Here is a 576,716-nt window from a genome sequence, read left to right as displayed (position 1 = left end):
AACGAACTAAATGGAAAAAATAGTTGCACTTACAAGCTTCAGTGAGTTCAATCTTCCTCAAAACAAACTGCAGTTATAAGGAAAAGATAAATTTCCTTCTGTGTTTCAGTCTAGAGTGTTCAGGGGGCATGGGAGGGGGGTTATTGATTAGTGTAGCTTTTTCTGTGTAGAATTTTTAAACTTTGCATCTGAAATGCTATTTTTATGGGAGAAGGAGTGGGTATCTGCATCCTGATAGGAAAGACAAGTAAACATTGCAGGCTACTGAAATGGCTTTTATGTGGATAATACAATTTTTAAATCCATTGGCAAGTCAACCGATCATTACTTTGATGATCATGGGTACCCCTATTGTTCTGGATTTCTGTCTTTCTCATCTCTGATCTCCCTGACTCTAGTTCCTTCTACACTCAATTTGTCTTTCACAGTTCTACCAGAATGACATGTTTATAGTATAAATCTAACTATCCATCTCTTGTGTAAAAAATCCTCAGTGACGTTCCATATTTTTGGAGTAAGCAGTATCTAAGTAGCCCAATGCAAGCTGTCCTTAACATATATGTGTAAGCCTACATTTTTGTACTTCCTTACTCTATTTGCAGCCAAACTGAGCTACCACCTTTTCCTCTAGGATTTGGCCTGTTGCTATCTCAGGCTGAGCACCCTTCCCATTCCTCCCGCCCTCCTCCCTACAGCCCTATAATATAACCTTGGCAATCCTTAAAAGGTATCTTTAAAGACTGTCTCAAGTGTTACTTCTTTTACTGATCTTTCCCTTCTCCTAACTCCAGAACCCTTTTTAACTGTTAATGAATTTGCTATACACCAAATACTTCAGTCAACTAACTCATTTTCTTTAAAACAACCCTATGAGGTAGGTTGTTTTATTATCAGTTGCTTTTTAAAAAATTAAGTATAATTAACATATAACATTATATTAGTTTCATTGAAATAATGATTCAATATTTGTATATATTACAAAATGATCAGCACCATGAGTCCAGTTAACATTCATAACCATGCATAGTTACAAAATTTTTTTTCCTTGTGATGAGAACTTTTAAAATCTCCTCTGGTACCAACTTTCAAATATGCAACCCAGTATTATTAACCATAATCATCATGCTGTATATTACATCCCCACAACTAACTGGAAGGTTGTAACCAATGACCACCTTCACCCATTTTTCCTGACTTCCACCCAACCCACACCTCTGCTAACCACCAATCTGTTCTCTGTATCAATGAGTTCATTGTTTGTTTGTGGTCGTTTTTTTTTTGTTGTTGTTGTCTTATTTAGAATCCACATATAAATTACAAAGTGTTTTTCTGTGTGTCTGATTTATGGCATTCAGCATAACACCCTCAAGGTCCATCCATGTTGTTGCAAATGGCAAGATTTCCTTCTTTTTATGGCTGGATATTTCATTACATATACAAGGTCTGCCCAGAAAAAAATCCAGTCATTGTTTATATAACAAGAAAGATGTAACCTGGCAACCAAGGAGAGTAGACTGGTACGCACATGCATGGACAATGATGACTTCACTGTATTAGTTAGTGGGGGTGGTTGACGCCATTTAGTGAGCATGCGTATTGTGTGGCCATTGCACTGAACTATGAACCCGAATCAAATTTTGCGTTAAGCTTGAACATTCCTCCATGGAAACTATTCAGATGATTCAGAAGGCCACAGCTATGAGCAACTGGTGACTGGCAACTTCAGTACAACAACATGCCTGCTCATGCATCACATCTCATGGAAAGTTTTTGGTGAAATATCAAATCACCCCAGTGACTCAGCCCTGCTACAGCCTAGATTTGGTGCCCTGTGACTTCTGGCTTTTCCCAAAACTAAAATCACCTTTGAAAGGGAAGAGAATTGAGACCATCCATGAGATTCAGGAATATGCAAAAAGGCAGCTGATGGCAATTGGGAGAACTATGTGAGGTTCCAAGATGCCTATTTTGAAGGGGACTACAGCATCATTGTCCTATGTACAAAGTTTCCTGTATCTTGTACCTTCTTCAATAAATGTCTCTATTTTTCATATTACATGGCTGGATATGTTCTGGCCAGACCTTGTAAAAATATGATCACTTTCCACAATCCATCAAAATAAAATATTTCATATTTTCAAGATGGTACTTCAGAGCCTTTTTAAATTTTGTTTTCTCATCTTTACCTTTCATGACACTTAATAATACAGGACCAATTATGAATCTATAAAACATAAGTTCTCCAATAAAGAATGGAAACTTAAAAGATTCTCTCTATTCTCTTTGACCATCATATAATAACCTGATATTATTTTGAGCAGCATGGTTCCCCAGGCGTTTTATCATAAAACTGAAATGTGGCCCCTTCCCGGGTTTGTTTTCATGCTCACCATGTGAAGCTCTTTTCATATGTCTCATATGCAAGTCTCAGCAACCATAACAGCATAAGTACCTTATAATTCTTCACATGAAGGTTATGGTGGATGCTTACCCATCTCGTTACATCTTTTAAAAACAATTGCTACCCTGTTATTTAATCCTATTGCATTTAGTAAATATTTTCAAACTGATAAAATGACATGTAAAATAAAAACCAAAAATCCAGGCAATTTCTTTGACCTGCTCCTTTTTAACTTCCCATTGTTTCCTTAGGTTACTTTGTACTTGCTATTTACCGGACGTGGTTCCTTGCAAGCATGAAAGTTGATAGCTGCTATGTTCGCTTCGGAGCGAGCTATTTGTCTCTGATTACTCAAGTCTTGTTACATTAGAATTGCAGCATCTTTCCTCCAAAAGGAAGATTCATAGCACATAAATGTGCCAGAGACAAGCTTGTACCGCCTTTCTCCAGAGCACTGGACCAGACACTCTAAACTTGGAATGCGACACTGCCATCTGGGGGAGGAAATTTTAACAGCCATTGGCTGCTGAGCTGAGCTGAAGGGGTGAGATGCCACAAAACAATCTGAAGAAATTGGGAGCAAGGAGAATGTTTCTAAGATAGAGTGTAAAGTTCTGTGTTATACAATGGGTTGTTCCTCAAAAGCAAAATGTATACAATTCTAAAGCCATTCCTTTCCTTCGAAACAGGAATCGGTCAAGGCGATGGGTCACTTTCATTTTTTTTTTTATTACATTCCATTCCCTTTCAGTCATACTTGGACCCTGAAGGAGTTTCAGGGCTCACTTAGCATGTATTCCTCATTAGAGAGATGGTGAAATGGAGGGCCAAATATTTCCACAATGTTCCCTAACATATGTTATTAGTAGGAAGCCCAAGAGACACAAATAGCCTGTCTTCTAATTAAATGCCCTCATTACTTCAAGATCTTGTTCCCAATAATGTAAGAACACAGATCCTTCCCAGCCTTGTAAGTGGTCACTTAGCTGTCTCCCAAGAGTAAAACACATGTAAGAGTACATCAACAACAGTGTTAATTTTAAGGTTTTATTACATACATTCCTTTGCTGAAAAGCAAATAAATAAGGTGGAAGAGTGAGTGGAACTGACTGCTTTTTGCGCTTACTTTACAGACTAGTGTACGTATCCTTTATTAGTCTTTGATATATTTAACTCCCATAAAGTCCAAAGTTGCTGATGCATTTTAAATAGGAAATTTGAAAGAAAACAATTCTGGTACACGTATAGTTTTAAAAAAACTACAATTAAAAGAAAACTAATCCACACTATTTTAACCTCTGTTTAGTAAGAATGCTAATCACTGGGTTATATGGGAAGTAGAAATATATCATATATTACCAAGAAACGTAGCTTCATGTAAGTCAAGTATTTTTCATTTTTTTCATTAATTTTTAGCTCATTTGCTATATATAAACATGAGCAACATTACTCATTTATTAACTTATTCATCCATGTTTCCATTATTCCTATTCTAAAAGGACTGAGCAATTCACTGATATGAGATAAAACTGTCATCCTTACTTACATTAAAATTCAAAAGTCCTAAATCTTACCCCACTGAATGAGATTCTCGGTGGTCTTGCCCTCCTGTACCTTCCGGGAACAGCTGAGGCTCCCTGCTACTCCGTTTAAGTTTCCGACATCTGCCTAATCCTGTGCACCTTGCTCCCCAGCCAAGTGCATGGGAGTCTGCATGCCCCAAGGTGCAGGGCACTTTGAATTTGGAGTAACTGATGAAGGGGAGAATTTGTCACCCCCAAAATGTGCCTCTTCGGCGTAAGAATTATCATCAGCTGGTAGGAGAAGCTCTAAAAAAGCCAGTAAAAATTACCCTAGTATAAGAGATATTTAGCTATATTTATAAGGGAAATCTCCATTTATAGGAGAAATTCCCATTTATAAGAGTGCCTCCCTCTCAATACAGAGAAGAAGATGGCCAAACCTCTAGAAATTCTTATCAATAGAAAAGGGAAGGACTTAAACATGCTTAACAACTATAACCTTGTTTACTGTGTTCCTAGTAACCTCCCATAACTGGCCTCCCAACCACCAACATCTTTTGTCTTTCACTGGAGATGGTATTTAATGGTTACTTAGTTTCCCTGGGTATCTCCCACATATTCAGGAGGTATACATGTTATTAAACTTGTTTGTATTTCACCTCTTAGTCTGGCTTTTACTACAGGGGGTTCAGCCAAGAACCTAGAAGGGTAAAGGGAAAATTATTTTCCCTCCCCTACATTGACTGCAGACGTCATGTCTAGGGGTGGAAGTCAGCATAATTATCATAAAGAGACACTGAGTTCATAAGCCCTTAAACTACTGAGGTGGCAAGAAAAGTATGCTTAGGAGAAATTAATAGACTGCAGGTTAAAAGAGTATTAATAGAATACAATGGAATAGTCTATTTAAACCTTTTTTAAAACTACAACCCATAGTGAAAATAAATTTTATTGTCACTCACACATATGTATATGCATGAGGTAAGCTATCTGTTCACATGCTGTAACAGAGAGCCCTGTTATATAATGATGATTTAAGATAGAAGTTTATTTTTCTCATGCAAAATTCCAAGAAAGAAGCCCAGGCCTGCAATGTTGACCTAGGCTCCATCTGTCTTGGTGTCTTGCCTTCCTGATCGCACCGCTATTTTGTTTATGATGGGCGCTTCACTTCCTACCACCGTGCCCACACTCAATTAGCAGAGGAAGGAAAAGTCAAAGAGGAGGACATCCCTCTTCTCTTCCAGGGCATGCCATGGACGTTACACATATCACTTCAGTTCATATCCCACTGGTGTGGCTTAGTCATGTAGCCACATACAGATGCAAAAGAGACAGGAAAATGCAGGTGATAGCTGAGGGGCCAAGTGCCAAATTAATATTCTACTGCATGTAAAAAGGTGTGTTAGGGTAACACATGCTACTTTCCAAGAGAGAGAGAGAGAAGGAGAAAAAAAGAGAAGCTTTTCCAAATTGAAAATACATCAAACACAATATGTCTGTGACTTATGTTTGGCATTTGTTCAGAGACCCAGACTGATGGTGGCCCTGCCATCTCAACATATGGATTCCACTGCTGGGGTGAAGGAGGGGTTACTTCTCCTTTCTAGTCGCGGGAAAGTGAGGAAATGAGATAGAGATGGTATTCATGTTTCTTAAACAAATTGGCCAAAAAACGACTGACTCCATGTGTCCTGTGGACTTGGATTCATTGGCAAGTGGTTGTGCGGTCCCACCTCGGTATGACAAAAGCTAGGACATGTGGTCCCTGGGTGAGCATCCACTTCCCAAGATCAACTCTGCACTGTAAAGGGAGCACGAATGTAAGTAGAAAGTGAGTTTTCTCTGCAACAGGAAAGGAGAAGGGATGCTGAAGTCTACTTCAGTCATTGCCACTGTTGCCCACAGAGGTAAAATTTTCCTTTTCATTCATAGTTACAACATACTCCTGCAGACAGACAACCCCAAAGTCCCACCCAGGCCCTCCATCCTGTTAGAAGTCTGGCATCCCTGAGTGACGCGCATTCTATCCAAATTGACAACCTATACATCGATATTGAATTACATGTCCCCACTCCCCCAACCTAATATATAGTGATGAATAGGAACAGAAGACACACAATACAAAATGGAATTCTGAAAAGGGAAAAGTAAAAAATAATACCACAGAAACTGGACTCACTATCAGGGCAGCAGAGTAATTGCCTACATTAAGCTGTCTGGCAGCTCTTGGTTCTACTCTGAGGCAAACCTCCTTGGTCACTGTCCTGCCAATGTCTTACTCCGCTTCCAGGGAGGGGCTTGCATGCCCATGATCTCCATGGCTGCATATGAAGTAGATATTAGAGACACTGGGAGCTTCAGAATGCTGGCAAGCTGCTTCCTGCTGGTTGGACAGGTTTAGGGAGACAACGCTTGCCTTAAGGGGTGAACTAGAAAAGAATTTCACAAGCCTGGTCCACAATTTATTTAGTAACACAATGATGCAAAATCCTTTTTTGTTTTGTTTTGTTTTTCATGAAAGAAGGTTATGAACTCTTTATTTTTTTTATCAATTCTGGTCCCAAGGAAATAAAGACAAAGTTCTTATCTGTGTTGCTTTTTAGCCTGATAATTCTGGTCTTTTGTTTACTTGCTTCTTTGCCCTGTCAGTCACTCCTGCTCAATTAAATAGGGACTGCCTTAGGCCCACTAAAACAACGCCTCAGTTGGAAGGCAATGTCCTTAATCTAATGTTTCCCAATGGGCTGGCTGGTTTCCCACTGTCACCTAGTCTTAATGGTTTTGTGCAGGCTTATCACCTGCTAAGGCTGTTTTTTGAGTACAGATTCCTTTTATCGCTGCCTCAGCCTGGCTACAAATGCCTTTGTGTCCTGTCAGGACTGACTGATGAGGCCCTGTGTTATAAGACTCGGTCAATTAAGACTGTCAGCCAAAGAAACAGAGAGTCTTCCTCGCCAGAGCTTCCTTCTCTTCCTTTTTGGCTAGGTATAACTTGAGATCACCTCTCTGGTAGGAACTGGCAGGTGGTAAAAAACAATTAAATTTTAAAAAGTAATTAACAGCCAACAGGCAATAAGAGCATGCATTAAAGTTCTGGCTGGCACATAGTCTTACATACAAGATCTCTCCAAGTCAGATTTGGCAAGTGTTTGGCTACAGCATACTTATGGTCAAAAGCTTTTCAGTTTTACCTCTGTCTTCTCACTCGATGCCGTCCAACCACGAAGCCAATGTAGTATTTTTAGGTGTTCCTACAGCCCCATTCCCAGGTACCATGGTATGTATTAACTAGAAAATCAATACAACCATAATCAGAGAGAATCCAAAATAATAGAAGCTTAAACCACAGAGTTGTTTGTTTATCTCTTAATTAGAAGTCAGCTAGGGAGTCCAAGGCTGAGATGGAGGCTCCCTATTCATCAGGGATCCATGCTCATCAGATGTCCTTGCCTGGCCAATCTCTGTGCGATTTCTATCCAGTGGTTTGGCTGCTCCAAGTGTCACCAGTAAGTCTGCATTCCAGCTAAAGTGGGAAGAAGAGTCCCATTGCTTTCCCTCAACGGCACAGCCCAAAGTAGAATACCTCACACTGCTCAAGTTGTTAGGAACCCTCCTCTTCCAGGTACAGGAGAGGGAGACATTTTTATACTTGGAAATTTCTGTTACAAAGAGAAAATGTGCACCTGTTTTTAGAGCCTTTTCTGCTTCTGCAGTAACCTTTTCAGTGGCCTTGATTTAGCTTAAAATAAAACCATATGCCAAAGAGGCATATTTTAGGGTGGCATAGTCTGGTACCATTTGAAGTTATAGGGCCACCCAGCTAAAGGGTACCTAGGAAATGTAGATGAAATGTAGTTGTGTACCATTTAATGTAGTTATTTATCATTTAATAAGATGTGAATGGGTATCTGGGGAAAACTCCAGCAGTCTTTTCCATTCATTTGTATGTATAACTAAAAGAAAAAAGAAAAAAAACTAACAACATGAAAATTATCCTATTTGTAAAATTTTCTGAAATTTTCTACTAGAATCTATTCTAGTAAAAGTGCCAGCCGAACCCACAAAATTAGTTTCTCCATTCATTAATACATCAAAACCAGCAGCTTTTAACTCTACTGATCTAGAAGGTAAATTTAAGCTTTACATGCTTCAGTCAAATTCTGCATCCTTGATTATTAAAGGAAGCTTTCATTTAGTGAAAAGCCCAGGTGCAGGATGATTGCAGGAGCAAAAACAAACCTGCTTCTAGAAATAAGACAAAACAACAAGGACAAAAGAGAAGAAAGAAAAAAAAAATAAAACTCTACTATAAGCCTTTAACCAGAGACCTTCACAAATAGGCATAAAAAGCTTAGAGATGAAAATACCTGAAAGTGGTAACACATGACTGTGAAAGAGTTTCCCTGGGTCTTGTACTCTGCATTTTACTACTTTCGCTATTTGATATGCATAATAACCCCCCGTTACCACACCTCAGTTTCTTAGGATCCCTTTGAGCTCACAGTCACATCCCTTTGAGACTGCATTTATCCCCAGCACGTGACTGGGACAGGAAACAGCAGCTTGTCTTTTTCTTAGTGCAGGTCTGAGGGTGTACTCCATATGGCGTGGCTTCACAATAGGAGAAAACATAAATGTACATCTTTAAAGAACGAAGTGAAATAAGTCAGAGAAAGACAAACACCGTATGATTTCACTTATATGTGGAATCTAAAGAACAACATAAATGAACAAATAAAACTGAAACAGACTCACAGATGCAAAGAACAGACAGTTGCCACGGGGAGAAGGGCGGCGGGGGCGGGGGGGCTGGGTGAAAAAGATGAGGCGATTAAGAAGTACAAATTGATAGTTACAAAACAGTCATGCGGGTGTAAAGTACAGCACAGGGAATATAGTCAATAATATTGCAATAATCATGTATGGTGCCAGTTGGGCACTGGAAATACCAGCAGGGAACACTTTGTAAAGTATATGATTATCTCACCACTACATTATGCTGTCTATACACCTGAAACTAATACATAATAATATTGCATGTAAACTGTAACTTAAAAAAAGAACTAATTATTTTCCTTTTAATTTTTTTTTATATTTCAGTTTTGGAATGACATGAAATCTGGAGAAAGATAAACAGTGATTCTCAGTGGATAAAAATTTCAATGGTGAACAAGGTTTTTTGCAAGTATTCAAACAAAAATGAATCTTAGACAAAGTTTTATTTTTAAAATGTGGCTTGAGGCAATATGATGACACTTCAAAGAAAGTGGTTGTGCTGATCTTTGAGGCTTCTGGGGTTTTGAAAGTATTATTTAAATAAAAATGCTTGTAAATAACATATGCCATTAATACTTTTAGTGACAGAAATAACAAACTCCACATCCCTTAAGTACTTCCAAGGCAGATATAAAATAGCAAATACACTTCACAGTAATAAGGTGTCATTCTCCCTGTTGTCACATGCTAACAAAGAATCTCGGCTCCTTCTTCAGCAGGCCCCCACTGTAAGAGGACTGTATCTCACATATTTATCAGTGGTCTTTCTTCTTCAGTTCAGTCATACTCTGTAATCGGTTATTACTGGTCAGATGTCACCAGTATTTTCACATAAAATAGTATAATGTTCAAAAACAATTTTACCACTGGCCATTAGAGAAACTGCTTCATAAAACAGACACAGTTTTTTCTATTAACATATATACTAAGAAACAAAGGGTAATTCCAAACATAGGACATTTCAATGATTGCATTTCAGAATTATTTTTCTCTTATATGTTCACTTTCTCCTGTACCCCCTCCCAACCCCATACTTCCCTCTGGCCACTATAACGAGTCAAGCTGACCTAGCCGTCTTGTTTGGCACATACAGTCACCACAGTGATTCGCATTAGTTCCACCTACGCACACAAACTTTAACACCTAGTTCCATTCCCCTTTATCTTGTGGTTGAACCTTAATCTACGCTCAATCAATGTAAACGTTATGTGACTCTGGCTCAAACTTTTGTTTATGGTATCTGCTTTATCTGGAATTGGTATCCTCCTTTTAATAATCCCACTGATGCTCTGGCCAGATTGCTCAATTGGCTGGAGTGTCGTCCCATACACCAAAAGGTTGCAGGTGTGACCCCAGTCAGGCACATACCTAGGTTGTGGGTTCAATCCCCTGGTGGGTGTGTGCAGGAGGCAACAATCAATATTTCTCTCTCACATGGATGTTTCTGTGTCTCTCTCCCTTCCTCCTTCTCTAAAATCGATAAACATAATCCTCAGATGAGGATTCGAAAAAAAAATAATAATAACCACAATAATAAACCCCCCACTGCGACCTCCTCTCCTGCATGCTCCCTTAAAATCTCTTGCTTACCTAGGGTTTGTACTTAACACACACACTGTAATTGCTTGTGTTGATAACTGCCCTTTCTTCCAGACTATGAACACCTTAAGAATATTGCCTGCACCAAGTTCACCTTGTTTATGCCGGCATCTAGAACAGTGCCATGCATAATAACACCTTAATGAGGCTCCTTAAATTAAGAACTCATCAATGCAAGAATATGAAAGAGCTCATAATAGTCAGAACGCATAGTGCCATGGAGTGGGAGTGGAGGAAGGGGGAAGGTTGTGAGTATTACGGGGGAGAATGATTAACAAACTGTGTTACAGGAAAGTCACCATGATATTCACGTTCACATCTCACAATTCTGACTCATGGGCATTTTCCAGACTTAAAGTTAATTTGGATTAATTACAGCCATATTTATAAAATAGTGAAGTGATGAACTGGGTAAACATTTTCTTTCTCTCAATCTGCAAAGACTAAGATTTTGCCCAACCCAAATAACAGACATCTGTAAGTACAAGAATCTGACACTAAACCAAGTTTTGTGGCCTTTTAGGGGCTGGCAGCTGCTGTATAGCGCACACTGGATTTGTTCTGATGATTGGCATCTATCTTCCAAGCCACCAAAACCCCTTCCAGAGAAGTCCAGAATTGGTTATCATAAAGCAACGTGGAGAAATCGTCAGGGTAGTCCTTTGAGCCCTGACTAAAATGGGACAAAATATAACAGTTGATCATTGAAAGACATGAGGGCTTGGAGTACCAACCTCCCCACACTCAAGTAGTTGAAAATCTGCATATAACTTCTGTCTCCCCTAAAACCTAACTACTAATAGACTACTGCTTTCTGAAAGCCCTACTGATAACATAAACAATCCATTAACACATATTTTTGTACGTTATATTTATTATATACTGAATTCTTACAATAAAGAAACCTGGAGGAAATACATTATTAAGAAAATCATAAAGAAGAGAAAATACATTTATAATGTTTATTGAAAAAATTATTCATATGGGTGGACCTGCAAAGTTCGAACTTACGTTGTTCAAGAGTCACATGTATCTGGCTGAATACTGAGTTTACTAATAAAACACCATATACAATGGAGGAAAATAAATAAAAACGTTTGACAATGAAAATCTTGGAACAGACAATATTTTTATTTATTTATTTATTTACTTAATTTTTTGAGGAAATTCCATACTGTTTTCCACAGTGGCTGCACCAGTCTTCATTCCCACCAACAGTGTACTAGGGTTCCTTTTTCTCCACAGCCTTCCCAGCACTTGTTGTTTGTTGACTTATTAATAATGGTCATTCTGACAGGTGTCAGGTGGTATCTCATTGTGGTTTTAATTTGCACCTCCCTGATGGCTAGTGATGTTGAGCATCTTTTCATGTCTATGGGCCCTCTGTATGTCCTCCTTGGAGAACTGTCTATTCATGTCCTTTGCCCATTTTTTAAATTGGATTGTTTGTCTTCTTGGTGTTGAGCTGTAGAAGCTCTTTATATATTTTGGAGATCAAACTCTTGTCTGAGAACGTATTATTGGCAAATGTCTTCTCCCATTTAGTCAGTTCCCTTTTCATTCTTTTATTTTTTTTAAATTTGTTTATTTTTAGAGAGGGGGAAAGGAGAGAGAAAGAAAGAGAAACATCAATGTGTGGTTGCCTCTCACACGCTCTCCACTGGGGACCTGGCCTGCAACCCACGCATGTGCCCTAACTGGAAATCGAACCAGCAACCCTTCGGTTCTCAGGCCAGCACTCAATCCACTGCACACCAGCCAGTGCTAAAAAAATATTTTTAAAAAATGTAATTCCACAGCTTCGATTACAGCTCTCATTTATACATTATTTCCTCTTAAATTGCCTTTAATCCATAAAAACTAAGACTTGTAGCATTTGAACTGAAATGACATGGGCCATAGCAAAAGGCACTCAACCAGTTAGATATACATCATATATAAGTAAGAAAGAAGAGAGAGAGAGAGAGAGAGAGAGAGGAGGGGAGAGAAGGGGGAAGGGGAAGGGAAAAGGGATGGGAAAGGGAAAGGGGAGGGGAAAGAAAAAAGGAAAGGGAAGAATGGAAAGGCTATAGTTGGGTCTCACTTTCTCTGGAGAAAGTTTGAAGTCAATTAGAACTGTTTTCCTCTTGGGAAGATTTGCCTGAGGCCTTACAGACTGCTAAAAGGTGGCATTCCTCTCTTCTGTTCTTTCTAATATGCTTTTTTTTTTTTTTTTTTGGTAATATTAGAGACAGATCATTTGGAAAAAACAAACCACAATCACTTGAGAAAAAACATTAATCTTAAACATAATATTTCACAAAAGTGCCTGCAGGAATTGACTTGGGTATAAAGCCAATGCCAATTCTACAGGGTATAAGGAGACCAAAGGAATCTAGCCCTCCTCATAGCCAGTTGTTTTTTCCTACATCTTGCACTACCCCACAAGGTGACCTCAAATAGACAAAGAACAGGTACAATGTACTACTTTAGGATTCATCAGGCAGCAAGATAGAATTTAATTGCTAATTTATTCACTTGTTTGGAAAATATTTACTATTTTCCAAGTAGCTCTCAATGAAGTAGCCCCGGAGGCTACTATCAGTCAAGACAAGCTGCTTATAACCCAGTAGGGGGAGACAAACATATAAGGCACTATATGTATTCTACTCTCTTTTTCTAACTTTATTTTGTTGCCACTATCACAGATGTCCTCATTTTCCCCGCTTTGCCCACCTCCACCCAGCCCTTGCCTCCCATTCCCTCTGGCCATCACTACGCTGTCATCTGTATCTATGAGTCATGCATGCATGTTCTTTGGCTAATTCCTTCACCTGCTTTAATCCATTCCCCCTCCCAGCTTCACTTCCCTCCGTCCCAGGTATCCATGCCTCTGTTTCTAGTTTGTTCATCAGTTTATTATTATAAGATTTTACTTATATGTAAAATCTACTTTATATGGTAATCCACTTTAAAGGATCAGATATAGTGCAGGAACAAAAATTTCTACCAATTTGTCAAGGAAAAACTTCATGGAACACATAAAGAGTAGAAATGGCACAGACAAGAAAGATACAGGGTTAGGAAACAGGACATTTGATGAACTACAAATTTGTTGATATGGCTGAAAGATATAAGGGAAGGTTGATAAGGAGTGAAGTAGAAAGACAGTAAAGGTTGATCTGACAGAAGCCTCTTGAAATCAGACTAGATGTTTGAATCTCATCTTGAAGTCAATAAAGAGCTTGCAAATAGGAACAACAGGGAGACCCTTCAGGGAAGTATTTCAATAGTCCACATGAAACATAATAAAGGACTGAATGAATCAGTGACAGTAAGGATGGAAGGAAGAGGTAAAACCAAGAGATGTTCATGCATAAATACATATTAGCACTAGCTTGGTTTGTTGCAAACAGAAATCACTACATATATTACCGTCTGTATTTGCTGTTGTAGTTATCATTCACAGCAGATAACTTTTAGTAGTGTAATCGACTCAGAAAAAGCTCCCCACTGTTTAAGGAAGAGATAAGAATGCTTTTACTTCCAGCAATGTAACATGAGATTTAAGCATGAGAGGCTTGTGCCTGAGTCCTGCCCTTTGAGGAACCTGAAATGGTCCTTCTCTGGCCATGCCCACCTTTGAAGGTAAAAAATATGGATTCAAGGAAACCTACCCAGTCAGATCTCTAGAGCTCCTCTTTTAAATCATGCCCCTGGTGACAGGAGAACCCATAGTCCATGCCCATGTGACCACAGCCTGCTCCACATTTTCTTAAGTCTCTTCCTTGTGTTCTTCATCCTAAGAGCAGACTGAGCCACTGGTATTCACAACCCTAGGCTGGAGGGGCAAATAGGAAGAGCTGTTTATGGGGGCAGGGATGATGCTCAGATGCACGGATGTCATGCCTACATGCAAGTGGGGAAATCCCCTATATTAAAGGATGGATGCAAGGGTGGGCAGAGAAGAGAAGGAGGCTCCCAGCTGTAGCTCAGGGGCTATCTGTATACTACCACATTCTAGCACAGATATATGAAGAGTCCAAGATTTCTAAATTCAAATTTGACCTTTCACATCATTATGACGGCTTATTTGTCAAGACTGGAAGACAGAACATACAGAGTCCGGCAGAAATAAGGCCTTCTTGAGTGTGGTTGGTAGGGTAATAGTATGGTTGTAATAATTTATAGTTTTAATTTAAACATTTCACCTAAAGTGTCATATGATGCTTGAGTGTAATATTGTTATGTTAGACATACATGCTTATGATTTTGTAATAAAAAAGGGGCATTATTTGTGCTTGACCTTGTATTTTATTCAATGACTTAATTCACAATGTTTAAACATGTAGACATATGATATGTAGGCCTCTGTTTGCACACTTGTCCTGAGCCCCACAAAGATCAGGGATGGAACTTTATAGGAAACTAAATTTTCATGAAAATCCTTACCAAATAAAATTCCTACATTTCATAAAATTCTAAAAAATACTTACAAATACAGAGATGCTTTCACAAGAAGGTAAGGGATATTTCCAAAGTCACAGAAAAACAGAGATATAAAGTATAAAAGAAAGATGAAAAGACATGAGATTAAAGAGAAATGTCTTCCATTTCAAAGACGAAAATAAAAGGAAAAGGGGAACAGAAAATATATCAGAGATATAATGTTGAGAACTTTTAGAATTCATAAAGATCTGATTCTTCATGTCCAGGGAGCTCAACAAATTCAAAGCTGTATACATAACAACTAACTGAAACCTAAAATTATAACAAAAATTCAAAAAAGGGGGAAGAGGTTTAAAGCCATTATGCAGAAATTATATAATATGCACAAAGGAATAAAAATGGCACTGACACAAAACTTCCCATAGCAATAAAGGAAGGCAAAAGACAGTAAAATACTGTCTTCTGGAGCACACATACAACTTATCAGTCAAGAGACAGGGCAAATATGGACATTTCCAGGTAAAGGTGGATAGCTTATTGCAAATAGAAACTCACTAAAAGAACTTGTTTTGGAGAAGGAAGGAATCAAATCCAGAAATATTTTAGAATCCAACATTTCAATTTAGAACAAAGAAAACAATAAATATACATTTAAACAAACTGACATTAAAAATTGATTATCATCATATTAGTGTCTAATCTGAGGCACATTATGGTTGAATTGGGTCCCCGGACATTCATATATTGAAGTTCTAACTTCTAGTAGCTCAGAATGTGACCATAAGTTGAGATAGAGACTTACAGAAGCAATCTAATTAAAGTGGGATCATGAGGGTGGGCTCTAATCTAATATGACTGGAGTGTTGATAAAAAGGGGAAACCTAGACAAAGAGACAGCCATAGAGTGAAGGTGATCTAAGGACACATAGAGAAGATGGCCATCTGCAAAGCAAGGAATAGATCCTCCCTGCAGAGCCCTCGGAAGGACCCACCCCTGCCAATACCTTGATTCCGGACAACTGGACTCTAACACCGTGAGACAACAAATATCTATTATGAAGCCACCCTCATCATGGTTAAAAAAAAAAAAAGTTATAATTTTGTAATTAATGATGTTAAACTTCCTAAGGTCCAAGAATATTAGAAAGATATTAACATCAAATATTGTTAATCACGCATGTAAAACTTTCGATGAACAGATGATAGAAACAGGTAAACAAAATTAAATGATCAAAATCAATTAGTGGAAAAACAGAATTTAAAACTAAAACCTTGTCCTGACTGGTGTTGCTCAGTGGGTCATTCCATGGACCAAAATGTCGCCAGCTCCTTTCCTGGTCAGGGCACGTGCCTGGGTTGTGGGTAAGACACCCAGCAATCCCCCAGTTGAGGATGTGCAAGGGGCAACTAACTGATCAATGTTTCTGTCGCATGTCAATGTTTCTCTCTCTCTCTCCCTCCCTTCCCTTCTCTCTAAAAATAAGTAAATAAAAAAGAAAAAGTTTAAAAAATAAAAATTAAATATCAATTTAATTAAAAAAGACAATGAATGAGGAAATATTTAAGGAGGGGGAAATAGAAAATAAGGAAGAATATAAAGAAATAGTAGAAGTAATTGCAAATATTAATAAATCACTTATAATATTAAATGAACTAAATAAATCCAACAATTGAAAGGTGAAGATACATTAGATTCAAAAAAGCAAAATATAGCAATCATTTGCAAAAGATACATCTGAAATAGATGGGCATATTCACATATAACTAGGTGCCTACAAGAACATCTAATGAGCAATTTGAAAAAAGAGTTATGAGACAATTACAGGAGTGATTATAAGAGCAAAATACCCTTTAGGTAGGTCTTTAAAATGTCATCATATATTTTATGTAATTTCTTAAAAATATTTTAAATAATAGCATTTCCCATCCCACTAAAATGTGGCATATGTTATTTATAGTCACTAGACAGAAAATATTAGCTCCTTTTTTCTTTTTTGTTTTAATACCTCAAAAACATATTGAATATTTAAATTTAAATTTTGCCTTCCTAAATTAAAACACTGAGGTTCCAAAAAGACAAAAAGCTGCTTTCTAACTAGCCCATTTTCTGTACTAAGTATAAATGAATACTATACTGTTACGATAAGAAATAAATTTAAAGCAATTTTGATATTCATACAATCATTAACACTGTATTTGTCTAGAGATTATAAAATAAAATAAAATTTCAACTACAAGCATCTAAAATGCATATTTTCAATTTTTCTGATAAATCATATTCTATGTCAGCTGCAAAGTAATGTAATAATTACCTATAACTTTGACAAACAGAACAATTACTATTTACAGCTCAGTAAACTAGAAAAGAATAACTCCAAATATGTGAAAAGATTATTATTTTAAAGGCAAAAAATAACACTGTTCATTTGCTAGAAAAGCAATCATTATTAATTCATTTTGTTCAGGATCACTCTATACCTATTTCCCAAACATTAATAAAAAAACATGATGTACATAATGTAAATAGAGCTAAATACATTACCAAGTGCTAAAATAGATGAAAAAATTTAAGGGTTAGTTTACTGCCTCACATTTAAGTATATAGTTACAATATAAGGACATTTTGAACTGGATAATTCTTGGCTGTATGCGGGGAAGGAGGGAGGGAGGCCGCCCTGCGCACTGCAGGGTGTCTAACAGCATCCCTGGCCTTTAACCACCAGATGCCAACAGCACCTTCCTGGTTCCTGTCACCCGCCTCTCCCTCCAAAGTGGTGATACCACAAATGGTCAAGTGTCTCCTGCGGGGCAAAATCATCCCTGGCTGAAAAATCACTGATGTAATTAGAATATTTCTAGCTCACTTTTATTTTTTTTAGTGATACTTCTTCAATAGCCTCAAATTTCTTTAATTTTATTGTAATTAAAAGTATGCCTACCATATAGTCCACAAGCTTTAAAACAATGATTGACTCTTAATTATCTAGATAAAAAAAAAAAACCTGTAAAAGATGTGTTTTAAGACTTTATTTATTTACTTTTTAGAGAGAGGGGAAGGGAAGGAGAAAGAGGGAGAGAAGCATTAATGTGCAAGACATACATCGATTGGTTGCCTCTTGCATGTCCCCAGCTGGGGAACCTGACCTGCAACCCAGGCATGTGCCCTGACTAGGACCGCAAACCTGTGGCCTGTTGGTTCACAGCCCAGCACTCAATCCACTGAACCACACCAGCCAGAGCTTTTATAAGTCATTTTTAAAGTAGAGTGAAACATTTTTAGTTCTCTAAGAAAGCTGCGAAGGAAGCTGATTAGCATTCCTTTGGGCTGGTTCTCCGTATTAGTTTGGGATCTCAGGTGCAAATAGAATCTCAGTGTAAATTTAACTTAGAGACAAATTCAAGGAGTTCTTGTGTAACCCAGGGGCAAGAAGGCAGCTTGGCTATCTTCTATAAGCTTGCACATTATGAGGCCCAGAAATATTCTCTCCTCTTCTCTTTAAAGGACTACTTTATGTTTTTATTTTGAACTTTTTACTTTGAAGATTTTCATTTATATGTGAAATTGAAGGAGAGAATATAATGCCAATTAAACTATAACTTAGCTTCATCAATCAAAATGTTCTGTTACTCTTGTTTGATCTCTTCCCTCTTTTCACTCTACACTATTGGAGCTTATGAAAGTAAATTCTACACATTATAACATTTCAATAATAAATATTTCTGTATATACTGCTAAAAATATGTTCCTTTTTGTAATATAACCATAATACCATTGTCACTTAAATTAAAAATAAAGTTATCCCATCCATGTTCAACTGTCCTTGATTATTTCACAAATGTTGTCTAATTGACTTAGAGTCCAAAAAAGTTAAACACTTAGCATTTTGTTAATCTGTCACGTAAATCTGTTTCAATCTACAATTGCCTGTTATTTCTTTTGTCTTTTTCCCTAGTCCCTTTGGTCAAAGAAACTAGGCTATTTTTCCTATAAAATACTCTAAATTATAGATTTTACTAACCATATCACCTTAACATTTAATATTCCTCTCTCCCAAGTATATTCTTTAATTTGGTATTTAGATCTAGATGTTGACCAGACTCAAGTTGACATTTTGGTAAAAATATTTCATACCTTTTACTGTAGTTAGTTCTTATTGCATTATATATGAAAGCAAAAAATGTCAAGTAGTCTCTTTTTTGTGAGTTACTATCCCCATCTTTGCTTCATTCTTTATTAAATGTCTAATTGTTCAAAATTATGTATTTAGCATTATGCAGCTTTAGTGAGTGCAAATACACCATATTGACAACTGGTTTTCTTTAAAATCACAGTGGGCCCATTATCATTGATTCTCTATTTTTGAATGGATTCTAAATCATGTTTTGAGCAATAGCAGCATCATTGTGGTAAGAGGATAACATTCTAAATAATTTGAAGGTGCCAAAACTCGTTCAGATGTATAATTGCTAGTAAATTTGATTAAAACAAAAAATGTCATAGCCTTAACACACTATAAAGCTGGCAGCAAAACTAATGATAATGATCCCTAAGACGTGAGTAATGCTTTAGACCTGAGAAGCAGTTTCATGTCCATAATTTCATTCAGTTCTCAAGATGAGACGCGATGCTGGCAAGATGGCTTAAGCATCCAGGATGCGTGTGGAGTCGCACGCCTACCTGAGTGTCCATCTGTTGTCCTCCAGCAAAAGGGGGCTGACAGTTGTTAATGTGATTTTCTTTAATGAACGCAATGTTTCCACCTGAGACTGCTAACTCAATTTTAATAAACAACTTTAAAATATGAAAATCAAAGTGGCGAAATTGAACTGGGTCTTGCTGGACAATACTATAAAAATAGGATGCACAGGGTGAAAGTGACTACTGGAGTCATCCTGATATTACAGAAGAGGAAACTGAGACCAAAAGTGAGAAACCTAAAAATGAGGCAATCTTCTGCGGGTACTGTGTTTATGTTGATTAATTTACAATTAATCACTGAGATTTTTATTATCTGTACACAAAAATGTAGTATTGCCCAAATGCTACCCTAGACTGAGACATTAAAAATTCAAAATTAGATTTCTGTGAGAAAAAGTGGACAGAAGGCCTGTCGGGGAGATGTATGCACTAATTCCTAGCCAGACTGTTTCAAAGACAGAAAGAGGAAAAAATAAATCAAACATATGGATGCTCATGAACACAGGAAAGATTATTTAACTTCATTATGTAAATATAACTATGTCAATTCTGGTTTGATAAATATTTGAGGGTCTTGTACATTCACAGATCGAACCTGGTGCTGCAGAGATAGAGCCAAGGATCAGAAACCATCTTTGACTTCAACCACACAGATTAATGAGAAATGTCATAAACTATTTAAATGAAGTGATGAATGTTATGAGTGCTATTAAAATGTTATAGGTAAAAACTATAGAAAGCTAATACCACCCAGGGGTAGTAAGACTTCATGAAGGAGATAAAATTGTAAAAGTAAAAAATAGGATTCAGATCTTCTAGGCAGAGAAAACAGCATGAACTAAACACAGAGGTTTTTACAAAAAAAAAAAAAAAAGTTCAGGTCATCTAGAGCGAATAGTAAATATCATGGTTTGGGGAAGGATAAAGGCAAGAGATAAAAGCTCAGCAGGGTAAAACAGAGAGTGCGTGAGATTCCAAGCTAGAGAATGGGATTTTATTTTCTTGACAATGGAACACCATCAGAGAATTTTTTTAGCAGGGACACATATACTTACTACAACGATGTAGAAAGGTTCTTCTAGCAGCTATAACAAAGACTCATTGAAAAGGAAAAAGAGTAGAGATAGTTGGGGAGAGAATGAACCAGCCTCTTTCTTCAAACTAGGAAATGAAAGAAAGAGGAATATGAACAAGAGAGTTGAAGAAACAAACAGCAAGGCCATGAATGTAACAGCTGAACCCACCTGCTGCAATAATTTGATGTTTCATTAATCACGTTTTTGTGTTTAAACTTCTACTTGAATTTCTAAATAATGTAATTTTAAAACCACAGAAGTTATATCAATTGCATAATAGCACACGTGTATACTGTTTCTTTCTTCCATTGAAATGGTACCTAACAATGCCTGACTCAACATAATTACTTAATGGGTTTTTTAAAATGTCAAATGTAAAAAAGATTGTGGGCTGCAAATGCTGCATTAACTATAACTAATAATTAGTGGTATTTATTTACCCTGGTTTTAGGTTTTAGTGACTCTGCTGAGAAATAACTGAAGACCCCAACCATTAAAAAGCCTAGCTGCAGATTCATCTACAGAACTACTCAATGTTCATATATAAAATATGTGGTTAGAAATAATATATGAAAATGTATAGCTTTTGAGGACAGCATAAATTCTTAAAACTGGAGATTTCTTGCATAAAAAGGGAGAATTAATCTAAAAACAAAATTTTATATTTATATTTGATTAAAAAAATAGAAGGTACTATATGATGATGAATTTGCTACCATCTAGAGTACAAAGTACATTATACACCAATCAGAGATATGAATATTTGAAAGAAAATATTAGAGTAGTTTCTCTCTATGACACAGAGGCCAACATGGCTGACAAAAAAAAAAGCCCTCCATAAACCATGTAGTGTCAAGACTTCATGAGATTTTTGTTTTCATTGTATGTAATATTTCTGAACACAATTCAATTCAATATCTTGTTGGAAAATACTGGAACAAATCTGTGGGCTGTTACTTCTGGTGTCTTCATGTCACCTGCACCCCATAGACTCTCACTGGACACTACTGCCACCCCACCAAGCAGCTTAGGATAGCCCCCACGGGACTCCGTCTCCATTTGTGGTTACATTTAACTCTTTTTTGTTTTTCTTTATTCTGTGAATAATATGTTTTTCTATGTAAACTGACTTTTCCCTTTCACACTGAAATGTATTCAACCCTCTCCCAAATCAGGGTGAAGCACGTATCTATCCATGGTTGACAGGGGGCAGGGAAGGTTGGGATGATTATAGCAGTGATACAAAGAGACAAGTGCTAATATTTAGTTTTTGATCATCTTGTCCACAGCCCCTTGAACTAACTAGGGGGTGGCATACTCATTCATCTATTCAACCAAAAAAATATTTCCTGAATATCGATTTTATTCCAAATACTGTTCTAGGCCCTGGAGATACATTGCAAACAAACCTCTTGTCCTCATAGATATTATGTTCTAGTCATGTTTCCCGCAAAACAAACAGGTAATACTTTATGTAGTATACAGTCTATGGGGAAACAAAATAAAGCAGATTAAGGAGAATAGACAGTGTCAACATAGGCTGGGGAGAGGTGAACAGAAAGTGCCACATTTAAGAGGGCCTCAACCAAGACCTTGCTGATGACTTTTGAGCAAGTCCAGAAGAAACAGAGGGATTAAACCATGTGAATAACTGTGGGAGAGAATTAGAGTCAAAAGAAAGAGCAAGACAAAAGTCCTGAGAGGGGAGCGTGTGTAAGGAGATCGACCAGTGTATCTGGAAAGGAAAAAAAAAAAAAATGAGGGGAATAGTGTTATTTGTGTCAAGGTTTTAAAAGTTGGCTGAGTAATGACACAGAGAGTCTAATGTCACTGAAAGAAGAATTTATTGCCCATAGTTCCCTAGAGAAGACATCATGCCATACCACACAGAGACACTTGTGGAAGCACTAGGTTTGGTCAGGAGGCAGGATCACAAGCAAGGAGAAAGTACAGGCCACAGTCTTTATTGGGTTTCCCATCAGAAAGGCAAAGCAAGGTAAAACGTTTAGGACTGGCTAGTTTCATCCATTCTGGAGGACTCTGGAACATGGACCTGTCCATAGCTGTCTGGTATCTGGCCCCGGGTTGATTTAGGCAGGAAAAATATTGGTGTGGTCTGTGAGAGTTAGAAAAAGGAGGTGATTGGTAGTATGGACCCAAGATTAACTGGAGGGTTTGTGATAGGATTTTCCTGTGCCTCAGAAACAGGATCACAGGGGAGATGTAAACACGTTTGGCCATTAGTTTGGACCTGTGACTAATGAATGCAAAATAGAGAAATGCAGAATCTTGGAAGACACAGTTAGAATGCAGTGGTAGAACACAGGCCAGAAAAATAAAAGGAGGCAGGTGATTGATACACATATCTATAAGCCATTGTATTTTGGGATTTTACTGTAGGTGAAATAAGAAAGCTGTTGAAAAATCTTGAGCAGGGGAGTGACACAACCTGACTCACGTTTTAAAGGGATATCTGTGGCTGCTGTGCTGCGGCAGCAGAAACAGGTTGCAGGAAGAGAGAAGAATATAAGCAGTTTGACAAGTAACTTATTAAATTCAAGGTGTCTATTAGACATCCAGTACAGGTGTTGAAAGGCCAGTAAGTTATGTGAGTCTGGCTCTAATTACATATCTGGAAATCCTTGGTGTATTTCAGATGGTGTTTGAGGCCAGGAGACTAAATGAAGTCCCTCCAGAGAGTGGGCATAGAGAGAGAAGCACAATGACTGAACTCTGTGGCAGCGCAGCATTGTGAGACCAGGGTAGGGAGGAGAAACTGATAAAAGAGAATCAGCAGTTGTGAGGAGAGAGGAGAATCACCCATCGTGTTTTGGAGGCTACGTGAAAAGCCTGTTTTGGGTAGTCAAGTTTCAAATGCTTGTGATGGCTTTTATAAGGTGAAGTCTGAGTATTGACTGAATTTAGCAATTGGGAGGTCTTTGGTTGCATAAATAAGATGTATTTTAGTGGAGTAGTATGGATAAAAGACTAACTGGAGAGAGTCCAAGAGAAAATGGAAGGAGAGAAATTTAAAAGAGTATAAATGACTTCTGCGAAGAGTTTCTACACAGGTAAGCAGAGAATAGGAGGAGGCAGCTGGAGATAAATACTGTGTCAAGGCCGTTGTCCTGTTTTGAGCATGTTGATATCACAGTGTGTTTTCATGTCTATGACAATGAGTCACTAATAGACTGGATAGAGAGGGGAAAATTAATAGAGAAATGCGTGTAAGTAAGAGGGGATAAGATCAAGTGATCAAACAGGAACCAGTCTTAGATAGGAGCAGGAGCATTTTATCCATAGTAACATCAGGGGCTGCAGAGTATATGTCAGGTACAGATATGATATGGTGGATGTGGAGGAAGTCGTTTTCTGAAGGCTTTGTATTTTTCTCAGCATAAGAGCAAGCTGATATTGGAGAGGAGGGGACGGTATTAGATCATTTCCACTTCACGCCCCTGAAGCATGTACCACCCTCCCATGATTGACAAAAACTAATGTAGTTTTTGCAACCAATGGACCACATCTCTGGAGGAGGATGATACAGAATATGCAACAGGGAGGGGTAACCCCCCTGCTTCATGTAATTCAAATGTTGCCTCCTCCAGGAACCTGCACTGGGAATCTATTATTTAGAATGAGTTTTTTCAGGATACTCTCTGCCTGCAGATATGTTTCTACTGGATTTGTCCTTATTACTTGCTAGACATGTCCAGGCTTTTATGATTCCTAGAAATAAATTAAGTCTTGGTTACAACTGAGACAAATACTAATGTTGCACAAATATGCAATTATCAATTCTGGTAAGTGCTGTGAAAGGGAGAAGTAAAATTGGAGCTGAGATCTGAAGGAGAAGGGGGACAGAAAAAAAGGAAGAAAAGAATGAGCATGCACAAAAACACTGACATAGGCACTAGAGGACCTGAAAAGTGGTCTGTGGGGCAGGACACAGAAAATGGAGGAGAGAAGGTGATGAAGACAGGGACTGATAGGGTGACAGGCTAGAGTTAGGTCATGTAGAACCTTCTAGGTCTTTTTCTGAATTTTGATCTTTAACATAAGACCAATGGAAAGCCACTGAAGTTCTTTAAGGAAAGATGTAATGTGATCATATGTGCATTAAAAAGGAAGTTCATAACTAAATAGCCAGAGGTGAAAGATTGGTTTTCCCTGATATGCAGTGAGCTCCAAATGTAGGTTATGGTTATGGTCATTTAAAGGAGCCAGAGAGAACTAGACATTCATGAACAAAGTGCTATATTTATTTAAAGACAAAAATATGAACATATGAAAGGAAGCAGGGGAGGTAAGCCTGACTTAGTCTTATCATTTAATTCTTCTATCTTGCAATTCTATATCCCACAGATTCTAACCAGTGAGTTCCATTCCTGAATCTCCCCTTACTTTTCTTTCACCAAATCCAGTACTGGTTTATTTTACTTTCTTACTAAATCTTAACTTCTCTCTTCTCTTTAGTTTTTCCAAGGATTTCAAATGCCTGGAACTTAAGCCCTTTACTATATCACACCCTTTCCCTCCACTATTTTATTTCTTACTTCTGAATTGCTCATCTCCAGTAAGTCACTCACAGCCTGCTAACTCGAGTCCTCTCTCCATCTAGCGCCTCTGTAAGAGACCCTCAGTCTTGGGGCAGGTTTCAGGGATCAGTAAACATGCTGCCCCAAGACTAGGTTATCATGTGCTTGCAAGCAATCAGAATTAATTTCACTGATAATTTGACTGATGTGAGAATTATGAGAATAATGGTGTCTGATGATATTGATTTTCAGCTATATCTCATTGGTAAACATTAGATCGATCCAAAATTTCCTTATGTAGTTCAGAGCCCTAATTATAGCAAGTTTTCTTTAACATGAGCTTTCATCAAATTCTTAGGGTGTGCTATAAATGTTAATGATGAAACAAAGGGATTAAAATATATTTTAAATTGTAACTGAATAAATGGTTCTATATAGTCCTCTTAAGTATATATCATTACTCTAAAGCGTAACAGTTTTTGTGAGTTTTAACATGTTTTCAGATTAACTTATTCAGTAATGACAATAATAGAACCTAGACTTTTTTTTCACATAATGTGTGTAGTAGGCTCACACACATTATATCAGCATGATTTTCAAATTACAGACCTTTCATAGTGATAATGCATACTAATAGGGACAGTATAATAGAACTGTTCAAAAAATCCCTCTGAACCATTTTTGGTACTTGCATTTTAGCTCTGCCTGGAGATTAATTTGGTTGAAGGTTCTCCTGAGTTAACTTCATGAGTGATTTCTCCTGTGTAACCTTCAATTTCTCCAGTCATCAGCAGTTTTACGTAAAATTTCATTAAAGTTCAGTATAGGATATTAGCTCTGGGCTAGGAAGACTGCTTTAGAATTACAGAAAAGACAACAGTCTTGCTCTTTATGTCTTGCATAAGAAGTAAATTTCAAAGGTGTGGAAGAGGATGCTCTCAGTTTCTTAAACAATGGCCACTATGTCTTCTGCCCTTTTCTCTTTTTGCTGGTGGTTTCTGCTCCTCAGGATAGAATCAGAAAATATCAAACAGTCACCTAATATCTCTCAGGTGAAGCATGGGCAGGTGACTCAATCTTCTACAGTGAGACCCCAGGTTAAGTTTATTGATAGGTTTTAGAAAACATCTTTGTTCTTTATAAACATGTGATGCCTGGAGCTGTGGCAGCCTGCTAGTGACCAAAGGAAGCAAAGCTATAGATTAAAGCCAACACGCTGACATTGCAGAGCATAAAGAAGGAAAGAGCATGGGTCCATGATGGGGCAATAACGTCTCTGAACGAAACTTGGAGCCATCCTAACTAAGACTTTGTTATGTGGTCTATTACATTTTCCTCTTACGTCAGTCATCTTTATTGGGAAAAATAACCCGATTCAATTTCTAAGTAAACATGTTAATTAAACATTTACCTAGTAGTTACAGGAGGAAGTTAATGGAGAGTTTCTTACCTCCGGGTGTTTTTTAACAGACTCTATCTTGGTCATTTGGGTTGTTAATGGTAAACAAACCTGGATCTAACGGATTTATGAGGCACAGTGAGCTACAAATGCCATGTCAGCTACATAATTAACACAGTATCAATGAGGAGTTTTATGACCATCGCATCTCCCTTTGGTCAGCAGTGCCCTACGTGCATCTCTTAAGAGTCATATAATAAATCTGGGTCAGGTTAGATACTAATGCTACCAGAAAAGACTTGAAAAACTGCGTTCCTAGTCTCAGGCTTTACCATATTTTACCTCTATTTCCTTCGAATTATAAATAAAGTTTGATAATGAGTCAGAACTCTGGATTTTGTGAATGTGATTTGACAATTGAACCCTCAGTGGTATCTGTCACTCTTCATAACCTCCATTTTCTAATGAGAAATACAAAATGACAACTCAAGCAGGGCAATATTTTGGGAAGATGTCTAAATAACAACCCAATGTTTTCTTCTCTTTAACTCTGTATGGAGTTTTCCTAACAAAAAGTCGGCCTCTAAAAGTATTCATGGATAAAATCATTTAAAGTTGGTTTAAGATCTAGAGGAAGCCTATAGGCACATCATCCAGGAATCCTGGATTTTGAGGTGAGTTCAGTAAGTGCTTATCTCATTTGAGGAATGAGTGGGAGGAGCATGTTTAAGATAGAGGAGGAGTAAGTGTCTGAACATTTTAATATCTTACTGTAAAGACTAACATTTGCCTCTCAAATCCATTCTTTCCTTCTTACATAGCTATAGAATTTTTTGGTTGAGCACAAAGCTACTCAACATTTCCCAACTGTCCTTGCAGCAAGGCACAGCCTCGTGACTAAGTTCTGGACAATGAAATGTGAACAGGGCTACCATGTGAAATTTCCAAATCATGGCCATAAAGGAAAGAAACATGCTCTCCATTTTCCATTTTTACTCTCCTTTCCTCTAACTAGCAAAAAATGTATTGTAGCATGAGATGGAAGCTGCTCGTTAAAGATGAAAGGGCAAAAAAAACAGGAGACTGGATATTTGATATATATGAAATTACCAGGCTAGCCTGGATCAACTTCCTAGGCTTTCACATGAAAGAGAAAAAAAGTCCGTTTTGATCAAGCCACTATTATCTTTGCTCTCTACTGCTGAGCTGAAACAATAGTCAAACTATTATGTTCATTCACACCTCATAATGACTTGGTGTTCACTCACTCTTTATATATTTGGTCCCTTAAATTTATAAAGTTTTCATTTTTTTATTCCTTCTTTAAAAAACATAATTTGCTCAATTAAAGGTGTGATTACTATGCAAAAAAGAAAGTAGGTATTAGGGCACACCTAGCTGACATCTTGACTTACTTTGGTAAGTGAACAAAATATAACTTCATTGCTATATGGGCTTAAATATTACTTAACAAATGTATTCCCCATCACCATCCACAGATTTTCCTCATCTGTTACGTTAAGAAAATGTTAACATTTGCCTAAAGTTCTCACTATAAGCTCTTTATTGCACTATAAGCCTTCCCAAAATAATCAGGTAGTTTTAAATTTGTTCCTAGAAAATCATTTTGGTTGGAAAGATGTTAGTACAGAAGCTTATATTTATAAGTTCTTGATTAAAAAGTTTTGTGCATGTTAAAAAGCAGCACTCCAGGGCAAAAATACCTTAACTTTCACTTTTACAAGGATTTGGACAAGGTGATAATAAGATCATTTTATTTTCTTCCACCTAGTTTTTCTTTTTGGCTTTTTTTTTTTTTTCTGTTTAGAGGTGGTTTAATTTATTTTATGTGTTTATTTTCACTAACTCCTGAAAAATGCAAAAGCAGTGAGAATGAAATAGTGCCTGGAAAATAAGACTTCCGATTTAGAATGAAAATAGGAATAATAAAATTAAGCAATTTGCGAGAAAATAATATTGCATATGCATAAAGAAGTAATAGTGGGAAGTGTGATCTTTAAAGAAAAGGGTAAATCATGCAATGTATGGAGAGAGCTTTGGGCCTTTGCAAGACACAATCACCAAATGAGAAAAATGGGAAAACCAGATCTGTATGGCTGGATCCATATTTCACAAACTTTGCCAGATGTTAGACTCACTGAGAGGACATTAAAAATACTGATGTCTGCTAGCCTGTCCCCACAGTTCTAATTAAATTGCTCTGTGATGTATCCTGTGGCCTATCCAGATTTTAAAAAATCTCTCCAAGTGGTTCTAATGTGCAGCCAAAAGTGAGGGTCACAAAATTAAGGTGATAGCATCGATGCCAGATGCCAACTAGTATAATGTTAATGCAGGAGAAGGTTAGGAATTCATTCAAAACCTTAAATTTAAGATTGGAGAAGAGTCTGTTTTAAAAATATTGCAAGCCACAGAAGGTCAGAGCCTATTACCCCTCTGCAAAGAGGCAGCTCCTGAGTCTGTAAAATCATACTGGACAAAAGAACTGTCTGCAATGATGGAAATGTTCTCTATCTGTGTTGTCCAAAAGAATACACCACTGCAACTTAGGAACTAAATTCCTAATATCACTTAGTTCATAGTATATTTAAAATAATACTATCATTACATTTCAATTCCTTTATATTCAAATTTAAATAGCCATAAGTGGCAAATGGCTATCTTACCAGATAGCACAGCCTCAAAAAACATCAAGTTGGAGTATTACCTGATTCCACATATTTCCTTTTTTTTAAATTTAATCTTTACTATATTTTTCCCATTACCATTGAGTTCCCTTCCTCGCCCCTCCCCCAAGCAGTCCCCACCCTGTCGTCCACGTCCATGAGTCCTTTTTCCTTTCTGCTCAATCCCTCCACCCCTAAACCGCACCACTGCTGCCCTGAGCCGTCACCCTGCTGTCGGCCTATTTCAGATAAAGTTACTGGATAGAGCATGTACAGGGTGGGGCAAAAGTAGGTTCGCAGTTCTTCATACGGAAAATAATACAATAATTAATAAATAATAATACAAGAATAAACTGTTTCACATACAACTGTAAACCTACTTTTGCTCAACCCTGTGTTTAGGAGAAAAAAAAAAAAAAAAACAATGAATTTCATTAAAGCTCCAAAGAATATAGTTATGCTCTTGTCCTTACAAAAAGACCTATAAGATTAAATCAATTTCATAAATATTGAACTCTAAACAGATGTATAAATAAACTTTCAAAGCAAAAATCTGGTTGTAAATATGAACATGTGTATAGTTTTTAGCTTGAGGACTTTTATTAAAGCAATCGCTTAATCTATAAATATAAAAGTACAGCAGTAGTCTTCATGACTGCAATAATATAAAATCACATATATAGAGGTATAAAGTAATATAGTGGGCCAATAAGATAAGCATGCATTCTCTTTCTATCTGTATACTAATAACTAGAATTATATGCTTACTATAGACTAGACATGGTCCTTACAGCTTTAGATGTATAATCTCATTTTATTCTTATTACTGTCTAATGAAGTAGATACTGCTATCCACACTAAACACGAGAAAACAGACTTACAGCAGTTAATAATTTTTTCAAATTTATCTAACACATAATGTTAAAGTGCCACATTATTCCTTATTAGTAGTAGTAATTGATATACCTTCTTATAATAGGGATATTTAGTAATATTTCTATCAACAGAAAATAATTGATCATTGTCTGAGTAAGATATTGTCTGTATGTACTTTGAATGTATTTTCAATGTTAGTTTATTATATATATTTCTATAGCTGTAGCTCTCCAACAGTAGCTTGAACAAGGCCAAATTCTAGAAACCATTGTAAAAAAAAAAATCAATACTATTCATAAATTAGAACAATTGGTTGCTTTTAATCTCTTGTAGTTTTGCCAAGGTAGCAAGAACAAAAGTAGGTAATGACTATCACCCATGCCTTTTGTTTTGAAACTATTCATTGAGTAAAGATAATTTAGCCAAAATACATTTCAAAAAGACTTGCTAATTTGCATATTTCTTACAACTGCATTCAGAAAGTGGCAATGGCACTTAAAATCTAAATTCTGAGTTATTGCAAAGGCCTCCGCATTCACACGTCTAGCATTGATCCCGCCTGTCAGCTGAGATGTCAGAAGGATCTAATGGCTGGGTCACTGATACACAGTCCCACCACGCAGCCTGGGCTTCCCCTCACGGCATGGGTGGGTTCTAAGAGCAAATGTTCCAATAAGCAGGAACTGGAAGGTGCCTTTCCTTAGAGCCTGAGTACAGAAACTGGCACCATGTTGCTGATGTCATACTCTACAGGTCAAGCTGTTTAAATTTTGTTTGTTCCTTTGATTCATTCTTAAGATTCCACATATAAATGAAATCATATGGTATTTTTATTTCTCTGATTTATTTCGCTCAGCATAATACCTGCTAGGTTTCCTCCTTGATGTTGCAAATAGTTAGATTTCATTCTCTTTTTAGGGCTGACTAGTGTTCCATTGTACATATGCAACACAGCTTATTTGTCCACTCATCCATCTACTGATAGGCACTTGGGCTGCTTCCATAGCTTGGTGATCATAAATAATGCTACAATGAACATGGGGGTGCATATATTCCTTCAAATTAGTGCTTTGGGTTTCTTCAGACATAGATGCAGAAGTGGAATGGCTGGGTCAGGAGGCAGTTACATTAAATTTTTTTTTTTTTTGCTTTAATCTTTATTGGGTTTTTTTTTTCCATTACCACTTAGTCCCTTCATACTCCCTCCCCTCAACAATCACCACACGGTTAGCCATGTCCATGAATCCTTTTTCCTTTCTTCTCAATCCCTCCATTCCCTAACCTCCCGCCATGAATAGCTGTCATCTGCTCATCATCTATGAGTCTGTCCCCATTCTCCTTGTTAGTTCAGTTTGTTCATAAGATTCCACATATGAGTGAAATCATATGGTGTTTGTCTTTCTCTGACTGGCCTATTTCGCTTAGCATAGTGTTCTCTAGGTCCATCCATGCTGTTGGAAAGAGTAAAAGTTTACTATTTTTTTACCGCTGAGTAGATTCAATTGTGTAAATGTCCCACAGTTGTTTCCAGAAGCTCCATACTGTTTTGCATAGTGGCTGCACCCGTCTGCATTCCCACCAACAGTGCACAAGGGTTCCTCTTTTTCCACATCCTCACCAGCACTTGTTGTTTGTTGATTTATTGATGATAGCCACTTTTACAGGTGTCAGGTGACATCTAATTGTGCTTTTAATTGGCACTTCTCTGACAATTAGTGATTTTGAACATTTTTCATATGTCTATTGTCCCTCTGTATGTCCTCCTCGGAGAAAAGTCTATTCAGGTCCTCTTCCCTTTTTTAATTGAATTTTTTTTGGCTGCTGAGTTATATGAGTTCTTTATAAATCTTGGACATTAATTCCCTATCAGATGTATCATTGATGAGTACGTTCTTCAATTCAGTAGATTGTCTTTTTATTTTGTTGATGGTTTCCTTTGCTGTGCTAAAACTTTTTATTTTGATGTAGTCCCATATGCTTATTTTTTCTTTTGTTTCTCTTACCCAAGGAGATATGATCAGAAAAAATATCACTCCGAGACATGTCAGAAATTTTACTGCCTATGTTTTCTTCTAGGAGTTTTATGGTTTTGAGTCTTAGAGTTAAGTCTTTAATCCATTTTGAGTTTATTCTTATATATGATGTGAGACAGTGATCTATTTTCATTTTTTACAGATATGTAAGTTTCCCAACACCATTTATGGAATAAACTTTCTCTACCCCATTGAATGTTCTTGCCTCCTTTGGAAAATGTTAATTGACCATATAAGCTTGGGTTTATTTCTGGGCTCTCTAGTCTGTTCATTGACCTATATGTCTGTTTTTATGCCAGTACCATAATGTTTTGATTACTATAGCCTTGCAGTATAATTTAATATCAGAGCATGGTACCTCCAACTTTGTTCTTCTTTCTCAAGATCATTGTGGCTATTTGGGGTCTTATGTGGTTTCACATCAATTTTCAGAGTGTATGTTCTAGTTCTGTAAAATACACCATTGATATTTTGATAGTAATTATATAGAATTTGTTTATTGCTTTGGATAGTATGAACATTTTAATGACATTAATTTTTCCTATCCATGAGCATGTATATATGCTTCTATTTATTTGTGTCTTCTTCAATTTCTTGCTTCAGTACCTTATAATTTTCTGAATATAGGTCCTTTACCTCCTTGGTTAAATTTATTCCTCAGCTTTAACATTTTTTGATGCAATTGTAAATGAGACTGTTTTCTTAGTTTCCCTTTCTGATAGTTTATTATTGGTATATAAAAACACTACCAACTTCTGAATATTTATTTTGTAAACTTCTACTTTACTGAATTCATTTATCAAGTCTACTAGTTTTTGTGCATACTTCTGTACTATCTTAGAGTAAAAAAAAAAACTTCCAAATTATGACCTCGATTCAGAAGATATTAAAAATTCCATAAACTCAACTTTTGCATAATTAAAATACTATAAGCAAATTAAAATTACAAACAAGCAAAGCTTCAAATTATATATTCACTTAAAAAAAATAAGAAGTTCCTATACATTAAGAAGTAAAAGAACAATACCCAACAGAAGAACAGGCAAAGAATAAACTGAGCGTTTATGGGTGAAAAATAAATCTCTTAAAAATATGAAAACATAACCTCTCAAAATAAAAATGAAAAAACAGCAAACTAAAAACTATACTACATCATAATTTTAACCAAACAGACATGGCAAAAATCTAAAATGCATTTCAAACTCTGAGAGCCAGTTTTGAGAAAATAATTCCTCTAATATGCACTAGTGAGAGTAAAATGGTACAACCTTTGTGAAGGCAACTTGACAATGACTTAAAATGAAAATGCATTTACTGTTCCATGTACCTACCTCTCCTTCTGAGAATTTATTCTGCCAGTTTATATGCATATGTACAATATGATGTATCTACAGGGTTATCCAGTGTAACAGTTTTCTGCAATAGCGAAAGATTGAGGAAGACCAACAAAAAGCATCTATCAATAGGGGTTTATGACATAGTTGATCTACTTACTTTACTATAGTTGGATTTTTCTCTTGTTTTCACTCCTCCCCCCTCCCCGCCAATATTATATGTCCCAGTCTTACCCTAGAGGGGATGTGACATAAACTGGGTTGCGATTACCTGAAGCTCTGGGAGTGAGACCCAGATGGAAGCAACTTAAAAGGTTGCTGAGCAAATAGAACAGAGCTGACATGACATGCCTGCTCTGGAGAGCATCTGGCACAGCACAGCCTCCAAGTCAGAGGCAGGGGAGCTAACTTGATCCAGGTCCCAGGCAGTAATTAGTGTGGAAAGGGAAATATAAATCTAAGAAAGAGGACTAAGGTCATGGCATTGAGAGATGAAACAGATGGAAGGATCATTGGAACCACAGTAGGTCTTTGGAGATGGTGAGAAAGCAGAGAAAGAGAACTTTGCCTTAGATAATTTGGGAGTAATACTAGAGACTGGAGGAGATAAGAAATACCCCTAGCAAAAGGTGGTTAAAAAGCAAACAAGCAAATACAATCTTCCTTCCCATCTTTAACCTTATCAGGAGAGATTTACCACGATGCTGCCTGATATGATTGATGGCCAAACTTTGTTTCTCTCCAGGCACCTTTGTAGTTGATCTGAATGTTTTAGAAATATTCTGGCTGGTGTGGCTCAGTGCATTGAGAGCTGGCCTATGAACCAAAGGATCTCTGGTTCAGTTCCCACTCAGGGTATGTGCCTGGGTTGTGGACCAGGTTCCCAGGGGGATGTAGAGAGACAAGCACATATTTTGTTTTCTCCCTATCTTTCTCCCTCCCTTCCCCTCTCTAAAAATAAATAAATAAAATCTTTAAAAAAAAAAAAAGCCACTATAGGAACATTTCTGAACTTGATTCATTAATGGTAAGAAAGCTCTTAACAGATTTGATGATACCAGGATACCAGGATACCTCACTTGCAAGGAACCATAGTTCCAGATCTTGGATGACCATCAGATAAAAAAGAGACTAATGTGCAATAAATGCAATTTATTTTTTTTAATTATGAGGTTTTTTTCTGATTGATATTATTAAGTTGAATATCCATGAGATGGATTTTGGGGGACAAATGTGAAAGACAAATATAAGCATTAATTATACTTCTTGTATATGCCAGACAAAATGTCAGCACATAAATGTTAAAAGTTAGGCAATATTACCTTCCATTATGGAGATAAGGAACTGGAACTTGGAAAGGTTTCAAGACTTATCTAAGATAACTTAGAGTCAGAGATTAAATTTAAATGTGAACCGGTTTGCTTCCAAATTCCATGTTCCTTCTAAATCCACTGCACTGTCTCTATCCAAATGTCAAGAACTGAAATTTTACCCTACTTGGAAACTAACAAGTCAGTCTGCCATAGTTTCATGGATGCTGGGATAACACACAAAACTTCTGGGTCAGAGACAGAGGACAGTTTAAAACTCACAAAACCAGAAATATCCAGAATATCATCCATTTTCTTGTGTCAGTTCCTCAAGCCCATGATATGAAGAAGGGCAGGTGGCAGTTGCACCGGCAGTGGGCTGTGTTACAGGACAGAAGCCTTCAGTCTTTTTAGTAACCCAGTTTTTATAATGAGCAGTAAGCACAACTGCCTTTTTCTTGGAGGGAAACATTACTTTGATTATACTAAACAGTAAGAAGGCACTATCCCTATCTTTTAGACTATTGGTTATTAAATATCCTTGAAAAGATTATCCAGAACAAAGATACATCTGCTCACAAGATGTACAGAAATGAGGGAGAACTGTGGCGAAACTTCCCTCCGTACCAAATAAATGATTGTATTATATATTGCTTAACGAAGAATTGGTAAGTTTGCAATTCCGCATAAAGAATGTGTATATATAAATTCCCAATAAGTTCATTTGTACCTTGGTACAATCATCTTTATAATATTGTTAATTTAATAGGTGTAGAATTATTCCCAGATTTGACTTAAGTAATATTTCATTTATTACTAGGAAGTAACAATTTCCATGGAATTATATTTAATATTTGTATTCTCTTCTGTGAACATTGTATTAGTCTTTGCACACTTATCCCTAAGAAATTTCAAAATGTATTTTGTATATTTGTGTGAGCTTTTTATATAACATACATATTAACTGCTATGTTGAAGAAATAGTTTTCTGTTTTATGTTACTTTAATATATCTCATTAAAAGAATTTAGAAGGTTTTTTTTTTTAAATTGTGAAAGACTACCATTTTCTTTCATTATTTCTTCTACTGCCTAAAAAATATTAAAGCTATCTCACAGGGTTGATTAATAGTAAATTCTAATTTCAGCTATTTTTTCATAAAATTCATGTTTATGTAACTTGTTTCTATATCAATCTGAAATTTAAATTATCATGAAATTTAAATACCTAAAATAAACTTTTTACCAAAAAACATGTTTTTCAAAGTACTTCCATGTATATTATTTCAGTCAATCTCCAGAAAAATCTTATAAAAAATACATATATTTTAGAGAATTGGAAAGCAGGTCAGCTATCATTTTGCCTTATGATCTATTTCATAGTTGAACTCCTAAAATGATGGTCTAGCCAATAATGGTCTAGCTTGTTATTGAAAACTCCCCAAAGGAGGGACTGATTACTCTCTCAGATGACTCATTTTATCTCAGGACAGGACAGTTCTGTTACAAAACTCTCCTTTAAATGAAAGCTAAATCTGCACCCTCCTGTCCTCCCCAATTTAGTTTCCTTTTTATAGCCTGGGAGCCGTGTAGAGTAAGCCTTTACTCTCATTCCCACAGCAATGAAGAAAATTCTGGGTTTTTCTCTGCCTCCCACTAAATCTCCTCTCCTGTGGCATGAACATGCCAAGTGGTATCAATCATCTTTATGTCTCTTCACCACATGCTTTACTATGGCTTAAACATATGGAATCAGAATTTCACTCACAAGCTGACCAATTAAATTAGAGAGTCATCATGCTCACAGTGATGTGCAATATTGTACCTCTATTAATTGAAAAAAAAACTTCACTTAGATTTCAGTCTTGTCAACTGTTTTTGAGCCATATCTCAAAATCTCAATATCCTTTTTTGGGGGAGAGGAGAAGGTGACTTGTGGCAAAAGGTTGAAGCCCTAGACTTGATTTATTGGATTCAGCCCAAAAGACTGTCAAGGCATTTGACATCTTGATATAAAAGTACATTACATCTGTAAATTCATATCTGGTAACATCCAAATTGCATGAACATACACATATAAATTCCCTATCTGTAGATAGATACCATACTGGATAGAGTAGAACCCTATATGTTATTAAATCATATAAGACCTTGCAAAATGCACTGCTTATGAAGTCAGAATCAGATAGAATTTTTTTAAAAATACCTATTTAAATATATGGATAGAAGCTATCCATTGTAGGCAGATTTCAAAAAAATTCTATGCTTGAGTTTTATTGGATATTTAAAAATATGCTGATTCAAGTGTTCTGCTACACAAACAAGTGAATAGAGCATAATATGGTTCTAGGTTTGTCAGTAATGAGGGGAAGAGGTTCCCCCAAGACATGAAGCCTCAGAGCAAGCAAGTAAGGATAGAGACCTAAGACAAAATATGCTCTATGATCACATCTTTCACTAATAGAATTTAAGAAATTTTAGGTACTCATTTCTACATATACAAATCCTAAGATGTCAAAAGATTTTTAAAAATAAGTTGTTAGAAATGGCCAAAAATAACCCCCCCACTTTTACACTTATAAGACAAGATCAACTCACCCTTTAGACATTAGGCAAAGCATATCTTAATTACCCAGCAGCATTACTGGCTGCCCTCCACATAAATTTTAAGAATGAAAATACTAATATATTAATACTTATGCTAATATTTCTTATCTATATACAACTGCTAGTTGTTTCCTAACACCTTCCTCTTCTTTGTCCATAATAGTATAATTGAACATAAGGCTGCCCAGCTAGAGGCAATATTCCTCAACCCCACCCCCTTGCGAACAAGTGCAGTCATAGGACTAAAATCACAACAGGAAAGTGAGGTTAATGGCAACTCCCTCTTCACTTAATTAAAATGAAATTGATGCACACCATTTGGTGTTTTTTATCACCTTCCATGGGTGGGCGGTGACCCAGTTTCAGCCACACAGACAGCAGCATCCTACCTCTGAGGTGGAGGGACTTGGTGGAAAGTTCCCTAACACCTCCTGGTGCGGCTCTGCCTTACCAGCTGTGGCTGGCTGGACTATCCAGTTCAAAAAAAAATTTAATTACATTTGTATTTGAATAACTATATTTGGGGATCTCATTGGTAAAGCCACTTAGACTTTAACTTAAGGAATACGACTATAATCATCCTGTTATCAATGTAGTATTCTATACTGGGAAATTCTTAAAGGAAAGAATAATGATTTATTTACCTCGTCCAGGGCCTGGCTCATTGTAGCATTAAAAATATATGCATTGAATAGACAATCAAAAATTCTCTCTAAAGTTACCAATTTTTTTTTCAGTTTACCATCTCATTTTTTTCTTCAGTCTACCATCTCTCATTTCACACATGAAGAATCATTCTATATCAAGGTCACATAACAGATAACTGATATATTAGCAGTGGGAAGAAATAAAATATACAGGGTAAGAGGGGATGCTGGGAAATGAAATATGACTTAAAATCCAGGCTCTATGACTTACTCTGTTACTTCCAGCAAGTTACTTAATGTCTTTAGATATCATGTATAAGATGGTGTTTCCAAATACCATTCCAAAACATGGGGGCTCAAAAGAGTTTATTATTTTCTCTACTGTTTGTTGACTGGACGTAACTGGCAGTTCTCACTTGCAGGTCTTTCAAGAACTGCAGGCAGTCACCTGAGGATTTCACGAGGCTGAATGTCCAGGATAGCTTACACATATGGCTGGCAGTCGATGCTGGCTGTGGGCAGGGAGTTCAGTCAGGGTTATCAATAGCAGGCATTCTACGTGGCTTGGGTTCTCAAGCATGGACACTAGGTTTCAAGAGGGAAGTCTCAAGCATAGAATTTGCAGAATGTGCAGGTAGAAGAAATGAGATTTCCTATGAACTAACATTGGAAGTAGCCACATATCATTTCAGCTATATACTGACCAAGCTGGTCACTCAGAATAGTCCAGATTTAACAGGAGGGAAATTAGATTCCAAATCTTGATGTGAAGATCAGCATGCACATACAAATACGGAAAAACTTGGTGGCACAATTTACAGTAGCCAAGTGCTGGAAGCTACCTAAGTGCCAATCAATAAATGAACGGATCAAAAAACTATGGTACATTTACACAACAGAATACTACGCAGCAGAAATAAAGAAAGAGCTGCTACCCTTCGCGACAGCATGGATGGAACTGGAGAGCATTATGATAAGTGAAATAAGCTAGGGGGTGAAAAACAAATATCATATGATCTCACATAAGTGGAACCTAACCAACATAACAAACAAGCAAGGAAAATATAACCAGCGACACTGAAAGAAAAAACAAAATGACAGTAACAACAAGGAAGGAGTGAGGAGGGTAATGGAGTTAGAAGGGGAAGGGTCAAATCAAGGAACATGTGTAAAGGACCCATAGACAAAGCCAAAGTGGGGAAGGATTGAGGGTAGGAGGTTGGGGTGGGTGGGGCAGGGGAAAGTGGTGGCAGGAAAATGGAGACAAATGTATTTGAACAATAAAAAAGGAAGAGAAAATTATTGACCAGGGTATGCCCTCTGGTCATTATAATAATATTCCTCCCATGTGCAAAATACACGCATCTTCCTTCCAAGAGCCTTAAAGACTCATCCCATTAGGGGACTGTCTAAAAGCCAAGGATCTCAGCTAAATCAGCCTCAAGTGCAGTACCTGTGGGACAGTTTCCCTCCATATGCAGACTTGTAAACCACTAAGTTTCTTTCCTTATCTGTTCCCCATACACCTAAGATTCCGAAAGATTTTTTCAATTCTTGTTTAGCTTTCAGACACGTCAAGTTCAGATATTTTATTGACTAATTGTTCAACCTGAGAATGAGAAATGAAAAGATCTGGACTTTCTTTAGACCTCTTAATTTCATCTTCCTCACAAGCTAAACTTGGTTCTCCAAGTTCAGAAGATCCAGGTCTATCTTCTTCTCTGCCATTTTACTTTCAATGTCAAAATCATCACTTACATAATGCTCCTGTTCATTTTCCAGATCATCTTTGTTCATGAGCATTTTTTTTGAAATGGTGTTTTTAATTGTTTCAATGATAGTAGAGCTGAATCAATATTTTCCATTCATTCTATTTCAGTATTCACTTTTATTTTGAGGGTGTGACAGGTGCTAGGACTTCTCCCACATTTAAGCACATGGGCTCCCCTTCAGATATCACTCCTCCACAATCACCAGCCTTAAAACCAGGAGGATGATAATCTGGGGGTGCAACTTCATCATAGTAAAAATGTTTCATGGTCAAACAAACATCATTAGTTTTCTTCTGTTTGTCTGTCTCAAATTTCCCTCTGTCTTTCTTTTATATAGACAGTTGTCATTGGACTTTGGGCTCAGGTGGATAATCCAGGATGAGCTCAAGATCCTTAATCACATCAACAAAAATGTCCCATTTCCAAATAAGGTAACATGAATTGGTCTCAAGAATTTGACATTGGAGGTATCTTTATGGAGTGGGTGTTGGGGGAGGACCATTTAACCAACCACATCTTCATTAAATATTTCTCACAAACACGGTATCTAAAGAAGTGAAACAGTCTCTTTTCCTAGGGATGATTCTCTGTCCCGCAAATGAATTTGAGATTAGTGTTCCCTTAGTGTGAGTGTGTTGGGGAGAGGGGAGGAATAGCAAGGCATCCAGCTCTACTTTATAAAGATTGGCACTTTTCTCAAAACCATCTCAAGTAAACTCCTGGTTCTTTGAAAAACGTCCTAAGTATTTCTGGTCAAGATGGAGGCATAGGTAAACAGCTTCACCTCCTTGTGCAACCACAGAACAATTACAACTAAATCTCAAAAGAAATAACACCCAAAACTGTTGGAAAATCAAACTATATGGAAGGCTGACAACCAAGGATTTAAAGAAGCCACAATCATCCCGATGGGTAGGAGGGGCAGAGAGGTGGAGGAGGGGCAGAGAGGCAAGGAGACCCAGTGTGGCATGGAGGAGTGGTGGTGGTGGCAGAACGGACACAGGCAGTCCCACATTCACATGTGGTAGATAAAAATCAGGAGGGATACCTTAGGAGCAAGTGGTCCCAGCCCGGACCATCCAGCCTAGAGCTCCAGTGCCAGGAAGATAAATCCCCATAACTTCTGGCTATAAAACCAGTGGGTGTTGGGTCAGCAGAAGAAACTGCCAGATTTTCAGGAAACTTCACTTAAAGGGCCCGCATGGTCTTAAAATGTACACAAACCTGCCTACTCTGGGATTCAACACCAGGGCAACAGCTGGAAGGACACCAGTCACATAAGGGGAGTGGATGAAGTCTCTGAAAATGAGGCAAGTGCCAGACAAACCCCCAGAAGCCAGGCAGAGACAAAGTGCCCTCTCCGAGCCCATCCCCCCATAGAGAACCACAAAGCTGTGAAGCAGGGTGCCCCACCCTGGAGATTACCCACACCATTTATAGGTGCCTTTTACAAGGAGTCAAAGCAGCTCTATCTAATACACAGAAACAAACACAGGGAGCCTGCCAAACTGAGGAGACAAACAAATATGGCCCAAATGAAAGAACAAAGCAAAACCCTAGAAAAATAAATAAATGAACTGGAGATAACCAACCTACCAGATGCAGAGCTCAAAACACTGGTGATCAAATGCTCAAAGAATTCATTGAGTATGGCAACAACATTAAGGAAGAAATGAAGGTTGCACTAAGTGAAATAAAGGAAAATCTACAGGGACCCAACAGTGAAGGGAAGGAGACCAGGATTCTGATCAATGATTTGGAACATAAGGAAGAAATAAACATTGAGCCAGAACAGAAAGAAGAAACAAGAGTTCAAAAAAACATGGATAGTAAAAGAAGATTCTGGGACATCTGCAAACATGCCAACATATGAATTGTAAGGATGCCAGAAAGAGAAGAAAAAGAGCAAGAAACTGCAAATTTATTTGAAAAAATAGTGAAAGAAAACTTCCCCAATTTGGCCAAGGAAACAGACATACAAATCCAGGAAGCACAGAGAGTCCCAAACATGTTGGACCCAAAGAGGACCATGCCAAGACACATCATAATTAAAATGCCAAAGGTTAAAGATAGAAAGAGAATCTTAAAAGTAGCAAGAAAAAAAGCAGAGTTACATACAGAAGAGTTCCCATAAGACAGTCAGCTGATTTCTGGTAAGAAGCTTTGCAGGCAAGAAGGGACTGGCAAGAAGTATTCAAAGAGGTAAAAAGCAGGGACCTGCAACCAAGATTACTATATCCAGCAAAGCTATCATTTAGAATGAAAGGACAAAGTGCTTCCCAGACAAGGTAAAGTTAAAGGAGTTCATCATCACCAAGCCATTATTACATGAAATGTTAAAGCTTATTTAAGAAAAAAAAATCAAAACTATGAACATTAAAAAGGCAACAAATTCACATCAATTGAATCTTAAAAAAAAAAAAAAAACCTAAGCAAACAAGCAGAACAGGTACAGAATCATAGATATGGAAATCATTTGGAGGGTTATTAGCTGGAAGGAGGGGAAAGAATGGGGGAAAAGGGGCAGGGATTAAAAAGCATAATTGGTAGGTACAAAATAGACGGGGGGCGGGGAGGGGTGTTAAAAATAGTATAGGAAATGCAGAAGCCAAAGAACTTATATGTACAACCCATGGACATGAACTAAGGAGGGAATTGCTGGGTGGAAAGGGGATACTGGGCAGAGGGCAGCAAAGGAGGAAAAAGGAAAACTGTAGTCACATAATCAAAAAAATATACTTAAAATTGTTCTAAGGGTGTTTACTGAATTTTATGACACCTTACCAACAGAAACATATGAAAAAAGTTTTCCATCACCAAGTGCAATATTTGTAGGAAAAGCTGGAAGTGTAGAACAAGTCTTCACTCTCTTAATTCACTGGGATCAACTGACTATAATACCCATAAATGATTCCAGGCTTCAGCAACCTAAAAGAAAAATATCTAATCTATGCCCAGAACCTGGAGTAAATCATTCCCTGAACATCTTGCTTGACGTGATATTGAAATGGTATTGCTTATCTTTCTGCAATAGGCATACTATATCATCACCAGGGATGTTAGAAGCTTAGCCAGTTCTCCAACAATAGAAGTGAAAAACTAATTTTTGCTAACCAAATAAAGGGTTGTTTCTCTACTCTTATCTAACACAACATTCTTCATTTGTTTTCCCAAAGCATATAGCTTAGGACTACAGGAGTTATGAATACTAATTACAATTAAATCTACAAATCTAGTTTTTTTAAAAAATTTATAAATCTAACTTTATGTAAGTTATCATATTTCTAGGAAAACTGATAGTAGATAAGTGGGCATAAGAACTCCATGATGTTAACTCCTATAATCTGTATCATCTTCAGGAAGAAGGAACAAAAAAAAAAAATCAAACTACAAAAATAGTAACGAAATAAAAACACCTATTGAGCCTATTGAATGTCTTGCATCTTGTCTTTTTCATCACCATACATGTATACACCAAGACAAATAATTGGCAATAGGAAAAAATAATATGTGGTAGATTTTAGTTTCCATTTTATTTTTTTAAATCTGCAGATGCCTGTCCTCTTAATTCAGTATTAGTACCATCACAGAGTGGCTTCTCTATTTCACATTCTCTCCACAACCTTCATCGTGTGCCTCTTTAAAGGCAAAGCTAACTTACAAAAAGCAATTTGCTTCACTGGAGGGAATAATACAGTGCATATTGATGTGGAAAATTTCCATCTCTAAGGGGTTAACAATTGCAAAGAAAGCAATAACAAATTGAGTATCTCTCCCCCCTCCCTCCCTCCCTCCCTCCCTCCCTCCTTCTCTCCTTTCCTCTCTTCCTCTCTCTCTTTCCCTGTCTACCACCCTCCTCCATTCTCCTGTGATCTCTCCTGTTCACCCTTTGTGGTTCCCACTCCCCTGCGTCCGAATGAGATCCCAGCTGTCAGCGTTGTGCTGCAGTGTGAGGGGTGTCAAGGACATTCTCCTAAGCAATGAACAGGACCACTGATCATTGTTTTTTCTCACTGTTTGCAGACAATATCTGGGCAAGAGGGGTACCTTTCTCATGCAGAAAGAACTGACAGTACTGCAAGGTTTTAGCTTTTTGGAGCAACACATTAAGCTTATTAAGTTCACAATATTCAGCAGGTTAAAATAGTTCTTTGCTTTTGATCATTACTGCCTCAAAGAAAGAATATATATATAAACATACAGTATGTTCATATCTAAATATCCAGAAACCTAAATCCAGAATCTTTGTATAGCAAACATAAGGAAAAAAGATCTTTACCCCTACAGTTCTATATTGAATGACAAAACAAAAACACTCAGGCATAACCATTTTCGTCTGATAATGTCACACTTTGGAAACAAAAAGAACGAAAGTAAAGAACACTCAAATTACCATTTGCAAAATAGCCATGAATTTTTAGTATACACCATGAACCATGGAAGCAATACAAGTTCCACTTTAAAAGCTTTGGATAAGCTTTTAAAGTTACAGATCTGCAACACAAACACATTCAAACCTAAGAAGACATCCTGTTGCCATGACAATATGATACACTAGCTCCCTGTCATGACGGATCGTGGGCTTCGGAACATGATCGCACCATTGTACTTCAGGGTTCTCTGACAACAAAGTGCTGCCTTTAAACCATATTAATTTATTGCTCAGATGTTTGTTTTTAGTCTTAAAAAATAGAGGGTCACAAGCAAATAACAGCATAAGTGCAAAAGTATTACATATACTGTTTTCAAAACATGTTCTGATATAATCTTTGTAACATATATAAATTTACCCTCTAGGTTTTAAATTAAAGATACAAAGGAAGTCTATTGTTCAAAAAATGGAAGTATTGTTTATCAGAATCACTAGTTTTTAATGCTTCCATATAAAGAAACCATTTTCTAATCTGAAACCTCAGAAAAACTTACTGTGATATATTTATTATTATACAATGATAACTACATATATGTTTTATAAAACAAAACAGAGAAACAGAGGATAGCCCCTAACTTGTCACAAACAATATGAATCAAGGAGAATCTTCTGAAGCACAAGACACACAGGGAAAGAGGTTTCTTTATGACATAAGGTTGATGGTAGTTTATAACTGATCTCTCACCTTATTGCCATTTTCTGAGATTTTCCTTGTCTCCTCCTTTTCTTATTATTTTGAAGTTGATAAGAAACAAAAGACTAAACTGCATTATCATTAATTCATTCTGTTGGTAAACATTTACAAGTCATTTTTATTTTTTAGCAGAAAAAAGTCCAGGAAAGAACAAGTTCACTTAGTGAGGAAGGAAAATGTGGGGGGAGGGAGGGACTCACATTTAAGGAGATTAATAGAATCTCCTTAAAGGCTGCAGTCCTGGAATGTAAAGGATTTTGTAAAATCACAAAGGAATGTAGTTCTCAAAGAGCCTGTTGGCACCGGTAAAACTCTTGAGGGGAAGGTATGTCGGCGGTATTTTCTCAGACAATGAGTTATGAAAGAAGGGCCAATTCAAAGAAGGAGCATGTACAAAGGCACGGATTTTTGGAATTCATACTCTATTCTGGGTAATTCCAACAGGTCTGTCAACCTGGAAGGAGGTGTATATGATAAAACAGCAGGAAAAAGGTTTGCCATAGTATGAAGTTTGTACTTTGTATAACAGACTAGAGGAACCCATCAAATAACTAACCAGCCACAGGAAAACAAAGTCCAAGAGGTGCTTTAGAAAGATCTCTTTGAACAGAATTGTGGAGGATTCATTTGGGTTGAGGTGAGATTGAAGACATGAAAATTAAGAAGCTACTTTAACGGTGCAAGTGAGAGACTTGAACAAAGACAGTGTCTACAGAGAGATTTGGGAAATTTTTAAATGGTAAATTTAACAAATTTTTATAACTATTGAATGTAGAAGCTACAGAGGAGGAAATACTGCTGGCAAGAATGACTGTGTGAGTGCTGTTACAATTTTCCACAATGGGGAATATAATTCAGAAGGCAATCATGGCCAGATAAACTCATGAATTACAGAAAAATCCCAACAGTTAACTAGTATAAAAAGTGAAGAGAGAAGATTGAATATCAAATCATACGAACAGCTACATTGAAAAGCTATAGAGGCAGAAGATACAACAAAGGGAAAGAAAAGGGATGGCCAGAAAAGAAGGGATAGCCTTTTTTTTAAACAAAGGCATTTCAAAAAGAGGCGAGTCTGCCATATTGAAATGTATATAAATGATGTCTCTAGCGAGATGAAGATATTTGTTAATATAAAAAATGTATATATAATATTTAACACTTCATAGTACGTCCTTGAACTACATTGTGTAAGCATCACTCAATCTCCAACATAAATCTGTATGACTAGATTAAGTATTATTATTCCTTTTCCTATTTTATGGAAGAGAAAACTGACAGAGAGGCTAGCTAATGTCCCCAAGGTTACACAGCTGGTAACCCAGGACTGTTGAATCCAATTTCTCCAGATATTTCATTAAATAATCTAGCTATGCCTAAACTGCATGTAGAGGTTTATTTTCTTAAAATACATAGAAAACTATCTTATTAATTAAAAACATTCCACATCTTCTCAAGTATAGAAATGATTTAAATAATTAAATAATATTCGGAGATAGTTGTCCTCAATATAGCTATAAGCTATTTTTTGTGGGTCTGAAATATGACAGTTACAAAGAGAAAAAAGGAAGTCTAGAAGAACATGTCAAACATTTTCTGTAGAAGGAATCTTTACTCAAGTCAGAGAGAATCAATGTAATTTTCTCTCTCAAGCAAATATGCCAGTCTCAAGGTGAGAATTATGACCCATCACCAGGTTCAGATATATAAACAAGACACTCAATTTTAGATTCACTAAGTAATGTGGCACCCTATTAACTGAGCCAAATAAAGTACTTGGTAGAAAATATAAAATTATTCCAAATATTTCCTTAAAAACCATTAGAAAATAGGGCATATAACTATCATGTATAGATGCAGAAAGGTTAGTTGGTAAAATGCTTGGAAAATCTGTCCAGCTTCCCAAAATGATATAATACAATAATGAGCATCAGATTATTAGCTGAAACAAAAGCCACAGTTTCACAGACATTTTTCAGAACTGTAACAGATCCTGCAAAAGCCATAGAGAAGTCAGCAAATATCCTAAGAACCATCTCTTCATCTCAGTGTGATCATCGAGAATACTTCACCCTTATTAATCCTTTTCAATAATGAAAATTATTATTTTTGAAGCTTAATTAACATTTCTATGTCAGTTTACACATTTATTTATTTGTACTTTACCTAACAAACTTTATTTGTGATAGATGAGTAGACGCTGTTTTTACCACTTAAAGGTGAGAAACTGGTGGCTCAGGGGAATTAACATCTGCCCAGTTTTATCACAAGGAGAAGGAAGGAGGTCAAAGCCAAAATGTGAATTCATGTGTTTTGACTCTCAATCTATATATCAGGTTACTGCATCATTCTGTGCACCCTTTCATAAAATTCTTCATTAACACTCACATGATAAAGTCCATGAAATAACCTTTTACTAGATAGGAAGAAACCAAGCAAGTCATATTGAGCTGTCAGTTGTCTCACAGCAATTTTGTTTTATTATGAGGCTACTCATCCGGTACATAAACAGCTAATTCTTTTTTCTTCTCTAAACATAAATTATGCTCACAAATAGGCAAGGGTGTGTCCTAGGTTGTATAAAACCACTACTGTGTTACTACAGGACTTGGAGACTTAGCATTTTAATTACACACAGTGATTGCATAACTCAGTCCCATGGGGAGTTATTGTAATAAACCCTTCAAAAGAAGCCTCATCTCTTTATGCATAATGCAAGTATCAAATACAGTGACCTTTCTCATATTTGCACATTAGCAATTTTATTTTAGTAAGAGTAATGAATTTCTTTGCTGCTCAATTTGATCTTTGTTTTTATAAAATATTAATCATCCAATATTCAGAGTCCTTTATAAATCAGATTGTAAAGCCCCTCTGCTATAACCAAAATTATAAACAGAATTCTCAGATAATGAATATGGATTTCCTAAGCTTCTTAACTGTATTTCAAGTATGCCAGTTTAAAAAAACCAAACCAAACCATGCAAACAGAGAAGAAAGTCCACTACAGGTTTATCCCTGGGATATTCACAGTGAGTTAAGAAGTTTGAAAACTATTGCTGGTCTTCTTTGGAGAGTGAGAGGACTTTGTGCACAGCCTCAATATTAGGCTTCCAGACTGAGCTGGATTTGTAATATATTTGTGAGGTATGTATGTATTTCTGTCTGTAAGTCTCTCAGAATTGATGAAACCTGTGTTTGAACACCTGAGTTTCAATAGGTATACTTCCCCCCAAGAAAGGAGTACAGATTCAAATATCATAATTATTATATTATAATTATATAACTATGAGGGTTTTTTTTTATTTATTCTTTTTCCACACAAGTTTTTAAGCACCTACTATATGTCAGTCACTCTGCTAGAAGCTGGAAATACCACAGCCTGTTCTCAAGGAGTATGATCATCATCATTATAGCAAGCCATCCTGATTATCAACAATAGTTTTACATAAATATAATTTTGGGAAAAGTGATTCTATGTTGAAACATGATTTTCCTACAAATAAACTGTTTCCTTCTGAATTTCAGAATTTTGGAGCCAGAAGAGCTTTTCCACCTATTTTCATCCTACTCCTATTAAAAATTACATTGCTCAAGTAACATTTTGGTGGGAGAGGTCAAGCCCTAACACCTTATATGAGAAAACAATTGCGAGGCATCCTTCCAAATGCAGCACTATAGCCAATACTATGAGCCTGAGAGATAAGTGATAGAGAAACAAACAAAAACGTTGCTGAACTATTTGAAGAAATATGGAAAAAAGCACTGGGATTGAGACAGAGAGAAAAGAGAGCAAGTAAGAGGGTCATAAAGAATGTGTGTGGAGAAAAAAAGATATAAATGAAGTTATTAGAGAGTAAAGAGATAATCAAAAAATATTCTTGTCAGTGGCACCAATGTGTTTGTCGTATTACTGGTAACCAGTAATTTGTGAGATCAATGCCTTAACTCCGCTGGCAGTTCATTATTATGAAATCTTTGTACATCTATTATTCCAAATATAGTATTTCTAAATCATTTCATGAAAATTTTAATAATAATAATTAACTTTCTTTTTGGTTTTAGTTCTTTGTAGGTCCAGTCAACATGCTAAATGGTTTGGACACATTATCTATTCTTAATATGTAAAACTCCATGAGATATATACTCCCATTATACCAGTTTATAAAAGAAATTGCAAAAAAACAGGGCTTAATTCAACATATTCCTTTCCATTTGGCTCTCCTCTGCTTCCCCAAAACTTGACATAAATGCTGGAGTCTAAAAGTAAGATTCAGTTAACAGTGTGATTTTGAGTAAGGTATTTTACCTCTCTAAGTCTTAATTCTTCACCTGCAAAATGGATAAAATAAAACTGAACATATCATAATATCACTGTGAGAATTAAATAATACACATAAAATATTTTATTTATAAGTGGAGAAAATAAACACTATAAACAATAGTAAAAAACTAAACAATAATAAACTATTGTGTTGGCCGAAAAGTTTAATTTTTTCCATATGATGGCTCTAGTAGCACTTGTCTTTAACTTCATTCAAAACAATTTTGTTAGATTGTATTGTGACAGCTGTCATACCAGCATACACTTAAAAAAAAACATCAAAATTGGTGAATTTTTGTGCAGCCATTTTAATATTTAAGATGGAAGAAAATATGCAACATTTTTGGTAGATTGTGCTTTATTATTTCAAGAAAGGTAAAAACATAACTGAAACACAACAAAAGATTTGTAGTGTATGAAGAAGGTGTTGTGACTTATTAAACATGTCAAAAGTGGTTCGTGAAGTTTCTTGGTCCTATTGACATTTTGGCCAAATAATTCTTTGCTGTGGGGCTGTCTTACCCATTGGAAGATGTCTGACAGCACCCCTGGCCTCTGCCCACTAAGAGCCAATAGTGGGAGACAGCCAACATCTTGAAATATCCAAATCAATGAAATTATTGGTGAAAATGAAAAATGTGTCTTTTATTTTATGGAAAAATCTAAATGGACTTTTTTGCCAGCCCAATACAAGCATTATTAGCATTACCATCATCACCAATTTTAGATAGCTGATTAGATAGCAATTTAATCTTAAAGAGTTCCACTCCAGGTTAACTGATGAATGTTTTATAATACACCAGGGTGGACATTGGTTTATAAGTGAAATGTTCGGCCTTGGCTTGTGTGGCTCAGTGGATTGAGCGCTGCCCTGTGAATCAAAGGGTCACCAGTTTGCTTCCCAGTCAGGGCACAGGCCTGGGTGGTGGGCCAGGTCCCCAGTAGGGGGTGCATGAGAGGCAACCACACACTGATGTTTCTCTCCCTCTCTTTCTCCTTCCCTTCCCAAAAAATGAAATGTTTGAATTCCATATCAGATTTCTAAAAAATCCTCTTTAACACTGTCTAGATTAGCACTGGAATAAATAGCACTGAATTTAATATAATTAGATGGAAATGCATAAATACTGTCACTAGTTGGCATCAATGTAAATGCTTAGAGGCCTCTCTGCTTTGTTGAACTTGCTACTCATGCCCATGAGTTCTAAAAAGTGTTATGTGACATAATAGCATTATGACTCCTGCTAGTACACTTGGGGCAGTGTATGCTTAAATCTCCAATATCAGGGACAGAATAATATTTTTGAAATAGTACAGAATTTCTTCCTTGTTAATTTCCTCTTTTGCCCTCTGCTCGGCCCTTCCTCTTGCCTCACACACTGCCTTCCCGGGACCTTCTATTCATGTGTTCGAGCTGTTCAGGGCTCAGTGAGGGAGTGGAAAGCAAAGCAAAAAAGGAAGCACTTAGCTTTGATCTGTAAAAGCTTAGTAGTCATTTTAGGGAAAGAGAGAGGATTTTAAACATAAACAAATATTAAAGAAAGGTAGGCTGAAGAAAATAAGGATGTCCCAGAATTAGGAGTAACAAATATTAGTAGAAAATAGAGAACTGCAGGTCCAAACCTGACAAGGCCAGGTAGACAGGAATAAGCCATGTTTCAGCAGACTCCTGTGGACCCGAGGAGATGATGGACAACTAAGAGAATGCCTGCGCTCTCAGGAGACAGGTGAGACCATATGCCCTACCTCTTTAGGGATTGTCTTCATTCATTTGGGATGCTATAACAAAAAAGCGCCACAGACCGAGTGACCCAAAATGAAAATAAAATTCTTTCTTACATTTCTGGAGACTGGGAAGTCCAAGACCAAGGTGCAGGCAGATTCAGTGTCTCGGGAGGGTCAGCTTTGTGGTTCAGGAATGGCCGTCTTACTGTGTTCTCGTGACAGAAAACAAAACGGAGGCTGTAGCGTCTCTCTCCTTCTTTTCTTCTCTTTCTCCTTTTTTTCTCCTCTTTCTCTTCTAAATTTATGGACCCTAGCAACCCCGTGTGGTCCCGAGAAGTCCCCACCTTTGGCCAGCCTGTTCTTACACCGCCCAGACGTCTGACCGAACTCGGGCTCAATTGGATTCTGAGTGAGAAGCAAAGCACATGCGCAGTTTGCACCCACGCACCTGCCCTCGTTAATCAGGTCCTCCCGGCGGGTTAGGTAGGGCCGGCAATAGCCCACCAGGCCATATTCTTGGAGCCAGTGATTTCCAGATCTGCGCCACTGATAAGGAAGTTTAGAATGGTGGTTACTGTCAGACCTCTTATGGACCTGCTGTCCTTATGGGCCTTGGGCCTTTCTGGCAATCATGATTCCAGGTGTTTCCAAAGGAGTCTCTTTTCTAAGTGAAGTAATTCTAATTCTAATGAGAGCACTGCTCTCCTAATCTAATCCCATCACCTCCAAATACCATCACATGGGTATTGTTTCAACATAGGAATTTTGGGAAGATGCATCAAGTCTATAGCAGAGATAGCACATAAACTTTCAGAATTTAGCCCCTAGTGAAGGGGAGTAAGGTCAAACTTACTATGTTTCTGTCATGTGAGCACAGTGAAGGCTCAGTTTGGAAACAGAATTTTTATATAAAATGCAATGTCTTTTTTTTCCCCCCAAACCCTCATTCATGGACCCAGGTTTATATCCACTCTATCATCCTAGCTCCATATGATGCTATAATATGTATGTGTATTTAAACACATGTAGACAATATCAATATGGCTATAAATTATGCATTTAATTTCTAGTAAAATTTACATAGTAAATACTGCATAAAGTTTTTACCTAGGAAACTGTGAATGTCTCAAAGTTTGTTTTATTCATTTTCATATCAGCAGGGCCTTTCACTGGGTTGTGCTACCACATCATTAGTTAATCCTCAAACTTCTACTTGTATTCTCTCCAACATAATTCCTGACAAAAGCCGGTTGAACTCCTGAGGAAAAGATGAGAATTCCAGGGTTAGCTAAGTCTGCCAGCAGGAATCAGGTAAGGAACTCAAGGACCACCCCCAAGACACTGGTTTGCAGGAGAAAAATCCAAGATGGCACGTGAAACCTCTTCCCAAGAGACGTTTTGATGAACTTTTCCTTATTAGCATCCTAAAATCAGAATCAGGGGTAGAAATTCAACATTAAAATGAGATGTGATGTATGGCTAAGCATGTTCCAAGCATGTTTGAGAACAGCATGTGCTCCCTTGGAAATCTGCCTCTCCACCCTTCCTCAAAAATCCCCACTCCCGAAGCTGCCTAGCTGCCCCAAGATCCTTTAACACCTTTCTAATTCCCCAGAATTGTGGAGAAGTAATCATTCGCACATTGATCATCCTTCTTCATTTCAGGAAGAAAAGTTTCTGACTAGCTTTACTGAATACTGTTTTGTCCTACTGATGTGAGTGACATTAAGCAGAAGGACCACGATTTGGAGCCTCTGACTCTCAGGGCTGGTGGCAGGCCCAGCAATTTCCTCAACTTAGTAAGTACTTAAAATATCTGTAAGATTCTTAGTAGTCATTGAATTAAATAAAGCGACTTAATTGAATGACTTCCACATTTCTACATGTGTACGAAAGTAGCATGATGGGAAAATGTGCTTTGAGGAAGATTAATTTGAAAACCATGAGTAAAACCTCTTGGATAGTTCATTCAGCTGGGAGGCTACTGAAATGCCAAGGCCAAAGGGTGTATGACCTGAACTAAGCTGCTGGCACTGGGAATAAAAAGAAGGACACGAGTAAAATAACTAAGTGGGAACAGATAAAACTTGGCAATAGTTTCCTATTTTAGAACTAGAGCTTTCATGGGGTTGAGCCCAGAAAGGTTTCTGTCTTTTGGCCAAGTGCTTGAGAATACAAATTAAATATTAGCTGTCAGAGATAATTAAAGAACTGCTAGAAAGAGCTTTAGGAAGAATACCATTTTAGAAAGAATGGGATCCAAACAGCTCATCCATTTAAATTGGCTATCTAAATATTCTATCTAATTAAAACACAAAACACATCCATGAAGACTTTGCAAATACCCTATGTTTAATATGAGATGATTAATTGGGGTCTAAGTACTCAACTTTAAAATAACAATAACAATAAGAACAATTATTATCTATTTTCAATAAAAAAAGTCACATGAGTAAACTCATATGTGATAGAGCCTGCTTAATGGAATAGGTTAGTAAGTGCTGCAGTGCCTGAGGTCTTTATTATCTCTGAGCTGCGGTGAAACAGAATATATCTTAAAGGAGAAATGAAAAGATTCATGTCTCCATAGTCAGATCAAAGCGAAAAGCAAAAATTTATCATCATAGGGCATAAAAAATTTTACTGGCATAATTTTAAATTTAAAAATATGGAAATACATCTTTAGCATCAGAATTTTAACCATGAAAAATAAGAAAAGTGAGTCCAAAATACCTTAAATATATATAGAATCTTATAACATCACATTTTTCTTTAAATTTTATGCATTATTTTACAGAGTGTAATTTAGATAGAATTGGTAGAAAAGTGGTCTTTCTTTTGTTAGTTCCTTTTAAGCTACAGATTGATTTTGGTGCTCCTTGATATAAATTGTGAGGGAAACCAATCTCTATTACAGAGAACATCTTGTCTAGAAGGCATATTTGTCCAACACAGTTTAATGCAATCCCAATATTTACAATATGTAACAATGGGGTGGAAATTGTTTTTATTTTTTTATTAATTAAAACATCAACAAAAATTCTCCTTGTGCACACCAGTGTTAGTCACACAGGCAGAGTGAGGGAATCAAACTCACACTGAAAGGGGGTATGAAATGAAAGAAAATATTGCAATCACAAAAATGTAGTCTAATAATTATTAAAAATAAATGATAGCAATAAGCCGCAGTGCTATTTTTAGAAGCCTTCATGACTTGCCAGGGAACTGTCTCCGAGTTGAGGGAGACCTGGAAATGAACTGCCAGTGACAGAATGTGAATGAAAGAGGTGTGACTAAACAGTGGGGCAAAGGGAAAAAAAAAAATCCACGTTAAGAAGAAAGGAGAAAACCTCTTACTGGGTGCCTCTCCCCAGCTGCACCTACCTCATGTACCCAGAGGGCCCTTGGGTCATTCTGTTGCTTAAATTTTCCAAGAGACAAAAATCTTCTGTAAGCACAGTTAGGTGTTCGTTCTTAAACTTTATAAGCATTTCATTACTATATTATTGAATTATTTCTTGTCTAGGGAGGAACGGCTAATATAAAGTGCTGTGTTCCCTTTAACTAGAATTGAGTGCCCCTAAAAGACTTCTTCATTTTCTGAGACACAGCGTATCTATAAGTATTCCCTGAGGGGCTAGGGAACGATCTGAAATTTCTTCATCTGAATTATTTTGCATGAGAGCCCACACTGTCCAGTTTTGACAAGCATGTTGACTATGCTCATTGACTTTTCCAAAATACAAGATGGCCACTGGTCTACGGGGTGAAAAGCCCTGCCCAAAAGCCACCGCTTGAATGAGATGGTGAAGTTCCAAATCGACCAGAGTCTCCTTTGACTATGAGGCACTCAAAGAAATTCTGACGATAGTTGCAAAGGCCTTGAGAAAGCAGATTCTATGAAAAACATAAGGTAGAGAAACGAGTAGTGAAAAAGTAATTATAGATCCTAGAACCTTAGAGTCAGAGAGATCGAGAGAACAAAAAGTCACCCAAGCCATAGAGCACTAGAGCACCATGCCAAAATGCCTGATTCCGAGTAATTGGTGAGCTCCGCTAAACAACCTTCCAGCTTCCAAATGTCAGTCCAGTCTTCACAAGGCCTGCTTGGAAGGAAATTGCTAGCTCTCACAAATGCTAGCTGCCTTTTTCTCTTTAATATCCTCCTAAAAGCCTACATTATATATCCCTTTCTCTTTGCAACCTAAAAGGATCAAACACAAAAGAGACATGGGGTCTCAGTGAAAGAGGGAGGAAACTCAACAAATTATATAAATCTTGAGCTTCTATATTTCTTTCCCCAACTGCAACCTCCAAGCCAAGTCCAGATGCCAACCTGCTGGCAAGAGGGCTGACTCAGCCCCATGCTGCTCTGGAGGCTGACTGCCAGCACTTCTGAGGGTTTCTGTGTCCTTGGGTGTGGAGAATGACTTTTGGGTAAGTCATTTTGGGCTAGCTTCTCTATATTTCACTCACTTTTATTATCAGGGTAATAAACACATACTGTCAGTTAAACAATGAAGGACCCACTTGAAATATTAATAAAGGACAATTAAGTATTATTTTAATGTGTTCCAAATTTTTTATTCTGGGAGAAAAATGTAAATTGTCTGGGAGGCTCTTTTTATTTTTCCTGACTCAAAAAGTATCCCTAAGCATCCTTGGAGGAACAGGAATTAAACTTGCAGTGTCTTCAGTTACATGACTTCAAGAAGAGGCACATCACATGGGACAAGCAATGACAATGAGCAGCCTGTGATATCGATTATACACAGGCTGCTGGGTGAGGTTGAGTGGGCAGGATTACCACTTCAAGGGTAATTACTATACCCTCCCTGAACTCCAAACACACAAACACACGTGTGCATATGTGTGTGCAGAGCTATGATGAAATTTTATGCACTTTTTGTACCCAAGGAGGTATGCAATTTGCCAAAGCTCTAGCAGGGGTGTCCAACTTTTTGGCGTCTCTGAGCCACACTGGAAGAAGAAGAGCTATCTTGGCCACACATTAAATACACTGTGACACACAATCACAAGAAAGTCTCATAATTTTTTTTGTATTCAATTTTTTTTATTGAGGCATAATTGACATACAACATTCTATTAATTTTGGGTAACATAATGATTGAATTTGTATATATTGCAAAATAATCACAGCAAGTCTAATTAACATCCATCACCATACAGAGTTACAGATATTTTTCTTGTGATGAGAATTTTTAAGATGTATTCTCTTAGTAATATGAAAATACGCCGTGCAGTATTAACTGTAGTCTCCATGCTGTATATTACATCCACTTGACTTATTTATTTTATAATTGGAGGTTTGTACCTCCAATTATAAGTCAAATAAGTCAAATACCTAACATCTGGCTCTTTTTTTATTTTTTTCAGAAAATCCTTCATACTTACACACTAATTGCAATATATAAATTTGATAAAACAAGAAATACAATTTCTAATTTGTTTATTAAAATTAATAATATATTATGGGCAGCTTTTATTATCCATACCTATCAACCAGCATAATTATTTATAACAGTGAAATATTTCCTTGTGTGATTGTATCATAATATATTCAAGCATCGTTACACTGATGTTATTTCTACTTTTTGTTACTATAAAATTCTGAGAATATACATGTGCATGCATCTTTGTGTAAACATCTGGTATCCTTTATGATAAATCTTTAAAAGTAGAATTGTGATATCAAGTTTGTCTATTTTATATTTAAATGTACAATGAAAAACTCTCCAATAAGAAAACTGGATATAAACGTTCACAGAAAATGCTTAAGTATAGTTCGTTAGGCTCTAAATTTTATAAACTCAGAGACTATCTTTGTATTGCCCTATGCTCAATGTCAGAACTATGTCTATTTTTTCTTTTTTCTTTTTTAAAATTTGAATTGAATTTATTAGGGTGACATTGGTTCGTACAATTATAGGTTTCAGTTGCATGATTCTATACTACACCATCTGTACATTGTATTGCATGTTCACTAACCCAAGTCAAGTCTCCTTCCATCGCCATTTATCCTCTCTTGACGCTCTTCTACCTCCCCCACCAAACTTTCCATCTGGTAAATCACCATACTGTTGTCTGTGTCTATGAGGGGTTTTTTCTTTTGCTTAATCCCTTCACCCTTTTCATCCAGCCCCCAACACCCTCCCTTCTAGCAGCTTTCAATCTGTTCTCTGTATCCATGAGTCTGTTTCTATTTTGTTTGTTAGCATGGAGTCAGCACACAATAAATACTAGTTGAGTAAATTAATAATGATTAAACTGGATTTAAAGAATTTTATTTGCAATTAATTAGTTTTATATTTGAAACTCTCTGTAATCTTTGTTAGCTCCTTCTCTTCAATATAACCATTGAGAAAATTTTGGCTAGTAAATGAGGACAAATTCTCTCTCCTCGCCATCGATATGAATTATGGATCCATTGTGCTCTGCCATTTATCACTTTTATGACCTTAGACTAATTGCTTAATATCTCTGAACCTCCAATTTTCCATCTGTGGGATAAGTATAATAAAACCCCACTTGGCCTGCTGTCAGGATTGTTGTGAGATTTAAACAACATAATGTGAGGTAAAAAGTGATTTGTGCAAAATAAAATGGTCTACAGATAAAAGAGATTAACAATTAAAGACAGATGTAATGTTCCGGAATGCATTACACTCAACTCATGTTAACCTGAAAAGATTTCTACAAACATCCTAAAGCTCCAGGCTCAGAGGCTACCGTTTTCAAAGTGCCCACCTGCAGATGATACAGCATAATGGCGATTTCTTATAAAATTGGGAAATGGCATTGCCTTTTATCTGTCATACTTAGCTGAACAATGCTTCTTATTGATCTGCTGCATCAAAGTCACTTTCTCTTCCCAAGGATGACATTTGCTAATCTTTTCACAAACACAGAAATCTAAAAGCAGCACCATAAAAAAAAGAAAAAGAAAAGAAAAACCCCACAGCTTAAGTATTGATTAAAAACAAGCTTGGTTCATTAAAAACACTGCTGGGATTGGATCTGAAGCACTTAGAGGTAATCTTTTCTTTACCTCAGCATTAAAAATTATAGTGATTTATATATCTTGCCAGCTCTGAGAAGGAGTTAGCTGTTATATAAATAAACTAAAAAAAAGATTCTAAGTTAGAGTCTAAATTTCCCTTCATTCCATTTGGTACCTATATATGGGGAAGGCAATTTTCTTCTTAAAATAAAAATAATGATGTTCCATCAATATCAGTGTAGGACTTTTTCTATTATAGGGATATGTCATGTAATGTACCTTCTACTTTGTCTCATCCCGAAATTGCTTGGTCCTCCTCCAAAAGGGACAAGGTCAGGGATGTGCTAAAGGTGAGAACAAGTAGTCAGTAGCTGCTCTCTTTAGGGATCCTTACAGAGAGGGAAAAACCTGTGCTCCTGTCAAAAGAAATATGTGTCCTGATCTCAGCCTGCTGCATCACGTTCCTCCTTCCAGCCAGGTGTCACCTTGGCCTGAGGGAAGAGCAGAGTCAAGGATACCCTCCTTGAGGGCATCCAGCTAATACACTAGTGTAAACAAAGGGAAATAAAAGACACTGTAAGTTGAACAGGATTCATACACTTGCTTAAAACTCATTGAGACTAAACTCTGTCATTTATGTATTTAGTTTAGTTTTTAAAATCATTTTAATACTGACTATTCTGTACATCATTGGTCTTAATCCTCAGTATTAACACACATCCATCATTGTGTTTGCCATATCTATGTATCAACTGTATTATTGTCTTAACTGCTTATTCAAAGTTAACAGATTTTTATAGAAACTTTATTTTAAAGGAAGTTTTAAATCTATCATACTTTAAAATTATAAATATAAAATAATTATAAATAAAAATGCAACAAAACAAAACAATTATAACAATCCAACTTTGTTATTATTGCTCGCCAAAAGTTTTTTCTCTTTCTTTTTTTTACACTATTATAAATTATTTCTTAGTTAGATGAAATATATACAGCAATCACAAAATCAGAAAATAATGGGTAACAGCCAGTGCCTTAGGGATGATATAACATCTGCATTATTTTATTGAGCGGTTAAAACACTTGCTATTGTTCCAAATATTTATACTACTATCACTTATTTTTACATGTTCTAAAGCGCATTTCCCTCTAAGAAGCAGATGCTCCAGCTCTTACCACTGATTCTCAAGTCAAGATGACCTGAACATTCTTATCACATTTCAGTCTTATTCCTCTATAACAGACTTAAAGGCTCGACTCTCTTTTTTAAAAGTAGTAGAAAAGTGTTAAGAGAAGAGTGTTAAGGGTCTCAAAAATGCTTGATCTTAATTGATCAGAGGATTAAGAGAAAATAAAAATGGAGTTAGGTTTCCAGTCATTACTGTGTAACAGCATGACCACGTACCACCTGAAAGTTCTGTCTCACATCCAGTGATACTACTATTTGGGAAACACAGCAGTGATAGATAAATAGATCAATATATATACATATATACATATGTATGTACATATATGTGTGTATATATTTTTTAAATAATTTATCTTCTGAGCCTATTTAACTTCTAATTCTGGTGCTCCTACTTAAAAGGATTAGGTAGTAGCATTGACAACCATTTTTACTGTGCAAGCATAATATCTAGTGAGTTTTCCAATGTTTTTACAGATTTATTGATATTACATAGTTATAACCTCTGGCTATGACTAAAAAACTGTAACAAAGGCCCTAGGAGCATACGGCATTCTAGGCCTATTATCCCAAAATGACATCTCCCCCAAAGAGTCTTGAGTGTGGAAGCCATGTACAGTACTTCAAAAACTTTCATGTTCATGTAAATCACCTGAAGATGTTAAAATGTAAATCTGGGTGGGACCTAAAATTTTGTATTTCCAACAATCTTTCAGATCATGCCAGTGATGCTGCTTAGCAGGCTGCAATTGAGTAGCAAGAGCTTGCTTAAAGTATGGTATCTGGATTCAGGCTATGGAGTTATAATATTCATTGAGTTTCAGCTTCACCATTCCTTTTTTTCATATAACTTATTTTTTATTGACTTTATTGGGGTGACATTGGTTAATGAAATTATGTATAAAATTCTACAACACATCATCTGTATATTGTATTTTGTGTTTTCCACCCCAAGTCAAGCCTCCTTCCATTACCATTCATCTCCCCTTTACCCTCTTCTACCTCTCCCCCACCTCTTTCCCTCTGGCCATCACCATTCTGTTTTGTCTGTGTCCATGAGTGTGTCTCCCTTCCTTCCTTCCTTCCTTCCTTTTTTTTTATTCTTAATCCCTTGCCCCCAACCCTCTCCCCTCTGACATCTGTCAGTCTGTTCTCTGTATCCATGAGTCTGCCTCCACTTTGTTAGTTTTGTTCATTATGTTCATTAGATTCCACATATATATGGGAGAACATAGTTACCAATACATGCGATAATTTTAATATCTAAAATGTATAAGGAACTTATAAAACTCACCACTAAAAAAATCCCATTAGGAAATGGACAAAGAACCTGAATAAACACTTCTCCAAAGAGGACATACAGATGGCCAGTAGATATATGAGAAGATGTTCAATGTCACTAATTATCAGAGGAATGCCAATTAGAACCACAAAGAGATATCACTTCCTACCTGTCATAATGGCTATCATCAATAAATCAACAAATAACAAGTGTTGGGGAGGATGTGGTGTAAAGGGAAATCTCATGCACTGTTGGTGGGAATGCAGACTGGTGCAGCCACTGTGGAATGCAGTATGGAGATACCTCAAAAAATTAAAAATGGCACTGCCTTTTGACCTAGCATTTCCACTTGTGGGAACATAGTTAAAGAAACCTGAAACACTGATTCAAAAGAACATGTGTGCTCTATGTTCATTGCAACATTATTTACAATAGCCAAGGTTTGGAAGCAGCCCCAGTGCCCATCAGTAAATAAGTGGATAAAAATTGATGTGGTGCATTTACACAATAGAATACTACTTGGCATTAAAAAAGAAGGAAATATTGCCTGGAGAATATTATTCTAAGTAAAATAAGCTTTACCATTTCTTAACCATGTGAATTTCCTAGTAAGTTATTTAATTTCTTATAGCCTGTTTCCTCATCTGTTAAATGAGACAATACAAAAAGGGAGGCAGGATATTCCACGGGAATGTTATGGAGAACAAATGAGTTAAAACATGTTAAAGAACGTTGGACTATACCTGGCACTTATTAAATCCTTGATAAATGTTAACTCTTATAATGAAACCAAAGATGATGATGATGATGATGACACATTTTTCTGCAATATTTTTCTTTGAACAAAAGCCTGTTGCTACCTAGGCCAAATTATATTATCAACAGATCTTGGAAAATACCAACATATCTGATCATATTGGTGACTATCTTTTACTATACTTTTTTAATAGCCCCAATAAAGTAAAGTCTCAACCCCTTGACATGGTTATAACAATTAAGCTGGCTTGTGATTGTACTTCTAGTGTTATTTTTACCATCATGCTCTTCTTGTCATTTTACCTTTTATGATATGATGTTTTAAATGACATAGTTACACCTGTATTCTTCTATATTATTTGTTACATACCTTGAGGGCAAAAACCATGCATCAATTAACCATCAATACCAGGTAGTATAGTGAGAATTGTAATTTCAGTGTTCATTACATTACTTAGCACAGTGGTAATAAACACTTGTTGAATTAATGAAAATCAGAAACTAAAATTATATATACATGCTTACAATGTCCTCCCTCTGACTCATTCAGACAAATTTTCACTTATCAGGGTATATAATAACTTTTAAACAAGCTGATTAAAGGACCACCATACTAAAGAATTACTAAAAGGATGCAAAGTTTACCTGTTACAATCAGTAATTCTAAAACTCTTCACAACAAAACCTTTGGTATGTCATGTTTAAGAATTTATGTACATTATTACATAATATGTATATGTTTATTTTAAAACAAGGATTTTATATTATTGTAAAATAATTTTTTAAATTTCTTATCCAGTTATTAATTATTTTTTATATCTATCAACTCCAAAATTGTGACTAAATTGAGAAAAATTTATATTACATATCAGATTTTAAGATAGGCAATTTTTCTTTGTTTTTTAATATTTTGAAATTCCAAGTTTAATTAAAGAAAACTATTTTTCTTATTGTGTGAAGCCATACTCTGGTTTATAGTTCATAGTTTTATATTATTATAATAATGGCATTTTTTAAAATCAAGGATCATTTAAAAGTCTTTAATATTTTATGATTATAATTAATAGCAATTTTTCTTTAAGTTATGATATATAGCATTATTTCTTAAATCAATGTCATCTATAACACAATAAAATATAATGTATGAAAAATTGGCAACAGGTTTTTACCATTTGATGAGCCAGTTAATGTGATCACAAAGGAAAAATGCCTAGAGTACTACCAAAAATGTAGTGTGACACAGAACACTGGTACTGGACATTTTACGTGCATCTTCTTGTTAGGAGATAAAATTATGTGTAGTTGTTAAGAGTGTTTAGGCTCCATTGATTAGTGGTGTTGACAGTCTCATAGAAATACTCTGAAATTTTGTTTCCTTTTTTTACAAATAAAGAGGTGAGAGTGCCCCTTTTAATTCTGGCTATAATGAATTAGCTTACATTAGACCAATCTTCTCACCAATAACAACATGAAAGGTTGGATAACATATATTAAAAACATCTGTTTAAAAACATGGGGGAGCTACCAAGGGACCTAAACTTATAGCCAAGTTCCTGAGAGAAGTACAAAGAGACAGTGTGGCATTTAGTAAGTACATCTTTTGTCCTGGAAGTGCTTAACAATTTGTTAGTGATGGACAAGCTGCTGAATAGCACTTAGCAGTTTCAAGAGCCTAGAAAGAAAAAAGAATGTAGTCAGAGTCCATCAATTAGGAAAGATTCTCATGAAATTCTTAAATTTTCAATTGAGATACTTGAAAGTCAAGAGCAAAGAATTAATGGAGAATCAGAAATAGTCTTCACAATGACAGAAATCCAATTTAACCTGTGATTGGCTTAAATGACCTTCTCCTAGTCAAACTCTTGCCAGAGGCAAAAGAAAACCCTCAATGAAGAAAAAATAACATTTTCAAAAGATTCAAATTATATTAATACATTTTCATACACAATATTCAGCACGCACAGCAATAGACCACAGCACACCTGACACACTGCATTACTATAATTAAGACTAAAATAGAACACCGAAAGGAAATTCTAATATTAGAAATATCAGGCATGGATATTTAAATAGCCATGATTAATATATTAAAGAAATTAGAGTTAACATAAGCATGTAACCAGGATCTACAGAGAAGACTTACTATGGAAACCATGGAAAATCTAGAACTAAAGAATATATTGAATATAAAAAATAAGTAATTTGGATGGATTTGACAGAAGATTAGACACAGCTAAAGAGAGTACTAGCTAGAAGATCAGTAAGTTAGTAGAATATATTTAGACTAAAACATTGACAGTAAAAAGAAAGGAAAATATAGAGAAGTCTACAAAAACTTCAAAATATTATTGAGAGATATTAAAGAATGCATAAGTAGTTGGAGGGAATTTTCCTAAGATTGGAAGATTTAATAATCTAAAGATGGAAATTTCTTCTAAATTTATTTATAATTTCAATGAAATGTCACTTAAAAATCTGTTTTATTATGGCATTTAGAAAATGATTTTTAAAGTGATATGAAGATGCAGAAAGACCAGAATAGCCAGGCAATTTTGAAAAAAAATTAAGACGTTAATGTGGTTTACCATTCCTAATCTTGGAAAAATAAAATTTAGCTTTATTTTTCTCAGAAAATAAGCTTCTTAAAGAATCAGTATATCATCTTTACTTATCCTTTCTCACCAAGCAATTTATCACCATCATTCTTTAAATATTCATGATTCACAAACATTATCATAGAAACATAAATATATTGAAGGCAAATAAGATGGACAAATAATTCATATTAATAGGCAATCTAAGTGTAAAATAAAGAATCAGATTCACCACAGTTCCTCAAACATTAGAACCCACAAGTCTTTACAATATCTACACTGTAATTAGCTAGCATTTTTCAATAAAAACTTATTTCAGTTTTGCTGCTTATTTTTTGCCCAAATATGTGTTACAATTGCTATAACAGGTTAAAATAACTACAATAATTACTGCCTAAGAAGGTAAGCTCATATAATAGTTTAGAATTTAACCTTCTTAGGTAGTTCTAAAGCAGGTCTTGAAATAAGTTTTAAGCAGTTTTTATGTTGCTTTAAGTTATTTTATTTTTGTCTTATAAAATATACTTTTCTGTTTTTATCTATAAAATCTTCTGGTGGTTTTCAGTTAAACTGTCAATGATTATCATGTACACACTACAAAAAGACAAGAATTTACATAATTTTTGCTCAAGTGGACAACTTATTTTTATCTTTGGTATTCATATTGTAAACAAACACATGAACATCTTATTCTTTCTTGGCTGTTCATTGCCACCTACCATCAAGTCAAACATTATGATTGGAATGATGATAGTATCTTCTTCGCTATTTTCTTAATAATTTAATGTTTCTTTGAACTTTTTGTATTATGTTCCATGTTTTAGATTCATTCTCATACCTGCCATGTTTCTTGATTTTTTTTAAATTTCTGAACTGTTATTTCAAGTTAACATATTTTTTTTAATAAAGTGTCTTAAAATGGTAAATTATGGATACAACAAAATCACAAAACTTAGACTACTTGGTATTTTTACCCAGAGAGTGAAACTAAGCAATGTAACCAGAAGATCTGATACAGTAATATTGCAGGAAGATGAAGGTATTTTTGAACTCTTTTTTTTAGTAATTAAAGTAAAAACAAAAATTAAAATTGTTCATAAAGTGATAAAATTTTCAAAAGAGATTTTTGGTATACCCTTGCATAACTTCAACAAAAACCATTAAGGCTCATCCATGCCACACATTGGTAAACTATGCTTACTCTAGAATAGTATACACTCTTCATTTCAATAAATTGTAATGTGGAATTTCCTAGTATCACAAAAGAACTCACTGTCAAAAATATCTATTAGATTGGTTGAAATAATAAACTGGGATTCTGCTGGTTTTATGTATGATCATGCATTAAAATACTTCTTAAAGATTCACACATTCTAATCTATTTTTTCCAAGTATTTAGGAAAAATTGGCATTTAACTGAAATGTGCTTAGATTATCTTACAACCCCAGAAATTCATTGGAAAACTTCCATGTGTTGTTACCTGGAAGGTGCTCTGATTTGAGAAACATAACTCTGGGTGCTCTGAAACCTTCCCCCTACACTAAGCCAGGCCCCCGAAGAACTGGCTGCTTACAATAAACTCATTCCCTTGGTCTGCTTTCGTATTTTTAAAAACTGTGCTTTGATATAATGCCTTCCCTGAAGAGACAGGGAAGATGTGAGCACATTTTGTGAATGTGATCTAGCTGTTATTGCTACTTGATATAAAACTCATACTACTTTAAGAAAATTCATTGCAAAATATACCTGCAACAGTAAAAGATGAAATACCAGGAAAATCTGAGAGTAGTAACTAGGAGGTGTTTGGTGATCAATATAGTGTCTTCATTTCTGCAGCCTTACTCCCTTCCCCACCCTGCAACAACCTTGGTGCATAGGATATTAAATAAATAAATCAGATGATTATATATAAAATTAATGCATAATAATGAATTTTGTATGTCAGTAGCATGCCTTTAAAATTTGTGACTATAAGACAGAGACATAGTAATGAAAAATATTCAAAATTCAGGAAGATATTTTATCATCTGTGGGAATTATGGTCATAACAGATATGAAGGAAAATGTAAACAGAATTCAGAGTTGAATGACTTAGAAAACACGACAGTTATATCTAATCAGCGGCACAGTCACCTCATTGAGGGTTACAGACCCCAATCTGACTTGTAAATCAGGGAATGATACAGCTTGAGTCTCTGTTTTTTTGCTTCCTGACCAATGTGTTCCTTAAATCTGGAAGTCTGTGATGAATGGCTCAAAGAAGAAATTTCATTAGAGCAGTCAGAAGAATGCAAGAGAAAAAAAGTCACCCTGGTTCTCATAATTTTCACGGTGCATCTCTGAATTGGATTTCTGATTGACAAGCAGTATTAGTTACCTAAGAAGGGAATCCTAAAAAATTCCCTTGTGGAGATACTCTTAAATTAATTGGAATGAGTTAGAAAAGTGATGTCATGTGTAATTGAAGAACATAAACAAGAAATTCACTATTTTAAAGAAAGTCAATATTTACATCTACAAGTTAAATTTCCAGATTTAAATTTAAATTTCCAGATTTATGAAGGGGGCCACATGTTAATCAAAAGGCCTCCTAAAAGTTACTCTTTGCATTTGCTATACTTACAAACAAAATAACAATATTTGTAAACTAAGCTTAAATTTTTGAGGAAGCTCTAGCTTCTTTAATGAATAAAATATAAATTTTAAGAATCAAAGGTGGCCTCTGAATAATCTGTTGTGTCTGCAAAAGCCACTTTGAAACCATAAAAGTTCACTTAAAAATACAAAACTTAAATGTTGTAGAAATTATTTTTCATAATAATTTGCACAATAGGTAACATAACAGATATTATCAATTATAGTATGGGCCTCATTGTGCTTCTGTAGGGAAACAAATTTTCACATGCAATTGATCAGTCAGCAACCTTCGTTGGGTGTGGCATGACCCGTGAAATCTGTCATCATGGTGCTAATGATAAAAGAACACATATCCATCAAAATGAGGTGCCCAATCTACCTTACAAATGGAGATCAGATATTTTCAATGATATCTTTGTTACCATAGTTAAATTTCAAATGTTACATAATACATATTAAAACTTTTAATTTTCCTTTTGTTGAGATTGGAATATCAATCAACTGATTAAGACCAAATCTCTGTGAGTAGCACAAGCCCAGGGAATATTTTTCATATTACAGTTCATATAACAGCACCATGTAAGATAGGCAGCTTGGCCACTGATTGTCCATACTTACAGCAACTTTCCCCAAAATGGTACATTTTGCAAGAAAAATTTCATACTGCTACTGAATGAGGTGTTCTTTACTTTGCGTGGTTCATCTTAAATGCTAATTAGCCCATCCAGCACATTTTAACTTATAAGCATAATATTTATTTTTGACCTCCCAATAGCATGCTGTTATAACTAGGCACACTTTTTTTTCACAACAAAGTGAATTTAAGATTACCTAATAATGCTTGGTAACGTTATGAAAGGAATTACAGGCATTGAAGTAATGCACATTACTTCCACATCTTTCACCTTGCTGTGCAGTCAGCCAAGTTATATATTTATTAATTTTGTTAAGCTGGCCTCATGAGTCTGTAGATTGAATAGAGTCCCTGTTAATTAAGTTTGCTGATGAAATGACTAGAAGCTTGGAGAATAGCTTTGGAATTAAAAATGAGTTTAACCAGATGGAGGGGATTTAAGTATTGGGTGAGGATTCGACCAGATGACCTCTGCGTTCTTTTTCAACTCAGAGATTCTATCAAAGACTGAGAAATAATATAACAAGAATTTGTATGAGATGAATTTAATATAAAAAATGTTAGATGGAATAAATTTGTGAATACATATTAATATATAATCAAAATCAGAAATGAATGTAAGCATAGACATTGTTTTTGATTCTAATAGGGACATCTAATCTAAACATCTATTACCAAGTTAGCATGATTGAATTAAGACACAGAGATCCATTGCTTGCTAAAAACTTTTTTGTGGAATATTTTTTATTATGTTTAAGAGACTCTCTAGGTTCAAACAAATTTATAGTCTCTACAGCATGGCTTATCAATAAGAATACAAGTTCCTGTAGCCAAACTTAATTTTGACCAATAGAATGTGTGTAGAAATGATGTACAACCATTTTAGGCCTTCCCCACAAATGCATCCTCATGCAATCCTACATTCTCTCTTTTCTTTTCTTTTCTTTTCTTTTCGTTTCTTTTTTTCTTTCCTTTCCTTTCCTTTCTTTTCTTTTTCTTTTTTCAATTTAGATTGGCTATAATGGAATACTCTTCAAAGAAAACCTGCATGCCCTGTATCAAATATAGACTCAGATCTAAAAACTTACACATGCACACTACATATGCACAAATATACATATATAATTTTCTTAATTAACAATTAAAATAGAAGTCATGAATAGATATTTAAAGAGGATATGAAAGGACACTCAAATTGAGTAGACATCAATAAAGTGCAAACAATTTAAATATAACACATTGCCAAGTAGTGGGAAGACTGTGAAAGAACAGAAATTCTTATGCACTGTTAATGAAAGTGTAAACTGAGAAAGAATTTGATGGTATTGCTGAAGGTAATCATATACATACTCTGTGATCTAGAAATTCATAGGTATTTCTCCAACACAAATGTTTATATAGTTTTACCAAATGACATATACAGGAATGCTCAAAAAGACTTTATTTGTAATAGACAAAATGGAAAAGAAAACACATACTCATCAACAGCAGAATGGATAAATTGTGCTATATTCATACAATGAAATATTATAGAACAACAAAGAATAAATTTCTTTATTCAAGGCTAAACTATATGCTATTGAAGAAAAAGAGCCTAGAAACAAAAACCAACATATGAAATTACTTTTATCTCAAGTTCAAAAACAAGAAAACTAATTAATAGCTATAGATTAAGAACCATAGTTAGCATCATAGTGATTGGGGAGGGATTGAATTTTAGATGACTGAAAAGTTTTCAGGAATGCTGAGAACTTTATATATTTAGATTAGGGAGATAATGTGACTAGTAATTTATTTGTAGAAATTCATGAAGCTTTAAACTTAAAATTTGTGCACTCTACTGAAATTTGAAAAAAGATTACAAGTTTAATCTGATGAGTTTAGGTTGAATGTTCCAAATACATATCTGAAACAATGAAACAGTAGAAAAGTTGTACAGTTTCCTTTCTCAAAGGAGATTCAATGGTTTAAATGCAATCATGACCAGAGGCAGGCTGGGAGATTAGATGACCTTTCTGGGTCTCTTTCAGCCCTGTGAGCTTATGATATTTCCTATAATGTGTTGTTTTTCTCAAACCCCCTTCCGTCTTTCTAGTTCTTCAGTACTGAGTTGGCCAGGACTGAATTTAATACTTTAGGGGCTTTCTCACAAGGGCAATGTAAGTAGAAAGTCTGTCACCTCCCTAATAGGTAAGATGATGGAGTTGTATCCAGTGGGAAATCTCAATGGCATTTTGTTCAGCCTTGCTACAAATGGATGGCTAATGCAAGGTCATATACAATTTTCTCTCTGTTCTCACCTCTGGATATTTTAACATTATTCCTTCACAAGTTTTCCTTCACGTTGCATGCTTTTCACTAGATTTATTTCCCTCTCAGAGGTACTAAATTGACTTTCTTTTTGTCATCTTCAGAATGGTTTTTTATATACTCTAAGTCGTGAATATGTGAAATGGAGAATACTGCTGATTTCAAGAACTTTTTTGGAAAAAAAAAATTAGTTGGTTCTTTGTCATTATGTAAGCAAGGAGATTAGTTGATGAAATAAGTGGTTTTGCTCTTAAATATATTAGTACAATGTGGATGCAACCAAAGAGAGACAGTCTTGAAAAGAGATGGAAAAAAACCCACAAAATGTTCTTATCATAACTACAGATATTTAAGATTTTGCTTATTAAATATTCTTTCACAGTAAAACCCTTGATTGACTTGGCTTCAAGTAATTTTAATTTTTTAATTTATTTTGGTGGGCTACAGAATTTTATTTATTTTATCTCTATTGTACTTTTTCCATTACCATTTAGTCCCCTTATACTCCCCTCCCCCAAGGAATCATCACACTGTTGTCCATGTCCATGAGTCCTTTTTCCTTTTTGCTCAGTCCCTCCACCACCTACCCTCCCTAAACGTACTAGCTGTCATCTGTTCTCCATCTAGGAGCCTGTCCCCATTTTCCTTGTTAGTTCAGTTTGTTCATAGATTCTACATATGAATGAAACCATATGGAATTTGCCTTATTCTGACTGGCTTATTTTACTTAGCATAATGTTTTCTAGGTCCATCAATACAGTCGCAAAGGGGAAAATTTTCTTCATTTTTACAGCCAAATAGTATTCCATTGTATAAATGTCCTATAGTTGTTTTATCCACTCATCTTGTTGCAATGACCTTCAAGTAATTTTTTAAATGAACTAATTCATACTAAAGAATATGGCTTTATGAATAAAATTATTACTGCTAAAATATTACAACTTTCAAGTAAAAATTCATACTAACTTTTGCTTAGATATTGTCAAACATCCAGAAAACAATCAACAATTAGTTTCCTCTCAACACTGAAACACTGTGGGAACATTTTAGGTTGGAAAACGCACTGAGTACTCAAAGCTTATTATTTCTGGAAGCTCCCCAAATAAAACATTTATTCTGGAGTAATGAACTTGCAGATTTGAAGTCATCTACATTATTTGACACTACAACATCTCTTCCCAGTCGGTTAAGGCTCTCCAAAGGCTATAATTTTAGGACAGTCATCCAAAGTTTATGCCACTGAATGGTTTGGGACAACTATGAAAAACAGCATTCTACAGGTACTGTGCATGTGTTTATTTAACAGTCTTAAATGTAGCTAATGGAAACTCAGCATGAAAACAGAAAAGATTTTCCCAAACTCATTACAGTTGCAGGTTACTCTAGTTGAAAAATTGATTTTGTACTGGAAAGTAAAAATTTAACTTCACAATGTCATCAATCATTGGGAAATGATAGCCAAGGTCTAAATAAAAACTTATCCATTCACAATTCTTAGAAATTCTTCAAGTCATTCAAATGCAACCAAAATCTCAGTATCATTTGAAAGAGAAATTACAGGAATGTCAATAGAAAATTAGTGTATATGTTAAGGAAAAAGAATTTTCTAAATACAAAGTCAATTAAGAGATATTATGGAAAAGACATGAGTGCATAGTGACAAAAATTTATTTTCATTCAAGAAGAATCTCCTTCTTTAGATGACTGTCAGAGATGAGATTCCTAAATGATACCCATCATATCAGCAGGCATAATATACAAACAAGTAAGCTTCATTCATTTACTTATTCTTTCCACAAACAAATTTTAGAGTTCACCTGTTTAAGAGGCCTATAAAAGGATAGATTTTATAAACTATGATATCAGCCTCATGTTTCTAAAAACAGAGAATCCTGAAAATATTTCTTAACATCTAAGTGTTCCACGGACCACTGATTGAAAAACACTAGTAGAGTTGATTTAAGATCAATAATGATATCCTCATAAAGACCTTGTGAATGTGAATTCCACAACCAGCCCTGTTGCAACCTGATAAACATACAGTCATTATAAAAGTCAGAGAAGAATTGTCATTAATGCCTATTTCCTGTATTCCTAGAACTGGTGTCTTATGCATCTTCCGTTTCAAAGTTATACCAAACCTGCACTAGGCAGCCTCTGACACAGATGCCAACTCCCTACTCCCTGGTATCCATAACCATGCGTTCCTTGATTGAGGGCTAGATTTGTTGACTTGCTTCTAAATAAGATAATACAGCAAAAGTAATGAGACTGTCTTTTCTAATATTAGGTTGTAGAAAACACTACGTCCTCCATCTTGGATGCTTATTCCCTTTTGCTCTCTCACTCATTTGTTCTAAAGGAAGCCAGTTGCCACATTGTGGGCTGCCCTATGGATAGAGCCACATGGCAAGGAAATAAAGGTCTCTATTTACTTTGTGGATTTATTTTGTTCTTTAGATTCCACATATAAGTAAATTCTTATGGTATTTGTCTTTCTCTGCCTGGCTTATTTCACTTAGCATAATACCGTCTAGGTCCATCCATACTATTGTAAATAGTAGAGTAAAATTTCCTCTCAAAAAAAAAAAAAAGTCTCTGGCCCACAAACATTAAGGAACTAAATCCTGTTAACTGAAATGAGGGATCTCTCCTGCATCATGCTATTGAATCCTGTGAGGAACTGAATCCAACCAACAACTAGTTCATTGAGTTTAGCAGTAAATCTTCCCCAACTTGAGCTTCAGATTAAATCACAACTGACAAGCAATTGAAACTTCAGGAGACACCTTAGGCAGGGCTACCTAATAAGCTGTGATCAGATTTTAGGCAACTTGTGAGATAATAAATGTTTGTTTTTTTATAACACAAGTGTTTGAGGCAATTTGTTACATGTTAATAGGTAACTAAATTACTTTTGTATACTCCTGACTGAAATTAACCTGTCTTATCACATCTTGTTATTAGCATTCTGAATTTTAAAATGCATTGAAAATTTTGGTAATTGTTAAAGTTGGGTTATGAGTATATTGGTCTTTATGATACTCTTTACCTTAATATGTTATATAATCAGAAAAAAACCCCACATTTTCTTTTCCCCCTTTCTACCTGAATTAAACATTACTTCCTTTGTATTTTCTCATAAAAATCATTCCTCATCTTTTAAAAACTTTTCAACATATTTTAGACATATTAATATAATTATATACATCTGTCCAAAGCAACCTGAATTTTTTTAAAAAGTCTTAAGAGACTTCATTAAATGTAGGATCTATAGAGGAAAACATTTCTAACTTACAAGTCTGTGTAATAATATGGACTTTATAAGTAAAACTTAGTTTAAAACCATTCAAGAATACTTAATACAGACTTCCAATCAAGATGGCAGCATAGGTAAACATGAGCACCCTCTCCCACAACCACATCAAAATTCCAACTAAACTGTAGGACTACCATCATTCAGAACTGCCAGAAATAAGCTGAATGGAAGTCCTACAACAAAGGAATTAAAGAAGAAACTACATCAAGACTAGAGAAGCAGAATGGGCTGGTCCCATATGCACATTTGGGGGATAAAAATCAGGAGGGATATCTATGAAGCAAAGGGTACCAGCCCCAACACTGCGCCCAAGGTTCCAGATCCAGGAGGAGAAGGTTCCATAACTTCTGGATGTAAAAACCAGCAGAGATTGAAGCTGTGGAAGACAGAAACTGTTGAAATCCCTAGTAGTTCCTCTTAAAGAGCTCATGCACAGACTTACTCATACCTACTCCCTCTAAGATCCAGTGCAGGAGCAGTAGATTGAAGGGCACCAGAGACATACAGGGAGGAACTGAATTTTCCAGCATCTAGGGCAAGAGCTCAGGGGTGGCTTTCTCCCAGACAGAATGTTGGCAGAGGCCATTGTTCCTTTTATGAGCCTGACCCCCACAGAGCCACAGTGCCCGCAGGTGGGGCACATCTGAGACTCCTCTAACCTGGCTCCCACTGTTTGCTCTACCCTAGTGATTCCATGAGGCTCTACTACACCCAAATTTTAAGCCCATCCAAGCTGTTTCCAGTGGTTTTTCCATATGAATTTTCAGATTTTCCTAAATTCTCTCATACAAGCAGCATCAGGCTTTGGCAAGCCCCATACCACTCGTTAAATTGCCCAAGGCCCAGTGCTAGCAGCAGCCATCTTTGGTTCACATTCTTGGCCTCTCCTGGACACCTCCAAGCCCAACACAAGTAGAAGCCATCTGTGGATCACTTTGTAGCTTATGTTGTGTGACCCTGAACAGAACAAGGTGGTAACTGACCTTGGACATACAAACAGCAATCAAGTCTCAACTACAACAGGTGGATGTGCACAGACCACACAGTGAGTACACCTCAAGTATCCAGCTTGCGTAATAGGGGAGGCTATGCCACTGGACCCTACCAGACACCTACTATATTGGGCCACTCTACCAAGTCTGGAAGATGTAGCACCTCCATCAAATACACAAAAACAAACACAGGGAATTTGCCAAAATGAGGAGACAAAGAAGCATGGCTCAAGTGAAAGAACAGAACAAAGCTCTAGAAAAATTACTAAACAAAATGGAGACAAGCTATCAGATGCAGAGCTCAAAACACTGGTTATAAGGATGCTCAATGAACTTAGGGGAAAAGCAGATGAATGCAGAGAGAACTTCAACAGCATAAAAAGGATATGGAAACCATAAAAAAAATCAGTCGGCAATGAATGATACATTGATTGAAATGAAGAACAATTTATAGGGAATCAACCACACAGTGGATGAAGCCAAGAATCAAATCAGTGATTTGGAACATAAGGAAGCAAAAAACAACCAATCAGAATAACGAGAAGAAAAAAAGAATCCAAAAAAAATGGCAATAGTGTAAGGAGCCTCTGGGAAAATTTCAAGTGTTCCAACATTTGCATAATGGGGATGCTGGAGTGAGAAGAAAGAGAGCAAAGAATTGGAAACCTCTTTGAAAAAATAATGACAGAAAACTTCCGTAGATTGAAGGAAAGACATACAAGCCCAGGAAGGGAAGAGAGTCCCAAACAAGGTGAACCCAAATAAGCCCACCCCAAGACACATCACAATTAAAACACTAAAGGTTAAATACAAAGAGAAAACCTTAAAAGCAGCAAGAGAAAAGCAGTTACCTACAAGATTGTCTGCACAAGATTGTCAGCTGATTTCTCAAAAGAAACTGTGCAGGCTAGAAGGGACTGGCAAGAAATATTCAAAGTGATGAAAAGGAAGAACCTACAAACAAGGTTACTCTACCCAGCAAAGCTATCATTTAGAATCAAAGGACAGACAAAGAGCTTCCCAGACATATAAAAACTAAAGGGGTACATCACCACGAAACCAGCATTATATAAAATGTTAAACGGTCTTCTTTAAGAAAAAGAAGAAAAATATATAAACAATATAATGGCAACAAATATATATCAACAATTGAGAAAAAATAAATTAAAATAAAATTTTAAAAAAACAGTTGAATTTTAAATACAAAATAAACAAACAAGCAGATCAGTAGCAGAATCATAGATACAGAGAACATTTGGACGGTTGGCAAAAGGGAGGGAGGTGGAAGGGATGGGCAAAAAGTTGAAGGGATTAAGTACAAATTGGTAGTTATAGAATAGTCACGGGGATGTAAAGTACAGCATAGGGAATATAATGGTCAAAGAACATATATGTATGACCCATGGACATGGACAATGGGGTGGTGTTGCCTGAGGGAGTGTGGGGGGGTGGGTGGAGGAGGAATGGAGGTAAATTTGACAACTGTAATAGAATGATCAATAAAATATAATTTAAAATAAAATAAGGGGGAGAATAAAAAGAGAATAGTTAATATAGACAATCCTTACTTTTTTCATCTTCAAAGTTTATGTAATAAATCCTGACTTACTGGTCTATAATAAAGAGTATTAATACAATGCTAGCTAACACTTGGTGAGTACTTATGTATCTGGCAATTATTTTCTCTTGTTTTTTTCTTTTAAATCTTGTATAAATCATAAAAGAGTCATTGGAATAGATTGTCATTTTTTTCCTATTTATGAATAGGGAAACTGAGATATTAAGTAACTTTCCCAAGAAAACACAGGTATTAAGTGATGAAGCTGGGAATTGAAGTGAGGTTTGAATCACTAAGCTATATTATAAATAATTGTGTTAAATATCTAAAACAGTATGTAGTACTGAGAAAGTAAGTTTAGTTTTTTTTTTTATCATCCTTGTGCAAAGGCAGACTTGAGAGGCAGTGCGATAACTCTGTCATTGTCATATTTCTGTTGACATATGCTATATAACTACCTCAAGAATATTTTCTTTAAATCTCTGTGTCTTTAAACAACAGGCATTTATTTCATGCTTACGGGTCTATAGATCGGCTGAGAAAGCTCTGCTTCACCCTGAGGATTAGGTTCAAAAATATCGTTCTCATTTTAGTCCACCAAACACCCAGGGCAAGTGCTTCTCGTTTCAGATAGAAAAATCTCCATGAAGAGTGAGCAGAAGTAACTAATGACTCTTGAGACTTCACCTCAGAGCTGGTACATTCTCGTTGCATCCTCATTCCAATGACAAATGAAATCACATGGCCAAGCCCAAAGTCGCTGGTGCAGGGAAGTATACGAGGCCCCAAATGAATCACGATAGAGAGGAGAAAGAATGAAGAATTATAGGTAAATAATACAACCTACCACAGCATTCATAGAAATACAAAATAATCTTTGACTGAATAGTTGAAATATTTTCTGTTTAAGCTCTAAATACCCTAAAATCTGTATCTTTAGAATAATTTAAAAAGTCATTCTCAGGAAATTCTTTCTTTCATAACACCTCAAATTTAATGCCTAATGGCTCTAAAGCAGTATCTATAATTACTGTATTGCTTTTAAAATTATGTCCTTAATTACTGTGAATTTAAATGTATTGTGTTTTCTGGATAGCACTAAGTAACGACTTCCACAATTATAGCCTGATTTCCACGGGCAGAGTACAACCGATATTTGTTTTAAACGATTCTCCACATATGACATCTTTTGTACTAGAGAACTTGAGGAGCATCAAAAGACTTAGTGTTTCAATTAAATTCTACTTTATTATCCCTCATTGACTATCAAGGGCACAGAATTGCCATTTTTGCCTTTACTTAGGGGTACCCCTCCTCAGTGCTTCCATTTGTTGTTTTGTTTCTTTGTTGGTTTTAGAATGAATGGTTTATGAGTGTGCCTCCCTCACTACACTGTAAATTCCTTTAAAGAATGGATTGAATCGTACTTATCTTGGTATCGTTTTTATCTATTCCAGAGTCTAAAACCAATACATGCACATTTAGATAAACTCAATACATGCACATTTAAGAAAGATTGACTGAATGATACAATGTTTCACTATACAAAGCTTGCCTCTCAAAGTTAATACCACAATTAATTCATTTTCTATAGAAAATGTAAAACTTAACACCAAGTAAGAAGAAAAAAGGCCATCATCATAAATCTCTTACACAAAATATGTTGGGATAAAGATGGTACATTTAAGAGAATCTACATGATTTCCTGAGCCTCCACAAAGAAGTAGCACTAATTCCAGAGGACAAAAACTTTCACACTATATAGAATATCAAGCACCCCAGTTACACCCTGAAGTTCACACCCTGCATTTCTGGCTAGATGGAAAATGAAATCTTAAGAGGTATTACTAGGATGAAATTATTGTATAAAAAGAGCAGCCAATATCAAAGTCTATCAAAGTTCCTGCTCCAAGTTCACCTTCAGTATATCAGAATCCAGGCCTTATTGGCAGCCGATCTCAAATTAAGCAGTACCTTACAAAGGCAAAAAAAGAAAAGGGAAAAATAGCATTACTGAATACCAAAGTATTTTCCAGGAATTCCACTGAATGCTTGCACATGCATTGTTTTTTATTCAATGTGTGCTTATTGAGTGTCTACTTGTGCCAAATATCATTTTATGTGTGGGGTAGAAATAGAAAAGAGTACAAAGTCCAGTAAAGGAGATGTAGAACTCTATCTAAAATATTAATAAGACATTATTGTCCTATGAGGACATAGACATAAAGGATAATAGAAAGCTTCCAGTGGACAAAGCAAGTCCTAAGCTGTAGGAGGAAGGAAAGTTAGCCAGAACATTCCCAAAGAAAGAAAAACAGAAGTTTAGTGCATTTGTTTTATAAGCCAAATTGTAGAGTTTACACTGGAGAACCTGAGGACCACTGTTAATTTTTTCTTGCCATTTTGACAATGTCTTACATGCACATCCTTTCTTTTGGTTAAGAATCCTCAAAAGGAAGGTAGGCAGGTATTCACTCTCTAAAACTCTGGAGAACTAGGGTCCCACAGAGGGGTCAAGTTCCTTCCATCAGAGCAAACTGTGCCTGTGACGTGTAGTCTTGGCTGCACCGCATCTTTCTTTTGTTCTGCCCATTTTCTGGGCATTGATGGTATGAACTCTCCCAATACCTTTCAAATTCCACTTCTGCTTAAGTTAGCTAGAGTGAGGTTTTCTCATTTGCAACCAAATTCCCTGACAATTGAGTCTTCAAAAGATTTTAAGCAGAAAAGTGGTAAACAGAATTTGCATTCTAGGACCATTTTTCTAGCTGCAGTTTATAACATGAAGGACAGCTGGCTATGCTGGAGTTAAATAATAGTACAGTTCTGGGAGGATTTGCACTCTGCCAGACTAGAGATTCTGATGGCCATCCACAGTGCCGGTGCTGGGCAGAGAGAGGAGCCAGTGACCTTGAGAGATATTGACTGAGGATTTATAAATATGCTCGGGTTAGCATAAGAAAGAAACGACAGCTTTCTTTATTCACATGCAAAACATTTACTGACCAACTTCTGAATACATATTTATTGTATAGACAACTATGTAGAAACTCTGCCAAAAAAGTCTAAGAAAGAAAAATAGAGTAAAATTAAAGGATATGCAGAAAAAAAAGATGTGCAACAGTTAGGATTTAAGTAAGCAAAAGCCTACCTCAAAGAGAAGTAAACAATGAGGAACTGTTTGGATCATTCATTTGAGAATTCACAGGTAGATTATTGATTTGATCTAGTAGCTGAGGTTAAATTTCCCTGAAACACACTTGACTCACATCTTGTTTGGGTGCCTCTTCTTATTAGGATGATATGAATAGAACTAGAGCAGTTTGGGGCCACAAATTGGTACTTCAAAATGCTCAGAAGAAAGAGGCCATCTCTCTTCAGATCTACATCTTAAGCGAAAGACCGCGTTTTCCATAAGCAGGGGAAAGCTGCTCGCCCTGGACCACTGCTGTGCACTACTAGAGCAGGTGGGCACTGTGGAAGTACTCACGGTGGCTGGGGGACTCGCATGTGGGGCAGGCAGGCTTAGGCTTGGGATCCTCCAGCAAGATTGATAAAGAAAAATATATATAATGGTAATAAGAAAAGAGGGTATGAATAAATAACATTAGCAATTTGAAGGGGAGAGATGGTAATACTATATTAGAGATTTTTTTATCATAAAAGAATATTACAAATAACTTTATGCCAATGTATTTGAAAAGGCAGATGAAAATGGGCAGTTTTGCATAAAAATTAGTTACAAAATTGATTTAATAAGTTGGAAAACTGAATAGACCAATAGCTATCAAAATTGAATTGGTTGAGGGGGAAAAACATCTTTGTCTAAAATAGTCAATAGATCCAGACCACTGTATGGGTAAGTTTTACCAGACTTCAAAGGTATAAGTAATCCCTATGTTAACAAATTATTTTAGAGACCAAAAAAATATGGAAAATTTACTCATTTTATGAATCTAATATAATATACATGGAAAATTAGGCAACAGTATAAAAATTAAACTATAGTTGAATCTTACCTTTAAAAATTAAGTTCAACCAAATATAGCCTATAAAAGAACTCAAAAATACCAAAAAAAACTATATTCCTGGAATGTAATGTTGACACATTTTTGAATTAGCAATTCACTATAAAATATTGATCTATTAAGCTAAAAGCTCATGTTAAAACAAATAGGTACAGAAATCATTATTTGAAAAATTCAAAATTCATATGTAAAAAGTTCTCAGAAACATAGAAATCAAAGGGAATATCTTTACCTGATAAAGTATACCAAAATCTACAAAAATACTGTATTTATCTATTTTTTTAATGAACCATTTATTTTTGGAATTTTTCATTTAATAAGTTTGGACTGCAGTTATCAAGAGTGACTAAAACCACAGATAGCAAAATCATAGATAAGGGAGACTACTGTATTTGCCATTTTATTTTGCCTATTTTTTATTTTTAATAGTTTATTTTTTATTGTATTTTTTCCATTACCATATATCCCCCTTATTTTTAAAAAGTAAATGTAAGGATCATCCCTACATATATCAGAAATGAAATAAGTGTTTCATTATCAGTCAATTATTGAACATTGCATTGGATATCCTGGCTAATATAACTCAAGAAAAATAATTATGAAGCATACAAATTTAAAAAGAAGTCACAAAATATTTATGTAGAGGATCCAAGACAATTAGACAGCATTTAATCTAATAGTTTAATAAATTTGCTGAATATGAAACCTATATACTAAATCATTAGAATTCTTATAAATATGTAAACAAATTAGAAAATGATATACAAAACAAACATTCACAGTAGCAGTAAAAGTTATACTTACCTTTAGTACCTATAAGGAATCAATCTAATAAAATTTATTTGAGATGTTCAAAGAAAAAATATAGAATATTAAAATATACAAAAGCTAAATGAGGAGATCATCAATTCATATTTCTATAGAAAGCAAAACATTTACCACGTCAACATTGGTCAATTCTGTATTGGATACACTGGCACTTTTCATATTACTTGTTATACCTTGCTGTATATTTTTAACTTTTCAAAACAAAAACAAAGTGTTGGGAAATGCCCTGATTTCAGAAACTGTATCCCCACCGACAAGTGAGAGGGCCCCCAGGCTGGAAATAATCAAGGAGGCCTTGGGTAAACAGGCCACTGAGGAGACGAAACCTGTCCCCTTGGCAGGGGCACAGCCCTTCTGTCCCTCTTATCACCCTGCTTGGCCCTGAGATGTCTGGTAGTCAATGATGGGTAAGATCCCTTGATGGAAGGGACAACCAAAGCCAGGCACAGCCGAAATGGGCATCAGGGACAAAGACTTGGGAGACATGGAGAAAGGGCAAAAAGTCCTGCACCCTTAGGCTGTCTGAAAGAAGTTTCCTTGTCTCTTGGCATCTCCCTCCCCGCACCAGGCTCAGGCTTGAAACAATCCTGGAGACAGTCCTAAACTGGATCTGGCAGTTCCCAAGGGAAATCAGGCCAAGAAGTCAATTCTTTAAAGCATTCTTTGTTTTCCCCTCAAAAGCTATGATAGCCAGTTCATGATGGGAAGGAAATTTACATTATTCACAGGCCCTAACCCTAAACACTTTGGCGCTCTCATGTCTACTGGTCTCCTCTCAGACCCATGTAAATCAGTGTGTTCCTGCCATTTGTTTTCTTCAAAACATCATCTATTCTCTGTAAACATTAATGTACATTTTTCCATTACCATATATCCCCCTTTATATGGGGATATAAACTGTGAATGTTTGTTTTCCATTACAACGTACTGATGTAATGAGGTCACCTACACATTCCTATTACCTAGCCCCATTGATAACTTTTTCAATAAAAGCCTTTGGGAAAAGGGGCTCGGGGCCTCCTCCATTAGAGCGAAGAGCTATGCCCCCTCTTGTGGCAGACAGAGAAGTGTTTGCGACAACTTGTGTTTATTTCCCCCCCATCTGTGACAATGCTGGGACAGGCTCTGTGGGATTCAGAGCCCCACTCCCTCCTCAGCTGGCTCCAGACAGTAACTCTCAGACCCGGGAGCGTGCCGCGCATTGCCCCGCAACAAAGCAGTATATTTTGCAGAGAGAAATACATTTTACTACATGAATCAATGACATAAATTTCCTACTAATGCTTTTCATAAGTAAATGTTTGAGACAAGACTTCCATTCCTAGAACCAAGGCAGAAGTGCTTCACATAGTGTGTCTGCCTAAATTATTTGTGGTGTGAACCCAGGAAATAGTCAAATCTATTTAAAAGGACATAAAGAAAATTGTACAGTACATAAAGAAAATCATAAGTAGAAACCACCAAAATGATTTTCCGCTTCTGTTTTAATTAAAATTATGATGTCAACATATAGTATATATATGATTTTTTACTCATTCAGAAAGAAATCAAATAAGTTAACATGAGTGAAAAGTATTTCTAAAGCAAAGTGAGATGATTTAAAAGAAAATAAGTTTTTTCAATGTATTTTTTAACATTTTTTTTTGTTAAATATTGCATTCATTTCTTCTAAGACAATGGATTCTATATTTTCTGTCTGAAAGGGTATTAACATCTTTCAATGTATCATAAAACAGGATTACTTTTTCCATAAGAATTAGTAAAAGATTTTTCTCATCCTATTTCTACATATTATTAGATATTTGACACATTTGGATAATTTAAATTACTTTCAATGAGCTCAAAATACAGTTTTAGCACATTGCTTTCTTCAACCAAGAGGAGAGAAAATTGTATATTAGTTTTATTTTCTTGCCAAGGCTAGAATAAACTAAAATGGGAATAAAAGTTTTTTAAATCAAAAAACATGTCAACATGTACGGGAACGCTGAATTTAGTTATTCTTTTCAAAAAACCTGGGAGCTTCAAAAACCATTGGCGATTAAATACAGAATCCAGACAGCTTCATTTCAATGAGTTACAAATGCTAAATCTTTATATTTTCCTGACTAAATATGGAAAGCTATTGTTTCAACTCCAAAATTCTGCCCATGATTAAAGTTCAATTTAAATTCCATTGTATCTAACTGTTTTCCCAATTGATTGAAATGAGATGTGGCTGCTTGAAAGGTGATTTGGGGCGGGGGGGGGGGGGGGGGGGGGCTGGTGTGAACCACGCTTTGAATCACACTGCTGGATCTGGGGAGGGACAATCAGGTCCAGCCTCTTTCCAATGAATAAATGATTTCCTTACATAGCAGTGCTGGCAAATAGGCCAGCTTCTGCTGAAACACTGCTAAGTACTTATAAGGGTCAGCGGACACTCCGCATGGCCTCGCTAACATCCAATATCAGTACTCCCCTTTCTTTCTTATTCCCCCAAACCAGATATTGAAGTGGCATAAAGATAAGTCCGGATATAAATAAGGAGAGAGTCTATAAAAAAGGCTATTGCAATAGGGAGAACTCTCTAAACTTGGAAATATACATGCATCTCAAAGCCAAACAGGGGAAAAAAAAAAAAAAAAAGCTTTTCCTTTTGTAGGAAGGGGTAAGCAATAAGTAAGGAAATTGACAAAAGAGAGGGGAGAGTAAGCAGAGAGTTTCTGTTGTGAGGTTTTATAGGGAATGTGTCTTGCAGGGGGTCAGCCACTTCCCAGCGTAAGCTCATAGGGTATGTTCTTCATTTCAGTGCTTGTTTAGACTTGGGGGCAAGCTGATATCCAGGGCCCACTGTAGAAGAGAGATGCCTGACAAAGTGTGGCTAATACATAGGAGAGGTTTAAAAGGGGGAATTTGTAACAACTTGGTAAGAAGCAATGATGTGCATGTGGAGGTGATCATGTGATGTCCTGGCTAAAAATTTCCCAATTATATGGGACCCACTTGGCTGGCAAACATCTTTTGATAACATGATTCCTAGAAGTAGAGTAGCAATCCGAGGAATATGAGGAAGAAAGCCACAAATGAAGAATGAAATTAAAAGGAGCCAGATCATTGAGTTGGCATCACTGGGTCAGCATAAATGTCTGAACTGGCTCAGACTTCTTTTTTTGCAAAGAAATAAAGTGTTATTAGGTTAGGTAACAATAATCAGATTTCTGTCACTTATAGTCAAATATAGTATTAGCTGATATGAATAACTTGTTTAACAATCTATTTTTAAAATGTTGCCCCCAAAACCATTAATTTATTCTTTAAGATTTCTAAAATCTCTATTATTCTATTCTTAAACAGTTTTCATGTGTACACATCTCCAGTCCTGTGGATTTTCAATGATTTTTCATAATTTTCAAAAATAAAAAAGTCTTGATTATTTTCATTTTCCTAATTCCTATGCACTTATATGCATTCCTTTTATGGTCTTCACATTTTGCTTTTCACTCTAATTACAGCACATATATCTTTTAATAAAATATAACTTTAATAAAGATTTTATATCTACATAATAAGGAGCCAAATATTAATGTTAGCATATTTTTAAATTCTTTCAGTGCCTTTACTTTGTAGATAATTCATAAATATTTTTGAGTAATTTCATGAAATTTCTAAAGCTGACAAATTATAAACACTTAGAGGAATTGGAAAGCTCTCATTTAGTTTTAATGGTATTTCAAAACATCACCACTGTGCTAATAGATATGTGACAAAAATCAACTAAAACTGTAGATATCTTTCCAAAAGTCTTTTATAAATTTAATTGAATTATTTCAATTGCATTAGAAAAGTACAATATTTAAATAAATTTTGTGGTGAAAGCTTTACGAATATAATGTTTTCCTTTATTCACCCATAATTTATCTGCTGAGGTTTTGTATTGTGCTAGGCAGAATCTGGAAGCTACTAGCACTTGCTATACAGTAAGTTATATAATCTTATACTAGGGTGTCAGCAAATAATTTTAATAATTGTCAGGGAGACAAAAGGGGAGCTCTCAAAAAAAATTCCAAAATTCTTCCAATCATGAATTCTGGTAAACAAGGTTATTTGCAGCTGGAAAAAGTGTAATTTTACTGACCAGCTTTCCCCAATTTTAGTCTTGGTGCCACTTTATGTTCTTCCTAATGCTCATCTTTATGTAAATCTACATCTCTTCTTGTTTATTACAATCCACCTTATATCTATGAAGATTTGAAATCTGCAGTACACACATTCCCTTTCATCAGATCTTTCCTCAATGCATTTGGGGGTGATCAGAGTTCTGGCAAACAGAAAACCTGATTCAAGACGATACTGCCCCAGACGGAATCCCCTCGGGTCCCTACGGTGTCATAAAAGGACAATGAGAAAGCATAGCCTGGCTGATATATCCCATCACTATCAGAGTTGAACAAATCCCCTTAGGGAAGACAAACATCACGACAAGTTTTAAATGTGGTTGTAAGTGAACTTACCTATTGCATCCTCATTGAGGAAAAGGAAATCCAAAGAGGGGAAATGTAATTTTAGCATATATTGAAAAATTATATCTTTCAAGTACATTGAATGACTACAAAAGGGTAACATTGTCCATTATTGGTATTTGAAATGCGTAAGAAAATGATTTATAATTAGAAATTCAATTTAATAAGTAAATGAATGCTTCCAAACTTCATGTATCCAAAAACAACATTCATTATGTTTTAATTAGTTTAAAACATTTTCTTGGAAATTCACTTTGCATAATTAGTTTTGTTTAGTTAAACCTCTTACCATGGAATGCAAAATTACTCTTCATGTTAGATGGTATATGAAAGATAATACATTCTAAATTAGTGAAATCTCAAATTATGTAATACTGAGTCCTCTATTAACATATTATACTGCCCTTTATGTAAAGATATTAGTGCTAAAATTTTAAAACATAAAAACCATCACCAAAGCCTTTAAATAAAACTATCATACATCAGAAAATGCCTGATGTTACTTGAAGGACATTCTGAACACTTATCTGGTATTTATAAATAATTTCCACCTGAAAGAACAACTTTTCTTACAAGGCTTTTACAAAGAAAATGCAAGATTTTCCATTCTTTGTTTCTGTAAGCAATACTCAATTATTATATTGATCAAGGTACAGTACCATCTTTCATTGTAGTGAGGGTTTGTGACCATAAGAGTTTCTGCAAATCAATTTTATATATGTTTATTGCCATGGTGCAAACACTGAGTTCAGGGAGGAATAAGAGAAAAAGGAAAGATGCAGAGGGCAACTAAAAAAAAAAATACTTGTGATACAATAATTGAACTGTATGTTTAACATTGAACAAGTGATCATTTTTCTGCCGAATCTGCATTGTTTTTGTTGATCAACTGGTAATTATTTAAGGAGAGGAAACATTATTGTACACGTTGATTTAGTATTTATCTCTTCAATCTTTCTCAGCTTTTATAACTTTGAAAAATCTAGAAAAATATGTTACTCATTTTAAATGATGACATCAGGGGATGTTAGCGTTTCAGCACTGCTGTCTCTGGAAGCAGAGGGCACAGCAAGTTCCTCCGGTTACGGTGACTAATCCCGTCAGCCCTGCGCCCAGGCTGGCTGCCCTCAGCCAAGGACCTCTGCCCACTGTCATCATCGTGGGCTGTCTGCGGGCTGGCTGGCCCCAGCTTCCCTCTGCTCCTCCGCAGCCCTTTAGCACCGAGTGATTGATGAACTGTAAAATAGCCACCAATCTTCAAGCAAGTCAGGATTCCTTCCCGTGAATGCTGAAAGAAATGCAAGTTTCCTCCCTGAGCTCATCAAGGTTTTAAGGGCAAAACTTACTTTTTCATCTTTTACCCTCTAGCTCCAGTGACTGTTTTGTTACTAATCAATGTAGGAATCACACACCAAACCAGATACACAAAGACCATTTCTTGGTTTCTATAGTAATCCTGAGGTGCTGCTATATATTTTCATCAATTTATTCCAAACTATTCCAACCACTATGATTCATGATTAGCTCTTTCAAAACTCCCATCTTGGAGCTGTAGTTTGGCACCAGGGGCCTTGTGAAAGAGAAATACCATAATGAAGCAAACGCAATTTTAGAGCTGAAGGCAGGCTGACATTCTAAAACTTGCACAACTGAATCAGGAATGCTTAACATGCATAGCCATGTTTATTCTAATAATAGTATTATTTCCTAAAACAATGTGCAAGTACAGTAACATAAGCTAAAGGGAAAAAAATCACACATTCAGAAGAGAGAAGATAAATCTAAGAAAAGAAAGATGAGGCCTGTTTCAATGCTAGCATATTGATTTCTAGAGTTCTCATCCAAATTGCATTCCCAATAAGCCCTTCTGCTTAAGAATTAAAATTCCAAATGATTTAAAATATTTTCATAGATACTGAGCATGAACAACTGAGCGCTGACTTTAGCTTTCAATAAACTTGGGTTTAGCAAACATTTTGAAATTGATTTCTAGTATGAATGAAGTAAATTCCTTCTCTTTTGAAACCATGCATCCACATCTTCCTTTATATCACAAATAGTAAAGGGTGAGACAATACACAATGCCCAGGAAATCTTTATAGTTCCATCACTGCTTTATAAAACTGAATTGACCAAAAAAAATTTCTCATTTTTTTCTTGTTTTAAATATTATGGCTTTTGAAACATTTCAACTGTCATGTTGTTTTTCAAGAATAACAACATCTTGCTGCTTATATTTCAAGAATAAATATTATAGTGTTCAAATTGAAATTCAAATTCAAAACTCTTCAAGCATATTAAAATTTCTTTCACTTTCTTCCAACACACATTTTTTGGTACCAGTGTTCCAATGATACTCAACTTATGAAGGCAGGACTTAAGATTTTTTATCTTCTTCCCAGACTAGTGATATTCAGTATGATGCTCTCTCATGAGCTGGAGAGAGGCAGTAAGCTTCAGCTCCCAGTCAGCCACATAATTTCCAGGGCAAAGAACAAATACTTTACATCTACAGGGTACCTTGTCTGGCATTTTTTGGACATTGTGTACTGAGCACATTGCAGGTAGGCTAGGCTAAGCTAGGATGTTCAGTAAGTCAAGTATATTAAAAACATTTTGTACGTATGATATTTTTAACTTACAATGGATTTATCAGGACATAACCAAATCATATTGAGGAATATCTACATACGTAATAGATTATATAATTATGTATAACAATCATTTTTTCTGAGACATAAATTCACATTATGACTACCATGAGTGTTCAACATTTTGGTAAAGCAAAAGCAATATTTGTGAGAATTTAGAACGACAGTATTAGTTACCTAGTAACTTTTAGTCAATAGTCTTGAGGGATAGTGGCCCAAAAAATTTATACAAACTTCAGACATTGGAAAGTTTTGTTTTAAATTATTACTATTATGGTTCCTAAAATTATTCTTTGTTAAAACAGAAACATTCTCACTTTTGCACTGTATGTGTGAAAAAAAGGTCTTTCCTGATAAAAGCTTAGCTTCAAATGCTTTTTACCTGTAGCTTTAGAATCATAACTGTCGTCTTCAACTTCTCAAAACAGTGGAAAGAGCAACATGAAACTGACTGATTATGACATGAACCATTTAGAGTTAGTGCAGGTATTTACGTTGTTCAACAAATGCTATTGTGAAATTTAGAAGGACTAACAAAAATACTTGAAAATGCTAGCTTATTCCATTTTTTCCAAATCTTTACATGGATAGAGCCTACTGTCATAGGAGTAGGGATGCTCAAAGCTACATACACAGGTTTAACAGCTGAATTAAAAGGTACCAAGTTTTTCACAACTGTTTCAACAGAGGAAACATCTGAATAAAATTTTAGAAAGTGTCACACAAGTTTTTTTATTTGTTTGTTATTGTTTTTTCTTTACTTTTTTCATTCTCTGGTAGCCTTCTCAGAGAACAATGCCCTGCCAAAAGGGCCCAGAGAGCAGGTGTACTTTGATGATCCAAGGGAATGTGGCCGCTACAGCAACCATTCTCTTCAATGGTTATGTGGCATCATGGTAAGAAAGCAGCCCATTGTCTGGCTTTTTCTCTCTTCAGCCAAGTACTCCTAGGTACAGCCATCATCCCAGCAATACTATGTGCATGCTAGGAACTACCTCTTCCAAAGCAAAGCGAGGCCCTCCCAGACAAAAAGAGAAAATCACATGAGTGAGAACAATAGAAATATATTCTTTTCTTTAAAAAAAAACAAACTTTATTTATTTATTTATTTATTTATTTATTTATTTATTTTTTAGAGTGAGGGGAAGGGAAGGAAAAAGAAAGGGAGAGAAACATCAATGTGTGGTTACCTCTCATATGCCCCCTACTGGGGACCTCACCCGCAACCCAGATATATGCCCTGACTGGGAATCAAACTGGCGATGCTTTAGTTCACAGGCCCGTGCTCCATCTACTAAGCCACACCAGCCAACACCTTTATTATTATTATTTTTTACCATTTTCTTTACTTCAATATCCTTATTTGAAAACAAAGTGAATCTATATGTTATGTACTCTAAGGATTCATATTTTCCATAAGGATATATCAAAAATTGATTTATTGCTATAAAAGTTAATCAAGGTTTAGAATTTATATTTGCCAATTCTCCAGAGAGATAACCCATTCACATATTCATTCATTCATTCATTCCTTTATTCTACCATCCATCCAACAATATTTATTGATAATATGCTGATTTATAGGCATGATTTTTTTCTGTGCTGAGAACAGAGTAGTATACAGAAACAGAAACAGTGCTTATTCCAAAGGATCCCCATTTATGGGAGAAAGACAGAAAATATAGAAATTAGCAAGGAAAGATGATAATTTCATAAGCACTCTGAATGAAAATAAAACATGATGTTGTAATGCAGTGTCTAATGTAGGAGCAAAACTACTGTAGAGTATACAGGAAAATTATTCTAAGAAAGTATCGCTTAGGTGGTGACATGAACAATCAGTAGTTAAGGAAAAGGTTAAAGTAAAAGCACTCTGCAGAATGTAAGGGTTTGAAATTGAAACAAAGTTGAAATGTCCTAGAACTGAAGAAAGTTCAGTACAATGTTGTTTTTCTTCTTTCTTATGTGTCAAAATTTAAAATTCTTCATAGGGAAAAGGACTTCATATGCTCAGAGCCCTTGAGGGAAAAAGATCCTCACATTCTTGTTTGAGGATAGTAGATTATTTTAAATTTAGAAATTGCTACCTCTCAAGGCTTTTGAGAATCACCACTTTCACATCAGCCATTATTTGTGAAGAAAATTCTGGGCTTTGTCTCTAGCTAAGTGACCTGAACCCAAGCTCACAAGCCACACATAATCAGTGTTTAAATGGTGCTACATGCATAAGCACATGTGGACCTCAGAATCAATGTATGAGATGGAGATAATGCCATTTAAAAATTGTCATGAAATTCTGAGAGATGTCTTAAATATTTGAATTTAGGAATATCAAGTCCAGAAATACCAAGCTTCTAAAAACCCCCTGTGCACGTGTGTGCGTGTGCATGTGTGTGTGCGCACGTGTGTAAATTTCTTATTCTCTCCATTTCTGGTGCATAATATTAATTTAATTTTCCTTCAAAATTCCTTACATCCATCTTAAAAAAAAACTACTATTGTCTGATTTTTTTTCATCTTGTGTTTATTCCTATTTTTTAATGCCTTTCCATCCACCCCTTCCAGATATCTTTCAAAGGCCAGCTGAAAATCTCTCCCTACCTTGATGATCCTCCTAAGATCTAGGCCACAAGGAATGACACTATATGTCTCTTTCACACTTAGCGCATTGGGTGTCAGGTTCCCTTCCCCATGGGATTGCTTCAGGGGTAGGGAATTTGATTTTTCTACCTGTGCACAACTCCTAGCAAAGTGCTTGCCCAAAACAATTAGTGGGGAGGGCAGAGGTTGCAGGGGACACCAATTCTCTATCCCATGCTTTCCATACAAAGAAGCGAGAATGCGCCCGACCTGGGAGGGAAAGGCAAGGAGGAACAGGGAGGCCTCCCCCTCCCTCCCAAGGAGAAGTGACATATTGCATTGGTCAGTTAGGAGGAAGGACTTGACCGCTGCCACTGTATTTCTTTCCAGCAGTTTTGCCCCAAGGTGCATGGCTTTCTGAAAGCAGGCTCTGCCCCTGCCAAGGGGAGATGCCAGCATTTCTCAGTGTATGACTACTATTCTGAAGGAAAAATATTAGGAAGCTTGATTGCAGCTACATGTCTGAAATACATTTTCTATTTCAGTTTATTAATAATAAAACTATGGTATTTTGATCTCCATCTCTCTGATCTTTTTACCTTGAAAAAAAACAAAACCAACTCAATAAGTGCTCGATGAATGAGGGAAGAAGAAAGGATGTACACCAGGCAGAGATTTATAACCTACCCATATAGCTCAGCTTTCTGTTTGGGGCTTATTAAGAGTCACTAGTCTTAGATGATCCTGAAAATAAACAATAATGTAAATTAGTATCCTTTTAGTAGAATTACCCCACCTTGCAGCCAAGACAGCACAACAATGTGTTTTTATTTTTATTTTTCTATAATAAAGACCTTTTCAACTTTAAGAATACAGGTCTGAGTGCTAAATACCTTTCAACCAACATTTAATGAGATGTTATATCAGGAAGGATGTTTTACATATGTAAAGAGACAAGTTTCACACATGACCAATCAACCAGGTGCCCTAGTTTATGTCAATACAACTTTGTGTGCCTAAAGACTGATATTTTTTAGAAGCTAGAAATTTTATTCTCAAGAAAGTGAAATAACCCTAAATACCCCATGATTAAATAAGTGTTAAATAGGAGATCGATATCTAATATTCTTTCATGTAAATTAGAACTGCTGCAAAACATATATTTCCCAGACCCTCATGAGGTTCTTGGGAGAGCCCCTTCTGAATCCTACCTTAGCTTATTAAGAAAAGCTCATTGGATCTGGAGCAAAAACAAACTTAAAGAAATGTTTAACATCATCAGTATTAAACTTATTGAGGAAAACACAGTAATTCTCACATCAGTACAGGTGTTAGGAATAGCTCCTCCATAAAAGTCCCTGCGTCCCATCCATATCTAAATAGTCCGTTCTAAAATAAACACCATGAGTCACCCCAAAGAACTAGAATCCTGAATCATCAGCCAAGCAAAACACAAGTGAAAATCACTTTGACTTTCAAAACTTTTCCTTTAATGCTCTTAAAGATTAAATGTTTTTTCAGTAGTGTTTCTTTTTCTAGAGCGGTCACGTCGCCGTCTGTAATATGCACCAGGCAATTTCTGGGAAGCAGATTGTACCAATATCATTTTGTTAGAACATGGCAATTACCTAACAATTTAACTGTCACTGAAAAAAATTTAAAAAATTAAAAATCCACTGCATAACAACACAACACCTTCTTATTTCCAGCCGGTCTTTAATTTAGATTTTAATTCATGTAGAACTTTTCCATTTTTCTCTCTGTGAATTTGACATTTTGATTTGAATTCACTGGAAGGGAATTGAAGCTTAAGTTGCTATGCTCAGGTGCAATTATGACATTAAGCAGCAGTGCTCAGGGTCACCTATTAACGATTTCCAACAATGCCTGAGATGGAAACTCCACATCACTGAGGTTATTTCATTGAAGCCAGGCTTCCTTCAGCTGTGATCTCACCATCTGATCACATCTTCACAACTTATAACAAAGATAGCACTTATTACGTGGCAGAAGCACCAAGCTTTCTGAGTCTCAAAAAATAGCACACTCAGAGAGGCAATTTATAGCTGCTAGCCGCTTGCCATTGCATGAATGTCAGGCTGTCCTAAAATATTACGCCTCAGCGGTTCTGCCACGATTTCCCACACTACTGCATGCTTGTGTACAAATCCTGACCCATTCGGAGGTCGGACAGCACCCATGCCCTGGTGGAGTCTTGGCCTTAGAGGAAAGGGATATTATGGCATCTTTTGGAAAGAAAAAAATGGATTTAAAATGTATCACATTTGAAAAAATTTTTCACAGAAGGAAAATTCAAAACTAAGAATATCTACCCAGCTTGGCCATCTACACTTGCCTCTGTGATCTAGGCTGAGCTCTCCCCTGACGGCTGCATGGGGAGCACAGTGGACGAAGGGCGCACCCTTCTGAGCCTGCTCCCCCGGGACTCTCCACCCGCCTCCACGACGGACAGTCCCCAGGCCGTTACATTTGGGTGCTCTTTTATCTTTCCAGAGTCCACATGGCAAAAGTACCATATTTTGTCATGTATAATGCATTTTTCCCCAATTTTTGAGGGAGAAATAAGGATGTTCATTATACATGGGTAGTACCTGAAATACCTTGTATATGCTCTTGTGTTTTGTGATTATTTGTTACGTGAAATTTCTTTTACCATAATATGTTCAAAAACACATGCTAAAATTCCTTTATAATACAAAAAACCAGGATTGGAAAGATGGCGGAGGAGTGAAAGGGAGTCACGCTGACCTCCTCCCAAAACCAAACTGGAATTGCAACTAAATAATGGAGTAATCACCTGGAAAGCAGTGGAGCGATAGTGGGAGAGGAGCCTTGGTGCCGCGGACAGTGGATTCTACTCTCACACATCCCAACGGGTGAGAAGTGCGGTGGAGGCTCGAGAGGGTAGGCTGGGTGCACATGGGCACTGGCACCAGAGGGACATTGAAACGGCCAGTTAGCGTCCCCCTGAGAAGAACGGGGTCTGAATCATAAACAGGAACCCCTAAACTACAGCAGCTAAAGCTGAGAAAATACAGACAAAACGCAACCCCAAAAAGCTTAGGGGTGCTCTCTGCCAGAGACAGGTGGCTGGGGATGCAAAAAGACATTTAAAGGGCAAACGCAAAAGTTGCAGCGGCAGCCACCCTCCTTGATCGCTGGGTAGAGGCGGCAGCAGGGTGGGCTGGTGCCTGGGAAAAGACTGGTGAGGAAAACTTTGTGAAGAGAACTGACTCTGCGGCCGGTGGAGCCCGGGTGATAACGCACTTCCCACTCTGCAGCTACCATCTCGCTCAGGCATAAGGGAATCAATTAACCTGCCTTTTGTGCGCTCCGCACACAGCTTGTCTGCATGTGAGCTACGGGGCTGAGTGCAGACTGGCTGGGAGAGCCTTGAGGAGAGACTGGAGACGGAGGCGTTGGGGAAAGAAGGGGAGGAGGAACCGGGGAGTCCCGACTCCCTCCCCGTTCGGTAGTCTCCATTGTGGGCTGGAAAGGCGCGACCCCAAAGAGGCAGAAGCGGGGCGCGCATGAACCAGACTGCCTGCGATTGAAACGCAGTCCGCACAGGGGTTGGATCCTCGGCCGAAGGGGTCACAGAACTGCCCAGAGGCCCCTGAGGGGAGACTAGAAACGGAGGCACTGGGGAAAGAACTGGAGGAGGAACTGGGCAGTCCCGACTCCTTCTCCTTGCCGAAGTCTCCATTGCGCGGGAAGAGGCCACACCCCCAAAGAGCCAAAAGCCGAAAAGCAAACATAGACACCCCCAAAACACCCAGAGTAGGCGCGCACACTTGCGCGGAGTGACTGGCGAGGGTTGGTGAGCGTGTGTGTGACCCACGCGGGCTGGCGAACGCTTGCACCTGCCGGCAAGGCCTCACACAGACTGGCACCCATACGGCCTGCGAGGGATTGCACAGAGGGGCAAGGGCAGGCGTAAATTGACCTACCCGCTGCGATTGCGGAGCGGCCCACAAAATAAGTAGAGCTGCCCAGAGTCCCTGGAGGAGAGACCAGAAACAGGATTTACCGGAGAGTCCTAGAGCTGATTTCCTCCCATTTCCGTAGTCCCCATTTGGCGAGGGCAAGCAACGCACCCAAAGAGCCAAAAGCGGGGAAAACACACAATAGAAGACCCTAAACTGACCAGTGCCGCGAAGCTCGCGTGCCAGGGAGGCCAGATGAGCACGGGAGGTCGCGAATAAGCCCCCTGGTCTGGGGCAAACACATGCAAGCCCAGGCAGGTGGGGGACCCTGCCGCGCTGGGAACGCGCTCAAGGAGCCCGCGTGAGAGCGCAGAGAGATCCCAAAAAATAGCCCAGCCCAGACCGAAGGGGTCACAGAGCTGCTCCAAGCAGGAGTCAGACACAGGCATTAGACTCCTGAAAGGCTCAAACAAACAACCCAAGGCCCTATAGGGTCAACAACTGACATCATCAGAGGCAAGCCCAGAAAGAAAAGTAAAGGACAAAAATACTTAACAGACTCTCACAAAAATGGGAAGAAAAAGAAGTTCCCCCCAAATGAGTGGAAAAGGGGACTCCCCACAGAGAGAGCTCAATGAAATAGAGGCAAGGGAACTATCAGATATGGAATTTAAAACAATGGTTCTAAGGAAGCTCAATGAGCTCAGCCAGCTCAAAGAGAACTGTGAGAAACTGCAGAGAAACTATCAGGATCTTACAACAAACTATATCAATCTGGAAAAGGACGTAGAAACTATCAAGAACACACAAGAAGATATGAAGAATACCATTTCTGAATTGAAGAACACAGTAGAAGGAATCCAAAGCAGGCTGGATGAAGCCGAGGATCGAATCAGTGAGATGGAGGACAAGGTAGAAAAAAGCTCCCAGAAAGAACAAGAAATGGAAAAACGGCTCAAAAAGAATGAAGAAGCATTTAGGGAAATGCAGGACAACCTGAAACGCAATAATATCCGTATAATAGGGATACCAGAAGGAGAAGAAGAGGAGCAAGGAATAGAGAACCTCCTCGAAAACGTAATGATGGAAAATTTCCCTAATTGGAGGAGAGAAAGGCTCTCATGGATCCAGGAGGCACAGAGGACCCCACTCAAGAGGGACCCAAGGAGGTCCACTCCAAGACACATCATCATTAAAATGGCAAATGTCAAAGACAAAGAGAGAATCCTCAAGGCAGCAAGGGAGAAGGAGAAAGTAACATACAAGGGGGCCCCGATACGCCTAGGAGCTGACTTCTCAACAGAAACACTACAAGCCAGAAGGGAATGGCAACAAATATTCCAAGCCATGAAAAGCAAGGGCCTACAGCCAAGGCTGCTCTACCCAGTTAGGCTCTCCATTAAAATAGAAGGAGAAATACAGAGTTTCCCAGACAAAAGAAAGCTAAAAGAATACATCTCTACCAAACCAGCACTCCAAGATATGCTAAGGCGACTGGTTTAAGCAGATGAAGGAAAAGAATGAGACAGAGAAGAACACAAGTACAAAGAGAAAAGATGAGTAAGTTTCTATCAGTAATATCTCTCAATGTGAATGGACTAAATGCCCCAATCAAGAGACACAGGGTAGCTGAATGGGTAAGAAAACATGACTCACACATATGCTGCCTACAAGAGACCCACCTCAGAGCAAAAGACCTACACAGATTGAAAGTAAAGAGATGGAAAAAATATTTGAGGCAAATGGGCAAGAAAAAAAGGCCGGGGTTGCCATACTTGTATCAGACAAAGTAGATTTCAAAACAAAGGCCATTAAAAGAGACCCAGAGGGGCACTTTCTAAGACTTAAAGGAAGAATCTATCAAGAAGACATCAACATTGTAAACTTATATGCTCCCAATATAGGAGCCCCCAAGTTTATAAGGAAATTGTTGGATGACTTCAAAAAATATATAGATAGCAACACACTGATAGTAGGGGATTTCAACACCCCACTGTCAAAAATGGACAGATCTTCCAAACAAAACATTAATAAACATATCGTGGCGCTGAATGACACACTGAATCAAAGAGACTTAACTGACATATATAGAACCTTACATCCCAAAGAAGAAAAATACACATTCTTTTCAAATGCTCATGGCAGTTTTTCAAAGATAGACCACATGATAGGACACAAAGCAAGCCTCAGCAAATTCAGGAAAATTGAAATAATACCAAACTTTTTCTCAGACCACAAGGCCTTGAAACTCGAAATCAACCTCAAAGAGAAACTTCAAAAACTTGCAAACTCATGGAGACTGAACAGTACACTATTAACCAATGAATGGGTCAATAATGAGATAAGAGAAGAAATCAAAAAATTTCTGGAAACAAATGAAAATGAACAGACAACTGTCCAAAACCTATGGGACACAGCAAAGGCGGTCCTGAGAGGGAAGTTCATAGCAATACAGGCTTACCTTAAAAAGATAGAAACATTTCAAATAAAAGACCTAACACTACAACTTCAAGAACTGGAGAAATAACAACAAATAAATCCCAGAGCAAGTAGAAGGAAGGAAATAGTCAAGATGAGAGCAGAACTGAATGACATAGAGACAAAAAGAACAATTCAGAGGATCAACCAATCCAGAAGCTGGTTCTTTGAAAAGATTAATAAAGTTGACAAACCTTTAAGCAGACTCATCAAGAATAAAAGGGAGAGGACCCAAATTAATAATATCAGAAATGAAAGAGGAGAAATAACAACTGATACCACAGAAATACAAAGGATCGTCAGAAACTATTATGAACAATTATATGCCAAGAAATTTGAAAATCTTGATGAAATGGACAAATTTTTAGAAAAATATAATCTTCCAACACTGAAGGAGGAAGAAACAGAAAGCTTGAACAGACCGATAACAGTTGGGGAAATTGAAGCAGTCATCAAGAAACTCCCGGCACACAAAAGCCCAGGGCCGGACGGTTTCCCAGGAGAATTTTACAAAACATTTAAGGAAGAGCTAACCCCTGTCCTTCTCAGACTATTCCAAAAAATCCAAGAGGAGGGAAGACTCCCAGACTCCTTCTATGAGGCCAGCATCACCCTGATCCCAAAACCCGATAAAGACCCTACAAAGAAAGAAAACTACAGGCCAATTTCGCTGATGAACATAGATGCTAAAATCCTCAACAAAATATTGGCAAACCGCATCCAGCAATACATTGAAAAGATTATCCACCACGATCAAGTGGGATTCATCCCAGGGATGCAGGCATGGTTCAATATACGCAAATCAGTAAACGTGATACAGCACATAAACAAAAGAAAAGACAAAAACCACATGATCATCTCAGTAGATGCAGAAAAAGCATTTGACAAGGTACAGCACCCATTTATGATCAAAACACTCAGCAAAATGGGAATAAATGGGGCATTCCTCAATGTAATAAAGGCCGTATATGAAAAACCTACAGCTAATATCATACTCAACGGGCAAAAACTGAAAGCTTTCCCACTAAGATCGGGAACATGACAAGGATGTCCGCTCTCACCGCTTCTTTTCAATATCGTATTGGAAGTCCTAGCCACAGCGGTCAGGCAAGAGAAAGAGATAAAAGGCATCCAAATAGGAAAGGAGGAAGTAAAACTATCATTGTTTGCAGATGACATGATAGTGTACATAAAGAACCCTGTAGACTCTACCAAAAAACTCCTCAACCTAATAAGTGAATTTGGCAAAACATCAGGATACAAAGTCAACATTCAGAAATCAAAGGCGTTTTTGTACACCAGCAATGCAATAGAAGAAGAAGAAATCAGAAGAAATATACCATTCGATATAGCACGAAAAAAGATAAAATACCTAGGGATAAATTTAACCAAAGACACAAAAGACCTGTATGCAGAAAACTATACAACATTGAAGAAAGAAATTAAGGAAGACACAAATAAATGGAAGCATATACCGTGCTCATGGATTGGAAGAATTAATATCCTCAAAATGTCCATACTACCCAAAGCAATTTATAGATTCATCGCAATCCCTATTAAGATACCAATGATGTATTTTCACAGAAATAGAACACACATTTCAAAAATTTATATGGAACCATAAACGACCCCGAATAGCCGCAGCAATTTTGAGAAAGAAACACAAAGTAGGAGGGACCACAATACCGGACATCAAACTCTACTACAAAGCCACCATACTCAAAACAATCTGGTACTGGCACAAGAACAGACCCATAGACCAGTGGAACAGAATAGAAAGCCCAGAAATAAGCCCAGCTCTCTATGGACATCTAATATTCGACAAAGCGGGCAGAAGCATAAAATGGAGCAATAACAGCCTCTTCAACAAATGGTGTTGGGAGAGCTGGACGGCTACATGCAAAAAATGGAAATTGGATCATCAGCTGACACCATACACAAAAATAAACTCAATATGGATAAAAGACTTAAATATAAGTCGCAACACCATCAAAGTCCTCAAGGAGAACGTTGGCAGGAAACTCTCAGATATCCCACGCAGCAATTTTTTCACCGATATGTCTCCTAAAGCAAGGGACATAAAGGAAAGAATAAACAAGTGGGACCTCCTCAAAATAAGAAGCTTCTGCATGGCTAAAGAAAACATCAGCAAAATGAAAAGGGAGCCAACCGTATGGGAAAATATATTTGCTAATGATACATCAGGTAGAGGTTTGATCTCCAAGATATATAAAGAACTCACTCAACTCTACTCCAAGAAGACAAATGATCCTATCAAAAAATGGGCAAAGGATGTGGGCAGATGCTTTTCTAAGGAGGAGATCCAGAGGGCCCAGAGGCATTTGAAAGGATGCTCAGCATCACTAGCCATCAGAGAAATGCAGATCAAAACCACCATGAGGTACCACCTCACACCGGTCAGAATGGCCATCATAAACAGATCCACAAACAACAGGTGCTGGCGAGGCTGTGGAGAAAAGGGAACCCTAGTACACTGTTGGTGGGAATGCAGACTGGTGCAGCCACTGTGGAAAGCAGTGTGGAATTTCCTCAGAAAGCTGAAAATGGAACTGCCTTTTGATCCAGCGATTCCCCTGCTGGGAGTATACCCTGAGAACACCAAAACGCCAATACAAAAGAACCTATGCACCCCAATGTTCATAGCAGCACAATTTACAATAGCCAAGTGTTGGAAGCACCCTAAATGCCCATCAGTAGATGATTGGATCAAAAAATTATGGTACATATACACAGTGGAATACTACGCAGCAGAAAGAAAAAAAGAAGTACTAAACTTTGCGACAGCATGGATGGAACTGGAGAGCATCATGCTAAGCGAAATAAGCCAGGGGGCGAAAGACAAATACCATATGATCTCACCTATAAGCGGAACCTAACCAACAATGCAAAGAAGCAAGGAAAATATGACCAGCAACACTAAAAGGAAAAGAAATCAACAGAGACAAGAGGGAAAGGGGGGGGCAGGGAAAGGGAAGGGAAGGGGAAAGTCAAGGGACATATAGCAAGGACTCATGGACAAAACCAAAGGGGAAGAGCTGAGGGAGGGCAGGTGGGAAGGGGCAAGGGAAAGAGATGGGGGGGAGGCAAAGACAAATGTATTTTAAAAGTAAATAAATTAAAAAAAAAAGAAAAAACAAAAAAAAAAATACAAAAAACCAAACATCTAAATATAAATAAATAAATCGTTGAATGAAAAATTAAAACAAAAGATTTTTTTTCCTGAAAGTTAGGGCCCAAAACGTGGGGGTCCATTGTACACAGGAGTGCCTTACCTCCATCCATTTTTCTTACTTTCTAAACAATGATCTACCTGTTCACTCACTACCTACATAATGAATTATGCATATTTTGAAAATATAAAAAATAAATTAATACTTTGTTATTAGTCTTTCAGGCTTGTATAAAAATAATGCTATAATATTCTGGCCATTACTCATGTCAATAATACAAGATAGATTATTTTAAAAAAAATTATAAGGTTAACTAAGACAGAGAAATTAATGTGTTTTATTTAGGGGAGATTGGGGAGGATCCTTTTGCATTCCTCTGTTACTCCCTTCCATATAGCAGGGGACTCCAACGGTATAACATTTCTATCCTTTTCCTGTTTCCTCACTCCTCTCAAGGTGTAAATAACTTAAAATTATTAGTGATTTTACAGTGAAAAATTGGGAGTCTAGTCACTTCCCCTTCTCTGGAGCCAGGGTGTTTACAGGAAACACGTGCTGCTGCACTCTCTGTGTTCTGACCCTAAGCCTGAAGCCTGGCCCTAGGCTGGGTTGCCTGTGGCTCTCTAACCCTGGTTCTGTATTAGACATCCCACCTTCCCGCAGATACAAGCCACCGACTGCAATATCCTCATCGTCAATAATACTGCTCTGCTCTTTGGTCTTATATCTCAGTTGTTCAGAACTCAGGTAGGGAACTGATAGTTTTATTTCTTAAACTCCCCAAACCTCAGTATGCTTAAAGAAATTATGTTTTACTTAGTAATTAATTTGCCATGTACTAAAAGAGATAATCCAAACATTATTGCTATATATCTGGAATAATGAAGGAACTTGACAAGTATCCACTCTTCTCGTTTTCTTGGATCTGCCTGCCTATCATACTATTGCTTTTATCAAAACAAGGCAATGTTGAAATAATGTGCTCAAATATATAATAGATACTCATATTTACAAAAGTTATTTTATTAATCTCAGAAGAGAAAATTAATATGAGGTAATAGTTAACATACTATTCAAATGATAATTAATAAGTAACACTTTTGGCCACTATATGATAATAATCCTACTAAAAACATACTGTCTAATTTAAATTTTAAAATAATCCAGTGAGAGGCACTATTAACTTCACTTTAAAAGTGTTAAAATTCAATCTTAGAACTTGTTTGAAGACACAAAGTTTCAAGATTGAAAGCCAGGTCTCTTTGGCCTCAAGGTCCCTGTGCTCTAAAATCATACTATATTGTCTCCAAATTATATTTTCCAGAATGTTCTTGGTAAACTATAGAATCATTTGGAAAATAAATTCAGCTTAATTCAACTTGTATTTGCTGCTCAAATCTCAACAATGTGCAAAAGCATGCACATTAAGCAAGGATACAACACTGCAAAATTCATAGATTTTATTAGGAACCTATTGTCTTTAAACAAAAGATTTGCGTAAAAGAAAAATGTAAAATGAGGGTTCTTCAGGTTTCAAGGAACAAAGATACAGAGAGATTGTTTCAGTAACTGAAGGTATACCCTAAGGATACATAGGAACTAACTGAAGTAGTCCAATTGCCACGGAGTCAAACCTCATGGAGAACTGGGATTGCCATTCTGTGTTTAACAACAGCTTCAGCTGCATCTCAGTTAATATAAACACCTTATGCCCTGCTGTAATTATGACTCACAACTCCATCTCTGTTTCTCTCTCCATGTGTTTCTTTCTTTTTTTTCTTTTCTTCTTCTTTTTTTTTTTTTTTTTGCTATTCTGTTCCTGGTTGCCTTTACTCTTCTTTATGACTTCTATTTTCTCTAGACATAAGTTGCTTCATGGCTTTTGTTACAGATGAGACCAACGTATGGCATCATTGGCTTTCTGGCTTGTTCAGAGTCAAGATGCTACAGGTTGATGGGTTATTGTTTTCATTCTTTTGACTTCACTCTACTCTAACAGTATGCACCAAGCAGTTTTCTTCCTGACGTAAACTTTCTTTTGTTCATCCTGAAACCCATCCTTTGATGTCTCATCATGTTTGATTCTAATTACTTCAAAGAAAGACAATGCTTTTGATGACATCCTTACTTAGTTTAGATGCATATAGATTTGACAAAAGGCACAGTATGTAGTCATTTTATTTAATGTTTTTCTAATTCAGTGTCATTCCATCAGTTTTTCATTTTATTTTGTTTTAATCATCATCAATGACGTTGCCAGTTGACTAGTGTAGCATTTATTTGGTATTAACATCCAACATAGTGATGCAGTTGTAAATACATGTTTTTTTTTAATTAGTAGAGAGTGCTGTTTATTTTTTCTTTTTTATTGAATTTATTGCAGTGACATAGGTTAGTAAAATTATACAGGTTTGAAGTGCACAATTCTATAATACATCATCCATATATTGTACTATGTGCTCACCACCCCAAGTCCAGTCTCTGTCCGTCACCATTTATCCCCGCTATACCCTTTTCTACCTCCCCCCAAAAGCCTTTCTCTCTGGTAATCACCATACTGTGAATATATATTTTTATCATTATTGCCTCATAAAGTTGGGAGAGACAAGTCAAGCCATCTTAGTAGAAACTGTGGTTTCTTTTCTCCAGAGATATAATATTCCTCTCTATCACTTTGTCTAGTGATAGATCCACTTTCCTGTCCACAGAGCTGAATCTTAACCATACTGTCTCTTGCCCCTGACCACAGTGAGTGGTCCAGGAATAAATTCATGACCCAAATGAATCAACCAGAGCCCTTACTCAGATTTTATGAAACAAAGGCAAGCAGTTCCTCTTTAGAAAAATTCTTTCATGACATGATTCCAAAGTTTTGCAATAATTACTGATTTTACAATGGGGAAAACCTTTGTCTACCATGGAAGGAAATAAAACAAAAGAGAATAGGAGGAAGAGAAAAAAATTTCTGGTTGTGGCCAAGCCCCAGTTTTGTTTTGTTTTTTAAATTAAGTCATTGTTAATGGTTATTCCATTATAGTTTTCCCAATTTTTCCCCCTTTTCCCTCCTCTACCCATCCCACCCCCTGCTCCCACAGTCAATCCCCACACTATTGTTCATGTCCATGGGTCATTCATACATGCTCTCTGGCTAGTCCCTTCCCCTTCTTTCCACCATTTTCTCCCTCCTTCCCCTCTGGTCACTTTCAGTCTGCTCCATGTTTCCATGCCTGTGCTTCTATTTTGTTCGTTAGTTTATTTTGTTCATCAGCTCTCCAGCTCTCAAGTTGTTCTTTTATTTTGTGATATACAGGAGTACCCTGCCAATAAATCTTCTGTATTGCTTAAACTAATTTGAGTTCGGTTTCTATCACTTATACTGACAAAGCCATAACAGCCTTACTCTTATACTATCATGCATTGTGGTCCCCAATACACACACCCTGATTGTTACTCTCAAACTCCAACAAGTATAAAGCAATTTTGTTTAACAGACTTCTCATCCAAGGCTACTTGAACATGCCTCACCATGTGTTAACACAAATTCATCCTTTTCCCCCCAATTATTTTGCCTATGTAACTTTCTATGTGTATCAGTGATACTATTTTCTTAAAGTTGAAAAGCTAAACAATCCTACCAAAGTCTTCCTGTTTATCTGTCTCATTTCAGTCTTACCCATTCTCCTCATTACCCCTTAAATTTCTCACTTTTTGTCCATTGTATTTAGAATAATAGTCCAGATTTTTATGCAAACTTGTGTATCTGATTTCTATTCCCATGTCTCATACTTGTCATTTCCATAGTAATCTTTTTAAAATGTCATTTTGAGCTGCACTTCTGAACTTCAAATGAAATTTTAAAACCTACAGGATAAATGTAAACTTTTAAAATTGAAATGTAAGGCTATTTTTGTGGTCTCTACCTACTATTTCTACCTAATCTCTTATTATTTTCTTTCAGAAATCCTACAGTTATCCACATAATGTCCTAGTTACATTTTTATGTTTCTGCCTCTGCACCATTCATTTTACCTAGAATGCCTTCCCTGTTTTCATCTTATTTGCTAAGCTTTGTCAAGCTTAAGCACTATTTTCTCTTTGGAGAATGTGTTTGCCCAGAGGCTAGAGAAACTAATCAAAAGGAAATGAAACTAAATGTGATGAGGGAGGAGAAAAACATCCAAATAAATATGTAAATCAATTTACTATGAAAAACAGTAGCTATCGCCTTCAAAGGAGGAAAACGCTGTGGGTGGTGCGAGTGAGTGATAAGAGAGGGCAAGTAATAACACTTATAATTCCAAATGCAAATATGTGTCATTATGCAGTCCCCCAGTAATGTGAATTTTAAATTTTAAGGGAAAAAAAACAATTAAAATTAATTTGTAGACTTGATAGACTATTTTTTTTTTTTGTAAGAGGGTAATACAGTATCAGAAGGGCAGATGGACCTATTAAGAGTTGCAGAAAGAATGGCATAGATTTAGATCAACCTGAAAAACCAAGACCCTAAGAGGTAAGGATTACTAAAGAATATTTAGGGGGTTTGTTTTTTCAAAGAGCCAGAGATCAGATCATAGATAGGGTTAGTGTTAGAGTAGAGATTATGCTGACCAGTAAAATTTTGATAAGGGCTACCAGATGGGGAATAAAAAACTTCCTCAGAAGCAAGGTTTGGTAGTGTATTGAGAAAACCATTTGACTCTAGAGTGTCTGACAAGTTCTATATTAGCTTTGCTGAAAATTAAAACTCTCAGAGAGAGGAAGAATTAACCAAAAGAGATTATTTATAACCTAATTATGACCAATAAGGAGGACTGAATGGTAAAATGAATCAGATGCAAAACTTACAAAAGGATATTAAAATATCATGAAAATGTTAACCTAAAGAAAGCTGGTATGGCTATGTTAATAGTAAGCAAAATGTGCTTTAAGGCAAAAAGAACAATTAGGAGAAAAAATGGTCTTTATATAATAATGAAAACAATACTTGACAGGAAAATATTATAATTTAAAACCAGCATCTATCTAAAAATAAATCACAGAGTACAGTTAAGATGATTAACTGGAAAAATTAAAAATTCTACTGCCATAGTGAGAAATTTAAAAATATCTACATACCTCCTCTAGTAATTGAAAGTCAATAAATAATCAATAAGAATATGAAAGATTTAAACATATCATTCAACAATTTTAGTACGATAATACATATTTGGAACTGTGCATGCCAAGATTAAAGGCTACACAATATTTTCAAGCTCACATGACAAATTTACAAAAAATTTACCATGTACCAAGCAATAAAATGAGGTTCAAATATCAAAAAATAAACATGTAGAGCACATTTTAACAATATAGCACTTCATTTAATTAGATGATTTTTAAAATAACAAGAAGAAACACCTATGAAAAGTTTTAAAAGCATTTCTAAATAACTCATAAATAAAAATAGAAATTAGAATAAATTTAAAATATTCAAATGTAAAAATGCTGCATATTAAAACTTGTGAAACAAGGTAAAGATTTACAAGTATACCTCACCACACAACCTTTCTCAATATAAATATTCATTATGATGAGTTGCAAATTTTTGCCCAAATTTATGAGTCAAAATTTCCTATTACAAATCCTTATTTGTACATTAGGAAAAATGTTGAATTTGTACACTATCCAGGGCCATTGGAGACAATGTATCTTCAATCTATATTGGATTGTTTCCCAAGGATAGTATTTTGAGCTCCTATTATTTTAAAAGCCTCTGTAAAATCACCACACATTCTTACATATCCCCTGGGCACTACAGTTTGCATATACTGGACAACTGGGCATAGGACCAACCTGTGTTCAGTGGAAATTATGGTAGTCCCTTCCATTAGTGGTTTTGTTTTCCATGGTTTCGGTTACCTGCAGTCAACTGCCTCCAAAAATAGTTAATAAAACATTTCAGAAACAAAATTCTTAAATTTTAAACTGCTCTCAATTCTGAATAGCATAATGAAATTTATCATCCTGTGACATCCCACCCAGGAAGTGATTCATCCTTTGTCCAGGGTACCTACCCTGTATATGCTACCCACCTGTTAGTCACTTAGTAGCCGTCTTGGTTATCAGATCGACAATCCCAGTACTGCAGTGCTTGTGTTCAAGCAACACTTATTTTACTTAATAAGGCCCCCAAACCATTAAAGTACATTGCTATAACTGTTCTATTTTATTATTAGTTGTTGTTAATCACCTCCTATACTTAATTTATAAATTAAACTTCATCATAGGTATGTATGTGAAGGAACACATAGTATATATAGGATTTAGTATTATCCGCAGTTTCTTGCATCCACTGGGAGCCTTGGAATGTATGCCCGATGGGTAAAGGGGGGACCACTGTAGTATCTTTAACATACTATTTCACTGATTATTTATAGAGTAGAACATATTCTTTTTATGTTCATACTACAAATGTCATTTGCATTTGATATTGCATCATTATTAATGAAAATAATTGAATAAATGATTTAAATGCTTTCTATTATTAAAAAAAAACACAAAACTTGCCCTGCCTGGGGTGACTTAATTGGTTGGGTGTTGTCCTGCAAATCAAAATGTTGCAGGTTCAATTCCCAGTCAGGGCACATGCCTGGGCTGCAGGTTTGGTCTCCTGTCAGCGCTCCAGAGCACGGATCAGAGCCAACCAAACAATGTCTGTTTGATTCTCACATCGTTGTTTCTCTCCCTCTCTTTCTCCCTCCCTTCCCATCTCTCTAAAAATAAATAAATAAAATCTAAAAATAAAATTCTCTAGGAATCATTATTTAAAAAAATAAAAACCTTGCATTAAGAAAGCTTCAGTGATAAGTAGATAAACTTGATTTAGGGATCTGGATGACCTAAGAGTACATTTTTTTGTACCATTTAAAAACTGGGATATACAATGCACATAATATGCAAAAATGTTCTGTCCAACATATTTCTAGTTTCATATTAGATACTGATAACAAAGGATGTCTGTATTTGCAATCATTGTATGAGGACAATAAAAACCTTGATACAAGTCTAGATATGAAAAACCGAGAAAAGAAAAATAATGCAAGAATTACATTTATAAGCATAGATATAATAATTCTAAATAAAATATTAGGAGACAAAATTTAGCAATGTGTACTTAAAATATCATAAAATTTGGGTTAACTTAGACATTCAAAGAGTATTAAAGATGCAACTAGCCATGCTAACAGATAAAAGAAAAAAAAATAACAGCATTACAATAGATATGAGACAGGGATTTTTTTAAAAAATAAGCTTTTTGAAAACTATGGTCAAATGGGAACTTTATTATTGCTTAATAATATAACATTAGAAGCAATATCTTTAAAGTCAATAAAAGGTAAAAAAAAAAAGAAAGGAAGAAAAACCTCTTCATTACCCCTATAATAGTTATCTATTGCTATGAAATAAACTGCCCTTAAACTTGCAACATTATAAAAACAATGATTTCTTACCTCTCATGATTCTGTAAATTGATTAGGCAGAGCTTGGATGGGATGACTTGTCTACCACACTTAAGCCTTGGCTGGGCTTACTCATGTGGTTGTAGTTTTAGCTAAACAACTCAAGATATTCTCAACTCACAAGGCTAGTTCTTAACTTGAGACACTTGGGGCCTCTCTCTTTACTTACAGACCTTCATCCTCCAAAGCCTCTTTTCCTTGTTAGGCTTTTACTCCCTGGAATCTTTCTCTCCATGTGACTTCTTCAGTAGGATTGCTCAAGCTTATTCACATTACACCTCAGGAATCATTCCCAAGAGTGAAAAAGCATGAATTTTAAGGTCCCATGAAGTTTGGGGTATTGAACTCAGACATCGCCAAATGTACAACACAATATTCTGTAACCTAAGCCAAGCTAAACACTAGGCCGGATTCGGCATGAGAGGAGATTACAAAGGGCACCAACACAGAGAAGTGTGACTCATTGGGGGTCATTTTGTGATAAGCTGTCACAGCCACTTTATTTCACATTTGTATTAGAGATTTTATCCAGCATACTCTTAAACTGAGAAGTAGGAGAAAAATGAGGAGGATGAGGAGGAACTAAGGATTATTGACTGAACATATAGAAAATCTAAGAGAATAAACAAAAACTATAAGAACAAAACCATATGCCTATAATCTGAACCCAAAAGTAGTATATAAAAGTAAATTTTCTATATACCATAAAGTAACACAAAACTTTTAAGTAATTTTTTAACAAATTTATGCAGAAACTTTCTTGAGTAAAATGTAAATATTTCACTGACAGATATTGAAAAAAGACTAAACAAATGGAAAATTGTCAGCTTTCTTCATGAAGAAAATAATTTTTCTAATATCAATCTATAATTTTAATGAAATTTCAATCAAAATTACTACATGGTTTTCCATGGAAACTGATAAGATTTTTTACAATTAATGTTAAAAAGCAAAAAAAAAAAAAAGCCCCACAAAAAACCAACAATAAGAATAGCCACAACAAATTTGAAGAATGTGAACAAGAATTGGGGTCTTGCTCCACTACATATCAAGACCTAAATAGAGATATTAATTAAGCCGAAGTGTTAATATTGTAGGAATAAATGAAAACAAATGAAAAAAAAGTTTAGAAACACATGCATATTTTCAAAGTTCACAAATTGTAGAAGTGTCATTATTAAGTGGTGAGGAAAGGATGGACTATGATCTTGACACAATTTCTTATCCATAAGGAGAAAATATATCATTATGTTCCTATCACACATTCCATAGGAAAATAGATTAAACATTGATTAAATAATTATATAAAGTAAAACACTGAAACATTTTAGATAAAAGACAGGACAAATACATTTAAGGCTTTTGGGTAAACACAAAGCAAAATGAACAGAGGATAAAGAAAACGACTGGTAAATTGGACAGTCATGAGCCTCTGTACATCCAGAGACATCATAAAGAAATGGGAATGACAATGAACAGTACAGGGAAAATTATATACAATGATTCATCTCACAGGGGTGTCCAACTCACACCACACGCGGCTCAGGATAGCTATGAATGAGGTCCAATGTAAAATTGTAAATTTATTTAAAACATTATGAGATTTTTTTGTGATTGCATGTTGCAATGTATTTAATGTGTGCCCAATGCAACTCTTCTTCCAATGTGGCTCAGAGATGCTGAGAGGTTGGACACTCCTGAATACATTATTATAAAAACATATTTTTTAAAATGTTTAAATTTATAAAAAAATTAAAATAGAGAAAGGGGCAAACAGTACAAACAGACAAGAGTGGCAAATCCAAAATGTGCAATAAACAACTTAAGGGATACTCAGTTTTTCTGGTAACAATGAATAAAAATAAATAATGATTTGGCACATTTTAAGCCATCTGAAGATCCTATAAGTTTTTAAGAGGATGAAGTCTCTCACATAATGTTCTCAGAAATGTAGGTAGGGCAACTTGTGCGGAGAGCTATTTGGCAATGACATAAATTTGAAAATGCCTGGTGAAACCTACATATATTTAACCAGAAAAATATATACATGCATGTTTTCTCAGTATTGCTTACAACAGCAAAAAAAAAAAAAATGGAATTCAAACTATCAAAGGAGAAGCATAAATATATTTGAAATGCCCATATAATGAAATACCACATAGCTATAAAAATTAATAAAGTAGAGCAGATTATAAGAACAGATAAATCTCAAAGTACAATGTTGAGAGGGAAATATAAAAGTAAGAAATTTGAGACCTTGTATAATCTGATGCCAACTTTATACAAATTTAAAATATTCAAATCAAGCAACATAATGCTCATATATTGCATGTGAATGTATATTCAATAAAACTATTTTTATAAAATGAATGAAATAAAAACAATTTTCTTTTTCTTATTAAGCATGGTGTTAGGTCTAATTTTGTTTGTTTTTTAGATTCTTTTTCAGTTTAAAGGGATTATCTTATGCTTTTAGTGGAGAGTTTTCAGTATGAATTAGTGTTGAATTTTGCTACATTTTAATTTAATTTTATTTTTACAGTGACTGAGGTGGTCATATAGTTTTTCCATTCTAGTATGTAAATATGATGAATAACATTAAGTCATTTTATAATGTTGAACTAACCTAGAATTTCTGGGATAAACCCAACTTGCTCATGATATGCTTTTTACTGGTCTGAACTGTTCCAATGCATATTACAGTTTATGGATTGCCAAAATGTTAATTCAAATTATATCCATAATGTTTTATTTCATAATCTTGATGGTAGGTCCATGAATCTTCATCACATTATTAACTACGCCTTTGTGTGTATACCCTTGAAATATTATGAATATTAATAATAAGTATAGAGATTGAGAGAGATGCTGAGAACCTGAAATTTGGCAAATAATTCTGTTTTTAAAAGGAAAACAAAGACAGATTTTTTTATTCACTTTTCAGTAAATATCTGTTGTAATTTCATCATGTTCCAGGCACTCTGCTAGGTGCTAGAGAAGCAAAAGTGAGAAACAACAACTACAACAGCAACAAAAACCCCAGTCACTGCTTTTGTGGTGCTTGTAATCTGAATATGACATAACCTACAGATACCTGGGATTTATGCTGTTCTTTCTTTTGATTTTCCCATTTTTTTCCTCCTCTTTATTCCCTTCCACTATGCATCCCCCTTCCCACTAGCATTCCCTCCCCGCTTTAGTTCATGTCCGTTGGTCGTACATGTAAGTTCTTTGGCTTCTCCATATCTTATACAATTCTTAACATCCCTCTATTTTGTACCTACTATTTATGTTTCTTATTCCCTGTACCTTTTCTCCCATTCTCCCCTTCCCCCTCCCCTCTGATCTCTATTTCTATGATTCTGTTCCTGTTCTAGTTGTTTGTTTAGTTTATATTTTGGGTTTTATTTTTAGGTTCAATTGTTGCTAGTTGTGAGTTTGTTGTCGTTTTACTGTTTATAGTTTTTAATCTTCTTGTTTTTCTTAGTTAAGTTCCTTTAACATTTCATATAATAAGGGCTTGATGATGATGAACTCCTTAATTTGACCTGATCTGGGAAGCACTTTATCTGCCCTTCCATTCTAAATGATAGCTTTGCTGGATAGAGTAATCTTGGATGTAGGTCCTTGCCTTTCCTGATTTCAAATACTTCTTTCCAGGCCCTTCTTGCCTGCAAGGTTTCTTTTGAGAAATCAGCTGATGCTCTTATGGGCACTCCTTCGTAGGTAACTGTCTCCTTTTCTATTGCTGCTTTTAAGGTTCTCTCCTTATCTTTAATCTTGGGTAACTTAATTATTATGTGCCTTGATGTGTGCTTCCTTGGGTCCAACTTCTTTGGGACTCTCTGATCTTCCTGGATCTCCTGGAAGTCTATTTCCTTGGTCAGATTGGGGAAATTCTCCTTCATTATTTTTTCAAATAAATTTTCAATTTCTTTCTGGCATCCCTATGATTAAGATGTTGGAGCATTTAAAGTTGTCCCAGAGGTTCCTAAGTCTCTCCTCGTTTTTTTGAATTCTTGTTTCTTCATTCTGCTCTGGTTGAATGTTTATCTCTTCCTTTAGCTCTAAATCATTGATTCAAGTTCCAGTTTCCTTTCCTTTACTGTTCGTTCCCTGTATATTTTTCTTCATTTCACTTTGCACAGCCTTCACTTTTTTCTCCATTTTGCCACCATACTCAACCATTTCTGTGAGCATCCTGATTACCAGTGTTTTGAACTGTGAATCTGATAGGTTGGCTATCTGTTCATTGCTTAGTTCTATTTTGGGGGCTTTTATCTCTTCTTTCATTTGGGTATATTTCTTTGTCTGGACATGACTGTTACATTGGAAGGGGCAGAGTCTTAGGTATTCACCAGTGTGGGGCAACCCAGGTCACTGCGTTGTGATGCTGTAGGTGGGGAAGGGGTCTGAGAGGGAATAATGCCACTTTCTTAGCTCTTGGCCAGCTTCCAGGTACTTTCTCTGCTACCCACAAGCAAATGGGGCCCTGCTAGTGCTGATTCCCAGGTGGGTGGGCTTGTGTATGTCCTAGGACCCTGTGGGTCTTGCCAGTGGACTCCCTTGTGAGCCTGGGAGTTTCTCCCACTGCCGCATCCCCTACAGTTTTTTTTTACAGCCAGAGGTTTTGAGGCTTTCTTTTTCCCCGCTGGAACCCTGGGTTGCGTGGTCTGTCTTGCTCCCCAGCTGTTCCTCCCAGTTTATCCCCATGCAAATGTGGGACCACCTGGTCAGCCAGCTGCCGCCTTGCTGCGCATCTTTTCCACCCCAGCTGTCCTCTCCACCCCTCCTACCAGTTTTAATGAATGTTTCTTCTTTAACTCCTTGGTTGTCGGACTTCCATACAGTTCAATTTTCTGGCAGTTCTGGTTATTTTTTGTTTTTAAATGTGTTGTTCTCCTTCTTTTGGTTGTGCAAGGAGGCAAAGTTTATTTAACTATCCCTCCATCTTGGCCAGAACTCCCAGTTGATTTATGTTGTTCTGAATCAAAAATTTTATAACCAATCTTTAAAGTAATGGCTAGTGACAAAATAGAACAAATCATACGAGGCTGACTTTTTATTTAAGGTTCACTTCATTTAGTTCTTTAAGAGATTCTTTTTATGGGAAGAGAAATATGGTTGACATGTTATATCTGGACATCAACAATTCTATGACAACATGTAGATTAGTTGATATCAATCTGAAAGAAGGTGTTAGGGGAGAATATTGCTCAGCTCAGTTCTCTATTTACATCTATTAAGAGTTTGTTGTTATTTGGTTTGTTTCTTAATGGCTTGGGCAAAGATATAAATAATAGGTTTATTGTTTCAAATTTCTACATGAAACTTGAAGTAGAGAATGTTAATATACAACATACTAATGTACCAAAGTAACCAGTAGTATGCCAAAATTCTATTTTTCTTCCATATCACACTGTCATAAATTCACAAATGCTTTCTTGGCATGAAGTTATAATCCTTTTCTAAAACTTTTGATTATCAATTGCAGTGTCTTACATGGTTCATCCCAAATAGTTGTCAGTTATATTGAAAGTTATACGAGGTCTATGTGAAAAAAGTTCTACCATTATTAATATCATGAGAATAGTTTGTGTGACATTGATGTAACCTAGCAGCCAAGGAAAGTGGACTGGAAAGTGCATGCATGAACAATGATGACTTCGCTGTAGTAGCCAATGGGAGCAGTAGACACTGTCTAGTGAGCATACGCACTGTGTGGCTGTTGCATTCAAATTGACTGAGCCAGGAAAGCAATGAATCAGCATCCAATTTTGTATAGTTTGAACATTCCTCTGCAGAAACTACTTCAATGATCCAGAAGGCCACGTCTATGGGCAGTTGGTAACTGGCCTGTTCATCACAACAATCCACCCACTCATGCATGATGTTTCATACAGAGTATCTTAGCAAAATATCAAATCATCCAGGTGACTCAGCCTCACTACAGCCCAGATTTTGTGCCTGTGACTTCTGGTTTTTCCCCAAACTAAAATCACCTTTGAAAGGGAAGAGATTTCGGACCATCAATGAGATTCAGGAAAATATGATGGGGCAACTTATGGCGATTAGGAGAACTGTGTGAGGTCCCAAAGTGCCTGCTTGGAAGGGGACAGAGGCATCATTATTCAAGATACAATGTTTCTTGTATCTTGTATCATCTTCAATAAATGTCTCTATATTTCATATTACATGGCTGGATACTCTCAGAACAAATATTGTATGCATCCAACAAAAGGTGGGTTATAAGTTTTCAGGTGATTTTATTTTTCCCAAAGAGCAAAGAGAATAGATACATTATAAATCTCAACAGAGAATGTTATTAATAGTTATTAATACTTTAGCATATATATAGCTGATATTCTTTTATTTTGCCTGGCTTTTGAATATATATATTTGGCAAAACAGATTTACCTTTGTACTTACCAAAATCAATAAAAAGAAAATACATCATAGCAGAACATTTTGGTAATCCATAAACTGTAATATGCATTGGAACAGTTCAGACCAGTAAAAAGCATATCATGAGCAAGTTGGGTTTATCCCAGAAATTCTAGGTTAGTTCAACATTATAAAATGACTCAATGTTATTCATCATATTTACATACTAGAATGGAAAAACTATATGACCACCTCAGTCACTGTAAAAATAAAATAAAATTAAATTAAAATGTAGCAAAATTTAACACTAATTCATACTGAAAACTCTCCACTAAAAGCATAAGATAATCCCTTTAAACTGAAAAAGAATCTAAAAAACAAACAAAATTAGACCTAACACCATGCTTAGTAAGAAAAAGAAAATATTTTGCCATAAGATGAAAACACCAAGGGATAAGGATATCTATTTGCAGAAAGTCCTAGCCAGTAAAGCAAGAAAAAACATATGTGCTAGAAAGAGAAAGTAAAGTTGTCACATAGTTTTTTCATAGATTCCATAGGAAATCCCATGGAATCTACAAAAAAAAAACCCCAAAACCAGAACACATAGATGAGCTTAGCATTTAGCAGTATGAGTATTAATATGAAAATCACATATTTATATGAACTAGCAACAAATGTTTGAAAAATGAAAAATTAAAATTATCATTTACATAGTACATATCTCAAATATTAAGTACAAAGGGGGAATTTAACAAGATATGTGAAAGATATACTCATTGAGATATACAAAACATTGCTGACAGAACAAGAGAAGATCTAGTAATGGAGAGATTTGGCATATTTATGGATTAGAAGAAAAAATAATATTAAAACATCAACTCCTCCCAAGTTGATCTATAGAATCAAAGTAAACCGAATCAAATTCCAGCATTTTGGTAGAAACTGTGAAGTTTAATCTCAATATCTGATCTCTAAAATTTACAGGATAACACCAAGCCATATTAAAGTAAGACCAAATTAAAGAGTTATACCACTGATTTTCAAAACTTACTATAAAGCTAAAGTACTGAAGACTGGGTGCTGCTTTGTAAAGTAGAAATATAAATGATCAGAACAAGGAGTTTAGAACTAGAGCTGTATATATAGTTAATTGAAGGCGCAATGTGTAAAGGTTATTCAGTAGAGGAAAGAAAGCCTTTTCAACAAATTGTGCTACAAGAACTATCTATTCATAATGACTAAAAAGAACAGTAACCCTTACCTCAACCTATACACAAAAATTAACTGAAATATAGATTAAAAAAAACTGTAACTATAAAATTGTTAGAAGAAAACACAGGAGAAAATCTTTGAACCAAGAAGATAAATATTTCCCAGAATACAAAAAGAACTTCTCATTAAAAAACCAATCAAATTTCACAGTTAAATTATAGAATGTGTGCTCAAACTTACTTCCTCTGACTCTCAAAGCTAAATCTGTAACATTATACACACTTCCTCACTTTCTATCATATTCCTTTTTCCTTATCTTTTCTCATCCATGTGAACTTCAGGATGTGAAGAAGAAAAGCAATTCCTGATTAGAATAAATAATGACAAAACATTTTCCTACCTCAAAAAGTCCTCTTATTTGTTTGGATATCTAGTAAAGATTTGGTTTTACTTTGAGTACCCTGTAAATGTTTGAGAACACAAAAATATTCCTAAATATTTGCATGTAATAATTAATTTCTAATAATGAATACCATTTATTCGTGCTTACTCTGTACTGAGTACAATTCCAAGTGTTTTATGCATATTAATTTATTTTATCCCAAGACTAAATATATGAGTGTAGGTGTTCTTAAAATCTCACTTTTACTGATGATGAAATATGAGATACAGAGAGGTAACTTACCTAAGTTAGATTCAAATCAGGATCTGAACTCAGACAATCTAACTCTACAGTCTACACTTGTTACCACCCACAATGTACAACTGATCTATTGTGCAGTTCCAGGCTTCTCAAATTTCAGCAGACTTATTAAAACACAAATTCTGGCTTGCCAGGAGAGATTCCTTAGGTCAGAGAACTTGCCTTTTTAAAAAGCTTCCAAATGATGCTGATCCTGCTGGTTCTCAGACCATGGACTAGACCATGTTTGGGAGTATGGAAGCCATCTTGTAAAAGATCTTTAAAACAGGAGAGACTTTATTGGCCCAGCCCAGCCAACTATAATTTCACTTTAGACAACAAGAGAATCCATAAAACTTTCCTAAGTCAATGTGGTTTAACACCTAGAGACAACCAAAACATGGTTTACTTATACTTTTGAAAGTACTCTTTACCTGTGTGCTCTCTAAAAGTAGCGCATACGGAGCTGTGTTCTTACGACAGTTCTACAATGAAGAGGAGGGCAACAAGACAGCAAGCGTCCAAATGTCTGAAATCTATTGGGTTTAAGGGCTAAACTCTGTCCACCGTTAGCTTGCACATACAAACTCAAGGACTAATATTTCAGCCACAACTGACTTTAGGAAGGAAGATTGACATTTTATATCAGAAGTTTCTCACATGCATTTTTCTTTCTGAAAGAGGAAGTAAAGCTGGGAAAAACATGTAAATCTTAGCTCCCGGGATAGAGGAAAGGCGGTCGCTGTGCACAAAGCCTGCTCATTGCATGAGGAAGTCACCCCAGGGCCCAGGCTATCTGCAGGAAGGCAGCTGTTGGAACTTAAGCACCAATTAAGGATTTTACAGGATTTAGTCCATTTCTTTCTACCTGTGTACTCAGAAAGCAAATCAACTGAATATTCTATTAAGGGGAGGAGCATCTACTGAGGGGCTTTTAGCATAAGAAGCAAAGATGGGGGAAAATAATTTTAAATAAAATGGTAATACACTTTGGATGTGAAATCTCTTTGTCAAGCATCAGTCGGAGATGTCCAAAAATGGCTAAATTGTCAGCCTTTCTATAGTAAACTACACTTGAGAACTTGAAAGATCATGCCTTAAAAATGCCGTTTTGGGGTATGTTTTATTTTCTTTTTCCTGTCATATCTTACTGGGCATGTAGTGATTCCCAGAAGTTAAAAAGTTTGTTGATAATTATTGCTGCTTCTGTGCTGGAAGACAATTTCATTTGCGACCCAGCACAGAATGAAATTGTCTCATATTTGCAAGTATAGTGAAAAACAATATTTTTGATGTTTCTGTTGATTGAAAAAAGGGGGGTTGTGGAGAAAGAGAACACATGCATTAATTCACACCAGTTCAAACTGTATGTCCAGTATGTGCTATTAAAATGTTTTTATTAGCTCCTAAACCCGAGACATGGCCTCTTGCTTTGGGAAACAAAATATGGACCTATACAAAAGGCTCATGCATTGTATTAACAAAAATTGATTAATGTAAGTGCATATCTTATAAGAAACCTATGAAAAAGTTAATGTGAAAGGTCAATGGAACTCAATGTAGTGCCTAGAGTCTCTCAGCCTAGTCTTTTCTACTTGTTTCCTGAGACATCTCAGAATGTACCCAGATGATTCCTTTTATAGTCTAGTGCCATGCCCAGGAGATGCTGCGAGTCTACTAAGCTAAATCTGTTTTACTTCTCCCCAGTTACTGAACTTGTAAGCACTGTCAGGAGTAGAAAATGGCTATTTAGAAATTATTTGCACTGACTACCACATCTTAACTGTCTTCAAAGTGCTATATTAGAAGATTCATTTTGAAATAAATATAACGACTTAGTAAATGTTTGTTTTTAGGAGTCCTACAATATTCAGCACAAACTCTTTTGTGGAGTCCACAGGGGAGCTTTGTAACTGTGAGGGAAGGTTTTAAGGTGGGTCTTGGGGGCTTCCTTTCCCCCATATAGTTATTTTAAATAATGGCAAAAAAGCCACACTCATATATCCAATGAGTTTCAAGAGCTACTGAAAAGGCTATTTTGTGTAAGTGCTGGGGAAGAGAATCATACGAAATGTCCAATAAAATTGAACGAGGCACCGACCTGGCAAGAAAGGACAGCGTTTCTGAGAGACCGACTTTTAATCTGAGACTTTCTAAATTAATACAGATCCACTAAGAGAGGAGGCAGGTGGGGAGGATAAAGAAAATAGTAATGCAGCCACAGAGAACTGGCTGCGTTACTATTGGCTGTGAAGACTGAAGAAAGATGCCATAGAAATGCTTGAGAAATGGAATAAAAGTCCTGCGGCCAAGGCAGGAAAGCACAGGCAAAGGCGAGCGTGGCAGGAGGCTGGTAAGGGGCAGGAGCCGGGCTTTGACAGCAATTTAGAGGTTTCAGACTCTAAGGAAGAGAGGGGTTCATGGAAGGTTTTAAGCAAGGGGAGGTTATCACGGCTTTTACCTCTTTAAGAAAACCTCCCTTCCTGCTGTTTGGAGAATTGAGTGGAGGGGTAAGAGCGGGGGGCGCAGAGAGACCATACAGGAGCCTTTTCCTTCGTGATGACCACACTGTGTTCCAATGTAGTAGGAAGTGCAATGGATAAAAAATCTTCATTTATAGAGTAAAAACACATGGAATTTGAGGATAAGGAAGAAGGAGATATCAAGGATGATTCTCATATTTCTGGCTTAAGCAATGGTAAGATGAAGCAGCAATGACCTGGATCATGAATAGGACTTACACATTTATTTAACAAACATTGTTTTGAAAATACTTGCTACATGACAAGTATCGTTCTAGGAGATTGGACCTGACATAGAGCCACTGTTCAAGCACAGTGAACATGCATACCATTCACTGAACCCTTAATAAATGGTACATAATAGGAACTATTATTATCTCCATTTTGCAGATGAGAAAAATGAGGCATAAGTATTTAAGAAACATAGTTAGTACATAGTACATTTAGAACTGGAGCTGCGAAAACTGGCTCCACGGCTCATGCTTTTAAAAGCCACACCACACAACAGAATGTGTCATTGCACAAATATGTAGCCACTAGATGTAGCAAACACCCTTCTGTGCCAGCCAGGTCAAGGTCAAGAAGGGAGTGCTAATAAATGTTATAGTTGACACATTTACAGAGACACAAAGCACAATCTCCTAACTGTAATGGAGTTTCATCATGCAAATATTTTGCAACTGAAATTAAAGTATATATGATTGACACTAAAGAGAAAGAGGAAAAGAACAACAGATTCAATAGTTTACTGCTGCTGTTCCAATCAATAGAGATTATTATCCCTGGGGTCAGTAGAAAGTGGGAAAAGTGCATCTCCTATAAACTCAGACCGTCTCATTCCCTAACTGCCCCCCCAAAGCGTGCATCTCTCCCAGAGGTGAGAGTGACTCTTGTGTTAGAGCCCATGCTCCCTCTCCCCAAATGTAACTACTTCATCAGGTGAACATATGGAGAAAGGAAGGCTGCTTACATCATCTCCAGAATAAGAAATCATACATATGTTGCTAGTGGAACACCTTAAGGGATTGTATTGTTGTTCTCATTTATATCAGAGGTTTTAATTTTGTTTCCAATTATTTTCTGCACTTCCAATAGTAGCATGATTCACCCCACTCACTGCATGTGACCTGCAATGCCTTTCCGAGGGGAAGAAATACACTTTCCTCAGCCATCAGCTTCAAGCCTGGCCGAGCGACTGGCTTTGGCCAGTGGGATGTAAGTGGGACTGAAACTTTCCACATCTGATCTTGAAGAGCCATCAAATGGTTTCCCCTTCGCTCCTTTACCTTCCTACCATGGGAACGGCATGTACGAGAGGGGCTGCTCCTGCCGTCTGGATCGCAGGGTGGGGAAGACGTGAAATCAACCTCTAAGTAAAACTAGCCAACATCGAACATGAAACAAAAAATCGACCTTTGTGGTTAGGCTGCTGAAATGTGAGGGCTGTTCATCACTTCAGGATGACACAGTCAAGCTGACTGATACAAAGATCTAAAATTACTTTGGCCTAAATTTGAATATATGAGAATTTCACTTTAAATCCTCCTCAGACATGTCAGAGATACAACTCCAGGTGTTTTGGGAACTTTCTATCACCCTTCTTAATTATAGTTGGGCTTGGATCTCACAGCTGAGACAATTATTGGAAGACCTACGAGCAAGGCAGATTCAACCCTGAAATGATGTACAATTGTTTCTGGTCCTCCAGCAAGAGTCAAACACCTTAACAAGGGCTGTTCCTAGACTCTCATTTGATGACCAGTCCCAGAAATTGTTATTGCTTTCCACATCCTGGTGCATCTGCAGGGTTAACAGCTTTACAATCTCATTGTGGAAACTTTTCTGAGGGGAAAGGAGTAGCAGCGGCAAGACACACACACAAGTGAGTGGGTCTAGAGGCCATTTATCATTCAGTGTCTCTCAATGTTCTCTTCTGTGTTTGGTGTCTGCCAATCAACTCCACTGGCGGGACAGGTGGAAGAATTCAGATCTAGGCAAGTGGCAAAAGTTAGAGGTGGCACCAGTGCAATGCATCTGAGAGATCTGTTTTACATCAACTCAGCAAGAATAGCCTGAGATATGAGAAAAGAAGGACAGGGGAAGAGACCATAGGATTTTTCTCCTGATGACACAGAATTCAGTATACCAAGATGGCAAGCAAAATGACAAAAAAGGCGTCTTGGTGGTAGTGGTGGAGGGAGGGCTTGAGCACCAATTGTTTCTTCAGTCCTTGATTTTCTTTCACACATAAAGTCACATGAAGAGATGGTCCTGTAAGTTTTCCCAAGGAAGAAGGGAATGTGTCCCTAGTAGTACCAGTACTTTGCAATTAAAAATCAACTCATGAAGAAATAAGACCAAGTGAAATTATCATTTTGACTTGAGCTCTGACAAACAGATTTCTGTTCTCTGCTTTTCTGGACAATGAATGGAAAGGGACTCATTCTCTTAGCATTCTTCTCAATTTTCTGTAGGCCAGTCTTGATGATGAGCTATGTTTTTTTCCTTAAAATTAAAATACCCTTTCCCTCCCACCCATAGGATAAAATGCCAAGTGCTATTCTCTGATCAGCTATTGATTTTGTGCCATCTGCTACCTATGAAGTGTGATTTCAAAGAAAGCAATGATGTGGCATCTTTTAGCTAAATTATTCTAGGCAATCCCTTTTTCTGAAGTGCTAGACACAAACCTGTTTATTCCTTGTCTTCCACCATGATTTGTTTATGATTTTTTATTATTATACTTTGCATCTAAATGAATTCACAGAATATAATAAAAATTTGCATTTGAGTTAATAGCTTGAACAGAAGGTTTTCAAAGCATTATTTTCCTCAATCAGGAGGTTCTTTTGGACATGCCAGCCACCCACATGAGCTTTCTAATAAAATGTCATTTCCCATAACTTCTTTATATTTCTGGCAATACTAACCCTTACACTGTTCCTTATTTGGGTAAAAAAAAAAAAAAAAAGTCAATGAAGAAAATCTATACTATTCTTCAATTTGAACTTTACCACTTATGAAAAGTAGTATGGTGTCAAAGGATATTCTTATAACTGTTGGTCAAAAGAGGAGCTTGATATAATATTATCATAAAAATTATAATAACACTCATTTTGAACACATAGCAATGAACAAACTAAACATCTTCTATTATTTCACATGATATTTCCACTTTCCTAAATCTTTGGCCTCACCCTTTGTTCACCTAATCATTTATTTTATATACAAGTTCTGTCCAGAATAAGTCCAACCATTGTTACTATAATGAGAACAGTTTGTGTGTCTTCAGTGTAACCGGGAACCAAGAAGAGTGGACTGGAATGCCCTATGTGACCAAAGACAACTTCACTGTACTAGGCAGTATGGGCAGTAGATGCTGTTGAGTGAACATGTGTACTGTGTGGCCATCATATTCAAAATGACTGAGTAGAGCAATGAATCTTCATCAAATTTTGTGTTAAGCTTACACGTTCCTCTACAGAAACTATCTGGATGATTCAGAAGGGCACAGCTATGGGCAACTGGTTGATCGGCAGCTGAATCATGACAATGGGCCCTGTCATGCATCACGTCTTGTACAGGGTTTTTTAGTGAAACATCAAATCACCCAGGTGGCCTAGCCCCGCTACAGCCCAGATTTGGTGCCTTGCAACTTCTGGCTTTTCCCCAAACTAAAATCATCTTTGAGAGGGAAGATATTTCAGACTATCAATGAGATTCAGGAAAATATGATGGAGCAACTGATGGCAACTGGGAGAACCGTGTGAGGTCCCAAGGTGCCTACTTTGAAGGGAACTGAGGCATCATTGTCCTATGTACAATATTTCTTTTGTCTTGTATCTTCTTCAATAAATGTGTCTATTCTTCATATTATATGGCTTGATACTCTGTTGTAAAAGAAGTATAGATTTAAGCAGTCCAAAGCTGGCAGGATGGCTCCAGGAAGTCACTCAAAGCCCAGGATGATTCTATCTTTCAGCTCCCCCATATTTTAGCCCTGGGTATCTTCCATCCTCAAGCTATTATGGTCCAGACTGGTTGCTGAGTCATTAGGCATCATCCCTGCATTCCTGACAGTTAGAAAAGAGAAAGTGGGGTAGAGGGTAGGTTCAAAAGAAAGCGTCTCCAAACAGCTTCACTTCCACAGAGCAGTTCTGTGCACACCTCACTGACCCATTCTGTCACGTGTCTGCCGGAAGCTCCAAGGTGGGCCTGGAAATGGAGTCTTTAGTTGGCATTTTGTCACTTCAGATAAAAATTGGTTACAAAGAGGGAAAGGGAAATTAGAGTGGTAGGCAACCAGCCATCTCTGCCACAATGTTCCTCCCAGGATAATTGTGCAAATTAAATGAGTTAATACATGTTAAACTCTTAGCACAGTGAGTGATTCATTGTCAGCCCTCAGAAGCTACCATTGTTACTATTAGCCAATTGCCAGGGACATAACATTCTATTATTTAGAACTCATTAAGAAGGAAATTCTCTGTAATTCTGCAAGATGTAAATTCCTTGTCCTATTTGGTACTGATTCAACTTTAAAGAAAATGCTTTTATAAAGTCATAGGCAAAATATGCAGGAAAAGCAGTTTAAGCCAAGAGTTATACTTGAGAGTTTATAAATCAACAACAAAAAAAAATTTAATAAAAGATCCAAAGCTAGAAAACTACATAGATTGGGGAGGAAAATGGTTTCCCTAAATTCGAGAATAATTTTCAATAAATAACTTGGGAGAGATGGTAATAGTATGTGAGTTCTCCCTTAATGCTCCACAGATTTTCGCAGTTGGGCACAGCACCTGTGTGGGTGGAGCACGAAGGGGAAGTCGCAGTGCGCCTGTGCTTCCTTAGACGTCTTTAGTCTCTGCTTGCTGACTTCTCACTTTCTATTTTCTCCAGCTTTTCCATTCTTTCTTTTGGTCTAAGTCTCCACCTCCTTTCCCCTTCCCTTTGCATTTTCCTCTGGGACTGTCCTGGCATGTTACTTTGCAATGTTTCTGAGGGCTGGTGCAAATTGTAACCGGTGTCTTTTATTCCTGTTTAGAGTGTGAGAGTGTGCATCACCCTGAATCACTGCTTCCAGGCAAGGATGATGCTGGGTACTTGAAATTCCAATTCTCTCTTTTAATGCTCTCTCAAAACCAAAATGGAAATATGCTGCTGGGACCTAGGTATGTGCTCCCTCATGGGAAGTGAATTAATTTTTTTCAGCCTCAGTTCCTCTTTCCCTCAAACTGGTGTAATAATAGCATGTGTTACATAAGGACTTTTGTTAACTTTAGCACAGCAACAAACATGGAGCAAATAAATGTTAGCTCTGATAACAATGATGATAATAATAAAACTGGATTCGGAAAATCCAGTCAGGTTTTTGGAATCTACAAAATATTGTTGTTAGATAATGATTATTTTAGGTTTTTATTATATCAAGAAGAATTTACCACATTGAACCAAATAAATAAAAACTCAAAAACTATGCTGTGTTTGATTCATCTGTTGGGTAAATTTCATTGTCTAATAATACTACAAATTATCCAAAGCCTGTCCTTGTGGCTACAGCCCAATAGCCAACATTGTTATGCATTATCTGATTGTTATGCATTGTATGATAAAATAAGATCTTTTATTCTCAGCCTTCCATCACTTGGTTTAACTCAGGAATCTACATCTTTCCGTTTAATTTTTTTCTTGCGCCCTGGAATTACCTCATTGTTAACCATTCTCTAGACAAAATAATCTAGACTTTCTCAAATAATACCATCTTATATCAGTCCGCACTGATATACCTTTAGTCAAATTAGTGTGAACATGTTTATTCTTTGCCTGGCCAAATGCTCCCACTCATTCGCTTCCTTCCAGTGCACATATGGTGTTTTTCTGTCTAATAGTCCTTTTCCCAAGGCACTGACATATCTTGACAGACTTTAGGTACCTCTATCAAAAACAAAGCTTCGTAAACTGTTTTGGCTGGCAGGTATTTTGGAAAACCAGACAAAAGGGATAAAATTATCTCTGGGGAAAAAAAAATGCAGGCATGTTGCTATGAAATGAAAGTTGTGTCCTCCCAAAATTCATGGATTGAAATCCTAACTCCCAAGGTGAGGATAACAGTAGGAAGTGGGGAATTTGGGAAGTGATAAGGTCATTAAGGTGGAGCCCTCATGAATGAAATTAGTGCCCTGATAAGAGAGACTTCAGAGAGCTCCCTCACCCCTTCCACCATGTGAGGATTACACAGTCGGTCTGCATCTTGGGAGAGGGCCTTCACTGGACCAAGCTGGTACCCTGATCTTGGACTCCTAGCCTTTAGAACTGTGAGAAATAAATGTCGGTTGTTTATAAACCACCCAGCTTATTGTATTTTGTTATAGCATCTCAAACAAAGGCATCACTCAATTTCCAAGTGCCGATTCTTCCTTCTCTTGTGCTATTTCCTCCCCAAATTTATGCCTTTCAAAGTCTGCCCCTTCAAATTCCACATACTTTCAAACTCCTCCTTAGGGTTTAGGTGCTAATCTACCAGGCACACTTTCAGTGTTTCCAGACCTCCTAGATGGCTTGGCCTAGTTTTGGACCAACTCTAGGCCAATGATAGCCCCCATGTTCTCTCTCCCATATTGATTCCATGGCCTCCTCTACTTACTGCAAGGCCTTGTTGTAGAAGGTGGTTAGTGTGAGAGAACCCCGGCTGGTTTTTGCTGTTTCTACTTTTTATCTTAGAAATTGTATATTTAGAAATTTGTCCCTAAATTATGCCAAAGCTGTTGTTTTGGTATAGTTTTATTTTTCCTTTCTTGTTGATCTCTACTGTTTTTGGAAAAAAATTTGGGAAGTAGGGACAAAGGCAGCTACCATTGTGATGAACTTTCTGGAATTTTTTAGAGGTGACTCTGCAACTAGTGTGGAGAAGAGATTGGAAGAAATATTTTTTAAAAATGGAACGGCTAAGTAGAAGCCTATTTTAATTGCATAAGTAAAATATAATGAAGGCCATGCTTTGTAGATGAAAAGGGTGTGGTGGGTTCAGATGGTATTAAAAATTTGGGAAGTGTCAAGAAGCATAAGAAGGGAAATGTAACCACTAGGTTTCTGGTTTAGCCATTTAATATCATTATGGAAGAACCATTCTGATACCAAAAAAAGAGGACAAGGACTAATTTGGGCAGGTGGGCGTTGGGAACCATCCCGCCCGGTTTCAGGGACTGTAGCCTCACCAACAGGTGAGAGGGCCCCAAGGCTGGAGCTGAGCAAGGAGGCCTTGGGAAAATAAGGCACTGAGGAGATAAAACCTGTCCCCCTGGCAGGGGCGCAACCTGTGCCTCCCTCACATCTCCCTGCTTGGCCCTGGAAGATGGCTGGTTAGTCAATGATGGGTAAGACACATCGATGGCAGGGGCAACCTGAGACAGGCATAGTTGCATAGGGGCCACCAGGGAGGGACTTGGGGAACACAGAGAAAGGGAGAAAGACCTTCACCCCTTGGTATTGATATAGCCAGAGTCCTCATTTTATTTGAAAGAAGTCTCCTTATCTCTTGGTGGCTCTACACCACCCACCTGGCTCAGGCTTAAAACAATACTAAAGGTAGGTACAACCCTAGACTGAATCCCATGGTTCCTGGGGCAGAGGAGGGGGAATCAGGCCTAGAAGTAAGTTCCTTGAAGCATGCTTTGTTCTTCCCTCAAAAGCTATGATAATTAGCTCATGCTGGGAAGGAAATTTACATTATTCACAGACCCTCACCTGAGGCAAATCTCTTATGTTCCTTCAATTGTTATCTATGATCTTTATTTGTTTTCTGTAAATATAGCCTTTTGACATCGATTGATGAGCTTTGCATCCATAACACCTGCACATATGGTTCTTAATAAAAGCTACTTCAAGAGAAGGGCTCAGGGCCTTCTCCACGAGAGGGACCTGCCACCCCTTTCCCTGGCAGACTGAGAGAAAAGTGTCTGGGATGACTTATTTATTTCCCCATCCATGACTACCCAGAGCGTACTCTGTGGGACGGAGTCTGCCCTCCACCTCAGGTGGGCAGTTTATGTAGAGGGAATTTCATGGATTCAGTTTCACAACTAAGAGTTTGAGATGCCTGAGAAGCATTCAGGAGGATTTGCTCAGTGGGTATTCAGAAGTAGAAAGTGCAAAAAATGTTGGAACTAAAGTTAGAAATCTGGCAGTCTATAGCATAAAGCTGAAAGAAGAAGCTGTGTTGATGTGTGAGGTTTTTCAAGGAAAAGGAGTAAAAAAGAGAAGAGTAAAGGAAAGGATGCCAGGATAAAACTCAGGAGACACTTCCCTTGGTGGAAGAGGAGCCAGTGGAAAGACTCAGAAAGGAGAAAGAAGTCAGCAACACAGGGAGGAAAACTAGCAGAGGCCCATCCTGGAAGTTGAGGGTAAAATCAGTTTTTTGATGGGAGTGTTGATCCATCTTAGAAGTATGGAACAGAAAATAAAGGAAGAAGTGAAGATATCAACATCAAGTTGCTTGGAGACTGAAGATCCTTTGAATTTTTTTGCATTAAGAGGTCATTGGTGATGTTTGCCAAGAATATTCCTTATTGGTTGGTGAGGGCAAAATCAAATTACAGTGGGTCAAGGAATGGATAAGAGGTGAAGAATTAGAGGTAGGAAGTACAGACCTCTTCTTTTTAGTGCCTTATCCATTACAGTCCTTAAAGAACAAAGTAAGGGCAGTAAAGTAATATACCTAATAATATTCTCATAACAGGTAAAACTCCTGGCCTGTGACTGCATGTGTATATACCTTCTTTCCCATTCTAAATGAAAAGTTCCTTTACATATGGATGTGTCTTTAAATCATGTTTGTATCATGTAGTAGTGTGCGCCAAGTAGTGTAGTAGTGAGTTAATTAATAATTTATGGCCAAATGACTGAACCAATGAGACTCAAAAAGCCAAGACTCAACTCTCACCCAAACCCCAAGCGTAATACTTCGTACTTGTTTCTAGGTGCCACTGCCTGTAATAGTGTTTAGCCTTCAATTTGAAACAATGAAGAGATACTGACTCTTAGCTTATTTTATGAGATGTGAATGATAGTTCCTGGCAGCCACAGCAGAGGAGCTATTAGGATGCACAGAAGACTCTGACAACCAGCTGAGGTAGCAAATGGCCACACATACAGCCCTTCTTCAAAAGGGGCTTTCAAACCCTAATGTGTTTCCTCATTTACCTATCATTATACAAGTAAAGAAATACTTTTTCATATGTAACTACCCACAGGCACGTATTTAATTTTATTACTGTTCTCTGCAGTGCTGCCAGGCAAATATCCTTTGAGCCTGTTTTGATTAATAACATGGTTTGCATTTATTGTTTGATTTCCAAGTCCATCTCAAAGTGAGACTCCACTGTAGACCTCCAGATCTTCTCCACATCCGTTCTGTTATGAAAGGAGGGCTCTTCTTGCTTCAGATTTTAAAGAACACACCACTGAGCATGAATACAAAAGGAACAGCATGTACACAGAGCCACAGAAAGGAAGAGAAAACAACTCAGAAAAAAAAAAAAAAGAAATGTGGCATAGCTTAGTTTCTAAGAGGAAAGAACCAAAGGATAACTATGGAGCAAAATATCTAATGCAAGATCCTTTCAACTTTCACCACAGGTGTGGCTTCCTATATAGGCCAACGGTGTTTTTGAAAACCAAATAAAGAAGTACAATAGGAATGCTTTCTCCTAGACTTGTAATCCAAATATCTAGACATGCATAATTTCTCCAGCTGACTGTGGTGGCCATATCCTTAATATTTACATGAAATTGGCTTAAATTCCTCAAATACTTTATGGTGATTTAGGAAAGGATATGGTGAACAAGTTCATGTTTTTCCATGTCATTTCAGGTTCATTCTCAACCTCCACTCCAGGTTATGCTCCCTGTGTGTGGAAGGAATTCTTTGTTCTACACCCCACTGTCCCACTGAGTCACATACACGTATCTTTTTCCCCTCAATTGCTCCAACACAAGGTATTGTGTATTTCAGACTTTACCTAAGGATTTAGTAGGTTCACAGCTTGGCTTTGCCTGGGAACATCCAAGCCCAGCACAAGTAGTAGTCATCTCAGATTGCCATACAGCGCGTGCAGGGTGGCCCTGGGTAGGACATAGGTCAGGGCTGACCTTGGCCTGTACCACTCAGGAAACCTCAGGGCTGTGCACCCAGGGGACAACTACAGACCACGTCCGAGCACCACCACCCCAGCCTTGCATAGCTGATCCTCCATGGAGAGTGGAAGGTGGTAGTCAGTGGTCACAACTAACAGTCTTGTAGCTGACTGACCTAGGTAAACCCCTCGCATTGACATGCCAACAGTCAGGGCTCAATTACAAGAGAAGGGTATACTCAGCTCACATGAAATGTGGACATTGAGTACCCAGCTTGAGAGGGGATGTGGGGGGATGGGAGAAGAGAGGAGGGGGTTAAGAAGTATAAATAGGTAGTTACAGAATGGCCATGGGGATATAAAGTACAGTATAGGAAATGGAATAGCCAAAGAACTTACACACATGAGCCATGGACATGAACAAAGGTGTGCGGATTGTCTGAGGGAGTTGGGGTGCTGGGTGTAGGGGACAAAGGAGGGGGAATTGGGACAACTGTAATAGCATAATCATAAAATATATCTTTTTAAAAAATTTTAAAAGAATTTAGACACAAGAAGGGAAGAAGTAGGTTTACTTAGCTGCACAGCAGCACAAACAACCTAACATAGACAATTGACATCTCTGGCCTTAAAAGTCCTTGAACTAACCTAAGGAATTGGCGGTGGTCATTTTTTTTTCTACTAGCATTTCAGCCTTGCACCATATCGCTGCCTGCCCTGCCTTCTCAGACCCAGCTCGCTCAGCCGTAGCTCCCACCCAAGGTTTCAGATAATTACCACCGCAGCACAGTTTAGCTAGCCCTCTGTTTTATCGCAAACCATCTGCTCATGCCCAAAGGGTCTCATTCTCATATTTATGACCAAACATGACTCTCCTCGCCCTAGGAGTTCTACGTCAGCCCTTAAAGTAATACAATTTTACCTCCCTCTGCTACTTTAAAATAAAGCTTGTATGCTTTGGCTCTTCATTATGCAAATTTCATACTTATCACATTCTCAAAAAAAATTAAAATAATAAAAAAGAGGATATGTTTTACTTATTTTGCCTTTTCACCTAAAGAATTTATCCTAATTCTCCTCACCTTGAGCTAATCTATCTTTCAGAAATGCCCCCAAAAATGGTTTTTCAGAAAAGGAAAAGCAAAACCTTTCATTTTGAGCAACTTACCTCACTATATCCATAGGTTTTATTATAGCCCTGTGATGGTTAATTTTATGTGTCAACTTGTCAGCGTCACAGAGTGTCCAGGCTTTTGGACAAACATTATTCTGGGTGTGTCTGTGAGGGTGTTTTTGAATGAGATTAACATTTGGTAGACTGTACAAAGCAGATTGCAGTACACAGGACAGATGTATAATGTTTGTCAGATTTGTCACCTCATCATTGTCTTTATTTAGATAATAAGTATTGTTGAAGGTAATGTATATGAGCACCAGCTGAAAATGGATGGACTTGTGATGGTTAATTTTATGTGTCAACTCATTTAAAGATGTTTGCTAACTTTTAATTTCATCCATTTTAACGTAAGCAATTTTTTTTAATCAACCTAACAACAAAAATACAATACGTGGTATATTTTGCATCTGATTTAAAACATGTACTCTTTAAATAAAAGGTTTTTTAAAACATCTTTTAAACACACCATACTTTACCCTCCCCATAAACTGGATTAAGACCTTCAGAATTCCTTAGTTCTGGGAAGATTGTGGTCCCTCCCTCAATCCCCACAAAATCCACACTGTATATAATGCCTAATTTTAAAATGAAAACATGGGTGGTCTTGACATTTGGTGTGTCTAGGCATGTCTGTGACTATGCTTTTTAATAAGATTAACACTTGACTCCATAGACAGAGCCAGGCAGATTGCCCTCTCTCATGTGCGTAGCCCTCACCCAACCAATTAAAGACTCGAATAGGATAAAAAGGCTAAAAAATGGGGGCACGACTCTGTCCTGACGGCTGAGCTGGGACATTGGCTCTCCTGGCCTTTGGACTTGGACTGGAATTTACACCAGCCGCTGAAACAACCTCACAACAGTGTTATAATCCTTTTTCAATTTTTTCCTTTACTCCCACCCAAATCGCACATCCATTTCTTCTGTTCTAGATGACCATAGGTTGAAAAGCCATCTCCCAGAATGTCTGCTTTCACCTAACAATATTTAAAAGCCCTGTGATATGACAGTTGTGGGTTTCATCACCACTTGATCTCCCCCAAGTAATGCATCATGCCCTTTCCCTTTACAGCATTAACCCTTTGGATTTCATTGCCCACTGCATTCTGTTTTTGACCATTTGACTTACAATCATCCTGGGTGATTGAAAAGGGGAGCGGGATAGGGTAGGAAAGAGCGGCAGGCTATCTACCTGAAGCCATTCACAGAGGTGTCAGCAAAGTGTCCGAGCACAGGCATCTCCTGGACAAGCCCAGGCAGTTTTTGATGGAAAACTCATCCGGCATTAACAAGAACTGCTAATGAGAGTACCCTGCACCAGGAACAAAATGAGCTTGTTCAAGTGGCACCAATGGCCTGTAAGCCTTGGCTTGTGGCCCATGCTGCTTCCTGGAACAGGAGGCAGAGTGTTCTGCAGTCTCCTGGTGCTGACTATCATTTCTGAGGTAGCCTGCCAATTTGGAAGTCAAAAACTGAACCTTGTCTCTTTCTCTTTGCATTCCTGCCACAACAGTCTAATTCTCCAGACAACATGCATGCCACTGGCTGAGTGAGGAAAGGGCTATGGACAGGAAGTTTATGTTTAATATTTTAATGTAATATCTCATCACACAGAGCATCTACATTTCTCATTGCATATACTCTCCAGGAAGCAGTGACGAAGTAAGTGACCAGGCAAGTGAGAAGAAGCAAATTTGAAGACTGGAGAGTTGCCTCAAAGGTCTGAATACTTAATTTTTCTACTTCCCTCTGAATTTTAAAAGACTCCAGTCTTCAGAGGGAAGTAGAAAAATCTGTACAATCTTTTTGGTTATTTCTATCCCCTCCTCCCCAAACATGTTTTCTGTCCCTTTTCATACTATTTGGGAATATAGATAATCCACACATCATCTTAGATGGCTTTTGCTACAGGTTTTAATCTTTAGGATCTTTTTTAGGAGAGTTTCCCCTCTAATTAATAAATACTCTAAATAATCCATGTGAGCAAATCCAATTTATCTGGTTAGTAATCTTAGTCTTAACCCCAAGTTTCCAACAGAAGTTTGGTTATCCTCTGGCATAGAGGGACACATCTGTTGGGGCAGATAGGACAGAATGGAATGAAAGGGAGAAGCATCTTGTGTGGGGAGACTAGGGAGGCTTAGTTTGCCTGGTGGATACAGACATCAACCATCACAAGAGCCGGCAATCTGCAATCTCGCCCAGCTCTTTGATGTCCTGCAGATGGGGTGTTTTGAAGTTTTAATGTGTATGTGACTCATTCAATATTAACTCAGCCAATTTTTTGGCAACTATTACAGTACCAGCCTCTGTCCCAGATATTGCAACTCACATTCCAGTGTTGTGCACACATATACAGTGACTCTACTGTGCCAATCCTTCTGTTCTGGGCTGACACGGAGCATGGCATATTGATGTGTGGGAGCATTGTTCCCTAGGACTCAACAATCCTGGGTCCTACTTCATCAACTTCCCTTTAGCAGGTCTATAGTCTGCTCTGTGCTAAAGTCTCAGCTTCCTTATGCGTTAAAGTGGATATTAGTTCAGTAGCCTAACACTTAAATCCTTGTAAAGAGTAAACATGATGCATTAAAATACTCAACGGAGAAGAGACTCAAATAAAAATTTAATAAATTACCAAGTATCCATCAATAGATGAATGGATAAGGAAGATGTGGTACATTTATACAATAGAATATTACTTAGCCATAAAAAAATGAAATCTTGCCACTTACAACAACATGGATGGACCCAGAGAGTTTTATGGTAAATGAAATAAGTCAGAGAAAGATAAATACTATATAATTTCAGTTATATTTAGAATCTAAAATAAACCCAGAAACAAACTCAGAGATGCAGATTTTAATGGTTGCCTAGATAAGAGGGAGTCTTAGGGGTGGGGGAAAAAGGGAAAGGGATTAAGAAGTACAAATTTCCAGTTATAAAGCCATCACAGAGATGTAAAGTACAGCATAGGAGATAAAGTGAATAATATTATAAGTGTCAGGTTGGCACTAGACTTACCAAGGTGATCATTTTGTAAGTTATATAAATGTCTAATCACTATCTTGTATACCTGAAAATAATATAATATTGTATGTCAACTGTAATTGAAAAACTTAAAAAAATACAGAAACTTTATTAAGGTACATTCAAGAAAGACAGGAAAACAACCAAGAGAATAAATGTGACTTAAAGAGAGAAATAAAAAGGATCATAAGAAAAGCAGTAGAATGGAAAATAGGCAAAGAAGGAATAATGGGTGCATCATCTGTCACTGAAAACAAAACAGACAATTGAACAGTTAATATTTGAAACAATAACCCCAGAAGACTTTCCAGAAATATATTTTTTAAAATCTACACATTGAAAGAGCTCAAAAAATTACCTGGAAAATTTAACCCACAGCAATCAATTCTGAAACGTATCTTAGCTAAAAATCATTAGATTTCAAAGATGAAGATAAAATCTTCAAGGCATGCAGGCAAAACGCTCAGATGATTTATAAAGGTATCTGATGTTTTAAAACATAATAAGCAAGGCAACAATAGGACTTCATTTTTTAAGATTTCAACAAACGTAAGTGTGAATCAAGGTTTTTGTGTCCAGCCAAGTGGACCTTCAAATAGCAAGAATGTAAAACAAGGCAAATAAACAGTTTCCAATATATAAGAACTAAGGGAATTCTGTACCTTTTAAGAAATCTATCAGAATACTACTTAACAAACTACAGCCAAGCTCCTGTCTTATTAGGTACGTAGTCACACTCATTCCTTTGATTAGTACCATGGCTACTTTCACACTAACACAGAGTAGTTGTGACAGAAACAGTAACTGGCATCTTGGTCTACAAAGCCCAAAATATTTTCTACCTGGCTTTTTATAGAGTGAATTTGTTAACCTCTGCTGACTAGAGGATGAGTTTCATCCAAACAAATAACGATGAGATAAACATTAGCAAAAGGACTAAAGGTAAGCACTTTAAAATATAGGAATGGACATAGACGGCTAAAATAATGTTGGAGGTGAGAGTGGAAGACTAATGTGCAACTGTTGTGCATTGTGATGAAGTAGAAATACTGCAACTGAAAATGGAAAGATAAAAGAGAGAAAAGAAGAAAATATAAAAAGCTTTTTGTTGTGGACACAATGCATGGGTGCTACAGATTGCTTATAAAATAAAACAAAATTTGATAAGCTAGGTGGTAAAGAGTTAAATAAGAGTCATTCAAAAGGGTTAAGTTCATGATTACTATTAGACAAAAATACAGACCTTCTTATATACTCCCCAAATTTTTTAAAATAGACAAACAAACTAAATGCAACTTATATAGAAAGACTCTCACAAAGAAACACATATAACGAGAAAAATATACAACTCAGAGATTTGAGTCCAATCATATGCCACAAAGATTATTGTGAATGAACTTAATTTGCTGCATTAGTTTCCTAGGGCTGCCATAACAGAACACCACAGAACAGAATACCACAGAACACCAAAGTTAACAAAAACTTTACTCTTTTATAGTCCTGGAGGCTAGAAATCCAAGATCAAATAGCATCAACTTCACATAGCTATCACCTTTGCAATTATATGAGTCAGAATTCACTGGAGAAGCACCACGCCAATAGGATATAATGACAACATCTTTAAGGAGACATAAAGGTTTATTTGACTAAAATACAAAGTCCAAGGTAGAGACAATTAGTGTAGGATGAACTTGGATTAGTTAGCAGGAATGAATTTAAAATGCTCTATCAGAACTTTATGCTAGATAATGGGGAGACATTGAAAGATTTTAAGATGGGGACTGACAAAGTCTTATTTTCATCTGTAAATCATCAACTGCAGTTTAGGTAGTGTACCAGAGAGGGACTAGGAAGAGAAGTGGTTGCTTCTAAAATGATCTTGCCTACAGTAAGATAATATCCAATGTTACTGTGACTGTAAAGGGGAGAGAAACAAAAGGCCAACAACATTAGTAGATGGGAATCCATCCCTGCATTAAATACAAACAAAAATTATTAGGACAAAAGTAGTGTGATGTTAGATTTCTAAGTCTGTGTTGCATTGAAATAAAAAAGTCATTTTGAAGTAATAAATATAATTGTAACAATGATTTGGGTACTCACGGGAGCTGAGGAGCTAATTATTTTCTTCCTCTAAAGTGCCTACTGCTATTTATCAAGTTTGCAAGATAAATGCTTTAATACATTGCATTTGCATAAACCCCCTTGCTGCACTTTATCAGTGCACTTACAAAATGAATTGCTTTTCTAACACTTTCTAACATTTTTTTTCAATTAGGATACTTATATTTGCACTGTATTAAAGTTTTCTTTAAGTAATGTATCTTACCAACTTATCACCAAAAATAGTGTGATTTGCAGAATCAATCAAAATTTGAAAATTTAATTTCCTTTCTTATGAATAGAGTCCACCTCTTCTCCCATGCTGCATAAATACCCACTGCTTTCACTAGGTCAGATCTAGTAAGTGTGCCCTCAGTAACTTTAACTGCTTTAAAAAAATAAAACAATGAAATTATAGATTGGTACAAAAGATGGGTATATCATGGAAAAGACATCTAAATATTTTTTGCCCAAAAAATACAACTCAGCAGGCATGAATTTTCTTTAATGTGAATTGTTCTTCTCTTCTCCAGAACACAGAACTTAGTAAGTTAATTTGTAATATTACATTACAATCAAGAAGCAAAATTTCACTTTTTATGAAACTCAATATATCGGAATAACAAGTATCAATAAACATTTTTGTTTGTATTATTATATTTTTAAGTACCTTCTAAAAGAAGTTTAACATTTTAGAGATGGTAAAAACAAAAGATATAATTATTCCTTTAGGCACATTAAAGAATACAAGGTCTGTCTGGAAAAAGTCCAGCCACTTTTAATATAATGAGAACAGTTTGCAGGCATTGATGTGACCTGGCAGCCATGAAGAGTGGACTGGAATGTGTATGCATGAACAATGGCGACTTCACTGTACTAGTCCGTGGAGGCAGTAGACACCACTGAGTGAGCATGTGTACTATGTGGCAATAGCATTCAAAATGATTGACTTAGTAGAGAAACAAATCTGCATCAAATTTTGCATTAAGCTTGAACATTCTTCTGTGGAAACTATTCAGATGATTCCGAAAGCCACAGCTATGGGCAACTGGTGATTGGCAGCTTCATCATGACAACACACCTGCTCATGCATATGTCTTATGCAGAGTTTTTTGGCAAAACATTAAATCATCCAGGTGACTCAGTCCCCTACAGCCCAGATTTGGTGCACTGAGACTTCTGGCTTTTCCCCAAACTAAAATCATTTTTGAAAGGGAAGAGATTTCAGACCATCAATGAGATTCAGGAAAATGCTTCAGGGTGGCTGGTGGCGACTGGGAAAACTGTGTGAGGTCCCAAGGTGCCTACTTTCAAGGGGACTGAAGCATCATTGTCCTATGAACAATGTTTCTTGTCTCATATCTTTTTCAATAAATGTCTCTATTTTTCATATTACATGGCTGGATACCTCTGGACAGACCTCACAGATGGAATCTAAGGTGATCTATTACACTAATAGCACTTAGGGATCCCTAAAGACTAGTCTCAACAACAGAATGACTGCCTCTTCCTCTTTATTTATCATTGGATACAGAGTGACTCAGATTTGATTTATTGGGCTACTCTTTTTATCTATTTCTACCTATGAGTCTTCTAGGTGCAAAATTGATACCACCCACCTGAGGCCTGACCTCTTGGCTCCATTAAACTTTAGACAGATTTCTTCTTAACTATAGGCTCCTTTTTCTTAGAGCATTTACTTTATTCTTTTTCTTAGAGCATTTACTTTATTCTTTTCTGACCCTTGAGACTTAATCTTCTGTGCCCTGGGAATGTCCTTCTCAGGGACCTGTGAGCTAACCCTTTTAAGTGCAATCATTAAGAAAGATAGAACCTCAATCTCCCAGTCTCTGTGAGACAGTAGGAGCCTAACTTCATGACAAGCACCAATTAGGAAACTCAGATGTCCTAATCACATTGGCCAACCTCATCCAATGACCTCAGTACCTTTTCCTTAACTCAACCTAACATTTAAAAATTCTGCAGTCTTTTGTTTCCGTGAAATTTCATTCATTCTCTCTCCCCCATTACAACAGTCTTGACTCCTTTTGAAACAGTTTTAAATAGAGGTTTCCTTTCCTCTATAACTGCATCAGGTACAATTTCTTTTTCAAGTTTTAGGCTGATGTCTCCACTGATGGAGACAGTCACAGTTTTGTTTGAGCAGAGTTTTACAGGTTAAGCTGAAAGAGTATGAGGAATATAAAACTAGGTTTAATTGTGTGTGTGTTGGCTGGGTGCATAAGGGAACATCTTTCTCATGATTTCATCTTCTCATCTATAGAAGCTCCAGTAGATAATTTCCTTGTCCTGTTGTTAGCATAGGCAGCTAGTTAGTTATTAACAAAGAAAGGGAGCAAATGAAATCAGACATTAAGCCAGACTAACCAGGGTGAAGCACTTACTATGGGCATATGAGCAGGTAGGAAAGACTGGGATTCCAATATCCCCACGAAACAACCAGCCTTCCTGCAGATTGCCCAAGGGAGGGATAAACAGTGAGGGGGAAATTCCTGTGCAGGGCACAGGGGTAGTAGAAGCTAAGATGGTGACCAAAAAGGGAGAAGTCTAGCCTGGGAAAGTCTGGAGAAAAGATTGGATAGGATAAGGGCACAAAGCCCCAGAAGATCCAGGAAAGGGATAGAGTAGAGGGAAGCACCAACATAGCCCTGGGAAGACCCAGGAAAGAGATGAATAGTTTGAAAGAAAGCTTTCCCCTTCCCAAACCCAAGGAAAGATAATCAAACGTAACAAAAGCCCGAGCCTTATGCTTTCTCTCTTCAGCAGCTACATAGGCTGGATCAGAAGAGAAATGGTTCTGAACTACTGGAGCCTTAGATTTGTGGCTAATGGCATGGCAGCTTCTCCTGGGCTTGGTGAGGACAAGTGTGGGTCTGCAGCCCTAGTGGCTGGACTTCTTCAGCAGCAAGACAGACAGACCTGAACCACTTGATCATGGATGAGACATTGGGCATGTGGTATCTGTGGGCAATACTTTGTTTTCACTCCAATTAATCTTGCCACTATACCTCAAATTATCCTGTGCATGTGTCCCTGAAATGCATTTCCTGTGATATTGTGGAGGACCCTACTTCCTCCAGCAACACCATCTCCTTCCTTTTGGGGGAAGAGGAGAAAATTGTTTACCTTATAACCCTGGGAATAAGAGATCTGCTTGACTATGTAGCCACCTTGGCGGAGCAGGCTGAGAGAGAGTAAGCACTACACAAGTGCTTGTTAAATTAGTCAACTGAAAAATAAATATGTTTTAAACTCAGAGAAGGAGGAAGTAGATCATTTTTGATATCTTGAAATGCTCAGAGTTTGTCAGTTAGTGCTAAAAATTTGAAGCTATTAAACTTAAAAATTCTGTTTAACTTAATTCTAGTTGTTCAAGGAATTAAGAGTTTAACCATTTGACATGAGCTAATCAAATGATAATTGAAGAATAAGTAAAAAGAATAAAGGAGATTGTTCTTCCTCAAATAAAAGTTAATAGAGTTAAAAATGACATGATAAAAATTTGAAAAATGACTTAAAGTCCTAAGGAAAAATTGAATTTTGAATTCATAACTCTAATAAGTTGTCAGTATAAGTGCAAATGTAAAAGAATATTTATTGCCAAAAGACAGTCTAAACACTCATAATAATTATGAAATAAGTAAATAAATATATTAACTACTAAATACTTTACTGATATATCCAGTCTTTTAGAGATTCTTTTTGAAAAGCATGACCACAGATGTGACCATGGGTAAAAGGTCGAAAAAGAACTTTGAACACTAAGGGGAAATCATTCGTATAAATTTGTTTGTACAGTTTAAAAAAAAAAAGAAACCAACAATCAGAAGGTTTGTCCCTTTAAAATAAACTTTCTGCATTCTAAAATGTCAAGAAAAATATTATTTGCTGTTTTTAATTGATGTTTACTTTAGAAATCATATTGTTAAAAACAAGACAACGATCCCCAAAATGGAGTTGCTTTGCTCAGTCCCATCAAACTGGGACTTCCTTACAGTTTCATCCTCCCCCAGGGATGGAATCTTAAACCAATCAGTCAGGAACTTCCTGAATAGCATAGTTAGGTCATCTGCCTGACAGACACCTATCACCTCCTAAAGGAAGGTGACTGCAATACCCAATCTACTTTTTCTCCCAGTATCACTTCTTTGTTCCTGCTCCCTTCTGTCTTAAAAGTCTTTAATCTTGTACAGCTCCTTGCAGCTCCTTTCCATCTGCTACATTGGATGTTGCCCAATTTGTGAATCATTGACTAAAGCCAACCAGTTCTTTAAAATGTACTCAGTTGAATTTTGTTTTTTAAAATATGAAATCTCAATAGGGCCTTTACAACCCAATGACTCAATCTGATCAATACATATGGGTAGAATTTTATTTCTTAACATTGTAAAACCAAACCAAAATAAAGTCACTTATGTCAGAGACAAAATGGAGTTGGACCAATGCAGGCAGCCAAAGAAAATTAAATGGAACCTTACCTACCATAAATTGCAGGAGTTTATAGCTTTTCTCAGAAATTAGCAGAAGACAACACCAATCCATCCCCAAATGCCAATCTGTTTATGCCATCTCTGGACTCCCTTTTTCCATGACTCAGCACCCTGGATCCAATAAGGAGGAAGACCACTAGGCAACCAATCAGTTGAAATAGCCAAATAATTCCTTATTCCTTATTTGCCCCGTTAAAACTCCTTAGTCTGTGAGCAATTTAGAACTCGTTGCTCCCATAGGCTTGAGTTTCACATCTTTCAAGCTGAAACCTTTGCAATAAACACATATTTTTTCTTTATTTTACTCATTGTAGTGTTTGTTTTTGGCAACATTTTAAGGAATATTAGACACCTTTGTACCAGAGACAAACATGATACAATTGTGCCCATTTAGAGCATTGTTGCCTAACTCTATTATTTTAAATTAAAGAGGTAGAAGGCATTATGCTAAGTACTTTAACTTAATCCACTGAGTGTTTTTATGCTGGTTCTGAGTATTGAGACATGCATACAAAATAATATATATATATATATATATATACATATATATATGTGTGTGTGTGTGTATATATATATTAGATAGCTAATATATAATAATATATAATAATAATAAATTAGATAGCTAATATATAAAGCACAATAAGATTTCATGCCTCATTGGGGTTCCCAAAGAATCAGATGTATTTGCCTTAACTCTTATGGAATAGGTAGGAACTTGAAAGTGGATGTGATGCAAATGTATTACATATAACTAAATGTCTGTTGTCACATATATGACTTCCTCAGTCTTGAAATTATCCCTATGAGAAATATCATACATTTTATGAGACTTACTTTATTCTGTGATCTTCAGGAAATAATTTGGTGAGAAAATGGGCACTTCCTCTCTTCAGGCACAGAAAGGCACAGGCCCTGTTTCCTCTGTGAATCAACATATTGTGAAGATAACATGACCAGTTAAGTGATGTCATCCATGGGAAGTCAGTAGCACTTAATACATTTAAGAGGAAAAACCTGGAGAGACATCTCTGAATGCTCCATGAAAAATAGTTGTGGTTTTAAGTGTAACTATGGAAAGAAAAAAATCGAAGCCAGTTAAAGAACGCAGGAATGTGGGGAAGTGACAAGACAGAGGGAGAGATGACAGCAGACTTTTGGTAATAGGTTTGAGGGAGAAGAGAAGGGAAAGGGTAAGCAAAAGCAGTGAAATTCAGATTGGCATTTACTAAAGGCAGTTTGGTTGCTCCCCTGCTCAAGAGGGAGAAGCATTTCTCAAGACCGCTCCTGGCATAGGAAGAGAGGACACAGGAGAAGACAGCACGTCCCAAGGCCATCCTGTTCACCCAGCAGGGGTTGACCTAAAGCTCTGCAAGCTGTTGGGGAAAACAACAACAACAACAACAAAAACAACAACAACAAACTGTGCGTGCATAGCTAAGGGAGAAATTCAGACCTCTCAATTTTTCATGCAGTTCAAATAAAAACCAGGACACAGTCAACAAAACAAAAGTTGTGCTGATTACTTAATATAATTCTACTGCATTCATCAAAAGCCTTGTTCTCTTTAGAGGCCTGTTCTCCACCAGAAGTTAGGTGTCTCGTAGCGCTAATGAATCAGAGAAGCACATGCACTCACATCCAGTAGCAAAAGCATAGGCAGGGCCACCTACTGGACATGCTGTGAAGTGCAAGGAGAGGTCCCCCATTTAAAAATAATTCCCTCGAGGGCTTGCTACTGTGCAAAATATAAAACATAAAATGAAATGCCCCCCAGCAGGGTCTTTCAGGTTGAGACATTCTTTTCTTTGAAGGCCAAGGTTAAAATGTAAACCTCTTAACTGTAAAGAAATCTACAGTTCATTTCTAGACAATAGCCTCGCCTCTAGTGGTTGATAACACCGCAGAGGGCAACTTCAGGGCATCTCCCCAGGTTTTCTTTTTCCATAAAAGGCCCCAGTTAATATGACTTGGCCAGAGAGAAATGTTTTATTCGTGTGAACCTGCTATCCTGGTCACTGGACAAGTGAGGACACAGGATTCAGGTTGGACTAATCAGGATCTTTTGCTGAAGAATTTAAACTGGGATATACAGAAATGAGGGACTGCAAACTGAGATGAATGAAATAGCTCAGACTTTTCCCTCCAAATCTGAATTATGTAGGCACCACTTTTAAAGGAGGAACACTTCATGGAATTCCAGTTTGATCTTACTAATTTTGTACAATATCATTTGGTCATGGATAAGCATAATACTATATTTGTGTTTGTAATCACTATCCATTTATAAGATAAAAGACAATAACAAAATAAAAAATATATAATAAAGTCAAATCAAGAGCATAAATTTCATATGAAGAGTATGCTGTTTGCTTAAAGTAAACCACTGAATACTCAATAGGTTATGTTGATGAACCAATTTTCCTTTGACTGAACTCTTCACTCAGCATGTTTGACACCATGGGCTGATACCGCAGACACCTTAAGAGCCCATTGTTTGTGCAGTGACTTTGGCTCTATCCTTTTGTCAATAACTCTCAACATTTAGAGTAGCACTGCTAGGTTGGTACTCCACTATAAACATCCAAATTTAAGGTTCAATCAAGCACAGAAATCAATTAGCAATGTTTGGTTTTAAAAAGCTTGTCCAAATAATCCAGAATGTGTTTATTTTGAAAAAAAATTGTTATGTCAAGCATTTCAAATATTTAAATCCAAATAAAATTCATAAAATACACCCATGTTTTCTTAAGCTTCTGCAGCTCCCGATTTGAGCCTGATTGCTCTAAAGCAACACCGTCTTACAGAACTTTCTGCGATAATGAAATATTTATAATTGCACATGTGCTTACCAGTCACATGTAGCCATAGCATTACTTGAAATATAGCTAATGTGACTGGTAAGTTGAATATTAAGTTTTGTTCAATTTTAACAAATATAGATTTAAATAGCCATTTGTGGCTGGCAGCTACTGTCATGGCCAACACAGCTGTACTTTTACCTGAACTGCCATCAAAGTCTGGCTTTCCAATATATTGCTAAAACAACTTTATGTGTAACAAATGACCCACACAATTTGGTGACTTAAAAGAATCAGTACTGATTTGCTCACACAGTTATTATGGGTCAGGAATTTGGGAGCAACTGAGGTGGGTGGTTTTAGCTCAGGCTTTGTCAGGAAGCTGAGTCACGATGTTTGCTGGGCCCACTGTTGCCTGAAGGCTTGTCTGAGGCTGACAGATTAGCTCCAAAATGGCTCACTCACAGGGCTGTTGGCAGAAGGCCTTGGTTCCTTGCCAAGTGGATCTCTCCAAAAGGCTTGATGTGTTCTCACAGTGTGGCAGCTGACTTTGTCTACAGCATGCAGTCCAAGAGAAGCTGAAACGCATTCTATGACCTACATTCTAAATTCAAACACTTTCGCTTACTCTTAATCTATTTAATCTATAAATCACTATGTCCAGCAGACACTCACTCAACAGAAGGGAAACTGGGCTCCAGCTTTTGAAGGGAAGAACATCAAAGAATCTGTGTACATAATTTAAATCTGCTATAGACATGTAAACTTATCTAAAACAATGGAGTTAATATGTGGAAAAGTCTACATTTGAACTTGTTTCCATCTTAATCTGGACCAATGTTTTGATCACAGCTCTCCACTGCCTAGAGCAATTACATGCAAATACACGACTTTCTGAGGGCATGTTTAGAAAGCAAGTATAATCTAAGTATGGAACTTTTTTTTTTAATTTCAAAAGATAGGCATTTTTAAAAAATCTATTTGTTAGTTTCCATATACTATTTTACCTTATCATCTTTAAAAAATTTTTTTCTTTCCTAAGTAATTGGCTATATATTATGCTCAGAAAGAAGGCTGAGCAACCAGCAAGTGTTTGGAGCTCTAGAATCCCTTGCTCTGCTGGGAAATCAGCTCAGCTGCTCCCTCCAGGAAGCATCAGAGTGACACCCTGCCCACTCTCCTCCTTGGTGGGCCCTTACAGAATCCCAGCTAAGAGGAGTCAGACACAGTTAGGCTCAGGGACATCTAATAATCAAAGAAGCATAATTCAAGTGATGATTCTAGTCTTTGCCTGACTTCTCAAAGAACAAAAATGAGGACCCAAATACAGAGTCAACAAGAATTCTCACTAAAATCCCCAGCCTTCTTCTATTCTGATATCACGGAACACTCCAGAGCCTCTCATTATTCTGACAGAAGAACTCTTTCCGTCCTCTTCGCCATTCGGTACCCCACTTTCTCCACTTCTCCAACTCCACTTATAACATGCACCTTCATGTGAGCTTTTCTTTAAGCCAACGACCCCTGAGTATGTTAGCCTTTGTAGCCACACTGATCTTATTGCAAAATTTGGCAATGAGGCTGTTGTCTCTTCTGCTTTTTCACTCACAGACTCTTCATCATCACAGCCCAAAGTACCTATGACCTTAAGAATAAAAGAGACAGCAAAATAATGGACTAATCCACAACTTACCTTCAAAGCAGGGGGAAACACAGAGTCATGTACCACTTAAGAAAAGCATACATACCAAGGAATGGGTTGTTAGGTGATTTCATCATTGTGCAAACATTCCAGGGTGCACTTAAAAGAGCCTAGATGGCACAGCTCACTGCACACCGAAGCCGTACAGTATAGCCTATCGCTGCTGGGCTACAAGCCTGGGCAGTATGTTACTGTGCTGAATAGTGTAGACAATTGTAACACAATGGTGTTTGTGTAACTTAACATAGAAAAGGTACAGTCAAAATACAGTATGAAAGATACAGTGTGTGTGTGCATGCACAGAGACAGTGGGGAGGAGCGGAGGCCGTGGAGGGAGACTCCACAGTGGAGGGAGGGAGAAAGGGAGAGAGAGAAGGAATAGGAGAGGAGAGCAGAGATCAAAAGAGACCCAAAGAGACAAAGCCTTAGAGAAGAAATAATTCTTCTCTCGGGGTTGGAGGAAGGGAGGGAGAGGAAAGGGACTGGGAAGGAAGAGAAATTTAAAAAATGGACAGAAGGAAAGCAAGTTTGTGTGCATGTGTTTGGGTGTGGGTGTGCGTGAGGGGGCAAGCATAGGTGGGCATGGGTGGGGTTTTGTTGCCAACTCGGGGACCCTAGCTGTAGGTGGGCAAGACAGCACATTGAGGCTCCCTGTCGGTTTCCTTTTAATTTTTTTTCTTTCACTAATATCGGAAAGAGGGGAAGGGAGGGAGAAAGAGAATGAGAGAAACATTGATGAGAGAGAGAAACATTGAGAGAAACATGTGCCTCCTGCACATGCCCCAGCCGGGAGCGGCACCTGCAACTCAGCCATATGCCCTGACCAGGAATCAAACTCGCGACCTTCTGGTCTGAAGGACGACACCCAACCAACTGAGCCATGGCAGTTAGGGCTCCTTGTCGATTTATACCACCCAGAACTAGCTGTGAATTCAACATGGTAGACAGGTCTAGACTTTCCTTTCAACATCACAAACAAACATTTTGCTTATAGGTCATTATAATCTTATGGGACCCTGCTATATACATGGTCCACCGTGGAACAAAATGCCCTGAGACTGCTGGCACATGACTGTAGGAGTGTTTTCTCAGCCACCCAGGGTGCAGCTGACTGGGCCAGGAATTGATGTTTGACGCAAAGGCAGCTCTCTACAGCTTGGACAAGGATCTGAGAAGTGGCTTGGCAGAACTGCTCAGACTGAGAAATCCATCCTTAATGGTGATTGGAAAAACTACTCACAGGCCTCCCTTCAGAAAATTTAAATATGTAACACTTAGCAAGAAAATAAGTTAGTTCAGAGAAGAGAGGCAAAGAGATGAAGAGCCAAGCCTTGCATAAACATTAGACCTGAGGCAGAAAGAAAGAAAATAGTTTTAAAATAAAGTCTAATTAAATGAGACAACTCAAGTGGGCCTCTTATTTGTAACACAGAGGACTCTAATAGAACTTTAAAGGATAAAAGTTGCATTTGCTACCTTGTAACAACTTTTATTTGGGGTTTATTATTTACTTAAAAAAAAATTCAATGTTTGGCCCAATGTGGATTGTTAGAGTAATAATGCTGGTTAACATCTACTAGATTGTTACTGTGTAGAAGACATTGTTGTAAATGCCATGAATATATGAACACATCTCTCATTATCCCTATTTTACATGAAGATATTAAGACAGAGTATCAAAATAATTTGTCCTAAGTCATACAGCTAATAAGTGGCAGAGGTAGTATTTGAACCCATACAACCTGACTCCACACACTGTGCTCCTAACCACTATATCCTTCTGCTGCTTTAAATGATACTGCTTGTTTGCCACAGGAAAATTTTCAAACTCGTTACCCTGTCATGTACAGCCTCCACTCTCTAGCCCACAATAACCTCAGCTAATTTCATTAGTACTTCAAACCAGATCAGTCTCCCTTCAAACAGTCTCCCAACGCAGGCAGCCTGCAGGCTTTGCACTGCCTTGCTCCGCACCTTTGTGCCTTCTGAATCAGGAAACCCTAGCTGCATCAGGGTGTGGCCGCAGAGAAACCTGGGACAGGAAAAGTAGAAGGTCTCCCAGCTGCCAGGGTTTCATGCCTCTGAAGGCTGAGGCTGTGGAATCCAACTTTGATGAACAATGTGATTTTTCAGACTGTGTTATACGTGTTTATTTAGTCTCTCCACTGAAGGAAAAGGAAAATGAAATTTAGTGCCGAGCTGCGTGAACATGGTCCGACTCTTGGATAATTTACTTTTCATGACAGATTCCATTTTCTGCTGCTGGCATGATTACAAGGGAATACATTTGTCCACTGAGAGTACATTTGTGTCTTTTGCATGGGCTAACTCAGTGGTAGCATTTAATTTGTGCAATATTATTCACTTATCAGTCCCAAAGACAGTACATGCTCAGAATGACTAAGTTTATTGAAATGTTATTACAGGAATCAGTCTTGAGAGGCAAAATGAACATCAGTGCTTAGCTTGAGATTGTCTCATTATCTACAAAGTGCAGATATCATTGAGATGATTAGTTTCCTGGATAAATTTAGGTTTGAAGAGGTGTGAATATGTGCTCTGTCAGAAATGTTGTGTTGCAGGACTGTCTATCGTGTAAGGCTGTTGAAAGTAGAAATACGTACAGGGTGCAATGGGGCAGCTGCACATGAGTAGGGAAGGGCAAATTCCACTGGAGACAGAGCCTGCAACTTATCAGGCCCAGCCAACTGTTGTAACGGTAGAAGGTGACCCACTGCGGCTGGATGTTCTGATTTTAAGAGGAACTGATTTCTGGATATCTTTATGATGTACCCTGATGCTTAAATGTTGATAAGTGTGGTAGTCAGAATTACTAGAATGACTCCCAGTGGCCTTCTTCTGTGCATAATCCTTTGTCTTTTGCATGTGAATGGAATCTATTAATATGATGAGACATTATACCCACGACTGTTTTGGTCAGTGGCAAAGGGTTGATTATCTAAAAGGGCCTAATTTAATCACATAGGACTAGAAGGGGAAAGCATGAGAAGGGTACCACAGACCCTGGCTGGCTGTGAAGTGACAGAAGGCCATGTCCAAGGACTGAGCAGCCTGCTGGAGCTGCAGGTAGTCACAGGCTGCCAGCCAGCAAGAAAAAATGGGTACTTCCGTCACACAACTACAGGGAACTGAATTCTGCCAAGAAAGTGAGTAAGTCTGGAAGTGAATTCTTCCCCAGAGCCCTCGAGTAAGAGCTCATCCTACCCAACACTTTCATTTTGGTCTTGTGAGAACCTGAGTAGAGAGCCCAATGGAACGCAACCTGACTGGTGACATAGGGACAGAGATAGTAAATGGGTGTGGTTTCAGGTCGCTATGTGGTAATTTGTTACCCAGCAATAGAAAACCAATACAGTAAGCAACTGCAATTATTTAAAAATTGCTAGTCGGCCAATTACCACACATTAGTCCATGGGCCTCAGCTCGCTACCTGGGGTGCCGCGAAGGTGACATGAGGGCATCAGAGAACTTTTTCATCTTCTAAGGTAACAAGGAGAACAACGGGCATCACATGATCTCGTGGTCACCACAGGAAGGCACTCTTAAAGGAAATCAGCTTTTGGTGGAAATGAAAATAAAAATTTTTCACAAAGTGATAATGGATGGAAAGCAGAGGGAGTGAAACGCAGAAGTGCGTTAATAGAGAAAACGTACTGGCTTGGTGGGTATTTGCATTTGGCAATTTGAGGTCATTCAGGTGACTCAAGAAGAAGAAAAGTTTCTTTACATTTTTCCCTAAAAATGAAGTGAGAATTAGTGTTTCCTTAAAACTATTGATTGTGTGCCACCATAAATCTGCTTCTTTTATTATTGATTGAGGATAGATCTTTAAAATACATGGCAATTATTGGCATTTCCAAAGGTTCCCTAGCTTGAATAGCATGTAGTTAAAAACAGGCCAGTTCAGACACTTCAAAAGAGAGAGATTCCCTTTAGGAAACAAATGTTGGAAGTTTATTCCAAGTTGTTCTGGGAATAAATTTATTCTCATTCATTGCCCCAATAATACCATTCATTGGCTAATGTTCTTAAATATAAAAATGATTAATCAGTAAGTACCTTCTCTGACAGTCCCTACAAGTCTCTTCATTCAGCATTAATAATCGAAAACATAGTATGTTGCAGATACTGTGTTATAAATAGAATCATAAGAATATAAAGATGATTAAAAAATGATAGCTAGCTAGCTTCTAGTACTTTACTATGTTCTTTTAAACATCTATTACCTTTAGAAGTGGGCATATATGGGTTCTTCTAAAGATGCTACCAAGAATTCCTCATTATCCTCCTTCACACCACAACCACCAATTTGAAGACAAAAAGACAGTGGAGAAACTGGGAAATGACAGGCTCTCCAGCGTCTCCCTCTGTTCGCAGAGTCCCTGCCCAGGGTGCTTACTGCGTAAGAATTGACAAACTGGATCTGAATGCAAGAAGACTTAAAAGAACATCCTGCCCTCTTAGGCATATAAATGTGACCAGCTGCATGTCTTACCTTTCATGTAAGTCGCTCCTGTTCTAGGCAAGTTCTACTAAAGGGCAGGACTTTCAAGAACAGGGTAGGGCCCTGGAAAATCCAGAGGAACACTGGCTAATAATTTTTAAATGAGACTTTTACAAACACAACATATTCATGCTCTGGCTTAACTCTCTCACTTCACCCCTCTTTTCTGAAATACCAGGTCGTTAATTATCTACACAAGCCCTTCAACTAGATGGGGGAGATGCAGAGAAGGTACTTTCACAGTTCTTTCTGAGTGAAATTTCTATTCTCTATAGCCCAAGGCTAAAATGCGGGGAGATGAGAAAATGTTTCCCTTTCATTGGCTTTCACTAAGTCTTTAAAACCAGACATTTGTTTACCCAATGAGGTCATAAAATAATGGCTGTTCAATAAATAAAACAAATGTGTCATGTTTAGAGACCAAGATGATTCTTTTTTATTTATTTATTTTTCCTTTTATCCTTACCCAAGGAATTTTTTTTTTTTCACTGCTTTTGGATGGGAAGGGAGAGACAGAAATACAGACCCGACAGAGAAGCACGGAATGTTGCTTCCTGCACACACCCCCACCTGGGATAGATTGTATGTGCCCAGACCAGTAACTAACTTGGTTACGTAACAATGCAGTTCCAACCAACTGAGCCATACCCGCCAAGGACCAAGATGATTCTTAATACCTACTTGGAAATCTAAAGCTTACTTGAAACATAACTACCACACTATCACTGATGTATCTTTTGGAACTTCCCAATTAGTGTCCCATATATATTAAATAAATCATGCATTTAATTGACTTGTTACCCTGTGGATCAACAGTAGTGTTTACTCTGGGATTCTAATTTTTCCTGCTTAGGTGCAATGTTCTATATGAAGAGTCATATAAAGTTATTTAATAGATTTTTTTTATATCTTCTAAAAATCGGTTACAGTACTTTTTAGATATATCTCTATACTAGAAGTTACAATTATTTAGCCACAAAAGCTTTTTTTCTTTAAATTAACACTTGGGGTAATTTCCCAATTAAAGATAACGATGCAAATTGCTTTTAGCATTTTCTATAGTTTGTTCAAACCTATGGTATGTTCCATTTTTGCCTTATTGATGTTGAGATCTGCAACTTGACCTTTCTTCGAAATTAATGATCACACAGGAACTGTAAGTCAGATTCTAGCAGTTTCAATATTTGCTTGGCTGGAGAAATGTTTTCATCTGTTTGCACATGATCTATTTCCTAGCTCTCTGGAGGTCTAGTACATCTCTTGCAAATCATTCTGTAAGAAGGAAATTTCCAGAGCAGACTGCACATCCACGGCGTCCGGCAGGACTAGCGCAGGAGCCGCTCTCGTGTAGCTATCACACCAGATGGGCACCCCAAAACTTCCCTCTACTGTTGTTCTATGCTAATGGCATATAGAAATTTTATTTTCAGGTTGACAATTAAGATAACATTTGTATCGACTACATTTTATTTGTTAGGATAATTCATTTAACTTAAAACCTAATGTGTGTTTCAGGTATTAATTATTTCAAGTTTGAGCGTGGCCTCAGTATGACACATCTTTTTTCAAGTTAGTTAATAAAACTTTTTGCTGGTGCTGAAAATAGCAAACAGTTACAAGCCACACTAAAGGGCAGGGGTCCCCAACCTCCAGGCCACAGACCGGTACCAGCCCAGCCACTCGGCAGGAGGTGAGCTTGAATGTACTGTGCTTGGAAAACCTCACCTCCCGGCAACCCTCTTCCGTGGAAAAATTGTCTTCCATGAAACCTGGTGCCAAAAAGGCTGGGAACCGCTGCTATAGGGGAGAAAGGGCTAATGACTGTGTTACACTCACCAGGGGACTATTTACAGCCTGTTCTCTACAGTCAGGCCTGTAGCTTCTGCAGGTGAACTAACTTTGTAATAGCAGATCTTAAAAACGCATTATGTAGTCCAGAAAATACGGTGCTTCAGATCTTAAAAATAATCACTTAACTTTAATACATAAAAAGAGAAAGAAAAAAATTTTTGAGAAATACCTTTAATGGTTTTTAAAGGTGAGACTGGCGGCGAGACTGGCACCAGGTGTTAGGCTGGTAGGGTCAGACCGGGCCTGGATTCAGCAACCTTGTCTCTTGAGTTCTGGCTGGGAAAGAATTCAGAACCAACACTCAAACTATAAAAGAAAATTTATTTAGAAACCCAGAGAGGTAAAAGAAATGAGCTGTGGAAGAACTGGGCTCAGCGAAAAAGTTAACGAGGCAAAAGAGAGAGCAGGCAAGCACACTGCGCCCGGGGGGAGCCGCTGGGGAAGGCGGAGCTGCTGGGTTCTCCGCGTGAGGGGTATTCTGGGCTGGGATTTAGGGGCGGTCCCAGCGGGAGGATCCAATAAAACATTCATTGGCTTTCCAGGTGTGTCCTCTCAAGGTCGCGGTCTCCGCTGATTGGAGATCACCAGAGCAGGGGATCGCTCGTCCACGCAGCTGGCCCTGAGGTCAGCCAAGGCCTCATGGCTTGTCTGGTTTTGCTTCTTTTCCGGGCCTGCATCTGAAACACAACTAAGGCCTAGGTGTATCGGCTGGGGGTCAGAACCTCGTTGTCCCAGGGACTTAAAACTTAAGGGCTAGTCTCTGATCCCCTCGTTCGATCCCCCTCTAAGGGGGTATAACCCACATGACTAGCAACGTGCCAGGGGAGGAAAGGTCAGAGGAGGGTCAAACCTCATGGCCACTGATATGCTAGGGGAGGAAATGTCACCCTGGGGGGCAAGGTCCTTGTTTTCCCAGTTTTGCCTGTTGCTGGGCACTCTGGGCTTTCAGCCCTGATGGCCTTGTGTACCTGGTTCATTGTCCTCACTCCGCTCATGCCTGTCCAACGACGGCCTACCACAGCATGGGGCTTGTAGGTAGCCAGGCTGACAATTAGGTTGCTGTTTGGTGAACAGTGAAGGTAGGCAAAAGAGCCCCGAGGGACAACATTTAATCAGGTCAGGAAACGCACTTCTTTAACGTTTTTTCTCTCTCATATTTAATCAATGCGACCATTTTTAAAATACTTGTAGATATATCTTTTATACTCTGCTATCTCTAATCTATTAAAACACTTTATCTTTATATGGATATATGTTAATATTGTTGATGGGTCTGCAGGGAAGTTTTGGTCTTATTCTGGAAGTCATTCCACTGTTTAAAATGCCTTTGGATGCTATGATTTTTATCTTGTTTTTCTTCTTTTTATTATTATTTGTAATCTGGAGAAGAGAATCATTTTCTGTTAGGCAAAAGGACAATTTGAGTAGAGGATTTTTTTTTAAAGATTCTATTTATTTATTTTTAAAGAGAGGGGAAGGGAGGGAGGGAGAGAGGGACATAAACATCAGTGTGAGAGAGAAACATCAACATCAATCAGTCGCCGCTTCTACACATCTCGTAGGCACCCTCACCGAGGACCAAACCTGCAACCCAGCCAGGCAGGTGCCCTGACCAGAATCAAACCTGCGACTTTTTTCTTTGCAGAACAACACCCAACTGAGCCATATAGGTCAGGCATAGTAGAGACCAATTTTTATTCAAATGTAGGATAAATAGGCAACCTTTTCCCTGGGATTACAAAGTAAGATATGTATCTATCTATCATCTATCCATATATTTACCTATCATCTATAGATGTACATAGATAGATACTAAGATATAGAGATAGGAATATATATGTACAAAATGAGCTTCTCCAGACAAAGAATGGACACATTTATTAGAGTCCACGGTTTTTCACACAGTGGTTGACATTAGTGAACAATGTTTAAAAAGACAGATCAGGGTGATCTTTTTCAAAGCTTGGGAACAAAGAAGGATAGTAGGTACCCTGCACTAGTTCCAATGACCTATCGTAACCCAGTGCTACCTGTGAAGGGTCTCTGAATCGAGTGAGCTGGAAAAGTTCCAAATCAAAGCCCCAGGTTGGTGTCTGCACCCGGGAGGAAGCTCTGCGTGTGACCTGAGAAAGCTGGTTGTCAGCAGAGCTGTGCTGACTCAGCAGCAGCCACTGTCGACCTGTGGCTGTCCAGCACTTGATGGATATAGCAATTTAGGAAATCACTGTTTAATTTTCAGGGTAATTATCTGTGACTTACATTTAAAACTAGTATTCACTTTGTATTAACTATGTTTAGAACAACTTCATGAATTTATTTTTTTAACTGTAAATTTTTGAATTCTGAATAATGAAGTTGTTCTGGTAACGATTTAGTGTCTGAATTGAGAAGTGTTGTAAGTGTAAAGTGCATGTTAGATTTCAAAGACTTCAAAAAAAGAAAAAAGAATACAAGATACCTCATTAAAAAGTATTTTAGGTTGATTAGATATTGCAATTATAGTATTTTTGATGAGAGTGGCAGAATAAAGTACATTATTATAATTAATTTCACATTTCTTTTTTATTTTTTATTAATATGGCTACTGGAAAATCAAAAATTACACACATAGCTCTCATTATATTTCTACTGGAAGTCCTCCGATAGCCTAAAGGTGAGAAGTTTCACAAGTGAGATAGGCCAGGGGCATTCCCATCCCCTAATAAACTACTGATATTACAGAAGAGTTTCCTCCAGCTTCTATGTAGTGGCCTAATGGGGGGGTTTATCTCAAACCACGATCAGCCTGACCGCCTGCTCACTGGGCTGGCTTTAATCTCAGAAGTTCAACTAATATGAGCTTCTGGGCAACACTGTCTGAGTCTGTAGCCCCAGCAGCAACCAGCTGAAGAGCGAGCCAACTCTCTGGTGTTACAGTCCAGTAACCCAGGGAACGGCTGGGCTAGGGAATGTACCAGAAAAGCCATTTTCTTAGAACCAGGCAGCCCACCCTCAGAGATGCTGATATTAGGCACATAAACATGCTACCACAACCAAAGGGTCTATGGGGAATTTGATCCAGCATCTACATTTTGAATACCATCCTCTAAAACCAGCTCATACTCAACAGCCACTATTCAGCACACCAAGTTAGGACCAAACTGGGCTGGAGAAAACTACTGAAGATACTCGTCAGCATTCAAGCATTCTTGGACGGGCTTTGACTAGACTTCTAGACGGTACTATTTCCTGGAAGTACGGATCTCTGGGAACTGATACATACACATTATTTGTATTACAAATGATGTTTAGAACCACTTCGATTACATTTGGGGCACTTTATTATCTGTCACCATTTTCTAGGTGAGGGATTAATTGATTCTTCCTGGAGAAATCACAAAACATGACTACGATAGGTTTTCTGCCTGAATTCAATGCTTTTTCCCTTCCATCTTCCTCCGCCTTTGTAAATGTCGCATTAAATGGGCACAAACATCTTTCCAGTTCTATTCTCAGTCTTCTCTAATTGATCAAGCTCTTTCTCTAGGGAGATATACAAAAGTGAAATTCACATCTTCACTTCTTATTTCTATACTAAGGATTCCTGTTTTAGTCTTTTCACACACCCCCTCCCCACCTCTCTTCCAGGCTCTAACATTACATTTCTTACTGTGTGTCATATTTTATCTGTTCCCCCCAAACCCCACACATTTAAATTACACTATATATAACTAAGCCATCTTCAAAGGACTTGAAAAGCAGAAAGAGAAAAGTTGGTAGAAAGTATTACATCTCAAGGGGAAAAAAATCCCAATTGTGAGGCAGTACTTTCGTCCTGGTTGACGTAGGCCCTCTGTTTGTCCACCTCCTTTCCCCGGTCACCGAACTGCATTCTAGCCATTCATCTGGCTTCCCAGAGACCTCAACCCCTTTTCTCAAATGTAATGCTTTTGTTTAACATAACCTAAAGAACGGTTGCAGTCTCCATGTTCAGGGCTATTTTTATCCAATGCTTATTTATTTTTGCACTATATTTTAGGCCCTGGAACTGAAAAACTGCAACACAGTGAGACATATTTTATGCATGGGTGGTAAGTGTGTGTATGTGTGTATATATACATACATAAATATATATATTTCCTTCAGAAAAGTAAATACATCACAGTTTTTAACTCTTCTGAGGGATCAAAAAGCCTTGTCTAAACTAATGCCATTTGAGAATGTATAACGGCCTTGGGGTAAAAAGAAGTAAATTACTGCAGAAGAAATATTGTTCCAAACCTGATCTGGGACAAACATTATTGCTCGGTATAATTAGTAATCTTTTTTTTTAAATAAATTAGAACACTGATCAAATGTTTAGCAATTTTCAATAACTGGTTAATTATTTATAGGATTAATTTCGTTTTGGAAAACTCATTACTTATGCCAGAGGCCGGGGATCTCCAAAACAAAAACATTCTTTTTGGTATAATCTACAATTTCTATCAATGTCTTTACTAGGTGAGAAAACTGTACAATGACCTAACAAAGATTTTCCACATGGCAAGATTATAATAAAATTTTGACACATGCTTGTGGCTAAATTGTCTGGAAAGTTGTTGTTATTGTTTCAACAATTAATTTTAGGTTCTAAAATTAGCCTAATGTCATAGAGAGCAGAGTTAGATAAGGGCAGTGGACATGGTGAAAAAGGGTGCCAAGGGGTATAAGCAAGATCCAGGCTGAGCAAGGAATTTTTGTCCTTCAGTATTTGAATCTTATTCTTAAAAACAAAATAAAGATGAGGGAGGTGACTGCATTTATACTTTATAAAGAGGCACTTTTCCATAGCAGTGCTATTCAACAGGAATAAAACTATCAAACCAGTCATAAATATGAGCAACATATTTAATTGTAAATATCCTAGTAGCCACATTTTAAAAAGTGAAAAGAATCAGGCCATTTAATTTTAATACTATAGTTAATCTATTGAAACCCAATATATTGAAAATATTTTACCTTGTAATTAACTTAACAGGTAAACAATTTAGTAGGTAAATAATTATTTATTCAGTTAGTTGTTCATCAACTTCGACTCTACCATACTAATCCAGAAAATTAAGTATTAAAAACTACAATGAAAAAGGAAAGGTTTACTTATTTTTTTACAATTTTATGAAAAACGAACAACTTGAGAAGTTTTATTTTCCTCTAAAAAGTTTCTAATTCAGAATGTGCTATAATACTTAATTTATATTAATACACTGTCTTACTGACAAACTCCTGGGTAGCTAAGAGATAATGTATATCTCATGTGGAGAATAGATCTTCTAATGATTACTTCTCAAATCATTTTCACTGAACCAAAAATGAAAACTGAATTCAATAATGCAATAGTTTACCTATAAGTTGGTGCTCCCTCCTACAAAAAGCAAAACACAATTGAACCTTCTTTTTAAACATCTCAACTGATCAAAGCAGAGGACTAGGCATTATTTAAGGTGGCTTCTTATAAAAAATGTTTTTTTTAAAATATGAAACTCCAAAAGACTGAAATAAAGGTATTTGAATTTCTCCAAATTCAAACACAATTCTCTGCTATTGTTGATTCAACCAGTGTCTGAAAACATATCCTGTAGCTACTGCTTAGTGGACTTCTCCCTGCTCACCCTTATAGTAGGGAACTTAGATCCCTAAGAAGTGAAGAAGGACAGAGATGCAATTGTACTGAAAGTACATTCTGTAGGACAGTGTCTCAATGCTTCTGGTGCCTAAGAAAGTGGCCTGGCACCTATTAGGTGCATACTAAATTTTTGTTGAAAATAATCATAGCTAACATTCATATATCACTTAAATGTCACACTTTTCTGAGTGCTTTACATATTTTAAAACATCCCATCTTAAAAACAATCTTATGAGTAGATACTATTATTATCCCATTTTATAAATGAGGGAACAGTATGAAAGATGTAATTTTAAAAAGACTCTAATACTATCTTGAATGTACAATTGACCCTTGAACAACATGGGTTTGAACAGCACAGGTCCACTTATATGTGGAATTTTTTCAATAAATATACAGCCCACCCTCCAAATCCCCCGGTTTCCCATGCATGGATTCAACAAACAGTAGTTCTGATCCACGGGTGAGAATGTGAGGATGCAGTGGGCCAACTGTATGCACTGCTCTATGCCATTTTATATGAGGCACTTGAGCACCAGCAGATTTTGGCTTGGAGGTCTGGAACCAATCCCCTGCAGATACAAAGGACGACTTAAGGTTTTGGTGAGTCAAAAGTTATATGCATAATTTTGACTGCATGGGGTCAGTGCCTCTAAGCCCCCAGATGTTTAAAGATGAACTGTATTTACAAACTGAATCCTTATAACAGCTATGAGGGCCTTTCTATGAGGTACACAAAATAACAATTCACACATAGCTCTCTTGCTGGCATATTAATAGCACACACATTTCAAAGCTTAACACATCTTCATGAATAACTATTCAAGTTTTCTCCATATATAGACGCCACACCTTGTTGTCAATAAATAATTCCACTTTAATGGCAAAGTAATAATTTAGACAGATACAGGGTGCACGTTTGCAAAAAAATATATGCAAGCTGGTTTACAAGCTAAAGGAACAATAAACCAATAGAAAATACATCATCCAGTTAAGTCCATTGACACCAAGTACTTATTGTTGGGGCTTTACAAAGACTACAAAACTTTTCAGATGATTTTATTTCACTGTTTCTGCCTATTTACATGATATGTTACATCAAAAATGTACAAAATATAAAATGTGTACAGACAAATGTTTCACAAACTAGTTTAAGTTGTAAACTAGGTGGACCTACTGGGATGTATTGCAGGAATTTGTTTATGATCATGTTTGGACTGTGTTTCTCAAAATGGCAGGGAAAGATTAGCAATTTTCTCAGATCACATATTATACAAGGGTAACTAGTCACTCATCCAGCTACATATATCGATGTTTCACAACAGATTTGATCCACGTTTGAGGCTTCAAAGTCAGGGTGACAACTCTATGTGCATAAATTCAGTTCAGATTTCCCTTAGGGCAATAGCACCGTGTGGAACCTAGAGACTCAGTGACGCTCTGAAACTGCACAGATGTCTCGTGTTGTTATTGTTCTAGAGCAACTGACCCACGGTGGTCGCAGAGAGTAGCACCAATTACACGTCCTGAAAGTGACACATTTTCACATGCATAGAACAAGTCTACACCATGGCCTAGCCCTTGGGTTTCACTAACTTACAACCTGTCCTGTGTGTGTGGTGGTAACTTCTCCAGTGACTCCAACCCGGTTTCATGCACTCTCTTTAAAGCCTGCCATGACAGATGTACTTTGGGACATTTTTACTTTTCCAGAAATGTACTGGCTTCATGTACAGTTTTGAAGCATGCTCACTCTAGCACTGACAGCTCCTGCATAGTCATAACAACTGTAAATACAGGACAAACACACCAGGTAATAACAGCTTCGAGGGTTTGCATTCTGTATTTGTTTGCAACGTACAGGAAATCTCAGCAAGTGAAACACCTCTTAACACCAACAGGATAACATACAATTTTTTTGTGTTTGTTTTGATTTGTGCAAGTTTTTAAAATTATTATTTACAATACCTACCCAGTAGACTGTGCAAATCTAACCTTCTTTTACAGTATCAACGCCTCCTCTTCCACAGTGACGTCACTGCTTCAGTGTTCTATAATGCTGAATTTCTCATGTACAACAACAGCAATCAAAACAACATGCTCAAAACTAATAAAAATAAAAGAACAGGGGAGGAAAGCCAAATGGTTGTGCTCATGCCGCATCTAGTGCGTCCAGCTCTGCTGGATAAGAATTTGAAATCTCCCGCCTTCTGAAACTCTTTCACCTGGAATTGGGTGGAATTTAGCCACATGTCTTTAGCTTTTAAGTGACAGTCAAAGAGGGTCTCTGGGTTACACGGATAATTTGGAGGATAGGCAAGGCAAACTACTCAAGGCAAAAATACTGATCTTTCTCCTATCCATTTCTTCAAAAAAAGATCTGGAGAGATGAGGCTACTGTGTTAACTGGTGTTGCTTGGTTGTAAATGAAAAGACAGTGGAAATTACCGACGGTTTAGGACTTAAACCGACTGTTAAACTGTTGTAGAAATCTGTTTTAAGGCAGTGAGACAGCACCATAGGAAATGCTCCTTCTTTCACTGAAAAGGCTCAAACAAATAAAGCCCTAAAAAAGCCTTTTGTCAGTGTTGACTAATAATTGGTATAAAACTCTTGTTAAGGGAGTGGGCAGGTGGCTTAAAAAGACCACGGTGGTAAAAACAACCTTATAAAACCTGTGACTCAGATACTAGACAGTTGGTGGAGCACATCATGTGAACATGGCAGTTGAGAACTACGTTGGCACTTCTCCAGCTTGCCACAGTAGTGTTTCCTGGCGGCCGCACAATTCCACGTGTGCTTCCGGAGGGCTGGCCTCTTGGCTTCGTTTTGGAATGGGGTGAGCGCGCAACACAAACACTACTGGAGCCCTGTGGCCAGCACCATGTGGCACAAAGGAGGGGGGATGGGTCAAGAGAATGGACCCTGCGTGGGGAGAACAGCTTGTCAGAGGAAATGAAATGAAGGGACAAAAAAAGGTCTGTACTGTAAACTTTTAAAGAGGAAAAAAAGAACGTCCAGTTTGGCTACCCCATGTGCAATCTATTCGGTTGCCTATCGATAGGGTCCTTTCCAGTTGTGTAATGAAGCCTTATATCACTCCACAGACATAAAAAGGCCTAGAAGTAAAATAAAGTTAAGCTTCCATTTCCATTTAGTATCTTTGCGGTTCAGACTTAATTCTGCTGCCTCCTTGGAGACCACGACTCTGGGTCAGGACCCTTGATAGGTGCTTTCATACTGGCAGTGGGTTAGTGAAAATACCTTACATTTTAAACGTTTTTAAAAAGCGTAGTCTTTCCCCCTAACTTTTTTCACCCTCTAGAGGGTAGATTCAAGAGATGTATCCAAAATGTCTTCCTGGTGGCTGGTGCTATCGCTGTCGCAGCTTTGTGTACCCGAGTAATTGGCTGCTTCTTGGAGTTTCATTAGCATGTTCATCTGAAGAAAGAAAAAGAGACATCGGATGCAGGCAGTGACGCACTGAGGACACCAGCCCCGTCAAACAGGAGGCCCTGAGCCAAGCTGAGGAACCGCCTCGCCCCGTCCAAGTGAAACGGGAAAGCAGTCTTAGATTTTTTACAAGTTGCCCCTGGCTCCTCCGTTATTTCTCCCAAATATGACTACAACACCAAACCATAAGGAAAAATAAAGCCTCTAGATCATTCTTTTATTTGGGGTTGTGAATGAATACTGCTCCAGCAGGGAAACTGGGAAGGAAACTGTATCACAGCTGGACATCTGGGCTCGTTGCTGGAGAGTGTGCCAAGCTTCCCAGCGTTTTGGCTGGAGAAGCAGAAAGCACTGAATGGCAACTGAAAGTCGTGAGTGCTCATACACACAGATGCACACACAAGCTCACACACACAGTCCCCGGAGAGAAGGGAGGGTGGGGTGGAATGGAGCCAGCTGCTGCGCACAAGCACACCATCTGCTGCTTAGGACCTGACCCGAGGGAGGGTGACTGAGGAAACAGACCATGAGTGTTGGGAGAGGGAGAAGGAAACAATCACTGTCAAGTTTCTGTTATTGCATTTCTGGCTAAAATATGATTGATATATCACTGACAACAAAACCACCTTCTGGAACAATAGCGGCTGTCTCAAGTTTCCCAGCCTTATAGGACAATGGCAATATTTGTTCCAGTAAAAGGACATATGCATGAAGGCACCTGGGGAGAAAGACAGCTAGCATTTCCATGTACTACAAAACAAAAGGCAGCCGCCTGGCTGGGTTTTCAATAGATCTGCAGATCCGCTGTAGGAGAGGGAAGTAAAAAAGAAAATTGTTTAAAAGCGAATTGTAGACAAGTGGTTCAACAAAGCACAGGATAACTAGTGCATTTCTTCATGACACAATGGATGCGCTTTCTTATCAAGGGTTTCTATAAAATGCAATAATCTTTGTATTATTTAATGCTTACTAATTTTGTTAATTTTATAAAAGATTCAAAGTCGTTCTTTTTCTTTGTTTTACGTCAAGAAATAGGTAATCTGATCCAAGCGAAAGGGGAACTCTAAAATTAAAGGAATTCTTTAGTTATACATTAGGCTACATATGTGTGTTGTGTTCAGTGTAAAATGTGTGTTCAAAAAATGCTTGTGACATTAATCATAAAATGGTTGTCACCCATTTCAGCAACAATGCCTTTCTGACAAAGAGGCTACATATCTTAATATTCTTCAGGAAAATAGTTTTCAATACAATTTTTGGTCTAACTCTCTGAATTTATTAAATCAGCTACATAAGAATACGAAATAAAAGTAGTTGGTGATAACCCCTTAAACTCAGCAAGCCACAGAGCCAAAATGTCTCCCTCCACAGTTTTTCTCTCTCCCTCTCTGTTTCCTCCTCTCTCTCTCTCACTCACATACACCCTGACCTTCATGCACAATCATAGTCCCTCCCTCTGTTCTTTTGTCAATCCCTCCCTCATTAATAGTTGGCTCACTATATGGTCAGGCATCTGGGTGAAGAGGATTTGCAAAACAGATCTCTGTTTCCAGCATCCTGCTGATTTACTAAGAACAGAAATGGCTAATGGATCCTGTTTAAAGGGTTATGGTTCTCTCTTAGTCACAAATGTTGGAAATTACTTGAATGCTGAATATTACAAAAGTTTTATATTGTGATGACAGTGTTCTTAAAGTCTTCATTTTTGAAAATGGTGCCATATTGTAAATATGTTCCATTAGAATAAGTTTCAAGTTTCCGATTCATCCCAAATGTACACAAGAGATTTGCTTTGCCTTCTCACAGTGTTGCCTTGTGCATTTAAGTCAAAGGAGATTTTAAGAGGAAAGTAAGGTTACATAGGATTCAATACACACTGGAATAAATAATTATTTCCTACAAAAGTATTTTCCTTCTCTCTTTCCCCCTTCTTCTTCCCCATACCCAGAGTTACAAATATAATGTCAATCATATGTAATATCTTGGTCAGGCTCTTATCATTCATGGTATTTACAAATCCGCTGGTCTCCCAACATCCATCCTCTTTCCTTTACCATTTCCTATATTCTATCATCAAAGTGATCCTTGTAAACTGCAAATCTAGCTAAGTCTCCTGCTCAGAAACTTTTGGTGTCTCCCCGCTCTCTGTATGATCAAGTTTTAACTTCCTACAAAGTTAAACATGGCTTGGCATGATCTAGCAACCGTAGCTTTCTATATAGCATTAGTTCCTCCTGCCCCTTTTGTTCTAACCCCACTGGTCTATATGTAGTTCCCTAAACTCATCATTTTTCTTATACCACCTGACAATGGTATACCTGCTGTATCCTTAATTTTGAATGTCCTCTGTCCAACCACATGATGAGCTTCTATTCATCTCTCCAGACCTAGTTCAAGCATCTCCTCTGTGAAGCTTACAACTTCCTCAATAGACTTCCAACTTTACTTAGCATGTACCCCATCATTGTTTTACTGTAATTTAGATAGGTTGATGTCTCTCTCCCCTACTGGACTGTGAGCTTCCTGAGATCAAAAATATCTTTTTCACCTCCTCATCACCAAGTGTTAGCCCTGAGTACATACTTACCACATATTAACAACTGTAGAATGAACAGTTAAGTTTACTGATGATGAATATACATTATATTTAAAAAATACACTGAGATATGCAAAAAAACTGCATCTCTGGATTAAAAAAAAAATTTCTGACATTAAAGTGGATTTTCCATAATATTTTATTTAGATTGTACTACAAATATATTTTTACCTTATGTTAGTAATTGTAGAAATATAGAGAAATAAAAACAGATACTGAATATTTACTTTCTTACCAGAATGTGCCTGATCCAAAGAACTATTTTTAGATAATAAGTCTTTTGCCTTTTTTTTAAAAATCTTTTTTCCTTTTAGCACATCATACATTATAACCCTTTGTTTCTTCCGATGTTTAGCAGATTAGGAATCAGGGATTTTTTTTTTACCCCAATTTTCACTCAGAATGGGAGACTCTGGATCTCTTTTCCGTACTGGAAGATGAGGGCACGCAGAGCCAGGGAAAGGAGTGTTCGCGGGGTTTAGCCGACCAAGGCTGTGGAAACTGGGGAAGCTGAGGGCAACCCTAAGGGTCCCACACTCTGCAGGTTAACTGTGATAATAATTGTAAAAAAAACTTCTCCTTGTGCGAAAAGCACTTCTCCATATGTGAAACAGAGAGACAGAGAAGGAGAGGGAGGGGAGAGAGTAAAACTTTGTTGATGAAGAAATTTTGGCTTTATGGCTCACTCGGTTTAAGTGGTTATCACCAACTACTTTTATATCAGGTAAGGCTCTACCTGTGTGATTTTATTTAATAGGAATTTATTAAAGAAATTCATGTGAAATAATCCATATTTATATCCTAAGGCTTATATTTACTCTATTGTACTTCATTCTATCATCAGTTATTTAGTGCATGCTCACAGTTATGCTAGATTCAAACCAATTTCACCACTGCTGTTAACTTCTGTGTATGCACTAAAGGGCCACATGCTTCTTGTGAAAATATAAGTCCAGGCCCTCAAGTACTTTATAGACTTGAATATCAAAGTTCCTAAATAGGATATTCCTAGACTCCAAGAAGATACAGTATATATTTCTGTAACATAGTGGAATTCTTTTATTTTCCATTTTCTGTGTGTATGTATTTTATTGGAGAAAAGATATTGAAAATTTATCAGATTATTCACATGTAACCCCCAAACATTAATAATGACCAACCGAAATGGTGACAATATAGTGTTTGGGTTGCTGGTGTAAGGGTATCCCATAAATATGAAGTCATTTTATGTTTTTGGTATAGCCTTAGATTATGATTTTAATAATTTTCTTTTTATTTGTTTTAGGTAACATAATGACCTTTATCTCATTATGTTTTCTTTCTGTATTGATTGTGCAAGTTCAATAATCTCTTTAGTCATAGAATGGTAAGTCAACAAACACACTATATTTGATATCAATCTATAGGAAGTCATCTAGAAAAATAAAAAATAAATACATAAAAATTAAAGTATTTTTCCTAATAACGCCAAGTACTTAATATCTGCAGAGTATTCATACTTTGGAGTTTTATCAAATTTTATTAAGCCATATACAATTTTAAATTGAATAAGGCAGGGAGAATAACTTCCCTTTGATTTCCAAGTCAGTCTATTCTTCTTTACTGTAGGCAACAGAACACTAATTCTAAATTTAGTCAGACTAAATATGTAAACCACTCTTTAGTTCTTTATGTGCATGTTAGATTATATATTTTTTTCTTCTTTTAGGGAAAGAATTGAGTTTTCTCTTAAATACTGAGAGAATTTAGTCATGCATTTTAAAAATTTTATTATCTTTTCATATACTTTTATACATAATAAGAGAAAAATTATGGTCATAAATGCAACCTGGTTTCAGTGTTTCTTGATTATTTTTGAGCATACAAGTTTAGTTTTTCATTTTAAGAAATTCACCCAATGAAAATAAAGAGTTAAAAATGAGTATCAATTTCAAAACAATCCCAAATATTACTTAAGATAACTAATGTCTTTGATACAAATGACTAAACACTAATGACCACACACTGTAATTGAGAGTCCATAGAAAGAGTAACATATCAGCCTCTTACCAGGGGATCCCCCTCCGCGTCAGTCTGTGGAATGTGCTTTGAGGTTGTGGCTTCCTTAGTGGAGATGCAGCCCTCATACCCGACATCTTCTGGTCGCAACTGAAGTAACGCTGGGCCCTCCTGAGGCAGAGATGCCAAGCTCCATGGGTAGGTTGCAAGTACCCACTTTGAGGGATCTTCCCAAGGTGCCCGTTTCCCATACATCTAAAAGGGGATCACATATTTAGCACATAAAAAATGCATTTCTATTTAGTAAAAAAGACGGCTGCTAGTTGAGAGATTCCTTTGCACCCTGAGTTTTTATGGGACTTTCAAGGGAATTACTGTGCTTATGCAATTCTCCATATTTTAAACATGTAGCTGCTTACATAGGTCACTTTAGACCCGAAGGCTAGAGAAAATAAATATGAATATTGGGGAGAGATAATCAGCATTTGGGGGAGAGTGTGAGGGGGGTTTTCAATAACATGTTGAAATGAATGTCTACATTTCTTAGTAATTTTACAAACCAAAAGAAAACTCAAAGTTGAAAAAAAGTCCCAATTATGGAAAATTGATAAAGCTATACTAGACACTAAACACAGCTCTCTACTGAAGTGCAATTTGGAAAGATGATCAATAAAAGAGATATTTTTTCCTCTGTCTAGTTCACTTTACTCAAAGTTCCTTTAAAAATTAGAATACTTTCCCTGATAACCATCTTCCTCATATTAACTTCATCTAATAATCTCATTGCATCTTGTAAAAACTCTTTTTTGATGTTTATTTATAAGGCCAGTAGTAAAAGAAGAGAAAAAAATGGAAAACAAAAGCATCAACTTTGTTAGGACTCATATGATCAATGATTAAAGGGTAGTAAAGCCTGGTTAAAATATTGGTGGTGGGGCAGAGGGGAGAAGATGAATCCAAGAGATGTTAAAACCATATTGGAAAGGGCACACTGAGGAGACAGAAGTTGATGGGACTTCATGAAAAAAAGCATCAGGCCACATGGGGAGAGAAAGAAAAGTTAAAATTAAGAGGGCAGTAGCGTGGGTACACCAGTTATTTAATTTGCTTCCCATCTCCCCATGATGTGTTCTACTGAGGGCAATTCTGCTTACCAAGTGCATATTTGGTGCCAGATGGCACACTGTGAGGTGTTCTATGTGGCTTGTTGTGGTTCAATGAGACAAATGCATATGGTGGACAAGAAAGCCTTGGAATTGTCCTTTGGGTTTCTCCTGGACAAGATGATGTGATTGTGAAGCCTTGCATTAGGAAAAAGAGTCCAGGTCCTGATACATGCGCTATTTCCTTAGGAGATTATGGTGAGGGTAGCAATCATTAAATTTTTAAATTAGTTCTCTTGTTTGGAGCAGAAATTTTCTCTTAGTTAAAAACTTACTTAATAGAGATGTAAAACATAGCTTGCTCTACAACTTAAACTAATTGAAGAAAATGTGTCGTTCTGGGAAAGCAAATGTTATGGGAAGAATATGAAAGTCTAGAATCAACCGATGCGAACATTTTAAAGAATCATCAAGGACAGCAAAATAGGAGGTGATCAATCAAAAGGTAAGCACACCCAATTCTGTATTTCAGAATTCAACATATTTAAAATATAATTTAAAACAAAGAAACTTTAATATTGAGAATGAGATGAACTCATTGCTGCTATTTCAAGAAAAACAGAATCACCTGAATAAAAATCAAAATCTGTGCATCGCTAGGGTTTTTTCTAACCAGAACATCTGGCAGAGAATATTCCCCATATGGTTCCTCACCAAAGCATCAGCCTTTATTTAAAATGATATGTTTTTATTCCTATCAACTCTGATTTTCATCTTTGCAATTAGGTTTTGTTTTTTCCACCTTTTGCTCCATGTCAAGGTTCTTTGCTGCCAGTAGTAGATCCAAGAAAATGGTTCATGACATATGTGATTCCTTTTCTTCTTCCTCCTCCAGAAGACATGTATGGACCACCCCAAAATGTCATCTGCTAGTGGACTTCTGGATTAGCACAGCCTTAGCAGCAATGAGAACTGTCTACCCACCAAAACATTTTCTATTTTTTACCTTTCCCATGTACTGACTTTTCTTCCCAAACTCCTTGTATCACAGTTGATTCAGCACTCACAATAGCCTACTACTAAATATCGAGCAAGAAACTTGAACATTTTTGTCCCATATTATTTAAAATAATAATAATTTTGGGACTTCTGGTCAAGACGGTGGCATAGGTAAACACAGCTTATTTCCTTGCAAACCACATCAAAATTACAACAAAATTATAGAACAACCATCACTCAGAACCATCAGAAATCGAGTTGAATGGAAGTTTGACAACTATGGAATTAGAGAAACCACATCCTCCCAGACTGGCAGGAAGGGCAGAGACACGGAATGGGCTTGTCCCACATACATGTGTGGTAGATAAAAATTTGGGAGGGATATCTCAGGCATGAGGAATCCCAGACCCACACCAGACCCCTAGCCTAGGGTGCCAGTGCCCAGAAGATAAGTCTCCATAACTTCTGGCTGCAAAAACCAGTGGTGATTGAGTCAGTGGAAGAAACTTCTGGAATACCAAGAAGTTCCTCTTAAAGAACCCACATATGGACTTATTCAGACTCACTTCCTCTGAGCTCCAGCACCAAGTAGCAGCTTGAAAGGCACCAGCGGCATATGGGGAGGAACTAAAGGGGCTGGTATCAAGGCAAGAGCTAGGGGACCTATTTCCCACAGAAAGATGGGCAGAGGCCATTGTCCCTTTTCTGAACCCTTCTCCCACTGAACCACAGAGCCAGCAGGTGGGCGCCCTCTCTGAGACTCCATCAACTTGACTAACACTGTTTGCCCTGCCCTGGAGATCCCCTGAGGCTCTCTCCCACCCAACTTACAGCTGTTAACAGTAGTTTTTCCAGATGAATGTCTGGTCCTGACTCAAGCTTCAAAACTCCTTAAATCCTTTCAAACAATCAACAGGGGGCCTCAGTGAGCCCCCAGGCCTTGTACTTCCTGCTCAGGGTCCCAGGCCTGGGGTTAGCAGCATCCAGCCTAGATTCACAACTTGGCTTTACCTGAGAATCTCTAAGCCCAGCACAAGTAGCAGCCATCTCCGATTGATTTACACCTCAGGAAAGCTGGCCCCAGGCAAAACACAGGTTGGGGCTGACCTTGGCCTGCACCACCTGGGAAACCCCAGGACCTGTGCACCCAGTGGACAGCTAAAGACCATGTAGGAGCATCACCACCTTGTCCCTGTACAGCTTATCCTTCATGGGAGGATGGAGGTTGGTGGTCAGGGGTCACAGCCAATCTTTACAACTGACTGGCCTGCATAAAATCCTCCCATTGATCTGCCAACAGCAACCAAGGCTCAACTACAAAAGGAGGGTGTACTCAGCCCACATGAAGGGCACATTTCAAATACCCAGCTTGGGTGATAGGGGAGGCTTTGCCACTGAACCCTATAGGACACCTACTACATTAGGCCATGCTACAGACACAGGTAGTCATAGCAGCTCTACCTAATACACAGAAATAAACATAGGGAGGCTGCCAATGTGAAGGGACAAAGAAACGTGGCCCAAATGAGAGAACAGATCAAAACTCCAGAAAAAAGTGCTAAACAAAATGGAGATAAACAATCTATCAGATGCAGAGTTCAAAACATTGGTTATAAGGATGCTAAAGGAACTTAGTGAGGACCTCAACAGCATAAAAAAGATACAGCCAGAAACAAAGGATACACTAACTGAAATAAAGAACAATTTGCAGGGAAACAACAGTATGAAACAGGATGAAACTGAGAATCAAATCAATGATTTGGAACATAAGGAGGCAAAATCAATGAATCAGAACAAGAAGAAGAAAAAAGAATCACCTCCCCAAAAATATATGGACATAGTGTAAGCAGCCTTTGAGACAACTTCAAACATTCCAACATTCGAATCATAGGGGTGCCAGAAGGAGAATAGAAAGAACAAGAAACTGAAAATCTGTTTGAAAAAATAATGAAAGAAAAATTCCTAATTTGGTGAAAGAAATAGACATTCAAGTCCAGGAAGCACAGAAAGTCACAAACAAGATAGATTCAAAGAGGCCCACTACAAGACATATTATAATTAAAATCTAAAGGTTAAAGATAAAGAGAGAATTTTAGAAGCAGCAGAAGTAAAACAGATAATTATCTACAAAGGAGTTCCCATAAGACCGTCAGCTGATTTTTCAAAGGAACTTTGCAGGCTAGAAGGGATTAGCAAGAAATATTCAAAGTCATGAAAAGCAGGGACCTACAGCTAAATTGCTGTACCCAGCAAAGCACCCATTTAGAATCAAAGGGCAGGTACAAAGCTTCCCAGACAAGAAAAAACTAAAGAAATTCATCATAACCAAACCATTATCATATGAAATGTTAAAGGGATTTATTTAAGAAAAGAAAATCAAAACTATGAACAATAAATGGCAGTAAATATATATCTATCAACAACTGAATCTAAAAAAACTAAGTCAACAAGAAGAACAGAGACAGAATCATGGATGTAGAGAGGATTTTGATAGTTGCCAGACAGGAGGGGTATGAAGAATGGGTGAAGAGGTGAGGGGATTAAGAAGTACAAATAGGTAGTTACAGAATAGCTATGGGGATGTAAGTACAGTATAGGAAATGGAGTAGCCCAAGAACTTATACGCATGACCCATGGACATGGACAATGGTGTGGGCATTGCCTGAGGGAGTGGACATCTCTGTGTGGAGGGGGCAAAGGGGGAAAAATTGGGACAACTGTAATAGAATAATCAATAAAATATAACTAAAAAATAATTTTGAAATAGTTTTCAGTTTTAGTTGGGAAACTAAACTTTTGTGATTGTACTTTTGTCCAAATGGAAGCTAGAGAATTATAATTCTCAGGATAGTGTTTTATAAGTAATATTGATTTCAATAATTTTTTAAATGCATGCACTTAAAAATGAGACTAATATATTTAGTTGTTTTAAGGTCTTTGAATTTTTGAAAAGCTTCATTCTCTTTGTATATGTTAGCAAGCACATGAAATAAGAGGCATTTAATCTATATAAACTTGTATAAAATTTATTAATACTAAAAAGTATCTGAGGGACAAACACTTAATTTAAATATTAAGTTTTAAAATCATTACTTCTAGAATATTGTAAGTAAATTTTCATAAAGAGATTTTTTTTTTTTATATAAATGACTGAAAGGGAGAGACCTAACTCACATCTTAGGCAGCATAATGTTTTCAGAGAAATCTGGAAGGTGATATGTTACACCTGAAGAATTAAAACTTTTCATATAGTCTTTTATTTTATTGGAGACACTTTCCGGGTTAGATTAACTCATACCCTTAAAAATATGAAATTAGGCTATTTAAATATGGAGTAGAAACAATTGATAACATTTTCTAGGATCAAGTGGTCAGAACGTCCTCATAGTATTTGTCATGATCATCAGAACCATCATGATAGTTGTAAATACTGCCATGCTGTGCTTGTTAGGCGAGGAGAACATGGCAATAAAAGAAGTAAAAGGGAATAAAAACAGATTACCAATTATTTAGATAGTAAAGGCAATACAATATTGGAGATGACAAAATATGAAAAGCTATATTGTAATTCTAGTAGAAGTTGTAATTACCAGAAATAATTATATCTACACAAAAACTGCCTAAACCTTGGCTGAATTATTGAAGATTGGATTCTTCTATAATAAGTGAGGTAATTATATAACATGAATCTTAACATTTCAACCTGGAGTTTTATAATTCTACAATTTCATGAAATTTCAACTCCAATTTAAGGAAATAGCATGCATAATGGAAAAGAGATAATACATTTTGTTGAAGAAACAGGGTTTTCCTATTAGTAATATGTTTTGACTTTTTAGTTAAGAGTAAGTGGAAGGGCTAATGGCAAGGCCTTGGGAGAGAAACAGCAGAGATGCTTCTAAACCATCGAACTGCCTTAGAACTGAGGGGGCCTTCTGAAAAATAGCACAGTAGCTTGCAAGTTATGTTAACAAGCTTCAAACAATAAAGCATACTGAAAACAGGGAACATAGAAACAAAAACTACTTGTTGCAAACTACGCAATAAGAAAAAATGAGCAAAGCTCATGTAAACACTCCTATCGTATAAGATGTAGAGTTCTGCATTTAATGGGCTATTTAATAAGAACAGTCTGTAAACACCCATGGCAATGAGCTTGGCCTTAAATGTGTAGTTGTTGAAATAACAGTGCTTTCTCTTTTTCCTAAATATTTTTTCTGAGAACAAAGTATTGAATACTAGTTGTTCTTTAAAAGTTTGCCACTATATTTACATAGCTCATACCTTTAGTTTTCTGCATAAATACCCAAATAAATGAATGTTCTTGCTTTTAAATTAATGATGTTTTTAAAACAGTAAATAATACTAGTACTATACCTGAAGACCTTCTCTTACTGCCTCCAGAATATAAGGGACCAAAGAATAGTTCCAGAGATCCATGAACCACACTCTAGAACCTTCTACATCCATGGGGCAAGAAAGGAAAAGACGGGGACCTGAGAAGAAACAAATAACAATACATTTTTGAGAACAGTCATATTTAAAACCTAAACACATATTTAGACATGGTATGGGGAAAGTAATCTATTTCTTACAGAATTTTTAGAAAATTTTAATCTTGGCCAGCTTGATTATTATTAAAATATGATTTACTAAGGACTCAATGTCCTTTCGACTCTCCTGTGTTTTTATACTAGTCTTAATTTAAAGAAAATAAAAGGAAAAAAACCATATTAGAGCGAGGAGAAACCATACAGTCATAGTCTAGTCAACCTGCCCCATTTTACAAATGTTGAAACTTGTGCTGAAGTGAATTGCCAAATACAAAATGTGGCATTTATCTTTCTAACCTACACTGTGTCTTTAGTGAACATGTCTTTATGTTTCATACAATGGAAAAAGAACTTTTATACATGCCACTTAACAAGTATTAAAAAAAAATCCTCTTTTATGCCAACTAAAGAGAAATAATTCAATTTTGTCTTCATGAAAAATATAAAATACATTAATTATCTATAAAATACCTAAATTATCTCTAAAATCTTCTCTCACAACTATATCTGATATAAGCCATTAGCTATAACTTGTTTTCAGCATAAAAAGTTACTCTAAGCAGATACAATTTATTTCAAATGGTGATTTGATTTTTAGATATCTGTCTAAATTAAACCTATTTGATCTCAGTAATATCTTAGCAAGCCGCAATTGTCAGACAAATTGGAGCTCCAAAGCTTGCAAGAAGGCAAGCTTTCAGAAGGAGAAAAAAAGAAAAAGAAAACAAATCTTTGGAAGCTTGAAAAACATAAGCTTCACTTGTTATTTTCTGCCATCCAATCTGGCCACTTTTACCACGTACTTTTAGTTCCTGGAAAATGGCATATTGCAATTTTGGAACTCACCAATGGTCACATCAGAAGAACTGTGTGTTTCCAAAAAACTGTTGAGATGATGCCATGTCTTAGGAATCCAATCTATAATTTTGACTAGGTCATTATTGCGCATGTTCCTTTCAATTTCTACCTCTATCAGTTTCCTTCGAAGATATCTGCCTAAAAAGCTTTTCACTGGTTCTGTGTGGTTTGCACATAGTACCCACCTACAAAAAGAAGGAAAAAAACCCATCAGAAATCTTTACATAATTAAATCGTAAGTCCATAATAATTCTCTTTCCAATATAAAGTTCCTATTCAATTGGTGGCCACATTTTAATGATCAAAAGGGTGAAGAGGTCTATTTGCATTAGAGCTATTATGTAACTAACGCTTCTTTTTGAGCAAAGAGAAGCTCCTGTGCGTCAGAAGTGAGTGGGAGTGCACGCTGGGCCCTCTGCTGTAGGAGAATCACAAATCCCGAAATAGGAACTCCCTTCACATTCCTCACATTTGGAAGAAAAGTGCTCTACTTTAGCTAGTGACACAGTGAGCAGGAAAAACATTTCTTTTCTTTTGTTAAAGAAACAATTCTGAACCCAGGTTAAGGATCACAAAACGTTTGCTTGAGAAAGTGTCCTAAGAAATTAGAATTATTTTTCCACCTCAGGGCACCACAGGCGGGATTTGCTCATATACAAATGGAAAAACAATAATCAAAAGCAAACAGAAAAAGGCAATGCACAAAAAACCTCCAAAAAACAAACAAACAGACAAACAGACAAAAAGCATTCAATCAATCTTTACCTGAAATTGTGATGCAGCTCTAGATTTGGTGACGAAGAAACTCCCTGATTCATTGTTCCAATAATATATGGACTGGAAAAAAAAAAGTTTAGAATATGCAGATGCACTGAAGGTAAAATAGATTAATGTATTAAATTCTTTTAGAAAGCAATTTAGATACATATGATATTCCACTTTATAATTAGGCTTTAAAAGGGTAATTTTGTAACGTTAGGTTGCAAAAGGACAAATGTCATTGAGCTAGAAACTAGGATTTGGTGTTCTAATTTCAGCTCTCGAAGTCTTGGGGAATCATTTTCCCTCCGTGAGCCTATGTTTACTCATCTATAAAATAAAAACATTAGACAGAATAATCACAGTGGTCTCATTCCACTCTGACATCTTATGATTCTCGTGTTCAAATTCATTAATTTTTCATCTTTTATTATTTCATAGTTATTTTAAAGATCCTTAATAGCATGAAAGAATTTGTATTCTTGTTTCAATGTCTATTTTATGCTGATCTGTATTAAAAACTTTAAAAGTCTCTAGCAGTGATTAATTAATTGGAATACTTGCACCATTCAAACTAATGTTTATGTTATTGCACTTACATGTCTTTTGTAGAAGCTATGCTACAGTGAGTCTTAAGTGGGTTTTCAGGTTTTTATACCCTATTTTAACCTTTTTAAATTTTAAATAATTAAAAATTAGACTCGCTAATGGAGGGAGGTATATCTGAATATATTAAATTTGTCTTTACAGAAAGGTTAAATTTAAACTTTGATATGTACTAAGAATGAGCCAGAGCTCTAAAGCCTCATTCTAGTTCTCGATGTTCATGATTAAGCGCTCTACCATTGACAGTGGCCTCCCAGACCTCCTGTGCCTCTGTTGAAGCTAACGTCATCTGACAAATCAGGTTTCCATAAACATGCCTGGGACATTGTTGTTGAAGGAGGGAATTGATTTTCTAAGAAACACACAGAAATTCTTTGGAAATAATGTGTAATATTAATCAAGGCTTCTCAAGTTAATGCCCTCTCATACAGGCCGTAAAGTTATAAAGGCATAAAAAAGCACATTTGATCACAATTTTTTTATGTTTCATCATTCAAAATATTTTATAAGCATACCATTTGTTGTATTTACAGTTGAGGAAACCATTGAAGATATCACTCAAAGAGCCCACATGGTGAAGATTATCAAGAATTATGACAACTGGGAGCTCGGCGCTGTTATTGTCAGCACCGCACTGTTCAGCCAGGCCAGCCAGATACTGCTGCAATTCCTTTAGACAAGGAAAGAAAACACACGCATCAACGTTTATACCACTGGCAAGAAATTCATATTGTCTTCCATCCAGTATCTTTGATTCAAACTCATAGATTATTCTATTGATATAAAATCTTATTCTACACAGCCAGTACAGAACACCTGCAACAAATACTCAATTGTGAACAGAGAGTATAGTCCTCAGTTGTCTTCTCCTCTAACGAAAAGCAAAAAGAGCGTTCTGGATATGAGTTCTTATGATAAACTACGAATATTGAGACTTCCCTTCTGTTTTCGATAGTTCAATGATAAAAGTGGATGTTAGCAAACCTTATGATTACAGGTATAGAGTTAATCCAAAATGGCACCCCTAAATTCCCACATATGCGTTAAATACTTTAATTCCAATTCATTTCAGTGAAGTACCATCTGAAAGTGTAGCCCCGAGACCCAGATGAAAATGTGGGTTTTATTTATTTATTTATAATCTGCACATAACTACTATAATTTTAAATAATGACAAAATTTGTTACATTTTACTGGGTCAATGGACATTAGCATTTAGCATTTCTTGAGCTCCTTGGTTCTTTTACAGGCATTATTCTTTTCTAATAGCTTTACTCTAAGTAGGATAACAAGTTCACTGATTGACTGCTCTCACAGATGGGTAGGCCAAGAACATAATTATGTTTCTTAGAGTTATTCTAATCAGTAAGAACATTTCCATAATATTTGCATATTTACAATGACACTTTCAATTTGCAAGTCTTGCTCAGGGTTAAAAGCAATTCCATGATCTCTGTTTCTGGCAGCCAGGTAAAGATGTAAACTGCTCAGCCTAGATGCAACTCTCTCTGTCTGTAATACCACTTTCAGAACTAAAAGTAGAAAGGGATAAATGACAATAACTAGGATTTTGGGGCATTTAGTAATATATTGAACTTCAAATATAAAACTTATTGAATAACTAATATACTACTTATCTTACATTGAGCCAGTCACATAGAATAAACATTGGCTCAATCAGAGACTACAGAAAAAGATGTTTAAACTGGTGAACAGTCTGGAGAATTCCATTTATTTTATTTTTATCAGTAATCTAGCTATGTTGAGTCATCCACTTATTTATAAAATATTCATTGTCTATCTACTATGTTCAAAACTTGGGGAGTACAAAAATAATACAACATTGTGCAATAAGTTCAAGTAATTTTAACATTTATTATGAACTGAGTCAAGTACCGTTCTGGACACAGGAATTAAAAAAAGCAATCAGACTGTCTTCTTGCATAGACTTTAGAATCGTCACATTAAGGACTGAAATTTAAATGAGATAAATCATTTGATGTCAAGTGTTTTAGGAGCTATGAGAGGTCAGGGGAGGAGATTTTGCCTAGTTGGTGGGTGTCAAGGAAAGCTTCCTAGAGGAGTTAATGCCAGAGCGTGGGAGAGTGGTAGGCACAAATTAACCAATGAGCTTACAAATGCAACATAAAACATTCCATGAGAGGTTAAAGAAGAGAGGAGCTCGTAGGAGGGAGAAGGATTAGTTCCAACTGAGTGGTCTTGATAGACTTCACAGAAAGGTGGAATTTTAGATAGACTTTGAATAATGAGTAGAATCCCAAACAATAAGTATTCAGTTATTTATCCCTTCAACACACTTTTGTCAAGTACTTACTATGTGCCAAGTACGCGGGCACCAACAATTCAGAAAACATTCCTGTATTCCACAAACTTAGAGTGGATAAACAGAAAGGCAGGTCAGCAAGTAAACCACAATGCAGTGTGATACGTGAAATGCACAAAACACTACAGGGAAACTTAGTAGGGGCATCTAACCCAGGCTTAAGGTTCAGAGAACAACAGGGTAAAGTGGGGAAAACTATCAAAGTTTAAAGACTAAAGAGTGAAAGCTGGCCGGCATGAGTATGTGATGCATTTGGGGAAATAAGTGTTCTTTTGTTTTAAAAAAAACTATACATGGTAGTGGTGGTCACTTGAAAGAGAAAATAGAAAAGACTGAATTTATTCAGAGGACTTTGAATTTTACTACATAAGTAACTGTAAACTATTGGGTTTTTTTTCAATAGGGAAAAGCAATTTATTTATTAAAGGAAACATAAATGTGAAGGGTCTGATGATTAATTACAAATGGAAAAGCATACAAGAAGCATATTGCCCGGAAAAGTACGATAGGCTTGTGTATATGTACATAACTATAACTCACAGTAAAAATACTTTACTTCAAAAAAGTATAAACCAAAGATTTTGTTAAGGGCATGTAAGGATCACAAGTAGCTGCTGGGAAGGACTTCCAGGTGGCAGTATTACTTGCTATTAACCCTTTAGTTTTAAGATTGGGTAATGTTTTTAGGCTTAAAAATGAAAAGCTTTCCAAATAGAAGGTGAAGAACAATCAAAGGCAGAAACACAAAAATATGTTAACCATATAGGAAAGAAGTACTTGTATATGTATTGTGAATATAAATAGTGGTAAACGAACTGGAAAGACAAGTGGGAAACCATGAAAAATTAGTAAGGTTACTGGAATTTTCCTATGGGTGAGGGCAAGACATTGAATGTTATGATAATCTGGGTAATGTAATCAAAATCACAATTTCAAAGTCAAAAGAATACTAAGTTTTTGAAGCCAAAACACATGATGGGACTCAATACAGATAGAAGTGTGGGAAGATATTTGATTCAGTGCAGAAAGCAATGGGGGGGAAAATGCAGAATTTTAATATGATTAGATTTTAATTATGAAAGGATACTCTATTTTGCATGAGGTGAAGGGATAAAGACCAGAAAGACAGAGAAGGGAAATGAAACGTAAGTTGTGGATCCAGCAGTTAGAAAGCAGTTACAGTAATCCAAGTGATAGTGATAATTTGGGTGGCAGGATGGTCGCAGTGAAGGTGGATGGAAGAAGGTGAGTTTATGATATTTTTTCAGGTTTGAGATTGGCATTTCTAAATATGTATATGGAGTATGCTAATATAAACATATTTGTAAGCTAATAGAAAGGACTCCTATTTGGGAGAGTGAGGACGGCTAAAAGTGCAATCAACGTAAGTTGAAGGGAGTCACCCAGATGAGAACAGATGTGGGAAAGAGCAGGTGTGTGGGAATATTTTTACTTACTGGTAGGTGAAGGAAGAGTAGTCAGCGAAAGAGACTAAGGAAGGAAAACAAGGAAAAAAATGAAAATCAGAAGAATTTCTAGAAAGGAGAGGTGAACTATAGCAATTTGCTGTACCTAATTTGCTTGTATAGAGAGAGAGAGACAAAGAGGGAGAGGAAGAGGAAGGAGGAGAAGGAGCAGGAGAAGCAGCAGCAGCAGCAAAGGGCACTGAACTTGGTAATTAAGAAATCACTGAGTGATTTTTGGAAAAGTGGGACCATTAGATACCATTAAGGTTCTCTCTCATTTTGACAAGGGTAGTAGATTAGTAGATACCCCTGGGAATCTAATAAAAGCTATGGATCAGTTGCAAGTAGAAATCAGCATGCACAAGTAATTTTGTCATATAATTTAAGAGTTTTTCAGACCTTTTGGAAATCACTTCTTGATTTCCACACTAGCTTAATTGGAGAAAAATCTTAGATTGAAATATTGATGTCTTAGCATTAGATGTCTCATGTCCAAGAGCAAATCAGGCAACATAAAACAGGTGTATCTACCAGATGGACATTGATAATGAGATGAATCCCGTACTTTGAAAATATACCCAGAAATCAACAGTTATGTAAAAACTGTTGATCATTGCTTTCTCTGGTTTTGGTTCTGGGCACACTAAAAAGGAATCTGTCAAGTCAGTTTTCTGATCTTTCCCCACCTAACTTTCCAAGTGGCTTCAGATGGCCACATATTCTTTACTAACTCCATCTGTAGTCTTCAGGCCGACTACATCAAATGTCACCAAGTATAATTGTTTTTGTGTATTGCTCTCAATCAAAACATTCCAGCTGGCAGCTTGAAGGAGGGCTTGCAGAGTGGGAAGAAGGACAGAATGTAAAATGCAGACGTACCAAAAGCATGAAAAGATTTTTTCTTTCGATGGTTTACTGTTCAATATTTTTGAATCAGTAAGTGCTTTTGGCTTCGTTTCTTCAGTGCTAGCTATGGCATGGTGTAAAGCACATCAGTTACAAAGCTCCATTTTTCAAGGGAAAGACTTGTTATTTTATGCCTTATTCAAACTTAATAAATCTGCCCTGTTAGCAGCTCTCTCTCACACAATGTCACTTTGTTATCTCTATTCCTTTGTTACTATTCTTACTTACCACAATTACCACCCCTACAAAAACAAAAACAAAAACAAAAACAAAACAAAAAACAAAACTCCAGTGAAGATTCTCTCATAATTTGGCAAGAATTGTCCAAATTCTCTGGCAATAATTCTGTATCCAGCTTTACTGATAACTCATTCATGTCTTACAAACACAAAGAAAAAATAAACATTTGTTAGTTGTACTTTGAGCTTCCTTAGTGCCAAATGCCACATGATTTGTCCGCATGTTTTTTCCTATTACTGCTTCCTGGCATCATTAGTCATATTCACACACTCTTTGTAATGCTCTATTTTTCATTATTTTGAAATAAAAGATTAAACTAACCTAATAATGGCACAAATTATTCTATTATCAAATAGTAGAAAATAAGTGTTGGAAATATTAGATAAAAAAATATTAAAGAACATATATAATACTGATAAGAACAACTCTAAGCACTAAACATTTTTAAAACTGAAATGAAAAGAATTTACATATAACAGTGGATTTGGGTGTAAGGCAAATTTTATAGTATAAATTAATCTATTTTGTTTTAGCATAATAAAACTACATCTTAATGAAGACCAGATCAATCTGATTTAAAACTTGACTTTGATACCCAACTTTCTCAAAATGCCTTGGTTTCTTGTAATAAATATATTTTTCTAGCCATTTGTTTTCTCATAAAAAAGAAACTTTTAAAGAGTTCTATCACATCAATATTCAGGGAACACCAAAGTCACACTGATGATGACTAAGAAATGTCAATCCTTTTATCATTGTGGCTGAAAAGAAAAAAAAATCTGTTAAACGTCTTTTAAATAAAGATCTGAGGAGACCCAGAACTCACAGTTGACATTAAACAATGTTGGCTGAAGCCAAAAAACAACTGTGCTCTTCCTGCAGCTCAAAGAAGAGTCAAATATTCTACCTCAGGTTTCATGTCTTTCTTAGTTGTAATGAGTATAGGTGATTCAACCACAATTTGAATAGTGCTGAGTCCCAAGGAAATATTTGAAATTCTTGTAGTATATTTATCTTAAAGAGATCCCACTGTGCTTATTACATCATTGTTCTTCTTGAAAAATACATATATATCAATTGAACACAGGGACGTGTATGTGTGGGGTGGCGATGACTGTATGAGTCTGTGTGTAATTAAGAAAAACTTCATTGGGAGGCAAGGGCTATAATTAATAACTACAGGCAACACTTACACTGACTTGTTACTTGTACTGCGTACCATATACGTGTGTGTGTGTGTGTGTGCATATACACACACATATATGTTTTCTCTACTTCTGCAAAAAATACCAGTGGAATCTTGATAGGGATTACCAAAAGATGGCTTTTGGTAATATTGACATTTTAAGAATATTAATTCTTCCAATCCATGAACACTTATTTGTATCTTCTTTGATTTCTTTCATCACTGTCTTGTAGTTTTCAGAGTAGAAATCTTTCATCTTCTTATCTGAATATATTTCTAAGAATTTTATTAGTTTCTTTTTTATTTATTTCTTTTTTTTTTCCTTTTGGCTTAATTTATCTGTTCATAGTTCTGGAAGCTAGAAGTCCAAAATAAAAAAATTGGCGGGACCATGCCCCCTCTAAAATCTGTGAAAGAGCCTTTCTTGGCCCCATCCTGGCTTCTGAAAAACTGTCCTGGCGTGGTGCCAGGAACCTTGGGCATCCCTCAGCTTGAAGTGGGGCCCTTCAGTCTCTGCCCCGACTTCATACGGCATTATTCCTCTGCACCTCTGTTCTTCCAATGGCTACATTCTTTTTAAACTTTTTAAAAAATATTTTTCCCTATTATCATTTACTTTAAATATTGTTTTGTATTGGTTCCAGGTGTACAGCAGAGAGTATTTTATTGTTTTTGATGCAGGTACAAATGGGGTTGACGTCTTTACTTCTTTTTTAGAAAAATCCATTGTTAGTGTACAGCAGTGCTACAGTTTTTTGCATGTTAATTTTGTATCCTGAAAATTTACTAAATTCATTGATTAGATCTAGCAGCTTTTTGATGAGTCTTAGTATTCTCTCTGTTTACTTCTGCCTTTATAATTTTGATACATTTTATTTCTTTTTCTTGCCTGATTTCTCCACCTGCCACATCCAGTACTATGTTGAATAGCAGAGGTGAGGGTGGACACCCTTGTTTTGTTTCTGATTTTCAGAGGAAAAATTCAGCCTTTCATCACTGAGCATGATGGTAGTTGTGGCCTTTATTTTGTTGAGTGTATTCCTTACATGTCTGACATATTAAAAGTTTTTGTCATGTTGAATTTTGTCAATGCTTTTTCTGCTTCTATTAAAATAATCATGTGTTTCTTTTGTTTCATTCTGTTAATACGTGTATCACATGATTGACTTTCATATGTTGAACTATTCTTGCATCCCAGGGATAAACAGACTCCATTAAATCATGTAAAGGATCTGGTTAATGTGCTGCTGAATTCAGTTTGTTTTCTTTTCTAGTAGTGTCTCTTTGTGGTTTTGGTATCAGGATAATGCTGGGGTCATGAAATGAGTTTGGGAGTTTTCTTCCTTCCTTTTTGATTTTTAAAAGAGTTTGAGAAGGATTGTTGCTAATATATCTTTAAGTGTTTGGTATAACTCTCCAGTAAAGTCATTTGGTCCTAGGCTGTTCTTCATTTGGAGATTTTTGATTACTAATTCAATCTTCTTACTAGTAGTTGATCTACTCAGATTTTATTATTCTTCCTGATTCATTCTTGGTATATTGTATGTTTCTAAGAATATTTCTATTTCTTCTAGGCTGTCCAGTTTTTTAGCACATAGTTGTCCATACAACTAAGAATTTTTTGTTCACTAAGCTATATGAATGGTTTATTTCAAGAGTCCAATGGGTTTTGGATACTTTGAGGATGGTATTCATTTCTGAGACTTTGCAGGCCTGAAGTTTCTGAGAGATTGAGTCAGTTTAGAACACCTAACCACATCCTCTTTGGAAAAATAACATGATCCAGGATTGTGTTCATAACAGATTCAGTCTCCTGAGAGAAACTTAGTTTGAATTAATTGAGAATGTAATGAATAATTATAGAAAGTCTAGTTTTAGGCATAAACTATTTCCTTTTTAGGATTTCTTATTTTACTCAGAATAGATAAAACTACTAGTTAGTTTTTATAGCCTCTCATATCTATTTAAAAGCTGACTATTATGGTACACAAGATTTTAGTTGATGCTAAAAGGGAATACTGTTCAATTTCCTAAGGTTCCTAAGCAGAAATCCTATAGAAATATGATATAAGCAATTGCTGCTCCCAGAATTTCTGCCTGAAATATTCTAATTATACTCAAATCCCCATTACTACCAATTTCAGCTAATTCTTATTTATTAAGACTTGGATCAAGTGTGGATATTTTATAAAGCTATGATTCCTCCAGGAATTGTTATTTTCCCCTCTTGCATCTATAGCAATTTGCATGGATCTCTTTCTACTCTAATACTTCCTAAGAGAAATCAGAATTATAAGGACTGGGCCATTTTCTTCTGTATATTCCCAATGCTTGTGATAAATTAATGGTATTGAACAGCAGTCTTGTTCAAATTTGTGAAGCAGGGTTTAGTCATCTACCCATAACTAGTTTAAGTCAAAAAGATGGATACGTTGCCATGTACAATATGGTAAAGTTTTACACAATCTTGATGCTCGATTGCTTAAGTCGCGTACAGACAAATAGCAGCAGTTCTCTTAGGAATTTGTAACTTACCTTACTTGACTTGTGGTCCACATTAAAAGTAGCAATTGCATCCTCTGTTTTTTTCCTCCCAGATTTCGTTATTACATATTCAGCGAGTTTGTTTGCTAAATAGGTCTTTCCAGTACCACTAGGTCCCGAGAGTATAATTCTGTGATGCTCCATCAACAAGTTAAAGTACCTTTGGGTAATTGGTTTAGGAATCAGCGTATCAAAAACAAAACTGTCCAAACTGTTTTCTTCTACCCCTGAAGAAAGAAACAAAGGGAATAGCATGTTCTACACAAGCTAGAATTTAAAATAGAGAGTCAACTGACAAAAACCTTTGTTGTTCATAGGAATGCAGTTCTTGCAAAATACTTTTTTTCATAATTCTGTCCTACAAACAAATGCCTTTTTTCCTTGTTATTGAATTTATTGGCATTTTAAGACAAATCTCAGTAGCAAGACAGAGTAAATATCCATAGGAAAGCCAGCCATTTCCTTTTGTTCAAGCTTCCTTCCACTGTCTACTTCATGTTTCCTTCTTAAGTTTCCAAAGAGGAATGGAAGCATTGTTACAAAATCATATTCCCTTTGAAGGTGGTCATTATGTTAACCATATGATCTCACTCATATGTGGAACCTAATGAATAAGATAGAGACAGAGGCATGGACACATGAAACAGGCTGACAGCTGTCAGAGGCGAGGGGGGCTGGGGAGAAGAAAGAAGGCGAAGGGATTGGCCAAAGAACATACATGTATGAGCCATGGACACAGACGACAGTGTGGTGATGACCTGAGGGAAGGGGGCAGGGGTTGGGTGGAGACAGGCAAGGGGGGTAAATGAGGACATCTATGGTGGTGTCAACAATAAAAACAGTTAAAAAAAGAATAAATGTAAAGAATTAACATAAAATATGTGTATGTGCGTACTCTTTCCTTTTTCTTCCAGGGTCTCCTCTGTATTTCCATTTAGCTCTCATTACACATCCCAGCTCTACAACCACTTAAGCTTTTGAAAAATATAAATCGTGATATTTGGCAAGGAATTAAGAAGGAAACAGTATCTCCTTTTACTTACTCAATTACCTCAATCATAAAATCAAATATATATTCCTCTATTAATTCATAGTTTATATAAATGTGTTCTGGTTCTATAGCATGTATGAACAAGGAATTACGCAGACCAATATAATTTAGATATTCTGTTTGCCTACAATTAATCATCCAAAACAAAGAAAACAGAATTTCTCACTCTTGATCCTGAATTTCCATTCTTTATGCCCAGTGGATATTTATTGGGTACACATATTTTAAAATCAAAGATATAGGGATGAATACATTATTTTGGAACATACAATAAACTTCTTGAATCCTCCTTACATGAAAGATGATAACCGAAGATACCTAGAAACTTGAAATTCCCAAATCACATTCCTTTTTTTGGAAATCCTGGAGAATCTTCAAAATTACATTCCAAGTTTTATATCCTCAAATCCAAAGAATATAATTTATTTGGATTTTAGTGTTTTAAGTAGGTTTTCTGTGTTTAAAATATAAATATGGCTCATTTCATACCAAAACTATCAAAGTAGTTAACATAATTTCCAAATATGAAAATATGAAGAAAAAATGGAAAAAAATATTGATTAAAAAACACAATGTGCTTTTCTTTTCACTTTTACCTTTCAGGTTCACAGTGATGGTGTTATTATCTCCAACAAGGTATCCACAAGGCAGCAGCTCAGGCACTTCTAGGCTATGGGATCTAATTAAATCTCCTATGCAGTAGCTAGCAATGCAGTCAGAACTCAGACCAAGGCTAGCGGATGTATCAATGCGGAACACATATTCCTAAATGGTACACATAAAAAACGAAAGTCAAAACAGGTTCAACTCATCTACAAAAAAGACACAATTCATGGGGATATGAAGCTGGCTGTCAAGAATTTCAGAAATGGGTAATATAAGAACTATAAATGTTGAACAGCAGAAAGACAGAAAGCTCTCCCTGATATTTGAAATGAGGGAGAATAAAAGCAAATATGTCTGTGCTATTAAAGCTAAGGGAAGTATCCAAAGTGAAACACATTTGAAAATTAATATCAGGATATCTTGCGCAACTTACCTTAAAGAGACGCCTAATTACACCATCTAAGACATCCCACTTGGTTTTTCCACTAACACCAATGGATCCTATCAAATATGCCTGAGACTTCTGATCCTAAATAAGAACAAAATAAAACAAGGTAAAAACCCAACTGTGTGTCTTGTTTCATTACTACATTTTCTACTAAAATGTATTAATGTAGTGATGATTAAGACTAAAATATTTATTAAGCCTATGGGTTTTATAGCAACAGATACACACGGTGGATTATATAAAAGAAAATACACCCCAACAAACTAACCAACCAACCAACCAACCAACCAAAGAAAGAAACAGCAATAGTAACAAAACAAGAAAGAAGGAGATTAGATGAAATGGTATGGTCAAGGAAAACTGATTCATGACCTGTTCAGTAGAAGGGTAAGGGCCAGGAGAGAATAGTCTTCCGTTTTAATGCAGTGGGTGCATTCCTGAAGAGAAGCAGCTTGGTAGGAAGGAAATGGTGATAGAGATGGAATAGAACTATATCATATGAGTCCTAGAACTTCATCTTACTATTTCTGTGATCTTATCTGTTAAGTCTTTTTTCATTTATTAACTTAGTTTATCTCTAAAATCTAATCCAGCTTTAAAAGTAAGTTATCCATGGTAGTATGGCATTCACATGTTTACAAAACAGGTCCCGTTTTGAATTTACCAGAAAATGCATGATTTAAAAGGACTTGCCAGGGAATGTACAGGACTCATTTAACAAGCAAAGAATCCCATTACAATACAAATAATGGTCCAAAATTTATCTTTTTTGTGGGATTATCACCATTATCTAGATATAACCTGTTAAGAAGCCAATACATTTAACATAAAAAGTGGAGAAATTCACAGAAAAACCATTGTGATTTTTTTTTTACTACTGTTGAAGAATAAATGTTGGTGTGCCCCACCAAAAAAAATTAATGTTCAAGTCATAACCCCTAATGTGATGGTATTTGGAAATAGAAACTTTAGGAGTTAATTAGAGTCATACTAGTCCATTGAAGTGGGTTCATGGATAGTATTAGTGGCCTCAGGCATAGGGGAAGACGGAGGGCTCACGCCTCTAGCACACACATGAGGAAAGGCCGTGTGAGGACGTGGGAAGAAGGAGGAGGTCTGCAGCTGGAGGAGAGAGCCCACATCAGCCATCAGATCAGCTGGCATCTTGGTTTTGGGCTGCAGTACTCTGAGGAAATATATTTCTGTTGTTGAAGCCATCTAATCTCTGGTAATTTGTTATGGCAGCCCAAGAAGACCAAAACAACTGTTTTTAATGTTCAGAGAAAATGTATTTTAGAATAATTCTTATAGAATTATTTTGAAAAAAAAAAACAACTTGTTTTCTAGTGTTATTGTAACCCAGTCAAAATAGACACTCATACAATGCTTTAGAAGCAGCTACTTTTGAATTAGAAACAGTTGACATTTCACTGAGACAATAGTCTCATATAAAGATCCACTTCAGGAAATCCGGTACAAATCCTCAACTAAAGCAGAAAGTTTATTGCATGGGAATTCTTGGGAAATTTGCTCAGTGTCAAAATTCATAAGTGCCATCTCACTTTTTTCAAACTTAAATACTTAAATAATTTTAAAATTCTGAACTATTTTTTGTTTTACTGTTTGAAAAAAAAAATTAGAGTCTTATAAATTTGTGTTCTTGGCCACTCAATGACAAATTCAGTTTGAAGTGTTATTTTTAGTCTTAAGATAGGGCTAGAGTCAGAATGACATTGTCAATTTGAAGGCAGTATTTGATTCCAGAAAAATCAAAGTACTTGCCTGTTCAGCTAAAACACTGCTTAAAAAGGATACATACAAATAGCATCAATGAAATTTATCAGACTGAGTTCAGTAAAATGCCTTTCCAGAGTCTAGAATATTTATTTATATAGCTTATAGTCTCTTCTTTGTGCAAAGACCAAATTGACAGCTGTAGAAACATGCTACTGCACATCATAAATATCACCTGTATTCTACAAGTGAAACCCAAGAATATTTGAAACAAGATGTTTATGTCAAAGAAAGCAATGTGTTTTTCTTAAGTTCTAGGAATGAGGGTGGCTGACAATCAATATTCTATTCAGTGAATGCACATGACATACTGAGACGCAGTTCTGCCTATTTGACGATGCCATTTTTTTCTAGCCCCTGACTTTCATGTTTCTATAACATATTAAGGTAAAGCGAAGACAAGCACTGCTGATAATATGTTTATCAAGACAAATATTCAAATATAAAATACATTTGATTCATGGTTATACTCAGCCTTTAGTAATAAAGAACTTAAGATTAAAGAAATACCTTTGCCCGACCGTAGCCCTTGCTTATGGAGACTATAATTTTCACACTGCGTCCATCTTTATGTCCATTTGCATCACCAGCATCATCTAGCAAAATATCTACCAAATTAAAAAAAAACACACACACGTACAAACACATAGACAATAGGGTCACATGAGCTCAGATTTCTCCATTGTCGTGGTCTTCTCTCTCAGAGTTAGTTTTATAACTTTCAATGGGAATATTTAGCCTGTCTGCTTCCCATTCTAGCCTCATTGATTTTAAAATCCTCAGCCTTCAAGAAGATGAATTACTGCGGTTGGGTTAAAATTTTCAATCTCAGATTTTATATCTGCTTACAAAGATCTTCACCCAAATGTTGGGCCATTGTCTTTAGATGAAGAAATAAGGGGTTTCCCTTTCTATTATACACTGATCTGAGTCTTATTCAGCTACCATTATAACTGTGACAAACTGAAAAGCAATCTGATTTTTCAATTCAATCTAAAATATCTAAGCTCAACTCTCATGTAATTTATGAATGTAAAGGTGCTGGAATTGACTGTCAACTGAAATTATTTTCAAGCATGTGGCATGTATCCAGGCACATCACTGCTTACCTTATATTTATAATTACTCTCATGTTATTGGATTTCAACCATGGCATACAAATACTTTCTTCCAGAAGTATATTAATTATCATTCTCCTGTACTCTTTATGTTTAAAGTTTCCAAACCAGAATAGTATTTCTAATAATCAGCTAGGAGATACAGAAGCATGATAAAGCTAGCTAACCTTTAAAACACCAGTCTTTAAATGTGATTAAAGATAACTTTCAAAATATATAATATGAGAATAATGTCAAATTTGGAGATTTGTTAAGGCAAACTATCCCAAATATGTGTTTTCCTTTGACAATGATATTTTTATAGAGCCGTATTTAATATGAAGGTAGAGCTCTGTGGACAAAGGGGATTCAGTTACGTGCCGGAGAGCACACGCGCCTGGTGACAGGAAGCATGAGCTGCTCTGATGGTGGTTTTAGAGAAACAAGGGCTGTGATTGTGACATCCAAGAAACAACAATTAAATGGTTTCTAAAAATGGAATGGTGTCATTATCTTAATAACTAGGAATATACGATTTTGCAAAGAAAGGAGTAAAACAACATTTAGAGTTTGAGGAATATGAAGATTTTTGCTAGAAATTTTTTAATCATTGAAGATTATCTCCCTTACTGGAATTTAATTATTTTACCAAATTAACATCCTTATAGTCTCTCACTTTGCCTAGCCCACTAAAAAATAAAGCACTTGCTTACATGTCATCTTAATTCTCTTGCTCTTTTTCTCAGAAGTTTACGGTGGCTTACTGGTAGCTGTTCACACCTAAATTTCTAATATTGCAATGACCAAATTAACTTTTTGGTACTTTGCTAAATGATTCACACATGTTGATAAATACTCAAAAGTATTTATTATGCATAAAATATATCAGAAACTGTGCTGGGGGTTGGAAATAAATACCAAGGTGAGAAGAAAAGTGAATTTTCACCTTTTGTATAGGATACATTCTCAACAAGATAATTTCATAATGTGTTAAGTGCAAGAAATAAACAGCATGGGGCCCTGAAATAGAGTAAGTGCAGAGACCCTGCTCTAGACAGGTTATCTTGGAGGGCTTCTTGGAGGAGGTGGTGTTTGAAGCTAAGACAAGGAGGCTCAGAAGTGCTATGCAAAAAAAGCTAGGTGTGTTCAAGGAACAGAGAGATATTTGGGATGGCAGTAGTGTGGAGACTAAGGGGACAGTGGGGAGCGTATGAAATGATATTGAAGTAAGGGCCCGATCATGCATGACCTTGTAGTCCATAATAAGGGCTTTAACCTTATTTCTGAGCCACTTGTCTTCTCGAGTTTGCCTTAGAAGATGTTACTTATTTTATGTCATGATTATTCTTAAAAACTATGCTTAAAATATGAAATGTCTCCTGACAGCAGTACAGTAAATACCCACCAACAAGTAAGTGACTGACTGCCTTTGTCTTTCATGTATGAAGCCACTTTAAAGCAAAATGAATAGCAGTTCAAAGTTCAGGGGCTGGATTCATCTAGACTTGGGTTCAAATATTAGCTCTGTGACTTACTCGTTGCATGATCTTCAGCAAATTATTATAATTACTTCCTTAAGTCTTGATTTCCTCATCTGTAAAATGGGGCTCAAGACGCATCTGCTTCCTAGGGTTACTGAAACCATAAACGGGGGTCTGACTGAGGTCCCAACCCTGGGCCGCAGAGCAGTACCAGTCCATGGCCTGTTAGGAACTGGGCTGCAAAACAGGAGGTGAGCGGCATGCAAATGAGCAGCAAAACTTTGCCCCCCTCCTGCCTGTCCTCATCTGCTCCTCACTCCAACCCGCCCGCCATGGAGAAATTGTTTTAGACGAAACCGGTTTCTGGTGCCAAAAAGGTAGGGGACCACTGGAAGAGAAAATGCTTTGAAAGCACTTTATCCCAGTGTTTAAGAAATTTAGCTATTCTATTAGTCCTTTCCTCCACTTGTTTATTCTAACCAGTTCCACTGAGAGCGGGATGAGCACATCACAACTCACTCCAGGTCTCCCCCTGTTCCCAGTATATGACAGGCTGATCACCCGAAGAAATAACTCAAGGAAAATTTAAAAAAAAAAACAGCAAGTGTGAGTTAAGGGTCCTCTTGGTTTGTTATGGAAAATTAGTTATGGCCTTCTGTAAACATTTCAAGGGAAGAACAAATAGGTCTCTCATTCTAGTTAACATAAAGTTTTGACCAAAAAAAGTTGTTTTTTTTTTTTCCCCAAACTTATGCCTATACTGGTTCTATGGAATCTGCGGTTATATTTCAGGAACTGGACTTTTGTCAATTATCCTCTCTCCGGCTTACTTCTTTCTTTTATAACATAATTCATGATGAACCTTAGAAAGTTTCTCTGTTAAAATGCCCCAGCATGAATGCACCTTTGATTTCCAATTTTGAAGTCACTAAGCAGAGTGAAAGCAATACAAAAGAACACAAAAATTGTAAATTTGATTTCTTTAATTTCATATTTAATCTTTATGAGTTCTAGTCGTTCCTAGACATGCTTTTTAGTTTCATTTTCCCATGGCTGTTCTTTCTAAATTACCTTCAGTACTAACCTTGCCTTTTTCTACCTTATCATATTTCCCTAGGATAAAACAAAATCATGTTAACAGGCAGTGAAGTCCTGCTATTAAGCCATCTGTAAGGTCCCATCCCTAGTCCCTCCCTACGCCCCGGGCCACAGACAGGCACTGACTGACATTAGGTGTGGATCCTACTTAACTTCCCTGTCAGGCTCACCACCAAGTCAACATATAAGATATTTCTCAGGATTCTCTGATTCTATGTATTTGAAGCTTTTGTTTTTTTTAAGCGCCTTTCAAAGAGTGTGGATGAACCTTAGAGACAATCCATACATTCAAGTTCTTACCATATTTCCATAGTTTTGTTTTACCTACTGATTTGTGAGTTCATTTGTTATGAACTCACTCTGTTTTTGTCTTGACAGCTAGTATTTGTTTTACAAGATGCTTATTCACAGGATTAATTTCCCCTCCCCAGCGCCCCCCTCCACCAAAATGTTATAAACATTGTTTCCCTGATTTTTAGGGAGTTCCTACTAGCTTTTTAAAAGATAAAAGCAAATAACATTTAGACCATTCATTTTACACTATGAAAGGCAGATCTAATAGTAGAATTTTTAAAATTCGGACACTTTAGGAGCAAGAGATGTGATTGATTAAAAATGGCATCTATATTATTAGCATGCTGTGTCTCTGGTTCTGTTCTTTATTTTTTATCATCATCTTCTGTATTTTCATGTAATTTAAGGCAGCTCATGGGCTTTCTCAGGTGAGTTACCCAGGAACATGTATATTATTGATTGTCAAGCGTCATCTGGTGGCTGTGCTTTGCAATTACCACAGATACTCATAAAACTTTCCTACACTAAATTTTATGTGTATAAAATAGCTCAATATCACAGGAGCAGTTATACTTTTATGAATTGTCCATCAGATATTGACACCATCATACCATATGGTTCTATTTGCAATTGAATAAAACTGTACCCTTGTTCCATTGTTAGTACTGCTGAATACAATAACAGGATCCAATGTATTCTTTTTTGTTTTGTTTGTTGAAAACTTAATAAATCTACAGACTAAGTGATTAGCATCATTATATTCTCTCTCGGCAACATCATGCAGGGGCATCTAGTCAAACTGTGGGATAGGTCCTGATGCACTTGTCAGTGGGCTCCGTACACTTAAAACACTATAAAATTGCATGGGGTTATTATTATTACATTTATGAGTACCAATGATCAACAAGTTTCTTTACCCTATTGCAATCACGGAGAAAATACTTCTCAAAAACTATATGAAAACCATATCTCTAAGTCTCTTCCTCTTTCCCAGGGAATGTGCTTTAAAAATGAGAATGATGTAGAATAAATTTATTAAAGAAAAATGGGACCATTTCAGAGAATTAGAGTGTTTACATTTTAAGAGGGTGTCAGTGAGAGTGGCGGGGAATGTTCTCCAAATTCCAGTGTCTGCACCCCCAACCCTCCCACATGCCTGGTAAGCCACAGGCATGCTTTGATTCAGGCAGGTGTATGCATACAATACCTGAGGTAACAGACTCTGTGATGTTCAGATTGTTTAGGGAAAGTCCCAGCGACTGCCGCGAAGACGAGGAGGAGGTGCTACTTGAAGACTCTGAGGGTGGCCGAGTGGGCTTAGCTGTGTTACCAGTTTCTGCCTTCAACCGGTCATTTTCAGCCTTCAGTATTTCAATTTCATTCTTTTGTGAAGATGGAAAACATGAAGAAAAATTGAACAGGTTTGACTGAGAAAATGGTATCACTTCTTTTACCTGAGTTTGTTTATTACTAAATAAAACATGTGGTGATATGTAAAATAAACAAATAGAATTCATAAAAACAGATTTCCTCCCAAAGAAGAAAAAGTAAATCTTTGCTCTGTCTCTCCCATACATATATTCATGTATTCACAAATATAAACACACTAACCAATACAATTTTAATAATTATTTCTTGAATATATCAGATATTTGAGGAGTTTTCTAGGATATGGCCTCATTGGAATTAAGAATACTATAATTAAAGGCTTCAGAACATTTCTCATTTTAGAAGTATTGTTGAAATCTCCTAGCAAAAAATGACATTTTTAATACTCTGAATTTATGGAGAGTTGAAACTCGGAGCAGAACAATGCAAATAAAGTGATTTCAAATTACTTTAGAATCCTAGCTAACACCTGAAAACGTTTTTGTCCCTTCAAAATGGGGCATTAAGCTCTTTAGTACAACAAAACCATTTTGATGAATATATACAGTGGCAGATGATTCTGCTCAGCAATGAGCTTTTCTTACTTCAGTCATCTGTGGTGCCAAGTGATTACTGGGTTACAATAATAAAATAAAAACTTAGTCTGAGCACAGACTGGTTCTGAATTTAGCCTTCAGAGGCTTCCAAAAAAATACAAAGGCTTTACATTTACAGATGGCATTCAACATCACTTTACTTTCATAGTGGGAAGGCTTGAGTTATATTTCTGTAGTTTCTTCATTACTTTTGTTTTTCAACAGAAAATAGGTAAAGGTATTTGAAAGTCAGATTTCAAAACAACAATGACAGAAATCCAACCTAAAGGTAAATCATGGAAAAGTGAAGAAGCAAGGATTGTAACTGTCTCTCTAAAAACAGCTGTCACATAAATCCAATCACAAGCATAAGTGTCTTGAACGGTCTTTGTGCGCAGCTGGCCAGTTTGTACTCCCGCTTCCAACACCCAAGATTTCTCCACTTGGTTTTAAGAAACAAGTTGCAAAGACTGAATAAACAGAGTATACTTCCAAAGAAGGTTGACAGTGAGATTTGTTTTTGTGATAACTAAGAGGGCAAAATGAGCAGCGTTTTAATCTCTCCAGGTTGCTCCTACAGTGGGTGTCAGCACTGACCTGCATGCGGTTCATGGCTTCCCTGATCTGATCCAGGTGATGAGCTGAGCTGAGGGCCTCTAGCCGGATATCTGTTAATTTTAATTCCTTTTCTCTGAGCTCACTCTTCAGCTGCAGAATTATCTCTGCCTCAGCCTCGGTGCATTCGCAGATCCTAAAAAAGGGAACAAACACAGTATCAGTGGCTGCGGGAAGCCAGAGGATTAGGAAAAGTAATGCTTCTTTTAAAGGCTGAACTGTAATATTATCTAGCATGTACAGAAATTATTTGCTGCTGGCAAAACCTAGAGAAAAGAAGAGAGTTTTACCAACAGTAATACATTCACAGATTCAAAACGGAATAGTAACTATCTTTTTCCCTTAACCTTTTCTTCCTATTTTCTGAAGTCTGAAACAGTCTATTATTAGTGTATATAAAGTGATCTTCAAAATTCCCTTGTTGCTGATATTTATGGGGCTAAAGAGTTATAGCGATATTACATTTTTAATGCTACCATTTTCCAAGGGACTTAAATCTCTATCTGCAATGTATGAAATATTCTTTTTAAAGCAGTTATTATATCCTTAAAATATTGATTTCTCATTTTATAAAACTATGCAAAGAATAACCTTATTTGCCACAATACCAGCTTTAAGGTACCATGAAAATGCAATGTAAATATTGTAGAAAATAAATCGTAGAAATTAGTTCTGAACATTTAAATAATGGATGAGTGTTACATAATCCTCCTGCTGGGCTCAGCTGATTCAGGGAATCACAGTTAATAAAGCCAAATCACAGATTTCAATCCATAAAAGCAGGCTAGGTGAGGGCTATTTAAAGTCATATACATTACATCCTTATTGTTGATTTTGTGTGTGTGTGTGGTGGTTCTTGTTGTTGCTTTGTGGACAGCTTTGTAGGAAATATTGTCAAAAGAATTTGTTTTATAACTAATATCATTTCCATTTAAAATGTGAGGAATAGGTTGTTGGTCACAAAATGTTAGTGCTATGTTCCTCCTTCCTGTGCAAGTTATGAAATTTCATAGGATGTACAAGTGTCTTCAATGGTCCTTAGTGGCCCTGTTTGATATGACAGTTCTAAGCTAGTCATTGTCATGGGCATACAAGGAAATCTGATTTAAATAGTACATAAAACAAAGAGACTCATCAGAGCACACATTTCTACATTTTAAACGCGGTGTTCTTTCCTGTAACCTCAAAGAGTGGGCGACAATGAAAGTGCTATGCCACATTATCTAACACAATTAAAGAAAATGGATTGCAGTGTGGCTTTCGGAAACTAAATTTTCCTTCAAAAACAGAAAGACAAAGGAAGCTTTTATTGTTGAAATGCATGCGAGTGATTTTAGAAAAAGCAAAAGCGAACACTGCCTAGGTTAGAACCTGGGTCTTTGCAGTTCTCATGCATCACACTCCATTTTACCGGGATCTATGCTTGTAGATCACAGGGCCATTTTGCCGTTTCTTTGGTGGCCAGACAAGGGGTGACCTGCATTTAATGCACAGTTAGACAGACACATGGACAAATGCAAGTGAACAGAAGTGAGAATAATAACTTAGAAAAGTGGAGAATGAGATCAAGAGACACTCAAATTCTAACATAAGAAAAAAGCTAAACAAATGCTGGCATTCTAAGGAAGGTCTGAAAATGGCTGGTATGGAGACCATCTGGCAGTACGACCTGATGACCTTTAACACAAGCGTGGGCTCGGCCTGAGGTCGTATTTGAGAAGCGCTTCAGTGTTCTGCAGAGCGAGGGACTTACGCGGAGGCCGACTGCGAGGGCTTCAGGGCCCCGGACCCGCAGTCGCCAGCGTTGTGGGGCAGCTTGGGGGAGGCGGGAAGGGATGAATCGGTGAGCTCCTCAATGTCCGAATGTGAGGAAGGAGGCTTGGTGGACTTTTTCTTCCCAAAGGCTTGTTTGAAGGAGCTTCTCAGCTGAAAAAAGGATAGAAATTACCTTTCTTGTCTATTGCCCTGGGAGGGTTTTGCTTTGGGGCGTTAGTTTGCAGGTGCCATCCTAGCCACTGCCTGCGGTCAGTACGGAGAAGCAGGGTATTAACAGTTGCAGCCCGGTATCTCTCAAAAAAGTGATACCGTGTTTTGTGTTTTTGTTTTATTCTTGTATTAATCCAGCACAGCGCAAACATGGGAGGCTTTTGAATAGAGCAGGGTCAAGGGCACGGCTATCGGCGCACTCATTTAAAACTAAGTACCTTGAAGGGATTTTATTCCCAATGCTTCTCTCTCTTCAAGGCAATTTGTTTTAAATGGCCACTTTAGCACTACAATCAAGTCATGTCCTGCCGACAGTATAAACTTAAAAAGCAAAATTAAATCAAATTCACCTAACACTTCATTAACTGTGGTTTTCTATTCAAATTTTCAATCCCCATACTATTCAAAACCAGAATCGGTATCCCCTACAGCTCTCTTCAGAAAATGGTTTTACTTCTCTTAAAAATTTGAGATTAAAATGAAAAGACACAAAGAAAAGACATACAAGGTAATCTTCTTTTAAAAGGTATAAAAGCCTACTGCCAAAATAAATAGCATTCATGCCAAGGTAGGGTATTTTTTAGAGACGCATGCCAAATTGTCCACGGTTTATATTCACCTCACTTCCTCTAGAGTTCACCTTGCAGAAACATGAAAGAGTGTGTGATTACAAATCAAGGGAATGAAGGCTGATCAGTATTTTAAAATATTACCTGCATAAACATTTTTTAAAACAAAAAAGATACTTCTTTCACTCTTTATAAAAGGCACTCCGATAAAATCCTCTGACAGCTATGTTTTGCTTTGGATTTGATCAACAGCAGTACTTATTTAAAAGCTACCTTTCTGTCACAGCATAGAAGGAAATTCTTTATTGTTTTTAAACATTTTTGCATCTTCCCCTCAGTTTTTTAGCAATTGCTTACTATTACCGTAAGTAATATCTGTAGCAAACTTCAAGGATAGTTTTCTTAAAGTGCACTTCTATATTCCTGCTATATTCTCTTAGTAAAGAACAATAAAGCAGACATGAACATAGTTGATGTCGTATGAGGTGATACTTTATCCGCACGATAAGCCCTGTTGATGTGAGGGGTGGAGAGAGTCAAGGTCTCCTTTCTCCCCATGACCAACTCTGTTTCTTCTCTTCCTCCATCGCCACCATCATGACTATCCCCTCCGCACCATCATCATCAACACATCATCATCATCATCACCAGCATCATCGACATCACCATCATCATCATTACCCTCAGTCACCATCTTTCACCTGCAATACTCTAAATTATCTATTTACAGATGTTATTTTTCTTTACAACAACTCTACAGAGTGAGTATTAGTTATTCTATTTTTACAGATGAGAAACTTTGGGTCCTGCAAAAGGTGAAGTAATCAGCCCAAGATCCGAATCCTAAGTGGCAGATCTAGGATTCAAACCAAAGTTCAGCCCCAACTTTAAAGCACGCTCGTCAGCACCATGCCCCCCTGATTGTGGCGAGGAACGCAGCATCCGAGGTGCAGTCACTTGAATGAGACTCTCTGTAAACTGCCGCACATCTCTAAAGCCCCAAAGGAAAGAGCCTGACTCACTGTGCAGTAATGAGCTGCAGAATTACATGAATGAGGCTGGCTTACCCAGTTTTTCTTTTTCTTTTTCTTGGAGTCAGCATCATTACCACTGCCAATGCTGGAATGGCTTGTGGCACTGTTGATACTAGAAACGCTTTCAGAGGAATGCTGTCTTCTGATGCGGAGATCTAGCAAGAGACAGGATCGCATTTGCTCATAAAGACTGAAATTCTGAACAAATAAGAATCTGGGTATCCAAGAGGAAGTCTGCTAATAAAAGTCAACATGGCTTTTAAGATCATCTCAATGCAATTTGGTTTAGTAACTTTAAGACAGGACAATCATATTTGCTTTAATTAACTTGGTTATGTGCATTAAAATTCAATGGAAATCTCATGTAAGTCTGTAGCACCGGTGGTTCAATGAGTTCTGAGTTTTGTCCAAAAATAAAATGCTTTGGTAGTGATTCTACTAAATACCTGAATCAGACTTTGCTTCCAAATTGATTTATTTCAAATGATTAGTCCCATGGATGAAATGGAAACTCATCAGAGCATGGGAATTAATTGTGTCTTTTTAATATTTGTACTTTAAATAAAGTTACTGAAGCCAAATATGTTAACTTTCCATTTCATAGAATCAAACCATGTTAGAGCCAAAACAAACCTTGGCAGTCACCTAAGCACTCTGTGTCACAGATGAGGAATTGAAGTGCAGAGAGGTTAGGTAATTTCATCAAGGTCAAAGAGGCAAGAGGGGAAGAACTTCGAAAGTGAGAAAGTATGGGTAGATTTTGTTTGTGAATTTAACAGAAAACATTCCATCATACCCCTAAGTCCTGTTGTTGACCTAGAGCAATAATAATAGCAACAATAACAGCAGGCAATATTAAGCTAGCTTTTACTCTGTGCTTACTGTGCTGCAAAACATCTAATTTTAATCTTTAAGTAAACCACTGAAATGAGTTTAATCACCAAATGTAATTTTCCCATAGTCCCTTAGCTGAAAACCAGTGAAGCCAACCAGAGATTGGACTGACTCCAATGTCTCCTATGCTAATGGCCATGTATATGACCTTTCTATGTTTTTAAAAACCATGTGGTGCTTCTTGAGATACATATTTTGAAGAGGAGAGCATTTTATATTTAATAACCTTTTGAAGACATAGATTTCATACAACCAGCTTATTAGTTTTATTTATAGTTCTTAAGAATAAAATTGAAATTAAAATTGTATGTACCTATGGTGAACTGATATGAAGTGTTAGTGGAGATACTAAAAGTTTATAAAATTATTTTTAAGGTCAAATCTGTTTTTAGGCTACTTATATTACCATACTTAATTGGCATTAATGAAGACTAGTCAAGCAAAAATTGCAGTGGAATTTATAAGATATTGGATATTATTATATGGCTTTCAAAACGCCTCCATAGAAATCATAGTAAAAAATCAAATCTTTCCAGTTGACTGATTTATTCATCAGTAAAATGACCCATGCCAATGAAACTGTAAGTGGTTACTTTCAAAACATAATAAATGAGTTTGTTTGTGGGTATATATTTATACATATCTCTATCCTTACAGTCATACACATACATACCAATAAGCACTTTAATTTTTCCATGAAGGTAATAACATGCTGACAAATTTTATAGGAGAGAAAAACTAGAGCTCTTTTTCAGAATCCCTAGAGTATGGTGTCTTAAAAGTATTTTTAAAAATAATGATAACGGCCTTGGCTGGTGTAGCTTAGTTGATTGGTCATTACCCTGAAAACTGAAAGGTCACCTTTTTGATTCTTGGTTGGGGCACATGCCTGGTTTGCAGGTTTGGTATCCAGTCGGAATGTGTATAAGAGGCAACTGATTGATGTTTCCCTCTCACATCCATGTTTCTCTCCCTCTCTTTTTCCCTCCCTTGCCCCCCACCCCTGAATTAATGAAAGAAAAAATAATGATATTTACTGTTTTTTGCATGCGAAAAATATCATCAATGCCAAAAGCTGAATCAAGGTATATGTATGTGCTGTTTTGATTCAACAATGTGGACACAGTATCTCTTAATCAACTAATATGGAAGTTATATGAGTAATCAATAGAAAAATGTTTGTAGGTATTTATTCGCATTGTAAATTTATGCTGTGGTTGGCTATAAGCTTTTCTGAATAAGATGTAGTTTTGCTAGTGTTTCCCTAATAACTGACTTTCACAAATAGAGCATATGTAGTAAGCATTAACATATGCCATATTATTACATCCAGATAATAAATTCCATTTGGCTTTGATTAATCCCCAATTTTAAAAAGATAGGCAAATTCTTGTGATCATCATTTAAAAGTAGTCTTTTGAGGTATTATGTTTAACTATGACTCTATTTCTAATAAAGTTTGGCAGCGGCATAATTTCAACAATCTTAGAAGGAAGGTAATGCACTTTACATTTCTCTAATAATTCTTTTATGGTGCTTTAAGTATTTGATTCAGGACATGGAACATCATAGAGCTAGGTAAAGAACGGTCAACCAAATGAAATCAAGAATCAGAATAAGTGGGTATTTCAGGTATGAATGTGCTCCTGCATTCATGCTCCGCTTCCCACCCTTTGCAGCACCATCGCCCCAGTTCAGACGACCTCCCTAACTGCCTTGCTCTACAGCAACCATAGCTGTCCAACTTGTTCACCCTCACACCATTCTACAAACAGTAGCTAGGAAATCTTTTTAAAAGAAAAATTTCATCCCCCCTCTCTTGCTTAAGACTTTTCAACAGAGTCTCATTTTAATGGAAACAAAAACCATTTCAAACCCTACTTATAGCTGAAATATCCCTCCATAATTTGGTCAGTATGTATCTCTCCCACCTGGTTCTGTTTATTTTACCTCTGCTCATTCCCTTCCTTGTGTAAGTTTCACAAAGGCACTAATCTATTTTCTGTCTCAAGACCCTTCTTGAATGTTCGTCTCTTGATATTTATTGTACAGTATCACTTGGTACAATTCTTTTCCTTGGATCCCCCCTTAAACATTGCTGCCTTGGTAAGGCCTTCCTGACTATGTCCCCTCTATCGAGCAGGTTCCCTGGGGCCCTCACTCTCTGTGACACTTACTCTCATCTATTTTAAGACCTATAACTACTTGGGTATGCACATTCTGCTACACCAATGATTGCAACAATTTTTTATCTTCTGTTCTCCTACAGACTACAAACTGATGGAAACAAAGACTATGCCTATATTGTTTACCATTTTACATTCGGCCTTATATAGAGTGTGTCGCATGTGGTAGGTGATCGATAGTACTTGTTGAATAAATTTATTCTTATTAGTCATTCAATACAACTATGTTTGCCGAATACTCTTAAAAATTATTTACTGTTGCCTGTGACTTAATACGTGTTTTGTCACATTGCACTTGGTATATCTTAAGGAAAAACTATTCCATGTTTATGCACAGAGGTAGTAGCTTAAGCAACAGCAGCTTTCAAAAAATATAAATAAAATTTTCCATTGCCTTTACCTTTCAGCCTTATAGCATTTTTGTTATAAAGTTATAATTGTTATATATAATATATATTACTTTTTAAAAAATGGATTGTGAGCCATCAAATACACAGTCTTTCTTTTTATGTACCTTTGTACCTCAAGATCAAATTGAGTGCCTGGTACATAGCAGATGCTCCAATAATGTTTGTGAATAAATAAATTTATTCTATTATAGACTGCTATTATTTATCAAGGCTTGTAAATAAATGTGATGCACAAATATGGAGAACATATAAAGTTAATGTAACTTTATATCTGCTATGTAATTTTGCTATAGCTTGATCTGTCTATAAAAGTGCTGCCTTACTCCAAATACATATCTTAAGATTACATGTTAAAAATTTACCTGACATAAAGGTTTTTAAGGTCTCAAAAACCAAATTTGAATATTATTTAAGAATACAAATTTATAGCCTATACAATCATCTTAATAACCTAAGGGAAGATACAGAATAAATCTAATTGACTGTTTAATTTGTCCATGCTATCTCAATGGTCAATACAGTAAATGACAGTTTGTGTTCACTACATTAAATACTGAGTTTTAATATTATAGAAACACAATCTAAATATCCTATATATAATCAACCCCTTATAATTATTTGTTTTTGTTAGTTTTAAATCTTATAAAATTATTTTAATCTTTCTTGTCCAATTTATAAATTAACTGTTATAATTTTGTTTGCTTTAGGAACCCCTCCCACATTTCTGAGCAAAGGAATTCCTATTTTTTTAATTTCAGTAGATACATTAAGCTTCCTGTTGCCTAAGAAAAAGGAAATCTTCCAGAAAGTTTTACTTCAGTGATTGGCACTGTGTTAAAGGAAGGATTAAGCATTTTTAAATCCCTTCTGGACCTATTTACAACATAAAGATTTAGAACATAAGCTGTTTTATTATAGCTCTAAGATAAGCTTTAAATATGCAGTAATTTTCCATGCAGCATATAAGTCAACTCCCCCACATGGAAAGTTGCTAAATTCTTAACAGAAGTAGCCCCTAGAGAACTAGTTTGCCTTTCAATTTAAGTATGTCTCACTTTACAAATTGTTTTCCTAAAATTTAAATTAAAATACTTTAAATTATATTATTGTTTTCTATAAAATTTGAATAACCCCCTTTCATAGGCAATGTATCATCATAGCCACTACAATTAAAAAAACAAACCACCCTACCATAGGTCAAGAAAGACAGAACATTAAACAAATTAAGGCACCAAAGTATAATGCAAATTTTGACAGGGGAAGTACAGTTATTCCCAGAAATACATCACAGGAGTATCTCATCCAGCTTAAGGGTCAAGGAGGCACATTTAGGTTGATTCTTGCAACATCTCACAAAGTTTTTATGCTGAACAAACAGGATAGAAAGTTCCAAGCAGAATAAACAGGATATATAAAAAACTTTCAGAGAATTGGAAGACATACTGGGTAGCTGAAATGTAAAATAAGCAACATGGGAAAAAAAGATATAAGGTCTACTACAGTGTCTAGCACATGTAACTAGTAACCAATAAATTTTCTGAATAAATGAAGCTGACAAGAGAGATTATGTCTGGTTAACAAGTTTGTATTTCATCCTAAAGGTAATATGGGATACTTGTATGTGTATGTGTGTGTGCGTTGGACAATTTCTCTAGTCTCACTGTGAAGAATGAGGTAAAGCAGTGTAAGATGAAGGGCAGGATGGCTATCGGCATTTCTGGTCATAGTTCAGGGAAGAGGTGAGAGATGTGTATAGTAAGATCAGAGAAAAGGGAACAGATGCAACAGATATTTAAAGGGTAGAATCAACAGAACTTGGCAATTTACTGAGTGAGGAGAGAGGATTTATAAATGACATGTAGATTTCTGTCTATAAGAAAGGTGCCATTTACTGAGGCAAGGAACACGGAAGGCACAGTAGATCTGAGAGGAAAGATGATAATTTCCAATTTGGAGATGTTGAGTTAAAGGTGACACATGAACAGTCCAAGATAACCAAATGGAGTTCCCTCATTGACAGCTGTATGTGCAGACCTGTAACTCAAGACATGAGCCGAGACTGAAGAAATAGATCTAACAGTTGTCAACACTTAGAAGATAGCTAAAGCTGGAACACTAGATGAGTTTGTATAAAACGTTAGATAAGAGGAACAGAATTGTAATGTAAAAAATCATAATGGAAGAGAGCTTAGGACTGTGGGGTCCTGAGAAATGTCAACGCTTAACAAATGGATATGAATGACTGAGTGTACAAAAGAAACTTTGAAAGAGATTTAAAGAAGCAGAAGAAAAGCTAAGAATGTGGATGTCATGAACATTAGAAAAAAAATGAGTTTTTCAAGTACAAAGATATGGCGTTAGTATTAAATGTTATTAACATGTTAAATGCAGTAAGAATTTTAAACGTTTTACTGGATTTAATGTTGTGTAAGTCATTATTGATCCTGAAGGGAAGAGTTTAGGTGGAGTGGTGGGAAGAAGCAACACTCCAGTGGTCTGAAGTATGATTGGCTGCTGAAGACCTTGAAAAGTTCCATAAAAACTTCCCAGGATTCATCTGGAAATGGGAAGAGAGGTTACAGGCATTCAGAATTTAGGAAAGCAGTTTTAAACTGGTAAAGAAGTGAGCATACTGAATGCTCCTGAAAAGAGTTGGAACATGAGTAAGTAGAACTGTAAAGAAAAAAAAACAAGACATTAATATTCGGCATTTTCTTCAGGGGGAAACTAAGGGGTAGGGGTGGTGGCAGAGAAAATTATTTTATCATTGTTTAGGATTGTTAACGCATAGCAATGATGAAAAGCAGACCAACTTTTAGTCCATTTTCTCATTGTTTTAAAAGTCTCTACAAGAAGTATACCATTTTACAGCTCTCGCCCCTACGATGAGTCCTCATATCCATTGCTTTGTATTTTGGTTTTTGATGTGTTTTTTTTTATAGAAATCTAGATTCTTATACTCCTTATCGAGGTTGTTTTTTGCTTGATGTCAGATATGAATGTATTTACCAACCACTCATCCCTACCTTTACAAAGTCAAGTGAAGAGAAATGTGTCTATAACTATAGAAGCAAATTCCTTAAGGTCAATTTAAAAAAATCATTTGATAATGAAAGCACCGTTCTTAAATTCTGAGATTCTGACTTAATTAATACCTAATTACACATCACTAAGTAAAAGCAGCTTTTCTCCAATCAGTAGATAAAGTAGGTGACTAATGTATTGGATGCAAAATGGCAGTATTTCTAAGCGTACCTTTGGGAGGGTGATCGGGGCCATTCAGCGCTCCCTGAATGGCTGCCTGGGCAGCAGAGTTCTGGGCCTTCAGCATTTCAATGGTTTCTCTGAGTTCTATGAGTTCAGACTCCTGTGAAACAAACAATTTAGAAATGTTAATACCTAGAGAGAAAAGATAACCATCCCTGTTTTTCAAAATTCACTGTCAAATGGGTTTCATTTTCTGTAGTGCTAACGTCTGGGGAGATTTGGATATTTGGCTGATCTTGTCAAGCTGTATCTAGCAACTTCTTACTTAGTCAAATGTAAAGGAGAATTAAAATTTTTTCTTGGTTATTTTCTTATAAATATTATTTGAATAGGCCTTATTCTTTTCAAAGGGTGACACCCAGAGCTGGCCAGTACAATGTAAAACATGATGCCACATTGCTAATATTATACCAAACTTACTAATGCTACCTGAGGCCACATCACATGATTCGGTATCAGTATGCACCGGTGCACCATATTACATTTACTGTCAACTGGAAACCCTGAGTTCCTGTCAAATTAGTGATTGCAGATTTTGTCCCCTATATTTTGCACTTGGGGATGGATTCTTTATATTCAAGTATAAAGCCTGGAACACATCCATAACTCACTCCTATTAAATATAATCTTATTAAACTCTGCTGGCATATCGAGGTCATCTTAGATTCTGATATTTTTCATCCAATAAAATTCCTAGTGTAGAGACCGAATTTCACCAAGCCAAAGCAACAGAGAAATTTTTAAAAAGTGAATAGAAATATGTGCAATATATAGTCCTTAAATAAGTTAAATTACAAAAAAAAAATTGAAAATCAAATTTTAATAAAACATCTAATTTCTGAATTTAGGTAATTTTAAGATATGTTCCAAGGAAAACCTTTGCACCAGAAGCAACTCATCATGAGAAAGATAACAAAGAAAAAGCGAATGAGGGTGCTTGTCAGCAGAGGCAATACTTCTACCAGGAGCTCAAAAACGAGGAGCACCCTCTTGGCAGCGAGGGCAATCCTAAACATTGGAATCCCTCTCAACCTCGTAGAGGCATAATTCTTTGATAATGTACTCGCCATCCATCATTTTCTCTAGCATCTCTGGCAGAAAGCCAAAGAATCAGGCTCAGGTTCTTCATTCCATGGTAAAGAGTTTAACCCTACTGAAGGCCTCCCAGACTATATAAAAAAAAGTAGCATTACGACTACTGCCTTTGTAAGAAACTGCTTCGTACATGGGAAACCTACACAATTAAAAAAAAAAAAAAGAAAGACAACGCTAATTGAAGTGATATTCAAGTTTGGAATAGATACCTGGTGCATCTATATCTATTTTCATTAGATATCTGACGTATTTCTAACAGATTTCAAAAAAGAAAAAAGAAAAGCAAAACCTTTTATAGACCTCTAATAGCTTAATAGCCAAAGACTGTCATAATGAAAAATCAATACAGCCTCCTGGATTCATAGATGGATCTTCAAATACTTGACTATAACTTCATTTGCATTTATTTATGAAAAAGAAAAAGATCATGTTTGTGGGAAGTTTCCAATGTTATATACAAAATTCATATCTAATTCATCATAATTTCCCAGTCTCTCCAAATTCTATGTCTAGAACTGTGCCCTTGCCTAACAAGTCACAGAATGTTCACCAAAATTTAATTTACTTTCCATTTAAAATATATCTACCAACAGAGATAATGTTTATTGAAAATTCATTCTGCTTTTACCAGGAATTTATTCACACAAAAAAAAATCTATGGTGCATACTTAATGAATCATATAATTTAGTAATTTTACAATCTATAGACTGGAATACATGGTAAATATTAATAAAATCAGATTTTAATCTTTGAATGTAAATCAATAGTGCTTTTACTGTGAATTAAAAATCTGCTGAAACATCGGCTTTGGGTTTAAAGAGGAAAAATGTAAATGGGATCTTATGCAAATGTCTGAAAATTTTTGCTTAATTTATGAGTTAGTTGACTTATTTCAGTGCCAAAACTTTAATATTTTCAAGAGAAATCTCTCCTAGAAACATTTTTAAAAGATTAGAAGTGGAATGTTCAGGGAATGTTGCTGTTTTAGAAAGTTGTGTTTGATATGAGATAGAGGAATGATCACTTTCCAATCTTAAGTATTTTTTTTCTTAAACAGCAGATAGTAGCAGGCTAGTTGTTATGCAGTGTGATGCAATAAACCCAAAGGAAGAATAACTAGGTAAGAAAAATAGTCATTATATAACTTGGTAAAAAAGATTTCTATAAATACATTAGTTTAGCCAAATTCATATTAGTAATTTTTTAGGACAGCTTTATAAGCATAAGCAAGCACCTATAAAATTTTCTATTCTCTTTAATTAAAAAATATAGTTAAGTTCTACACTGACAACGTTTTCAAGCCCGCACTAGTTAACTTTCCATATATGAAAAAATTCCGTCCTTCTTTCTTATTTCAGCTGAGATCCACTTTTCACCATCGCTCCAACTTGAAACACTTTTCTCTGTGTCTTTCCATATGATTTCCCTCTTTGCTTTAAATATCCTTCCTCACTCTTAAAGGCCAAGTGGTATTTTAAAACCTGAGAACCAAAAATACCATTTCATTTATGTACAATGAGCCATTCAAGATGAGGATGCCCCCAAAACCCTCTGACTATGTAATATTCCAGTTTTCCATTAGAGTTTCTTGTGTAAAAGAAGCAAACCTCTTCTGTTTTCTATGTATCTCTGAGGCTAAACAAGGTATGAAGGCCAGACCTGAAATGCTTCAAAATAAAATGATCAAACATTGTGTTGCAATACGAGCCTTGCCTAGTGTTCTTTCCAACCTAATTTCCTAACTACAACTGACCTCTTTGCAAATCTCTCCTGGACGCAGGCTTTGTTGAAAATCCTACAAGTGTGGCAACAATTCTCCTCAACCAACTTGATCTTCTAGGCGAGGCTCTTAAAAATTTCTACTAAACCAGTTTTTTGTTTCCTCATATTGACACTCAGTTAATATCACACTATCAAGCTGTAGTTTCTTTGAACATATCTCACTCCTCCACCCTTTTGTATGTGCCTTGAAATATCATGAATTTTTCTACAGAAAGAACCTGGCTAGCCTCAGTTCTAACTAAATAAAATTCAAAAGTCCCAGTAGTGTAAGTAACTATGCCATAAAATGTTAAAGAATATATTTTATGACTCTAATAAAAATGTCAAAAACACTTTTAGATAAAAAATATTTTAACCTGAAGGTGGAGGAGTTAGTTTATGTCAAGACCCAATTTAACTACTAAATTTTTAGCTATTTCCAAAGACTTAGCTTTGAATTTTCCCATTTTTAAGGTTTAAGTTTCTATTTATCTAGTTGCCAAAAAAAGTTGTTTCACAGAGGTAAGAAGGGGCAAACCATAGTTAACATAAGGATCTATAGCTGCGCCCCAGCACTCATACAGAAAGGTAATCCTGTCGTGCTCTGACCTGCTACCAAGAGCAGCCTGGCCCACCTTCATTTGTGTTTTAATTCCCTGTGGCACTACAGCCATAGGGAGCTGATCTGAAAGTTTCTAATCATCAGTGAGGATAGATTTAGTAATTTTGCAAGAATTTAGCAGTCGTTCTGTAAAAATGTAGATTTATAAGTCATGAGAATATCGATTTGCAGAATTCTTGCCATTTTGTTGATTTACATTGCAGCCTTTTTCATTTGGCATTCTATAAGAAAATAAAGCTCTAAGCAATAATTTGAGTGACATATTTTCAATCCTGATGAAAAGGGTACATAGGTAGTACCCCTCTAGATACGGAGAAAAGAAGTTATTTCATCACATATCATATAGACATCAGGGCATTCAGTGTTAATTCTCTCAAAGAATATTGGTGCAGAAGCACTGGCAAAGGGACAATAATTTGAAATCCAGGTAAAATTCTTGATCAAACTGTATCATTATCACAATATGTTGAGCTTTACCTTAAGTATATGGCAATTCCTAGAGATAAGTTCACCCTCTTGCCAGCATTATTGACAAATATCTTATTTCTGGACTTATTATTATATAACATGTGGTCTTCTACTGGCTATTGAGAATGCTGTTAAACAGTTGGGAAATGCTGCTAGCTTGAGTTTCATTAACTAACTTCTATCATGTTAGACTACTGTCAAAAATCTTTGACTAGCTCCTTGTTTTCAAAACACGAGATTATTTAGACATCATTTTAAAAGTATTTTATTTAATTGTTTTTATTGAATTTATTGGGGTGACATTGGTTAATAAAACCATATACGTTTCAAGTGTACAACTCAAGGAAGCATCATCTGCACTCTGCATCATGGGCTCAACACACAAAGTCAAGTCTCTTTCTGTCCCCATTTATTCCCCCTTTGCCGACTCCCACCTCCTCCCACCTCCCTTGCCCTCTGGCCATCACCATACTGTTGTACTAGCCTTCGCTCCACATTTCCCATCATATTTTTGCTTTTTCCCTTAATGTCTCCAATAATTTCCCTCCTGCCTCCTCATGTTAATGCTGCTCCTCCCTCTACGATACAGTCCTCCATGTCCCCTGAGTTGATCTTCACCCTCCCAGAGCCTGAGGAGGCTCCTCTGTGCCATGTCTGCTCTGACGCCAGTGTGAAGATACAACGGTCCCCTGTGAGAACGCTTAGCTTACAGTGCTGCTGTTTTCTAATTGTCCCTAAGATATTCTGCCTCCTGGATTATTCATACATGTGTTTTTCTTTCTTACCATGCTATAAGTATATAAAAGCATCATTCTGGCACATAAATTTGGCAAGAAAAACAGTGCGATTTGACTTTGGAAACCGAGGACAATTTCAGGACACTATTCAAAGGAATGATTCGGGACTATAAAGGAAACTAAAATTTTCATATATTTTTCAGACCATTACTGCCATCTGATTGTGAAAATCACACTTTGAAGCCATAACAAGCCAGAAGTCTTAAACCTGAGTCCTAGTTTAGTTACTCTATTAAGTTTGTAACCAAGAGCATGTAACCACCTTGGCTTTTGTTTCCTTATGTGTTAGCATCCTACCTGGCTACCCAATATGTTCTTTCTCAGTTTTAAATTTTTCAGTAGTGCTTATCTTAATCTGAAATCTTATATGTTTTAACTACATTTTTATTTAGTCTGTCACCTACTAGAAAATAAACTCTATTTAACATTATAACCAGTTATAAAATAGGGTATAAACAGTGTGTGCTTGGATATGAATATATATATATACACACACACACACACACACACATACAGAGACTGGCACAAATAATGCCCCCTTTTTATTACAAACTCTTTTATTACAAAATCATAAGCATGTAATTCGGTAACATAACAATATCACACTCAAGCACACCATATGACATTTTAGGTGAAATGTTCAAATTAAAACTGTAAATCATTACACCATATTATTATTCTCCCAACCACACTCAAGCAAGCAAGCAAGCATGACTTCTGTTGGATTTTTATTTATATATATATATATTTATATTTTTTTATTTATATATTTAATATATTATATATATAGAAATATATATAAAATCTCCATCCTGAATTCTCAGTGACTAAAACAGTACCTCATATAGAGTAGAAATCCAGTATAACTTTGGTGAATGATTAAATGGACAATGAACAAGCCTTCGAATTCCAGGAACACAGTTTCAAAACCTCTGCTCTAAATGTTCTAATCTTTTCCTTGGGTTGTTGGATCACTGGAGAGCAATATACCCTTTTATCTCAGCTCCCTGGAGAAATGGCTTTACTGAAATGGGATTAAATGTTATGCCCTCAGCTTTTAGAAAAATGTCTATTTGAACAGTGATTTTGTTTTTTGTTATTCCGTGACCTCAATTTTAGAAACTTTGCGATATATTTGTTCTTGAATTTAGTGCTGAAAAGTTTGTCTCTTCAATCTAAATTATGTTCTCTCTGGTCAGAGAATGAGAACTAAACATGCTAGGCAGTCTTCCTTTGTGCCTTAGTGTCCTTGACATTCAACAAAGTTCAGTGCTTTGAGGTAGTAACTACACAGGCTCAGGCATCTTGTTATATACATTCCTCTGCTGGATTTTACTAGAGTCTGTCACTGAATTGTGCTAGAGCATATTGCAATTAATTTAATAAAAATCTCAAAACCACTTGGAAATAAGCAGGTTATAAATATGAGATTAACAAAATAACTAGTTACTAACATGTTTTGTGTACAGCTTGCAATTATAAGAGCTATCAGTTAAAAGAATTGCAAGGGCAATTTCAGACATTATGGTATCTCCTGAGACACTTTATTAGATTTGGCGATGTTTAAGAATAATGTGCACATAATTGTAAAATTCCTTGTATTATGGAGATGTATTTTAAAATATTCAGGCATTATTCATAAGCATTATAAATGAACAAACAAGCATATTTTTCCAATTTGTAAAAGATTTTTACTTTCAAATAAAAAGAGTTGAATGAAATGTGGGGGGAAATATAGTAATTTTAACTTAAAAATTTCCAGCAATGTGCCTGGCATGTGGCCATTGATGAATTTATCTTACATTTTTAAAGGGGCAAAAAGTAGAGAAATGTAAAGGAATGTAAACTTTGTTGAATATCCATTGCATATGGAATTATTATAGTATCTCACTTATTCTTCATAATGATTCTACAAAGTAGTTGTTTAATCCCCAATTTAAAATGATGAATTGGGGTTAGAAAAGGAAGATTCCACAGCTTAGTCTAAAGAGATCCCACTGAGATTCACACATAAGCCTACTAGGCCACAACGTTTACATTCTTTTCCATTCAACTATCGTAAAAAGGCCTTGTAGTTATACTTGCTGACTACTTATGTTACATAGTGAAGTGGTAAATGGTAACCCCGACCCCAAAAAAAGATTAAGATAAAATTTATGTGCTCAAAATGAGTTTGTTATCTTTCCTTGCAGAACAGGTTTGACAGGGATGGATAGCGTTCTCTTTCATGGCTAGGAGATACCTTTGAAATAGGAGAATGGAAGATAAAGGCAAATAGAATACAGTTTGCTAATTATGCCAGGCAATTATAATGCTATCTGATTTTCTCTTTGGGTTTAATTGGGCTCTTCATTCTGTTTTTTTTTTTTTAACTTAAAAAAATGGTAAACTGACACATCATGCTAGCTAGCTCTTTAAATCTAATGACAGAATTTACAGGACTAAAGACAAAATTGAAGCCATCCCTATAGATAAGTATAGGTAGTGATTCTGAAAATATCCAAAACCTTTTAGATTATGGATTTCTTTGAGAATTAGATGAAGACTGTAGATATATGCTTATATTATACACATATGCAATTTTTAAAAATGTCCATAAATTTTAGAAACTTTGTCTTTGACACCTGTCCGAAGACTCAGGTTAGGGTCACCAAGCTAATGGCAGAGAGGTAAGTGACTGGTCATCAAATGGAAAGTGTCCTGGTTGTTTCTAGGAAGCGTGGAATTTTTGATACTTCCAGCTTTGTGAACTAAACTCTTTCTTTCTTTCTTTTTAGTATTCCTTTTTCTACTTCACGAAGTCCTTCACGTTTATTTTAAAGATTTTGTTATAATTTAACTTTATTTAAAAGACGGCATCCCCAGATGCCAACTAGTCCTTTTTACTGCAAAATTACACAGGATTATCCTTTGTCCCATAGAAGCTGTAACTCAAGGCTCTTAATTGTTAGAATCGTAACATCTGTTCAAGGTCTACTTCATGGCTTTCTGCATGGCATTTGTGAAAATTCTTGCCAGAGTGCAATTCTTGTCAATCATATAATAAGCCGTTCCTAAAATATTCTAACTCTCTTCCTCTGCAATGATTTCTCTTTCTTAATATCTGGTATTCTTTTAATAGTTACAGTCAGAGGTAAAATAACAGATTACCTAGAAAGAACTGTTATGTGTATGCATATGTTTGTGTTGTGTTCCAATTTGGATTGATAGGAATCATAAGTTCTTAAATTAAAATCTGAAAAGCAAAGTCATTACCTTGTCATTGCTCCAATTTAGTATAGGATGGATGCTCTGCAGTGTTAATTTTAAGGAGCAGTATCTCAGGGAGTGTTTAAACATCCTATGCAACTTGCTGTCTTATTTCAAGCCCCAGTGGTGATTCTTGGACATACCTTTTGTTCCGCTGTCATGGTTAGACTTTGCAGTCGGCCGGTCATATTCCCTAAGCTCTTTTCAAAAGCTGCTACAAGGTGAGCCTGTGAATAAAACAGAAGGAACACATTTTGCAATATTAGAACCTTGTGTGGACAGATGAAAACACTTCCTTTCACAAAATCCTTTATTTCAGGCATTCTGTCTCCTTACACACTATGACCATCATAGTTAGCTTTCAATGGTGACGCTCCATTAACACAAATCTTTATTTATTTTTAAACTTCAGCTTAAAATCAGTGATTCAGTCTCTTGACATTTAATGTGAGTTCACCTTCTGAAAGGGGATGGCATTTTGCAAATAATGACACCTTCTAACTTGCACATCATGGAGGATTTGACACATAAAATACTGAATAGAGTTCTGAGTTGCTGAGCTTTTAGACTTAAAGCCCACACAGGAGTCAGTGCAGTAGCCAATGGACAAATGTTCCTCATTTTTACACCTGCATGATGACCTCTGAAGATATTGTTCGCTCTTTGATTGTAATGATACTCTCCTTCAAGTGTCAGACATCTGCTGACAGCTATAACATTATCTTTCCTTATTCTACTTACAAAGAACTAAACTGAAAAGAGCTGCCTTCACTTTCCAAACTCTCTTCATTACAAGAGCTTTTATTTCTACTTTATTCCCTTCAACTAAGAATGGGTAGGTAGTCCGGCTAGAAATAATAATTAGTCATATTTTATTTAACATTGTGTTTATGGCTTTGTGGCTTTATTTTAAATCTCAGACAATAATACCTATTGAAGTAGATAACCATGAATCTTCTGATTAAGTATTTGACAATCATCTTATCATAGCTCTAAAACAGGCCAGTTTTTATTAACATCGTTCTAGACCAGCTCGGCCCACCAAACATGAAGCCTAAGGAGTTGCTGCAATCTTACATGGTGCCTGAGGCAGAACCCCAGCCATGTTACCTGAAACTGATCAATCTTACTGGACCCTAGAAAGGATACAATCCACATCTATAATAAACTATGTTTGGGGAAAAATGTGGCAATCCTTGGCCAAAGATTCATTTTTTGAAGGAAGGGAGTGGGAGAACTCAAAACACTTCGCCTTGTAACTCTAGCAGAGCTGGAAGGCTGAGGTACCTATTATCAAATGGATCACTGGAGTTCTAAGAATTAGGGCACTCTAAGTTTATTCCAGTATTAGTAACAGCTAGAAGTTAATTCCATTATTGGTAACAGCTAGAATGTTCAAGTGCCTTCCATTAGCATCATGATACAAAGGTGTCTTTGTTCCAAGCTCTGAATTTATCTCAGGCTGCCTTTCTTTTCCTGTCACTGTAACATAGAGAAAGATAATTTGTAGAGAATACGTCTATTAATCTTCAGTCTATCAGTATAACTCTTTATTCTTTTTCCACTCCTCCCTCCCTCTTTCCCCCTTTCCCTTCTCTCTCTCCACAACTACACACACACACATCTTGGGAATTATACCTGAAGGTTTGTTAGCAGATTTAATGGGATAAATATGATTTTTAAAAAAAATTTTTAAAGAAAAATTATCTTATAGATTAAAATGGTTATTAATATCATTAATTTCAAGGAGTGTCATTAATCAGACTTAGCACCCAGAAATTAACATAAAGTCATGTCCCACTTTCTTCTATATTTAACATTTTTTAATTGTAAAAATATACATAAAAATGAACATAATGGAAATGTATAGTTTACTGGTTTATCACACTGTAAACATTCATGCACTACCAGCCCAGTCAAGAAATAGAACGTTTGGAAACCCTAGAAATCCTCCCTTGTCCCTCCCCTAATATTGTCCCCTTCCTTTTCCCCAAAGATAACCACTGTTATAACATCTGTAGTGATTATTTATTGCTTCTCTTTATAGTTTTACCACATAAGCTTATAATCCCTATGTTTTAGCTTTGCCTATTTTGAAAACATTCAAGTCGAATCAAATGACAGGTTTTTTGTGTGACTGTTCTCTTTTCCTTAACATTGTGTTTCTCAGATGCATCTGTGTGGTATGTAGCGGGAGTTAGATTGCTCTATGTAATTTATAATATGTGTACCCATTATAACCATTTGTGCTGATTTCAGTTTAGACTATTAGAAATAAACACACTAAGACCCTACCATGGGTTATTATATCCTAGAGCTAAAATTGTTTGCTTTATTTTAAAATACTGAAAATTTTGGCAGAATGCCTTTGTTAAGATTTATTTTTAAAAAAATGCAAGATTCTACTTAATATTGCAAAGTTTTAATTCTTCCAAAGACTTGTAAGTTTTAATTGTTAGACTGCGAGTCTTTGTGTATATAAACTCGAAAAAATTCCCTTTACCTTTGTGCATACTTTACCAGTTCAATAGGAGTTAAAAATATGACAAAGGAAGCAAGACCATGAAGAATATGCTATACAAATGTATTGCTTATATTTTGTAGCTGTGAGTACAAAATATTCACCATTAGAATGTCAGTTTTCAGTTTTTAAAAATTGCTCTTCATTAATTTTTCACAAGAAAACTAGTTACAAAAGAACATTTTAATTTGAGTCATACTGTTCTCAATGAAAAAATATGTTAAAAGTGCTAGTGGAATATTGTTTTACATTTGAGTTGTTTTGGCTTGGTTTATCAGGTCAACTTTGTTACTCTGAAGATAACGAAAGGTTAAATTTCTCACCAATTGGATTAACAGAAAGGGAGTACAAGAAACAAATAAGGGAAATAATATCAACCAGGGATGATTTTTTTTTCACCTTAATGGAGAGAACATGGAAAAAAAACTGATTAAATTATAGGATGGTATATTTTGTCTGAAAAAACTTTATAAAATGATGCCTTTTTAAAAAGTTGTGGATTTTTATGAGGGCTGTTAATCATAGTTTACTTGGTTCTGGCTTATCTTTTAACAGTTGTATAATTTTCAAGCCAGAGTAAAATTTTATTAATATGATGATGGACAGTCCCTACTTATGTTTGGTGGAGTATGTCAAGGTAATAACTATTAGCTAATATTTATTCAGACAAGACTGAATATTAGTCAAGGGAAGGTATTAACACATACTATCTTTAGTTTTGAAATCATACAACATAATCAGAGTAGACATGTAGAGAGAATTATCATGCTACTAAATAATGACATGAAATAGCATTATGAAAAATGCCTGCATTGCATTTGTTCATTTAGCATTCAGTGACAGCCTGTCGACCAAATAAAAAATAGTCTATTCATAGATTTATATAGGATGATTGGATAGTCATGACTTTAGTTTTGAAAATAGTTAGATGAACTGAAAATTACTCTGAAACTATCATAAGTAAGGTTTCACATTTCTTTTACTGTATTGTATAGAATTGGCCCTCTGCTGTTTGTCATAGTTAACATGTGCAAAATAGTTTTCTCTTAAAGATGATACAGAAAATCAGGAGTAACTGTCAGAGTATATAAAATATTAAATAGAGCAAAAAAAAGACATAATCTGAAAAAAAAATATCTAAGAGATTTTTGTGTAAAAGACTTACATGCCAAAAGGAAAAAAGTATATTCAGTGATGTCTGAAAAATGGTAGTAAAAACTAGCCCTACTGCTTATTTCCAAATTATCTAAGGGTTGAGGTATATAAAGAAAACATAATACAGTACAAACAAATGCATCCCACCTGACTTGGCTGCATGGAGGTGTGGGCGAGAGGCGAGAGGACACCTGGCGGACTGCATGATGTGACCTCACATTTGCAGGCGCCTTTGCTTCTGGGGCTCCTGTTTTCTTTCTGTTCTTTGGTGGGGTATTGATTCAGAGAAGGCCAGGCAATAGCGTTTGCCAACATACCCGCTTTCCTTTCTAAAGACATCCTAGTAGAAGCAGCTTTACAGAGAGTCTTCCCAGGGCTTTACGCAGCTCTGTTCAGAGAACTTCTCAAGTGGGCAGGAAGGCTGAGTGCACATCCTACTGAATGTTAGACTCTGCCAGTCAAATGAAAGGTGAGCTCACTGGATACTTTTCTGCCTTACCACTGCCCCTTTTAACAAAGGGGTAAGAAAGCATTTTAGCAGAGAAGTATGTAATTTTCATATTTAAATGTTAAAACACAGCTTATTATGTGGAGTCCATATAAATATAATCAAGCCAGGTCCAAACATGTGATACAATACATCAATTAGAAAACACAGCCTAGATTAAGGAAAATAATTTAAGAGAATTATTCTCATATATTGAGTAAAAATGAATAGTTGTATACTTTAAATGATTAAATAAAAAATATATAACAGTTGATATTTTCTACAGAAACAAACTAGTAATTGTTCTAGTAATAGTGATTACATATAACCAAAAGGTAAAAAAATGTACTTGTAGTCTGAATAAACTAATAAATAGAGGCTTATCTCTACCTCCCAATAGGAATTACACAAGATTTAAAAAGTTTTTTTGACTTATGTTGAAGAAATTTTATACAGAAATAATTTTATCCAGTTTTATCCAGTTTAATATAACTTCTGTGCATATATGTTAAAAATATATGTATATATTATTTACATCAATAGATATTCAGGGGCAATGAAGTAAAACACACTCTAAATGAAGTTTAAATGTAGTAGTTTTTAGAATTCAGAAAAAATCAAGTAGTAACTAAATCCTTTTTGACTCATTATGGTCTATAGAATCTAAAATGACATTATAAACCAAATGCTAAAATTCAACATGATTTGTAGTTAATAGATAACTTGTGAGTAATTCAAATTGCTGAATGTATAAAGGAGATTATATCCTTGCAAATGTAAATGGACATAAATATGCAACACTCCATTCTTTGTAATTGTAATGATACTATTAAAATGTTCAAAATAGGACTGCCATTAAAATTATTTTATAAACATTTTTATATGGATCCATTCATACAAGTTCTCAGCTATTGAAATATTTACTTTAAAGTGAATTTTAATAAACTTCTTTGTAGAAGAGAAGATAATGTGTATGCATCATCTGATTACCTGAAGATTTTCATTTTCCTCTTTTGTCATTTTCAGCCTTTGCAAGTGTGTATTGTGCAGTGTGGGTGTGTGTGTGTGTGTGTGTGTGTGTGTGTGTGTGTATTCATAGGTATATAAAATCAAAATGTTGAAAGAAAACACAAGAAATCAATAACCATGAACAGGAATGACGTCTCAGAGGAAACACAAATAATGGCTTTTTTATTAAACACTATTTAGTTTGTTTTTCTTTTTAATATAATAAGCATGTATTATTTTTGAAATGGAAATAGTTTTAAAATTACTGTTTAAAAGCCTAAATTCCATTATGTATGGCAGCCACTTATTATTGCAATGTCTGAATATGGAAGTCCACATAAGAGACATTTACAAAATAAAATAAAATGCTGAGTGATCATTCAAGACATTTGTAAGAATCTTTACTATCTAATGCAGAGGGTCTATCAAACACAGCCCAGATTATTTGGCATTTGCATTGTAATGTCATCTGGGTACAGATTCAAGGACCTAGACAGGAGTGTTGTAGACTAGCATACAACTAGCCTATTGTATAAAATTTACAATTGCTTTTGAACTATTTAAGAGTTACACTTAGACAAAAAGTGTAGGTTAAATAATACTGTTCTCTTCCAATGTTGCCTAAACAATTCCCTAAAGCCTCTTATTTTTAAGAATCCCTTAACAATGTCTATAAAACAAAATAAATATAGTCAACCCAAAGTTAATTAGATTCTCCCAAAGTTGAAAAGATAAAACCAATTCAAATACAACACTAAAATGAATATGCTGCGAGTGAAATGACTTACTTATACACTGTGAAAGTTTTATTACACCTTAATTGTTCATCTTAAAATCTCACTTATTCATGTCATACCCAAGGGGGCCTACACCTGCTCAGTCCTGCTATGTCAAGCTTTGTGTGGAAAACAGAAAAGCTCAATGGAGAGCATAGATAGGCGAGGCAGGCAACAGGCCTAAAAGTTACACAGTAGAACCAAGCAGATTAATGTTGAGTGAACATGGCACGACATATGGCAAAATAGCAGGAGCTTGCTTACCCCTCACTGCTATTTCTAACACTGCTGTTCCCCAGGACTAGGCACAATGCCACATGTTCTTTATTATACTACATCTATGTCCTCCCTGGCACATTGAAAGAACTTCAGTAAATGTTAATAGAATCGATGGTCTTCATTGCCATCATCTCTGCTGTTCTCAGCTGCTTAAACCATGAGAAGGTTGTCAAGGTTGATGAGAGAAATAGATCTCATTTACAATACAGATAAGATACCTAAATTTAGACCTAAGTTAATTTTTCAGAATTAATTGGATGCTTAACTACTTGTCTAATAAATTGCACTGAAGGAGGCAGGGCACGAGAAATTTTTTATCTTACAAAGTTAGTCACTATCAATCCTTAATAGCATTGCGGATTGAGAAAGCATTATGTATGGAGAGTGATAAAAATAAGGAATAAAAAAAGAAATAACCCTTGCAGCTGTTGCTAATACTTCCAATCTTTTACAAGAAACAAAAAGCAATTTTGACCACATTATGATTCCTTATCAATTTGGGTTTACATTTTATTATCGAGTGTACAGGAAAGTTTACTTTTTTATGAGTCCCAATATTAGTGACTTAAGTCTGTATACTTTTTGACATTTAAATTTTTTAAGTCTGTTACTAAAATTATCCCATTTACTATATAAAAATCTGTTTTCATGTATCAGAAAAATCAAAAGCAACTTACATTTGCTGAAAGTTGAGATGTGAGGGTAGCCACTTTTTCTTGTGATGCAACCAGCTCTCTCCGCAGTTTATGAATTTGCTGAATGTAATTAAAAATATCAGTTCAATATGCCAGTCGATTTTGACTTAAAACTAAAATTCAATCCAAGAAAGCAAAGCAAGTATTATAGTTAGCTCCTTCTACCCCCACTACATCAGCACCAATTTCTGAAAATTAGAGAAAAGTGAATACTGGCTGCACAGTAACAGTCAGATGCCGCTGACAAGAAGAGGGGTTAAGTGCCTATGTTCAAAGCTGGGACTCAAATCTGCCAATCAAGGAATGCTTACTTGCTCCATTTGTCACCCCTGCCTGACTCAATAATTAGTTTACTTTGTATTTATTCTTTACAGAAATTTGCAGTAATAAAACTCAGGTAGTAAAATCTTATTTTTTAAAAAATTAAATATACATTGTTTTTCTGGGTCTTTTGAGGGGAAATTACTCCATGTTATCTCTCTATCAGTGTTTATGTGTGTCAAATTTAATTTTCTGTAAGATGGTGACTTCTTGGAGCCATAGAACACCCTGCAGTCACTGAGGGCCGGCTCTAACTCAGCTTTGAATGATTCCATATTTGCAAATAATTTTATTGGCTGGAGTCTTAATGATTAACACTCTGAGAAGCCTTCCCAAGTATTGATTATAAAACCCTTTATTCAGTGAGTTACTATTAGCTCAGAGCAGAAATGCTTATAAATTATCCATAGTTTAAAAGTAAGGGGAAAAATCAGTAACATTGTGCAAATAACTAGATAAAACAATATAAATATGCTCAAATGTTTTCCTTTTTAGTTAACTCCTAACTTGAATAAAACTGAATCAGAAAAATATAAGGGTATATGATATTATATTTAAAATTTTAGTTTAGGCACTGTCATAGTTTAAGCTGCATGTCTCATGTTGCCATGAAATATAGAGAGATTAGTCAAGGCAAAACATAAGTTGATAAGTATATTTCTGGTGTCAGGGAGTTTTCATTACTTAGATGCCAAACATTCTACTCTGAGGATTCTCATTTCTTTAAAAACAAGTCTTCTTTTGTTTGTTTGGACTTTTGGGATATTGTCTGTTTGAAAGAGCATTCTTGACACAGTTCATTACTTGTCTTTTTCTTTTTTTTCCTTCACATTAGGTTTTTCTGGAGAAGAAACAGCGGTCAACATGGAGAGACTAAGAAAGAAGTGAGCTGGAAACTGGAAGCAAAGATAGAGGACATTTTTATAATTTCAGCAAATGCAATTTCTTTTCACTCCTGGTTTTTAAAAAGAGATATGTCCAGCCCCAATTAACTTTTGAGTTACAGTCCTATGATGATGACCACAAGTATTCTCAGAAACAAAAAATCCATTTTATTTGTAAACCAAACCAAAGAGGTTTTCTCAAGTTAATAGTCTCTATTACATGATCCTACTTCTTTTAAAATATAATCCAGGAAAACTTAAAGTACTGTAAATTACTTTTTAAAAACCATGACCCATTCAGCACATATGATGAAAGGGGAGTCGCATAACTACTAATAAGGCAAATAGATGTGGTGTTTTTATACTTCAGTAGCTATATTATGAACAACGTTAGAAGCCTTGCCATGTCCATACAATGAAAATAAAACAGGTTTTTGAAAAACCATAATGACTTTTTGGTCTAGCAATTACAAAGATCATATTGGTATAATCAATACTATTTCAATATTTTGAAGCACATCGCACATTTTACATTAAAGGCTAATAAAATATGACATCAAAGAAAAGAGTTCCTTTGTAGGGACTCTTGCCAAGGCATTTCCTCTGTGGTCTGATTGCCTCAGTGTAAACCAATCAAATAGTCATTACTGTACCTTGAATAAAGGCCTAATTAAAGCCCTCCTGCTCTCCTTGGCTAGGATAACTCTCATACAAAGGGAGAGAAGAAGGATATTCTCTCCAGGTTGAATTCTGATTTGTACATGATTGCAAGGAAGTGTGTATTTCTGAAGTGTGTGTGATTAGAGCATCATACCACATGACATAAAGTCATGATTAGAGGCCGGCAAGTCCTAGCACTGAAGAGATGGGCTGGGATGCTCAGTAGCATGTGTTGTGGGGCTCTGGTGTCCAAGATTCAATAGTTTCCTTAATCCTATGTAGGTAGTTTTATAGGAGGTGGGGAAAAGAGACACTAATAAAATAGAAAGACCACCTACTCATTCATCTGTCAAAGATTTTATGAGTGCTTGCAGCTAGACAGTTTATCAGCTAAGACTGTAATTTATAATGTGAGGGGAGAGTTTGCTTCTAAAAACGGCCTTTCATTTTCTTTGAAAAGGAAATATCCAAGACCTTTTATCAACTACTTTGGTTATTTGCTTCCACAGCGCTGGAGGATTATACTACTGTAACACAGAGCCCTCTAGTGGAAGAAAACCTCATTTCATCATAAATGTGTACTATGGTAGTCAAATGTAAAAATGTTACAAGCTTTTTACCTCTGAATGAGCCTTTTCTTCAGCCTGTAAAAGAGAAAATACAAAAACATATTATAATTAATGTCAACTAATTTCACACATATATATGCATAAATAATTATACTGTGTATTTAAAACATTATACAGTAGAATGCATATTAAATTAAGGATAAGGACAGGAACCTGTAGGATTGCAAATGAACATTTCTTTATATATAAACCATGTAGTATTTTTTTAAAAGAGGTTTTTTGATTCATAGATATATAAAATGCCTTAAAAGCAAACAGAAATTAGAGATAGTATTTACTCTAAGATCCAGACCAAAACCAAAATAGTTTTAAAATTATAATCTTAAAAAAAATAGGTACAGGAAAATAATATTGGAATTTTAAAATTCAGATTGTAGGAAACAGACTCCATGAAATTATAGGGATTTTCAGCCAAGTTTTAGGAGTCAGAATTTTATTCTGTGATTTATACACCATACAGAATACCCAGTAAAGCTGGAGGGAAAATAATGACCTCTGCTGATAACCACAGAAGTCAGGTTTCAATTTCTATTTTCTTCTGGTTTTTCTAATGATTATTAACTAAGTTGATTTGGCTGCAAGTCAAAAAAACACTAAAATGTCTAGGGTTAAAGTGGTGATCAAAGTGGCTGAAAAACACTTCCAGTTTATGGAGACTATGCAAATTAGGACTGCTGTAGAAATTGTGGGGTGTTTCAGCTTCAATTGCAGAAGACTCCTAGCTCTGTTTTTCTTCTGTGTGCTGGGCTGCAAAATGCCAGGGTATGAACTGTGTGCACCATTACATCTGGGAAGCTCTCCCATTCTGGAAAAAGCTGGAGAATGTATAGTATTGGTGAACAGCATAAGCCTGCTCATTGCTTTGAGAAGATCCAAAGTTGAAAAAGAATCTCCTATCTCCTTTTTGGGGGGGGATATGGCCTGATTAATTTATGCAGATATACCTAAACCACTTTTTTAAATATCTTTTTTACCTCTAGAAAATATAAAGTAAAACAAAGCATTTTTAAACATCAAAATGTTGTTTTTGTGTAAGCACCTCTTAAGTTTTGTCTTTCCTATATTTTCTCTACTCTTAAAAATAATGCAGTTAGTAATACAGTGGTTAAATAAAAGAGTGGTTAAGAAGAATCCTAATATCCTTTAAAAAAAGTGTTTTAAAAATAAATGTTAACATAAAGCTTGAATATTTTACATTTCAGCTGTAGATTTATAAGTAAAAACATTTTTTAATTTAATGATTTTAAGGTTTCATATAAAGTTTGGTTTTTGAATCATAAGTAGGGAAGGAATTTTAAAATGAAAATTTCATAAAATCAGGAGAAAGCTTCAGGTTGTTTGCCATAAGACATACGACACAATTAACTATGACTATTTGGTTCCTCTAGTATTTTGCATATTTTTTGCCAGTTTATCCTGCCCAAATCTTGCTTCTAGGTTTGCTAAGATTATAGAAAACTGATACTTAATAAACAATTTGTATATTTAAGACAAGGAATGTATTTTATCTTTAGTAAATTATATCTTTTTTTCAAGAAATAGTCACTTTTTTTTTAATTAAAAATGCCCTGGATGAGCTGCTTTTACTAGTTATAATTATAATTATTACATATTAATTCTCTATGTACTGTATATAATGACCTCCATTTTCGCTGATTTTTCAGTATTATCTCTTTCTTTAATATTTGCCTTTTTTTCTACACTTGGTTGTTAATAGAGAGTAGGTATTACTATAAAGTTGAAGAAATGAACCAAAATATTTATTTTTTTAGTGGGTCAAGTGTGACATCTGATTACCTGCCATATTAAATGATTTTTTTTGTTAATATAAATAATATTTTATTGCTTATGTTACTACAGTTGTCTAGATTTTTCCCCTTTTGCTTCCTCTACCCAGACCTCCCTCCCTTAGGTAATACCCACACTGTTGTCTATGTTCATGGGTCATGCACATATATTTTTTGGCTACTATATTCCCTATGTTGTACTTTACATTCCCATAATCATTCTGTAACTACCAATTTGTACTTCTTAATCCCTTCACCTTTTTTGCCCATCCCCCAACCCTCCTCCCATCTGGCAACCATCAAAATGTTCTCTGTATCTGTGATTCTGTTTCTGTTCTGCTTGTTCATTTATGTTGTTTTTTAGATTCAATTATTGATAGATATGTACTTATTGCCATTTTATTGTTCATACTTTTGATCTTCTTCTGAAAGAAGAACAAGCATTTATCATTTCATATCCTGCTGGGTTAGTGGTGATGTACTTCTTTAGCTTCATATTGTTGAGAAGCTCTTTATCTGTCCTTCAATTCTAAATGATAGCTTTGCTGGTTAGAGTAATCTTGGTTGTAGATCCTTGCTTTTCATTACTTGGAATATTTATTGCTGGTCCCTTCTAGCCTGCAAAGTTTCTTTTGAAAAATCAGCTGACAGTCTTATGGTAGCTCCCTTGTAAGTAACTAACTGCTTTTTTCTTGCTGTTTTTAAGATTCCCTCTTTGTCATTAATCTTCAGCATTTTAATTATGATGTGTCTTGGTTTGGGCCTCTTTGGGTTCAATTTGTTTGGGACTCTGCACTCCCTGGGATTGTATGTCTATTTCCTTCACCAAGTTAGGGATGTTTTCTGTCATTATTTTTTCAAACAGGTTCTCAATTTCTTGTCCTCTCTCTTCTTCTGGCACCCATGATACAAATGTTGGTAAACTTGAAGTTGTCCCAGAGGCTCCACACACTATCATCATTTTTCTGGATTCTGTTTTTCTTGTTGCTCTGATTGGTTGTTTTTTGCTTCTTTATGTTCCAAATCGCTGATTTGATTTTCAGCTTTATCCACTCTACTGTTGACTTCCTGTAAATTGTCTTTATTTCAATTAGTGTGTCTTTCATTTCTGACTGGTTATCTTTTATGGTTTCCATGTCCTTTTTTAAGCTGTGGAAGTTCTTGCTAAGTTCATTGAGCAGCCTTATAACCAGTGTTTTGAACTCTGCATCTAGTAGATTGCTTTCCTTCATTTTGTTTAGTTCTTTTCTCTGGAGTATTGTTCTGTTTTTCATTCAGGACATGTTTCTTTGTCCGATCATTTTGACAGCCTCCCTGTGTTTGTTTCCATGTATTAGGTAGAGCTGCTATGACTCCCTGACTTGGGAGGGTAGCCTAATGTAGTACATGCCCTGTAGGGTTCCGTGGTACAAGCCTCCCCTATCACTCAAGCTGGGTACTTGAGGTACAACTACTATGTGGGTTGTGTACAGCCTCCTCTTGTAGTTGAGCCTTAATTGCTGTTGGCATGTCAATGGAAGTGATTTACCCTGGCCAATCAGCTGCAAGGACTGGCTGTGACCACTGATCATTAACCTCTCACCACCATGGAAGATGGCTGTGCAGGGAGTACTACATAGTACTGTATTTATTTCAGCAGGGCTCTGGTGCCCGCTTAGTCTGCCCCTTGAGAGTGTCTCTTGAGAGTAGGGGTGGTTTGGTGGTGGTACTCCGAAGTGGTCTGTAGCAGTTCACTGGGAATGCTGGCTCTGGGGCCTCCCAGGATGTATAGGCCACGGTCAGCCACTGCCTGTGCTCTGTCCAGGGCCACTCAGCATAAGCTACAAAGTGATCTTCAGATGGCTGCTACTTGTGCTGGGTTTGGCAGTGCCCAAGCATGGCCAAGCTGTGAACCCAGACCAGCTGCTGCTAGTGTCAGGCCTGGGGCCACCTAACCAGAAGTACTAGGCTTGCTGAGGCTAGATGCTGCTTGTATGAGAGAATTTAGGAAAATCTGAAACATGAGGTAGGACAAGCCACTCCTATAAAGAATCCACTGGAAACAGCTTGGTAGACCCAAAATTGGTTGAGGCAGAACCATAGGGAATCACCAGATTAGGGCAAATAGTGTGAGCCACGTTGATGGAATCTCAGGTGGCTCCTGTCTGTTGGCTCTGTGCGGGGAGGGCTCATCAAAGGAATAATGGCCTCTGCCAGCACTTCCATCTGGGAAAAAGCTGCCCCCCATCTCTTCTCTTGATGCCATATACTTCAGTTCCTCCCTGGATGTCTCTGGCACCTTTCAGTCTGCTGCCCTTGTCCTGGAGCTAAGTCGATGTGCTGGCCCTTTAGGAGGAACTCCCTAATACTCCAGCAGTTTCTGTCTTCCACACCTCAATCTCCACTGGTTTTTACAGCCAGAAGTTATGGGGACTTATCTTTTAGGCACTGGAGCCCTGGCTGAGGGGTCTGGTGTGGGGCTGGGACTCCTCGCTCCTGAGATATCCCTGCTGATTTTCATCTACTACATCTGGGTGTGGGTCCAGGCTGTTCTGTTTGTCCACCCCTCCTACCAGTCTAGGTGTGATTTCTTCTTTAATTCCATTGTTGTAGGACTTCCATTCAGCTCAGTTTCTGGTGGTTCTGAATAATGGTTGCTCTATAGTTTAGCTGTATTTTTTGTGTAGTTGGGAGGAGGCAATTACAGCATTTACCTTGGCCACTTTCTTGAGAACTCTCCTAAATAATGGTTTTAAAGCCAGCCCAATGTTCCGAAGGATGGGAAACATTACAAAACATCTTGCCCAAATAGAAATATATGGGATTTTTCTTTATTCTGAAGCCATTAATTGGCCATTCATCCCTTCAAACTTACAAATTAAAATAAAAATTTACATTAGCTGCATGTTAGTAAAAATGCTAAAAGATCTAAAATGAACTGAACATGGCCCGTGCTCTTATTAAGCCAACATAAATTGGATTCCAAGGTTCAATAAAATATTTAATATGTATCCAATCAAAAACAACTATTGTAAGAATAAAAAATGCAAATGCATAACGGGTTTTGGTATATAAAGAATAAAAAGTGTTCTGAGTCCTGAAAATAAGATCACAAGCTCTCTAGGCTATCTTTTATTTTCTCAATTTTCATATAGATAATGGGAGTATTCTTTTCCTATGACAAATCCCCAGCACAATAATAACAACCCAAACTCAATTTCAGGAAGAAAAGAAGAGATGATGCGGACTGCGACATGCCTGAAAGCACATGCTAATATCTCAAAGCGGCGATGCCAGGGGACTATACACCTGGGGGAATTTCATCACAGCGCCTTTCAATATTCTGGTTATTTATTTAAAAAGAAATTTAAAATTTTTTATTTTAGGTAAAAGCTCCAGATTTCAGTGTGGGTTTGGATTAAAACATAAACACAGATACTCTAAGTTTACTGAAGGTAATAACTCAGCAGCTCAGGCTGGACCTGTTATTTGTAACCAGTGTGCAACCTCCCTGACTGTTGCTGCTCAGGATTCTGGAAGGAGATTTACAAAACCTTATAACAAATACAGTGGAAAGATTTTACCAGATTATAATTGGTGGAGGTTTCAACAGAGCTACATATGAAGGAAAAATTCTACCAATGGAATTTGTAAGATTGGTGATTTGACAGGTAAATGTTCTTTCCAAAAAACCATATTTGTTAGTTTGTTTTAATATTTTTAAGCAAAATATGTAATTCCATAAATTGCATGAGTGCTCAAGAAAACATGTTAAACCCATGTTTCATAATAGCAGTATTTTACCTGATAAGAAGAGGTAGTGCCTAATGTTCTTGCAAAATAAAAGGAAACATTTTCCTCTAAACACTAATTATTTTAAGAAGGAACATCATGCATAGTTGTGTTAGTTGTGCAATGCATACTTCAAAAAAGGATGTTATTACAAAGACTAAGATGTAAATGGTGCTTCCTAGAGCCACGCAATTACCTTTTATTTATTATTATTTTTTTTTGTAATCTATGGTATACAGTATCCTTGGTCTCTAATTATTTCAGAAAAAACATGAATAAATCTGTTGTGTTCCAATTGTATTTTATAGATATAGTTCAAAGAAATTTAATAAAAAATGATTTTAAATATGATTGGCCATTGACCAATGCCACACAATAATTACTGAGATCGTCAGGCAAGAATGGAAATCAACAGAATCTTTATCCAGAGTCCTTAAGAAGACATCAAAAATAGTGATAAATTGCCTTTTCACTTTGTATTTGAAAAGGACTTTCACAGATATTTTATCATTGCCAATTAAATCTCGGTGCATGGTAAAGGGGGTTTGAAACAGAATGACTCCTCATCATCCTTAATTTTTCTATTAGTCCTCCAAATATGCATTTTTGAATTATTTTATTATAGGTTATTTGTTAATTAAAGTATATAATTTACATCATTTCTAATATAACTATTTAAATTTCCTAATTTCCTAATAGTACCATCTCCCCTTGTGGCTCGATCACCTAAGCCATCCCTTTCACACTTACCACCAGCACCTAATTCATCTCTAAATATCGGCCTATACCTATGTGTATATCGTCCCTTTATTTTCACCTCTGTTCCCATTTCATATTGTACTCATAATACAATACTTCTCATTTATGTTCTCTAATTGACCTTACTATTTTGACATATATACAGGGAGGGTCAAAAGTGGGTTTGCAGTTGCGAGTACATGAAACACAGAGTTTAGTCTTCTATTATTCTTTATTAACTATTGTATTATTTTCCATACAAATAATTGTAAACTGACTTTTCCCCTACCCTGTATTTTACCTTATGTATCTCTGTCTCTATATATCATATATCTAGCATTTTTAACTATACCTCCCTGTTCTCAATAAACCTGCAATATCCAATATAGTAGCTTCTTGGCACAAGTGCTTATTTAAGTTTAAATTAATTAAAATAGAAAACTCTGTTACTGTCACACCAGACACACTCCAAATACTCAATAACCACATGTTTTTATTGTATTAAACAGCAGTTATAGAACAGTTTCATTATCACAGAAAGGTCTATTGGACTCTGGTATATACTAATTGGCCATCTGTTTTTTTTTTTCAAACTATACTCTTTTTATTCTTGAGTCTTTCTCAGGCTTCATCAAGGGAGTTTTATCCAAATGTTGCTTTTGTTATATTTAAAATATGATTATAATGATGCCACATCTTTTCATGTCACACAGACACTTCAGTTGCAACGGTTTCAGTCAGAACACATCTCCCGGGCAGGCAGTGGCGCTGGCCTACTAGGAAGAATGCTAACTCTTAACGCATTTCTCTTATGCATTTTTCCAATACCTGTTCATGTTTCTCACTTCTTTATCCACTTGTTTAACACAGTAGATTTAGCTAAACACTAATAGTGATTTCTTCAGTTATAGAATCTACTGGCAACTTGAATCATTAAAAGGAGAAATGATAAGCAAAATATTGTCTCTGCCAATGATAAACTAATTTTGAGTAACTATGTAGAGCAGTAAGTATTAAGATGAACTAACAAAAAGAGGGACATAACATTTGAACCTAATTGCTCAGTTAACAGCCAAGGCTGTGAAATTTTTATGAACCTTTTCATGCAGGACTCAGAATTATTCAGAATATTCAAGTCTCAGTGAGATTGAATAAACCAAATATACCTTACTCTTACCTAAGCATGAAAGCAGCCTCTTGTAAAAACATAAATTCCTAAAGACTATTTTTTTGAAAAATATGAAATTATATTAAATAGAGCACTCACTTTGACAAAAATAAAATATAACAACATATTAGAAAAATAAGTGAGCATATTGGCATTTCTCTCTTAAGAAATAAAGTTTTAAAATTCATACTCTATTCTAGATTATTAAAAAATCTATGAGCCACTGAGGTTTTTACACTTTGTCATAATCCTCTCAAAAATAAACCTAAAAAATAAAATAAAATAATATACCATAGAACAATTATTAGTCAAAGCACAAGGAACCTACAAGGAAAACTATTCAATATTATCAAATTATGGTAGAGTATAGTACATGATTTCAAGGATCCCAATTTATACCCTAACAGGTTCTGTGAAATTCAGTTTTCCTTCCATAAATTGATTATAATGAGCACACAAAAGTCTAGTGAAAGCATATGTAAGTGGACAAGAGAAGAGCTACTACAGCACTTGCCGGTTAATCGGTTATGCAGTAACTTAAGAGTAGTTCACTTAAAGCTCTGATTTCACTATGCATCTTCTGTGTAAATGTCAGTCTATTTAATCATTGCTGGGCTTGGTATAGGCTTTTTCTTAATAGCCAATACTTACGGTAGAGTAAAGAGAAGAAGTGCTGGAGACCAGTGATAATGAAGAGCCGTGAACTGGAGAAAGCAAAAAAGAGCAAGAGGTCAAATGAAGAAGCCTGCTCAGCAACACCAGGTCTTTACTAAATAGTGAAGAATAGGGAAATCAAATAATAACTGTTAGACATAAGAACCTGAGAATAAGTCTGCTGTCATTGTTTTGGACATAAAAATGTTGAGACATGGAAAGATTGCATTACCTACCCCCAAAAGTACCTTATTCATCATGTTACAGAGAGGATGCTTCGTACATACTGAAAGCTAGGGTAAATCCCCACATACTTAATAATTAGAAAATCATGAAAATTTAATAACCGTTGTCAGAAACTTTTCAACTTTAAAAAGCTTTATATAGTTAATTCATTTGATTTTATTTTTATACAACAAAGATCCACTGTTAATATTTTTCTCCATGTACTGTTAGGAAAGAAAGCATTCTACCCAACTTGTTAGTTCAACATTATCTGTGATGAGTTGATTATGCTTTCTGTAAATGGAGAATTATTGTTTCTTTTGTAATTTTAGTGATAGAAAATTCCTTATTTCAAGGTGGTGTCTCACTGACATTAAGAATGGAAATTGCACACTTTTATCTGGGTATATCAAAACCCAATCACAAACAATAAGCAGACTGCTTTATATTTCTGCATGTCTAATTTATGAAGCCCAAAATGTGGGTAAAATGTGGTTAATTATATTTGTAGAAAAACCCTTCATCCTTTCATTGGGGGATAATATAAAGTTATTTCTGCTTATTCATCCATTAAATAAACATTGGCTGGGTACATCATAATGTGACAGGCCCTTGCTAGATCCTGGGACCACAAAAATGAGTGATATCATCATGGGAACCCAAAAATAAATAGACACACAACTAAAAAGATAACTACAGCAGAGTAATGTAAATAACTGTCAAAAGCAATGTACTGGGTACTACAAGAGCACATGGGAGTTGCTTACAACCGGTCTGGAGGGGACGGGCCAAATAGCAAGTATTATCATTCTGTGAGATATGCAAAAGGTTAGTCATTTTTTTCTTAAAAAATACATTCTTTCAACCTCTAATAACTAATAACACTGGTATGAACTAGTGTGGTAGAAGGGAGATGGACAATAAATCAGGAGATCCCATTTTCAGCCTTATTTATACTGTTTATTACTTATGATCACCTAATATTTACAGGTCTATGACCTTGTAGCTACTGGCTTAGTTTCTTCGTCTTTCACTTTGAGTATTGGGCAGTGTGCCATTAAACTCCCTTCTATCTCTCCAATAATTCCTTGGCTCTAGCCTACAATCTAAGAATTATAATAGTTCAGTATTTGATGAATGGCAATCAAAGAGCCATCTTGCCCACTCAGGCTGGCATTCTGAAATTCAGATCATTTAATCCTCATCAAAGAAAGGCCAGAATTTCCCAGCATAGGAACAGCATTCTATTTGTAAATGAAGCACTCTACAAACCCATCAGTATGCTTATTATTTTTACAGTATTATCAGGGGCCTGTCTATGAAGAGACTGATAGAACCACTTCAGAAAAACAATGACAACATTTCAGATAAGTTGTATCTTTTTCTATCTGCACTGCAGTAATCAGCAGACTCTCAGGGTATAATTCACTCTTTGTCATGGTGAACTCAGTGGTTTGGTTAATATCCCCAAAACCAGCGGCAATCGTGGTTAATTGATTTAGTGCCAGCACGTTAAATGTACACTGGTAACCCGAAAACCATGAGCTAATTTTCATAGCTGCCTAAGCTTTCAGTCAGAAGATACTTTAAATCAGAAGGTAGGGAAGGGAAAGAGAAAGGAACAAAACTATTCTTTAATTTCATCTTCAATGAAAAACCTGTGAAATTATAGGGGTAGAAATTAGGGGTAACAAAATTAGGAAATTTGCTTGAGTTCACATTTCTTTGTGTTATGAACCAGAGGCTTAAGCCCAAGTGTGTTTCCAGATCTGGAGTCCTTTCTTTTACACATAATTATTAAGGAATAGGAGAGTCTGGCTGATTTAATGTTTGATTTTATTCTAATCAGTTAATCAGTTTTAATTTTTACATTTACTTTTATTTTATCTCTGATATGCTTCATAATGTAAGTGCCACAATTTTCCTTTATTGGTACTTAAAATTATTCATTAAAATCAAAGAGGAAAATTTGACATTTAAGGTTATATATTATAGAAAATTATATACATTTGAAAATCAAGATTCCTGAATTTTTCAAATAGATTTATTATAAAATTTTCAGGTAAAACTTTAAAACTACAAAGAAATTTATTAGGACAGGTAGGAATTCAATTGTATTAAATAAGGAAATGTAACTAATAAAGCACAAAGTAGATACAATATGAATTCAAAATGATATAAAAACTAACACAAGAGGGAGTTTCTGAGAATGAAAGCCAGCAGCATGTGATAGTTTCATAAGACAATTTTTCTGATTCATATATCTTTATGGCCCATTAATGAGATGTCAAACAAAATATTCACTTTGACATTTGATACACTAAGGCAAATAGTCTCTAACATTATGTAAATTTTTATATGAGATTTTATTCTGAACTGTTCTATAGCCCAGTATTAATCTAAACAATTTCTGGCATAGTTCCAATTTGCGTAAAGAAAGAAAAAGCAATGAGGACTAAAACTGCTTCGAGCTTCAAGGCTTTTTAAATAAAAGCTGCACTTATTTATTTAGTCTTCAGGAATTCCTATGATATGAATGATGTGACAGTTTCCCTCTCAGAGTTAAATAATCTTCATCTTCACATCCCCGCACACACACTAACCTTCTTCCATGCTGTCTCGAAATGAGCCTGAATGACTGACGGCACGTGGCCTCTCCTCCAAAGACGTGGCGCTCCCACAGAGCTGGGAGTCATCGTAGAGATCGAAGGAAGAGTCCTGGGCTGGGATGCTATTGGAACGCATCATGCTGGGCCCAGGAAGGTTAAATTGAGACAGATTGGTTGGGCTTACTGAAAAACAAAGCACACACAGCCTGTTATTCTGGGGCTTGGATGATGAAAATAGTAAGTTGATAGGAAATGAAAACATAATTCCTATTCTTACAGAACCATGAATGTATAGGGTGTCTCTATTTAAGGTAAGCCAAGAGTCTGCCTCTGAAATGTTCAGTAACAGTTACAGTGGAGTTTCTCTTTTCTTCTGGCACTTTCGTGACAGCAGTATGTCCATTTCTAAAATAATTGTCAACAAAACCAGCAAGTTACCTCTACTATTCATGCTAGAAATACAACATGGTATTTTCTGCTAGCTACTATGAAGGAAAGATTGTCTTCCTAGAGTCTGCAGGTTTCTTTTTAGAGAACAACATATCACTTTCATGGGAAAGCAAATTCAAAAGAAAACACAAGAGATCTAAATTTCCCAAGAAGAGACTTTAGAAGCTTCTAGGCAAAGATTCTCCACATTTTGAGTTTTGATGTAGGTCTCTTTCAACTTAGATTCTATCCTTCCATGAGAACAGAAGAAGGGTTAATTCTGAATGGTTTCAAAGGTGAATATAGAGAGTGTGGTAGAAGGTCATTCAAGGTGGAGGGAACCTTTGAAGCACAAACAGAAACTTCCATACATGGGTGTTTAAACATCACTCTGCATTTAGAAGGGTCCATGAAATATATAGACCTTGGAAATTATAGGCTGATAGTAATGCTTCTACATGGTAGCCCTTGCAGCAAGGCGAAAAATGAATCTGAGCAATCGCTCTCGCTCATGGGAAGATGACAATGAGTCTTGCTTTGTTTGAGATGCCTCACCAACACCGTTATCAATAGTATATAAAGTTTTACCCCAAAATTTATTTTGGGTGACAGACATTGGATCTATTAAATGATAACTGGCATGTTTAGACTTCTTTCATTATTTTGTCACTCTTCCCTGTGTTTTCTATGATGTTTATACAAATGGTTTTATATTTTATATAAATAATGCTAAGCATAAAGTACAATAACCCACTGACTAAGCCAGTTAGTCATCTATTTTTCATATTTATTGAAAAATGTTCACAGGGTATTATCTTAATAAAAATTCTCATGTGCATTTTTAGGAGAGTTTTAACTTTAAAATATTAAAAGAAATGATTTTGGAGTGATACAATCACATTTTTTCTTATTAATAATTATTTCTATTTTCTATTTTACTGCAAATAGATGACTAATTTTGTTATAAGGATATAAAAGTACATTTTAAAGAAAATACAAGGAGATGTTTCAGTTGTTTTTAAGAGAGGTCTAAGAAAACCTTTAGGCTTGAAGTCAGGTGATCTAGAATGAATTATTTGCCTCTGCTTTTTACCACTGGTGGGATTTCTTTTCAGGCCATATGACCTCTGTGACCCTCTGGATCCCAGTCTGTAAAATAACAACCTATGTCAAGTTGTCGTCATGACCATTCAACTGCATAATATTTGGAAATTATTTCACGAACAGTAAGCAATCACACAAATAAGAGATGCTGTTCGGGTGCCTTTCTCTCCTTTTTAAATGAACGATTTTTTTGGAGAAATACTAGGACTCCTGTGAGGGTGGTGGTAGAAGAAACAAGATGAAACTGATGTTTCAGAATGTGTTACCCAAGTTGGAGAAGTGGTATTTTCCTGTTGCCGAGGATGACATGGCGGACGGGGAGAGCAGCGGCGACTGGCTGCCGGTGTCCTGCAGGCCTCCGGTCGAATGGGAACGCAGCCACTCCTTGCCCTCTTCTTGGCTGGCCTGCCGAGATGATGGGGTGTATCTGCAAAACAGCACAGCTAAGACCCTAAGCCCATTTCTGGGGGCAAGGCACGACCAGGACAGGAAAGCAGTTGAGAGGAGCTTATTATTCAGACTAAACAACATTCTCAAACATTAAATAAAATTATCATTGCTTAGTTCTTCCAGATGATTTGACACCATCTGTTTAAATCTCACAGGGGAAGAAAAGAGAATTTTGAACAGAAAATTATGCTTTTGTGAGATACGTAGTTGAAAATCATAAACAATGAGCAGACAGCCAAGTTAATTGAGAAGGATTCAAAAGCGCAGTGCGTAGGAGGAAGCAAAAACAGTGAAAACGTGGACTAAAAATGGTGGGCAATGATTGGCTGGAAGCCAGGGAACTGGAGCAGTGGCCACAGAAAGATAGAGGAAATGGAACATAAATTAACAGCTCTTTTTTTAAAAAAATAAAGGAAAATATTTATTTGGTTAAAATGCCATTTGACATCCTATCCGGATATTTTTTACAGGAGGTATAATGTTCTACTTTATTAGAAAACATACTCTGGAACAAAATCTCGAAATGGAATAATTGCAAGCTGTTTGCTAAGGAACTGGAGAGAAAAGGGATAACGTGGAAAGACCTAGTTGGCCGGCACTCATTTTCACCAGAGTAAGTAAATTCTTAACACCAAAAGGCAATCAACTTTTTATGTTCATTCAGTGTTATAGCTCCATTAGTGGTTCATTCTGTATCTTCTCCTCAGATAAAAGTATGCAGTTTTCATTTTATTTTTTATGATGAACTGAAAAGTTATTTTGAGACTATGTAATACTAGACTAATTCATATTAAATAACAGAAATTAAAACTCCTGAGTTTTTATCAAATGGATCATTAACAGTTCATACCTAATTATAGTATTTGTCCTCCGATGATGAAATATATTTTCCTTGCTTCAAATTAAAGCATCTTTTCAATGGTAACTGGCTACATCTTGTAGACTATACAGATTTTGCAAGCATATGCCTCCAAGATCAAAAATTAAGGAAGTTAATTTTATTTTAATTTTCATAAGTGAGTTCTGCTTTCTCCCAAAAGTTGCTTCCCCCATAAATGATATTTACATTGGATGTAATTTGGGCCTTGTCCTCTAAGAGCATCTCTGCCCAAGGGCTACCTTATCTACTCCTTAGGCCTGAGAAAAGACTTTAAGTGATTTCATCCTCAACATCAGGTGCTTCATTGCAAACAAACAGAGAGTAAGAAGGACAGCACACAAAGTTTAAGTAACAACAGAGAAAGAGGCAGCAATTGTGCTGAGAGAAATATATACCTTAGTCCCTTTCTGGGTAGTGTATTTCTGTCAAGTTGTATGCTGTTAAAACAAAGAAAATCCCTAAGGACATAATGTAAACAAAACTTCCAAATTACACATGCAACAAAAATGGTTCTTTGTTTGAACTACACAAAATAACTTTTTGTAACACATATTTAATGCTTAACTCTTGGGGAAAGAACAACCAGGTATCTATGGGGTAAACACATGTGAACTCCTTTCTAACCCAGTTCTAATTAATTATAATTTAGTGACAGGATTATTAGAAGATAGATTAAGTCATATGTTAGAATAATTCCTCTCTCTATTCTCTTTACCTAATAGTTTGTAATTTTTCCCCTCCCCATGCAACACACTAGATTTCTGCTATGCAAGAGAATCAAAAGGTAGAAATGTGATAGATATGTTCTATGTAAGTTAAATTGAGATGTTCCAATAGGTAGAGAAGATATAAACACCATTTAACATTTATTTTTGTCTTCAAATTATTTTTTTATAAAAATGAAGGCAGATTTATTCCCATTTTCTCTTGTAATTCCCATTATAAGAGAAAAAATAATATATAATAAATATCTGCTTGAAACATAATGTGTCTGCCATCATTTATTTACACATTTGAATGAAGTTAAACTATGACAATTTATGGAAAATATAAATTAGGTATTTAAAAAGCTGTAAGTTTTATCACTCTCTATTTTAAAGAATTCTCAGAAAAATTCTCACTTGGGTATAGAAAGGGATGAAAGAATGTGTCTAGAGAAAATGAGAAATGGCCTCTCTAAAAATAGAAGAAGAGGGTTTCAACAACTGAGTGGGACAAGTCTTGAGTTTTCTGTTATAATGTCTGGCATGTAGAAAACCAAGTAATACAATTAATTTAAATTTTTAGAATTATAGCTCTCTTCCATCAAATGATCAAAATTAAATACACAAAATATGTGCTTAATGGGGATGATACAACATGAATGAAATTTAATTCACACTGACTTGAAATTTAATCACTCAAAGTCAAAGCTAAAATGTTTTCTTCTGTGTGTACTCCATTATTTAGCACTGCAATAGAAAACATCCAAAGGCATTATAAAACTTTTATTTTTTTCTTATGGGAAGGTTCACATAAGATAATTACTATATTATATATAGAGGCCAGTGCTAATATCTATGTTGATTATAGAAATTTTTTTTAGTAGTGTGGATAAACAAACAAACAAAAAGCAATCACACTGAACAAATATGAGGAAACTCTAAATATGAACCACCTTGTATTAAAGCATTAATATGTTCATAGGCCCTTTTAAAGATTATCTCTTTCATGTGTGCAACTTTATTAAAATTTAACATTGTGGAGGAACACTGAATATAGGCATTGTTTTGTCAGTGTTATTAATTGTATAAAATTATATGTTTATATGGTGTAGAGAACTTAATGAAAGAAAAATCAGAAAAAATATTTTAAATTTACCAATGGAAGTTAAAACTTTAAGTAGAAATACCTCTTTGAATCAAAATATTAATGATTTTATAACACAGATACTTTCCACAAACCCCGAAGCATCACAAACTCATGTTCCGCAGTGCCAGGCAGTCTGTGGAAATGAGCGGAGATTTTAGCCAATAGTCTGAAATGGACAGTCACTGTCTGCCTGAAGCCAATAGATGCTGTGCGGGATAGTGACGGCAGTGTTTTCAGATCCGACATTGAAGGACAAGTCAGAACTTTCTGAAGTTGGTTACTACGTTAAATTATTTTTCAGTTTGGTCAGGTCACATAAAACAAAACAAACAAAAAAAATGTGAACTGGTTATGGTGCAAGGGCCACCCATGACCTAGAGGAGCTACAAGGAAAATTATTAAGGAGCTTATTTTATTGATGGTTTGTTTGCTTATTTATTATTTTATGGTATTTTATCTTCTCTTAAAGACAGTAAAGAAGACTTTAAACAAATACTAAAATCTTTATAAAAACGGATTTAATAGTACTAGAATATGAACATCAATGAAGTATTCTGAAACTGTAAACAGGTGACGTCATGAGTTTACATATATCTCTATTACATCTCTCTAAATACTTTGTCTTATACATTTACCATTTCACATGTCTCTAAATACTTTGTCTTATATATTTACATTTTATCACATCTTTGTTTCAAGGGTGGCACGTTGGCTTCCTTAGCATTCTCAATATTCTACTGACTGCTTACTCATAATTAAACCAGGATCTCTGATAGGACCTAATTTGCTCTTCAATACATCATAAACTTTTATGAATGTACTGTAAAGGATTAGAATAAAGTGTTCTAAATTTTGTTCCTTAGAAAGAAAAAGTACTATTTATTATATCAAAAATTATTTCAAATCAGTAAATTACTGGGAGGAACTAATTAATATTTATATACTATACCTATGAAAGTATTTTACTTTTCACAGTTTAATATTCATAAATATATTTTACTAAGAATCAAGGGCAAGACATTCACTTATTCAAAATTAGTTTAAAGTTTATTTTTAAAATATTATTTATCTGGCTGTTTTTAATATTAGAAGACTCTCATTTATAAAACTGGTCTATTTCAAAGATTGAACAGTTAAAGATTTGCTTAAAGAGAATAAGTAAATGCATATTTGCCAGTATATTTTGTATAGTGAAAATGTATATTGGCATCTGCTAAAATATAGATCAAAGTAAAATATTAATACTGTATTCATGTTATATCTATAAAATTAACAATTTATTATCTGGTTTGATTCTGAGGGTTACCTGGTTACAAATAGTTTCTTAATTATTTGAGTTTTTAATGCCTGGATACCAATCAAATAGGTCAATGGCTAAATGGTCAATTTGCTGCAGTCGTGTTTATGATTAAAAATTAATCAGTATGTCCTGACCCATGTGGTTCAGTTAGTGGGGCATTGTCTCACAAAGTGAAAGGTCCCCCATTGGATTCCCAGTCAGGGCACATTTCAGGGTTGCGGGCTCTGTCCCCGGTCAGGGTCCCTGGAGAGGCAACCAGTCAATGTTTCTCTTCACATCGATGTTTCTCTCCCTCTCTTTCTCCCTCCCTTCCCCTCTCTCTAAAAATAAATAAATAAAGTTTTTAAAAAATTAGTATTTTTTACTAATACTAATACTAAGTAGGTTTGGTCAATTAAAAAAACTTATTTGCAATGTGCTTGGTTTGGTTATAAAATTGTTTTTTGGAATCCTCACATATCAGTACACAATCTAGGATACATTCATTTAAACTATAGGTTGTTAATATATTTTCAATATAATTTGAGGTATTTGTTAAAAGTTTCAAAAATGACATATGAGGATACCCATTTACATAAAAAGTGCTGAAATTTTAAGATGCTGCAGGAAGCCTTTTTAGATCAAAAATTAAATGCAACAGTACTTATACCAGTGTTTTTGTGTATGCACCTGGTATTTATATAAGCTGTCCAAAGTGACAAAAACAGGGAAAATGTCACTTGGCTGTTCGTCTTGTGTTTCCTGGAGCAGTTTTCTGTTTATGAGGAAAAATGTATTTTGTAATTAGCAGTCCACCATAAACAGTATCAAGCATCAATGTTACAACTAGCTTAAAAATTCTTACATCAAGGGGCAGTCTCATTTGCATGGCTGCCCAGCACCATTGTTAAGGGAGTGGGAAGTAAGTGGGATGGAAGCAATGTTTTGCTCTGGGCTTTGCGTTTCACAAAGGCAAGAAAAACAGGGAAGAGCAGCGGGAAACCTCCCATGAAGGGACAACTCGTATAGCGTTGTGATGAGCGTCTGGATAAGGGCTTAGTTGATGTTTTAAAAACTCATTCTGCAAGTAAGGCTGGAAGTCTGGAAAAGAGGTGATGTGTCAGTATCAACACTAGACTGAACAAAAGTGTAAGGAAAGGTATCAGGCATTTCTCAGTGGCTAGCAGTGCGTTCACAAATAACACAATTAAGATATGTGCCCAAGACCTTTTCTATGAGAGTGTTAGGGATGCCAAGAAACAAAGAGAATTAAGTTCATTAGGAAAAAGGGGGCAATTTTAAGATATTTCTCTGGGGGCAAAGTCAGTACCAAAATATCTGAGAGGAATTTTGTGGGAGACAGAATCTAGAGGCATTTCAGTCAACAGTGATGTTTTCTGGTAAGTATATTAGGTAAGGAATGCCTCACTATATTTTTCATTTAAATTTAAAAAAATCCATATCTCATTAAACCAATGGGAAACAGCTTGTAATGAGATATATTTTCAAAGGGCCTATTAAAAATGTCACTGGTGTTATTATAATTTTCTTTAAGAATTCATATCTGACAAGTGATTTTTTTCCAATTCAACTAGGATGCCCCAGCGGTTCATTTGCTATTTTTCCATAGAAGTGCTAATAGAGCAAATTTAACATATTGCTCAGAGTGTAATGGTAGAGTCGATTTAAATTTGTTCTTTAAAAATGATTAAATAATCATAAAGAGCTGTGTTGTCCCAGAGCTTTAGCCAAATCATTAAAATGGCTTGAGAAGACATCATTTAATACATAAATGCATGCTTTGAATTTTATTCAAATCGCCTATTGGGTATATATGTGTATGCATTCATATTGAGAAACTTAATTATCCAATTAGCCTGTGCTGAAAGATTTTCTTCTTGTGCAAACTTGGTAATAAGAGCAAATGACACGCCCAGTGGTATCAATTTTATGTCCCTTTGCAAAGTGGCACTCCCACTGAAATCGAGGGGATTTAATGAGGGAGGGGGTAGGCACCGTGAGGGAGGAGGGAGTGAGGGCTCCATCAATGCCTCCAGGAAAGCTCACCTTTCTGAGAGAGTAGATCTCACACTACCCGTTCTCATGAGCAGGCTCTGCACCTCATGGGTGCCTGTGGTCAGTCCAGACAGGGAGCCATGATGGCTGAGGGGGAGGTCAATGGACTCAGAGCTTGTATGGAGGCTAGTCATGGACTGGTAACTTGGAGTGTCCTTGCTGCCGGCAGAGGAACTGCTCAGATTGGCAGCCCACACGAGACCACCTGACGTGAAAGAGTGAACCGATGCTGGGCTGGATGCCAACGAGTGACTTAAGCTTATAACATCTGTAGTTAGGTCTGAGGGTTTATTGAAGAGAGGGCTGCTGCCGCCACTTAGCCCGCCAGCACTGCCCATGCTGCCCGTACCAGACGACGGTGACTCCAGACTGCCTTGGCGCGCTAATGTGGTGCTAGGACTGGGCATTACTGAGGAGCATTTCGCGCCCTCAGTATTAGGTGCAGAGGCAGATTTGCCACCTGCCTTGGCACCAAACAACCTAAAAGAAAAACAAATAACAACTTCAGTTGTTCCAAGAAACTGATATCCACACGTAATATTTAGGGTTCAGTACACAGAGCCAAGCGTGCTTTGGTGTTCCCAGCAACCAAGTGCCTCCTGTCTCTGTGTTAATGAACTTTATAAGCTTGAACGTTTTAATCTACTGCTAAAGATCTCTTATATCACCGGTAGGGTAAGTCAATGCTGGGCTGCTACCCAGGAGGTTGGGGAAAGTGGACAAAACCAAAATAAACCAAACATGAAAATCCCTGGCTTTCACAGTTTAAGTGACTGTGAAAATCTTTCACAAAAATTAAATAGTGCTAGTTTGACTGTATTTGCTGTTACCTATTTATAGAACCATTATAATGAAACAACTTCTACGCATTCGGTACATAAGAAACATTTTTTTTTCCATTTTTAACATTTTATCCAAAATCTAAAAGGAATGCTTAAGGCAAGGTTTGGGAGGCTACGTTGCACATCTGGTGGCCGGAGTGACTGTCAGAGGGTGGCTGGGTGGAAACAGTAGGGGACACTGCTGGCAACACATCAGTTTGTCTTCATTTTCCCCAAGAAAGGCCAAAGGGCTTTACGTCAGTTGCCAGTGCTATTTAAATGCATATTTTTGTTAGTGATTTGAAAGATAATTGGTGCTAAGTTAGATGTTGGAGCTTAGTTCAGAAAACATTTTAGTTTTGTAAATGGAGATGATATCATCAAATTTATGTAAATATGGAAATAAAGTGATATGAAGTAATGGCATAATGATTACTAGTTAGGTTGCAATGAAATCCGTATTTCCTATAGTGAAATATTTTATGACGAATATGAGAAATTGTTTCATAGGTAATGGGCCACTGGAGGGCACTATTGACTTCCACTTAAGCGACAGAAATATTTACTCTCACTACAAGCCATAGTTTACTCTTTCCAAAGACAATCAACACTTCAAAATACCAGTTCTTCAGGATTAATATTTCTACTAAGGAATATACACTCTAGGTTTTTCAAACAATCATGTATCCCAGATGATTGAATGTAAATGTTTTAAGACCCTTTTCCCCCAGGTATCAAGTTTCTTGGTTTAGTCAGTATAATAAAAATAAACATTGAAGTATTTAACGTGTCATAGACTATAAATCATACTCTATCATTTCACAGATAAGGAAACAGACTTACAGAGGTTTAATTATCTGTCCCAAATCTTTAACTGTATGTATTTTCCTGTCACTTAGAACATATTGGCATTTAACTGTGCTATCCCGGAGCAGATCTCCACATACTCAGCCACAAAGACACTCCCAGCACAGAAACCAAGCCATTCTGCTCACCAGACTCATGTCAAAGAAAGCTGATGAAGAGTTAGAAATGCTAGCCCACTCCTTAGTTGTTACCCTACACCCAACATCTGCATGTTTCCAAATTTTGTCAATCATACCGTAACTTGGTTTTCATTGATAGGTCAAGATCCGGTAGTATATAAATGTTCCAACATCATCTGTTACAAGGAACACACCTTCATCTACCTTCATGATCATCGACTCATTAAGAGCCAGCAAGATAATAAACATTGGAAATAAATAACCATAGTCATAAAAATCTGTTTTGTTTTGCTTTATTTTTAATTGTGGAAAAAAGAGATGAAGATCTATGGAAGTTTATAAGTTATTACTTTATCTTTTCACTACCCCTAGGTATTGCTATCTGCATTTAAGTCTCTTATAAATGCTGTTTGTGTTGCTAATATTACGATAACAGTGAAATTGGAAAGTTTGAGCATTTCTCAAAATGAGCACCACTTTTTTTTTTTTTTGCCAGCTGTTTATATGATCAGCTTCTTAAAACTCATTGTACTCAGAAACCGAGTAAAAGAATCTAAGATATATGTGTCTCAGAATGTGTGCGTTTGTGTATCTTAAGATACAGCATTTTGTATTTTCCCAGCATCATTTCTGGCAGCCTTACCTTCGAAATGTAGGGGAGGCAATGTCAGGGTACTTGGATCCCGGCTGCCTGAGCCCTTGTGTTCCGCACGCACTGGCAGAAGTGGGGCTGGATTTGGGGGAACCTGACAAAGAAACACTCTCTGAATCTGAGACTGCTACTTTTTCCTTTTCCTTGTCTGTTTGGTTGACAGTGACAGGACTCGAGCGCCCTGACCCAATCTTCGTGGGCTCCCGCAGTTTCGAGGTGGTGGTGGTGGCGCCAGCTGACTTGCTGCTGACGTTGGAATCGATGCTGCTGGTGCTGGACCTGTGGCCGCCTCGGCCGGGAATGCCACTGGTGCTGGACTTGGAGGGGCGGGGCAAGCTGCGGTATTGCAGGGAGGTCTTTGAACTCACGTGCAGCACGACGTCATCCTGATTCTGTGAACCGTCCAGACTGGTTTTTCTCCCGGCGTTTGACTTCCCGCCAATGGCAGCGGATTTGGGAATTTTACCCAGCGTGGCCGATCCACTGGTGATGGTCGCCCCACTGCTTGTGATCATGGTAGATGACCCGACTCCGCTTGGTTTCTTAAATCCAAAAGACCCAGTGGCAGTTGATCTCCCAATGCCCGAGGGGGGCTTTTTCCCCTCGTCGCCGCTGCTTTTTCCTGCATCTGAAGGAGACCTCTGCAGAGAAGATCCTTTCAGGGGGGTTTTCCCTTTCTCAGAAGCTTTGGTATCATCAGTTTTCCCTAATTAATGAGAAATATAAACATTTATTTACCTGCATATTTTGATTTCATAATAATGGTTATTTAGAGAGTGTGTCAAAGGTGAACACCTCTTTATATTACTTCAGTTCCTAAATATTTACCTTTTAAGATCTAAATGTCTATATTAGATTTAGATCTAATATACCAGGTAAAAAGGTGCAAAAATGTGGCTGTTCGAGAAAATGTGGTGAGAGATCAAGGAAATAACTGAACACATAATTTTGCTATTTATTATTGCTTTATATCTTGCAACTCTTCCTTTATAAGGATAACAATCTTATTGAGCTAAGTACTAGAAAAATAATTCATTTGAATATCTGTGAGATGATTACCTTTCAAGTACCCTGTTATATCAGTATTTTGTGTGATACTATTTAAAATTAGGCACCATTTTAAAAGTAGGGAGAGAGTCTTAAGGAAAAAAAAGGATGGTACAATTTGCAAGAATCCTTTCACAAAGTCTAATTCACAAATGATGTTTCAAATCTGCATCACTCTAAACCATTAGATTAATGTGATTGATCTTGTCTCTCAGTGTTGATATCGAAACTTTGTGGCATACCTAACATAAATATTCCAAACTTTCATAAGGCAGAATGAAAGAATTTTTTTTATTTAATCGCCTTATTTTACTTCCATATGATGAGAAATGACTGTAGCAAAATAAAGATACTCAATAGCCCCAAATTATGACAGTGTGTTCTAGAGAATGCTTAGACTGTTCCAGTCATGTGGATTTATATGGTAAAGTATGTGAAATTTACCCTAAAAAAGAATTTAACTATGTGAAGAATGAGATGATTTAATAAAAAAGGAAAGCTATTTTTAAAAAGAACAAAGATCAAGTGGAAATGATCAGTTAAAACACATTTGCATAACAGCTGCCAACGGACAAGCCTACCAGGGGTCTTGAGGGCGCTGGTTCCAGCTTTCTGCCTAGATGGGGCTCCTCCCTGGGCAGACATGCCTCTCCTCCAGGAACCTGTCTGTGAGACACACAAGGAGGCCTTCTGCCCCGCCTTCTCAGGGTCTTCGGGAAGCCCCGGGGAAACACCCTTCCACTTGCCACCACCATCCCCATGGCTGTCAAAGTCCTCTTCTGTTTTCTTCAGCTCCTCCGTGCCATCCCACGTCTCATCGGGGGTAGAACGTTTCTCTGAATCTGTCTTCAGCTATGAAGAAAATATTACAGAAAAACTTTGTGCAGAAAAATCTATTAAGTGTGAATAAGGTACTGGAATGTATTTTCAGCTAACTGGTAAAGAAAAAAAAAAGCACTGATTTATATTTCAAAAGAATTCCAAAAATTTCTCTCTATTTTTCTATGCCTTCATGTAAGTTTCATTAATTTTAGCCACATAATTCTCACTTGTTCGTATCAGAGAATGTCAGGCTAAATATATGTGCAGAAAACTCCAATTAAGCACTCTAGAGAGGAAGGAATTTTTCTATGTCAAATCTAACATGGAAAAGTAAGAAAAGATAAAAATTTAATTATCTAATGTCTATTCTTAATTTACCATCCTCAAGAGATCCAGTAATTTATTTCAGAGATAAATATAAAATTAATCAAGAAATTAATCAAGAATTATTCAAAATTAGACTATTAAGACATATTTTAAACAAATATATCCACATTATATAGAGAGATAGGGCAGCATAAGTCTTTCTGGGTTAGATTTTAATCAGTAGGAAAAAAATATATATAGATACACACACACAAGCTGCTTCATTTATGCAATCATTTCAGATTAAGAGATTAGGCTATATTTAATTCTAATGTAAAATACTTTGGGGTAAAATCTGGCAGAAGCACTGGAAAAAAGAAAGCCGGCGATTCTCACCTGAGTGTTCTTCCTGGAAGGGAGAGTGACGTTGGAGTAAGAGCTGACCGAGGACGTGGTGTTCAGGTCGTCAGTGCTGATGTTATCCAGGGTGTCGCTGAGACCGCTACTCACCGAGCTGCTGTCATCCCAGCTAAAGGCAAGGCAGGTGGCAGCAGTGAACACCATGAAGCAAGTCCTCATTTTCATGTAACCATTATCATATTTTCAGAAGACAATCTTTTTTTTTTTTTGTTATTCTGTTACAGTTGTCCCAATTTTTCCCCTTTGCCCTCCTCCATCCAGCCCACCTCGCCCCCGCCTTTCTTTTAATCTTATGATGAAAAATCATTCACTTTCCATTTTTGGGAAATAATATTAATAAGAATTGAATGCAGACCTAAGAATAACCTTATCTAATATTTGCGAAGAACCAGTGTCTAGAGCAGATCCAGATTCCAAAGGAATATTTATAGACTGAATGGAAACACTGATACAAATATTATTGGTATCAGGGAAGAATAACATTACTGATGACTTTTTTCCTTGAAACAGTAACTGGCATCTAAGAATTTACCCTTTGTTCTAAAAATAAAGAAAACAAAACTGTGCTTTAGTCAGAAACCATAAGCTCATCCTTCATTCTTTGATCTACCTTAGTAACTATTTGCAGTCATTCACCAAATCTTGAACATTGAGATTCACTCTACCATAGCTTCCCCTTCTCTCCTGCCATACCTCACAACTTCGGGCCTGTACAATCTGGTTTTCTTGCCTTTGGTCTTTCTTAATACAACCTCACCAGCTAAAGTTGGGTCAATGGTCAGCTCTGGCCAGTGTGGCTCAGATGGTTGGACATCATTCCGCAAAGCAAAAGGTAGCCGGTTTGATTCCCGGTCAGGGTACATGCCTGGGCTGTGGGCCACGGCCCTGGTTGCGGGTATGCAATAGGCAACTGATCGATGTTTCTCTCACACATTGCTGTTCCTCTCCCTCCTCTCCCTTTCTTTAAAAATAAACAAATAAAATCTTAAAAAAATAATGTTGTGTCAATGATCAAAAACTCACATCTGGCCATGTCACTCCCCTCTTTAACACTCGTCAAAGAGATCTCTTTACCAGAGCAGTAGATTCTCAACTGGAATGTACTGGCCCCTCAGGGAATATGGGAAACCCATTGAGGTATAAAAAAAATTCTGAACATATTTGGTTTTAATCCACAGAAGAATAAACAAAATAGGCTATATTAATATTAATGTATAAACTAGCATGGACACTCTCAGTCAATGTGTCATATGATGCGGAAGTCACAGAGGATTGAGCAGGGTCACCCAAAGGAGAATGGGGCTCTAGCGTGTAAAGGGGGAGACCATATTTCTCTCATTGACCGGATGGTTCTCAGTCTACTGCGATGTAGTGCTGCTTACCTGTGCTCTGTTAAATAGATTAATGCATACTGGCTACAAATGTTAGATGGAGACAAAAGCCAGTCTCACCAAAATGGGTAAGTGGCTTATAAGATCTCCTGCAAATAATCTACATGTTGAAGAGAATATATATCCATAATGAAAGAACAAGCAAACCACAAAGAATGGTGAACAGATACTTTTCTTACTCTGGTATGTGTACTTTAGGAATCATATAAATTCAAAATAATACTGATATGCTGAGATCACATACAAAACTAACTAGAAAAGTAATTATCAAGAAGAAAATTTGAAATTTGAATTTATAGCAAATATTGTTAGTGTGATCCCTCCCTGGGTGTGTATTAGATACTGACAGCATAAAGTATCATGATTACCAAAGGCATTTATAAATCAGATTATCAATAATTGTATTTTTCATGAGAGCAAAGGGGTATTTTGTATCACTGTCACAAATATCTGTCATTTGTAGCTACTCAAATCTTTAGAATACATGCCCTACATCTAATTTCAATCATTTCCCACTCTATGAGTCTTACCTTCCCAAGGCAGACTGTTAAAAAATTCACATTTCCACTTTGCCTGATAGATGCATATGGTATGTATCAAAGGGCTTGTCTAGCATATGTACCCACAGAGTCACAAATGAGAAAAACAATCTTCTGGAAAACACAGTAGCAGAGTCACTCAATTCTTCTCTATCAGCAGTGGCAGATATCTGGCCGAGAGTCAGAAGTGCCCAGTGGAGGAAGTAGCGATGCCCTGTGGCTATTGCTGTTAAGAGCCTGCAAAGACCTTGGTTCTCTAATCACACTGAAAATGAGCCTTCTAATATCCCATCATTCCTTAAATTAGCCAAAGTTTGCAAATAAGAACCTCAGTTAACACATTCATAATTCAAAAACTATTATTCCTTCTTTACATGTGTATGGTGTATGATACATATACTATCTTCTCACAGTAGGGCATACATATAAATTATACAAATATAAATATACACATTTTAATGACTCCTAGTTTAAAGGAAATTTCAGGCTCCTTAAAACAAAATTATGCCTTTCCATTACGTGGCTCTAGCCCACTTCTTCAGTGTCAACATTTTACATGCCCTGCCTCACTTTCTGAACTTTGACTTAGAACTACATTCAGTTTCCATCAGCACGATGTTATTTCCAACCTCTGCTTCTGCTCTAGCTACACCTCTGCCTGTCTGACTCACCAATATTTATAACACATCTTCTAGGAAGCCTCCTTCACTCTCTGCTGTCGGGATGGACTGGTTACATCTCCTCTGCGCTGCCACAACACTATACTACTACTACTACTACTACTACTAAATACTACTACACAATACTACTAAACAGGGCTGGATTTAGCCCATTGTTTAATACATTGATAAAAACAGGTCTAAATGGACCATTAGCCTGTGATTTTTCTAAGCAGAGAGTATGTATAATTTTTCTTTGAATTTATACTATTTAGGGGAATGGGCTAATTTAGGGTGTTAGGGATTAACACCTTAGTGCTGAATGAAAGTCTTACGTTTTACTGAGATTAAGAGAAAAGCAATTATGTAGGTACTATCTCTCTCTTATATAAAGTGAATTTTAAAGGAATACTTAGCACACAATATATTCTCCATTCAAATAATAAAACTAAACACAAAGATAAAATTCCTAATAAGTATTTTTAAAGTGACTATTTCTCTGGCAAGGAGAAATATTTCTAATAATACCTTCTATGAACATAAACCCTAGCATCAATTACTACAAAGATAAATGCAACAATTCTTTTTTTTTTATAACTTTTTTCTGCCTTCCCCCAACCACTTTCCCTTGCCCCTTCCCCCCTCTCCCTCCTTCAATCTTTCCCCACTTTGGCTTGGTCCATGAGTCCTTGTTATATGTTCCTTGACTTTCCCCTTCCCTTCCGTTTCCCCCGCCCCCCCTCCCTCCTTCCCTCTTGTCTCTGTTGATTTCTTTTCCTTTCAGTGTTGCTGGTCTTATTTTCCTTGCATCTTTGCATTGTTGGTTAGGTTCTGCTTATAGGTGAGATCATATGGTATTTGTCTTTTGCCCCCTGGATTATTTTGCTTAGCATAATGCTCTCTAGTTCCATCCATGCTGTCGTGAAGTTTAGTTGTTCTTTTTTTCTTTCTGCTGTGTAGTATTCCATTGTGTAAATGTACCATGATTTTTTGATCCAATCATCTACTGATGGGCATTTAAGTTGCCCTAAATAGAGGTAGGGATGTATTCTTTTAGTCTTCCCTTGTCTGGGAAACTCCGTATTTCCCCTTCTATTTTAATTGAGAGCCTTGCTGGGTAGAGCAGCCTTGGTTGTAGGCTCTTGCTTTTCATGACTTGGAATATTTGTTGCCATTCCCTTCTGGCTTGTAGTGTTTCTGTTGAGAAGTCAGCTCCTAGCTATATCGGGGCCCCTTTGTAAGTTACTTTCTCCTTCTTCCTTGCTGCCTTGAGAATTCTCTCTTTGTCTTTGACATTTGCCATTTTAATGATGATGTGTCTTAGAGTGGGCCAACTTGGGTCCCTCTTGAGTGGGGTCCTCTGTGCCCCCTGGATCCATGAGACCTTTTCTCTCCTCAAAGTGGCGAAATTTTCCATCATTACATTTTCAAAGAGGTTCTCTATCCCTTGTTCCTCTTCTTCTCCTTCTGGTATCCCTATTATACGGATATTATTGAGTTTCAGGTTGTCCTGCATTTCCCTAAATGCCTCTTCATTCTTTTTGAGTCTTTTTTCCATTTCTTGTTCTTTCTGGGAGCTTTTTTCTACCTTATCTTCCATCTCACTGATGCGATCCTCGGCTTCATCTAGTCGGCTTTTGATTCCTTCTACTGTGTTCTTCAATTCAGAAATGGTATTTTTCATATCCTCTTGTGTCTTCTTGACAGTTTCTATGTCCTTTTCCAGGTTGATATAATTTGCTGTAAGATCCTGATAGTTTCTTTGCAGCTTCTCATAGTTACCTTTGAGCTGGCTGAGCTCATTGAGCTTCCTTAGAGCCATTCTTTTGCATTCAATATCTGATAGTTCCCTTGCCTCTATTTCATTTAGCTCTCTCTGTGGGTATTCCCCTTGTCCACTCATTTGGGGGGAACTTCTTTTTCTTCCCATTTTTTTGAGAGTATATTATTTTTATTTATTTATTTTTGCTTCTGCTTCATTTGATCCGTCTAGATTTCCTGACTTTGTGGATTAAACTTCTATGGTAGTAGGCAGGTCTTTTTATTTATTTATTTATTTATTTATTTATTTTTCTTTACTTTTCTTTCTGTGTCTGCCTCCCGTGATATCAGTTGTTGACTCTATATGACCTTGGGTCTTTTGTTTGAGCCTTCTAGGAATCTACTCTCTGTGTCTGACTCCTGCTTTGGGCAGCTCTGTGACTCCTTCGACCAGGGATCCACGATTTCTGTGGATCGCTCTGCATTCTCACGCTGGCTCCTTGAGCGCGCTCCCTGGCCAGGCAGGATCCCCCACCCGCTTGGGCTTGTCCACGGTCCAAGGCTCCTCTCCCTCTATCATTCCATTGTTTTCCAGGTGATTTCTCCACTATATAGTCACAATTCCAGCTTGGTCTTGGGAGGAGGTCAGCGTGACTCCCATTCACTCCTCTGCCATCTTTTTCCCCTTGGTCCAGATCTTTCAATGCAACAATTCTTATTGGAATGCTAACAACTACTTATGTACTGCTTTAAAACCATTTCAAGTCTCAAGTGAATACAATACTTTTGGGTTAAAATGATATAAACGATATTAATAGAAGTGCATAGCTGGTATGTTCACTTAAACTTACTATTCTGATTTTCCTCTTATAAGATTGTGTGTGAAGCAAATGAATGACTTACATGAACAATTTTATAATACCTTACATTTTCCCTCCTTCTCAAACTGCTTTACCTCTAAGATCTCAAATTCTACAATTTCACTTTTTGACCACTGTCTTCTATACTTTCAGTTCTCTAAAATCTACTAATTCCTAATTTTCATTTACATTTATAGATACTTTCTATTAGCTATTTTTAAGTCTTCTTGTACATTTTATTCCACTAAAGTTTTTACCAAATGATCCAGGGTCCAAAGATACTGGAAGAAAAAGATTGTTAAAATAGTACTCTAACCAGTGCTACATTCTTGTTTTTGCCACTCTAGTAGTCTTCCATATCTGTCCTGACTTTATATTAATTAAATATATGTTTTCTCCATTTTTATCTTGGAATGACAAGAAAGCCAACTAATTATAATGACTAATTATAGTATTACATGTTTTATTACATATAAAAACTAAAATGACTGAATGCACATAGGTTCAAGTTACCTGATCTCGGGATTTCGCAGGGTTATTTAGAAATTTTGTTCTATCCAAAAGTAATTTTCTTCAAATTGCAAAGGCATAATGTTATTTCTCTCATTTTTCTCTGGATTCTAAGATCTTCCTCCTAATGCTTCACTGAAATTGATTTCACAAAGGGAAAGGACATCTATAAACTGCATGCTGACTATGTGTCCTACTCCTCTAGTATTATCCAATCCTCAGACAAATCCATGAAACCAGCATTGCAAGAAAAGCGGGTTCAGATAGGTTAAATGGCCTGCTTAAGATCCCATGACAGAGGTGAAACTTGAATGCAGGAATTACGTCCCAAAGCTTGGTTAGTATGCTCACCTGCTTCCTGTATTCTCTCCCCTTTTCCTCTTGAAATTTATCAGTAAAGATCCGATAGAGGCTCTTTGCAAACTTCATGGGAGTCCTCAGAATCCTTTACTTTTTCTTCTTCTTTGGGATTCCTTTGAATTCCTCAACATTCAGAACTTAATCTTAATTTACGTTAGACATTCTTCCTTGGAAATTCCCTAGTCTTCCACAACTTCACTATCACTTCCACGATCATGCCACTCAAACTCACATCTCCAAGCCAGATTTCTTTCCTGACTACAAGATTGATATTTCCAGCCTCCTACTGAACAGTTTCTCAAGGATGTCCTGTCAACATCTCAAATTCACTCTACTTAGATTACACAATTTTTCTTTAAAATTCTTTTCCCTCTCAGTTATTTAAATTAATTGCCAATTCTTCCATCATAAAACATTAGTGTTATTACCTTTCTTCTCTTGCTTAGCTCCATTCTTAGTCAAGTTGTCTCTAATCCTTGAAAGTCCACCTCGGCTACCGGTAACATAGCCAACCCTGTTACTCAGCACATTGGCTGCCCTTGCTTGTCCCTCCTTCCATAAAAGCTCTTAGTAAGTATATATTTTTATTCATTAAATGATGAATAAACTATAACCCTTCTTGAAGAACTCAGTGTTTACTGTGGAGGACAAAATTTTAAACCTATGATTATAATATAAAATGGTAAGTGTTGTAATAGAGGTGAATGTTAAATGTATGGCAGTACAGAGCTACCAGAACTTTTTTTTACGAGTTACAGAATTTCTTCATGGTGAGGATGTTGTGGAATGATCAGATAAAGTCTATGTTAATCACTGTGTCCTAGCATATATCACCTGTTATAGCCATTTTTGTGTGTGCTTTTCAATCTTATTGATCATAATCTAAATTATCTAAAATCAGGGACTGTGTTTTACTAATTATAATCTTAGCACAGAACATGGTATTAGTAGGTGTTTGTTAAGTGAATGAAAGTTTTATTTTGAAAATGTTGTTTCTATCCAGTAAATGTATCTAATAAATGTAGATTTTGAGAAAATTTTGTTCTACATATTGCTTCAGTAAGTAACCTTATAGGAACAATTTTTATTGATGACAATATTATTTTCCTAATCTTGAAGTTCTGTGATTTTGACATTCATCTTTGATTTTTCAGATACCAGAATTCTGCCTAGCTAGGATGCAATTAATCATATTTATTATGGCACATTTAATTAAGTTTAAAAAGCTTCATGGAACATAGGTTTTAACTGAAAAAAAAAGATAATTTACTCACATAATTAGCTCTGAGTAGTAGGTCTCATATCATCAATATAGTTTTTCCATCCTTTCATTTTTAACTGCATTAAGATATGCTAAGAATTCTTGACTATATGCTTTATGGAAGGGCAACTCTTTTTCTCCTCCAATTTATAGACATATCTTTCTGCTAAATTTTTCTCAATAATCTAGGACAGCTCAATAAATTACAAATCTGCATATGTTCTCCACATAGCTTGCACTGACATAATGTGTTGTGTCCCATTCTGAAATACTATAAATAAATCTGTTAAGAGCATTCACATATATTCCATTTATGTGACAACTTAGAAAAGGCAAAATTATAAATACATGGGACAGATCAATAATTGCTAGGGGTTGGGAGTGTTGAAGATTTGTAGTGGCTACTACATGACTTGATATGTATATCAAACCTCAGATCTATAGAAAATTTTTAAAAAATACTATATTTAAAGTAAAAAAAGTCAACCAACTTGTTGGCAAATTATTGTTCGGATAGATTACTAACTATTCTGAGAAGCATAGTAAGAAAAGGCATACCTTTTACTGTTTATATTCTTAATGTTCAATCACTCAATAGGGCCAGAGATCAGTTTTATTTGTCTGACAGTGCTCACCTCTGTATTTACACTTAGAAGCATATCTGCCCCAAAACAAATGTCATATATTTAAGGTCTTTTTTTGAGGGATCCAGAAATATTACTTAAATAATTGTTGAAATAATTTTGCATATTTAAAACTAATTCCAGAGGAAAGTGCTAGTCTTATTTGTAGGAAATTTTTCAACATCCTTCTATTTTTTGATGTAGTAGCTCTTCATATAGCAGGTATTAATCATGCTCTTGGTAGTTCATATTGCCAGATCAACTGTCCTCCTTACACATGTACATGTGAAACACAGAGATTTTCTTTCAATAAATAACTACTTCTTATATTTCAGCCATTATTCCCGATTTCTATTTAAAAACAAAAACAAACTTCTTAGTCCTAACCTTTTAACAATATACTTTTTTGTTTGCTTGTTTTATTAAAAGTTAAAATAAGAAATAGCCATATAAACAACGCTTGTGTATCTTTTTGAATGCTTTGACTATATATTGTATGGTTATTTAAAAATGTAACTATGGATATTATAATATTTGTCCATATCTGAGTGTTCTTGGGCCAGTGCTGTTGGAACGCTATGGAACAAGTTCCTCAAGAATGCCAAGAGGGGCCCGACAGCATAAATTCTTCCTCTGGCGTGTCTCATTCCCTTATTCATTATGATCCTTAACACACGCTCTCAATTTTTAATGCTGACAGTGACCACCTAGTTAGACTCTATGTCACCCACCAGGGGGCGATTACTGTACCCTGCTTTAGATCCCTGGGTGCTGCCCCCACTTACATCCTCTTGGCATCACTTTGATTTTTTGGTCAGGTCTTGAACTCAATCTTTCCCTCACCACAGTCTCACTTTAAATTTTAAATTAAAGGTCATAGATCTTTGGTTCCACTTTTGAGAAACAGCAAGAATACAAGAAGTTTTAAAAATATTAAGTAAATTGAACGCTTTAAGTATATGATTTAAATGTAAATTCTGGAATCAAGTATGCTATTGGAAAATAATGTAGATAATGGTAAATAATGTAACTGCTTGAGACCTTTGGACAGTCAACAAACATACAGGATGTTAACGCTAAGTGTATTTAGGTAGTGTCAGACCCTTCCACGAGTGTGGGGGTTTTAATTTATTCCACAGTGTCTATTATAAAACGGGTATTTTTTAAAGGTATAAGTGAGGTAAGCAGAAAAAGAGAAAAATCTAGAGGCTAGAAAAAAAGGGGATTGAAAACTCCAAACATTTCATAGGCAGGCCAATGTCAAAATTCTCATGAGAGAGACATACTGAGAAAAATAATCTGTTCTCTTCCAACGTAAAAATTGGTAAACATAGTAATATATAAATAAAACATAGGTTCTAAGAATTTTACTAAATATGTCTTAAGACAAACAATAATTATTTCATAAATAGAAAAATTATGTGACCTTACTTATCCATGAGATCATTTTGTAATAACTTCTGAATATGCTTCTTGTTTCAAAGGGAAGATAACATTTGCATAACAAAATTAAAGTATCAACTCAAAAAAATCCTATCACATTCCAGGATAGCTTTGTTTACCTTACCATTTCCATTATTTATAACAATTTAAATAATAAACAGGAGAAGATACTTATATCTTTTAAAATATTATTTAGACACAATGACTTTTGTAATAAAAATAATGTTGTGAATCAGCTGTTTAGGCTTTATGCTTTGGTAACAATGTATTAAATTAATGATTTTTTCCTAAAAACTAATGAGCACAAAATTACTTCATACCTTTTTTTAATCAGCAAATGCAATATACAACTTGTCAAGTTTGAGCACTGCAGCTGCTGAAGTGTAAATTAGGTATAAATTCAGGGTCATTGATAGAAAGCAATTTAGTGTATTTCAACAAAAACTTATTTAGCATTTTCCTGAGGAAAAAAAAAATCTATTACCAAAAAAAAGTATTAAAAAAGACTTTTGAATTGGAAGAAACTAAGAATATAAAAACCTCAATATGCTAAAAATAATATTGTATTAAAATATTTATTTCAACTTACAAAATATATGTGGTTTTTATTGCAGTTAAACAGAGTGACTTCCTTCTACCTTGAAAGGCGTTTCACCTCGCCCCAGCTCATTAACTGCAATCTAGTGGAGCTGGAATAACTGCTCTGGAATCTAATTGAAACATCATTTCCTCTATGAATCCTTCCACGATTTCCAAGAAAACTTTAATTCTTCCATGTCTGTGTTTACTAGTTACTAGTGTTCTTCCATGTTCTGTAGTTTGTCTGTGTTCAAAGCTGTTTAGGCCACAGGATTGTGGTTGAGGGCAAGGAGAGGGGCTTCTCTCTCACAGTCTCAGTGACAAGTCAACATCCGGCCCTTGACGAGTTCTTAGTGTTCGTGGATTAACTAAGTAAATTACAAATCAATGAGATGAACTAAGAGTAAAAGTAATGAGAGGAGCCTACTACGTTTGTGTGAATCAAAAACTCCGTCTTTGAGGGGGGGTAATTTTAAATAGGCATTAAGTAGACAACTGAAAAGTGAAGAATAGCCCTTCGTTAAAGGGGTCAAAAAGAAAGCAGAAAAGGGAGGGGAGATAGCAAGTGTAAAGACCTGAAAGCAACAAAGGCCAAGAGACTAGTGGATTGGTCAGGAGGCAAGGGGACAGTGTAAATTCTGAGACAGAATAGGAAGCCAAGGCAGGCCTTGGAGAGTGTAATAGGCAATGTTGAGAAATTAAAGTGCCTTAGAAGTACACTAGAAATTCAGCGAATACTTTAAAGTAATGAAATGGCATAAGCAGATACACATTTTACAAACTCTATTTTAGTATTATGAACACATTTGAGGTAAGGAAGAGTGGAAATGGGAAACTCAACGAAGAGGTAGTTGCAGCATCTTTAGGTTTTGATGAGGAGGCTACAAGTAAATCAAATGGCAGTTTCAAGATATATTTGGAGGTAGAAATGGCATGATTTTCTCTTGGTTGGTATGACTTAATAAGAAATATATATTTGATCTCTGCCCAGGGTTCCTGACACAGAGTTCCTAAAACTTTTGTAATTTCTTGAGTGATGGGGTGCTAGGTCTTTGAGTGTAGTTCTTAACACGGAGCTCCTAAATCCCTTGGAATTTCCTGGGTGATAACAGTGTCTTTTGTTCTAATAAAGCTACTCTCGATTGGCTCCTGGGTAGCCCATTAATTTTTTTGAAAATCACAATTCATAATCATTTGTATATTTAAGTATTGGAACGAGTGAATGCATTGCAGATTTAAGCCTTTGTTTGTGACAATGTAAGACTAGATCATTTATTGATTTGTCCCACACCTGTATCCTCTGAAGGGAGGAGGGGCTGAAGGTGGAGTTAACAAGATATCAAGCCTCCATGAAAGTCTATAAATTTGGTGCTTGGAGAGCTTCCAGGTGAGCAGGTGGAGTTTCCAGGAGAATGGTGTGCCCAGAGCGGGCTCGGAAGCCCTGTGCCCATTTCCTGGGCCTTGTGTTATGTACTCCTTAATGTCTGTTCACCAGTATCCTTTGTCATATCCTTTATAATAAACCAGGAAATAAATATAAGTAAATGTTTCCATGAGCTTTGAGAGCCATTCTAGCAAATTACTAAACCTGTGGATGGGGTTGTGAAAACCCCCAATTTACAGCTGATCAGTCAGAAGTACAGAAAGCCAGGACTGGCCACTGGCCACTGGCATCTAAAGTGGGGGCAATTTTATAGGCCCTTAGCTTGTGGGCTCTGATGCTACCACCAGGCAGAAAGTGTCAGAATTGAGTTGCATTACATTGTGGAGCACATAGTTGGCATTGTTGGAGAATGGGTAGGGGTGGAGAAAATCCCAAATGTTTGGTGTCAGGAGCATTCAGTTAGTAGAGTGTATAGAAATCAGAAGTTTTTCTTTTAGTTGGAATGTGGTAAATGAGAAAAAAGACTTCAGATATTTTCCATTGGCAATAATGGCATAAATGGGGTTTTAAAAGACTCCATCAGCAGAACTAAAAACAAAATTTTAATTCCATGTTCTATTTGCAGTTCATACCATTATTTTTATATATCAAGAAAAGCCTACATGAGTTTATTATATCATAGTTTAAGTGTATAACTTCATAAACTGGTAATTCATGCAAATATAAGGTTAAAGTCTTCTCATTTCATTGTTTTTAGTGTATATAGAATGCAATATCCTTATACATGAAATACTTACAGAGACTACTATTAATATATGGCAGGTTTTGGGTTAGAAGAACAATCAATAAGCTCTATGAACTGACCTTTTCATTCCCTTTTATTTCCTTTAGAAAACAAATAAAGATGTACAGTTATTCTATTTTTGTATCAGATAGAGTAAGATAAAAAAGAAAAAGCTCCTGTTCTTTATAAAAGAAAGCTCTGCTTAAGAGTGATAAGTAATGCTAGCTTGAAATAAATTTAGGCAGATTTTTATGTTTTAATGATATCTGAGGCAGATGAAAAACATCCATTTTTGTTTTTAATATTATATAGACTAAAATCACAAATGATAGAATAACCATATTAAAAATTTTTCTGATGAACCCTGGCTGGTGTGGCTCAGTGGACTGAGCGCCGGCCTATGAACTGAAATGTCGCCGGTTTGATTCCCTGTCAGGGGGATTGAGGGCTAGGTCCTAGTTGGGGGGTGTGTGAGAGGCAACCAATCAATGTGATCTCTCACACATCACTATTTCTTTCCCTCTCTTTTTCACTCCCTACCCCTCTCTGTAATAATAAATAAATCATCTTTAAAAAAAACAGCAAAAAGTTAAAAAGAAATTATTTTGCCGATACAATGCTTGCCAGTTTGCTAGTTTATTCCAATGTTCTTTTTCATGATGCTGTTATATGGTTGAAATATGTACTAGTTTCTTTGAAAGTTTTCTATTAGTGATAAGCTGAGAATATAACATACGACACACGAAAGTCATCTCAAAGATTCATTAAGGTCCATTTGATATCCTTCATAGCTTACATTAATTTAAAAACTAATGCATGCTCATTGTTGAAAACTAGGCAGTCTAGAAACAGAAAAGAAGCAAAGTAAGTCATCTGCAATCCTATTAGAAGTTGCCGCCATTGATAATTTCTGTCCAGTCATTTTCTGGATGTGTTCTACATACATATGCAAATTTACTTGGTTGAGATACTGGCGATTGAAATATTTGTACATTATTCATTCTTTATATTACATTATAATGATTTATTATCCTTAAAATTTCTTTTACATTCCCTAACTGGTGTGGCTTAGTTGGTTGGGTATCATGCCATGAAGAGCAAGGTCGCTGGTTCGATTCCCAGTCAGGACACATGCCTAGGGTGCAGGATGGGTCCCTGGGTGGGGGCACATATACGAGGCTATCGATTGATGTTTCTCTCTCACATCAATGTTTTTCTCCCTCTCCTTCCCCCTCCCTTTCCTTCTCTCTAAAAATAAATAAATGAAGTCTTTAAAAAATGTCTTTGACCTAATTATGCCATATGACTATTATATATTTAACCATTTCTGGTTTTGGAGAAGTAAAATATTTACAATTTTCTTACTATTGTAACTAATACTGCAAGGAATACATTTATATATAATTATTTAGGTGACATTTATGTTTATTTTCTTAGGGTTAATTCCTAGAAAGAGAATAGTGATTCATAGGATATAAACATTGGACAGGCTGCAGATGCTGCATAACAATTAAGAAGCACATCATTTAATACTCCTGCCAGCCATGTGAGAGTGCCTATCATACAAAACCCTGGATGCTTTCAGGCCCTATGTTTCCCTTCAGCAAATCAGAAAGTTTGCAATGTAATATTACATTGTATACATTGTAATACATTGTTGTAATACATTGTAATATTACATTGCTCATTGTAGTTTTAGTTTACATTTATCAAACTATAAGTGAAATTAAATTTTCTATATTAGCTATTTTTATATCTATATAAATTGCCTCTGTCCTTTGTATATTTTATAATTGAGTTTAAATAACTTATCTGTGTTAGATATTTACATATTCAAACTGTTTCAAATATTTTCTCTATTTACTTTTATTTTTTATTCATGATATTTTTATGTATAAAATTTAAAAATGTTTTAACCAATTCTATCAATCTTTGATCTTTTCTTCTGCCAGGAAATTTTATATAATTTGATTTTTGTTTCTATTCCTTTTCTTATAGTCCATTGTTATAGTAAAGTCGGAAACTTTTTTTCAAACAGCTACTGAATTTCTTAGAGACCACGTCTTTCTAATGATTCCTTTTTATTTATTATAATGGTCCATTTATCAAGTCTTAGAATATGATATATACTAGCGCTAGTATTAGTATTTTCATAATGATTAGTATTATTTTTAAATGATTATCAAATTTGTTCCACTGACCTATATAATATTTACATCATGCTGTCCTAAACATTATAGTAATGTTTAGAGGGTTTTTTAAAAGGAAAACTACAACTTAAAATATATATTTGATTAAGAATTCAAGCCTTTTAAAAATCTCAAAATTCTCCCCCCTCACTCTCCTCCTTGACCTCTTATCCTCTCTCCCTCTCCCCTCTGCCTCCCTCTCCCTTCTCCTCCCTTCTCCTGACTGGCCCAGCCAGGAGGAGATAACTTCACATAGCTGTGCTCACGGTTTCTTTTAAAAATGATTCGGTTGGAGGGCTGACCAGGGCTTCCCGCGATCTGAAGAAAGCTTTTGGTGCTTGTCCTCTCAACTACCTGGACCTTCCCTCCCTGTTCTGCCCTGGGTTCATCTTGTAATAAAACAAGATTGTTGTGTAATTAATTGTTTCAAAAGAAAAAGCAAAAGAAGAAACTTGGTTCCAACTGAAGCTTATTTTATTTTTATTATTTTCCTCTTGTTATAAATAAAACCCTTAGCAACAAAAAAATTCTCAAAATTATAGAAATTAGCTATTACTTTAAAAAAGTATTACCAAGCAATTCACTAATTAGTGCATGAAATATTTATTGAATGGTATCACTATGGCAGATACTGATAATAATGTAGAAATCAGGAAGATAGAGCGACACAACTTTTACTTTAATATACAAAGTATGTAATTCTTACTTTTGAGAATTCAAGATTATTTTTTGATATCTGAACATTTAGTTATAAACATTTTACTTAATAAAAAGCAAGCACAAGTAATTCTCAACTTATCCCCCCTCTCAGAACCCACCTTTATCACTTGAAATATTTTTGACATTATCTATGTCTTTCAGAAGAATAAAAGTACCCAAATAAAAGTATAATTTCAAGGTTGGGTGAAAAGAGAAACATTATGTAGACATAAAAAGCTTAGATAACGCTCAACACTTAGATAACCTAACTGCAAACAATGTTGAAAACAGAAATCTATTCTGTTATCTTGCTTGAAATAGTATATGTTAAAGTAACAAGAATTCAGTAAAATATTTTTATTTTTAAGAGAAAAATATTATGCCCTGGCTAGTGTAGCTCAGTGGATTGAGCGCCCGCCTGCGAACTGAAGGGTCGCTTGTTTGATTCCCAGTCGGAGCACAGGCCTGGGTTGTGGGCCAGGTCCCCAGTGGGGGATGCCTGAGAGGCAACCACACATTGATGTTTTTCTCCCTCTCTTTCTCATGTCCTTCCCTTCTCTCTAAAAATGAATAAATAAAATCTTTTTAAAAAAGAAAAATATTATTAACAATGAAGAAATATTTTTGCTCGAGGATATAAAAAATATGTTGTATTAAAACACCCTGGATTCTTTCATTTTAAAACATTTGGAACATTGCCTTGGGAAAGAACGTTTCTTACAAAAGCCACTTCTGCGAGTGACTGTCTCTAGAAGGGCATGAGAGATAGTGCAGAATTAGAGATGTTTGCCAGGAAACCCACACCCCAGCCTGCAGAACAGATGGCAGCAGTAACAATGAAAACTTGCAGTGGATCCTGTCAGGCACACTTTCAAAATGGCCATTTATATTTCCTATCGCAAACAGCCAGCTTCTGTCGCCTTGCATTGTATGCGTGGATATAGAAAAGAAGAAAAACAAAATGCAGGAATGACTCTTGACTTGTCTTAACAGGGAAGGGATTAAACCTGCAAGGCAAGGGTAAGGTGAGGACACGCCGCAGCCACGTCTTAGCTCCCTAAGATTTCCCAGGCCGTCTCCTCGCTGTTCCGCCTACACTGTCACCCGGTCTGAACCGTTGCCAGCTGTGCTCAGGCTACTGCCTTGCTTCCCACACTCTGGTCTCTGCTTCAGATCTCGCTTACCACCTTCTACTTGGTTTCTGTTCCCTTCAAGAAGAAGAATTCAGTCCATAGATTTTTGTTGCAAATGCTGGACTATGATATCTAACCTGTTTCATCTTGTGTCTCACCCAATAGGAAGTGAGGATTCAAAAAAGGCAATACTTAGTAGATGAGCTAGTGGTTAGAAAACAGGCAAAGTGGGGTCAGGGACACAGAGAAGCAAGCAGAGAGGGGTCACGGAGTCCTAGCGCTGCCTGGAATGAGGGTGTTCACAGGAGTTTAAAAGTCTCAGGACATAAACAGGAGAAAAGATATGATATCCAAAAAAAGACTGTGATGAATAGGGAAGTCTTTCATCTCAAACAGAGAGCATTTATATCACTAGAGCAGAAATTGATTTTCCAGGGCTTGGTGAAGGCAAACAGAAGGTCCTGACAAAAAGAATGATGCAAAGACGTGGAGAAAAACAGCTCCTTTCTAGATATTTTGGGATGCAGGCTATGATGTTATTACTTTTCCTGTCAAGAGAGGAGAGCTCGGGTTTATTCTACAAGCTTGGAGTAAGGCAGATACTTTGTTGGGGCATATCCTATGTGGTGCTGATTCATGGGATTCATCTCGAGACTCCTATCTCTTTTCTCAATAGTGAATGTAATACCACCCTGGCTTACCTTCAAGATTAAGATATACGGAATACTCTTCTTGGGTTTACTTATATGGGTTAAAATATGAGAATCAGAAAATGAATTTTATCAGTAGGGTTTATACCAAATCTGCTCCATCTCCTGTATTCCATGCGGGTTACATCTAGAGCTACCACTAACCTACGCAGCACGTGCCTTCGTATGGTTCCATGGGCGCGTGGCTCTGAAGGCAGAGTGTGGTCTGGATTTCAGCTACATAGTCACTTAGCTGTGTGTGGTGGAATAGTACACAGCTTGTACAATCATACGTGCCCATCCTGAGTACTAGCATGAAAGCAACTGCCTAAGACAAAAACCTGGATTTCTCCATCTTGCATAACCCCAATTATACCCAGTTGGTCACCGAGCTCCATCTGATCTGTATTCCCTCCATGCGCATCTCTTCATCCCACCTGCCAATGTCTTAACTAATGACTTCACCACTTTCCAATAGACTATCGCTTGCTCCTAAATGGTGTCTCTGCATCTGGTTTGGGTTTCCAAGTCATCCTTCAGAGAGCCGGAAGGAATGATCAAAAGCTTTGCATGGTGTAAGACTCTTTGAAGTCTGTTATTTGTGTTTCACACTAGTTTTCCATTTCTTCTCTACATATAGTCATGTTGAGTTACACTGTACTTCTTCAAGTGTCCTCTCAGGTTCATGGATTTATATATGTATTTACCTATACATTCTTCCCAGAAGGTCACTTTTCCTGTTACATCTTCTCCCTTCTCGAAATCCTTCTTCTAACACCTGAAGCCTTTAAATAACCCTCCTCTATATTGTGTGAGTATCCAACTCAAATATTGGTAATCTTCTTTATAGCACTTCTCTCACCAAATCATTATTGCTTATTTTATTTCTCTGTTTTTCATTCAACTGTAATATGCTTGAAGTTAGTTATGAACAGATACCTGATTACATGTATAATACATTTTGGAAACATACAAAATTTGGAAACATGTAGCCTAGGCTCCATTAACAAGAGGTTTATAAAAGATTAGACTTCATTCTCATAAAGCTAAAATACAAACCCCCTACTTCCTACTTGTCTTTTACACAAAAATCTATGAAAAAAATAAAATTCAGCAATTTGGTAATTTTTTTTACCAAATATTAACATATAAAAAAACTGGTGTGAGTCAAGAGAATTCAAACAAAGCAAAAAATGCAGATTTTGGCATTTTTTTAAGCCAAAGTCTCTCCACTGGTCTTCCTTTCTGTGTTAATAATTACTGCCTGGGTGATCTCAGTCAGTCTCATTATAAGATACTACAGTTTCTTCAGTGCAGCCCTAAGTGAAGTAGCTAAGTTTCACTGATGGGACAAAATAAATGAAAGAAACATATCTCCAATACTAGATTCACTGCTTGTCTCCCTTACAAAAGACACATGGACAATAAGACTAAAAGAACCATGAACATAACTCTCCCATCTGTGCTCTTTGAGTAAAGTAGGGAAATTAATGCCAGGAATGCATCAACCGTGTTTATGAACATGTTCACTCATAGTCTTCCTCCCTCCCTTTCTCTCTTACCTTTATTCTTCCCTCAAGATTCGAGTTTGAATTGATCGAGGAAGTTTGTAGATGCTGAGAGAACTGGGATATCCTCTTAACGGAGCCTATGTACCTTGCAAGGCTCTCTCTAATGGGGCCTCGTGAACTGTGCTGCGGTGTTGATGAAGCAAATGCATAGTATGAAGCACATCAGTTATGTTCTTGGTCATATCAAGAAATATTTTTAAATATGTTAAGTGTAAGCCACTATAACTAGGTGTTATATGCTTCTGATTTATAATTTGGTAATTAAAAACACCTGTAGTTTTTCTTCAATCTTCCTCATACTCCTGAGGTTATTTTAAATAATTAAATAGTACACATTTATGATTTTTAAATTCACAAAGTGTTATAACTATGACCTTAAAAGATTAAATGCTTTAGAATATTTATAATAATACGACAGAGTTAATGTCATCTTCAAAGTTTATATATGCAATTCTTATCATCTCAGTAATTGTACTTTATCAATTGTAATATTTTTTGGTTTGGAGAATTGTTTTTTCTTCTCATTAAAATGTTATATACTATTATAGCCATTGAATCATTTCAATGAAAAATAAACAACCCATTACTTAACAGTCTGAACATAACATTAAGCCTCAGGCATTCGATATTAATATTTTCTAGGTTCCTTTCTGGGATAAAGGACAGCAGACTTCCTAGCTGCACATTAGATGGAAATTTGCACCTGGTCAAGACTTCACAAACAACGACCTCCACAGTGTTTTTAGAAACCCTTGAGTGAAGGGACATAGCAGGAACATCTAAAACATCTAATTCTCCACTGTACTCAGACTTGATACTTCAGAATTTCTCCTTAAAAAATAAAATGGGAATAAAATAAAACAATGATGACTTTTAAGGCTCATCTCAATAAACAGCAGTCTTCTGAATTACTACATTCTCCTAATGTAAAAGTAAAGATGATTTTGGGCAGGTAATAAGGTTCACTTAAAAAAAAAAAAAGAAGCTTGTTTATTTTTTTTTTCTTTAAAGCTCTCCTGCTTGTTTTGTTTCTGTTACTCCCTAGAGTCCCGTGTTTTGCCAGACTAAACAGAGTGTTTATGTCCTCTAGTCCCTACAGCTTTGCAGTGCTCTGCAGATCTTTGCCACAGTCCTGTGCGCTTCATTTCCAAACGTGGCATTTCGACCTGATGCGATGCTTCCATCACAACTTCATGTATTATGAGATGTAAGGGTACTTCAGATCTCCTAATCAAAGCTTAGCATGCCCCCTCTGTTCCTTTAGTCCATTCTTGATTTATTGAGCAGCTCCTATATTCTCAGCCCTGCCCTAAAGGCTGACACTGAAAGGGTTATAAAATTAGACTTTGTCCTCAGTAAGAATACAAAATGCAGAAAAAGATAAGATAGGTAGACACTGGTAACTGAGAACTTGAATTTTAGCTAACATTCAGTCAAGTGACAGAAAAAATAGAATGCATTATGTAAAACCTAAGCCTTAATTTGCTTGTTCCCACCAAAGGCAGTCACAGATTTAGCCACAGAAACTATAAAATGGTACTCAGTAAATCAGATTCATTGTTTAATGTTACCTAATTTCTTTTTTCATTTATTCACTTATCTCCCAAGGATTTTCCAGGTGTTTACTCAGCTTATGAAGATGAACAGAACAAAAGCCATCTAGGATTTGATTAAATGAAAACTATTGCAAGAAGCAGACATGATTTGGTAAGTTTCTCTGGAGGATTTGACCAACCCCCAGCTAATACAAGGGTGGGCAAAAGTAGGTTAAATACCAACTGTCATTACCTAAAAGATAAATCATAAGTAAGGACATTAAATAATGAAAACAATAAGAACAATAAGAAAAATGATACAATATTACAATAATAAATAAAAAATACTGTAAGCATAAACTGTGTTTCAGGTACTATCAACTGTAAACCTACTTTTGCCCACTCCTGTATCAAATCAGTGTACACGAGCCAAATACAGACTGTACTCTGTGCTGTGCAAGAGGGAGAACAAAAATGTCAGCATCTCCTTAGAATAAAATAGCTGTAGAACTTGGCTTAAAGCCCAAGTGGAATATGGATGAAACAGTTTGGAATATAATGAATACTTTCAAAGGGTGATGTAAGTTTTTTCTGGCATTAGAAGAATATCCCCATGCCAAGTGTACACGCATGTTTACAGATGTGTTTATTTTATATACCACAATGCTCCCTTGGAAGTTTAAGCCAACCATCTCACATGGAACTGACATCTTCTGGCCCCCGAGACTCCCAATTTATACAGGTACCAATTTGCAATGTTAACTTAAAATAGTACTGAACTCAAATGTGATCCTTTTTACAAATTCAAGAAATTCTGCAAATATCTAGACTGTGTGGAATCCGTGTCCTGGTTTATCTTTTGTGTTATTGTCTCCTCAGTGCTTTGTACACAGCAGGTTTGGATATTTGCTTGAAGAATAATAAATGAACACTGCAGGCTAAAACATATTAGGAAAATTAAAACACCCTTTTCTTTCTTACCATTATGACTGCTCTGTAACTTAGAATGAATGCTATTTTGAGAACAGACTCAGCATAATAGTGATTTTTTACATTATATCCAAGTTTAAAAATGAAAACTGAAAAAGGAAGAAAAGGAGAAACTGAATAAGGAATGTAGCCCATCAACAGATAGATTGCCTGCCTGATTACTACACTGCTTTTATTTTTAAGAGTTTGTTTTAATAGTTTGGTCAGTTGAACCTGCTGAGTGATGGAGACTAATCACAGGAACAGTTCTGAATCACCAATTTTCAACATTTAAAACATTGTCAACATTAATCAAAGAAAATGCATTAGCAATAAAGGGCCAATAACGTACCTCCAAAGAATCTATCATAACCCTCTTCTGAGGCCAAATTTAAGTATGCAAAACTAAGATGATTAAATGTCCTATCTTCAAATGAGCTTTTAAATGTCAAAACATCAATAACAATCAGTTTATGTTATTTCTATTATTACTAGTCTCCTTAATTAGCCAGGTTAGTAAACCAGCTGTATTTCAAAAAGGCATTTCAAAATGGAAACTACACCCTTTTCACTTACATTATGCCATTTTCCATTATAATGGTTACTTGAGTAAAAAACTAAATTCGTATCTCTCTGGCTATGCTCACACACAGAGAGACACACACAGAGCGCAGAAATAGCTCTGACACTTTGCAAGAGACCATTCATCTTTCACTTTTATTGTGAGAGTTCGGAAGTGAAAGGATGAATCCTATGAAAAGACTTATGGAATTTTCACATCTTTTTAGCTTTTATCTCTGAAATCAATGAATTTTAGAACTATGAAAGCAGCTACTATATGATCATTTTTATCACCATAAAGATAGGTCATAAAGGTGGTTGTATGATGTGTCAACCATGGCAGTTTTTTTTTTAGAACAAATTTAAAAGTATATTTGGTTGTAGTTTTAAGAAGCTACAAAAGAAGGGCCCAGGGTTACTCTGTAATACTGCAGCAAAGCTCTATTTAATGCCAATGGAACCATGATCACAAGTAAAATATTGCAAAAAGCTCACTCATCATATTTTGTATTTATCTAACAGTTTGGTATCACTTAAGGCACAATTACTATGGTAAGAACTCACAAGCATCTTTAGGCAATGTGATTAGCTTTAAATAGAGACAAGTTTAAATTAGAATCTTGGATAAATTTCTTAACACCTTTGAATTTTCCATAGTTTAATATTATATCTCCACAATCATTTATAGTACTGGAACCAAAGAAGTTTAGTTATAGGAACACTTGCAATGAAATTCAACTTTCAAAATGTTTTTTGGAAGTTGACAAAGTACAGTAGCCATCCTGTAGTGGAGATACAAGAGAAGGAGAAACCTGGAAAATGATTCTAATCTTGCAAACAGGTAATAAAGCTGAACTGACAAAATAAGTAAACAAAATCACAGCAGTCAATCAGTCCAGAGGAGAAGAGAGAGAGATTAAATCGGAGTTTGAGAAATGGGCAATTTTGAATAGATGTGGAAGGGAAAGAATAAGGCGCAAAAGGGCTGAAGATCCCAGCCCAGCTGGAAATCAGGTCAGAAGTTGAGGATGAATGGAAGATGAGTTTAGATAGATATACTGGAGCATTTGGGATCTGAAATTACTTATTAGGTCAGTTAAATATAGTGGTTAAAGAGGTATTCTTCAGCAGGAAGCACGTATACTGGTGATCACAGGTACGAACCTGCACATGGTGAGGGAGGAGAAGAAAACCAACTTACAAAATACCTAGTATCTCCTCAACCTTCAGAGGCCCGGTTTCTACTCTTGAGCCTGTCACTAATTGTTGCATTCAAATTGGATAAAAATTTCAAAAATCATTCCTAATGCTAAATCTAAAAACCATCATCAAAGTTAATACAACAAAAATAAATGAAGTTTATTTCATCTTAAAAATAAGAAATAATAACTAGAGAAAGGAAACCTTTGGAAAGTGAAACATGGAATATCTTTGAAAAGGCTAAGTATTCCAGAGATTTACAGGGGTTTTTTTTTTTTTTTTTTTTGGCAATTCAGATACAACAGTATGCCTATTTAATCAAGACAAAGTGTCTTAGTTCTTTTAATATGTTAAAATGAAGTTTGTTTAATATGGTAACATGTTCATCTGAATGTTTGTTAATAATTATAGCCTCATCACATGGTTTAGCATTTGTTTTCTCTTGTGTTCACCTCTGTTAGATTTATCTATACTTTAATTAAAACCTGAGAAAGAAATCTGACCTTGTGAATGGGTTGAATTTGATGAAGTTTTCTTTTCTTTTTTTTCTTCTTCTTTTTTTTTTTTTTGAGGGGATAGAGTGGTGATGAGAGTAGAATGATAAGCTGGTTGACTAAATCACAAGTATAAAATACCTGGCCGCTCATATTTGCAGAGTGCGGTAGACAAACACACCTATTGTGCTGATTTCAAAATGCATAGGGAATAGAGTCCATTTATAATCCCAAATTCTAAGAGATCAATGAGCAGATACTAACAATAACCTTCTTATGAAAGGTCACAAGCTGAAGCTACTAGTCCAAATTCCAATTAGAGATGTTTGGCTATAATACGCATGCGTGTTTTCTTGGCCCCCCCCCCACCCCCCCTCGTGCAGCCGACCTGTCCACCGCCCCACCAGGCAGTGCTGTGATCCGGCGCAGGCTCTCAGATTCTGGGTGAGCTGTCCCACCTTCCAGTTCTTTGGGGTCCCCTCTAAAATCAAGCAGTTTTAACACAGGAGAAAGAAGACCTAGAGAGTTCAGCAGTCACAAGGGCAGTATCATTTATGTAAAGTTCTGTATAAAAGGACTTGTTTTAGTTGCTTCCTGAGCTTCTCTCTTGAGGGGAGAATAAAAAGAAAAAAAAAGTGGGATGAAGGCCTTTACATCTTCTCTTCTAGAGAGAACACTGTTAGCATCGCTGGTACATTGATGTGATAGTGCGTTTCAACAAAGTACTGGAAGTTAAAAGGACAAGTTGCAAAATGAATTTCATCATTGCGTCTTCCCTCTTTGTCAACCTAGTTAAGATAATACTGTTTTCAGTGATAGTTCAAGTATACATTCTATAATAATAGTGTTTCATTTATTGTTGAAAAGATGTTTGGAAAGATAAGACAATGACTGAACAAATTTACTTTAACATGTAACATTTTGTTTGTAATATGCTATGTAGAGATTTATTTTTCTTCATATCCATTTCAGAACTATTAACTAATTGATTATAATGTATTTTTATATTAATGTATTATATAGCTATAATAATAAAGGTTATTGTTATCATCGTAACAAGCTTTATATGTTAAGTGAACAAGCATTATAAAAAACTGAATGAGTCCATATATAAGTAAAAACAAATATGCTTATGATGAAAGACTAGAAAAGAAAATTGGTGACAGATTGTGCTTTGAGAGGTAGGGATTTTTTCTATTCAGCAAAAGAGTCTTATGATGTTAAACTGCACAACAAAAAATAATAGTTCCTATTAATCATGTTAATCTATAAGTGAATAGTCAAATTAATCTTCTATTAAGGGTTTATCTGTTAAACTAAGGCAATAAATATATTTTTATTAAATACTAATTATCTATAGGACTATAAAAATAATTAACTATTTTAATTCTAAAACATTCCTTGTATATTTTACAGGGTATAAATTCAAAAGAGGGTAATTCACTTTAGTGGCTGCATTTATAATCCATTATTTCTTGAGACAGACAAGAAGACGAGACCTTACATTTTATGATAAATCTACTTGGACATTGCTAGATTACTTTCCCATCCACTAACATTGCTGTCATCAGTTTTAAAAATGTCAAATGACATGTAACTGCATGTTAAATCCAAGACACCCAAGACACCACCCTACCTTCTAAACACCCATTTCTTGGCTGTACACTGAAATTTGGGGGGAGGTTACAGTGGTAATGTATAGATGCTTTGGGATTCTTGACAAATGTATCAAATAACTTCCAAACTCATCTTTGCAGTACAGGACAGAATACACACGCGGATGCCAACATAACCTGTAATCCTCCCTGGGCTGTTGATTTGCAACTGAGAGTTTGATTTCTAAAATTAGATCATATGTCAAGGTCTGTTATAAAATCAGCTCCCATAGAAAATTTATGATTCTTGGCAGCTTAGCAAAAAGAAAAAAAAAAAATCCTCAATTTCATTGAGATCAACAGAACCATTTTTAGAAAAATGCTGCCAGACCTGAAGCTAATTTCCTTTAATTCTACATCTGTAAGCTCATATGGGAGTCTGGGTTTTAATCAGCCCTACAATCTAACACATGTCTAGTGATGCTAATAGAAAATAAACACCAAAAATCATTTCACAAGGAAACCACAGGATAGCCTAAAAGAACAATAGGGACTGTAGACTCCATAATACACACTATTTCAATGACAATTGTTGTCTTCAAAGACAATTAATTACAAAATAAGAAAGAGTGTTGGAGTCAGGGAGAGAATCTTCTTTACTAAGGATTAACTTTTCTTTTTGTACTAGTATGAAAGATGGCCCGTGAAACCAGGATAACCACAATCCCAGATCTCTCTCATTGGCAGTCACATCTCAAGTGGGAAAGACGTACTAGTAGAGAACAAAATGCAAAGTGAAGCCAGGCCACAGGTGGGCTGCAGAAATACTGACAATGAAACAGATACAGCTTTCCAAGTTTTTAATTCTAGCCAGTTTCCAAGGGTTGCCATCACTTAAACTTCAAACTAAAAGGAATTGTTCCTTCGCAATGTTTAATTCCTTTAAAAATTTGTCATTACCATACGACTTCTCATTAAGCATAAAAGCTTACAAAGTTAAAGACAAATAGTATCAACATTGTCCAAACAGCCTTTCCTACTTTCACTGTGATGAGAATATTGATAGTAACAAACATGCATGCTGCATAGCCTTACTCTTGCAAGGAGCTAGAAGGAGACAGTTGTGTGTAATGAATCCAGATAAATACATTATTACTCAAAGTGTTGCATAAATTTTGTAATTTAATCTTATTTGCATTTTTCACAAAACTGGCTAATAATACACATCCCAGACATTCTTGTTAAGTTGTCAAAAAAAAAAATTTAACACTAGTAAATATAGAACATATGCTTCAAAAAAGACTTTAAAAAAAGCAAAGGTAAATGAAGCCAGAATCAAACTTTTCTTTTCGTAATGTGGTTGCCAACTCTAATGAGCATTCAATACTTAAAACAAGCCAGGAGCTGTCTAAACATTTTACAGGCATAATCTCATTTAGTCTCTCAACAATCCTGTGAAGTAAATGTTACTGCTACTCTCTTGCAGAGGAGAAAACAGGTTTAGAGAAGGGAAGTAAGCTGTCCAATCTCAAAAAGTTACAAAATGGTTGAGAGGGAAATCTAATCCATATCTTGAATTCCTGAACTTGTATTTTTAATTTCTATGCCATGTTGTCTCTGATAAAGTCACAGAAGTCAGATCCTATGGCTGAATGATTTTGGACAACTTAATAGTGGATCACCAATTCATATTTTTATCAGGATGCATTTTGCTAAAAATTTGAGCTTGGATTTTTGTACTTTGTGAATTCTGTGATTGTGTTCCCTATAGCTAGATCCTTCATCCTCCTTCACCCAAATGTAGATGTTCCCAAATGATCTGTTCCTGGCTCTATTAAAAATCTCCAGGCCTGACCTTTTCCCTACGAGCCAGTTTTCCATCTCACACCGTCTGCCTGACATCTCCTCCCGGATGTTCGGCCCACACACAATATGTTTCTTACGGAATTCATCTTCCTTCCCAAATCCATCTTTTCTACTAGATTTTCTATTTCTGCCCATTATTTTCACAGTCACTTAAAAGGATAGAAACTAGTTTGAATCGCCATCATACTAAGCGGAATTATTGTTCAGAAATATTTTATTTCTCTTCCATTCTGTGGCTTATGCATGCATATCTCATTGATTTTTTTAAAATATTTTATTTATTTATTTTTGACAGAGGGGAAGGGAGGGAGAAAGAAAGGGAGAGAAACATCAATGCGTGGTTGCCTCTCACGTGCCATCTACTGAGGACCTGGCCTGGAATCCAGGCATACACCTTGACTGGGAATTGAACCAGCGACTCTCTGGTTCACAGGCCAGTGCTCAACCCAGTGAGCCCCACCAGCCAGGGCTACCCCTTTGATTTTAACTTTGACTTCAGGATGTGCTTTGGCCAATGCAATGTAAGCAGATAATAACATATGCCACCTCTATTAAGGAGCATTGCAAGTTTCTGCCCACTCTCTCCATCTTTCTGTCTCAAGAAAAGATATTCCAAACAAAGCCTCTCTGTCAGTATGGGCGTAGGAATGGGAAAATACCAAGTCAAGTCAAGCCACAGCAGCCAACCCACAAGTATGCATAAACTGTAAATAGGAAATAAATGAGTTCATTGTAAGCCACTGATATTAGGGGTAGTTTCTTACTATTACAAATATAGATTTTCATTTTAGTTCCACCTTAACATTAAATCCATTGCAATTTGCAATAGTTCTACATTTGTAAAGTATCTTCTATCCTTTTCTGTCTTTACTTTTATACCAGCACTACCCTAATTATTTTTATCATCACCTGTCCCTCTGATGATTGCAATTCCTTATGCCTGTCTTTTTCTCTAGTTCTGGTCCATCAGGGTCACTCTTCCTCAAATGAACTTTGATTATATCACTCCCCTATTCAAACATCATAAATGATTTTCCAAAGAGCAGAGGTGGGGAAGGTCTCACAGAAGACTAAGTAATCAATTGATCAAATAGCGCTGATAGGTCAGAAGAAAAATAAGTGACCAGTGGATTTAGTAACATGCATTTGACATTAATGAAAATGCTTGCTCACCTTAATAAAAAAAAAATCATTCATTACCTAAATAAGATCAGATTTGGAAGATTCATATAGTAGATTCAAGAAACAAAAGGAAGAGAGAACAGGAGATACCAAGAGATTTTAAAAAAATATATCTTTTCAAGGGTTTTGAAGTAAAGAAGAAAAGAAAGAGGGTAGTGGTCCAGGGCAACGTGAAATTTGAGAGGGTAGCCCTTTCTTTGTTTTGTCTTATTCTGTTCTTCATGAGAAATTTAAACATATTGGTGTGCGGATTAGAATAAGCTAGGGAAATAAACCAACATAAAAAGATGATGCAGACAGCTTAGAAATAATGGGGCTATAATTTTGAACCAAAGAGGGGGTGAGATCCAGTGCCAAACTGAGTGTTTGGCCTCGTGTAGTATAAGACAGCTCCTACAGAGGAACGGGAGGTAGTGTAAGTACTGTAAGTAGGGAGGGAGGGAGGGAGGGTGATGACAATTATTATTCGGACTGCTTTCATTTTCTCATTGAGCGTGATAGGGGAAATCAAGAGTCAAGGATTTTAGCTGTGGTTATAGTTGATAGGTTTAAGTGATTAATGCAGGTGGAAAGATATTATTCCAGGAAGTGGAATACTTGCCCTACATTACCTCAGGAGGTCGACAAGCAATTCAACATTTGTGACCCCGGGGTCTGCAAGAGATGGTTCTTTTGTGCCAGGGAGGAATGCAGATAAAGAATCGTTGATCAGCAGATAAAGAAATACTAGGAAAATTGCCACCAGACTGCAACACTTATCTGATTGACCTTTTTTCCAAATGCTTTCTTCCCCTTTTCTTCTCCTTATGAGAAGGTTGGCTTTAGATGTTAAAAGATGATTTTTAGGGTACATGACCTGCCAGTGTCCAAATAAAGTGTTCATAAAGATTCAATCCTTGTCTCTACTTATAGGTTCTGGTAGTGACAGGCAGCATGAATGCCAACTCTTCCAGTTTTAATCAGGCTAACTGAATATCAGAATGGAAAGAAGAGACTAGAAATTTGAAGAGAAAAAAATAGGCGTGAATTATTTGTTAAGGGAAGGAAGAGTGGGTGGATCAGAAAAATATGAAATTTCTGGGCACACTAAAAATCCACTTGAGAGGACTAGTTATAAACTTACTATAAAATCAATCTGCATGTTTTTTGAAATTTTCTTGTCACTTTCTGCTGGATAGGTGCAAAGTAGGTGAAATGCTGGGTTTAACTAAAGTTTGAAATTTTACTATTAAATGCAAATAGCAAAAAGAGAAAGGGTCAGTGGATTAGAAGGGATTTCTGTATATAATAAAAGGATTTTTAAATGAATCACGGAATCTAACTTGTACAAATAAAAATATGAGGACACAATGAAGGTATGGGATTCTGACAAGTTTGGAATCAATGAATTGAAGGTCATATTATACTTGAAGCTCATATTCTTTTAAAAAAGAGTAAACTAGACAAGTAGGAGTGGTTGTCACAGAGCATAATAGTCAAAATAGTTTTAGTGGAGAGAGTCAAGCTTTTATTAATGACAAGTTCTAGGATGTGAGAGTGGGAATATGTTGCTGAGAAAGAATGGAAGGCTAGATCATTGGAGGATGAGGTGTCAAGGTCCTGAGAAGTTGGGCTATTGCAAGTCTGTGTAGACATTGATATCATGATATATTTTTACAGGAACTGTTACAGAAAGGGACCCCCCTCCCCAAAAAAAGGAGTTAAAATACTGAAAAACTGAGGGAGTGTGCCTTAAAGTTCTTACAATAACAATATCAAGGAGTGGTAGTAGGTGGTCTAGATTAATAGAAGGGGCTTCAAAACTGCATGTTAGGGAAGGGGCGTAGTAAACATGAGTTAGAGGAAGGAGATCATTTTAACCTACACCCAGGCCCAGGAGGAGGAGGACTGTGGGAAAAGTCCTCTATGGGAATCAAAAGCCTGAGGTGGGAGAAGCAGTTTAAAGGGAAAACAAGGTGAAGGGTGTTACTCAAGAAGAGATTATTGATACTGGCCATGTAGGGGACAGTAAATTTGAATTCTAAGAAGCATAGTGAAAGGGTTCAGATATTCAGAAGGCATGGGAAATAGAGTTTTAATACAGAGGCTTTACAAAACTGCAGGGCTGTGCGGGGTACAAGTATGAGAGAAAGCATTTTCATTGTTACATTAAGCGTATGTCTTAAACCTTTGACACATGTAACAACATGGTTTGTAAATCAGATATCTTCTGTTAAAATATTAACAGTAGAACCACATTACACATGGCTTTTGTTTAATAATAGATGAACAGAAATTACACCCAGCCCATCTTAAACAAAACGCCAAAATATTCAACATAAAATGTGTTACCCTTAGGTTAAAACTGACCAGAAAAAGAGCTAACTGATCTGAAAGAACTTTTTTTCCTCAAAACTTTTGCATATATATTTTCAAAACAGGTCATTAATTTGACAAAACAATTATGGTGAAATAATTCATCAGCCCATACATTTACATTGGAAAATGTACAAATGCCAGTGAATGAGATAAATTAACGATCCCTCAGGAAAATTGCTAATTAACATTTTTACCCTTAGGGAGTTTGGCATTTTTAAACGAAAAGTTATCTCTGTAGTGTGGTCCATGGCAGAAATACAGAATCTGAGTTACAAAAGGAAAAGGACAGGGGAATTTGGAGGTTCGGTCCTGAGAACGCCTGACTCCATGCAGGACAGAGGGTTCCCTACGCCATTCTCTAGGGGAATGTTATTTCCATGTCACAGACTAGCAGAGCACCTCAGACGATGTTCTCTCCCACTTCAAGACCTGTCCCCATCAGGTTTCCCATGTGTGTAAATAGATTTTTAAAAAGAAACAGCAGGAGATGAGGAGACCCAAAGATTGTTGACAGGAAGCAAGAGACTGTCAGGAAGACAGACAGCTGATACAAGCAGAGAGGAACATCTAGGACAGAGGACGCTTCCCCTGTTCATCTCCTGCCATTCACAGCCATAAAGGGTTCCAATCACCGCCTTGGGGCCCTCAAGCTGGGCTGAGCACCAAGATGTTGTGTGTATGCTAGGTCTGCATGAGCCTTACAGAGCTGAACAGGCTCGTTAGGTACCTATCAATGGAGAGTAATGAAAGGCATGGGAGTGTCTGCTGACTGACCAATAGTGTTTCAAGAAGAAAAAAAAATTCCTGTGAGTCTGAAACATTAACCTCACTTTTTCTTATAATGCTATATAGTTCATAACATATTAGACATGTGTTATAATATAAATAACTGAATGTTTCATATACACAATAAACAAAGACTTATAGGTTGATAGGTTTTTCTCCTAAAGAAAAAAAAGAAATCAAAGTTCTGCTTCTGTTTCTTGCCTTATTGCCTTTCCTCCTCATACCTGCTGGCTTGTCACGTAGATACAATCTCTAAAATGCACCAGGCTCCATTTACAATGACTAAATTGCCTGTGGTTGACAGGATTTTGAATTAGCCAATTTGTTATTATCATGTGCATGTGCTCAGCTAAATAAAGGCATAAGACAAACAAGTTTGAGATAATTAGATGGTGCTGATTGTACCTGCAGTATGCACTTGACTTTCATGATTAATTCTGCACAGAAGATTACACATACTATTGCATCCTGCCAAGGAGAGAGCATCGCAGTCAAAAAAAAAAAAGGCCAGGTTCCTTAGTGAGAATTTGAACAGTATCATCTGACCACGAACCCAATATCTTTGAAAAACTCCAAGGTGGCCGCCAACAAGAGTAATGATCCACTGGTATTTTAGATAGAGATTTAATGACAAAAAATACAATCTAAAAGTCATAATCAATACTGACACCCACTGAATTAATGAGTTGCTGTAATTATAGTAACAATGTACTGTATCAGAAGGTTAAGAAAAGTCTCTCTTTAAAGTGCAGTGATTAAACCTTTAATACAAAGAGAACATTCATGCAGGTAAAAATTTATTTTAAGTGCATGTTTCAAGATAGGAAACATTTAAAAGTTCATTTAAGGTTCACTCTGTATGTCACACAGACGGTTTAGTTTCACAAAAGGGCTCCTATTGATCGCCGGGAACGGCGAGCAGGGGCTGGCCCTCCCCCCGCTGCCTGCCTGCTCAGGGGCCGTGGTTTCCCCCTTGTCCACTCTCTACTGGCCTCTGTACTTTTAAACCTCACCCCACACCATGGGAACGCCTACTATGGAACAGATGCTGTTCTTTAAAGTCAGAAACATCTTAACTGTACCCCATCTCTAAACTATTCTAGGCTGACATGTCAGTCAAGAAAGCCCATCTGGATACGGTTTGAGATTCTATTGCCAACAAAATGTGGGGGTGGGGGGGTGGCAGGGGCAGGAACATGTTCATAAGATATTAAAATACAAACAAAACACATTTAGGAACATTTGGGTAAAATATATTTAGGTAAACATGTTCACTCTCCATGCTTCGGTTGCCTCCTTTGCAAAATTCAGAATACAGTGCCTTTGACTACAAATATAAAGCACTTGGTACAGCATCTCTCATATAGTTAAACAAATGTAGGTCCCCTTCCCTTCCTCCACTGCCATATGTCGGAAAGGGAGCAACCATCCCTTAGTCTGTATGGAATTGACAGGAACTCCATTTGGAGGACAGGCCTCATCACTTCTCCAGCATTGGTGTGAAAGATGGGTCCATTTTAGAGGTATGATCAGGGCACCGGCGCCATTCTCTAAGTAATTAAAGAAGTTTCATGTTTGCATTCTTATGTGTAAAGAAGTGAGTGTTTTAAAAAATTAACACTTTCTTCTGTGTAGAGAAGAAAAAAAGGAGAATTGTGGTTGGCACTGTAGGAGATAATTTGTATGTTATCTTACGTATTCTTTACAATCATCCTATTAAAGTAGATTTGGGATAATGAAGGAGGTATCAAATGCCAAATATCAAGCAACATATATCAAAATTTACTGCCTCCTTTTGCTGACAAAAATGCCATCAGTCGTGAAAATAATGCATGGATCAATGGCAGGCTAATAAGATTTCAAAGAGATAGAACAGCATGCCCTGTTTTAAAGCACATATCTTTCAAAATTGATGACAACAGATGAATTTTTTTCAAGGACAGTTTTAGACATATAAGCTACAAATCAAAGTCTTTATATCTAAGAACCTCATACAGTCTTTTCATTTAAAAATAAATGTTTAAAAATCCTCTTCAGAACCTCTGCGTAAGCCCATTGTTGCCCTGGCTGCAAGACTCAGTGGCACCTCAGCTATGCGTGCTGTGACGGCTCCAACTATGAAGGCAGATTCCTCCTCACAGCAAAGCTCACCCATGGCTGGGATTTCAAATGACAGCTCTGTTTTAGAGTCAAATCCCTCTGCTGCTTGGACACAGGAAGATGTGGCTTGTGTAAATCTTATTTTTGATGTTTTTAGGGAATTACAGTTAAACATCTCAACCAGCAGAATACTTGTCAGAAATAAGATCGAAATTAATAATTTTCATTATAATTTGTTTTTTTCTAAATATTGCTACTCATTTCCTTAAATGTTAAATATTCAGATGACTGAAACTATTCCGCATTTTCTTCTGGGTGTTTTAGGGTTGAGGTGGAAAGTTGTATAGGATCAGCTTTCTCTTTTCTCAGTTCAGTTCTGTTTGTCTACAATTATACTGCAGGGTTGTTGAGAAATCATGGCTTTAAATTTAGGACAGAAAATGAGATCTATAACTCTCATACTTGTTACTTTATCTCCTAATAGCAATTGAGTTACAGCTAGTACCAAGACATAAAAGTATTCTGGTTGAATTGTATGCTACTCCACTGCCCCAGGAAAAATTCCTATGTCAGAGTCCTAACCCCCAGCACCTCAAAATATGACCTTATTTGGAGACAGGGTCTTTACAGAGGTAATCAAATTCAAGCAAAGTCATTAGGGTATGCACTGATCCAATCTGACTGTGACCTTATAAAAGGAGGAAACTTGGACAAAGACACACACAGAGAAAGACAATGTGAAGGCAGAGGAAACAGCCATCTACAAGCCAAGCAGAGAGGCCTAGACCAGGGAGAACCTTCCCTCATTGCCTTCAGGAGTCAAATCTGCCCTGTACCTGGATTTCCTACTTCTGTTCTCCAGAACTGAGACAATACATTTCCATTGTTTAATCCCCACAATTTGCAGTAGTTTGTTATGGCAGGTCTAGCAAACTAAAACATAGAATAAATGTCAGGCCTAAGAATGGCCTAGAACAGGAGTCAACAAACTATAGCCATACATCAAATCTAAACTATAGGTCCTGTAAGCTAAGAATGTTTTTTTTACATTTTTACAAAGTTGAAAAAAATTGCACCCATTTTTTCTCTTATTATCTAAGCATGTACATAATTTATTGATTTTGTCTCTTACCCCACACAACCTGAAATATTTACTGTCTGATACTTTCCAGAAAAATCTTGCCGACCCCTGGCCTAGATAAGAATCAAACTAGACTTATCAGGTGATCATTTCATTAAGGCATATTAATGTCTAACTGTAACGAGGTTAGAGAGGTGGTCAGAACTCCAGGTGCCCAAGGATCTAGGAAAATCCCTCACTGACCTGGCTTGGCAGATGGGAGAAGCAGAGGCAGGCTATTGAGATTTTATTTGCATATCTTTGGCAACCTGGCTAGCTTCACAGTTACACTAAATAATTGTGCCTGTCACTCAGGGCAAGAGAGATGGGCATGACTTGAACCTGTGATGTGGCCAGGGAGCTTCTAGCACATGCCTTAAGCCAGGAGGTGGTTTCCAGGTTACATTGCCAGCCATGGAGAGAAGGCAGGAGGGTAGTTCACTCTGCATCACCGGGCCACACCTTCCCAGACTACAGCTGCAACCTTAGAAAGGCAGAAGATCCTGGGAGGGGCAGACGTAGCCCAGCGCGGGAGGAGTAGAAAGTGGAGTTAGGAGGAAGCTCCTAGCCAGGATTTAAACTAGACGCAGCAGCCATTCTCTCTCTTGGCCCTGCAGGTTGGAGAGGGGGCTGAAGGGCCCCACCTGCCCTCCACGAGGCTCTCCAGCTCTGCTCTTGGCCATGCAGCATGGGAAGAAGGGCTCTTCGCCACGACGGGAGTAGTGGTGAGGGAAGAGGCATGCTGTCTGTAGTGAGGGATTTTTGACATGCTGTTTAAAAGGGTCCAGTGAGAAGGGAAAAGTAAGCAAGTAGGTGTGTAGTTTGTAGTGAGGACAGAGGCCAGGCAGCCTGGACTAATAAGGAAAAGGAGATGCTGCTGCTGTGATCGTGCCTGCCCCGGCTGACATGGAGCTGCAAAGGACCTCCTCGCATGATCCTGACCTGCTGCGCCTGGATTCTACCTGGACTTTTGAGACCTGTCCCTTTCCTGAGTTTCACTGTGATCCAGAAAAACATAGCACGTGCTTTTTTAGGCTATCACACAGTAGCTGATGGCAACGTATTCCAGATACTGCACAGACAAGGACATGGGAAACTTTTGGAGATGCTTTTAGCTAGCAGCCTGGTGGGGAGTGTGGGAAGTGCTGGGTTTCATGGGGAAGGAGGGCTCCGAGCACGAGTGCACTACGGTCCCCCAAGGTTGGTATGTTGTAAACACAAACCTCCTTCCAGCATTAATTGCTGCGTTTTTCACCAACTTGCCACATGGATGGGCCCTGATCTGTCCGGTAACATAACCACTATGCAGTACACCAGAAACTAATATAATATTGGACGGCAACTAAGAATTGGAAAATAAAGTTCCAACTTCACCACTTGAATATTGGAAGTCCAATTGGCTTCATTGAACTTTCATATTTTTATTTGTATAATAAGGTTTTTTAACAACTTTCCTAATTTTATGAAGTTAGTATGAAGTAAATAAAAATGTGAAAAAAACTTAAGAAATGTAGAAAGGTCTATCCATACATAATTGTAGTTTCTTCCAGAAATATTAATATAAATTATATATGCTACACCACATTTTAAAAGTCTGTAGTTTCACTCTATGAATTTTCTACACCCAGAGGTGAATTCTTTGTTGTTTTAGATTCAATCAAAACAAACTTAGAGCAGAATTCCTGAAAAACATGCCAATGGCTATCCTAGTACTGTGTTGTGCTATTTGAATTTCCGGTTTGAGTGTCTTGGTCAAAATACATTTTAAAACATCACCAGCTAGAATCAAATCAACATGTTGTAAATATTAAACTTACACATTGCTATGTGTCAATTATGTATACAACTCAATTTTAAAATAAGAAGCAAATAGCAATATTCTGAATGGTTGTGAAAGACAGTGACACATATACATTCTCTTCCATAATGCCTTCAATTGTTAACACCTCATCTACTTGCTTCTTTTTCTGCCCTGTTTTTTTTCTTTTTAAAAAAAAGCTCTTCAGAAAATAAACTTAAATGGAGATTCATTGAGTACCAACAGTGTATCAGTCTCTGTGCTAGACACTAAGAATTTAAAGTCAAATAAGACACAAGAAAAATAGTTTCAATACAAACGTGGAGAGCACTGTATAATACAAGGATGCACATGATGAAATGGGATTTCAGGACAACAGATGGGTATTTTGTGACAAGAACTGCATTTGAAACTGGGAGTACAGAATTGAATATGACATAGTCCCTTATCCTTGGATATATCATAGGCTTCTGGGAGAGAGACACATAAAAAGAGTCTTCAAAATAATACGGTAAATTATTAAACTGAAGTTCTCCTAGTGCACAGGGAATGGGCACAGTCTATTAAGGTTTTGAGGAAAGTTCACAAAGTATAACACCTGAACTGAGTAAGGATTATGAAGGAAGACAGAAGCGGTATTCCAGGTTGAGTATGGGATTCCAGGTCCAAGCAAAGGCATGAAACAGCAGATTTCGTGGGAGGGGGGACAATAAATAGTTCAATATTTCCAAAGCATAAACTGTAACGTCAGGCAGCAAGGCAAGAGATAAGACCAAACTGGGAGCCAGAAGCCAGTATGCCCAGGTTTGGAATTGAAGAAAGGAGCAAGTAGAAAAAGGGTGCATAAATAATTGTATAGAGTGTGTATGTTTAGATGTAAGAAAAAAACTTAGGCAGTTAGATGCTTCTTTGGCCATGGCAATTGGTTCAAGAATGTCCATACAGTAACCTGTCGAATCCTGTGACTCTTGGGAACTTTAGAGAAGCTTGCTTCTCCCACACTGGAGTTGAACCTTGAATTATGTAGGACTGAGAGTGAGTTGCAGTAATGAGAGAAGTATCAAACCTATCCATGCAAGATACCCCAGCCAAGTCAAGACATCAAAGGAACGTAATACTGTGATCTGCAGCCGCCCCTGAATCAGAGTGTAGCAGAATGAAATGCTCTGTCTTTCCGACTCCAACTTGTTCAAACCGGCTTTGTTCCCATGGCTGTCAGGCTTATAGTTTCTGCTTATTCTTGCATAGAAACATGCTAATTGTTAGAGAAATTCTGCTCTCAGTTTGAGAAGATAAAGGAAGTATGTAAAAAAAAAAAATAATGATTGTTTATAAAAGATTTGCAGGAACCTTATGATTAAACTCATCAACTAAGCACAATTTTCCTCCAGCCCCTGCTGGTGCCCAGGCATCTGCAGAAGTCAGTCACCTCTCACGCTCCTATTTCCCCTTCCCATGACATGAAAGACCCCTGAACTCTGTACTTTGGTGAGATGGATTTGAGGATCAGGACTCCCATCTTCTTGGTTGGTGCGTTCTTGATCAACAGACCTTTCCTTATTCCAAACTCTTACGTTGTGAGTTTTGGCCTTTGAAAGCATCAGAAACACAAATTTTGGACCTATAATAATTTCTACCTATGGACTTCTCGATGAAGGCCTTTTTTATCTAAAGCCAGTTTTAATATGATTTTCTGTCATTTACAATCAACAGAGGCCTAGTAGTTTAACTAGTTCATTCATTTTTGTAAGAATAAAAATGAGGCTAATAGAGTTATAAAGCCTTCCATAATCATACAAAGACCCATTGTTTAGTTGGTATCGGAAGCCACGAATCCAAACTCCAAAACTCTTTTTAATAACCAATTATTCTAAATTCTATCTCAGAATACTATATTTTTTCCCAAATGTATACTGGTTATAGTGATTTAAGGACTAATATTCAGTAAATAAATGGAAGATATATGGGAAAAACAGAGGATAAATGATGGTTCTGATTAGATAGACTCATACCTGGTTGCCATGGTTCTAGAATCTCAATGAGAAAAAAGCGGGTAATCTCCATGTTTATTATACAAACTTCACTTAATTATTCTGTTGTCAGTCCTCTACTGTGCCCTGAATCCCATAAAGATTCAATTTCTTTTGCTCTCCCCAGAGAATAACCTCCAGTCTTTTGTTGAGATAGAAAAGAAGCAAATGCCCAGTTATTCATGGTTTGGGTCAGGGATCTTGGGTCTGTTTCTTCAAAACCCAAGTAATGCTATTTTACTTCACATTCATTTCTGCATTCCAAGGTAACCAATCCTAAAATTCCCAAGCCTTTTGGGGTTTCTGTGGTATAAACTGTACTTCCTCCTGACTTCCCCCACAGAGTGCTCAGGGCTTTCATGGAGCTGCTAAGTCACCTTTCCACCTGTCTTGTCCATAGCTTTCTTGCTATTGTTGCCTTCTCTACTCACACCCCTGTGGTTTTTGCACATTTAAAATTAAAAAACCTCTTCACTAATATATTTGGAGACCTTTAGCAGCAGTGGAGCTGGTATGATATTTGAAAGTGAAAATATTTCTGCTATAATATCAACTACACCAACACATTCTAAAAACGTAGTAGTTAATTGGAATATGAACAGCATTTCTATTGTTTTTTATTATGATCAAACTGTTCTAGCTGCTAGTCAATCAAACTGACTTAGAAAGTCAGGAAACAATCAAATTACTTAGTAAAAACTGAAGCTGAAAAAGATTTTGAAACAATATTATTGATGTCATTTTAAAAATCCACTTATTTGCTTTACTTCACTTGAGTTTAAATCCAACTCTGACATTTACTAATGCAGTGACCTGGAGCAAGTGATTCAAACTCTTTGTGCTGCCAATGCTTCATTTCAAAAACAATGGCTGATAATTAGAACACCAAATATGGAGGGGTGTTACAAGGGTTAAATTAGTTAACACACATAAAATACTTAGAAATCATTTCATTGGTTTCTCATTTTATGTATATATTTTCTTCTTGTTTCTTTAGGTTTAATTGGCTGATCTTTTTCTAACTTCTTGAACTGAAGAACTACTAACTTCTTAGAAGCATTGATCATTGGCTTGCCTGCCTGCCTTCTTTCTTTCTCTTTCTTTCTTTCTTTCTTTCTTTCTTTCTTTCTTTCTTTTCTTTCTTTCTTTCTTTCTTTCTTTCTTTCTTTCTTTCTTTCTTTCTTTCTTTCTTTCTTTCTTTCTTTCTTCCTTCCTTCCTTCCCCCCTCTTCCTTTCCTTCTTTCTTTCTTTCTTTCTTTCTTTCTTTCTTTCTTTCTTTCTTTCTTTCTTTCTTTCTTTCTTTCTTTCTTTCTTTCTTTCTTTCCTTCCTTTCTTCCTTCCTTCCTTCCCTCCTTCCTTCCTTCCTTCCTTCCTTCCTTCCTTCTTTTCTTTCTTTCTTTCTTTCTTTCTTTCTTTCTTTCTTTCTTTCTTTCTTTCTTTCTTTCTTTCTTTCTTTCTTTCATCTATCTATTTGCTGGTGTTTTAGAAACATGTATTTAAGGATATAAATTTTCCTCTCAGCCCCCTGGCTGGGTAGCTCAGTTGGTTAGAGCATCATCTGGATACATGAAGGTTGCAGGTTTGATCTCTGGTCAGAAGACATAGAAGAATCAACCAATGCATAAATAAGTGGAACAAGAAATCCATGTTCCTTCTCTCTTTCTCTCTCTTAACTCAATCACTCAATAAAAAAATTTTAAATAAAAATAAAATTTGCTTAAAATTTTTTCCTCTAAGCATGGTATTTAGCCACATCCCATGAATTTTAATACGTAGTGTTATTATCCAGTTTAAAATACGTTATAATCTCCTGTGATTTCTTTTACACAAATGTTATTTAGAAGTGTGTTTCCTAATTTCTAAACATAGAATGATTGTCCATCTTTTTTTGTTAATGATTTCTAGATTAATTGCACTATAATCAAAGAACATACTTTGTAGGATTTAAGTTCTTTGAAATCTCTTGGGACTTACTTCATGGCCCAGCTTATAGTCTTTTTGTAATATCCAAATGGATACTTGAAGAGAATGTGAACTCTACGATTCTTGGTTCTGTTGTTCTATATGTGTGCATTAGGAAAGGTTTCTTATTGTGGTTCAAATCTTCTATAGCTTTATTTATTTTTTTGGTCTTTTTGTTCTATTAGTGACTGAAAGAAGTATATTATCATCTCCCAAAATGAAAGAAATATGCCTGGCACTAATGAAGAAACTATATAATAATTTTTATTTTTATGTAGTAAATATTTGGATTGTCAAGTGGACATTTGGATTGTTGCTTGTACAAACTGTCTGGAATCAGAATAGAATAGAATCTATTGCTAAAGGAACAAATGATGGGGTTTTTGATCTACAAGAAATAGAGCACTTCTTGATATTAGGTTTGAAGAAGTCAAATTTTAGTCAATAGTTTTTACCATCTATATGTCAGCAGAAAAACTTGGCTGACAAAAGATCTTAAAATTAAGACAAACTCATGAATCCTAACAGTTTACAAAGCATAAATATATACATGAAATAAAAAATCTAAAGCTAAATTATAAGTTAATCATAAGGAAAGAGATTTATATGGAAAATTTAAATTCCAAATACACATATGTGTAAATACACACACACATATATAAACAAACGTGCATGAATATATGTGAGGCATTCTCTTTCAGTGTGTTCAAATTACTGGGGTATTTTAGAAAAAAAAAAACATAGATATAATCTTACAACCAGATCGGGAAAAATTCTGCTAATGACTTCGCCAATAAAATCAGAAATTTGATGAATTTCTTAAATGTAGCAGTTGATTAAACAACCTCCCTATATATAATTTTTTCCATATGGTAGAATAACATATAATCATTAAAATTCATAATGTAAAATAATATTTCATACTATGTGATATTGTTTATTATGTAAGTTAAGTGAAGGAGGCAGGATAACATATTGCGTAGATGGTATAACCCAAGCTGTGTGAACAGCGGGGAAGCAAGCCTGGGAGGGAACACATCAAAGCAATATTCTCAGTTGTTTGGGGGATGGGAGATTTATGGACTACTTTCAGATTCTTCTCTATACTTTTATTTATTCTGTGGATTTTCTCCAGTAATCACAGGAGGGCTTTATAATAACAAGATAACTATTGAATTCAGAAAATAAGCATTCATTTGTAACGAATACACTTTCATTTGCAACTTATCTGAAAAAAACATACGGAAGCTCTGTAAATACATAAAATAACCCAGTTTACACACGTAATTTTTGCCATTTCAAATACAAATTAAGTCAAGCAAAAAAAAAAAAGAATATAAATGGAGCACATATAACTCAAATAAGTCTATGCCATCGACTCTATGTAGCTAGAGTGAGGAAGAAGATGAAGAACTTATTAGCTGTCAGCTGGAAGCCCTCAGTTCAATTATTCCAAAGTTGAATGTCTCGCCCCATTAGTTAGCCTATTAAAAAAAATTCACCCTTAGTTCTTGCATGGAAAAAACAAGTGTTTCGTGTATATGTAACTTTTTAAATCAAATTAGCCAATTAGCTGACACAACCTCTCCAGTTTTATTGTTCTTTGTGGAGAAAAAAATCATGTAATATAAAAGGCCTAAATTGCTTTTCTGTTCATATGAGTACTCTTTTAGTATTTTTCTTCATATAAGCTGAACATTTCTCCCCTTTCCATTTTTCTGTGATTTTTCTTGAGGCTGTTAAAAGACATTTCAACAGACAGATTTCTGACTCTGCTCAATCTGTGTATATAAAAGAACAAAATACTGCTAAATTGCTTTACTGGTATTAACAACTTAACCAGTCTTTTAGAAGGTCTAAAGAATGTGAAAATATTGTCAATTGTGTTTTTAGGTTTATTGGCAATTTGCAGTAGAGTAGAATATGATTATATACTGAAGAAACATAATTATTAACATTTATGAAGTTGAATAAAAAACATCTATTCATATTTAACAGGTATGTTTAAACAAAATGGAAAAGTGAAATAACTTTAAAAATCAGAAAATGTCATATAGCATTATAAAAAAACCTTTATCTGAATTAATAATTTTATGAATAGTAGTAAGAATACAAGAACTGAATTCAAATCCTGCCATTTATTAACAGTCTACAGGGAAGTCAGCTGCTCAAAGAACTCTTTGTCTTGCAAAATGGCAGTAATAAAACACACTTCATAGGCCTGTTTTAAAGAAAAATAAAATGATGTATTTAAATAATATGGCACGTTGGCTACACATACTATGTCCTCATTATTGACAGTGACTATAGCTATTTTTATTGTAACAGCCTTGACTCTATCATCATCATCATCATCATTTTCATAAGATTCATTAATAACCTGTTTTGGAAGGAGACACAGTAAAAATACTGCTTAAGAGAGCAAAGAACCATCTCATCTACTGGGAGATCATTTCTAAAATGGTAAAGTTTAGTTCTGGTCAAGTTGAATGTCAGGAGCAATTTTAACAAGAGGTGCTAGAGCTTAAGGCCACCAGCATATATGTATTGAAAGATATTAAAAGGTATCCCGACCAAAAATGTCCACAACTTGTGCTACTTGTACTATTCAAGTACCCTCTGAGTCTCATTTTTTTTTATGCTTTAGTAACCCCTATTCTAATGTCTTAATTAAGACCTCTGAGTGGAGGGTCCACAGGATTGAGTGTAGTGCTAGGCAGAGAGTAAATTCTCAATATATGCCTTCATTGGCAATTAATTCTATGAGGGGTATTCTTTAAAACAATTGGAAGTTAAGATTATTTACAATGAGGTCAGTTAATTCTGAGAACTGGGACAAAGTTCAGCATCAGTTCACAAGCCTGTGTTGGTGAGCAGGTGCCACTGAGAAGGCAACTAAAGTATTTTCTAGTTCCCCAGTGTTTTGTATTGGTATCTCTCTACTTCAAGTAAAGAAATGAGGGAGAAAAAATTTCAGGCCATTTGATTATGAAATGAAATAATTACATTTACTATATTTCCTCTGCCTACTAATCTTTTTTTGTGTTTGCTTTTAATTACTATGGAAAGCCAGTAAGCTAATGAATACTTAAGATGTAGCAATACATTCATTCTGTAATGATGCTGGAACAAATCGGCACAGAATGGAATAAATTATTACAGTGTACACAGACTATAACAAGCATCGTGAATCTAAACCCTGGAGATATTTGCTTGGTGGCTTAGGAGAATCTATGTTGCCTTCACTTCTGTTTGGTGAAGCCATGGAAATATGAAAGGCCTCCCTCCCTCAGAATGGACTCCCCAGCTGATTTTATAAGAATTTGCCATGACTCACTTTGTGGACTCTGAAATCTTCTACACATTGATAACAACTGTAGATTTAGGGTAAAGGAATCCAAAATACACCACTGTGAAGAGTTGGGCCTTTTTAAATTTTTGTTTTCTAAACTCCTATATCTGCCTAAAAGAGAACATCCCAAAAGAATTCTACTGTCATAGAGCCCCTTCCTGCAAATGTTACAACAGGAGAAGATTGCCTCCTACCACCAGAGACAAGAAGTCTGGATAAGAAATCACCTAAATGGACATTACCATGCAACTGTCATGACTCCCATCTCTCCTTCTAAGGGACCGTTTATCTTTCCAAGAAGTCATTTGCATTCCCATGAGTGACCTTCTCCTACTCTCCTTCCTCTATTAAGATGAGCCCCAAATTCTAACCAGCTCCTTGAGTCTCATTTTCTGTGAATAAACACATACATACATGAATTTAGAAAGCCCTCTTTTTTTCCCTGATAATCTGTCTTTTGTCAGTGTAATTTGTACATCCCCAAACACTAAACCTAAGAGGGTAGAGAAGATGTCTCTCTCCCCAACCCTATCAAGGGATTCAGTATGAGTAGATGTTTGGACCTAGGCTTCCCCTAATATGTTAACAGTTGCAATGACTAATAATCTGAGAGGCATGTAAGATCATGACAATTCCTTATGGCCTTTTGCAAACTCCTTCAGCAACTGTGACTTCAGCATCTGGAATGTAGTATCGCAAATCAAACCAATCTGTTGGTCACTACAATACAAAAATAATAATTTCTATAATGTATTATACTTTTATATTTCCAAAAGGTCATAATTAAGAAATCAATTAAAATATGAATAATGAAATTGATTAGTTTATAATTGAAATCAACTATCACTATATTTAGGAATATAATTTAGAGAACAATGTAATAGACAATCCAGAATAGACCTAAAATGGTATCTTTTTTACTACATTCTGTATAATTCTGTTCATATTGAATACAGAATTTGGTGTCTGGAGCTCTGGGTTCCTCTGCTTTAAGACTCGTTATGTTTTGTCTTTAAATCACCAAGAAATAGGCAAAGGTAGTGAAGCGTGCACCACCAAGACTCACTATGTCACCATATTGACTCAATAACCCCCTGGATATATCATCTAAGTAACAAAGTTTTGACTTCCATGACCATTCTGACTTAGTAATCCAGGCTGTGGCCTGTACCTTGCTTCATCATCCAGGAGACTTCTAACTTTAAAATGTTAAACTTCATATTACTATTTTTTTTTATTTTTTAGCATAGGCCTTCTTCACCTAACTGCACTAGTCCACGGAATTTGACATCATTGCCTATTTCCTCTTCTTTCCACCTCAAAGTTAGCCCATTAACTTCATTTGTTTCTTTATGTGTTAGAATTGATTTCTTTGTCTCTTCGATGGCTACGCTTCTTTATTTACTTTTTAAATGTCAAGGTTTTATTCTTAGGGTTGTTTTCTCACACTGTACTGCAGAAACAAGTGTGTGCTTAGCCTTCAGTGTTGATTCATATAGTTGTTTAAACAAAATTAATTAGTGATTGCCATAATAGGCCTGAGGCCAACTCCACTGAGGGATGCTGTGGCTGGAAAACGGATCTGAGATTTTTCCTCTCTTGCACTAAAAACCTAGGAATGTACTCAGATAGTTTTATACCTCATGGGCCAGCTTCTCATAACTGGCGCGTTCTCATTCTGTACAGCAGGTATCAGCACAAGCGCACGTCTATGGGAAACTTGACGGGACCTAGGAAATATAGGTGGCTATACATGAAAATGTTCATTGTGTCTTGCTGTACACAGGATTCTTTGTGATTAGATTATTTCCTAGATTATTTGCCATTGAAGAAATTTGTATGTTTGTCTATTGAGCTCATAGTTCTATTAAGACAGTTGATAATATTTTAAAATTAGGAGATTTCTCACAAAAGTCCAGACTCTTGACATCACTTGAAAAATCCAATGGTTTGGTGATCCTCAGCCCCCCTTTCCACATTTGTGTCTTTCTACAGGAAGCAACCACTGGACCTCAGGGTGACTTCCCCCTTTGGAGTGGTCATGCTTACCATCTCTCTTCTGTTTCATTCATTTTATGTAATCTTCCTGATTCCTTGTAGGATTTGAGCTCATAATGTGCACATGACATATATACTCACTACTTTAATCCAGTACTTACACAGTGAGTGAACCTGTATCTCCAAAAATAAGACCACCAGAGAGTTACACAGTGATAAGGACTGGATAGAGTCTCCCCGTCCCCTTCAAAATTTGTATGTTGAAGCCCTAACTTCCAATGTGTCTACTTTGGAGACAGAGCTTTTACTGAGGTAATGAAGGATAAATGTGGTCATAAGGGTGGGGCTCTATTCCAACACAACTTGTAACCTTGTAAAAAGAAAAATAGACAGTACCTATTTCTCTCTTTGACCCCGAGAGAGAAGAGAAGAACAGCTACATAAGAACACTGTGAGAAGGTGGTTCTACAAGTCAAGAAGAGAGCCCTCACCAGAAAATAAATTTTATATCACTGTAATCATGGATTTGTAGTCTCCAGAATTGTGAGAAAATACACATCTGTTGTTTAAGCCACCCAGTCCATGAGATTTTGTTATGGAGGCCCAGCAGAGTAATACATAGAGAGCAAACCCAACTTCCTCTAGAAATGGTGTCTCCACATCCACTCTTCAGTTAGGTGCTTACCTTCTTTCACCTGGACTTTTACAGTCACTTCCTAAACAGTCTACCTGTCTTTGCACCATCCTTCTTCAATATTTGCTGTGGAAGAGTTCTTTTTTAAATGTAATGATTATAACATATGCTCATGCTTTGAAATTAAAAAGCACTAATTAAAATTAGTTCAACTTTAGAATGGCCCTGCAAATATTTTTCTTGTCATCCTTGTCCGCATTACCAGGACACTAGCTAAATCACTTTAGCTTTGACCTTGTCCCCTTGCTGGCCCTTCATGCCCCGTTTTAGTAAGAATCCTGCTAGGTGAGTCCAGAGAGAATCCCCAGCCTTGATATCTCATCACCTTCAACATTGGTCGAATTTCTCGTTCTCTACGCTCAGTAGTTGATCGCCCTAGGCTACGTTCGCAAAACTCCTGTTGAGTAGGTTTAGCAAGAATCCCCCCTCCCCTGATACATCCTCTTAGTAATTTTCCATTCACTAACCCCCACATTCTGCTTGTTGGGTATAACTCCGCACTTTTTCTTGCTGTATTCAGAATTAAACCCAACTCACAATACTGCAGTCTCGTTTCCCCTACTGCAAGAGTTCCTTATAAAATCTATTTTTAGGTCTTTAACTACTGTCCCCCTATTGTTTTCTTTAACATCCCCTTGAAACCAAAAGCATCCCCTCTATGCTTTTACTCCCACATGCCTTCTGATTTCTTCCAGGCACATGTCAAAAAGCCTTATGCTCTCTCTGTGGGCCCATTTGAGTCATACTGCTTGTCGAAGTCTTCAGGGTAGAAATTATTATTTGTTTCCCTTTGGTGCTTCTAAGATACTTTGTATAGACATGTAGTATTACTTGGTCAATTTTATTATAACTTTATCTTTTGTTTACATTATTCTCTGACCATTAAACTCAAAGCCTTTTATCTTTATTATTTATTTTATTTTTACCCAAGATGCTATTATGCTATCAGGCAATTAGGAGGTAATTATATATTTATTAATCAAATGTTTATTAATGCTAGCATAGAAGTCAGTGTAAGGACAATAATAGGAGTAAATAAAGGCCAAAACAACAGCCATCCCCCACCCTTCCCTAAAAACTACCTTTTGAATATAACACAACCCAATTTAAGTATATGTGAATTATGACTAACCTCATTATAATCAGAGCCAAATGGATAAAGCCCACATGTTTTAACTGTTATGAGTTTATTTATAAATTTCCCAGAGTCTCTAACATGTCTACAAGGTATAGCCACATTCTTTAATTTTTTCTTAGTTTAATAAAAAAAGTGTGGTTGGTGTTGGATTGATATGGAAAGTAAAGGAACTGCAATGTTTTTGAGTAATAAAATACTTAAAATACACTCCAGTTGGCTGCTGGAAGCCCTCCTGTTTTCTTTATAGCCATTTCAATGTGCTTGGGAAGAGGAAATCAGCTGTTCTCCCTTGCCCATCACACTTTAACCAGAGTTGATTAAAGGGCAACAGACAACGTTCGCTACAGTAACACAAATTCTTCAGGCCCATGGCTGTTCCAGCCAGCTGGCTACCTGGCCATTGTGTAAGTGCATTTCATGTGTTGTAGCTTTTGCATCTAAGAAATATGAAAAATTGATAAAACACTGTTGTTGTTTTTTGCTTTTAAGCTTTCTTATCAGTAAATAATCACAAGCCTTATCATTTATCAATTTGCTAAAATGAACCAATTACTAATATGTTTCATGCTTTTAAAAGACCTTCACTAAGGTAGCTGGAAACTGGAAATATAGGAGACAAAAGATCCAAGTCCTTGTGCTATGACAGACACCAAATGAGGGCATTAGGCTAAATTGGCATTTCTAAAAATATTATAGGGATAAATTAAATAGCATTATAGAGACATCTCTGATGGGAAAAGCACTAAATTAAATAAAGATAAGGAGGTTTTATTTTTGAACTGCAGTTCTTCTCAGTATCGTTTCTGAATAAAACTGACAAAGAGGTAGTACCCTGTAGCCATCCTTGCCTATCCTGATTGGAATGGATATCAGAATTAAGGAAATGGTATGGAACAGCATCCTGTATAAGGAGGTGCTTTAAAGTAACAGAAGGACTTACACAATTATAATATTTAAGACTATGCATTTAAAAAAGGTATACATTCTGAATCACTTCCTGAATATAGGATTTTAAAAGAATTTCAGACTTATCTATAATAAAGGAGAAACTCCAATCTCTGCTGACATGATTTTTCACTCTAGAGTGTGATTTTTCACTCTAATCTTTTCTCTGGTTAATGTACACAAGTAAAAGTGTGTTTTTAAATTACATAATTCTTTCAGAAAACATACAAATCTCAAAGGTTGAATTCAACTGAGACAATTATTTCAGGTGCAACACATCATTAGTTGATTTATTTTTAAGACTGGTGCCATTGTTACTTTGATATTCTCTTTCCCTTGACTGAACACAGCTAATAAAGTAAATAAGAAACTTTGAAATGTCTTTCTCTCTATATTAAGTGTTCATGTTCTCACAGGCCTGGCATCTATTGATTCTAAGACACTGGGCCTGGAGGGCTGGTTAAAGCTCGGATTGCCAGGCCCCACCCGCAGGTTTTGATTCCTGAGGCCTGGATGGAGCAGATGGTTTGCGTTCCTAACTCGGTGATGCTGACGCTGCAGGGACGGGGAGCTCACTTGAAGAACCACTACTTTCTGAGATTCTAATTTATTAGCACATATCTGGGTCTTTCCGTTGGCTGAGGTTCTTCAGTCAGGCCCCAATCTGGAGCCTTAAAGGAGCAAAAAGGTCTGGTTATCTCAACTGTCTCAAAAATAAGTCACCTTTTTATTAATTCCTAGGTTCTGCCACAATATTCTCATTTCCCAAAAACTAACAAAATTCTCCTGCCCTTTCATGTTTTCCATTATCAGCTAACAATGTGCCAGTCATTAGATTCAAGTGTGGTCCACACTTTGGATTTCTTCCTCTTTAATCACTGCTTTTTATTTGCCCACATATCTCATTCTCTCTCTCCCACGGTATTTTTCAGGATCATGGCTCGCTCCTGGCACCATTTGCCTCTCTCCCAAATGGGACGGTATCACTAGCCTACATGAATGTGAAGCATGTATTTGCTCCTGTGTGCATTCATTCCACAAACATTTGTTAAGAGCTTGATATATACTGAATATGACAAAAATTCTGCATTCATGGGCTTACATTGTCATGAGGGAGATATAAAATAAATATGGAAATAAGAAAGTATGATATATTCAAGAAGTGATGTGTAAATTGAAGAAAACAATATAAGGTAATGGCCAAGAAAGTGACTGGAAATGGAACGTGTCTTAGCTACTCTGGAAACACTTCCCTGAGAAAGGAACATTAAGCTGCAACAAATATGTTGTGATGGAAGCAATAATGCAATGAATGTAGAAAAGGGTATTCCGGGTAGAGAAAGTATCAATTCCAGAGCAGAAGGAAGTCCAGGGTGGTTGAAATTAGTGGAGTCAGGAAGGAAAGGGTTGAAGAGGCATTCTGGGGTGGGGGTGGCAAAAGTTTTCATAAACCACTTATAACCATATGTTTCTCTCTCTCTCTCTCTCTCTCTCTCTCTCTCTCTCCACACACATACACACACACACACACACACACACATTCAGACCCTAGACTAAAAAACTGGGATGAGAGAGCCAAAACTATTCCTTTGGCCAACAGTCATTAAAATATCAGCAGCATTTAAAAAAAAATCCTCACCCGATGATATATTTATTGATTTGAGAGAGAAAGAGAGCGAGAAGAAAACAGACATAAGAATGTGAGAGAGAAATATTGATCGGTTGCCTCCCCTCTGCACCCCAACTGGGGATTGAACCTGCAACCCATATGTGCTCTGACCATGAATTGAACCTTTAACCTTTTGGTGTATAGGATGACACTCCAACCAACTGAACCACCCAGCCAGTGCCAGCAGCAGTTGATAGAGGAGAAACTGAAGAGTAATACCAGAATTCACTGTCTAGCCTTTGGAGTTGGCTGTATTACAATGCACGAGGAATCATACACAGCTCTTATTTCAGAACCTGGATGCATTAAATCTTAAACTTTTGTCTTCTTCATAAAGGCTTAGTTCAAGAACCACTCTAAGTATTGATATACAGCAGTGCTAGAAATAGGTACAGCTTTCCTAGTCAATTAAGTTAAAATTCTGATTGAAGAGGGGACAAAATTATGTCATAAATATATCTTACAACATTATTTTACGCGGACAATATTCTCGAACAGCAGTGATTCAAATGAAATTGACAAAACAATTTCCAGCAAAATAATTAGCATATAAAACATACACACACACACCCCTACCTTCAAGCCACTTGAAACAATTATGAATCAGAAATTAGCCTAAAGCGAGAGTTGTGTGCTTTCAACAAACCCCTCAAGAAAAGCATCAAGCTTACTGTACCATATCCGATCATTTAAATTATGTTTCAATCTTTATATCATTAGCCTTCTGAAAGTATCCAAGTTGAAAGGAATTTATCAGCCAGGGTTCTTTTCAAGTAAAGAAAATAAGTCTATGTTTATAATTTTGCTTTAGATATATTCAAACTTGCTGCCATGTAAACTAAAATTAAATATTCTCACCAGCAATGCAATTTTTTTAGTATACAGAGTTTTAAAAGTCTTAATGTCTCGAAGCAAAACCACCTTAGGCTTTATAAATGTTCCAAAATAATTCCTGTATCAAAATATTTTCATTTGTACTGTAAAACTCCTAGGATCTCACTTATGAAATTGCTTTACACGCCGCTCATTATCACATCCGCTGATGGCCTTACCTGTCTGCATCAACTGTCACATCGTGAACGCCTCTCTGAATGACATCCCTGGAAGTCACTGTGTCTGGTATTCGATTCAGACTTCTAGTATACAGGTTGAGTCCTCCGTCTGTCATGTACCTGAAAATAAATGTGCGATTAATCAACAGAAAATTAAAGGACCTCATCTGTATAATTGCACTTAATGAACAAATTGTGTTCACATTTTTCAATAATTATGCAAATAGCCTCTATTATAGTGTTTTCTACATACACATTATACTCACCGGGAAAAATCAGAATATCTTTTCAAGTTTATTAGAAAATCAATCTTCCTTACTACCACAAGTAACAAGAGCCAATTATAAAACCTTCTGTTTTCCCCCTTTTGTCATCAATATTTTGAACAGGCTTGTAAATCATATAGCTCTTAGCGAAATAAAAGTAAGATCATTTCATCTTTGAAGCATCGATGGTCATGGGAGTAATGAACATCAGTAAACTTAAAATTAATTTATGTGATAAATAGAATATGTGCTCCATATCATAAAATAATAACCAAAATGCCTTAAATGTTTAATATATTGCCAGGAAATTTTCAAATAGTTTATATGTAATAACATTATTATCCCTACATGAGAGATAAAAAGTAAGTATGCACAAAAAACCTAAGAGTTTACACAGCGTCATTCAACCAGTCATGGCAGAATTGAGAAAAAGGACTCTAAAAACATTACTCCAGAAACCCTGATCTTAACCATGTTTTGCTGTCTGAACTGCAGGGCGACACCGTCTGCCCCGCTTCCTGTCTCCGGGCTCAAGTTCCCTCCCGTCACAGGACCACCACCAACACACAGGGCCGCTGCAGCCTCACCAGGCAGCTACCCGGTAACCTGGCTTGCTTGAGTAAGGAGGATTAGAACAGGGTGTTTAATCTCTCACCCCATGCTAGGCCAGCTGAAATGTTTTCTTGAGAACTGGGATAAAGACTCAATCTTTCTATGTGGATAGAGTTCATAATAATGAAAACCCAAAGAGCCCCAGAGTAAGCTGGTCAGCAAAGTAAAAACAATGAATGACGAGGTGCACAAAGAGAAGCAGAGACACTTGGCCACGCGGTGTCAGCTTCACAACTAGCCCTTTGGTTCTGAGAGATAGCCTTCCTTCTTTATAGTCATTGCCCACTTTGTTTAAATTCGAGTTGATTCTCACCTTTTAGTATCAAAAAGTTTAATCGCAACCAAACATTGAACATTCACCAAATTGCTATGGTAGGATTATGAAACTGGCTTATTACCTAGATGATTAGTATATTCTGTACATACTAGTTGAAGGACCCTGAACAAATCTCATAAACTGTGCCTCAATTTCTTCCTCTGAAAATGGGAAGAATAAATGGCAGATAGGTTTTATGACAATAAAATGAAAAATACATTGGCTCTTAATGAGACCCCTATAAATAATAGCTACTTATTCACAGTCTCTCCTGTATATTTTGAAAAGAAAATATATAAATTTTATATATAAAACAATAGCACTAAGTCATAATGCATTATCCTTATAAGGTATTCTACCTGGTTAATTTTCTTGATAACTAAAGAATTTAATTACACCAACATTAAAAAGTAAAAAGAGGACTTTGGCTTCAAAGTGTATAGAACACTGACATACCCTTCTAAAAAGGGAGTACTAGATACAATTTAATTTTTTTTGATAATGAATTCATGATTATGAGCACCATTTCCTGCACTCTGTTAACTGATACAAGATGGCACAATTAAAGAGAAAAGAGCCCTGGCTGGTATGGCTCAGTGGACTGACTGCTGGCCTGTAAACCACAGGACTGTAGGTTTGATTCCCACTCAAGACACATGCCTGGGTTGGGGGACAGGTCCCCAGTTGGGAGCATATAAGCAGCAACCACACATTGATGTTTCTCTTTCTCCTTCCCTTCCTCTCTCCCTAAAAATATATTAAAAAAAAAAAAATCTTTTAAAAAATGCTTTAAAAAAAAGAGTAAAGAGATAGTAGTCCTTCTAAATGCTGTTATTGCCACTTAAGGTGGACTATATGGAATTTCTGAGAAAGTAAAAGTGTTTAGTAGCAAATATTTTTCTTAGTCATTCTCCCTTTAAAATTATGTTTTAAAAAGTTGAGGATCATAGTAATCTCTTCTCCAGAAAGTAAAAAAAAAAAAAAATTTTTTTTAGCTATCAACATACTTAATCCTAAACCTAACCTATGGAGGAAGTTGTAACAATGCTTACATGTTATGTTTTACATCTTATTGGTCTGTCTTAGTCATCAGTGTATCTCCAAAAGTGTTTAGCAAAGTGTTTTGTATATAGTTTGGGCTCAACAAGTATATTAAACGTTTGTTCCGTTGAATTTGAAAGGCTTCCATTTTGTAGGAGGAAACCATCACGGCTGGTCTCAGCAGCTTTACCCATAAAAGTGATGCATGTGAAAGGAAATAAGACGTAAGATCACTTCTACTAGAAACATACCCTGCAATTTTTCAATACTTAAAGAAAAGTTAAGTTCTATAGAAAAATATTAATTGCTTTAAAATTAGTTTTAAAAATTTAAAAAAAATACATAAAATTTCTAATGAGAAAAAAAACTTTTTTCAGGAAGCCTTTCAAAGGACATTAGTTTTTCTTTGGCCCTTCAATTTCCAGTTAATATCAAATAGGTTTAGAACAGGTATTAACTGGACAAAAAAAACAGTCAGTGTATAAGTTCCTCTGTTTACACACATTTTCACTTGAATGTTGGTGGAGCATTTTCACAATAGAACCATGAGTTTGTTATTTGAAAATTTAAAACAGGCATCACAAGGGCAAACAAATTCCAGATTTAAATTTTTTCTTGATAATTCTTCCTTCTTTTCATTCTTTCTGGAGGATTTAAAAATCTAAAAGAACATAAATTTCATAGTTCCTCCAGAAAAATTATGCTATGACCTGGGAGCTACAAATGTTAGGGAATCATTTTGAAAGAAAACCTGAAAATTTAAAAAGCATTTCTTAACAATGTTATATCTTCAAAATTATCATGTAAGATGAATTTAAGAAGTAATTGTTACAAGGAAGATTGGTACAAACAAAATGTTTTAAAGGAAACTTGTGAAGGTTAAAGACAAAAATAAATTCTCTCAGCCTTGGCTGGTGTGATTCAGTCGATTGAGTGCCAGCCTAAGAACCAAAAGGTCACTGGTTCAATTCCCAGTCAGTGCACATGCCTGGGTTGTGGGCCAGGTCCCAAGTTGGGAATGTGTGAGAGGCAATGAATTGATGTATCTCTAACACATTGATGTTTCTCTCCCTCTCTTCCTCCCTCCCTTCCCCTCACTCTAAAAGTAAATAAATAAAATCTTTTTAAAAATTCTCTCAAATTATGAAAGTCTTAGACTGATTTTGTCCATGTTCAAATTCTATAAGCTATAATATGATTCACAATAAAAAACCCCAATAGTCTCACAGAGCATTTCTAATTCCTCCTCTCTTCCGCTGCTACCTCTTCTTTTCTTCTGTAAAGACAAATTTTACATACTTAAGGCATATCTCCTTTAGGTGTCTGTTTTTCAAATCAATATTTCCAGGCCCTATGGCCCCACCCTGTTCTAGAATGAGATATTCAACTGTTTCCTATGCATAAATATGTCAATTTCCCATAAGCCTATCAACTATAGCATAAACCGACCATATATTACATTCACCACTAAACTTCATTTTCCTTTTGTGTATGCTAATCCAGTTACAGGAGACACACCATCAACCTAGTTGACATGCCTCTCTTGTCACTCACCACTCCTAACTACTACAGGATAGCATCTGTTCAAATTTGTGAATCTGCATTACTATGCTCTAGTTTTGTCTAGAACCACTGAAAAGGGAAAAAAAGGAAGATATCAACATAAAGATATACAATGCTACCATCATAGCTACTCCATGCTTTTAAAGAAAGATTTATAATGAAATATATTTATGCAAGTATATAAAGTATAATAGTACATTGAAATAATAAAAATAATATTAACTTTCATGTGCCTATTACCTGGCATCAGAAAGAGAACATTTCCTATTTCTTTAATGTCCACATAGGCTCCTTCTAATAACATCCCCAAACCTCCCTTCCAGAGATATCTGTTGTGTTGGGTTTGGTGTTAAGCATTCCTTTACTTTATGGTTTTACCACATGGGCACATATCCATAAATATATATATTATTTAGCATCTCTTGGATTTGAACGTTAAATAAATTAAATCATATATATGTACTTTTTGTGACTATTTTCCTTCACTCAAAATGACATTTTTGCAAATAATCTATCTTGACATACTACTCATTTTACAGATGTGTAGCTCTGTTTTACCAGTGTACTCCATTTGACTACTATGAACATTTGAGCTGTTTTTAGTCCTATGCTACTAAAAACAACGCTGCCATGAACATCTGTGTACACACCTTTTCTCGTGCTTATAGGTCAGAGCTTATGTAAAGTCTATAGCTACAAAGACCATCACTGGGTCCTAAGAGAGACATAGAAGTCTTCAACAGTACTAGTCTTTGATAAATAGTTTTTAACGTAGTTTCAGAATAAACTTTAATTGCCAATGGATGAAAAGTTTCAAATTCCATCCAGATTACTAAGCTGGTAAATAATATTTTTACTTTGTTAGGGGCCATTTTTGTTTTATCTTTGAAATGCGTGTTTATGTCTTTTGCTCATTGTACTATTAAATTCTGTTTTGTTTTGTTCATTTGTTTTTCCTTTTCTCACTGATATTAATCCATTATTAGTTATATGTTTTGCATATGAGGTTTCATCCACATATTTTTCTCTTGATTTTTTTATGTTAAATTAATTTTTTTAATAAATGAAATTTGATTTAAAAACCTTTTAAAATTTTATACAGTGATTGCTTCTGTTATTTTTGTGTAGTGTTTAAAAATATGGTCATTAGGTTTTTGATATTTTTGGACTCTATTCCCATCTCCCACTTTTATGCAGACTACCTTTTTACCTGTATGCCATGTCCTGTTAAGTTTGGGACACTGTCCTGAAAGGGAGCTATAGCTGGACAGTTCAATAAATTCATAGGACCTAGACTGCTCCATTCCCTCAGACTTGACCTTCAACCCTTACTGTCCCCCGCTTGCCAAGTGGTCAAAACCCCTCTCAGCATCAGCTGCTACCTTTAAATCTTCCCTGTGTGTTTTCTGCTCAATATCTCTCAGCTGTTCTTGGGTTCTTCTGTTTTCAGTGTTATCAGATGCCCATTGCACTCTCTATAACTTATTATAAATGTGCTGAGACCATGCTGATCCTCTGGCTCCTGGCTGTTAGTCCGTTGCTTATACTTTGGGTTTGAGATGATACTTTGTCATTTCAAAGCGTATGCAAAGAGTAATTATGATTTTTTTATTTTGCTGTCTAGTTGCTTTGTCTGTTTTTGAGGATTTGGGAAGATTCTGAACCTATGCTTCCACCATATCTTCCTAGAATTCTATGTTTTTACATTCAGTATCTCATATTATCCATTGTATATTACAATGAGCTATTTTTTAATGACATTAACACACAGGCTATGTAAAGTGTTTAGTTGTTGGTTTTTGTTTGTTTTTAATCTCAAAGGAACTCCAATTCAGCATTTTCCTTTTGGCAAACACAGATAATGTTCAGAGTTGTCCCCTATCAAATGAGCTAGCTAAGAAAACTACATTACTAACGAACGATTGCTATAAAGCTCTGTTATGTTTGTTTGTTAAAAAAAAAAATCAACTTCTTGGAGAGAAATGTGTACAGGTAGACATGCAGATGATCTCACAGGGTCAGTAGGATGGCTTAGGGTTCAGACTGGAGTCAGACTTGCTTGGTTTCAAGTCCAGCGTTGTATGCTTGAAGAAACTGAATTCTCAGAATGTGGATTAACTAATTTTCTGAGTTTTAGCTAAAGTGACTTAAACTTAAAATGCACAGAACATTGTCTAGCATGTACTAAGTGCTTTATAATTGTTGGCTAGAATTACCAGCTATTTTTCCACTAGAATTTCTACATTCACTAAAAATAGCTCCTATCTTGAATATAAAATTAGTAGAAGCATTAGAAGGAGGAATCTGTTGTTTACCATGCAAATCCTTGTGAGCAGCTCAGGCAGCCCTGCCCTTCCCAATGTTGTGCGCGCTTCAGCCAGGGCCAGGATGGGGGCAGGCGAGGGAGGGGCGAGGGAGAAGCCAAATCTAAAAATCCTTTCCTTAAAATTTCATTCCACAGAACTAAATTTCTTTGTGTTTGGGCCATATGACAAAGTAGAATTTTAGGTTATTTTTCTTGACCCAACAACTATTTATTACTGTGATACCTGCTGATAATTTTAATTTTCACCCAATTCAAATATGCAACTGTTCCCCCAATATTCCAGGGTGTGCCTTCTTTGCTTCATGAATAAAGATTTTTTTTTCAAAGAGACTCATTTTAAGGAAGAGGCCTTCCTCTGACTAATTCCTAATTACTGGCAGATTCATATCCCCAAGTGTTTAAAGTAATTTTCAAGAGAAGAAAAAGATAAGCCTTCACATGCTTCAAGAAATTTTGAACTCTCAGAATGCTGATTAATTTTCTGAGTTCTACCTAAAGTACATAAAAAAAAGAAACTCCATTCATTTTACTTCATGACATTCCTGTGGTTGCATCAGGAAAAAATCCTCAATTAAACATTTTCATTTATTATTGTCCTTTGAGCCCTTTGTCCCTTTAATCACCAAACCATACTTTCAAAAATTGGGAACAAGAGGTCAATTTTGTGACTCAATTTTTTCAAGAATTATAGCACTGGCACTTTTGTGCCCTTTTTTCTCTGTTAAGGAAAACACCATGAAATTAAATTTCCCCTACGATGTCCCTAGCTCTCCCATCTTTCTAGGCTGAGATTCCAGGGTAGATCCGTAGGCTGCCAGCAGTGGCACACTGTGTAATGGGCAATGACGTACAGTGCATGCCCTGGCTGTTCCCCACACAATGCCCGCTAGTCACGCATGAGCTGAGACCAGCTGTAACACCTGCTGGCCATGTCTAGTCACCTTCCACCCAGGGAACAGAACTCTGAGTCATTGTTTAAATTTCAGCATTCTGTACTCGACGTTGGAAAACAGAAAATGGTAAAAATCACCAGAGAAAGTTTTCATAAAGGATTCATGTTATTTTTTACTTAGTTTATTTAGATACAGAAGTTAGTGTTAACTAATACAGCTAGAGTTCTGGAAAATACAAAAATGCTTGTAAGTATAGCTATGCCTGTAATATATATTTTTATGCAGAAATCAGTTGTTTAAAAATTTCCTTTAAAATACTTACCTAAGAATGTAGACACACACTTACATGCATATGTCTATATATTTCTATTCGTTTATTGAATAAATGAGCACATACAAAAATATAAAAACATTAGCACGTAAGTCACATGTGGGAAAGCACTGTCTAATGATTAACCACTGCGCACACAGTGCCTAGAACGTTGCTTGATACATAGGATGAACTCAAGAAAAAGTTTTCAATACATACATAGATACATAAGCTCATTATCCCTCTTTTCTCTCTATTCTTTTCCCAGGAGCCTTCATGTCTCCCATAAGAGGATCTTTCTACTATTCCTATATGAGATCACAGCCCACATTATATCTCTTACCCTGGACACTACTGTTGCTTTATATTACTTTTGCTTTATCCCCCTGTAGTGGGGCAGAAAACTTTTCTTTAACTTGGACTTTTGATTTTTTTTCCTTTGACTCAAACTGGCTTCACCTAGTGCCCTGACTCACTTCCTCTCCCTATCCCTTGCTTAATCATTAACCCTTCAGGACAATGAGGTTCTGATCAGCACCCAATAGTCTTAGAAACAAGGTCCTGGCTCTATTGACTATTGAGACAGAGTTTTCAATAAAACTAAATATAATATCTTGGCCTAGTTGTGCTTTAGCTCTGGACCCAGGAAAGTGGAACGATCCCACACTATAAATCCTTGTGAGATTGCACAGAACAACTCCATGGCTGATGTGAGGACCAGATGCAATGAGGAATTACTCCGCACCCTAGCACCAACCAGTCAGTAGAGAACATGGCCCTAACTCTATTAGCCACCAGGATTAATGATTTTTTCCTCAATATAATTCATGTTGTAGAAGCCATCAAGGAGCCAGGTCTTTGAGCATGTGCTACCTGTGACTCCAGGCACGGCGCCATCTCCTTAATACATCCTTATTTTCTTGGCTGCAAATTCCCATCTTATCGGGCTTTGATGCACTCCGGCAACCAGACCCCTTCAGTCCAGGAACACCCCTGTCTCCAGCTCTGTGTTTTAACTCTGTACTCATCATCGCTTCTCTTTGCTTTCTCACCTATTTTCTCTGATGGTATCATTTTCTATTTCCTGTTCCTATAAAATGGGCATCTTGTCTGAATTCTCTGGGCATCTGCCTCTCGTATGCCCTCATGAGTAGCCCACTATTGTGTCTACAAATGCTTCCTTTGTAGTGCCTCCTGTACCAATCCCCGCCGCTCTACATCCCTGTCAATGGCACTTCCATACTCCTGGCCTTATGACCGTGGATCTGAATTCTTGGAACAGTGCCTGAAATTTCTTCCCAGATCTTCTTCCCTCGATCCCTTTTGTAAGTTCCCCTAAACTGGTCTTTCAAAAACCATCATCATCCTCCTTGCAGTGACTGAGTAATCCTAAGAAATCTCCTATAAGAAACAGTGCTTTCCATTGCTTACAGTACATGGTTTAAACCTCTTAGCTTAGTGTTGAGGCCTGTCACAATAGTCTCTACCTCTCAAATCTTATTTTTAAATATTAAGGTTCTAGGAATCGCAGTTAAGGGAAAGATAATTGAATGTTATCTAATCTAATTATCCTTCTGCTTTGAAAATTATATTTAATCAAGGTTGTTGAATAACATATCTTCTGCAATACTTATACTTCTTTTACAAATTTTCTCTCAACATATTTCTCTCCACTTTAACTTTTTAAATCAGGGAACAGAACTAAAATGTTTCCTAATTTACTCCTTTCTAATTCATGCCAGGATTTAAAGCTTTCTCCTTATTCTGAACTCTCATGTCAAATTTTATTTGTGTGAACCTTTTGAAATTACTCACACGTTGTATGGTTAAATGTCCCTTGATGTTTGATTTAAATTGCTCCCAAGATACACTTTCTCTTTACAGGTAAGCACTTTTTGTGTGTATAAATAAACGCAGTCAATCCTCATTACTTTCAAATTCCATACTTGCAAATTTGCTTACTGCTGAAGTTTGTAGCCCCCGAATCATACTTGCAGCACTTCGATGCTCATCCATGGACATACTCAGAGCGGTGAGGAGTGTGAGTTGCCCATGTGGGCATTTCCAGCTGAGCTGGAACAAGATGACATTTTGCCTTCTTTTTTTCAGCTCTCCGACTTCAAATAAGTGTCTTTTTCAGTCTATTTAGAATTACCTTTTTCACATGTTTGTGCCTCCTGTTGGAGATTTTGCTGTTTAGAACGGCCCCCAAAGGGAGAGCTAAAGTAAAGTCTTGTGTTCCTAAGTTCACGAAGGCTGTGATATGCCTTATGGAAAAATGTGTGTGTTAATGAACTTCATTCGGGCATGAGTTACACCGTTGTTGGTGTGAGTTCAATGTTAATTAATCAACAAATATGTATAAAATAATAAATAAGGTGTCTCTCAAGTGAAATACACATAAAACAAAATTACATATTGATCTGTTGATGAAAACATTATGACCTAGGGGAATGATCCAGTATTCACTACTTCAGTGTTCGTGGTGACCCTACAGAACATAATTACCATAAATAATGAGACCAACTGTGTATCTATGTGTGTGAGTATGTAGATATATGTATATATATGAATCATATAACTATATGTGCATATTGATATATATAAGTAAATCTTTACCCAATGGTGAATATAAAAAGTAAATACACACATATGCCCCCATTTAAAGAAACAGAGAAAGAAAAGAGAGGAAGAGAATGGGGCAGAGAAGAAAGAATGGAGAAGCAAGATTGGGCAGACAGAGAGAACGTCCATGCCTTATTCTTCTGTTACCATCACGTTCCCTGAACTGGGTATTCCCTTCTAAGTGACGTTAAATAGTCACTACAGTTAATGATAACAACCATCAATTAGCATGATTATTAATAATAATAAATGTAGTTATGATGATGATAAACTTACAGATCACTTATATTGTACAGGGTGTGTGCTATGTAAAATTTGGTGGGTTATTTCCATCATTCCAAATAATTTCATGGAGATTCTTCAATGTTATCCTTTTTAGAGGTGACAAAAATGAATTTGGATAAATAAATGAATTTAGAGAAATTCTAAGAAGTTCACAGATAGCAAAGAGTTGAAAGATATTTATTAGGAACTCTGAGTCCAGTGGCAACTCAATTACTTTCTACCTTAATTGACCATAATCAGTCTCTGTAATTATAAATCATTAGAAATTCAGGTAACGTGGCTACCTGGAATGGACTGGTGGATATCAGAGCGGAGCTATAAATTCGATTACAATCTCTTTTGTCCTTTTCAGGTCTTGTCACCCTTCAAACAAGCTTTTCATGGAAAATCAGGAAGGGTTTAGTCACATAGAAGAATGATTTCTGACACTGGTCCTCAGATCCATAAGGACAAAGAGTGGTCAAAACCCAGACTCATAAAAAAATGTAGATAAGATTAACTGGGAAGCTCTTCTTTGTATTACAGAGCATGGGTTTTAAAGTTAGACCCACCTGAGTTCTAATGTAAGTCTGGTCTTTATTTAACATATACAATTAGGCCAGTTAGGGTCAGTTTCCTTATCTGTAAAACAAGGATAAAAATACTCACCTCATAAGGGCTGGTGGTGGAAGGTTAAATGAATCAGCATCTTTAGTGCACTTAACAACAGTGTAATAGGTAACAGGAAGTATTCAAAAGGGCGATTACAATAGTTGACAAAAGAAGTTTTAATAGAACTATCTATCCTATTGTGTCCACTGAGGCTCACCAATCAGCTTGAAATAAATATTCCAAATTGCCAAAATACTTTAAGATTTTTATAATCACAACATTTTTTGGAAACTATTAGGAAACAGAAAGAAAACAGGGGCTAAGATAAAGAAGCAAATCTGATATCACAGTAAATAGATGGAAACATTCAACTCTAAAATGATTTTCCCTCAAGTTAGATTGGCTAGATTGACTAGCATAAGTTAAGAATGAGAGAAAATATTTGTTCCTCAAAGCAGTTACAGGCAGCTTTGACAAGCAAAAAAAAACAAACAAAAACAAAAACAAAAACAAACAACAAAACAAAAACAAACAAAAAAACCCCCATCAAGCAGCTCAGCACAATTCCTCCTGTCTTCTTCCTATATCCTTCCCTACAAAATCTGTTATTTAAGAAGCATGCGAAACAAAAGGTACACATGTGTTTCTCTAAATCAACAATAGAAAAAAATTTAGTGGCTTATAATAAAAGGTTTATAGAAATTTGAGATAATTTACTTTTCATGAATGAGCAGAAGATAGGACCTGCAATACCCCAGCACCTTAAATTTCTCACAATTTCTAACCCATAGGCCCTTTTTATAATTGATGCATCTCAGTAGACCACTTTTCCTCTTTACATAATTCTGTTAGAGAGCAAGGCCCAGGGCCACTTACCCACTGTTGATGTCATCACTCCTGAGACTTTTCCCAAGGATATCTCCATCACTCATATATCCGCCGACATCAACTTCAGAAGACATGTCCAGGTCACTGCTTGCTTTCTCACTCATGTCAATTTGTGACATGTTTCCCAGCCGAGAGACGGCAGCTCGACGGAGAGGCGTTGTGTACATGAACCTCGAGGGGTCCGTGTGAATGAACCGACTGGTCCCGCTGCGGGGATAGCCGGCCCCCAGGGAGGGCGCATCTCCAGCCTGAAGTCGAGGACACGCCTGGCCCAGCCTCCAGGTCATGGGAGTGGGCCGGCTGGTCAAGTTGGGTATGGTCCTTCCATTCACTTCCGTTGTCACTGTGCTGTCAAATGTTGTCTCCAGTGTGCTGTCAAATAAAATAGAGAAATAACTGGACTCTGGTTCACTTGGAGCCATTGATGAAGAACACATGAAGACAGGAAAGGCTGGATGGAATTGGAAGTCCTGTCTTAGAAGACTGTGATTTTCATGAAAGCCGAATTATGCATTCATAATGAGATTCTCAACACCTCTGGGGGTGTTAAATTGGGGGAAAGGGTATTCCTTAGCTGTTATTTTCCTTCTTTGCTTTCAAAAGAAAGGCTATCATTACATTTGAGATAAAATGAAACACTGTTTCACATTCTCAACAAACTTAATGTAACCTATTGCCAGGAACTATTTTGGAAGTTAGCTACAATGATGTTTGAAAGTCTGTCTCACACTCTTCCTCAGATGTGTTTTAACAGCCACTTCTGCAACTGCTCTGTAGGGCAGGCATAGTCATGATGATGGTAGCTGCAGTAGCTAATTCAGTTCAAATGGGAAACTATACTGAAAAAAAGTGGGTAGGAGAAAAAAGGTCCAGGTTAGGTGCTGAGAGGTAACCAGTTGATTGTCATGTGAAATATAAGTAGGGAGATGACAAAGGAAAACTAAAACTCCTTTTCTATCATTGTAAGAAGTGCCCGATTGTAATTTCTTTTCTTTATTAGCCCCAAAATATGCAGAACTGAGAAGAAACCTGTGGCTTATCTGGGTCCCACGAAGACTGGACATAGTCTCTTCTAAATTCTGCCTCAAATCTGCTATGTTTTTGACTGTTCTCATTCTCCTTGTTTCAGGGTCTTCACCTAGAAAAGTAACATAATAATTGACTTATTATTCATGTCATTTACTGTCCTGAGAATAACTTATACAGATGTAAGTAATATAAATTCTTTTTCTTAAAAGTAAAATGATAGGTAGAAAATTCCAAATGAAAATTATCACCTAAAATTTTAAATCTTCTTTCTACAAATAAAATGTGGATGGAAACACAACATGTTGTAAGTAACAATTTGAGATGATGATAATACAATAATACTTTGCAGGTCTATGACCTTAATCACTGCAAAACGAGAGAGCCATTTGGAAATACACTGCATAGTACTCCGTGGTACGGTGCTCAGATTTAAAACTCTGAAATTATTTGGACACTGATTATTTCTGTAGTTACCTATTTCTAAGAGTACTCAGAACAGTTGAGATAAACTTGCATTATGTATCGAATACACATTTGGACTCTGAGATTACAAAATAAGATGGAGGCCTTTTTTATACGAGCAATATCTCCTCCCCCCCTTCATTTTATTTATTTATTTTTCTCCAGTTACAATGGCTTAGTGCTTTCTCTTTGTTCTTCCTCACCTTGTTATCTGAAGTCCTGGCTGGGAGTTCTATCAGTGGAACTTCCAAAGATGGACGCTTTCATTGCATGAGACAAAGGTAGTCATGGGCTCATCAGTACTGTGTCTACACGTGATTGTAGGTGCACTTCTTGCATTTGCTGCACTGGAAGTGGTCAGTGTTGGGCGGCATCTGTCTTGGCCATCTGGTGCTACTGGATAGCTTCCTGGGTCATGGCTATCCTCAACTCCCTCAGCTCATCATTGCCCATTTCCTCTGCTCTCACCTTGGCAACGAGGTCAGTAGTGACGGCCCCACTGAGCACAGTCTGCTGCAGGTGGGGGCGTCAGGGTCCTCGAGGTTGCTCATTTGGCTGTGCACGCTGTTCCCGTCCTTCCTCTCTGTGCTCTTGCGCTCCTGTTAAATATCATCTACAAATTCTGATGCTGTCTTGTCACAGTTGACTCCATAGACCTTGTAACTATCATCTGCCTTCAAGGCCACTGAAAGCATCCCCACACACTTGTCCATGACAAGAAGCCCCTGTGAGGTATCAGGCTGCCAGGAGGCAGACAAAGGGAACACAGGTGGGGCCTGAGTGGCTGCTGGGTATTTTGTGGGGGGCGGGGGGTCCCTGCCTTTGATTTGCTGCTGTTTGATCTTTCCATAGATGGCCTTTTAGGACAGGAAGTGGCAGAAGACCTGAGTCCACAGAGTCTTTACTGTCTTCGGACTCTTCCCCTCATTTTTTCCTCACAGGAGAAAAGTCTGCCTCTGGCTTCCAAATGGAACAGCCAAGCCCTTCTATCTTTCTGGCTTTTTCTCTTTCTTTTCCTTTTTCTCCTCTGGGTGACCCTGGGGAGTCCAGTAGCCATTTCCAGTTTTCAATGAGGACTTTGGCCCAGGATCCCACCTCTGTATCTGAGCAGGGCTCCCAGAGCCCATTCACAGCGGCTCTAAGCCTGGTTGTCTGGAATAGCTGGAGGGACATCTGGTAGCTGTTCAGTTTCTTCAGAAGGTCAGGGGCCCCTTCCGTGTTCATCCGAGCTACACGTTTTTCAGCTTTCCGGCGATTCTCAGCAGCTCCTCTTCCCGGCCCATGTTGGTGCACAGCACCGGGTGCGGTGAGGGGCACAGGGGCAGCGGCTGTGCCTCGGGAACAGGTGGCACAGAGGCAGCAGGAGTACAACCCACACGGAAGCAATACCTCTTTAAGTCTTTTATTCTGGTAGGCTCATGGACCAAGACTTACAACACTGCATGGCTTTATTTTTAATTATGTCTCCCCTTTCTACAGGGAACCAAAACACCCAGCCCACATTACCCTAGAGTTCCAGCAGAGTCCTAGGTGTCTATACCTAGAGTGCACGTAATGCACATGAAACCAACAGCCCTGCTGGAGGGATCAGTGCTGGCCTTCTACAAGCACTGCCTGCCAAGTGACCTGAAACCATTTTGTTTATGGTCATGTAATACTTCCCAGGCCATTGGCCCTTTGAAGCTGATACGTCTGGATAATAATAACATGGCAAGAGAGTAGAGAAAACAGTTTTTATTTGGTTTAATTTAGGCTCAAGAGGATGTCCGGTGACGGAAAAATTTAACAAGAAAGAAGAAAAAGAGGAAGTGGGAAATTGGAAAGGATGGATGAAGGGGAGGCGAGTTAAAGGGAAGGAGGGGGAGGAAATAAAAAGGTGATGGAAGCAACAGACAAAGAGAAGGAAATGTGAAGTTAGAAAATGGCATATATTAAATTCCACTAAGGAAACTGCCAGGTAGAAACTCAAGTTGCATACCTATAATCTGTTTTAAGAATATAGGTAGATATTCAATCTGTTCACTTTCTTCCACAGTGCTCATGCCAAATTTTTAGAAATACATAACAAATGTATCCATCTAACATTTTAATATGATCATAGAGTTGGTGGGGATTTCAGAGATTGTCTCGCCTTACCTTTTAGCCAATAAATGGACTCATTCATATCTCCCTTTGGAGATGGCCACAAGCCTCTACCTAAAACCTCCAAGGCTCCTTCCTTTCCAGTGAAAGGTGTCTCCTTCCAACAGAAGATATGGCTAATCGTGTAAGGACAAGTAATAGTTTGCCTTGCTTTAACTTCCACCCAGTGTCCCAGTGGCTCTGAAGCTGAGCAAATTGGTGTTATATGTCTACCATGACAGTCCCTCACATACTGGAAGAGAGCACCTGCTAATTCTCCTATTTTCTTCTTCAGCCAAATATTACTACATTGTTCATTATTCCTCATTCTGGATGGTTGCCAAGACAACCACCATTCTGCTGCCAGTCTATAAATCTTTTCCTTTCAATTTACAAATTATTCAAATGATTAAAAAATGCTTAATACTAGCATTTTTGTTTCAAACTTAGAAAGGACTGAAAAACTTCCTTAAAAATATTTTTAAGAAATAGTGAAACACATGTTGTGCCCTCGTGTACATGGCACAAACTTTTCCTCCACTAATTCAAGTCATGCAACATCTAACCCTGTATGTTAACATTCTTTTAAACTCAGAACTCTAACCATATTCTCCATGGAAATTCTTTCTAGTCTTCTCTTCATAAAAATAACACAATATACTGTGAGAAGTGGCTGGAAGGAAGTCTACCTTTTACTTTCAAATCACCTGGCAGAATCTTGAAGAAAAAGGAGGTTTTTGTAAGGAAAACCTTAAAAGGCAGAAAAAAAAAATCATTACAGTGAATGGGAAGGCAGAGGCGAAGAAGACATTTTACCCAAAGTGAATAAAAGACAGTGAAGAGATAAATGTAGAGAAACACTAGAGCCAATATTCGTAAGATTTCATAGAGCATGGAAGCCTTTGATTCTAAGTGATGACAAGAAATGAGACGTCTTCAAGGAGGAGAGCGCTGTGATGATCCTTTCTGGAGGGAGGGAGGGAGTGCATCATTGACTTCACGCAAGTTCCTAGAATACACCGTTACCTGTCCTCCATCCCTGATATGCTTCCCTGTGGGAGAACTTTTAAGTTACTCTCCACTGCTTGCCACTGGCATAATGTTAATAACATTGACATTAGAATTATTTTCAATATCTGTTTTTTTGGTATAAACTTTAAGAACCCTGTATTTCAGATATTCCATTTTCCTCAATATTTTTTTTACATCTTCGTCTTTTAAATGTCCTTCTTCCAATCCAACAGGCATCTTAGAGCCTTGGAGTCTTCCAGTTGAATTCATTATTTATTCACAGAGCTTCCCTCAGGTTTCAGAACCAAAATCCAACCCCCCTTAGGCTTTTCTCATCATGACATCCACTCATGACACTGCACTGCTGAGAACAATCCAGCAAACGGATCTTTTCCCCCCAGCACTTGTTGATCAAAACATAATTGCTGCCTCATTCATGTCATGAAAAACAACTAAAATAAAATTTATTGCAGTAAATGTCTTCAATGACATACCAAAAAAAGATACAATTAAATGCACTTGAAAACCCCCTAAGGATTGTTCAGGTCTGAAATATCCTATAAATTTGTATCCGAATGACATCTAGAAGATTGGGGGTGGGAAGGGAATTACAATGAAAAAGGTCAAATGCAGGAGCATACATAAAATAAACATTTAGTAATAAAAGTTAACAGAAATTGCCATGAAAAATTTACTTAGTCACAAAAATGCTGTACCACTCTCACTTCCATATCTCAAAGCCATAAGTGTCAGACACAATAGTAAGGGCTTACACATATTTTCCAGAATGGTACGTTCTACAACTCACTTGGAGTTTTTAACATTGGTGCAGACTGCCTTCTCATGCTTATAAGGTCTCCTCTTTGAGTAGAGCACAGAACAACAGGCTTAATCTGGTGCTTCTGCAATTTTAGTTAGTGTCAGAAGAATCATTTCATCTGTGTGGTCCAGCTCTTCTTTTTTAGGCTTTAATTTTTTATACACTGTAATGAACACTTCCAGCACTGTCACCTTATAACAGAAAGTCAAATTACATATGAACGAACCTAATTCACAGAGAATTAGGTCCTCTATACCATCTACATTACAAATGTTATTTATAGCAGAGCTCCCTGATTTACTCTGATAAATAAACCTAATTTGGGAGAGTATTCCAACAGTGATTTGGATGGAATAGTTTCAACTCATCAGTCACCTTTTAAATATTCTCCTGTAGAGTTATAGTAGGGACCCTGGTCTGTCTGATTCATTAGGATATCCAATGGTGAAGAGTTGAACTCAAGGAACCCTGCCTGAAAATTAACTTGGATGAGGCCATTTTGAGTCAGAAGCAGAACCTAGTCAGGCACGTGGCAGAAATTCTGAAATTCCTGTGGGTGATGGGCTCCCAAAGAGTCACCAACCTAACAGGCGTCATTATTTAGGGAACTGCACTGGAACGCACTGTTATCCTGATATGATTCCTCATATCAGAGCTATGCGAATGAACTCTTCCTCCTACTTTCTCATTTGCATTTTGAGCAGTGGCATACATGGAAAAAATGGCTTCAAGAGAAAAATCCCATAAATACAAGAAGAAGATGCTCAGTTTAAAAACCATGGAATACACAGACTTCTACGGAGAGCTTCCTTCTGACCGTAATGCTCCAAGTTATTTATGCACAAAAAGGCATGTGTCGTATACACACCCACCCACAGAGGCTCTACTTTAACAGAGCGACTAACACGCAGTGTCAGGGGAGGCACTCTGTTCCTATCTTTAAAAATACTTACATAAGAAGTACTTAGAACAAGGCAAATGCTAACGTCTTAAAGGCAAAAGATGGATTTCATGTGATTCTACAGTTTCAGAGGACCCAAAAAAGAAAAATTCTTAAGGATCCAACTCCCTCTCTTTGTACTGCACACAGGGTTTTTACAAGAAGCAGTTCATCACAGAAATCATACAGTGGTGAAGAATTAAATCTTCAGCATCTGAGGACCTGGTGTATTCAGATTCAGAAATCACTATTCCCACAACTGTGGAAATATTACTTTTTTAAAGACAAACTAACATTAAAAATTAAGCAATATTTGCCTCTGCTGTCTCTCTAAGCTTTTTACTTCTAAAGCTGATCACTAAGATTCAAGGAAAGCTCATAAAACATCTTATAACAGAAGGGTCCACACAGACAATAAAAACAAACCTATATTTAGCATCAGAAACAAAAAGATAACTGGTCAGGTTTAATTATTTCAAATTTAAGGAATTCTATATGAAGTCCTTTGTGAAAATATACATTGGCAGAAAACATGTGTTCAATGGCTTAATACTTGTGGGTTTTTGAATAAGGGAATTTATGATGTAAATATATTTTGGTAAAACACTGAATTTAGGTATAAAAATTAAAATGTATATAGTTTAGTTGTTCAGGCAAGTGGCAAACTGGCAGTTAATGTTTAATCACAAAACTGGAAAAATTACTTCACACATCTTCATATCAAGTTAAAGATAATGTCCGAAGTTACAGCTGAGACTCATGTAATCAAAAAGGTCTACTTTGTACACTATAAGAACAGTTCACAGTTATCTACATAAGCAGTTTAAATGTATACATTGAGGGGCATTTTTTGCCAAGCTCTCTCTCTCTCTCTCTCTCTCTCTCTGTCACACTCACACACACACACACACACACACACACACACAACCCAAAAAAGTATGTGAGTAAAGCTGTCAGAAGAGCTCTCTGCATTTCTGAAAGTGCTACTAGATTCATGTGCTTGTCACTGAAGCAAAAACAAGGGCCATTTATTTAGGTACCACTGAGGCAGCTGAGGAAACACTTGACTACACAGAAAATGTACTCATGAGGACTTTCATTCTTCATTATACATCTCTGGTGAGGTTACCTGGGGGAGGGTGAATAAAAAGGCCCCGTTAATGACTAAGTCAAAAACATGTTTGGAGTCTTAATATATTACCACTTCTTTATGGGTGTCTAGAATGTACTGGACACCAGGCCAACAACGCCCAAGGCAGACTGGTGCTATTTACTTTCTCCAAATAGACTTCACAACTGGCTATCACAGCTCAGCTTTATAAAGAAAATCATTTCAAGAAATAAGGAATTTAAAACATTTTAAGTAACCACAGTTTTAAAAAATCAGCCTGGAAGTATGGAAGATATTGGGCTCATGCAAAAGGGCAGCTGCTCAAAATTCCATCCCTGCTGGAAGAGCCAGCCCGACTTACCCAGTAAGTCCGTGTACAGTGCCTGCTCCAGGTCGCCCAGCATGGTGAGGATCACATCCTCATCCAGGAGGGCCGTGCCTTCCCGCAGGCAGCTTTCTCCCTCCTCTTCCGCCCAACTCCTGCTGATGCTGCTTGGCTTGGAGGACACGTTTTCATCTTCAGACCTACTATCTTCATCACTTTCACCTTCCAAGCCTTTTCTGGAAGACCAGTCCTCTAAATCCCCACTGCCTGATTGGCTGGCGGGCAGGAGGTTCCAGGCCCCGGCGCCGCTGGTGTGGTACAGGGACTGCATGGACCGCGAGAGGAACCTGGACAGCGAGCGCCCCTCTGCATAGTGGGATTCTCTCTGGCTGGCCTTGGCTGCATTTCCAAACCAGTTGGAAATGCGCACAGCGGGTCTCCTCTCTCCCTCACCAGTGAGGGAAAGATTGGTCAGCGACTTCTGTTTCTGAAGGCAAGCTCCCTTTCTCCTTACTTCTTTGCTCCGAAACACAGAGAGTTCAGCCGGCCGCTGCATGGCTCTTCCTAGTGGTTTCTTCTTTTCAATTGGACTTCATATTGTCTTTTTGCACTGAGATGGCAACTGGCCCTTTTGGTTTTAATTAACACATGCACTTCAATAAAAGCTCAGACAGGCTCAAACATTCAAGTAAGATTCTAGAGCCACAGTACAATTAAGTAGCTGGCCACAATTCAGCTTGCTACATCAGTTCCTCAATCAGCAGTATTTACAAACATTTTGCTTGAACATATCGGAAGCAGAAAAGAGTTCACCAAAGATGCTGCTCCAGCTGAAAAGTAACACAGGAAGCCAACTACGTTTCCCCATCTTCCCCCAATCACGCGTCTCAGCAGGGCGATGGGTCCACATTTCCCTCTTTTGCTTCTGTGTTCCCAAACGCCAGGTAGTGAAGCACCAGCTGTCTCTTGCTTTTTTTTCTTTTTCCACCGCTCACCAGCCCTTCCCTGATTTAGGTCTGCAGCCCGTGACTCGAGATGAGCTGACTGGGTGCATCATGTGTAGCCTCTGCATCAGAGCCCCGAAGGAGCAGAAATGAAGCACTGAAACCCAGCCCTGCGCGAGCGCCTTGCATTTTAGTATTCCACCTGCATTCTCAGATCTATGGCTCTTCCTCGCTGCTGCAGTGGATGCTGCTGGCTGCCATGGCAGCAAACATACTGCTCAATTAGAACAGAGGCACGGAGGCGCCTGTCCAGCCTCGAATGCCACAGGTTTCAAAGCCCAGGCTGAATGGGAGTCTGTACTATCAATCCTATGTACATTTAAATCACTTCTGGCCACCCGGTCTCAGATAAGGACACACACACTCACAATACTCACATAAACAGCATACACTCTCCGACACCGAGAAAGACAGACTAATTCTCTATAGCTCCAGGCAGCTGAAGCAGGCAGATCTGCCTTCTGAATGTTGGGATTTGTGCTGTAAAAGCACAAATCAAATTCAAGAGTGTAAAGGACCTGAAAAACGGAGCATGACATTCCAGCTGACAGATCAAGCTTTAAAGGAAAAGACTTTACTTCCTTTTTACAAATTCAAGGGCTTATTCTGAGCTACGTTTAGGAAAATCTTAATGTGACAATAAAAAATCTTAATGTGACCTCGCTCTATAAAAAAAATAGCAAAAAAAAAAAAAGAGAGAGAGAGAGAAAAACCCCACATACATGAAAGGTTTTTCCCCCAATTTTTTTCACTCAAAACATATAATGGAAAGTTTATGGCCAAGTGTATAAAACAAAATGATGTGACAAAAAAGATAAAATTCACATTATGTCTTTTGATATTGAGCATTTTTAATAGTCTGTTCAAACAATCTTCGGCAGCATAACCAGCTTTTTATTTTTAATATTTTGATAAAAACAGAAAATTAAAGTATCTTGCATTTATCTTGTACTATACCACCACCCCGAAATTCTGATTTTAGGAAAACTTTTAAAACACCTACCAGGTATTGTAGAGACCATGTGTACCACTGAGAGCTAAGGAGAAAGTATTCAATGGAAAACTTTTGAGGTTTTCTACCCATAAACATTCCTTATTAAAAGGGAAAAAGATGGAGAAATAATAAAAATATTCATGTGTCATTGAAATTGATTTATAAATCCATACCCTTTTCTGAACTAATATGATTAACTTAATTATGATATTTCACCTCCAAAAAATCAACTAAGTGAAATGCCCAATCTCTTAATTACATATATTAGCATTTTAATGTTTATTGCCTATATCTTTAAATATGATAACAATATACTTTGCAAAGTTAATAATTCCTTATATTCAAGCTCAAGGCACATCATCCCTAGATCCATCTTATACAGATACATTAAAAGGAATTAGAAGGAATGAACAGAGATTATTTGTGGTAAAAATTTTGCAATTAAAAAAACAAAACTGTGAATTATAAATGCAGATTCTCAATTACTTGCTCTTTAAAAACAAATTGTGTTTACATAAAATGTGTTCAAATGAAATGAAGACACAAATGTCAAATCATAGAAATAGGCAATGATTCTTTTCAAAACATCATTTTGTATTTTTTTAAAGATCAAAATATCGCTTTATTTTCCTAATCAGAACATTTTTTTCTTTATTTTTCGTCATTGTGACTCAGTGAATCACCAGGTTATGAGACCACAGTAAATTTGTTGAAGTTATAAAACTTCAGTTTATCTGAGAGATATTACACCAGTATATTGTTGTGTACTCTAAAATCTTACAGATTCCCAGCCAGGGAATCCTTATGCTTTCAACATCCAAACAGTTAACTTTCTGCATCTGTAAGTAAAAGCAAGAATTATATCCTCTCTTTATACAACAGTGCTTGTGTACCATTCATTTTATGCCAGTGGTTCTTCAACTTAATGTCAGGACCCCTTGGAGTGTTTATTAAAATGCAGTTGCTGGGCCCCAGCCCACCCCTGCTCATTCAGTAGGTCTGAACGGAGCTTGAGACTTTAATTTTCTTACATATTCCCAAGTGATACAGATACTGCTGGCTCTGGGACCCCATTTTGAGAACTATTAGGCTAAGATGAGTGGTTTTCAACTGGGGCTGATTTTTAATTGGGTTCCCCTTCGGGGACCTTCAGCAATACCAAGAGATATTTTTGGTTGTCAAATCTGGGGTGCGTGATGCTCCTGATGTCTAAATGGTAGAGGTCAATGGTGCTGCTAAACATCCTACAATGACAGGACACCCCACCCATATAAAAAAGAATCGTGTAGACTGCAATGTCAATAGGGCCAAGGTGGGGAGATTCTGGTTTAGACTAAGTTATGTTGCATTTACAAACAACTTACAAATTTCAGTGGCTTACAAAAAACAAACAAAACAAAACACAAAAATGCACATTAATGCCCCTTCCATGTTGGTTGCATTTTTGATCCAGGTACCCTTTATACTAAGACCCAGGCTAAAAGAGCTACTTCAATCTAAGACATGTTGATCTCATGACAGAGGGAAGAAATGAGAAATCCAAGCAATGGATCTTAAAGCTTCCACTTAGGAAAGGCCCGTGTCATATTCCCACTTACAATTCATTGGCTGAATCAAATCACATGGTCCACCCTGACTCAGTAGGGCAGGAAATACAATCTTCCTGCAGAGATCAACCCAGGGAGGAGCAGGCTAACTCCAACGGGGCCAGTGAGGAGCGCCTGGTTATTCTGAAGGAAAAACCCTACTAGAGAAACATCAAAGAGGGATTTTGGTTTGGCTCTTTGATTAAGGATATTGTTGTCAATTTGTAATTACAGTAGTTTTTTTCCATAAAACTACATCGGTCCATATGTTTACACTTAACAGTAGCAGAGAACCAACTTATTGCTTCTGTAGAGGCAGCTATCTCTGCTTGCTTTGGGTGTATATTCATACATGAGTGTATTTGCACTTATTTGTATTTACACATATAAATGTATGTTACACAGGTGAAAGAGGAAGCCTTAATGCATAGGAAACAAATAAGCTCAATCAATACGAAACATAAAAATCACTCTAATTTTGCCAAGACCTAAAACAAAGTACAGTTACTACTTTGTTCTGAACAGGCTCTGAACAATGTTCTGAACATTGTTTCTAGCTCTTTAGTACACATAATTATAAAGTAAAGGCTATTTCAGTAAAAGATCTAAATTGATTTAAGTTATCCAAGCTCTTCTTAATCTTTGTAAACGTTCAAGAAAAAGACAACTTAAGTGATCATTAACAAAAGTCTTAAGCACCTGACATTTCCCATTCTTCAGTAAGAAGTCTGGTAAGGCAGAAACAACACATGTAACCATTAGCTTATCCCTCTGTCTAAGCTAAATTCTCACTTCTAAAATGATTTCCTGAATTCATCCCATTATTTTATGACTTTATTTTATTTGATTTTACAAATGACATGCCAACTTTGCTAATACTGAGTCAGCCTGGCATCTTATTAATGTTTTTCTGTTGAATATAAATTCTAGATAAAGGTTAAAAAATGCATTAAACAAATGTCATACATGTTGGTACCTCATCTTATGCAGAAAAGGGCAAGTGTGAACCTATGTAGAAACAAAATCTAAAAACTTTCTTGAATGATTCCAGTGGAATGGAAAATAAAGCTCACTTTCCATTTAGCAGGCTCTCTTGGCACTTGATGAAAGGGATGGTCTCTGGGGCCAGAATCTCTTTGTCAATGAAGGTGAGAGTGAAACCCAAGCCAGAGCTGTGAAATCGGAACTGCAGTTCAGCTAGACTTGTAATAAACAGCAAGGTCATAGCATGAATCCTAAAGGCTAGGCTTCCTCATTCATTGCCACAAATTACATAATGCATTTCACCTGCATGTAATTCATAGCGCCACCATCTTAAGATCAGGGAAATATCACTAGTTTTCCTCCCTAAGAACACAATAAATAATAAGAAATTTGAATGCTATACATAGGGACTTTGGAGGGATATAGTACGACTTGTGGAAGTCTTAAGTTTTCTCTAGTATGCCATTTTATTGTGTCCTTCATTTCTGATGCCTTTCTCTTCACACCATAATTTAACTACATTTTTAACTTCCACTATGTTTTTATAACTTCACGTTAGTTACTGCTCAGCTGAAAATGTAAACAGTGAAGCTTTCCACTAACTTGGTGGATCCCTCTAACAAATCTGCTTTGCGATGAGAGCCATTCAAGTTTGCTCCTTAACAGTAGCACAAATCATTACATATTATGCCTCTCCCAGGTTATACAATAGCGGTGCTATTTATATTTGCTTAAGCACAAAAAGGGATTTTCCCAGACTACCATAACAGAAAATTTGAAGGGAAGGCGGGAGAGATAGTTCCAGACGTGGCTTGCTCTGGGGCTCAGACATTCTCTACAAGGACCTTGGGCTGATTATGTCCTGCTTGAGGGTATGTTCCCTCTACTGATTGTTTCACTTGAGGGAGAAGGTAACCACCAGCAGCTCCAAGCTTTAGTTTGATTAGCTTCAGGTCTAGGGGAAAAAAGAGAGTGTCGCTTTCCGAATAGTTTCAGGAAAAGTTCTGAGATTGATTCCCATTAGTTTTGAGTAAGCTCATGTCCATTCCTGAAAGTCATTGTGGTGAAGAGAGTATGTTGTTCTGATTGGACCTGCTTGGGTCAATTTCACTTGGCCCACATGAACAAAAAATGATGGGGCTATGGCTCCCCCACTTCCCCCCAACAAAAAAATCAAGGTGCTGTTATTAGCAGATGGGGCAATGGATGCTAATTGGGCAAAACTATACTGGACTTCAAGGTGTGCCACTGTGAAGCCAATGGTGCTTAAGATATGAAGTTCCTAACACACTTAAACCCCTTTCCTGAACACTGTATGTCATTTTGTATTTTTGTTTTTGTATTATTTTCAGTCTCCCCTAAATTGTATAGGCTTCAAAAATTCACAAAACCTGGCTCTTGTCCTGTCAAGGTGAACTCCATTAGAGCTCTACATCATTGAGGCTAATTTACTTGAGGAGCAGGACAGAATTACGCCCCCTGCCCCCGCCATGAGGCCCCCGCACGAACCATCAGTAATAAGAGTTCAACAATAGCAACAGCATTGAAACTTTGGGTTATAGAAAACCCACGAGCTACCAAGATCTTAATGAACTTGGGAAAAATGCTCAGTTTTACAATGCAAAACTAATGTAAATAATAAGGTGAGTAGATTTTTTCCAAATTATTTTCACGGAAGTTACTTCTTCCTGATATATTATTTTCATTTCCGTGTCCATTAGAACTCCACAGTATACATGTGTGAACTCTTTCGAGCCCTATATAACTTTTAATGGCTAAGTTAGTTGTTCCTATATGTCTAATAATTCAATTATTTGAGGCTTTAAAGTTTATTTCCCTTACTCTTCCATAGGAAGACTCATTTCTTAGTCGTGTTTGTGTTCCCAATGCTTTTCGCATGCCTGGCATGTATAAGGTACCAGATGACAATGACTGAAATGATGGATGAAAGAATAAAACCGTATCTCACCATAATCTTGTAAGAATAATAAGCATAACAGTCACCTCACAAAAAAAAAAACACCACAAAACCCGGGAACCGAGGAACAATTCAAACAGCTAAATAATGTCAATGCAGAGACCAGAATTAATTTTTCTACTTTCTAGAACACTTCTCTCCCCATATTTCATTACCTTTTAAAAAAAAATTCTTGTTTATTCTGTTACAGTCGTCCCAATTTCCCCGCCTTTAGCCCTCCTCCATCCTGTTCCACCCCCTGCTCCCACAGCCCATCCCCACACCGCAGCTCGTTCAAACATATTCTTAACTCGTCCCTTCCCCTTCTTCCCGCCATTCCCTCCCTTCCCTCTCTCCTCTGGCAGCTGCCAGTCTGTTCCCTGTTTCCATATTTCTGGATATGTTTTGCTCAATAGTTTATTGTGTTCATTAGATTACTCTTATAAGTGAGATTATATGGTATTTGTCTTTCACTTCTTTCTCTGATTGGCTTATTTAACTTAGCATAACAGTCACCAGTTTATAGTGTCTTTGGAAGAGCATCCTGTGAGCCAGCCTAAGGTGGGAGGTGGCCACACATTCAAGTGCATATGTGGTCTGTGGCTTCTCTTGCAGCCAGAATGAAGTAGCAACAACAGAAATCAGAAAGAAAAGAACATAAAAGGGATTAGGAAAAGTTATTGTTATGGTTGTTGTTTTAATTAAGATTGGAGAGATGGTAGCATCCTGTGGGTTACGGAGAATGATTGGGTGAAGAGGGAGATATTAAAGAGGCAGAAGAGAAAGCAATCCAAGGAAAGGCAGAGAAAATGGGAATCAGTGCTGGACATGAGTAGATATGGTGGCAGGGGGACAATCCAAGTCTTTTCTGTCTGCTTTAATTTTTTCAATGAAATCCACATCAAGGTCATTGGTTATGAGAAAGGATGGGAGAAGAGGTATCGCAGGTTTGAAAAGAAAATACAAGGTATAAGAAGGTGTAAAGGGACCAGGGAAATATAGAACGACTGCTGGGCAGCATTAAATATTCACTTGAGATTGTAGTCACGAAGGTAAAGTAAATCAGCTCAACACGTGACATGTTTTTCTCCAGGCCCATCATTGCAGGCAGGGACTAAGCGGAAAGTTGAACGTAACCAGGGCTGTGATTTCATCAAATGAGTACAATGAAGTGAGAAAGAAGCATGGAAGTTAGGGCATATGCAAGAGTAAACTTATATTCGGTTTCCACAGGAATTCAGCTGATTAAGGGGGCAGAAATATATACAGAGTTTGGGGATTTCAGTGAAAGGTGGTAGGATCAATGGATTGGAAATCCTGGTAGATCCAGGGGCGGAGTAAGAAAAAGGGCACTGACAAGGTAGGAGGTTGTAATCAGCAAACAATGGGGTGCATGGAACTCAGGTTATAGAGAAGTTACAGGTTCCGATGATGCTCGAATATAGGGTATGACCGTGAGACTAAGTAGTTCGGGAGAGATTGGAAGACAAGGTTACTGCAAAAAAGGCAAGTACGTGCTCGTCACCCTCTCATCATCTGTCACTGGAATGCCCTCGCCCAGGCTGCTCAGGTTCCGGAATCCAGTTTACAGTTTACCAAGTGCAGACAGACACCATCACTCTTCCACGAGTCTAAAGTTTGCACTGAGAGAAATTTTCACTACCCCGCTACAGGCTAATTTTAAACAAACAATAGTAACGATCAGATAAGCCTAATTTCAGCATTGATTTACTGTTTTCTTTGTTTTACTATATTCCTATCTAAATCATAGACTCAAATCTATGATTCTATATAAACTAATTATTTCCACAAAATAATATACCTTCTAATATCATTAGACTATGTTAAAATTTACTTTATATTTCACTTTCGAGTAGTATTCCATTAAAACATCATTAAACGAAAATATTAACCTGAACTATGAAAAAATTATCAAATGGTAGACAGAATAAGAAACTGGAGAAAAAAAATCAAATAGAGATTATTTAATCAGAAATAGTGATATATTAATTTCAGGGAAACAATGTTGCTTTGTGAAATTTACGTGAAAATTAGAATTCAGACTGCACTAAATTCATTTTCCCTCACTGACTTGAGCTGTAATATTTTACAGGCATATTGATACGAAGTGAAGACACTTATGAGAAAAGAACTATGTGAAGTGTATGCATCTTCATGCCACACCAGGTTTAAGAAAATATCTAGTCGTAATGCATACATGCATCATCATTCTGCCAGCGGGTCTATCTGGAGCTATGGGAAAGCTAACACCCGCCCCACCGCCCCCGCCAATTATTTGGAAAATCTGATTTAGCTATGCTTTGGCATTACCATTTCTATCTCTGCCCTGCACTGGGCCACTGTCATAGCCACAGCAAACCCCTGATGCCTGGTGATACCGCTGATCATTTCAAAAGGAACCCTTGGGCTCTTGTGCTGTCATCGTCGATATCCATGGGTCAGTACTGCAGTGATGGCTATCGCTTGCCAAGGGGTTTTAAGTCTGCCAAGGGTAAGAAGTTTCTTAACTCCCAAATGTGTGATATGGTTACTGTCATGAGCTTCAGAGCAATACGTTGAGTCCTTGGAGTACTATAGTAATATTTTAAAATAAGAGTTATTGTAGGGTTTTCCATTAAAATATGCAAGTGCTGAACCAGAGATATTTTTAAATAAGAGACATACATCTACACCGGTGCATTCTCATACTTAGAAACAGATAAAATGTTCTTAAACTCTCTTTCCTCTGAGGAGCAGTATATTTTGCTAAGAGCTTACTTAGTTCTTCACGAACAGACCTGTATGTAACAAAATTATACCAAAGGCGTTCCATATATGCCTGGGCCTATCTGGATCCTAGGAAAAGCATTGGACTAAAGCTGAGAATCCTGTCTTAGACACATAAAAATCTGACAAGCCGTGTCTGGGGTATGTATATGTCCTTCTTTTCTTACATTGTGTATATATTTAAAAATATTTCCATAATTTGAGTTTTCCCAAAATATACATTTGCAGTGTTCTCAACAGTAGAGACCTGAAGACAGAGCAGGGTTGGGTCGGCCATGAAAAATGTACAGTGATACCTGATCTTTAATACTTTTTAAATCTCCAAATTTATTCAAGGGCTGCATTATTAACAGTTGAAGATTCTCCAGGTTTTCTCTGATTACATTAAATTTGACCAAGGGCAATGATGACTTAAATCTCAGTCTCTGAAAGCACTACTGTTCTTTACAGAAATCTTCACAGAGCAACAAAAGATCACCCTAAGCAGAATAACCAAATATCAAGCCTCAGAAGCATGAGATGTACACAGTCCATTTATGCTTAGGAGGAACAGTATAGCACAAATATGACTTAATAAAGAGACTCGTGGAGAGATTACAAAAATTCTGAGGCTTGATCTACCCATCAGACAGGTCACTTACCAGATATCTCCTCTAGGCACTGCTTAGCAGTCTTACTGTATGATAAATCCATCTTAGTAGGACTGGTACAGGAGTCGGCAGATGAGAATGAAGTACCTTCATTTTCCGAATGTGCTCTGAAATTAACCAAGAAGACAGAAACAAATAGCAATTGCTGTTACCAGTGACTCATTCAAGTTCTCTATTATAAGTCAGCATATTAAAAGTTTTCTATCAAGAGAAGCAAGCATTTCTTTATGACTGGGACATTCCAAAGCTCTCTGACTATAGGAGAATTTCCTTGCCCCTCCCTGCTCACTTCTAAGGTCCACTGTATTCTTTTCTTCTACTTCAGCTTGTTTCTTGTGGGCCGCTGTACCTCCCTGACCTGTTCTGTAGCCTGCGGTCTATAAATGAAGGCAAAAGAGAAAAAAAAATCCTCTTAAGTTTTCTAAGGATTTTTATTACTTGCTGAGTAAGTTTAAATGGAGATTATGTAATGAGATTGGAGACCCCAGGGAAAGCTTACTGGCTGTCTGCCAAGAAGGCTCAGAGTCACGGTGCTTTGGTGAATGGGCTGTGAGCCAGACTGGTGTACAGCCCTGCAGGCTCAGTATTCACAGGCTGAGCTCTCAGAAGCTGAGTCACACTAAGTAGTCTGCCAAGGCGGCTGTCTAAAGCCCAGCGCCAATGTTTCTTATCGGAACAAGACGCACTGCTGTCAGGGGCCTGAATGCTTGCGGCCATGTTGGTTATAAACATCCACAGCGTTTCCCTCTAGGAAAAATCTGTATGAAGCAAAAGAGTATTCCAAATGTGTTTTGGGAGCTGAGTTTTTGCTTTGCTCCAAAAAAAATCTTAAAAAGTATTCCTCAGGAGCTGACTCTGGCCATGTTCCCCAATATAGGAAACCTAGTACTCGGTTCAACGGAAATCCCCACCCCCCCTTCCTGAGCCACTCTTTGTAAAAAGTATTCATGCTTCTGACAGCTCAGTCATGTCTTAGAAACCATTGCTTTATTGTATTTTTTAAGGTGGCACAGCTTATTTCTGGCTGATTCACTCTTTAACATGTTTTTAAGTTTAAATCACAAGAGACAATCTTATTTACCTTATTTTTAAGGTAAATAATATTTTCCATGGTATTCCCTATATGAGTTACCAACATTAGTGATGATAGGGAAACTGATTAATGAAGGAAAGGAACATAGAGGAGTTAAACTTCAATTTATTATAAGAAGGACTCAGAAGTCCTCTTTGGTTTGTATATGCATATAAATGGGTCCACATCTCTGTTGTATGTATGTTACAGGCCATCCATTTCTTCAGGAATCAGACTTTAACTCCTGTCTCTAGAGGGACAGTCACTACTAACTGGTAAAGATTTAACATTTATACATGTGATCAAAGTTCAGTCAGACAGCTGAAGAGACCCAACGTGTCCTTTGTTTCCGTGCATGCTTCTTTCCAGGAATATAAAAGGTTTTGGGATTGATTAATGAAACAATTTATGAAGCCTTCAGAATCAGTAGCATTCTCTAATGATAAGGTACATTTAGACATATCGCAGTGGAAACATCCACTGTTTCACATAAACTGATACTGCAATTCCTTCAAATTTACTAGAAAAGAAAAATGAGCATCACAATTTCCGTCAAAATATTTAGCAGACATGACCATGTGCACACTATTTTACTATGCATATACAAGACAGTTAACATGTTACCAGTACCTACTGAAACTATAAGATGTGTAGGATTAAGAAAACACCATCTGATTTATGGCAGTTAGAGTTCTAATGAGCCAGGTCCTCAGAGCTACTGCCTGTTACTAAGAGTTGTAGTGGTTAAAAGTCTAGACTTCAATGATTAATACAAAAGTTATTTCCTGTTTATATGTACTTACTGTGTGCTAAGTACGATGCCTAGTGTTTCATTTACCGCATGTCACTCAAACTTCACAACAATCCTGTTGCTATGGATTAAATGTTTGTTTACCCCCAAATTCATATGTTGAGATCTAATCCCCAATGTAATGGTATTTGGAGGTGGGGCCTTTGGCAGGTGATTAGATCATGTGAGTGAAGGAAGCCCTCATGAATGAATGGTCTTAATTCCCTTATAAAATAGACAATCAGAGAGCTCTCTTGTCCCTTCTGCCATGTGAAAAGGTGGTCATCATGAGTCAAGAAGCAAAGCTTCACCAGATACTGAATCTGCCAGCACTTGATCTTGGACTTCCCAGCCTCCAGAAGGTGAGAAATAAACATTTGTTGTTTAAGCCAATCAGGCTATGGCATTTTTGTTACAGCATCCAGAATGGATTAAGACACCTGTAATGTATATGCTATGGATAAGTTAAGGCTTCTAGAAGTTTAGTATTTTGCCATATGTGGTAGATACTTAACCCATACTTAAACCTGTAAACACTTTCCTGGTAACCACTGTGTTACAGTTCAACTCTAACTAAATGCCTCTGGATACTGAGTATTTTATGGCACTTGAGGTCCCCCTAGCTGAGCGATAGCTCAGTCATGAAGTTAATAACAGACAATACTTGACTGGGACAATATCCATTGGTCTATAGTAAATTTTACTCTTTACTATATTAAGTTTTACTTATAAGTAAAAGAAGCTATTATATGTGCCATTTAAAGGAATTCAGCAATAAATCCTAGATACTCTCAATCTTCAAATTTCATAAATATGGATTTACCTATTGATTTATATTAAAAATATATCTCCCTGTGGATTCACCTTGATATGATTATAGTCATAAAGGCTGATACAAATAGAAATGGTTTGAGTCAACATTAACTAATGGTCTTGTAGTTTTTTCATTATAAACTTAACAAAAGGGAATGAAAAGTAAATCTCTCTCCAAAACCAGTAATAGGCTTGCTTTCTTCTGTCTTTCCTCAGGGGAAGGCAGACAGTAATAGTAATAGTAAACCTTTAGGGCACACAATATAAAGAGAGAGAGAAAGAGGAATCTCTTTGTTGAAGTAGAATACCAGGGCATAAATGTAGAAGGAAAAATCAAATTAGAAATTATTTGACATCCATTGGAGTAAATTATTAATTCCAGCAGGAAACCTCAATGGATGCTAAAATGTAAGGATAAAAGTAGATATAATAATAGAATTTTTACACACAATCTCAAAATACTTCCCACAAAAATACTTAGTAGATAAAAATGGGGCAAAGTAACCCTGGAGTGGAAAACCATGGCAGATATTATCTTAATCAAGTTATCAATTTAACACACCAAAATGGAAAATATCAATGTCGTAATATCTAATAGGGTGCAATGAAAAAAACACAGCACTATGTCTGTGACACCACAGACAAATTAAATACAAGCATACATATATATGTGTGTGTACATATGTGTAATATATCTAGACACATGATATATATCCACAAATTAAATATACATATACATATTAAGGGTCTAATCATGAGGAAATATCAGACAAACCCAAATTAAGAAACATTCTACAGACTGCCTGCCTTTAATAGGTCAATGTTCTAAAGGTCAAGAAAATACTGAAGAACGATTCCAGGCTGAGGGTTGTCAGGAAGACATGACAATTGGGTGTGGTGAGTCCGTGTATATGGCAATTCTTTGCACTGTTCTTGCAAATCTCCTGTAAGTTTAAAGAAAATTTTCCCCAGGAAAAAAATAAAATGTAGAAAGAAGAAACAGCAATGGTTTGATTAGGCAACCTGGCAACGAAGCCTGAAAGCCAAGTACAGAAAGGGCACTTTAATAAAGTTTCTCTGCTGAGCGAATGCCAACTCTCAGCAGTGTTCTACACTACAGGCCCTCTTCTAGGACGGGTCTCTGTATTCCATCCTAAAATACTGCTGTGCAAGGGAGTTTAAACTGCTATCCGACACACAGATATGTATCAACCCAGGAAAATTTAAGCTCCTACGGCAAGCATTCAATAAGCTTTTTGTGTTGATGACCAATTATGCCCAGTGCACATAAAATCACAATTTCAGCATAATCTGCGATAGTAGCTGCAAGGCTTACAAAAGCTTTATCTGCATCATGGTTATATGCTCTACATTTCAATCTTTGTAAACTCACAGATCCTCCTGCTCAATCTGTTGGTTCAAGAAATAAGCCAATCTTAAAACCACATGAGTAAATATTTTCAAATCTAATATATTTGCATTCTTTGTCTTCAGAACATAGTATAATTATCAATTTCCCTGTCATTTTCAGGAAAATATGAAATCTCAAAAAAGTTGTTACAACAAAAACCTTTTCTGAGAACACATGAAATTTATATGATACATCATATATCAAAAGAAAAAAAATCCTATAAAATCAGACTTCCCTGACCTAAATTTAAAAACCAAGTGTGTATAAAGGGTCTCTTCTTATGTTTGATTAATGGGTTTAAAAAAGCAAAGATGATTTTCTTCTCTCTATAACATTGCCTTGCCTTATCTAAGGACTGGTTTTCTTTTTTTCCTTTTGCAAATTGTTCACAGCCCTTTGATTTTAGGAGTTTGTTTTATGTTCAATGCATTGTTTCTTTAGCATATACTACAAATGATCAGAAAAAAAGATGTAGAGCTAAAAATAGTTAAGTTCTGAATCTTGTGAACAGTTATTTTGAAATTTATTAGCTGCAAAAAAGGCTTAGGGGAAACGTACAGATCTTTCTTTTCTCCTTAATTAATTAATTCCTTATTATACTTCACATATCTTTGCAATCATGAAGAATATTGCTCTAAACTAATGAATGCAAAAAAAATGGAGGAAAAAATGAGTCCCAGCAAGAGGGAAGGCATTTTGTGGAAGGTCTAAAGGAACTAACAAGTTCTGAACCTCAGGCAATAAAAACAAGGTTGAAAAATAGAACACAAAGGGAAGATACCAAGAAATAAGAGGAATAGTTAAAAGTAGGCTATTTTTTTTCTTTAACTCTGCTCTTCCCCTTTCTCTTTTGTTAGTTCCTGTAATTGGGACCTTTAACTGAAGTTTTAAAGAAGAAACCTCCAAAAGTTAGTAACTTTCTCCTTCCTGTAGCCATTGAACGTGGTTTATCCTATCTTGACCTCTCCCACTAAGAATTCATTTTACATATTGAAGACACACATGCTGATGTGCACATCTGCACATACACACACAGGAAGACACATACCCATAGAGTCCGGTGTCCTGACATTCAAGAATTTCTACTACAGTCAGGCCCTAATTAATCTTCATTTTCTAAGGAATATTGATCTACTCACCAACCACTCTCCCTATTTGTGTTTACCCTATCTATATGGTTCCTTCGGCCTTACGTTTCCTTTCTTATCCCCTCATTTCTGTATTCCCAAGTCCCACTTATCTTTCAGGACCCAGCTCGAGTGCTATGTTCCCTGATTCCAGCAGCTAAAAGAAATTTTCCATTTTTTTGGAAGTCTCACTGCACCAGATCTGGTTCACTGTGGGGAGCTTTAAATTTCCTGCTTCATTTTGTAGTTATCTTTTTGTCAGCATCTTGCCTACTATACTGCAGACAATGGGAAGGAAATGATGTATGAGATTTATGATGTTTCACTCTATCCTTGATGCCTTATGCATAATAGATAGTTTGTAGGTAGTGCTGAAAGAAGAAAAAAAATAAATGAATGCATGCTTAAAGAGAAATTATGATTTCATTCTTTAAATAAGTAAAGCTTTTTAGATTTCAATTAAAGCCTCCCATTTATAGTAAGGAAGAGCTTCAGAATTGTTCCTATTCTACTGTACGTTTTGGCAGTTTCTCTATTTGTCTGTAACAGGTAAGTCTATCTCAGGATGATGGTGTTTTATTCAACAATTTTTATTTGGTGTCTACTCTGTATAGGCTCTGTTCTGGGCAATTATGCTACTAAATAAAGAAGAAGAAAATCTGCGTCTCAATGAGATTATATTGTAGTGGTGGGTGAAATCATACTTGTTAATAAATAAAGAAAAAATAGCAGATAATAATAAAATCTATGACTCAAACACGAAAGATAATTAGGTCTAATTTTCGCAAGATATGGTGTATGTTCCTCTGGACGAGGTAGTTGGAGAAGGTTCTGTGAAGAGGTAGCATGGAAGCAGAGATCTGATGAGAAGGAGCCTGCTGTTCTGGAAGAGAGTTGTTATAGGCAAAAAGGACATCTGTGACAAAGGCCCCAAAGCGGGACAAGTTAGTTTGCCGAGAAGCAGAATGAGGCAGAATGAGGCGGAGGTTCAGTGTGCTAGGGGGAGAGTGGAATGGGTGTGGCTTGTGGGTTAGAGGGAGGGCCAGGTTATGCAGTGCTTTGCAGGTCTTCATAAGGCATTTAACTTTCATATACTAAGAGTAAGAGAAATCCTACAGATGGCCTCATGAATTGAGATGGCATATACCATCTATACTTTTTGAAGTTTAGAGTCTCTGCTGCATAAGACTGACATTAAAAAGGGCCAAAAGTGGAAGCTGAAAGAGTCATTGGAAACTAGGTGAGAATTGATAGTGATGTTCTTGGACCAGGAAATCGGGGTGGAAAGGCAAAGAAATGCTGATTGAAGGCATGTTTTGAAGGAAGAGCCAACAGAACTAGCCTAACACATTATAAGGGGAGGTCGTAATCAAAAGAAAACAAAATATGGATTCTTTCCATATTTTTTCTTAGTCTCCCATTCAAATAATCTTGCATACTAACCTCTAGTCTCTATAGCAGTTTTAGTTACTAGCATTTGCATAGCACTTCATAATTTGCCTATTATTTTTTCCATCATGCTCAGATTATAAAATTGTAAATGTCAAATTTAGATGATGTTACAACATTCTCCTTTCTACCTGTCAAATTATGACTTATCTTTTAAGTCTCATCTTTTATCTTACCTCCTCTGTGATGAATTTACTGACACCAACCTCATGTAAGACTTAGGAAAACTCTTTCTTCTACATTACGTCCATATTTTGTATATAATTCCATAACAGAAATGATTTTTAAATCTTATTATATTACTTTATTATCCACAATAGACTGAGCTCCCACAGGTTAGAGACTTTAAAAAAAGTCATCCTACCGCTTCTTAAATACCTCCAGCAATCACCTTAACACTTAAAAAGGCAGCCTGTTCCATTCCAATAGGTCTAATTAATGGGAACTACGTACACTGAGTTAAAATTGCCTTTCTTAAATTTTTTCATCTTTGATTTGAGTTCTGTCTACTCATTAAATGGATAAAGGTGTACCAAATTCAAAGCTACTTTCTACCACATTTCAGTGATAAATGAGTTATAAAAATTTAATACAGAATATGCTTGCATTGTATAGGAAGTAAGACTAATAAGATAACCATTAACTTCCAGAATCCAACATTATATATTTAAGACTCTGAACATTCAATTTGCAAGGGTCCCAGAAGAAATAATAACCTAGCATGATCTAGATGTGGGCTGAGAAAAGCGGAAAAAAATCACCATCAGTCACCAATCCTTTCATTACATAGAGGTTATTTTTAAATACATATATCTCTTTATATGTTTTTAAAATTTATACTCCTTAAAAGTGATTATGTAGTTACCATTATAAATGAGCGATGACTGAGAACTTTACAAATCTACCATTGGCATTTTCCTAGTCAGAATTTTCCCGGTAACAACACCTCGTCTTTTTATAATGCAGAAAGAACTGATAACCAAAGGGGAGCATGCTGGAGACGCAGACAGATTTGGGTTCACAGGCAAACTCCTACTAGCCCTGTGACTTTAAGAGATTATCATTAATTTGATTTGAAGTCACTGCTTCTTCATCTCTATAAAGCAGGTATAACATAACCATTTTTACGGGTTTCTGAAAAAGTGTAAGAAAATGCACATGAAATGCACATAAATCTTGTAGCAGAGACTTACAGTAAATAAGCACACAAAAAATGATAATAACATTATAAAATAGTAAATTATTATTATTTATCAAATGATTAGAAACTTCAAAAAGTCTGTCTGGGGTTTTGCAGAAAATATTTTTAATGGGGTTGGAGCAGTCAAAGTTGAAAGAATATCAGGGGTTCCTTGAACCAAACGACATAACTCTGTGATGTAAATCTTTCACTAATGTTTAAAAAGCTTGACCATTGACTACTCTACCTTGAGAAGATTTGCATTATCATTTATAAAATTATTCTGAATTGATAAAATACTTTAAACAACTATATGCCTCATGTATGTAGACTATGATGAAAAATTTTCTTATTAGATGGTTTCATTTTCAACTACTACATATATTATTGGTAATAATAAAAATAATTACTGGAATTTATAAATCATTTAGTCTAATCTGTCTCTGTGCTAAAAAAATTGACATGAGATGGCCTTATTTAATCTTTAAAACAACAAAATGAGTTGGATATTCTTATCAAGCACATTTTATAGGACTAAAACTGAAGTGTGAGGAAGGTATCTTTTACTATGTGGCAGGTACTGTTCTAAGCCCTATATGAATGTTAACATTTAATCTTCAAAGTGGCCTTATGAGGAAGCTCCTATTATTATCACCCCATTTTATATATTTGAAAATTGAGGCTCAGAGTGTTAGGATAGGTCACCCAAAGTCACATGACTAATCAGTGGTGGAATAGAGATTCCAACAGGGGCAGCCTGGCTCTTGGGGCCATCATTCCAACATCATGGAGTTCACAAGTATGCTCTCTGTGACAAATTCAAGTCTTTACAATTTTTTTAATTATATTACTTTTGAAATGTGAATTATGATTTTGACATCTTAAATTCTGCTTTTTCAAACAGGGACCCCTGATCCAATGACAAAGACTTTAATGAATTATTGCTGCCAGAGTCAGAACAGCAGACTGAAATGACGTGTCCCAAGGGCTGAAATGCAATAATATAAAATTGTTTTGTTGACTCTATAAAGCTTCAAATAAAAAAAGCATTTAGATTTTATAAGGGAAAATAAATCATTGTAATTATTTTCTTTACTTAAAAACCCATACACTTAATAAATTTAATAAATTTTAAACTATATAATCTCGACCTCTTCTTAATTGTAGCAGATGCTCCTTTTTGTTCAGGAAATTTCTTTCCTATTGCTGAACTGCCGACCTGCCGACCTGCCAAAAGGGCAGCATTACTCCTCCCCCGCCTATCTCCTCTCTGAACAAACAGTCCTCAGGGCAAAAGACAAAATGTGCTATTTTTACAACTGCATAGAATACGTATTTTAAAATATAACATACAATATAAATTTAATACAAAATAAAATAATAAATAGAATGCAAAAGCAAATTTAAAATAAAGTCCAAATATAATAATTATAGAGGTAATTATTTTTGCCTATCAACTTATGCCTAGCTGTGGAAAGGAAGTGTAAATTCCCTGTTACAAAAGCAATGATTTATAAAGAACATATATTGAACATTTACAATATAGAAGGAGATAAATACTTCACGTTGCATTATTCCTGTTATTCTTCCCAACTCTGTGAGGTAGATACTATTGTTTCAATTTGACAGCTGAAGAAAATGAGACAGATTTAATCACCCAAAGTCATACAGCTGGTAGATGGCAGAACTGGGCATTAAATCTCCATTTGTCTGATTCCAGAGCCTGACCCTTTATGGTGCATTCTCTTATGAGTGAAAATAAAAATCTCTGTAAACTCTATAAAACTGAGAACTGTTTGAAAAGACTAATAATAACAACAATAGTTGCATTAGAAGAGTAATAGATGCAGAGGAAAGTCAAAGCATCTGGCTTCCATTTTTCTTTTGACAACACATTGGTTAGCCTTTTCTAAAAAAGTGCTAATTGATTCTAGAGAGGTAGAGGAAAGGAGGGAGAGAGACAGACAGACAGACATTGATTTGTTTTGATTCTTGCATGTGCCCTGACCCAGTATCAAACCTGCAACCTTGGCCTGTGGGGATGACGTTCTAAGCCACTGAGCTACCCAGGCAGGGCCGGGACGGCAAACAGGCTAACTTTTGAAGGCCTTGAGGTCTAAAGGAGTGGGGCGATAAGGAGAAGAGTAGAAAATATTGAAGGTTTTTTCTTAAAAAAGTAAATTCCAGGTCTCTATTTTCAGTGTGAACCATTTTTCCAAAATGACTATGCAAAACATGACTCCGGCAACCTTCACTATTACATTCTGAGCGTGCAGGCCTCAAGCGTTACCACCGTGGATGAGCAGAGGCCATCTCACCTGTAAATGAATGGTGCCACCGTGGCCGTATTCGGGTGGCTGTGCTGCTGCTGTGGAGGGAGGTGGACAGCACCGTTTCCCGTGGTCTGCCCGCTGCCCTGTGCCACTGAGCCGGCACAGGAACCGGAGGGAGAAGCTTGGCTGGCTTCCCTTCCTTCCAAAGGAGCAGGGCCACTCGATGTGCTTGCTTTCTCGGTGCTTGTGGGCTTAGGCAAAGACTGCGAAGGGCTTCCCTTGGCAGTCCTGACTTTTTCAGACTCTTTGCTTGCTGTGCTGCCGGGGGAAACGGTTTGTTTTGCTGTTGGCACCTTTGAGCCCGGCTTTGGAATCCCACTGGAAGATGGGATTAAGCTTTCCTTCTTGGCTGCGGTCGTCTTGCTGCCCTTTGGGATCAAGCTTGCAATTTTAGAAGTCTTTTTTGGAGCGGTCTCCGTCACCTGATCCTTCTCATCCTTGGCTGGTTTTTCAGTGCAAACTTTATTTTTGTCCCTGTTCTTTTCCTCTTTTTCCTTTGGCTGTAGCAAAGACTTTTTATTGCTGAGATTTTTGCTTCCAGCTTTTGGAGGGGCTAGTTTAGGTGACACTTTGGGGCTGCTATTTGTGGAGCCACCGCTGTTCAGACCGCTGCTAAAACCTTCCATTTCACCAGGTTCAGAAACGGCATCGTCATCCTTCCCACCATCACTGGGCCCTGAACTGGGAGACTGAGGGGGCCGTAAAGCAGTCCGGGCATTGACCAGCTTGAATTTTTCAAGCATGGATTTCTGTCCCGAGGGAGCTGTTTTGACCCCTTCTGAGGCAGGGGGCTTCAATCTGTCCGCAGGCGGTGGTGTGGGAGACGTGCCTGGACTCAGCTGCTTCACGGCCAGCATGGTAGAGGTGGCGCTGTGCTTGACATTCATGGACTTGCTGCGCCAGGGCTTGCTGGCGCTCGGAGAGGGGATGGCGGAGGCAGGGGGCTGCCCAGCCGTGCCAGGGGGCTGCGTGTTGCCGTTTACACCTGACGACGGTTGAGGTCCTTTGGAGGAGTCTGGATATCGAAAAAAGACATAAAGAAAAGGCTCATTAGTTTGGGTCGTTTATATCACACCACTGAGTACTTCTAAGGACAGGCACAGAGAAGCCCTTCTCCTGCGAACTGAAAACAGACATGCCGCGTGGCATCCGTCCCTTTTGTGATGTGGTTGTTTTTCTTTATTCTACCTTCTAAAATTACTCATATCCAAATGAACTGTGCTAGTCGCAGACATCCAAAGATGAATAAAACACTATCCCTCCCCCTAAGCAAGTCTGTGTATTTTTTCCAATTACTGGTGTAACTCCTAGCAGTCAATTGATGTTCCACATAGTCTTATAAAAATGTTGTATAATGGATATTGAGAAACTGCTTAAGCTACAAGGAGCCTAGCTTATTGTTATCTGATTAAATATGCTGAAGAGTCATGGTTTAGCTTCTTGTTAATATTGTTTATTTTTATTTATATAAAAACATTTACATTTGTGCTTATATGGGTCAGATAATCTACTAAGAAATCTCTCTCTCTCTCTCTATCTCTATATATATAATTCTTATAACAACTTTATAAGGTATGGTAATATTATATTTTCATTTTTCAAATTAAAAACCTAAGGCACAGAAAAACTACAGAACATGTTCAAGGTCACCCAGCATAGATTCATACTGAATTCGAGGCCTGTGCTCCTAACTCACATACCTACAGCTTCCTCTAGTTGTCTGAATAAACTTTAAGTTCTAATTTTAAAAATTGAGCTACATTCGGAGGCCATAGGAAAATAAGGTCTTTGTCGTATAGGTACTTTACAATGCGCTAATTTCCACTCAGAAATCTCATGATACGATTGTGTATGGTTGTTCTAGCACTAATTAATGTTTGATTATGAGCTTTAATTTTAAGCATGAAAAACTAAATAAAAAAAGATATTTGTAATATGGCATAAATAAAACAGAACAGCATGGAGTAAAAGACCTTACTCTGTGTAAATGTTAACACTTGGGAACTGTGTAATTTGGGTCAGGTCATTTACCATGAATGCCTACCTCTTTCATACTCTCATTTGTTTTTTAGAGAGATGGAATGATAAATGATTAAAGTAGACATTTATGTAAAAGAGTCATCATTTGGTAGTATTAATATACTAGATATTGACAAATAGATGCAAAGCTGCCTTTGATGAAATACCTGAAAGAAATATTTTATAAAGAATATTCAGAATTGGAGCCCATTATATTTCATTAAATATTCATAAATCTAAAAATACAAGGCTTTTACTTTTAAATGCTCTCCTCAAAGACAGGAAAATTTATAATAAACAATATGTAATCAAGGCAATTAGTACCATGTACTAGTCTGACCCATTTCTGAGAGGAAGTTGACATAGAAAAAATAAAAGAAATGAAGACTAAAGGAAATAAAAAAAGAAATAGAAAAAAAGTTAAATTGGTTTTTTGTTTCAGTTAGATTTTTAAAAAATAAATGTGCTTAAAATAACATAGATTTGTGAAACTGGTATCAACAATAATAATAGTATAAAAAATGCACTTTATATTAAATTTTCTTAAGCAAATTGTCCACCAACATTGACTTCAAACTCTTACCACCTTTCTACAATTCCACATTTCAACTGGCAAAATGTAATAGAAGACTATGTATATATGCGAGATTACAATGTAGTAGATCACTAAGGTCAAAATGCTTACATGGTATATTTAAATTTTAAAGCATATGATGATTAATAAATTTTTCAGTATTCCTGTAAATTCAGCAATTTTGTCCACTTCTACAATATTTTTAGAAATCCAGATTCATATTCAAATACTAAGATGTTTAAACAGTAGAGGTATTGACTAATTAAGGACAAACACAAGGTTCAAAATATGCAATGTCTCAAATATGCTCACTCTCTGTGAATGGATTTCAATCTTCTACCTCTATCTGTTGCCAGTATATTTAATTCCAAATTTATTTCACTTACAGGTAGGTCCCTTTCAGAGACTGGTAACATTTCATCCTAATTTAAATTATTCTTGGTAGGGGATAGAGTATATCCACGACCCACAGGTAGAAATGCCTACCACATATTTCTTCAGAATTATTACTATTTATTGGTTAAGTCTCAAGCTGGACCTCACTTCCTCTGAAGGAAAAAACCAAAAACCTTATCCCCACCCACACCTCTGGCCATCCTAACACTAAGTCTGGATCAGGTGGCTACTCTGCCTTCTTTCATAGCTTCTTATTTCCTCTATTAGAGCCATAACTCCCATGTAGTAACCTCTGTCCTCCACTATACTGTACATCCCATGAGAGTAAAGACCACTCCTGAATTACACATAGCTTTATACCATACAGATAGCACATGCTATGTGACAGTCACTGAACTAAGTATTTGACTTATATTAACTCAGTCCTCCCAACAAATGCACAGTTTCATTGACACCTTCATTTTATACATAAAGAAACTGAAACACAACGAGGTTAAACAACTTGGCCAAATTTACACAATTTGGAAGGGACAGACCTGAGAACTAAACTTACCGTGGATTCCCACTTAATTGTATCAACAACTATATTATACTATTTCTCAAATGTATAAAGATAAGTTCAATGTCTCATTAATTGTCATGTTATTCCTTGAATACAGAAACACAGAAAATAAAGATTACCAAATTAATACTTTAATTGAATTACATCAAGTGAACTTTATTTCTCAATTGCCTGGATTCAATTGGAAATCAAGTATATCTCCAAATAAAATAAATTTTCTCCAGTTCATTGAGCTGTGTCCATGTTCATGTATTTCATATAATGACCTCACTGTTTTGCTGAGTTTTGTCCAATATATATGGGTCTATTTTTCTATTATTTCCAGCAATATTAATCAATGCTATTCAGTTCCTACAATCTATAGAATTTGAGTCTATGCACATCGTCTGTTAATATTTACTGAGTATCTAGTCTATGCAAGACATTTCAAGATACCATATAATCTAGTCAGAGGAAAGAAAACAGACTCATAAAATATGGATGGTATACATCAAATATTAAATGAGTGGGAAGTAGGAAAGAAAACGGTAGAGGTCAGAGTTGCACATCTCTGGGGTGTACAGTATCTCATAAAATCAAGACTGATGAGCTAAAGGAGGTATGTAAGCATTGAAAGCAAGAGGAACTTCTATAGATTTTTTTAGGGAGCTATGTGAAAACTGTGTTCTATTTATTTATATTTGAAAATATATACATACATATTTTGGGACACAAAGTTGTAGAGAAACATAGCCCTCTCCCCACCCCAAATCAAAGCATTGTCTGCTGTGAATATTTAGGGGAACGTAACGGCATCATATTACATTCACCTTCACTGTTTTACACTGATCTCAAAAGTTATTGCTAATATTTCTTATTCTATAATGAAAATAATGTTAATAATTATTACAAATATAATAATGCTAACTGGAATTTTACTGAAGGTTCTTTAACTGCATTATCTCACATTAGTGTTCACAACAACCCGATGAGGTGGGAAGGGCTCCTGTTTCTAATTCACACTTTGGAAAGCTAAGCTTTGAGAGCCTAAAGAACTCATTCACTGGTACGCATCTAGCGAGGAGTTTGTGGTGGATCTAGGCTGTGATCCCACATTGCGTGTATGTATGACAGTCTAATGGTTTAACATAGTAGTTCTCAAACTGTACTGTGTGTATAAGTCACCTGAGGTCTCCCTGAATGCCCATCCCATTATGATTCAGCAGATCTGCAGTGGCCCTGGGATGCTACATTGCAAACCAGCTTCCAAAGGATGTCAAAGCTATTGGCCCCAGACCATGTGCTGAGTAGCGAAGGTTTAACAGACTCAGAAATCATAGCAACTGCTGATATTATCAGCTTGAAAGGCTTGTTTTTTATGACAGTACCCACATTGGCTAAATTTGTTAAATATTCCACAGCTGTGTGGCATTAATATTCTTTGCTGTTTGAATACTCGACACTTTTGCCAGTTCCACATTCACCTGGATGGTTGACCATTTGCGGTGAGTGGCCACAGATAGTAAAAGTAGCCCATCGTGAGGTCTCCCCAACACCCTTGATTTCTTCGTCTTAGCCACATATTGAACATGTATCTTCCACATTTATACAACTAAGTGGAGAAGGCAGGTACCCTTGCAGACCTGGGAGCTTTGGTGGAGGTGAGAGGAGAGGGTGAAAAAAACCAGTCAGGGTGCTTTTTAAATGTGCTGACATTAGCTAGATAGACTGCTATAGGAGCTCAAGTGCGGAAGAGGACTTTCAATATCACTACACTGAAAAAATGAGACAGCAGGGACTACAGACGATAACATCCACAGTCACGGTCCCAGCAACAGCTGTAAAATTGTTCTCAGATGAGTGCACACATATAAGACACTTCTCAAAGCTCAACTTCAATCTGTCCCCAGCCTGTCTCCAAAGAGCAGTGATGAGGCACTGCAAGTTTCATTAAGAGGGCAAGTCATAAGCTGCTGCACTTCAGGAGGGCACCAGAATAACAAGAGTCTCTCTGGACTCCTTATAATAAAGGTTGCACAACCTCGGCTGAAGTGGCTGCGTCTGCAGCTCCTACAGAACGGGTGTAGCCACAAATTCGAGCCCCTGTGCCATTTATATATTCAATGTTAAGTGTCTAGGCAAAATGATATATTTCTGAATGCTGATAACTCAGCTTTTGACTGTGAATGAGTTGTTACCTGCATATGGGGAAAAGAAGAGCTGCCTAATGCACATATTTAAAGGCATCCCGGCAGTTGATCTGTAGCCTACGCTTGCAGGGCCTGTTTGTGCCAACAGCGCTGTTTCCCGCCTCTGACCTCCAAAGAAAACATATCTTCCCCTCCCTCTGTCTCCTTTCCTCCCCCTTCGTCTTCCATTTCCAAATCCACCATCACCAACTCCACTAGAACCAAACAATGTAATTTATCAACTGCCTACTTTTTCCAAGTACTTTCTTTCATACATAATATCACATTTAAAGGTCTTCATACATGGTGTCTCATTTATAGCCATAATAATCTGCATTATACTTATGACTTCTCTTAAATAAGAACACTGAAGCTTAGAAAGTAACTTGTTCCAATTCATACATACAGTATAGAAGACAAAATAGAAGTTGAAACCTGGATTCATCAGACTCCAAAATGTGGGGGCTTTTGACTCTTTTCTTTTCATGTTTGTTGCATACCCAGGAATTCTGCTGAGACAGCACATGTTTGCGACAACAGTGACGTTAACTGATAACCCCTTGAAGTGTGGTTTTCTTCTTCCTCAATGAGCAGCATATAAATGAGGGGAACATCATAAAGACACTCTCTATTCAGTAAAGTATACATGGGTGGGCAAAGACAGGTTTACAGCTGCAATACAAGTAAATAATACAATAATTAATAAATAAAATATAAGAATAAACTATATTGTTTTGCATACTCACAACTGTAGACCTCCTTCTGCCCACCTGTGTACTGTCTCCCTGGGCATCCCATTGGCTCCATCCTTTTGAGTTGATGCATGAATAGATTTTAATTCATGCTAAAAATGAAGTCTCTGAATTTAGATGTTTTCTAAGCATGAACTAAAATCTATTCATGCTTAGAAAACATCTAAATTCACAGACTTCATTTTTTATTATCTCATCTTGCAAAAAAACATAACAATGATGACTTGGGAAAGGGGCCAATCTAGTTCTAAAATTAATACATGGACATAAACGTAGCAGCCACAGGAGGCATATGGGAAACTTAGACAAGATTTGCGTGTGGAACTTCTGCCTGCTGTAGAGCCCAGCGCCAGGTTGCCCACAGTGCTATTGGCTTCAGGAAGGACACAGGGAACATATGCAACTACTTACCACTTCTTCTTCAGGGCAGTATATATTTTCAATGGAAGCAAACCAGCTTTCAACTCAAAAGGCAACAACAAAGTAACAATACAGAAAGTACCACAAGGTAACAACATGGATAACAACACAGGATTCTTTTTAAAGTATTCACTGTATAGCAGGCAGTTGTACTCAGTTATATATGTTTCCTGATAAAATTAGGACAATTTCAGCATCAATGGACATTGTGGAAGGGAGAAAATGATTAATCAAGGTAGCCATGACAATTAGTTTGGTAAACAATAAATTCACACTCTCATTTCACAATACACACTAATATACCTTTGAATGTTTTAAACAGTTAAAGAAATAGCATTCATATCCAAATATATACATAATGTTACCTACTGGCTCCTCATTCATGTCCCCATGCTTTCTTCTACAAACGATTGCTTGTGCAATGCCTCAATTATCAATTTTATGATGTCTCAGCAAAACATGGAATGTTGTCACAAGAATCCTAGAGGCCCTGTCCATTCTGCACATGCTTATTTTGTACCACTTGCAATGTTGGAGTGCAACTTTGTAGAGTATTGTAAAATTTAAGGAAGATTCCATTCACCAGTTAGTTTGAAAAAAAGTATGTGATTTCTGTATAGGCATATATAACATGTGTACACCTATATAATATGAGCTTTTATACATAAGCAAACAACATATACTCCCACCTCTATTTAATCATATCACCTGATATATGTACCTAATTATGTGGCTTCATGGAAATCCCTAAGATTAACTTGAAATTATCATGTAAACATTATTTCTGAGACTTACATAACTACTAAGAAAATAGAAGTCATGCTGGAATACCTAATTAAATCACCAATAAAGAAATATAAGTAAAACATACTTGCATTGCCTTGAAAAGAAAATAAAACAAGTCAGTGCATTAACATTACAGTTATTACAAAATAATTAAAAACAAACAAACAGAAATCAACAGACAACAAGGGTTGGCAAGGATGTGGAGGAAAGGGAACCCATATACTCTGCTGGTGGGAATGCAGGTTGGTGTAGCCACTGTGGAAAGCTGTAAGGAGAGTCCTCAAAATATCAAAAATGGAACTGCCTTATGATGCGGTGATTCTACTTCTAGGAATTTACCCATAGAAACCCAAAACACTAATTTAAAAGAATATATGCACCCCTATGTTCATTGTGTATTATTTAAAATAGCCAAGATTTGGAAGCAACTCAAGTGCCCATCAATAGATGAATGGATTAAAAAAAAAGCTGTGGTACATATATACAATAGAATATTACTCAGCCATAAAAGGAAAGCAATCTTACCATTTGTGACTGCGTGAATGGACCTAGAGGGTATTGTGCTAAGTGAAATAAATCAGAGAAGAACAAATATCATATGATTTCTCTTATATGTAAAATCTGAAGGACAAAATAAATGAACAAACAAAACAGAAACAGACTCCTATGAGAAAAGACTGATGGTTGCCAGAGGGGAGGGGTGTTGGGGAAATGGGTGAAAAATGTGAAGGGATTGTAAAGTACAAACTAATAGTTACAAAATAGTCATGGGGATGTGAAGTACACTATAGGGAATAGTCAGTAATATTGTAATAACTATGTATGGTGCCAGGTGGGTACTGGAAATATCATGGGGAACACTTTGTAAAGTATATGATTGCCCAGCTACTATGCTGTACATCTGAAACTAAAACCAAATAATATTGAATGTAAGCTGTAATTTAAAAATAAAATTTTTTATTTTTACTTTTTCATTTCTAATTCTATTTTATTAATTTTTTAATTTAATCTTTATTGTACTTTTTCCATTACTATTTAGTCCTCTTATATCTCACCCCAGCAATCACCATGCTGTTGTCCAAGGACATGGACAAAAATAAAATTTAGATTAAAAATATAAATATGCCCCAAATTAGTTAATCTCAGGAAGAAAATGTCACAGGATTCACATCTCCACCAAAAAAAAAAAAAAAAGAGAGAGAGAGAGAAATTATTTAAGAACTAGATATCTATATTTTAGCCATCAAAATTCCATGACTAAGGCAACATTCCCATTGTACCATATAGTTTTAAAAAGTTCAATTGCAAATGTTGCCAAATTCTTAGCGTCAATCTTAGTAGATCTATGTTGAGTGTCAATGAAAATAAACACTTCCACATCAGAAGATACTTCATCAGGATCCAGAAGAATCTGGACATCTTCTTTCCCATGAATGGACAGGTACAAGGTACAAATCACATGGGAGAAAGTAACAAGACAGTAGCAAGGTCTCTGGTTTTCTGGTGCACCTGTTACCAACATGGAAAAACAGCTCTCTGCTAAGAAACTCTGTCAAGTAATAAGTGGTTAAGGACTGTCATTTAGAAACTGAATTCCAAATAAAGCTAGGAATAGTACCATTCCTAATAGTTCCAAACTGCTTAACCTTTTCCATATTTATCCAGATTTTATAAAACAAGAATGAGTTGTTATGATAATTTGCTTCAGGGAAATAAAGTGTGTACCCAAATGAATCAGGGCATCATTTTCAGAGGATCCCTGATTTCCAGTGAACAGGTACCTGATTTTTCTTTAATGCATATATCTGCCTAGAGTACTCTTGCCAGGTACATGGACAAACTGATAAATGCTGGTGTCAGAACATATTATTCATTGTTAGTTTCTGAATGGCAGGTCACCAAGAGAAGAAATGTGGACTCTCAAAAGAAAAGGCGTTCTAGAAACGATGCTATCTTCTTTTCCCCATTTGTTCTGAGAAATCTGTTCCCACATTCCATTTCGACAGAATGACAGGATGACATTGCTTTCTATTACAACAACATTTCTATTTCAGCCCTCTCTGCAAGTGATAATCTCTGGCCATGTTCACTGATATTTTAATTCATCTGGTGAAATGGTGAAATGAGCACACTATTTTCTGAAATGCATTATTATTAAAATAATGTAAGATGTATCTTCTGAAGTGTAGTTTGTGATTTTCTGTGATTTCCTTTCATTGGATGTCACACAATTTGCAAGTGAGCTATTTTACAATGCTAAACATGTAAAAGCTACTGTGTTTTTAATGATATTATTATATTTTTATTCATTGATTTTAGAAAAAAGAGAGAGAAAAAGGGGGGAAAGAGAGAAACATCAATTTCTTGTGTGTGTCCTGACAGGATCGAACCTGCAACCCTGATGTATCGGGACAATGCTCTGACCACTCAACAGCATTTTTTTATAAGGAAATAAAATTGTTTTAATTGCAAATAAACCTTTACTACCTATTATTAATTTTAGAGATTTTGTAATTGATTCATATAACTCGTCACACTAGATTTGTTAAAGAGGGTAGAAACTATGTTTCTACTTACAAGAAGTCAGGGAGCACAATAGAGATCATTTGGTTAGACTTCAAGTAAGATATACTTTTTAAAGATTTTATTTATTTTTAGAAGGGGAAAGGGAAGGAGAAAGAGAGGGAGAGAAACATCAATGTCTGGTTGCCTCTCGAGCGCCCCCTACTGGGGACCTGCCCCGCAACCCAGGCATGTGCCCTGACTGGGAATCGAACCAGCGATCCTTTGGTTTGCAGACCAGCGCTCAATCCACTGAGTCACTCTAGCCAGGGTTCAAGTAAAATATCTTTATTAATTTTAAGTGTTATAATTTCTAATAACTGAAAGGAATAACAGTTGAAATTAGAATATTCAAGCTAGTAGTTTCTGAATTCTGTTATTATAATACTGTAACCTTTGAAAACTCTCAAAGTTTTCATTTTATTTAGTTGTGCCCAGGACTATATGCAAACTGGTTCTCACAATGATCAACTTGCCAACAGATAAATCCTTTTTTTTAATTTAAATGTTATTTTCAAATCATGTTTATTCCATTACAGTTGTCTCAATTTTTCCCCTTTGCCCCCCTCCACCCATCCCACCCTGCTCCCCCACACAGTCAATTCCTACTCTGTTGTTATTTTTATATAAGTTTTGCCACCACTACAAATCCCTCTGTCAAAAGGGTTAAATAAAATATTTGTACCAAAAAAGAATACCACTGGAATAGTCTAAAGGACAAATTAAATTGTTTCATATGAAATGTTTATTATTGTTTTGTTTGCTCTCATAATTTAAGATAATGATTTTGAAATGTAAAATATCATGACCCAAATATTAATTCAGAAACATTGATATTAGATATGTTGACATAAATTTATAACACCACATTAATATAAAAATCTATGGAGCATGTAAAACAAATTCCAGATGGCTATATTATATCATATAATACAATTTATGCTTAAGTTACTACTGGCAGCTTTTCAGGCATTTAATACCTACATTTGAGGTATTATAAATATTTGTGAATATGAGATCACACACATTAAATATTTTATAATTTTTAATTAGTTGGAGTTAAAAGTAATGGCTAACTCACCATGAAAACTTGTCTTTTGCTCTAGATTTGGACCTAAGGATATCTTCGTTTCCTGGCCAAGAACCTCATAAGGAAGGTCGTCTGCCTCCACCTTGTGGTTACTGTCAATATTGCTACTTTCTAACTTGTCCTATCAAATATACATGAGACTGGATGACTATGAAAAAATGACTCCTTGCTTACTCTTGGATTTTTACATTTAAACATCAGATATTTTTAAAAAATTATTTCACATGACAGAAAAATTCATTATGCTATCAAATTAGGTCATCTAAAGCATTTCTAGGTCTCTTTGTCAATGCTATTAGTAATTTCTTGGAAAAACAATATATACCTATAGCATCATACAGCTAAATTGGATGCTTGGGGAGTCCACTCAAGACAATTCCATATCTAAATATGTTTAGTTTCCCTTAGAATTTCATAGCACACACAGGCCCTGTATGACACTTTCTGGGAAAGTCACAAAACGAGGGAAATATTTTTCTGATAAGAAATTGTTTTCTCCCTTCTCCCTAGGAAAAGTATACATATTCAGCAATACACCTTAGGTTCTTTAATCAATGGTTTATTCTACATTTTAAAGACAAACACCTAACTTCCAAATACACACTAATTCCTTCTTTTTCCATTCAGCCAAAAACAAAAACATAAACAAAAAACAAAAACAAAACCTGTGGGTATTTCAGGGATCAAGACATACAGCTTTGCTTTTGGGGATTATGGCCTGTCCAGTTTTGTGTTAGTGGATGGGAAATTCTCACAAAAGTATGTAAGTCACAGATTACCCCTGTCAACTCATGTCTGAGTAAGAAAAAGTTGTCTGATCAGATCATCTATAGGAAATAATTTGAAATGGCCTAATCTGAGCAAAACGTTCCTGCCTGGTTGAAATAGTTAAACCATGTTTGCCAGCTGTTCTATTACCTAAGCATTCTGTCACTTTTGACTTTCATGTCTTTTTTGCACATAGAGTTCAATATCCTGAAGAGAAGTTAAAATTCCATTGATTTGAAGACTCTACCTCAAAATCAGCAGAATGCCCCAGTCCCTCAGGCAGTCACATTCCTCACAACAGTGTAGTTCTTGATTTTCTCCCGGTTTAGGTGTGAACTACCTCTCATTGGAACTATGATCCATAGTGAGATATATCAAACCAGCACCTCTTTGAATGTACCTTTTTTACATTATAGAGAACTGTGCATCCTGTAGTTAATGTGTAACCTGACTTTAGCATAGACTTTCACTCTGTGCTCTTTCTCCCTGGTAACTTTGAGTGTTGACATTTCTATTATGCATCCTTTCAAAAAAAGTAAAATAAACATGAATAATGTGTCTCTTTAGAAAAAACTAAGATCACAATATTGCTGTGTCCTGCTGCTTTCAAAGATTAAATACCCATCATAATTATATCTCAAATTTTGGTGCTCTAATCTTAACTGCCCAAAACACTCTGGTGCTCATGTTAACTAAAGCTAAGGGTTGAAACACATTTAACAGAGATTTATGGTTTCAGGAGAAATGTTTGCCAAACACGAGAAAACAAAAGAAAATGTTATTTATATGCATCTGGGAGAAACTATTTTGAGAAACAGATTTTATACTGCATATAATTAACCCCTTTAACATAAATGTGTCTGCTTCCTTACAGTTTTCTTCAGATAAGAAAAACCCTGAAGAAAGTTGGAATTTAGGAGGGAGCAGTTAGAAAATACAGGAAACTTCACTGATAGCATTTCCCTTCCAAAAGCTGTAACACCGCTCAAACACTAGGTTTAGTATTTCATTTACGATACCATACGTGTTAAGTCAGAGGGATGCCACCACGCTGGAACAGCGAACACTCACCTTTTTCATTGCCATTTGCATATGCTGGAGGCTTGTTTTTGTCAATGCTGTTAAAGCTCTGACTCCTCCTATTTAAGTTAGAGGCTCCCTGGACCTTGCTGCTGCTGCTGCTGCCTGCGGCCAGAGCCCTGGAGGGACCCGGAAGCCTGAAGTGGTGCAAGAAAAACAACATCATTATGGTATATGACCCAACGGGGGGCAGCAGGAGGTTCTAAGCAGGGAACAGTTAATGGGAAAATCGCATTATTTGATGTTCTAAAATCTACTTAGCATAAAATGTTGCTTTAAGTGACAAATCAATAGCTAAACAGACAGTTTGAGAATCTTAGAAAAATCTTGTTCACTTTTTAATAAATATAGCTCCAAAGTATATTCATAATACAGAACAGTTAGAAACAAAGTCACCTTTAACTGAAAAAAAATCATACTTACCACACCCTGATGAATAAACATTTGACTGAAAGGCACTGTTATGATTACATAAAAAGCAAGGGAAATAGTAATGCTCAACTTTATTATGTTCTCAGGGCATTAATCAGCTAAATAGTGAATACCTATTGACTGTCTGAGCTGGTTAGCTACTTTAAAACATGCAGTGGAGAGCAAGGTCATGAGTTGAGTCATTTTTGACCAAACCGACTCTCATACAAACTCTCACTCTCTTTCCAAAAGTAAGCGCCTAGACTTCATCTCACAAGTGTGGCTAAGTGATCACAGAGGCAATGTAACAATAAAGGATGCAGGTCTCAGAAGAAGAAAATCTCTGTTAGCAGAAAGACAACTTAAAATACACCTATAGTCTCAGCAGCTTCAACTCTTCCTTATGTATGAAGGGCAGGACATTAGAAAATACGTGCAGACTATCTTAAAATTAGGAGAAGTTTGACAAAAAGGAATAATCTGCAGTATTTTACTTGGGCTATAAATGTATTGGATCATTTACTTTACTGTTTAAACATTTTCCATATTTAAATTTCAAGTATCAATTTTTTCAATGAATTGTGCCTAAAATGTGCAATTACTATTTTATTTTATACTACTAACATATACTGTATATGTAATAAACTCAATCTACATAAATTAAAACTAGAAATTAAGAACTAATATTGGCCTTCTAAGACATGTTTAAATACATGATATTAGAAGTTGCCAGCCACTTTGGCAGTATTTGCTGCCACCATGTGAATACCATTGTGTACTGCTATGATAATTTTTATTTTAAAAGAAAAACAAAAATAACCCAGACCTTACAAAACACTACTGAATTTTTTACTATTCTCTTTTAAAAAGTTTTCTAAAATAAAAGAATGTTTACATCTGTTATATCAGTGTCTAATATATCACAATTTCACAATCAATTGTGACAACAGTCACATTTTAACTCAATGCATAATATTACTTGATATATTATTTCCATAGATTATTAGGAGATTGAATGCTTAAATAATATATCAATAAATACTTTTTTAATAGTAAAAAAATAGTAAAATGGAATGAACATCAGGAAAACACAAATACCAGCTTAAAAACAGAAGTGTTGATTTCTTGGAATAGTTAATAGTTTCAAAATGTTGACTGTATTTTGGAGTTTAAATACATATGGCTAATAAAGAATCTCATCAGCTATTTTGCTAATTAGATGTTGTGTCATATACAAGATTAGAATTTTTTCCAAATGATTCCAGCATTTAAACTTTTGTACAAATTGATCTCCAGATTTACACAGATTTTGTCACAAAACTTGCTGTGCTTGCAATAAAAGTTTATCTGTTTCTAGAAAGCAATTAAAATCCATTTTAATCTTTACTGTGACCCATAAAGCCAAGTGATCTTTAGTTCTGAGAAGAACAAATTAAAACAAATTTAAAAATCCATTTGCTCTTCTCGTTACCCTAATTTGACAGGCAGCCAGAGCTCCAGATCATCCATCAAAGTAATAAAAAGTAATGAGATTAAAGACCCAAAAAAAGAAGAGATAGAGATGTTCTATTAAATCAAAGTACTTAAAATATATTTTATATACATAAGTCTTAAAAAGTGATCATAAAAATGCTAATATACATGGCAGGTCACTGCTCTTTGCACATCCTCATTTATAACGTACTTTCCAATTTTTAATTAAATACGCTTTTAGTTTGTCTCTCCGGAATAATTTTAATTACTATAGAAAACCAAGGCAAGGGGAAAAGCACGCCTCACAAGTCGAGGCATCGTCATAAGCAGTCCTTGCGGTCAAACGTTGCGTAATACGAGTTCCTATTACAGCAGTGTCTAGTGAACCCCCCTGAGACACGTCCCCAGGAGTGAGAAGGCATACGTAATCACGTAATAATCAGGGGTGCAGACACATTTGCTGTGGCTTCCCTCAGCTGTCCCATCCCACCATCATGCCTTCAGCAACTTAACATTTAAAAAAGAACCAAACACTTTCAGCACATTTTTATATACCAGTATTTCCCAAATAGTCTGTGCTGACCTGTCACCAAGTTTCCCACCAAAAAAAAAAAAAAAAAAAAAAAAAAAAAAAAGAAGAAGAGGACGAAGAAGAAGAAAGAAAGGGGAAAAAAATGACCAATGTTTCTTAATTCTGCTTAAAAAAAAATGCAATAATCAATGCATGCCTGTCTCAAAAAGCATTTGTAATCTTGGTGCATAACTTTCAGATTCCGTGACCTTGAATGGGGTCCTCAACACAATTTTTTTCTTTGACTTCCTCTAAGCCTAGAACCTAGACTTCAGCCCAGTTAAAGCACTATATCTGACAAAACTAAATTAGAAGAAGCCAAACCCCATTTTAATGCTCGGACACAAACACGCTCATCCCTGAAACTGAACAAGAATATCTTCTTGGAGGAATTCAGTCCTCTAAACTTTTCATCCAGAAGTACGTATTTTTTGAAAAAAATATTAGAAGAATGGGACAATATATCACTGGGCATTTACTTTATCATCACTAATAAGCAATAAATTAGACATTAACTGACCTAGTAGGCTTTTTTTGACTGGTTGCAATTCCACTGTGATTAGACTGAGGTGCATATCTGGCTGCCAGACTGTATGAGAAGAAACAGAGAAATTGAATTAAAGATATTTTTTGAACATGGAAAGAAAGTACAAACTTACAACAAAACTATGAGTTAATGAAATGCAACTGGAACATGTATACACATGGATAAAGAATAAATTAATTAGAAAATTGTGATAATGCAACATACACACCATGGCATTTGATTACGAACACACTAGGAGATAATGCAGCGCACCCCTTGGATAAAGTATGTCATCGCTGACTTTAAAATTAAGTCTGTGTGGTGTCATTCACACTATTTTAAGTATTATTTCACCTTATAAAATACTTAACCTTTGTAAATGACTATGAAAACTTCAAGAAAGCTAAAGTTTGACATACACAATAGAAAGATCTCTTTCTCAAAAAGTTAAAGTGAAAATAAGAGTATGAAATGAGTCATTATCTTCTTTAGTAAACTCATCTAATGTGCTGTTTTCACCTAAATGTTTTTTTGAAAACCACATGATTAAAATATCTGGTTTCTAACAACTTTTGGTTGATCTTTCATCATAGAATGTTTTAAGGATGTAAACTATACAGATATTTTTCTGGAGAAAGTAACACAAAAATTGAGATCGAAGTAGAGTAAAATTCTTCAGAAACAAACTGAACAACTGCTAAAGACAACTGGGCATTCTTGAATTGTAATTCTTAATAATAAAAAAATGGATAAAAAATACACAAGAAGACATTATTTAAACCAAGTTTTGAAGAGCAGTGAATGCTTCATAACCAAAATGAAAAGTTGTTTTTGAAGTTAAACTGATTTCCGGAGTTCCCAAGGGGTCGGCAACTGATGTTCTGAAGGACACAGTAAGACCAAGAGCCCTGAAGCACACCGACACACCCTGTGATGGTCACGGGCTGATTAATGCCTGAGTGGAGCGTCACTTCACAGGTGAATTGCAATGACTCTGCATGAACCCGGGGGCTGCATGCACAGTTTCCAGAGCCTCCAAGGAAACGGGAACACCACGGGGGGTGTTGGAGTCAGGGCAGAAGGGGCACCTGGAGCCCTGCTGCAGTCGATCCAGTTGCTTTGCTGCCAGCCAGAGGGTATGTCAGTCAAAGGATGGATTTCTCAAGATGATGACATATTTCCTAAGTCAACTCTTACTCCACTGAGCCAGTCTGTGGCGGGAGTACACAGGTCCTTAAAACAACCTGGTTAGACAGGAATAAATCCTGATGTCCAGGAAGCTTCTCAGGTTCACAGAACACTTGTTTTTCACATCTCATTTGAGACATGTTATTTGCATGAAGTGTTGCTTTCTGTGTTCTAAGTACTCTAGACACCGAGTCAGCTGCCACAGCTGCCAAATAATAATAACAACAATAATAACAGGATCATTTACAATAAAAACCAAAGTGCCTCAATGAAATTAGAAAATTATTTTTAAAATTTAAATTTAAAAATAAATGCGCCTAAAGTAAAGAAAATCTTTTGTGAATTTCTCAGCCTACTTCATCAATCTGAGAGTAAGGGAACTACCTAAAAGTTCTCCACTACAGCTTGTCCTGTACCTCTCCAAATGGAAGACTCATTTTAGCGGGAGAGATGACAATAAAACGGTGTACTTTCCTTCATGGAGTTGAAGCTACCTCATTGGTTTTTCCTCCATGATTTTAAGAAATATAATAATTTCTAGTATAGAAATGAAAAATCAACAACAAAATTTAAAGGGGTCGATTGACATGGCCAAAATCAATTTAGTTTTATGGCCGATGTGTGTTTTCTAATGTATTACAGAGAATGTTTGTTGCCTATATCTTTATAATAAGCCCTCATCCTTTCATCTTTTGAAACTTGACTTCTGCCCTGGTTTCCTTGCACTTCTGACACTGTTCGTTGAAGAACACAAGAGCTGTATTACATTCTCGCCATAGTCTAACTCCTTTGCATTTGACCGCACTGTTCCCTTGCCCTCTTCAATCTCTCTTTCAGAGACTGTTATACCGCTATGCTCACTGGACTTGTCCACCATCATTCTTGTCCATTTTCTCTTTTTCTTCAAGGGCCCTCTTCCTTAATCCATCTCTTAAAGAAATGAGTTTTCTTATGTCCTCTTTCCTCAAATACTTACATGCATTCTTTCACTTAGCAATTTGTTTCTTACTCAAGATTTCAAGTAAAAGCTACTAGAAACGAGGATTAATGTCTGCAATACACTCCCAGCCATCAATATCAACTGAGTAAAAGAGGTCCATTTCCAGGATCCTCAAAATCACATTAAACTCACCATGTTTCTTCTTTTATTACCCAAATCCTAATCAGATTCTTCCTTCCATTTCTTGATTTCTCCTTGTAGCATCACCATTTTCTTTCATCCTATGGGCTGAAACCTCTCTAGTTGATTCTTCCCTTTTTCTTTTTAATTATTGCAGATGTTCAATCACTACTATGTTATTTGCATGTATGTTCCCATTCCATTTCCATGTTAATCACACTAAACTCAAGATCCCAACACTTCCCACACAACCTCTAGCTCCCTTTATTTTTCTTCGTTTTTTTTAAAATCTGTCTCTGCCTTCCTACATAGCAGAAAAGTATTTTTTCTCCAGAGTGTTTGAAATACCATTTCCCAAGTTTCAGATTTACAAAAACAGTAATAAAAAGCAGGTGAGTAGGTACAGCTACCACAATTTATTAGTAAAACAGACACAAAGAACATGTAGACACAGCTCTGAGGCAAGTGGGGTAGTTACATAAAGTCAGAACACCAGTAAACTAAGGCTTTTCAGACATCTGAACTGAAGATTGCATTTTTTTTTTCTGAATTGTCGCCAAATGAAACTATAGCTAATGAGTGACAAAAATATCAGTAACAAAACAAGAGAAATAAATATTTTGAGCTTCACTGTGAGTTCTACTAAAGGAAGTATCAGCTCTTCTACCTGATAAAATGGAATATCAAGGAAATTCTTTTTATTTCCCATAACACTGAAGGTATAAGGAGACTAGAGACAACCAATGCGGTGGGGAGTGGGGCAGAGATGAAAGATTCAAGTTATCAGAACTTTCTAATCCAGCATCAGTGCAAATTCCAATGTGAGACTGTAATATTCAGTTCCTATGAGGAAAAAATCTTTTCAAAGTAAATATCCTGAATTGCCATCACCCATTTTCACTAACCACCAGGGCCTCACCACTCAAAAGTGCTGTTCACAGACCAACAAAATAGGCACCACCTGGAGCTTCTTAGAAATACTGAATCTCGATCTCATCCTGAACCTACTGAATCAGCATCTGCATGTTAACAGAATCCCCAAGTGATTCCTACACATAATACAATCAGAGGAGCTGTGTTCTGCAGAATATCCACAAACATACGACCTTGAAGAAAAAAAGTTTGTAGTTCCCTAAATCAAATAGCGTAATCAGCATAATCTAAGTATCCCAAGGCACGCCTCATATTCTATCCAGCTGCTGCTTTATGTTTTTTCATATTTTATTGTTTATGCTATTATAGTTGTCCCACCTTTTCCCCCTTTGCCTCCCTCCACCCAGCCCATTCCCACTTCCAAAATCAGTCTCCTCCTCCAGCTGCTGCTTTAGGGCCGCTGACTCCCTTCTTCTCCAAAGCCCTGATCTCACCTTTCTTCATGCGACAGCTCTCTCTCCAGCTGCCCCTCCCGTTTCCCAAATGCAGGTCCACTCGCTAGCCCCACCCATAAATTCTGTCCTATCATTAGGGATATTTTCAAAATCATAATCCTAGGCATCAGCTAATTTCTCTCCATTCTTTTTATATCACATTGATATTTTATACTCAAATCTCAATCCTAAACTGAGAGCCTCTTTTCTAAACATTTCCTTGATACTTCTTGGATGCTCCACCTTGATTTATCACCTACATTTCTCCCAGATATTCCAAAAATGTTCAAAACTTAATTCATTTTCCTTCCTTCAGGCCATCTCCTCTTTCTTTGCTTTTGCTATTTAAATTTAGTGTCACCAACATTTTCTCCACTGAACAATATGGAGTTGTCCTGATCATTACCCACTTTTTTTTTTTTTATCCCCTTGTCATTTCTTTCATGGACTCTAACAATACTTCTTCACTAGAATCTTTGTTATCAGTCCATTTTTATTTCTGGGCACATCAAATTATTCTTCTCACAGCCAACAGAATTAACTTCCCCAAGAAAGAATGGATGTAATCTCTTTTTTTGAAATTGCTATAGACTCTCCATTGTCTACAGCATAAAATCCAAGCCTCGAGGTGTGGTGCACAGAACACTTCAGCACGTCTCCTCATCCTCTTTTACAGCGTCATCTCCTCTGCACCTCCTCCACCCCATGGTCTCCACTATCCCGCACCTCTACCTCTTGCCTGGGGCCTCTTTTCCCATCGGTCCATGGATTTGCTCATGGGGATTTCTTCATCTGAAACTATTCCTTTCTTTCTCACATTATGAAATCATATTTGTATTTCAAAATCTTGCCCAGATATCAGCTTAAGTTGAAGTGTATTTCAAGTCCAGAGTTACCTTTTTCCTCCACTGGTTCATAGGTCTTTATTCATCTCCAATTATTAAGCTCATATAGAAATTTATCACAGTAAATGTCTGTTTCCTGGACTGATTGTTTATTGTTCACCAAGACAGAAGTACGAGGTCTGTCCAGAAAGTATCCAGCCATGCAATTTCTTGAAGAGGAGACAAGATACAAGGAACACTGTACATAGGATAATACGCACCTTGGGGCCTCACACAGTTCTCCCAATTGCCATCAGTAGCTCCATGGTATTTTCCTGACTCTCATCGACAGTCTGAAATCACTTCCTTTTCAAAGGTGATTTTAATTTTGGGAACAGCCAGAAGTCGCAAGGTGCCAAATCTGGGCTGTAGCGGGGCTGAGTCACCTGGGTGGACTTGACATTTCACCAAAAACTCAGCACGAGATGGGATGCATGAGTGGCCGTGCTGTTGTGATGAAGCTGCCAATCACCAGTTGCCCATAGCTGTGGCCTTCTGAATTATCTGAATAGTTTCCATGGAGGAATATTTAAGTTTAATGCAAAATCTGATGCAGAATCATTGCTCTACTCACTCAGTCATTTTCAATGTGACAGCCACACAATACACATGCTCACTCAACGGCATCTACTGCCCTTACTGACTAGTACAGTGCAGTTGTCATTGTTCACACATGTGCATTCCAGTCCACCCTCCTCTGCTGTCAGGTTACATTTATGCCACACAAACCATTCTCATTATATTAACAATGGCTGGACTTTTTCTGGACAGAACTCATATATTATATTCGTATTTTTGCATCCTCAGTTACTCTCAAGGGGTTGGTATGTGTTCAATAAATAAATAATTGATCAATGTTTACTGGATAGTATTATCAAACAATGGCATGTTATAATACCATCATTTAAACTAGGGAAATTATTTCAAGAATGGAATTATCAAAAATATACTGAAGAAACACACTCATTGTGTCCTTATTAAATGACAGGCAGTTTACATTCATTTCCTCATTTCTTCTTTTCTTTTTCTTTCTTTTTTTTTTATTTTGCTGATTTCCCACAATTCTTTTCTTTATTGAATTTATTGGGGTGACATTGGTAGCATTTAAACATTAAGTCATTCATTTATGCCAGTTATACCTCTTGTAAATAGCAGTACTAAAATTTAAAATATGGTTTGTTAGTTTCTGTACTCCGTGCTCTGTTTTAGCATACCGTAATCATCTTCTTGCAAATTGATTACAAATTACAATATTTTAATGTTTTTACTATTAATTTATCGCCTTGTGAATCTGCAAATTTCTCCAAGACATTATAATAGTAATTTTATACTCCATACATAAAATCATCTCTTCTAGTCTCAGATAAACCTACTTTCAATAGACACTCTGCAGCATTCAGACAGATAACATTAAATAATTTCATTCAACAGATCACTTACATAGAAATCTAGAGTAGGCAATAACAAATGTTAAAGGGCAAGATACTTTTAGTATCTAAGCAGCTCTCCTCAAATATCTTCCAAGTAAACACGGTCTTTAAAAACTTTAAGCAGCATGTTAGTCAGGGTGAGGAAACATGGGGTATTTATAACTTCTCACTGCCATGCCCATTACACACATGACCAACTAATCACAGATCTTTGTTTTCTGATGAGCCCTGTGTGAGCCTTGAAATCCTTGGCTGGGATTCATGCAACACTTCTTAATTAAAAAAAAGAAAAATGGAATAAGAATGAAAATTATTTTCATTCCTTCTTTAAGTTCCCATCAAAATATTGTTAGATTTTAATAGCTCACTACAGGAATTTTGTAGAAGATTCTGTTTCTGTTGTAGTTATTCTAGCAGTGGACATCCATGCAAAAATAAAAATTATACAATTTTATTCCTTAGTTTTCATCCTCAAAAATAAAATTAAACCTGGATATAAAGTATATGTGCATCATTAAAAATCACCAAAATATAGTATCTGAGCCTCACACAATCTATCTTTCTTTATTTGTTTCCATTGGCTACTAACAAGTTTGTTTTTTTTTTTTTTTAAATCTCAGTTGAGACTGTTGGTATTTGAATTGTTTTATTTTTAATTACAAATATTTTTAAATATTTTTTCTTATTCACTCATTCTGCAAATATTCTGCAAATATTCACTGTTTGCCCAAATCAGAACCTAGAAAGCCAGAGCAACTTGCTAAGGAGCTGAGCCTTTCTCCTGCCTGCAGTGGGAAAATTAAAGGTTTTAATTGCAGAATAAATAATAAATTTCTGATTAGAGAGATTCTTTTCTTATCTAGGTAAAGGTGGAATTCCAGGAGGAAGGAGCCTAGAGGCCCAATAAGAAATCACTGCTATAATTCAGGAAAGACTTGATGATGGTCTACATGAAGGGAGAGGCACAGGAAATAGAAGTAAATGGTTAATCAGAGAAGGTATAATCACGGACACAGAAAATGTAGATAAGGGAGGGATCTAAGATGGCTCTGGGGCATCTGGCTTGATTTGCACAGTAAAGTTACATAGAAGCAGAGCATAGTAGAACAAGATTGAACACCCTTGGCATAGTGTATAAAGATTAAAAAAAAATCAAGCATTTACTTTTAAGTTGTGTCACTAATCAAACTGCCAATGAAGTACCAGGAAATACTAGGAAGATGAATATTCACATGTGACTAAGTACAATTTCACAATACAAAGTAAAGATCATTTTATGATCTTATTATAATGGTTCTCTTATAAAGTACATGACTGCTTTTGGCTGTTGGGTAAATGAATAAATAAGCAATTGTCTTCACATCCCTAACAGTTCTACAGATAGACACAGATATTGAGAAATTTGATTTAATTTTTTGTTTCTTTATCTTAATAAGCATATATTCATTGATATAATCAACAAATTAATGAGTCATTAAAAAGACTTGTTGACTCTTGGCACTATGCTGGAAAGATTTAATTTGGGAAAAATAGGTTTAAATATGCAGGGCTTAGTGTTTTGCTTTGAGAAGTATAACCCTTAAAACAATATTTACTAACTCAAAACCCTTCCTAATAATTATAATTTGATATTTAATGGAAACTGAATTTACTTCAAGGTTGGAGGGAGAAACACAGAAATACTAGACAGGTGTGCAAAAAGTGACACTTTAAAATATTTACTTTCTGTGGATTATCAGATTGAAATGCTGGCAGTAAAGATCTAGTATATTGGTTAATAGCACAGAATCTAGAACTAGAGGGCCCTACCTGAAAAAAAGCTCATCTGTTCTCTGCCTTTGTTCTCATTGGTTAATGAGGATAATAGTTTTACCTACCTCAAGGTTTTTATGAGGATTAAACTGCAAATCACCTAGAAGGTTGTCTTGTACAAAGAGGTGCTGTAACAGTTAAAGAAAATTCTGTGGGATTCAGATGTACATTTGAGAGATCCCAAATACACTAAGCCCCCATGGAATGCTCTATAAATATTCAGGTGAATTTAGTACAACATAACTTCCTATATTCTTCAATGAGTATAATTACCCTGCCCTCCTGAACTTGGTAGTCTTACTAATAGCTCATCCTTTGATCGCACTTTTGAGATTACTATATGTTCTTACTCTATAAGCATGGACTTCCCAGTACAGTAGTTGAGCTTTTAACTCTTGCTCTCAGCCTTCAGGTTTGTAATTACTCTGAAACCATGATTTCTTAAAAGTGAATATGATTATGTCTTATCCTCTCTCAAAACATCCTGGATACTACTCACTCTTCTTTCTTGAACTCAGTAATATCAATCCCTATAGGTCCCAATCCTATGTAGAATCACCAGAAATTGTCCCAAAGAACATTCAAGAACCATCATTCCCAAAGCAACACACACAGTGAGCCTTCCAGGGCCCATAATTCTAAGCACTGAACAAAATTTAAAAAGTGTCTCATATAAAGAATTTAATAAATGTTTTGCTGTGTGTTATGTAATTATAGGAAAATATAGTTTTGATATGCTTAGAAGATATAGTATATTTACTATTTCAACCAGAGTTTTATGTTGGATTTATACTCGAGATTTCATGACTAATTTGAAAGACAAGGATAAATTTCTCAGAAAATGAGATATTCTTCAACAACAATAACAAAAAAACAACTTGCCTTTTAGAAGGTAGCGAACAAGCTACCATAACCTTGAATATGTTGCAAAACAAACAAAAGGAACATTCTGTTGTTTGCTCACTTCACCCATAAATATAGTCATCACAGTTTTGTTCTGAGCCCTCCTTTTTCTCCCCAGCTTTATACATATTTCTTGAGTAATCTCTTCCATTTTTATCATTTCAATCAACAAAACATAGTTAGGCTAATGTTCCCAGGTCTTTACCTCTGGCCCAATCAGCTCTCCTGGGCTCCAGAGCCACATGCTAGAAACTGACCCACTGAAACATCAAATTCATGAAAGCCAAAGTTAAACTTTTTCACTCCACCTCCTTCTTTTCATCTGTTTCCACAATTACATTATTATTTTATTCTTTTTTGAAATACATCACTATTCAATGAGTCAACAAAAATAGAAACATGATGTTTTTCTTTCACCCTTTCTCCAAACAGCACGCAAATCCCTTTCCCAGTCTGGCCCTCATGCCTGTTAACACTGAGCTGCTGGCTCTGCTGCCACTGTATCTGCAGTGCCCCTCCCCACCACTCCCCAAAGCACATCTCTACCCAGTCACCAAGCTTATGTTCCCCAGTTAAAAATGGCATCATTTTTCCTCTGTTAAAAAAAATCCAAGACAATTTTCCTTGACATTCAATAAACAAGTCTCACCTACTAGACATAGCACGTAGAGCCTCCAGAAACTGACCAAGGCTTTAGTCTTATCTCTCATCAGACCCTGCGGCAATTTAAACACAGAGCTATAATAAATTCTTTGATGCTCCCTTCATTAAAAGGTGGGATCTCTGTCCCACCCCCACCCCTTGAATCTGGGTGGGCTTGTCACTTCTCAACCAATAGGTCACCATGTAGCAAGTAGAATGTCCCTGAGGTTGCTGTGCTGGAGAAGCCCTGTGCAGTTACTATTCCAGCTTAGCTGCCAGACACGTGAAATAAAGTTACCTTAGAAGTGGACTCTCCAACTACAGAAGTTTTGCTTCCCAGCATTTACCTCTAGAGGCGCGCCCTGTATGACTCCTAGGCCCACAAAACCCATGTCGTAAAGTGGTTATTGTTTTGTGCCACTATATTTTAGGTGTTATTTTTAAACAGCAATAGAGACCCTGAACACATTTTCAGTTACATTTTTTGCTTGGCTGAAGAGCTGCTGTTTCCTGGCTGCGAAATGGCATTTGTTTCACCAGTGTCTTTGTATGGGTTCTTTCCTTTACCTGTGGTCACTGAGTAAGTGTATTCTCAGATTAGTTAGCATGCCTTGCTGAATTCTCTGGTTAAATAGGTCCTCCGTTAGAGTGTGGGCAAGTGAAAGGTAAAGTACCACTGTTTCTCAGCCACACATCTAGCACAGTTCTTGAATCTTTATTTGTGGAAAGGTAACATTTGAACTTTCAAATCACCAATGAAGGAAAAAAAAAAACACAAAACCACTGGGCTCTAATGTAAATATAAAGAATCACTAGGAACAATATCATCTTTCATTAAAATATTTCATTTCATGTCCATATGGTATTCATTAACTATGCCCAACTGCACAGTGATTGGCTGATTAACACACAAAAAATCAGGCACAAAACATCTTTCTTAAAATGTTTGTACTTAATACAAATCTAATTGAATAAACTATGTTTAATCAGAGAAAGCAGAACATAAAGGCAATTTTTCAAATCATGTAGATTTTTATAACTCCATCTGTATTAAGAAATTATATAGAAAAATATTTTAGAATCACCTTTACTCCTCCCTTGTTTATCTACCTTCAGTCTTGAAGTCACACAAACACATGATGAGTGGAAACCCCTGTACAGAAACCCTACACATACATTTAGTACTCGTAATTCCCAAAGAAAGCAATCATAATATCACATTTGTCCTTTTAATAGCACTAGACCCAAGGTACCAAGGAGGAACACAAACAAAGAAATCTAAGAATCTGAAGTAAGAAATTTCTTGGGCATGGGTTTTAGTGAACACTTTTTAACCTCCTAATTGTACTTTTCTTTTACAAGATGGGACGTTACAAGGGTAGAAATTATTTCCTTTGAAATTCACTGAATATAAGTTGAGAGAAAATTAGGAATGAATTACTCAAGATATATTATAATTAAATACATGGGAATAAAGTTTTAAACTGAGGACTTTTAAACAAAATAAACTTTGAAGACAGTGAAGCACATTCACTAAAATTTTAAGACTCAGGTATATTGAAATATATCTCCTATGATTGCTAAGTGTACAAATGAAACCATGTATTCAGAATTAGGATTTGAAGAGTTCTTTTAAACAAATTCTTCCTCTGGCATAAAGATTTTTTTGGTATGATCCTTGTGTAATATTATAAAATGGTAACTGACAAGCTAAGAGCTCTAAGACAGAGGGAGGTGTTCCGCTACTTCTACAAAAGTACTTTTGTACCTTAAAACCATATATGCGCCTTCAAAAATATTTAAGACATTTGCAACAATTATACTCACATTAGATAATGTAATAAACATGCTTTCTCCTTCAATTTAAATTTTGCTGAGACTTCATTATAAACAGTTATTGCCTAATTCATACATGAGTCAGAAACCATGTGGTTCTTTTTAGCAGCTGAGTGGCTGCAATATCATCCCAATCATGTGTAAAACAGATTACTATGATAACTTATCCCATTAGTGAATTATGACATGTAAATATGTTACAACCTTTGTCTTATCTTAAATTTTGACTGACAGTTAATAAGGCCACCTGCATGGTCTACTTTTGTGGGATTTCAAAACAGTAACTAAAAGGAGATGCCTGTATAATACAATCCCGCATCAAAACCTCATGCTCTTACAGGAATGTAGGATTTCAAGATAAAGAACCCTGGAAACTAGGGTCATATTTCTTTCACCATGTTACCATAAATTAGATTTTCCACAGTGCTTTTACTTACACATAGTTCAAAACATTATGCTCTTCCATGAATTTCTTCATTTACAATTTTCAGTATGGAGTAAAATTATATCCTAATGCATTAACTGCTCCATTACAAAAATTAACTTTAATGTAATCAACTTAAAAAATTTGACCCTAAATGCCAGTAGACAAAAATACTATTTTGTTAGGCTGAAAATTTAAACAAACTTTGGCAAAAACTACCCTGATTAGTGAAAAATATGGATTAATACTTCTAAAGACTTAAAAAATGTTGTAGTAAGCACAAAATATGTTAAACTATAGCTTAGTTCATGGAAACAACCTTTAATTTTTAATACTTATAAAATAATTATATAAATGGATTTTTTAAAGTGTTTGAAGACCAGTTAGAAAGTCAATTTTATAGAGTCCTTATATTGGGCTACTTTCAATTTACTACAAAGTAAATGTAATAATCAGTATAGTCAGTCTCATATTATAAAAGAGTGGCTAGAGTCTCGAAACATCTGATGGTGAGCTTTGGTCCATAGTCTGGCCCTCAGCTTGCAAGACGAGAACCTGATTTTGTTTATACATCTTACGAGACTAAGAGGTAGTCAGAAAGGAGCATCAGTAGGAGTGGTCAGAATTGGAATATAGGAAAAGGAATGTGAAGAGGCAAAGGTTGACACTGTACTTTATAATAAAGAAGGACCCATGACTAATGGTTAAAATCTCACTCAGGTGCAGAAATGTGTAAGTCCCTTAAATCCAATTCTGTGTCAACCCAACGTCCCCTGAATATAATTTGTTTTTCCATATAGATCTGACTACAGGAAAATAATTCAGTCATCATACTGAGAATATTATTATTTTTTCATGATGGCTGCATTTTCCATAAATCAATAAGGTGAAATTCTGAAGTACATTCTTTAGTGGAAAGCATTAATATATAATAATTTCATGTAGTTTAAAATTGCAGGTATATAATCAAGTCTCTATTACCAGTACTCTATTTGAGAAGACAGTGCCCCATAAATACTAAAAATAAAATAGAACCAAATAATTTCTAGTGCTTAGGAGACAATATTCACAAAATGTATAAAAAATATCACAATATCCTGTGGTAAAATGTTAAAGAAATAAAACACAAATCAGTTATCCTGAATCACAGCTCAATGATGATATATAAATCACATTAAAAAAACTGTTAATTGTAAGACTAAATTATAAAAACTGGTCCACTATTGTTTTTATCTAGATATCTATGTCAAAAATCATAAGTCTTAATTTAAATTCTCTAAATTAGGAGTTAAATATTTTAAAATCACACCTGCCCCTTAAACTCCAGCACTGCAACTCCAATCGTCTCCTCACTATCTTTACCTAGATACGCTTAGTAGACATGTCAAAATTGACATGTCCTAAGTGAATGTGACCTTCTCCCTGCCAAACCTGCTAGTCCACATTCTTATCTATTTCAGTGAATGGAAACACCATTTTTCTCATCGTTAACACTAACATTATCATCTCCTCTCTGCAGACCTGTCAGCTAATTCTACACGACCCTCAAAATACATTTGGAATTTATCCTCCTCTGTCCGCTTTCACCATGGCGGCCCAAGCGTTTCTCTGCAACTCTGCAACCGCTTTCACCTTTTTCCACTACAATCTATTCTCAACGCGGTAGCCAGAGCAGCCCTTTCATTTTCTACCTGGTTTTGTCCTTCTTTATGTTACATCACACCTTCCCATCTTTCCTGGAGTAATATCCAAAGTTCTTACAATGACAATGGGGTCATGTTAGTGTCTCCCTGCTCTTTATCTGAATTTTATGTTACTTTTCTGCCTCTTTTCCTCCACTCCAACCCAGCTGGGATATTTTCTCTTCTTGAAATAAACCAGACAAGCTCCCAAATTAAGCTCTTAGCTATTGTTCATCTGTCAGCCTGAAACATCTACCACAAGATAATCACACAGCCCCTTTGTTCGATGCCATCATCTGAGTGAGGACTTCCCCCAGAACCTTACTTAAGTGTGCAAAAATATGACATCTACACCTCTTTTTCCCCACTTTCTGATTTCTTTTTCCCCATGATCACCTATCCAATTACTGCTATGCATTTTAATTAACTGTTTATTATTGGTCTACCATCACCAGAATGTAAGCCTCAAGAGGCAGATTCTCTACTGTATTCTGTCCTCTGCTATGTCTCTATTGCCTAGAAGAGTGTGTGGAACAGACTAAATGCTACATAAATATTTGTTGACAACATTAAAGGGGGATGGGAGGCATGGGGGAGTGAATCAAAAGACAATGACCAAATTAGTAAATAAACACTAATAGCAGAAGTATTTTATTTAACTATATGGTAGTAAGTATTAAAGAAAATACTTAAAATAATTAAAGGAATTACCTCTGTGCAGCTAGGCTGAGCTTGGAAAGATCTGATCATTATGCTGTTATTTTTAATAATAAGGATATTATTACTTTGAATTATATTTAATAAAAGTTAGAAATAAAATGGACAGAATTGATCAGAGAAAGTGAGAAAGGAGGAACCAGTGATGAGGTTGACAAGGTTTTTAATGTGGATCACTGTATTTTATTAATACATGTGATATGATTTTAAAGTAGAAGAGAATATAAAAGTAGTTAATCGTGTGTCTACTACTTACATGTTAAGTAATAGGGTAAAGAGGCATTTTAAACATAAATTATTTTATGTGGTCTTCTCAATAACCATATGAGGAAGTTAACATTTCAATGTTAGAGGTCAGAACATGCATTCGAGCAGGCTAAAATCACTTGCCCAATGTCACGCCACTGGGAATTGGTAGGCCAAATTCAAACCCTTGACTGCCTGACTCTAAAATAACCAGCACTATATAGCTGCTGCTTTATCTATAACAATAGAAGAATGAGTGGTTGTCAAGCTTTTTAAACAGGGAATATAATCACAGAATGTGAGCAAAGTGAGCTTGTGTGTACATACATTCTTTTAATATTATAACCCCTTAAATTGCTCAATTAAAGAATAATTTCTTCCCCTTCAATTATTTCTCTTTAGGCATAAAATATCATGCCTTTTTCTTCTCTGAAGATTCTTCCTTTTAAACCCTCAGCCAAGGATATCTTTATTGATTTTAAGAGAGAAAAGAAGGGAGTGGGGGAGAGAGAGAGACATGTGATAGAGAAATATCGGTTGGCTGCCTCCTGTACTAGCCCTGGTTGAGGATTGTACCTGCAACCTAGGTGCATGCCCTGACTGAGAATCGAACCCACAACCTTGTTTGGTGTAAGGGATGACATTCCAACCAACTGAACCACACCGACCGGGAGAAAATAACCCGTTTTTTAAAAAAGAGTCACAAATGTTCTTTTAGTTTTGTTTTAAGTCTAATTGATTCACTGACTTTTTTGAATAGCACACTGTAGGCCAGAACACAGAGCTGAGTAAAGCAACTAATAGAAGCCAGGTTCGTGAGAGCTTAGATTACCAGTGCCTTCCTGTCATCTTAAATTAAACTTCCTCATGCACTTTACAAGATTTATAACCCCAGGCTGAAAAGCTGTAAACTGTCCCAGTTTCACAGCAAATCTCCCAGAAGGAAATGATGTTTCCTGTAAAAGAGAAAGGCAAAATCCTCCATGGGGAGAGGGTTCCAAGAGCAGCGTGTGTGGCGGGGTTGCAGGGGTCTCAGGAAGTGGAATAGACAGTCATTCAAAGAGCTTGTACCCAAAGGGTTGCAATTTGAGTTGTGAGCTCTAGAGGAGCAAGTTTATCTAAAGTGAGTTGGCATATTCTTGATTTTCTCCAGCAAAAGAAAAAGTAGAAGAAGAAATGATCATCCATGGTGATCATAATCTACCATATTCCTAAAATAGCTCTTCTTTGAGTTCAGAGGGACCATCACTACTGTCTTTAACACTTGAATCATTTATCAATGGGATTTCTCATCTACCTCCACTTACACAATTATTTTCTTATTTACACATTTTAATTCTACAAAATCTATAAATAAAGTATTTATGATTCTTTAGTAAATAAAGTATTCAGACTATTTAATAAGTGGATTAAAAACATTTAGTAATCTGGATCAAAATTAAACTAAAAGGCCCACATTTTTAAAAAAATCACCTACTTTTTAGAAAGTTTTCAATAAATAAAAATTATATTTTACATATACCATCATTTTAACACTTCACATGTAAACCGAACCAGTATGAAAGAAAAATAAATTTTAATTTTACAATTTTCTTTCACTAGAATACTTTAACAGATATTCTTAGGAGAATTAAATATTTACAACATGAATTTTGCTCATTGCTGGCAGCTCTCATGTGCCAGGCACTGTGTATGGTTTTGGTGAAACTGAAATGTGTTACAACTAGAACTCTCATTGTCAAAAAAATATGGAAAAAAAATATGATTAGCAGAAATATTCTGAATACCAAAGACATTTACTAATGAAAATTAATTTTATGATTTTGAAAATTAAAGAATTCATTTCTAGCTTTTTTTTAAGATTAAGAAATAGTATTTCCCTTATCTCATAGTTAATACCTATAAAAATAACTGATTTCAATTCATCACTTTATATGAAAACATTTCTCATATTTTCCAAGTTGGTTGGAGAACAGGTATTTAATCTACTCTTTTCAAAACAGAAAGATAGAACAAATTGGTTTTATCTTTTGTATTAAATAAATGCAAATAGGCATAGCATTATATAATACAGCAAGATATTTAATCCTTGCCAATATAATATCCTTTTAGAGATCACTGACATAGAGAAAATCTAGTTTTATGGTTAATCTAGTCAAACAATTGAGAATTATGACTTGATTAATTAAGTCTTTATCATCCAAATACAACCAATTATTTTCACATGTGAAGGATTTAAGAAATTTAAACATAGCGTCCCACTTTTATTTTTATACAAGTACTACAGTGGACAATTCAAGTCAAATGACAAGAGATTGGTGAACAAGGCACAAGATTGAGTGCACATATCATCAATTTAAATCACATAAACAAGGCTATTTCAGGATTCATTCAGCAGTATGTAGCTGTCAATAGTATATTACCTTTGTAAGATTACATTATATTGACAAGGGCAAATTTTTGTATTAATAATATTAACAAAATGAATTAGTAATCTGGACATCTTAAATGACAATACTTTTATGTTGGATTAGTTGTAGGCATTGATATTCTTTAGCATTATGTAATTAAAAAAATTCTTAAAGGCAGACTGTACTCTATGAGCTACAAATTAGATACATAATTTCTGAATGCTAGATCAGTTTATCATATTTGGCTTGTCTAAGCAAAACAAGACCAAAAAGAAAGGAGTTATAAAACAAATAGCTTTAAACTATCAGTGACGCTCCAAAGCCGAAGCACTTCACTGTATCACCTATTTACTTTTTCAGTACCAAAATACTAGTAGACTTTGTAATCTGCCTCCTTCTCCCACAGAACTGAAATCCCATATTAGTAAAGGAACAGTATTGCAGAAAGGTAGCCACACAGAGAGCAGTGAATTAATGAATAACTGCCATAAAGCAAAAGGAACCTGATAGTTAGAATAAATTCATAAAAGGCCAAAAGAAGGATATAGTTGGGGGTCAGTTAGGATAGAGGCAAACAGTTCCATGCATCTGGGTAACCTCTGATAGTTCTCCTATGTGTCATTTTGAAACTTAACTGTCATTCAATATCATGACCAACCAATAAACAAGAAAATATTTAATTACCTTAACTATATTAATTGTATAAATATATACAAATTTAATTTAAAATTACTTACAATTGTAAGCATAAATCTATAGAGTTCCTACTTAAAATCTAAAGCCACTATCACACACATTCTTACCTTTACTCATTTCAAAAATAATTATTAAGAACTTACTATATGTAAGGCCCTGTGCTAATTCCTTGGACTACAACAATGACTAAAATATAAAAATATTGCTGTCCCCATGGTATTTACATTCAAGAGAGGAGAAAATGGAAGTAATAAACTATGACTATAATAAATAACTAAATTGTAGGTTAGAGGGTGATTAGAGCGGCCGAAAAAAGGAAAAGCACAACAAAGTACTACACTGAGGAGTGAAGATGGGCAGTCGGTAGGGTTAAAGGTTAGTCAAGGTAAGAAGCATCAGTTAAGCGGCAGCACTTACTTAAGCAGGTGACTTGAAAAAGGTGAGAGGTTTAGCCAAGCAGCCATCAGGGAAGAACATTCCAGGCAGATGGATCAGCTAGCACCCATTTCCTAAGATGGGAGCAAGCCTGGGCTGTTTGAAACCATTGTTAGCCTTTGGGCAGTGAAGTGAAATGTAGGTTCAAAGTGCTTTGTGAGTACTGACCCACTGAACCCCAAGAACAACCTCATGATCAGGGTCATTTTTATTGTTTTTAAAATGAAAACATGATGTACCGAGGAGTCAGGTAAGTTGCCCAAGGACACACAGTTAGGAAGTGGTTAAAATGGATCTAATTTCAGGCAGTTGATTCTAGGGCTGAGCTCTTCATAAGTAGAGCTTGGTTGCTCCTTGAACATGACACACGTATGCATGCACACTCCTGTATTTGTGCACACACTCACAAACACATACCCACGAGAGTGCTGAGGAAGCTGAGAGGCTAGAAGAGGAGAGTTTGTTCCCTATTTCCTATTCCTCTTGGTCCACATTTTACTTTTTTCTGTATTATGTATTTTACTTGTTAATCTTTAGATCAAAATATTGTTTAAATGAAAATGTTCAAATTGATTGAAGACATATGCTGTTATTATTTTCAAAAGAGCAAAACCAAACTAGAAATTCTTAATGTATAAATTACACATTGTGGAAATGCATAAAGTTATGCCTATTTATTTTAAATGCATGAGAACATACCATAACACTCATACTAAATTGAAATAATATATCCTAATATTTTTATTAATCTACAGAGAAAAGTTTAAGAACATTTTCTGGCTAAATATCCTGAATAATATAGCAACTAATCATTTATATTATTTACTTGGAAAGTGCTTTGGAATCAATAGAAAGGCCTCATAAATCATGATTTATAACTCACATCCCAAGCAAATGAAGATAAATGTGTCACTGGGATTCTGCATTAATTATCTTGGTTCTATTAGATAGACACTATATTCCTTTCCTATGTATATTAGGGGCTTTTGGAAAATGCTGAAATAAATTGTTATATGTAAGTCCATATAAATTCTAATTCACAGACAATTTCACTGCAACAAATCTATATGAATTGAAATACATATTAATTTCTGAAATATAATATTCTCTAAATCATATAATACTTCTATTATAATTAAGATGAGTTCCTCTATATCAGAATCCTAAGTGTTGCATTTAGTATAGCATGTACTCTACATTTATTAATTATAAATACAAAAGGTAATTAAATCCAATTTACCAGAAGAAAATTATTTAAGAGAGAGTCTACCTCAGTCTTAAAGGACACTGATGGAAAGGATACTTTTCATAAACTATCGATAAAAGAAATAAGACAGTTTTCCCCAAAATTGTATAAAATTACCATGACTGTTACATACAGCTCTATATTTTAAAATGTAATACAGCTTCATAACAACATGCATATCCAGCAAGAACAAAAAAAAAAAAAATCCCTCCCAAATGGTTATAACCACTGAGAAATTCTGGGCAAGAAATTACACATGGCAGGTACAGAAATAGAATGAGGGAGATCAATGACAAATGATATTCGACATCACTTCCAGAGTCAACATGGTTTGTATAATACCACTTTACTTCCTATATTTTTTCAGCTACTATTCTTGCTTCTTGTGAATTCAAATAGTTTAAACCAAACTCTAGGAAATATTATTTCTGGCAGTTTTTAAAATCTAGATCTTTTTCTATCAACCATCCCCCTAAAAATTAATAATAAAAATAAAAAATATTTCCTTTTTTTCTCCCTCTATACTCTTAAGAAATTCAATAAACTTACACTGCAGAGAAATTTTTTTTCACTTTGACTCCTGCACAATTTTACTTGACATCACAAAAGCCAACGTGATCTTAAACCAAAGCACACCCACACTATTGAGTAATGAGAAATATCCCTTATCACTCCATGGTCTTTGTAGGTATCTTCATGTTTTCCAGTGAAACTATAATTTTTCTTTATTGATTTAGTAATTGACTAAGTGAGAACTGGTTGACAGGTGAAAGAGAAAGGGATTTCTGAACTGTTGAATATTTGACAATAAGTGGGGGGAAGTTGGTGAATGTATTTTGGAGTTTCGTTTTAACTTTTCGAGTCAATGCTAACTGCCAAAAACAAACTCAAAATAAACTGAGATTTCAACCTTTGCTTCTCAGATGAAAAAGATTACATATTTGCATATGTTTAGTATGTGTATATATTTTTAAAGACAATGAAGAATATTTTCACATCATACATTCTCCCTCCTTAACAAAAATAATCATAGTTATTTATATAATAAAGCTAACTACCTGATACTCTGGTCATTGCTCAGGAACCAGTGTGTCAACTTGGCTCAGTTTATTCAGTCCTACTTGTTCAGTCAAACAAGCTGTTACCATGAAAATATTTTGTGGATGTGGTTATGTCCACAGCAGTTGACTTGAAGCAAGGAAGATTATTCTAGATAATCTGAGTGCGTCTGATTCATCCTTTGAAAGGTCTCAAAAAGCAGAATTGAGGATTCCTTGAGATTAAATGGAACATGTATAGCAGGTTCAGCTCATGCTGAGTTTCAGCTTGTTCTTCCTGCTGGGCTGGCTTTAGGATTTCAGACTTGCCTAGCCAGTCCCCATGAACACAGAAAATGCTTCTTTACAATAAATCTCTTAATATATATCTCTTGCTTCTCTGGTTGAACTCTGACTAATATAATTCCAAATTGAAAAAAACAAAGCAGTAACACAAGAGGGAAGGAAGTTGGCACGATTTGTTAGCCCCCCACCCCAGGCTGTGTCTACATGCACCAATAGACTCAAGTCAGACAAACATACATATGCACATGTATACATCCACACACACATACACTCATATACATGCACACACATACCACCTCTCATCAGAAACAGTATGTTTTCAAACACTCAAACCCCTATGTTTTTCAGACCTGACATTTTTGACATTTATGATTCAATTAATCAAAAGTATCAACAAAGGATACCTACACAACTGGAGACTAGGATTCAACAATTCAATAGCACATTCTAATACAACAGTAATTTGCAGAAGTAAGTAACTGTGCCATATTACTTAAGAAAGACATTTCAGACACTTCTATACAAGCCATAATCATCTTTATAAAACAAACACGAATACTTCAGGTAAAAAGTGATCAATGTTGGTCACTCAACCAAAAGAAAAGTGGTTTTATATTCTATAACATGAGTCAAATAATCCCATCACAGTGACAACAGTACATAAATATACTTTGCAAAATCACCAACGACAATTTGTTAAACACAAGTTGTATCTACAAATTGATTTTAAACACATCCTCTGCTTCCCTTCCTTACCTGGACTGCATATCTTGTTGGGTTTTGGCCTGACTGGCTTCTGCCGGAGGAGAGGTGTGAGTGACCCGCTGCTGAAGTTCCACCAAGGACTGGTAGTACTGTTGTTGATGATGTTGTTGCTGCTTGTAGCGAGACAAACTAAAAAACAGCCCTAGAATGGCTTTTAAGTTTCCATTTCTTATTTCTGTATCAAAGGGAAAATATAAAAACAGTATCATATGAAATGAATGTGGTGTTTATTTTTATTTTTTTACAAATGAAATTCTAGATGCCATTCTGTTAGACAGTACATCTATGAATGTAGAAATGCAATTTGATTCTTTTGGTCATAAATGCAAGCAAATCTGAATTTCTGAAACATGCTAACACTTCCAAATACTTGAAATTTCAGGGAGAAAGTGAAGGAACAGAGAGAACAAAGAACAAAGTTTACTTGAGTGATGCTCTTTGCTGACCCTGAACTACAATTTTTCTAGAGTTAGCTTCTTCTTGGAAATGGATGGGTTCTCTGCCTTGTGCTAATCATTTGATTTAGTGCTCTGCTTCCCTCACAAATACACACAGCTGTTACCAACAAAGCGATGGCTGTGAACCGAAGAAAGCAAGCCACTTAAATGTCATTGTCCTGCATTATAAATACTGATGGGTTGGGTGCAACTCATAATAGCAATTGAATTTATAGCAGTCAACATTCCTCCTAAATCACCCACCAAACAGTTTATTAAAATACATATATATAGGTATACATATATACTATATATGCTCCAAAAAGCTGAGTACATCATAGGTATCAATTTTAGGTGGTCCAATTCTTTTATTTTTAATTCAGTGCACATATCAATAAATAATAAAGATCAGTTTACTCATGACTTTAGATAAAAACATAATTGAATAAATGCAAATGAAAATCCTAATTCTAACACATGGATCTATGTAAATTTTTCCAACATTGAATAAGACATTTAAATGCACAATCTGAGACTAGATTTTTCTCTTGAACTTATAATTGAAAAAATGGGAAAAGAAATAAAATACAGCTTGAAATAAGGCTAGGCAACCAGTAAGCATATTTTAAATAAAACTTGCTATTGGCAATAAAACACACTCTACTGCGAGGTCAAAATTTTATGTCTTTTTTTGGTGTTTAGAAACATTAATAAACTATTTACAATGCTTGCTCTCTGATGGTTTATAAAGTCATACAAACTATGCAGTGGAATTATTCATATAAAATAAGGCTCTGAGTTTTTCTTCTATTTTTTCACCCGAACTTTCCTCACAGTTGCCACAATATGGTAGAGTTGGCTTGGTCAATATGAGGCCACAGTAAGAAAGTATTTTCTTATGTTAACCTGAATGATTTTAAGAGTTTAACATTTTTTTATTGTTTTATTATTATGCATATTTAATTAATATAGAAGGTCATTTTGAGCATTCATATATTTAAGAAAATAAAAAAGATCAATAGGTTTATGTTAATATAGAATGTCAAGTGAGAAGGAAGATATATGTAAAATAGTAGCATTTTTAGCTTGCTTTTAACCACTTGGAAAGTAAAGTATTCTCCTGGGGAATTTTATCAAGTTTTATTCTAAGTAACAGAACTACCAGTGAAGTCTAAGCCTAAGCTTTTGGGGTATTCAATACATAATTTAACATTAGACATTATAAAATATAAATATAATAAAATGCAATATAAAAGAAAATCTAAATATTGAAGAAAAATTGGGAAAAGTCAGTCAGTAACTCTACTAAATGTTCATTATGTTTGAAAAGCCACACAATTCCTCTTTTTTCCAATGATAGCAAACACTTAAAAACTTAGAACTATCTAATATTTCTAGTGTCTGTGAGACAAAAAGCCTTTGCAGAGCAAACTGACTGTAGTAGAAACATTAAGCAATCTAAATGTTCATAATGTTTAACAGTAGCTAGAATTTTTTAACATAAGAATTAATATTTTAATTAAAAGTGGTTGTTGATGATGCAGGTCTCAAAGAACTTGCTATTTCATAACTTTAGCAATTGGTTTTTGCTAACAGTACTTGAAAGTTTTTCCTAAATATATATGTGGAAGAAAAGGATTCGGAAAAAAGATAACAGAACTAGTTGTCTTTTTCAACTTTTCTACATTCAATTTTAATGATGGCCTTATAAACCTTAATGACTTAAAGCATTTACATATAACAGTTATTAAATACTGTAGTGCTAATTATTTAAGAGTTCATGATGACTTATTTAAAATGATCAAATATTTAAACTAGAACTACCAATTTGATCATGTTAATAAAATATTTGAGCATCATACTATCATTACCTGTATTTAAATCCATATATTATCCAGCATTACCTATCCACCAACATTCCTCTACTTAAGACTGTAAAAATACTGTACACTGATAATATCATAAAAATGTTCTGTTAATTTGCCCCCTTCCCATATACTCCGTAACATAAAAAGCAGTTAATTAAAGCATACATTAATAACTGTTGCATTTATGTTTCTATTAGTTTAAAAACTTTACTCATTTCCTTTACTGTATTGAGGAGCTATGTACTTTCAACTTACATTTCTTGCATTATTAAAAAAATCTTTCACAAACTCGGGCATCATTTGTGACAACTGTGCTTTTTCTTACCTTCAGCAGACAGACCTTGAACGTTTACTCCTCTGGCTGCTAGAAAACTAAGGCAGACATCAACATTCTCAATCTGTAATATAAAAGCAGTGAAAAAGTCACTTAGAGGATTATTTTTAAATAAATAAATGAGCTAGAATAAGACCAAGGAGAAAGATAAAGAAAGAATGAATGCTTTACATTCATTTCATACTACAGATCTTTACCAGAGTTTAGCTAGAATTGTTTTGGCTAATTGCAGAATGAATATAAAGCTTGCATTGTCCAGTTTGGTACTTACAAACAATTCATAAAGGCCTGATCAAGAATGGCATTCTTACAGATTAGCAACCCACCTACTCATAAAACCAGATTTTTGTGATCCGCAAGTGAGATTGCTTCACAAAGAGTCTCAACTAAATCATCCATACAGGAGGCAACAGTTGCTTGTGTGTCTTGGAATGTCAGGTTGTGGGTATTTGAGATTCAACCAGTAATATTTGCTAAGTATTCCTAAAGATAAATAAGATGGATGAGGAGTTGATATAACATGAACAGGATGAAGCATATTTTCATCCTAAACCACAGCAAGTTTTTCCTTTTTAAAACTGTATTTGTATGTCTACAGTTGGTTGAGGAGTTCTCTGATTAAATGCATGTATTGCCTTTGTAATTTAAAAGACTGATGCCATGGCTTTTAAATAGTTTCAATAACCAGCTTGTTAACAACTTAGTGTGACCAAACAAAAATGATTTATGTTAATTCACAGGTTGATTTCAACATTGGCCATGGTGTTATACCACAAAGTTTAATGTCCAAGTCTTTTTGAAAAGAGTATGGGAAACTAGATGGTGCCAGTTCTCTATGATCATCTCCCTGGGTTTTTTGCTATTCCATAAATCTTGAAATTCTAAAGTAATTAGGAGATTTAAAGTTAATATTTGGCAAGGTATTACTTTCTGTCTCATTAAGTTCTCATCAAAAGCTATGCATGAGGACACACAAAGTTCTGCCAAAGTCCTCTCTAGCTTAGCTTCATAGTAAGGTCAAAATGCCTCTTAAAAAAGAAAAAGAAAAAAAGAGATTCAAGAACCTGTCTTATAAAATAGACAACTATTTATGTTCCTTTTTAAATGTAAATTTGTATAAAATTGAAATGATATCCAATGAGGTAGTCTTTGCTTCAAAATGAGTGTAGTCAAGGTATACACATTTACTCTGAGAACAATTCATTTTATATTGATTCATTTCAAAGTGACTTTTACTTAGATTATTCTATTGAAAAAATAATAGAGTTGAAGGTGCTCAATATAACATGACTAATCTCAGTCTATCTCCCTCTTTACAGATTAAACAATTGATCTGCAGAGATGGTGTCATATAAAGATGAGCAAAAGAAGTCAACAAAATTGTATATACTATGTGATGCTCAACTTATATGAAATTTAAGGTGAGGAGAACTAAACCATGAAAACAAAAATTAGAACAGTGATGAACTTGGGAGGAATATCGTCTGGACAGGGGGACCCGGGCTGGCAGTGTCCTTTGTTAAGATCTGAGTGATGATGACCCAGGAGTATGGACAGTATTAAAATATTGATCAGCTATATACTGAAGATTGTAGCGTCTTACATACTTTCTGTTTGTTTTACCTCAATTCCTATTAGAGTACTTTATATCCTCCTACATAAGTTTTATTTGAATTTAAACTAAAAATAACATGATTGACCCTTTGTTTTGTTGAGAATAGACTCTAGACATACAAGGATAGAAGTATGGAAACATGTTAGGTGGCTATGAAAGTAATTTAAGTGAAAGATCATCTTATTTCAGAGAAAGGTGATGAGAAATGGTCTGATTCTGGATAACTTTTGAAGAAAGCTAGCAGGAAGATACAGCATAAAAAAAAGAGAGAAGTCAAAGACGACTCTAAGTTTTTTGGCCTCAGCATATTGATGGATGAAGTCTCCATCCATTAAGATGGAAAAAGACATAGGTAAATACAAGGAGTTGACTTTTGAACATGCTGTCTAGCCTATTAGACACGCACATGGAGATTTTGAGTAGGTAGTTGGACACACAATCTGGAGTTCGATTAAGAGATTTGGGAGTATAGATCTAAACTTGGAAGTCATCCTCATACATATGGTAATTAAAGCCATGAAGCCAGATTAAATCACCAAGAGTATGTAGAAACAAAAATGAAGAAGAAACAAACATTGGGCCCTAGGAGATCCACTGGAAAGAAGAGAAGGAATCAACAGAGGAGACTGAGTTCCCTTTACAGTGGTAAGAAAAGAAAATTCATCCTCAGTGGCGTGTGTACCACCTTTCTCATTTGGCTAGGTCACAGTCACATTTATAGCTCAGAGATAGTCACTCCCAGGACTTTTACTTGCCTGTGGTTATGTCATGCGCAATTTCTTGGGTCCTTCTGTTTGTGGCTTACATTTTATTAGAATGGAAGACCTACATTGCCTCTCTTTTTCTTGTTAAGTTTAAATATGGTTAGATAACTATAAAATATCGACTGTATAAAGGAAACAAAACAAAAAGTTTCCAAGTTCTAGATATAGTTGATATTTTCAGAAGTTTTAAAATGTATGGGCACATTGAGCCTTGAGGATTTAGAGGATTCTACAGAAATCGTTAATGTTACACAATGGCCTAAATGAAAATGCTTTTGGTTGGAGGTAATCTGAAAATGGACTGTTGTGTATGTTTTCTTTCTTGAAGATACTAAACAAGTTCAATAGAAGGCCCATATTTTACAACTGAGTAGTTTCTGCTTGTACAATTAATATTAGTGTCTTAAAACTTTATCACTTAATTTTGTTTATATTCTATAAAATCAAACCATTCATTTATTCAGTCTTCAAACATTTATTAAACTTTATGCCTGGAATTATGCTCAGTACTATGGATACAAGTTTCAAGACACAGTCACTATCCTTATATTTTCTAAAGAATATTGACTGATTTCTAATATTTTCCACTGTTCCCATGAAAAATGGGAGCCATTTTTCAAAACAGAAATGTGCTTGTCTAATTTCAAAATTGTACGTTTATCTTGACTCTTATAAACTTGTTAAATATTAGTATATCTATTGTTAAATTACAAATTGTTTCAAATGAGGAACAGTTGGAGTGTGTATTGAAAATACCAGTATTTATTCATTTTAGTGTTGAATAAAATATTCCTCTAAAATATATAGTTTTTAATTAGCACAGCTCTTTATTTAACTCACACACTTTAACCTGCATGTTTTATGACACTGAGCCTTTTAGTATTTTTACTAAATCGGTATAATCTGTATAATCAGTATAATCTATTTTGGGAAATGTAACTGGAGGAATCTTTCACAGTATCAACAAAGTTATATCTTATCCATTCACAGGTTTCTTTCACTTTTACTTGTGGGTATTTAATAGAAATTATTTTTAGGCACTAAATATGTGGATATAATTAATATCATCTTTATAGTTACTGATTCAATTTAAACCACAGCACAGACACAAAGATCAATAACTCCATCAGCGACTACTGACTGTTTGGTATGGGTAAAGAGCTCTGCTAGGTAGTGGAGGGATATAAAAATGAATTATAAGGTCTTTGCCTATGTGAGCTTCTAAAACAGCTGAAGAGAAAAAAAATAATTCATAAATTACCATAACACACATTCCAAAAGGAAATTATAAACAACACTGTATGGCAATGAAGAGAATGGACTTACTAATTTTCATTGCACATCTGGGGAAAGCTTCACAGAGCATCATTTATATTAAAAAACTAAGTCCGATTTCAATAAGGTTAAACAGGTATCTGAAGGAGAGGCGGGCATGCCTATCTGAGCAACAAAGAGCTAAAGTCACAAGAATGCTTGAGAATAGATCATTCCAGTCTTTCTGCAATTATGTTTACAGAGCTAAATTTACCTGCAATTAAACAGCTCTGTTGCCCCTTGGATTCTCTAAAACTACAGCAATATAAAAAGTTAAATAATTATAAACCTGGAAGCAGACATAATACTTCACAGACTAAGTCCTCTCTACAGACGTTATGCGTCCTGGTTAAGGCACGTCTTAAGTGCTATGTACTGCTGTTGTGAGTCATACATAGAGATGAGAACATAAACTGTTAACTTTCTCTGCATTGTGAATTATTTTGTGACTTGTGATACTTTTTATTAACTTACACTCCCTACTTTTCATGATAAACTTGTGCTGTAATGTCATTATATAAATTAATTAAACAATTGTGATTTCAACTAAAAAAATAGGTAAGATGGCTCAGTTTGAGCAAATCGCTACTCTACTGTAGAATCTGAATAGTTATATAGATTTTACCCAAGAGATTACCCAGATATAAAATTGTCTGGCAAATTAAATAAAATGCAGTGATATTTTTGCACTAATTAAAATTGGTTAAGATGTTTATTTTCATTCACCTAATTATTAGTTCAACCTTTTTTCCTTTCCTCAAAGAAATCAACCCTGGCCCCTAGAGGTCTGTCCTTTTCATATGGTAGCTGCTGTGTAGTTTGTTTGGCTTTATCTTTATTCCTATGTGAGCAGACCCACTGCACTTTGTACATATAAACAGGGAAAATGAAAATATAATGGACTTATTATTCCTTTTTTTTTAGAGTGATTCTATAGCTGGCTAAAGCCTGGTTCACATTGCAAAGAAAGAGAGAACTTCCTCTCCAGAAAATTCTACTGCTTCAAGGAATTTATTCCAATGAAATAGTCAAGTGCTCCAAGGTCTACGAAAGAACTTGAAGGTTTTCAAAAAAAAAAAAGTTACTTAGAAGATTATTAATAATACCAAACATTTAAAACAACCCAAATATCCACAGAAGGATGCTATTTAACTAGACGGTGGTGGAGAGTGATCCAAGATGGTGGATCAGGAGGAACTTGCACTCACCTCCTCCCAGGACCACACCAAAATTACAACCAAATTAGAAAACAACCAGCCTAGATAACCATCTGAAGAATAGCCAAACAGAAGTAACTAAGGATTTACAGAAGAAGTCCCCTCAAGACTGGCAGGGGGTGATTAGAAATGGAAAAGGCTGGCCCTACACCGGAGTGCAGTGTCTGAGGATCCAGAGAGATACTTCAGCTGCAAATGTCCCCCTGAGGAGTGAGGGTCTCAACCCCAAGCCAGGCTCACCAGCCCAGAGCGCCAGAGCCAGGGAGAAGAGCCCAAGTAGTATCGGGCCATGAAAATCAGTGGGGAGTCTGTCTGCCTGGGTGAGATGGGAGACTGCCAGAAACCCTGGTATCCTCTTAAAGGGAAAGTACACAAAAATCTCACTCACAGGCACTTACCCTGGCTCCAGCTCAGTGATGACAGCTCAGAAGGTACTGGAGTCATACGCAGAGAGAATGAGTTGTGTGGCTTCAGGGAAAGGGCTGGAGGGACAGCCACCAATGTCTGTGTTGAATCCCTCTCTCACGCAGCCCATAGATGCCATCTTTCCTGGTCAAGTGCTCCCTTCATGTGGCCTCAGCCCTGGGAGCTACACTCGCCCCACCCTGACAACTCCCAGCTGCAGCCGTTGCTTGCTAAGTTCCTGCAGGCTATGGGCTCTGCTTGCAGCCACCAGTCTAGGCCCGCATTGCAGCCTTTCTTGAAAAACCCTTGAGGAATTCCAGGCAAGCTGGGGTAGGGCGGTGCCAGAGACACACTGAAGACTGAATTGTGTGGCTTTAGAGTGAAGACCCTTTTTCTCTTGCCTCCAACCAGTGCCACCATTCCTGTGTTGGGATTGCCCCCCTGCATTAGCCTGGGGAGCTGTACTAGCTCCATCCTGACGACTCCGAGACCACCACTCCCTGAGACCATGCTGGAACACAAAGGTCTGAAGGCCACAGGCGAGTGGCAGCAGGCCTCAGTGTACCCTAAGACTATTGCTGAGTGGCCTCAGACCCAGAACTGGCACCAAATTCAAATCTGCATTAACCTGGTGAATACCACCTGCCCCTACTTGGTGCTTCTCTGAGAAACTGCCACATGCAACTCAGGTGCTGCCCAGGCTCTTTTGGTAGCTGAAGCTAAAGGATAGCTGGCAGGTGATGGTAAGTCTTGGGGTACCTTGGACCTTTTGCTGACCTGCTTCAGGCCTGGGACTGCGGCAGCTTGCCTCACTATGCATCTTGGTCCCCCTTACCTGTATCTAGACACACACATATTGAAAGGGACAGAAAAAGACATTTCATGCAAATAGACACAAAAAAGTTGATGTAACAATACTTATATCAAACAAAATAGACTTTAAAACAAAGGCCATAACAAGAGACAAAACAGGACATCACATAATGGCAAAGAGATCAATCCAACAAGAGGATATAACCCTTGTAAACATTTATGCACCCAATGTAGGATCACCTAAATATATAAAGCAAAGATTGATGGACATAAAGGGAGAAACAGATAGTAATACAGCTCTAGTAGGGGACTTTAACACTCCATTGAAATCAATGGATAGAACTGCTAGATAGAAAATCAACAAGGAAACAGCGACCTTAAATGACATGTTAGACCCGATGGATTTAATTGATATTTTTAGAGCATTTCACCCCAAAGCAGCAGAATATACATTCTTTTCCAAGTGCACATGGAACATTTTTCAGAACAGACCACATGTTAGGATACAAAACAAGTCTCAATAAATTTAAGAAGATTGGAATCATATCAAGCATCTTCTCCAACCATAATAGTATGAAACTAAAAATCAATTACAACAAAAAATCTGAAAAACACACAAACACATGGAGTCTAAATAACATGTTACTAAACAATGAATGGGTTAACAATGAGATCAAGGGAGAAATCAAGATGTCTTGAGACAAATGAAAATGAATACACAACAACCCAAAATCTACGTGTCAGGCCTGAGAGGGAATTCATAGTAATACAGACCTATCTCAAAAAACAAGAAACATCTCAAATAAACAATATAACTTTACACCTAAAGGAACTAAAAAAAAAGAACAACAAAGTCCAAGGTGAGTAGAAGGAAGGCAATAATAAAGATTAGAGCAAAAATAAATGAAATCAAGTTTAAAAAACAATACAATGTCCTGGCCAGGGAACATGCTTCAACATAATAAAGATCATATATAACAAACCCAAGTTAACATCCTACTCAATGACTCAGTTGGTTGGAGCACTGTCCCATGCACCAAAAGGTTGTAGATCAATTCCCAGGCAGGGCACATATCTAGGTTGCGCGTTTGATACCTAGTTGGGGCGCATATGGGAAGCAGCCAATCATTGTTTCTCCCTCACATCGACGTCTGCCTCTGCCTCTCTCTCTCTCTCCACCCTGACCCCCTTTCTCTTTCTCTAAAGGCAATCAAAGAATGTCCTCGGATATGAAAAAATGAAAACTTATATTAAAAAAACAAAGGGTCAATGAAACCAAGATCTGGTTCTTTGAAAATAGAAACAAAATTGATGAACCTTTAACCAGATTCATCAAGAAAAAAAGAGGGAGGACCCAAATAAATGATATCACAAATGAAAGAGAAGTAACAAATGACACCACAGAAATATAAAGGATCATAAGAAAATACTATGAACAATTATATTCCAACAAATTTGACAGGCTGGAAGAAATGGATACATTCCTAGACACATACACTCTCCAAGACTGAAACTAAAAGAAACAGAAAATCTCAACAGATCAATTACAATGAATGAACTCAAAGAACTAATCAAAACACTCTCAACAAACAAAAGTCCTAGACCAGGTGGCTTCACAGGTAAATTTTGCCAAATGTCCAAAGAAGAATTAACAACTTCCCTTCTCAAACTATCCAAAAAAAATTCAAAACAAGGGAAGATTCCCAAGCTCATTTTATGAGGCCAGCATTATCCTAATTCTAAAACCAGATAAAGACACTTACAAAGAAAATTATAGGCCAATGTCCCTGATGAACATAGATGCAAAAATCTTCAAGAAAACATGAAAAAACCACATTCGGCAATACATCAAAAAGATCATACACCATGATCAAGTAGGATTTATTCCTGAAATGCAAGGCTGGTTCAATACCCAAAAATGAATTAACATGACCCACCACATAAGCAAAAGAAAGGAAAAATCATATAAATAGATACAGAAAAGGATTTGATGAAATCTAGCCCTCACTTATGATAAAAACTCTCAGCAAAGTGGGAACAGAGGAAACATGCCTCAACATAAGAAAGATCATACATGACAAACCCAATTTAACATCATACTCAATGGGAAAAATCGAAAGCAATTTCCTTAAGATCAGAAATAAGACAGAGATGCCCATTGTTACCATTCTTACTCAACATAGCACTGGAGTGGAAGTCCTAGCCACAGAAATAAAAGGCACACAAATTGTAAAGGAAGAAGTATACTGTCATTATTTGCAAATGACATGATAGAGAATCAAATTCCACCAAAGAAAACTACTAGAACTGATAAACTCAGTAATGTAGCAAGATACTAAATAAATACTCAAAAATTGTTTGCATTTTATACATCAATAACAATCTGAAATGAAACTGGGAAAACAATACCATTTATAATAGCATCAAAACCAAAATAAAAAACCTATGAATCAATTTAACAAAGGAGGTAAAAGACCTGTATTCAAAACATTATGAAATACTAAAGGAAGAAACTGAGGAAGATACAAATAAATGGAAGCATATATCATGCTGATGGATAGGAAGAGTTAACATTGTTAAAATATCCATACTACCCACAACAATCTATAGATTCAACACAATTCCTATCAAAATACCAACGGCATTTTTTTTTTTACAAGACTAGAACAATAATCCAAAAATTTATATAAAACCACAAAAGACCCTGAATAGCCACAGCAATCTTGAAAAAGCAGAACAAATTTGGTGTTATTATGCTACCTGATATCAAATTATACTGCAAGGATATAATAATCAAAAAAGCATGTTACTGGCATAACAAAAGAAACAGATTAATGGAACAGAATAAATAGCCCAGAAATAAACTCACATCTGTGTGGTCAGTTAATATATGAAAAAGAAGGCAAGAATAGGCAATGGAGTAAAGAAGACAGTCTATTCGATAAATGGTGTTTGAAAAATTAAACAGATATATTTAAAAAAAGAAACTAGACCATATTCCTATACCAGCCTAAATGTTATACTAAGATTTCATGAAATCCTTTCCTGTATCTGTTTATATGATTTTTCCTTTCTTTTGCTTATGTGGTGGATCTTGAGTTTATACAAGAATAAACTCAAAATGGATTAAAGAATTAAATGTAAAACTCTAAGTCATAATACTCCTAGGAAGAAAACATGTTCAGTAGCACTGATATTCCTCTGAGCAATAGTGTTTCTCATATATGTCCTCAGTCAAGGGCATACTCAATACTATAAAACTATAGTTTTATAGTAAATACTATAAAACTCAATACTATAAAAGCAAACAATCCTATTAAAAAGTGGTCAGAGGCCCTGAGCAGACAATGCTCCAAAAGAGGCCACTCAAGTGGCCCATAGACTTATGAAACAGGGTTTAATGTAACTAATTATCAAAGAAAGGCAAATTAAAACCACAATGAGGTATCACCTCACACATACAGAATGGCTATCACCAATAAATCAACAAACAGCCAGAGTTGGTGAGAATGTAGAGAAAAGGGAAACCCTCACATACTGTTGGTGGGAATGCAGACTGGTGCAGCCACTACAGAAAACAGTATAGAGTTATCTCAAAAAATTGAAAATGGAACTACCTTATGACCCAGCGATTCCATTTCTGGGTCTGTATCAGAAGAAACCTGAAACACTAATAAAAAAGAATATATGCATTCCTATGTTCATGGCAGTGTTTTTTATAATACCCAAGATATAGAATGCCCAAATGCCCATCAATAGATGAGTGGATAAAAAAGAGGTGGTACATATAAACAATGAAATATAACTTGGCCATGGAAAATAATGAAACCTTTTGCAGCAGTATGGAGAGACCTAAAGGGTATTGCACTAAGTAAAATAAATCAGATGGAGAAAGACAAATACCATATGATTTCACTTATATGTGAAATCTAAAGAACAAAATAAACAAAATAGAAACAGGCTCATAAACGCAAAGAACAGACTGATGGTTGCCACGGGGAGGGGAGTTGGGGGACTGGGGAGAAAAAGGCGAAGGGATTAAAAAGTACAAATTGTTAGTTGCAAAATAGTCATGGGGATGTAGAACACAGCCTAGGGAATATAGTCAATAATACTGTGATAACTGCATGTGCCAGGTGGGTACTGGGAATACCAGGGAGATCATTTTGTAAGTCATCTAATTGTCTAACCACTAAGCTGTACAACCGAAACTAACACAAAATGACATTACATGTAAACTGTAAATAAAAAAGTAAAATTTTTAAAATATAAAAGAGTTAAAAAAATCTTTGTTTAACCAGGATAAAAAGTTTTTAGTTCATTAAAACATTGCCAAGCCCTTAAAATATATATAATTTTATAGGAGACAGAGAGAGAGAGAACTCCAAGGTAATGACGAAATGTTCCGGTCAGAGAAACACAGACACCTAGAGAAGCATGCAGAAGGGTTCATTGCTGATTAGAGATCAATGGACAAGAAGTGGGGAAAGTTATTACCTAACACTCCTCTAACATAATTATAAAGACATTTTCTTCTGAGGTTGCCATTTTAAAATGAGAAAAGTGTTATTAGATAATTAAATTGACATCCTCAAGGTCACACAGACAGAATTTGTCAGAACCAGATTCATCACATGAACCCCCTTTTCTGCTTAACAGGAAGCCTGAGATAGTCCCTAAATGTTTAGGAAGAGTTCATCAAATACAAGGATGTGGTGTGAGGTAAAGTCAAGAAAGGAGCACGATGTGAACTGGTCATGGTTGAAAAACCATGCAAGGAATTCAGAGTAGTCAGGAATATCAAGAAATCAGGTAAGGGACCTGCAAGGAATTCAGAGTAGCTGGTAATATTGAGAAACTTATTTAAATCTTTCTCTACAACTTCTTTGTTGACTGCTGTGAAAACTGGCCTCTCCAAAGGTCAGTAGCCTACTACCAGTTTAAGAAGCCTACATATTCTCATAGGAGAGAGCAGGAGGAGGAAACTCCTGAAGCAAGAATCTCGAAATATGGAGAACAGTTGTGGAGGGAGACAAGGCCATAGAGATAAACAGGGCTAGATGAACAACCTCCATGTCCTGCTGAGGGCCTGCATCTGATCTTAAAGCACAGGAAGCTAAAGATGTGTTGCAAGCAGAAGAAAGAAAGAATTGGTGTTGCATTGAAGACATACATTTTATATGACCACACAGTACGTACATAGATGTATTGATAGATAGTAATAAAAGTTTCAGAAATCAATTTCTACCACATTACCTAAAATGCACTCTGATTTTTGAAAAATTCTATTTTAATGCATTTCATTTTAAAATAGCATTGGCAAGATATTGACTTCTTCACACACCAGGTGAAAAAGCTGCAGTTTAAAATACCCCATGTTATATGTCAAGAACAGAAGTAGGAAAATGGTTTTGAAGCTACTTCTTCCTCCCCCACTCCCCAACCTAGCACAGGAAGAAATTTCATACAGAGTTTAAAGCATGTTACGTTATTTATTCTAAATATGAAAAAAAATCTTTTCATTTTCATCATAAACTCTGGTAAATTACATATCATTTTTCCTACTCAATAGAGGCTTACAGAGATGACACTTATTTTATAAGTGTGCACAATCAATAAATAGCAGAGTCCAAAATAAAACTCAACCCTGTGAGGGTCGGATAAACTTGCTCTTTCTGCCACACCATGCCTCCAACCACTGTAATTTAGGCATTCTGACGGAGCCATTTCCAGCCTCTGACTCAAGCTCCCTACACGATGGGCAGGCATCTAGGACATAGAACCTGGCACAGAATAGGTCCTAAATAAATGTTTGGTTGAGTGTAAGGGTGAAATTGTGTAATGTATGGTAAAGCCAGAGGTAGTATGTAAACTTCACTTCTTTCATACATATTCTAAGTTTACAAGATTTTAATCTTGCAAATTATTTTTCAAATATCCAATGCATTTTTTTTATCCTGATGGATTAATATATAGATGATTGACATGGTCACAAGCCAAGGAATGTCTGCAGTCACCAGAAGTCAAACCAGTCAAGGAATGGATTTCCCCAACAACTTCTGGAGAAAACGTCAGGATGATGAACCTTGAGGTAGCAAAGGGAGGATAAATGAGGACGAACAGAAACTTCGCTTGGCTGAGGGGCACATGACGCGGTGCGCAGGTGATGTTTTTCTGAGTTGTACACTTGAAACCTGTATGGCTTTGTGACCCAATGCCACTGCAGTAAATTCAACAAAAAATATATTGTAGAAATATTAAAAACATTTCTCAATGATTATTATATGCATATATATAAAGATTATGAATTTCCCTCTAATGAAAGAAAAATTTCAAAGCTTCTCTCCAAAAAGAAAGAAAAGGGTGTACATGGAATCTGGATGTGGAATCTAATCCAAAATTAATTACTTTACTTCAGTATCTATTTGTTCTACTAATGGTACAAACCAATTTAAATATGATACTCCTCAGAAGAACACTTAAACCATTTAGTCTACAATACAAAGTTAATGCAGAAAAACACCCTTCTATTTTCAAGACTTAATTAATTTCTGAATGGCACACCAGATAACTTCCATAAAGAAACAAAATTTTCATGTTGCTATTGTTTTTCTTTATAAATTAGACAATATATTTGAGGAAATATCTTTCTCCTTCCTATGTATGTAGTTTTAAAAAGCTATAAGGATTTAAAATTCAAATATATCTTTAAGACTGAGCCTTTGGTGTTTTGTTAAATCAGTCTAGCGAGTCAGAGTTCCAATGGACGTTAGAGTTCTAATCTCCTCATGGCAGACATAGGCAGAGGCTTCGACTGCTTACGGAATTCTTTTTCCTGGGCTCCATGACATAGTCAGAGTTAGAATTCCAGTGGCCATAGTCCTTTAAACATGACACGCTTCTCTCAATGTCCTCATGTTATTTCAACTGCTTCATTTTAACTTCAAAATACTGGTTTACAGAACAACTTTCAGAGACAAACTCAGTTTTAAAAATCAGCAAATATAAATATAAATTTCCAAATACTAGTAGTTTATGATTATTCTTCCAAAGTTTGAACTTATATAAAAAGAAGAAACTGCAAAGTAGAGATTTAACTTAGTATTTTGCTGGAGATCAGAGCTATATTTGTAGTAAAGCACTTGTCCATTATGTTATCTTTTCCTAGCCATTCCAAGAGATGAACAGTTTCAAAAATGTCAGGGGATCATGTGAATGGACTATCTTAGTAATATTCCACTCTTCTGAGTCATAGTGCTAGAATCCTGCAGTATGCCATTTATAAGATCTTATTAAACCTTTAAGAGCATTCCAATATTTTGTCTCTTCCCTATTTGGTTAGAAACCTCATTTTATCTTAACTAAACAGGTCTTTTAAAAGAGCAGCAACTACAAGCAGTGGCTGGAAGAACTAAAACTTTAGAGGACAGGGTGATAATAAAAGTACAGGATACTGTTACTATCAAGGATAATTTCACTGTCCAGATAACTGTAAACAGCAGGAATGAAATAAAGGTGCCTATGAAATCCATACAGTAACTATTCTGGAAGTCACTAACTGTGGTTCATGGAATCAGAGCATTAAGGTAAGACTGGAACCTAATTTTCCATCTTGTAGGAATAAAAAAGAAAAGAAGCAGAACAAAGTTACAAAAATTCTCATATCAGTAAATTTTCAGTAACATGATGTGATAGAAAACAAGGCTGAATGTTGTGGCTGAAAACAATGAGCTACTACGGTGAGGTAAAGAGAGGAAGCAGCAAAGAGGAAGGACAAACTGTGACCACATCTGCTAGATCCGGAGTCTTGGTTTGCAAATATTTCCCATAATCAAATTCCCTGATCCCTCTCTGCATTTGTGAAGCTCCTTAAACATAATGGTCTATTTTAAAATGAAGAAAAACTTGTCTTCAAAACAGCTTTTCTCCTACGTGTTTTACATTTTTGTCTACGAACCTTGCACTTGTGCCTGTGCCTTTCAAATGAATGTCGGGCATTTTTTTCCTGCTATTTTTAATCCACTGGGCATTCTGGACATTCCTGGTATTTATAGTTTACTAATTTATTTCCTCATGTAATCTCACCAAAGTCGTGGCATGCAGCATATATTTTAAATCCTGATACCACCCACCTAGAAATTACTTAACAGGTGCTGTCCATACTGGTAACTCCATCTTTAGATGAGGTTAAATATAGTGCTGAGTAAGCTGCTACAAACTAAGGTCTGTTTTTCAGGATGAGTTTAGTCTCAAGCTTATTAAGGAAAGATAGCCATGACTCTAAAACTCTATGAATATAAACTGCAATCTCTCAATACTTGTGTTAGTAAATTGCTAAAAGGACAAGTTCATATTTTTCTTAAACATGTACTCTTTTGGCCCATGTTACTTGAAAAATTATTTTTACACTTTCTTTATCTATTTTTAGATACTGTGATTGCATTTTTCTTTACCATGTAATGTAACCATTAGAGAATCACATGGAAATGAGCACAATCATATTACCCAACACTTGAAATTGTTACTATATTGATTTGAATTCCTTCAATTTCTATGTAACCCACTGCGAAATACCCACATCTTCATGAGTCATATCTCACTATGACATGGCACAAAGGAAAACCTATCACCATTCTTTCCCAACATTAAATCTTCCACACAAACTTCAAGACACCTCCTTCGCTACTTGATGTAGAATTCGGCTTCGTCACTTGTCTCCCTTTTCCCCTGGATCCTCCTCCTCCTCTTTCCCTACTGTCTCCTCTTCCTCTACTTACTTCCCCCCTTGCAAACACTCCCTTTATCTTGCTTTCCTCTCACACTGTATGTTTTTCTATTCTTTTATTCAACAGGAAACTCCTTAAAAGATTATTCAATACTCAGTGGATATCTGCAGCTCTTAGCTACTCCTTAACACACAAACATTCTACAGAAGATGTTCACATAAAGGCCGTTAATGCCTGTCTAATTACTAGAACACATTCCTCATTCCAGTACACCAGCTAGTTGGCAGTGTAGCATTTGACAGCATCTGCCACATGCGCTCACCTTACTTTGTCCTGCTTCACTTGGTTAGTTCAAGTGCTATGGCTTAAGCTATCATAGTTATCTTAAGGATTAACAGTCTGCATCTGTTGATCCCCTCTCCCTCGATAATGGGCTCACTCTCTCATCACTCTTTTCCTTTTCTTATTCCTACACACGTGCTCATCACAAACATAGATATTCCCCAACGTGAGAACCTCAGCTTTCTTCCCTTCTGAATTACACAGACCTGTGAGATCATATCCTTGTCCGTGGTTTCCGCCATTACCTATGCACTTGGCATGTTCTAACCAAAGCCTTGCTTCTGACCTTCCGAAACATGTGCCTGATACCTGATGTCACCTCCTGCTTGCTATTCCAATGGCTACATCAAATTCTATTTGTCAAAATATTAGTCATCTTCCCCCCTCCACATTTTAGCCTGTTTTCTCCCTCTCTATTAATCATCTTGTTTAATGATAACCACTTACTCATTCAGGCCAAGAAATGAGGGACCATTTTATACTCCCTATCCTCTTCATCTCTCATATCCCATTTAGGCCAACACACATTCTATAGTTCTCAGCAAACATCTAGGGTGACCTTTTTATTTTTCACATCAGATCATGCCATAGCCCAGCTTTAAGTCTTCCAAAGGCTCCTGAACCAACAAAAAAATAACACACACACTCCTCCCTTTGGTCCTGCCTGCTGAGGCTTCCATCGTCCCCTCCAAAAACCTCTCACTGGGCTCAACCCACACGGAGCCTTCTATCTGTTTCTGGAGCATACCAAGCTGATTCATTCACAGTCCTTTTCTTCTTGCCTGTGTAACACTGTTGCTATTATTTACTTAAATATTTTCTCCTGGAATCCTCAAGTGTCCCTATACCTGATACCTTATGTGCTCAGTTAAAAATAGCTAAAGGTGACTGTTACAGGAATCCATCAATACATTGTAGATTCAAACCACAAGAGAACTTCCATTCTTTTAAGATTTAAAATAATCCAAAAAAACTTATCAAGTCTGCCCTGGCTGGTGTGGCTCAGTGGATTGAGTGCCGGCCTGTGAACCAAAGGGTCGCTGGTTGGATTCCCACACAGGGCAAATGCCTGGGTTGTGAGCTAGGTCCCCAGTAGGGGGCGCATGCAAGAGGCAACCACACATTGATATTTCTCTCCCTCTCTTCTCCCTCCCTTCCCCTCTCTAAAAATAAAAATAAATATTTTTTTAAAAAAGTTATCTAGTCTGAAATTTAAATAAAGACAATTTGTGACTAGAAATAGTAGCAAGCCTAGTTTTATCTTACCTTGTGTTATTAAACACAAACAATAGCCAAAGGCCATAAAAGATCAGATATATAAAAAATGTGGTCAAAGTAGTTTTGTGAGTAAGAATAGAACTCAGTGTTCCTGACACAGCACCCCTTGGTTTTTTATACAATAAAGAAACAGGAAACACCCTGTGTGCAATAGATAGATGAAATTAATCAGTTTAGTCATGCTATCATAATTCTCTTTCCTCTACTTTCTTATTCTGTTAAAATCTGGAATTTTGATTCATTAATTACATAGTGCCAATGCTCATTGATAACAAAAGCAAAAATAATTCAACCAAAAAAGTTACATTTAAACAATGTATATTCTTCTGAGTCAACATAGTGAGGGCCTGCAATTTTATTCAAAGTTCAACTGTATCAGAAAAAGTTAGAATACAAGTCATTCTTACTCAGAATCCAATGTGATTCCAACTAATACTTTTTGGCTGGAAAAGCTACCTTTCATAGCATTTACATTCCTTAGGCTTTGCTCTTTCTGTTTGTGTGTGTGTGTGTGTGTGTGTGTGTTTTTATCAGAAGCAGAAATGTCAACATGACATACATACTAGATGTTAGATGACATTTGGGGGCTAATAAAGAGTAGGAAGTAATAAAAAATTAATAGAGTCTGATACTCATGAGGATATTTTTATAGATTTGTAGAATATTTGGTACAGATGTTTCAGATAAATATCTAAAGACTGCATTTCTATCCAGTTATAAGCTGCGGGTTTTGTTTTGTTTTTTTTATTTTCCTGTCATGAAGTATTAGCTTGGCTGTTCATCCGTTTCCTGTAATCAGAATCAAATTGGAATGATAGCAAGAAGGTAAGAGTTTTAGTATCCAACACCACCTTATAGCTGAAATAATGAAAGAAAAACCAACATCATTGGGATTAAGAAACAAAATATATGATATTCAAGGACTATAGAGATTTTAAATATTAAAGTCCTAAAAGCTTGTAATAGGTGTTAATTCATGAATGTGCTCTTTATAAAGTTTGTAGCAGTATTACTCTGCATTTCCATATCCATTTAGGTAGTAAAAAATGTTCATAACTATATGTCAGCATCACATCCTAATTGGGGATTTTTTTAGATGAGAAAGCTGAGGCTCAGAAAGGTTACATGTTTCTACCAACATCACACAGCTTTTATTGCAGCAGGGTACAAAAGTGTTGTAAATGCTTCCAGTAAAATTTCGGAAAACAGCTATAATTAATTTCCATAGAGTCATGTTTGTGCCCAGAGTAATTAAATCAGGAAGTTTCTTTAAAACAAGTATTTTACAGTCTTTCTTTATAGTGATTTTTTTTCCACAATAGCTATGCAGAGTTCATGACATTGTAACAGGTCCTTAGAGAGCTCATTAAACACACATACACACACATAACTGATGCTTTAGTTAATCACTTTAAAAATAAATTCCTTTTATTATTTTGGATTTTAGTTTTCTCACATGAAATAAAGCAGTTCAGCAGGTCAAAAAAGTTCCTTTTTCTTTTCCATTTTCCAGTCTCTGTCAATTAAGAACTCATAAAATTTATATAAAATGTCTACTCTGTGCTAAAAAAACTTTTGGAGGAAACCTCATATTGTGGATTTTAGATACCATTCTCGATGATACCTTCTGATGTAAGTTTCAGGTTGTCCTATGACATTAAGTTGTGGCAATTTCATTAAGAAAGGGGTGGGTTTTCATTTCAGCAGTTTATCAACCTATTATTCTATTACAAAATTTAAAAGTTTTACCAGTTGGTAAAGATAAGAAAAGGCTGAGGAAGGCTGAGGAAGACCTCTAGATTGATGACTTTCTGGAAAATGCCATGACTCATATGCCACAATTAGCCACCACTCGGCGAACTCCCAGAAGCATGCCCCTCCCACCAGTGCTGAGGTGTCCATGTGTTTTTACTGTGCTTTGTTAAGAACAAAGAAAATAATGTATATGTGCATATATATGTATATATATGAATGCACATGATAAATTCTGTTCTTCAAGCCAGTTGTCCAGACAAAACTGCTCCACTTAAAATTGGGAATGAGTTTTATTAGCACCAAGACCAGTGTGAAATTAAATTATTCAGGCATCAAAACAAAAACAATGTCAAGGATGTGATAAAAAAATACCTGGGGATATTTTACTCAGGAGTCATATATATTCGATTGTAATGCTATCATTTGATCATAAACTGTACCCCAAAAATACTTAGGATAGAATGTGATCTAATCGTTTCTTCAACAACAAGCAAGACATGCAATAGAATTTTCTAGTCCATTTACAAATGCAGTTAAATCTTGAAGTGAAAATAAGCATTATAGATGGAATAAATAAGATTCTTACCATCTGAGATTGACTCCTAGGACATCCATTGATATCTTCAACTTTTTCATTTGCTAAAGCCAAGAAATAAAATAAAAGGGAGGGGAAAAAAAGAATAATGCTTAAGCAATGAAGTGAAACACAAAAGAAGACTAAGGGGGGAAAAAAAAACACCACCAAGCAAAATGCTGCTGCTACATTCACTCTATCTCCCAGGGCCTGTGACAAGAGGACAGACTTGTTAGCAGCCACCAATTCCATATGCACAAGTCAGGCAAATTAAAAAAAAAAAAGAAAATGAGTGAGTGAGAAGGAAGTTGCTGCTAATTCTTCAGCCCGTGCCAACTGACTGCTGACATGAAACCTTTCACAATTGTCCCTGCTGGGTCAGGATACAGTTGCAAGGAATCTCTGAGTGTATAAGTTACTCTAGCTAATGAAATGCACACATGGAAGACACATGGTTTAATGAAGCATTCATTTTTGACAATTCAGTATAGGGAAGATACGGTTCTAACCATTCAAAAGTATGGCCAAACTGCCTTTTTCAAACATTATCACAAAAACATTTGTAATTAAATCATGGGAGAGCTACATTAATCTCAGAGACACATGAACCAAGTTTGTATGCATTTAACTTAAATTGTTATTTTACAAAAAGGAGTGAGCAAAGACTCTTCAAGGCTTTTCTCAGAGGGCAAGGCTTACCAATGATCTGGATGATCTCGGCTAGCAGCACTCCATCTGCAATGTCTTGCTGCAAATCCTTGATCAGCCGCTTGTGGCCCGATTTTGCTAGGTAGTGGTTGGCCCAGTCCGTGTAAATCTGTGGAAGAGAGGGAGGGAAGAGGTGAGATGAACTGAGGGAGAGATAATAAAAATGCTTAAGACAAACGCTGGATTCAAAGGGAAGCTATTCTGAATCACATTCCAGTTTACAAAGTCAGAGTTCCAAAGGAAATAGTTGTAAAATGATTTTTAAACAGCTCTTTCGTCCACTTATCTCTTGTTTCAAAGGGAGATGATTCATTGTCTTTCAAAACCAGGGGCGAGTCACTTGTGACACAGCAAAACTCCCTTCCCAGTTGACTCTTGTTTGCAAATCAGTTTGGGATTCCACTCTCTTTCCCCTGGAAGGAAGCCACCTGGACTGATTTCTGCAGAAACCTTACTATTAAAAATGTGTGTTTCTCTGAAAAGACTTTATTAAATTTGTCACATGTGATACTCTATGTGACAATATTTTGGCATCATTGTAGGAAATAATTGCAAATGCCTAAGATACTTTATTTGGACTGTCATCTTCCATTTCAGCCCCTTGAAATGTGTTTATATAAGAGAATAGAGGACGCAAATGCAATTATTACACAGAAATTACAGTATAGAGTTGAAGGTGTTGGCAATTTGACATAAAGGTGACTCTTCAATAACAGATTATGATATAAGGAAAAGCTGAACTGTTTGAAAATTTCACAAAAATAAAGTGTTACCAATTTTTCAACTGTAATGGGGCATCTGCTAATGTATTGTATTCTAACTGAAAGGAAATAAATAAGTGTTCAGACTTTCCAATTTCATGGGTCGCTCATATAGTAAGTTTATTGCAAGGTACACTATGATATGTAATGTAATAGAACACAAAATGAGAATTGAGGAGGGGAATGAAATAGAAGTATGCACATAAAAAAAAAAAAAAAGCATTGTAGAAGCACTGGAATTAGAACTGGGAACATAATGGAACCTGAATATAAGAAGTGAAGGGGAGAGCCCTCCTCACAGGGTATACGAGATACAGACCGACAGGAAAAGAAATCAAGGACATAAATCTATAATTAAAACAAGATTCTAAAAGTAAGGCAAATCAGACTGGAAAGGTAAGTTGTATTTTATATCATAAACACTGAATGCCAAGCAAACTGTAGACAAACGCTCTTTTATATCTAACAAAACCAATACATATTTTTTATGAAAATAAATAAGAAATGAAAGTCCCATGACAACTTGCAACCCCACCCACTTTTGAATAATTTAGTATGAATCATTCCAGAATTTTTTTCCAGAATTTTACAGTGTACCGCATGATACCACATTACACACACATGTGCACACATACACACACACACTAGGATTTTAAGCCAAAGATGGCTCAAATTTTATATGTCATTCTGCATTTATCAACTTTTTATGTATCAGTGTTTTAATAAAACTTCTAAAACTATTTCCCATATATTTATCACACTACATTTGATGTTCTATTATACATAATATCGATCCCTCTGTTGAAGGATATTTAATTTGTTTAAGTATGTTTCAATTACATATAAAGTTATAAGAGACATCCTTATATACCTATCTTTGCACATTCATATGCTAGTATATTTTTAGGACCAAAACCTAAAACTGGGGCTAGTAAGTATTTTTTTAATGGCTCCTAAGCACAAATATTCAAAAATATAAGAGAAGAAAGTGTGTTTCTTTATTTTACAAAATGCAAAGTTGCATCTTAATGCACATATAGTAGTGATTAAGCTTCCTGAAAGACATAAAATATTGGAAGCACTCAGCTGCATAAAAGAAAAACATGTGAGAGCGAAATTTCATCTCCTTCCTTCATGTTCATGATCTTTATGTGGAAGATGCTAAAGGGTGAGGAAAATAACATGTACAATTGCCTCCTGATTTAGAAAACATGCACGTGATTTCTAGATGGACACTTCGTTACTTGGTGATCTCCTCAATTAAGATTTTATTCTTCTTACATTATTGTAAATTTTATGTTTATAAGGATTTATACTATTTAGAATCTAAAACACTGCGTACTTCCCCCTCATCTACACATCAATCAAAGGATAGTATTAACTGTTTGGCCTTCTAGTAGAAATTTCAGGTTGACCCTGTCATAGGCCGTGAGTTACAAGGACCAGCTAACTGACTCTAAAGATGAAGAATGTAAGTTTCAGAGACAGGCAGGCCTGGCCTTGAGGCCCAGCAGACCAATTACCACCACTGGCACCCTGAACAAGTGGCTCATCCTTTCTAAACCTCAGATTTCTCATTTGCAAAATTAAGATACTACTATTTACATTATAGGATTGTGTCAGAACTAAGCTAGCACTTGGTACAGTACCTGTCACAGAGTTAACCCTGAAGAAACGTGTATTATTATCATTATTATGGCATCTAGTGTTATTTGCTATGATGGCTTTCCAACAAATATTTGTTAAAGTTGTCATTTGACAGAGGTTAAAAATCAGAAAGTATTGGCAGTAGAGACTGAAGAAATTGTACTCCTGGCTTCTGACATTACTCATATCTCTGACTCCTCCTGACTTCTGACTCACTGCGGCCACAGATCTGTCCACTGTCCAAACTCAGAGGAATCGATCCACTTCTAAGGCTTCTCAGCTTCTCATCCAAACCTGCAATGCCTCCATCAAGACACCATCTCCATACAATGCCATATTGAAGGGATTTTGTTTTACAAAGGTATTATGTTATGGAAAATACTTATTTAAATACATACCGAATGGAATATATTTACATTTATTGAATATACATTTCGTTTTCACTTTCCAAGTGCCTGTCCACAGTGCCTTAGCCTCTATCCAAATCCTTCCTGGGCCTTGGGTGAGAAAACTGATGGGAAGCCAGCTGGTAAGCTTTAAGACCTCATTGGGAGGCCTATGATTTAGTTACGAAACAATTGTATGCAGACCAAGAATCCCAAACTAAGAACTTTGACTTGTTTAGTACTTCTAACATGTAAAACTTTGCTCAGGCAATAGCTCTGACTTTAGTTGTAATCAAAAAAAAAAAAAAAAAAAAAAAATCAATTCAGACTTCATAAATAAATGCAAAATAAATCTCCATTAAAAAATAAGACCAATGCAAATTATTTTACTTATTCTAATAAACTTACGTAAGAGATACTTAAGACCCTTCAAGTATATTAGTGCCTTTCAGAGGATCTTATAATCTAGATAAGGAAATGTAGTTTAACAATTAAAGAACTTGTAAATGTATATTTCAAATATTATATAAATACATTTTTCTATCTTTCATTTTCTTAATGTTTTTATTGTTTATGCCATTCCAATAGTCCCAATACCCCTCTTGGCTCCCCACCCCCTCTTCCCACAGTCAATCCCCGCACCATTGTTCATGACCATTAGTCCTTCATACATGTTCTTTGTCTAATCGCTTCACCTTCTTTGAACCAGTCCCACCCTCCCCTCCCCTCGTACAGCTCTTTCTGTTCCATGTTTCTGTGCCTCTGATTCTATTTTGCTAATTCATTGTGTTTATTAGATTCCAGTTATAAGTAAGATCATATGGTATTTGTCTTTCATTGACTGGCTTCTTTCACTTAGCATAATAGCCTCCAGTTCAATCCACGCTGTTGCAAAAGGTAAGAATTCCTTCTTTTTTTACTTCTGCATAGTACCCCATTTTGCTAATGTACCACAGCTTTTATATCCACTCATCTACTGATAGGCAATTAGGATGTTTCCAAATCATGGCTATTGTAAATAATGCTGCTGTGTATATAGGGGCTCATATATTCCTTTGAATTTGTGTTTCAGGCTTCTTTTAATATACTGGCAAAAGTGGAATGGTTGGGACAAAAGGCAGTTTTTGTGAAGAAACTCGATACTGTTCTCCAGAGAGGTTGCACCAGTCTGCATTCCCACCAACAGTGCACTAGGGTTCCCTTTTCTCCACATCCTCGCCAGCACTTGTTGTTTGTTGATTTATTGATGACGGTCATTTTGGCAGGTGTGGTGTGGTATCTCATGGTGGTTTTAATTTGCATCTCTCTGATAGATAGTGATGTTGGGCATTTTTTCATATGTCTATGGGCCCTCTGCATGTCCTCCTTGGAGAAGTATCTATTCAGGACCTGTGCCCATTTTCTCATTGGACTGTTTGTCTTCCTGGTATTGAGTCATATGAGCTCTTTATGTATTTTGGAGATTAAACACTGTTCAATATATCATTGGAAAATATATTATCCCAAACACTTGGTTCCCTTTTCATTTTGCTGATGGTTTCTTTAGCTGTTCAGAAGCCTTTTAATATGATGTAGTCTCATCTGTTTATTTTTTTCCTTGTTTCCCTTGCCCTAGAAGATATATTGGCAAAAATATTACTATGCATGACATGGTATCTGAAATTTTACTGCCTATGTTTTCTTCTAGAATTTTTATAGTATCATGACTTACATTCAACTCTTTTATCCATTTTGAGCTTATTCTAGTGTATGGTGTGAGTTGGCAGTCTAGTTTCATTTTTTTGCAAGTACTAGTTCAGTTCTCCCAACAATATTTATTGAAGAGGCTGTCTTTATTCCATTGTATGCTCTTTCTTCCTTTGTCAAATATTAATTGTCCATAAAGGTGTGGGCTTATTTCTGGGCTCTCTATTCTGTTCCATTGATCTATGTGTCTATTCTTATACCAGTGGCACACTGTTTTTATCACAGTGGCCTTGTAATATAGTTTGATATCAGGTATTGTGTGATTCTTCCAACTTTGTTCTTCTCAGGATTCCTGAAGTTATTTGGGGTCTTTTTTTTTTTGGTTTCATATAAATTTTTGGAACATTTGTTCCATATCTGTGAAATGTACCATTGGTATTTTAATAGGAATTGTGCTGAATCTGTAGAATGTTTTGGGTAGTATGGACATTTTCCAATTTATGAACATAGTATATTCTCCCACTTATTTGTATCTTCCTCAATTTCTTTCTTCAGTGTCCTGTAGGTTTTCAAATATAGGTCTTTTACTTCATTGGTTAAATTTATTCCTAGTTACCTCATTTTTTTAGTTGCAATGGTAAGTGGTATTAGTTTCTTAATTTATCTTTCTGATAGTTCATTATTGGTGTATAGAAATGCCACTGATTTCTAAGTACTAATTTTGTATCCTGCTCCTTTGCCAAATTCATTTATTCTAGTAGTTTTTTGGTAAAGCCTATAGGGTTTTCTATGTACAATAGCATGCCATCTGCATATAATGACAGTTTTATCTTCTCCTTTCTAGTCTGGATGCCTTTTATTTTTTCTTCTTATCTGATTGCTGTGGCTAGGACTTCTAGTATTATGTTGAATAAGGCCATTATTAATCTAATTCCTAAACCAGGTAAAGACACAACAAAGAAAGAAAACTATAGGCCAATGTCCCTGATGAACATTGATGCTAAAACCTCAACAAAATATTAGCAAACTGGATCCAGCAATACATTATAAAGGTCATATACCATAACCAAGTGTGATTTATTCCTGGTATGCAAGGTTAGTACAATATTCCCAAATCAATAAATGTGATATATTACATAAACAAAATGAAGTTAAAAATCACATGATCATATCAATAGACGCAGAAAAAGCATTTAATAAAATCCAGCACCTATTTATGATAAAAACACTCAGCAAAGTGGGAGTGGAGGGAGCATACCTCAACATAATAAAGGCCCTATACAAAATATCTACAGCCAACATCATACTCAATGGGCAAAAACTAAAAGTGTTTCTTCTAAAATGAGGAGCAAGACAAGGATGTCCACTTTTACCACTCTTATTTTTCTATCTTTTAAAAAATAAAAATAAGTAAATTATAAAAAGAAGAAATATGATGTATGTCCTTAATGAGACAGTTATCAAGCAAAGGGCACAGAGAATATAAATGTATTTAAAACTCTTCAATAAACTTATTGTAATACTCTGATGAGAGAGGATGCGAACAACCTTGTCAGCTGTCATTCAAATCTACTCAGATAAATGGAACGGTAGCATGAAATCATGTCTGGATTTTGGATTTGAACTCCAAAGTTGTCCTTGGTTCATTTCCACAAAAGATATTAATCACAAATTTAACTTCAGAGCTCCAGTTAAATAAACTGAAAAATGTGAAATAATATGTTTTGTGATTTTGGTAAGAATTAGAGGCTTTTTGATGAAGAAATTGAAATAATTGGGGATGATATAAAATTAATGATAAATCAATGTTTAGTATTTTCTGTAGCAGTGTTAATAAGTATTTTAGAATTCAACGTTCTGGCCAGTTTTCCTCAATTGTTTTAACTGCAATATTATGAATATAAATGTCATCTCATTAATAATTATATTCCAGTTAACTCAGAAGAATTTGCCAAAGGGCTACTTATAAATTCTAGTATAACTGTATACATAATAATTACTTTACAGTAATTAAAAATCATAAAGGTAAAAGATACCATGGCATATTTTATATTCATATTTATCAGTATGAATTTTAGGGACTATTAGGCAATATCATGTATTCTTTAAGTGTCATTCTTTTTTTAAATTTTTTAATTTTTTAATATTAGAGGAAGAAGGGGAGAGGGGGAGAGAGAGAGAGAAACATCAGTTTGTTGTTACACCTATTGATGCATCCATTGGTTGCTTCTTGTATGTGCCTTGGCTGGAGATTGAACCTGCAACATTGGCTTATTGGAAGGACACTAACCGGCTGAGCAACCTTGCCAGGGCTAGAATTATCCTATATTGTTGAAATTTCTGCTCTGCTACCTAATATCTATTGATAGAACATTTGTTTACTCTCAGTGCCAGAATTGTCTAAGCTGTAAAATGGCAACAATCTTATCTACTAATGGGATTAATGTGAGGATTAAATGAATTTATATCTTTGGAACTTGGCCTTTCTCTTAATAACTAAAGTTATATTTTCATTTACAACTGCATTTATCTGTTTAGATTTGTAGCCACAAATTATTTGCTTGGAACATAGTGACATCTACGTTCATACTGGGGGTAGGAAATTTTTAGAGAAACAGAAAAAAACCTAAATGTAAGCTGATAGAAAAAGAAAAAATAGGGTTTACTGTGCTAACTACAGTATGTTTCTAAATTTTTTCACCTGCAGTTTCCTTATAAAACAATAACTGAAGTCATATACGAACTGTGACAGGCATAATCAAACCGAATCAGCCAACACTCAACACTGACCTGACGGAGTAGTGCTGCTCTGGGTTCCATGGGCAACACCCAAAAGGACGAGGCATTCAGTTTGTCCCTGAGGAGGGAGGGGCAGGCAGGGAACAGGTGAGCCCGTTCTGAGAGCCCACACGGTTTTCTCTGCAATGATGACTATCTAGACCCTCCCTTGTCTTGCCTATCAGGTGGCCTTCTAGCTACCTAATTCTTTGTCCAAATCATCACTCCCCACTCCCTTCTCAAGACTCCTCAGCATTCATTTGAAGCCATACTTGTCACTCTCCAATCCTTCATCCCACTCCAAATGTACTGAATACTTTGTTTCCTGAGTCAGTATTCCACCTCCAACCTTAAGTGTTACAATCATCCTGGGCAATTTCATCATTAATGTGGACAATCCATCAAATATTCTGCCAGAAATTAAATATATGGTGAAGAACCACTTACTCTGTCTTAAGATCATTAATAGTCTCTGTACTATTATGATCACAGAGGCTATTAATGATCTTCTCTTCTGCAGAGAATATGGCAGTTTGTAAATTTGAGGAAAGATTTGGATATTATAATTATATAGCAAAATTTTGGTAATAATTTAAAGCTTATTTTACTTAACTTCCATTGTATTTTCACTGCTACCAGTAGCATGAAATAAAAGGGTCTATATGTCATTCTTTTCCCCAGATATAGTGTCCACTGGTAACACCATTGAGAGTGGGGCACTGTTTTAAACATTTTAAAAGGTTTAACTCACTCAATCCTCAAAGCTCTATAAGAAGAAGGCACTATTATTCCATTTTAGAGATGGGACTCTCGAAACAGAGAGGTGAAGCATTTCCCCAGGTCACAACAGCTGCATAGAACCCAGATGTTCTGGCTCAGAAGCTGCAAAATTTTGTCCCCACGAAAGAAAATGTCTCATTTATGAGCCTTCCCTAATTCCAGCTTCCTGCAGTTATTTCCATTGCATCTGACATCCACTTCAAAATATGGGGAAAAATGCTTTATCTGACTGCTGTAACACCCGGCGTCTACCGAGTGCTCTATGGGAAATCCATCCTAACAGCTTGCAAAATTCTAACTATGCAAGTGACAACCTGAGCTAGAATCGGGACATTAAACTCTACCAAAAATGTTTTAGAAAAAGAGTTAAGAGAGCTTTTCATTCAAATAATTTTCTAAATGGAAAAAAGTCATACTTGAGATTCTTTACCTTCTTTTTATCTCAATCTGATAATTGATGTAAATAGAGCAAATACATTTAAGGTAAATATTAGCAACAATTCTTCAAAGACAAAATAATATGGCAGAAAGTTTGTGTAAGAATATAATGTTAATAAAACACAAATTGAAGAGAGAATAAACATGTATAAGTCTCAGCATTTCAGAGTTTCTGAGCTTCTCACCTGGGTTTTTCCAATCATATACCAGTAATCACCAGTGAAGAACTGACTGATGCGAACACTTAGTGTAAACCAGTGGTTCTCAAAGTATGGTCCCTGGACCAATAGCATCTGAGTTACCCGAGAACTTATTAGAAATGCAAATTATTAAACTCTGGAGATAGAGCCATGCCCTCCCTTTCAGTGATTCTGATGTATATGCTAATGTATACGAACTACTGGCATAGACCAATGCTGTTCACAAATAAAAATGGTCTTACTTCTAACACTTTAGACTGTATCCCAGTGTAAAGAGAATGCCATTTCACTGTAAGGGAAAGGTAACAAAAGAATAGTAGCCTAGACAATATCTACCATTACCTCCTAAACTCCTCTTGCTACCAGGAAAAACACATTGAGCACACAAAATACTGATTTTAAGTGCTGTTTGCAAACCATTTGTTCTTATGTTTTAAATCTTTTAAATTATTAGTGATTTAATAAATCACTAAAGTTGGGCATTTCTTTCAGAGTATCTTCAAGACAGAAAATCATGTATTTATTTGTTTAGAAGCAGGTGAGCAAAGAGTGGTTTACATTTACTTAGACTAAAAGATAGGACTTGGAAGCTGAGAGAAAACATAGTTTCTGCTGTGCCAAAAAACAGCAGTGAAAAGTAATGGAAATACAAGTGCAGCGCCGTGGAGCTACTAATACATCCATCTAGCCACTGATGGGGGGGGAAAGACTTTTCAAAATATTTTTTTTCTTGCCATATTTCTTTCCTTTTTATTACACGAACTCTAGGCAAGCACAACATTATTTGGAAGATTTTGTTGATTCCCACTAGAGCTCATTGTATTTTCATAACATTTGAAATTTTTTAAGCTATCATAAATTGCAATAAGACACACACACCACATACATGTATAACATGTCACAAGGTAAGATCTGTTGTCTAGTTTTTTAATGCCATTTTTAAAATCCAATATATATTCCAATCGGACAATTATTTATCAGCTTTCTGCAGGTGGTTTCTCTTCAGTGACATGCTATAGCTCCAAACCACCACGGGTAGGGGCTAGAGCCACATAACTAACTCCAAGACCATCAGCCAATTCTGGCTGCTTCTGTGCAGCTTTGTTACACTGCAACGTAAAACTGCTCACCTAAGTCTCTTGACCGCTAAAAGAAAACCAAGACTTTAGAATTCATCATATTAACAGCCATCTTAAAAATCTCCAAATTTCATCCTGAAATCCTTTCATTTTAAATGTACCCCAATTGCAAGAGTGCTAAAGATTCCACTTAAATCCCTTCTAAGTGATTGCATATTAAGTAAAATGGAAAATTCAAAACACTAGAAAAAATGCAGACTGCTTACTATATTTTCATACTGTATTTATATACCGATACAAGGTGGCAAATAAAAATCAAAAATTTTAAAATGACCAATATTTCAAATTCAATCCTCCAAATCAAATTTTATAGTCTGTTTCTATATAAACCTATATGACTGAAGTTGTTCCTTAAGAGGTATGTGAAATATGGCTTAAACCATTCATCTAACATGGAACACTCAGGAAATAAAACATCTCACCAGACAGGTAAGTTGATCTTGGTAGATGTAATTGTTCTCCTATTCCCAAACCCTCTAAGAAAAAAAAGAAAGTTAAAATTTTGAAGGGTTTCAGAAGTGGGACTAAAGTCAGAAAAATCTGGGCTCCTTTCCCAGTGCTACCACTTACTACTTGATCTGGAGCTTCCTCCTCTTTAATGCAGGGACTGTATCCTTATCTCCCCTGCCTATCTCACAAGATTATTGCGAGGGTTAACTGTAATAGAAAACATTTGCAAAAACGAGACGTGTTATACAGAATAAGGCATCACTATTATAGTCAATGAAACATGCTCCCCATGAATTACATTAACGTATTTTCCCAAAACAAACATGAAATAATTTCAAATAGCTATTGCACACGCATATTGAGGTCCACTACTTTTTGCTTAATTTCATTAATGAGACATAGAAATGAATTTATTTCCATAAAATATCCTTATCTTGAATTTCTTCTTTGTCTATGTCTAATATATTACCTAGTCTATTCTAAGGAAGGTTATATATACATCAGCTATATACATTGACAATGGATGAGCTTATACTTTCTGGGAAGAGTTGACCCAAGCAGAGATGTGCTTCGAGCTCCTTCATGGCTAGAATTCCTCCACTCAACACCCAGTGTCAGAGAACCTATTACATTTTAGCTGTGGTGTTGCCAACATTGGTTCTCTGCCTTCCATGGGATAGAATATCCTCTAGCAAGCAGATTCTCACACAGGGACTTAATTTCCAGCTCTCCTTTCCTTCATTTAGGTGGATAAATGTGAACTAGTTCTCACCAATGGAATGTGAGCTAAAGTGATATCAATCTCTCCCGAGCCTGGCCTATAAAAATACCCCATGCCCTACTCTCCATCCTTTTTACACTCAGGGAAGCTGCAAGTATATATCCAGGTGGAACATGGAAGCCACATAATGAAAATGGCAGAACTTTCATCAGTATGAGTTCTTGAGTGACTACCTAAAAACAGAGCATCCCAACTCTATATCCAACAACGAGGAAATGTCTTGGACTGTGGGTGAGAGAAATAAACAGTTACTGTGCTGAGCCCCTAAAATCTAGGGGTGTGTTGCTGGTTGGTGTTGGTTTAAACTTCAGAGAAACTCTCTTTGCAGCCAAAGACTCTTCACAGAATAACTCCCCCTCCTAAGAATTCAATTACGAGTCCAACAGAGGACTAACGTCCATTCCTAATACCTGTTTCCCTTCCAGAGACCACTGCTCTGTACCCACAATCCTTACTGAGGCCTTTCCCTTCATTCCTGACTATCTTTGCATTAACTCATTTAATATACATTTTTAAATACTTATTATGAGCTCTTCATCACTACAAATTCTCTTCCTTCTGAAACTCTGAGCTTGGACTCCCAATGGTTCCCTTAAATCTGTTGCTATGGTCCTGGGGTGGGGTGTAGGCATAGGTTGGTAAAATCTTTCTATAGCTGCAATCCTTGGAATTTAACATATCATTTTGAGATTTATTTTTTTCAATAAATAGTGATAAAAACAGGACTAAATGTTAAAGATATCTAATATCCTAATTTTGCTTTATAATTTACAAATGAGTCATCTCATTTGTTCCTTTTCAGTTGGATAGAGTAGGTGTTATAATCATCGTCCTGCTTTATTGACCTACAGAACAGGTAATGTAGGATGAGGTGCGCTGTTCAAAAATGGTCACTTATGACATGGTTTCAATGGCAATAGTGGTTACAAATTTCAGCACAATACATTCTTAAATTTTTGGAAGTTGATTAATTTCTAAACCCATCAAGTGCATCTTTTCTAATATAGCTGTGACATTTGTGCATGAGCATGTATGAAATTAAATTTTGTGGCTTATAAAGTATATATAAAAACATAAGCAATGGTTTTTAAAATTCAGAAATATTCACTATCATAACTTGGTAGAATTTTCAAGTAATAGAAAATGTATTTTTTTATTGATCAAATTGGCTCTAGGCTTGCCATATGCCCTTGTAACATTCCTTTATTCTCTTTTATGTGCCAAAAAATAGCCATTTATAATATAGTATTAAACAGAAATAATATAAATACCTAATAACAGGGAACTTATTAAATATACTTTATTCATCCAATGAAATATTAAATAGCCATAAAAATAAAAATTATGATACTTGTTTAGGAAAATGAAAAAGTGGGATGTGAAGAGGAGAATATAAAACAATCTTGAGATGTGCATATAGAAAATACTAAAAGCAAGTACAGGACATTACAGTATCTGTAATGAAAAATTTATAGGTATTTTTATAGGTATTATTTTTATAGGTATCTGTGATAAAATTTTATAGGTATTATTTTTATAGGTATATATGAGAAAATATACAGGTGTTTTTAAAAATTTTTCTGTAATATATTTTCATGTAATTAATATTTATTCCAAAGCATTATAGGTATTTTTACAAATTATAGAGATTACTTAAAATTACTTAAAAAAAAATTTTTGGTCTTCTGGGAAAAAAAGATGCTGAAAGACTCTGGATTCCAATCAATAATATGAACACTCATTATTTATCATCGCAATAGAGATTTGCAGGTCAGAGGGATCTGGACCATAATTAGGTTGAAGGACACACATCAAGGGCACAGAGCAGCTGGACAAAAGGGTGAAAACTGGCACAGGGTCTGAAAGGGGAAAGCACTCTGGAGTATCCCGTTCTGGTTCAAAAAGTGAAGCCAACACTTGTTAGGACAACAGGGGTGGGCTGTGAGGGGCACGTGGAAATGACAAAAGTCAGATCAAACACAGATGAGGAATTTTCCCAGAAGTAGAAGAAGTGAGGTAGGTGAGTAACTAAAAGATCAAGAGATCGGAAAAGAAGGAGGACATTCACAGGAACCCAGTGACCAGAGAAGCAATTAGGAGATTGAATAAAAAGCACTAGCTTACAGCTCAGAGATTTTAAAACACAGAGGCAGGCAACTATCCTAGCGCAGCTGTTCTGGCATTTCAGGGAGAGCAGGTAATGTGGAACTAATGGCTGAATTAAGGAGTGTCCTCAGGGCTGGTAGAGACACTACCTTCCTTTAAGCCAGTGATTTTCAACTGGTGTTGCGCGAGGGTTTTTAAAACCTGCAATACCTGACTGTTGAGTCAGGGGAACTGACATCTTTTCTCTTAGATTGTCAAATAAGAAAAATGACAACAAAAAAATGACAGTAGCCAACACAATAGCCATCCGAAGTGAATGAATCAAAATTACACCTATTTTGGGGTCAAATCAGCAGGAAAAAAAAAAAAATATATATATATATATAAATGTTTTTGGTATGTCACAGACTATTACTACTAATTAGTTTATATGTGTCACGAGATTAAAAAATGGTTGAAAATCACTGCATGAAGCAAATCATCAGAAGCTTGCACGCCAAGGTCACTGAAAGAAAGATTCAGAGGTGGAGCTTTGATCTAATCACCGTAGTCCTACTAACATGTTTACTACAATATGCCGGGCACTTGATGAGTATTATTTCATTTACCCTTCAAAAGACTCTATGAATGGTTAGATGTTGTTGTATTATTTTACATAGAAGACAACTGAGGATCAGATCAGTTTACCAATTTGCTTAAAAATCAATAAATAGCAAGTGGCAGAGCCAGGTTTGAAATGGCTTCTCTTTCTCTCAATATCTATATACTTTCGAAAACATACTATCGTCTCTGTTGGTATATACAATAAAAATGGTAACATTGACATTTTTAAGCTATTTGTCCTTGTATTGCCTTTATGTATACCCATAAAATAACTGCTTTTGGTATGAACATGTCATTTTAACCCTGCGTGTCCCAGTAGATTTTTCATTTTTTCACATCAGAAGGCTCATGTTAATGCCAAGATAAAGGCATTTAGCTATGAAAAAAAAATTTTTTTCATATAGTCTTTCCAAAGTCAGCTCCAAGAGGCAGCTCTTAACAGCATTGTTTTGCAGCTGTAATATATTTGGATTAATAATATCACAATTCGTTGGTTACAGGTTGCAGGCTGCCAGTGTCTATAGTATGGTTAATTGTGGTGTGCAGGATTATAAAGTACACGGTTGCCACATGGCTACAATTCTCCAACAGTTCTAACAATAATAGAAATAAAACATTGATCTTCATTTCTATGACTCCATTAACTATTTTGCTGTTGGTTCGGACTCAGCAGGACAACATTTATTAACCTCTAAAGTTCCAAATTAAAATTTGAATAAAAATTAACATTAAATAGAATTTTATGCCTTAAAAGATGCACGTCTTAGTTACCAGATTTACAAAAACAACAGCATAATTCACATCTTCTCTCAAAGTAGCCTAAGTGTAAGGTTAAGGCTTTCAAAAAGTGTATTAAATATTTCACATATCTCTAGCCTTAGATGTCAGCTTCTTCACTGGCAGTTGAGCCCTGGGAATGGGTCCTTTTCATGGCCTTATTATGAAATAATTAGCAACTCATTTTCTAACCAAGATTCTCCACTCAGAAATATCTACAGCCCTACCATTCTGTTTTTTGGCCAGGGTATATAGGCAGATAATCCCTAAGAACCTGAATGGTTAACTTTTAACCTCATTCACAAGGCAAAACAGTCACTAATGTTACCTTATTTTCTGGCAATCTCCCAAAGCAAGAAGCATCTGAAGAATAATTTTAAAAATATGTTACTTTTTCTGACAGACATTAATGGTTAACATTTGTATGTATGTTTACAAATCAAGAGAAAAGAGATGGCAAGTATTTGGCAACATGTACTAGAAGGTAGTTGAGCACTAGTACATAAAAGTTCAAATATTTGTGCTTGTCTCACAGATAGTTCTAAGTTTCACCATATATATCTCTCGAAAAACTTAATTTTCCACAATTCCAAATTAATTGAGTTTTCTGAAAAACACAATGAAGTATTTTCGTCTATGAAATTAAAAATAAAAAGGCCATTTAGGACTTAATTCACTTTACAGTTTTTGTGCTTTTTATCATATGCTTCTTAAATCTGTTTTTTTCCATTTTCATATTAATTATTAGACCATTCTTAAAACAAAATCCATTTTTTCAGACAAATATGATAAAATTGGATAAAGATGAGTTGAATAAAGTAACAGAGAAAATTAAGTACAATATATACTATGGTATTCTTTATACAAATAGTGTCAGTTTTAGAGTGTTGATTACATATACTTGAGTAGCAGTAATAATAATAAAAAAATGTATTGAGCTTTTACTATGTTAGGCACTGTGCAATAGAGGTTCAACAGATGCAATTCTTAGAACAACATTAAAGAAAGTGTTATTTTTACTCCTTTATTTTTTTACATAAGGAAACTAAAAGATGCTAAGGAATTTGCTGAAGGTCACAAAGGCAGTAAAGTGGCTAAGCCTGGACTACTACCCAGCCTAATAAACTCTGGAGCTCTAATACTATGCTCTAGGTTACATGCATAAGATGAATACTGCTTAAAATCATGGTAAGTTCTAAACCTTCCATATTTACTGTGTCATTTCCAAAACCGCAATATAAATAATTATGCAGCACTCTATAGAAGTCATGAGCTGTTCCCTTCAAATTCCAATCACAAGCCTCAACAATGACAAAAGGCCACCAGAATGACCAGCTCAATTAGATTTTCATCACACTGAATAAACAATGGCCCTTTGAGAGCCAGAATTCTGTCTATCTGATTGAATATAAAGCAAAGGCAGTGTAATTGCCACTGAGAACATTGTACATACAGATTCTCTCAATGAACATACATCTATTCTCATAAGAAAACAGATGTTTGCCAAATTAATATGATTGATTTTGCCTTGAAAGAGATGTCCTTCAGTGGTTGCTAGGTAACATCCTTTAATTTAAGAAACAGGTTAAATTACAGACTTCGAAATATTTTTTTTAATTATGTATTTTGGTAAACCGACATGGTATGAAGTAAGGCACAAAGCAATGACTTAATTTGACATGATATACTCCTTGCAGTGATATATTCCCACTTGACATGATATATTCCCATTTCCATTTATACAGAGTTGCAATAGTGCTGCCTGAGCACTTTTAGAAGATAAGCTGGACCCCAATATTTGAAGTCTACACCCCAATAGTTGAAGTTTCCTCATCCACCTACAATCCAACAGTTGAAGTCTAATTTAAAAACATTTATGTGGGCCTTTTAATAAGTAAGTTCTAAATATACTAATTTGTATGTTTACATTTTTTGGTATGACCAATGTTTCCTTTTTTATTTTATTTTTTTAGAGAGAAGGAAAGGGAGGGAGAAAGAGAGGGAGAGAAACATTGCTTGGTTGCATCTTGTACATGCCCCAGAGGACCAAACCCACAACCCAGGCATGTACCTTGACTGGGAATTGAACTGGTGACTTTTTACTCTGAGGGATGACACCCAACCAACTGAGCCACACCAGTCAGGGCCAGTGCGACCACTGTTTCAAATCATGTGGATGCCTGGTCAAGATTTATTTTGAAGCTAAAGAAATCTTTGACCACACTTTGACCCTTGCCTCAGATCAATCCAATATTAAGAGCCTGCTCTCCATGCATCCATTTCTGTTTGTGCATAGACACCAAATATTTGTTCTGTTTGTTGTCTTTCAGAGATATTCATACTCATTTCAAATTTCAGTGTATCTCCATGTTCAGTCACTAAAGATTCCAGTTCTTTCTCTGCCTTGTCTTTGAAAATATTATCTTACAGTCCCTTCAGACCAGCTCTCCAGTTCATTCTTTACCCTCCCTTGAGTGAATCATCTAGCCAGTTCCATATATTTTCTGGGGCAGTTGTAATAACGGTCACAATTGTCCACTCTTCCCATGATGATACAGAATCTATTTGTCTGGGCTTTCCTATGTGACCTTAGCAAACATAACCCAAGCAGACCCTGGAAAACCACTTGTACAATGCATCTTGCCTGCTTGCTGCATTTGGAACCCTAAGTTTCCACGTGAACAAACTTGGATTGGTCTGCTAGACCATCCCAGCTGTACGGGATGAGTCCACCCTGCCCCAGCTTGCCGAGAGCCACATGACCCTCAGAAAGCATCACACAGCTGACCATAAACATGAGTGAGCCCATAAAGCAGAGGTGAACTGCCCCCAATGAGCCCAGACCAAATCTCAACCCACAAAGTTGTGAACTAAAGTAATGGTTATTGTTTTAAGTTATGCATAGTTCTTGGTTGTTTTTATAGCAAAAGTGACTTGATACATTTTTAAGTAACTTAAAGTAGGTAGGGATGTGCGAAGGAAACCAGTAACTAACAGTTCTGGATTAGCTGGCATAAAAGATACCCATAGCATAGACACTCAGCCAAATGCCTTCTGTTCATGGATCGCTGGCTTACAGAATGGAGATGTAATGAGCAAGCTAATGCAGCTCCTAAAAGAAAAGAACCTTGACTATGAAAACTGTTCAAAGGAGAGGTGACAGTTGTGTTTCACATATTTCAGTTTGGAAGAGCTCTCTCTCTAATAACACCATCAAAGGGCACCACCAGGGTCCAGAGAGAAGTATCACAATTGACCGTCCTGTACAGAAGGAAAGATATCAGAGTATTGATCTTCGGGTATAAATTTAAGTGCTGAGGCTTGATTTGGATAAGTTCAATGTGGACTTTATATAGTTTGATAATACTTCTATTAGAAAACCATGGTTCTGATTCTGTGAAGGTGAGTGGAAGTTTTCCTACAGGCCATCCCATTTCCTAGGTTCTATTTCCACCTTTAAGAATAGAAACAGTCGATTAAAAGAATCTACTCGGCCTGTCTACAACTTTTGGATGTAAAAAGCCACTGTATGAGTCAGAGTCCAGTCAGGAAAATGGAAAACACTATAGCTTTTGAAAAGTGTTTATTTGTAGCCATAGATTTAAAAGATGGAACAGCCAAAGGCAAACAAGGAAAGTTTAACCCAGATTTTAGCAAGGCCAGGAAGCCACCGCTATCACCACTACCGCACGAGGGGAAAAGGATGTGGCGTTGCTGAATTCAGGAAGCCAGGCTCAAGCTATGGGAGCTACAACTGGCAGGATCTGAGCCCACAGAGGAGACCCACCCACTACATAAAAGGCCAGCCAATGCCCCCAAAGCATTTATATATTAAAATACCTTTTAATACAACAACAACAAAGATATTAGGCAGATTTTTTACTTTAGACTTTTGTTAAAATGTACTCTAAAACTCTAGAAAGCCTGCCTTTCCCCTATGTCAACTAATGCCTAATGGCTTTGACTTTGTTTTTAGTCTAACCCCCTCACCATCTGTGCCCGCTTTAGTAGGACTGATCATTCCTTCTTTGTTTCTGCACCTTTCAGTTGGAGGAGCTGGACTCCTATAAGATGCAACCAGAAAGGGGCTTCAGTCTTCCCCTTCAAAACAGTCTCTGGAGTTATTCTTTCCTCTCCTCTTAATAAAATATTGAAACAGATGTATATATTTTCTAATGATTTTCAAGTAATGAATATTCCTTCATTTCAGCATTTTAAAGAAATGGTGTAATCTACATCTGACGTAACTCCAGTCCACCTTCAGGGCTACTGTTCCCTTTGCTTGTAATGTTCTTCCATGGATAAATCCTTCACTTAACCATTCATTTATTCACTTAACCATTCCATCCATGTCTCTGCCCAAACATCACCATCTCAGAGAAGCTTTCCTTAATTTCTTGAAAAGAAACTTTCTCCTCACTGCAATTATATCACTGTTTAACTCCATATGTTATTTTATTTTCTTCATTTATCAGCACCTGATACACTATAGGTTTGTCTCCCATTTTCCTCCATACCCTCATTTGAATTTAAGCTTCATGTCATCGTTCAACACTCTATCTTGTTCACTGCTGTGTCTCCAGTGACTTGGACAAGGTCTAGCCCATAGGTAATGCTCAGTAAGTATTGATGAGATAAAATTGAATGAGGAATGAATGAATGTACATAGCAAAGGCTTTTTACCAATTTACAACTTCCTTGTCTTTACAGCTCTAAGAAAGAAGATAATATTGTAGTCAATTTAATTCCTTTTCTGAGATAAGGTGATTATCTTCAAAGCTCATAAAGAATTAACTCTCCTGATCCTGAAAAAAAAATTGCAGGTATGAAATGACAAAAATTACATAAAAAGATGCAAAGAATACACTATCCAGTCGAATTACTTGATTCTGGTTGGAAGACCTTTTCTTTCTTTTAACATAAAGAGACCCAGTGTGAAATCCCTGGCTTGCATTCCTGTTTTTGTCAAACATTCAACAGTAACTGATAATCTCTACATCTGTTATTTATTTGACAAATCTCCAGAGGGCCATATAAGTGGAAATTTCAGAGAAGCCCTAAACAAACTCCACAGCTTTATGCAAATGTAATGCCAGGAAGAGTTTTTAACCATTATATAAATGTTAGGTTTAACTTAATCATTCACACAAATGGCTACCACTGATGCCTTTTTCTGCATAAAATATGTAATGTGAAGGTCTGGGATGTGTCCACAATTGTATTTGAAAATAAAAATTAGTTACATATTGAAATTAAGCCACTTGACTCTGGGAGGAGGCAAAAGTCAAGGAAAATTTGCAGCTGGTCAGGAAATAAATCCAGGGTGGAGAAATTTTTGCAGAGCTCAGGAAGAGAGGAGGATTGTAAGGCATGAAGGAAGACATTTAGTTTTTGTTAGGGTATTTCCGAGATTCAGACAGCTGGAATCAAAAAGATGGAGCATATCTCTTAAACATATTTTACATAACTAAACTGTGTGATCTTCAGAAATCAATGAGCTACATTTGGCTTGGATTTTTAAAAGCAATTTAAATGGTTATTTTGTAAATAATATGTATGCTGCAAGCCAGGCATCAGACATAAAATGAAAATACCAGATCATAAAACAAAGACAAAGCACCTCTGTATTTCTTAACTCAGGAATGAGTTTTGTTTATTATTTTGCATTGAAAATAGTTGTTTTGAATGAGAACAGGTATCTGAACATTTCTTTTTATAAGCTATTAAACATTGACTTTAGTCCACAACAGACTAGGCAGGGCCTATGGATTGTCACTCCATATTCACGCAAGGGGGGAAAAAAAAAAAGCAAGACATAAAGGTTATCTCACAGGGCACCGGCAAACCCTTTAGGAGAATTTAATCCATACCTGTGACCATAATTTATTTTAATGGAATCCCCAAAACAAGAAGGTGCCCTTCAAATGTGATTTTCAGATTAAAGCATAATCATCTATCTTACAATTTCATGACATAGAAACATCTGCAGAAAGAGACAAGTGAGCACCCTCACTGCAATATCAAAGTAACTGCTAGACACAGAGGCCTGCTCAAGTACAAACAGTATAAATCATCTGTGTACCTCCAAAAACATCTTCTACCTTCCCAAATGATCGATGGCTTGTCTGCTCAATGAGTGAATAAATGAATGAAGCTCCTGATAGTGAATCAAAAGCATGATCTGTTTACATGCCGATAAGACTCGTAAGTATTAGTCTGCAGAAGAGATTAGACGATTCTCTTTTGAAGCGGTTTAAAAAGTTGGCACAGATACAAAATGTAAAAATTATGGGAAGCATTAACCAGCAAAACATCTGCTGAAATTTTTATTCAATTAAAAGCAGAGCATCGTAAAACCTCAAGTTGGCTTCCTTAAAATGTCATAGCTCAGAGGTGAAGGGGGACTTGTGCTCTGGGTATGATTAAGACCCAAAACTATTTTTTTTTAACAGTCAACATTCAATGACTCTATATTATACACTAAGCGTGGTGCACTCTCACACAGAGACAGACAAAAAGCTGGATGAGAAACTCAAGATCCATATGGGACTGAAAAAAGTGTGAGTTCCATAGGCAGAAAGAAAAGGAGGCACATAATTAATGAATCATGCTTTTAAAAAAACCTCTATAAAAAAGTATCAAGCACAGCATAAGCTAAGAACAGTGTAAACATTTTAATTAGTTATATTCTAAATATGGAACTTATAGAAATATAAGTGAAAAGGGATAAAAACACTCAAGTCCTATTTTGCTTCTAACCTCTTAACAGAATACACAGTGTAGTAATCATTCACATATACATTCCCTGAATTCAGAGTCCAATCTTCCAAACTACAACCTCTCTAAGTCAAATTATCCTACTAAAGAAGTCATTAAACAGTTAGTACAATAAATGTAAAACCATTAGAATGATGCCTACCTAGTACATGGTTAAATACCAGATATGTTAGCTACCATCATCATTATAACCTTCATTCTTGTTATTAAACTACATTAGTCTTATAGTGGCTTCTTGAATGAAGTTAATGTTACAAGAACTGTTCAGAATGTTCTACCCATACACCAATCACCGCTGTGAGTTGACTAACTATTATTGGATATATACATTTGGACTTTCCTTTTGTTTCCTCCTTTAGGTTACCTAAGTGGTTCCCCTCTGGGTATAAGAAACGCTGTGTGCATGATATATGAATTAAAAGAATGTAGGTATAAGTGACACATAAGCATGTATAACATGCTTTGAGCTCAATTAAGCTATTTAAGGTTTTCTTTTTCCACTATTTTTTCATGTCATAAATGGTCCCTAGAAGTTCCATTAACAGAAGAGTGACTCAGACATAGTTAGTAAACTAGAAATGGAAAACATTAAGGGTCACTGAAAAAAGTGAAGATAAAAGAAAGTACAGTAAAAAAAATTATCTAGGCATATTAAACATAACTAAAATCATCAAGTATATATTACATATTTACCGAAGTTCTGGAAAAAATGTATGTTTTAAGAACTACAGAAACAATTATATAATAATAATAATAATAATAATAACACACTTTTAAGAAACAGAGATTAATTTATTTTTTCCAAACTGAGAAAAATGTGTATTTCTAAAAATCACTAGTTTGATGCTGATTTATGGAAAAAGTCTAGTGTGAATGATTGAACAACTGATCTGTTAGCATCTACATATTACAAGATGTTTCAACCCATCAGATTTTGTTTACTAGAAATAAGTCAATTCAAATCAGCATGATAGCATTGTAATAGTTATTGGTCATTCCTTGGCTTGTAGACTCATCACTCCATTCTCTTTCTCCATGGTCACATGGTGTTTTCCCTATGTGTCAGTTTCCAAATTTCCCTCTCCCAGTAAGGACACCAGTCAATCATTCAATTAGAGCCCAACCTCATCCAGTCTGATCTCATTGTAACTTGATTACACCAGCAAAGACCCTACATCAAATGTCACGTTCTCAGGTAAACTAGGTTAGGACTTCGAAATACCTTTTGTGGGAGATGCAATACAATCCGCAAAAGAACTACGTTCCAGGCAGTTTGTATTACATCACCTCAATTAATGGTTGCAATAAACACAATAGGATAAATATCATTCTCTTTTAACTGATGAAACACAGGCTTGCTAAGATCAAGTTACTTTTACAGAATGGCACAGCAAGGAAGCGGGAAAGTCTCACTTTGAACATGGAATGGCCTGATTACAAAGTCTGTGTTTCTGAAACAGGTATGAACACCCTTCAGTTACAAAAGGTGTGATCAGTCACATAAGAATCTTTCTTAATAAAATGTTCCATCTTCCATGGAAATCAACTTTAATGACAAGTAATTTATAAACATTAATTTTATATTAAAATCAATATATTTTATAATAGATATAGAGGATATTATAAATAATTTAAGCTTCAAATACATTTCTCAAGTCTAGAAGACTAATTTATGGCAAACTCTTATGAGCAAATATTTACTCTGTCAGTCTATAGGTATTTTTTATATTAAAAAATTAGGGAAGCATTGCTAAAATGACAGGTGTTTGTCTACATAGAATGGACAATCATTTGCCAGGCTATTGTAGAGAAAGTCCAGGATGGGATGTAATTATTTAAATCTAAATTGATAATAAACCAAAATATCCTATAATCTGTCCTTACTAGTTGACCTTTTAACCAAAATACAGACACAAGAATGAAAGTAAAAATCTGTAACAAAACTGTTGCATGAAGAAGCAACAGTTTTATGAACATTTTTGGTGGGTTTCATGCTATCACTAGTCAACAAATTGGATACAGTTTATGAAAATGCCAGATTCTAATCCCACATCCTCAAGGGAATTCTAGAATTTCCAGAGGCTGGAACAGATGCCCTGCTCCTGATGTTTTTTTTACTGTCACACCTGAGGCACCTTTCTAGTTTCTCATCCCAATGGCTCTCTGCTTTCTCCCCAGGCACATTCCTACTTAGTTATTCTACAGCTAATGTTTTGTTGAAATGACACAGCGTTGCCCTATGGGTATTCTTTCTTTCATTAATTCAGAATCATTGTGCTATACACAAACTATTTGCTAGGCAGTATACTACAGGCTGGTAAAAGGACAAAAAACATGGTCATTTACATCTATCTCGAATACAGAAGGTTTGGGGTTTCCCATCTCGGCTCTTCTGTTATTTGTCACTACTGATTACCATCTATACCATCTCAGTATCAGTATCTCTCTCTCTCTCTCTCTCTCTCGCTCTCTCTCTCTCTCTCACTGCATTTTACTTTATTATCTTCCATGTTTCCTTTCATGCCTCAATTTTAAAACAAAATGTTGTTGGAGGCTCCTGGGGTGCACATTTTCTCTCTGCGCTCTAGGGGAACCTCCTGAACATAGAGCCAAGGCAGAGCGTGAATGCTTTCAGCACAGGGCGTCCACGGAGGCCGCTGATGAGGGTGCCCGGGCTCTCCATGCCCCCGGCGTCAGGAGCTGAGGGAGCTGCTGTTAAGGCAGTTTCCCAGACAGGAGGGTTTAATGCCTCTATGGCCAGCCCCTACCTAGCAAACTGCTGAAGTGCAGGGCAAACAGAAACTTACACACAGGCAAGAGAGAGTTTTTAGATCATGGTAACTTTTTAGCAAACTGTAGTTAGAGAGGAAACCCCAAAATTCCTCTCTAACTAAACTCCCTGTGGGGCATAGTTTAAGAATGCCTGAACAGTAAAACAGTGCTATTCCGAAAAGAAGTTTAAAATAAAAATAGCAGGAACCTTGTAAAGATGTCTCAAGAATGACAACAGCAAGATGTTTAAATGATCACTTAAATATTTTGATTTATCTTAGTTCATAAAGATATCTATCCCATCAGGGGAAATGTATAATAAACTCATTTTTATACATTCATTTTTGTGTTTAAACTATGATACTTTTAAATATGTACAGTAATTGTAGACCCTGATGCTCGTTCAATCATTTCAATAGAATTTGTGGTAGTCATAAAGATTAATCAGATTATTCTACAATATATAAGGCATACATGAAAAAATTATTTGTGGAAGAAAGCTGTAAAATAAATTCTTCATTTCCACTGAGTCATATTTTACAATGAGTGATGCATTCAAAGGTAACTAAATTTCATGTCAGAGGAGGCTGATTTTAAAAGGCAAAAGCATGGCATATCTGCAAATGTTCCAATAAATAACTAGTTTTACTTACAAGTGAGCTAACCAGCAGTCTGCCTTCTCTCCATTCCTACAAGCACCAGCATGTAGAGCCACAGTCTCCTCACAGCATTATTTTTCTTTCACAGACTTCGAGCTTCCTATCTTCTCTTGTGCTCCTTCCCCCTGTCAGTATTTGCTGTAATCACCTTTGACCACGATGGATTGGAGTCACTATCTAGACAGGAATAGGACTCTCTAAATTGAACTGATGTTTTAACAAGATCAAGGAAGAAAAATGTCCCTGAAAGCTTATCAACTACATTTGTTCTGATTCACTGAATGATTTTTATTTCCTGTTTTAAAATGTATATCATGTAACCCCTGACTGGTGTGGCTCAGTGGATTGGGCATCATCCTGCAAACCAAAAGACTGTGGGTGTGATTCCCAGTCAGGGCAGGTGCCTGGGTTGTGGGCCAGGCCCCCAGTTGGGGGCATGTGAGAAGGAACCAATTGATATTTTTCTCACATATCAGTGTTTCACTCCCTCTCTTTCTACCTCCCAACCTCTTTCTCTAAAAGTAAATAAGATATTTTTTAAAATGTATGTCATCTTCAATGATCCAATTGTTTTTAAAATTCTGTAGCTCCAAATGTAAATCTATTAATAACAAGAGCCACATTTTGAGCACTGGCTACAAGCCAGGACCTATATTAAGGGCTTTATATCTAGTACATAATCCTCACAACACAGTATGACACATACTATCCCGTTTTACAGATAAAGAGCCTGTGGCTGAGAGAAATTAAAGAGCTCGAACAGGGTCAAAAAATAATGGAAGGTTCATGATTTAAAACCAGTCTGCCTAATTCCACGTCTATGTCCTTTCCACTGAACTATAGAATTTATGGTTTGTTTTTACTTTCAAATTCTTTAAACTATCCAATCTATTTCCATAGGCAAGGATAAAGCACCATTACTGTACAGAAAAAGCAATCTGGTCTATAATTTATGCAAAGGAGAAAAATCTCTAGAATAATATGTAGAACACTTCTCTGAAATATTGTCATTAGTGAAGCAGTGGGAAAAATCCATTCATTAATCATTGTCTTTTAACTATATCTAAACCAGTGATCAAAGAAAAGCATTCCTTTTTATGATAATATTATTTTCAAAAAAAATAGTGAAAAAGCCAAACATTATAAAATGAAATTTATATGATCACCAAAAGCTGTTTAGATACTGGAAGGTAGAGAGAAACAAGAGAGTATTTTAAAGTACATTTCCCCATCTTAAAAATATTGGAATCATTGTGTCTTTTTCTTCTAACAGACACTTGTGCACATTTTGGTCCAGGATGCCAATTTAAAAACCATTTTTATTTCTAAGTAAATAAATAAATAACTTCCAAGCTTTTCAGTGAAGCAAACTATATTTAGCCCATAAGAAGTCATAAACAATATGTCAGCTTCAATACTTTTTAGAGGCATATGTTGTTGGTTTTATATTACATTTACAATAGTGGTTTTAATATTTATGTATATTTTCCAATATGTAATAAGTAGTTATGTGAAAACAAGTAATCCTGAAGATAAGTTGTTTTGTAACATCCTGCTGAAAAATAAACATATAATTTGTGATTGCTACTTATATACAAGACCTCATTATGTTTTAAAATAAGAATAAGATATAAGAAAATATGCTGAAAACCAATGTTAACCACAACATTATATGGTACTTTCTACATGGGGTGGTTTATTTCTAGCTTTCCAGAACATTATGGAAGAAAATTATGGGACTATTTATAAGCCATGAACATTACTCAGCCACTCATAGTGAGAAAGAAAAGTTCATCTATATCCACACCTACTTGCAAGTATGTGACACTCATGAAATATTCAGATAAGAAATATTATACTTATTTAATGTTTACTGAACTTGCTCATATGCCCAGTGTCATGCATGAGTCCAATAATATTGTATGTGTTAACTGTCTATTAAGTGTTTACAGTCTTAGGGGACGGTGCTAGAGTTTTAGCTTTTCTTAACTGAAAATCAGGTGTAATAATACCTATCCTGGCCAGATGGCTCAGTTGGTTGGAGCGTCATCCCATATACCAAAGGGCTGCAGGGTGATTCCCCGTCAGGGGTTATGGGTTTGATCTCTGGACTGTGTGCTTATAGTAGGCAACCGATAGCTGTTTCTCTCTCACTCTGATGGTTCTCTCTCTTTCTTTCTCTTTCTCTTTCTCTCTCTCTCTCTCTCTCTCTCTCTCTCTCAAATGAATACAACATAACCTTGGGTGAGGATTTTTAAAGATAATAATAATAACATCACCTCTAATATAGTATTGTTTTAAAGATTCGTATATAGAAAGCAGATGAATAAACATAATTGAATATCCTATAAAATAGAACCAGAGGCATGGAAACAAGGAACAGATGGACAGCAACCAGAGGGGAGGGAGGAGGGGGATACGGATGGAGAGAAGGGGAAGGGTCTAGTCAAGGAACATGTCTGAATGACCCATGGACATGGACAACAGTGTGGGGATTGACTGTGGGAGCAGAGGGCAGGCTGGGTGGAGGAGAGCAAAGGGGGAAAAATTGGGACAACTCTAATAGAAAAACAATAAAATATTTAATTTTAAAAAGTATATGACAGAGATAACCAGTGACTTATATTATTATTGAGTTGGCCAAAAAGTCTGCTGCATTTTATTCCATAAAATAAAAGACACATTTTTCATTTTCACCAATAACCTTATTGATTTGGATATTTTGAGTATGTCGGCTATCTCATACTATTGGCTTCTAGTGGGAAGCGGCCAGAGGTGCTACTAAACACCTTCCAGTGCATAAGACAGCCCAACAACAAAGAATTATTTGGCCAAAATGTCAATATACCAAGAAACTTCACAAACCACTTTTGACACATTCAATCAGTCACAGCACCTTCTCCATAAACTGCACAATCTTTTTTATTTCAGTTGCATTTTTACCTTTCTTGAAATAATAAAGCATAATATGCCAAAAATGTTGCGTGTTTTCTTTCATCTTCAATATTAGAATGGCTGCACAAAATTTCACCAATTTTGATACTTTAAAAAAAAAATGCATGCTGATATGACAGCTGTCACAATACAATCTAACAAAATTGTCTTGAATGAACACAATTAAGCACTACTAGGGCCACTGTACAGAAAAAATATAATGAACCTCTTGGCCAGCCCAATAGTTATCCCAGTGGAAGTCCCAGCAGGTCTGGAGTGTGTGAGAAAACTTTCATAGAAGAGGTTGCATTGAGCTAGATCTTCAGCTACGAGAGGGCTACCAACGGCTCTCACCTGGTAGCTCCTAGAAACTACTGGAACCAAGTCTCAGCCTGAAGAAAGACAAGCAGGAAGTGCTTTCCTCAGAGATGAATACAAGACTTAGGCTGGAGTAAATACAGGTTACCTGAATGAACTCTCATCTCTCCTGACTCTAGGCCTTCGAACATGCTGTTTCTTCTGATGTCAATGCCCACTTCCACTTTTGGTCAGCTGGCAACTTTCAATTCATTCTTTAAGTCGTATCTTCTTCATGTCTTCTGAACCCACCTTCTCTACCTTCCTAGGACCACTCTTATACAAATGCCAAAAAGCTTGTAGTACCCATACTTTCTCCATCAATCTCGAGCTCCACCATTGAGAAACTGTACTTTACTTTTGTGTGTCTAGTAGCTATTACCAGCCAGTCAAAATAAGGTTACAAAAGTTAGAGATGAAAGATGTTTGGGGAACCAGAAGGAGAATGGCTTCAAGGGGACAGAGAAGATGGTGACAAAAAAATCAGATCCCAAAAGTCCAGAAAGCTGGACAGAGAGCTTCATATTTGGATTCTGATTTTACGTTTTGGGATGAATGAATGACAATCAAGATAACTTCTTAGATAGTAGAGATAAAGCCGTTTAGAAACCTGCTCGAAGGTGGCCGAAGCCATATTGACAGGCCAGGAAAGTGGGGAGGTGAAGGAAGATTTCATTTCTGAGGAATGATAGAAGCTGGCGACCTTGGTAAAAAATTTTCTCTTTTCTCTTTTTTTATGTTATATAATGTTAGCTATTCTTACTCCCAGTTAATAAAAACATTATGAAACAATAGTTCAATAGCTAACACATATAGATTTCCTATGTGCCAAGCATTCATCCAAACCCTTGTATGAATTAAATTAAGTCTTCCCAACAGCGTGTGAGGTAGATACTATTTTTATCTCATTTTACTCAGAAGGAGAGGTCAAAAAATTGGTCTATCTATGCAGCTGGTGTGTGGTGGAGCTTGGATTTCAACCCAGACTGTCTGGCTCTGAGTCAGACTACAAACACTCTGCTACACTGCCTGAGGATTATTTTTCAGTGCCTTAAACCTAGACCCTTCTCTACAGTAATCTTTCCATACTGGAAGTACAACTATTGTCTTAATGTGTTATTCAAAGGAAAAAAAAGCTGTCTTCTTTTGTGGATTGCAATAAATATAAACTCATACAAAAAAGATTTAGATGAAAAGGGAGTTTATTATGAAGATTCAGAGATTTGTCTGTCCTAAGGGTAGTCTGCTGGGTCTGGAAACCCATCAGCAGGTAATTAAAATTAATTGGAAAGCCCCTGGGAATAAAAGCTTGTTTGTGTTTACTGCCCTCCCTGCCCCTCCCCCCATCCCCGCCCCTCCCCCCATCCCCACCTCTCCCTTCCCTTTCTCTGTCTCTAATGTCTTTCATGCCTGTTTTCTCCACTTCCATCTTCTCTTACTGGGGTAAACTGGCTTTCTCTGCTCTGCAGATGCCATGGCAAATCCAGGTCTGATATTTCCAAACTAATATATCTAGTGCCTATAGCTAACTACTTACATTCATGGTCCACAACTTCCAGGAAGAAGAAACAGAATTGACACGGCTTGGATCAAAAATCCACTCTTTATCTGACCAGAAGTGACCAGCGGGAGCAAGGTCTCATGGCATGCTGCCTACTCAGTGGAACAGCGATCTCTTCTTTTAAAATTGTGCCACTTTCCCCCCTATAAATATAGTATTTGAGGTAATGATGTAAAATCTAAAGAGGATTCCTTTAAGGATAATGATTCACTGGTTATATAAATAAATGCATGGGAAAAAAACACTTTTCCTCACTTGTATACTATCAGTAACAAATGTAAATAGAGATGATATATCTTGGTTTTTCCCCCCAAAGTAATTTCTATAGCTTGTTCTATTCATCTTGAAGCTGAAATGTGAGATTCAAGTTGATATTTAAAAAGCACCAAGTCCCTGAAGACATATATAACATTTTGTTATGCAAAGAGGGTGGGTGTTAATAAAATAATTTAAGATACATTCAAAGGCATCTAGTGGCGAGCGGGAGAGCGTACTGACATTATGGTCACTGAGCTCAAAGTATGAGAATAACTTTTCATTTCTTGATTTGTGCATTGACTACATACTGACTTCAGGTCTCTTAGTCATTTTAAAAATAAGATACTTGTTCAAGATGAAACAACCATATGACATGAATAGCGAGAAAATAAACACCAATTCCTGTGCAGATAATGAGTAGAAGGAAAATTAGAGTAGACAGAAGTATAATGAAATAGTATGAAAACAACTCTTGGTCCTAAGCCCAAAGTGTGGTTAGGATAGAATTTTAAAAATCTGGCCATAGTTCTGAAGTACATTTCCTAAGTACTGTTGTACCTTTCTGTTCCCTGTTGGTTTGGTTTTCAGGATTACCCTCCTTTTGGGGTAACCTTTATCACATTTTTCACGGGTCCAGTTTCACAGGGGCTCTTTACACAACATAAAAACAACAATAGGGTCATTCAGTAAAATGGCTGATCAGCCAAACTATTGGTTTAGTGGGACTGATCAATTCACGAGTGAGCACAGTAAGTCTAGAAGCCGATTTTAAGTATAGCAGTGTCCTAATTAGAGATGATTAGGAAAGAAAGTTCAGAGAAATCCCATCATCAATAAAATATGTAGTTGAAGTTTCAGGGGATAATTTTTAAAACAGTGTATTAACAACTAAAATATAATGCTACAAAATTAAGAAACTATATCACTTGTTTCAGGGATAGCAATAAAAATAAAGACAAGCCTGATGAAATAACTTATTTCAAACAGCCCCATCTCTTCTTCTTCAAGCACTATCTATATGCAGTACTTGGTGGAAGCACTATATGCTTATGCTTATCGTGGAAGATTATTGCTAAATCCAGAGGGCACGTCTAAAAGGTATTATTAGAAAACTTCAGAGTTGTATCTTCAAGAAAATCCAGGAACCCCAAACAGAAACCAGAGAAGAGAAACTTCCTCTCTAAAGAGCCAGAGTAGCTCAGATAAGACCAGTAGAGAAAGGCAACAACAAGCTCAGTCTGAAAAAGTTGTATTGTTGATTTAGAATATGAGAGAAGAAAGGGTCTATGGCAATGATAGTCCCGGTCTGGGGTTACACAGAGAGAGCAATCTCTAAGTGAGCTTCATAGTCCACATTAGATTCAGGTGGACTTTTTAACAGCTAATGCGGCCCGTGTTAAATTTGCTTCATGTTCAGTAGGGGCATAAGTTAATACATAGCCAAGCAAACACTAGAACAAGAGAAGAACGTGTGCCTTCTCTTGCCCTCAAGATGACTAGGCTGTGAAAGCAGAGTTTAGGACGGCATACTGAAAAAGATCAAACAAATCAAACAGTAGAATTGCCAGGTTGTCCTTCCATAAAGCAGCAGAGAGGCAGGCACCAGGCCCAATCTGCAGGAAAGAAATTTGATGAGAATAAAATAATCTTGTCCACAGAGAAGTCTATTTAGTAGATTTTGGAAGTGAAAGGAGTAAAAAGACAGTCAAGATTTCGAAAGAGTAGCTGAAGAAAAGAAGGGCAATTAGTACCTTGTAGAGGAAAGATCAGAACAAACAAAAGAAAACAGGACATTAGGAACAGAAATTAAGTTGACTCTATTATGAGTCTCTGGTAACTAGTGCATTAAACAGTTTATTTTGAAAGAGCTATACAAACTTTAACATTTTGAACACATAAAATATGCCTCACTTTATGATTCAGATGTTAAAAATTTAGACTTCACACCCTTCCTTGCTCCAAAATTCATATTAAACCTTCAGGAATAATCAGTTCAAATCTGACTCCTCTAGAAGCCTTGGGCAGATCATCCTCCCTCCTCAGAATCTAACCCTCATAAAACTCTATCCACTGCAGCGTATGACCCCATCTTCCATCCATCCCTATGCACTGTCTCAGTGAAGATCAATAATGACATTCCAAGTGATCAATTCACTGGCCAATTTTTCGTTTTCATCCGCTTGACTTGTCAGGAGTACTGGATGTACCTAAACCCATTCTTCAGTTGGCTCCAGGGTAACACAGTCTCTAGCTTTTCCTTCTGCCTCTCTGGCTGCTCTTTTGTAGTTTCCACTCATGTTTATCTTCATCGCCCTGACTTCTAAACATTCCTCTGGTGTCAGTAGTAAACCTCTTCTCTTCTCAATGTCCACTCTCTCCCTTGGAGATTTCATCAAGTGTCATGGCTTTACATACTGTCCATTTATTATTACTTCAAAACTATAGTTACAGTTAACATCCCCCTTGAAAATTCCAGATGCACATTTCCAACTGTGAACCCAGTATCCCTATTTGAATATCCAGAAAGCATCTTGTGATGATTAATTTTATGTGTCACCTTGGCAGGGCCCCAAGATGCCTATATATCAAATGAAACATTATTTCTGAGTGTGTCTGTGAGGGGTTTTCTGAAGAGAATTTTGAACTCATGGCTCTCCACAAGGTGGCGGACAGAATCCAACCCTTTGGGCACTTGAAGAAGATAAGGTGAGAGAGGCTGAATTCACTCTATGCCTGACTAAGCTGGGCCCCTGCTCTTCCCCTGTCCTTGACACTCCTGGCTCTCAGGCCTGCAGGCTCCAACTGGAATCCACACCATCAGCTGCCTGGCATGTGGGCCTCTGAACTGCACCACTGGCTTTGTGGGTCTCCAGCTTGCAGATGGCAGATTGTGGGACTTCTCATCCTCTGTGACATCATGAGACAGTGCCTTATAACAAATCTCTATATACCTATCTTTTTGGTTAGTTTCTCTGGAGCACTCTGACTAATAGACATCTCAAACTTAATCGTATTTCCAAAATTGAGCTACTGATCCCTTCCTCACCCAAACTGGCTCCCTTTGCATTTGTTCCCCATCTCATTTCACAGCAACTGTATCCTTCCAATTGATCATAAAATCTCAGTGCCATCCTTGATTTCCCTCTTATTTTATATTCTTTGCATGATCTGTCAGAAAATTCTGATAACTTTATGCTTTAACTTATATTTATCTTAAGTTTTTAACAGGATGAAATATATATTCAGTTGGTTTGACTAATTCATTGAGAATTGAAATAAAATGCAAATATAAGAAGCTTTCTTATCATGCTTGGGAGAGAAACAGTGATATATAACATGATTCCAAAAAATACCAAAGTCCAGAAATCCAGTGTTTTCAAGTGTGTATAGCCTTAGTCTAGCTACACAAGTTCCATAATCACCATATTTTTCTCTTATGAAATGGGAATATAGACCTGAGATGTAATGGTTGTTATAACAAATGGAATATTAATTTAAAAAGCAACGAAATGCCAAATAAAAATAGATACTTATAATAAAAATTAATGGTGAGTTGTAACACTCCAATATTAGATCTGCTGAGATGTGAACTACTTGGAAACAGAGCTATGGAGAAACGGAGGTGTGAGACAAGAAGTTGAGCACAATGGAAGTAGAATCCATTGTAAACGCATAGATTTGTTCTCTTGAGATCTCATTAGAATTGTACAATCACCACAATGCTTTAAAAAACATGAATACCAATGAACACAGACATATTATACATGTATCCCCTCACCTCCCCTATACATGATCTGCCAATGTAAAAGAAGAAAAAGACAAAATAAAACCCCTGATTTGCTGATGGAGACTACGGGTACAATTCATGGTGGAAAAAAGCAGAAGAAAAGGCCACAGAGCCAGAAGAGTCCTAAGCCCAGGACAGCCTACAGGTTTGCAATTCAAGTTGCTGTGACCAAGTAACTTGAAACTGAAGCCAAGAGAGGTGTAGCCAAGGCCTACCCTGGAAAAGACCACTTTGTTCCTGAGTAAAAGAAATATGAGAGAATGGAGATGAAACAAAATGCCAAGAAAGGGCTATAGAGAATGAGGTCAGAGCTCCACGATTACATGGAGAATGCCTGTAAATACTCAAACCTCCTACCAAGTTAAAGTTGTTAGATGACGGTATAGTATGCACTTGTCATGCACAAAAACACCCTGTAATGCTTTCAGAAGTTCTACTTCCATGAGAGTTTAGATAAGCTGTTCTCTAGGACAGACCAAGTATCAAGGATAGTCAAAAGTGGGCATGAGAAACCCACAAGAAGAAGAAAAAAAGAAAGGGCCAAGAATCAAATCATGGTCTTTACAGAAAAATCCATTTGTTCTTTCTGGTGCCTTCCTAGACCAGAGATTTTCAAACATTTATGAGCCTACATATTGACTGGGCTCTTGTTGAAGCAGATTCTGTTGCAGTAGGTCTGGGAAGAGCCTGGGATTCTGCATTTTTAACAAGCTCACACGTGATGCCTTGCCACTGGCCCATGCTTTAACAATGAGGTAATGGTCTAAGCAACTTATAGCTGTTCACTGGCCCCCTACAGGCCATGACCTACAGCTTTGCTCTGTTTGACCTCCACTGTTTAAAATCAACATATAAAAAAAGGATTTCCTATAAAGATTGGGCCTCTTAGGTCTCTTAAAATACCAGCACAGCCCGGGCTGGTGTGGCTCAGCGGATTGAGTGCTGGACTGCGAACCAACGGTCGCCATTTTGATTCCCAGTCAGGGCGCATGCCTGGGTTATGGGCCAGGCCCCCAGTAGGGGGCGCACGAGAGGCAACCACACATTGATGTCTCCCTCTCTTCCCCTTTCTCTAAAAATAAATAAATAAAATTTAAAAAAAACACAAGGACATCTGGCATTATGGGATCTGAAGTTTTACACATTAACCATAAGCGGGCACTGAGTGAAAATTACCCCCTTAGAGGAAGCATGTTCCTCCCAGTACCGCAGAGCCCTCTGTACCACCAAGTACATCCCTGATAGAGGCAGAGGCCATTTGCTATTCGACAGGCAACTGTTCTGTTGATTTTGTTTTGCAGAGAAATATTTTCGCATACCCACATCTCTGCCAAAACTGACAAAACAAATTTAGACCAAGTTGTATCATGTTGTACACTTTTTCCATATTAATCATTTATATTAGTGCCAACCCCCTTTAAATTTTTGACTTAGTAACACTTTGTCTTACTCAACTATCTATTTCCAATACCTAAGAAAGAGCCTGGCAAACAGTATTGTGAATTGAATTTCTAATTGGAAACAAAGATTCAGAATCAAGGGCTTTCTGGAATCCTTTAGCAGTACCCTATTTTGTTACATTAATATTTCCACTATTAAACCGGTTTTAATGTGCAGTGAGATCCATGAGCTAAATTTACATGTATTTGCAGGGAATCTATAGGTTTATAGTCAATCTTTTAGATGAATTTGGTGGCCTGACAAAGTAGAGAATAAGGCTGTGGCAATTGGTCTCAAAAAAAAAAAAAAAATGTTTGGCTACTTGTATTAAAAATGATAATAAAATTAAAATTAAAAGTGCAACCTTACTATATATTGCTTAATTCATTAATTTTCTAACATTAGCACTTTTTAAATTTTGTGACAGATTTCTACTGTCCTAAAAGTAGTGTAAGTTTTTTCCTTATTTTTTACTGTAAATTAAGATTAAAAAGCAAACCAATTGGACACAGAAGGTCAGAATAAAATTAAATCCCACTTTCGGTGGTTATAAATCATAATTTATATTTTCATATGCACTGTTTGCAAAGGAGTGGGGAACATGACTTCTCTTATCAGATCTGTGTATTTTGCTTAAAAGAAACATTTGGGTAAATGTTTCTAGACATCATTTAGTTTTTGTAAAAAAGTATAAAGTATATATATACTTTATATATATAATTTATATAATTTATATTAAATTATATAAAGTATAATTTATATATAATTTATACATATAAAGTATAGGGAGGAGTGGATGGAAAGAAGACATTTGAAACAGAATCATGATGCCTACTTAAAGTTAACACTTTTAAATATTAAAGAAAATGTGAAATTGTTAATACATTTTTATACAAAGCCCAGGAGTAACCTTTTGCATTGACAGTAGAACTTCTGAGATCATTAAACACATAAAATCAAAGCCAAGATAATAGAAAGGCAGGTTGTTTTCTCGTATTTGGGAAGTATGTGAGTATTCTAAGCTTTATATCCTGCGGCATACCCGAGACTCAAAATACGTTCCTTTAATTGTTTACCATGAAATGACGGACCGGAAAGTTTTGAAAATTATACCATCCACAATCTATTATCCCCTCCGTCCCTCCTTCCCACAAAAAATACACACCCACACACATACCACAAACCCTTTCTTCTTAAAACCTATTTTAAAGAGGGGCAGCCCCAGACAGATCAACAGGTCTCTCTGGACTGTTCACGTATTTTGTTCCTGAGACTCTTCACGTTCCCGTTTGCCACCCCCTTCCTTGCACCGCACTCCATCACTGGGGTCCTGGCCACGCAAGGCCTCTAGTGGATGAATCTGTGAAAACATACGTTTTTCAAGAAACAATGCCGTCCTTTTCTTATCTCTTTCTTCTATCAGAACTCATCATTTCATATCTCTTTCAAATGTGCTCTCATCTGCTAATCTTTTAATGAGATACTCCTCTAAAGGTGGAGAATTGGGTGTCTGGAAGATCGGACCCTGTGGGAAAAGCCTGCAGAGAGAGGTTCGCAGCTGGACCAAGGTCTCCAAAGACGATCTGCTTGGCAAGCACAGCGTTTTTGAAAAAAGATTTTAGCTAGTTTTAAAAATTCAGAATATTTCACATCAAACTCCACATGTCTGGCTTCTTCTGAGAAATGGGAAGATCTGGCAATATTGGACCCGCCTTCTTGCATTTCAATAGTGAGCTGGAGCGTTGCCTTTAAGGTGGAGCCTGTACTTTCCCAGTTCTCCTCACCCTATGCTGGTACTTGGCACACTCAGCTCCTCTCAGCACTCGCTCTTCTTGCCTGATCCCTGTAAACATCTCTTTTAAATTTCCAATTCCTGTGCTAGATGATGGCTAGTTCTCTCTGCCCACTGCAGTTGGTAGTGTTGCTTAAAGTAATGAAATCCTAAGGATTTTTCTTTTCTGATAATCAAGGCTATTTTACAATCAGTAGGTAGTTTTCCACACCCAACTTACTGACATTTTTATATTAACATGAAATAACACTTAGAGAGAGATTTAAAGAGACATAACAAATACATATTTTTTTCTAACTTTTACCTCGGCTTATATTTTGAATCTCATTTTAGAGAGAGAAACCTTTCTAGGTTTTGTTCATAATTGCCATGCTGGGAGGGTGGTGCCAACACGATCTTGAAAAAATATCTGGGAAAGTGCTAGGCCAAGTTCCAAAGTCAACAGACTAAGGTCAAACTGCTGCAGTTTCTGGAGGTCGAGAGGGAAGGAGGAAGCTGAAACTCTGGGGTTCAGGAGATCAAACCACACACGTCTAAAAGGGGAAACCTGGCGTCAATGATTTAGTCAAAGGAAGACACAATCACTGATGGGCAAAAATAAACTATCCTATGTAATTGTTGATATTTTATGGAGCAAATGGGTAGCTCTTGGTCTACTTTTTAGACTATATCGGTGTAACCAGATAGAGGAGAGAAATATTATGATTACAATCAATGTTTTCATTTTAATAGGAACAATTAAAAAGATATTCTTAGAGCACCTTAAAGATGCTACACCAGCTCTGAAAAATGCATTTTGCTTTAAACACCACTGGAAAAAGTTCTGATTGCAGTTGCTGAATTCACTATTCTAAAACCTTATTGGAGCCAGATATATTTTTGCTACTGAAGTCTATGATTCTGAACACATGATTTTATCTTTGACCAAACTCCATCCTTTGAAAGTCAGAATAAGCTTGTCTACATAATTTCAACTCCCTCTTTTAATTTAGATTGGTTATCTGTTGTTTTTTACTACTAATAGACTTTACTTTTATCAATCACTTTTAATAAAGTGATCCCTTTATTAACATATGTATATGAGAAATTAATGTAGCACTCTATGCAGTTCAACTTACATAAATATATTAATATTATGAACTTCAACAGGTTCTTCTTTTCTTTTTTCTTCTAGCAATCATAATTACTCTTCTAAGTTTCATGCTTGAGGAAAACAAACAGAACAGCAGAAAAAGTCTGACTTAACAGTAAACTCCTAAGGAAATGTTTAATTTGATAGAGTGGGACCTTCATAGACTTTGAAACTAGAAAATTTATGACATGAAATGTTAATTGTACTTGGTTATTTAGCTCATTTCTGAGATTCTTAATGATACCGACTTTCTTTTCTTAGTGTCTTCCTGTTCCTTTGAATCTTACTATATTTTTAAAGAACTTTATTATACCATGTAAAGAAAAATGCTATAATCAGATACAAAGGGAATTCTTGTATTTGTATTCCTAAGCACTGTTCTTTGGAAAACTAATATCCAGTGAAATACGAAGAGTTGCCACTCAGTTAAAATGAATGATTATCATGGAACTCATCACTATGAACATTATTACTTTACTTCACCAATATCAAAGTTACCTACCCAATAATCATTACCCTTTCTCCCTTTTCTTTTACTAAGACATATTACTTGTTTTAAATCAAGAGCTTTACTAAACACTTCATATTTATTTTCTCATTATTATCCCAAATTGAATAATAAAAAAATGAGGCTTGATGGACTTCAATAATTTTCTCACATTTTGCAGTTAATAAATGGTAAGGTTGAAATTAAATCCAGAGAGTATGATTCCTGTGTTTGCTTCCTCTATGAACTTAGGGAAATCTCTGGTGATCATCTGATGCACAAAGAAATAATTTTCCATGAGCAAGAAGATATAGACATTATTTATCAACTGACCACTATATTGAATGCTTCTATTCAGTCAACTTCAACATCTTTATTGTATATTAAACAGAAGTTACATTTTGAAAACTTATAAAACAATTATAATAAGACCATTTTTGCCTTTTATTTTATATTACCTGTCACCTGTGAGCATCTTGTTCATGTAGTAACCCGATCCAAAATTGTCATTATCAAGGTGTTCCATGGTCAATAAGTTTGAAACACTTTTGTGTTGGTCAATTCTTTTAACCCCATAAAACTGACAGAGTGGATGACTTGTTTTCTCAGAGGCCTCTGAGAAACTATTAGACTATTAGATGTCTATTAGATGAGGAATCACACTTGCAAGGCTGTAGGTCACAAAGCAGCAAAGAGGAGAGAATAAATGGATCAATGACAACCTTAATGCGAAGGAAAATAAATGGACAAGGGAATACCAGCACTCAGGATGTGCTTTACCTCAGAAGGCAGCGCAGTGTTAACGGAAGCATATTCGACTGGAAAGGAGAGGCTCCAATGCCATCTCCACAGGACTCTTGGGATTCTACACAGATTCTTCAACTCCACCTGCTTTACTGCACAAGTGTTGCACAGCTAGCTCTGTTTGTGACTTGCATAACATAGTTTAACATATTTAGTCACTTTAACTTAGGTTGTTACTGTTTCAACAAATCTAACAAACCACAAATAATCGGACTAGAAATTTGTTAAAGTCCTCAAAAAGAATCTAGATTTGACAGTAAAAGGAGCAAGATGGACACCAGCCCAAATGGATGATATGTATTATTCTGCCACGAATATAAACAAGAAGATGTATGAGAAGGCAGTTTGTGAAATATACTGAGTTGAACATAGTATGAAAATAATGCTCATCACACATACATTCACTGAGTTAATATCAAAATATTTTTTGTAATAAATTCATACTGAATCATAGCAGAGATACAAAAAACCACCTCTAAATCACTGAAAAACATTTGACTTATTTTGTTATTTCCATTTGTTTCATTGCCAATTTTTAAGGCAGCAGCAGCAAGGAAAAGTTCTAATGTTTCATCATGAACCCCCCATTAACAGGGAGCCCTACGTGTGAGATGGGACACTCTGCTTAAGAAAGGGTGGGAAATATTTGACAAGCCGCAGACTGCTTTGTAGAACTCTCTTGTGTGTCAATTATTAAATCATTTATCATATTAGAATATTGGGCACAATTCCTTCCCTTTGAACTGGTTTCTGAAAGGTTAGAGGCATTTCAGACATTAATGTGACTTGAAGCCATTTTCAGAACTTGAAGCTTTCCTACAGAGTTCACAGAAAGCGGGTAAAGATGCTTCGGGACATAGTCAATGAATACTTACAGTGGACTACCCGCTCTGTGCAAAAAGTCATCTATGTACTTTAAATTCTAATCTTCTAGTGAATACAGTGAGATTTAGGGGTATTTTTCTAAGTCAAATAGAAGACACTATTTACTGTATGAGGCACAGTATAAATATCAGGGCAAAACATGCTAAGTTCAAAAGAAATAGACATGTTTTTCTAATTCCAACCATGGATAACCAGATATAAAGTAGATATAAGCGAGGGCATAAAAATTATATTTCTTTATTGCATAATCTTTACAGTTAAAGAACTTAAAATAGGCTGAAATACTAAAGTTCTCAGGAAGTTTATTCATTAAAAAAATTTAACCAAGAGCTAACATTAGATGTGAATTATTATTTGTTTAAACATGAATTTATAAAACAAAGCCTTATGAGAATAACATAAATATAATTCAAAGATTCTGCTCTAATTCTCAGGGTTTTTTCTCTTATTTCGTACTTCCATTGGTTTCACTTTTGAATTGCTACCCAAGCCAGGCCTCAGACAGCTACAGGACAAGAGTGATAACTACTGCATGTATTTGTACAGAGTCCCAATTTATACCATATCATACATAATGTATAACATAGCATATAGCTCCAAATTTATAACAGCTGTTCTTTGTATATACTGGAGAAGATGCTAGATGCATGTGAATGGTATAACTACTGAACATATTTTCACATGCTCATGTGAGAACTAGAATTTTCTTTCACTATAAAGATGTGAATTATACTTGGAAATATTTTTAATTTAAAATAAATTAAACCCATTGATAAAATATGAATAAAGTATGGTCTCTGTTCTTGAGGGACTTAGAGTCTAACAGGTAGATTAAGAGATGGAGAATGTACATTCCATATAATGTGTTAAGTCTGAGATAGAGACACATACATTGTAGCGATTGTGGAAGAAGATATGAAAGTTCAAAGGAGCTAGAGAAAAAATGAATCCACCAAACAGCAAATTATGTGAGGAGAAGCCATTCAGTGTTACAAACACATAGAACCAAGGCTGTAGAAATGAATGCAGAGGCAAGAAGACCAATACACTTTTGCGTGCCATGCGTTGCAGATGGAACTTCTCCCTGTAGTAGTGGAAGGGAGCGTTCACACAGATGTCATATATACTTTTTTCAGGCAGCAGCTGAAAAATTAGCTGGGAGTTAGTAAAACAGGATTGGTACTATCACTAAGGTGCCTTTCGAGAGTTCAGAACAAAAAAGATAATAATGATTGGAACCAGGGTGCAAAAGTAGAAACAGGGTGGGAAGGAACTGCAGAAATATTTAAGACAAAAAATATGCATGACATAGTGACTGATTTGATACCAGGAATGAGGAATAGATATCTGTCTTATATAAACAGATAAATACTGTTGCTTCTAACAGGAGGAATTGCTTCTCCCAACCGTATATTTCTTTAAATAAAAATATTCTCAAGACAGAAAGATTTAATTGGTCATTATCAAGAAAGGTGAAAAAGATCATGGAACTAGAGCCGTTCACTATGGATTAAAATTACTTTGAAGTCACAGGTTAGTTAGAGGCTGACACACATTGCAAGTGCGTTATTTTGCTTCAACAATGTTCCTTTAGGAATGTGATCACTCCAATGTAGTTAAGTACATGTTAACAGATCATTAACTCAACAAAGAAACTAAGGGAAGAATATGGGCATAGATAGGGAAATTCAGAATGAATGCTAGAAGTCACTTCCAAAAAGATCAGAGCATATTCTTAAAATTTTTGGCCCATGAAAGTACTCCTCTGGGGCAGACACAATAAGTAGAAAACAGGCAATCCTGCACATTCATTACAGCTCATTCACAATGGCCAAATGTGGACCTGACCTAAGTGTTCATGGGTAGATGAGTGTATAAAAAATATATGGTATGTATCTATAAACACACACAAACACAATGGACTATTATTCAGCCACACACAAAAACTAAAAGTCTGTTTTCGACAACATGGATGGACCTCGAGTGAAAATAAGTCAGAGAAGGGCAAATACCATATAATTTCACTTATCTGTGAAATCTAAGAAAAAATAAAACAAACATACAAAACAAAACAGAAATAGATTCCTAGATATAGAAAACAGACTGATGCTTGCCAGAGGGGACAGGGTGGGAAGATAGGCAAAAAAGATGAAGGGATAGAAGAGGTACAAACTCCCAGTTATAAAATAAAAAAGAGATGGGGGTATAATATACAACACAGAGAATATAGTTAATAGTATGATAATAACTTTGTATGGTAATAGACGGTTATTAAATTTATTGTGGTGATCACTTTGTAAGATATATATAAATGTACATCTAAAACTAATATAATATTGTATGTCAATTGCCCTTCCATTAAGAAAAAAAAAAAAAGAGTGCTGGCTCTGGAACAAGGCGACCCTGGTTTTCAGTCCTGAGTCCATCGCTCTATAGCTATGTCACCGCTGGCAAGTCAGTTATGCTCACGTATCGGAGACATTCGATAACTGTTTGTTAAATAAATAAACACCTTCATCAATTAAAAGAAAATCAATTTCCATATATGATCACCATAACTTTTATTTCTAGGTAGATTTTATTATACAACAAACTAATGTGCATGTATTGAGCATTTATTCTGTACTTATTCTGCAAAGGGTACTGCTGTGAGCTGTTTTGTTTTTTTTTTCCTGAAAATATGAGGCAAGTAGCAATAGAACCTTTGGCAAACTACCAGTTTCTCTAGATTTCAGGTTGATCATTTGTACAATTAGAAAAATAAAATTTAACGCCTTTCAAACTCTGAGTCTGTGATACAAAAAGTCTAATCACACTTCACTATAATAAAACACTTATTTATTCAAAGAAAGCTTAATATTTTAGTTTTTCTAAAATACGACATTATCTAGGAATTATCTCATTTTTTTGAGAAACAATGATGAGATCATTCAATTGTTGGATTCCTTTACCTTAAAGCAAATGACACAACATTTGACATAATATACTAGCCATGATAGATGCTATGTTCCAGGAATATAAACTTTTTCAATGATAAAACTTCCAGAAATGCTCTACCACCACCACCACCATCATTATCCTTATCATGGTATCTGTAAGACATGCTTTTTTTATAGAAATATTTCTTAAAATGGTGTACATCTTATAATATTCAGTACTGTCAACATTTCTTTTCTCCCTCAAGGGGTGTCCAACCTTTTGGTATGTCTGGGTCACACTGGAAGAAGAAGAGTTGTTTTGGGCCACACATTAAATATATGGTGACACATAATCACAAAAATAATCTCATACTGTTTTAAGAAAATTTACGATTTTGTGTTGGGCCACACTCATAGCCACCCGGAGCTGCATGTGGCCCATGGGCCACAGGTTGGACACCCCTGCAAGTTTTATTAAATGATGGTAAATCTGAAACTGAATAAATAAAGAAATAATCAGAGCTACCATTTATGTAAACTTGGAGTTGCTTCTATGCACCGGGTCACAGGGCACCCAGTTATTAAATGAATCAACTGGCCTTAGAAGCCAGCTCTGCTACCATGGGGACTGGGCCTCCCAGAGAAGTTGCTTTGCACTTTATTTGAAATTACTAAAAAGATCCCATGAAAACATATTTCAGGTGCCCAAATGCAATTTGTTTTATGTATTTTTTTTATAAAATAATGGCAGGAAAATATCATCTATCTTTTCTAGCAGAGATTCTAAGCTGGGCCAGTGATTTCTGATTTCCATGTGGCAAACTGAAAGTTAAGAGAGAAAAACAAACAAACAAACAAACTAACAAAAGATAGCTGAGTAACTAAAAGTTATAGCAAAAACCTAAGACAGCGAGACCCTCTTTGAGAGAAAGAAAAAGGGAATTAACTCCTTTCAGTGTGAACTATGCTGGTCAGTGCACATGCTCTCTCTCTTGTGCTCTCTTTCTTGGTAAAAAGAAAATAGCTCTTTAACCAAATAAAATTTCAAACTTTTTGTTGTCCAGTGGCAAAGCTATAAAAGATGATTGTTATTTTTCAATGAATGCTGATGGGTGATTAAATTTGATCCTGATACACACCACATGGAAGAGTCCAGCGAAGCTACTAAGCATTGGCAAACACTGTAGTAATTTGAGATTTCACCCTGGAATACGGTGGAATCAAGTGTTAGAGTGGGATAGGGAGAGAGACCCACCTTCAAGTTAGCTCCTGAGGTCAAAATTGCTGTAACAAAAACACCTTGAAAAAATGTTATACCTATTAAAAACTCACATAAGGGCACACTTATATGTGAGATCCACTGAGTTAACATGAAGGAAAAATGAAAGTACAAATATCAAGGAATTCTACATTAAAGATAATTACAAAAGACCTGGTCAATAACTGGCAGGGTAAGTGGAGACAGCATCGATACATTGTACAACTCCAGAGGGTGCCAGTCACATGCTCTCTGCGTAGATGGCATCTCCTGACGCTGCCCAGTGATTAGACTGAGCATGCTTCATACAGGCTCTGGACATAGCAGTTTAAAGGATTCCCACCTGTGTGCAGGGTTATCCCCCTTCTGCTTAATATCAAGTCTTCATAAAGAATTGTAGATTTTCCTGACAATTAGGGGGAATCATGTTTTACATTATGCAACTCCAGTAGGGGACATAAACTATTTGCCAAAGAAAGGCTTCCTCCCTCAGGCTTCCTGCTGGTGTCTTTACAGAATGAGAAATACAGTAAGAGGAACAGAATCATGCCTCTTGTTATATCTTTATTACTTGGGAATAAAGGTTCAGACACATTTTTATGAAGTGCCGTTGGAAAGTTGGACAGGCTTGGGGCTCCTAGTCACTCTTACATATTGTTCAATAGTAAAATGAAAGCTCACATTAGTAATAACTACAACCATTTATTAGGCACTTAAGTTAGGCACATTTTTATAAATATGATCACATTTACAATATTCCTATAAGGCAGAGTTTATCACCATTATGTATCAATAAGGAAAATCAGAGTGGAGAATTTATGTCATTTATCCAAGGTCCAGCCTAGTAAGCAGGAGGGCCAGCATCCGAACCCGCATCTGTGAGAATTTATCATCACCTACTTTGTGCTACACAATTATGGGAAAGATGACTTTGGCTTAACGTGAGAAAGTGCTTTTTAAAATGTTATAGCTAATCAACTAAAAAAAAAAAACAAACCTGGCTTGTGAGGCCATGAGCTCTGATAATTACACATAATAATTATGTACATACATATGCACTTTATAATGGTAAAATAATTTTCACATACATGATCTCATTCAGCTTATATAGCCCTATGGGTCAAATATTATTTTAATTCCCATTTAATATGAATTCTGGGAATCTGAATCTTGCATAATATAAATAATTGATTTAGATATCTACTAAACAAGTTGCTGTTTTAAAAGCCCATCATGGGGAGGTAAAATTTTTGAGCCTGGGAACCTTCCAGGGTGACTTGCTCAATGCCGACTGCGCTGTAACCTTCCCTTGTTAACTCCTAAGTAGTTACTCTGGCATCAGCTGTGCTTGGTGGCATAGAGGTACCAACCTCTGAACCTTGTCACATTCCTCATATGGAGAGCTGACTCCCTGGAAGAGTCAGGAAAAACTGAGAAAGGACTGTCTGGGACAGAATGTGTGTAGGTGCAAACACAAATACAGGTATGCTCAACTGGGAACTGCAAATCTACAAATACAGCTCTCCTATAAACATCATATTGATTTATTTTTCTCAGCCATTCTCAGAAAATAATACAGATGGCCAAAAGCTGTTTCAAGAGCAAAAAGTAGATAAAATGAGTACCTTAGAAACCATTATACAATTAAAATAAAGCAAATATACTTAGCATGTCTAAGCTCTACCTGCTAAAAACCTCACAATCACATTAACTTAAAAAAAATTCTAATTTACAGAAAATTGAAAAGATAATATCTACTTAGATAATCAAATGTTAACCTTATTACAAGAGTAAATTTATTCCTTCATAAATTCTTTCATTCAATATATATTTACAGTGCATGTTCTATAGGAAACAAAGACCGCAAGTGTGAATTAAAGTTATTGTTCTCAAAGAGCTAACATTCTAATCAGAAAATTAGTCATTATAATTTATTGATAATGGCTATGAATAATAAAGCAGTGCCATCAAAGGAGTGGCAAGGTGTTCTTTTGAGAAGTATACTCAAAGGAGATCTTTTTGAAAAGGTGCCATTTGAGCAGAAAGCTGTATAAAATTCAGTAGTGAGCCCCATGAATAGCTAGGGGTAAGGCATTTTAGGCAGAGAAACAATAAGGTCCTGAGGCAACCATATATGGAGTGTTCAAAAGAAAGCATTTTCAATGTTTATAGCCTTGTTGGTAGTTTGAGGGTTAAGGGACTCTCAAAAAATATTTTGGGAAAAAAATTTTCTTAATGTTTTTCTTTATATAAAGTCAAACAAATAACCATAAAAAAACCTTTGCTTCACCTCTATTGGTGGCGGTTAAAGTCATGTCATGTAAAACTTTATTCTTGCCAAGCGGCTAGTATTTACCAAGTGAAAAGCATTTTTCCTATAATGAAATATAACTTTGTTGGCCACATAGGATAATTTCCTCTAATACATATTTTTGTACATTTTTCATAAAATCTGCTAACTTCAGAGTAACAAGATTTGTAGAGAGTAAGAATAAAATAATCATTTATGAATCGAGTTGCTCCTATGTGCATAATTAATTTTATTCATTATAATAAGGTAGGTATTACTAACCTCACTTACAGATCAAAAATCTAAAGCATCACAGACTTGCATAACTTGCTCCATAGGAGCCCCCAACTGGTAATTACAGTTTATAAACCCATTCAAAAGTTTATACCAAAGCTTATACCTTACACAATGCAAGTATTCACTAGTAATTAAAACAATGCAAGTAGGCTTCCGGCCCCAGGCAGCGGCATAGGAAGACCCTGAACTCACCTCTTCCAGGAACACATCAAATTTACACCTACAAAGCAGTTTCCCCTGAAGAAAAACTGAAGGCTGGCTGAACACCTTGTGCACGACAAATGAGAGAGAGAGCCCACTCAGAAGCTCCCTGCAGCCTGCTCAAGCTCCAGCTTCCAGCCACGTGACTTGTCCCCAGGACTCCACCCAGCTCCTACCAGTCCTAGCTACAGACCCTGCCCAGGTGTGGCTTGTGCTGGGGACTTCCGGCAGACCACACCCACTTCAACAATAGCCAGGAGCTCACCTACAGGGATCCCTGCAGCTCAAACCTGCTCCAGCTTCAGCCCCAGGTCCTGGTGCGGCTTGCTCCCAGGACTGCCTGAGGACTAAGAACACGCCAGCTACTGCTCTAACTGGTCTGCCAAGGCAGTCCCAGTGCAGCTTGCCCCCAGGACTTCTGGCCTATCTCTGCTCCAGCAACAGCTGAAGGCCTGGGTAAGGCCTGCCCCCAGTATTACCCGTGGCCCACATACAAGCCAGCTCCTGGGCTAAAGATAAGCAGCACACACAATCTACAAAGGGGTAGTTCCTATACAAGGTCACTCCTTCAAGACCAGGAAAGGCTGCTGTTCACCTAATTCACAGAAACAAACACAGTGACACAGACAAAATGAGGAGACAGAGAAACAGGTCCCAAATGAAAGACCAGAGCAAAACCCCAGGAAAGAACTACATGAAACAGGGATAAGCAATCTATCAGATAAAGAGCTCAACATACGAGATATAGAGACACTCAATGAGCTCAGGAGAAGTATAGATGAACTCAGTGAGAATTTCAACAACAAGATAGGAAACTTGAAAAAGAAAAAAAAGACCATAAAGAAACAATCAGAAATGAATACAATAATTGCAATGAAGAATACATTAGATGGAATCAACATCAATTAGATAAAGCAAAAGATTGAATCAGCAATTTGAATATCAAGGTAGCAGAAACACCCAATTGAAACAGCAAAAGAAAAAACAATTTTTAAAAAATGAGGACAGTTTAAAGGACTTCTCGAAGAACATCAAGCATGCCAGCATTCAAATGAGAGTGGTCCCAGAAGAAGAGATACAGAAAGGGACAGAAAACCTATTTAAAGAAATAATGGCTGAAAACTTCTCCAACCTGGTCAAGAAAACATTCCAGTTCCAGGAAGCACAGAGTCCCAAATATGATGAACCCTAAGAGGTCCACACCAAGACACATCATAATTAAAATGCCAAAAGTTAAATCAACAAAGTTTTTTTTTTTTACCTTCAAAACTGGAAACAAACAAAAACAATTAAATTTAACTGTTTTAACCATTTGGTAAAATCATATTCAAGAAAAATGGAAAAGAAAGACTCCAAGTAACTCTTAACCACAGCACTTTCACTCCTCTCAGTGAAGTGGAGGACAAAAAGGACTGCAAAGAAAACTTAAATTTGACTTAATAGGTTAGTAGGTTTATTGTTAATAATTGTGTGGGTACAGTAACTCTGAAACAGGTTTATGTGTAGTATAGAATTGAGCAAAGGAGTAAATATACTGATTTCATTGGGAGCCAGGTTTCTTATGGTGAGAGGGAGGACCTACAAATATAAAATGCTGAAAGGCAAGAATGATATAAAACAGCTCTTTTCCTCAGTCTGTCTACTGAAGGGACATGAGCAAAGACAATTTAGTGGGGAAGAGCACATGTAGCTTTTAGGTTTGGAACTCTAGTATCACTCCCCACTAAAAAGAACCAGAGGTTTTTAGCAAAAATGGCTGAGTTGATGGCCAGGGCTGGGAGAGTAAGCCTGGAGCATCTTGTTCCAGAAATAATAATGTGCTCAAAGCGTGACAGGCACAGAAGCGAGCCTGAAGGAGCTCCCACAGGCCGAATATGGGACAATTTGAGCATCAAAATCAGTAATGATAGTAATGAATATAACCAATTGAATAAAATCAGAATCCATCAATCCACACTGATAGAAGTAAATAAGAGAGAAGGTTGCTTATAATAAAATGTTAATTAATAAATGCAGAAGAAATGATAAAGTTTAAAATTACTATCTGGCAATAACTATAGTAAGTGATTCAGTCAAGAGCCATCAGTAAGGAACAGGATATTTGCATAACTTCTAATAATGTCCACACAGGTTAGTTATTTATAACAACTGGGAAAATTGTAACTTTACAGTAGAGGAACTTGGAGGACATGTCCAGAATTTGGTGGTCGGCCAGTATGGGAACAAGCCACAACAACCTGCCACCTCATAGGATCAATGCAAAGAATGTGTCACCACTTCTGGGGTATTCCTGCTGCTGGACTCTAACCAAGTATCAGGCGCACCCAAATTGAGGACGTTCTGCATAATAACTGGCCCCATTGCTTCAAAATGTCAAAGTTGAGAGAACAAAGAAAGACCAAGAATGATCTTGGTGAAGGAAGGCTAAAAGGTCATGACAAATGAAAGGAAACAGATGACCTTGGACTGGAGCTTACACCTGAAAAATTCATACTACAGGGCACAAGCAAGACCATGGGTGTAATCTGATTAAAGTCTGTGTGTTGAAAAAATAAAACAATGCAAGTAAAAGCGGGTGTTTTTAAAATCTATCCAACCCATTTGTAAAGATTAAAAAGAATGTTAACACCTAGAGTTGACAGGTTATAAAGAAACACTCTTACAGATTGTTATTGAAAGAATAATTTGATACTATAATTAGAGAAATTTCACATAACATGTTATAATATAACACAATATAATACATATATTAAAAATGTTAACATTTGTTTTTCTAGATAATTACCCTAAAGTAAAGAACCAGTCACAGTTCTTGGCTAAGACATTATAAAAAGTTGCAAGTAAAAATTGCATATAAAAGACGTAAAACACTAAGCATGGATTAAAATAAATGTTAACAGAAATGTGTAAGGGACACTTTCAATGATTAAAATCAAGTTCCTCAACATATATAATGATAAGAAATATTTAAGAAATATTCATTTAAAAGACTAAGGTCTGTACAAAATGTGTATCTTCATATATATTAAAATTGGAAGTAAATACACTAATATATCAAAAGGGTAATAACTGAGAAACAGGTTTAGAGTTTTTCTTAAACTTCTGCATTTTTCATCTTCTCTGAAATAAGCATATTTATATACATTAAACACCATAGAAAAAGAGAAATGATATAAAACCAGCTCCATGCCTTAGCCACGAACACATAATAAAAAGATTCCAAATTTTAAAAAGTCTACAAAGGAGAGATATAAAAGGCTAGGCAAACATGTTTTAAGATGTAGTGGCTGAAACCTCAGCTAGATGCAAAGAAAGTTTTAATCAACTTTTCTCAGTACTTGTTACTCTAGTAAACATATTTTTTGGTTCCCCAGGGTTGTCATGAAATAGTGATTTGTTCCTAAAGTTTGGCTTTGGGTCCTAGAATCGCTAACCAGAGCCTTCCAAAGCCTGAGATCTCTATCCCAAGACCATGGTCTCTGCCCAAACTCCAACTTTTCAACATTCATCCTCAGCTGTACTGTCTGCATTTCCATTGACTGCTACCCCCATCCATCTCTTCTTTCTCTGTATGTGTTTGTTTTCAGAACATTGACACTTATGGGGAAGTTACAGTATATGTAAAGTTAACACAAATACCACTCCACTTAGTCATCATTGTGTGTGGTATTTTTTTTTTCATATTAGCTGGTGTCAAACATAGGCTTAACTTATTTCATATTCAATCAAGGAAATACCAGTCTTTACTTGCGGTCAAGAAAAACTTGACCAATCAATTGCAGGCTAATATAGTACACACACAAAAAAATCATGTGTGTTATTCCTCAGCTGAAGAAAATTTCAAAGGCAATTTTTACTAAAGTTTATTTTCTACTTATATGCAGATATGCAGATCTGTAAGTTCCTTCTCATAGCCTATAAGAGTCCGTCCACTTAGATCAGTATTCAAATGTGTTTGGACCCCAAGAGCATTATGCTAAGTGAAACAAGCCAGTCAGAGAAAGACAAATACCATACGATTTCACTCATATGAGGATTCTAATGAACAAACTGAACGAACAAGCAAAATAGAGACAGACTCATAGTCAGAAAACATGCTTATAGATGTTGGGGGGAGGGGGCAAGTGGGAAAGGGCCGAGGAATTGAGAAAAAGAGAATAAAAAGAGAAAAAAAAACTCATGGACATGGACAACCGTGTGGGGATGGCTGGGGAGGCGGATGGGGGGAGGCGGAGGAGGGTATGGGGGGATAAACGGGGAGGGAAGGAGACTTGATGGGGTGGTAAACACACAAGACAGTGTACTGCTGATGTGTTGTGGAATTGTGCACCTGAAACCTGCATTATTTTGTTAACCAGTGTGAGCCCAATAAATTCAATAAAAAAAAAAGAAAAGAGAAACATATTTCATGCACATGTTTAAACTGACTACAAGCTACTAAGGAGGAAATTGAGCATATTGGTTTTGATACCCTTGGAAATAATTAGATTCAAGAGCTAAAACTAACATAAATGGACCTCCTATCATGGTCCAGTTACATTCTTGTGCTAGATTATTTCACCCTTCCCACATTAAGGTGTGGTGTGCACACACACATGCATCCACATGTGTATTCTTAATCCCTGTTGTCTCCAGGAAATGCTAATAGAATAGAAGCCTTCATGAAGCATTGGTAAAAATGGTGGAAATGAAGCAATGTTTACTTAGGCTTTCACCTTGCTTTCAAGTTGAAGATGATGAACATTCTTGAATTTCATGAAAAATGACTGGTGCTTTTCTGAATTCAGTTGAAACCCTCTCCCTCTCTGTAAGAGCTCATGCATTAGCTTTGTTTCTTGCCAGGTCTCCCACTGTCTTTCTTCCTCTTCCCAAGTCTCCTTAAACACTGGTTATTTTTTTCCCACTCCACTCATTTCCTTTGCTTTCCCCAGTGTGTGGTAAACTCACCATCCACACATCCTCCAGCATCTGTAACAGACACGCCATCGCCAGCTGACTCACTGGCTTGTTAAAATCTCATTTTCAGCCCAAAAGTTTGTCCCTGATTCTGATTCCTAAATGCCTCACTAATTTAAAAAAAGTGTTCCAGTTTTCTAGGCTATGTTCTGATTTATTTGATCACTCTATAGTCTTGCCTGAAATTTTAGAGTTATGATGATTATTAGGAACTTTTATATATACTATTTCTATACATCATTTTGCAGTATCATATTTAGATATTTTCTTGGTAAACTATCATAAACATAAATTTTGACTTGGGTAACAAGGTATTTACTTATTTCCTATCCAATATAAAAATGATATGCAATACAAAATTAAGCATGCACATTATACGTAAACTCATTTATCACATAGTATGCCTAGTATGTGTTAAACACTAGAAATATATTGGTGGGCAAAAAAAAATCACAGGCTTTACCCCTATAATACATGTGGACTTGTAAGAAAAAAAGATATTCAACAAAAAAAATTATAATAATAAATATATTCCTCAAAACTAAGGTAAGGGCTCTGAATGAAAGGAATGTGATAAAAAAAAAAATGAGCATAAAGTTGCTCTGGCTAGTGTGGCTCAGTGGATTGAGCGTGGGCCTGTGAGGAGAAAGTTTTCTGGTTTGATTCCCAGTCAAGGCACATGCCTCGGTTGTGGACCAGGTCTCCAGGTGGGGCCACACGAGAGGCAACTAACTGATGTTTCTCTCATACATCACTGTTTCTCCCCTTCTCTTTCTCCCTCCTTCCTCCTTTCTCTAAAAATAAATAAATAAAATCTTTAAAAAATGAGCATAAAGCAGAGAAAAGTAATCTAGACATGGAGGGTGGAGGTAGGTAATCATGGAATTTGACCCAAGAAAATAATGTTTGAACTAAAATATGAGAATGAGTAAAAGTTAACCCGGTTAAGAGCAAGGGAAGAAAGCTCCAAATAGAAACAGTGCTTCCAAATATCATGAGGAGGTAGGAGCACACCATGTTCATGCTGGCTGATGTAATCAGGATCACATCCATTAATACAAAATTTTGTTGACTTAATAAATGAATATGGGCATAATGTGTCTTTGCATCAGATGACTAGTTTCATAAAAACCAAAGGTGCTATAACATATTTTTCAATACAGAATGTTTTTACTCGACATTTATTGCTTCAAATAGTGTATTTAATTACTCTGCATCAAGAACTTTATATAATTAGTTAATTGAATTCTATAACAATGGGAAAATTGATGCTTAAAGAAGTTAGGCAGCTTACCCAAGGCCACAGAGCTGAGAAGGGGCAAGCCCACGAACTGAAGCATCCCTGCTCAAAGCCCAGCTTCTTTACACGCAACCTTATTTCCACCATGCTAGTTAGGACTTACATTGTTAGCTGGTATCAAAGAGCCTTCTCTTCCTGTGTTGATCTGCAATGGGAGTTTTCACACTGTGATGTTGTAGGCACTCGTACAACGATTTAAATAAACCAGGCTTCATGCAAGAGTTGAGATTTTTTTTTAGGAGGATCTGTTTTTCCTTCATAGAAACATATCTCCTGGATCTCTCTCTATGCTATTATTTAGTGATCCTATCAACTGTTTATTTTTCTTAAGTTCTTCATAATTTTAATAGCTAAGTTAGGGCCATATGCACAATCTGAAGCCTGAAAGAACATGACCTACTCTGATTTACAGCAGAACCACATTGTAGAGTCAGTGCCTGAGATGAAGGACATTATCTGGTGTAAGCCAATTCCACTCCCTAGCCTTCCTGAGCACCTGACTGAGACACATCCATACCCGAGTGGCCTTGGCACCCTCAAATCTTATAGGTCAGTGCGGTCCAGAACTTCAGTGCCTACTGTTTATACTGTTTTGGGCCTGAGAGGTAGGGCACAACACACCTCGGGGTCTACTCTATTATTACAAAAGAAATTACATGTTATAGTAGTTACTCAAAGTAATTACTTCAGTGTTTTAGTTTCTAGAATTATTCTTTGGGTCTACTCAAAGGTTCAGTGTCAGAGCTTTGGAAATGTTTACATTTTATTCATATACTTCAGAATATTCTACATGTCTGATTCTTTTTAACAACCTATCACCTCTTCAATTCCTTTCCTCACACCATATATTCATTATTTTTCAAGGGCCATTTGACTCTTATCTCCTTGTAACCATCAAGCTTGGCTACATGCTAACTTCACTTACTATAACCCTTAGGATTTTATATACTAACCTATATTTTAATAAGAACTCTTACATGTTTTTAAAATGTACTTATGCCCTGTGCATGCATTTCACATTAGAAAATGCCAGACATCCTGTTAGAGAAAATATTACTGGAAATCAACATGCAATGAGAAATACAATGCTAATGGAAACAAATACTAATTATATATTTTGGACTTCACTTCCACATTAAAAAATGGCATTTATCATTTCTAAATGTTGGCTAGCTTTTAAAATTAACTTTATTGCTTTTTTTGACTGTCACCTTACTAAACTTAATTTTCACAAAGTTATCTGAATGTTCTAAAGAACAAATGTATTTATTCATAGTTTTATTTGGTTGCATTGAAGAGGAGGCTAAGTTTAGGTGAGAGGTCTTCAAGAATGTCCTTTATTGGAAATGGATGTTTTTTGTTATTGGAGGGGAGAATTTAGTTATAGACCAACATTTTGATATTAAGAGGATTTCTTTCCATTTAAAACCACTAAATGAATTATTCAACAGTTATTCACTGGGTTATTCAAGAAGAATATAGAGCAGTGATCTATGTCTCAGTCTTGTGAAATTTTAAATCCTAATCAAACAGCAAACTTCTTATAACTTACTAAAGAGTAAATTTGTCTGGAGTCCCTTCTCAAAATTTTTCTGTTACTGCAATTAAACTGCATAAAATCTAAGTAATTGGTCTTGATGTGGGGCAGAAGAAAATGTTTGGTTCTGTGTCTAGTGTTTGCCTTCCCTGATTCAAATCAAAGTGCCTCTGGCTACAATGACCAAAATGCCTGTGGAGTTTGCATGAACCAGTACTTATCTGAGCTAACATGTTCCCCTGAACCAAGGTCTTTAAAAAACTCCTTTCTGTACTTAGCATTATTGTATGAACACTAAAAACCATTCTCATGAAATCTTAAGCCTTATGTATTCAAACTCAATTCTTCAACAAGTATAGGAAGACAATATTCTCATATCCACATAATGGTTCATATTTTATCTAAGTTGACCAATCATTCAACATTAATATGGCTGTATTCAATAATTATTTTTTTCTTGAGGATTTGGATTTTCGCCTTATGTAAAGGTAAAATATTTTCTGTTTTCAAATCACATGCTTAGAATTTTATTAATTATTCTTCATAAATTATATTTGACTCATAAATAATAAAAAAATGTTATTACATGTTGTTTGATGGAAGGCTGACAAACTCCCCTAATGTGAGGTTAATGGGAACATTCTTAAGAATAGCAAACTGTCTTATCATGCCTTCAGAAAAATGTATAGTGATTACCTACTACGCCTAAAGAAAGGAATCTCAAAGTTTAGGGAAAAGGGGAAACAGGGAAGTTTGTTTCACAGTAGTCACTAAGCAAACAGATTAGAATGACCACGCATGTATATAGAAGAAGAGAATCAGTTGTTTTATGTTGTAGAAAGTTACATAGTAGAAATTGAGTTCATTTGTTTGTTGTTAAATACATTATCTTACAACTTACAAACATCCCTGAATATTGCTCTAAACAACATTACCTTAAATTATAATGTACAGAAAATTTAAACAAAATTATTTATGTTACAACTAACAAGAAAAGTAACCAAATAGATTTTAACAGATCAAACATCAACTAATGAACACATTTCTTTATTTCAGAGATAGTCATAGTTCTAAAGAACCTCTAATTCTCCTTTGGAACATATATTGTAAAGCAGAAGAATGGACAACAAAACAAGTTCCATTATATTTGTTGGGAAGGGCTTGGAATATTCAGTGGTCTTATAGATATTATGAGGGTAAAGGGAAGTGTCAATTATTGATTGTTAAAATAGAGATGTTTAACATCACTTTTTCCTCCCACTTTAAAGTAAAATAAAATAAAAATAGAATAATATACAGACTCATCTACATGAACTACAAAACAGTTCTGAACTGTAAAGTGAATAAATTTTAGTTTAATCTTTTATGTTTTTAAATGAAGCTAATAAAAAAATAACACATACACATTTACTTTAATTTCACCATTTACTGACAATGCAAATGCCTTCTCATATATCTTATGCACTTTTGTGGGGTTACTCATGGTTAGTTCATTCATTCATTTTTTATTTGAAGGGATATATATTGAGAGACAACTTTGTGAAGGACACTACTCAAGACATAGAGTGGTTCAGAGGTGAAAATGAATGAGGCAGGTAGGCCTCCCTCCTCATGGCGCATACATTCTAAAAAAATAAAAATAAAAATAAACAAACCAATGAGTGAGAGGATTACAGATCGAGATGGATACTATGAAGAAAATAAAATAGGTAATATGATAAATAGTGGATGAGCAGAGGGGACTTTAGATAGAAAAGGGAGTGTTAAGTTGTGAGCAGAGCCCTGGCTGGTGTGGCTCAGTGGATTGAGTGCCCGCCTGAGAATCAAGAGTTGCTGGTTTGATTCCCAGGCAGGGCACAGGCCTGGGTTGTGGGCCAGGTCCCCAGTTGGGGGTGCATGAGAGGTAACCACACATTGATGTTTCTCTCCCTCCCTTTCTCCTTCTCTTCCCCACTCTCTAAAAATAAATAAATAAAATCTTCTAAAAAATAAGAAGTGAGCAGAGACTCCATTGAAAATAGTTCTCAGGGACGTCTACTTCTATTAAGATTAGATTCAAGAATTTATACTATCTTACTTCTCCCAGCCATCTCAGAAAACATACTTCACTGCATCAAAGCTCTATAAACACTTTCTATGTAGAGGGTCATTTATATATCAAAGTCCCCCATCCTGTTGCACCAGGGAAATTTTACAGTGGACATATGCTAGCTCGTACATGTGATACTTTTAAAGATAGTGAAAATAAGAATTATTTGATGTGAAAAGCACCCAAAGCCTAATATCAAGGTATGTTTAAATAAATTTCACTATTTCATTTAGATGCATTTGCAAACAATCAGGTCTTTTTTTCTCAGAAGATAAGAGACTGAAGGATAAGGGAGGTATAACATGGCAGAACCCAGTAAAGGACTGAAAATAGGGGGGGAAATGTAAATAAGGGGTACATAAAGGAGCTATAGCATGATGCAAGTACATATGAAATTAGAGATTCCTTAAACACAGTATTTAAATTCATGTTTAAGGTACTTTCTAAGATATACTAAAGATGTGCACCACTCCTGCCCTGTTTATCTTATAATATCTGCCTTAAAGACATATTTTTACAGTTACACATAAATTAAAATACAGTAGTTTTCCGTTATCCATGAGAGATACTTCCAAGACCACCCATGGTTTCCTGAAACCATGGATAGTACTGAACCCTACATGGAGTATGCTTTTCTTTCCTATCCATACAAACCTATGATAAAGCTTAATTTATAAATTAGGCACATTAAGAGATTAATAACAGTAACTAATAATAAAATAGAACAATTACAATATACTGTAATGAAAGTTATGTGACTGTGGTGTCTCTCCTCTCTCTCTCTCTCTCTCTCTCTCTCTCTCTCTCTCTCTCTCTCTCTCTCTCTCCCCCCCCCCTCTCATGGATTTCTTTTTCCTTCTTCACAATTTCAAGGACAAAAGATTTGTTCCAACCATAAATCTTAACAATGTCAGTATCCTATTTTTCTTCCTTTAAGTCTGGAACTTACACTTTTTCACTGAAAGGACAAGCTATACATCTTCTCTTGGACATACCCCAATGGCCAGCACCACTACTCTGGCACTTTGGGGCAATAAGCAGATCGGTTAAGGGTGACTGGAACTCCGGCACTGCGATGCCAGGCCGGACGATTTGATAACCCAGGTGACTAGTGGGCGGGGCATGTGCAGCGTGGAGACCTGCAGACGCTGGGCAAAGGGAGACTCACACACTGGGAGGGACTGAGCGGGATTGGTGAGATTCCATCATGCTAATTCAGGAAGGCGCGCACTTTGAAACTTAAGAATTGTTTAGTTCTGGAATTTTCCATTCAATAGGTTTGGTTGTGGATGGCCATGAGAAATCGAAACCACTGAAAGTGAAACTGAGGATAAGAGGGACCTACTATACAGACTTTTGAGAATTTTGAGGTCTATTATTATTAACTTGATCGCCCTGCATGACTCCCTTAAATGGCTTTTTTTTCCTGTTCTTGTCTTCTAATTTAATAGCCTTTTTATTAAATAATAAAATTTAATAAAACAAAATTGTGAGAAAACTGTCTTTAAGTAACTGGTTTAGCCTTAGCTCTAAATTTTTCAACTTTTATTGGTTTATTATATATACACAGTGTAGCCTTGAAATATGACTCTGTGGTTAAAGGAATGTTTTTCCCTCTGTAGCCAATTGAAGCTCTTTCATCCAAAAAGACAATTTAAAACTATAGGAGCATTGCTAAGTGAATGAATCCCATACTCATTTATGTCAGTGGGCAAAGAAAGAGATCATAGTAAAGACTGAAGAGTTAGACATATCACAACCCAAACTAGTAGATTTTTAAGCTCTCTTGTTAAAATGTTCAGGAGAATAACTTACATTATTATTTATTTACAAAAATATAAGTAAAACAATTATGAAGACTTCAAAAGTTGTCCACCAAATAGTTTAAATAGTGACTTTAAAGAAGGAAATACAATGCGATTAAAAAAAACTCCTGCGTGGTTTGTAAAAGTTTAACCAGTAGCCAGACTGTCTTCCCAGCATATCTCCTGACATTTGCTAAAGAGAATTCATTTTAAATATAGATGATTCATTTTAACCATCCTTAGATAGATCCTTAGATATGTAAGTTAAAAGTTCACTTTTCAAACAAGTATGTATTCTGATTTACCTATCTAACAGAGTTGCTATTTGTTTACACTTTGCATTTCCGTTTCTCTAGTATTTATACAGTTGGCACTTCCAGCCCTTCCATTTTAAATATAAACCTGTTGTATTTGGTATGAGCAGCTGCAAATAATTTAACAAAGATTTTCAAGATGTCAAGTATATGCATACAGTTAATCACATCACTAGCAAAATGTTTCCATTGGCAGAAAAGAAAGGGAATACGGAATATAACACAGAGTTTAATATGATAGACACAAAGAAATTAAATACTTTAGTCCTTTTCTTTTAAGATGAGAAAAAAAGGTGAAACTTTGATGACTTTCTAAAATTGAGTGTGACAATATCCTCCCTCATCCTGTCCCCACTGAAGTTTTAAAATAAATAGTTGCTTTGTCCAAGAAACTACTGCCAGATAAATATGGAAACATTAGATAAGCTATTTTTAATCAAATTAATGTTTTTAAAAAGGTCACATATCACACCAATGAAACAATGCATTCCCTTTGGGCTTTCATCTATTTGATCAATCCGACCAGAAAGCTAATAATGATGCTGTCTTTTTTATTTATGCATGTATGTATGTATTTATTTATTTATTTTGTTATCATATGCTTGGTATACTCAATGGACCTTGCTAGGAAGGGATACAGGAAGGATTATTAATTTAATAAATGTTTTATCTTTTGTTTCCATCTCAAAACAAAACATCAAGCCAAAGTAAATACTTTCAAATTATTCAACAGATTCGACATCTGGCCATAATAGATTCAGCATCAGTTTTAGAGGACCCTCCAACTTTCTCTTTGCCTCCCTGAAAGTGCTTTATTACAAAACTTGAAGCAAATTCATCTTGTTGACAATCAGAATAGATTCAAGGAAAGTGAAATACCTCATTATCTTTGTCATTAAACTTTACATAATTAAAATGTCACACCAAATATTCCTTTGGACCAAAGGTTTTTCAGGGGCAACTGATGAACTGCTCTTTTCTATACACTTAGCTTAAAAACATTTTTAAAAAATGTTCATGATATGAATAAGAAAATTAATAGACTGTTACTTTATTCAGCATTCTTTCAAAGACCCATGTACAGAAACATAATTCATTTTAATGTGTATTTCACATCTGGAGAGACCTCAGAAGAGCTGTACTTGTCTGTAAATTAAAATAATAACCATTGCAATATTATCCACTGGAAAAATTAGAAAACATATCAGAAATGAAAAAGAAAAAAACTGTATTTTTTCTCTTTGGAATTCCGTCTTGACCTTTGTATATTTTAAGGGTACTTAAGACAAACATGATTTATATAAATAAAAAAAAGGAGTAAAATCCTGCCTGATGTTTATTCACATCGATATCATTCATGTTAGCCTGGGAAGGGAGGGACTATTTTTCTAACAGCTCACACAAATGAATTTCAATTTCTCCAAAATGGAATTTAAATATAGTGTACGATAGAATACAGAATAGTAAACAAGCTTCAAGAAAATTACTTAAGACCTCAGGAAGCTTCTTTTATAGCATTCTCCAAGATTCCTGTGTTTTTTATTCCCATAAAATACCTCCTTCCCAATACCAATTCAAACCCAAATTGGCTTCCATATCTGGCCAGAAAGTAATAGCAAACTCTAAGTTATGCATCCTATTGTTTATCTCACAGGCTGCAAAAGTCTAGGGGGTTCAGTGAGCCATATTTTATTTATTATTTAACTGTCTGCTCTATTTTTTCATGATACAACATCAAACTCTACTTGCAATGCTGATGCATTTCTTAATATACTCTTAAGAAATGTATACAAGCTGGTTTCATGAGAACACCATTCCAGATATCTTAGCATTTGACCAGAATGTAAATGAAATTAATTTAGCCCACTCAATAGCATCCTTTCTAATCATGAGCAACACCACATGATAATAGAAAGGCTGAACAAAATGTCCTAAAATCTCTGTTCAGACTTGATTAAATAAGAGAGTTTCATGCAGACAGATGCATATAATTATTTGTACAAAATAGAAGAAGAAGGATGCGTGGTTCCTCTCTTTAAGCTGAAAAATATTTTAATTAATAATGACCCTGTAAATACCACAGGACTACGTGGTTTTGCAATCACTTGCTAATTTTATCTCTACTACATAGGAGACTAGCATGGCTATAGTGTCAAGCGGAACTCTCTGCTGAAGCATATATATGCTCAAGACAAATGTCTCCGTGATAAGAAAGGAACTGAGATTTTCCAATGTTATGCTTTTAAGTGACTCTGTCATTTCTTCCCAAACATACACCAAATAAATATTGTACAGACAAATAATTCAAACTAAAATGATGAAGTTTACTCACTCTGTGATGGATAGTTTTGATTTTCAAGCTCCTTGTTTCCCTTTTGTAGGCTAATTAAGACAGATTGACTAAGCATTACTGAAATGTTAAGTTCATTGCCATTCAAAATTATATGAGACACTGCCAGCACCCTTCCCATTTGGTTGTAAACCCACTTGGAGCTCCCTTTAAAATCATAAACCTGACTTTAGATATTCACATCTGCATCTAATATGTTGACATTAAAAGCTAACTTTGTTCTATTTGAATATCAAATACAGACTTAGATTTTGTATTTTACTCAAATAAAATAAAGATAATTTATTCCAACCAAAAAGTAATAACACTTTATTAAATAATTGCAATGTGTGCCCTAAATTGAGAAGACACTTAACAAAAGAGAAATGTCTAGCAATGAAAAAATAAATTTAAGTTTGTTCGTTGGGACACTGATGAGCGTTTGTTGTAGCGCTACTTTGGGAAATGGCCATTTCTAATTTAGGTAGGAAAAGAGATATAGCAGCAACATTTAAACCTCAGCAACATTTTAGCAGAAATTCTTCAATTTTAAATAATGTAATTGTAAAAAGTTTAAATAATACAAAGTATATATGTATGCAAATGTATGTGTATATGTATATGCTTTATGTATACTTTACTTTTATCTATGTTATGTGTATGTCTATATACTTCTTTAACATGTATAAGAATAATTGTACATATATGTTACATATGTGTGTTGTATGGGTATATATGTGTATGTACTTTATATATATATCTATACTTTTACTTTTACTTTTATATATATCTATAGACACAAAAGTAAAGTAAGCCCACTTCTACTCTTGATCCCTAAGCTTCTCAGTTTTTCTTTCCTCCCTTGAGACAATCACTGTTACTATTTTCTATATTTCCCTCCAGATCTGGTTTATGCATAAATGCATATGCACAGATACAAATATATTTTTGTGTATTTGTTTATAAAAATGGAGCACATTACCAACCATGTTTCACACTCTACTTTTTCCATTTAACATACTTTAAGTCTAATTCACTATCAATACATGTAGAGCTACCACATTCTTTTAATGAACAAGAAAATGTTCCAAACGTGCTTTACTTATTACCAGAAGTTGATTCAACTTATGGAAAAATAGAATTAAGTAAAAAAAAATAACAAAAATGGTGACAATGTGAACAAAAGACAAAAAAAGTGCAGTAATTATGAGGCATGTCGGGGTTCAAATCCAGGGCAAAGTTATCACTTTATATATTTTTCTTGAAAAGCGGAAAGATACACCCAGCAAACTGTTCTTCCAAGAGAGATGCATCTGATTTCCCTTAACCCAAAATATTACTCCTGTACCACAAAACTTTTGCCCTGGGGGCCCAAGGCCATATCTCAGGGGACTACGTATTTCCCTTAGACAAAACTGAATATTTTAAAGACTGGATTTATATATTAGATTGTTTCTGAGAAACATTTGCAACAATAGTTTCCAGGTCTTTACAATAGAGTTTCTAAGGTGGCAACTTGGGAACATAAATGAATCCCAAGGGAAGTTTATGAGTATGATAAAGAATGCTAATAGTTTCATTATTTAGAGAAAATCACAGCTAAACAAATTTTATTCTTTTCCATATAAAAGACTGAAGAAAGATCTCACCTAGCCAGTTGTGAAACTGGCTTCTGTTTCTCACTCTTTGATGGGGTGACTGAAACAATTTTACTGCGAATGACATGCCCTTACTCTTGTAACAATAGAGTAAGGGTCTACACTTTCCCTATCTGTAATGAAAATAAACTAGAAGAAATAACAGTCCACTTGTAATGACAGTCAGTGAACTCAAAAGGTTTATGAACTTAGGTAAGGGGGAAGAAGCTTGCTTCTCTCTAAGTAGGACATCATAACCGAATTATCCAGGGCAACTTCTCTGTTAAGCACTGTATATGTGGTTATATATTTAATGAGATTTTGTTAAGATTTTATTTGGATTGGTTTGGGTTTTGGAAAAGCAGCTATTGTTATATGGATGAGCATGCTTATGTAGTGGGATTTTCCTTTTAAAATATTTTCTTGAGGTTTAACATGAACAAACATTTGATTTGTTAGTTTCTGCTTTCCCAGAAGAAAAAAGGTCAGACTACAATGAAAATGAGGAGACTCCCCTAGTTCTGGAAGCTGAATTCCCACAGTGAGAAAAACCACAATGAGATAGAAGTAATAAACTATCGCTGGGAGTTCCCAATCTGTCTTCAATGCTGCTTTCTCACCTATTTTTCTGGTAAATTTCTATGAAAACTATGAACTTAAGCTGCCGTCCTTGGTATTAATTTTAACATGGTAGCTATAAGCATTTTACTTCCTGAGAACCTGAGGTATTTCTGAACCTTTGGAAATCTTAATTAACAACACAGTCCTCACAAAACATTTCCTGGAACATATGTATTTTGAGTTAAATTCTTCATCCACACATGGAACTCGATCCCCCCGAAACCTCCTGTCTCACGTATCCATTTTCTTTTCATGTTTTCCACCTCCCATGAATAGTGAATTTTTCAAGCCATACTCCAGAGCTTAAAATACTGCAATGTACTCTACAATGTGGATGATGGATAACTTTTTGAAATATTATAAGGTATTGTGTTTTATTTCAGAAGTCGCTGCCAAAAGTAAAAATCACAGTCCAGATTCCTAACTCCCTTGGAACTTTCCTATAGAAGTGACCCCTTCAAATCCCTCAGCCCACGAAATAAATATGGATTGTATTGTGTCTCAATTACAAACTGTGTTTTTATTCTTGGCAAATTGCTTAGCTTATGTGAATTTCCTTTTTACTCATGTAATCTCTGTCCTTACAAAGGTACTAAAAACAAATAAGCAAAAATAAAAAAATAAATAAAATAAAACTCATCAACTTTGCATCATAAAAATGTAACCAACTCCATGGCATTGTAAAGATGAGTTAGTAGGAGGGGGAGGTCATTTTCTGTCTAAATAATATAGATTTTTATTATCCCCAGTTTATAGCATGGTTTTATATCTGAATATTTAATTAAACTTTGGGCAAGAACATTCAAATCTGATTAATTCCTTTGAGGAAAAGATTACCCAAGGCAGACTTTGTCCAAAACCTTGTTTCTTTCTTATCCTTGAAGAAATCCAAGAAATGTTACATGTAACTAAAGATAATGGTTTAAAATTCAGACAAAGGGAACTCTTAGGAACCAAAATAACGGTATTTTAATTCATCCGTACAAATATTACTGAATATTAAAAGTAACAGAATTATTACATTTCGATTGCAGTTGCTAAATTAAGACTTCTAATATTTTTATTAGAGTTAGTGTTAGAATTAGATTAGAATTCTAATATTTTTAAAATGTTTCATTTCAACTTGCCTATTCTATTCAAACCACTAAAAATGAAACAAATAAAATCCACAATTATCACATGATTTTAAATAAAATAGAAAACAAAATCTTAAAGTATATGACAATAGTTATCATTTATTGAAGGTCCACTGTATTCCAGGCACTGTAAAAATACATGTATCAAACTAAAAAAGGTATCTACAAAATCTCTGTGAAGGTCATATTATAATTTCCATTCTAGAGACAAAGGACATGGAGCCCAGAGAAGTTAAGTAATATAATCAAGGTCACTCCCTCAGGAAGTGGTAGGGCTGGAGCTTGCATAAAAACTGCATGGTACCAATGTTCAGACTTTAATTCCTCCTCAAATTTACCGGAGATATGAAAGTTTGCATTTCCTCTGAATGATATCTCATTTTTCAGATTACCAAACATGAATGCATTTGTTTTTAGAAAGTTAAAAAAAAATTATTCAATATAAAGTCAGAAAAATAGTTTAAAATATTTGACAATGCTAAACGAAGTCTAAAAAATTAGAATTTAATCATTCTTATCCTTTCATTGTCCAAAATAAGTCTAAAAATTTAGACCTACTCAAGATCTGTAAAGGTTGTTTTTAGAAAATGTCACTTCTTATTGTTCATTTAAACCATTTGAATTTTAAGATGTATAATTCCACAATACCTGGGGAAAATTAAAAAAAAACCAATTTCCTAATATTCAAATACATCATGTTGTTTAGAAAAAGGATGTGGTAATTACCTATATTTTTTTCTCTTTTCAACTTAATGACTATAAAATAATTTAATAGTAATGATTTTATTTTTATTATTTTACTTTTTATTGTATCAGTTCAAAACTCTGTGATATTCTTTTTACCAGAAAACATTCCAAGAGAATATTTGAAAATTATTCTTGGAGTTAAAAAACTTTCATTAAAAGATTGAGTTAAGCCAAATACAGTCCTAAATGAAATAAATCTAGATTTCCAATGTGTATCTTTATACCGTTGCCTTTAGAACAAAGGCAACCAATCTTGAGTGGATCTTCTGTGTCAGAAAATCGCCCTCAGGACTCAAAGGACACCAACAGCCAGCACTCTGAATTTATGAACCATTTATCAGTGTTTCTTCCTAATTTTCATTCTGTCAGTATTACACTTCATCAAGAGGTATTTATACTCAGACTTAAACAGCTATAGGTTACAAGAACAAAATAATAAGTATGAGCTAGTAAAGTGAGTAAGACCTGCAAGTCCTACTTTTTCCTGAAAGAGATAAAACAGCATGGGTCACAAAGTTATTAATAGATACCCACTGTAAAAATAACTATATAGTGCTCCTTTCATTCCATAGCATGTGTGCCAGGTTGAAATGGATTTCTGAAAAATAATACTGATGTGAAGATAACAATATTCAAAAATTTATTAAAAATTTAATAAAACTTACATGCACATGAACTTCACAGCCTTACTATGAAAATCCAATATGTCTATAGCTGCTATATAATGTACCAAAATTTAGTGAAATAAAACGACTAATTTTTAGCTTATGATGCTGTGGGCTTAAGCTCAGCTGAGTAGTTGTTCAGCTGATTTGGCCAGGTTCACTCAGGTATCTTTCCCCATGACTCACTCACGTCCCACACTAGCTACGTATTGTCCGGGACCCTGCTCTTGTGCCACTTTTCGCCCAGAGGGCAGGCCATGGCTTATTTACATAAGGCTCCCAAGAGCAGCAAGTGAGAAAGCTACAGGCTTCCTGAAACCTCCACTCAGAATTTTCAGTGTCTCTTCATCTACATTCTATTTCTTGAAGTAAATTCCAAGGCTAGGCCACCCACGTCCAAGATGGGAGTAAATAGATGCCTCTACACCACCGATGGGAGGAGCTGCTCAGCACTGGAGAATTTTTATAATATATCAAAATGTCACTGAGCAAAGATCTCATGAGAAATCAGAAGAATAATGTAATACCCTTTAGGGATATCATAGATTGAATAAGAATAAATTTTATCAAACTAAGTTTGATATAATTTATCAAACTTACTTTTGTGAGTGTTACTAAGTTGATGGCCATGGGGATAATAAAGATAGATATTTTGATTTCAGCAGATTTTAATGACAGTTTTACTTTTTTGGGGGAAAATATAGTGAAATTAAGGCATCAATAGGAAACTTGCATAATTTCACAAATATTTAGACAATTACAATTAAAGAATGATGATTAACAAATCATTTTCTACCTGAATATTTTTAGGGTACATCCAAAAGGATCAGTACTGCTAAGTAATAGATGTTTACACTTAAAAGAATGAGATGGCATCTCATTCAATTTAATGATTTAAAAAAGACAGAAGGAATAACTAGCATGGTTGAGAAGAAAACAAACTGGTAATTAACAGAGTTGAATTCGAAACTACGTGTTATTATCCAAAGAAAAATGCTATGAATATTTTGGTGTGTTTACTCCCAGTTATTTCAACACATATAATATACACACATACACCCAACTGAGTTATGGTAATTATAAAACTTCAGATCCTGTCTTTTTTACTTACCTTTATATAAAAATAATATAGCCCCACATCATTAAATATTCTTGGGTAGGTTTTAATGACAAGCAATTTAGTGCATTTTATCGTGAAACTTTTGGAGTACCCTGGGGTTCACAATAATCATGAGACTAAGATCTAGGGGATTTATTCAATTTAGTATGTGGCAATAATGTACAGCTTGCCCAAAATATGATAAATCAGCTTTAAGCTAAATCATCAGAAACAAACTATCTTTCAGTTGTAGGAACTAATGGAACTATGGTCTCTTTGCTGGTAAAACCTCATGGAAGTATTGCTTTCTTCAAATATTTAATTTTAAACTTAAAGATGTCAGTAAGTAATTAGGCTATGTCTAAACAAGAATAACCAGGATGAAAAGGAGTCTAGAGTCCATATTATGTGTAGAATGGTTGAAGGCCTCTGTTCAAAGACTAGGACAATAAGGTGAGGCATTTTCATTTTTCTACCACCTTGTTCAGCTGTGAGCTATAAAAAAAAAATACACCCTTTAACATACCTGCTTCCAAGAGTTAACTCTGAGTTCATCAAAGCTTTTTTTCTTCTCTGTATCCCTGAAACTAGGCAAGTCTAGGATGTTGTAGGACTCATATGTCTGCTAAATAAATAAGTGAATGGAATAATATGCCCATGAACTAGAACCAGTAAATGAATGTTACACAGAAACAATTTTTGCCCCAGTATAAGGAAAACATATATATCTTTTGAAACACTGACTGTAGGTTATTAGAAAGATTCTGCCAAATAACTGTAGAAGGATCCTACATTAAAATGAGAAGTTTATCTGGATTATTTTGTTAATTCAGAAATAAATTGACATTAATTTTAATATTGCTAAGATTATCTCTATTCCATACAATGAACAACTCTACATGTTTTCATATATAGAATAAAAATAGCTATGAAATATATTATACATATTCAATTTCATATCTCAAATGTTTTTTCTGTATATAATAGCTTTATGACCTTGAAAAGGAAAAGTCATAAAACAAACAAAAAAAAAAGATATATTGGATTATATTAAATTAAGAATTTATCTTCAGCAAATGAAACCATTCCTAAAGCATAAACTAGCAACCCACAGAGTGGAAAAATATATTGACAAGGTGTGTCCAAAAAAGGCTCATATTCAGAAAACATAAAGAATTCCAATAGACTATTAAGGAAAGGGACTCAACACTCAGAAGAAAAGTGAGCAAGAAACCTAAAGACATTTCACAAAGTAAGATGTCCAAATGGTCAATTAAATATTTGAAAACATGATCAATTCCATTAGTTATCAAGGGAATGTAAATCAAAACTACAATGAAATCCCACTACACAGAAAATACTAAAAATTGTGACCTCAAAGCAATCAGGATATCTAACATGAACAGAGAGGTGGAGTATCCAGAGACACATACAAGGTGGTGCAAAAGCACTATGATACAACCATTTTGGAAAACTGCAGCAACACCTGTTAAAGTTGACTAATTGACCTATTGTCTATGACCTGGCAATTTTACTTGTAGGTACCTACCCAACAGACATTCTTTCATATGACCACAAAAAGACATTATAAAAATGGTCATTGAAGTGTTATTCATTTGCCCCAGCTGTACATATCTAAATAGTCACATTAATGACTGGAATGAAAAACAGCAAGCTGTGGGAAAACTCACACATTAGAATAACATATATTGATGAGAATAAATAACCTGAATTCACGTGCAATGATATGGGTAAATCTTATGAACATAATGATTAATTTAAGAAGCAAGACCAAGAGAGTACATGTTTCATGATTCTACTCATATATAAATTACAATGACAGAAAAAATTAATCTATGCTGTCAGAAATTGGGATAGGGGCTTTTGTTACCAGGACCCAAGGGGATGCTGGCAACACCTATTTCCTGGTCTGTGCTAGTTGTAAAGGTATGTTCTGTTTTTGAAACTCATAAACTATATAGTTATATGTGTGCACTTTTTTTGTGTTGTGATTCTCATGCTTCATTACAAATTTAAAAATAAAAGTTTAAAAAATATTTCCTAACTAGCTAAATATTTTACTAAGTTCACAAACTTATTGTAAAGGATATTGTGTTATTATGCTTAAGTATAAGGGAAATTTTTATGATTTAAACTGCTATTTTGAAGATCAGTTAGTTCATTGTGACACCTGAACTTCGTGATGAGAAGGCCACATCTCTCCATACTTTCAAAATTCTCTTCAGGTTTCCTAAGAATCATCATTTGTGTTTTACTTTTGCTCTGATTTCCCAAGTGAAGTCATTTCTCAAGTCCTGCTACTAAAGTAATAGTTCTAACCTCTCCATGCTACATCCACAGGAATTACATAAGAAGCTGGGCCAGTTTTACTCATGTTGCTTGGCTCCCCTATGCCTTTTTTTTTTTGCTTTCCAATTTTCTCTCTCGCTCTCTCTCTCTGCAAAGTGGAGCTAATAGTAGTACACATGAAGGCTAAATGAAAATATATTTAAAGCACCTGCAACAGTGTCTGGCAAGTATTACTTAGGAGGTAATATACATTAGTATTGATTTTTCATGATTTATATAATAGACATTGAGGTAAGCATTAGAAAATCCTTTCAACATTCCAGGAAAAATACACATTAATGGTTGTGAATTTCATCAAATCACAATATATATAGCCATTGTATTTATGTTGGAGGGAGTGAATTTTTGAGACATGAAAAAAGAGTGTATTTGTTCTTATTTATTTCTATTTCTTAGTTGACCTATGGGTCTTCCACCCACTGAAACAAGGACATTTATTATTTCAAGACAGAATTCAGCCTATCACAAAAAAATTCATTGCTCAACTTTATTACAAAAATATTTTAAGTCCATAGTGACAAAATATTCTTGAAAGTCAGGATTCGTTAAATGAGAGAGCATTTCCCAGATTGCAAAGGCTTCCCTGTGCCTATCAAACAAAACCCCTTGGAAACCAGAATTGCACCATAAAACACAATACAGAGGTAGCAGGAGGTATTTTCAGAGAAGTTAACCTGAGATGGTGAGAATAAATAAAAGTTCAAATAGCAGGAAAGAAGCAAGAAGATTCAGAGGGATGTGTCGAAGATAACACGCTATTAGAATCTGAGATGAAATCTGGTGCCACCCTACCCTGGAAGTGATAACCAAAAAAGAAAAATTCTGAGATAGATTGAAGATCAGGGTGAAAACTAAGAGCCCTTGGGTCCCATGTCCCATCTGGCAGCTGGGAGGACCACAACCCAGGGTGTCCCTTGCCAATACTGACCAGCCACGGTTGAGGGAAAATGGAAACAGGACGTGGTTAGGCAGGTGGTACTTGACATAGCACTGCGTATATGCATGAATTCAGAAGTTTCTGTGTATCCCAGTGCAAGTATGCCAAAATGTGGAAGGACTAGGGTGCCCAAAGAGAGCCAGCGTTAGGACAAGGTGGATGCAGAATTCGAGTGTCCACAAAGGACCCAAAGCCCAAGTCTCAACAGAGAAGTTCCGCGTGCCCAGGGACCAGCTGCGTGGGGCTTTTGCCACACAACCAGCAAGAACCCAGGTGGAAGCAAGCAAACCAGAGACCCTTCTCACTCCATCCCCCATTACCCCGAGGACGCACAAGCTTCCCTAAACACACTGTGTATCTACCCATTTGGAGATGCCATTTTATAAATGAGAAGAGACAAGCCTCATGGAGAAAGGAAAACAGCACCAACAAAAATTTGATATTCAAATTGCTAAATATTTGCTCTAACAAGTATTTCTTAAACTGAAAAAAATCTAATTTAGGCTTCTCCCATTCTTTTCACCAATCTTTTTTTTTCCTACTGCCATCCGCAGGAATGGAGGTTTGAGAGCAAGAAGAAATATGTTATAGAAAATACTGTTATATTTTCTTGCATCTGCAGAGTAGTATGTCTTAAAGCCCTTTATGTAAAACATATAAATTACAAAGCACTTTGCTGAATTTACTACACTACAAAGGACTTGAAATTACTTAGAGGAAGATCAAGATCATACATCACTATAGACCAGAAAACTCTATTAACATCCGTAAACCTACCTCAGCAATAGAGCATGGACATTGTTACTGAATCGAGTGATCTCACCAGTTATGGTCCAACTGACAAGCAGATCAAGAAGGCCATGACACTTTTAAGTGTTGGAGCATGACTCAAACATATTGTACCTCCTCACTGATTCTCTAGCCCAAAGTTATGGTTGGGCTTCATGAGACTATGGGTCTTAGATGTGATGTTAAAGTCACATTCATTTTCCTAAGCAGATATGTTAAAGTAACCTCAGTAGTATTCATCAATAAATGGGACACTCAGGTCGTGACTTTTTATATTCACTGTTTAAGAGGATATGGCTTTAAAACACTCCATTTTAATTTGCTCAGTCATAATTTTCCTAATGTACATACAAGACATATGCCATTAGAAGATCTTCCACTGTCCCTTCTGCTGTAAATATCCTACATTTGATGAGAAAGGCTCAGAGACACATTAGCCCACCACTGAAATCAGGGCAGGTTTGCTCAGGATGGACTAATATACTACAGTCACAGGCTGCATAATGACATTTCAGTCAGTGACAAACTGTGTATATACACAATGGTTGCTCCGCAAGATTATAATGGAGCTGGAAAACTCCTATCACCTGGTGATAGAGCCATCAAAACATCATAGCGTAACACATTACTCATGTGTTTATGATGATACTAGTGTAAATAAACCTACTGCACGGCCAGTTGTGTAAAAGTATAGCACACGTAATTATGGTAGGAGGCTCTACCATCTAGGTTTCTGTATGAATGCCCTGATTTTCACACAACAAAATCACCTAACAACACATTTCTCAGAACACAACCCTAACATTAAGTGAGGCATGACTGTATACAAAGGCCAGAATATGAATAAGATTTGACCTTGAATCAATGAAAGAGTAGAAATTTATGAAAACAGCTGAGCCAACATTTATATCCAAGCTATCACAAATAAAGTGTAGGATAGCTCTTTTTCAAACATAAGCCTAAGGCAAATCATGAGGCAAAGAAATAGAAGTACAAAATTCATTATTTTTTTAATTCAAGAAATATGTTAAAATTCCTACTGTATCCAAGAGATTGTGTTACAGATCTCAGGGAATATAAACATGAATCAAATAATCTTCTCCTTCAAGTAAGTAAGAGTTTAAATGAGAAAATTCATTTCACTCAGATTAAGAAGAACCTTGAATGATTGCCAAGGTTATAGCCATGTCAGGGAAGACTGATTTGTCAACAGTGTCTACGAGGGACTAGTATCACTTTTATAGCCACAAAGAAATCAAAGAAAACACTTCTATTATACACTCGCCCCTGAGAGAGTCAAAACCTATGATCTATAAACCTCAGCTAACTGGCAAATATAGCACAATCTCTCCTTTGGAGTATACCTTAAATTGAATGGAAGCATACTGAGATGACCGATGTTTTTGGCCTTTATCAAGGAGATTTCTCTCTATGTACCTGGGTTCTGCCCTCTAAAATAAAGAGCGGCAATGAAATTTAAATCATCTCGTGTTCCAAAACATATGGCCAAGGTAGCACACATTTTGTTCAATAGATAATAAGGTAGGTGCCTCTTGATCTTTTATGCCATTGCCAGGATAAATTGTTTCAAGTGTTTAGTAAATTATGTACTGTATTAAAAATGGTAGGAGCTCATTATTCATTATTTGTAGTGGAGGACAAGTTGTCTCCAACTTGACTATTTCCCGCAGAGAAAAGTTTTTGATTTATTTGGACTAAAATACTCCAAAGTAAAATAGAAGAAGGGTAAGAACTTCTCACTGATTTTACCCATTAAGCATTCTTAGGCAAACCTGAAAAATTGCTCCACAGTATGGATCTTACATTCATTCAGTGGCCTAGCTTTGCAGTTAGTAGCAAAATTCGTTGGCTTAACTCAGAGCAGTCTTGTTATTTTAACATGGCTGTTTCTATTTATAAAGTTACACAATCCAGTTGGTTCCTTCTTCCTCCCTGTCTGAGACACAGTTTACAAAAAGAAACCACAATCATTACATAATTGCATTGCCAGGAAATCCAAGTGTTGTTTTCTGGTAGGGAGGAAAAGCCCCACACCTTGACTTAAGCCTTGCTCATCACCCTAAATCACATCAGCTCTTTGGGGCACTTTCTCCTGGCTCAAGAATGCACTCTGAAGTCTTACCATGTTCCTTTGAAGGACTTTTTTGCTGTTCTGACTGTTCATGTTGTGGTTTTACAGATGTCCTATAAATGAGAGCCTGCTGCACAACAGGAAGCACCTAATGCCAAGTCCTGTGGGGAGCAGCACACGTCCAGAAGGAGATCCGGGGGTAGGACATTTGAACAAGAGTTTACACAACTGCACTTGAAAAGAAGAAAGCAAAAGACAAGGCAGACACTGGGACTCACTCTAAATCTCTTTTCAACATAATGGCAGCTGTACCAGCTAAATATGTCCGTATAAGTCAACACTGTGATAGAGTAGTATTGTGGATATGAGAACTTTCCTTTGGAAGGTGAAACAACATGCAAATGCAACAGAATAGACACAGGAATAAGATGTCAAAGATTTTCTTACAACTCTTAAAAGGTTAAATTTAATTAAAATTTAATTATGATTTTAAAATTTAATTATGATTTGACCAAGACTACAAGAAAAAGTGATATATCAGTGCTTGTGAAACCCACACTTTGTGTAGCATCTTTTCTCAAATTTCATGCAGAGAAAATAGTAGGTAAAGTCAGTATCGGGGCCACTCTGTCTAGAAGGACTTCCTTCCTGCTCAATCCCCCATATTATAGTCTCTCAGTTGGATTTTGTCTTCTCACTGTTTGAATTCTCTCAGCTTGATTCACATAGACCATATATAAGGGCTAAACAAAATGTGTTTACTGCCTGAGGGAATTAATTTTCCACCCGGGGTAACTAGACAAAATGTGATGCAATTCCTCCTCTGAATTTAAAATGTTTTGTTATCTTGAGGGCAACTTTCCTCATCCAATAAAAACAGAGGAAGAAAACGGATAACCTTAAAAAACATATTTCTGAAACCTAAGATTCTCACACATACAACCGCCTCTGATAATTTTGGGTGTAGACAGATGCTCTCTTCCTTTTCACGCTCCCCAAACATTCTGTCAATGGTCTATTGTTAAAGTGTGGACTTTCTTCCAGACCATGTCCTGTCTGTCTTACTGAGAAGCATGCTGCTGAAGTGAAATGGAAGTCCTGTTCTTTGTCTGTTATCTCTGAAGGTGAAGAAAAAGGCAAATTAAATGCATTGTCTCAAGACATCACTACATTCAGCTCAAAGCCCACAGAACATATGTTGGAAATTAGCTGATAAACTCAGGGAGCTAAGCTGTGTCTGATTTACTGACAACTCTTAAGGTTTTCACACAAAAGAAAAGAGCACAACATCCATTATTGCCAATACTAGTTAAAATGGTATGGATAAGGAAGGAGCAAATGTAAATATTTAAGTCTCATAAAAAAAAATTCTTCTTTGAATAACTAAAAGCTTCACAGAAAAGTCCTTGTGCCTTTGATTAAATCTAGTTTTAAGTCCTAGCTCTACAGATTATCTGTCTCAGAGACCTAGCCTTTCCCTCTGATGACGGTCAATAGGTCTGGACCACTGGAGGCCTAAAGATAACATCTTTACCCAAATTACATTTCAGCTCCTGAGCTCTAAGGTTTCGGAATGACCCCTGGCTACTTTCCCATGAGACCATAGACACAACAGAAAAGACCTCAGAGCTGTCCTTAAGACCTGAAGAAATGATTCATGATCTTTACTTTATCTCCAACCATTCAAATCCCAGCATGACCCCGAACCCCTAAACCAGAGTGTCTTGTGATTTCTCCCTATATGATCTGTAACCTACATGCCGTTGAGGAATCTGGGCTTTTGACCATTGGCTTCCCATTCTCCTGGATGGTGTCATTCACCAGTAAAATAGCTAATATTTCTCCACTGCAGCTCTTCATGTCTAGTGTTTAGCTCTGCTAGCGTGGGGTAGATGAACTCTTTCTGTTCTGTAACAGAAACTACTTCTAACCTGAATAATTGCTGTTAAAGAAAGAACATGTTTTGTTAAATCTGAGAAGAGAACCGACAGCATCTGATAATAAATCCTTAAATAAGGCACGATTTAAAAACCAATAAGTATAAAATGTATTTTCAACTACTACAAAATTGGAATTAATAATTAGACAATTATAAAAAAAACAGAATACAATTAAATAGAGCAACAAGAAGTTTGATTCAGAATTCAGGTTGCCAGCCCTACCAGTTTGCTCTGGACTGAGGGATTCTAACAACAATAACCTCCCAGTACTACAATCGGGACAGTTCTAGGGAAATCAGTACAGTTGGTCATCTTATGTGGATTTAATTAAAATTATTTTAATGGTTTCCTATGATAAGGGTATGGGGAGAAAACAATAGCTAAAATCTGGAACAAAGCTATTATTGAGAAAATTGTTATTTAAATTATATAATACGTCCACTAGGAAATATTTCTCGCACACCCAGAAACAGACAAGATATGAATCTTCTGAGCAAATACTAGCTCATGCTTTGGACACTGATTAAAACATCATTAGCCTAACCTCTGTGTAGCAGCGGTTTGAAACCTCAGAACCAAATGTGCGGGGAGTTCTAACACTTATACAAGATATCACAGCACAATTTTCATATGCCAGCCTTTCCGTTAGCTTTATCCTTTTCTTTTGTTCTTTTCCTCTTATAATCCCATTTTATTTTCCATATGTTTTGAAATCTTCTATGTTGTTTTATGTTTTTTAACTTCACTAAATCTTTTTTTCAAACAAAGCAGGATCTAAATCAGTGGTTCTAAATTGAAGGCAGTCCCCTCCACCAAGGGGCAGGCAATGTCTGGAGACGTTTCTGACCGTCACAGCTGAGGGGAGTAAACCTGTTCTAAGTAAAACAAACACATCCCAATTATAATCAAAGTTGGGATTAGCAAAAATCTGAATTATAATTGTTTCTGATATTTCTAGATAATATTAAGTAGGAATTTACTGTTGTCAAAAAAGAATGAATATAAATTTCTAAAAAAGAGGACCAGCTGTTGCAAGTAAATTTGCCATAGAGACTGTCATGTTAAAATAAACTATTTTACATGCATAAAATGTAGACACCTTGCCTACATGGTAAGTATACATGGTAAGTATGTGAGAAATAGTTGATGATGGACCAACTGACTAGAAGAATGGTTAATAAAAATATGTCATCTAGGATCCACAATGTGGACCTGGAAGTGGCAATCAGAAAATTTTACATGTGTGAAATAGTGGCCTTGTTTTAGAATACAATGCATCTCGCCTGAATCAGAGGAAAAGAGAGGAGAGAACATATTGTTGGAGATGATAAAACTTGTGTTCGGAGGAAGAAGGCAACACACAAGTGTGGATATCAAAAGGCCAGCCAAAGGAAGGAAGAAACAGCTATAAAAAGCAGATGGTTCTAAGAGAAAGGAAATGTGAAACAGGATCCAAAAAATATATGGGTCAAAATAATAACATAAAAGGTTCTGGCAAACAAAAAGTATCACTCTGTAGAAATTCAATAAATTGTCCAAAAAAGAAGGCACAGTGAGATTATGTTAAAAATGTAAGCATTCAGGGGCAATAAATAGAAATACATAACCGGCATGCTCTTAGAGTCCAAGACATGAGCAATCTAAATTGACCCAACTTAAAGCTAAACAGTAAATACTGTCAAAGAGAAGTAGAAACCTGAGTAGAGATAGTCCCTGATGCACCACTCAATCTAAAGACCAATTAAGTCTTTTAGAAATTTACCTTGCATTCAAAAAGAGGTTGCTCTATGCGCTGGTCTTCATATTTGCTCACCCTGGTCTGAAAGAATTGTACTGAGTTGCTTCTGTCAATACCGGCGTGGGTTTGTCAATGGCCCATTCGTGCATTCCCAGAAGGTCACTTTGGAACCAATTTGCAATGTGCTGACAGAAGTTACATGGTAGCTCCAGGCCAAGAGAGCAGTTAACTCCCTCATACAGCTATGCAGCCACCATTTGACAGCATCTAGAAACCAGCAGATGCTTCCTTCCCACTGTGATGCCTGACCTTACCCTGATTCTTTAAATTTCACTTCCAGAATTCAGACTTACACTGCCTCACCCTTTCTAATTCCCAGCTTGATCAACGGTTTCCAGGTCCAGCAACAGAAGAATGTTAAAAACTGAGTAGTCGAGCAAACAGAAACAAGGGCGCAGGAACAAGAGAGAGAGTTGCTTCGGGGTGTAAGTTTGGATCAACAGACTGGAACAGGAGAAACTGAAGATAGTTAGCTAAATCATAAGTGGGGAAGCAGCTGAAGGAAACGAGATCACAGTGAAATGTTTTTATGATACCTTTGTGTAGATAGGCAGGGTCTTTTTTTTTTAAAGTTGGGTTAATTGCAAGATATTTTCTTTCTATAAATTTATCAACTTGGGTATAAATAGGGTCCCCAAATTATTCCATGTTTTGCTTTTAAAGACACATCCTTATAATTCAGGACAACTTCTGGATGATCTGAAAGACACTTCTGGGCACCTCAGAATATTTTTATCATGGCCAATTGTTGCTTCATCTTCAACATCTGACTAATTAGGCAGTCTTTGGTTAACTAAATGCTCACTAATAGTTCACCAAACATTTCCCTTAATTTCTGGGTACCCAGCTAGACTATATTTCCTGGTCTCTCTTGTAATTAGGTATGATCGTATTACTGAGCTCTGACCAATATAACTGAGTGGAAGTAATATATGAAATTTCTAAGCCTCTTGTAAAATCCTCTATTTTCTCCCTTTCACTGATGGCTAGCTAGAGTTGGGATGATAGAATCACAAGCTAGAAGGAATCTGGTTTCCTGAGTTACCATAAAAATATATTAGTAAACTTTTTCTATAAAGGACCAGATATAAATACTTTAGTCTTTGCAGGCCATACAGGCTCTATTATAACTACCCAATGCTGTTGCCCAGGCACAAATGTAGTCACACACAACACACAATCCAATATCGATGCCGTGCTCCAATAAAACTGCTTGATAAAATTGGACACCAGCCCACATTTGACCCGTGTGCTATAGTTTGTCAACCCCTGACTATACAGAACAGCTAAAAAATGAAAAACTCCTCTTTTGTTAAGCCATTGAAACCTTAAGTTTGTTTCCTGTAGAAGTTAATATTACCTTAACTGACACAATGCCATTTTGGTTGTTTATAAAATGTAACACATTTCATGATAGAAAATTATGAACCCGCCTACCACAGGTTTTAGGTTTTACAAGAGTCCTTTACCAAATCAAAATACGTAATAAAAAAGAGGCAGCCTGTGGTTTTTGTTTGTTTTGCTTATATTTTTTTCTTTTTGGAGACTGTGTCATGTTATTTTATTGGGAATCGGGTAAAATTTTGCCACTGCCCTCTCATCTGGTGATTTTTATCTCTAGACAGAATTGCAACACTTTTTCACAAATCATTCCATTTTTCTGGGAAAATGGTGAAATCTTGCCATGTATCCAGTTAATGAACTCTCCCACAGATAGTGAATTTCTCTATGGGCCCCAGTGACTAGGAATCAAAAGGGAAGTGATTCTTAAAGTAAAAATGGAGCAACTGTGGTGTTAGGGGAGAGGAAGAGTTCAAAGAAATTTGTCAAAGATTAATTCAGGACTCCTGGCAGGAATCTATGGTTTTCTTTGTTTTCCCATTATGTGACTCAGTATCCCCAAAAAGAGACAGGAATGACATTGATGTTGACTGTGGTTTATAAATCGCTGAGAGAGCCAGAGAGGGAGGTGAAGACTAAGGACATAGGAGTCAAAAAAAATTGGGTTGGAATTCCTGTTCCACCCTTGCACCTATCTGAGCTCAGCTTCAACATATATTTAAATGGAATGATAATAAATTTGGTATAGGATCCAGCTTGTGGTAGCTCCTCAAGAAGTGTTAGTAATTATCATTAGTTTCAATGGCTACTTGCTGCTAAGTTCACAAATTATAATTTCCAAGTAAAATGTAAGTTTTTCTTCGAAGAAAAATGTATTTATCCTCTAAGACTTAGAATTCTGTGGATTGTTGATATTCAATAAGTGACTATGAATATCTATAGCTTCTTTTACTAAACTTGTCTCTTTCCCATTGCTTGAGCTTGGGATTTTAGTTGAAATGTTGCTTCATCACTTCCTTCTTCTTTTCTGTAGTTTTAAACTTTGCTCCCTTTACTGGACCTCTCCATGTTTCATTTCATCGCCATCTTTCTAAAGTACAGACTTAATCATGTCACTTTGACGTTCTCTCCTCATCTTCTATAAAGTCCAGTCTCCTTACCGGGCATTTAACACCCATCTTCCCACTGCCTCAGCTCAACCTCATCTGTCTCTTTAGTTTATGCCTTATGTCCTAGAATTGGTGAATAATCTGTAGTTTTCTAAACACAGGACCATATTGGTAAATGCTATTCTATCTAGATGTTCTTTTTTCCATATTTTTTAAGCCAAATAAAATTCTTTCTTCAAAACATGGTTGAAATGTTAATTTCCTCATATATAGAATATTGAAAAATGCCCCCTTTCCTCTACTTTCAATTCTTAATATTTTTTTGTATTAAACCATTAGATACTTTTATATTATAGTAGGTAACAAATCATGACCACTAAATACAGTATATACTAATCACTCTGGCACATAGTTTATAGTTTACATGCAATATATCTTCAAAACAATTTTATGGAGTAGTTTATATTACTGTTCTCATTTTACAGATGAATAAACTGAGACTTAAGTATTAATTGACTTGCCAGGTTCAGTGTGCTAATAAATATCGCAGCATTCTAAGAAGAGTACTGTGGTCAACAGATGTCAAATGCTGCAAACAGGATGAAAGCAAAAGTTAAAATGTTAAGCAGGAAGAGATGTCTTTTCAAAAGCTGTTGGGAACTTCTAGGAGAACGGAATAAAAGTCAGAGGTCAAGAAAAGTAAGGTAAATGTAAAGCCTGGAATAGTGGCAATGAATACAAACTACTCTTTCAAGAAATGTATCTGGAAAGTTGGAAAGATGAAGTTATTAAATGAAGCAGGGCAAAGAAAATTATTATTATTAATTATTATTATTATTAAATAACAGAGACCCGAGGATTTTTGAAGCTAGGTAAATTTAAAGCAGAGTGTTTTGACTGTGTTTGATTTTGCCTTCCATGTAGATACATTTCACAATGTCTGGAGAAATTTTTGGTTTTTGTTTTGGTCCCACCTGAAGGACGCTGCTAAATATCCTATAGTAATAATAAGACTGCCCCCACAATGCAGAATTACCAGGTCCAAATGTCACTAGTGCTAAAGTTAAAAAATTGGGTTCCAAAGGGTCCACCGGAAAGGAGGAGATTGAAAAAAATAAAAGAAATATGATAACTGATAGGACAAAATTGGGAAGAGAAAAGCAGTAGATAATAAAAATGTTACCCTTAGAAAAGCTTTATTAAGAACAATTACCCTCATTTTATTTTTTATAGATACAGAGGTTGACATTCAGAAAGCTTAAATGACTGATCTTTTAAGGGTATAGCAGACATTTAATTCAAATCTTTGAGCCCTGATTTGATGTTTGTTTGTTTTTTTTAATGATGCCACCAAACACTTTAAGTTCAAGATTGACTGAGGATAATTGTTGATGTGATAGCATAAATTCCAGCCATGGAGCAATTACTTTGCTTAAAAATTCATGGCATGCCTATTGATTTCATTTTTCCATAAACAATATATTTAGTACCGTCCTTTTTAAAGGAAAGAAAGATGTCTAAGTATTGTGAAGAAAGAAACTAAGAAGAATGCATTTGGAAAACCGCTATCAAATATAAACACAATATTGACCCTTGAAGAATGACAAAAAAAAATTGTATGAGATTTTCAGTAGCATTTAATCACATATATTTTACACCAGAATTTTTTTAAGTTCAAAGTATGCTATGTAATTGTTTTAATCTTCACCTGAGGATATGTTCATTACTTTTATAGAGAGAGGAACTGAGAGAAGAGTGAGACAGAGAGAGAGAGAGACAGAGGTGAACATTGATATGAAAGAGAAACATCGATCAATTGCCTCCTGTATGCACCCTGACCAGTTATCCAATCTGCAACCTAGGTAGGTTCCCTGACTGGGAATCGAACCCACAACCTTTTGGTGTATGGGATGATGCTCCAACCAACTGAGCCACCCAGCTAGGGCATGACATGCAATTCTTTAAAGACTTTGTAAAGCAAAACCTAAAATAATAGACACTAGCATTAGAATGCCACATTTCTAAAAATTTTTACTCAAGGGAAATACTCATATATGTATGACACTGAATAGTCAGCCTTCTGCCAGCAGAGACAATGTAAATTTCAAGAATCATCAAAACAGTCTTCATATCATTGCTCCCATGAAGGCAAAAACAATGAAAACGACCATTAACAGTTTAACCATGAAACCTTGAGCATAAACTATAACTAGGAAAGGAAATAATCATGTTTCTTTAAATACAAATACAGTAACTAAATGTGCAAGCACAGCAGAAACAGGCAAAGAAGGCGAATCATCTAGGGACCTGAGGGCTGACCTGTGCCGCAGGAGGCCTGGCCAGCTCTGGAAGTGCTACCACGTGAGCAAGCCAAGAGGGCTGTCAACAGCATTCAGCAATCAGACATTGTCTCCAAGAAGGAAACAGCTGGAGGCCAGAGCCAGTCGTCTACTCTATTGACATCTGCTGCTATATTTCCATCCTGGGGTTTCTTTTATTTATTTCTGTTATTCAAAGAATTCGATAGAGACCATGTGTTAACTTAATTGTCTTCTCCTGATAATTCTAGTCACTTGGGTGCACCAATGATTTATTTGCAATTCACTAGCAATACTAATTCAATACTTAAAATAAAACTTACTAGTATATATAGAAATCAAGTCGATCAATAGCCCTTCTTCTCTTCCCCTGACACCAGCAGAAGTCTTCACTGTTGCAGTGCTGCTGGTTAAGAGTAACATCTGGAGCCACAGAGCATTGGTGTGAATCTGTATTCTATCATACTTTAGCATTGAGATATTGCAAGTCATTTAACCACTCCCAGTTTCTTCATCTGTAAAACAGGAATAGTAACAGTGCCTATATCACAAGGCTATTGTGAGGACTGAATGAGATGCTCCGTAAAGTGTCTCGTTCGGTACCTAATATACAGCAAGCTTCTAGAGACATTAGTTAATATCAGTACCTTTCTGCTATGATTTTTCCTAAATATCACTGACAGTGTAATTTTGTTTCATTCTTACATAAAAGCCTTCCTATAGTGAAGACTGCCCCACCTATAATCTGAACCAAAAGTGCTCATTTCCATAAACTGCTCAAATTATAAGGGCTTACTGGGTATTCTTCTATGTAACCCTCTCCTCTAAAGAGTGCTTTTTCCCTCCCGTATAAGTCACATTGACCCTTTAAATTCCAAATACTTGGTAAAGGTTATTTTTGAATGCTCCATCCAAGTAGAATTTCTCTCAGACCTAAAATCCGACAAAAGAATTGCCCTCACTAACAATATTACTTATATGATGTATTTACTTGTCTATGTCACTATTTGTTTTTAAAAAATATTCAATTTAATACTTTTCAGTACTTTCTGTTTTCAAAGCATTAGTGTTATCACCATATAAACAAAATAGTATGAAATAATCTCTACCTTTATTGTCCTTACAACTAGAGTAAGAAAATTAAACAAACATCCATGTTACCATGTATATAAATACCATAACTTCTTTACATCTTCCCAATTGAATGTAAATTTCCCTTCCTTTTAAGTTCTACAACAATTTGTTTATTCTTTTTTTGACTTTGAACTGAATGTAAGAGAGGGAGAGAGATTTAGAAGGTAGGGTTTAATTTATTTTTTAAAAAGAAAAATATATAGCAATTACTTCATGAAGAGAGAATGTAATGTAATATACAAAAAAGGCTCTGCAGGGACAAACCTAAATTCAAGTCCTGGATTTTGGTATTAACTAACTGTCTGATTTTATGACTGTTTCCCATTCTATTTAAGCCTTGGTTTACTTCTCTGTAAAAGTGGAAATACTGCCTTCTTTAAAATTTTGTGAGAATAAAACAAAAAAAAAACTCCTATAAAGTACATGGTAAATGTTCAAAAATGAATGGTTTTTTATAATGATATAACAAAGTCTTGAGTTTGCATAGGCAATCCAAGAGGGAAGGAGTGGGTGAGCCCGACACTGGAAAAACGTTAGAAATGAGAATAGAGGTAAAAGGAGGCGGCAGACCAAGGTGAAGGATGCTAAGGACTGAAAAGTGAAGATGAGGAAAGAACCTGCTAGTGTAGCTCAGTGGATCGAGTGCTGGCCTGTGAACCAAAGCACTGCCGGTTTGATTCCTAGTCAGGGCACATGCCTGGGTTGTGGGTCAGGTCTCCCGTAGGTGGCCTATGAGAGGCAACTAACTGCACAGTGATGTTTCTCTCCCTCTTTCTTCCTCTTTTCCCCTCTCTCTAAAAATAAATAAATAAAATATTTTTAAAAAATAAAAATAAAAAACCAGGAAGTTAGTTCTCAGTGGTAATATGGCCAAGGAAATTTCACATGCAAGGATGTCCAATGCTTAATTGTATGTCTTTTGCGGAGCCTTAACAAAATAGTACCCTCTTTCTTTAATCTTAATCTCCAGATGAAGTAAAGATACGAAAGCAAAGTGACTCTTTTCCTCATTGGATAAATAAGTGGAAGAATGGAAAAATGAAACCATAGTAGGAGAGACAGAAAATTCAAGCCAAGTAAGAAATCAGAACAAGAGAAAACATAAATTGTTGCAATGTCGTGGTGGAGCTTCCAAATATATGCGACATGGAACCAACCTGGAACTAAAGGTATTTATTTGCTATTGAGACTAAGCAGTCTGAAGAACTTGGGACACCCAGGAAGGGTGCATTTGGAAGAGAGCAGCTAGATGGGGCTATTATGGAAGAGGAGGTGGTAACAATTGGGAGAGAAGAATGTTTCAGTGAAAAAAATTGTAAAACATGAAAAGTAACTAAAGTTCCTTTCATTAAGCAGGATGGGGAATGTGCTGGATATATGCGGTGGAGAGTGTCAGGAGAAGAGGAGACCAGTCTGGAATTACCGCAATGGTAGACAGAAAACTCAACAACGGCCAGCACACAAAGATGTGCATGAGCGGATAAATCCAAGCTATAAACATCTCCAGCTTCTAGAAATTATGAGATGTGAGGTAGTGATGTATATCACCAGATGTTGAACTAAGAATTCAAAATTAGATGACTGGAACAATGACATTAACACTAATGAAATACAAGGAGAGGAGAAAGGATTTCGGTGTTGAAGAGACAGGTTTGTCTGACACAGATAAGGTTTGTTCTCTGTAACCAGACTGTGAGGCAGTATGGTGCAAGGACTAGCAGAGAATTATACATGAATGTATTTTAACGACTGTCATCTACTGTGGGTACTATCCATGGTCTCTTTTTCCTTAGAAACAGAACCCATAATTTTTAGCTAGGCACATAGCTTCCTAGAATAAAAACTGCATTTTCCAGTTTCCATTGCTCAGCTAGATAAGATCTTGGAACTAAAAACAGGCCAGTAGGGTGCAGAGGAATCCTTAATGAAATAGAATATGTCTTTCTAATTGAATGGAACTCAATGATCCACTCAGGACTAAGAGGCAGATGCCACAGACCGATGGCGGTGGACAAAACAGAGAGAGCCAGCTGCCCTGACAGCTTCCTGCAGTCGCCGTGCCAACGCAGGCCTCTCGCTTCCATGTATCCTTTACATGAAGAAAAATTAAACTCCTATCAATATACTCTTTTAACATTTTGAAATATTCTGAAGTGCTGACCAGGCACTCTTTACATTTGTTTGAAAAAGTCTTTAATCTGATAAGTGGCATCATAAAAACCCTATAAATACAACATTGCTTACCACAGAGTCTTATTGGAGTATCAGATGTGTGATTGATGCAACCAAAATTCTATTGAAAATAGTACTTAGAGTGGTCAAGTCTTAGGCCAAGGCCATTTATGAAAGTTTGCCTAAACCTGCAGAGATAATAGCATGGTCAGCAGAGAAAAAGGGTCCATCTATCCTTCCCATCTAATCCAGACAAATCATTGTGGGTACACACAACAGAGTTATATGGTGTTCACATTTAATTATTTGCATAAAGTTAAATTTTGTACTTTTAAAATTTTTTAAATGTAAGTTTTTAAATTGTTGTTCAATTACAGTTGTCCCAATTTCCCCCCCATTGCTCTCCCCTGCCCCACCCACCCCCACTTCCTCAGTCAGGCCCCACCTTCTTGTCCATTACCAAGGGTCCTTTATACATGTTCCTTGACTAGACCCTTCTCCTTCTTTCTCCCATTTTCCCTCTGCCCTCTCCCCTTTGGCCACTAGCAGTTTGTTCCTTACTTCCATTATCATTTGATAAGTTAAATATTTTGAGTCTTTTGTTGATAATCTATACTTCCCTACTTTTACCCTGAATTACACACATGGTACTGAGAACTATAAATCTATAATTAATTATTTTGTAACTCATTTTTCTTATATTGAAAATGCTTTTTTAAAACACCAAAGGAATAATTTTAGAGCCAGAAGTACTTTAAAAATCATTCATTTCAAGCCCTATGTCTTATAAATTATCCAATGAGACTAAAGAACTTAGAACTAAATCTTTCTCAGACAATTGTTAGTTCATTCATTAATTAATTTATGCATGTATTAATCGAGTCAATTTTTAGTTCTTATGAGAAGAGCATTGGGGAGGAGGAACTGGAGCATAGAATAAGATCCTGCTATTTATACTTTCAATTTAGTGTGGTAAGAAATAAATTATCCAGATGATTAAAATTCAGTATAGGTCAATGTGCTGTAAGTATTACTACAGACAAAAAATCACAGGAGGACAAAGGAGGAAAAGGGGTAGCTAACAAAGATGTTACGAAGAAAGTTGCATTTGGAGTTGGACCTTAGAGGATTTGAACAGGTGAAAATAGAATGGGCATTTCAGACAAAGGGGTGGTTTTCTTTTCAATATGTAGAGTTGATTTCTACATGATGTGTTTTTCTTGAGTTATTTTTTAAATTACATTTCACTGGGAGAGTAAAATCAAACCATTCCCTAAGAAGCCAGATGTGAGATGGTTGCTTTGGAAATCTTGATGTCAGAGTTAAAGCTGCATGAAAAAGTGATGTTTAGCAAGGTACAAAAGAATCCCCCTGAAGTTCATCAGCTGTAGGGCCAGGCTACCCCACAGCATCTGGAGAAAAGGGTTGTAGCATCGCTTAAAAAAGTATGAGCTATTGCTCACAAAATTTATAAATTAAATGACTGAAAAAGAGGTCAGTAATAAGTAAAACAGTAGGGTTTCAATTTACAAGTGAAAATCCAGACAAATGTACAGTATTAAGGAAAATAATATTTAATTTTCCTTCATAGTACACTGAATTAAGCAGTCTAGGAAACACATATTCAAATGGAAAGTGTTTAAGATGCAAATGACATTTAGAGAAAAACAATGGTATCTCTGGGAACTTCTACAAATAATTCTCCTTTAATATTATAATATGTATGAAAAATAGTTCCTCTTTTTCTCATATTTGTGATTGGTTATGGTTATCAGTAATAGAGCACCATCTAGGACTATACTAGGCATTTCGTCCATGAGTAGTACTAGGTGATAACAACATGCATATTTAGAGAATTTTGTTCGTGACTATTATTACAACAACGATAAACTGTAAGTACAGATTTACATAGGCTGAATAGTCAGCCTTTCACTTATACAAACAACTTGCTTTATATTCCACCAAAAAGGAAATTTGCATTTAAGCTATATAAGTCAGCAGGTAACCTTCAGCCACTAACCTTGCTGTCTTCTGTCTCCTTAGCTTTCCCTTGGAGGGGATTCTTCTCTCCAAATTCACAAGTTGATTTTAATGTGAGCTGACAAGAAAGCATTGAGTTCTCTGTTTCAGTAAGTTCCAAAGGTCTTGAAGAATAGTGCTGTGATCCAGTAGTGCCAAGATTTGGTATCGGAAGAGCAGTATGAACAGGCTTTGACCCAACAGCTGGCTGTCTCAGTTTTGAGGCAACCCCAAGTACAGGCATGGCTTCTATAAAAGTATCTTCTTGCTGCCAAAGAAAATGCTTCTAACCTCAGTCTGGTAGACTCCACTTTAGTATTTCCAGAACAAATATTTTAAACAAAACTAGCAGTCATCATGATTTAAAAAAAAAAAAACACAAAAAACTAATAATATAACGTTCAGGAAGAGGCAACAAAACTTCATCTTTACTTATCTTTCTTTCTGACTGGCTCAAATCTCATATTCATTCTCTCTCTCTCTCTCTCTCTCTCCTCTCTCTCTCTCTCCCCCCCCCTCCCCTCAGTGAGTCAGTGTCTATGTAATATTAAATACTCCTTTGGGGAGTAAACTTTTCTTAAAGGTAACTGCTACAAAGCTCCTTCTTTAGAATTAAAGAGCTCCTACTTTTACTTTTTCTTCTCACTAGAGCAGTCTGAGTCTGAGCACTGAGAATGAAAAAGAGGAGAAAAACAAAAGGAAAAGTCCTTCAGTCCAAGTGTCAATGCAGCCAAAAGACTACAATAGTGGAAGGACAGGCATTCTTCCTGACTTCAGAAATAACCAGACTACATTCTCTTTTTAAAGAAAATCGTATTTCCCCCAGCTGAAAAAGAAAAAAAAAAAGATGGACACGATTAATGGCCAAAACAAACAGCTGTTGGAAGAACTTTTAGCCCGGAAACAATCTCAGCGATGAAGCTGTTTGTCTGATTTCCAGCTATTTTTCACTCCTGACAGCCATGAACCACGGTGTTCATTCTGTTTTATCCCATGAAATCAGGTTCAACTCATGCAATAGTACAACTAGCTAAAGCTGCTAAATCATTCAGTAGATCATGCCTGCCTAGGTTACAAAAATAGAGTAAATACTAAGAGTGGGGCACTACATATAGAGTAATCAATGTACCTAAATTTACTAATGCTAATAAAAACATTTACCCCTAATACATACATGGAATATACTACATAGCACTTACTGGGCAATCACTTTTTGCATTGTCACACTTACTCAGCAGATAACTCAAGAATAGGCACAGTTATTTGCTCCACTTTAGAGAAAGGATACCTTTAGAGAAAGGATTAGTCATTTGATTAATTTGACCGGAATCATCCAGTTAGAAAGTGGGAGAGCCCACACAATCTAAAGAGTAACTTCAGAAACCATCTTGGAAATGATTTATTGTGCAACGACATTATTACTCGAGCCTATTAAATAACACTTAAAATCCTAAGTTTTTAAAAAGTGCCCAAATGTATACCTAATGAATATGAACAATGCAGCTTCCGTCCATAAAGTTATTTTATTATAATCAGTTAATACCTGTTTCTGATAAGAGTATGTCAGGATCTACAGTAAAAGCAAAGGGTAGGTTTTCAAGGAAACCTCTGACCCGTGTGCACTGCTGTCTACAGCGCAGGTGCACTAAGATAATGGGTGCACGGAGCGTGTCCCCTCGGGTCAGTAAACATAAGGGTTACGTGAAGTGCCGAGATTTCATTTGCAATTTTGCAACTAATAACAAGAATTTATTTGATTTCATACTGTTCACATTTTTGTTTAAGAATTCTCTAAGACACAGAGTTACTCCTCTTTTTCTTTATTTTCTTTAGAAAATTTATGTGCATCAGATATTTTAAGAATTTCCAATATTGCAAGGGAAGGTTTTAGAGAAATGAGTGGACATTTAGCAGATGTTCAATAAATAGTAGCAGTTATGAGAATCATAAACAATTATTGTAGAAAATACCTTACTATAGTAAAGAAAGGACTTTCTGTCTAATATTTTCAGCTCTAAATAAAGTACTATTAAGTAAAAAGGAGTAACTTACAAGTAAAAGAGCCAATAACTAAAGTCAATTTATATGTCTTTTTGAGACAAGTATAGCAGAAATTCAAATACAAGTTAGAAACCTTGACAACGTAAAGAAAAAAGAAGTAACCCAAGTGGGCTTTACCCAATGTGGTCCAAGACATAAATACAACATTTGTGGTGATAAAGGAATGACATGATCATTCACAGAAGGTAAGTTACTTTATAATTTACAAACCCTTTAACACACTATTCCTTCTAGAGACTGTAAGATATTGCAAATTTAGAGATGTTCAAGTTCCCAAAATAGAGTTTAAACTATATGAAAAGACATATGTACTCTGTAATCCCCATATTGCAAACAAAACAGCATACCAAAAATAACGGGACTTGTGGGGAAAATTGGTTCTGGGAAGACTATTCAAAATATGTGCAACTTTGTGAGCAGATCACTAGGAAAAACAATATTGGTACCTCAGAAATAATTTGGACCACCCAAGCATGCAGTTCAGCTCAGAATTTTTGAAAAACTGAATAAAAGTGCTGACAATACTTTAATTAGAATTGGTGGGAAAAATCCAACTGGAAGGCCAACTCTGAGCCAACAGGCTTGCCAACAGATTGCACAGGGCACAGTGCACTCTGCAAATGTTTAGGAGCTACACAAGACAAAGGGTATGCCCCTTCGGCGAGGGAGCCCCAAATGTGGGCGCTCATTCTGAAATTTTCCTCAAAACTGAGCCAAAGGGGTACCTGTTGACTATACAGTATCAAAGCTAAAGGCTTCTTTCCCCACCCACGGTAATAATTCTACGCTGGCTATTCTGCTTCCCTTGGCCTAGAATGAACCACATATTAAAGCTACATAACTTCTACATTACACCAGCATAATTCTATTTACCAATTACAAATGAGCTAATTGGTATTTCAGAAACATATGCTGGAGCAGAACACACTGTGATTCCTGATATAATCAAACTGAAAAAATGTTCACACTCAATAAAATGTCTTTTCACTTTGAAAAGTTTTTTTGCTTTATTAGACAATATCATTGCTCTTTGACTGAAATGCAGTGTTGAAAACAGTTGTCACTGTTGACTAATTCTATGAAATGACATCCACCACCAAGAAAAACAAAAACAAGTTAACTTATTATAGAGGCTTTACTGTGTGCCAGGGCCTGGCATCCATTTTATCCAAAAAGATCATCCCCTTTGAATGGAAGACAAAAGCCCTGACAAAGTAAGTAATTAGTTTAACATCACAGAAAATGGAGTTTCTCAAACTGGGTTCAAGAAACTATCACGTGGAACACCTGCTAAAAATACAGATTACTGCATCCTCCCAAAGCCACCAAATGAATATTGTGAGGGACAGGGAGAAGTCATTTATGTTAAATAAATTGATTCTCTTATACACTAAAATTTAAGATCCATATTTTAGTGGATTTGTAGTTTGTCAATCCAGGGAACAGACTCTAAAGCTGGGCTGCTTGTAGTCAAATCTCTGCTTCCTCACTAATTGGCCATATGATTTTGGCAAATGCTGTGCCTCAGTCTCATCATCTGTAAAATGGGGATGGGGGGATGTAATTATACACCTTTCACAAAGTGGCTGTGAGAAATAAAGAAAATACATGTATGAAGTAATTAAACAGAATCTGCCACCTCATACGTACTCAGTAAATGTGAGCTATTAATGTTGTAAGAAATATAATAGCCTTGAGAATTAATGAGGAAAGGTCAAGAAGCATAATTGGAGAGTTTGGTTAAAAAAACTGAACTCAGAGGGGAAAGAAACCCTGAAAATAAAAAATGAGATGAATTACTTGTCATTTTTCCCCACCAAACTAACAGGAAAAGCAGCAATGACTCCTGAAACACATAACCTTCTAAAGCCAAGCTAGGGTTTCAGGCAATAAGAGAATTCCAACCTGGCTAAGGTTTAATATGAGCAATTTTTAAAAACAAGTAATAAAACCTCATGAAATGACAACTTGCTAAGTATTATTCATTTATGAGAAAGAACCAACTGTTAACACTAAAACCATGCTGTGAAAGGCAAAATAAAATTGGTTAGTCAACTTTATTTTAAAATAAAGATATAAGAGTCATATTCATATTTTTAGTGACTTGATTGAAGTAAACTTTACACAATAAAATTCAGCAGTTCTCAGAAAATAATTCAACATGATCAGCACCACAATCAAGAGGAACATTTCCTTTATTCTAACAACTTCTCTTAGGCCCTTTGCAGTCAGCTTCCCACTCCCAACCCAGGTGGTCAGCAAGTGTTTGCTGACACCAGTTTTGCCTTTCTAGGACACCTTTAAGTAAAATCAAACAGTATTTTTGTGTCTTTTTCGACTTAGATTTTGAGATTCATCTATGTTATGTTTATCAATCATTCACTCTTTTGTATGGCTGACGTGTATTCCACTGTAGGTATTGCATAGAATTTACTTTTTCATTCATTCGTTAAAGGACATATGAGTTGTTTCCAGTTTGGGGATATTATGTATAAAGTTCTACAGATATTTACATATGTTTTGTGTTGATATTATTTTTCTCATGGATAAATAATTAGGAGCAGTTGCTAGGTCATTTAATCAGTTTATATCAAATCATGTAAGAAACTGTCAAACTGTTTTCCAAAGCATACCATTTGAACTTCCAGTAGAATGGATGAGAGCTCCAGTTGTTCCACATACTCATCAAGGCTTCATACTGTCAGTCTTTAATTTTAGCCATTCTAGGGAGGTACAGTGGTATATCTTAGCAGTTTTAATTTGAAGTTTTCTAATAATTTACTGATGTTGAGTATCTTCTTAAGTATTTGTTCGCTATGCCATACATATATCATCTTTGGTAGGATGTTCAAATCTTTTGCCCATTTTTTTATCTTCTATTGAGTTTTAATAGCTCTTTACATATTTTGGATTTTTCAAAAAAAGGTCCTTGCGACTCTGATTAAATTTACTTTAAATCCAGCTCTAGAAATCATCTCTTTCACTTCCTCCCTCTCTCTATATAGATAAATATATAGATGCATACCTCCTCAGAGATCTAGCCTATTACGGCAATAGTCAGCAGAAAGCAGCAGCTGGACCGAAGGGTCACAGGGCGAGGGCCTCTGGCAGGCTAGAGATAACATCCTCACCGAAGTCATGTTGCAGATCCTCAGCCCCAAAGTGAAATGACCCAAGAAATGATTCACTACTCTTATCTCACCTCCCATCAATCAGCTCCAGCATAACCCCGAGCCCTCTAACCCATGGTGTCCCGCGATTTTGCTCTAGATAATCTGTAACCTTCATGCTATTAGGAAGTTTGGCTTTGATCATCAGTCTCCCATTTTCCTGGATGGCACCATTTATAGTAAAATAGCCAATATTTCTCCACTGCAGTTCTCAGTGTTTAGTGTTTGGCTGTGCTAGCACCAGGTGAAGGAACTCTTTTTGTTCTATAACAGATATAGGTCCTTTCTTAAATATAGGTTTTAAAAGCACTTTCTCCTAGTTGTAGCTTACCTTTTGTTAGGAAACAAGTTTCCATATATTGCTCACATTTTTGCAATCCTGTGATCAATGGCTCTAACTGTCCTGTTATGTGAAACTATCTTTTCAAGAATTTTGAGTAGTAAAGAGTATTGGAAGATAAAAGCAAGCAGCCTTGGAAGATAAAAATGGTGTTTCCCTCTGAGGTAAAGGAGTAGGTGTTTCGTTTTGTTTTTAATGTTCATTATAATAAAGATAATATCTCCCCCAAAGAGAAAAAAAAGAGGCAAGGCAGGTTTGCTTACAACAAACTGTAAAAGATTTATGTTCCCTAGGCTCAAAGTTCTTCTCCTGTAACCCAAGCAACTGCATGTCCAGACATCACCTGGTTCCTGTCACAGTGTCCTGTAGGGAGTGGAGTTTGAGAAACCAGAAAAAGAAAATGATGGTATTCTGGCTACTGCTAATGCTGTGAATAACAAACTCTCCCTAGTCTCTAATAGTGGAGTCTAACATCTTCAACCAGAACCCAAAAATATATGCCAGGTTAACTTTTCAGCTTGTAAACAGAATAAAATCTCAGACCCCTCACAATTCTTGACACCCTTCTGATATTTTAACCTTGTCTTGTAACAATATTGTCAGTCTTTGCTTTATATATTTTAAAGGTTTATCATCGGCTTCCTACACATTTAGGATTATTATTTGATCTTTATGAATTGACTCCTTTAACTCAAATAATGAAAAAAAAACCTTCTTTATATTTTTAAACATTTTCTATTCTAAAGTCTATTTTGTGTGATATTTTGATAGATTAATGATTGGTATAATTTTTCCATCATTTAGTTTTAATCTGTGTCTTAATAGTTAAAATGCATTTCCTATAAGTGATACATGTTTATCTCATGCTCATTCTCTGTGATAAACTGTGCCTTTCAGTTTTAAATTAACTTTACTATTGATATAATTGGTTTAAAACTACCATTTTACCATTAGTTTGCTATTTGTTATTTATTCTTTTTTCCCTATCCTGCATTCTTTGGTTCAATTAAAATTTTCATGGTTCCCTTTTATCTCTACTGTTGGTTTAATTATATATAGTATTGTCTTAAAATTTTTAGGATTTACCATATAAACCACTAACTTATTATAGTATACCTCTGAATAATATTAAACTACTTTATATATAATATTCAAGCCTCATACTTTATTTTCATATTTCCATCACATTTTTGTGCAATTATTTTATGTTTTCTTCTACATAATTTAAAATATCACATTAGTGTTATTATTTTCTTCTAAGACTTTCAATTACCTTTTAATAAACATTTTTCAAAATGTATTTTATATTTATCCACACATTTTCTGTTCCTGGTTGTCCTCTCCCCTCTGTGCAGATGCAAATTTCCATATGGTATCATTTTCTCTCTCTCTGAGCAACTTCCTGTAATTTATTTTATCGCTGATTTGCTGGTGATTAACTGGCCCTGCTTTTGTTTGGCTGAAAGAGTTTACTTCACTTCCTTTTGGAAAGAAATTTGTTCTGAGTATAGAATTCTAAGTTAACAATTTTCCTTATTGAGTACTTTAAAGATGCCACTCTACTGTTTTTGCTAGCATGGTTTCTATGGAGAATTCTGTTGTAATTTTGATCTTTGTTCCTTTATGCATTTGTGGCTATCTTATTTAGCTCCTGTTAAGATTTTTCTCCTTCTTATTCATTTTCAGCAATTTGATTTTTTGTTACATTTCTTCTGTTTTGTGTTCATTGGCTTTCTTTATAGTTTTAGGAAATTTGAGAAATTCTTGACAATTATTTCTAAAAACATTGCTCTGCCTCCGTCTTTCCTTCTGGAGCTAAAGTTACACAGGTTACTAATGCTCTGTTTATTCTTTAAGTCTTTTTAACTCTCTATTCTTCATTTTGCATCGAATTAACTTCCATCACTGTTTTCCAGCTCATCAATCTTTACTTCTATAGTATTTAGTGTGCTGTTAATCCTATCTTGTGTATTTTATTTTAAAATAATGCATTTTCTGTTTCTAGAAGTTCCACTGGGTGTCTTTTATATCTACCATTTCTCTTCTCATCACATTTATGTTCTTGTCTACCTTCATGAACAAATGGAACCTATTATAATAGTTGTTTGACATTCTTATCCACAAATTTATCATCTCTATCATTTGGGGGCATGTTTCCATTAATGAGTCTTTTTGTTTCTCCTAGTCATGTTATACTATGTTTTATATGCCTCACAACTTTTTACTGAATAGTAGACATTTTGATTTATACATTTTTGTGTGCTGGATTTCAAGTGTTTGACTTTGCAATGGAACACAATTAAGTTACTTTTGAGAATTTATTACAAGCTTAAATAAGACACAGAGCAGCTTTTGGTCTAACACTAATTTAACATCATTCATACAATAAATATACTTTTCAAAACTCTAACAAATACCTCATGTACTAAGTGGTCTCTGCACTCTAGCTGAGGAAATACCAAGTATTCCCAGTCTTGTATGAGTTCTAGGAATTGTTTATCATAGCCTTCTTTAGTGCTTCTTTTCTTGGCCTTTCCATGTTTCTCCTTTTATACGTACCCATAAATCCTCTGCCAAAACTGGAGGGACCACCTTTGTAAATGTCCAGTATTCATTCCCATTCATTTGTTCTCTCTCTCTCCTCCTCCTCCTGCTTCTCTTCCTCTTGCTCCTCTTCTTCCTCCGCCTCCCTTCCCCCTGCCTCTTCTTCCTCTCCCTCTCCCTCCCACCTCTCTATTATTCGTTTTTTATTTCTCTGAAGTTCCTTCCTTTCTGGTACTCTATCTATGAAACTTTAGAGCTCTAGGCTTTCCTTAACTTTGACTCCAGTCTCTTAAGCAGAGTGAAACAGCTGGACTCTCTAGAACCCAGCTGGGTTCTCTGCTCTAACTTGTGACCTGTATACTGCCTCCAGGAATTAAGCTGGTACCATAATTGGACTTCTCTTCATTATCTTTCTGCCAGGGATTATAGACTTGTGCTCTTTTTTTGTCCAGTGGCTGAATAATGTTGTTTTTTTAAATACATTTTTCCAGTTTCTAATTGTTTAGTAAATCAGATCCCTCTTAGCCTATAATGGTGAGAAGTGTAAGTAAAGAGTCAGATTCCTAACTCTTTTTTTCTCCAATCTATTCTAAAAACACATTGAGTGTTATCAATTTTTCACATTAGACCTCAAGAACTTTCCTTGATATGTTAGTCTCCTCATTATCTAGCTGAGAAATTCCTTTAAACCTTAGAGAATAAATAATTTGTACTGACAGCCTGCAAAATGTTTGCTTGCTTGTTTGGGTTAGATTTTTTTGTTGTTTGGGTTAGATTGTCTTCCAGTTCTAATGAGTAAATTTAAATAGTAAGACATAGTGTAAGATATTCTGAGCATGGAGTTAAAATTACTTTCCAGACTTGGCTTCAAACACTTAAAACACCAAGGTCTGTTTTAGAATTTCTCTTGCTAGAATCCCCATGGGCATCATTCTTTCTGATATCTGGGAAAAATCTGATGCAAAGAGAAGTATTAGCCATACAGTATATTTGAGGGAGCAATAAGCCAAGATAAGCCTTTAATGTGGTATTGAGCAGGGGAAAATAGGTAAACCAGCTGGTTAAAACATAAAGTCAGATGATGAATACAAAGGAAACAATAATAAAACAGCTGATGGGTTTTTGGAAGCGTTCACAATGCCCACTAAAATGAAGAACAACTCAGAAGAGATGGAAGTGAGTAATTTTTGCTCTATGGCATATATTTACCATTTTACAGGCTTCCTTAAAATATATTACTCATGCAGTTAATTAAGCAAGTAAAATCCATCAAATTCAGAAGACTTTTTAACCATAAAGTATAATAAAAAGCAAATGTAGAGAGCTTCGAAAAGACATTACATATCAATATTTGCCTTTTTAGAATATCAGACCCTTGAGTCAAAAATACACACATCTGGAGAAAGGACAGCTATTTATTAAAACAAAATTATCTCAATAGTCCTGCCAGATAAATTTCAGTGCACCAACGGGACTGTGGACCTTATAAATTTAAATAAATACTCAAAAAAGACATTAATAACTTTAAAAAATATTTATACTTAAAAGAACTATTCCTGTTGGCATACATGTGCATAAGTACACTGTTTTAAAGGTAAAGAAGGACACGCTAAACCAAGTCATGACAATTTATTCCTGGTAAATTCAGCCAAATAATTTTAGGCACAATAATATAGTAAAACACTGTTATAAAAGTATCATTTTTACCAGTTATGGTTCTTTTGCCACTTTTGTCATTTTTCAGCTATTTTTGAATATTATATATAAACATGAACTGGTCAAAATAAATAGGGTGACCAACCAAAACACAACTTTTTAAAAATATAAATAAAAATGTAGTTTGTAAAAGCTGTATCTTGTAGTTGCAAGGAATTTATAGAAATGTCACTTGGAATATTACACATTCTCGTATGTCAAGCATCCTGTCACATGAAATATAACCATTGCTCTTACTCTTTCAGAGTAAGATTGTTAACTATCCTGTGTTTTATTTCAGGTATATTGAGGATGTATCAAGTTCCTTTCAGTGATTGAAAGGAAATCATTTCAAAGTTCTTTTTTAAACTTTATTTATTTTTATATTTTAAGACAAAGTAGCTTTCTTTAGCCATACAGAAGTTTTTTAATTTGATGTAGTCCCATTTGTTTATTCTTTCCTATATATGCCTTGCTCTAGGGGACATAGCCGTGAAAATATTGCTATATCAAATTAAAAAGCTTCTGCATGGCTAAGGAAACCATCATTAAAATAAAAAGGGAACAACTACATGGGAAAATATATTTGCCAATGATGCCTCGGACAAGGGTTTGATCTCCAAAATTTATAAAGAACTCACATGACTCCACACCAGGAAGACAAACAATCCAATTAAAAAATGGGCAAAGGACCTGAACAGACACTTCTCCAAGGAGGACATACACAGGCCCCAGAGACTTATGAAAAAATCCTCAACATCACTAGCCATCAGAGAGATGCAAATTAAAACCACAATGAGATACCACTTCACACCTGTCAAAATGGCTGTCATTAATAAATCAAAAACCACAAGTGCTGGTGACGATGTGGAGAAAAGGGAGCCCTAGTGCAGTGTTGGTGGGAATGCAGGCCGGTGCAGCCGCTGTGGAAAACAGTATGGCATTTCCTTAAAAAGCTAAAAATGGAGCTGCCTTTTGACCTGACGGTTCTACTGCTGGGATTATACCCTAAGAATCCCAAAGCACCAATTCAAAAGAACATATGCACCCTAATGTTCATATAGCAGAGTTATTTACAATAGCCCAGTGCTGGGAACAGCCTAAATGCCCATCAGTAAATGAGTGAATCAAAGAACTGTGGTACATTTACACAATAGAATACTACGTAATACTACATAGCCGAAAGAAAGAAGTAACTCCTAGCCTTCCCAAAAGCATGGTTGGAACTGGAGAGCATTATGCTAAGTGAAATAAGCCAGGGGGTAAAAGACAAATACCATTATGATTTCACCAAAAAGTGGAACCTAATAAAAAAAAAACAAACAAGCGAGCAAAATAGAACCAGAGACATGGAAATAAGGAACAAACTGACAGGGACCAGAGTGGTGGGCGAGGGGGATAATGGAGGAAAGAAGGGGAAGCATCAAGTCAAGGAACATGTAGAAAGGACCCACGGACACAGACAATGGGGGAGATTGGATGTGGGAGGTGGTGGGTGGGTAGGGCAGGGGTAAGCAATGGGGGGAAAATGGGGACGACTCTAACTGAACAGTAATTAAAAAAAAAAATGGTTACTTAATTCCAAAAAGAAAAAAGAAAAACACAGGGTGGCAATATAATCACCTGAGATTTTATCCCAAAAAGTGAATTAAATTAACTGCTGCCTATGATCAGGAGATAATTCCTTTAGTTCCAACAGAGGTTCTAATTTTCATATGTAATTAGCTTTCATATCCATTCTATGAGACCACCCACAAAATCCACCCAAATCAATAGCTTCACAAAGGTGGTCTTTATCAGATCATGCAACATTTCAGTGAGAACTTTGGGGATATTTCAAAACAGTTTGTGTGTGTGAGAGAGAGAGAGAGAGAAAGAAAGAGAGAGAGGTAGAGAAGTGGGGGAATAACATTGGCTGAAGAAATGAAAATACGAATAGGGAATTCAGAGGGTGAGAATGAAAGCATGAGGTCTAATGGTAACTCTTCTATTCTGAGTATTTTATTCAGCTGCCTAGTCAGCAGTATAAAATTACATATACATTACAAACATCTATTTATTCCATTGAACAAATATAGGGATCCAGGCCACCACTTGTGGTTGCCGTGCCTTTCACTTCCAGAGTGGTGCATCGTGCAGTCTCCCCAGTGGGACGCAACAGCCTTATTCTCAACAGCCTGGAATAAACTGAGACAGATCACTGGAAACATGTTTCTCACTCAAAGATATCTCACCCATTAGATTCCTAAATAGATAGAAAACATGCCATAAAAGATGCAGGGTTCAAATGAACTCTTTAAAAAGTCTGAGTGAATACTTCAAAGTTTTCTCTTTTCTTTTTATCTACTTTTTACCAGAAAGATTTCTTTTTATATTTCCCTTTACTGACATTATATTCATCCTCACCTTGCCATCCATTTTCTTACTAAAATGTTGATGTCCAGATACATACTTCCTTTACTTCCATGTTATCTTAGTCCAAGGTTTTGTTTCACTTTTCTTTTTCTTAAAATTTCACAATGACAGAATAATTTGTGACAGCATAGAAACTGTTGCCTAATGCTTCCTCACATACTTCTTGGTTTTATAAACCACACATATGTTGCACTAAAATATCTTTATATTTCCTGTTTTTAATGTTCGGACAATGAAAACAGCTTAATAGAAAAGCATGGCATATTTTACTGATCTAGAAGAAATACTACAAAAAATTATATGGAACCAGAAAGACCCTGAATAGCCTTGGCAATCTTGAGAAAGAAAGGACAACAAAGTTGGAGGGATCACAATACCTAATATCAAAGTACACTACAAAGCCACTGTAATCAAAATGGTCTGGCACTGGCATAAGAGCAGACATATAGATGAATGGAACAGAACAGAGAGCCCAGAAATAAATCCATGTCTCTATGGTAAGTTAAAATTTGACAAAGGGGGTATGAGCATTCAATGGAGTAAAAATAATCTCTTCAGTAAATGGCGTTGTGAGAACTCAATGGGTACATGCAAAAAAATGAAACTAGACCAGCAACTCATACCATACACCAGAGTAAATTCAAAATGGGTAAGAGACTTAAATATAAGTTGTGATACCATAAAAATCCTAGCAGAAAACATAGGCAGTAAAATTTCAGATGTCTCACGTATCAATATTTTTTGCCAATATATCTCCTAGGGCAAGGGAAATAAAGGAAAAAATAAACAAATGGGACTACATCTCAAATTAAAAAGCTTCTGCATGGCTAAAGAAACCATCATCAAAATGAAAAAAGAACTGATTTTATGGGAAAATATATTTGCCAATGATACATCAGAAAAGGGTCTGATCTCTAAAATATAAAAAGAACTCACAAGACTCAAAGCCAGGAAGACAAACAATTCAAATTAAAAAATGGACAAAGGACCTGAACAGACTCTTCTCCAAGGAAGACATACAGATAATCCAAAGACATATGAGAAAATCCTCAACATCACTAGCCATTAGAGATATGCAAATGAAAAACACAATGAGATACCACTTCACACTTGCCAAAATGGCTGTCATTAATAAATCAAAAACCACAAGTGCTGGTGACAATGTGGAGAAAAGGGAACCCTAGCGCACTGTTGGTGGGAATACAGACTGGTGTGGCCACTGTAGAAAACAGTATGGCATTTCCTTAAAAAGCTAAAAATGAGATGATTGGATCAAAAAATTATGGTACATATACACAATGGAATACTATGCAGCAGAAAGGAAAAAAGAACTACTGAACTTCGCGACAGCATGGATGGAACTGGAGAGCATTATGCTAAGCGAAATAAGCCAGGGGGCGAAAGACAAATACCATATGATCTCACCTATAAGCGGAACCTAACCAACAATGCAAAGATGCAAGGAAAATATGACCAGCAATAATGAAAGGAAAATAAATCAACAGAGACAAGAGGGAAGGAGGGAGGGGCGGGCAGGGAAAGGGAAGGGAAGGGGAAAGTCAAGGAACATATAGCAAGAACTCATGGACAAAACCAAAAGGGAAGAGCTGAGGGAGGGAAGGTGGGAGGGGGCAAGGGAAAGTGGTGAGGGGGAGGCAGAGACAAAAGTATTTAAAAATAAATAAATAAATAAAGGGGGAAAAAAGAAAAAGAAAAAGAAAAAAAAAAGCTAAAAATGGAACAGTCTTTTGACCCAGTGATTCCACTGCTGGGAATATATCCTAAGAATCCTGAAATACCAATTCAAAAGAACTTAAGCACCCCAATGTTCATAGCAGCACTATTTACAATAGTCCAGTGCTGGAAACAGTCCAAGTGCCCATCAGTAAATAAGTGGATCAAAAAACTGTGGTACACTTACACAATGGAATACTCCGCAGCAGAAAGAAAGAATTCTTACCTTTTGCAACAGCATGGATGGAGCTGTAGACTATCATACTAAGTGTAACAAGCCAGTCAGTGAAAGACAAATATCATGTGATCTCATTTGTGAGAGAAATCTAATGAACAATATTAACTAATCAGCGATGGAGTCAGAGGCATAGAATCACAAAATAGACTGACAGCTAGGAGAGGGGACTGTTTTAAAGAAGGTTAAGGGATTAGTGAAGGAACATATATGAAGGACCTATACACAACAGGGTGGGGATTGACTATGGAAATGGAGGGGTGGGCTGGATGGAAGGGGCAAAGGGGGGAATAACTGAAACAACTGTAAAACATAAAAATAAAAATAATAAAAAGAAAAAAAGGACATAGATTTTTGTAAAGATGATTTTTAATTCAGGGAATTTTTCAATTTTTCATCATTATCAGCATAAGATATATATGAGGAGCTTCTAATTTTTAACAAAGATGACAATTTAGACTAAGGCTAAAATGTTTTGCTTTCTTTGTGTCTTTCCCTGTGCCCATGTTCTCTTGCCCAATGTTTTCACAGAAGCTTTCCGTTTCTCCTCTCCCCACAATGCTTCCACAAAATATTTATGACCACTAGGGGATGGGCAAGGATGAAAAATAAGAAAAAAAAATGTATAACTAAGTTTGATATCTAAAATTTTAGTCTATTTTTCTTTGCTCAATTGTTATTTTTAATGAATTAAAGAGATTCCACAAACTTAAAAGAAACGACAGTAAAAACATTTTGCTGATAACCTGCTATTAAGTATCTGGTGATAAACTAGATTTCCATACAATAAAAGAGGAAGCTTGACTTTTAATAACCTCAGCTTAAAATTCTCATTATTAGTCAAATCTTGTAGTTTCAAAGATGAGTAGCACATTTATACTGAAGTTATGTTAGTGCTCAGTTCAGACATAAAGGAAAAAAAGGATGAGGAGGGGGGAATCACCAAAAATATTTGTAAGGTTCCCACTGGTCTAATAAAAAGTTCCAGAAACATCTATCGATGAGTCAGTCCTCTCTTTGCCTAGTTCTATAATGGCAACAAGAAACTTTGAAATCAATACATTCCACTATCACTGACAGGTATCTCCTTAGTCACTGGAAATGCTTGCAAAGGATTTTAAGAATACGGAGAAAAATGCACAGCTGAAATACAATGAAATAAAGTACCAATAGATTTACTGAAAATGGAATGGATCAAAATCTATCAACATCTGGTATAACATATTACAAATGAACATATATTGCAGAATCAGGGAAATGAGCAATTTGCTAACTTAATCTAATTTTCATTAATTAAGCTTAACTTATTAATACATTTATTTTCATATTCTCTACCACAAGTAAAATTAAATCTCATATATTCCTGGAGCTGATAGTACAAGAGTTTTTTCTCTCAAATACAGAAAGGCTGTAAGAACAAATGTTAAAGATAAGAAGTAATTTGTTGTTTGTCTTCTCTAAACGCTTGCTGATGGAAACCGTTAGATACTAACAGGGAATCTTGCAACTGTCCTAATTTACTCCAGACTTTCCTAACAGAACTGTTAACCTCTACGCAAGGTCACTGAAAACAAAAGGTGTTGGCAGTCACACACTCTAAGTCCAGGGCAACACGGAGCACTGACAACTTTCCAAGGTTTTACACTTCCTGACAAAAAAGAGGCAAACAAAACAAAACACTGTGAACAAACATAAATGGAAAGTTTCATAGTTCGAATTAGATGAGAGATTTTTCTGCCATAAAGTCCACTTGCCTCTTTCCCATTAAGCATTAAAACTGTTAATTAGAAATATATCATTGTCATTGGACAGTGTTAAAAGCCACGCCCAAGGAGCGTGTGCATTCTCAAAGTTTTATGTCCGCAATTCGTTTAGCAGGAATGACATATTTGCATTTCCTACTGTAAATATCTTAAATTGTCATGAAACAAGATATTATTTGTGGTTTCTCTAAGAATAACATTAGGAGAAATAAATTAAATCAATTGTGTGGCTTACTAGAAGTTATTTAAATTATTAAACTCCCATTTTCTTTGAAGTTGTTTTTGTTTATTTTCATCAGGAAGAAAATTTACGTCCCCCCGCCACCCCTCCCCCCAAACTCGACACAAAAACCTAGTTTCCAGGTATATTTATTTCACCACGCCTCAGCTTCTAAATCTTTTGCTTATGGAACCTTATCTAAAAGGTACTGTATCAACAGATAGCTCAAAGCTATTAAGTGATAAGATTAGGTTCAATGTATGTAGATCTCTCCCTTCATGCTATTGAAAAACTATACAAAAATACTGCCTGATAGTTGAAAGATGCTTAGAAACACATTCTCAGAGTTAAATTTACCTTTGAGTGTAAAAATAGATAAATGGGAGACAAGTGGTAATTTTTTACCCACCAGCTTGCATCTCTTAGCTGGGTTTTAAGAGCTATCTTACATAACAAGCATATGGCGACCATAACTGCTGCAGTGCACATAAACAAAAAAAAAATATTGAAAGAAACAGGCCACAAAACTATAATAAAGGTGTAGTGACCTTTCAATTTCACATCTGGAAATGCTCAGAGCTGAGGTGGAGAAAATGCTGTGCTAGAGAAACCTCCAGAGAGGTTACCATTTGGGTCTGCAGTCAAAAAGTGGAGTGTGGTCTTCACAGAATCACTAGGGCAACTCTGTGAAGCTTTTTAATCAACAAAGTTAAAAGTGAAAAAAAAAGAAAGAAACTTTTTAAATTAGGTAAACTCAGCAACTTTTCCTTTGGAGTTTTTCTCCAGGGTCTTTGATATAAACAAAGTATTTCTTGCAAAAAAGGAAAAGCAAGAAAACAGGGCTTATTATTCCTTCACAAAATATTCAATAGAAGTATAAAATAACAAGTGAATCTTAGAGTATTGCAACTCCAGGCAATCTTCAAATAGTGAGCTCCATTTAGATAAGCTTGAAAGTTTGCTTGCTCTTTCTCACCCATTTATTTATTTATTGGGGGGAGGGTGCAATTCATTCCTCAGCATCTGAACCCCTGCAAGAGTCCTTCCATAAACTAATCACCTCAGTAAATTAAAATTAAGGGTCAATAAATAGCCACCCAGAAGATAGAAAGAGTACAATAGATTGGAAAGGAGGATAAAAAGATTGAACTTTAAAAAAGCAACCGCAGTTTGATAAGAGCAGGTAAAGTACCAGCTGTTTAGGCACTCCTTTCAATTCAGTTTGTCAGTTAGCAAGAATTCATGGAGTTGTTAATATACACATGTGGTGACTACTACTCTTGCTAAGCTTTTTAGCTTCAAATGTTCAGTGGAAAACAGTGAACATTCTCTCCATAGTTTAGAGATCATAAAAATGTTTGGAACTGAAATATAAATTCCTAAACCCACATTATTTAATTCAAATAACTTTTTACATATTTGCCTATTGATATAAAATTTATTTTTTCTCCAATTCTGGCCTAGGGAAGGGGGTAGTGGGTGCCATGTAGTAAAATAGGATAAACATAAAGGTTAAGTGGGACAAGACTTTGTATCTGTAAGTGATGTTCAAAGCCTACTGGATGCAGACGGGTGCATGGAAGAAGATAGCTAAGCACATGTAGGATCCACAGCTCAATGCCATGAAAGATTGTTGCAGACAATGGTGCTTGTCAGAGGCTACCTGGTGCCTTCTCCTTCCATTTTTCTAGTGATTTATGCTTACATTAGATAAATAACTTCTACATGGTCCTGAATGATGAACTCAGAAGAAAGAAAGCAAACAGGAATAAATATCACCATCTCAGAGCGCATCTGATAATAATGACTGAGTACCAACCAATTTTAACCAGAAAGTGGGCAGTTTTCCATTGTATTCACTTTACTGAAGTTCAATTCCATCAAATTTCTTCTCTCCAAAAAATGCAACTTCTCTGGCTACGCTAAGCTGTTTATTTACATATTGATCATATTACAGGGTGGTCAACAAGTCGGAAAATATAGATGAATACATTAGATGATATACTGATATTACAGTATAATATATCATAAAATAACAGGCTGGTATCAGACTTTCTGCCTTTAGTATTTTTAAGTCTTAATTCAATTCTCAAGGCCTCCCAATGAATACCATGTTAATTTCCCCCTTAACTTGCCTTGCAATTATCCATAAATCTCCACTAATTCATTCTTAGTTATGCTCCCATCAAGCTTCTTCCTGCCTTTGAAATTCTATCTTATATTTCCCAATACTTCTGTTCTTAATCCCTGTCCTCTGAAATCATTTGATATATGAGGCCAGCTTGACACACAGCATAATGCATTTCAATTTCTCACCTCCCCTGGTGCAGACTCATATATTAAGAGGTTCTGAAATACAATAAACTATTAATAGAAAATTATCCAGTTTTCCTTAGATATCAGATTATTATTTTATTGGAATATCTAAATATTTCTAAGTACCACACCCAAGTTCTAGTTTTGACAGATCATACTTGGCAATATAAATATAAAAATTACAGTGTATAGTTCAGAAGGGAGGTGGAGATGAGATGTAAGGAGAATAAGATTTGATGAATTATGACATCTCAGGAAGCCATGACCACATTTTATATAAGAACTAAGATGTTCTAATATAACGTGATAATTATATCAGAACACGATGTAATTTTAAAAGCTGCAACTTATTGGAGATGATACACATGATAATTTGCAAAGCCATTCATCAGGGAATATAGCAGAATTTTTTAATGCACTGTATTTAAACTATCAAATCATGGTACAGACCTCAGCCTACCCAAATATTGAAAAGGAAAGGTCAATATTTTACTACGTGTTCCTGAAAATATATATATGCTGTTATTCCAGTAATAAGAAAATAGTAGCATAATAACAGCAGTATCTTCACAGGACGAGATGTTCCAGTTTCACCACTTGGATTCGATCGCTGCCCACTCTAGCATCCCCCCCGAGCAAAGCAGGTCTGTGTGGGCTTCAGTATAAACAATATAAGTAAGTGTAACCCCATAAAGAAAGACTGCACCAAGCTAAACAGTAAGTTGTGACTAAAGTTCTGTCTGCAAATTATTCACGTTTTGCATTATTGACTTATTCAGCCTACAATTTTACTTTGAAATAATGAAGAAGGTCTGACGGGGAACGAATAGAGCCAGAACTAAAATTCAGGAAGCTTGTAGCCCCCCACCCTCAGGGCTCACTGCCTTGTCTTTCGACGCAGCCATATTCTGATGTTCACAACAGGCCCCTTCCCCACGCCACTCTCAAGGACCGCTCAGTGACAACAAAGCCAGTACATCCTGCTGTGATTAAAAATATCTCTTCCTCTGCCCCAAATTATGAATTCACACTCGAAAGAATCTTGAAGTGTCCAACCTCACCGACTAACAGCAGCAGCAGAATTCTAACCAATATTTTAAAACCATGAACAAGATTAGAAACAGTCTTTAGCTATTTTCAAGCTTACACATCCAGTATTTTACTCTTTTGCTGTTGTTGATTTTTAATCACAGGTGAGTCCTACTAATGGGCAATTCCAGTTTAATTAGGGAGGAAAGTAGGCCTGCACGGCCGTGGACTCTCTCAGCTTACAAACTGCTTCTCCACAGTGTTTTAGGCCTTTCCACAGGACCCAGGTCTTCCCTCCTTCTGAAACTGCCTCTGCTCACCACACATCAGTTGTTTTTATTGGCTCTACCCCAGTCATTCCCTTTGAATTCAACCTCCTCTCCCTGTTTCTGTTTTCTTGGTATAACATTTCAAATAAAGATCTCCATTGCTTTGTTGTTGCTTTATTTATTTCTCTTTTAATTTGCATGGTGTAGAATTTGGTGGATGTAGAGTTCAAAGCCAGACCATGGAAGGAAAAGCAGAATGCCTGTTTGGAGACCATGTCTTCCCAAAGGATTCTCAAGAAATCTGTCATAAGGCAGGAAATGTTAGGAGATGTTGGGATGTTCTCCCAAAATCAGACTTTCCTCCAGCAAATGAAGGGCCATAATTCTTAGGCATTGACACAGTACTCCCTTTGGGAGATTATATTGGTGAGTGTCCATCAACCTCTAACATGATACTAAAGCAGGTTCTTTAATGAGAATGGACTTCTAAATCACCTGGAGGGCTTGAGAAACAGTTGGTGGACCCATCCGCAGGGTCTCAGAAACAGTAGATCTGGGGTGGGGCCTGCAGTCTTGCTTTTCTAACAAGTTCCTAAGTGCTGTGCAGGCTGCTGACCTGGGGACCTTGCTCTGTGAACCACTGTTTCATAGTGTACAACAAAGAGAAGCACAAGAAAGTGGATTTACTTTTGAGGACAGCTTAGATATTGTTACCTTAGATTCAGGAAAAAGAAATTCTGAAAGAAATGAGGGTATTGGGAGTTTTACAGTTTGCACTCTTCACTAAAATATTTTGGATTAGTGCCAGATTCTAATAATTTAAGTGCATCCTATTAGTCATATGAACCAATCTAGCACCAGCTGTGTGGTAGTTGACCAGTCCCACCCTCATATTACTTCATCTCTTAGGTACACATTTATTCTGTTTTCCCAAAGTGCTTTTATTTGATGAGTTATCTTTTCTGCCAGGCCGTTTTCTATGCAACAGCTTTAGGATTTGGGATAACTCCTCTATTTGTGAATATAACCATTGAAAGAAGAATGCAGAGATGCTAACTGATCAATCAGGCCTGGTGATCTCTGTGGCAGGAGCTAATGGGCACTTTCTTCAGGGCCTTCTAAGGTTAATTCCAGATTTGTCTATTTGTCTACACAAGGATCTTATTCCTGGGAAAGAAATCTGATTCATATAAATTTGGGTCACATCCCTACTGCTCACAGGAAAAGCAGAGTACCTTGATATATCTACCATTCTACCAGGACAGTATTTAATTGCAGTGGCTGGTTACCAAAAGTGAAATGAGCATGAGATCAGAAAAAAAAAAAAAAGAAAGAAAGAAAGAAAGAAAGGAAAAAAAATGAGTAATGAATGTCGGGCAGGTAAAAACAAATGGTGCTCACTGCATACAGGATCCATGTTTGTATGTAAACTTTGCCCAGTCACTGATGGTAAAGGGAAACCCATTAGCCATGAGAGTTTGGTAAGAATGTCTGTGTCAATCTCTGAGTTTTCATCAATGATCAAACATGATTATACTGGAAATAAAGTTCATCAGTCCATTGGGACTAAATCTCTGATCTCTAAAATAATCATGAAAGTTGGGGTAGGAAGAAATAAATTACTTAAGTTACTAATCTTCATGTTTCACTAATTGGTTGGGTTTCCATCAGAACAAGATTTATAGATATCCAGTCAAAGCAGGCTGTAAGACAAGTTGAAGGAATAAAACTGAAAGTTGAAATTTGTTTAAATTAAAGTTGAATGCAATGGAATTTAGCAAAAGGATATGGGGTTGTTATTTCAGGTTATGGTAGTAAAAGAACACAATGGGAAAGACACCTTTCACTGAATGAAGGATTCCAAGAACAATGGACTAACATTTTCTATGCTTATGTTTACAATTTGCAGAACATTACGATGAAATGCCAAGGTTGCATGTAAATAAAAATATGGGGATGGAATCAGGTCTGCTCATGGAATTTATCAGCACTTACAAAGCCAAGAATCACTTTATTTTTTTTCTTTTTTTAAAATTTATTTTATTTTATTTTAATTTAATTAATTAATTTATTTTTTAAATACATTTGTCTCTGCCTCCCCCCCACCACTTTCCCTTGCCCCCTTCCTCCTTCCCTCCCTCAGCTCTTCCCCTTTGGTTTTGTCCATGAGTCCTTGCTATATGTTCCTTGACTTTCCCCTTCCCTTCCCTTTCCCTGCCCCCCCCTCCTTCCACTTACAAAGCCAAGAATCACTTTAATATATGATTGATTTGTGATAGTAAGAAGATAAAAAAACTTATGGGCTAAAACAAAGAAAGAAGTAAATTCCTATTTTAAACTTACACATAGTTGAAAATAATTATAATGGGGTATGTTTGTGTATGAAACAATCATAAACTTGAAAACATATTTTCTATTAATGCACAAATTTTGCAAATGAAAAGGTTTTAATATTCACAAAATAATCTCTTCTTAGAATAACAAATACTAGGTCATAATTTGCTCTAGACCACTATAATGCCATAAAAATAAGATCCAGCAATTCCATTCCTGGATATATACCCACAGGAATTAAAAACACATACTAAATTATTATATATGCTCATACATGTTCATAGCAGAACTATTCATAATAGTCAAAAGATGGAAACAGAGCAAAGGTCCATCCATGGATGAATGGATAAACACATTGTGGTATGTACATGAAATGCAATGAGCAGCCCTAAAAACAAATGAAGCACTGATATGTCCAACTGTGTTCATAAGCCTTGAAAACACTATGCTAATTGAAAGAATCCTGATGCAAAGGTAGTACAGCATACAATTCCTGAGGGCAGAGGCTTTGCTATGCTACAAAACATGGCCAGATACTGTGCAAATTATCCTTCTTTCAAGTGCCACTGAGGGACTGAGGGAATGGAAGAATGGACAAATAATGTATAGATATTCATGGATAATAGGAGCAAATGGTGAAACGATGGAGGTGGAGAAATGTGCACTACTACCTCATAACTACATTACTAATTAACACATTATTATCACTTTAAAAATTCATCTGTTACATATGTTTGCATATCATTTTTGAGAGACACTTTTTGCAGTGAAAAAGTTAAATTTTTTCATTTAAGAAATATAATTTCATTGAATATTTGTTACCAGTAGTCATATCAGGGAAATCTGACTATAAAACTATTCCTTTTATTTTTACCACTCCTTGCATGTTTAAAATTTCATGTATTTTAAAATTAACATTAAAAACTTAATAAAGTGGATTTGACATAAAAAACTTTTAAGTGGCAATTCAATAAACCACTTAATTGGAATGTTGGCCTACTTTTATTTATAGTGGCCAGGCAGAAATATTTGTTAAAGAGTAAAAATGAATTAAAACATTATGATTTCATAGTTCTATTTTAATTAATATTTCCAAATGTATTCAATCCTGGAGAGGAAAACCTATTCAGCTCCTCTGGATCTGCAAGATTGCCCTAAGTTTTAAAATATTTTCTGATCCTAAAACAATTATCAGTCTATTAATGAAGTCATTTAGTATCATTATAAACTATTCAATTATTCACTAAGTAATAATATAATAGATTATTGACATAAAATATGTAATGGATATTATAAAAACTATGTAAAATAAATAAGAATTCTAGAAAACTGACCAACAGAATTAGAAATTAAACTGAAAAAAGGCAAAACCAAGGTCAGCCTTATGCAGAACAGTTCAAACAGTCAGGCATTTAAGAATCTGGTTTTAATAGATCCTTGATTTAATATTTCACAACAGCAAAGGTGACAAGCCAATATAAATATTTGACAGTCCAATTTTTGCTGCACTGGAGCAACCAGGAACCCAACCAACGACAGATCTGATACACAAACCAAGTACATATCTGCCAAACATTAAAGCCAAACTGATTTGTAATTCACCGTGGAAAAAGCCACACAACAGTGCTTTTGCTATGAAATGGAAATTAGCAATTTAACCCAATTTAAAGGACAGAGTTGAAATATGAAAAATAAATAACTTGTTTTAACAAAGTATTTTTATGCTGAATTTTTTACATAACTAAAGAAACAAAAAGATAGTAATTCATTCTTCAGGTTCATTGGTTAAAACAAAAAACAGAGTTGGAAATAAAGCTAGACACATTTTAATATTTGCCATTAAAATGTCATTGATTATAGTATGTTATATAATAAATGTACCATTTTAAGTTATCTTCAGAAGTTTTCAAAGTACTGGGTGCACAAGAAAAATGTAGTTTTTAAAGTTGTCTTTTGGTTTCATTAATAAAATTTACTTGAAATAGATTTATATTACTCTAGTATCCATTTCTCAAAAATAAGTATTTGAATTTCTTAGGAAATAGTTCTGTTTTCCTTTTGAATATATGGAAATAATATCAAGCTTTTTATTCTCTTTTTCAATCCTTCCTTCCTAAAAATCACAGATTAACTTGATTGAGGTAAAACTATAAACTAAACAATTAATTTAACCTGAAATTCACAATACACCTAACTTCTCTAATCCCTTATGTTTGGTTTTCTTAGAGTCAATTCTTATGTGGGAATTACTTGTATTTGCTATGAAAAGTTATGACTGTATTTTTAGCTGATTCCTGCCCTGTGACCCCTGAACATCTAGGCTAAGTTGGAAAAGGATAGAATAACAGAAAAAGGTGATATAGGTAGCATCAAAGTAAAGGATGGGGCAATGATAGGTTTACAGTTGTTCATGTAGAAAATATAATAATCGGTAAATAATAATAAAAGAATAAACTGTGTTTTGTGTACGCACAACTATAAACCTACTTTTGCCCCAACCTGTATATAACAAACCCACCAGGCTAGAATCATTTCTCAGTTTCTTGTATTTATACAAGCACTTTAAAGCCAAAGGCTTCTTTTTAAAAAATCAATTACCTTTAAGCAGTGGTTTAGCCCACTTTTATATCTATATGTACAATTCAAGGATGTTCAATATAGGTCCCTGAGAAACTAAATGGCCACTTATCTATCGAATACTTAGTCAGCAACAGCTAGGAGCAAAAGTGCTATAAAGATTAGAAAGATGTAAGATATGGAGTCTCTCACTCAGTAGTTAACTAACTGAAATGGAAGCTAAGATAAGGACAGTCTCATTTAGAAACAATAAATAACTTATACAACTCATCACCGGGAAGACAAACAATTCAGTTAAAAAATGGGCAAAGGGAGGACTTCGTTCAAGACGACGGTGTAGATCTTTTACAGACACGTAGACATGGGACGCCCCTTTGAACAACCACATCAAAATTACAACTAAAATACAGAACAACCATCACTCAAACCATCAGAAATCAAGTTGAATGGAAGTCTGTCAACTATGGAATTAAAGAAACCACATCATCCAGACTGGTAGGAGGGGCGCAGATGTGGAATGGACTGGTCCCTCACCCACCTGTGGTAGACAAATATTTGGAAGGGATATGTCAGGAGTGAGGAGTCTCAGCTCCACACCAGGCCCCCCAGCCCAGCATTCCAGGGCCAGGATGATAAGTCTCACAATTTTTGGCTGCAAAAATCAGCGGTGACTGAGACAGTGGAAGAAACTTTTGAAGACCCAAGCAGTTCCTTTTAAAGAACCCACACACAGACTCACCTACTCAGACTCCCTCTGAGCTCCAGCTCCAGGGTATCAGCTTGAAAGGCACCCATGGTATAGAGGGAGAAACTGAAATGTCTGGCATCAAGACACGCAGAGGCCATTGTCCCTTTTCTAAAACCTTCCCCTACAGAGCTGGCAAGCAGATGCCATATCTGAGACTCCATCAACCTGGCAAACACCGTGTGGCTCACCTTGGAAATCCCAAGAGACTCTGCCCCACCCAACTTATGGGTCCACCCAAGCTGTTTTTTCCATGTGAATGGCTGGTCTTGGGTCATGCTTCACAACTTCCTAAATCCGAACAAGCAACAGTTGGCCTCAGTGAGCCCCAGGCCTAGCACTAGCAGCAGCCAGCCTAGATTTATAGCTTGGCTTTGCCTGGGAATCTCCAAGACCAGCACAAGCAGCAGCCATCTCAGATTGCATTATAGCTCAGGCAGGGTGGCCCCAGGCAAAACACAGATGGGGGTTGGCCTTGGCCTGCACCACCTGGGAAACCCCTAGGCCAGCACACCCAGGGGACAGCTACAGACCACATCAGAGCACCATCACCTTGTCCCTGCACAGCTGATTCTCCACAGAGGGCGGAGGTTGGTGGTCAGTGGTCACAGCCAATCCTTGCAGCTGATTGGCCTAGGTCAATCCATCCAATTGATCTGCCAACAGCAACCAAGACTCAACTACAAGAGGGTGTATTCAGCCCACATGAAAGACACACTTCGAGTACCCAGCTTGGGTGATAAGGGAGGAGGCTGTGCCACTGGGTCCTGTAGGACACCTACTGCATTAGGCCACCCTACCAAGACATGGGGTCAAAGTAGCTCTACTTAATACATAGAAACAAACACAAGGAGACTGCCAAAATGAGGGGACAAAGAAACGCGTCCCAAATGAGAGAACAGATCAAAACTCCAGAAAAAGAGCTAAACAAAATGGAGATAAGCAGTCTATCAGACGCAGAGTTCAAAACACTGGTAATAAAGAGGCTCAAGGAGCTTAGCCACGACCTCAACAGCATGAGAAAGATCCTGTCAGAAATTAAGGTGAAATTAAGAACAATTTACAGGGAAACAACAGTAGAGTGGATGAACCTGAGAATCAGATCAATGATTTGAAACATAAGGAAGCAAAAAAACAACCACGCAGAACAACAAGGAAAAAAAATCCAAAAAATGAGGGGAGTATAAGCAGCCTCTGGGACAACTTCAAGAGCTCTAACATTCACATCATAGGGGTGCCAGAAGGAGAAGAAAAAGAGCAAGAAATTGGAAATCTATTTGGAAAAATAATGAAAGGAGACTTCCCTAATTTAGTGAAGGAAATAGACATATAAGTCTAGGAAGCACAGAGAATCCCAAACAAGATGGATGAAAAGAGGCCTACTCCAAGATCCACCACAATTAAAATGCCAAAGTTTAAAGATAAAGAGAAAATCTTCAAAGTATCAAGAGAAAAGAAGTTATTTATCTATAGGGGAGTTCCCATAAGACCATCAGCTGATTTCTCAAAAGAAACTTTGCAGGCTGGCAGGGATTGGCAAGAAATATTCAGTCATGAAAAGCAGGGACCTACAGCCAAGATTGCTCCACCCAGCAAAGATATTACTTAGAACCAGAGGGCAAATAAAGAGCTTCCCAGACAAGAAAAAACTAAAAGAGTTCATCATCAGCAAACCATTATTATATGAAACGTTAAAGGGACTTATTTAAGAAAAAGATCAAAACTATGAACCATAAAATGGCGAAAAAATAGAAATCTATCAACAATTGAACCTAAAAAACAAACTAAGCAAACAAGAGGAACAGAGACAGGATCATGGATACAGAGAGCATTTTGGTGGTTGCCACATGGGAGGGGGTATAAGGGAAATGGGTGAAGAAGTGCGGGTATTAAGAAGTACAAAGAGGTAGTTACAGAAGAGCCATGGCTGTACAGTAAAGTACGGTATAGGTAATGGAGTATCCAAAGAACTTTATACACATGACCAATAGACATGAACAACAGTGGGAGGATGCCTGAGAGAGCGGGGTTTCTAGGTGGTGGTGGGGGCGGGGGCAAAGAGGAAAATGTCAGGACAACTGTAGTAACTTAATCAACAAAATATAATTTAAAAAATGCTCAAAGGACCTGTGTAGACACTGCTCCAAAGAGCACTTAAAGATGGCCAACAGACATATGAAAAAAATGTTCGACGTCACTCATCATCAGATAAATGCAAATTAACACCACTTGATGTATCATCTCACACCTCTCAGAATGGCTGTCATCAATAAATCAACAAACAAGTGCTGGCAAGGATGTAGAGAAAAGAGAACCCTCATGCACTGTTGGTGGGAGTACAGATTGGTGCGGTCACTGTGGAAAACAAAGTACAAAGTTTCCTCAAAATATTAAAAATGGAAATGTCTTTTGATACAGCGATCCCATTTTTGTGAATACATCCTAAGAATGCCAAAACACTAATCAGAAAGAATATGTCCATGCCTATGTTTATAGCAGGGTTATTTACAATAGCCACGATCTGGAAATAGCCCAAGTACCCATTATTAGTAGATGAGTGCATAAAACAGCTGTGTTATATTTACACAATGCAATACTACTTACCATAAAACAGAAGGAACTTTTACTATTTGCGACAGCATAGATGGACCTGGAGAACATTATGCTAAGTGAAATAAGCTGGTCAGAGAAAGTCAAATACCATATGATTTCACTCATTTGCGGAATCTAATTAACAAAATAAAATAGACAAACAAAATAGAAGCAGGGGCATGGATACATGGCACAGATTGACAGTTGTCAGAGGGGAGGGGAGACTGGATGAAAGAAGTTGAAATAATTAGCCAAAAAGCATATACGGATTCCCCATAGATGCAGACAACGGTGTGATGATGTCCAGAGGGCAAGGGGCAGGGGGACAGGTGGAGGTGTGCAAAGGGTGAGGGGTGGGGAATGGGGGCCTCTGTAATAGTGTCAATAATAAAAATAAAGAAAAAAAGTAAAGATGAATCCTCTGATGTGCTAAGGGAGTCACACACAAAAGGCTGGGGATGGGGACGCTGGGACATCACTGGTGGCTCTTCGTTTTCTGGGCAATAAACTGAAGTATTAGGGGGCAAGTTACAGCAAGCATTCCTGGTTGTTGTATTAGTAAGAAATAAACCCAGGAAAGAAAAATTTAAGTTTTATAAACTAAGTTTTCCAATTTGGATGGAGCACACTACTTTTTCAGAGTTTTAATGTCAGAAATTGTCCCAAGTTCCATTTTTATTCATCAAAGAAAGAATCTTAATTCTGTCTTTATCACTTAAAATCAGTCCTGTAAGTCCACACTGCCAGAACAGAAATTCTGAACTCACAGGAAAAACACTACTCCCCTCTCCCCCTTGATGTATATTTGTGTGAGGGAGATACAAAAAAAAAAAAAAAAAAAAAATTGGTGAGGATGTAAATTTTAAAAATAAGAGAGGAAATTAACATTCACGTGATAATTACTTTTAAAAATCTACTATATATTTAAAACCACATTCAGTTAAGGTTTAGTGTTGTTCACAAAGACAGTATTTAATATATGTTATACACAGTATTACACATGCTTATATATATAGTGTGTCAGGTACTCATATAAATGTGGGACAGGAATTAATGCTCCCTGAGTAATATCTTTGTGCCAGCCACTCTGTGAGGTTGCTGTCAAATATTTATCTCATTGAATCCTCACTCACATCTAGAGGTGGGTTATCATGCCTGTTTTTATTGTGGGAACTAAGAGACTCAGTGAGACTAAGTATTGTACCCAAGTCGGTCTGGATTAGAATCTGGATTTAAAATCTTTTTTTTTAAAGTTTATTGATCAGGTAAGCAAAGCAAAGAAACATATCAGTTTTGGTGAGAAAATACAGTTGTCATGTTTTAAGGAAAAACACTGCCTCTTTAATGAAATCATAAAAGCTACTCTGAATAATTTCAATATTCTAAAAAGTGATGGTGAACAACCTAGATGAATAAAAGGACTTGAGAGTAAAGAAAAATCTAGTAGTGACAGCTTTTGCCTCCCAAAAAAGGTGTAGAAATAATTGAGAATTTTCCACTTATGGGTTTTATCTCACAAATCTGTATCCACTAAAAACTAAATCTTAAAAATATCCCCGCAATTAATTCCTCATACCTCATCTGGTATAAACAGATAGATAAGCCAATTTTACAAATGCCAAAGTGCGTTGTTATTTCAAGTTTTAGAAGTATAGTTACATAATCACCTCTAGGAAAATTATAAATTGTTTATAGCCCATAGTAGCTTTTTTTGGTACTTAAAGACCATGAGAAAAATGCCTATTTTTTTGTTAGTAAATATTAGAAAATTAAGGCTAATATCATGCCAATGACTTCTGTGAGGCAAACCCTGCATTTCTTTTATAAATATTTAATAACAATAAAAAATTGCACATTCCCTTATGAAGAATATGAGCCCCAAGAACACTGAACCATGGTACTCTCACTAGGACACATTTACTTCATAGGAGAAAACGCTTTCCTACAACAAGAGCCAAACTGAAGTCGGTGTGATTTGCAGATTTGAATACTTCTGTTTGCCAGTTTTGGGAGTTGAGTTCCATGTTCCATTTCTGCTTTGGGAAGTTTCATTTCTAAGGCCCACCCATAAATACAGCCAGTCCTTTTCTACAGCTCTACCTTCCCCGTTTGCCCTTTGTCTATGCTTAGCGAGACAAACTGAATCTTCACAGTGGCTGCCAAGTTCAGGGCCTCGAAAGCCACTCCATGACAGTACTGTTCATGTTCCACAAGAGACTAAGCCTATGATTATTAAACTATTATTTACCCATAGTTTGACATCTTTTAACTGAGTTACACCTCTCAGAACACAAGTGGAAGTGATGGTGAGATGCCTTTTAGAACATTAATCTAAGTGTGCCATTAATTTTTTGTGTCATTGACTCCCAATATTCACTGAGATTACTGTTGAGATACTGGGAGAATCAAATAATACAATGGCATTACAATTAATAACTACATGTAATATAAAACATTATAATTACATATATTCATTTAAAATTTAAGATATAGATGTGATACACACATGCACAGATATAACATTTGTGATGCTGTATATTACAGTAAGTCTGTATTCTGATATCAGCCCAATGAATATCATTTATCACCTCTACCACTTGCCAGGCTATGACTCTGAGGAACTTCATTAACCTCTTAGCACTTTCCTCTTGGACTTTTCAGATATTAAAAAGGGTAGACTAAAGATAAAATAAGTGATTAAATGAAAAGAACTTGGCGCAGCCTGGGACTCACACTGAGAGTCCATTCACTGTTAGGTGCTGTCGCTGTCATCAGCACCATTAGCGTCAGGGGAGCAGAAGCCCTCTCAGCATTTATTACCAGTCAAAGCTACTAAAGTTTGGCTCAGTCATGTTCTGACAAAAAAATAAAATTAGACAATATTGTTAATAAGAGATTGTGTTGATTTAGATTTTTTTAATCAAATTCGTGAACAAGAAAATAAATCAAAGCATTTATCAATATAATTTTTATCAAACCAAAAATTCAGAAACACAAAGGAGGCACAAAAATTATGTATTTTAGTAGATTATTACAATAAAGAGCCACAATGAATCATGTCTGCTGGTATTTAAACCCTCCTGCTCTCTGCTCCCACACTTGTTTTGGCCAATGGAAAATTAGCAAACACTATACAAACAGATGCCTTAAAGGTCCTCGCACCTTGGGGTGTGCCCTGCATCTTGCTGCACAGGCCAAAGCTAGGCTGCTGTAGACATGGACCTCAGCTGAGAGCCGGTACCAACGGCCAGAGATTGGAGTGAGGCCATCAGTGACCAGCCAGCTGCCTGCAAATGCATAAACTCAGCCAAAGCACATGCAGCTGCAAAAAGCCCCTCCAGCTAATAAATGGTGGCTTGTAGCTGTTCTGCTATGTAGCAGAAGCTAACTGATACGATATTTCTCTTCCAATGAAACAATTGCTAAATTATTCATTTGGATGAAAGAGTAGTTCCATTTCATTAATTCATTAATCAATACATACCTATGATGTATCAATAATGATAAACATGGTGTAAAAAAAATCCTAATCATATGTGAATCTTGCCCTCGAGGCCTTCCTCATGGCAACACGGGGTCAAAAGAAAGTCCTCTCCAACAGTAATCGTAGCAATTATTATATTTCATATAAAACTAATAATAAAATAAAGCTAACATCACATATTCAGGCACCAAACATCATCTCATTTTTCCTCAAAATCTGTAAAAGAGGTTTCATTGTTATTCCTCAGATGAGAAAAATGAAGCTTAAGAGGATACATAATTTGTCCAATGTTATACGGCTATTAAGTAGAATATTTTCCATAATTTCTACATTCAGCTTTACATTCATATACTTATATAAGGTTAGGTATTTCACTCTGTTTATAATGTTAAAACAAAATTGGCTAAATCCCTTGATACTTCACAATAACAATGAGTTTCAAAAAGAAAAAATCAATAGAAATACTTAATTTCAACTTGCCTTTACTAAAGCAAATTTATTAAATAGGTAGTTTTTGTTAACTACTCTGACCCTAATTTTTTTCTTACTCATCAAATAAAGGTATTTGAATAAGTGATCTTTAAACTACTTTCTACTTTTAAATTGGAACAAAAATTATATCAGTAAACTAATGTGTTTACTGATTGATTGACTTACTCATATAATAAAATATGGTCAAATAATATGTTAAATCAGTTTACTGTATTCACACATGTATGGATTGAGAACTCATAAATGATACCACATGTAAAAAAATAGATATGAGAAAAAACAAAATGGAGTCCTATCCTACAACCTTGGTTAGTCCTGTTTTTGACTCTGCTCCTTGCTGGCTGGGCAAGTGGAACTCTCTGTGCTTCAGGTCTCTAATCTGTGAAATAAGGACATCGGGGCATATTCCATCAACACTTCTTAAATGAAATAATAAAAACCAGTGAGAAACTTTTTATTTCATATCTAGTTCATTCATGCTATGCCTTGTACATATATAATCTCCATGCTCGCCGCATGTAAAAGGGCTGTTACTCTTATTTTATAGTAAAAAGAAGCTGAAAATTTTACCAAGGTCACACATGAAAACAAGTCACTACTCAAATCCAAGTATCTATGACCTTACTGTATGGTGCTCTGAAAAATATAAAGGTTGATGCTAAAATAGCACAGTTTTAGATAGATAACAGGCAAACTCAATATTCCAGATCAATAGCTAGGTGGTAGATTGATCTTCACTTTGGTACTGTTAAAGATAAAGGAACCTTAAAACCCACTTTAAGTACAACAAGAAAATGGAGCCCATAAGAAGTTTATTTATTTGCCCAAGATTTTACTGGTAGTTATAAAAGGAAACTTTGCTATAAAACAGTGTTTTCCTCTTAATATAATAAGTTGAAAACTACAACTTAACTACACCTTAAAAAGGAGACACTAAAAAAAATTGTTATTTCTCTTTCAAAATTTAAGCAAAATGCCATCTTCTCCAGTAAACCTTCCTGATCTCAATATAAGACTATTATCCACTTCTTTTCATTACACCTCTATTGCTGTTTCCTTCATAAGATTGACCACTAGTTGTAACTGTGTTACTTATTCACCTATTTATTCATTCATTTCATTTCATTTCATTTCATTTCATTTCATTTCATTTCATTATTGTCTGTTTTCCCATGAGACTATCAGGGCAGAGAGGGCAGCCCCACCTGATGGCTGGGTAGGGGCAGTCTGGTGTGAGCAAGGCCTAAGAGAGGTTTTCGCTTCCTAGAACAGCGAAGCACACAGGACGATAGGGAGTCCCTCAGAAGATATTCGCACTGGGTTCATGGAATGAACCATCCAGAGCCAGCTGACTTGAAAAGCCATCGTAATGTCTACTGAGAGACATGCCTCTGAGTATTAACTGGTGGGAAAAGATAACTTGATGACCAAATCCTCTATACGTCAGTATGGGTTTCCTTAGAAACATGCACCAAGACAGGATTAAATGTGCAAAGATTTTACTGAGGCAAACACTTAGGACAGGAAACAGGGAGGGAGGCTTACAAGCTGTGACTGTCTTCATTCTGAACTGTGAGTCTGCTCCCAGTGCAGGACCGAGGGGAGGAAGGCTGAGGGGCAGAGCCTGGGATGGCGCAGCAATCACGGGACAGGTGAGCAGGTCCTGGGGAGCCCTTGAACCAAAGTTGCCCATCAAAGGAATCCCGTATCTTCCAGGAACAGACTTGCCTTACTATGCCGACCGTGTTTAGTAAGTGGCTGCCAGCCACCCCAGTGGCAGCTTGTGAAAACGCGGTGATGGCTTTCAGGGCACAGCAGCAGGGGCTGCGGGCCAGCGGCGCTCGGGGGAGCCTGAGAGGCGGATTCCCACGGCCGCCACGACCCGCACCCACTCAAGGATATTTTAGTACCACAGCGGATGGGTGTATGAGAAGGCTCTAAAAAAGCCTGAAGATTACATTTTTTTGCCAGCCTTACAGGAGGTTGGTTAAAATAGAAATTAAACTGAATTATGAAACAAAGATTATGTTATTGCTTGCCACCTGAGTCTGTGAACTGAGCTTTATTTGTACTTGCCGCATGCGGGGGGGATAAAACAAACTCCCAACAGAGGGAAAAACAGGTGGTCCAGAGGGGGGATAAAAAACACGGTTCACTGAAAATTAAAAGAAAATAAGAGTGGCTGTAGCATACAGAGTGAGAGTCAGAATAATAATAGATGCTGGTGATGAAAGACCAGAAGATGCCCTGAGGAGGCTTGTGTGGTAGCGCTTCCTACAGATGCAGGTTCTACCACATGCTGCAGTGAACCAGTGGTTACCTCTTAATCATCTGAGCTCAGCTCTTATGTGAAACAGGAATGATAGCAGCACCTAGGTCATAGGGGAGTTATGAGGACTAAGTGAGACAATACGTTTAAAGCATTACAGGAAGTTTCTAAGAGCTAAGTCTGCTCAATCTTATCATAGAACCTGTTCCATAATGCAAGAAAAACACCCTGTTCTACCATTAGGTCTTATCCACAAGGATGAGTCAAGAAAGAAGAAATGACAAGTAAAAGGGAAACTTTCTTATTGTCCTACAGGAACCCAGAAAGCACAAGTTGAGATCTAGGTTCTTCCCCTTCCCTCTCCTTTCCTTTTCCTCCTCCTTTGAAGAAGATATGGGGTAAATGTTGAGAAGAGGGTAATGGGGAGAGATGCTCTTAACCTCATGAAATAAGTGGAGAAAAGCATAAAGTTAATGTGAACCTCAGTCCAGAGTGAAGTGGTCCGACAGAGCGAGGCTCTAGCTTGTCCTCCTGAATGTTCCTGTATTGCCCAGACACCGAATTGAGAGTCACTGGGGCCGCTGGAGTATCCCCTCAGTGGTGATTCCCGTAGGATGGAGTAAATGTCCAGGACCTCAGAACCAGAGAGAGGATGCAGCAGAGCCTCAAAGGCCAGCAAGCCTCTTAAACAAGCAAGGTCTGGACAACCAGGGGACAAAGGTCAACCCTGTCCAAAGCACCAAGTCAGGTTGAGAATCACACAAGTTGCTGTCCTCACCTGTAATGTCCTGCAACCAGATGGACAAAGGTAATCATGCCTTGGATCAGAGGAAACAGGCGTCAGTGCCTGAGAACCCCAACTCTCTACCTACAAGATTATTCAGGTCACTCACTCCTCAATATCTTATACCCCGAGCAGTCTAGGAAAGAAGCCTAAAATGGAGGCAGGCGACTGAGAAGTCCAAGATTGCATGTTTTCTCCTAGGGGTGCCGAGACTCACCTAAAGAGCCAGTGTTGTGTACCTTATCTACATTTTTGGTGGTTAGAAGATGTGGACCTTTGCAAAGGACACCAGCTGAGTTTAAAAAAGCATGTGTCCACTGTGCATCTCAGTCGTAGCGTGAATCAATTTGCTATCATTTCTTTTATAGTTATTTATATTACAAATGCCAGCAATGACACCAAAGAGCATCTTGTTACTGGTAGTGTGAGCTGGTAGGGTAGGAAGAGAAGTTTCTCAGAGGTGGAATCTGCAAAACAGAATGTGCTGAATCTGGAAAAAATCACAGGTACTCACCTGACAGACTCAGCGCAGGTGAGGAAAAGAAAGGTATTCCAGGCTATGGGAACATGAGAATAGAGGTAGGCTGTGAGTACCAGGAAAAAAAGTAGTGGGGAAAAGAAAGTAGTTCAGTAATAGCTGCAGTGTGGAGGGGAAGGGGAAGGAGGGGCTAATGCCTAATCAACCAAGTGATAGTGTAGGCAGAAAGCAGTCTATGAAAAGCTGGTAAGAAAAGGGAAAAATTTATTGAAGGAAGAATATGATAATCAGACATACATTCCAGGAAATCCCCCTCTGGCAGAGAATTGGAGGATTTATTGGAGGGTTTGAGATCAGAATAAGGAAAATGGGTTAGTTGGAATACTCTAAGAAAGAAAGGAATAAAGCCTGGACTAAGGCAGCAGCAACAGGAATGGAAAGGAGAGGATAAACTATTAGACATGTTAGGTGCATCGAACAGTCAGGACTTTGTTACTGAACTGCCATGGATGGAGAGGGGGTGAGAGGGACACTTGGACAACGGCTTCCAGAACCGCAGCTGGGAGGATGGAGTAGCAAGGGATGCCATTCATGAGGTGAGGGAAAGCAGAGAACAGACTCTGTGTGGGGAGATAGGAAATGGAGAAGATACCGAATTCAGTTAGGAGGCAAAAATAAGTTTATTTTTAGTTTTTGTTTTCTTATTGTTTTAACCTACTGTAAGGATTTAATCTCATGGAATCTCAATTACTGTGTCTTAGAGATGGAAATCCTATTATTTAACCATCCTGAAAGCAGTAGTCCTGCCTGGAATCTCTACAAATTCAACATAATAGAAGGAAGAAGAAGGAGGGGTGGGGGGAGGGGGAGGAGGAGGAAACACCTGAAAAAGTCTTTGTTTAAAAAAGGAGCTAAATCCTTTTGAAAGTATTCCATGTGTAAAACTCATTAAGTCAAAGTATATTGAAAGATTCATAGACTTTTGGAGCTGAAAGACACCTTCGAGGTCATGTAATCCAAGTTAGCATTTTTATAAATGAGGCAACAGGGGCATAAGGAGTTAAGAAACTTGGCTGGTATCCCAGGAGGGCGCCCATCACGGGGTTGTTCTTCCCAGCAGGCCCTGCTGCCGCCTCCACAGGCCACGCTCATTATGGACTTGAGGCCAGAGCTACCACAGACCAGGGATTGATGGCAGCACATTTTTTTACCTGTTGCATTTCTTTCTAACATTCAGGATTCCTAGTTTTACTAGAAACATCTTAACATCATTCTGAATAATCTCCAATAACAGAAGGAAAGACGTATATATACATGTAATATACTTCCATAAAATCCACAGTAAAGGCTTATTGAGGTCTACTGATATTCATACAATCCCATGAGGATTATCCATGTTTTATAGACGAAGACACCATGGTGCAAAGATATTAAATGTTTTATCCAGGGTCACAGAGTTAATAACTTGTGGAGTTAGCACTTGAACACTGGTAATCAAGCTCCAGAGTCTATATCCTTGAATTCTATAATGCACTGTCCTTCAATCACCCTTGTTTTTCTTTCTTTTTTTTTTTTTGGTCTCAAAATAACAGGTAATAAAACACTATAGTAATACTGAAACTATTTTCAGAGATGTTGCTATTTAACTAGACCTAAGCATTATCAAGATATACTTTTAAAAATGTGTATATTTATAGAATTATCACATTGTACCTTCCATATTACCTTTATGGTGACCTACCAAAGAGGCCTGGTAAATCATTTTCACATAAAATAAATATTTTCCAAGAAATTAAATAGCAAAGAAGGTTATTTTTAAAAGCTGCTTACCTTAGGTCAAGAAATCACTACTAGGTGGAGGCTTATGAATTCAGATCCAGTAGACAAAGAATGAACCCTGAAGGAAGCAATGCCAGTAAACTACATTGGTCACATTGGTGTTTGGGCCTAACTCACCCTCCAGGCACCTGAGCAAGTGCTTCTGGTCTCAAAGGACAGGTGGGACAGGGAAGCCAATCAAACAAGAACTTTTCTGTTTCTCCCTATTTGTCACTAGTGCTCATCAGCCCCTCAGCCTCAGATGTTATAGTCTAAGTAGATGGGAAATAAGGGGAGTACTTCTCAACCAACTTAATGTAATAACTAGTTCTTAAACAGCAGAGCTCTTCTTTGGGATATTTTTACATAATGAGGCAAAATAGGTGGAGCTTAAGCAGAGGAACGGCACGGCAGAGCTGGGGATAATGTGAGCTAAGAGACTGACGGCCAAGACTCATCCGTTAGAAGAACAGTGTGATTCTCTAAGACCTTAATTCCATTGCTCTAGGGTTAGGAAAGAGTCCCTGAGCAGTCAGAAATGATAAAGGTTGACAATGTGCAGATAGGAAAGAGGGGAGAGTTGAAAATATGGGGATTTCTTCTACATAATACTTCCATCTATAATCCCCACTCTCAGCAGCAGTTGAATAGGACCTTCTTCAAGGGTACACCGCGAATGCTGCCTCCATCTGAACTGCTTCGAAATGTTAAATCGCACTCCCTGTTTGAAGTACATGGCTGTTGATGTGCTGCCCAAATGTACAAAAATATTTTATTTGGCCCACTTTAGAATAAAATAGAATGATGTTTCAAAAACATTCTCTTTAAATTATCCTAGTGTTACAAAACAAAAAGTTACTTCAGTTTTAACATATGAACAACATTAAAATGACATATGAATAATATTAAAATACATGTATAATAGTCACCATTTGGAAATGATAGCAGGCAAAGGGGTGCATGATGAACAATCCAAAAACATAAAGCTTTAACTCAAAAAAGAAAAAAGCCCAAATAAAATAATATCAGTGTTCTCTTATTTCACCACAATCAGAATTACCTTATTCTCTACCATACTTCGCAAAAAGAAATAAATAGTACCACATAGCAGTTAGGAGCATAACAAAACAGACATTTTCAATTATTTTTGAGAAATGACTTAAATAGGGATTTCTTTTAAGAGACACTATTTGGCCAGAATCTCAACTGCAATGATTTTTACTGGAAAGATTTCATGGGCTCCCACAGCGTAGGTGAGAGAATTTGATCCTAAATCCCAAGCCAAAATTCTTATAAATCTATACTCATCAAATAAGATCACTCAGCTCCTGCTAAGCCTTTACTTGTTTAAGGTTTAATATGACAAACATCTCCTCATCTCAGCACACACAGGCTCCATCACTAAGGGATTTGTACCAGAAGTAAAATGGGAGGAGGAATGACCACAGGTCTTGCGGGTTTGCAAAGCATGTCCTCTGTAAACTACCCTTGATAAAAGGCAGCCCTGCCGTTACTCCTCCTATCAGAGAGGCCATGTAGTTAGCAGCCCACACGTATTCTGCAGCACTCCAGGAGTATTAACATGCTTACAAACAAGGTAGGCATTACGGTAAGACTTAGCGCTTCTACTCATACCTGTCTTGCTGTCTGAAATGTGCTCTTGCTCGTTTTGGCTCCATTGACCCTTCAAAGATCGGCTCAGTTCCTACCTTTTCCTCAAACCCATCCCCACACAGTAATGTGGTACTAGTACTCGAATTAGTCTCCCAGAAGCTTACCTTCTTTCTTTGTCCCTTTACCCTTTTTGTTCCCTACAGCCTCCTCCTACTTTATCTCAGTGCCTCCTGGAAAAACATCTATCTGTCTACAACCAAACTCATTTCCAATTAGCATTCCAATCTCGGTTTAGGAGACTCCCTCCCATTGCACTTTGTTTTGGGGAAATGGTGACTATCTCTCATTAAAAAAGCCAAAGGGGTAATACCTTTAGTACCCAGTTCAGATAAACAGACCTGGGCAGAGGTCAAGCTGAGGTTTACTGAGGTTTTTATACATTGAGCAAGTGATACCATGATTACCGTGGGGACAACTGGAGGTCAGGGTGGAGGAATAAAGACCACATGACCTTCACTGTGGCTCTTGCTGATCAGCCCTGTCCTGCGCATGTGGTTCCTGTCCATCTTTCAGCCCAGACCTCCGGCTTCCCAGTGATTCACTGAAGCTGCATTATTCTCATTCATTCCCATATTCATTCTCTGAGTCAACTTCTGTGACTTGATGCAAAGATTCTTGATGGATACATCTCCCAATGTCAACTGTACCCAAATTTATTCTTCCAACTTATTGTTTCTCCATCCATACAAGAATCATAGAAAACATGGGATAGTGATTCAAAGAACTGCTTCACAACTAAACTGACTGATTACTGGAATGGGCTCAGCCTACTGCTGTCTCTCACCTGTACCTCTAGCTTCCTGCATTGGATAACAGGATATTAGTTATATTGTCCTTGTTTTAGGCATGTTGTCCTGGTTTTATATTTTCCTCATGGTCTAACTTCCGATAGCTCTATCTGCCCAGCCACCAGCACATTCAGATTCTGACTTTAATCGGTATATAAACTGAGCCTCCATTCATTCAATATATGTGGTCTGCCTAGAAAAAGCCCAGCCATTGTTAATATAACAAGAATGGTTTGCCAACATTGATGTAACCTGGCAACCAAGGAGAGTGGACTGGAATGTGCATGCATGAACAATGATGGCTTTACTGTACGAGTCAGTGGGAATGATAGACACTGTTGAGTGAATATGTACACTGTGTGGCCATTGCATTTAAAATGACTGAGCAAGTAAAGCAACGAATCTGCATCGGATTTTGTATTAAGCTTGAACACTCCTCCACAGCTATGGGCAACTGGTGATTGGCAGCTTTATCGCAAAAATGTGCCTGCTCATGCATCACATCTCCTACAGTGTTTTTTGGCAAAACATCAAATCCCTCAGGTGACTCAGTCCCTCTACAGCCCATATGTGGTGCCCTGTGACTTCTGGCTCTTCCCAAAACTAAAATCACCTTTGAAAGGGAAGAGATTTCAGACCATCGATGAAATTCGGGAAAATATGATGGGGCAGCTGATGGTGACTGGGAGAACTATGTGAGGTAACCAAGGTGCCTATTTTGAAGGGGACTGAGGCATCATTGTCCCCTGTACAACTTTTCTCGATACTTGTATTTTCTTCAATAAATGTCTCTTTTTTTCATACCATATCACTGGGTACCTTCTGCACAGACCTTGTTTATACATACTAATATATTTGGAAATATGTACACTAGCACACTTATATATTATATACTAATATATATGTCAGTAAGTCTATCAGCTCCCTAATCTTCAGTTTGTGTTGTTATTCAGAATAAAAATCACAGATTAATAGATTAAATAAAGAACCATCATTTTCCCATGTCCGGACCAGTCAAGTGCCTGAATACATTCCTTCCTGACCAGCACAGAGCCTCAGGCTCCTAAAAAATCTCTCCCAGCCTCATCACCTCCAGGAATTCATTCGAGGCTAAATTCCACAGGTTTCTATCTCCTTTTGTTTCCCTTTTGCCTTTCATCTTCTCTCTCGATTCTTCCTCTCTTCCTTGATAATTCTGTTGTACACTCTGTACGACTTTGGTTTGAATTCTTTCCATGAGACCATCAGAGTCATGTTCTAATTACTTTGGCATATAGCTAGGGCAGCATCAGTGTCTACTTATTTCGGTGAGACTGTCCCATCCACATCCATGATAAGGCAGTTGTGTTGAGATCAGTGGCACTGCCAGGCTTCTCTTTAGCATGATCACCACTACTGCTCTGAGTATGCTATTGAGTGCTGGTATTTGCCCAAGCCATTTAGGTACATAATCTTATTTGATCTTCCTAATTTCCCTCTTAAATTGGCATTATTACTCCTTATTTATTGATGAGAAAACTGCAGGTTAAAGGCATTATGTATTATACAGGTTCACATAGCTAGCTGATGGCAAAGTTAGGATGGAACCCCAAGTTACTGATCCCAGAGTCTATTCTTTTAACCACTACGCTATGACTCCAACCTGTCCCCTACACAAACACCCAAGAAAAAGTCAACAACTCTTAACCTGTTAATTGACCTTCCATATTTGCCCTTATTTGCTTTTCCAGAGTCATCTTTCCCTTTGCCTCTACCGCTTTCAGTCACATGGAATCTGAACTCCAAGTAAATTAAAATGCACATATCAGCAAATGAGCCATATGCTTATTAATGTGGTACTTTAATATTCTCACCTTTATAAATTCCATACTCAGCCCTATTCATTCTAAATGACCCAGATCAGATGCACCCTATATCATGAAGCCTGCCCCATTCCCCCACTTGGAACTAAGTGGCCCCTTATTTTAATTCCCATATCAATTTATTTACTCATTACACCCCTCCAACCCAACTGCACTGCACTCTGTTGTGGTAGATTCAGCAGTTGAATTCACTTAAATATACTTCTGTCTGATCATATTCCCAGCACATCCTGCTGAATGTGGTTGTCAGATGCTGGCAATCAGAGGCTGCCAAAGCTGATCCTTGTTCCCCATCCTTCACAACCGCAGGCTCCATGTGCTCATCTGGGGAGGTTCTCCTACCAGGCCTGGGGAAGTCATGTGTTTACACTTTACAAGTACAAAGGAGGGGATTGGTTTCAACAGTCCTAGTAAGCAAAATATTTAATGGCAGCTGGAATCTATACCCAAAACTGAAGTTAATACAGCACCTTTTAAAATGGCATCTTTAATATTACAAATTGAAAAACAAACAGTCACATATAGAGTCGATAGTACAAACACATATAAAAACTGTGTTCCAAAAATAACCTGTGTTGGGCTGCCTAACAACATAATGAGAAAAACAATTGCTAATGGACAGCTTCCATCTCACCTCCAGCAAGTCTGGAAACACAGCCTGGGGCATTGTGTCAGCACAGCTTCCATTTTCACACCAAGACAAAAAAGATAAATAAAAAGAAGAAAAAAATTCAAGTATGTTGTCAAGTGTGGAAAGTGTAGATAAGGAATAAATACTCTACAATGACAGCGACATGTGACTTGGTCCCTTTTCATCTGGGTATCACTTGAAACTCCACGAAGACTTTTCTTAGACTTTCCTATGGCAAGTGAGATGATCCCTTTGGAGAAGGTACAGCTACGAGAGACCCAAGATATGCAGAGAATAAAAACTGGGAAAATTTGAGTTGCTGTCTATAGAGAAAAACCAACACCCTCCAAAATATATCTAAAACAGAGCCATGGACTAAACCCACTTTTTATGGTTAAAATTCTCTACCTATGTGCCGCCTCCAAGGAAAACGAATGGGACTAAGCCAGCCTAAATGATTTCCCTCAGCTTGACTAAACACAGGCAGGTTTCTTCTGGACTAGCCTCTGCCCTCTATTTCTTACAGAATTTACTTAAGAAAACTTGTGATTGTAAATTCTTTCTCTGCCCCTTTTGGAATAGAAATCTTTCCCCAGCCTCTGGCCCATTCTACAAGTTAGGAATGTCTCCCAAGGATCTGGAGTCATGCCTTCGAAATGCAATCATCAAGACAGACCGAGGCTTCCATCTCTCAGATAAACTGCCATTTAACATGCACACTGACCAGTCTCCACACCAACGTCCTCCAGGACTTTTCCACACGCTCATGCTACCACTTAAACATCCTACTGCCTTTTGTTTCAGTAAATTAAAACAACCTCTCTCCTCTACTGTATAGTCTTGAAGCTTGCTGCAACAGTCATGAATAAAGTCTTCATTGTCTGTTTAACTCCATCCAGTATTTGCCCAATTCCAGGAGGTACCATTTATACTTTACTCACATTGAACTCAATGGAGTCGTGCCACATGGTGGCTCAGCTGTACATGTTAGTTCCTACCACTAAGCTGTTTAAAAATAGTTGAAAGTTCTCTTCTTCAGCAGTCCTGGGTGATCTGAGTATATACAAGATAGATAAAACTCAATTTCAGAGTACGCCTGTTTTATTGGAATGGTTGGTTTTATGCCCCTTAAGATGTTCTTTTAGTGTTGGTTTCAACCAACTCGTGGGTAGAACTAAATAATTTAATTCCTACACCCTGGGTGAGATTTTTCAGTGTTGTGACAAAATTTCAATCCAAAACCACAAATCTCAGTGGTTTCATGACATTTACCCAAAACCAACACTTGTAGCGGAAATAAGTAATGTGACCAACTGCCACAAAAGTGTCATTACAAAGCAAAATTTAAGTACAGACGTCAATAATTTATTCTTACATTTATAGAGTGGCACAAGGCTTGTACCTAAGAGATTTTTTAAATTTACATTTTTAAAGCCTATAAATGTTTTATTGATGACTTGAGAAAATTATTGTAAAAAATTAAACAAAAACTTCATTTAAAGTGAAGTAGGGAGGCCAGAAGGGGGAGCTCTCACACCCTAACATAAATCTCAAAAAACAACAGGGGAAACTGTAACAGCCCTTCCCAACTTCCTTTTCCCCTCTGTAAAAGACCTTCCTCTTCTTAGTTTTAGTGGCCTTGCCCATGACCCACCATGGTTACATGTTCCAGACTGCAGTTCCTTATTGTTCCCAAATAAACTCACTTTGCTGGAAAAATATCTGGCCGATTTTTTTTTATGGTTAACATTATAAATTCCAATACACACATTACATATCACAAATTATTGCAGTCACTTGAGACATTCAATCTCAATATGAAACCAAGGGTCCTTATCTTATGACTTGGATTAAGTTTAGTTTTAAATCTTAGCTCTGGAAATCATAACCTTCTCTCTATATTGTAGACCCCTCAGAGACCTAGTCTTTCCCTGATAACCAGTAACCCTCCAGGTTAATGAAGACAATAGCTTGGAGCTAATGGTCACATGTCTGGACCTCTGGCGGCTAAAGATAACATCTTGACCTAAGTTCTGTTTCAGTTCCTGAGCCCTAAGGTGGAATGACCCCCCCGGCTGCTTCCCATGAGACCAGATATAGGGACACCAGAAAAGACCTCAGAAATATCCTTAGGACCTGAAGAATAACTTATTACCCTTACCACACCTCCAACCAATCAGCTCCCAGCACAACACTGAACCCCTAACTCAGTGTCTTGTGATTTTGCCCTATGTTATCTGAAACCTACACACTATCAGGGAGTCGGTTTTTCATTGCTGTTTTTTTTTTAAGAACATAAGCTGTCTCTAAATTGGCCAATTCAATATTAAACTATTTTTTTCTTTCTATGCTGCAAACTCCTGTTCATGTATTTCTTTGGGCCAGTGCATGCAGGCAGGTGAACTCAAAGAAAAATATTGGGGTTTTCATAACAAATAATCACTGAGCAAATGGATTCTGTCTGTGTCCCAAAGAGAATAGTTGATGTTACATAATTACATACACTTTCAGAAGTGAAGATTGAGAACTCTTTTGCTTAAAAATAACAATTCTCTCTTTGACTATATATAGTTTTCTTTCTCAAGCAAACTACTTCCTATACGTTTAAAATAAGCTTTTCCTCCATGTTTAATGTAAAATTAAGTACATTATAACAATCTGGAAAATAAAACAGTGTAAGAAGGAAAAAAAAGGAGAAGGAGAAAGAGAAGAAGGAGAAGAAGACCATCATCTATAAATTTACCAAAAAGAATCACTAAAATTTTGGTACAGTATTTCTAGTCTTTTTCATCCATAGTTTTTTTAAAGAAATAAAAACATAAATTGCAATCATACTGACTAAACTCTTACGTAGTCTGCTTTATTATCTTAACAGTATACTCCAGCAATTTTTTTCTACATGATTTACTAGTTCTTTTCAAACATCCTTCTCAATGACTATACACTAGTTGACCGAATAAATGCCTAATGCTGTACTTAACGCTAGCTTCCCTATTAAACGTGTGTTTAAGCACCAGATAATGTTAGTCGAATCTGAACTGCTGGGCTGAATGGATAAGAAAAAAGGTCTTCACATTCATTCCTATTAATCACTGTTTTAATATTGTAATATTCTCTGCTCTTATATAGACTTATTCACAAGTCATATCTATCAGTGCAATCACAGATCATAGCTTTAGTAAGCTTAGGATTTGGTGATTTTGAAGCACAGGGTTAGAGAGGTACAGAACCTTCATAAGTTCATTGTCACCCTTCCACAGAACAAACGGTTGAATGGATGAATGAATGAGCTGTTTATAAGCAATAGCTGGAGTCTGACTCCTAACATCTGGTAACTCGCAGAAATTTAATAAAAACATTCATATGTTTATGTCTTTGTGTGTTTCCTGTTTTCCTATAGGGGAACCACAGTTTTCTTTGGATTCTCAAGAGGGCTGTGCCCTACCAAAAAGTATTTAACCATTAAATACACGAGACTTCAATACATATCAAAAAAGAAGTAATTTATTATACGGCATGTCTACCCTATTGTGTTATCTTCCTTACTTGTGAAATTAGAGCTAATTATTTTTATTTACATGTTTATAAAATATCACCAACTTAGCATTTACCCCATCAGTTCTCGTTTTCCTTGGAGACACACGTGGCAGATGAAATTCACGTGTGACACATGAGTAGATCCAGGAAGCTCTGCCTTCCCCAATAATTCCTGGCCTAAAAGTCATGGGGTCTACAATCTTTTCCAGACTCTGAGGACAAAGGCTCAAGTCGTGACATTGGGCTGTATCCAATAGGAGGACAAGATGCCAGTTTTTTTAAATTCATGCAAAGGCACCACATGGGCCAGTGTCAGTCATGTATACACACGAAGTATAAATATCTGTTTACATCCCACTCCCAGCATTAGGTATAGATTTACCTCCGTTATCACATTTAAGAAAGTGAACAATGGTTTTGTTTAAGATCTCATTATAAGGACAATCTAGTTATTTTAATTCATGTCGAAATATAAATACTTGGCTATATTACTCAATTATGTTTGGTAACAAAAATATTGGCATTTGTGACCTACCTCATAACTAATGAACAATGCTATTGTGAGAAGAAAAATTTTGAACAATATAGATTTTGTAAGTTGTTGATTCTTTTTCTTTTTTTAATCTCTCCTGTTCCCAAAAGTTCTAAAGTGATCTATATAGTTATATACAATGAAACATGGTATAACTTTGAAAATAAATGGATGGAGCCCCGGCTGGGTGGCTAATTGGTTGGAGCATTGTACTGTACACCAAAACGTTGCAGGTTCGATCCCCAGTTGGGAAGGAGAAAATCAATCGATGTTTCTCCTACCTCTCCCTCTCCCTTTCTCTCTCTCCCCACCCTTCTTTCCCTTCCCTCTTCCTTTCTCTCTTAAAATTGATAAACATATCCTTGGGTGAGGATTAATAAATAAAATGGATGAAGAAATGGATCAGAGGGAAAATGAGAATAAAAAAATTATTCGCAACAGCATGGATGGAACTGGAGAGCATCATGCTAAGCGAAATAAGCCAGGGGGCGAAAGACAAATACCATATGATCTCACCTATAAGCGGAACCTAACCAACAATGCAAAGAAGCAAGGCAAATATGACCAGCAACACTGAAAGGAAAAGAAATCAACAGAGACAAGAGGGAAGGGGGGGGGGCAGGGAAAGGGAAGGGAAGGGGAAAGTCAAGGAACATATAGCAAGGACTCATGGACAAAACCAAAGGGGAAGAGCTGAGGGAGGGAAGGTGGGAGGGGGCAAGGGAAAGAGGGGGGGGAAGGCAGAGACAAATGTATTTAAAAAGTAAATAAATTAATTTAAAAAAAAATTAAAGTCAGAGTCTTAATAGACAAGTATATGTTGCAAGAAAGTCATGAGTTCAAATGAACTTTTGCAACAGACAGAGCAAAGAGGCAGACATTGATAGAAAGATTGTTTTAAATGGGATATCCACATCTAAAGCCACCAACTCCTGGTATAGAATGGTAGTTTACAAATCTACTTATTTTATTCAAAAGATAAAATTAGCCATTTGTTGACAGTAGAAGCACAACTAATCTTGTTACTAAAACCAGACGATTTCTTCCAGGAGTCCTCATAGAAGGACTCTGTTATAAATACATAAATATAATTAATAGAACCACATGCTTTAATAAAGCCTTATCTTTTAACTTCCTCAATGTATACTGTTACATTAACAATATGTTACAATTCAGAAAATTATATCTTAACAGAGATTAAAATAATATGGCTTGCATAGATGGTCTTTTGCCAGCCTATCTCAGTCAGAGGGAGATTATAGTCATGGTTGCAAGGTGGTCATCTGCTTGCAGGAATCACCTGCAGAGTATTTTGTGCAGCTGAAGAATAACTGTCCCTTAAATGGCATGTGACCTCAAGCATGCTACAGGTTACATATTTGCTTTCACTTAATTTTTTTCCAGCTTCTCTAGCCCTCTGTGTTGGTAATTCCCAGTCTGGAGGGGTGGATGACCTGCATCTCCCCCCAAGAAATCCTCCATAAGTATTCTTTCTCTCATTCCAGGCTTGGTAAGAATTTTGGAAGAGTAACATGAAAATAGTATCTTCTGTAATTACCATTTCACGCATGTTTTAGAACAGTTCCACCTCTCTCCAAAGTTACCCTCTGCCCCTGGCAACCACTGATCTGCTTTCTGACTTTCTTTTGTTGTTGTTGTTGTTGTTGTTGTTCAGGTACAGTTGTCTCCATTTTCCTGCCACCACTTTCTCCCGCCCCACCCCCACCTCCCACCCTCAATCCTACCCCCTTTTGGTTTTGTCCGTGGGTCTTTACACATGTTCCTTTACTTGACCCTTCCCCTTCTTTCCCCAGTTACGCCCCTCCCTCTCCCAAACTCATTGTGAGTTTGTTCTTTATTTCCATGTCTCTGGTTCTATTTCACTTGCTTGTTTGTTTTGTGGATTAGGTTCCATTTATAAGTGAGATCATACGGTATTTGTCTTTCACCCCCTGGCTTATTCTGCTTAGCATAATGCTCTCTAGTTCCATCCATTCTGTCACGAAGGACAGGGACTCCTTCTTTCTTTCTGCTGCATAGTATTCTGTTGTGTAAATGTGCTGTAATTTGTTGAAATTCACAGAACTATACACCAAGAAAAGGGCACACTTTACTGTATATAAATTATACCCTAATTTAAAGCATGAAAAACAAACAAATCTTAGCAAACAAACATTACCTCTAAATTTGGTAATAACAACAATAATAAAGTTAGTGGGGAATATTTACACATATGTATCACATTATATTTCTATTGGACAGCGCTGCTTTAGGTAATGGGCTATATGACACTTTGAGGTCAAAAAAAGTACAGCAATACTCCCTTCCCCTGCCTCAGCAAAGTCCAAGGCTTATGATGTAGCATCATTAGATGGTGGAAATTCAGTAAGCCTGGGTCCTTGAATGACTATTTGGGGCAAAGTCCCCTACCAACATTCACTGGAGAGATAACCTGAGAAATAAACTTTATTTGGTTAAGCAACAAAATAATAATAATATCTTCTGAAAAGTGTCTTGAATACAGCTATTATATGTTGTTGAATTGAACAATGATTATAAAGAAAAGCAAGTAAGGATATGTCCAGAATCAACTTATGAGGGCTAAGGCCCACACTCCCACTTCATGGAAGGGAATCAAGGGAGGGTAATGCCTGAAAAACTGCAGGCTCCCCCTGCGAGGCCTTGCCCCGTGTGTAAGAGCATAGCCATCTGAGTACCTGAGTAGAAGATGATATGCTGTAGCTGAACAACCCTGCATGTTGCTCACCTGAGGGTGATAATCACGACTAGAAACTATTATTTCATACTCAAGAAAACTATTTCACTCACACTCATTCAGTAATATTAATGTTGAAATGTTGTGTACATGCATTTTTTACCCATGACCAATTTCCTATCATGAATTTAACAGGCAAGGAGGCAAGCACTGTAAAAATTTAACAGAGTTTTTGGCAACGTAACAAAAAGTATAGTAGTGCTTAATAGCAGAATAATCATATCTAATGTCTACCAGCTGCTGGTGTAGAAGAAGGATTTGGGAATCTACCAAATCCTATAGCTTTTTAATCCATTAACATGACACTCTGGCTAGTGTGGCTCTGTGGATTGAGTGCCAGCCTGTGAATCAAAGGGTCGCCGGTTCGATTCCTAGTCTGGGGCCCATGCCTGGGTTGCAGGCCAGGTCCCCAGGAAGGGGCACACGAGAGGCAACCACACACTGATGTTTCTCTCCCTTTCTTTCTCACTCCCTTCCCTTCTCTAAAAATAAATAAAATCTTTAAAAAATAAATTTAAAAAATAATTCATTAACATGACAGAAGAGATTGTTAAACATAAATTTAAAAATATAGTATAATTACATAATTAAGTAGATGACTATATCAAAACTATATATTATCTACACTGGGTAAAATTCATATAAAGGTTTCAAAATACATATTTGTGAGTTAGTCTTTGAGAATTATTCTATTAAAATTGTACCTCCTCGTATCTCCCAACTGCATTCCCTATTTGTTTTCTCTGTCTTACATTCTTCCACAGCTCTTATCACCATCTAACATATTACCTATTTTAGTTATTTATATTATTATTGTCTGACTCCCCTACTAGATTTTTAAATTCATTAGGATAAGAGTTATTTTTCCACTGCACTGAGCCAGGGACTGTATCTCTCTCGTGGGTATCAATTTTCCCAGAGCTTAGCAAGTACTCGATACACATCTGTGAATGAATGAACAGAATGTTCTTTAAAATGTATACACAGCCATGCAAAAGCCAAAGTGAAATAATAGAGAAATTAAATAGAGTTTTTCCAATGGAACATGTTAATGTAAATATTGCTTTTTTTAAAAAATCTCGTTGGTAATAATCACTGTCTACAATAATTTCAATACATTCTTATCTCTGAGGATTGTTGCTAGAGAAAACAACAAAAAATTGATGATATTGGTAAAGGGGGTTCTGATAAGATGAGATAGTAAATAATCAACACTTTCGGGAAAAAATAACCTCTGATTGCCAACCAGATTTATTCGTATACCATGTAATGATGTCATCATATCTAGTCATTGGATGTCTTTATAGCCAATAGAGAAACTCATCTGTTTCTGCTATTTAGGATGATTACAATATTGGGGTATTAAAGTCTCAGAAACTAGCCTATTCTTTCACTATTAGTATTTCTTCATTATATATATGTATATATATACACACACACACACACTATTGAAATGTCCAGATTTATCTGTTGTTCATAAAGAGTCATAATGCAAACAACAAAAGGAGACAGGAACAGCTGGTAGGAAAGAACTCGTAATCTGTTTAGTACATTAAGTAAGGTCTGGGTGCTATCATGTAACATGTGTGTCCCATGGGCACATTTTGGCCATCAACAGTCCTCCTGAACCTCAGAAAGAATTCAACACAGACTCCAACTGCTTGAACCATCAACGATTTTCCTTTTAAAACAGCTTCTCGTGTGACTGTGAGTTTATCCATTGAAATAGAATCTCTCAAATTAAAAAGAATTGAAACTTAAGATAAAAGGATAACCAAACAAAAAAACTCAATTTTCAAGCTTTCAAGTAATATGAATATTCTCACATAACACCATCTCCTTACTACTGTAATTTTGCTCCGTGAAGTCAACATCAGTGTTAACACCATCACTAGCCTTAGCAAGGATTTGGTTCTGAGATTTCCTTACAGAAAGACATATATTCTTAAAAGGAATGACAAGTAGAGTTGAAGTCAAAGATTTGTGAATAAAAATATTTAGTTGTCATTGCTTTTTCCTAATTAACTAAAATATTTCAAATAAAATCAATTTCCCCTTATTTTTCTTTGAAATCATCTATATGTTTTATCATCTGCAGCTCAGAATGTACAAAGTATTCAAAGTTTTTGAAAAAACCTTCACAGAAACAGTATAACTTAGAGTTCAGACAGACCTACGTTTCCATACTGGCCTTGCCCCTCCTTAGCACTGTCACTTGGAGAAAGGAATACAACCTCTCCGAGCCCAGCATCCTCATCTGTGAGTGAAGTTAGTGACATTATCAAATTCAGGACTGATGTAAGGTCAAAATGAAATCATTATGCAAAGCCCTTGCACAGTGTATGGCACATCAAAAAAGAAAGAGAAACATTAGCTAGTATTAGTTGCAACCAATGCTGTCTATATAGTATTAATTTTTCATATTTGGCCCTACTCTGAAGCAGTCTAAATCCGAATGGTGAAGTCTTAGACTTGATATAAAAGCAAGCATGAAGAGCAATCGCCAAAAGCTACGGTGTAGGTGTGACTGCTAAGCCTATCATTAACTGCTCAGATCTGAAACCCCTGCTTACTGTTGAGGCCAGCTGCCTCCAGGTCAGATTCAACTTTCTGAGTCTATGTCTCAGAATCTCTAGAGACTTCAGGCAAAAGTCCCTCCAAAGTAACACTCTCCTGGTTACTTGGGAAGGCAACTTACTGATGAACCTGGTTCCCTGACAAGCTCCACCCCAATGACATCTATACCTACATCTACTGCAGCAGCCAGCCTCTGTGAGGTCTCTAACTCAGGCTTCTCTCCATTTAGAAGACTGCAAATTGAAAATCTGCTCTCCTCCCACGGACATTTTCGCCTCCTCATTTCTGGTTTCTTCACTTGTATGAATGTCCTTTGTATCACTATGCTTTCTCATAAACTAGAGCAGTGATTTTTCAACTGGTGTGCCCCAAGAATTTTTAAAGCATGAAATACCTGACTATTTAGTCAGGGGCCCTGAGTTCTTTTCCTTTAGATTGCCAAATTTTAGAAAAATGACAACAGCCAACACAGTGGTAGCCATCCGGTGTGAATGAAGCAAAATTATACCTATTTTTTGTCAGATTGGCAAAAAAGAATTTTTTGGTGTACTGAAGAATTTTAGTCATTAGTTTATGTGTGTCATGAAATGAAAAAGGTTGAAAGTCACTGAACCAGAGAGTCCCACCTTCAGGCTCGTAATACCACCAATGAAATAATAATAATAATAATAATAATGATAATAATAATATCTAGAACTCTAGTCCCAGCAGCTCTCTGGTGTGTTATGTTTTCATATGCCTACTGGCACCTCAAATACAACACACTCAAATTCAACGCCATCATTTTCTCTAAGAAGACTATTTCTTTTTCTTATTTCCTGAACTTTATTTATTTAAAGTAATCCAAATATCTTAGTTACTGGTCAAATATTCATTTCACTAGATATATTGATGATAAATCACTATCTCAAAATAGAAACTGGCACTTTTTTTCCCCTTGAAACGGACACTTTCTTAAAATTAAAAATACTCACTACCAGTTTAACTGAAAAAAATCAATATAGGACATGCTTAATTAGTGTCTAATAATAACTATTTTAACTGTTTTGAAAATTCTACTTCCTTGTTGAGAGAACTGACTTTCTATGATGGCAGTATATTTCAAACAATGGTATCCAAGACTTCAAATGAATTACAAAAGTAAACCATTTTAGTTGAGATTATTACAATAATTCAAACTTTACTTTACTCATTTATAAGAATAACCTGTGTTTATTAACCCATGATGAGAACATCTCTTCAAACATTTCTGTGACTTTTATTTAATACAGTTACAGTTTCAGGGCAAGGAAATGTACAGAAAAAGTTTCAGATGTAAAAGTAGTTTTCTGGCTAACTGTACAAAGCAGATCAACATTCCTCTTTTCAAATACAGTAACTACTGCACTATTAGAAAATGCTTTTGACAGATGGCATGACCACTCTGGGAGCTGGCTCTTCTGTTAGTTATTACTGACAAACTGGGCATTTTACATTTGTCTAAAGTTATACCAGAAATTATATTTGAATGTTTGGAAGCCATAGATAGCTGAGCTTTATATCAAAGGCAATTTATATCAAGCACAGATTTCACTAAGAGCTATTCATAAATATATAGCAATTCTATGTAGCAGTTAAAAACTGCAGCTCTGGAATTGAACTGCCTGGATTAAAACTTGGGCTTAGTTTTGTTTGTTTGTTTGTTTGTTTGTTTATATGTGAGTTACCTTGAGCAAGTCACTTAACCTCTATGCCTATTTCTTCAACTGTAAGATGACAATAAAAATAATACCTCCCTCAGAGGGTTTTAAATGAGGATTAAGTGTATCAATTCATGTAAAAGAAATAAAACAATGCCTGGTTCATAGTAAATGTTCATTCAAGGCCTGCCATTAGTATTTTCTTGAGGAAAGGCAATATCAATGAGCAAAATGAATTTAAGGAAGGAGAGAGTCACACACGTTCATTAGGTACCCATCATGTGCCACGTTTATGCTATTTTACACAGATCACTCATGCTGGTCTCACCACAGCCCCATAGAAAATTATAAGGCTACCCATTATGGAGAGATCAAAATTGAGGCTTAGTGAGTTTAAGTAACTTAGGGAAGAGTACGAAACTGTCATAAAAGAATCCAAAATTGGAACTATATCTCTGACTTCCTGATTTTTCACCATATTTTCTAATAGTCTTCTTCCCTTTGAATAAAATTCTTAATTTCCTAATTTTAGAACCTTCAATTTTTAAACTAAAATACATCTTAGATATAATCTAGTAAAATTATAATTTTTTTAAATGAGAGGAGACAGACATTATGCCTTTCACAAAAATTAAGTCAAAATGGATCACAGACATAAATGTAAAACACAAAACTGTGAAGTTCCTAGAAGATAACATAGGGGAAAGCACAGAGGACTTTTGGTATGATGATGGCTTCTTAGGTACTACACCACAGACACAACCAATGAAGGAACTCACTGAGAAGCTGACTTCATTAAAATTAAAAACTCCTATTCTGCAAAAGACAATAACAAGAAAATAAAAAGACAAGCTACAGACCAGGAGAAAATCTTTTTTAAAAACTTGTCTGATAAAAGACTGTTATACAAAATATACCAAAAAAAAACCTTTAAATTTCAGCAATAATAAAACAAACAACCCAAATGAAAAATGTACTAAAGGCTTTAACAGATACCCCACCAAAGGAGATATACAGGAGGAAAATCATCTTACATTGCTGGTGGGAAAGCAAAATGGTACTGCTACTTTGGAAGACAGTTTGGTGGTTCCTTACAAAACTAATCATACTATTACCGTGCAATCAGTAATTGTTGTCCTTGGTAGTACACGAAGGAGTTGAAAACTTATGTCTATGAAAAAACCTACATGCAGATGTTTATAGCAGCCTTATTCACAAGTGCCAAAACTTGGAAGCAATCAAGATATCCTTTAATATGTGAATGGATAAACAAATTGGTTCATCCAGACAACAAAGTATTATTCAGCACTAAAAGGAAATTAACTATCAAGAAATAAAGGAAAGAGCTAAAAGAAATTTAAATATATATTGCTAAGTGAAACAAGTCAATCTGAGAAGGCGACATAGTGTATGATCCCAACTACATGACATCTGGGAAAGGGAAAACCATGGAGACAGTACACAGATGAGTGGTTGCTGGGGATCGGGGTAGGAGAGGTAAATAAGCAAAGCATAGAGGATTTTTAGTGCAACAGAAATAGTCTCTATGATGTTATAATGTTGAATATATGTCATACATTTTTCCAAACCCATTTCTGTTCAGTGTATAGCACTAAGAATGAACCCTTTGTAAACTACAGACTTTGGATGATATGATGTGTCAATGTACCGAATTCTACCATGTATAATGGATACTTTTTTGCCCAAATTTTTGAGGGAAAAATAATGATGCACATTATTCATGGGTATAATGGTCACACACCACGCATATAATAATCCTGTGTATAATGCGCACAAAAATGTGGGTGCACATTATACTCGGGAAAAATACAGTAGCTTTGTCCTTGGTAAAAAAATGTACCATTCTGGTGAAAGATGTAGAAGAGGAAGGCTATGGGTATGGGGGTAAAGAGTATGTGAAAAACCTCTGTACCTTACTCAATTTTATTATAAACCTGAAACTGCTCTGAGAAATTCTAAAAAAGCAGGAGGAGACTGAAACTCAGAGTGTTTAAGTGACTTGACTTGTCTTGAAACCTTGTAGCCATCTATTTTTTTCCCTTTAGCTATCAAAATGTTTTTATGCTAAAATCATCCTCTTTGAATGTTAAAGCATTCTGTTGGCAATTATTCATATTAGGCAGCAATTTGATGAATATGCATCAAGCCATGATAACTGGAACGTAATAGGCCAGACACTAGGAAAGGGCGAGCCAGGCTCTGACACTGAGATAAAAAGACTATCTTTGCTGGAGGACTACAGCTGCGCCAAATGGGGAGCTAAGTTTCACTTGAAAAGGAAATGAAGAGAGAGGAAAAGGTGGTGTTGATGTGTGAAAGGAACTGACAGATTTTCCACACCTCCTTTAAAAGTAATTATAATCTCTTCTATTTCCTGTATCTTTGCCATCTTTCTTTCCACTAGTTCCTTCTTTTCTGTTGTGTGATAAATGTGATCTAAGGTTTTCTATCGAGGAGGAACAACAACAAAAGCCCACCTGGAAATATCTTCAGTTGCTACTTTCTCTCTCTTCTCCTTGAAGTACTTTGACCATGCAACTGGTCCTCTTTATCACACCCCTAAATTTCTCAACCTATGCCAATGTTTCTCTCCCGTCCAGTCCACTGAAATAGATCTTGCTCTGAAATTAAACAATTATTTCACGTTTCTCACTTGGTTTCATGAACCTCCTACAAATTTCACCATTGATGCCTTCCTCCTTCCTTCCATTTTTTTCCTTCTGTTTCTGTATCATAATTTTCTCTTGTTTCTCCCTCCTCTCTCATCCTTTGACCTTGATAACCATTTCCTATCAGACAGGTTCCCCACGGTCTGCCTTCTTGCTACTCTCAGTCTGCACGCCTGACTTGAGTTTTCCTTTGCCTCAACCGTACCTTCTCCACCTTTTGAGCCTCAGCTCCACCCATACTGTTCCTGCATTACCTCAGGTTCCTTCAGAACATGCCTTTGCTCATGCTATTCCCTTTATGTGGAGGATCCATTCCTTCCTTGGCTTCCTGGTAATGTAGCTTAAAACCCTCTTTCTCAAGTGCCTGAAACACAGTCGGCTGCTGCCGCTTCTTTGTTCTCATGAGCCTCCGCAGCACAGCTTACATTCTTTTGTAACTGGCCTTCTCCAGGGGACTGTGCCCTCCAGAGGCCCCTGCTTAAAATGCATCCTTTATCTTCACAGCCTGAGTACTGTCACCACACCTACCATTCAGTAGACCCTCCCGCAATTAGTTTTTGATAGTTTCATCAGTGAACAAATTCAGAATTACGGGGCAAGCTGCTGACGCTGACATTCGGAGAGGCAGTAAGAGCACAGAGCGGAGGCCGCAGTGGACTTGGATTTGTGGCTGAGGGTCTAAGGAAGGTCGGGGGACTTTAGGTCCTGAGCAATCCAGGCCTGGCAGCACGACTGTTCTCAGAAGTCTTCCTTCAGACACGGGTAGGAAAATACTATGCTCTTCCAACAAGATTTGAATAAAGAAGGAAGTTTAAAGGATTAGAATTACTGGGGATTTACACTTTCCAAACAGCATTTTTTAATTTATTAGCCTTCATAATGTTTTATGTCCTAAAAATTTTAAGCAGTTTTCTTAACCTATCATTACTGACAACACATCATTAAGAGATTTTACAAGCAGACCAGGAGGACTGGCTTACTAATGCACACCCAGATGCCTCCTGGATGAGGCCTTTCTTACATGAACTGGGATAGCTTTCAAAACAATGACCCAGACTTGCTTTCACAGATGTCACCTGCACATTGATGTGAATATACTGACATTTATGTACCCAGTCATTCAACTTATGGATGGCAGATCCTGTAGATGATTCAGGGCCACAGACCTCCCATAAGAGGGTAAATTAGTTCAAGAAGATAAAGTGCAATAATACTAGCAAAGATGACATATTTTAGTGGGTTTAAAACAGTGTAAAACCAATTTAATGAAGAGTCTCTCTTTTTTGAATTATATGAAGTAATAAAGTTGATTAATTTCATGTTTAAATCAATGAAATATCAACTTAAATGAGGTTACATTCTATTTTGGAACTTGATGAAAGTAATCTTGAAATGTTTCAAGGTTAAATTTGTGTCTTCCTCTCAAAATCATCAACGACTGGTCCTAACTGCAAACGGCCAGGGTTCTATGTGTGGGCCTTAAAACATGCACCAAAATGACTATGACTGCCTGTGTGGTAACATTTGCATTTGACGGGTGACAACCAGGGCAATTTTATTGATTTTGAACAGATTCTAATACTCAGTACATGAATGCCAAACAAACACATAAACAACGCAGATGAACTGTGTACAACTTAATTAGAAAAGACAGTGCCTATGCACAGATGGCCACATGTATTAAAAAATGGCATCTAAGTGCTGTCGCACTTCAGAAGGCATTCATCCCCTGGTGGGAACTGTTAGAGAAGTCCAGGAGGACGTGTTTAGGAAGGAAGAGACCACTTAGGACAGAGAAGAAAACTGGTTTTACTTAAATAAACATCTATAATGGGCAGCTCCAACTAGGCAAGTGATGCCTCTGCTCTTGAAGTGCCTTCCTTGAAATTTTCTCTTCTTTGCTTTTAAGAAAGAGCTTGATTGCGGTGTATTTGACATACAAAAACTGCACATATTTAATGTATACAATTTGATGACTTCGGACATAGGCATAAACCCATGAAACCATCATCACAAAATACTAGACAGATCTTTCCAAATGTTCCCTTCATCTTTTCTTTTTTCTTTTGTGTGTGTGTTTATTAAGAATACTTAACATAAAATCTATCCTCATAGCAAAAGTTTAAGTGTGAAATACAGTATTATTAATTATGGGTGCTTTGTTATACAGCATATCTCTAGACCTTATTCATCTTAAATAATGGAAACTGTATACCACTTCATAGAAATTTTCTAAGTCCCTCTCTGGTGCCTGGAACCGGCCAGAGTCTGCAGGTCTATCTGGGTATGGTACCCCAAACCCAGACCAGGACTGCATGGGATTCTTTCCTGTTCCTTCTGTCTGAGGTCTTCTCCAATGCTTTATTCCAAACATCAGCCAGAAGTTCCGAGGAGCTAGGGCCTTGTCTGTCTCAGGGCTTAGTGACCTTGCCCTCCTCTTCCAGGACAGCAGCCTGCTAAGGGATCTCTTCCACTGGTCAGTGCAGTATTTCTTTCATAGGAATGTACAAGATTAGGTCGCAAAACTGGTGCATACATAACTGACTTTGAGTGATGTTCACTCACATAGGGCAGAGGGCAAGTTCAGGGTTCCAGGCAATCAATGGTCCAAGCTTAGAGCTTTAGCTTCATGAGCCTGCCTGTGCATCAGCCTGCCCATGTTGCAACCATGGCAATGCTGCTGGACTACAGTGCTTACGGGTGGCAGGGGTAGCTGCGGGCACTCTTTATCCTGTGGGCTCTTTGCCCACTGCATCCAGGGTTGTCACCCCTCCACCTTTACATGTTCCATGTTAATTGTCACAGAGTCCTCTGGGGGCGGCCACATCTATCTTCTTCCCAGAGGTCTTTCAAGACCACATTCACACCTAATGCCAATGGACCCTTCCAATAAAGTCCTCTCTTGCCTCCTACGGATGTAAAGATATGCTTCCCAAGGCCAGTCCTAAGTTGTATGGTCAAGGGACCAGTATTCCTTACCAAGGGGCCCCTCAACTCCTCCATACTGGATGCGCGTGTATAAAGCAGGGGCATAGTCTACAGTTTAAAAGATCACATTCCAGGAATGAAGTGATTATGACCTACAAAGCTCAAGAAAAAGATATGGTTGGAAGGTGTGTTACCCTATGTTCACACTCTAAAATTCTGAATAGTAAACTTAAGACTAGATAACAAATTATGGTTCACATTTCCCTCCATACACTGAACAGGAAAGCTGTCTGTGGTTATGACTGTGCACAGGCAGCACCCCCAAGGGAGCCTCCAGTAGCCAGTATTGATGAGAAGAACAGTGGATGATAAAGTGCCATGAACAATGATCTGACCAGCATTAAATACATGGCACCATGCAACTACAGAGGCAAGATGTAAATTTTTTCAATAGGTTCAAAAAAAATTTTGGCATTGAAAATAATAGTATTGCTACTTTTTCTTTCATGATTGGAAAATAATCAGTTAGCCAGAAATTGGGCATTTAGCAATAAAGGACATGAAGAGATGGGTGAAAATTTAAAAAGGACAAATTTTGTTGACTAAAAAGAAATTTGTAACAATTATTCTTGTTCATACACAGGATAGTCATCTTTTGAACACTTTCCGTAAGAGAGTTCAGGCCACACTGACTCCATGTCATACATGTTGGGAGATGATAGCTGCATTGTTAGCAGATTAAAGCCAATGATCTTTACAGTGGTACTGAATTATTATGGTTTTAGACAGCTCCTCCTTTGGTGAGAGACAGTGGAATTCCTCAAATGGTTTTGAAGGTTTTCTACATAACTCCAGGTTTCTTCAAGGTGTTGCTTAGGGTTTTCCAAATAAAAGCATGAAGCTGATAGAAATTTCTGAATTTAACATGTCACTATGCATAGCAGCTGTCAGTTTAAAAAAATATCTTCTTGAAATAGTATTTCTAAAATCTTTCAAGATTATTGTTCTCCCATTACTCTGCTATGCTGACCAATACACACGGCTTTGTGCAATGAGTGTGAACACTCCTACTGCAATAACAAGGGAACCATGAACTGCGGTTTCTAGAATCCTTGATCTCTATTGCCTTCACTCTTCTCTACTCGGAACCATCCAGTTCCATCACCACCATCATGTAATTCTGCTACTTTACAGATTTAAGAATAAGTATTCTGGACAATACTACTACCACTACTAATAAACTTAAGATAGTCTCAAAAACTCCATTTTTATTATCTGTTTGACTTCTAAATGAATTTGAATTCAAATGGAATTATTAAAAGTGCCACTGTCTATTGTTCTCTTAACATGAAAAACCCAGCAGAAATTAGTATAGTCAAGGGAAGGATGAACAAGCGAACATGTCACGTACTGTAGTAAATAATCTCTGATCAGGTTTTTTTTTTAAAGATTTTTATTTATTTATTTTTAGAGAGGGGGAAGGGTGGGAGAAAGAGAGGGAGAGAAACATCAATGTGTGGTTGCCTCTCGTGCGCCCCCTACTGGGGACCTGGCCCACAACCCAGGCGTGTGCCCTGACTGGGAATCAAAACAAGGTGATCCTTTGATTTACAGGCTGTCAATCAGTCTACTGAGCCACACCAGCCAGGGCTGATCAGGTTTTTGTTTATGTTTTGTTGTTTGTTTTTTTTAATAGTAAATTGTTGTTCCTCATCATATTGTCTTTAGGAGCTACCTTAGGGGGTAATCTACAAATAAGCTCTCTATCTTCCCAATAGGTTTTATACAGAGCTAACATATCCTTTATGTCCATTGTAACCAATCACAGCAGGGTTCACTGTAACCTTTTACTTGCAGCTTCTGTGCCTGCGACAATCTTGGCTCAAATTACCAGCACCTTAGCAATGCTCTGTCATACAGGCCCATGGTCCACTTCCAGGATATGGTGCTTCTCATACCATGCAAAGTCCTGAATGGTCTGTTATTCTTTTCCATCACTAAATATCCATGAATTGGGAAATATTTTCCTGGTCTTCCCTATTGACATCTGTAAAAAAGAACTGCAGATACTGCCCCATTTCCCCTAAATTTCCCCTGACTCATTACCATGCCTAAGATTTTGGACCTTCTTGGGACAAGGATCCTACACTGAAAAGCATCCAGTGATGGGCACCCAGAAGCCCCTCTTCTTTATGGGAAGCACTATCTATAGACTAGCACTCTCCTTCTATTGTGCCCCCAACCATGTCCACCCTATACTGGTAAATACCTGCCACCTGTCGGAGCCCTGTACTTCCTGCTGATGTGCCCAATCAAAAAAAAAAAAAAGCAGGGTGGTGCCTTGCAGAGATGTGACTATCAATTTTGGCTTCCTGGTCAAGCCCGCAGAATCACTGGGGAGGATGTGGCCCCTTCTTGGCTTGAAGTCTCTAGTTTCTTCCATCTCTTCTGGTGCCAAGAAGCCTGACCCATAGCCTAGGGTGAGCTTCAGACTTCATTCAGAGAGATAGCAATAGCAGGGTGGGTTTTATTTTATTTTTAAAGTGGTCAGGCCTTCATATTACTTTACTACATTTAGCAAAATTCCTGTGCCCCAGGAAAACTCTGTCACTCATAACTAATGACAAGTCTGCCTCCTAGGATTCACAGGTGCTTGTATCACACTTGAGCTTGGTAGAACCTTGGCACTCTGGCGACCCAGTGCCCTAATCCTGCACCTTTCTCCCTCTCTGTGTATGCTCCGTGTTGTCCTTAACTTGTATGAGGCCTGCGCTGTAAGTCAGCAATGACAAAGGCCGTACAATAAACCCCATATGACTGATGTTTCTTTTGCTTTTTCCAAGAATTTCATCTAAAATGGAATTTATTTTCAATACAGCTTCTTAATAATGATGGCTTTGAAGTTCTACTTACTGATAGCTAGAGTAATATGAAAAACAAGGCCACAAATGCCTTTTCAGACTACTCTCCAACTGCTGTTAGTACAAATGACACTAAACAATAGCCAAAATCAACAGGGAAGGCTTAGAGATGTTAATGCAGGTTAACATTTTACTTTGAAATTTACATGTATGGCAAGAAACCCTATCTCCAAAGTAAACTTGCACACTGCTCTGTTGTTCCCCCCAAATCCACTCCTACTCCATTTTGGTCAGTAGGACCAAGGCCAAGATATGTCTTTAGCATAACAGCGATCTCTACCTGAATGTATAACTAAAATCCATACAAAAGGAAAATTATTTTTGAGTAAGAGTCAAAAGATGCCTACATGCCTATTCAGTGGCTTAAAAGATACTGCTTTCCTCATACACATGGGTATTTCCTGCCATATCTGGGTTTGATATTTGCTCTAATTGAGATTCAAACCACTAAACATATTCTACACTGGAGACCTTCTGATGTTCACGATGTTCAAAAGTCTAGGATATTCAAGACACCATTAAAAAGGTTCCAGCTCCCTTGGATTTATAACTGATCCTGGGAAAGAAGCACATCTATTAATAGATACCTGTGGGTACATGCCACACGAGAAACTCTGTGCAAACCAAGTCCTAACTGGAAGCAGGAGTTAAGTGGCAGCTTCAGAGTCCAGAAAATACAGCACCGCTGGGCAGACCATCTGCTTTACTGGTAAAGAGTAAAAAGTTGTTCATTACGATGGAATGGAACAGGGATATAATCCAGAAATATTTCAAAAATTGGACTATCTTCATCAATAAGCAACCTTATTTTAACACATGGACTTTTGCTAGGAAATGGCTGAATATCCCTAACATGCTCATTTGAACAAACAAACAGATAAACAAAATAAAATTTACTCCATTTAGAGTATGTTTCTAAGGTTAACCTTAGGTACATTGGGCACAAGGAATCGTTTTATTGACAAGTTATATAAGAATCAGACGATGATATTTAGAGCTTCAAATTTATTTCAATGAGCACATTTTCATTACCTTGCAAATAAAGTTCAGTGACTCTACACAAATTCCTAAGTCAGTCAAAAATTAAGATATAACTGAGACTGAATGCCAGCCCCACCATTTTAACCTGTGGGAAATTAGACAGATTTTGTACCCCTTCTGGGCCCCATTTTCTTTTTAATACCTTTTCGTGTGTGCATGTGTGTTTGTCTGTGTGTGTGTATGTGTGTAAAGCTAGATAATATTTATAAAGCAACTGCAACATTCCTAGCACATAGTTGGCTCCCATAACTATTAGTTACAATAAATATCCCTACTGATTACAATAAAGAAACATTGTTTTTGTCTTTTAAACTTGGAAAAGTAAAAGGATAGCAGTGGATTAAAGGTGCCACGAGAAAACATCCTTATATTTTGGCATGGCAGGTTAGATGGAAACTGTGATACCCACCATGCCAACTGCCAGCCACAGTGTCAGCTGCCCACTTGAGATGCGGTCAGTCCAGATTGAGATACGTGGTAAGTAAAAACATAGATCAGATTTCAAAGAAATAGTATTAAAAATGTAAGTGATCTCATTAACAAATTTTATAGAGATATGCTGAAATGAAATGGGCTTAAGTGAAAAATCTTAGCTTCTTAACCTACCTGAAATTCTTAAACTTTTCAAATATTGTTAAAATTATCTTCCTTACTATTAAATTCCTTGTTCTGAATTCAAAGTGCTGTTTGATTTCTTCCCTCTTATCTATTTTCCAAGAAAAAAAGCCATTTTACTTCTATCCTTTGCCCATCTGCTTAAGGGTAGTTCACATTTTAAATAAATCAATGTCTACCTATAAGAAAGAACATGTAAAAGAAATCCTTTTAGAAAGTATTATAATCACGTATATTTTAGAGTTCCTTATACCATCAGCAATTTCTGGCTATTTAGATTGCATTCAACTGGTTAGTGACTTAAAACATAAACGTATATATTCAACAATTATGTCTCAGTCACTTTTTCTATGCCAGTTTTTATGTAGACAGTGATTAAACAGAAGATATGGAGATCCTATCTCATTTTCACTGGTCACTTTTATTATTTATTCTCTTGAGCAACAGATTATAAGATGCTTTTACTCATAACTAATTAAGCTCCTACTATGGACCAGGTACCACTGCACATGCTATAGTGTACAGTAAACAAAATGCTCTATTCTTAGAGAGTTTAAATTCTAGAAGGAAGAAAAATCATAAACCAGGAAACAACATATATACGTCAAGTGACGAGAAATCAAAATGGAAAATATATGTCAAGTTATGAGGACAGAAAACGATGGAAGGGTTGAATCTTAAATAGAGTGGCTGGAGGCCTCTCTGATGAGATGACATTGAGGCAGAATGAAATAATGAGGGAAGCCACATAGATATGTCTTAAAATTTTATTTGTATTGTTTATGCTGTTACAATTGTTCCCATTTTTTTCTCCCTTTCCCCATCTCCACCCTGCCCTACCTCCTCCCTTCCCCAAGCCAGTCCCTATACTGCTGTCAGTGGCCATGGCTTGGGCATAAATGTTCCTTGGTTAATCCCTTCACGGGTATTTAAATAAAGAACATTCTAGTAGAAATAGTAGCGCCAAAGGCACCAAGCCTGGAGTGTACTTTGGGTGCTTTGAATTATCCAGAAGCTCAGGATATATGGAGCAAAGTAAGCAAGGGAGAGAGAGATGGGGTCAGGTCATTTTGGAGCATGTAGATCTTAAAAGGACTTCTGCTGTAATTCTGGGTAAAACGAGAAGTCTTAGAGGGTTTTGATCTTAAGTGAGACAAGGTAAGACTTGCATGAGGATTTATATGATACATCAAGCATTGTACCAAGTGATTCACATTCTTTAATTCAATTTAATCCCAGAGTTTCTAATATCTCCACTTCACTCTTGAGGAAACTCAAGATCAAAGAGAACAAATAACTTGACCAAGATCATGTAGCTAATGAATCACAGAGGTAGAACTCCACAGCCTTCTCTCTCTTACTTAAAAAGTACAAGTGGTCTGAAATTTGACATAAACAGTGAGTGAGAAAAAAGATTCAAGGAAAGCATTCTGAAAATTATTCAATATGTATACAACTAACAGGAGGATAAGACCTAAAAATTTAAATAGAGTTTTCTTTCAGTTTATGATTCTTAATATTAAAGTACACAAAATTACTGAATATGAGAAACAGATAATAGCCAATGCTCAAGATATGTTTAAGAAATGGCTACATGGTATTTTGAAACCAGAGAGAGGAGGGTACATTTCAAGAGATAAAGACAATATCAAGTAGTGTGGTGGACTGTAATTTTGTTTCAACATTCTAGCTTCCTCCCCACTTTACCACCAGGCCCACAGCTGTGGAGATATTATACTTTCTATTACATTATCTGCAGGCTTGGCTATAGGACTTACTTTGGCTAATGAAATGTAAGTGGAAGAGATGTGAGGCATGTGCCCCCTGTGAGCAGGAGCTGTACGAGCCGGCACGTTCTCACTCTCTCTCGTTCTGAGTCTTCCGTGATCTTGGCACAGCCTGCAAAAGGTAGCTCCTCAGTTAGAATCCTGGCATGAAGAGGACAGGAAGCAGAGCCTCAGACAATATTTTACACAAGCAAGAAATAAAGCTTTGATTTCATGAAGGTTTTTGTTGTTGTTGTTACAGCCATATAAACTCGTAAAAGCCACCTAATAAAGTTAAAGTGTGAAAGTGGAATAAGTTGAAAACTGGGAGGTCTTTATCTCATGGAAGTGGTAACTAAACTCTTATGCTCAGAGTGAGTTTCTAACAAGTTGAAAGACTCAAAAGAATCTTGTCAGGAATGAGATAATTCTAATATATTGTATGTAATATATGTATATTAACAAATGTATATTTGTTTAAGTGGCAGAAAACAGTTAAATAAAAGCCTAGATAAAATATACAAACTAAATATAGATGGGGAGATATTGTTTCTCTTCAAGACTTCCAAAGTACATCTACATTTTAATTATTAGCCACTCTTTACTTTCAAACAAAAAAAAATAATATAACAATATAATAAGAATAATTAGGATATCAAATTTAAACCATTACTGACTCAATCTGAAAAGAAAGCCAACCAAGAATCTTTATATAATCTTCAGCAATAAAATATAGAGTTATGGATATTTCTTTTTATATGGATTCCAGACTCATAAACTACACAGCTCCTGAAGAAGCTTGTCTTACTGACATCACTGAATGCAATAAGAGAATGGCCAAGATAATGTAGACCTTTCCAAGAATGGCATTATTCCCATGTCCAGAATAATAAGTAGAAATACATACTGGGAGGAAAAGTAAAAATACATGCTTCTTGGAGATAGGAGAGGAAATTAAAATTTTAAAAATAAATTTGACCGTTAAATAAGCATGATAGGCATTGCATAAACTCCAAACACCATCTGAGCCAACATTCTGAAGATTATTCTAGCTTAATGATTTTCAAACTTTTATAATTCTGATTTCCATAATATCTTGTTTTTAATATAATTAGAAATAATAATAAAAGGTACAATGTACCAAAAACATATTTGGTGGTGTGCATTGTGCATATGATTTCACATAGTCCTCACGCACCTCTATCAGGATGGTATTTTTCTTTTACCTCAGTATTTTAGAGGGGACAAAATCAGAGCACAAATATTCCGAAGCCTGTTCTAAGTTAGTTATTTAGACTTTTTTTCTGTGCTCCTTATAGGATATTATGCTCTAAATATTTTTATCTTTAAATATTTCTTAAAATGATTTCTAACTTGACTGATCATTTTAACCTATTAACTATTATCCAACAGTTTCTCAAAAAAAAAAAAAAGAGACTGTAACCCCACCTAATATAAGCAGAAGGCTTTATGCTGCTTAAATGCCCAGCACATAGTTGGTATGGGGTAAGTATGAATGAGTAAAGAGATCAAAACATTTGTAACCTATATTAAAGTTATGTATTTCATTTATGGTATATCTTAAGCACAAATCCTTATTAAGAAAATATAAACTGGAAATTATTAACTGTGATATATTATCAATTTCAGAAATAGTCTATTAAAAATATTCTGTGAATATAATAGATTTCAGGAAAAGAAGGAGAGACTCGGACATATAAAGATGGTGAGGTCCACAGCTGTATGCAGAGGTCTACCTACAGGCTTAGGTTTGAGCTGAGAAAAAAGGCAAAATTAAAGTATTAGATTTTGTTTTTTTAATTCAGGACGAAACTTTCTCTGATGTTGACGAAAATCATTTAGAACATCATATTTAAATCTCTAGATAAGAGGTTCACTATTCATGGCAACAATTATACGCTTATTTTCTTCTTTCACCACATTACCTGCCTAGCACTTTGGGTTTAATAGAAAACCACAAGCAAAATAACAGTATTACAAGGGGCAACACTGCTACCCAAGGCAGGGGGAAAGCCTCCTAGAATCACTGGTCTCATGATCAGTTCAAGCAAATGTTCACATAAACAGCTAATACATTGGAAGCAAAGCCAAAAGGAACATTAACATTTTGCTAGGATCTTCATAAAGTTTCACAATTACTAGTCAACACGGCTACCTTCCTGCCTGTTTTAGTAGTGGCAAGAAACACAAAATTGCAATTAAGATTAACTTCTGCATCTGCCCAAAATTTATGGGTAAGAATTAGATATTCAATTAACCTCAAAGTTTTGGCTATACAGAAAGAGCTACATGTGTGTTCTATGAATTGAGACCATGGAAGAGAAAGACTAGGTAACGCAGTTCTTTAGCAGCAATGAAGGTCCCCATATTGACAATAATACTGTGCAGAAATGGTAATAGCCGTAGCTTGTATTGGAGTATAGCTTTTTAATTTTTTTATTTATTGATTTTAGAGAGAGAGAGATGTCGATTTGTTGTTCCACTTATTGATCCATTCATTGGTTGATTCTTGTATGTGCCCTGACCGGGATTTGAACACACAACCTTGGCGTATTGGGACAATACTCTAACCAATTAAGCTACCACCTAGGGTATAGCTTTAAAAGAACTTTTACATATAGTTATCCCTTTCTCAGGTGAGCATATGAGGAATTAGGCCAATAAATAATCAATTCAATTAACTTTGATGACACTGGTTCCATGTGACTGAGGACTTTCATATACCTAATCCTAGGCCAATATCAGCCTAAGGAGATTGAAGGACCTGGTCAAAATAGGAGCTCTAAATGGACAAAGCTGACAGAAAGATAAGGTGATATCGAATGATGAGATGCCTATGAGATGAAGAGCCTTTGAAGAAGCTCATTTAGAAATATCTATAAAATAATTTCAGTGAGACACCTAAAATTGTCCATATCTTGAAGCAAACTCATTTGTACCTAGTCTAATTTTTTCCCATATGTCATGATTCAAAAGTCAGTTAATTTTGTGAAATTTAATGTCACTGAAGTGGCAATCTGACTAACGTAAAGAACTTTGGATCTTTGTTAGTGAACCATGACAAAACATCTTTCGTTTAATTCTTCTTTAAATATAAGTCCATGCACCATTGCCTCAATAAGCACTAAGTATCTTCATTTGTGACGCAACTCCACTTTAGACAAGAATTTTTTATATAATGTTACAACTCTCATGCCATTTCTTAAAAAGCAGAGAGTTCTGTGTTGTAGAACAATAGTGATGGATCACCCTTCCTTTCTCTCCCTTTCCTACTAAATTGTGGCAAAGGATAAAAAAATATATAACACTTCATTTATAATGCTATCATCATTCTCAATATGACCTAACCAGTAAAAACTGCAAAATCAGCAGTGGATCCAGACCTACGGATTGTCTTTAAAAAGAGAGAGAAAAGAAACACTCAGGGGTTGCATCCAAGAAGCTGTCATTAGACTTTGGGATGAAGTTTGCTTTTGGCTACTGCTAAGCTCAGCAGTTGCTACTGCTCTACTTCTGACTAGTTATCTACTTTAAAAAGGAGAGACTTAGAATTATTTTAAAGGGAACCTTACTGTGAAAAGCTTGGTAATAAACTTCAATTGAAAAAACAATTTTATTAGGTGCCTACAATGTGCAAGGCAGGGAGCTCATGAGAATAATAAGTAGTTTTCTCTACTGTGTAGGTTCTAGACACCCAATAAATATGAGTAAATGGGTTGATTTGGCAGGTAAAGTCGGTAGGATTCTTTTTTTACTATTTCGATGTGTTTTCAATTTCTAGCCTCACATAGCTTTTACAGAAGAAAGTTTGAAAGTTTTCCAAAATACAGGTGAACTAAGTTTACAAGACCTAAACTATTCATAAAATATGATGGAAAGTTTCACATCTTAAATGTGCATTAGCACCTTCAGGTCATTCAAACATTCAGTTTGCTATATAAGAAGTAGGAGTCTAAGTCATTGACTGAGCAAGTTAAAGCAGGCTGGTTATGAGGCCAAAATGTCCAAAGCTAACACTTTGAAGACTCTACATCCCACAGTCTCACCAAACAGGAATGTAACTCATACACACAATTTTTAGAGGTGAGGAGGAGGAGGATGACACTGTGCCGATCACTGTACTAAGTCACTACACCTGTTTAAGTCTTATAGGCTCTCTCTGAAGTCAAAGCTTTTGATATCTCATTTTACAGTTAAGAAAACAAAGATCAAGGGAAATTGAATAACCTGCTGAGGCATATAAGTGGTAGAGTAAGGACTCAAGCTCAGGCAGTACGGATCTACATCCTGTGCAGCACTGAGTCAGTCCTGAAGGACAGTGAAAAGCCACAGGCTTGAGGGTAGTGTCTGTCCTGGATTGTTCTGCATTCCTTGAAGCTGAGACAAATTAACCTGTCTTTCTCTTTATCTGCTTTTACCTATGAGCAAAAAAAAAAAAAAAAAAAAGGAAAGAAAAGAAAGAAAGAGAGAAAGAAAGAAAAGAATTCTTGGTTAGATTTCTTTCTTTGTAACAGTGCCAATCCTGAACTTATGGGTCCTGGCACATTCAGGTAGCAGTGTGTCTAAGAGTAACACAAACATCCTGTCTGTATAGTCCTTTAGAGAATGTCAAACAAATAGTTTCCTCTCCAGATTCCATGTCAAAATGGAGTTTGTTTCATGTTTTACACCAAAGAGAGGATCTGTGCCAAGTTTAAATTAAGAACAAAAGTCAAAGTAATGGTGCATCAGTTGTGGGTTTGGCAGTGGCAAGGAAAAATAGCCTTAAAGAAAACTCATACCTTTTATGGAAACCAAATATTGACCACAATTGGCAAACAGAAAACTGCATGGACAAACAAAACTGCTGGATAAACAAATCAAAATTACATAGGAAGCTGACACCCATTCTTTACAGTGGAAAACCAAAGATAAAAATGAGTCACAAATTTTATATTCTTGGAAAGGATAAATTTTCACCCATCTGGTAATATGTTTTAAAAATTTCCCTGAAGATGTCTAATATTTCCAATATTTTCTTTAATAACAAACTAAGAATAACTGCAATGTGTTAATGGCACAGAACTGACCATAAATTCAGTTGTGAAAGAAAAAAAGTAAAATTTATACTATGTAATATAATATAAAATGTATTCTCAGGTTAATATAACATTTCTAGATTATGAAAGAAGCACACATATACGTGTATGTGTCTGGGTAATGGTAAATATTGGATTTGAGGAGGAAAAAATTCTTTCAGAAAACTCTATATAAAGATAGCTTTATATAAACTTTTGAAATAGAGAGGTTTAAAGGGTGTAAAACATTATTTATCCTTTTCTTCTCTTTTGTTATCCAGTGTCCTTACGATTTTTCATTGCCCTGACTCACACCAAACTTTTATAACCTTGGCAGATTCTAAAGAAATAATAGGATCGATTTATTCAAACTAAGGTCTACTAATCTTTGTGAAACTCTAAAAAACCAAACCCTTTAGCCTATCTCCCCTAAAATAAAAAAAAAGATGAGAAAGTCTTACAATTAGTTGGAAGGTTATAAGAATCACCAAGCAAATTAGGGCATTCATGTAGCCAGAGGCACCTTTCCTTGTTTGCAATTCTAAGTGAACTATAGTATAAAAACTGTAATCCTGTTCATTCATGGGGAAAAAAAGTGAATATACTATCATTTCCTGTGAGTTTTCTGTTCTTAGATTGATTGATTGATTGATTGATTGATTTTAAATTTTTTTCCCTGATTTGGGGTAAAATCTACCTGAAACTATTTCTGAGCTTCCCTTTTTAATGCTAACTGCATACCTTGTGAATTTGCTATTTTACCACTTGCCACAGTTTATCGCAATTGTTTAAGTGCCCTTCGGTTTTTAAAGGGAGACCTGAGGTCTACACAACATGCTCTAGAAGGCCCAGAAACGAATCAAGAATGTGAGTCCCAGTCATATCCCATCTCAGTAGTTACCCATCCAGGGCCGTCGTTCTTTCTGCCTTCTCAAAAGTTTAATTTATATTAAAAATAATGAGACATGTTTGACTTTTAAAGGGAAAAAAGAAGTTATTCCACTTAATCTTTATTAAACTGAAGAATCTTCATTGTTCGATCTCTCTTGCGGCTGCTGCCCGCAACTGCCCAGGAGAATCAAGTCCGCTTCTTGAAGCTTTTACCTGAAAGAAAATAATTCTAGCATCTGTTCCACTGACAGTTCAAATATTTTAAGGAAACTGGTCAGTCCTGTTTGGACACTAAGACATCTCATGCACTCTCTTAAAGCATGTCCATCGACGGCAGCACAACCCTCTGGATGCAGCCTAAACATCACAGAGCAGACAGTGTCCATGACTTCTTTTGATCCTCACTATAGTATCTTTCTATTGTGCCAAAGGTTTTTATTTTTAGCAGCTGCTTCATACTACTGGCTCACATTAACCTTATAATCATATTTTGAAAAGCCTCAGTTTAATCTTTTTTAAAAAGCTATCAAGCTGTGTCTCCATTACCTTATAACTGTCCAAATTGATTTTTAAAAAATATTTACATTTAAATTTAATCCCATAATTTGATGCTATCAACTCAAGCTATTAACTTTGCACACTGATTTTCTCATTCATCGTATTAATGCTCCTTCAGGTATTTCTATCATCTGCAGAAGTAGATTATATATCGTTTATGACTTCATCTGAGTTTTAATATTTAAAAAATGTTTATATGTTAAACCCAGTCTCAGGGCTGAACCCTTCACTGACTGATCCTCAGATATCTCTCAACAAAACAGAACTGTTACAAATGGGACATCCCTTTTCTGTTAACTATATTCGTGTTTTTCTGTCCATCTGATACCTGCCAGCCCTGTCTGATCAGAATCACTCCTCAGAAATGTAGCTTCTATCGACTTTTTCTTTATCATGATGGTTATCATTAAAGAATGACATCTCTCCTCAATAATTCTGAGTAAGATAGCAGTGAGAGAATCTTTCTCACTTCACTGTGTGATACAGAGAATTCATTGTCAACAATGTGGGATGGTTTCTAGCACAGGTTTAACGTCACAATAGCACTTAATCAGCCAACTTGAATCTTACCCAAATTCTGGAAAGCTTGGTGTACAAATTTTTGTGCCATCTAAAACAGTAGAAATCTTGGATTTGACAATGAGTGAACCAAAACAAAAGTGGAATATGTACACTGATTGTGGCACCTAGTGATACCACCATGACACCGAATGACAGACGCCATAATTTTCCACCTATGTTTGATTTGTAAATCACTAGTAGGAAGTTATAGCACTGGGATCTCCCAAATTACTCTTCTATGAGATCACAATTTAGCAAAAATAGAGTATTTTTACATGCTACTTTTAAATTACTTTTAATATATGATTTGACAATTTAAAATGATTGCTTTATTCTGGCAAACACTAAATAGAATTTTCCCACCTATCTTTGCTTTTCTTAGGTAAAACTTCACAAGATATAACCAACAGACTTAATCTATGGCCACACAAGTACATTTCATAATTCAATAACGTGTTTATATAAAATGAAGTAAAAAGAGTCTATACCAAATATAGCAAGACACTACTTTCAATAAATCAAATATTTTGTGAGGCTATTCTCATGCCTGTGATTGAGTATGAAAGCATCCATTTAATTTTTAGTTTTTTTATGACATTTAGCATAACTAAGAAGTAGAAGTAATAATCCTGGAAAAGTGAGTCCTTATTTCATCTTTCCAAAAGTGTGAGAATATCTGAAATGCTGTACATGAGAGAAGGGTTCCCAGCTGTCTCAAATCTCAAGTCCAAAGGCACAGAAATCTTCCTGTTTGGTGTACAGGCATTTTGCACTCAAAGTCATAAAATGACTTTTTTTTTTTTTGCAGCAATGCACAGCTCAACTGTATCATATTTTACAATTATTTCTATTCCCCCAAACTTCCTTTCCCCATCTTCTCCAAGTAGAGTGATATTCCTTAGAAGATATATTATTTCTTTAATTTCTACATATTCCTCATAGGACCTAAAACAGCATTCAGTATGTAATATAATATACACATACATATACATACCTGTGTGTATATTTATATCCCTGTAGAGAGATTGAAAAAAAAACTCTTTAACATCCAATAGGCTAGGAAGTCTGTTTTTATAAGGCTTCATCATTGTTTACACTGAGACTTACTTTCTTGACTTCTAAAGGGGATTTTATACTATTGTTTCTGGGCAACCACCAATAGTTTTCATGTAAATGAATTTGCATACCATCTAAGGCTCTTTTCATGCTATGATAGTAGACTTGAATAGTTGTTGTAGAGAATATGGCCCACAAAGTAAAAAATATATGCTATATAGCCCTTTAAGAAAATGCTATTAACCCTGATGTAGGTAACATGCACAGCATAGTAGCACTAACAGGAATAGTAGTAGAAGCTATACTAATGTAATATATCTTCTTTTCACTACTATTTACTATTGTTATCATCAGCATATCAACTGGGCATCAGGTTACTGCTCTTTACTAATGGATCCTGGGATATATTTTGACCTTTAGCTGATCTTGTATGTCTGTATGGATTTCCAGCCTAAGTTTTTATAGTCAGGCCTCTTGAACCCTGTTCCATTTTCCCATTTAAATCCCTGGTCTCCTATTCACTTGAAACTTCACTGTTGTCCAGTTTATTTTGGAAGTTTAGTTTTCCTTGTCCTTCTCTGTCAAGGACTCCCAAAAAGAATACTCCATTATGATTGACTCTGAGAACACATGTACCCCAACTGAGACCTCTCTATTGCTCAGCAAGTTTTTGATTCAGTTTTAATTGACTACTTATTGCATTCCCTTCCACAGTTGATCCCAAACTTCCCTACTGTCATCAAAGCTTTTCAGCCTTTCTTTCATCTCTCAGTGATTTCAACTCATTCAAGGAGTATTTATGGAACAGATGACCTGTTTCTTAATTTACAGCGAAGATGATGATCCCTGGAGATGATACCTTAAAATATCCCTTCTCTCCACCTGAAGATGTGGTTGGCTTCATCTGCACTCATTCCTTCACTCAGCTCCACTTTCCAAGGCAAAATATTTTATCTATGCCCTGGGTTTTATCCCCAGCCTTCTCCTAGGCAATTGCTTCCATCAATTGCTCTTTGCTCCTTTGTCATTGTCTATCATTCCCAGTTTTCACAAGAACCAATGATTGCCACATGGTTGAGTGAGCCCAACTCCAACTAGAATAATAAGAGAACAGAAATAGCTTCAATTTCATGAAGAATGAATGATACTGTTCCTGGCACTATCAAAGTGTTGGTTTCAATTACTAGCTCACCTCACAAAGTCTGATATTGAAATCAGCAAAAAAATACTCAAACACTAGTTCTTAACCGAAACTAATGCCTTAGTCCTAGATTTAAGAAAAAAATAAACAAATAAATAAGATCATATTAGATAGTTCCTCATCACTGTCCAAAATGAGATGCAGAGATATGGTTATAGTTCACCCCTTAAGAAACAAATCTTACATTAGGAGTTATGAAACATCAAATAGCATTCTTCTGACATATTTTAGAACCACAGAATTCTTTTTAGTTCATATCTTCAACAAATGAATTGTGATTTCTAATTTTAAATTAAAATTTTAAATATTTCAAATAGTATTAGTTTCCTGACACAACTTCCCCCAACCTTTTTTTAATTAATGTACTACCAAAAGCACTAAAAAAAGAATCACAAGTCCACCACAGTAAAAAAAAGCTAAGTATGGCAAAGAGCTCATCTAGACTCTTGAGAAGTTCCACACTCTACAAGTTCCCTGATTAGAATGAGGAAAAATTGTCCCATACATGCTTCCACTTACTAAACACAGAAGACCTTTCTCTAAAAGAAGTTCACAATGCAAGAGGCATCTATCTGACTTATTTCTAGAGCCCCTTGCTTAGAAACCCAAGACCTTGGACACCAACACTAGATAGCCATTTCAGTGTTATGTATATAGTTGTACAATTTCCTTTACCATCTATACTTGAATCCAGTCATTCATAATCCATTTAGGTCTAAAGTCCAAACAGGACAGGCAAATGGAAAAGAAGGGAAGAAAAAGGTTTTACAAACTAAGAGCAGTAGTCTCTTTAAAAGTGAAATAAAATCAAAGCTTTTCAATTGTTAGAGAGCCATTTGTTGAAAAATCTCTCCTTATCCCATTGAACTGCCTTGGCTGTATTTGTCAGAAATCAATTCACCATATGTGTGTGGATATCAATTCTCTGGATTCTCTATTCGCTTCCATTGATCGGTATGTCTATCCTTTCATAATATCACACTATTTTCATAACTGTAGTTTTTAAAATCAGAGAGTGTAAGTAAATAGTTTTATGCATCTTTTTAAAAAATGCTTTGTGTATTCTAAGTGGATCACATTCCCAAATAATTGTTGACTACTTCTATAAACAAATAAATAAAATCCATCTAGAATTTTTATTGAAATTCTTTGGGACCTACAGAGCAGTTTGGTTAAAATTGACATCTTAATAACATTAAGTCTAACAGTCTATGAACAGGTGTCATTGAACAATGCTATTCTTTTATCCCAGCTGATTTTTCCTTAAATCTTCTACCTCCTAGTCTCATACTATAGTGATGGTGCCAAAAGATGTCTCAAAATACACTTCTAGATTCCACAGCAAATGATTTACAAAGATACAGTGGTCATCTTCATTTTCAGCACGATATTCCTTTTCCTGTGTTTCTATCTTTTTTATTACACTCGCATTTATTTTGTCTTACTTATAAGATTTGAAAGCTTATTCATTACTTTCCTATAAATGGACTCATATAGTATGTGCTCTTATAGCTGGCTTTTTTCATTCAGTATAATATTTCTAAAATCCATTCATGTTGTTGTATATATCAGTACAATATTTTCTTTTGTTTCTTTATTTTTCTTTTCTTTTTTTTCTTTTTTCTTTTCCCTGAGAAGTCTATGTTGTGGATATATCACATTTTCATCTACTCACTTGCTGATATACATTTAGGCGCATTCCAATCTCTGGAAATTCTGAACAAAGTATCTATGAATATTTGAGTATAAATTATTTTGTGTAGACATATGCTTCATTTTTCCTTGGGTAAATACTTAGGGGTGAATTGCTTTGTCATACGGGAGGTATGTGCTTAATGTTTTAACAATGTTATATCATGTATGTTGCCACCAGCAAAAGCCATAAGCAGAGATAAATGAGTTTAATGAGAAGGGGATGAAAGGACACTACATTGTACCAGCTGAATTAAGAACATAATTGGTAATATGGTTAAGACTATAACATAGAGGTCAAACCAAAAACACTATCTCAAAGCAAAGAGAAAAAGAGCAAAGAGCTAAATTTCATCCCAGAAGACACAGAACAGATGACTAACAAAGATTTTTAGGTGAACTGAGTGAGGAATCGAGGAAGAATGGATGATAACAAAAGAAAATTTCATGAAGCTGTATATGAAGTTGAAAAGAGATCACAGTGTTCTTAAAAAAAGAATTCAAATTAATTAAATAAGAGCCTATAGCCAGGTACTTCTTAGATTTTCTTTTTTTATAATGATCAATTAATTCAAAAAGTATGAAGTCAGAAAAAAACAATTATCAATGGAAATTGAAAGACATTAATTTGTGATCATACTCATCTGCAAAATTAAATTCCTAAACAATTATTGAGCATTGTTTAAAATTTTAAAAAGAAAATAATTGACCAACCAATAACTTGCATTTAGTCACACTTTTATTCATAAAGTATAAAGGTAAGAGAAAGATATTTTTAGTTATTCAAATCATCTGTTCATCAATCTATTTACATGCGTACTCAGCTAATTGAGCAATGAGTCAAATTAAAGAGATCTTGAATAAGGAAGCGGTGGTTTATAACTAGAAGTGAGAATACAAAATGGTTTAATAAAAGTTGTCTATCAGCCACCCCTGCCTTCACCTCCACATTCAATCCTTGACCAAATCCAGTCTCTCTGAATGTCTGCATCTCCCAGTCAGTCTGTATCACCCCATCTCATTGACGCTACGCTTCTCCAGGTTATATCACCTCATCTGGACGACCTTAACCACTTCCTACCTGGGTTCCTGGTAGCCAATCCAAGGATCATTGTAGCCTCTCCCACTTCCAACACCCCCACAAAAAAAAAGAAAAAAAAGTTGTCTAATTCTAATAAATATTGTTAAAAAAAACACAAAAAAGTAGAAGTACATATGCACAGAATATACATGTACAGTGTAATAACCTACAGTGCAAAATCCAAACCTCAGGTTATTTTATATGCTATTAACAATAGTTAATAGTAATAGGTAAGTTGATGTAGGTAAGTGAAAAAAAAGTGCTAGCCCTGGCTGGTAGCTCAGTTGGTTAGAGCGGCATCCCCATATGCTAAGGAAGGATTCGGGTTCCATGCCAGTCAGGCACATGCAAGAATTAACCAATAAATGAATACGTAAATGGAAAAACAAATCAGTGTTTCTTTTTCTTTCTTTTTTTCTATTCTCTCTCCACCCTCTCTCCTCCTCTCCTCCTTCCTCTCTCTCAAATCAATCAATCGATACTTTTTTTTAAAGTGCTGAGTATATCATACTTTGTAAGAATTGTTTTTCCTGTTTCTATTTTTCTCATTGTTTCCCTTTCTCTATCCTTGTCAATTGGATTTTGTTGTTATTTGTAAACTCAACAATTATTAGTTCCAATTCTCTAATCACGGTGAGAAATGACATTTCAAGGAATGTTCTCCCCATAAACTACCTTTTTACTGATACTGGGACTCTATTAATCTTATATCATATAATCTATCTGGTAAAATTCTGTGCACTTCTTTTTATCAGATAGCTAAGCGCTGGACACTTGCTCGAGAATCCTTCAGTCCTTTTCCCCCAAGCAGAAATCTTTGGTCATCACATCCCTGACACGGGGTCACCCCATTTCTCCCGACATGTTCAGTGTTTGGGAGTTCGCTTCTTTGCAAAGCAGCTTACACCATTGCTGGAAAACTCTAATGTGAGATACTGTTTCTCTCCTAAGAGCCATAGTTCACCTCCCAGCATTATTTACCTATTTGTTCCACGTTTGCCTTCTGTAACCCACTGGCAAGCCTTCTCTTTTCCAGGGGAATCACAGCAGCTCATTCTCACTGGAAACCAAATCTCTTACTGTCCCATGTATCGTCTTAGAAAATGGCCCCAAGAAATGGATTCAATACTCCAGATGCAGTCTTAACCAGAGAATGGGATTTATCAGTATAGTACCGTGGCTGAAATGCTTTCTTTAAATGGAAATACACCTTTATTAATGAATGACGAGTTCTAATTCCATTTGTTATCCTTCTTCAAACTGAACTGTTTAACATAGTTACAGAATTGATTTGTAGTGAAATAACTCCCCCTTCCATACATTTTCCTATGTATATTTTTTTCAAAATCAGGTTTCCTCCAAACAGTATGTATGTTTTTGATTTCTATATTGGCCCTTATTCTGAAAAAATATCTTATCACATTGTAGGTTGCTATTTTCATAGTCTTTAATATATTTTGATACTCTGCACCAGTTTTCTACATATTCGAATGCCACATTAAAGAAGAAAATGTCTACAACTTTAATGAAGCACATCTAAGCTTTAAATTACATACCACATTGTTAGTTTTTTTTATATCTACATAGAAATAATAATTACACAGCAAAACCTTTAATAAGAGAAGACATGTAAAATCTACCAAGTCTAGGAATTGAAAACAATTCGTATGCAATAAATGATCATTATTAGTTCCCAATACAAGAACCGAAAATAAAGTGGTATTGCTTTTTATTATATAAATGAAAAACAGACAATGCTATTAATTGATAATATGGTACTACTGACTTAATTGAAAAAATTATTGCATGTAAATTTTCTTTCAAGGCATTGATGACATTCTTTTAATCCATGTAAGTGATTGTTAAAGCAACCACATTTTTACATTGTATTAAAATTTGATTTGGACAATTTAACTTTACAATAAAGAAGTGACTGTGAGTCACTGTAAAACACTAAGACATTCATCTTTTGGATTTAAATGTTTAAAGCTCCAGAACCATAACCACTCTCTACTTGTAAGAGACAATTATCCATGTGGATTTGAAATTTCCATTATCTGACATTATCCCAATTTATTATTACTGTAATTTTCTGGGATCTGAAAGGTTGTGTAGAATAGTTGAGGTTAAAATAAAATCTGTTTACTTTTCACAAACTTATATTTCAATCATTTTAAATTTTGCTGCTAAAGGAATAAGTTATGTTTTAGGCGCATTTTGTTTAAATCAGTAAGACACAATTTTCACTACTAATTAGGAATATAAAAATTAATCAGTTTTTCCAGTAAAAAGTGTCTTCTCTCAACCTGGTATGACCTTATGATCAAAGTCTCATCAGTCAATAAATGTTGATTTTGCTATTATTAAATGTGGCTTTGTGCTAAATGCTGGACCTACCGAGAGGTTAAAAAAACTATAATTCCTTATTATACTTTTAAGTATATCCTTAAGATACTACCTATGTAGAGATATGTAATATATGCAGAAAATACATATGTTAGAAATATGTGATATCTTATTTTAAGAAACATTTTAAAATATATATTTAAAGCAGCTAACATTTATATGCTATTTAAGATGTGCTAAGCACTACTTGAAATTGCTTCCTTTAATCCTCACAACAATCCTATGAGATAGGTACTTTAATCCAGATCTAACTAATGAGGAAACCAAGATACAGAGGCCAATTACTTGCCTCAAATCACATAGCTAGTTAGTGCTGGAGCCAGGATTTGAACCTCAATCCAGTTCCAGAACCCACAATCTTAACCACTCTGCTATTCTGCTTCTAATTATACTTTTCCCCCCAAGTAATTTATTGAGGCATGATTTACATCTAGAAAATGCATGAATCATAAGTACAGAGCTCTATAAATTTTGGCAAATGTATATGTCTGTGTAACCACCGCTGAAATCAGGATATGTGTATGTGTGCATGTGCATGAGTGTGTGTTTGTGAGCTTTGGGTCTAGCTTCCAATAATTATATTTTGGTGAATTTATTTAGAAAAGCTAATAAGCTTTAGCAAAGGGCGCGATGCCATTGGGAAGTAATGATAACAGCTAATACTTACGGAGCACTCACTAAGAGGCCTCCACTGTAGCAAGCACTTTACACTTCATGTCTTCTATAACCCTTTCAACTACCCCATGAAGACGATGGTGCATTGTCTCCTTTCCACAGGCGAGGAACTGAGGTACAGAAAGATTAAGGAGGGAGCCTCGAGACTTGGCATTTTCACTCTACTAACTGATCAATTAAACAAGTCAAAAAGTAAACAGATGACAAGATAGATGGATGTTAGGAAGGATTTTAAATGCCCACGAAAGAATTCGATAATTAACAGTCTGAATGTGATCTGACTTCCAGAATCTAATTAGACCTAGACTAGACTGTATATCAAGAGAGATTCACTACATAATGAACAGAAGGAAGCTGAAATAAACATCAAGGGATCTGAAGAGGAACAGTGAGTTGAAGACAGGAAATATTACTGAATGGGGTGGAATGCCAAGGGAGAAGAGAGAAGAGCTGGCAATGGAAAAGCTATGGAACTGAGGAGAGGTAGAGAAATTGACTGTTACCAAAAAGGCAAGTAGAAAAACACAGGAAAGCATCTTTGAATCTTTCTAGAATATGGTCAGATTCACTCAGTAAATTAATGTGAAATATTGTAAGCACTTACATCTAGAAAAACAGTGACTGTTAAATTCTGACATGACATGTAGTTAAAAGCCCAGGGAATGGCTGAGTCCTTCCCATAAATGACATATACAAATCTTATCCTTTTATTTGTGACAGTTGCTAATGTTCTATAATTGTACCTGCCACTTGTAGATAACATTAGGAGTTCGGGCTTTTCTCTTGTGACTTCTGTTTCCCCAGATGGAATGCTCTGGCCTGTTCTCTTCTTACTTCCCTTTAGTGGTTCTTAATCCTGGGTGTAATCAGAATCTCCTGGAGAGCTTTTAAAACAGTATCTATGCCCACATCCTCTGGGAGAGAAGGCATAAAAGAAGCACCTGAGAGTTTTTTCAAAGTATACATGCCTCCTTCCCCACCCAAGTGATGTTGGAGGCAGGGCTGAGTATTAGAATGTAGAGCTTGCAAAATATCCCTAGTTGATGCTGATATATTTCTTCCTCTTTTTTTTAACTGGTGAATTTTTAAAAAGACTTTATTTATTTTTAGAGAGAGGAGAAAGAGAGGGAAAGAAACACCATCGATCAGTTGCTGGGGACCTGGCCCACAAAACAGGCATGTGCCCTGACCGGGAATCAAACTGGCAACACTTTGGTCTGCACGCTGGCTCTCAATCGACTGAGCCACACCAGCCAGGACAACTTTCTTTCTTTCTTTTTCTTTTTTTCTGTGTTCTCAGAACTCTTTATTAATCTTTACAATGTACTCATCCATTGTAACATCAGTAATTATGCCTTTTTTTCCTTTTTTAAAAATTTTTTATTGTTGTTCAAGTGCACTTGCCTACATCCCCCCCTCCACCACTCCCTCCACCCCAACTTTCTTTCTAAGAAACATTGTTCTATGCATTCTTGGCTGAGCTCAATCTCTCCGAAGGTCTCAATTACTAGTTGTATGCTAGTGACTCCTAAGTCTTCTATTATCTGCATTCTAGATCCTTTTATTGTTCTAAACCCACATAACCATGTGACTAGTACTTATTTCTACGTGTTCATCCAAAGAAACATCAAAGTCAATATATTTTTTAAAAAATATTCCTTCTGCCTCTCTCATCTGAGTGAATGTTGTTACCAAACACAGAATCATGTTAAATTTCTCTTTTCCCCCATATCTTTATTTCTTAACCCTCTCTTAAGAGTTAAAAGGAGACCAAAGGAAATCTTAGGAGAAAAAGAAAAGGCCTACACGCAGGCTGAAGTCACTTCTGACTTCAAATACTGCACTACTTTTGAATTGGGCTTGTTGACTCTAATCCTATTCTCCCAAAGCTCATCCTCCACAGTGCTGCCCAAGAGAACTACACATTACATGTTGAATTTGGTCTTTTTAGAAGAGTATGACACTGGTGGCCTCCAATGAACCCCTGGTCCCAGTATTCATATCTTCGTGTATTCCTCTTCTCATGAATCTGTTCCACTTTAACTATACCCAGTTCCAAACCTAAGTCTTTGCACTCTTGGGAGCTCTGAACTGACATGTAGGAAGTACATCTATTTCCCTCCAGAGGGACCACATAAAGAGAAGAAGTCTTGAGATTACACAGAAGATAGAAAAGCCATGATGTCTCAGGGACTCTTCAGTTCCCTGTTCAGGGGCCAGCTGAAGGAGGGAGCGCAGACTCTGATCCCGCAGAGCCCACCACGGGGTCTTCACGAATGAGGGAAATAAAATGAGACACTTAATTTTCATCCCAGACACTTCTCTGTCTGCCAGGAGAGGGGTAGCACTTTCCTCTAGTGGAGAAGGCCCCGAGCCCCTGTGTCCAAAGGCTTTTATTGAAAGGGTTATTAATGGGGCTAGGTAGTAGGAATGTACAGGTGATTTCAGTACATCAGTATGCTAATGTTTACAGAGAATTGATGATGTTTTGAAGAAAACAAATGGCAGGAACACATCAATTTACATGGGTCCGAGAGGAGTCAAGTAAACATGAGAGCGTAAACATAAGAGTGCCAAAGGATTTAGAGTCAGGGTCTGTGAATAATGTAAATTTCCTTCCCGGCATAAGCTGGTTATCATAGCTTTTGAGGGAAAAACAAAGCATGCTTTAAAGAATTGACTTCTAGGCCTGATTCCCCAGGGAACTGCCCAATCCAGTTTAGGGCTCTCTCCAGTATTGTTTCAAGCCTGAGCTAGGCGCGGGGAGGTAGTCACCAAGGGATAAGGAGACTTATTTCAGATGGAATGAGGACTCCGGCCATATCAAAGCCGAGGTGTGAGGGTCTTTTTGCCCTCTCTCTGTGTCCCCCAAGTTTTCCCCTGATGCCCATTGCAACTATGCCTGTCTTAGGTTGCCCCTTCCATCAAGGGGTCTTACCCATCATTGACTAACCAGCCATCTTCCAGGGTCAAGCAGGATGATGTGAGGGAGACAGGGGCACAGCCCCTGCCAGGGAGACAGGTTTTATCTCCTCAGTAGCCTATTTTCCCAAGGCCTCTTTGATTAGCTCCAGCCTTGGAGCCCTCTCACCTGTCAGCAGTTACTGAAACCAGATGGAGCATTTCCCAACAGCCTACAGTCAATCTGTCAACTGGATACACCCACATTAATTATTACTAGCAAGCCCAGCAGAAGAATCACTCAGCTGAACCCAGCTGAAATGAGTGTTTTTTGAAGAAACTGTTTTGGGGTATTTATTAAGTAGCAATAGAGAAGAGAACAGAAACTGTTTCCTTCTGGCTCTGCAGAGAGTTTTAACACCTATTGTTCACACAGATGTGTGCATATGTTGACCTCCACTAGAATGAAAGTAGTTTAAGAAAACTGGACTGAATTTGATATTTTCTTAAAAAAAGAACCAGCTTATAATCCATTTGGCCTGAAAGGTTTTACTTGCATGTATTATATAGGGAATGTGACAGTGGTCAATTACAGAATTTTCCAAATGTCTTTGCAAAATGTAATGAAGAAACACTGCAGAAGACATAAATTATATGACTTGCTAACAAGCTTGGTAAGTGTGCTCTAGAATTTCTCTTCGGGTATCAGATGGAAGTGTGGACATGGGAAGGATACAGGAATCCTAATTAAAACAATGAAGGATGACGTTAAAAATATTCTGTTGTGATTTTGATAACTCTTTTTAAAGATTTATTTTTAAGTAGTGGATATGCACTAATTTATTGCATATGATACTTCATTCATTGTATAAAAGGCTATGTTTGGAGTTAAAACAGCAGACTCAAATGACGGGTATTTCATGCTCTACAAAATAGCAAATTTTAAAATAAAATCACCTGTGAGAAAGTAGATTTTTATAAATTTGTATTTCCAAAAATAAAATATATATATTTCTGATTAAATGATACAATGAAATCTAATAATGCAGAAAAATTAAAGTACAATTGAAAATATTAAAGAAGCAAATTATGACCTTAAATATTAGGGAGGTCTTTAAAAAAAAATCCTCATCCAAGAACATTTTTTCATTGATTTTAGAGAGAGAGAAAGGGAAAGAGAGAGACACATCAATCTGTTGCCTTCCATGTGCACCCCGACCAGGAACCAAACCTGCAACCTAGGTATGTGCCTTGACCAGAAATTAAACTTGCAGCCTTTTGGTCTACAAGAGGACACTCCAGTAAATTGAGCCTCACCAGCCAGAACAAGAAGGTCTTTACTCAAGCTAAGAAAAAGAATGGATTCCTGCTTGGGGAAATATGCTGTTTACATGAAGGTTTAATATGTTTCCTCTCTAATCTTTCTATCATTCATTTCAGCTAACCTTTGTTGAAAAATTCCTCCTGTGAACAGTGACCTGTATACCCATTTATGTTAATTCATATAGTAATAATATTTTTTACAAATACTCACTTGTATTGAAAGTCAAATCCTACCCAAGAATAAACTAAGCATTTGCATTCAAAAATAATTACAATTTTCTAGCACTCTTACAAAAATATTATAAACAAACATTGAATGCACTCAGGTGCTGTATAACTTTAAAAGACCTTGTCAAATTTTGCATAATTTCTCATTTTTTGCTTTAAAATATCTTCACCTTGTTGTGTTTAAATATTTGCAATTATGAGAATAATATCATGTTTTTGATATCTATGCAGAGAAAGGTTTACAATACCATTCAAGTGCACATACACAGTGTATGCACTGACATTTGTAGATCAATGTGCATATTGCTAGCTTTTTCAGACAGAAAATTGATTCAATTTCATCTTGTCCTTGGTAAAATGAGTCATATGTGCCTCTTCTTGTAAAGCATCAAGACTATCAAGGAAAAAAAAAAGAAACGCCAACCAATTTTCAAAGGTAAATAAAGTAACCTTGCTACTGCCCTTCAGTAGTAATTCTGTTGTTTTTGATAATTTTTTTTACTTAAAGAAACTAGTTAAGGTTGACACAGTAGGCCGGTCCTGCCTAACAAAATATGTTTAATAGCAATTTTCTGGAGTCAATGGCTTTGGGTTGTGCAGTGTTGCTAGAACTGACAGTTTAAACTCCCAGATAGGCTGACTCATCCTTTCCAGTTGGAGGTTAAAAAAATAATAATAAGGCACATCTTACAATTTACTGCATGCAGATCTTTGAGGCCAGGTTGTAGATCATCTGCTCAGGCGGCAAAATTATATCCAAATACGTAAATTGAAAACCTCAAGCTCAGTTGCTATGATTCTAACTTCCATAACGGTCATCAGCCAATACTTAACAAATGAGTTTCATTTCACACCAGGTATTTCTCATGTACAAATCAAGATATCAGCAAGACTTTCCTTAAAGATTATCACGTGGCTAGCATACACACATGGAGTGTGGGGAATTCAAAGGGCAAGTGAATGTGGCCTGTGATTTCAAGTACACAGTTGTCATAAAGGTAAAAAGTATGCAAGTGAAAAATACCAAAAATACAACAGATCAAAGAAAGGAAAAATGACTGGAGATGGAAGATAGGATGTAGAAGCAGAGTCCACCCAGCTGACAAATTGCTAGGTTTTCTGCACCAAGTTCTTACTTTCACTCTTACAGCATCAGTGGACGCAGACACCTCAACTGTTAACCAAGTCAAACAGCCCCTTCTGTACTCTGGATACTGTCTTTTCCCTTTGAAATGTTTATCCACAATTCCTTTTCCCTTGGTGTCCTCAAATTTGTGTCTCTTTTATGATTCTTTCCCTTGAGCCTCTCTAATCTTAACTTTTTTTTAAAAAATCCACCCATCCTATGTTTTTTTTACTTTATCTCCTAGCTTCTGAAATGTCTAATATGCATCACTTGCATTTACTTCTTCATTTATAATTTATTTATAAACTGAAAAGAAGCTCTTAATTCAACTTCTTCAAAGAATCTAATCTAAACCAAGTCAACAATGGCTTGCTAATAGCCAAAGCGTGCAGTGGCCTTTCAGCAGAATTCGATCTCTCTTGTCCATGAAAATCTACTCACACTGTTCTTAGTTTTCGTGTAACCATCATTTGTTGGTTTCCCTCAGAACTCAGCCACTCCTCAATCTCCCCTGTGGTCTTTATCTCTAGTTACCATTTAAATGTGACCTTCCCCTCCAAAAAATATATCACATTTCTCATCAACATTTAGTTTATATTTTCAAGCGATCACAGATGATGTTCTGGAACTTTGTTGTATGTCCTTAAGATGGTTACAACCATGTCCAATTTATACAGGTGATTTATACAGATGAAACCCAGACCAAAACATACAGATAGACAGGTCACCTATGTTTGTCCCTTCTTATTCTCTCTCTCTCTCTCCCCCCCCCACCTACCCTCCCTCCCTCCCTCTGACTTAAAAGCAACTAACCACTGCACATTTCCATCTAAAGGTTTCCCAATCACAGAGGTGATGTTTCTCGAACTGAACTTTATTTCTCTTATTTCCCAAATGCTGTTCTTCCTGGTATCCTTACACAGGTGAATGATGCTTCACTACCTAGTTACCTAAAGAGAGAATGAACAAATCAAAGCCTTCTTCCTCTCTTCCAATCTTCACTAAGTCTCATTAAGTGCAGTTTCTTAATGTCTCTCATATTTGTGCCCTCCTCTCTGTACCTACTGGTACTTTTTCTCTCAATCAGTATCAGTCTTATAAATGTTCTCATTGTTACTTCCCCTTCTGAGACCTTTCCAACAATCTTCTAATATAATGTCAGAGGGCCCTTTCTGAAAAATACCCAATCACTTTCTCACGTAAAAATCCTTCAAGCTCCTTCAGGCCCATAGGTCTTCATTATGACAGCAAGGCTCTTCATGAACTAGTTTCTGTGATGACTACAGACTTTTTCCACCAGTTACCCCCATATACCCTTTACATGTACATCTTAACATCCCACGCTCCAGCCCTATTTAACCACTTCCAATTCCCCACATACATGCTCTTGTTACAACCTGGATGCCCTGTGAACTTGCTATTCCTCTCTCTACAATGTTGTTAGAGGTGCCATAAAATACTGACTAACTGCACACGTTCAGGCATCAGGCTACTTAGATTCAAATATCAGCTCCTTCATTCACTAGCTTGGTGGCCTTTTGCCATTTAAACACTGTGCCTCATTTTTCTTATTTGTGAAGTGTTAACAAAAACAATTTTTACCTCTATAGAGCTGTGGTGAGGATTAGATGAGATAAGCCATATGAAGCAATGAAAATAGGGTCAGCAAAAACCTCTCAGTAAGTGTGAGCAATAATTACCAAACTTATATGAAATAAATGTCTAGTTTGGGAATTATTTCACAAAACTGACCAAGTAACTTAGATGCAATGTTGAACGCCCATAGCTTGGTACTACTCTCTGGCGGAGGTATCTTCAGAAGCAGTGAGTAGAGCCTCTCAAAAGCTATCAGGACTGGTTGCTTTGTAGGCCTGGCATGTGTCATCTTGTCTAAAATTTCATTTTCCTGAGAATAACCTTTGCCTCTCTTCTGTGCTAGATCTCATTCCTGAATCCCACGCCGCCTTCATTATTGCTTTATTCCCTCACTGCAGCGGACCCCAGCTGATGTGCAGTTTTGCATGTTCTGGGCCCGCCTTACTCTTCGTCCTTTCCGTAGGCCCTTTCCCTCCTCAGCACTCACCTGCCAGTCTGTCTGACTTCTTGGAAGTCCTCCAATGTACCAAGCAGCTTCATGACTTCTTGTCTTTACTCCTGTTTTTTCCTTCACTCTTCCTCACTTCCTAAAATGTATCAATCCATCCACACTTTCAGTCCCAGCTTAGAGGTTACTTTATCAGGGGAGATTCAAGCATGGTTTGAGCGATAAACCACGCTTCGATCCCCGCACTGGGAAAGTCCTTTCTACTTTTAATGGCACTCTACTCTTCATTTTCATGCCCAAGACAGAATTTTAATTAATTATTTGATTAATTCCTTACTTTTCTTTCTCCTCCACTTTCCCATAAGTTCCCCAAAGGTAATGGCTTTGTCTTACTCAAACTTAAAGGCCCATTTAATTACAGAATACCTCTCACATAATTGGTACACAATAAATAGTTTTTAAATAAGTGAAATGGCCAACACCAGGTGAGTAGATTATAGTGAATTATTTCAACATAGTATTCTGTGGCTGTGTAAATGTATACTAAAAAGTGTTGATGTGAGAAAAAATACAAATCACAACTCCACGTGAAAAATGCTAAATACAAACTATATTCAAAGATGTGGCAGGCAGAAAAAATGACCCCTTCCCCAAAGATGTCCACATTCGAATCCCTGGAACCTCTGGATGTGTTATATTACAAGGGAAAGGGAAATTAAGGTTGCTAGTCAGTTGACCTTCAAAAAGGAGACGATTCTGTATTGAATAGGGAAGATGACGCAGAAGAGTCAGTGTCAGAAGGAAGCAGGATGGGAGACACTCAATCAGCCACTGTCAGGGTTTTGAAGACAGAAGGCAAGCACAAGCCGAGGGTCACGGACAACCTCTAGAACTGGAAAGAGGCGAGGGGGTGAATTCTCCCAGAGCCCCCGGAAAGAATGCAGCCTTTCATTCTTAATTTCATTCCAGTGAGACACATTTCAGACGTCTGACCTCTAGGACTATAAGACAAAAATACAGGGTCTGCCACAAATAATGCCCCTTTTTTATTACATAAAACTATTTTATTACAAAATCATGAGCATGTAATTCCATAACCTGACAAGATCACACTCAAGCATGCCATATGACATTTTAGGTGAAATGTTCAAATTGTTGTTCATCTTGTAAGAGACATTCACATACCCTACCAACCACACTCAATGGCGTTACTTCTTGCATTTTGGGGTTTCAAGCAGCTTGAATAATTTGTTACAGCAACAGTAAGAAACTAACACGATAGGATATATGAATACAGGAGAGTTTACAGTTTCTTGTTTCCTTTTCAAAGTTTATACGTTTTTGCAGGTAAGCTCTCTCCAACCCCTTTTTTCTCTGCCTTTAGCCCCATTTTACCAGTATGGTTTGCAACATTGCTCAAGACTGCCATATGTCTTCTGAACACATGAAATTTAAAATAATGTGGAGAAACTATCTGGCTGACAAATACAAGCATTGTTTTCCCAAAGACATTTTTATGAAAACATAGATGGCAAATAGCTAGAGAAATTTCATAATTTTTCTTCCTAAAATGATGAGTGAATAAATTTTCCTTAGTTACATTCATATTACAAAAGGCCTTCAGAAAATGTCTATGTAGCCTGATGACTTTTAGCACTACAAGACAGAAATGGTTCCCAGGATAATATGATTATCCTGTTACTATTTTATCCTTTTCTTATGCTCTTATAGCAGTCCTAAAAATAAGCCTGGAATTTTGTAATCTGGGAAGCTTGTTGTAGTTCCTGAATGTGAAAGAAAAGGGAAATCCTCAATAGATTTTTTTTTTTGTAATGCCAGCATCTCCCAGATGCACAAATTATCTTGAAATAAACTATCTGAATAAAATATACATGGACACCTGATAACCATTTTATATTTAGGAAAGTTGGAGGACAGCAAAGTCTTCAAAGTTTGAGAATTTATGTATAAGATTAGAAAATGTTCTCTGGAATTATGCAATCAACAGTATCATTCTCAATTCTATCATATTTTGAGAAAGGAGTTAAACCGACCTCTGAAAGACCTAAAATTTAAATAAGTATAGAACATAAGCTTTCTTTATAAAACTGACTAAAAAGAATAATTTTCAGCATAAGCATAAAATATTTCATCTTTAATTACATGAATGGTATGTTCTCAAATAATTCATGCAATCTTTTTTTCTGAAGCTTTTTCTAGTTATTTTCTGATGAAGAAACAGAATAAAATCTGCTTTTGGTTGTTACACATGGCCAGATCCCTAATATTCCATAGATATGACTGAAACCATACAAAAACCTGTCAGTGAGCAGAGTAAATTATCGAGAGAGAGAGAGAGAGAGAGAGAGAGAGAGAGAGAGAGAGAGAGAGACGCCCAGGGCAAATGGAAAGACCAGTATAGAGCATTCCTGCGGGGGGCTGGTTTCATTCCCCTCTAGCCCCTCCTGGCGGCAGGCACGGCGTACTGCCGAGTCCCACAGCGCTGACAGCGAGACTGCAGCGCCGATTTATTGCAGTCTCTTGATTCCCTTCAAAGCAGCACTTTTAATCATTTCTGTAGTTCCAGTTATATGTTCATAATATGAGCATATCAGATAAGATAATTTTTAATTTTCCTTCTGGAATTGAACATTTGAGTTAATTTATTGGCAGGCATTGTGAGGTTTTTCAACCTCTGCTCTCAAAAGAAAAAATGAAAAAGATCAAATGACAGGACTGTACACAAGTATACAAGTCCCCACGTAAGTGGTCTCAGCCTGGATTACATATGATAGGAATAGTTTTAAGACAAATGTAACACAATTTTCCTCTTTAGGTTGAGAATGGGGTCAGCAATATCTAAAATTTCTTGAGCTCTTACATGGATACCTGTTAAGGTATTTTATATACCTTACATGGACAATGTTAAAATATATAATATACATGACCTCATTTGGTTACACAATATGCTAATGAGATAGGCATTATTATCCCCATTTAATGGACAGAAAAAAATAATAATTTACTTGGCATATTTTTAAATAATGAACAAAAAGAAGAGGCAAAGACTTCAATGCACTTTCATGTTCAAAGAACAAATGAATGGATGGATGGATTCATTATTCAACATCATGTACATTTCAAGGACCAAACATTTTGGAATTTAACATGAAAAAGGCTCATCACTGTGTTGAAAGCACTCCCTGTATAAACTGCAGAAGGCAGAAATGAAAGAATTAGAATCTAGTGGGAACTGTTATAACAGAGATATATGTACAAAATGTCATGGCTGCCAAGAAGACAAACCCCTAAATGTGTATGAGGGCACAGAAACCGCATCAGCTGGCTAGTGATCAGGATCTATCCAGTAATCCTCTATTTCTATGATCATTACTCAACCAAACAATCATAATTTGGCTTTGCACCTGGATTTCCTGCAGGGAGAGGATGTATGAGCCAGAATATTTAAATCTTTCAAAGCATCTCTCATAATTTGAAATTTATTTATATTAAGTGGACAGAGATCATCTCCATTTTGTTTATCATTGATTTTTCCAACAGCCAAAACGGTGCGGGCCATAGAGCACGCTTGCTAAACGTCTGCTCAGTGACTGCATATGGCCTAAGTAGCCTGCCAGCCTTCTTAAGGAGCATCTCCTTATCATAATGCCTCAGCACAACACCTATACACCCAAACACTTTCAACAGTGTTAAATAGAACAATTAGGTAGCACAATTCTGCAAAAGTGAAAGGTTAAGCCTAGAGTGCTCTATTCCTCAGTTTACTTTATTAATAGCACAACCGTAAAAGACAGGGCTAGGTTACAAACAAAAAGTAAGGCCAGGGGGTACTGTGAGGAGGACATGTTTTGGTTTATCACACAACTTCTCCCAAGCGGACAGAGACCAAGACATTGTCATTTTTGCAACATAGTACTCCGCTCAGTCTTTGGCACAGAGCAGACAGACAATCAATATTTGTTGAAGAACATAGAATATGGTATATATGAAACTGTGAATATATTTTACAGAGAATTAATTACAAATTTTAAAAAATAATGAGTAAGAATCTGAAAAGCAGCAAAATGTACAAGCAATCACTATAGCTGATCACATAAAAGCCAGCCACAGCCATGCCCAAACATACAGTCATATTCAAAAAAGAAACTGTACATAGGCATCTGCACCTAGCCTCGTTGAGGTTTATGCCAAGTATGCATGGCAAAGAAGAAGAAAAAGAGCAATCATTTCTAAAGTTCAAGAGCTGAACTTCATGAGTAAGGTTTTGGCTAGAAAATTGCTATCTCCATAAACACTGCATGATTTCCAAGGAACATGACAACATTTATATCAATAATTCCTAAAGATAAATATTTAGCTTAATTCAAGAATAGTTCAGATCATTCTTTTACTTAAACCATTTCCCCCTGTAAATAGAGCATGGAAACAGCCTGGAGGCCCTTCAAAAGACTCTAAAACACTCAACAACCCATATAATAACATTGTTTGACAAAATTTCTCCCAGGTTACAGCAGAATACTTTTCATTTTTTCTATTACTACAATTTATGTGTAATACGAATACAGCCCTTTAAAAAAAAGTTTCCTCTCCCTTTAATAATCAAATTATTGCTAAAGAGCATTACCAGCACAATGCTTTGTAGAAGCAAAGGTTTAAATATCAGAAAGCTGAAAGCTATCACAAAGCATAATCAACCTTTTTTACACTACTTGGTGCTTTAACATATAAATATAAAGCATGTACCTTTCTTGACAGGGTGAAAATACATTAATTACTGAAAGTCTTTCATCTTTTTTTTCCTGAACAAAAGGGTGTTTATAATTCCTAAAAACCGAAGTATGTCAGTCACAGCCCACTACACAGAGCAGAAAAATACTACCAAGCATGACTCATATCATGTTCATGTCCTCCCTTGTTTATAGAAATAACCAGTCTTACAATAGAGCAAGAAGATAAACGAAAATGTGCATCACGTTGAAAGGGTTGTTTGTGGGCTTCATCATTGCTCTTTGCAATGCAAGCATTTGTCCAACAGAAAATTGAGTGGGGTTTCAGTTCCATTTAAATGCATAGCGCACGTGGTTTATGAAGCTGCTGGCACCGTATGAAATCCCAGTTTTTCCAGGCTGCTCTTCTCAAGTTTCTGGCCCACAGAAAACTTGGGCAGTGCAGTAGTTTCCAGGTCCAGTTAGTGGGCTCTCCTGATTCAGAAAAGCCTGTGAAAACACTTTTCTGTTAATTAACACACTTTGGGATTTTAAATAAGGAAAAATGTATTTTCCTCCCCAGGAAACAGATAATGGTCATAAACTGCTTTATATTCCTTGACAAAATGTACTATGTATACTGCCACATTTCTATACTTTCCAAAACTAGGTATATGTCTTTTAGTGTTTCAGATCTTGAATGGAGTATCTTAATTATTTCAATATAAAGAATAAATAATAAGAATTACTAATTTAGAAAAGATAAACAAGTAAATAAAAGCAATTCTCTTTACTTTTGATTCAATACTTACTGTTTTTATATTCATGTTCCTTACATATAACTAGCACTAATTTAAGTGTAAAATGTCTACCTAAGTTATTGAATTTTAGGATTTGGGCATATCTGAAGTGGATATGAATGCACTCATATATATGAAGGAATTAATCTAAATATAAAGTACAGATACAACAAAATTTTAATTACTCAGAATTGGCAGTAGACTTGAATTTCTTTGCTATGCTTGTTATACTTAGCAAAAATTAGCAACTGCCAAAGTGAGCCAATTGTATGAATTGAGTTGGAAAAAAACCAGTATCCAAATCTTCAGGATATACCCTGTAGTCATTACACAAAATAAATAACACTAATGTAGTGTTTTATGCCCTTACAATGCACTTACAAAGGCACTTGTGAACATTTAACTATTATCCAAATTTTACAAATGAGGGAACAGAGTTTCAGAGATGTTAAATGACTCTCCCTAGCTCAGCAGTTGCCAATGGATCTACGAGGTCTGGATATGGAACACTGTCCTCTTACTCTATTATCAAACAAAACAAAACAAACTCTATCTCTAATTCAGAAACAAACTACACTGCTCAGTTTATGTCTATAGCCCTGAAAAAATAAGAATTGATGTGTAAATTATTTCTATTCATTAATATCCTAAGAAATATAGAGAGAAGCAGTGTTCTAACACAGGACAGTGAGGTAGGAAGCTTCAGACCTTTCTTCCCTGCTCAGACATACCAACTGAACAAAAACACAAAGACCAATTATTTTTGTGAGGTATTCAGAAACAAGTTAAGAGGCTCCTGCCCTCCAGGTGAGAGAAAATGTAGCCACAGTGAAGCCAATAGGAAAATTCTTGTGACTCACTGGCCGTAGTCCCTTTCCCAGACTTAGTGTGGAACAAGCCAAAAAAAAAAAAAAAAATCCTCCTCCCCAAACTCCTAGCTTCTCCCTGGGTACACGAAGTATAGGAGTTTGAGTCCGGCATTCTGGTTTTTGGGGGCATGCCTATCTGAGAAATTGTTTTTTGTCTTGTGTCCTAGGACTGATGGGACCCAACATATTCTAGGTGCCTGGGAACCACTGAAAACAAAGGAGAGTTAGGCAACGTGTGGCAGCGCCTGAGCATATGCAGTACTGAGGACAGACGCCAGAGGGAACAGGAGATCAAAGGTTCTGAAAAAGAAATTTGCAAACTTCTCTAATTGGGTATTTATATGCATCCCAGAGAAGATGCATCAAAGAAAAAAGCTTGAGAGATCCCCAGAATCCTAGCTGGGCTGATTGTTAAATGTCTTTTCCTGTATGAAGCTTGTCCATAAAGACTTGGAGAAGTAGCTGCTTTTTCAAATGTGTGGATCCCAACACAAACTTAAAAGACACATGAAGAAACAAAGAAACTTGACCCAAGCAAAGCATCAAAGTTAATCTCCAGAGACTAACCTTAAGAAGTAGACATATGGTAAATATCTGACAAAGAGTTCAAAATCATCATAAAAATGCTTAATTCAGAAAAATGATATATAAACAAAATGAGTAGATCAACAAAGAGAAAATAGAAACACAAAAGACCCCCAAAGAGCTAAAACAATCTTGAGACAGAACAACAAAGCTGGGGGTCTCAGACCTTCTGACTTCAAAACTATAACAAAAGCTACAGTAATCAAGAGCGTGGCACTGGCATAAAGGCAGACATATAGACGACTGTTAACAGAAGAGAGAGTCCAGAAATACACCAACACACGCTTGATAAAATGGTATTTGACAACGGCGCCAGGACTACAAAATAGGGAAAATGTAGTTTCTTAAACAAATGGTGGGAAAACTGGATATTCAATTGTAAGCGAATGAAATTGGACCCATATATTATACCATACACAAAAATCAACTCAAAGCAGATTAACTTAAATGTAAGACCTGAAAATATGTAACTACTAGAAGAAAATATAGAGAAAAATCTTCAAAACATTGGTCTGAATATAATATTGCAATGATTTCTTGGATATGACACTAAAAGCAAAAGCAACTAAAGCAAAAATAGACAAGTGGAACTACATCAAACTAAAAAGCTTCTGCACAGCAAAGGAAACAATCAACAAAATTGAGAAAGCAATATATGGAATAGAACCCTATACTGACAAGGTCTTTAATATCCAAAATATATAAGGAAATACCTATAACTCAATAGCACATAAACAATAACCCTACTAAAAATGAAGATGTAAATAGATATCTCTTCAAAGAAGACATACAAATGGTCAACATGTACATATAAAGAGGTTCAACATCAATAATCAGGAAACAACAAATCAAAATTAATACTATGAGATACCACCTCATACCTGTTAAGGTGGTTATTTTTTTTTTTTAAAGAAAATAACAAATGTTGGCAAGGACACGTAGAAATTGAAACCTTGTGCATTGTTTGTGGTCATGTATATCATACACCCAGCATGAAAAAACAATATGGAAGTGCCTCAAAAAATTAAAAAATATAGTTGATCCTAAAATAATGCAGTGATAGGGGCTCCAACTGCTAATCCTTCAAAAATCCACACATACTCTTTGTCTTCCCAAAACGTAACTACAGCCA

The 576,716-nt window shown here is 36.4% G+C and overlaps 1 protein-coding gene and 1 pseudogene across 2 annotated transcripts; both read right to left on the bottom strand.

Moving 5' to 3' along the window:
• Nucleotides 1-156,070: 156,070 nt before the first annotated feature.
• NAV3 (neuron navigator 3) lies at nt 156,071-480,645 on the bottom strand. Of its 2 annotated transcripts, XM_054580143.1 has the most exons (39): nt 480,403-480,645; nt 392,998-393,115; nt 392,311-392,363; nt 373,487-373,559; nt 370,848-371,031; nt 349,704-349,772; nt 346,720-346,865; nt 333,537-334,566; nt 323,368-323,483; nt 306,625-306,733; nt 305,584-305,967; nt 293,880-293,999; nt 243,017-243,149; nt 242,074-242,344; nt 240,437-241,151; nt 237,978-238,466; nt 233,176-233,217; nt 231,717-231,877; nt 229,912-230,100; nt 227,081-227,133; nt 218,957-218,980; nt 216,454-216,531; nt 209,694-209,777; nt 201,546-201,657; nt 194,834-194,955; nt 193,817-193,837; nt 192,965-193,137; nt 191,194-191,347; nt 189,840-190,014; nt 185,173-185,270; nt 182,854-182,949; nt 182,411-182,579; nt 180,755-180,990; nt 172,593-172,747; nt 171,478-171,549; nt 170,701-170,897; nt 169,679-169,797; nt 163,251-163,454; nt 156,071-158,593 (listed from the first exon to the last, which is right to left on the bottom strand). In XM_054580143.1, the coding sequence occupies exons 1-39, from the start codon at nt 480,643-480,645 to the stop codon at nt 158,474-158,476; spliced, it is 7,107 nt and encodes a 2,368-aa protein (XP_054436118.1). In that variant the 3' UTR covers nt 156,071-158,473. The 2 variants fall into 2 exon arrangements, with proteins under 2 accessions (XP_054436118.1, XP_054436120.1); XM_054580145.1 differs by lacking the exon at nt 193,817-193,837.
• LOC129075908 (transcription elongation factor A protein 3-like) lies at nt 307,298-308,369 on the bottom strand (annotated as a pseudogene).
• Nucleotides 480,646-576,716: the final 96,071 nt, after the last annotated feature.

Source organism: Pteronotus mesoamericanus, unplaced genomic scaffold (assembly GCF_021234165.1).
Source record: "Pteronotus mesoamericanus isolate MK-2021 breed Mesoamerican mustached bat unplaced genomic scaffold, CSHL_Meso_final contig_56, whole genome shotgun sequence".
In the NCBI taxonomy this organism is placed as follows: domain Eukaryota; kingdom Metazoa; phylum Chordata; class Mammalia; order Chiroptera; family Mormoopidae; genus Pteronotus; species Pteronotus mesoamericanus.
This window is presented reverse-complemented; position numbering and strand designations above follow the sequence as displayed.

What these genes read in the sequence shown, in the direction of transcription:
- NAV3 (XM_054580143.1), bottom strand. Translation starts at nt 480,645, where the DNA reads ATGCCTGTACTTGGGGTTGCCTCAAAACTGAGACAGCCAGCTGTTGGG. An exon ending in CTAGGAGTCAATCTCAGATG is followed by an intron (nt 373,560 to 392,310) that starts GTAAGAATCTTA and finishes TTTATATTACAG; the next exon opens with ATTGAGAATGTTGATGTCTG. An exon ending in TCAAGGTCTGTCTGCTGAAG is followed by an intron (nt 371,032 to 373,486) that starts GTAAGAAAAAGC and finishes CCTTTGATACAG; the next exon opens with AAATAAGAAATGGAAACTTA.